General features: G+C 35.6%; 4 protein-coding genes and 1 long non-coding RNA gene across 5 annotated transcripts; 3 read left to right on the forward strand and 2 right to left on the reverse strand.

Moving 5' to 3' along the window:
- The first annotated feature begins 16092 nt into the window (after positions 1-16092).
- Positions 16093-28678, forward strand: LOC138697149 (uncharacterized). Its single transcript, XR_011331541.1, has 3 exons — positions 16093-16208; positions 24989-25048; positions 28466-28678. It is a non-coding gene; the product is annotated as an uncharacterized lncRNA (long non-coding RNA).
- A 115515-nt stretch (positions 28679-144193) lies between these two features.
- LOC138696574 (uncharacterized) lies at positions 144194-406622 on the forward strand. The gene is made up of 5 exons (XM_069821705.1): positions 144194-144331; positions 296333-296392; positions 369398-369481; positions 397137-397276; positions 403529-406622. Exons 1-5 carry the CDS (start codon positions 144265-144267, stop codon positions 404567-404569), a joined length of 1392 nt encoding a protein of 463 aa, XP_069677806.1. The 5' UTR covers positions 144194-144264; the 3' UTR covers positions 404570-406622.
- Positions 406623-410241: 3619 nt separating this feature from the next.
- Positions 410242-423450, reverse strand: LOC138696570 (glutamine amidotransferase-like class 1 domain-containing protein 3, mitochondrial). Its single transcript, XM_069821699.1, has 7 exons — positions 423315-423450; positions 421856-421961; positions 420655-420795; positions 419615-419760; positions 417093-417256; positions 415282-415358; positions 410242-410554 (listed from the first exon to the last, which is right to left on the reverse strand). The coding sequence occupies exons 2-7, from the start codon at positions 421949-421951 to the stop codon at positions 410417-410419; spliced, it is 762 nt and encodes a 253-aa protein (XP_069677800.1). The 5' UTR covers positions 421952-421961; positions 423315-423450; the 3' UTR covers positions 410242-410416.
- A 52-nt stretch (positions 423451-423502) lies between these two features.
- On the forward strand, positions 423503-425541 carry LOC138696571 (V-type proton ATPase subunit e 2-like). The gene is made up of 4 exons (XM_069821700.1): positions 423503-423715; positions 424188-424235; positions 424755-424842; positions 425113-425541. Exons 1-4 carry the CDS (start codon positions 423618-423620, stop codon positions 425140-425142), a joined length of 264 nt encoding a protein of 87 aa, XP_069677801.1. The 5' UTR covers positions 423503-423617; the 3' UTR covers positions 425143-425541.
- A 3412-nt stretch (positions 425542-428953) lies between these two features.
- Positions 428954-445400, reverse strand: CCT7 (chaperonin containing TCP1 subunit 7). The gene is made up of 9 exons (XM_069821698.1): positions 445242-445400; positions 444645-444905; positions 437683-437841; positions 436298-436489; positions 434984-435282; positions 434657-434809; positions 432681-432832; positions 432406-432594; positions 428954-429513 (listed from the first exon to the last, which is right to left on the reverse strand). The coding sequence occupies exons 1-9, from the start codon at positions 445242-445244 to the stop codon at positions 429293-429295; spliced, it is 1629 nt and encodes a 542-aa protein (XP_069677799.1). The 5' UTR covers positions 445245-445400; the 3' UTR covers positions 428954-429292.
- Positions 445401-576716: the final 131316 nt, after the last annotated feature.

Genomic DNA, 576716 nt, shown 5'->3' on the forward strand with positions numbered 1-576716 from the left:
AAAGTGTAAAGGATGCTTGTGTGTCTGATGTCCCAAGGGGAATTTCTTGAAGACTGTAGGGCAGGCCTGGGCGGTAATAACTCAATAAAATTACTGCAGACTATCTCCTAATTCCTCACTCCACTTTCCCCGACAGAGACTTGTGTTTCGGGCCAATACGAGTAGACAGGAATGCAAACATTGTTGAGTGACGGATTGTGTGAGGCAGGCATCATAGCTTTCGGCTCTCGCTGGTCGCCTAAAATCTACCACTGATGCATTGTGCCTTACTGTGTGTTTGTTTCTAAAACGAAAAGGATATGGAGTATCTCCTTTCCCTTTTCCTTCTCTTTTTTGTCCTGGGCTGGTCTAGGGCGCGTATGGCCTAGAATCCAGTGAAATAATTTCGAAGTGAGAGGAAAAACATTTAAAAGATACGCGAAAACGCGACCTTTCAAGAGAAATTGGGACTTATAAGAAGTGTATATGTGAGCTCCAAATCTGTTGGCCACTTGTCTCAGTCTGATTATCACCGTTCCATGAAGGAACATTAGAGAATTTTGAAGGGGAAAGCCGAAAATGGACGTAACCTACAGCTACAACATGAGGCGGGAAATACAACAGACCAGCAACAGGGCAGGATCGAACGAGACGTCGCAATCCTCGAAAGAGAAGGGATTCGAGCCCTTGCACTGTCGAGTAAACTCGCCTCAAGTTTTTTTATTGGGTTATTTTACGACGCTGTATCAATATCTCAGGTTATTTAGCGTCTGAATGAAATGAAGGTGATAAGGCTGGTGAAATGAATCCGGGGTCCAGCACCGAAAGTTACCCAGCATTTGCTCGTATTGGGTTGAGGGTTAACCCCGGAAAAAATCTCAACCAGGTAACTTGCCCCGACCGGAATTCGAACCCGGGCCACCTGGTTTCGCGACCAGACGCGCTGACCGTAACTCCACAGGTGTGGACTCGCCTCAAGTACCGAACGCAATATACGAAACCAAGGTTCCTCTTTTGAAGGCTTTAGTTTGGAAAAGTACCGACATTTGTGGGAGGGGAAATGTGGGTCCGTGGTCCAATTCTTTTAGGATTCATCCCGACATTTGTCTTAGCGCCTTAACCACGGAAACCACAGGAAGGATGAATTCTTTCAATTTCGGAGACTAGCCAATTGGCTTTGATATGACTAATAAAATATATGACCCGATCGACGTTGAGAGCATGTTGGGAAGGGTGTGTTTCTTGTTATTTGTAATAGTTCGAATCGTATTTTACCATGAGGCAGGATATTGGGATGCTTCTGGCATAAAATGAGCTGAGGATGGATTCTGATCCTGTGTCTCGATCAGATACTAGATGCTTGTCCTAGGTAGACTACTCGCACCGGGTTTTCTAATGCTTAATGGACAGTATTATCCCAATCGTCCCGTAAGATAACGTCGTGGTCTAAAGCATTGGTTCCCAAACTTTTTGATCACGGATCCCTTTCGACTCGAAAAAAGATTCACGGATCCTCAAATTAAATTAAATTAAATTAATCGCTACATTAATATAGCCTAGACATAAATTTAATATGCCTCCATATTTATGTTCTGTACGTATTTAACATCGACAGTATGTCTACAACTACATCAATTACCATGTATAGCCGTGAGTTCATAATTTTTCAAGTCTGCTTCACAGGAAGCTTTACCTGAAAGCTATATTTGCATAATATATACGTTACTGTAGGTACGTTAACAGAAAATCACAATATTTCAAGTCACACAGAGTTTGTGTGCACTCGATATGGGTTTCTGGCATCTTGTCAGCCCACTCGAGTTATGTGAATATAAAGGGAAAAATTGAGACGGTGTCGGGTGAAGTTTCTGGATAGCTCAGTCGGTAGAGCATTGATGCGTTTATCCAAAGGTCTCGGGATCGATAACCGACCCCGGAACAGTTTTTCCCTTGGAACAAAGTACCCACGTAGGAGACATCCGACCCATACCATCTTTCCACGACTGTTCCAAAAGTTAAGGGAAGGAGGGCACGTGGTGCGAAATTACAATTTCATTTCCACACAACTATTTTTGCTTATAACTTTCTACTCAGTCATTTCCGGACCATGGTTCCTTATCATAAATTGATTCATGTGCCCTTTGGCATCATCCCGGAAAGTTTGTAACACCACCTCGGAAACACCCTGTATTTTAAAAACCTTGTGTGATACGAAGAAAAGAGATGCATTTTCGGATTCAGCGCATACCAAACCATAAGGGACACATTGTTTTAAGTCGGAGCAAAATTCTTGTTATTCAGTGTTATCAACAGCTGTTTCTCACAGACTACTGAACGGAAATGATTGCGCGATGCATGGGAGCATTATTACGTCTTAATTCGTTGTTACTGCGCAAGGGCCATCTTCCTGCACGATCTAGCAATCCACAATCGACAATCGGAAGTTGATTTCTGAATAACCCACGTATATTCTTCAGGGAGGGAGACTACTGTAGCCATGGCAACATTGAAATGTTTTCAGTCGTTTCCAATTAAGATCATTAGTGTGTTCCAGGTATGATTTTGAGTGCAGCGTCAAGCTGAAGAGTTAACGAAGATTAGAAACCGAAAGGTGATATAAATGGTGAAGATGGGTATAGGTAAATAAATACCCGTGAATTACAATCTCCACCAACAACTCGAGAGCTCATTAAGGCTGAAGTCAAGATACGACTGTACAAATTATTACCATATTCCTATCGAAGTAATTAAACGGGTAACTTCCGTATTTCACAGCCAAATATATTGAATATTTCCATTACATTCGGAGTGTCACTTTCACAACCGTTGTGATTGTAGCTCCGACATCTTTATAACAGGCTGATACTATTGTCCCTGGGGTCATAAGACGATCGCACTGGTGACGTCCCGGGGAGTCGCGGGAGAAAGCTGGAGCCCCGCTGGGGCATGGGTACAGGGGTCAGCAGTCCCAGTCACTATTATGTTACAGAATGCGATCCTCTCTCCCCAGTTTGTCACAAATGCGTGAATTTCTCCCGCAAGATCGGTTATCGAGTTTATTTGGCATTAGCATCGCTCATTATAATGCTGATAGGTGGGCGTGTCATTGCTAAATACCAAAGCGGTAACCACGCGACCGTCGTGTCTCGTGGCACCCTCCTCCTGCTGTCCAGAAGCGCGCGGAGCGGAATGCAAGAGTAGCGCCACAGGGCATACTGTGCAGCGTTGCCAATCACGCGTTAGTTAGTTCACTGATTTAAGGAATGTCCGAATATCGTACGATGTAGATGAATTTAATAACATAAAATCGTAAAACATTGTATTATTATTATTATTATTATTATTATTATTATTATTACTATTATTATTATTAATTAAATGATACTCGGGAGGAAATTAAACACAGAATAAATATGGCAAATGCCTGTTATTATTCGGTTCAGAAGCTTTTATCATCCAGCCTGTTGTCAAAAAGTCTGAAAGTTAGAATTTATAAGACAATTATATTACCGGTTGTTCCATATGATTGTGAAACTTGGACTCTCACTTTGAGAGAGGAACATAGGTTAAGGGTGTTTGAGAATAAGGTGCTTAGGAAACTATTTGGGGCTAAGAGGGATGAAGTTATAGGAGAATGGAGAAAGTTACACAACACAGAACTGCACGCATTGTATTCTTTATCTGACGTAATTAGGAACATTAAATCCAGATATTTGAGATGGGCAGGGCATGTAGCAAGTATGGGCGAATCCAGAAATGCATTTAGAGTGTTAGTTGAGAGGCCGGAGGGAAAAAGACCTTTGGGGATGCCGAGACGTAGATGGGAGGATAATATTAAAATGGATTTGACGGAGGTGGGATGTGATGATAGAGACTGGATTAATCTTGCCCAGGATAGGGACTAATGGCGGGCTTATGTGAGGGCGGCAATGAACCTCCGGGTTCCTTAAAAGGCAGTGAGTTATTATTATTATTATTATTATTATTATTATTATTATTATTATTATTATTATTAAGAAATATCTCGAACATCTAACAAGCAAACATTCTGATGGGGGCAGATAAGAAAGTTAATTTTTTTTCTTCCACCATGTTAATAATGTCAGAAGTAGTGCTTATAAAAATTTTGGCCACTCGATCGCAATCATGAGGCCTTCCAGAAAGTGATTTTCCATAGGTCCGTTTACAGAAAGAAAAGCACAATTGCATGGAAAGATTTATTGAAACAGATACAGAAATTGTTGCGCTATTTGTCAACATACCCCCACTGGAACTGAGACATTTGTCATATTATGGGATAAATTTTTGTATCCTTGTGTCGTAGAAGTCAGTCGCCTGGGATCGGAACCAGCGTTTGCCAGCAGTCTGCACATTTCTGTTGATCCAGTGATACAACAAATGTTTCAATTCCGGTGGGGAATATGTTGAAAAATAGCTCAATAATTGCTGTGTGTGTTTCAATAAATTTGTCCAATGAAAATGTGTTTTCTTTCTGTCAACGGCCCCTGGCGAACTTATTTTTATGGCCCCCGTAATTGCGGTCGAGTGGCCAAAATTTGTATAAGCACTTCTTTTGATATTATTAACATGGTGGAAGGAAAAAAAATAACTTTTTATCTGCAGCCAACAGAATATTTGCTTGCAAGCTAGAATTTATTTCATATTATATTTCTATCTTTTTAGTTTCTATTTTATCAATATAAATATTATGGGGGATAAGCTCTCTAACAAATTTTTATAATTTGTATTATTTTTGATTGGTGTTGGCTTTATAATAACTATCACTTTAAGTTTGCTAAAATTGTATTTTTTTATATTTTTATTTTTATTAGTATTTAATTGTTTTATTGGAATTTTTAATTAAATTATTATTTAATTACACCAATCGTGAATGAAGTAGATTATTAGAGTTACAGTAACAAAGATTAAGACGAAAGCGAAATGTCTTTTTTTTATGATTTGAACAATATTGTAAGCCGTTGCTCCCCGCAATTTGTTGCTCTAGGAACAGTTCAGCGCATGTCTAGTGATCCATTATGTAACATGCTCTAGAGCACCATTGATAACTAGTGTGATGGTAGTCTGTACGTTCTATGTGTATTCTATTTCTATTTTGGACCTATAGTGGATATACATTTTATCTTTCCACGCTCGCATGTGGGCAACTGCGATCTTCACTGCCGCTCTCAGTCTATTTCGGTGAGCGTAGAAAGATAATTGTTAAACTTCACTGTTGTTATGAATAATTTTCAAACTACCCAAAACTGGACAAATAAGAGTAAAGAAGAATGAATTATGTCTTAGTGTTTCAGTTGCAAATATTATGCTAGCGAAGTACATACTACGACGAATGTGTCTAGTGCATAAAATTGCTGTTCCCTGTAATTTACTAAAATGCAGTCCTCCGAGATTGATAGCAAATGTTCAATGAACCATTTTGTGAACATTCTTTGGACGTCAATGATAATTGGTGTAAATGTAACTTGTACCTTCCACATGTACCGCTATTTTCATTTTAAGATCCATATATTTCAGAAGTTGTCCAGTTTGTTTTCTTTTTTATTGATAATCATTTTTGTTTTGTAAATTAATTTTTATAGCTAGAAAGTGGTAAAGTGTTTTAATAGATGTTATTATTCGTTTGTTGTATTTTTAACTTTCTTGTATTTTATTGTATTTATTGTTGACCATGCCTATAGTAACCTATTGGTTGCTTCCGATAAGACTATGATAATGTATACTAATAGGTCTTTAATTTTGTTTTATTGCATTTTTAGTTTTGGTAATTTAAATTTTTTAATTTAATTTATGTATTTATTTAATTTTGTTGTTATTGTTTTCTAATGCCAGGCGTTTGACAATAAAGTCATTTGACCTCTTGCACTCCAATATTTTTCAAAGATATGGTCAGCGACTGAAGCACAGATTTTGAGATGTTCCGAATCCATTTCTTGGTTTGAGTTGCACAATAGGCAGTTAAGGGACTGATATATTCCAATTCTGTGCAGGTGTTTGGCCAAACAGTCATGGCCTGTTGACAATCTAAAATTTATTTAATTTTAATGCATTCCATTTTATGTTATTTCATTTATTTATTTTATATACTTATTTAAATTTCATTTTATTCGTTTTATTATTTCATTTTTATTTTATCTTATTTAATTTTGTATTATGATTTTATTTCATTTTACTTTATTATTATTTCTTCATTATATTTTTATCATCTAAGATATCTACTGTACATAAATATCATGGCTGTCAGTCCATGTGAGGATTCAAAATATCGTTTTTCTACATTATATTAAAAATTCTGTGAATGTTGCGCAACAAAATTATCTATGTACCTCTTTCAGATATTGATAATGAATGTGTGTCTAATGCCTACCCACTTCACTTGCGTGATTCGGGTTCCGCATACTGCGGATAGATGACAGGACTGTGACCCATTTTCAAGTTGCACACCGCTTCGGCGGGCCACATTATGCATAATGTGTATCTGTGAAGAGATGTTGGATAATTGCTGGTATAAAAAATATTTAATTTATTTCCTATTGTATGATTTTACCGGCACAGAAATACAGATGCTTTCGAAACTATTTGGCGTATCTTTTTATTTATTTTTAGGTGAAAGTTAATTCTGTAAATTAACTGCTTTGTGGTAAAAGTAAGAAGAAAATGCTGAATGTACAGTTGAAGAGTTTTAGAATAAAACTATTACATTACAAACTTACATTTTTGCGTCTGTTTACCTTTGAATCCATTTTATCCTATGTTTTATTTATTTCTCCCATTTGTTATAACAGTTAAAGATTGGATAATGCTAGTTTGCAGCGAAAGACCTGCGCTGGAGCAAAAAAAAAATAACATAACGTAAGACTTACAGTTATGTTCTTTTTTTTTTTGCTCCAGTTCCCTCTACTTACAGTGTAAGTGAATGAAGTAGAGGGATGAAATATTTAGCATTTGTTTGTCGCACTATGTCAATAAGATAATAGTAAAACTATTCACCACAGCGAGAAATATTAATTACAGATATTTAATGAGAATCCCTGCAATTGCGAAGAAAGTTTAAGTGGTTGATGATTATGTGATTGTATTGGGTTTGATATTTGGGGGTTATGAAATAAATTAAACATAATTATCCATGCTGCATTATTAAGATTATTTTATTCATATTTTTTTTTGTTTCTTGCGGTTTGCATAGTTCCGTTGTCATAAGGAGAAATGAAATGGTAACGGACATTTTTCCTGAATAAATGTTCATTCAAATGTTAAAACACATGTAATCTAGTTTTAAAAAATATGTACTACATAAAATTAACCGCAAAATTATAAATTATTTCAATTATTACTTGCTGAATATCGAGTCGTATATTTTGTTTTTAATTTGGGCAACAGAAGTGTGGCTGACTCTTCCTAACTTTATAGATCTGTATCTAAAACATAACTCCATCTTCTCTTCGCCGATTGTCACATTGAGAAATAATTTTTAACCATGGAAGAATTTATTTACTGAAAAGAAGTTCGATATCAGATCCTGCTCAAAGCATTGCAATATGGTGACTAATTAATACTGACAAGAGCAAGTTTTAAATCGTGTAACTGCAAACTAGATCCTATTTACCTTTGTTTTACGACTAGTATACTGCAGAATCATCGCTTTTAATGGCTTAGGTCGATTCATTAATATTTAACACGCGCCTAGAACTGCAGGACGGATAAAATCCGATTAAAATATTACGAAAGCTATCTCATCAACAACGGCTAATTTCCATACTTCTTCCTCTACGAGTCTCCTGGAAGCTCAGAGTGTTAAACCTGTAGTTTTAAAAGATGCAAATTGTTTTACTACAGCAATACCTTAACTGCTTCTGGTCAGAAATTGCTTCTTACAACTCTTCACACATTCCAAACTGTACATTCGCTTCTGCATCAGGGATAGACAATGTTTTTTTTTTTTAATTCCCAGTGTAAAAAAAGTAAATCCATGGCGCTAAAGCCTTTTGCAGGACCAAGACCGACCAGCCGGCTGCTGACCTCACGTCCACATGCCGAAGCAGAGGTGGACGATCATCCAACCAAAATGGCGGTATCGTGTGGTTAGCACGATGATCTCCCCCGCCGTTATCGCTGGTTTGCGAAACCGGATTTTCGCTACCTATTGTAGCTCCCCAAGTGCCTCACGATGCTGGGTGGGCACCGGTCCCATACACTGGCCGAAATTTCATGAGAAAATTTCTTCCCCCGTGAGGACTCGAAACAGCGCGCATTCCGTAACGCGAGTCCTAGCTGGAATGCCTTACACCGCGACGCCACGGCGCGGGACCACTTTCCAGTGTAGAACTTGAAAATTATATACATTTAAATCTGTCCACATGCATAAAAACGTAAAAACATATCGGCGTATTCCTTATTAATTTCACATTCTTGCTATACAAAGTACATATTTATTCAAGTTTGAGAAGAAAAATAGAGACTTTGGTACCGTAAGAAAAAAAAATGTATCAATTTTATTAAAAATAATAGAAAATATTCTTAACACAATTTACTTTGCAGTTGCTAACGCAATGTTACTTTATATTCATTTCATATTATATGAATTAAATAATAATAATAAAGTGCAAATATTGAAAGTCACTTAGATTGTACAAAGTTAATCACTGATAACTCCCGATTTCCACAGATTAGGATATGGTAACTATCACATATCTTGTATAAAACACACACCTAGTCGCAAGTGCAAGATAAAACATCTTATATTTAATAGTTTAGAAATTATATTAAAAATTGTATATCTATATGTAAATTATAAATTATGTAATGTAAGGCTTCAATGATTACATGTATGTATATTTTTCTTTTTTTGTCTGTGAACTATAATAACTATATCATATTATAAAACACACACACAGTTGTCATCCGGTTCGTGGAAAGACTGATTTCTGCATATCTTTTGGTGGCATCCATCGACTGCCAGCGATGTCACGAAGTAGCGGAGCTTCTGGTTCGTGCCTGCCCAGGTCCGGTTTATCTTGGCCTCCGTTATGTAGAATTCCTCCCAGATGTCTTCCCTCTTCCTTATCCTTTCGTCTAGTGCTTTCTTCCAGTTGGAAGTGGAGGGCAGATCGAGCTTTGTTCTGAGTTCTTCTATCAAGAAAGTCTCTTGGGCGAGCACGTACATCAACCTGGAGGGAGTGTGTTTAGATACTCCTATAGGTATCCTACAAGCAAAACTCAGCTCGAACTCCTCGCGCCGCGCATGCTATACCCCTCTTAACCCCCTGCAGTAGGCTTGTTAGCATGCTGGGAACGGGAGCATACGTCATCTGCGCGAGACAGTCACGCCCGCTGGTTTCTGCGCACCGAGTTTACCTTGTTGGATGCCATAATACAGCCTTCAAGAATCGAGCCTTGACGTTCTCTAGGATACGGAGGTCTTTCGTGCGCAGTTTGTCACTTGTTAGGTCTAGTCCGTATGTAAATATGGGGACTATTTTGGTGTCGAAGATGGTCATCGCCGTTTTGAGTGATAGCTTGCTTAGTTCTCTGTCATGAATGGCTTTTGTGTCTGCTGCAGCTCTTTGCTTGGTGTGTATCCTGAATGAATTTGTTGTGGTCTGTATGGCCAGTCCGAGGTATTTGACCTGGTTTACGGTTTGTAGAGGTTCTTGTTTGAGTAAGATTTTGTCTTCTTGGGATATCTTCCCCCCTTTCCTCAATATTATGTGATCGGTTTTCTGCTCGTTTACCTTCAGCTCATTTTGGTCAGCTCACTTTTCCAGCGCATAGGTTGCTTTTTGGAGTTCTCTCCTGTCATGAGATCCCAATACCATGTCGTCGGCATAGATATAAATCTTGACCTCTGTAGATTCTCCTCTTACTGATTTTACGATGTCGTGGGTGGCGATGTGAATTAGAAACTAGTTAGATGAATTAAAATGTGTCTCAGTGAAACATACAGACGAGTCCGTTTAGTGCCAGTTTCTGTCTGATGCTTTTCCAATTCACTGTAGGCGAAAGTAAGGAGATGCATTATCACCTTTACTGCGCTGTCTCGCCATCATTATCGTAATCATTATCTTGTTATCGTTATTATTATTATTATTATTATTATCATTATTATTATTATGGATTGTTTGTTATTCATCGCTTACATGCAAACATTCTGATGGGACAGATAAAAAAAGTTCCTTTTTTCTTTCATCACGTTAATACTGTCAAAGAAAAGTGCTTGTACAAATTTTGGTCACTCGACCGCAATTACAAGAGCCGTAAAAAAATTAATTCGCCAGGGGCCGGTAACAGAAAGAAAACACAATTTCATTGGAAAATTTATTGGAAGACACAGCAATTGTTGAGCTATTTTTCAACATATTCCCCACCGGAATTGAGATATTTGTTATATCATGGGATTGACAGAGAGGTGCAGACGGCTGTCAAACGCTGGTTCCGATCCCGGTGGCTGACTTCTACGACACAAGGATACAAAAATTGATCCCATGGTATAACAGATGTCTCAATTCCAGTAGGGGATATGTTGACAAATAGCACAGCAATTGCTGTATCTGTTTCAATAAATCTTTCCGTGCAATTGTGTTTTTTTTCTGTAAACTGCTCCAGAGAAAATCACTTTCTGGACGGCCTCATAATTGCGATCGAGTGGCCAAAATTTGTAAAAGCACTTCTTTTGACATTATTAACATGGTGAAAGAAAAAAAATTAACTTTTTTATCTGCCCCCATCAGAATGTTTGCTTGTTAGACTATTTCATTCTGTTAATTAGACACACACTTTACAGCAAATTGTTTTTATTTATCCTAATTCCTTTACCATAACTTCTTTATAGACATTACAAGCAATTACAGGGATTTGCTCAAATAACCCCTCACTTTTTTTCCTCAGATTTTTCCTTAATCTCTTCCTCCATAATCGATTCAAAATGTTTTAATGTAAATTTAATAGAAAATAATTTGAAGGAAAAAAAACGCAAATTAGAATAGTGATTGGGATAAGATAAGGAGATCAAACACATAACCCAGTTTTACGTGAAACGAAACCTGACCCTTGGTCTATTCCGTTTAATTTGCAGCTTAAATTCTCAGCGGGAAGGATTCAAGGAAAGATGGCAGCTTAAAGATACTGCGGCATGCAACCCTCTCCAGGTCATGACATACAAATCCGCCATCGCAGCTCACTGCCGTTGAATTAATTCCCTAAATGCAATAACTCATCTGGCATGCGCGGAAGTTATATTTACGTTTATTGCATTAAGTAATATCCAACAAGGGACCTTCTAGGAAACAGGTGCGTCGAGAGGTCAAGAATGATTATTAATGGCATGTAGAGACACAAGCGCTATTAACTGTATATTAAAACACAGTTTTTGATTGTCACTAACTTCTGCCATTTACCAAACACATTGTCAATAAATTTGACCTCTTGATAGCGATGGATGGGATCCTCCCAGAAGGACAGATACAAGTTCTGCCGAATCATTAATTCGGAATTTCTAACAGACAAAGATAAAGATATGTAAACTGGATTTTTCCATTGCTTGTGAAAGAAATACTGGCTTTATCTTGGACCTCAGATGATCAAAGAATTAGGTAAGGAGTAGAAATGAACAAAACTGCCGCTCTCGCTCGCTGTGTTCATTGCATTTGTCTTTCGAGTCTCGTTTCGTAATTCTCGTGCGCTTCGAGTCTCGCTCATCATTCTCGAAATAGCATTTGGGTCCGCGTGGAAAGATTTCGTAACTTTTAATACATCATTGAAATAAATTATAAATGTTTAATTGAGACAAAAATACAAAACAAAGCAGTGTCTTAGTTATCAAAACGTTCTGGTTCTATTATATGATATTACCTATGATTATATAAACAGAAAAAAAATTCTCAAATAAATTTGCATTTATAAGAAACCTAAAATATAACGTTAAATAAAGCGTTAATATATATTTTTTTTTTACTTGAGATTGTACGCTTAATCTCAAACATACGAAAAGAAAATTCCTAGCTTTTAATAAGAGCCTAGTAATTAAATAAAGATTGGGTAACAGATTGTTATACACTGAAAGGTAGAGATTATGTTTCAAATAGGCTACTTGATTGTTTTTGCCAAAGTAGATAAAAGTTCAGTCTGGTATAAACAACTGGCGATTCAAGGTTGCTTGACGTCCGAGAGTTGATAAGTCCCGAAGTATTGAAACACTCACAAGCAGTCTTTGCGTCAACGACGGGACGTATACAACATTGTCGTACGGGTTTTCGGCTTTGCGGGCGCTGTTAATCTTGCTTTCTCGATCGTTGTTCAACTCTAGTAAGCAGTTTCTATTTACTGAGGCCGTTCCAAACAGCTGATCTAGTTGGTTTTGAGATTCTGTCTCTGAACAGCGATTTCTCTTAATTCATTGAACGGATTATGTTCATGTTTAGTACCGGTACCCACGAGGCCATTCGAAAATGATGCACATGATATACAAGTTCAGTACTAAATTAACGGGTTTTTATTTTAAGTAAAATATTGTCCGTTGCATCAGGGAGACACCGTCATGTAGAGCAGATCACCCAGTTTCAGGAATTAAGCTACAGTTGTGTTGGTTTGAATGTTTTATTTTTGTTTCGGTTTACAGACTTGAGAGTATGGGTCTATGATAAGAGAAGTACAGTCATTTCCCATAACTATGGTCCTGCAACACAACTATGGTCCATTAAAATTTTGTATTCCATAAGGTAGTACCTCGTTTATCTATATTTTTACTGTACTGTAGTTCGAAGTCAAGTCACTGCAGCTAGCTACAAACGATCTATGTTACTTTTACAATGGTCTTTGAATAGTTGTATCGTGGACCATAGTTGTGTTCCAGGACCATAGTTAGGGGAAATGACGGTGATGAATTAATGTCAAGTAACGTATTTTTTCTTCATATGAAATTAGTCCCTATTCACAAGAAATTTTTATATGGTTCACTGAAAGTGTATCGTACGTGTCTATTATCAGCAGCAATATCACGAGTTTCGATAGTTTTCGTTAATTTAATTAACCTTAACGAAATAATTATTATGACAAGAAACATGACTTTAAAATAACACATTATGGTTAGAAAGTTTCTCTTTGCTGTACGTATACGGACGGCAAAAACATTGTTACGATACAGTTTTCCGTACGAATACCGAAAAGTTGTTCAAGTAACGTAACATACTTACAACTATACGTAGGTAGGCTACTATGAGGACAATGTAGTACCAGTAGGTCGTGACTCCTAGCCTACAAAAATCTCAACAGTCTCTGATTTATTTAACAAGTTAATTAATTCACATAGAATTTCCATGTAGTTGTGCCAAAAAGTATTGTGCGTAACTAGTACGAAAGTGTATTTCGCGCACTCGTTTCGAAATTCACTAGTCTCACTCGTACATAATCCTGTCCCAATTAGGCCCTAAGTATTCCGATTATTTATGATAGAGGTGATAATTAAGGATAGTCCCTTAGCACACCAAGACATATCAACTTTAATGCTTGGAGCATACGTTTAGTGAAGTGAAACGGTGTGTTTCTAGCTGCGAAAAGTAGGCCTTTTACTTCCCACGCATAATTAACACAGTATAGCTCTTACTTAAGAGAGGAAAGCGGGATTCATAAATTTACTTCTTTTCCTCACCGATTGTTCACCGTCTATTTCCAATCTTATAAGTAAGAAGAGGGGAAAACAAGGTGAAAAAGCAGTATGACTTAAGGCAGCGTTTCTCAAACTTTTTTGAAGTGGGGACCACTTCTTAAAGTCAGAACAGTTCCGCGGACCACCTTACTCTTGTTCCCTTCGAAAGCAAATTTGTCATTTTCGTAGCATATTTTAATACCAGTATACTTATATTTTGAAACTGAATTAAGATTCGGTACTTTGGTCCTCTGTTATGAATTCGGGTGGTCACTGGCTGGGTTACAGGCGCGGCACCAGATGTGCAGGGAAAAGATGTCGAGAAACACCACGTATATAATGCTTTAAATCCCTCTTTTGTTGCTGAGAATAGAGTGGGAAGTCGATAGACGGGTAGGGTAATAAATTTCATAAAATGTCTGTACTTGGAGAAAAAGTGAAATTCCATTGCCACGTGTCATTTCCAAACTCTGAGATTTTAAGCTACAGTGTGATACGTAATTCGTTCGAATTTTATTTTTTCTTCTGTCTTTTTTTGAAGGACCACAACGGCAGACCTCGAGGACCACAAGTGGTCCGCGGACCATAGTTTGAGAAACGCTGACTTAAGGAAACAGTGTGGAGGGGAAAGAAATCGTGAGAAAAGAAAACTAAGACCTAAAATAAAGTAGCAATGTGGAAAAGTTAGCAGTGAAAAGTTCAAATAGTTAGAGATGTGAAGTGAGAGGAAATGTGCCATACAGGAGGGGGAGGGGGTGTCAAGAATTAGAAGTGTAGTATTTTGGCATAATAATGGGTGAGGAATAAAGTAGTGGAAAAATTGATGACGGACAAGAAAATACAAGTGGAAGAATTGCAATAATAAATTAAAAGTAAGTAGACTAACGATCTAAATGACTTGTACGAGAGGCGTTGTAAAACGGGGAGACGGCACTGTATATTAATAATGTGAAGTGCCGCCTCACCAAAAGCTATATTGCTTAAAGACAAGTACATTCATTCATTCATTCATTCATTCATTCATTCATTCATTCATTCATTCATTCATTCATTCCATTCATTCATTCATTCATTTCCATCCCTATAAGTAAAATGCGTACTTCAATAAAAAAAAAAAAATCTTAGAGGACTCTTTCTCATGATTATACTTTCTTACTTACAAATGGCTTTTAAGGAACCCGAAGGTTCATTGCCGTCCTCACATAAGCCCGCCATCGGTCCCTATCCTGTGCAAGATTAATTCACTCTCTATCATTACTGTATATCCCATCTCCCTCAAATCCATTTTAATATTATCCTCCCATCTACGTCTCGGCCTCCCCAAAGGTCTTTTTTCCTCCGGCCTCCTAACTAACACTCTATATGCATTTCTGGATTCGCCCATACGTGCTACATGCCCTGCCCATCTCAAACGTCTGGATTTAATGTTCCTAATTATGTCAGGTGAAGAATACAATGCGTGAAGTTCTGCGTTGTGTAACTTTCTCCATTCTCCTGTAACTTCATCCCTCTTAGCCCCAAATATTTTCCTAAGGACCTTATTCTCAAACACCCTCAATCTCTGTTCCTCTCTCAAAGTAAGAGTCCAAATTTCACAACCATACAGAACAACCGGTAATATAACTGTTTTATAAATTCTAACTTTCAGATTTTTTGACAGCAGACTAGATGACAAAAGCTTCTCAACCGAATAATAACACGCATTTCTCATATTTATTCTGTGTTTAATATCCTCCTGAGTGCCATTTATATTTGTTACTGTTGCTCCAAGATATTTTAATTTTTCCACCTCTTCGAAGGATAAATCTCCAGTTTCTATATTTCCATTTCGTACAATATTCTGGTCACGAGACATAATCATATGCTTTGTATTTTGGGGATTTACTTCCAAACCTATCGCTTTTACTTGCTTCAAGTAAAATTTCCGTGTTTTCCCTAATCGTTTGTGGATTTTCTCCTAACATATTCACGTCATCCGCATAGACAAGAAGCTGATGTAACCCGTTCAATTCCAAACCCTTTCTCATGATTATTTTATTTTATATTTCCAAAAATAAGTAAAAAAAGTTTACACTGAGATTTAAAAACTGAAACAATGAAATTATTTAATACATTGATCTTCAGATACATAACACTAAAACAACTTCAGTAAGTAATGTGTTTCGTTTCTGAATAAATGTTATCTTTGAGAAGTTAATATATTTGTAAGACAACAGATTTATATGCCGAAGAATAGGGGCCTACCTATACAATGGAAAGGAGGCGCTGATGTACGTGATGACTGAAACTTTCAAGTCACGAGACAGTTTGCTTGGGCCCAGAATGCGTGAACTCTGGTAATAGGAAGTATCTCCATCGTTTTGCAATCTTGTTGAACACTTGCGAGAGGGGTCTTGACCACTGCAAGTCTATAAATATATTTCGCATATTGATCTCTTTTCCCCTCCTTTAACCCCTTGGAAGAGGTGCTCCAACCCCTGAGGAACGAGTGCATTTAATACTTAGTCAGTGGTCAAGATGGTTCTGATTACTGCAGCCGTGATTATCGCCATGTTGCTGGGAGCCGCTCAAGGTATAGTGCAGACAATGTGGACAAATGTCACATTTTTAACTTACTTTCTGAACTTCAAATCTGGGAACAAACGCTACTGTTAGACAATGTCTTAATGAACGCTATGGTTGACTTCTGAGTTGTGTAACACCAGCAGGTTTTCACTACATTTTCCAAGTAAATTTTGCACAAGATTTCTAACTTGGATTTATAATTTGGAAAAAAATATTTCATTTACATATCTCAAAACTATTTTAATCAATTTAATACTGAGAACTTTCTAAATGAAAATTAAATCATTTTACATTGAAACATTAATCATATTTAAAATATTTTACGTAAAATATGTACTTGTAATTTCTTCTGTACATAATAAGATAGGTATGTCATAATTATTTATTTATTCATCAACATAACACTTTTGATGTATTTGGACCAAATTATTGATCCGTTCCGGTCTCAGTTGTGCAGTAGACATTTCAATGGTCGTCCCTGCCGTCTTGTTCCCCAAGGTTGGTAATTTTTCATTATTCTTGGGAGACGATCTCGTAGCATTCGTTGGATGTGTTCAAACCAGTTATTTTTGTATTTCATCCAGCACTGATGTAACTTTTAGTTCATAAAAAATTTGTTCATTACTCTTGTGATCTTACAAAATATATTGCGCAGTATTTCACATGAACTTCATTTCAGCCACTCTATTCTTGATTTATCAGATGATTTTGAGTCCATATCTCACTGCCATACATTAACACTGGAACTGCCAAAGTGTTATACATTTTTCTCTAGTTGTTTTTGAAAATTTTGCAGGTTAAAAATATTATTTATTAATCTTGTTATTTTTGTTATTTATTTACTTATTGATTTATTCATCCATTCACTTATTTATCCATCTATTTATTCATTCATTTATTCATCCATTTATTTATCCATTCATTTATTCATCCATTTATTTATTCATTCATTTATAATTTTTTCATATTAACGTGCCAACCAACAGCGAGTTGTCAATAATAGCTTGGAATAACAATAAAATAAAATGCATAAATTAAATAAAGGTACAATTATGCAAATTGTAAATTAATTATGTAAAAATCTTAATGCGATACGATTTGCCATTTTAATGCTTCTAGAGACCGAAGAAAGAAAGAATGTTTCTCATGCCTTTCAATTATGATTCACAAATCATATTTATTTATTTATTTATTTATTTATTTATTTAATGCTGGTAAATTACAAATGAATACAAGTTAATATAATATAATATAAACTAGCCCACTCCTGAATGAGTAAGACTCGTGCTCAGGAGGGAATTCAAATACAAACAAATTAAAATTAGGAGTGAATAAATTACAGATTAAAAAGTGTTAAATATCTTTAAACCTAAACTTAAATCCAATAACATTTTTTTTATATTTTATTATTAATTTTCAGAGGATTATTGGTTAAAATATTATTACAATAACATTTGTTTAATAGTCCAGGACCTTGATTCATGCTACGATAAAAAGCGGCATTTGTTTTACATTTAGGTTCAAATAAATGCAGAAAATTAATATTTTTAGTTCTATATTTATGTATATACATTTCAAAGTTATTAAGATTTTTGTGAAAATATTTTAATAAATTAAAATAATAAATTTGTTTTAATGTTGAAAACTTTAAAATGTTTAAACAACAGTTCAGTTGAGTAATCTTTCTGCTTTTTTAAACAATTTACTTTAAGGACTTTGAATAAAAACACGGCACCAAGATCTTGACGTCGGAATTTGCGCTATGACACTTGAAATCACGATATATTTTCAGAGTCACTGGGTATAGTAATAATAATAGTATTTAAGTACAAATACAAGGTTCAGGCAAAACATTTCTACATACAGAAATGTAACACAAGAATTAAATTTTTTTTGGAAATTAATAAAACTCTTAATCATATCGACCTTATTAACAACAGGCATCGTACCAAAGTACTGTAACTGCACACAGGTCTTCAAATAATATTTCACACTGATAAATGAATTATTCATTTACATGCCATACCAAAATTTCTTAATACAGTAGAGTCAATGTAATATACTTATTATAAATTTAGTAATATATTTTGCCATACACATTTTTCAAAAGAAAATCTGACATGATTAATTGAATTATGATGATGATGATGATGATGATGATGATAATAATAATAATAATAATAATAATAATAATAATAATGATAGTATTCAAACTAAATTTTCATCAGATTAGGGGTATCATATAATCCAAAACAATGAGAATATGATCAATAGTTATTTCTGACAATTAAATGATATGAAAAACACACAAACTTCTCTGAAGCATCTTTAGTTACCAAAGAAAATTGAGTTTAGGCACAGGAAGCAACTCTTTTTAATATGGCATGTACGATATATTTCCGAATTTACGTATAAGGATTAAAACTAGAGAAACGTTTGCTTGTTGATGTCCTCGATCACTTAAAATAGGCCTACACGGAAAATGATTTGTAAAATATAATTTTACGATGTTATTAAATCTATTTTCATTATTATTATTATTATTATTATTATTATTACTATTATTATCATTACTATTACTTACAAATGGCTTTTAAGGAACCCGCAGGTTCATTACCGCCCTTACGTAAGCCCGACATCGGTCCCTATCCTATGCAAGATTAATCCAGTCTCTATCATCATATCCCACCTCCCTCAAATGCATTTTAATATTATCCTCCCACCTGCGTCTCGGCCTCCCCAGAGGTCTTTTCCCCTCCGGTCTCCCAACTAACACTCTATATGCATTTCTGGATTCCCCCATACGTGCTACATGCCCTGCCCATCTCAAACGTCTGGATTTAATGTTCCTAATAATTATTATGTCAGGTTAAAAATACAATGCATGCAGTTCTGCGTTGTGTAACTTTCTCCATTCTCCTGTAACTTCATCCCTCTTAGTCCCAACATCCTTAATCTCAGTTCCTCTCTCAAAGTGAGAGTCCAAGTCTCACAACCATACAGAACAACCGGTAATATAACTGTTTTATAAATTCTAACTTTCATATTTTTTGACACCAGATTAGATGACAAAAGCTTCTCAACCGAATAATAACACGTATGTCGCATATTCATTCCACATTTAATTTTCTCCCGAGTGTCATTTATATTTTGTTACTGTTGCTCCAAGATATTTGAATTTTTCTACCTCTTCGAAGGATAAATCTCCAATTTTTATCTTTCCATTTCGTACAAAATTATGATCACGAGACATAATCATATACTTTGTCTTACTATTATTATTATTATTATTATTATTATTATTATTATTATTATTATTATTAGAGTTGCTTGTGAAATTTATGTTATATTAAATTATAAGAAAATAGTATTTACATTTCACCCGGTGACCGAATGAAGCATGCGCAACAGGAGGATGTTGACTTCGTACAGTTGATGTTCCCGACATTCATCGTATTTTCTTCTTCAGAATCTTTCCATGATATAGGCCCTAGTGCGATTATTTCCTTCATGTCCTGCTGCCAGTAGTTCTGCGTGGGAGGTAGAAAGACAAAAGTGTACAACCGAGAACGTCGCCAGCTCAAGCGCGGTGTGTTTTCGTATTGTGTAGTGAAGGAACACTGCATTGTGTTACTTGTCTTCAGCTAAAGAAATGTTTATTTATGTAATAATGATACACTTTTAGTACATTTTAGAGTAATGGATGTTTATGTACAGTTACCCTTAACAAGAATGAGACGATTCTTGGTCGTCGGAAGTTAAAGTTCTACAGCGCGGTTCACTCGATATCGACGTAACGATAAGTACCATGAAAAATAGAACAAGAATTGTTACAAGGACCACAAGGACAAGGACCAGAATAAGGATCACGAAGAAGACAGCCATTTAAGGCCACGATTTCACAACTTAGCTCGGGTAACAAAATATCATTGCTTCTCTGTACCGAATGGCAAATGCCTGCTATCGCATCTACATTCTGGACTGCTGCTGTCACTGTTTTGTTTCGGTAGCTCATATAGTAGCGTGTCAGTTTCTCCGTATAACCGACACATCTCGTGTTCGATCCCAGGTGAAACTTTTTTTTTATTGAGTTGTAATTAATTTGTTCAGAGTTCCTCTACTATCTAATTTGTTGAAAAATATGGAATAATTTATGTCCAATTTTTGGGTTTTACAATTGGGTTGAACCTCGTCAAAAAAAATAAATCTTACTTGGAAGTTAAAAGTATTTTTCTTCAAACAAAAATCATAAAAAACTAAAAGAGACCTGGTAACTTAAAATCTTGTCCACATACCATCAGCTTCTATTACAGCTCTAAGTCGGATCGAAGCATGAATGTCACGAGATTATGGAATAAGTTCTGATCCCCGGCGAGATCTTCCCAGGTGTCAACAACTTGATCTCGATTTCGAGGGCGTCGGTTGGCATAGGTGACTATCTTTCTCTTTTTCAATTCCGCCCATTAATATTCGATGACATTCAAATCAGGTGACTTCGGATGCCAATTAATGATTTCGATCTCGGGTCTCCTTTGAAACCATCTTTGAATGCTTGCGGCATAGTGCACGGGATGGTTACCCTGCTGGAACAGCAATGTTCCTTCGGAAAAACGTTCTCGGACGGAAGGAAGGAAAATATTTTCCAGAATGTACTCGTAACTTCCCGCATTAAACCGGCCATCGATGCGTTCTATAACGCCAGGTCCACCCCCAACACGATATGCTAAAGTGCCCCGATCTTTCACGTCGGTGCACATCAAGACGGTTGACAGCTTGTGCTTCCCCCAATATTTCCATTTGCGCAGCCCTCCGGCTCCTAATACCGCGGTTCCTCAACCTGCTGATCACAGTCTGTGAAGAACCGGGAAAGTTAGATGCTGCTCTTATTTCGTTAGCAGTCCGAAAGGGGTCCTGTCGAACTGTCTCGAATAAGAGAGCATCCTCTTCCAATGAAGAAATCCGCGGACGCCCAGGAATAGGGCGATTTTTGACCTCCCCTGAATTTTGGTAACGATGAACCCCCTTACGGCTGTACTTCCAGGAACACCGACCAAACTGCCAGCAGATCTAGCCCCATATCCAGCCTCAACTAGAGCTATAAATCGCTGTCTCATGTCACGTCGGTTCGCCATTAAGATGAGAAATGAGGGATGACGATAATACTTTAGTGTAGACATGACTATTTAACGTGATATAGAATTATTGAAATAAGGGGCATCTTGCACAGTAAGAGTTCATAAATCAACCCTAAATTAAATATTTAAATAACAGGATATAACAGGAAGTTCAATTGTTGCGAAACTAATCAAATTAAATCTAATTACATTAAGTAAACAGATCCCAAGTTATGACACCACATTGCTACAGCTAAATTGTAGGTTATTAATATAAGCATTGAATAGGTCCGTGCTTATGCGTTGGACGACAAAACCAAACATCGAAAGTTCGAATCTTGCCGAGGAATATAACTTCTTGCTTTTTATAATGTAAATCAGACTTCTAACTACATTTATATTTCTTACATTTATTAATATTTATAGCCAACATTGAATTTGTAAAGAAAAGACTTTAGAAATCTCATATGGAATTTGTGATCTGTAGTGACATAAACATAGATTATCTCTCGGAACTTTTCCGTAAAAGTAAATTAAATTCACTGCTTGAAACTGGAAACCATAGTCGTAGAGTCATTTTCCCACCTGCATACAAACTGAAGTAGCACAGCCATTGATAAAAGTTTTGTACACAGAATTAGACTGAATTCCTATTCGACAGAACCTATAATCAATGGCTTGTCTGAACATGATAAAGAAATCCTAAGTGTTTCCAATGTCACTGAACAATTTCAAAATATTAATTTAAAAACTAAAAAAGGGTCGTAAATGCTGAAGCCTATCTAGTGATTATTTACATTTATGTCTACGAAATGAATCTTGGGAAAACGTATATGATACTGATACTACTGATATTAAGAGTAAATGTATTGTATTTTTCACTTAATATCAGAATCACTTCAATGGATGTTCTCCACTCAATGTTGTAAAAAAATTCAAAAGTTAAAACATGTAGATAACGCAGGGACTTAAAAATCTCATGTATTAAAAAGAAGAATCTATATGTAATGAGTTGCAATGTAATGATCCTCATGTTCTTAAATACTACAAGAAGTACAGTGTAATTTATCAAAAATTATGAAAGAGGGAAATAGAATACATTTGAATAGAAAAGTACAAAATTCAGATAATGCAATTAAAGCTATTCGGAATATTATTAAAGTTAAACTTGTAGATATCCTAAGAAAGAAAATATTTTGTCAATAAAACCAGTGATTGTAAAGTAGAGGATCCCAAATCTATTGCAAATTCTTTTAACGTCTTATAGTATATAGTAAAGAAATATTATTGACAAATTAAACATTCAAGATTTTGCAAAAGATACTGCAATTGGTAACTTAACAGATGCATTTAATAATTAGTATTAACATATGCAATTAGTCAATAACTGCAAAAGTGCTTATTCGTTCAATCATAACATGAATAAAATTGAATTCACATTAAATTAAACACTATTGCAAACACGTAGATAAAATAATTCAAATCAACTGAAGGGGTGAGAATGAAATAATCCAAAGCCACACTTTTAACAAAAATTGTTTTTGTGCGAGTGCATTTCTTACACATATGGGAAAGCTACTAATAAAATATTGTAATAATTACTCAACAAATGATATAGCCTAAGGACTCTAAACCTTTATAAAAGTGTGTCTGTGTGGCTTAGGAATATTTCTTAATTTCATTTTAATTGTTAGTTTTTAATATATATGCATTTACATTGTATGTGTGTGTATGTATAAATGCATTCATTAGATTAACGTTTATAATATTATAATTTGTAATTTTGTATTGTCTGTGATCATTAACACTTAATCTGAGGACTTTTTAAAATTCTATTTCAATGTTATTTAGCTATTTCAAAGTTATTTAGATAAAAAAAATAGTTGCGTAGACGAGGAATCGAACTCGCACTCTTCTACACAACACGCAGAAGTCTTAGCGTCTGAGCTATTGAAACGACACGAAAGCTTTCCTTTCTGTGTGGAGTGCCAATCTAGTCATGAAGGTCCATTGTCGATTTAACTACACGATTTATGTATATATTTATCTCTTATTTACACAGTATTATCATATTTTTTGCAGTTTTTGAAGTGAATTTCGGAACGATGCTAGTAACAAACCAAATACCCTGAATTTAAGTAACTCAATATTCGTTATCTTGTGTATCAGTGCTCTGGTCTCTGATCATGCGCAGTGTCTTACATCTGAGACTTAGGAATATTCAATCGTCTCATCCTTTTCTAGGGAAACTGTACGTTAAGTATGTCAAAAGAGATTCGGGTACAGAAGTAAGATCACGATTTTCAAGATGCTGGTGTGTGGTGTGCAATAAGTGCTCAGAGAAATACAATAGGGCCCATTGCCTTTAACGACAAAAATGAACACTGAAAGATGCAGACAACAAATAGAGACTCCATTTTTAGAACTCTTGATTTATTACCAACGTTGACATGTCATCTTCAAACGAGATTCCTTTACTGTCCGTTTCGTACAATCCCGCGATATCAATAAATCAAATACGAACAAGTTGAAGATGAAGTTACCGGTACAACGTTTGGATTATGGATGATGTACTCCACCGATTTAACACCCTGTAGTATTTATTTGTGAGGAAAGCAAAAATACAATGTTCACAAGCAATCTCTATACGCTGGAGGAAGTGAAAGATAATTTTCGGAGATAGTATCGATTTCAAACGCAGAACTTCATAGTGTGATCAATTTCTTATGAAGAATAAAGAATGTATACAAGAAAATATGCAGAATTTCCAGCATCATTAACAGATACGAGTTTATGTATCCTGTGTTTGCTTTATTTGCTGGACTCCCGCATTCAGCGCTCTCGGGAGTGTAACTTGATCTGCTGCTCAGGAGTGTTTTGCAGTAAAATATCAAGACGATAAATCTCTGAAATTTGTAACTCCTATATTTTCCTATGAAATTGACATTTCCATATTTTTATCACACATTATAGGCCACGTAGGCATGGAGTACACAAATTTTCATTCTCAATTTTAAGTTATTAATTTTTATCTTATATATTGCTCTGCTTTCGTAACTATTTTTCCTGAAAATCCTCTATTTCTATTACATGAATAAGGAAACTGACGTGTGCTTTTTGCATTTACAAAGCAAGATTTAAAAAAAAAAAGTTTAATTTCTTTCTAGTTCCTAATTTTCGGACTTTTTAACCATTACAACTTCAACAATTGATTGTTACAACATTTTAATTAGCACAGTAACAAGGATGTCAGTTTATTTATAACATATTTATGACGTTATGTGCAAAGGCCATTTCAAGAAATTTATTTACTAGAGTATTCTGAAATCTAAAATGTGCCGAAAATAAAAAATCTGAGAAAACGACCGGTAAATAAAAACACGCACATCACAATGCGTATTCACCATAAAACTGATCAGCTTAAGTGACATAGGGGTGAACAAACTACAGATTTCTATCCTTCAACTTGTGTTTACATTATTAATCTTTTCTATGTTTCCCTATTGATTACTTTTTTATTTCAGAAAATACTATCTTCTTGTGCACTGTATAAGCAAGTGTGCGCAGGTACTATACTTAGGCCTAAACAAAACACAACGTGCTTGTTCTTGAAGAGCACGCCACGCTAAAATAACAATTTCTACATATATTGTTCGTTTGTATATTTTTTCAGGGTGCAATCGCATGGGAGCCATGATGTCGCAGCATACGGAGCAAAACAGCACAGCTCACAGTGAGCACAAACATATTGTCTTAACTGAAGTATTACCCGTATTATACAAAGTAAAGAACAATTTGCAAAAAAGCACTCCACCATTAAATTCTGTAGTGAAAATCAAGACACTTTTCTATTTATGGCAATTATAAATTTTAAATATTAATTTTAGAAACATTAGTTAAATTTGAAGATATGCTAGCAGTAAATATAATATACACAAAAATATAAAACTCATCACACATTGTCGTACTGTTTGTGTGAAAATATTTTGAACAAACTTATCTTAACTCCAGGGGCGGCTCTGCAATAAGAACTGCAGAGCTGCAGAACCGCCATTTAATTGGACCTGAAAAAAATAAAAATATAAAACGTGATTTTATGTAATCTAGTTCATTGTTTCATTTATTTTTCCCATTCATTCTTCTTCGATTCGAGATTTTACTGTCTGTAGGAGCCTTGAACTGCTCTAGAATTTTATCTGTAGTGTACTTTTCGGATCTTTGATCGGCAGTTCCTGCAGCTCAACGTAGGGTAGTCGGCAGCAGAAAACTGGTTTTCTTCACCGTCCCATAAGACTGCATTAGAGCTGCAACCGAAGCAGCTCTCTGAATATACAAAAGAACCGTCAACACCCTCATCTCTTTATGACCTGCGTTAGAACACGTAGGCTTCTGGACTGCTGTATATCAATACAGTTCCAGGTTGTTATAGTACTGTGAGTGGTGTGTTGTGATTAGTCAGTGTGTCTAAGGAAATATTAAAAATGAATGAAATGAAAAATCTAATCGACCAACCTTTTCGAAATTAAAAGAGAAATTGTACGTTAACTTAAGAAATTAGGATGTCCTACACAAAATTTAAGCACTGAAATTTCTGGAAAAAGTCGAGGAAATCATGTAGCCTACTAGTCATTTTAATACCGAAATGTGTAATGGAAACGATTGGTTTTTTGCTGCGCTCATGAAAATTCTTCCCCCCCCCCAACCACCCGCGTATTCTGTTTACATGGACAAACACCGGCGTGAAGGATTTAGTTAATTTGACATAAAAAACTAGAAAAGCATGTGGGACACATCTCCACTACGTGACTAGTTGTACCAAGTGGGAGAGGTGTAGCGCACGGATGGTTGGAGTACAATTTCGGATGCACAGTCAACTTCGAGAAGGGGCTGTAATTACACGCGTTATCCGATTTAGATGCAATAAACAGCATGCGTTTGCTAAATACACTATTTTTCATGCAGAACTGTCAATCTTTGTAACCGCGGGCCGCTACTGCTTAACTCACTACCAAGTAAACTGAGGTGACAAAATACGTTTACAAATTTTTTTATTTAAATCGTCCCAGTCCTTGATTTCATTTTGTCACAGATCCATTTTCACATTGTTATACAGAATTTTATTCAATTTGTCATAGTTCGTTTTCTTCCTGTTTCCGTAAGAAGATTTAAATGTTTGCATCCTCGAAATTTCAGAATAAAGACTGTCATTAGTATTCTGTTACTGCTACTTTGTTTTTAAAATAAGAAGAGTACAATAAATCATTGAATTTAACTTTATCTAATACGTACTCAATTAACTGAAAACTTAACAAACAAAAAGTAAGAACAACAAATATGAAATATCTTAAAATTTTTAACAAAGCAAGAAAGTCGGATTGAACTCAAAATTATTATGTAAGCCAATGCATTGCTTTCCTGAAATAATCATCAGTTAAGAAAATGTACATTATTTTAATATACCGAAGTACATATGATATTTCCATGCAGATATTCTGCGTCATCATACGATGAAAGAGTAATGGAACGGAGAAAAATTCTCTCCGGCGCCGGGATTTGAACCCGGGTTTTCAGCTCTACGTGCTGACGCGGCGGCCACTAGAGGGAACCCAAGAGTTGGAACTTAAAACTGAGACGATTCTTCCGACGCCTGGGTGGAATCCGGTGTGGCTTAGTGGATAAAGCGTCAGCACGTAGAGCTGAAAACCCGGGTTCAAATCCCGGCGCCGGAGAGAATTTTTCTCCGTTCCATTACTCTTTCATCGTATGATGACGCAGAATATCTGCATGGAAATATCATATGTACTTCGGTACAATAAAATAATATATATGATCTGCGTAAATCACTTCGTGATTTAAGACGGCGCTTATTCTGTCGGATCCCGGCCAACTAGTCACTTATTACGAGTGCACCTCAGCACATGTGTGGACTTCGGTACTAGGTTCATAGATATCTATGACGTAGTGCAGAGGGCGGCCACTAGAGGGAACCCAAGAGTTGGAACTTAAAACTGAGACGATTCTTCCGACGCCGGGGTGGAATCCGGTGTGGCTTAGTGGATAAAGCGTCAGCACGTAGAGCTGAAAACCCGGGTTCAAATCCCGGCGCCGGAGAGAATTTTTCTCCGTTCCATTACTCTTTCATCGTAAGAAAATGTACGGTTGTGCTATATCAAAGTAACTCATAGGCTTATTTCTAAGAAAAATCTGCAAGACTTTAAATATTTTAAATTTACTGTGTAGATATAAGATAATCTTGATTTTCATCACAGAAGCTCATAATGCAGTATACAGCTGTCATATTTTACTATATATCCAAAAAAATGTGTGAATAAAAGTATAGTCAGAGTTATAATTAGGGAAACTCGGACAAATATGAGCATGTTAAGAGACAAAGGCAACTGGTTTGTCTGTTTGTACACGCAAACTGATGGACACGAGATGTACTTTTAGAGATTTTCCGTTAGGTAACAACACCATATACAGTAAAAAACGAGGTAGCCCATGTTACCAATCCTAGCCCATATTTCCACATTCTCCTACTAATTTATTTAGAAATTTTTAAACTTCTAGAGCGGCAATTTTGATTTTAAAATTACGAAAATTTGCTCTTTTCATAACTTTGCTGAACATGTGATTAGTCGTAACTATTTTTAATTAAATTAAAATACTACAATGGAAAGAACGGGAAAATAACGCACAATAATTATGTGGGAATCTTTCAATCAATTGTCTGTATATACTAGACTGTGGTTATAGTTTACACTCCTGTGTACGAAAATTATTTCAAAATTTAAGTCACAACATTTGAGAGGAATTCACTATCACCAATTCATGTAATGTAAAGTGGGAAGACAGATAATCTACCACACATTTTTGTAGCAAAATACTATATTTTTTAAAGTCTTCCCATTTTTAATAAACGTAATTTCTATATAAAAAGTGTGGTACTGAAGTAACGCAGCTTTCTGAAGAAAATGCCCACACTGTCACTTCCTCAGCAGCAGATTTTTTTTACAAGGATCGTTAAGTGCTCTATCAGTGGGCGGATAATTCTTTTCAGAACAGCTTCTTGAGATTGTTAACTTGTTGAGAGATTGTTTATTCATGTTCTGGCTTGTTTTTGTATATAGCTTCCACTTTCTTCTTCCAGATGGCGCGAGTCACAACGCTTTCTTGCCCATCACCGGACCTCTTCTTTACTGGACCATCAATCTCGCTGTGAAATCAACAGTTACTTCTGTTAACTGACATGCAGGAAGACGTCACTTGGATGACATAGCATCGTATCCGCTTTTTCTTAGTGCGAATTGGTGCTATTATTTCATTTGTATTGTATTCAATAAATGAAACTCAAATTAACAAATGGATTTATTGTAAAACAGCAACACAATTCAAATTATAGAACCAATTTGTTTCCATTTAATTTACGCACTGTCTACTGTCTACAGTTTATATACAAAGTGATTCAAAATTATGCGCAAAACAATTGGGGATAATGCAGCAGATGTAGATGAGTACAACATACACAGGGTCTTTCATAAGTAACGAGTCTATCGAAAAATTAACTATTTTGGATAATTTTTTGAAATGATGTTCATCCTCACAGAAAGAATCCTTCCCGGTGCCTTACAGTCGATTTGGAAACAAACCCCCCTCCCCTCGTCGTCAGAGCTATTAAACGAAAGAATGGTTAGTGTTTTAAACCTTCATTAAAACACAAATGTAAAAACAGTTTCAATTGTTGACAGATTATGGTGTACAGTTTTCAACATGTTTTCCGTTCTGCTGAATGCACAAGTAACGTATCAACTCTTCATGGGCTCTGGTGAGCATGTCAGGAGTAACCATTTGTATCGTGTGTTCAATTCGTTCCACTAATTCAGAAATGGTGCGTGGCTTAATGGCATAAACACAAACCTTGATGAATCCCCAGAAAAAGAAGTCCATGGAGTCAAATCAGGTGATCGCGGAGACCAACAGATTGGGCTTGTGCGACCGATCCACCTGCCTGGAAACACTTCGTCTACAGAACAAACGCTTAATTTGAGCGACACTGTTTCCAAGTTCAAACGAGGTAGCAATTTGTCTCTTCTGCTATAACGTTAAGCGGCTGCGTGGCATTTTATCATTCCAGTCTATCACAACAACGTGTATAGGCATAGCCGTATGCCGTTATCCTTGGCTATAGAAGGCCATGCTCCAGGTCATTTTAAATTGGCTTCAAATGCACATTACACATGTATAAGTAGCTTCCTCTGGCGGCGGGGGGAGGGGATGTTTGTTCCGAAATTGACTGTACGGCACCGGGAAGAATTCTTTCTCGCGAGGATGAACATCATTTCAAAAAATGACCCAAAATAGTTGATTTTTCGATAGACTCGTTACTTATGAAAGATTATTGTCACATGGCTGAACTGCTCAATGAATGCAAGAGTGTGATTGATTGAGCTAGCTCGAGAGAGCTACTTACATAAATTGCTACATTACACGCAAATTACATATAAAATAAATATTGAACGATCCAAAAAGCGCTGGAGAGACATATTCCAATAAGTAATTTGGACAGAAAAATTAATTACCTTTGTTCGTAAAATCACGTCGGAATGTCTTTAAAAATGTCATACTTGTAAATGTTATATACCGCAGTCTAAAAGTGTTGTAAGATAAATGTAGTAATCTAGTTGCCAGTACAAATTGCAAGACAAAAATATACCTGAAATATAGGCCTAATGTAAAATATCAGTTGCATAGTAGGTGATATTATTTTGCACGCCCTTGACAAACACAATTCATACCCTACGCTACAGGTGAAACAGGCTGATAACTTGTAAGTCGCAATGCAACTAGATCAATAGATCATTTATGATAAAAATAAACAAGGTTCTTTGCTGCGGAATCCGAGAACAGCTTTGCATAATCATTGTGAAGTAGTTTAAGTCTACATAATTTTACCTATTAAAAAAGCGGAAATTATTTGAGCGAAAAGAAACAAAACATCGGGAATATCTTTTCTAAAAATAACACACACTCTTTCCTTTCTTTAAGTCTTTCAGACATTGTCTTTCTTTCATTATTGGAACTGAGCTTTAACAGATTCACGGAATGATAACTTGACAAATATTTACAATAGTACTGTGAAGTTTTCACTAGCATAAATATTTATTCTGTGACTAAATTCCCCAATTAATTTGTCGGTCTATATTTGAGGCACCCTCTATTTCATATTATTAGGTTTAAAATGTACAGGGCTACTCTATACATGCAACCAAAACATAAAAATGTAATTGCTCAGAAGATGAAATTAAACATTGAGAAACAGATTTGCTCGTTGAAATTGTGTCAAAAATCACATCAGTCAGAAATCTACTTTCTCGTACTCTTCGTGGGATCCTTGAAATATCTAAACGTGGCAACACATTCGTAATGATTATGTATAACAGATTAGAATACATGAATAGTATTAATTACTTTACTATATTTCAACATGACAACTATCATGCCACAATCAGAAGATTCATACAAGTAAGCCAAATTCACTTAACTTTATCTTGGTATAAGGCAAACTCGGCTAATTTCGCAGTACGTCTAATTTCGCAATATCTCATATGTTAATCAGTTGTGGAGTTGTCCGTGTTCGTTTGAGGTTACAAAAAATACGGATAAATGCCAGAACCTGTCGGGGATGTTTCATGCAGGAAGATCCTATTACAACGCATTCTGGCGAAAGTTGTACAACTATCTGATTTAGTATGTGTGTGATTGCTGAGATAGAGTGAGTAAATTTGCAGTGTTGTGTTTCTGGACATTATATCGTCGAGATATTCAGAACTTTAAGTATTACACTATGATTAATGAATTCTCTACATTCTTATAATTAATTTGAACCCTTACTTGTTGTTTTATCTAATTTAGTTTGTTCGTAATATGCTTTTGCCGGTACTCAATTTCTTAACTAGTTTCCGCTAGTTGCCGGTAGAGCAGTTCGAGTGGCACGCAGATTCGAACTTCCTTCAAGAAGCGTTATGGGCTAAGTATGCGCCAGCCAGAAAATCTGTCCTACCATAGAGCAGCAGCCTCAACTCGCTCAAATTTGAACGATTTTTATGATGTGCTAAGAAGCGCGTATGAGAAAGCAGAACTGAGTACCAAGCCTAATCCCATTTTAAATTTAGATGAAACAGGGTTTTCATTGGTTACGAAACCTAACAAAATTGTGTTTCCAAAAGGAGCAAAGTCTGTTTACCTTCAAACAAAGACAGAGAAAGGAGAAACAACAATGTCTTTCCAAAGGAAGAGGATTCGGATTAGGCTTAAATAGTTCTCATAATGTTTTTTCTCTATATTTGGCATAATGTTTAATGCAGATATGTGTTAGATAAATTTATTAATTTACAGTTAATATACAAGCTTTTTCCTGTTATTAATGTTAATAATTCAAGCTCAGTTGTTTTATATTTATTGCCTAGTTTGTTAATGTGTGTTCAGTTCATGTGTGTAAACATGTATTGATGTTTAGATTACATTAAAACATGTTTTGAGCTAAAAAGAGTACTCTTGAAAATTACTGCGAAATTGCCCGAGCAGTACTGCGAAGTTACACGAGTTCCTGAAACACACGCATATGATCTCATGTTTTAGATGGAGCTATTTTCCTGTTGAGATATACTTAAAAAAATAAAAATTTTATATCAACCATACAATTATGTCTAGTGATTAACTGCTGAAATGCTTGAAATTTTTTCAAGCATTTTTGGGTATAACTATAGATAGAAAACTTTAATACTGCGAAATTATCCGAGTTTGCCTTATTGAAATGCGTGAAGTTAGAGTAACTTAGGCTAGGTACATGATCCTTTTCAATTTAGCGAGACAATACTACTAGAATTTCAGACTACAGATCCATGTTCAAGATTTGGTCTCACTAAAGGGAAGTAAGTATAAAAGTGTTTTGAGAAAGAATGAGTTACTGATTAATTGTATTAAACACAATATTATAATTACATGACTAGAAATGTACTGTATATGAAATCTGCATGAAATTTACACCAATTTGACGTGCACCGTTGTGGAGTAACGATTAGCATGTCTGAACGTGAAGCGAATGGGTCCGGGTTCAAATCCTGGTTGGGACAATTTACCTGGGTGAGGTTTTTTCTCCTCAACCAATTGAGGCTGAATTGTTGGGTAACGTTCGGCATTAGATCTCGGATTTATTTCGCCATCATAATTACACTGCCCTGCTTTCCTAGGTTTCGGGCTTGCTCCGATATAGAATCGGCTGCGATCCCCGGTCAGGCCTACGTGGAAAGGTAAAGGGATCATGTAGGACGTAGGGAAGCTCGGAGGAGGCGTGCAGGGGGAGATGTAGCACGGGCCTTAGGGCACGCACACCATTCCATCCCGGGCCAAACCGAGCGGCCTGCGTGCGAGGACAGTCCGAGTCCGTGCCTTCCCCTGAAGGGAGACTAATAGAATAGAAAGATGTTTGACACTTATCTGTTCTGTTGATTTCATTTTGATTTCAATTATAATGAATTTAATAAAAGTAGCTTTCTTCGTAAAGGTTACAATAATATTAATTTTCATCATTAGTATCAACCTTTAAGGTCTTGAATCCAGTGGATTAGCTCTGTCTCTAATACGAAAACTGGTTATTATGTCTAATACATCAACTGTCTTCCTGGGTGCATGCTCGCGTGTGCATGTACGTGTGTGTTTGTGTGTTTTGGGTATTGTCCATCAGTGACAAGCGATCATTCTAATGTCTATATTCTAATGGTTTCATTAAACTCTTAATTATTTAATTATCATATTTCTCCATTGGACTTCAAGTCTAATACTTTATATCTTGATAGCAAGCTGAAACTGCATTCCAGCTAACAAATTATTTCTGTCGCTTTTTCAGTATCTAGTTCTCAGAGCAATGTAATAAAATTAGGATGGCCGTTACTTTATTTTAAAACTGGGTTTCTCTTCACTTAATTTAATATGGTTCGTTTTATTATACAGAATTATTTCTACGTCTTTACTGCCTTTACTCTAAATAAATCTACATGTAATATTTTAAAAGCACTCGGTCTCCGATTTTTTAAAATTCAAAAAACCCTGTTGAATATTCTTAAGTATTCAATCCAAATATTACATTACCATTCATATTTTGACCATTGATGATTCTATTGGGTTTGCTTTTCTCTGGATTTTTTTTACTATACAATTCCTGTCTTTCTAAATTATTCTGTAGTGCTTTTATTCTGGATCTTTATGGTCCCCTCATTGAGGGCAGATTATTTTGTTTAAAATATTATCTATCTCTATATTACTTACTCTATTAAAGTACTTTGGATTTCAATTTCAACTATGATTATATTTTGTTTCACAAAATGCCATTACTTTTGTTTTTGGAGGAGGAATTCTGATGTTAATATCCTTTGCTGCTTCACTAAGTTCATAAATTGTTTATTGTAATTCACTTTCTGATGTAGCAATCACAATCTGATCATCAGCGAAAATAGCAGTTTCGGAAACATTAATTTTCACGATGTTAATTTCAAAACATTTAGCGATAGCATCAATATCACATTGAAAGGGATCATACGAAATATTTTTAAATCGCCAGCGAATAGTAATTATCAGGGAACGGATTTATATGGACTAAAAATATATGAAATATGTAAATATATATGTAGTTATTTTTACCAAAATATGGAATTAAATATGGATTTTTACCAAAATATGGAATTAAATATGGACTTAAAATTATAAAAAAATGACTATGTACGTTAAATATTGGTACATTTTAATCAAACTAAACAAAAAATATAATGGACGTACCTTATCTTCCAATGTAGTTTCAACAAAACACAATTTTTATTGTCTGTTACCATAACAATAGGTTACAAACATTTCTTTCAAGTGCTGAAAAGTGAATCTTCTTCTATTGTCTCTGAGGATAGATTTATACTGACTAAAAGAGCGTTCGACGTCACAAGAAGTAACTGGTACATAATTCAATTTCACAATGTCTGCTGGGGATAAGTCCAAGTTAATCTTCACTGTTGATTCACCACTCATCACAGCAACAACCTTTTGTAGTTCTTCATATCCAGGGTTTTTTGAAAGTACAGTGTCCACCTTAGCTCTTACTGCATCTGCAACTTTACCTCTACCACGATTCAGTTGTTCCACAGTACTATTTATAATTTCAAAACTTTCAGATAGTGAAAGGTGCCTATTTTGGAGACTTTTGAGCGTTTTTATGATGCATGAAAATGTATGCTGAATGTGAGCTAAGTCATTCTTCACACTTATGTCACAGGTAACTGTTTTCGCAGTATCAATTGAGACTGCATCTTCAGAGTCCAATGCAAGGAGAACATTGTTAATAGAGTCTATATGTTCGGCATAATATTCAACTGCTTCTAGCCATGTACCCCATCTAGTTAAAATTGGCTTTGGTGGCAATGGAATTTCAGGGTACATTTCTTTCAACACGTTAACTCTACTGGGAGCTTTGAGAAATACTTTTTTCACTGATGAAATCAACAAATCTACTTTAGGGAAATTGTCTCTGACCACTTCTGCCACACGATGAAATGCATGCGCCACACAAGTAAAATGAGTCAATTTAGGATATACAACAGATAATGCTTGTCCAGCTTTGACCATATAAGGGGCAGCATCGCTAATAAAGAATAACACATTATCGTACATAATACCCTTTGGCCACAGGATACCCATAGCTTCGTTGAACAGTTTAACTATAGTTTTGTTATTGCACTTTTCTAGAACATCACAATGTAAAAGAATTCGTTCAGAATATTGTTCACTTAACAAACCGATAACTACATTACCAACAAGTCTACCTTCTTTGTCGGGAGTCTCATCAATGGAAACCCAAATTGAACTATCTTTAATTTCATCTCTTATCTTCTGTATTGTCTCATCGTAGATGGATGGAGCATACGTCTTCCTAAGTGTTGACTCATCCGGGATTGTATGTTGAGTATATTTTTCAAGGAATTCCCTGAAGACCTTATTCTTTAGTTTGTAGAGAGGAATATCAGCAGAGATGAGAGAACGGCACAGGTCGATGTTAAACTCAGATCTTACATTCGATGTTGTTGGTTGTGTTAAAAACAATTGTCTCTGCTTGGAATTTAGTTGTTTGTTGGCCTGATGTTTACTAGTTGTAATGTGTTGTTGCACCAGGAACTTTTGTGTAGATGATACTGCACACTGACACAAATTACAAAATAATATTTTATTGTCAGTTGATAAACCATCTTCTTTAAATTCTGAAATGTAACTTGTTAGTTTTGATTTTAAATTGACTGAATGACGTACTTTTGGCATATTTACCGTCTTTATAGTATGATTTACAAAACTGAACCTATGTGTACTCTGACTGGCATTTAACTGTTGAGCTGCACAACTGAAGTCTGTTAAAAATTTTAAATTAAATTAATACAGTTTTGTAACTTACTTTCCCATTGTTGATAGGACTGCTAATTTTCAAATAACTCTGATGTTAAAGGGATTACTGAACATGTGTTTAAATCTCTATTGTTGAAATGTATTTTTAAAAGTTAATGGAATTTTGTTTTGTTTTATTGTTAAACCTAATATAATATGGACTGTTTTATATGAAATATGGAAAATATATGGAAATTAACGAAAATATGTACTAAACTCTAAAATATGGAAAAATATGGAAAATAAAAGTAGGATTTTTCAACCCTACACATTGTGAAACATAAAGATAATGCAAAATATAAATTATATTAGCTTTATAAGTAAATATGTATTTACATATAAATCCTTTCCCTGGTAATTATGTTATTTACATTTTGCATTAATGTATACATCTTCAATTGTTTACTTATTTCAATTATATACATTTCACATAATTGGATTTCTTTAAAGATTGTTCAATTTATAGCTTTTTCCAATAGCGAGACTGCAGCAATGTCCTATTTTTACCTAATTATTAGCATTGCAGTGAATTATGAATGTTTCTAAGGAAAAATTTCTGCGATGCTCAGATAGCATTTGTATCATGACGAAGAGCGTTCCACATCACAGGACGTAGGCCTATTAGGAGTATAATACCTGAAATAAGGGATGCCACTTTCACACAAGCTGTATTTCTGCAGGTTTGCGTCTGTGGAACCAGTCAACATAATATTTCGTATAGCCGACATTACTGCATAGTCACAACTGAGGAGTTCTATGTAATAGGAGCTAAGACAGGAAACCATATTTTGGGAAAATAGGAATAAAGAATTTCAACTATGCATAACATTTTATTTATTGCTTTTTTACTTATGCAACATTATACAAAAATACTTTTTCATATTTATTCTATCAAGTGCTAAGTAGAAACTAAGTTTTTCTTCAGTTTTCATATAGATATTGATGTTCGAAGTGATGTTTAGACGGGCCCTTTTTAGGGATAACAGCTGTTCTTGATCCTCTTTTACATAAAAGAATTACATTGTTACGTTACACAGAGTGGTAAACAAAAATACAACTTAGAAATAAACAGAACACAAAAATTATCTTAAACAGATTTTAATAAAATGTAAACATTAATCACTTTGTATAAAATTTGAAACATAAATTATTCTTCCTTAACACTAAGTGAAGTTAATCATTCAGATTTAGTTCATCATCATTGTGCATTTTCACTTCTTGTTTGCAGGAAAACTTCTTCGTACCAATCAATATCATTTGGTTCTAGAAACTTAAATAAACTGCGCACATCTTTTTCTTTTATTGGATTCAGTTGCACAAGGTGGCTTCCCAATAGCCTATTGTCAATATTCATGTCAGTCATTTTTCTTAAAGTATTTCTTGTTTAAATCTCCTTGATTTGTTAGTGTACATTTTTCAAAAACATTTATTTTTACAGTATTGTGTAACTAGAATAAATATCTTCACCAGTAACAGATGTATAACTTTCGCTAGAATTCCTTTTTATCTTCGAAACATGATCCCTTCTTGACTGTCCCTTGCGTTTCTTAGTTCCAGCATTAACAACTTTCTCAGATATCTTCAAATAACATCAGCAATAACACAACTGCAGCTCATACCGGTAATGGCTTGTCTCTCATACAACTGAATTCAAAATGGCTGTCACACATTCATAAATTGAGATATACCAATGTAACTAAAGACACCCAAAAAATGCAATCTCCCTAAAAAGGACCCATGACGGTATGGGACCGTATTACATAGAACTCAATTGTTTTTTGAGTACCTATTTTAATAAATTTATGTTTTAGGTTTGTGCCAAAGGAGCTAAACTTTCGGGCTCTAGTGATAAGGATAGTGGATATAGAGGGAAAAATTGGATCGGTGTCTGGTAGAGTTCCTGGGTAGTTCAGTTGGTAGAGCGTTGGTACGTTTAACCAAAGGTCCCGCATTCGATGCCTGGTTCCGGAACAATTTTTCCCTCGAAATTATTCAAATCAACTTTACAGGGAGTTATACCTGAAAGTTTGATTTGCATAATACACGTCACTGTTCGTTAACAGAAAACCACAATTTAAGCGACACAGAATTAGTGTGTAACTCAATGTTGGTTGCTTGACGGTTGTTTGCCCACTTTGAGGTCTGTGGATATAGAGGGAAAAATTGGATCGGTATCTGGTAAAGTTCCCGGGTAGCTCAGTTGGTAGAGCGTTGTTACTTTTAACCAAAGGTCCCGCGTTCGATGCCTGGTCCCGGAACAATTTTTCCTTCGAAATTATTCAAATAAACTTTACAGGGAGTTATAACTGAAAGCTTGATTTGCATAATACACGTCACTGTTCATTAACAGAAAACCACAATTTAAGTCACATAGAGTTAGTGTGCACTCAATGTTGATTGCTTGACGGTTGTCAGTCAACTTTGAGGTCTGTGGATATAGAGGGAAAAATTGGATCGGTATCTGGTAAAGTTCCCGGGTAGCTCAGTTGGTAGAGCGTTGTTACTTTTAACCAAAGGTCCCGCGTTCGATGCCTGGTCCCGGAACAATTTTTCCTTCGAAATTATTCAAATAAACTTTACAGGGAGTTATAACTGAAAGCTTGATTTGCATAATACACGTCACTGTTCGTTAACAGAAAACCACAATTTAAGCGACACAGAATTAGTGTGTAACTCAATGTTGGTTGCTTGACGGTTGTTTGCCCACTTTGAGGTCTGTGGATATAGAGGGAAAAATTGGATCGGTGTCGGGTAGAGTTCCCGGCTAGCTCAGTTAGTAGAGCGTTGGTACGTTTAACCAAAGATCCCGGGTTCGATGCCTGGCCACGGAACAAGCTTGATTTGCAAGGAAACAATAATTTATGACATGCTCTCTCGTTCGGTACGTTTGCATCCATCATCATATGCTTTCCACAATGTAGTGCCCTAGTTCTACTACTGTTGTTTGTGCTCTAAAGTTTCCTGGTGGAGATATGTGCTCATAATTATATTCAAGCTTCACATTTTCACAATAATTCTGTAACATCGTCTGCTCAAGTTTGTAATTTGGTATGTGAGTTCCTACAAGTTGTTTCGGGTGCCTCTCGTGAATTGTAATTCCCGAGGTCATCTGACGCCCTTTATTAGTGAACGACCTCGACTCCTGCTTCCCGCGATGCATAGCATAAGAGAATCATCCACGCCCGTGAAAGGTGGGATGTACCTCCTTTCGATTACCAGGGAGTCAGAAGCACCCTCGAGGCACCGGACACGGAGCCGACCTTTCCCACAAGTGACCACCAAGATTTAAAAATACCGTAACTTCGGCTTACACCGAAAGAATAGGAGTCTTCCACATTAGCTGTACAATCTCTCCAAAGTCGTAACAACAAATATTCTTTGAAAACAAACCACGGAGACCCGGAACTTTTACCGCAGATGACATGGTGCTCCTAAAACTTTCATGCTGGTATCGATTAACGTGTCACGTTTCTTATGTTCAGTAACCAATGTCGTAAATTAAGAGCACCAAATTTCCAACACAGAAATAAGGAATATGTATGATAAGACTTTCCTGTGTTAAACTTCAACGTATCTCGTTTACATGTTTCGACCTATTTATGGGTCATCTTCAGGTCGAAACATGTAAACGAGGTACGTTGAAGTTTAATACAGGAAGTCTTACCATACATATTCCGAAGTGATACAGTGTTTAAAGTTGTGTAATCAAGATGTATACAGAAATAAGCCTAAATGAATGTGAGGAAGGCAACAGGTACTTTTAAGTTCTACACTTTTCGCAACAATTCAGTTCCTTCATCATGTTTAGAATTATGCTATTACTGTTCATAGTTTATTTTTTAAACTACTATTCAAAACTATTCCCAGACTGACTGTCCAGTGACATTTATTTCACAGTATTTACGTCCACCAGAAATTTTCGTCCACAGTATTTACGTCCACCATAAATTTTCGTATATTTGAGATTTTTAGTCCACAGTAATTTTATGCCCTTAACGATTTTGTCCACCTATATTTTATGTCAACTTATAAAAACCGTCCACTGTATGATTTCGCCCACTATACTGAAATGTCCTCAGACATTTTTTTTTCCATTTTATATATTTCAGTCCATATTTATTAGTTCACAACATTTATAGTCCATTGTAGGATTACTATATTGTTTACAGAATTATATATTGGGCAACTTTATTTCAGTCACATACAATGAAATGAACTAAAAATGTAACTTTAGAAGGAAATAATGACAAATTTAAATAACATATTAATTATTTTCTACTTCTCTCTTCATCCCTCTACCTTCTATTCTGTATTGCACAAATTGTACACATTTAATCTGTAGTTGACAGCACGCAAATATAAATCGAGCACATCTTGTGTTCTGTTCATAGTAATAATGAATTTCTTTCTGGTAAATTCAGTAGCATTTCCTTATCCTCAGTGGTCTGAATTTATTCCTTATTACGGCTGCAGGAGGTTCATTTGGTTGTCTAATATTTTACGTATCACAAGAAGAAAAAAGTCAAACATAAGTCCAAAAATCAAAACGTACTTTAAAATTCGTGTGTTGGTGATAAGTTAACAGATATTACTCCGTAGATTACTTGGTTCTCAGTATCAATATTTTTAGCAAACCAATTGCCTGTCTTGCTGTAGAAAGAGACTACAAATGTGGTATATGCATGCCAGAGGACCAGTCCATTTCTATTAACAAAGACATCTAACACGGGTATTTAATCTTCCATGGATTGGCCGGAGAGGTCCTGTAACTTGGCCTGCTCGTTCCCCAGATCTTAATCCCCTGAACTTTGAGTATGGGCACACTTAAATACCTTAGTGTATGAAACACTCATTGAAGACGTTCAAACTCAACAGGAGCGTGTCTTCAACGCCTGTAAGCCTATCTCGGAAGGTATTAATTTCAAGACTCATGTTTATTAGACTTTTATATTTGTTTTGATAAGTTCTACCACCTCTCAAAATATACCCATTTTCAACACACTGTATATTAGTTATGGAATTGCCGCAAGTTAAAATATTTAATAAAAAATAATGAATGTATTGAAGTATCCAAACGAGTAGGCCTATTTCGAGCATATAGATTTTGTTTTAATTAGACAAAGTAAATTTCCTTCAATTATTGTTACTCCGTTTGTATACTCAGAATATGTTATCTTTCATGTATGATGAAGTGCGCCTGGTGTTCTGTCTAGCCTGCTAAAGATTAGGGGTTAAAGCTTGAAGTTCGAACATGCTGTCAGATATTCGACCTTGTCGGATGTTCTCTGACCGGTCGAATGTAAATCGATTCTAAGCCTTATCCTACAACTCTCTATTGTAACTACTGGATTTTCAAAGAATGGCAAACAATTTTAAGGAATTAGACGCTATCTGAGGGCACTGCTCCGTTGTAAACGTGAAAGTAAGGAAAACTATAAGAAACTTCAGACAATATCCAGCCTAGGGGATCGTGTTACGGACGAGGACGTAGTACTTCCAGATGACTATCCAGTTCAGTGCAAGGATATCAGTGCTAGAGAGAAAGATAGGAAAGGAGATGTATTAATTATATTTGTATATAACGGACAAGGACCTTGCATTCGTCATGGCACTGAGGATAAAGTAAAACGCTGCTTGAAGGGTTAAAGGCAGCAATTTTGTTTAATATCCTTCACGATTCCATGCCAATAGCCAATCGTAATCAGGCGGACAAGGAAGTGCATGTGTGTTCCAGGAACAGAGCCCTAGAAGCTCGCTACACGTTTACGATAACTGCAACATCCTGCGAGAAGCATCGGAAAGGGATCACGCAAGTCTCGGCGGCGTGCGTGTCTCAAGTGCGGAGTCGCGATTTTGAAGGGGAAAATCTAATTATCGTCAGGGGCGTGATAAGAAGTAGCGGGCAGCACTTTCTACTCTATTACTCAAAAACAGATTGTGATCTCCACACATTCCATGCGCCAACCAGCCAGTAACATCCAGGAATATGACGGTCATTTTCCTAAAAGAAATTATAATAGCTGATACTTTATTGTATCTTAATTATTTAACGATAATAATTTAAAAATATAAAAGCTATTTGTTTCCGATAAATATGGTGATAATGGAGAAATAACTAAGTGAGAATAGCAGAGGAAATCAAAATACCTTAGGTACTTACTTTTAGAGAACCGTAGGTTCATTGTCGCTCTCACATAAGCCCGCCATCGGTTCCTATCCTGAGAAAGATTAATCCAGTCCCTACCATTATATCCCACCTCCTTCAAATCCATTTTAATATTATTCTCCCATCTACGTCTCGGCCTCCCCAAAGGTATTTTTCCCCTCAGGTTTCCCAACTAACATTCCAACCAGGAGAAAGTCTCAGGGGAATGAGACGCAGTGGAGTGATGCTGTGAATGAATGTTGATATCGTAAGGTCACACACGTGGGTACACTCATCTCCATTGGTTAACTCTCAAAACACAAATAATAACATTGATACACACATACTTACACTACTCTAGTTACTAAGTTAGATCACGGTTAACCTCTTAGGGCCATATTCACAGACATTTTCAGCGCGGGCTTCCGGTGGATGATCAGCGTTTTTCGTACTCATAAACCAGTGTTAGCGATAGGATATGATTTGAATTCTGTACTAGTAACCAGTGGATAGCCGGGGCTAGCTTAGTACGCTCGTAGCGCATGCTGCGAAATGTTTATGAATAGCACCCATGTTCTTTTAATCCCACCATACAGGAAATAACATATGCAGGAGAGCGCATGTTTTTAAACTGACGTTATAACGGTAATATTATCTATCTACTTCGCTCCAATAGATGACGCAATAGTAAGCACATTCCTTTCACGGTTAATCTCCTGATTGGAGAACAGTAAGCATATCTTGATTCACCATACGTGCTACACGCCCTGACCATCTCAATCGTCTGGATTTAATGTTCCTAATTATGTTTGAAGAATGCAATGGTTGTAATTCTGCGTTGGATAACTTTCTCCATTCTCCTATAACTTCATCCCTCTTAGCCCCAAATATTTTCCTAAGCACCTTATTCTCGAACACTCTTAACCTCTCTGTGGTCGCGTCAAAGAATCAGTCCCATTCCGAGGCTTATATTGAGGTTTCATGACAAGCTCTTTTTTTCACGGTAATGGGTTATTAGTCCTTTGCCCAACCCTCAAGCTGGAGGACCACTCCTTATTGACTTTCCGCGACTGCTTATTCAATATTCGCAGCTACCCGCCTTATCTGGACGTCTTCTATGCTCGAGGTTACAGGTTCGATCCCGGACCAGGTCGATGGCATTTAAATGTGTTTAAATGCGACAGGCTCAATTCAATAGATTTAATGGCATGTAAAGAACTCCTGCGGGACAAAATTCTGGCACAACGGCGACGCTGATGTAACCTCTGCAGTTGCGAGCGTCGTTAAATAAATCATATATTTTTTTTTTATCTGGAGGTCGTCTCCCCTGTCTGCAACCTGAGGTCGCGCCATGTCGTGATGATAGGGACCATATTACATGGAATCAAAATATTTACGCAGAAAAAGTCTTCCGCACATCCATTTTGTCCAGTACTAAGTTTGCAGAATATGTGAGGGTTAACACTCCATTTCCTTTAATTAGAAAACACACTTCACTAATGAGTGGACGCCGACAAAAGGAAACGTTATATTTTAATGAAACCTAAACTGAATAGTAGGATTTGACAAGTAGTCTTAAACACATCTAGATTATAGCTGTAAGTAGTTATGCATTCCCCAACCCCCCAAAAAGTAATTGTTCAAAATAATGTTTTCGTCATGTTTCTTGACTACATACCTCGTTTTTCGGGATAGCCGAGCGGATAACGATGTAAACTAATATGCTTGAAGGTTTCTATTTGACTTTGCACTTTCACGTTTATAACGTCATTATTTTTTATTGCTGGATACGTCTTTAATTATCATCACATCGTTACTCTTCTGCTAAATTTCGCACACTGTTAAACACGGTCTTATTGTTCTTATTCTTTCTCTCCCTTTTAATTTAGCAAGTTTTACAACACGTAATAGCTTTTTATTTCGTATGAACCTGAATATCAAGGGCGAATGGACTAATTGAATAGTTCCATGGGATGATAATATATTATTATCTTTGTTATTAACCGTATCTTTCTTTTGAAATCCATGACCTGTGTAGATGTGTACGAATATAATGGAACTCCACAAATAGATACAGCAATGGTCCGTGTGCGAGACGAGGTACGAACTCTGTCTTTCTACGGAATACTGTGGACATTGGTAAACATAAGGGCTGTACAATGTTTTTTATGGCGTGCGCACCGTAACAAATAATTACCGTACATAATTTTAAATAATATATTGTAGTACAGGGACATCATTTTATTTTTACTAATATTTTTAATATTAACCTGTCTATACCTTTAGAGAACCGGAAACACCGCTTGCTCCCTCCTCCAAGACTGGAGTTCGATGATACTGGCGTAAAACACAAATCACTCTGCTAGGTATAGGAAGGAAGAAAAGTAGTTCATCCATTTACGTAAACTAGGAAATATCGCGATTTTGAGTTTGATAATTTTCATTAGGTTTTTCTTTAATCAAAGTACAGTACTGTATTAAGAATAAGTGTTTTTACTCACGAAGTGAGTTATCCATGCGAACGTATTCATTATGCAGTGTATATTATACTGTCTACAGCACATTAGCGTACAATATAGAGAAAGAAGTTGAATTGAAAAATAATCATAATATGAATATTTAAACACAATTTTGAAAATGGTGGCCGTTCATTTCGATACAGGCTTCAGTTCTTTTGTGCATATTATCGCACTATAGACTATTGCATCTAATTCCAATTGCCAGTTTCGTCCTTCGTACTAGTAACTCATGTTGAAATAATTCTGTACCTACTCTACGTACTGTAAATTCAATCTTCACTTCTGCCCGACCCGAAACTATAAAATTACTCAGACATGCTATCTACTGTCCGTCCAAGTGGTTATGCCGCAGGATTGTAGAAAGGGAGGAAATCACGTGACAGTTAATTACTTAACGAGGCCCTTTTATTTAAGTTAAATTAAACAGCTGTATAATATTACGTAAACTTCCAATTCCTAAGAGAAATTAATGTTTTCAGAAAAGAGCTAAGACAGCCCAGCTTTTACAGAGGGGCGAGCAGAAGCAGGTGGGGGAAATCGGGATGCGACGTAGGCAAACGGACAGTACCTGTGCGAAAATATGATTCAATATTGAAAGCTCTTTCGTCACTGGAAAACGCGAACATATTTCTGGAACGTACTATACTCAGTAACTCAGTACTGCTTACTATCTGCGGTCTTGGTTCTGTGTGGAGTTGAAACTTCCTTAGTAGAAGGGGTGGGAGTGAAGTACATTCAAAAACTCAGGTACAATAAAAATTGAAGTAAAAATAAAATGATGTTCCTGTATATGCAAAATATACAACAAAAATCCGTGATTAAGAATAATATATACGTGATAGATCTGGAACATAAAACAAACTTCTGGAGGAAAAATGTATCTACCGGCCTTTCATTTCAAAACTTCTCACTCTGAATAACTATATAGTTAATTAAATTGAATTCAATTTAAACAAAAAAACACGTAAATTTAGATATTGAGGGAGAAGTCTTAAACAAGGCTTAATTGCATTTCAGATTTCGCCTCCCACCCCCAGCCACTCCAACTTTGAAATTTCAAATGGCACCCCTATATTTTTATACTTAAATATGAAAGAGCATTCAATTGTTTATACATCACATTCATTTGTTTTCGCATCTTTTCTTTTCTATCGTCGCCTGGCAAACTGGATTATTGTTATTGTTGATTAGAGCCGAAGAGAATAAAGCTACAAAAACTTATTGAGCATTTCTTGTAATACTTGTGTTTGTGTACTAAATTATTTAAAATGGTGTATAGCCTTCAAAAGAGAACATAAATCATCCTTATTGATTAAATTTAGGAAATTACACAAAATAAGCTGTGTTTTCATCCTACAATCAACTGATAATAACAAAGCTTCTTATAATCACTATAGAATGCCTCGTAATTAGATAAATTTTGTTTCATCCCATGCACTATTCTGATCAAAATGTCAAATTCTTGAGCGATGGCTCTGATTGATTCACCTTTTTAAACCGTTCCAATAGTTGTAACTTCTGCTTCAAAATAAGTACACATTTTATGTTCCCTGCCTTGCTGCCAACGTGTACGAGTATCTGCACACTACTGCACTGGTCCAACTGGTTAGCCCTGTGCAGTGCGGGACAGGGTGCGTTGACTTACCTTGTATCGTGAAGTATACGAGAGTGAGCGTCTATTTGCGGAGTTCACTGTACTTACGATTTCATATAGCCTATAGCTACATACAACATTTAACGTATTTGTTGACAGTAGCTAAAATCACCTAATCATTAACAAATAATGTATTTAGGAATATATTGTTCATAGTAAAATTTTATTTGAATTCCACTTGTCAAATCTATTAATATACAGTGTCCCGTAGAATTACTACTACAAAGAGACCTGAATATCTCCTAAACTAACAGTGACAGAATAACCGGACATAGATTTTATGTTAGAAAAACTCGCCAAGTTTCAATAGACCTCCACATATGCGTCTCTGGTGGCCCGAACAAGATCAAGACGGTATTCTATCTCCCTCCAGCATTACATTTATCATTTCGCTGCAGCTTTTCCACAAGTTGGATTTTGTATGCTCTAAGTCGCAATCTTATATGGGTAATGTTGTGAACAGTCGACTTCGGAATGTCCAGCTCTGAACTGGCCCGTCGAATTTATTTCCTTGGGCTGACTGCGCTGAAATGCTTGCCTAACATCTTCAACTTTAGCTGCGGACACTGCTTTTTTACCGCTAACCTTCTTCCTTAACACAGAGCCTGTTTCCAACAGCTGATTATACCATTTCACAATGGATTATTTGCACCATATTCCTGTCTAAATCGCCTTTGCACTGCAATTGGGAACCTCAATTCGGCTAATCAATAACAACATTTCACTTTCTGTTGTACTGTTAATTCCACCATTTTACCTCTGTCTTGTCATACCCCTCGCAGGCGCACTAGAGTCATAATTTTCATTGTTACCAATCTTGGAGAGTTTCTACATAAGATAAGACGAGAAACATATTTCTAAATTCACTGAGTGACGAGATATTTAAATTTCTTTGTGGTATGGATTCTACGGGACACAGTGTACATAAACTGGTACAATTCAAGTGGCACATACAATATTTACTTACTTACTGGCTTTTAAGGAACCCGGAGGTTCATTGCTGCCCTCACATAAGCCCGCCATTGGTCCCTATCCTGAGCAAGATTAATCCATTCTCTGTCGTCATATCCCACCTCCCTCAAATTCATTTTAATATTATTTTCCCATCTACGTCTCGGTTTCTCTAAAGTCTTTTATGGATAAAGAATCCTGTTTCTAATTGGTGATTATCGTTTCCTTCCCCATAATACAAAAAATAATCTCCTATTTGTGTTATGCCGTTCCCATCTACCTAACCTCCTGTACTCCCACAAAGTCTATTCTATATCTAGCTAGTTCTTTTGCTACTAATGTTACCCCTCCTGTTCTATATAGACTTGTAACATTACAAGTACCAAAACTCTAAACCTTATTCCTTTGCTGTGTCGTGCCAAAGAATCAGTCCCATTCCGAGGCTTATTTGAAGGATTCGTAACAAGCAGTTTTTTTATGGTGATGGGTTGTTAGCCCTTCGCCCCCAAGCTGAAGGAATACCCCTCATCAGCAGTCCGCGACTGCTTATTCAATATATTCATAGCTACCTAGTCACAATAAATTTTATAGTTATTAATAGACTGCGGCCTAGGCTCACCAATTCGCGAGACTGAAGTTTGAAACCTACGAGTATACATGACGTCATGACCCATGGGGTGGGATGGCACTGAGAGAGTACAGTTGGTTTCGTAAGAAATTACATTACCGCCTTTCTAATTCTGCTTGGCGTTAAGTTCTTGCAATCACCACACGTACTTGAGATCTTGTGAATAAACAAGTATATTTTATTTCTTTTCATTCATTTATTTTATTATTTTTACATGTATATTTGTTACTGTCAATTTAGCTGTTTTATAATTCACAGTACTGAGGAAAATGTCGAAAATTAAGAGCATCAAACGTTCCCTTCAGAACGAACTTATAGAGAAGTTCGGAAAGGAATATTTTACTACTGGAGCTAAATAACAGCTGTGAGCAGTATGGAATGAAGATAAATTCCAACAAGACGAAGACCATGGTCATAGGAAGAAAAGTAGAGAAGGTAAATTTACGAATTATAAATGAGGCAGTAGGGTCATTCCACGAGATGAGGGACATAAAGACAAAATTTTATATTTAATCGAAGAAACTGTTCTTTTGCATTAAAAAATTCTCCAATTCATTGACTTTATACAGCATAGTATAATTTTAATTTTGGCGGCATAATTTCTTTGTTCCCAACAAGCAAAGTCGACATGGCTGCTACAGAGGGATTCTGGTGAGATTACATCATTTGATTTTAGGACATAGCTATCAGAATATTAAATTCCATGAAGTTAGTGCTATATTACCTTTGAAAGTAATTGTTTCAGTGCCTGTATGTAGTAACAATGAGTGGAAATATAATCTATTAAAGTAGTTATCCACTGTTAAAAGAAATACTTAGGTTATGTAACGTTTGTTACAAAAATATTAATTTTATTTCATAATTAGAAAACTGTTTTTTATTTTAAAATGAAACTTTGTATTATCTTACTTCCTCATGTAAGCTACATAAATACTAGACGTTCTGATTTTTAAAATAATAATTTTATATAAATTCTGTGTAACAAACGTTACATTAAATAATAACAAAAGTTACATAACAATGTGGTAACGTTTGTTACACAAAAAATAATAAGATAATCAGATTTAATACATGAAATTATTGATTAATGGCCTATGTTTGGTAGGCCTATATTTAAAATAAGACGTGTTTTAATATGTTTTCATGTTTGATGGGCCATATATGTATTTCAGTATGAAAAAAGCTCCAAATCTGCTGCTGAGAGAATGCGTGAGTACAGAGCTAGAATGGACACAGAAAAAACTCAAGAGAGACTAGAAAAGTGTTGTAATATTATGAGGAAACTTAGGAAAAAGCCAAAATCAAAATCAGAAAAATCTGCAGAAAGAGAAGCCACTATACTACTACTATTATACTCCGAAAATCTTCTACTGATGATGTCACAACAATATGTTTAGCAGTCATTAGTGATACACAGAGTCATGGCACTGCTGAAGTTGCTGCTTTCAATGATATCCTACTAAACTACCTGTCTACAATAAAGCAGCCTCCTATAACTTCAGTTTATCTGTGGACTGATGGTGCTGCACAACATTTAAAAAACCGGAAGGCAATATCATACTTACGCACATTATCCAAAATTCTAGGATGTAATGTTGAGTGGAACTATAACGAGTCTTACCATGGTAAGGGCCCACACGATGGTGTTGGAGCTACCCTTAAACGCAGTGTATGGAAGCGAGTTTTACAAGGAAATGCTACCGTGCAAAATGCTGAGCAATTTTATGACATCACAAAATCTAACATTTACAACATAGGCCTACATTGTTTTTATGTCCCTGTTTTAAGCACATTGCCTGAACCTAAGGAAGTTAGTGGAAAATTTATTTTCAACACAAATTTTACTGTACTAGTTGAGTAAGAATGTTATTGTACTCTCAAAAATTACCTTTTTTTAAAATTATCACTAGGATGTTCCTTACAAACTGTTCAATTCTGACTCTGTAACGTTTGTTACACTGTTGTAACGTTTGTTACTCCAAGTTTTTAATTATTTTCAAGTAACATACATCTGTAGAATTAAAAACGTTTATGTCATTTAGTTCTGCAATCTTCCTAGATTCAAGCGGTATTTTTTTTATCTGACATAAAATATTGTAAGAGAATCACAACAGTCTTTCACAACTTGAGAATCCATGTCCTTTGATGTAACGTTTGTTACATTTTTTCAAATTGTAAACCCAAGAACATGCACCATCACAATATTATATTTTTGGTACTATATAATCTTCACACTATCCTCTATTACCAGGTATGTTCCAAAGCATTGCTCTTGTCTACATTTGACTGCAGAAAAATGTAAAATGTTCAAATCCATGTAAGAATGTAACGTTTGTTACAATGGAATGACCCAGTAGAGTAAGTGGACGGACAGCTTCAAATACTTGGGGTGTACTATAAGCAGTAACATGAGCTGCTGCCAAGAAGTCATAAGAAGAATAGCAATGGCAAAGGAGCATCTTCTGCGGACTCTTGGAAGAAGAACTAAGAAAGAGAATAGTGAAGTACTTCATGTGGAGTGTAGCATTATGTGGATCAGAAACATGGACATTGCGACGAATTGAATAGAAGCGAATAGAAGCATTTGAAATGTGGATGTGGAGAAGGATGGAGCTTGTGAAATGGACAGACAGAATAAAAAACGAAGCTGTGTTGGAAAGAGTGGAAGAAGAAAGAATGATACTGAAACTGATCAGAAAGAGGAAAAGTAATTGGCTGGGTCACTGGTTGAGAAAAAACTGCCTACTGAAGGATGCAGTGGAAGGAATGGTGAACGGCAGAAGAGTTCGGAGCAGAAGAAGATATCAGATGATAGACTACATTAAGATATATGGATCATATGAGGAGACGAAGACGAAGGCAGAAAATAGGAAAGACTGGAGAATGCTAGGTTTGCAGTGAAAGACCTGCCCTTGGGCAGAACACTATGACCATCTGCATAATTAATTGTAATAATGAAATTTATTACATTTGTTCGATTCTTACCGTCTTTTGTTTCCTTCAGTGCCTCAAACTTACAGACGAAAAAACTTTGAGAGTTTTATTTTCATCTGGCGTCAATATTACATTTCTACCTCTATTCGGCAAAGATAACTGCGTATTTTTACATTAAATAGCAGTACATACCTCTGACTTCACTATCCATATTGAAATTACCACAATTTGACACAATACACATCACAGGATTCTTTTGTATCAGCTACAAGGGTCGGTCCGGTTTTTTTGCCACTACTGTACTCACGCCAGTAAATTTAAAAAATAAAAAGCCTGCCAAAGCTACCCCATTTTATGATATCAAATATAAAGTGCAAAATTTAATTCACCGTATCATCTTCTATCAAAAGGAACATTAAAAAGGAAATCATTAGAGCCAATTTCAACTGAATCGCCATTGTGCCAGTTTTATTTTGAATAAAGAATAATTAGTATCTGCATAAATAATCGAGTACAACATTCTCAGTTTACTTGACTCATACATAGGTCTACTGAATAATAAGCAAAATTTGTTCAGTATTTCAGGACAAATCGCTGTACATAGAAGAAAAAGAAAGCTATAGGTCCCGTGTCATACATTAACGGCGCGTAAAAAATTCCCGCACCAGTGGACTCCAGGAAAAATTCATCAGCCAATTCACGTAAAATTCAATTTAGACTGTAAAAGCATGTAATTCTTTCTTAACACTCTGTATATTGCGTTTCGTAGATGCTTATAATTTAAAACATAATTATACGTAACTACGCATTTAACGGGATTGTTGTAGTGCGTGGAAAGAGGAATCTAACGAAGTACAAAACGCCGATTCCCACTAGGAAGTGCGGGGTAATGACTGGATATGCACCTCATATCCCCATGTTTGTAATTAATGCATCGCAATGGTTCCGGAACAGCATGCGAGGTGCTCGTGTATGGCGCAGTTCGTGACTGAAACGGGTTCATCACATGATGCATATCCATGACTGTTGCGCACACATCATGCACAGACCGGATGGATGTAAGAAGAGCGTAACTCGAAAATTATTATATTTGTTTAAAAAAAAACTATAATATTCAAGGCAGTCGTGCGTTCAATTCTGACACAAGATTCTGAATCCAGACACATGCGAAAAGTAAGAAATCATGAAAAAATTTCAAATGAAAAAACGATTGGTATTCAGAGTACTAACAAGTACAGTAAAACCTCTTCTTAAGGACACCTCCAAGATACGGACACTCCTCATATACGGACAGATGTTTATGTCCAAACTGAAATAATATAGAACAAATAAATTTAACTTTCGTTTACGGACACTCTCAGACACGGACACGGACAGCTGTTTCACAGTCCTAAAGCTTGCTTTACCTCCTGACAGCGGACAGAAATTGGATTTCAAGACCTAATGTGTTACAAAATGGAAAATTTAGTTTTGAGAACTGTACAGAAATTCCTTAACATGAAAGAAGACAATAAAGGCCCATTCACAATGAAAATTAAACATAACCGTAACATAAACACAGACGTTTGCGCCCAGGCTACCAAATGGGATCATTCACAATGATTCACATAAGCATTAACATAAACATTACCGTAAGATGTTAACATGAAAGTCTGCAAACTCCAAACTTTCATGCTTATGCTTACGTGATTTGCAAACAGAACACAATCGTGGAGCGCTGAAGTATACGACAGAATATGAGGAAATGGCGTCGTTATGTTTCCATGGTTACCAAGTATGTTTGCTGTTATGTTTATGTTCCCATCGTGAATGATGGTATGACTTCCTGATTTTACTGTAACGTTAAGTTAACGCATACGTTATGTTTAATTTTCATTGTGAATGAGTCTTAAGAGTCTCGTAGCTACCACTAGCCCAGCTGGCTACCCCTTGTTAGCTAAAAGCGGGTGGATAAATAAAATCATAAAATTTAACCTGCCTGATGAGTCCTAGGTTTCCGCGATCGTGAAATTGTATTCGACATATGATAGGGTTAGTAGGATTATTCTCTTCACTTCAATCACTTGTTTTGTTTCGAGAGACATGGCACTTGAACGTAAAGATTAAGTTTAAAACTGTAAATTACAGTAAAATTGCATGGCACAATACCGTATTTTCCTTTTTCGGTCTTATCTACTGTAGTTCAAAGTTGCAAAGAATTTACTGTAGTATATTGTATTTAGAATTAAACTACAGAAATATATTTCATTTAAAGCGTGAAGGGATACATAATGCAAATTATAAATTTACTGTTAGATTGGGGGGGGGGCCTCCCTCCCAATAAAGGACACCTTCCAGATGCGGATAGATTGTTACGTCCCTTCGATGTCCGTAAATGTTAGGTTTCACTGTAGACCTCTCCAGTTCGCCTGTGTGTTTTCAGAATAAAACATATACAGACACATAGTATGCATTGGTAGAGTTTATTGATATATCTTTTAGCTACTGAAGGTCATGGGAAATGAAGGTACAAATTCGAAGTGTGAGCTTCAAAGACATCAATATATATGAATGTATTTGCTGATTTATCAGTCTTAATGAACAAAAATGCTGCAGTGGGCAAAGTGCAAGTCACCAGCATTCATAAAGTGATCAAAACAAAGCTTTACAATGCATCATGAGCACCTGATATAGAAAGAACTTCCACAAATGTAACAAAAGTTAACTCCTAGTACGTGAAAAGCGTGCTGCTTCGACACTTCAAACCATTCAATGGGATCATTAATGCATGCTGATTTATAAAATACATATCGAATCATGTCTTTGAATCGCGGTGACTGTAATTGATTGTAGAGAAATGAATGCAGAGTGACAATGGTATCTCTGTCATGAAGTTTTGGATGAAAATGGTCGTCCTTGATTGCATAATCCGATATAGTCCTCCAATATGTTTTGTATTGTCTGGAAAAGAATACGTTCAACGGTTAAATGAGACCCGTAGTTCCTTTTGGAATTTATCGGACTTCCACTGACTTCCCAGCCGGAGCTGCTGCTGTTCGCACTTGTTCATTGTTAAACGATGTCCAGCTATCCACCATAAGTAAATTCCTGCTACCTGCATTTGCACAATAGCAATTATTAAGATACCATTCTCGCAGCTGTTGTAATCCCATTTTAACAGATGTTGATGCATTAATAAATTAGCAAGTGCATTCGTAACACTTAAGACATTACTTAACATTACCTTAAACTTAATTTCTTTTCTGAATTAATTAATTTTTAATTTCTTCAAAGATAATAACATAAATGGTTATTTAGTTACAGAATGTGCATCCGTAATAATATTATTTCCAGTTTACATGAAATGTAAAGGAATCTTTAATGGAAATAATTTTGTTTTATAAGAATGTACATTCTACAGCAGAGTCCGTATAGGAGAGTTTCTGTCAGATGCGTTTCCAATTCACTGTGGGCTAAAGCAAGGAGATGCACTATCACCTTTACTTTTTAACTTTACTCTAGAGTATTCCATTAGAAAGTCCAGGATAACAGAGGGGGATTTGGAATTGAAAGGGTTACATCAGCTGCTTGTCTATGCAGATGACGTGAATATGTTAGGAGGAAATCCACAAACGATTAGGGAAATACGGGAATTTTACTTGAAGCGAGTAAAGAGATAGGTTTGGAAGTAAATCCCGAAAAGACAAAGTATATGATTATATCTCGTGACGAGAATATTGTACGAAATGGAAATATAAAAATTGGAAATTTATCCTTTGAAGAGGTGGAAAAATTTAAATACCTGGGAGCAACAGTAAATGATACTCGGGAGGAAATTAAACACAGAATAAATATGGGAAATGCCTGTTATTATTTGGTTGAGAAGCTTTTATCATCCAGTTTGCTGTCAAAAAATCTGAAAGTTAGAATTTATAAAACAGTTATATTACCGGTTGTTCTGTATGGTTGTGAAACTTGGACTCTCACTTTGAGAGAGGAACATAGGTTAAGGTTGTTTGAGATTAAGGTGCTTAGGAAAATATTTGGGGCTAAGAGGGATGAAGTTACAGGAGAAAGGATAAAGTTACACAACACAGAACTGCACGCATTGTATTCTTCACCTGACATAATTATTAGGAACATTAAATCCAGACGATTGAGATAGGCAGGGCATGTAGCACGTTTGGGCGAATCCAGAGGCCGGAGTTGGGAGGCCGGAGGGAAAAAGACCTTTGGGGAGGCCGAGACATAAATGGGAAGGTAATATTAAAATGGATTTGAGGGAGGTGGGATATGATGATAGAGACTGGATTAATCTTGCTCAGGGAAGGGACCAATGGCGGGCTTATGTGAGGGCGGCAATGAACCTCCGGGTTTCTTAAAGGCCAGTGAGTAAGTAAGAATGTACATTCTTTACTATTTTGTAATTACGTAAAAAGCAAAGAAATCAACATATAGCGTGAATGTTAAATAGGTTTCATGGTGCTAAGTTTAAAGTAAAAAGGTTATAACGTAAAAAAGAATGTTAAAAACTAAACAATTTGTGTAATTAATTGATTCAATACTTTATGTTTTCATCTACAGTAATTTGAACGAAACGTAATTGATGAGACGTTTTTTGTTTACATTCTCCTCTCGGGAAACTTGCTGAGTGGATGACTGCAGTTACAGTCACCCCTACTGCGGATCAATCACCTCAAGGAGGACAAGATATTACATTTCGTATTTTCAAAACTATTGAACGTATCAAATACTTCTTTGACAAAAGTTGTTCGCATTTACTTGATCTATTATCTCTGTGAATTTATGTATTAGATTTCATTCTACCCTGTATTGTTAAGTCACTATGTAGCAAAAATATAATAAACTAGAATTAATGAACAACAAATAAAATTAATTTAAAAGCCGGTAGACGTAATTTAACAGAAGTGCTGTAATAAATAATTTTATGCGTGTCACATGAGTCATTCATAAACATTCATGATCTGTGAACCCGTGATGCGATCGGTTGACGCAGAGCGACCCCGGAAGTGTGTATCACCTGATCATAATTACAAGAAAAGAATTTGTTTTTGAAACTGGGTCTATAAATCACGAGCCGCTGCTGGCGCCGGGAGATGATGCACCTGGGCAACGGCTCGGGTTTCTCGCCGCGAGGGAGCGAGAAAGCTACTTTTCCCAAACTCTCAAATATGGATTCAATCATTGCTTATTGTTAGCTAAGTAGGTACATGCTGCATCAGGAAGTGATCTCACCCGAACAAAAACATTAAACACATACAGCTTCATTCCACATCTGGGTAATTGCATCGTATTAAAGAGGAAGTTACGTCCGACAAATCGCCGAATCACGCACATCAACAGCCGAAACTCAGTCAAATACTTGTTCAAAATTTGAATCACCTATTCTACTTTATTTCTAAAAAAATTCGTCACTGACTGAAAGCGAATAAGGAGAAAGGGTATTTTTAATTTCTTAATTCGTATCCGCTTGCCTTGAAAATTGGCGCATCGCATTGAACCACAACAAATGCGAAGCAATGATATTTACTTTTTGTCGTCCCGCTAATCTAAATCTTTCAACCAACGTTATACAGTGGAAACCAAAGGATGAAGCTGTAAAATACTTTGGAGTGCATTCAGATCGCCGTCTATCATGAAAGCATCATATCAACAACAAATTTAAATTAGTCTACTCAAGACTCACTAAATTATATCCGCTCCTCAACAAGAAATCATCTCAAAACCTACAAAATTGCATGCTACTTTACACATCTCTATTACGACCTCTACTGCTTACGCCTGTCCTATCTGGGGAGAAGCTGTAATAACTTAAGTGAAATTAAACGCATCCAGTCATTTCAAAATAAAGTCCTACGAATTTCACTCAATTCTCCTTGGTTTGTCCGTAACAGCCAACTACACAGAGAAACTGGTATTGACACAATCAAACAGTTTATTCATTCACAAGCTAAGAAGTTATATAACAACCTAGAAAATGTTCCAGGCGCCGTCCAATACTCTCTCTGAAGAAAGTCCACATTTCCCACCAGAATCAAGAGCCGACTTCCAATGGGCCAAAAATTATAATCAAAATTTATCATCAATCAACCTATGTATATTATTATTTATTAACTTTTTTTTTTGTTCACTGAGGCGCCCAATCTAGGCTGCCCTCAATTCTGTGCCATGTATTGTATTTATATTTTATTCAGAAATGATCTGCATAGCGCTAAATGCGCTGATCGATCAATATATTACTTACTTACTTACAAATGGCTTTTAAGGAACCCGAAGGTTCATTGCCGCCCTCACATAAGCCCGCCATCGGTCCCTATCCTGTGCAAGATTAATCCAGTCTCTATCATCATATCCCACCTCCCTCAAATCCATTTTAATATTATCCTCCCATCTACGTCTCGGCCTCCCCAAAGGTCTTTTTCCCTCCGGTCTCCCAACTAACACTCTATATGCATTTCTGGATTCGCCCATACGTGCTACATGCCCTCCCATCTCAAACGTCGGGATTTAATGTTCCTAATTATGTCAGGTGAAGAATACAATGCGTGCAGTACTGCGTTGTGTAACTTTCTCCATTCTCCTGCAACTTCATCCCGCTTAGCCCCAAATATTTTCCTAAGCACCTTATTCTCAAACACCCTTAACCTACTATGTTCCTCTCTCAGAGTGAGAGTCCAAGTTTCACAACCATACAAAACAACCGGTAATATAACTGTTTTATAAATTCTAACTTTGATCGATCAATATATTATTTTTAAAACTTAAAAAAATTAAAAAAAAAATCTTATTGTGGATAGTGATTAGCGTCGTGCATTACAGGCTTATGTTCGGTTTAAGTTTGTCGAGTATGACGAAGTTCGATATTCGCCGATGTTCGGTCTGCAGGAGGCCTGTCGTGTTTGTTCCACCTTGTTATAAAAATATTCGCTGTCATCCACTCCCAATCCATCATGCTTTAACCGCTTAAGGATTTTGGCACAGACCTTCAGATTACTTTTTCATATAAAATAAGACGAAGTTTGTAATGTCTTGGTTGCCTCTCTCATGTTCGACCATTGCAGTACACTAGTAGCGATGCCTGTGCGATTAAAGAATTTCAGTACAAAATAAAGTTCTATATTTCTAGCTTCTAGTGTTCAGAGTGGAGTAAAAATTTCCATAGTGCGACAATAAATCATTCTCAATTCAGTTGTATAAAAGATGTCTAATTGAAGAGTTCGAGCCCAAAGTCGCACAGTCCATTTGGCAATTTTTAAGATTTATTGGCCTACATGCATATGATTATGTTGAGACCTCAATCATTATACTCGTATTTTAAGTTTCCTTTCTTCTAAACAACGCCAATCCTTGTCTAAAAGTTTGTATTATTAGCCTATGCACTTCACTTGAAAACTCGCTCAGTCCGTAGACCAGTGGATAAAAAATCTAGCCCATTCCTTAACGCGTTTTGGATTAAATTCAGTTAGTTTCTTATCCAAGTGCAAAACAAAGACCCTAACTGATAAAATGTGAAAGGAGGGAGTGCGCATGATCAGAGACCGTGCGACCTGGTTCACAAGAGACAGACCAATTGAGGTAGGCCTAATAAAATTAGTTTTGTTTCCTTGTATATCTGATCATGCGCACTGCCTCCTTTCTGGGACTTATAAAGTATCTGTGCGACAAAGCTTTTTTCTAAGACTGTACCTCAAAATTTAGGTGCACAGTACTATTTTTAGTGGGTTATTTTACGACGCTTTATCAACTGCTGTGGTTATCTAGCGTCTGAATGATATGAAGGTGATAATGCCGGCGAAATGAGTCCAGGGTCCAGGACCGAAAATTACCCAGCATTTGCAAGAGCTTGTTCCAGGATTTGAATCCGGTTCGCTCGTTTCACGGTCAGATATACTAAGCGCATTACTTGCGATTATTTTTGCTCATATATATATATATATATATATATATATTGTATTTTTTAAAGTTTTCAAGTAACGTATATTTTAAATTCTGAAGAAAAGTTTAGTTAAATATTTCACCCTTAGTAAAACAGAAGAAAAATATTAAACTTAGATTAACAAATTTTGTCATTTTTTCAATGCATATATATTTTTTCCTCATATTATGTGTGTGATATTCATAAAACCCGTATGTTTACTTTGTAGAACACAGGCTGCAGAAAACACTGTAAGACTTTCATGGAAATAAATTTAGTAGTTTTAGAGAAAAAAGCACTTAAGTTTGAAAAATATCAATTTATGGAAAACTACATTTTATGAAAACGATGTATGAATTACATGCGGCGCCCAATTTAAAGAGGTCATTTAAAGGGCTTATCTGTAGAGGTATCCCCACAATATACATACTACTTTAAGGAGAAAGTTTTGTACTTTTTTTAAGGATAAAATAAAAATTCGGATTTCTTATCTCTAATCACTATCCAGTCTCCTTAACAACATTTCATCATCTGCATAGTTATCTCCTATTCATGTATTTCGTAACAAAAAAAACGTGAAATTGTGACGAAATTAATCCGAGATTCGCCATAAGATTACCCTACATTCGCCGCATAGAAGATAACAATTAAAAAATCGACCAGGTAATCTGCCCAAGCGAGATGCAAGTCCTCATCCAAGAATCGGAGCATGACTTGCTTCCTAGATGATATATGTAACAGATAGGCCATCGCTATGTTAAAATCGTTTGCACTTTCAAGAGAACAACCGCCAGGATAGCCACTCGTCCGCCGTAAACGAACACGAGATGGCAGTGCAGTCGCTAATGCAATTTAAATTGGAATTATGACGTGACTCCTTATGTAACAACTAGATGGCAGCGTAGTAAACCTGACAAAAGTTGTTAACGTCAAAGGCTATAAGGCCGACCTATCTGGGGTATATATATTTGATCTAGGGTTACGTTCGCTATTCAAAGACCAAGCAGTGGCCTATTCTAACGTTAAATATGATTATAATTATGTATGTTTTTAGGTTTCCACGGTGAATGTAATCAGAAATAAACTTTTGGATATTCCACAAAGTCCTGGAACTTGAAATTTCAACGTTTCGGAACAACATTCTTCATCATCTGGGCAAATGGATATGACTAGAGGAATCGCCTACTCTATTGGATTTGCTACATGGAGCTGCTTCAAACAAATGAGCAAGAATAATATTTCACCACTGCTTATATAAGACAACTTAGTGTTGAGTCAAATGAGACAACCGAGTAACATGAAAATATGTTGTAATATAAATATATATGTAAAAGAGAACCATAAATAATTAATTTGGAATTAATAAAATTAAACGATAATATTACTGTTAGCTCAGAGAATAAAATACAAATAATAAATCTAAAAAGTAGTTATGAGATCAGCAAAGTGGTATCCATGATATAATCACTAATTGAAACCATGAGGGTTTCACTCTTATAATGCAAGGCAGATCATCAGTTTCTCGCATTGGGGCTAGAGTGTTGCTAGCTGTGTTCCAATGCACATGATAGGAGAAAAGCTGGTTGTAAGTGTTGAGTGGTACAATGAAACACAACCTGAGAAATCTGTAAATACACCATTAACCGGAATGAGGAAACCACATTATCAAGATTTAGATCTGGACACCTTAAATCGTTTAAAATAATGAATGGCCTAAGGCCTTTCTTGTCGGTACTAACAAAGAAGAAACAACTGAACTTATTTTAAACTTTATAAAATAATAAAAAATGACAGGATTACATCAGAAAGCCAAAAATTGTCTACAGAAAACGTAGTAAGCAGCGGAAATGGTTTGGAATAAAAAAAAGTAACACGTACGCATACTCACACAAACCTACATACCTATCTACACGCTTTTGTTCTGAATTGGGGGGGGGGGGACCTGCTACTCTTGGCTTAGATGCCTGCCTACCTTATATTACCACAGTCTAGTATATACAGTCACGAAGCTCGATATGTAGGAAATATGCATTCATAGATAGTTGCTAACCACTAGGATCGCTACTATCGCCTCATCACAGACAATGCGAAATAATACTTGTACAGTCTATTGTTCCTAGTACCCTCATCAACCCAAGCTTCGTGACTGTATATACTAGACTGTGATATTACGCTAATCCCTAAGCTAGGTTTATTTTTATTCACACTAACCGACCGTAAAGTACAATGTGTATACAGGATGCATGCGGCAATCCCACTTGCCTACATGAACCAGTACTTTGCTCACACTGCCGTTCGGTGATCGGAGAAATTATGTCGATGTCATTATTGGGTAAACTCTGAAAAAACCAACAACCGAGACTTTATCTGTCACAAGTACACATTATAGATTTTACAATGCAAAATCCCAGGGTTCGTGAGGATTCGAATTCGAACCACATGCGTGACAGATTTATAGTTTAGATCAGCGACGGTGAACAGCCTCTCTCAGAGAACTTTGCTTCTATGTTCAGTAGATACTCATGCTGACTGCTCTGTTTGCAGTACAAGTTCCCCAACCCTGGTTTAGACCATGCATCCGTCGCAGCGACAACTATCCATTTAGTCATCATTCATCTCTTAAGGAGCAAACTATACTCGTACATTCTTGTCCATATCATAATGCATGTATTTTTCATTCTTCCGACATACGAGTGACTAAACTTGATTGGCTAGCCTTACTGCACTGAACTGTCTTCGCTAGATTAGACTGAGCGAGTATGACTAATCTAGATTGAATTGGACTGTTTGGACTGGACACCTGGCCCGCTGAGGCTTGACTGAACTGGTCTGACTAGAATGAATTGAACTGGTCCGACCAGAATGGACTGAACTGGTCTGCCTAGCATTGACTGAACTGGACTGACAAGAATAGACTCAAAAGGTATGATTTAACTAGACTGAACTGGTAGATACTACTAGAATGAACTGAACAGATCTGACTAGGCTGAATTAAAGTAACTAGACTGAACCGGCCTGGCTAGGCTGAACTTGACTAGCTAGACTGGACTGGCGAGAGTGGGCTGAATTGGTCTGACTAAACTGAACTGGTTTGACTAGACTAGTCTTACTAAACTGGACAGACTGGCCTGACTACAGCAGACTGTACTCACCGACTAGACTGACTTAACTAGAATAGGTAACCTGATTAGACTGAATTGACTTGACTAAACTGGTTTGAACTGATTTGAGGACTAGAATGATTTGATTGGTTTGACTAGTCTAGAATGGAATGGCCTAAGAAAATTTAAATTATGGTTTATGTAACGACGCTTGCAAGTGCCGAGGTTATAACAGCGTCGTCGGTGTGCCGGAATTTTGTCCCGCAGGAGTTCTTTTACACGCCAGTAAATCTACTGACATGAACCTGTCGCATTTAAGCACACTTAAATGCCATCGATCTGGGCAGGCATCGAACCCGCAACCTCGAGCACAGAAAACCAGCGCTATACCGACTGCGCTACTCAGGCCGACAAATGGCCTAAGATCGACGAGATTGGTCTAACTCGTCTGACTTTCTTGACCACACTGGACTAAACTTGCTAAAATGGACTAAACTAGACTGACTAGGACTGAGGTGGTAAGACTAAGCTAGACAGTACTTAAATGTGTACAGTATAGACTAACATAACTAGAGTGGAATAGCCTGATTAAACAGATTTGGCTTGACTAGGCTGGACTGAAGTAAAATTACTAAACTGAGCTGGATTGGACAGACTAGACTGGACAAAACTGGTCTGCATAAATTGGACTGTGCGGTCTAATTGGACTGCACTGCACTGGCCTGATTAGACTATTATGTACAGACCGATTATATAGTCTTGACAGCTCAGCTACGCGAAAGAAGGGAAGTAATAGGAGTAGTGGAGAGAACTCCGGAGTAGAGGTAAGGGCCAGCGGTCGGTAAAGGAATGCAGTACAGCTTAATTGTACTGGAAACACACAGCTCTACCGCACACATGACATCCGATCGCTCCGAAGACAAGCGAGTGACTAACCCAAACATCCCTTGATGTAACGAAATGGACTTGCCTGACCCTGGCGCACATCGGCGACTGTCAGGACTAAATAATCGTACTGTACTTAATTCATTGGGCTGGACTCTACTGACCTGGGCTGACTAAACTACACTAGAATATACTCATCCTACTAGACTGGACTGACTAGGACTGAAGTGGCAGACTAGGCTAGACAGTACTTATATGTGTCACTACAGACCAACATAACTAGAGTGGAATATTATGGATTTATTAATTTGGCCTACAGAATAATCTCTGTAATGTTGAAAATTAATATTGAGGAGAAAAATTCGCTCCGATGCACAGTGGTTCCAAATAGAAATCTAGCAGGACAAAATTAATAACTCTCCTCGTTTCTAACAGATTTTCATAAAATTTTGTATACAGGTTACAATTGGCATTTTGCATTTGCATGTAAACTCTGATTACGATTGGATAAAATAAGCCACCCTTTCACAGGGGTTGAATTTTAAAGAATTATAATAATTTTACAAAACTGATTTTCGCAGGGATGGACGAAATCACAAATGTATTATATACTTTCTATTTAATTTGAATGTGTGAAAGATGCTAAAAATACACAAAGTCGTAGATATTAAGTCAAATATCATTTAATTTTTTTAATAAAATAGCCTACATATTAAAACAATTTTAACAAAACCTCTAACTCTGGTTAAATAAATCTAAATTTGAAATATTTACAGATATTTTAGAGAGTTGTAACTTTATTAATTTTCAAACATAATCATCATCATCATCATCATCACCATCATCACCATCGTGATCCTGGAGCAGTCTCAGTAGGTCTACAACAGAAGATACACTTTTTCTACTCTTTTGGCGTTAGTTACGAAGACTGCTTACCATCGGGCCAGAGGAAATTCCATCAAATCCATCGTCATATCGGCTCTACAAAATTTGCGCGCGTGATAAGCTTATTCCCTAAAATTCTTGTAATCTTTAGGTCTATGTCGGACTTCTTGGGGTTCCTCGGACATCATCCCAACAAAAGTACGGATTCCTTTATCAACTGCGCACCACGGATAAGTATTTTATGCACACTTTGCGGCATATAATACCACTTATATTTCTGGATGTATAATTCTACAGTGCCCAAACAGTATTTTTTTTCAAACCCTCCCACTGGCGATTGTTTTAAGCAGTGGTCGGCAAAGAATACGTCATATAAAATGCAGCCCGCAATAGACAGCAAACGGGAATGTAGGAGAGGAGGATATCCAGATTGCTTAATGTTGAATGAACAAGTGTTGGCTAAGGGGAGGGAAATCATGCCTTACCCCTCCGCCCTGCTTGTAGGCTATATTAAGAGGTTGATTCGCGAGTTACGAAATGACGACCACTGGTTTTAAAGATGGTTCCAAATCACCGAATTAAGCCTTCATCTACGCCAGTAGCTTCTGATGCCAAACCTGAAGAACCTCCGCGCGCTAATCCCGTCATTAGTCGTACCAAATTCTGGTTTGGGAATGTCGACAAGAAGTCCCATTTCTTTACGTAAGCGTTCTTGTTTTCTTTTCTTTCATTCATTTTAGTGGCCCTTTCTGAGTAAAAACTTAACACTTGCTTTACCATTTCTGCTGCATCAGGCCTGTATGTTGGTCTTAAATCCATTTCTGCGATAAGAGTAATTTCATCAACCAAGTGTGTTTCCACCAAAGGCTTCAGCTTCCTCTTCTGACTTTTCTCAGCACATTCATGAAACGGCTTTTGTGGACGATCTTTGTTTTTTAGTTGCTAGACACAGTCGATTTTTTTAAAAAGTCATTTTAACACTTAACCAACCTTAAGAAAATTTTATAATACATAGAGGCAATTAGTCCATTGCTCTTTAAGTTTCATTCAGAATTCAGCACTTTTTTCTGCACTAATTTACGATCATGTCCCTCAGAATCTCCTAAACCATTTTAATTAATACATACTCAAACATACAGGCTAATCTTCTTACAATATTATTTTCTTTTCACGAAATGTCAACTAGTTCTCTTCTTAGAATTCCGTCCACCATCACTAAAATATAAATAAAAGGACAAGGTGGTTGAAGTTGGTTATAAAACCTTTATAATTACATACCTAATTGACTAATGTAAACGCTGAAGCTGCTTTGACAGTGGCCTTTTGTGGCCTCTGCTTTTGCGGGCCTGCTACAGCAAATAAAATTTTAAAAATTTTCATGGAACACTTCTCTGTGTATTAATGAGTATTATAACTAAATAACAAAATGTTAGAGTTCGAAAATGCACTAAAAATGTAGGGAAATACTTGTAGTTTTATTCATCGAAACTCGAAGGGGATTGGCAATATAGTATATCTTCAGACATCGATGTTCCGAAGGTAACTTGCCGGGCAATGCTAACGAGAATAGAATGTCTGTGCTGAACACTTGACTTCTATCTGCTCCTGCGCAGACCACAATACGTTTTATGGAAAACTGAATACGAATCGTAGATACACGACTATTTAGGATTATAGAACTGCAGTATTTATATTGTTTTGAAGATCAAACATTTATACCTTTTGTCCAGTCAGATTTGAGTTTGGAACCACTGTGCGACGCCGGGGATCGAACCCGGGTCCTTGGCTCTACGTACCAAGCGCTCTGACCACTGAGCAACGCCGAATTCAATCCACAGCACCGGATCGAACCTTCCTACTTCAGTGTTTCCTTTTGGTCAACATTACAGAGATTATTCTGTAGGCCAAATTAATAAATCCATAATATTTCCATAGCTAGCAGTGCATCACAACTGCGGAATCCCGGCCAAATAAGTCACTCAACTGAGTGCACTCCTAGTATAATGGCAGTTGACACTAGACATATAGGCCTACGTCAACATAGGCCTATATGCCGAACTTGGAGTTAGGCCACAAAGGGAAACACCGAAGGAGGAAGGTTCGATCCGGTACTGTGGATTGAATTCGGCGTAGCTCAGTGGTCAGAGCGCTTGGCACGTAGAACCAAGGACCCGGGTTCGATCCCCGGCGACGGAGCGAATTTTTCTCCTCAATATTAATTATTAATAGAGTGGAATAGCCTGACTAAACTGATTTGGCTTGACTAGGCTGGACTGAAGTGATATTACTAAACTGAGCTGGATTGGACATACTAGACTGGATAAAACTGGTCTGCATAAACTGGACTGTGCGGTCTAACTGGACTGAATTGGTACGACTATGCTGCACTGGCCTGATCAGATTATTATGCACTTAACTATTGGGCTGAACTGGGCTGGTCTGTGCTGACTAAACTAGACTGTACTCATCCAACTAAACTGGACTGAATCACTGACTCGAAATTGTGAGCTTCAACTGTGATTCATGCATGGTTATCAGTTGTGAAATATCAGTAAAGAAAATCAATTTCAAACGATTGCAAGAATGTCTAAATTGAGATGTAATAGCTATGAACTGTGATTCTATAAGTAAGTGCTAGTTGTAGTAATGTTTTGCAAATATAAACGGCAATTCCTTCTCTAGTTTCTTTCTGCTTGAATTAACATCAAAGGTGTGTCGGCAACAGAAGCTCCTCTTTCCTTGCATGCAACTTATCTTAAGATTTCCACCACGCCAACACCATTAAAGCAACAACATGTAGCTAGTAGAGTACTCTGCAACTTATGTGGAACGAAATTATAAATTTAAAACAGCTGATACACCATGTTCTCGTCGAATAACTACGCTAACCTACGGCCTCTCTTAAATCCACTGTACACTTGTATCGCTTTGTCAGTTTATCACTTCAGAGTTGTATTTCACACACAACACAGTATTTCATTGTGTTAGAGTCACTGCATTTGTGAACTTGTTTCTTATTTAGAATAAACATTCTTTCTTTTTTTATGAGAACAATAAAACTGTTTATTATACGTTGTAAGACATAAACTACCAAATTTATTACTATACACAAAACACCTCTTTGAGGAATTTGTATACTATGTAAGGGGGAATAATTTGTATTTTATTTCCACATTGTAGCTTCAGTTGACCACTTGCGGTTCCGTTTAGTGATAATGGGGTCAAATCACACAGGAGTCCTGTTCTACGAAGGACAATGTTAAGATTTTCCACTTCTGAATTATGTTTTTTATGTACGGTATATTTATTGACACTTCCGGAAATGTTTACGGTTTAAAAGCAGGCTGAAGTTCTTCTTACCAACAATAAATACAGTATTGATCAACAAATATTTGACCACCTCAGTGGTGTAGAGGTCAGCATGCTGGTCTCTTACGCAGAGGGTCCGGGTTCGATTCCCGGTTGGGTTGAATTTCCTGGTTGAGGTTTTTCAGGGTATTCCCTCAACTGTAAAGCAAATGCCAGGAAATTCAGGCCACATCCCTGAATATCACCGGCCCCATTCATCACCGAAATCATATTCATAACAAATCAGTAATACATACACAGTCACCATCTAATTCACAACAATAGAACCAGTCTCAACAATAGTACACAGGTCTTTGGATTTCACCCAAAAATTAACTCGCGATGTGACCAAAGATGTTCAAGCAAGTATAAATAACAGCGAGGAAAAATAAACAAATATTACGCCTACTATCATGTCTTTTATAAGTTCTTGGCAATAGTTTTACACTTAAATTTTCACTCTTTCTCGACAAGATCTGCCCCCGCCTTATTATCTTCTTTTTTGGCGTAAAGTATAATATAATTTTCACATATTTCTCACTCAACTATACTTTTCTGATGCATGTTATTTAAATGGTTGTAATTCCTAGTTTTTGTATTGATGTTTCGAGATTCATTAAAACAAGATAAATTCTGAAAATGAGATGATAAAATGAACTAAATCAGCAAACATGACAATTTATCAGAATTTTAAAAATATGTTTACATATGTTATAGTTATAATTAGACAGTGGATGCGGGATGACTTATCGTTGAATGTAGGTGCACATTTACTATATGTTACATTTTTTTTTTTTCATTCAGACCATTGGCTCAACAGGTTTTAAACGTAAACAGACGACGTCAACATGCTACTGTATCTCCGTACAGTCAGAAGGAAAAAGAAAAATAACATACTGTAGTAGTGTAGCACATACCATGCAAGTTCAGTCCTCGTCATCATTGATGCAATTACCAGCGTTGCAGTAAACGACGATATATTCTCGTAAGTTGTCGAAGCTGAATCGTCTTCGCCTATCGCTTAAAGAGTTTCTGTATCGAGAGAATTTCTGAAGAAAACCTCTAAAATGGGGATCACTCAATTTCTTTAGAGGAATATTTGCACTGAGTATCATGTTGCACTTGTCGTTTAGACCCGCACAACTAGATGATGATGATGATGATGATGGTTCCTCAGATTTCATTTCAACGCATTTCCTGAGCGATATACTGTTGCAATGTTTCTCTATAGCCTGAGTTGTTCTGGTTTTTATTTCAATTTTACATACATTACACACGATATTGTCTTCGTTAATAAATAAAATGTCACTCTCATACTTCTTAATTGCATTTCGTATCTCTAAGCGAATTTCACGTTTTGACTTCGACATTATGAATGAATCAGCACTACACTATTCAACTCGTACTAAATACTTGAGCAGGATAACACAACTGCACACATTGCATTGCAATGTGGACCGGGGTTCCTTCGTTATGTACACTGCTGTACTCGCCACGTACACAAAAGACGAACGACGCGGCATGTGCCATATACTCCGATACGAAACAACTTCACTTTTCCTTAAGTCATCTCGCATCCACAGTTGTGGTTTGTTTACATGTTAAGACAGCAAACAACACACGACGTTACGGATGTCAGTCGTCTTTCGTTTTGTGTAAATTAATGCACAAGGTGAATGGGGCATCACAATAAATGGCACATTCTGATGGCATTCATTTTGCATTTTGTTGTTGTTATTGATTGGGAAGGTGACATTGTGATACATTTTTGAACTCGTCTTAATGTGTGTAATCAATGTAACATGATTGAAGTATGTAGTGCTAGTTGTAAAATTGATGACGTCACGTGTATCTTGTATCATAACGTAGTTATATGCACAAAATCTCTACACTCATGTTAGCCCCTCGTTCTAACATATCTCTTAAAAACAAAAATTCCAATACCTATCCAAACAAAAAAGTTATAATAGGTGCACAAGATAAATGTGACACTCTGTATAGTCTACTAGTACAACACAAAAGTTTAGTATCAATACAGAAATATTCATGAAGCGTTGTTGAATGTCATGAATTCACCTACAGAATAGAACGCGTGAGAAAATAGGTACTTTTTAAATTTGGTCCTAAATAATCTTGTGTTTTAGTTTGATTTTTTATATCCATAGGGAGGCTATTAAAAATTTTACTTCCATATAACGCACTCCTTTTTGATAACACTATAGACTTGCCGGTGGAATATGAAAGTCATTTTTGACGTGTATTTATGCTATGAACTGTTGAGTTAGTCACAAAGTTTTCACGATTACATACGAGGAAATTAATTAAAAAATATACTGACAACCCATGGGTAGAACAAGCGGGGATCGAATCCGCGCCCGAACACAACTTCGGATCGGCAGACAAGCGCCAAGCGCCTTAGCCAACCGAGTTACGCCGGTAGCTGGCTTTACATTATAGTTCTCCGTTTCAATAAACCGTTTGTAAAGTTTTTTTTGTCGCGTTTACGGGTTAAGAGTATGTTTATACTTTAATTACTGATAAATCACTTTTTAAGTACTGGTTATGGAAATTTGGCAACGCTGCTACCGAAATGTAGATACGCGCTTCACCCAGGGACCTGAGTATCACAGAGCGCAGAGAGTTTTGTAGAGCGATGCGTGCAACTTTTCCCGTTTACTGCTGCAAAGAATGGGTGTTTCCGTGCGTTGGCAAGTGCTACTGAATCTTTCGCGATGTTGCAATTAATTCTAGAAACAAAGTAAATTTCCCACTAAATAAAAGGAAATAAAATAAAATGGCAAGGGGGAATTCTGTTCCTTTTATCTTAAGTATTTTCTCTGTGACATTACTCTCATTGAACAACTTCCGTCCTGTAGGAATAACTTATCTCTGACCGGTTAAAATTTGTTTTTGCCCAGTCTAAAGATGTCAGAATAGTCTTCAAGCACATGTGCACAAATATTCAACAAAGATGGCTCACCGTGATTCCAAACACGGCCTGCAAGTCGCTTGGATATTTGTACATTCTGATACAAGGATTCGTAAAAGTTTGTGTTCCAAATAACATCACACAAACTTTTACGATTCCTTGTATCAGAATGTACAAAAATCCAAGCAACTTGCAGGCCGTTTGGAATCTCGGTGTGAGGAGAGCATTGTGTCGGATGTGCAGGCAACGCCTGCCTTTGTTACAGCGTCATGCATTCTGCTTAACCTTCAGTCGCATTGTTGACATTTGTCTTCCAACACGCCTCATGCTCGCAAAGGTCTGCATCGTGAGCGCATTGCAAGATCAGACTTGTACCGACGTTGTACCGAAACTCATCACCTCTACACGTCTAATTTACGCTTTAAAATCACGTTCTTACATTCCGCAAGCGCCTCACGCCTACTACAGATGTAATGGCTATATTTTCTATCCTAAATTTTTTTCACGATTCAATCAAAGAAAAGCAAGTAAAGCTTGCAGTTGTGTAAGCAACAGTTAGACGAGTCCTATATAGCCTACGGTTGTAGCGAGTTTGAATCACACAGACGATTAATGTTGTCCTTTATCAGTATCATGTCCCATATTAGACCAAATGACATCGGACGATTACTTTAAATAAATAAAAAAAAAAGCTACAAAACAAAAACATCGAGGTAAACACTTCTAAAACTAGAAATCCTTCGTTTCATTTCTGTTTGAACGTAATTCTGACTGCATTTAAAAGTTTATCTTATAGTACTTATAGAACCTATAGGAATATCATTCTGCTCAGTACCACCTTTATTATTCTTAGTAACGAATGCTTCCCATTAAAAATTTTTATTTGGAATTTATTACAGAAATATAAAATCTTTTATTAGACATAGGTATGTTTCTTCCACTCACTTCTTTATTTATCCGCATGGCTCTACAGTACAGCACTTTTTTTATCTTCGGATATATATTTTTCTTTGAATACCGGATCTTTCTCGGGGGTTAAAAGGCGGTCGGAGCGTGGCGCCGACCACACCACTTGTGGCTCGATCTTCATGCCCCCCTAATGCCTTCGTGGCATGAAAAGGGGCTACTTTTACCTATTATATTTTTCTATATAGCATAGTAAAAGATGGTATTATATTCCTTGTTTATTTAGTTTCCTGGGATCAGTGTTAGAAATATTTTGTATTTAAATCTTCAAACCTAAAAGGGACAGAATTTACTATATAATTACCTTAAGAAGATATATTTAATTTATAAAATTTAATCCAAGGTACACTCGAAAGATATTTTATGTCTAAATAATAATTTAAACATTATTAAAAGGTTAACAGTTCCTAAAATGTAACCTTCCAAAATTATCAGACAGAAACTTCAATTGAAGTCGTACACGGTCTCATAAATCTTTGCAGATATGCGTGCAGACACATGAATTTATCATCTTTTTAAAGAATTAGAAGAATCTGTCGGGATTTTAAATTTTTATTCATGTTTTCATACTTAAAAATCTCGCAAAACTAAATTTTCACATTTTCTTTTCTTTGCCTCCAACCTCGAAACCTGTGATAGACACTGGTCTATACACACGAATTTAACACTTTCTGAAAGAATTAGCACAATCTGTACGAATTTATAGATTTTATTAATGTTTATACAAATCGAAATTTTGTCTCCTGAAACGAACGATTTTCCCCATTTGAAAATCATGTACTAACAAACTTACATTTCTGTGCATGGGATCATGAAACTTTTGATAGATATGTGTACAGACATGAATTTAATATCTTTATAAAAAAAATTGCTACCAATACGAAATATATGAGTAGCCATCTGTCAGGCTACTGGACCACGTGCTTGAAACATTTAATCAACTAGACCTGATACACAAAATACAAACATTGCTTTCGACATCCCACATCAGACTTTCTACTGGCAAATAAGGCAAGGAATTCCTCGCAAGCCTGCAATGAGACTGCAATATACAGTTCATACTACAAGTTGATAATGAAACCGCTATTTACAACTTATACCAAACTGTCTGTTTTATAAAGTAATTATTTATTGTTTAATCGTAAGTGGAAATGTTATAAATACTAATATTGCATTTTTATCCTATAGTCTGTATTGTGCACAAGGTTTTGTAGGATACAGATTGAGAGGTGAGACCTGGCATGTGAGCTATGCGAGGGGGAAAAAAACGGAAGATCAAAGTTTCGGTTTGGTGAATATTAGACAAATCTATAGACATGGAAATTTAATTCAGACTAAATCTTATTTTCGCCGCGTTTGTGACTACTATGCTAGAACTCTGGCCTTCCTCTAGGAGGCCCGAGCTCGATTCCCGGTTAGGTCATGATGGAATTTGTGGTGGACAAAGCAGACGTTGCAGAGGGTTTTTCTCCATCATTTCATCATCCGCAATAGTAAAATTAGGCTGGGGTAAGTCTTCGGGGTAGAGTTTCTGATGCTGATATAGGAAGGGCTTGGGACTCATGAGTCTACTCGGATGCGGACGGAACTTGATCTATCAGGGACTGAGATAGGATGGTCCACCTGTCAACATCGGCTGATTAGGAAGGGCTTGGGGCTCCGGGCCCCTGGGGCTTATCAGGCTAGTCGTCCGCGAAGCGGGACTTGGCTCTATCAGGAGCTGAGGCAGGATGGTCCACCTGTCAGCGTCGGATTCACGAATTCTCCAAGGCCACCTGTCAGACTTGGACAATCATCACATATAAGTGTGCCTAAGTTTACGGACCCGTCCCGTGTCCAGCCCATGTCCAAGCCAAGGTAGTTATGTGCGGAAATAAACTCGAATCTAATAAATGATCGTAGAGAATGATTTGCTTTTATTTGCCACAATAACATCTCGTCCCATCTCCTAACCCGAACAATCCGAGAACTATCGACGACCGTGAGAGCTTGCACTAAACAATACTCGAGTGAAAGTAATGATAATTGTAACATTTATACCGTTCAATTTCCTTAATTCCTTTCTTTTCTGCGGAAATCTGAATACCTAGAATTCACGTATGCCGAAAAAATTGAACACGTTGCAGCGGATGAATTTAGTTGCATGTCCTAACCTACTACGCTCCATAGCCTTTGAGCGGTACTCTACAGGGTGGGCACAAAGTCCCGTTACTCCCTATAAATACCTCAAATACACACACTATTTATGTAATTCCGGTCATAATGCAGACATACATCCACTTTACACTAACTGTGTGTCCTAAGTGTGTAAAGGGTCAGTATGTCTCCCATGACTCACACAAAAATAATGCGTCGCCAGGTTCCGTGTGACATTCTCCTCAGCACTGTTGGTGTAATCTGTTGGAATACGCGTCGCACGGCGTCCTTCAATTCATCGATGGTGTCGTACCATTCCTGTGCAACAGTGCTCCTGATGGAAGTCCACAGCGCATTGTCACAGGTTTCCAAAACCCTGGATTGGTCGTGGTCACCCATCTTACCTGCTCCCCTACACTGGGCACCTTGCAGTCCTGACCTCGCAACCTGTGACGATGTGCTGTGGTATTTTAGCAGGAGCATTGTTGCACAGGAACGGTACAACACCATTGATGAATTGAAGGACGACGTGCGACGCGCTTTTCAACACATTACACCAGCAATGCTGATGCGAATGTATACCGAACCTGGCGACGGATTATTTTTGTGTAAGGAGACTTATAAAGGACAAGCTGACCCTTTGGACACTTACAACACACAGTTAATGTAAAGTGGGTATATGTCTGCATTATGACCGAAATTACATAAATAGTGTGTGTATTTGAGATATTTATAAGGGGTAATGGGACTTTGTGTCCATCCTGTATATCAGCGATTCTCAACCGAGGGGTCGCGGTCAGTACAGTAAAAGGGGGGCCGTGAAAAATTTTAAAAAGCTTTCATAAATATTTCAAATATTTTACACTCCAAATATACTTACTCGTATATTATATTACATTATATTACCTATATTATGTTATATTATATTATATTATATTATATTATATTATATTATATTATATTATATTATATTATATTATATTATATTATATTATATTATATTATATTAACAACATAAAATAAAAGGGATCATAATAATTTCTGTTTATTGCATATCTTTCATTTCTATTACCGGTACGTTAAGAAACAATATAAAAATGAAATCTCGAATGGAAAACAACTGCAACAATGGGGAATTTGCAGTGAAATATTCTATAAGTGGGTACAGGAATTTGAATGAGAAACGATTTATTTATTGTTCATTGTTGAGACAAATTGTGATTATTTTCCCGTGTAAACCGCACATGTCTTCCAGTCTACCAGAATCATTGCGTTGTTGTGCAACCCAATTAAAATGGATTCAAAAAAGTAATCTGTACAAATATTTCAAACGTGAAAGTAGTAAATTGGGACATTTCGATGCGTGTGCAAATTATTTCTGGACGCGAGACATAATGGTCAAAATCGGGACTGTCCCGGAAAATACGGGACGGTTGGCAAGCCTATAGGATGCTATAACAGACGATGATACATCTACTGCTAACATGACTACTACGCGAACGAAAGATTGCATTCAGAGAAGAAGTTTAATACATAATAATTTTGTAACATTTATTATTAAATCTTTATTAATTTCAAATATATTTGTAGTATTACCTTAGTTTTAATTTTTTATAAAGCGTATCTAAACACTTCAGGGGGCCGCATGAATATAATGTAACAGCAAGGGGGCCGCACCATCAAAAAGGTTGAGAAACGCTGCTCTAGACTTCAAAAATCAGTGTTAAAAGCAGAGAATCGATACCGTCCTCAGACCAGTTCGCAATTTCACTAATGTAACAGTTTAATAGTTCACTGGTCACAAATTACAAAATCTACTAGTTTTAATGAGTTCTATTTGTTTAATTATTGCATGGGTAAGGCAATGTTATAACTATTTATCAATATGACTAATTTCTTATTGAAATAACTAACTGGAGGAATTATGGTCAATGTAGAGCATCCACCGGTCACTGACCGAATATTGCACACTTTTGTCACTGCCAATAAAATAAAATAAAAAATGTGGCGTTATAAACCAATTTTCAATACTTTTATCACAACCACAACACATTTAAAATCTTACTGTACCATATATAGAGAATTATTACTACATTAACACATTTAGTATGTCACGAAACATGTAAAATGTAATTATTATGAAAGTCGCCATTGCTTCTTCTTCAAATTAGTAGTATTAGTACGATCCACTTCCACTAGATGGAAATCGACACGATTGGCAGAGCCGGCAATACATGGAAACAAATTATACTAAGTGTGAGGAATGTTACTACAGGTGTGTAGTATTATATGACAGATTAGATTAGGTTTGATTAGGTGTGTATTATGTGACAGGTTAGGTTAGGTTTGATTAGGTGTGTAGTATTATGAGAAAGGTTAGGTAAGGTTTGATTAGGTTTGTATATTATTACCAGGGAACGGATTTATATGGACTAAAAATATATGAAATATGTAAATATATATGTAGTTATTTTTACCAAAATATGGAATTAAATATGGATTTTTACCAAAATATGGAATTAAATATGGACTTAAAATTATAAAAAAATGACTATGTACGTTAAATATTGGTACATTTTAATCAAACTAAACAAAAAATATAATGGACGTACCTTATCTTCCAATGTAGTTTCAACAAAACACAATTTTTATTGTCTGTTACCATAACAATAGGTTACAAACATTTCTTTCAAGTGCTGAAAAGTGAATCTTCTTCTATTGTCTCTGAGGATAGATTTATACTGGCTAAAAGAGCGTTCGACGTCACAAGAAGTAACTGGTACATAATTCAATTTCACAATGTCTGCTGGGGATAAGTCCAAGTTAATCTTCACTGTTGATTCACCACTCATCACAGCAACAACCTTTTGTAGTTCTTCATATCCAGGGTTTTTTGAAAGTACAGTGTCCACCTTAGCTCTTACTGCATCTGCAACTTTACCTCTACCACGATTCAGTTGTTCCACAGTACTATTTATAATTTCAAAACTTTCAGATAGTGAAAGGTGCCTATTTTGGAGACTTTTGAGCGTTTTTATGATGCATGAAAATGTATGCTGAATGTGAGCTAAGTCATTCTTCACACTTATGTCACAGGTAACTGTTTTCGCAGTATCAATTGAGACTGCATCTTCAGAGTCCAATGCAAGGAGAACATTGTTAATAGAGTCTATATGTTCGGCATAATATTCAACTGCTTCTAGCCATGTACCCCATCTAGTTAAAATTGGCTTTGGTGGCAATGGAATTTCAGGGTACATTTCTTTCAACACGTTAACTCTACTGGGAGCTTTGAGAAATACTTTTTTCACTGATGAAATCAACAAATCTACTTTAGGGAAATTGTCTCTGACCACTTCTGCCACACGATGAAATGCATGCGCCACACAAGTAAAATGAGTCAATTTAGGATATACAACAGATAATGCTTGTCCAGCTTTGACCATATAAGGGGCAGCATCGCTAATAAAGAATAACACATTATCGTACATAATACCCTTTGGCCACAGGATACCCATAGCTTCGTTGAACAGTTTAACTATAGTTTTGTTATTGCACTTTTCTAGAACATCACAATGTAAAAGAATTCGTTCAGAATATTGTTCACTTAACAAACCGATAACTACATTACCAACAAGTCTACCTTCTTTGTCGGGAGTCTCATCAATGGAAACCCAAATTGAACTATCTTTAATTTCATCTCTTATCTTCTGTATTGTCTCATCGTAGATGGATGGAGCATACGTCTTCCTAAGTGTTGACTCATCCGGGATTGTATGTTGAGTATATTTTTCAAGGAATTCCCTGAAGACCTTATTCTTTAGTTTGTAGAGAGGAATATCAGCAGAGATGAGAGAACGGCACAGGTCGATGTTAAACTCAGATCTTACATTCGATGTTGTTGGTTGTGTTAAAAACAATTGTCTCTGCTTGGAATTTAGTTGTTTGTTGGCCTGATGTTTACTAGTTGTAATGTGTTGTTGCACCAGGAACTTTTGTGTAGATGATACTGCACACTGACACAAATTACAAAATAATATTTTATTGTCAGTTGATAAACCATCTTCTTTAAATTCTGAAATGTAACTTGTTAGTTTTGATTTTAAATTGACTGAATGACGTACTTTTGGCATATTTACCGTCTTTATAGTATGATTTACAAAACTGAACCTATGTGTATTCTGACTGGCATTTAACTGTTGAGCTGCACAACTGAAGTCTGTTAAAAATTTTAAATTAAATTAATACAGTTTTGTAACTTACTTTCCCATTGTTGATAGGACTGCTAATTTTCAAATAACTCTGATGTTAAAGGGATTACTGAACATGTGTTTAAATCTCTATTGTTGAAATGTATTTTTAAAAGTTAATGGAATTTTGTTTTGTTTTATTGTTAAACCTAATATAATATGGACTGTTTTATATGAAATATGGAAAATATATGGAAATTAACGAAAATATGTACTAAACTCTAAAATATGGAAAAATATGGAAAATAAAAGTAGGATTTTTCAACCCTACACATTGTGAAACATAAAGATAATGCAAAATATAAATTATATTAGCTTTATAAGTAAATATGTATTTACATATAAATCCTTTCCCTGATTATTACTATGTTGGCAACATTGAAACACAGTGTTACTTTAAAGAAATATTGCGGTATTCTTCGTTCACGCACGAAGATTTTTGTATATAAGTAAGGTACGTATTTAGGACGGGCTGGGTGGGCTTACAGCTCTCCCAGTGATCACATCAATCATCTACTATTCAATACTTTAAATCCAAGGCATCTTGAAGGTATTTTTATCAAGTTCATGTAGTAGTAGGGGCATAAGTAACATTCATCGGAATTATAAATGAAAATGGCAGATGAGATATATAAAGATTCGTTCACAATTACACTCCATAGGGGATGTGAAGTTACGTTTAAAAAATTAATTTCTACACGATGAGTAGAGTACGCTTAAAAATGCATAATAAATGTTATAAATGTAAAAAAATATATAATAAATTCAAAATTTCCTGTAATATATTAAATAAAGGAAGTGTTAAATTGTTACTCCAGTTTCCAGGCTACCAGCTTGCATTACTTGCGGTAATTCATCCAAACTATTCATATCAAGTCTTTATTTCAACAGATCAGTAGATCAGTCAACATCACTCAATCGTCTATGAAGCACCATATATCTCTACCTGATCATTTTCTATTTCTCAATACGTACTCATAATTTTGCGTCGTGATGACTGCAGCAAAGTATTACCCTATTCAACTGTGTTATTTTATCCATCTACATCAAACACTCTAATCTTTTGAAGACTTCCATTTTAACGAACGCTATCTGGCAATTTTAATACATTGACTTTGTAAGAATATTCATTCCTTACATTCAAAATATTGAAACCTACTTTTATATAATTGCACATCTAATAATTGGTTTTTGTTCGCAATTCTGTCTTTGTGCAGTCAGCTATATGACATTGTTTTCAACCTATGATTTTATATTCTTTGTCATGTATTTTGCAAGATCATATTATATTTGCACACTCATGTTTTTATGTTCATAATATTAATATATGTCACTCTTTTAGATCTGATGATGCCACACACGGCAAAAGCGCTAGTCACTTTACAATAGTAAATAAGACCTTACTTACTTACTGGCCTTTAAGGAATCCGGAGGTTCATTGCCGCCCTCACATAAGCCCGCCATTGGTCCCTATCCTAAGAAAAATTAATCCATTCTCTATCATCATACCCCACCTCCCTTAAATCCATTTTAATTTTATCTTCCCATCTACGTCTCGGCCTCCCTAAAGGTCTTTTTCCCTCCGGCATCCCAACTAACACTCTATATGCATTTCTGGATTCGCCCATAGGTGCTACATGCCCTGCCCATCTCGAAAGGTCTGGATTTAATGTTCCTAATTATGTCAGGTGAAGAATACAATGCGTGCAGTTCTGTGTTGTGTAACTTTCTCCATTCTCCTGTAACTTCATCCCTCTTAGCCCCAAATATTTTCCTAAGCACCTTATTCTCAAACACCCTTAACCTATGTTCCTCTCTCAAAGTGAGAGTCCAAGTTTCACAACCATACAGAACAACCGATAATATAACTGTTTTATCAATTCTAACTTTCAGATTTTTCGACAGCAGACTGGATGATAAAAGTTTCTCAACCGAATAATAACACTCATTTCCCATATTTATTCTGTGTTTAATTTCCTCCCGAGTATCATTTATATTTGTTACTGTTGCTCCCAGATATTTGAACTTCTCCACCTCTTCAAAAGATAAATCTCCAATTTTTATATTTCCATTTCGTACAATATTCTGGTCATGAGACATAATCATATACTTTGTCTTTTCGGGATTTACTTCCAAACCTATCGTTTTACTTGCTTCCAGTAAAATTCCCGTGTTTTCCCTAATCGTTTGTGAATTTTCTCCTAACATATTCACATCATCCGCATAGACAAGCAGCTGATGTAACCCGCTCAATTCCAACCCTCTCTGTTATCCTGGACTTTCCTAATGGCGTACTCTAGAGCAAAGTTAAAAAGTAAAGGTGATAGTGCATCTCCTTGCTTTAGCCCACAGTGAATTGGAAACGCATCTGACAGAAACTGACCTATACGAACTGTGCTGTACGTTTCACTGAGACACATTTAATTAATCGAAATATGACCTAATGTTTTTTATCTGTATAATTCATTAGGTTAATAAACTAAGGCAGTCATTGAAGGATTTTATCAATTACAGCATTCTATATTACTGTATAACATGTTTTTATGCTGTATCGCCTCAAGGCAAAACAGATAATGGTACTCACCACTGCCCACACAATCAATCACAGTAGAAATGCCGGTTTTTTTTCATGATGAAGTTGTCTGGCGATGAAATGTCAGTTTAAATTTAATACACTTCACAAAATGAAGAAATACCGTATCTCCATAAAACCTTCACTTCAAAAAGTAGGTACCTGCAACGTTTACTAACTCGTTGCTCCATAAAACCTTCACTTCAAAAAGTACCTACAACGTTTACTAATTCGTTGCCATTGTGTTCTTATATTTGGAACTAATGAAGGTAACAAATATAAAGTTTTAGGCAAGATATAAACTCAAAGTACCTAATTGATGCACAAGCTTCTGCAATCAGTTATGAACATAATACGTACAGTATATTGTATTTCACTAAAACGTACAGTTATTAATGGTATGTCGTAAGACCACTTTCATATTCAATCAAATAATATCCGATTACATCACAAAGATCTAAAGCACGTTAATAGTAACTAAACTCCGTATTTGATGACAAGACAAAGAAGTTATTTATGAAATCACGACTGAAATGAAATAACAAAAGAGATATAATTTAAGACACCTTAAAACAAATCTAATTTTATGCAATGTTAACATCAACCAACACGAATATTCACAATGTTAAACGACAGACATGGCTGAAAACCTACTTCCGGAACTAAATAATTTTGAACTTCATATACATTGAAATATACAGGCAATGATTCGCTGAACTTGTAAAAGGAGAGCACGTTCACAATCTCCTCATGTTAAATGAGGTTGGAAAGCAGACAAGACAATGTGCTTAGAATGTGGAAGATATCAAGTTCCTCTTATTTAACTTTCCGACGAGAGACAAAGAAAACTTTCATTACCAAGTGTAATTAAGTGTTATTTATTTTGTGCGAGATCGTGCGTATTTGCTTGCTTTCCGCACAAAACCAATACGCGGTAAGTGTGAAATACCACATTCAGTATTCCCCACGTAACAATTTCCCTCTTCTTACCGCTTAAGCGCCATATTCATTTTACTGCTTTAGGCTTTTAACATATTATTTTTTAGAGACGTTTAACATAATAATAATTATAAATTGGAAACTTACCACTGCAATTTCACCTAAATTGCACTGTTAATTATTATTTTTAAATATTTGCAAAAATTAAGTAAACTCTACAACACCACAAAAGTTACTGCATTTGTAATGCAAGTAACATTAAGAAAGCCGTGAAAAAATCAACAAGATTCCAGATGCCGATGTTATTACTGCAATATGTTATATAAATAATATTGTTAAAATATTAAAATTAAAAATAAATCATTACATAACATTACCGTTTGTTTTAAGTTCGCTTTATAGACTGGGGGAAAAAAAGACAGACGTATATCACGGCCTGCTGGAATATAGTAAACACAGAAAACATTTTATAGCAACAATGTTGAAGATAGATATTTTAGTTTTCCAAAGTTGCCGTCATTGAACAGAAACCAAGATGGAGATTTCATTGCAACTAATTAGAAATTCCTCTTTCAGGTATGTAATAAACGATCTTCGCACAAAATAATGTGCGATACACGAGCGGTATGTTTGTTTTCATGTTCTCGGAAATTAAAAAAGCTCAACTACGTTTCGCTTTTTCAATCTTTTCCTCGAACATGAAAACATCAACATACCGCTCTTGTAACGCATAATACTATTTCCATATTGCATTTTAAACGATACTTGTAATAAATAGGAATTTAAATAACACTCTGAAAGCACAACTGTGGGGGGGGGGGGAAAGTCCATCGATAACAGAGTTACAAAATTTAGATTTATTAAGAACATTTAATACTAGAAGAATACTGTACTACAAATTTGTGCGATTAAAATATAATAAGGTATGGCTCATCCAGAGCGAAACTGCTAGTTTTTAGATGGTGAAGCAGCTGTAGGACAAGATTTCTTTCATATAGCTTCTTTGGTTAGGTTTGCTTTGTTATGGTCTTTATACGTGAAAACTTCAATATCATTCGTAATATCACAAGAGACACTCATTATTTATCCAAAGGATATGGAAATCTTTAGTGATATTTGATCATATTATTTCACATATTAAATAATAACTACTGTTGGATGAGTTTTGATTTACTTATATCGTAAAGAAAGAATGAGAAAAGATTTATTTTCAAATACTAACAGAGCCATCTAGTGTTAACTACTATAAGTTTATAGGCAAACGACTGAAACAAAGAAATAATGAAGAAAATATTCAATTTTATTATAAACAAAGTTAAATTTTAAAATGTGTAAATTTAATTAAATATAGAGTAGTTCGTATAAAGAAATTCATTAGGCGTACTTGATACTGAGCAGTTCGCACAGTAAATTCGTATTTAGAACTGAGCAGTAAATTCATTGGGCATCCTTGTTATTGTGGAAATTTATCTTGATTATTTCTGAGTTTATTTATAATCAGAATATGGTGTTCCTCATTGATTTGTGAAAACAACTGATAATTATCAGCGACAAGATAGAGTGACAATAAATAGTCCAAATTTTACAGTGACAGATGACTTTTTTTTTAATTCAACGGATTCTTATACTGTATTGGCGACTTGATACACTGACATTCAAAGATATATGACCTACGATTTTATGTAAGCGAACTTTCCAACCACGGGATAAGTCAGAACCAAAGATACAAGAAATTGACAAACTTTGAGTTTCGCTAGTTCTCAACAGGTGGCACCATTACTGGAGCGGTTAAAAAGTGTCAGGGAAAATGATTATGTAGATTAAGCGTAAATTATTCCCATAACTGACAATATCCGCGGTTTCCAGCTAAATCCAGTGTTGTTTTACAGTCAGTAGAGAGGTATGAAAAATGTAATTCTATAATGCGCATATATTCAACTTACATGGAATGCCCCCTGAGCACGAGTATGTAACTTACTCTTTCTGGGGGTGCTAGAGAGTTCTCATATAAAAAATGATCCATATGTAGCTTTGTTCTGGCAATAAAGTATTATTATTATTATTATTATTATTATTATTATTATTATTATTTATATACGACTGGCAACACTGACTATTATATTCATAGAAATAATAACTAAAGAAACCACACTTACACAAAAAAATTATCGATCACTATCGATTAGTAGGGTCAGATATCTTTGAACGTCAGTGTACATAATAACATTTCACCACCTCAGTTCCATCGATGTAAATTTTTCGTAAGGGATTTCTAACATACAGTTGTACCACAGTCTAGTATATACAGTCGCGAAGCTCAATACGTAGTAAATATGCAAACATTATATAGTTGCTCACCACTAGGATCGCTAATATCGCCTCATTACAGGCAATGCAAAATAGTACCGTCACAGTCTATTGTTTCTAGCATCCTCAAAACTCAAGCTTCGTGACTGTATATAGTAGACTGCGGTTGCACCTACTTGCCAAACCAATCTACTATTTTAAAAGCATTTGCATTAATCAACAAACTTTGAAGAATCATAAATAAGGAGGATATCAAACACTAAGGTTAACATATTAAACTTAATGCATAATATAGCCCTACATATATTTGAATGATTCACTATCATTTCGTTACATGATGGCATCCACAAATACAGCCTTGTAGAAGCACAGGCCCATCCATTTGTGTTACGACCTCAATAACCGTTCTGTAAGAACGAGCTGACTCGGCTGAGGTGGAACGACATTCATTATTCTTTCCAATTGCAATAAATGGCACTGTGCGTGATAATGCACAAACTCGGAGCCTTGAGACTTTAAAGAGAAATCCGCAATATCCTTCTTTCCAATCGCCACACAGCATAACGCAACGACATTTCCCAACCGTGGATCCGGACCCGCACGAGACAGTTTAGTTCTTCGCCACTCAACAACGCAGTGTCCTTGACTGTCACACGTCAAGCGTCCGAACACGTTCGAGCGACGATAAACGATAAAAGAAGCAGCGATGCTATATCAGAGAGAATTGAAGCATGCATTGTCATTGAGGTGGTGTGCATCACAGTCTACTATATACAGTCGCGAAGCTTGAGGTGTTTTTTTGCAAATCTCGTGATAAAGCGCTCCAAGCGGTTAGCAACTAGAAACAATAGACTGTCCATGGTCGACTTTGGACTGTGTCATATTTCTATCGAGCGCTAGCTCGTTGCGTATTTCACATTGATGCTTGTGAAATGTTCGTTATTGGTTGTAATGAAAATGTTAATGGCTAAAATATAATAATTTGAATAATAATATGGGACAAGGAGGAGACGTTTGTAGTGCTATAAATTGTAGCAACAGTAAGAAAAAGAGGCCAGAGTTATCCTTTTTCCGATTTCCGAAAGATTCAGAAAGGTTCCTGGGTTTCCACAAGAATGCTGTGCAGAAACAAAACTCTTAATTTTGAAGTTCTTTGTGACTGTTAGGATACATTATATCCTTAAATTTCACAATGACCGAAAGGACATTAGATACCGGCTGCTAAATTTCCAGAGAAATAAAGGTTAGGTCTACTTTTTTTTTCAGAGGATATATTTTTAATTGTAGCTATTAATTTTGTTATTATTTTTATGTGTTATTTTACTAAAGACGTAGAAAAATTAAATTTGTTTTAATGAAATTTATTGATCACGTTTTATTTTCAATTCTGGTGGGATTATTATTGCTTAGGCCTACTTTTTTCTTCAAAGGATAGTTTTTAATTATAGCTGTTAATTTTGTTGTTATTTTTATTTTTTGCTTTACTAGAGACGTAGAAAAAGTCTGTTACAATAAAATTTATTGATCACGTTTTATTTCCAATTCTGGTGTGATTATTATTGCTTAACCTCATCCCACTTTGTTAACTACGTAAGCCTACACTACAAGTACCGGTACACGTAAGTTACTCCATTAATTCCTATTTCCATTATTATTGTTGTAAAGGGAAATGCAAATTAATATTTATTGGTTTCATAATTAATTATCGCTATAATCTTGAATGAGTGAAGCGATTATAGTAAATTTCAGTTCGTTTTGCACGAACAAAAATAATATTAACCTATTTCTTGCAGGTATCTTCGAGTTTATGGTGGAATTTAATATACTTCATTAAAATAATAAATTAACTTTATGCATTTTAATATTTCAATAATCGAAGGAAGGTGTTAATTTTTCTCAAAAGAACACGACAACGAAAGTGTAACATATTTTCTCGTCTGCTAGGAGAGAGATCTGCGATGATGAGGCGATAGTAGCGATCCTAGTGGTGGGCAACTACCTATGTTTGCATTTTTACTACATATTGAGCTTCGCGACTGTATATAGTAGACTGTGGTATAACGATAAAAGCGAAGATACACGATAAAAGCGACGAAAAATAAAAGTACCATTTTCTCGCTCTTGTCGTTCATATGATCTCTGATTAAGATAATATTAATCTGCATAATTACCGGTGGTTATCAATATATCCGAATATTAATCGATTTATTATTATTTCGGCATATTAAATTAATTATTGTAGATATTGGCAAATTGATCAGTTGTGTATTTATTCGTCATATGTTATATGATCACAAGAACCAATCACAACACAACGAATTTATACTATCTTTGGGATGAGAAACGGGTTTAATTTTGTACGTATTTAAGTTATATTAACCTTGAACTTAGCAGCTGATATTTCCTATAAGTGGATGCATAGAATATCTTCTACCGATAAATCAAAATGCTCGCTTCCCGCGTTCTCGTTGCTCCGATATGAACACTAGATTCTCTGATAATACCAAAACGTCGCTAGATCGTTTCTTTTATCGTTTATCGTTGCTCCAACGTGTACGTACCCTAAGAGAGTTCAGGGGAGAATAATGTATACAGACTGTCTTGTGACCGTTCAAAATAAATGAAGAGTCCACTGCAAGAATAATGGCTGTCACTTTCTTGTCGAAAATTAACCAAGACTGTCAATGCATAGCTTAAGACATATAGAATGCACATAGAGAGTTATATGACATTAACACTGATAGTCATTGTCCAGTAATGATCGGAAAATCACAGTTAAGCTTTGAGCGCTAAGCATTTCAAACTTTCAATTGCTTCTCCTGCAAAATGTATTCCAGATGACACCCATCATTCTTGCAGTGGACTCTTCAAATGTTACTGAGCTTTCTTTTAGTCTCATTTCTTTCTGGAATAAATAGAAGTAGAGGTTAAAGGAAAAGTAGAAGATTGACAAGATGGAAAATAAGACAACAAGAAATAGATATCATTAAATTCCATACACTTTCCCACTTTGTATTTTCATTTCTGGTACTACGGGAGAAAAGGCCTATTGGCCTTAATTCAACAAAGATAAATAAATAAATAAATAAATAAATAAATAAATAAATAAATGAATAAATAAATAAATAAATAAATACATACATACATAACTAAACGAATGAAAAAACGAACAAACAAGCAAAAAACAAATAAGAAAAAATAAACGAGCAAACAAATGAACAAGTATATAAAATAAATATTATTAATTAAATAAGTAAATAAATTTAATTAAGTAATGTATTTAAGTAATTAATTAAATTATTGAATTAAATAAAATTAATAATATAAATAAATCCGATGAATAAATGAATAAATAAATAAATACTAAAGGATGAAAGAAAATTGATGGGTATGCATTCCTCCACGCGATTCTTTGGCTAGTATCAAGAAACATTTTTATTTATAGAAATTCACATTCTTGCTTATGCAAAATGGTAATGTTGGTAGTGTTCACTATTCTTTAATTGACACTCCTTCCAGGAATATAATACTACAACTACGCCATTTTGGAAGAATGGTTAGAGTTCTGGTTTATAACAACAAAATCTCGGATTGTTGTCCTATTTCTTTATATTTAGCCTAATTCAAATTGTCAGATAGGTATTTCAATGGCTTTCCCAAAATACCTACGCTATGAAATGTTTCATATAAAACAATTTTTATCTCGGAAAGAAAGCAAAAACGAGCAAAATTGTATTAAACTTTTTTATTCGAAATATCTCAAAGAATAACCCCCCGAAATTAATGACATTACTTACAGTTTATCCTGTATATACAGAGTGGAAATAATATTACTGTGCAGATTTCAACAGTATTCTCACTTAATTTAAGAGAGCAAAGTATTATGATAATTTTTTATCTTATTTTAGTAGGTTATTTTACGACGCTTTATCAACATCTTAGGTTATTTTGCGTCTGAATGAGATGAAGATGATAATGCCGGTGAAATGAATCCGGGGTCCAGCATCGAAAGTTATCCAGCATTTGCTCATACTGGGTTGAGGGAAAACCCCCCAAAAAAACCTCAACCAGTTAACTTGCCCCAACCGGGAATCGAACCCGGGCCACCTGGTTTCGCGGCCAGACGATTATGATAATAAATGATTGAAAGAATTTTAGTATTGTCCTTCAAATGTGCAGAAATTTTATCAGAACAAATGTAACATTTTAATATTCAGTTTCATAACGAAAAGTTACATTTGTCCAGATTAAATTTCTACAAACTTAAGGAGAAAACTAAAATCAGTTTATTATCATAATACATTGCTCTCTTAAATTGACTGAGCATATTGGGAATTAATTCAGTAGCTTTTCCAAAACACGCTATGAAATGTTTCATATAAAATATTTTTTTCTCGAAAATGAAGCAAAAACGAGCAAAATTGTATTAGATTATTTTGTTTGAAGTATCTCAAAGAAAAGACCCTTGAAACTAATGGCATTACTTACGGTTCATCCTATATACACTAATATGAAGTAAAGCGGGCGTTTTCTCTCGGTCGGAACAGTTCCGGGCGTCTGCGTAGCGCATCTGATTTATGCACTGCGATGAAGCGGGGTCGCGCCTCCATTAAACACTACAATCTTGCACTGGTAAAGAAGTTACATGCACATTATGCTACGTCACAAGCCCAGTTACATCACATCACTTACAGGAATCCCAGGAGCCGGGTCGTTGATTCAACCGGTTGCCGCAATCAAGAGACAAAGTAACCTAAGAACACTTTGATAGATGTCAATTTATAATTCATACAAGACCATGAATACAACTCATTTTTCAAATATCTCCAATATCCATCACCTCCATCGGAAAGGGAGTTTTGCATAGGAATTTTGCATTTGGTTGCAAAAATAAGAACAAGCGGAGAACTCAACTCTTGGCGAGTCTCAAGAAGCGAGTCTTTTACTTATTTTTAGTTGGTTATTTTACGACGCTGTATCAACTACTAGGTTATTTAGCGTCGATGGGATTGGTAATAGCGAAATGTTATTTGGTGAGATGAGGTAGAAGATTGACCATAGATTAACTTATATTTGCCTTACGGTTGGGGAAAACCTCGGAAGAAATCCAACCAGGTAATCAGTCCAAACGGGAATCGAACCAGCGCCCGAGCGCAACTCAGGATCGGAAAGCAAGCTCCTTAGCCGACTGAGCTACATCGGTGGCTAAGCGAATCCTGCGAGCTCAAAATGTCTGTAATTGGCAGGTTACATCATCGATATGAATATGAATAAGATGAAATATGAAAAGTCTGAAACCCCAAAAGGGCAACGGCCTCCTACAAGAGTGTAGGGTGAGCTGAACGTCTACTACACTTGGGGAGCCAGTACAAGAGAGCTTACACTGTACTTACAAACTAAACACATAAACAAACTATATAAGCTAAACACGAAAAACTATACAGACTAAACACATCAATTATGCAAACTAACACCCATAAAAAAACTATACAAACTGAACACATAAATTATAGTCTAAACACAACAAATTTTACAATTATACAGTCTTAACTCACACATCGATATACAGAATGTTAAAAAAAGTATCCGATATTTTAGGAGGTCCTAGTATGAATCAAAACAAGAATATAATGTCTAATAAACATGGGTCCTACAACACATACTTTCTGAGATTTAAACACTTGTTCATAGGAGGTGCTCAATGTGACGTCCATTCATAACAACGCAGTCCTCTGCCCCTCGGCGTAAGGAATCACGCAATCTTTGACATTTGTTTTAATACGTTCTTAATAAGAAAGTCCTGATAACGATCCCCAGTTAATTTCTCTGGTAGCACGTATGGCCCTATTAATCTATCACCAAGAACACTTGTCCATAAGTCGATTGAGAATTGGAGCTGATGACTTGTTTCTTCAACTGCATGGGGATTTTCATCAGCCAACACATGCTGATTACGAAAATTTACAACATCATCTCTGCTGAACCCCGCTCATATTCGCAAGTAGGTTTTTGTTTTCAATATTCCTTGCAACGTATCAGTATTCCATGCCAGGGGTGTCAACTACGGTGTGATTATCTGGTAGTCTGCTGTATTGTAGGGCAGAGAAATGCATTGCCATGAATGGACGTCACATTGAGCACCTCCTGTGAACAAGTGTTCAGTCTCAGAAAAGTGCTCGTGTAGCCGAGAATCCACTAAGCAGATAATTAAAGTTGCAGTATTAGCCGTTAAGCATATGCTGGACTAAGGGTGTGAGGTTGTCATACCAGAATGAATGGGGGAGTGCCAACTTTCTACAGGATTACTAGAACCAGGACAAAGAGAAGTCCTATTCGTCCTGCTAGAACTCATGGAGCTGCGGAGGGACTTTTCGATCACACTGAAGTATGTAATGCGAGATGTATGACCAACAAGAATGTGGAAAATGGTGTAGAGACATCAATATCGCAAATTCGCCAAAGATGCAGGTAAAGGAAACAGTTGCTAAAGAGAAACGCAGCTGAAGCTCACCCAAACGATCCACTTCAAGGAACTTCAGAACTGCTTAAGTACGTTTGTCGTTATTAAACAATCCGAGGCACGACCGCCTATGAAGGACCATGACCGACCAGCCGGCTGCTGACCTCACGTCCACATGTCGAAGCAGAGGTGGACGATCATCCAACCAGAATGGAGGTATCGTGAGGTTAACACGATGATTTGTCGTTATTGCATTATTTAATTATTTATTTTTGGTGCAAGGAACATCTTTTTTGTTAATTAATTAATTTATTTATTTATAAATTTACTCTTTTATTTATTTATCCTTGTACCATCAATACAAAATATATTTTTAATACTAATTTTAAGTGGCACTTTATTTATATATAAATAGGCTACCTCCGCTGAATTCTGGAGTATAACTCCCCTCAATCTATTGCTCTTCAAGGACTTACCGAAATACAATATAGAAGAGACGTTAATGCTACTATCCGATAGAATGGCAATGGTAGGTACGTTGGATAGAAAACCTAATGTTAGACCTTTAATGTTTATTTATTGATATGTTCCGTCCATAACTTATCTATTACAAAGGACGACTTCAATTATTAGTCACACATTTAAATGAAGTTTTACTTTATTCAGACAAACGATTTCGTCATTGCGGCATCTTCAGGTCCTGTTGAATATGTTTTCATTACGAATACTAATATGATAACAAATATTGATCTTGATTAAACTACAATAATTATTTATGTCTATATCATGAATTTACTACTCATAATATTGTATCCAACTCAAATGGTTATTGATTATCTTTATTCTGAGATTTATTATATATAGTTAAAACTGCATAAATATGTAAATGGTTAAAATTATAAAATAGTCTACATCTAAAGTTAAAATACGTTATTACAAAATGTTTACACTTCTTGGTTATATAATTATTATTGTGTGTTATTTCATCTTGGAGTATCATGTGATATAACATCGATATTAATTTTAAGATTCAGTAAATAATTATTTGCAAAGCAAAGTCGAAAGACAAAGCAATAACGTTTGTGGAGGTGTATCAAAGTCTACAATTCGGAATTTCTTCGTCGTGCTGATGAGAACCGAATAGTTCGAAACCGGAGATTCGCAAATTGGGTCAAAGAATATCGTTCCATTTTGTGTATCATAGGCCAAAACCTTTGGAAGATCCGAAGATTGCAAAAGATAGTATCAAATGCAATCAAAGGATCAAACCTTTGGCAATGATCCGCGAAAACACAAACTTTTATTTTCAAGGGTGTAAATTCTATTTGTTGCTTTGCGTTTTCTCTGTTTCGGCTTCAATTCGCCTTTTCAGCTAGAGAAGTGTGATGACAAAAATTCTGTCGATCACTACTTTAGGACAGAGTGGAGAAGGAAAGATCTCTAACGAGAAATTCCAAATTGTAGAAATTATTATTATTATTATTATTATTATTATTATTATTATTATTATTATTAAAATATAGCTCTCAGAAGAAGAGAATGGTTGTACAGTTTTGTTTTGACATGTTATGTTGAGTGAGTTATCTTCCAAATAGGATCCAGTCTCATTCGTAAGCGTAAGCAATAATGTAGCTTTTCTTCCCCTGCAGTGCAGACTGCAAGCCACGCTTCGTGAGCACAACGCAATGCTTAATTATAGATTTAACGGTTCATACCCCGATGGGAAGATAACAGAAACGTAATGGAATTCTACCCATCTCCCTGAACGGAACGGTACCGCCGCGCCGCACGAGCGCATATTACACATGTAGAGCTTAACTTTCAGTTTCAGCTGCATCACATTTCGTCCTTAAAGTCTCCTGTAATAATAATTACTTTCGCCGCGTTTATGGCTCAAGAGCTAGCGCGTTGGTCCATCCAGACTACTCGAGTTCGATCCCCGGACCGGTCGTTATGGAATTTGTGGTAGACAAAGCAGACGCTGCTGAGGGTTTTTCTTGGTGTAGGCCTACTCCCGTTTTCCACATCATTACACCAACACTCTCCACCTCCCCCTCATTCCATCTATCTTCTGCAATAGTTAAAGCAGACTGGGGGGAAATACGGGTTTTCGATGTTGCTTAGGGTTACTGACCCTGAAATGTATCATATACTCGTTTGAGGATGGGATCTGGCTGTCAGGACTAAGACAGAATGGTCCATCTGCCAACATCGGATTAACGAATGGTGTCCAGGTCGCTGTCGGACTTGATAATTATCACATATTTAGGGCCCATAATGGGCCAAAGTAAGTTTACATACAAAGACGGGTCCAGCTGTCGAAAAACCAAGCCAAGTGTACACACTGCTCATGATCCAACGCTACTTCAGCTTAAGCTCATGGAGACTGGAACAAGGTCTTTTACTGCAAACCTAGCATTCTCCCATCTTTCTTATTTTCTGTCTTCCTCTTAGTCTCCGCATATATCGGTATAAATTAATGACGTCTATCATCTGATATCTTCTTCTGCACCGAACTCTTCTCGCGTTCACCATTCATTCCAGTGCATCCTTCAATAGGCAGTTTCTTCTCAGCCAGTGAACCAGCCAATTTCTTTTTTCTCTTCCTGCTCAGTTTCAGCATCACTCTTTCTTCACCCACTCTTTCCAACACAGTTTCATTTCTTATTCTGTCTGTCCATTTCACACGCTCCATCCTTCTCCATATCCACATTTCAAATGCCGCTAGTCGCTTCTTTTTACTTCGTTGTAATGTCCATGTTTCTGCTCCATATTCCACACAAGCACTTCACTAGTCACTTCTTTAGTTATTTTTTCAGAAGTTCGCAGAAGATGCTCTTTTTCTATTAAAAGTTTCCTTTGTCATTGCTATTCTCCTGTTGACTTCCTGGCAGCAGCTCATGTTACTGCTTATAGTACACCCGAAGTATTTGAAGCTGTCCACTTTCTCTACTGTCTCATTTAGAATCCGCAAGTTTACCTTCTTTAATTTTCTTCCTATGACCATGGTCTTCGTTTTGTTTGCATTATTTATCTTCATTTCATACTGCTCGCAGTAAAGTTGTCATTTAGCTCCACTAGCATATCCCTTAGTACTACTGACAACGCTATATCATCACCAAATCTTATGCACTTTAATCTTCTTCTTCCTACTATCACTCCTCCCATGTTCTGAAAGAGTTCTTCACTAAATCCTCCAAGTAAATGATGAACAGGGTAACAGATACTGTGCAACAAAGGTGTCTCCTCCATGTAGAGGTCCATACTTGGATGACCTCGGTACTAGAATGAGGTGATATGGTCAGCACCACACTCCAACTGTCCATTCCCACAAAATGGACGTGGTACTCAATTTGACAGGAGACTGAGTGAATCTCAGGCCAATATGGAAGTTTGGCAAAAAAGAAAATCTCACTGCCACTCGTGATTGGGCCAGAGATCTTTCATTTTTACTTGTAAGGAAACTATATCAATTTCTTGCAAAACATTTTGATTTTGAAGAGAAAAACATATATTTTAGGATTACATTAATGAACACTATTTAGGGAAGAAACACAAAAAAGTAAAAATTTGCTTACCTATTTATACCTTTATTCCACTAATGCAGACAAATTTAATACTCAATTTTACCCTTGTCCGGAAAGTGTAGTGGGCTCGTGGTAAGATCGTAGTTAAGGCGTAACGCTGCAAGCTGGGAGGTCGCGGGTTCGCCTCACGAAGAGATCATGCATTTCCGCCAATGCACTATGGCCATAAGGTTTACTCAGCTGCTGCATAAATGAGTACAAGTGGGAGCCTTAACTTCCCACCACTCTTTGGGCTTCCATGACCTGTCATGAGGATGAGTTCACCTTTTTTACCGGAAAGTATAGTGCCATGTTTTAAATTGTAGAACAGCCTGCAAGAAGACCTTGACATAAATTTTAGGGTTCAAATAATATTTATATATAGGCCTACTCTATAGGAAGCATTCGACATTGTTTGAATCAAGTTAAACAATTGCGTTTGGTATTATAGATTGTAACAGATTTGTTACATATTAAACGTACGTAACCAAGGAAACGAAGTTTCGCAGAACAGTATGGTCACGATATAGGAAGTGTTAATGAAGTGCTTACTTACATTTCAAGTATAAAAGAAAACATGCGTAAATGAGTAAGTCTAAATTAAATAGTTTAGAAAGTAAGAAGACTTAGGTATTAAAATTCCTTTCTCAAATGTAGCAATGAACTCTTCTGAGATTAATATTTGCAATTATACATTTAACATAACAACCGTTATGCAATACTAAATTATAACTACAGTAACGATAAGATTAATAGCCACAGAGAATAAATCTAAGAATCCAACATATTATAAATTATAACACGTAACCCTCATAATGTTAATTTTCAATAGATTTTGGTGAAACTTGAATAGGTATAAACACAACCGCGGCACATGATAACTGTCATGAAGTGACTGCTTCTGTCATATATCTAGGAGCTATCTGTCACAGACTTCGGAGTTATCATTCACAAACCTCGGGGCTGACAGTCACAGACTAAGGGGCTGCGTGTCACAAATCTCGGCCTGTCATTTAATCATTTCCGATCGAATGAGTCCATTTGGAATATTACTAACTTTTCTGTAATCTCTGACTTGCATGCTTTGCGTGATGACTCCATTTGGTATCCTCCTAAGTAGTTTCGTTTTTTATCGATAGTGTGCAGCACCCGCCAGTTCCTTGGCCAGCAGTTATTAGGAAGAGGATTGCTTTGTTTTTTTTTTCTCCACGGTGTCTCTATGACCTTGTGCAAACACAGGAAAAGTGTTGTTCACCCGTATTTAAGTTTGGAAAAGATATTTTACATAGAAATAAATTGATGCATTTAGAAAAGGTATATTTTATATCCGGTGAATTGAACTAGAACATTGAAATTTACACTGTGTAATGGAGATCATAATTCGATCATACTTAATCTCTAATTCTATACAGCAAGTAAATTACTCCAGTGCCTAACAAAGTAAGTACCAAAGAATTCATAAACGTTGCAACTGTTTACTATTTTACTGAATAATTGGGCCAAAAAAATCAATAATTTCTTCCTCAGCAAAATTTAGAAGATGAAGACCAATATAATGACAATAATTGAGATCCCCAATAAAACAACAGTCCAAGTTCAGAAAACTAAATTTTACAGAAGAAGGTTTTATTTTAATTTTTTTTTTTATTTCTGGGTTACATTCTATTAGCAAGTTTCAAGTTATACTTTTACATTATCAAACTGCATATAGCATCAAGTTTTAATGTTTGTGTGCTTGTTGGATACAGAATAATTAAGGGAAGGATGTAGATATCAGTAGATCCCTATCTCCGCCATGTTAAATTGGTGCACTTTATGTACTTTTTTCTGTGAATGTATTTAAGATAGAATCATGTAATTTTGCACACTAGTAAACAAGAATGGTTTTAATCATTCTTGGATTTTTCAGATTATAATGTTAGAAATATTGAGATTTTTCACCAAACATACCTACATTTTCCCCTTAAGGCTTATTTAAGCTTGAGTTGTCACGGTGTTTTATTTTAGCTCTTCTTTTCTGTACTGAATTAAGCTTTGCTTCATTATAGGCCTAACACTAAATGAATAAAAATTCACATTGGCCTAAACAAACAAAAATGTCTAAATATTTTAATATGCAATCTACATATATTTATTCTATTACCAGTCATATCTGTACACGCACAGTATGTATTCATATTCATATGTTATTTGTTACGCGTTCTGATGATAGCATGTTTCGCCGAAAACGTTCAACACTGTGAACTATTATTGTAAATATTCAAATATTTTATAAATTATAACATTAGAATATTGATAAACAAATTGACGGACATTCCTACTTTAATTAATGTAAAGGTGCTTATCGGACCAACACATCATGTTTATTAAAGTTAATTCGTTTCAAGGCCTCCGGCGCAGCCGTAGCTTAAACGGACATGAGTTCGAATCTCGCTTGGGCCGATTATCTGGTTAGATTTTTTCGAGGTTTTCTCCAACTGCTAGGTGAATGTCAGGTAATCCCAGAGCGAATTCTCACGTGATACAGCGTCGTTAAACAAATTCTTTAAAAATATTACGATTTACTTTGCAAACTTTCCTCTCAATCAAAACTTTATTCTAAACAAAGATAATTAATGTTTACTGTTTATTGACTAATATTTTGATGCGAACGCACTATTGCCCTTAGTTTTGTGAACAATTAACTCTTCCTCAAGCATATGTTAATTTTATTGTTTACTGCTTCCCGTTAACGATTTCAGAATTATTGATAATAGACCTATTACCATTTCGTCGGTATGAAAATAGTGGGAGACTAATACAGTAATAGTTATTTTCAAGACAAGTGTTAAAAATTACATTTTATTTTGTGAGTAGAAATGTTTGCGAAATGAAGCCGAAGGCCGAATCTAGCAAAACCTGCTAGCAAAATGAAATTATTTTTAACATGTGTTTCGTACAATATTTTGTGGCAGCCATTCGTCCGTGCTAAAATAGAGACAACTCTCCCAACATCTCCATGGCCGTATTCCTCCTCACTGTAATAAAGACATTTTACCACATTAAAAACAGGCGGTTGTGTCGCTCAGTGATGGATCATTCGGCTACAGATCGAGAGGTCCGCGGTTGAAATCCAGGTGTCCCTTAACTTTTTATAATAATTTCATTTAATTCGAAATTGTTTCATATACGTAGTTACCACTAAAATAATTTTTGAACCAATTACGGTATTTCTTAATAAAAGCCATTTGTTTTTAAAAGTAGGCCTGGCATTGTTTGAACGTCTTTATTGATCGGTTACGACTGACATCTGGTGGGAAACAATTGACAATCAGGCCAAACATTTGAAAGTCAGTATTAAAAATACTTTTCGCACTAGTATTATAAGTAGCTACTTTTCGCGCGCTACCATATAATAGTCAGTTTTCAACACGCTTGCCTAGTGATAAGAGATCTACTTTTTTAGGAATGACTGTCTAAAAATAGAAATGGATTATAATAGTAGTGAAGGAATACTATCTAATCTCTAGGAAGAATGTTTATTAAGTATTTCACCGTGTTTCTTCGGAATAATTCAGGTGCAGAAGCATTTTACACTTAGTACGCTATGAACTAGTAAACTTAAGTGTGCAATATGTAATTTTCAAATCACGTACTTGTGGACTGGAAAACAATACGTGATCGTTACTGCTATAAAGAGTGAACACATCTGTTAACTACCGTATGAGCATCTGAGAAACTGAAACATGGCTACCAAACAGCTAACTTCCGGTCATCAGATACACGCACACCTGCAAGCCACATGTTCAAGACTTTCTTTGCAAGTATGCTGTGAAAACGTTGGCAAATACAAAGACTGAAGATGTAGCTTTGCTGTGACAACTATGTGGCTCTTCTTGTATACGTCTTAGTGGAATTCTTATTTCCGCACTAATGAAAGATTTCGATCCAATTTTATTTACTTTACGTTTCTATATCTGCTTCCCTCTGAAGCTTATGCAGGAATCCAATAGTTTGGTGCTTCACCTATCTCACACACTTCGTATATACGCTTGTACACCTTGTGATAACAAAAATTGTTAATTAACAACAAAATAAACAATCAATTAATCATTCCGGTGTCATAACGGCTGTCGCTGTCTTCCGGAAACCAAACACCACTCCTCTCTGTTCATCCATTTGCCTGGTTCTGATTTTCGAGCATTCATAGCTGCTAGTACGCCCTCCATCCAAGTCTTCTTTGGTCGTCCTTTTTTCCTTCTTTCTATTGAGAAAAACAAATACAAATAAGTATTAAGGAAAATATTAAGAAGAAATCGTGCAGAGAATATTCAAAGACTGTTAGAAAAGGATCGACAAACGGATAAAATAGAGAAAGTGAGTAAAATAGAAAGGAAGAAAGAAGATTATGCGATTTATGTGATATTGCATGACATGATAGTATGTAACGTGATACGTGATGTAACTTGACGTGACACGATGTTATTGATTTCATGTGGTATACATAATGTGATATGTAATATCAAGTTATGTAGCATGATGTGATGTTATGTGATATGATATCAAGTTACACGATGTGATGTGATGTCAAATCATGCGATGTAGTGTCAAGTTACACGATGATGTGTCACGTTACGCGATGTTGTTTCAAGCTACGCGATGTTGTATAGTGTGATGTATGTTGTGATATGATATGATATGATATGATATATGATATGATATGATATGATATGATATGATATGATATGATATGAATATATATATATATATGTGAAATGTGATATGATGTGATAATGATAGACTATATGTTACGTGATTTGATTTCATGGGTGATATATGTGATGCGTTGTGAAATATGATGTGAAGAGATATTGTTATAATATATTACAGTACGTGATGTGATTTTGCAATAATTGTAAGTTATGTGTTATGTCAAGGCGAGAAGCAATGTGATGTGGTGTTATATATGTGTTTCGTAAGTTTCGCATATTGTCTGTTACATTGAAACGGTTAATTTTTCGAAAAACTCTCGGACATGTCAAATGTTATATTTTGAAGAGAGTTTTGACACAAAAGGAGCATTTTAATGATCATTGAATGAAATTTTTGATGTCATCGGAAACTTTTTTAAGTGAAATCCTTTGTCTTTATTCGCATCATCTGAAAGATTTGCTTTTTTAGGTAACGCTACAAAAACTATCAATTGCTTATACTATCACTTCTAACTCGATTAAACACAAAAAGTCAGAAAATTAAGGTAGCTTGAAATTAATATATTTTATGTTAAAAAATAAAAACATAAACAGAAATAATTTTATCAAATAATCGAGACATTAATAATTTTTGTGCGCCAAAATGAAGGTATAAAAGAGTCAGAAAAGCTGGACTGAAGCAGACTGTACGTATCGGAAATGAGATTTTTAAAGATTACAGAATGGTATTAAAAACTGAGAAACATGTAGTAACTTAGGAACATAACCACTAAATAAATATGAAATGAAATAGAATAAAAAATGGTGTAGAGCAAATTAATGCAAGTGTACAGTAAGTTTCCCAAAAATAAAATTACAGATTACTTTTCTGAAAGAAAAAGTGAAGAAAATCTTGAAGAAAGAATTCTAACTTATTATTTCCATATTTCGTTTAATTTTTTTCAATTACTTTAAGGGGTATTTTACGGGACTGGAGGGTTCTGACGGCGACAAGGTGCTATTTTTCGAAGCCTGGAGGCGCCAGGTCATTTTTGTGATTTTCATATTATCGTCAAATTTTACATTTATAAAATGTCATAGGCTATTTTATTTATATGTTTTCTATATGGCTATATGCAATCAACTTATTCTGTTCGAACAGAATGATCCAGTAGCTTATGTTCGAAATCCCAGAGCCAGCCCACTGTTTTGTTTAGAACTATACCACTATTTAACTGACATACTGCTTTAGTAAATTCCGATATGTTAGCAATGGAACCTTTTAGCTAAGTACCTATATTTCTCAAGATGCTGGAAAAAGCTTCGAGACTTACTTATACACAGAGAAAAATAAGAAAACGAGAGAAAAACAAGAATCAGAACAAAAATAAAATAACACGTAGCAATGTTAAAAAGCATATGTTGAACAAAAAATTGAAGGGTTCAGAACCATAGTGGGCCAAGCGTCATTTACTAAAACGTAGAAAACAAGGGTTAAAATTAAGTTATTACCAAAATTCAATGGAAACATATAGCATGAAATATAAAGTATACACATTAAAACTAAATGATATTCAGTCTTCATTAAACTATTGTATTCACTTAATTTTAACCCTTGTTTTCTCCGTTTTTAATAAATGGCGCTTGGCCCACTATGGCTCTGAACCCTTCAATTTTACATCTTGATTACACAACTTTTAACACTATATCACTTCGGAATATGTATTATATGTCTTTCTCGTGTTAAATTCTATCGTACCTGGTTAACATGTTTCGGTCTGTGATCGACCTTCTTCAGAACTGGCTGTTGCTGATCTTGGCGCCTTTTGTTGTGTTTCCTGTGGGGCTGTGTTTGTGTAGTGTAATGTGGAGTCAAAGTGTTTGTGAACAAATACAACCACACAGGCGTATACAAGCTCAAATGTAACACCTGCAACAACTTCTACATAGGACAGACAGGCAGATCATTTCAAACACGTTACAAAGAACACATCACAGCCATAACAAAATTACAAAACACTTCCACATATGCAGAACACATCACAAATGCTAACCACACCTACAGAGACATCAACACAGACATGTAAATTCTACACATCCAACCAAATAGCACACTAGAACAATACGAAATATACAGCACAAAAAAACACACCCAAATGAAATTCTCAACACACAACTCAATTTCAGAACACACACACTCTTTGACTCCACATTACACTACATAAACACACTCCCACAGGAAACAAAACAAAAGGCTCCAAGACCAGCAACAGCCAGTTCTGAAGAAGGTCGATAACAGATCGAAACATGTAACCAGGGGCCCGTTTCACAATCCTTACAAATTACAAATTAACAATTTACAAATAACAAGTAAAGTTTACAAATGCTTGTAAATTGTGTTTCACAATGCTATTTTATTAGTTTGTAAAGTCTGACGAACTTTACAAAATCAGCTAAAGAAATTTACAAATACGCATTATTGGTTACACAATATCGCCAACGACAGTTTACAAAAATCGCTAAGGAGCAGAGCTGAAGTCGCTGTATTTTTACTATTATCGATACATATGTTTATATTTTGTACTAAAATATATTATTCTAAGCTTTTTGATTCATATTTCACCAACAGAAAATATAAAGTATTGTTAAAAAAATTAAAAGTATTTAGATTTTTATATATTGGCGACAATGGAGTTTCATGTGATGTGATTGGTCGAGTATACCAATACGTCTGTTACTTAAATGACCAAAGTTAGCACAAAATTCAGTCAAATAAGTAAATAACAGATTTGGTCCAAGTACTAATATGCAATTTATAAAATAATTACGATGTCTAAACACAAAATCAGGTTAATTTTTTGTGTTGATCCATCAGTATTTATTAATGTTGCATTCCTAACCTCTCAAACATTAGTGATCCCATCAGCAGCATAAAAATTCTGTACTATAGTAAATAACATTTTGGTGATCAAGAACTTGCCCCGAATTTAACTCTTTTAACAACATCAACTACCCTGTGGGCACTTTTGCACACTGATATCTTAAAATTCCATGCTTATCTGCTAACCCACGGAACTGACAGCTAGTATGCATCCAATGCAAAACAATACAGTTCTCGCTTTGAGGTTAGGGCATCACTTTTCTCTTTTGGATGTTGGATATGATGTCCCATATCTTGTAGGTGAGATTCCAGCGAAACGGGACTCGAAACGACTTCAGAATACCGCGTAAGTACTGTAGTGTCGCTATTGCATTATTGAATTATTTATTTTTGGTGCAAGGAACTTCTATATTAAGTGCGAGTATTTATTAAATGCAGTCTTCGCATATAAATACTTACGCAGTATTCTGAAGTATAGCGCGGGATTCATTCGAAACCTTTCATTAAATTTATACAATGATACGAAAGTGTTATTAATTCTCGCCCGGAGAATTTTACGTATACGTCTTCGTTTGATTAGGCCTAAATTCAATATCTTTGTCTGAGTCATTAGAACTCCTTAATAACATCAAAACTGCGTTAATTTAATTCTTAATATTATCCAGTTACTCAAAAATTAATTTAATAAGCATTTCTTTATTGTATTTATTCATAATTTGTTGCAATATCAAACTTTACACATCTCAGAGGTATTGTAGAAAATGTGCTAATTTTACAAGTAAAATTTACACGTTTGTAAAATTACTCTTCATTGTGAAACAGAATACTTGTAAAGTGAGCAAAATTTAATTTGTAAAGATTTTTTATTTCCTTTGTAAAGTTCAACATTACAAACAAAGACTGTGAAACAGAAGTTTACAATTTACAAGCAAAGTATACAATTTACAAAGATTGTAAACATTGTGAAACAGGCCCCAGGTACGATAGAATTTAACACGAGAAACACATATAATATATATTCCGAAGTGATATAATGTTAAAAGTTGTGTAATCAAGATGTATAATTGAAGGGTTCAGAGCCATAGTGGGCCAAGCGCCATTTATTAAAAACGGAGAAAGCAAGGGTTAAAATTAAGTGAATACAATAGTTTAATGAAGACTGAATATCATTTAGTTTTAATGTGTATACTTTATATTTCTTGCTATATGTTTCCATTGAATTGTGGTAATAACTTAATTTTAACCCTTGTTTTCTACGTTTTAGTAAATGGCGCTTGGCCCACTATGGTTCTGAACCCTTCAATTTTTTGTTCAACATATGCTTTTTAACATTGCTACGTGTTATTTTATTTTTGTTCTGATTCTTGTTTTATTTAAAAATGTGAAAGGCGAATTAATTTTTGTTGCTTTGCAATGTTTATTTAATTTTATTCCATTCCTTTGTAGTATCAATTTATTAACATATCATTTTTTACTTTTTAGTTTCCTGTAATACGCTTGGAGCCCTGAAGGATGACTACTGACTGCCAACCGACAATTACACTTCCTGTGAAGCTGGAATGTATTTGCACTGCTTTAAAAAAAGGAGAAGCACGGCCGTTTGGCAGATACCTCAGCAGGACGTCCTTGGTTGGGAGTCCGGTCCCGTGACGATGATATTGCCAGGATCGATCAGTTGTGATCGCAGCGGCCCTGAACGCCTGGGGGAGAGGTTAGTCACACGACGGAAGTGCTGCTCTCGATGCAGTAAGGATGTACAGCTTCCAGACAAGGTCTTGCGGCAGATCACGTGATGTGCAGCAAAACATCTCGGATTTCAACAAGAAAGTTAACTTTCACGCAACGCAAGCTCAATTAGACATACGGCTGCGTGTATTAGCAGTGACTACTGAACTTTTCGTACCGAAGCCTCGACATTGGAAAGTAATATTGAAGGACACGGTAACTGTCAATCTGTTTAAATATCGCAGGATGTACAGCTGCGGAATATTCAAACTTGATTTCCTCTAAAAGTTCTAAACCGTTACAATTTTATAACTGGTATTTTATTATTATGCGTAGCCTACATATTTCGTAACGATCTGACGAATATATTTATTGTAAACTAATATTTACTGCAGAATATTTCCGCATCTCTGAAGGTCTGTGCAATTCGTCCAGTTTTTTTAGACGTAATTACAATTAAACAATTAGCATACATGTAAAAGTTTAAAGAGAAGATTAATATTTGTTTTGGTTATTTAACTATGATGTATCAACTACTATGTTGTTTAGTGCCACTGAAATTGGTAATAATAGCGAGATTATACCGGGTGAACAATCCTTCGCGCGCCCGCGTTTTCACAGCTTACGGCTAGTCGACGGAATCAGCTGCTAAGCCTCCCGCCTCCACTGCGCTGAAGGTCGCGTCAGGCGTCAGTTTGAGTTTTGCACACGCAAGATAAGCACGTGATCTTTAGGCGACGTATTATTGTGTGTATAACACGTGTGTTAATTGAATTCGTATTCAAGTATTCTATCCCCCAAAGAGTATTCATGTATGATTCATACGTTCGTACAAAATCGGCTCGTGCTGTAAGGAAATTATTTCAAGAGGGATTTTCTGGTGTTCAAGTTCAAATCGAAGGTCCATTCAAAGTGTATTAGTGCTTATTTTTTTAAATGTTTATTAGTAAAGACTTATGCGATAAACTGTAGGTAGATTTTTTTTGTATTTATTAGTGTTTACTTTTCAAGTGTTTATTAGTAATAACTAGTAACTTACGCAACAAACTGTAGGTAGATTTACTAAGGACTTTCTCTCACTCGTTCACTACGGTTATCGGCTTGACTCGCCCAAGATCCGCAAGCAGTGGAAGTGGGCGCGCGGAGGATTGTTCACCCAGTATTTTGCGAGATCTGAGCGAGGATTCGGCAAGAGATTACCTGACATTCACCACAGAGTTGAGTAAAATCACGACTGGTTGCTATAAGACAATTGCTTGGTATTGTGTTACATATCTGTTGTTCTGTGGCCACTTTACTCAATCATGTCAGTAAACCACAGGAAAACTTGATGACGGTATTATTATTACTGTTATTATTATTATTATTATTATTATTATTATTATTATTATTATTATTACTATTTTCGTTACATCATGATCCTCATCAGTTCATCACCATAGATTAAGCTCAATTGTTGCTCTAGCTCTCATTACGGCGCCCAGTGGTTCTTCGACCTTCGGATTTAAAATTCGTAGCTATATTTGGATTTCGTATTTTTTTCCATTTCCAATAAACTGTACTATACCCTTTAAGTTACATGTATTTTAGAGCCTTAATGCGTTCCTAATTTCATTAGGCTTACTGCATTTCTTGTCTGATAATCTATTGTTGAACATATGCGAGAGCCTAATTGGAACTCTTTATCATGTGTGATATTCGAACTCCCATACTTTCCGAATATCCTTTGTAATAATAGAAAACCATTTTTTTTTTTTTGGAAATAATACGCGAAATTAAAACATGACTCTGATAATACAACTCCAAGTAATTTCAATTTCGCAGGGCACAAACCCTGTGGCATCCTGACATTGTAAAACCTTTTCTGAAGAATGGCTTGTTCTTCTGCCCAGAGGATATGACCTTTTCTGTTCTCTTCACACTTCACGCTTGGCCGCTATTTTAACAGAACAGAGAAACAAGGCATTGTTTTCTTCTCGTCGCCAATGAACTCCTTTCAGTAGAGAGGGAATACAACTCGATTGGGAAGGTTGTTACATCAAGGCGAAGTTGTGTGATTACCCCCTTAACTGCGTCAGTCTTGCAATTGTTTTGTTTCCTCAAATGACTTCAGTGTTCCATTTCTCCCATGCCCCATGAACGGCATTTCAACCTCGACATATTGCCAACATGCTTCGAATAAGAGACTCGAAACACCAAGTTACACAAACATACAGTAAGATGGAGCTAAGACAACTGATGGCTCCGTACTAAAGGAACCATCATTGAATCTCTGGTAGATCATTCCTCGTAGCCTATAGGCCTATGATAAACAATCTTTTGTGGAATAAGATTTTTTTCAAGGACTTCGCTTTTCATTACTGTTTTAATCCTATTACGAACCATAAACTAATGTGATATCACTACCTTATTTATTCGCCCGTTTTCATACTCTCTGTCGCTGTCATAATATTAATACTCGATCACAACGCGATAACACGCTAGAAATTCCACTCCACACATCATCTCTGTATTCCTCATCTTTCACTGTTGCTACTTCTCGTCACTGGAACTCTCTGCCGCCTGAAGTCAAGGGCTGCCGAACCTTGAAATCTTTCAAATCCAACTTAGAACGAGTTGCCAAACTAACTTACTGTTATGACAAGTGTTGTATTGCATGTTTCCACGTATTCAATACATTTTTTTATATTTATTCTAGTGAGATTTAACTTATTTTATTTTTTTGTTTTCATATTTCCCGATAATGGTATATCTACAATGTAATAACTTGAGCTATATATAATCACAATTTTCCTTACTGTGTGCATCTAAAAATATTGTGTTCATTGTATGCTTTGCACTTCACTATATTATTATTATTAATTATTATTATTATTACTATTATTATTATCAATATCATTATTGTATTATATTTTTATAATTTGTTTGCCTCAATTATTTTGACCTACCGTTCACATTTTATTACGCATTTTCCTTTCTTTCTATATGTTATATAATATGTCTGATTTCCAATGACTTGTTGTTTACTTTATATTATGATTATCTACTTCAGTTTTGTGTGTAAAATTGTAGTGTACTTTACTTTGTAAATTTGTAGTGTTTTTTTGGATCGCAGTTTTACTCCTGATTGAGTATTAGAGAAGGCCGTATGCCCTTAACTCTGCCAGATTAAATAAACCATTATTATTATTATTATTATTATTATTATTATTATTATTATTATTATTATTATTATTATTATTATTAAGTCTTTCATCTTTTCCTTGTCTTGTTTCACATTATCATTTAGTACCGAATTACAACCCAATGCGGTACAGGAGAGGTTATATCAGTGGCTCGACAATATTGACCTTATAATTTTAATTTATATGGTGTGTTTAATCTACACTTTTGTTTAACAATATCCCCTCGTTGGAACTGGAAATACGGCATTACATTGGCGAGCAAGAAACGTGCATGATATTTATATTGTCAGCAAACACAATGTGGAATGACTCTAATACGTAATGTCTTATAAGAAAATGCTACAGTATTTACGGTGTAATCAACGTAAAGGGAATTACAAGTATGGACACTGTGCGTCGGTACCTTTGATGTAGCAGTAGCAATGACCTTCAAACTAGCTGCACCGGTACCAGCGTGAGGTTCTGCCTCTTTTCCCTAGAGTTGGCACTGATATCGAACCAGCAAACGGCAGCAGAAATAATTTTAGCAGACTTGCTAGCAAATAGGGATTGCTGTTTCACCAATCGCGAGTTCTCGATTTTACTGAACTCTAGCGCTTTAAAGTGGAATCAAACGCTAACCTAACGCACGCGCACAAAAAAATAGAGTCGGGAATTTCGCTCAGTGTCCATTCTTATTAATCACTATTAATGCCGAGGACACATAGAGCGCGATGTTCGTTACGTTTACGAAATATAGCTCTCTTTATTCACAGTTGTACTGGCCACACAGAGCTGCGTAAGCGATGTTCGTTATCTTATTGTTAGCTGCGTCGCGGAGTGTTTGATTCTCGGCTATATGTTCAAAACTTCGCAATGTAACGGACATGCGCAATAGACCATTGGACAGATTTCTTTCACTCCAAGTGCTGAACTCGCGTATTTTCACTTGAAAAAGAGTATATATTGTGAATATGAGCAGTTCATTGAAGAAGTCAAGAAGTACGCATACTTGTGGAACAAAGCCTTGGATCATATTCTACACTCTTGTTGCATATAAATCCCCATAACAATATGTAAATAGTATATGTTTACCTTTAATATGGGCTGAAGACTAAATAATATGAATTATTATAACCGGAGATAGTTTTATGGAAGGAAGTGGTCCACGAGACTTTTCGAAAATTTCGTAACTTAATATCTGCAGAAATATTGATTTTATAGAGAAAAATATAAATATATACGGTTTAAATTTATTTTAGTATTAAAAATGTTCGAAAATGTTTAAAAAGAATCGGAGTCAGCAATGATAAATCTTGATCTTTTAGAGTGGAATGACTCTTCTGCTAGAAAATGAAACAGAACAGCTTCATTCCATATAATAATAATAATAATAATAATAATAATAATAATAATAATAATAATAATAATAATAATAATAACAGCAGTAATAGGTCTAATGAATTTAAACACCACTATGACATTCTTTTCATTCTTCTGAATTTTAAAGTAAATCATAGTAGTGTTCAATCAGCACGGATGTCATCTATGCAACATTAATACGAGTTTTTGAATGCACAGGGCATAGCGCAGATTGAAATTGATCGTCAGCTGTGCCAGGTCTATGGACAAGCAGATGGTGCGTTGCTGCTGTAGACAATTTTCAGCGGGACGCCAAAATGTGCATGACGAGGAGCGCAGTGGGAGGCCAACTATCAACACAGACGACCTTGTGGAGTAACGCACCATCTGCTTGCCCATAGACCTGGCACAGCTGACGATCAATTTCAATCGACGCTATGCCCTGTGCATTCAACAACTTTATCACTGACCGCACTTCACCCGGCTGGAGCTGGAATAGGAACGCCCATCTTCAACCAATGCAACGAAGCTACTGAGAGCACTCGGGAAGTTCCGCTAGCGCATACGCCATGCCAGGACATTACTCTATCACGTGCACGCAGTCGCTTCGCGCAATATATGGTTTGCTAGCTGTGGGACGAGTGGGAAAGTTACTTTATGGACGCGCCTCGTAAAAACACTCGTTTAACTCGTTGTAAATCGGAAACCAGTAAAGATTTTGACTTGCGTCACCTTTTGAAATTAATTTCCATATTCTCAACCTTTTCCTCGCTTTGACACCTACTCCTAAAGTGAAAAATAAAAAAGTTTGTCGCTGATCAACTTTTGAAGGTGAAATGTCTATTCTGAGCAGATCACTTCGAAGTTAGTAGACTATTTTTTTCCTGACAAAAAAAAAGATTTTGAATTCTTTTATCTGCTTTCCTTAGACACTAACCTATCAATCACAAAAATTACAGCGCCATTGACTATCATAGGAGCTATGACATGAAATGTTTTATGGAGCGGAAAATAGGCTACTGTTTCTTGTCTCTTAGCTGCAACTGGTAGATAGAAGAATTTCGAAAAAAACATAGCTTTCAGTGTGACCACTGTTCGAACATAGCGAACTTCGCGTACAAAGCGAACACCGCGTACAAAACGTAGCGCTCTGTGTGGCCTCAGCATAAATGATAGAACTGTACAGATTGCAGAAAGCACTAGAATATATTAAAATAAATTTAAAACCTATTATGCGTTCTGTATGAAGTGCTTGGTTAAGGGAAGAGGATACACAGAAAAATTTTTTTTTTGTTTTAACACTTAGGATTTTGAAAATGTATGGGCATATATAGGTCCATCAGCAATAAAGATTCCAGTATTTGGAATTGTAAAATTTATAAAGGTCCCAATTTTGGGGGGCAATTAGTCATTAAAAACACAATTTTAGATAATCGGATATAACTCTGTCACTTTTAATGCTACTGACTTAATTTTTTCACCAACGTATTGGCAAGTAAATTATCTTACTCCTCAAAGAAGGAAATTTCAATATATTTTATATTAATGCTAGAATATATTTTGAAAAGAGAAGAAGACATTTTAAAAATTTATTTTTTGATACTCAGTTTTTTTTCTGGTGTCAAATAGTATGTACAGTAATTTGCTTCTAGAGAGAATTTTTACAATTTAATGTAGAATATGCTGTAAAAATTTGATCAAGATACTCCAAATATTTCCAGAGATATACAAGTATTATTAAGTGCTTGCGTATCAAAATCTAGTTCCGAGAAAATTGCATTTTTAGATTTCCACAAAAATTTTTACCTCATGTTGGTTTAGAATGCTCCAGCTTGGTAAGTGGGACCCTCCTGCTTCTTTCTGCCTTCCTCCAGTTTCAATCTGGCTAGCTTCACAGATTTTCTATATTTCTTGTACATTTCAGACTTCTGGGAGGCACGCTGGTACTTTGTCTTGAGGTCTTGCATGTGTGATATCCTTGTTGTGTGTCTACCTGGTGAAAGTCCTAATTTGGAATGCATTTTGTACTGTGTTGTGCTTCTACCTAGATTGTATTCAACTACAGCTCTTGCCACTGCAATACCTACTCTTCTCTTAGTAACAGAGGTGCTTTTGGGACATTTTCTCCAAATTCTACTATGTAGAGACTCATTTGCATTTTGTGTGCGACCAGATGCACATCTTTCTAGAAGGCTGTCTGAAGCTAGCCTCTGGAATAGTGGAAGCATTTTACATACAACCCTCTCAGAGAGTGGAGTATGCAGATGTGTCATATGGGATCCAGGAGTTTCATTTTTAGCCAATGCTCTGTTATAAAAACACCATGACTGTTCACCGCTAGGACATTTTGAATGCTTGGGCTGCCTGTCAGTTGAACGACAATGGTCTAAAATGGCATAAATTGCATTCTTCATACCAGGTACATTTCCAGAGTGTTGTAATATGGCATTTCTATAATATCTGGCTATCTTTTCAATTTTTTGTGCTGTGAGGTTACCATGCTTTCTGCCACCAATAGTAGAACTACGTTTTTTCTCGTCAGAAACAAGATTTCTCAAAGCAGTTCCCATTCTCTTGTGAATATGATTGATGCATTCCTCTTTTACAAGATCTACATTATCACCATATACCTTACTCTGCTGCAGGTGTGAAAATGTCTTAGCATCGCCATCGCTCAGCACTGTGGTATATCGCAGTCCATATGACTTGGATCTTTCCCACAGTATTTTTGCAGCCTCCATTTCCATTGCTGGAGATGAGCCTGTATAATTATATTCACAGTCTGGAATGTGTCTGTCATGCCATTCCTTGAAAGCTTTTGACTTTGCACCCAATTTTTTACTATAAATGGAACATTTGTGGCAAAATTTAGACATTACTTCAAAGTCTATTACATAGCCCGTGAAGACATCGACTACACAACCAACCCCATAGTTAGAGGTGTGGCCTCTTTTTTGCCATGTTCCATCATAGCTGACTGTAATGTCTAAGGTGGGATTATTTGCAATAGCTGGGTCAACTTCAAAATATGCTTCCTTCACCGATTGCCTAGTCTGACTCAGAACATTACTGACTACTTCTCTGCATACAGCTTTGATTTTAGTTATGTGCATATCAAAGGTCTTATGAGTCATAGGCTTCATGTTCATGCTTGAACAAAATAATTGTAAAGAAGCATAGCCCTGTCCCATATCATTGAATGCATTTACTATGCGTTTGTTTACATCATATGATTGTGAAGCCTCAGATTTCTTACTTGTGAAACCACATGTGATGTAGCCACAAGAAGTGCAGGGCAATTTCAGGTTGTGAGCAAATCCATATGAGTCACTTGCACTCACCTTCAGTGTTTGAGAGTGACATGCAGTACATGCACACTTAGAAAAAAGATCCTGAAGACAGGTTATATCAACTATAATGTTGTCAGGGGCATACACACACGGAGTAAATGGATCATCGGAAGATTCTATTGTTTGTATTCTTTTATTGTCTATTTTAGGCCTACTTACTTCTGCATTTGGTGATTTGTTTTCAGTGTCTGAAATGAGTTGAGTTGATGGTATAGATATGAAAGATTTCTTTTTTGCTCTCATTTTTTGCATATGCTCCCTCAGCCTTTGTTTTCCTTTGCTTACCCTACCCATACTAAACACTATTTTAATTTTCTAATCACACAAGTAATTATTTTCACAATATAACACGTAAAAATAACGTCTATAAAACTCACAGGTTGCACTTTGTTTACAAACGTATAACAAAACAATTGAGAGTCTACAAGTATAAAGATCTCTACAATGTTTGAAAAGTACTATAATACAACCAGTAAACAGTTGCTGACATCTATGAACCATAACTACAACTGCTTGCAACTTGAAATTGTAAAAAAAGCGGTAATTTGAAACAGCATATGGTGAAACTCAAAAGAGAGGAGGCGTAACAACGTGAGCTTCACTTCACTACTGCGCAGACATTTAAAAATGGCGTCTTTTAAAGGGACCAAATGTAATTTAGGGCCAGAAATCATACGCACATGATAGTATATACATTAAAGATTAAATTTATGCAAAAAACCAAAATTTGATTTTTTAAGGGATTTTTTGCATTTTGTGGGTATCCTCTTCCCAATAAATTAGGAAATTAAGCTCAAGGTCTTGGCAACAGCGCGTCGCCGGCTCACATACAACTATAAACACGGACTTAGTTTGAAGAGTAGAATTCCGCCTCTTAGCCACTGCAGTAGGGTTGCTAGAATTCCTAATGGCAGAAAACAATAATACATGTTAATATTTGTTTTTAATTTGCATCAAAACCGCCCATTTTATTGAGGAACTGAAAAGAAAGAATGATTCTTACCAACTTCTCTAATGACGAGAGTACAAATCAGAATCGTACGGATAGTAGGTACTTCTTGAGTAAAAAAGAGTGTTGACATATAGGGGAAAACTATTTTTCTTTTCTGAGAGAAGTATTAATTTGGGACTAATTAGTATCAGAATTTTTTTGTTGTACTCTATCCAAGTAATATGCTGTTAAAATCTGCACAATTATATCAAATACCTTACTATAATAATACCGGACAGGTGTATATTAGCAGCATTGACGTGAGTGCGAAATGTCGCGGAGCTGGCATCTAGCGGAGAGGTGTGGTATTACGACCACAAATACAAATATTAAAATAGCGGGAATCTGACTATTATTTACAACGTGAGGTACTAATGTGAAATAATAGCCCTATATGAGACACGAAATGTTGAAAGGTATTTAATGTAACATTATAATTTATATCAAAGCTGCATATTATGATAAATATTTATATGGCATACTTCGTATTATTTTTCATAATTAATTGTTATCGGTACATATTTTTTCTTTGCTTTAGGGAGACAAAATTAATTTTGACATTAAGAATGAATTTACAATAACGCTTCACATACCCATTGCTGACAGCTGCAAAGATAAAATTGGTAGTAATCTGATGCTTGTAATAATCAGTAAGGCATGTGGACAACAATAAAACCTAATTTGATAGAATCTTAAAATTTCCAATACATTTTAACTTCTATTCATTTATTAGGCCTAAATAAAAAACTAATTTTTATTGTTCTATCAATACAGAAACGAAGATGAAGACATATTAAAGAATTTTGTTGACTCGAAAATCGAAAGTACCGTACGACTTGGAGCAGTTTGTAATGCTGTAATTGTAGCAGTTATAAACAGCACATATACACTCTTACATTTTAACACAGCAGTAATTAATAAAATATTTATTAGCCTAGCAACAATTTCCACTATAGTAGATTGCAGCTTGCTTCGTGGGTTTCAGCACACCCTTCCACCTAGGTAGCAGCACCTGCGCCGTTCGCACGCAGAACTGGTAGCTGTCCGGTATTATTATAGTAAGGTATTTGGTTATACGTGGTACAGTCATTAAGTTCTAATACTGAGCGCATAGTGGCGTTGTGGTGCACTATAGCGCATAGATGGCGCCATGGTATGATACCTTGTCAGTTAGTCTCTCGACCCAACAAGAGACTGCACTGTAAGCAGAACTACGGTCTTTGTTGTGACGGTGATTTGAATGCGCACGTCGGAACCCGAGATGTCACAGTTTAAGAAAAGGCAAACATCAAGTTCTGCCAGAAATTAGGCAAAACTGCTGCCGAAACGTTTCAAATGATGCAGCAAGTTTACGGTGAGGACGCAGTGAGTCGCAGTGTTGTGTTTAGGTGGCACCGACGTTTTTTGCAAGGAAGAGACAGTTTGGAAGATGATGTGCGTACTGGTCGGCCACAAACCATTCGAACTGAACTCAAGATCCAAGAAGTTGCAACGTTGGTGCGTGCTAACCGCTCCCAATCGATAGACGATTTCGCAGCAACAGTAGGGGTCAGCCATGGTACTTGCTACAAAATTCTGTCTGATGACCTGAACATATCTCGTGTTACCCAGCACAGTGTGCCACGAATCCTGTCGCAAGACCAACGTGATGATCGCATGACGATTTGTGGTGACCTCATCAGTAGTGCTGACGATGATCCGACGTTTCTCAACTGGATAATAACTGGAGACGAAACTTGGTGTTTCCTTTACGATCCGCAACTGAAACGATAATCCGCCACCTGGAAAACGCCGTTATCACAACGACAGAAAAAACCGCGACAAGACAGGTCAAAAGGCAAGGTGATGCTTGAACTGTTTATTGATTCAAATGGAATTGTTCACATGTAATTCATCCCAGAAGGTGCAACTGTGAACAAAACCCGCTACAAAGAGATCCTTGGCCGTTTGCGAGATTCAATTCGCCGTAAGCGAACTGAGCTATGGCGTACAAAGAATTGGCTGTTGCTACATGACAACGCCCCTGCACCTCGCTCTGTCCTTGTCCAAGAGGAACTTGCAAGACAACAGGTGACAGTTCTTCCACAACCTCCGTACTCACCTGATCTCGCACCATGCGATTTTTTTCTCTTTCCTCGCATGAAAGCAATCCTACGTGGGCGTAGATTTCATTCTTCCGAAGAGGTCATGACTGCCACAAGAGAAGCCATACGCGACCTTCCTGCCAACATCTTTCAACGGTGCTTCCAGCAGCTATACCAACGTTGGCAAACGTGCATAACGGCCAACGGAGACTATTTTGAGGGAGCATGTGGTTCTGTTTAAATGTACGCCGTGTTATGCGGCATCTTGTGATACATCCAGATTCTTGTGGGAGCCTACCCTCCAGGCGTCAAGTCTTAGGACTTAATGACTGTAATACGTATTACTCCCACGCTCCATATGTAGCCTATATGTAGCTGCCCAAATACATATACAGGGACTATAAATAAACTAAATAGCTTCCATTCAATTTGGTTCAGAATGTTTGCCCCGAATTGTTTTTTTATTTTGTTGGGTTATTTTACGACGCTGTATCAACATCTAGGTTATTTAGCGTCTGAATGATATGAAGGTGATAATGCCGGTGAAATGAGTCCGGGGTCCAGCACCGAAAGTTACCCAGCATTTGCTCGTATTGAGTTGAGGGAAAACCCTGGAAAAACCTCAACCACACCGAATTGTTTTCACAGATTACCGTACGTAATATTGTACATTTATCACTATCAGGTTAGTAGGTTATTTTACGACGCTTAATCAACATCTTAGGTTATTTAGCGTCTGAATGAGATGAAGGTGATAATGCCGGTGAAATGAGTCCGGGGTCCAGCACTGACAGTTACCCAGCATGGGTTGAGGGAAAATCCCGGAAAAAACCTCAGCCAGGTAACTTGCCCCGACCGGGAATCGAACGCGGGCCACCTGGTTTCGAGGCCAGACGCGCTGACCGTTACTCCACAGAAGTGGACATCACTATAAAAAATTAACGGATGGATTATGCGGAAGAAGGTGAGACAGATTCGAACACATTTCGGCCGTTCATAGGCTCATTGCGCTACTTCAAAATTTATTTTTAGGTGAGAAATAGCACAAAATGTCGCCTGGAACTCTCTGTCAGGAACACGGTTGTTTCACGTACTGTAAATTTGTGACACGGGCTACCCAGCTTTACTTCCCTCCCGGAGAAACCATGGTAATAATCCTATTGTCCATTAAAACCCATCTCCATCGTCCGTGTCTGAACCCGCGGGCCTCGAATTCAACGATGGTGACCGCTAGACTATCGTGGACAACTATTATCAAAGATATACAATGTCCTTTTCTGGTAAAGCTCCAGAAGCAACACTATGGGATGAGTATTATTCATCATTTCACTCATCTTTACGAAACCAGTAATATACGTTTAGAATAATTCTCTTTACTTTTAGGTAATGATGTTTATCTTCACAATACTTGGCAGCAGTCAATTCAGTTGATGGATAAAATCCTTTCTCTAAATTTGACCCTGAATGTGCTGAGAGTGAGACACAATGAATATGAAATAATTGAAAAAAAAACTCTTTTGCAATCAAATATTGGCATTCGTCAAGAAGTTCTAATTATGGTTAAGGATACACATTTTCTATAGTTTAATACAGTCGTTAAATAAAATCATAAAACCAGTTTTATGGGTATTCTTGTTCACAACAGATCATTATTTTTCAGTGTAAAATGATCATTTGAAATGATTGTTTAAAAAACACAGTCAAGGAAGAATGGAGCCTCTATGAAAGTCTTATGAGAGTCAATTGTAAAATGTGGATGTAACAATCTGTATAATGGATGTAGCCCAAAATCGCAAACGCTCGCTAATTAGGGACTAATTCCTCAAAAGACGCAGATGATAAACGCAATACAAATTAATTTGAGAAATGGACAAAAATGGCAAAAAATTTGACGTTATGGCGACGTCTCACTAAATGTCCTTAGAAAGAAACTTGAAGCACGACCGTGCGGTATTAGTAGAATATACGAGGGAGAGTCAAAAAGTAATCTTAATAATTGAAGAGGTGGATTCCAAAACCAACTAAGTCAAAAAACTACTTTTTTCAGGAGAGCAATAAAACTGAAATAATTATTTTGGAGCTGATTGTCTGACTAATTTATGTTGTACCACATCCGTCATAACATAGATATGACATTACGAAATATTTGTGGCATTTACGCTTATATCTTACAATTTATAGGCGCGTGTTTTTTTCAAAATTGCACTAAGTCATGATATAGTTTGATTTGGAAAAAAATTAAGAATATTTCCCTATATTGGTTAATTCAAGTATGCTGTGTTAATTCAAGAACATGTTGCACATATTTATTACTAAATACTGTAACGTTTTACGTGTTAGTTTTAACATGCAATATTACATTTTCCATTTACAGAAATAAAGAATTGAATTGCAAATGCTGTGTTAACTGAAAAAGAATATATTACACTGTAGGTATTATGACAAATATTTTAACTTATTACGTACTATTATTTGTAATGTAGATTTTACACTTTACATTTACAAAAATTGAAAATGGTTGAATTGAATATTGCAATGTTATATTTATACTTAAATTGAAATCTAACTTATTTATTACTACACTAATTGAACTTAATATGTACATCTTAGTTTCAATTTGAAATTTTACAATTTTTTTATTTTCACTTAAACAAATTACTTTTTTTCGTCATACATACGAACAGTATTATCATTATCCCATTCAGGTTCCTTCAGTGCTTGTTCACAAAATTGTTTGGTTGTACTATTTTCCTCGGGTATGTATTTCATCAGCTTAAGAACGTCATTCCTTCTTTCAAAGCTAATGGTATTTTTTAATGTTACATGAGGAATATTAGTAGCGAACTGCAACGTGCAACTACAATAGGACTGAAATAAAACGCGCCAAACATTGTTAAGTCAGCTGTGTCGATAGCCAGTACGCCTCCGCGCCGACTTAGTTGGGTTCGGAATGAAACAACAGTTGACTTAGTTGGATTTGGAAAACACCGTCAATTTTGACATTTATAATCGACATGCCTTAGTTGGATTTAACTTATATTCTCTTATTAGAATTTGTAACATGTATAGGAGAATACACTAAGCAGCATAGCTAAAAATCACAAAAAATTGACTTAGTTGGTTTTGGAATCCACCTCTTGAATTGTTTTATTAATTGAATATGTGCAATAAGACTACAAACACTTCATCACTTTTAACATAGTATACCAGGAACACTTGTATTGAACGTAGTTGGGATTGTGTTGAAAAGCAATAAAGTATTTGTAGTCTTATTGTACATGTTCAATTAATAAAACAATTATTAAGGTTACTTTTTGACTCTCCCTCGTAGATCCATGAGTGCGTAAACTGATGGGTCCACATAGGTCATATCCGTAGACACGACATAGCACCATTATTTCAGAATTGTCTCTAATCTGTCTGTCTGTCTGTCTGTCTGTCTATCTATCTATCTATCTATCTATCTATCTATCTATCTATCTATCTATCTATCTATCTATCTATCTATCTATCTATCTATCTATCTATCTATCTATCTATCTATCTATCTATCTATCTATCTATCTATCTATCTATCTATCTATCTATCTATCTATCTATCTATCTATCTATCTATCTATCTATCTATCTATCTATCTATCTATCTATCTATCTATCTATCTATCTATCTATCTATCTATCTATCTATCTATCTATCTATCTATCTATCTATCTATCTATCTATCTATCTACCTATCTACCTATCTACCTACCTACCTATCTATCTATCTATCTATCTATCTATCTATCTATCTATCTATCTATCTATCTATCTATCTATCTATCTATCTATCTATCTATCTATCTATCTATCTATCTATCTATCTATCCATCTATTTATTTATTTCATCAATCTTTGTTCACGTCATGGCGGATTAGATGTCTTCCAATTCTTAATCCGTCATCATTCTCTATATAATTATACAAAAAATAATACATATTGAACCTGTGTCATCATTCACAATAATAATAACAGCAATAATAATAAAACTAATAATAATTGCCTCTAATAGGTTAGAGAAAATCTCTATATTCACATACATAGGAAGGTAGACAGACAGAGACAGATGGCTGTCCAGTACGGCTTATGAAAAATTTCGAAATAATTTTTTTTGCAGTAGGCCTACTACATTACTTTCTCCTCATATTTCGTACAATGAGAAAGTAAAAATAGAATCTTTTCTCTTGAAGGCGAAATTGTAGAAGCAACTTCAGTAACATCGCTAGCATATGATCAGTTATAAAACATAAACCTCACGGTTGAAAGTGAAGTGCGCTGTGGACGAACGCACGCATTAGGAGCTTGCTGAAGCATTAAATTTGTTGGCAGATCCGTGACTCCTCTCCACTCCCACGCTTTTAAATACGCATGCACTTCACAATTTCCACGTATATTCCAGGAATGTGTCCTCACGTCTCTTTGTTGCTCACATCCTGTATGATAATAGCCAACACTTTTATCGAAATATAAATCTCAAATAGTTAACGGAAAACAGAAGAGAACATGCCACTCCTTTCTTCATTTGTGCAATATGAACACGTTTACGATAGAGATCAGAGACATAAACTGTATAATATTCTATGAGATTTTTATTTGAAGCAGAATTCTTGAATGCTTCTGAATCACATTCTGATAACATTATGATAACATTTCTCTGAAAGTAAATGCAGGTTTTTTTTTAAAATAACCACAGTCCAAAAAAATACAAATTTGAGATATTAAGCATATGGTGAGCGTATTATAGCGTCCATCTATTGAATTAGTTGTTAGGGGGGGGAAACACAATAGGCCTATGTTATAGGGGTTGGAAATTTTCAGTGGTTTTCATAGAACAACCGTAATCCAAAGACTTTTTTGTTAAAACAGTCATTGTCCAGTCAGGACGATGGTAGCATTTACAAATATCCCATTTATATCATCTTGAAACAGTTATCCAAACAATTTTAAACTGTAGTAGATTGGTAATACTGCTTCTTACGTACGCGGCAAAAGCCATCTCAGAGAAAAATACTTTGGCACGTGAACTGTTGTATTAGTTATGGAGTCATCTTTACGTGCAGAAGTAATCCCATGGAAGAAACGTAACCAACGAAAGGAGAAGAAACAGAATATAAACATGAAAATAATATTAAAGGAGAGGCATACTTCAGTCACAACAGAGTATTTCTATTGGGCAATTTAAGTTATAAATGTAGGCTACTTCAGCTTTCTCAAGTTTCTACAGTACCTTAAGAAATGGCATGATGAATTTCATACTTGTGTCAGCAACATCAATGCCAAATAGTTTTTTGTTTCTCCTGAAAGTTTATGTTTTTTGACTATGGTTGTTCAGTATTGAGACGAAATGGCTGCTAATAGAGGATAGAGAAGCTTGATTTTCATGTGAACCTGTCGGTTATAATGTGAACGAAATTACCGAACCAAGTTTTGTGCAGGTCCACCTCGCTAACCCCTCAGCCACAAAGGTGGACTTTAACCTATATATATAATCTACGGTTTAATACATAAAAGAAAAATATTAACGGATGGAACTAGTAATGGAGGAAGAGTGTTTACTCCTGACTGAGACTGATCTCGGAGTCTACACGACTCGAACTAGCAGTAAATGAAACCAGAAATAAAATTAGTATATAGCCGATCGGTTAATGAGAAGGAGAAGGGAGACTTGTTTCTAATAATATGGTTCATAAAGGCACAATAGTCAGGCAGATAGCAGTAATTGTAACTTTCACTAGCAGTGACTTCAGAAAACCATGTAGCCTACCATAATAGTCGGCGGCGACTGCAGGAAGATTCCACGCTCGTGCACGCGCTGTTCCGTTGTAGAAAGGATGAAGTGACGACGTCACTCGACAGATGCTGCCTGAACGCGGCACTACTGCAAGAAACCTGCAATTTTCGATCGTAATAAATGAACATTACAGCAATATTAAAGCCATGGTGTTACGAAATATTAAATCCACTTGAATAGTAGACACTAAATTTTTACAGTTTAATACAGTACGGGAATTTACTATAAAACAATACTATGTGATCGATAAAATACAATTGACCCTATATATACAGTAGTTATGATATGATATGATATGATATGATATGATATGATATGATATGATATGATATGATATGATATGATATGATATGATATATGACATGATATGATATATCATATGATAGGATATATGACATGATATGATATATGACATGATATGATATATCATATGATAGGATATATGACATGATATAATATATGATATGATATGATATGATATGATATGATATGATATGATATGATATGATATGATATGATATGATATGATATGATATGATATATGATATATGATGATATGATAAGATATGATATGATATGATATGATATGATATGATATGATATGATATGATATGATATATGATATATGATGATATGATATGATATGATATGATATGATATGATATGATATGATATGATATGATATGATATGATATGATATGATATGATATGATATGATATGATATGATATGATATATGATATGATATGATATGATATGATATGATATGATATGATATGATATGATATGATATGATACGATATGACATGTTCTGCTACATACTAAATACAGTACGATCATGTACGTTGTAATAAGGTGGCATTTACTTTGACTATTACACTTTTACTAAGTCATATTACTTTTGAGCAATAAAACGGTACGAAAGGACGTCTTTCAACCAATCATGGCTGCTTATCGCACAAATTTATCACTTCCCTAGCATTTGTTTCTTTGTTTGCCAACATTTAAAACTACAAATTCTTTACGATCCTACTATAAAATATGCTTTGCGATCGTATGCCTGTCTACTATGTTCAAGGAACTCTATAGTAAAGTTGTGCGTATATTGGTTGCTAAAGTATCCCGGATCCTAAGCCTGGTTATGAACATATTATATGTTATATAAATTCCTACAGAATAACCTGACAAATTTCAAATTGAAGTAAAAGGCAGATAGAATAATTTCTATAGAAATTTATTATCAAATGACACCACACCTCAAAGCATTTGACTAATAACAATGACTTTTAACAATATGCGGATTTGAAGTGACGGCCTTTATGGCCAACACATTGAAATGACACACACCTAGGGCACATCTCGTAATGAGGAGGGGACCTGGCTCTATCAGAAGCAGAGGCAAGATGGCCCATCTGTGACAGGAAGGGCTTGGGTCCCGGGCTTATCACCGCGAAATGGGACCTAGCTCTATTAGGTGTTGATATAGAACGGCCCATCTGTAGCGTCGGATTCACGAATGTCACCCAAGCCACCTGTAGGACTTTGACACTCATCAGTCATCACATATATAGGGCACACAATGAATCAAAGCATGCTTAAGTGTACGGACCCGTTCAGTCCTCGTAAAGTCAATCAGCCGGCCTAGAGCACATGCATATTTAATCGGTAATTAATCGTAGGAGACGAAATATGCGCCTGAGTAAGGCCGGCAGCATACTGTATCGGACATTCGTCCCGGGATATTCGTCAGATGCCTCATAAGCAGGGAAAGGATTTATATGTAAATACATATTTACTTATAAAGCTAATATAATTTATATTTTGCATTATCTTTATGTTTCACAATGTGTAGGGTTGAAAAATCCTACTTTTATTTTCCATATTTTTCCATATTTTAGAGTTTAGTACATATTTTCGTTAATTTCCATATATTTTCCATATTTCATATAAAACAGTCCATATTATATTAGGTTTAACAATAAAACAAAACAAAATTCCATTAACTTTTAAAAATACATTTCAACAATAGAGATTTAAACACATGTTCAGTAATCCCTTTAACATCAGAGTTATTTGAAAATTAGCAGTCCTATCAACAATGGGAAAGTAAGTTACAAAACTGTATTAATTTAATTTAAAATTTTTAACAGACTTCAGTTGTGCAGCTCAACAGTTAAATGCCAGTCAGAGTACACATAGGTTCAGTTTTGTAAATCATACTATAAAGACGGTAAATATGCCAAAAGTACGTCATTCAGTCAATTTAAAATCAAAACTAACAAGTTACATTTCAGAATTTAAAGAAGATGGTTTATCAACTGACAATAAAATATTATTTTGTAATTTGTGTCAGTGTGCAGTATCATCTACACAAAAGTTCCTGGTGCAACAACACATTACAACTAGTAAACATCAGGCCAACAAACAACTAAATTCCAAGCAGAGACAATTGTTTTTAACACAACCAACAACATCGAATGTAAGATCTGAGTTTAACATCGACCTGTGCCGTTCTCTCATCTCTGCTGATATTCCTCTCTACAAACTAAAGAATAAGGTCTTCAGGGAATTCCTTGAAAAATATACTCAACATACAATCCCGGATGAGTCAACACTTAGGAAGACGTATGCTCCATCCATCTACGATGAGACAATACAGAAGATAAGAGATGAAATTAAAGATAGTTCAATTTGGGTTTCCATTGATGAGACTCCCGACAAAGAAGGTAGACTTGTTGGTAATGTAGTTATCGGTTTGTTAAGTGAACAATATTCTGAACGAATTCTTTTACATTGTGATGTTCTAGAAAAGTGCAATAACAAAACTATAGTTAAACTGTTCAACGAAGCTATGGGTATCCTGTGGCCAAAGGGTATTATGTACGATAATGTGTTATTCTTTATTAGCGATGCTGCCCCTTATATGGTCAAAGCTGGACAAGCATTATCTGTTGTATATCCTAAATTGACTCATTTTACTTGTGTGGCGCATGCATTTCATCGTGTGGCAGAAGTGGTCAGAGACAATTTCCCTAAAGTAGATTTGTTGATTTCATGTACCCTGAAATTCCATTGCCACCAAAGCCAATTTTAACTAGATGGGGTACATGGCTAGAAGCAGTTGAATATTATGCCGAACATATAGACTCTATTAACAATGTTCTCCTTGCATTGGACTCTGAAGATGCAGTCTCAATTGATACTGCGAAAACAGTTACCTGTGACATAAGTGTGAAGAATGACTTAGCTCACATTCAGCATACATTTTCATGCATCATAAAAACGCTCAAAAGTCTCCAAAATAGGCACCTTTCACTATCTGAAAGTTTTGAAATTATAAATAGTACTGTGGAACAACTGAATCGTGGTAGAGGTAAAGTTGCAGATGCAGTAAGAGCTAAGGTGGACACTGTACTTTCAAAAAACCCTGGATATGAAGAACTACAAAAGGTTGTTGCTGTGATGAGTGGTGAATCAACAGTGAAGATTAACTTGGACTTATCCCCAGCAGACATTGTGAAATTGAATTATGTACCAGTTACTTCTTGTGACGTCGAACGCTCTTTTAGTCAGTATAAATCTATCCTCAGAGACAATAGAAGAAGATTCACTTTTCAGCACTTGAAAGAAATGTTTGTAACCTATTGTTATGGTAACAGACAATAAAAATTGTGTTTTGTTGAAACTACATTGGAAGATAAGGTACGTCCATTATATTTTTTGTTTAGTTTGATTAAAATGTACCAATATTTAACGTACATAGTCATTTTTTTATAATTTTAAGTCCATATTTAATTCCATATTTTGGTAAAAATCCATATTTAATTCCATATTTTGGTAAAAATAACTACATATATATTTACATATTTCATATATTTTTAGTCCATATAAATCCGTTCCCTGCTCATAAGAATGCGTCTAATCACCGTCACATCGGACGGTCAGAGACGAAGTTGTCCTGTTCGAGACAGAATCCTGTCAGAGACAGAATGTCCGATGCAGTATGCTGCAGCCTCCTAAGAATGCGTGTAATCACCGTCACATCAAATGGTCCGAGACAAAATTGTCCTATCCAGACAGAATGTCTGATGCAGTATGTTGCAGCCTCATAAGAATGCGTGTAATCACCGTCACATCAAATGGTCTGAGACAAAATTGTCCTATCCAGACAGAATGACCGATGAAGTATGTTGTAGCATCATAAGAATGCGTGTAATCATCGTCACATCAAATGGTCCGAGACAAAATTGTCCTGTCCAGACAGAATGTCCGATGCAATATGCTGCAGCCTCATAAGAATGCGTGTATTCATCGTCATATCGAATGTTCCGAGACAAAATCGTCCTGTCCGAGACAGAATGTCCGATGCAATATACTGCAGCCTCATAAGAATGCGTGTATTCATCGTCATATCGAATGTTCCGAGACAAAATCGTCCTGTCCGAGACAGAATGTCCGATACAGTGTGTTGCAGCCTCATAAGAATGCGTGTAATCATCATCACATCGAATGGTATGAGACAAAATTGTCCTGTACGAGACAGAATGTCCGATACAGTATGTTGCCGGCCTTACAACCATAGATTCATCGTCTTTATTAATCTTCTTTTCGAGAATGGCGCGATGATGTACCGACCAGAGGTTTACGGCCGACGCTAACTAAATTGTTTTGAGTTCAATAAAACGTATGATTATAAATCATTATCCTCATTTCAATTATTTCGGTCACATTCTTCCTTAAAAAGATTCAGGTTTCTTTGTTCGACTCTGTACATGATATAATATATAGATGTAAGTGCAGATTTTTTAGGCTGTAATGAACATAAACCACACACGTCTTCTATACTCATTACCTTCACTTAAAGTATAATGCTAATAACGACATACAGTAGTTGTCATTTCATTTCAGGCATTGAACAACTTTTACTCGTCTCATCTAGCTATAAGGAGAGTTAAAGCTTTAAAATCACACTGCTATAAAATATCTTGACAATTAAATTTAATTTATAAGTACGAATGCATCATATAACACATACGTGAAAGGAGAAAATTACAATCATAGCATTGCATTGCTCAATCTACAATGCTCCAAAGAACATTATACTTAACACAGACTGTATAAACAGAAGGGGAGAGTTTTGTTTTAATGGACGATGAGACTTAGAGACATTGTTCAGAAAAAAAAAATCTTGAAATTTTTCTCTTATCATAAACACCATCACTATTATAATCGATAAATGTATCACTCACTTTGCGTGTCTTGTGCATTTCGCATTACGAAAGTACCATCCTTACATTCACCCCACATCGAGATTCCAGGATAAGAAATACTACACGGAGAGAAAACAATAAGACATGAGAGATAACGCTATCTGATGTGAAAAGGAACATAGCATCCAGAACAAGAGACCGGGACTAGAACAAGAAATCTCAAATGAGCACGGAGACATGAAGCTATTAGTCTCACTTCAAATATCACTAGGTATACCTCTAACCGACTCAAGCAGATGTGTTCAGAATAATGACGTGATTATTTAGCATATCTTTTCAACCACCAAGACGAATCGAACTACTTACAGATGATGAAATAGTGATGACGACATTCAAAACTAGTGGAGATCAAGTGGAGTCTACAGCTTAGCCTCCTTCTCTACCCAAATACCCTCTGAGGATGGAATTCCAAATACATACCCGAACCCATTCGTTGGGCGCATTGGATTTTTATTCTTTGCACTATCTTAAATTGAGTATCGCCCACTTGCTCGTATCACTTCTGTCCGCATGACCGGAGTCCGTACGAGCCAAGATCAAAATAAAGAAATTCAAGATAATATACCTATTGCAAGACCTCCAGTCGTGGTAATATTGAAGGCATAAATGAAATGGGAGACGCAAAGCTTATTTTGTTGTTTTCTCTTCCAAAGCTAACGCAATTGAAAATACATTCTTTCAGAGCTACTCATTTTATTTCCAGGTATAATCCAGAATACTACAAGGAAGTAATGTTCTCGCTCTATCGGTACATAACATTATTTAGATGATCAGTTTGAAAATGCAGACAAGTGAGCGATATTACTGTATATTAAAAATCCGAACAAGCCGAACGAAAACGTTCTGGTAAGTGAGAGCTTACCATTAATGAACTGCTGCTGGACAACATTTTTTGGATAAATTGTTCAATTAATGTTGCAGCTGACAACAAAATCTTCCAACAACAAAGTCGGACTCACTCTTCAAAGTTGTGCAATTGTAAACGGTGTAAAGGAAATACGACCTAAAATACAGCTGCCAAATACGAAGAATTCATCATTAAGTACTTGGTAATAATTCCTTGCATGCTATGAGAAATTAATTTTTTCCTGTGTATGGGCATAGGTACCTACACTGTTTGTGATTCAATGCTAGGCCTGCTTCTCCTCGAGTTTATGAAACTGGGACAACAACAAAATTACAAGTGACATAACAGGTACAGCTTGATTCAGGGATTTTGGCACCTGCAAAATGTAAGTAGATAGACTAAGTGCGAGTTACTCATCACTATTGGCGGCTGGGTTACACAAGTCAGGCCACATAGTCGTAACACCTAACACTTCCTTCTTATCATGTCGCGATACACTCCGTCTTAAAAAAACATTCTTCCACACGTCCCTTTACTAACCACTACGTCTCTTGACTAAACAAGTCATGATGATTTACATTTCCTTGACATGAGTGTCCTTCAGCTACGGTCATAGATATTATTTTCATTCTTCTTCTTTCCTCTTCCTCTCCCATGCACATTTGTGATTAAATTTTTTATGACGCAACACACAGCTTACTCACTAGCTAAACAACCAAAGACAGGGGCCAATAACGTTGAATCGAGCTGTACAGTGCAACATTGCAACGGTTAAAGGCGGCAATTTGCAGAGGCTGTTCTTATATCCAGAGGTTTTAAGCTTCTTCATACATAACAATGCACAGCGAATACAGAAACATTTACAGTCCTTTGACAGGAACATTACGTACTGCAGCATCCTTCATACAGCTCGGATTTAGCCCCATTCGATTTTCATTTCTTTGGGTAACTGAAGAAACATTTAGGAGTAATACTATTTCTGGATGATGCAATATATAGCATGCTGTCCAAAACTGGTCGAACATCAAGGGCCTAATGTCTACAGAGTGGGAATATTCAACTTGTGTCACGATAGGTTGAGTATAAAACGTCTAGGAGACTAGGTAGAAAAGTAGCAATTAGTTTCAGTTCCACACTTTAAATGTAATTTGAGCTTTAGTTATACATAGTACCCGTACCAAAACCAGGAAACCTTACTCCATGATCAACCTTCGTAAATACACTGGAAAAATATCGTCTCCATTTATCAACGCAAACTGCAACTAGAGTGCGAAAAAATGTTTGGAACAAGAATGTAGTTTCGGCATCTCATAATTTAGATGTTCTTTTAACTGCATATACTTGACAATAGTTTACATTAATAGTTTGTGGTGGGTAGAACTACCAATACTGCTCTACCTGATACCGATAAGACGCTCTCTGCGTAACCAGAGCCTGCGAGAGCGGCTTTGCCGAGAACCGGGTAACCGCAGTAAGAGTAGTAGTAGTAGTAATAGTAGTAGTAGTAGTAGTAGTAGTAGTAGTAGCAGCAGCAGCAGTAGCAGGAGTAGCAGTAGCAGTAGCAGTAGTGGTGGTAGTAGTAGTAAAAGTAGGAGTAGTAGTAGTAGCAGCAGTAGTAGTAGCGGTAGTAGTAGTAGTAGTAGTAGTAGTAGTAGTAGTAGTAGTAGTAGTAGTAGTAGTAGTAGTGATAGTGGTAGTATAGTCGTAGTAGTATTTTATTCAAAGATGTCAATTGTGGATGTTTTTATGAGTCGAAATTCAACATGAAAAATAAATGACCGACGAAATTTTTCAGAAGCTCTTTATAGAAAACAAGGTTTTTTACGTGCCGAAAATTTACGACACAGAATAAAAGATTTATTTTCCTACAGGGAGAATCAATGCTAAGAAATGTATTGTTCTTTAAAATCCATTACGGGTTCAAACCCGTGAACCATGGATGATCTGGTCATCAAAGTAACTTCTAGACCACAGAGGACGAAGAGGTCTGCTTATAATATGCACATTTCAGTGACTGTCTTGCTGCATTGTTCTCTTGGAAACGTATTACTGCATATTTGTGACATGGATATTTGAATAATAACCTTGGGAAACCATGAGTAATATGCAGTTGTGGTAAGAAAAATGAATAATAATTATTTTGATCACGGTATTTCATTTTAACTTTTAATGATTTAGCCATTTAACTCTCAGTTTTAATGCAATTTCAATACTGCTATGGATTGCTAAAGGCAATGAAGCAAGGAAGAAAAATGCAAGAAAAATTCGAAAGGTGAGAGGATGTTCTTGATGGAGGTAAGAATTAATGCCATTGTTACTCGCCGTTTAAAAGTAGGAAATAAAAAGAACGTGCTGAGATGAACCCGCAGTTAATTAAAATGCAATTACATTTCCTATCGTTTTCGCGACCTCGGCCACGAAACGAAGCTTCAACTCTCCATCTCGTATCTTCTCTCAGGGACATCCGGACTACATCGAAATGATTCCTTTGTTTCCTCGCAAGAATTCTGAGTCATAAATCATAAAACATACGTTCAGGATAATCAAATTATTGAGCAATTTTGAAATGTCTTCTTTAATTTCTTCATATTGTAGACAGTGGATAATTATTTTCTCACCATGAAGAGTCAACCTGACTCTCGGGCGCAACGCATTCATTCTCTCGCCAGTTATAGAGAGAACGTTTTATCTGTGGTTCGATAGTAGTCACACTAATATAATCAGAGCTAGGAAGTTGGTACCAAAACTATTAAGTTGTGTGAGCTATAGTCCCGTCGCTGTTTTTCCGGCAACCAATGACGTTGCAGGTCGGCTACATTTAAACGTGTGCGTCTTGTGATTCGCTGATGATGACGTTATGCATTTCCTAAGGCTCGATAAATACTTAATATAATCGCCCGCCATTTTGGCTCTTTTGGCTATTTTAGGAAATAAGGCTATACGCGCCAAACTGGAGCAGCAGCCAGTCGTCAGTAGCAATAATTGTGAATAAATCTTGGTGTTTCCAAAACTACAGTCTTTAGCCACCTCTAACAATTTGGGATTGTATCAAACGGCGACGATTAGGTCCATATGAATTGACATAAGCCAAAATGAGGCGGTTCTTTTCAGAACTTGCCTTATCCACTGTAAGTTATTTTTCAGAAAACGTGAAAAACACATAATTCCTATAATCTTAAGTCAGACTTCTTGAATTTTTTTACTAACAGTTCAAACCAAGGTCAAGGGGAACACCAAGCTGGAAAATATAAATATCTATTATCAACAGAACTGTAGTTATTCAACTTTTTAATTTGGATAAGACTGATTTTGGAGCAACACAAGAGAAAATAGGTCATATTACTTTACTTAACTTTATTGAAAAGGCCACAAAGAGAACAATAATTAAGACATCTTGGCCTTATCAGCCCTATGATCTATGTTATCTGATGATCATTAGGGATCTATGTTCCTTAATCGTCTCTAAAGTGTCTGTAGGGCTGAAGAACTCACGGCAGATTTACTCCCTGATGTTATATCATCTTATCTCATCATTATCATCACTGTCATCATCATTATTTATTATTCCAATAAGATTCTGATTAATTCCATCACGACATTATATTTCTCATTACCACATTCTGAGAGTTGTACGCTTAAATGGACCTACCAGTTATGGTCTACGTGCGAAAAGACATTCATCCTTCCTCTCTGTACACTTAACACACCCACCCAAGTCTCCAGACAATGAAACCCTTCATGAACGTTTTGTACTTTCATCAAGTGCACTTGGAATACACATTATCTTTATTTACATACTTCTTGCATAATTAATTTTATCCAAGTATTAATTTGTATTCATGTACATGTAAACTTACCTATTTATTACATGGATATTTATTTATCATTTATTTATTATTATTATCAAGAGTTAGCTTTCGGCTACAGACTGTGGGAGTCAGCCTTGCATTCTCGGTAAGAGAAGAAGACGTATCTTCCTTCCTTAAGTACTGGTTGTATATCTGTTGTCTTCTGCATTCTTGAATTTCTCACACAGTAAGCCATGCGGAGCAGATGACCAAAGTGTCCCGTTACAGGTTAATTAAAGATCATTATAAGAACGAGTGTCAGGGGAGTCAGTTTTTGCTTGAAGTGGCAAGTTGTTTTAAGAAGGCTCTTGTAGGATATATTGCGTGGCGTACTTCCTCCCTATGTCCTTTAAAATGAACTTATGATCCATGTGAGGAAGGAGCATTTGAGGCACCCATCGTGCGAAAATTTTCCGGAATCACAGTTCTGCAATTATCGACTGTACACGCTGCCTTGACATGCCACACTGGATTCACAGGTTATACGACGATTCGCTGTAATGAGTTCATTGACACGATTCCGATGAGCGTCATCAGTTGCAGATCGTGGTCTTCCACTGCGTCCTTTGTCACACAAGTTGAGAGTTGCACCAGGTTCATTACGAGGACGAGCAGACCAACGTCGCACAGTACTGATATCGACACATTGATCACGATAAATAGCCTTCAATTTCTTATGAATGTCTATCGGGGGCACATTTTTTGCTGTTAAAAACTCGATCAGAGCATGCTGCTTCAGACGCACCGACATAATGGTGGTACAAGCAGCCATGTTTCAGGCTGTAACTCATAGCTCTCTACAGGCAGAGATACGAAACTTACGTCACTGAACGCAGAAAGTTCACTGAATACAATGTACTGTCACTAATATTTTTAACTATATTCACAATGACAAAAAATAGGAGGCATTACTTTTCAGTAATTTGATTAATTATTTCTATTTCAGAATCACTGAAGCTCGTGTGAAATGATGTGAGGTGTTAGGAAAGGTAAGTGAATTGGAGATGATTGATGAAATTAAAATAATATGTAGAGAAATACTAGAACATCGGAAAATTCCTCATCCCCACAACCACCGTAAGTATCGAGTCGAATCAACGCAGGGGAATTCTCAATGAACACAATAAATATCTATTTCTATGCACAATCATAGCTATTTCTCTGATGAGTAAGGGACATTGCCTTCAGAACCCAGTTATAAGATGATCTATTATACATATATTAATTTGTCCTACAGAATTTATCTGTAATATTGACACTTAATATTTGAGGAGAAAAATTCGTTCCGGCGCCGGGGATCGAACCCGGGTTCTTGGTTCTACGTACCAATATTACAGATAAATTCTGTAGGACAAATGAATATATCTGTAATATTCTCTCAGCTAGCAGTGCATAATAATTGAATCGGTCGGAGCTAAAAGGAACTAAGTCAAAATATACAGTTTTGGGTTATGCAACAATTTGAACAACGGATGTCATGCGCAACGAATGGTGGAAGAAGGAACTAAGACTTTTAAACATTCTTTTGTCTTCTATAACATAAAAATATAATATTTGTGTTATTAGTGGAATGTTTTTTGCTTCTCCTGAAAAGTTGTGAAATGTGACTTAGTTCCTTTTAGCTCCGACTGATTCAATTGCGGATCCCCGGCCAACAAGTCACTCACCTGAGTGCGCTCCTAGCATAATGGCAGTTGACATTGGATACGCGTCAACATATAATGCCGAATTTGGAGTCAGGCCACAAAGGGAAACATCGAAGGAGGAAGGTTCGATCCTGTGCTGTGGATTGAATTCGGCGTAGCTCAGAGATCAGAGCGCTTTGTACATAGAACCAAGAACCCGGGTTCGATCCCCGGCGCCGGAGCGAATTTTTCTCCTCAAATATTAAATATAAGATGATCTTGTTAAAAGATATTTGATATAGCCAGAATAGATAAAATTATGACAGTAACATAATTACATATAAATCCATTGTTTTTTTAGTTGGTTATTTAACGACGCTGTATCAACTACGAGGTTATTCAGCGTCGATGAAGTTGGTGACAGCGAGATGGTATTTGGCGAGACGAGGCCGAGGATTTGTTATAGATTATCTGGCATTCACCTCACGTTTGGGGAAAACCTCGGAAAAAAACCAACCAGGTAATCAGCCCAAGCGGTGATCGAACCCGCGCCCGAACGCAACTTCAGATCGGCAGGCAAGCACCTTAACCGACTGAGTCACACCGGTGCTATAAATCCATAGTTACCATACAAACGGGAAATAATAATAAACACTAGAAATTTAATTTGCAGCGAGAAAGTAATACACACGTTGTTTTTCTTTATAGAAACCCAAATACTAATTGTATGCCTTGGGACTGAAATTCAGATCTTCCGAATATAATCAGAAAACAAACCCACGGCGGCCCCAGAGGGAATCAAGAAAGTGAGAACTATTTGCTACTTTCACTAGGGGTATTTAGCCCTAGAGACACGGTGCCGACCATAGTACAAGAATAGACACTATTACAATACAGATATTTCTAGACAAATATATAACGAATTGTCACCTTGGCTGATGCTGTAGCATCGAATAAATAAATGTCATTAAAGTTATATTGATTCTGCTTAGAACTGCCGGTTTTTAAGCTATAAACTTGTACACATTATGAAAAAAAAGTGAAATTACATTTTTACTGTAACTATTCATTATATCGTCAGTATTTTGATTAATTGCTCTTCTCATACTACTCCCCTTTCTTTCCGTTTCTATCTTATTTTTATGTTCCTTCAATATCCGCCGACATGATCATATATATATATATATATATATATATATATTCTAAAAACAAATTCGAAATATCTCAAGTTTCGAATTAACCAGCACATAATGTATTTGTTTTTATAAAATGCATTTCAATAAAAGAATTATACACTGCTAGACAATAATAAGAATAAGTAATTGAAGTGCAGTGTATTTTAACTTAATTGCTGCCAAATTTTAACCGTACCCACACAGAAACTAGGCTACTGAAAGAAAAAAAAAACGCTTCACCTTTCTTTGCTAGCATTAAACTTGTGTTTGCTCCATGCTTCGATATTGTACATGCAGAAAAGCCATTACCATACTAAGTACTGTACATACAACAGTGTAATTTTCACAAATGTGTTCCTTTCCAAGTTACTGACTATGAGTAAGGTTGCGAGGGACAAACACACATGTAAACAATAGCGTTGGACATCCCTCTCGTTGCTCTTAATTGCAGTAACTCAATGGATTCATTCATTCATTCATTCATTCATTCATTCATTCATTCATTCAATGTCCTACCCAAGGGCAGTTCTTTCATTGCAAACTCAGTTTTCTCCAGTCTTTCCTATTTTCTGCCTTCCTCTTAGTCTCCGCATATGACCGATATATTGTCGTCTATTTGATATCTTCTGCCTCGAACTTTTCTCCCGTTCACCATTTCTTCTAGTGCATCTTTCAGTAGGCAGTTTCTTCTCAGCCAGTGATGCAACCAATTGTTTTTTCTTTTCGTGATAAGTTTCAGCATTATTGTTTCTTTACCCACTCTTTCCAACACAACTTCGTTTCTTTTTCTGTCTATCCATTTCACACGCATCATCCTTCTCCATATTCACATTTCAAATACTTCTAGTCGCTTCTCTTCTCTTCGTCGTATAATGTCCATATTTCTGCCCCAATATAATGCTACAATTCACACAAAACACTTCACTAATCTTTTCCTTAGTTCTTTTTCCAGAGGTCCGCAGAAGATACTTCTTTTTCTATTAAAAGCTTCCTTTGCCATTTCTATCCTGTTATTTTGTAGTTTGCTCCGACTATGTTCATAGTTCCAAAATCACAGCTCCGAGAAGTCGCCATTTCCGATCGATACGTAACTCAGCGATGGCGCCTGATATACATTTATATGTTACAGCTCCAGAGTTCAGACAACTTCAAGTAAGAAGATTAACTTGAAGGACAACATAACCGGGATCTAATTAATGTTTTTCCCACTCAAACTACAATGCTCTCGCTATATTCTTTCACGAATGATTCACCTAATCATTTGTAAACATTCCTGGGCAAATATATGTACCCAAACATCGCGATAACACAGCTCAGAGCATGTTAACCGCACTAATGAATATTGTTGATATAAGACATGGCACTGGTGTATCAATTTGCAAAAGATCGACAAATATAAACACTTGTTTCGTGATGAGAAACATTCACAATCACTAAGAATCATTCGAATACAAAAATCACACTGCGATAAAATCGCTATTATATGTCACAGCGATTTTTCCGGAGCTGTGACTCCAAAACGCTGTCATATCCCACCTCTAGTGTCCAATAAAGTTTTTAATTAAACATAATTCTTCAGAATAAAATGTTCACGAAAATCGAAAATATGATAGTAACAAAGTTTTCGTCGTCGTCATCATCATAAGCTTCCATTAGTTTGGCCCGTTGGCCGTTCAGGCTTGAAGGAATTTCTGGCCCCGTTCTTGCATTGGGATGTCTTTATACAAGGTGATTCACGAGGATTTACCGTCCTTTACGGAGCTTATTTCCGAAGATATTCTGAGCAAAAAAGTCATATAAACATGGGTCCTATTCTCAATATTTACAGAGTTACGTTTCGTTATTGGAACGCATTTTATGTGAACGCGTGATCTTGGTCAGCGTGCAGTCAGCAGCCAGCGCGAGCGATACGGAAATCAAAGAGAGTCGTATGCAGTTACGTAGAGCGACGAGTGCCCTTCACAAGCATGCGACCAAGTGTAGCTTCTCAAGCGGACGACGACAGTTTTTTAAATGTGTTGTAAACTCTCCAAAACTTGTAAATTAGGATGCAAAATTGAACTGAAAATAATTAAGTCGGTGGAAGTGGTGTGATTTGTAATACTTGTTGTGATAAGTGCGTAAGAATAATGTAATTTTCTAGTAAAAATAGAAAGAGATGTCTGTACAAAGCAACTAAGGGGTTCACAGCACATTTTTAGCTTCATAATACTTGCTCAAAATGTCTTCAGAAATAAGCTCCGTAAAGGACGGTAAATCCTCGTGAATCATCCTGTACAGCTACTCGCAATCTTCGAGCAAAACATTTAACCAATTATTTTTTTTAAGATCTATGCAGAGTTAATACAGATTGAGTATTATTAATGTGAATGAAGGAACGAGATTAATGTATGACAGCATAACAAAAAGAAAACCTTCATTTATAAATCGAAGTCTTTCTCAGACAGTCGCGTAGGATCTGTAAGGTCACAATTACTGAAAACAGGAAACGAGGCGGCAGCAAACCGGACCCCGTCTTTTATTTTGAGAAGACTAGCAACTAGGTGGGAACCACGCATCTGCAGGAAATGACTCATTCATGGGCAAGGCTCATTTATTTCTTTTATTTTTATTTTATAGAAAACGGAAATTCTGCAGACTTATTCAAGTTTAGGCTATCCCATTTCCACCTGATGGAATGCCGAGCTACAAGGACTTCTGCAGCAAATAAATTGAAATTAGTCATACGTTTTCACACATCCTGCATTTAGATAACAATCTGAACTCATTTCCATTCTAAATAATTTGAGGATAGGCGTATTTTTTTTAAAGAAGTAGTAGACCTATATATACATCAATATGGAAATAATGAACAATTTCGTAACCAGTACAGGAAGTTTTACAAATGTAAATTAGGGGTACAAAATATGAAACAATGTGATAAGGCAAACTCGGCTAATTTCGCAGTATTAAGGTTTTCTGTCTATAGTTATATCCAAAAAGGATTTTTAAAAAACTTCCTTCGTGCGGCAGTTAATCACTAGACATCATTTTATTGGTAGGTTTAAGAATTATATTTTTAAGTGTATCTCGATAGGGAAATAGCTACATCTAAAACATGATATGGTAAGCGTTTATGTTTCAGAAACTCGTGTAACTTCGCAGTACTGCTCGGGCAATTTCGCAGTAACACTTGTGCAATTTTTAAGAATACTCTTTCCAGTTCAAAACATGTTTTAATGTAATCTAAACATCAGTACATGTTTACAGACATGAACTGAACACACATTAACAAACTAGCCAATAAATGTAGAACAACTGGTCTTCAATTATTAACAATAATAACAGAAAAAGGCTCGCATATTAATTCTAAATTAATAAATTTTTATAACACATATCTGCATTAAACATTATGCCAAAGATAGAAAAATCATTATGAGAACTATTTAGGGCTAATCTGAATCCTCTTCCGTTACCAAGACAATTGTTCCTCTTTTCTCTGCCATTGTTTGAAGATGGACAGACTTTGCTCCTTTTGGGGACACAATTTTGTTACGTTTGGTAACCAATGAAAACCCTGTTTCATTTAAATTACAAATGAGATTAGGCTGGGTACTCAGTTCTGATTTCTCATACACTTCCTAGCACATCATAAAAATCATTCATATTAGAGCGAGTTGAGGCTGTTACTCTATGGGAGGGGAAGATTTTCTGGCTGGCGCATACTTAGCCCATAGCGCTTCTTAAAGTAAGTTAGAATCTGCGTGCCACTCGAACTGATCTGCCTTCAAGTAGCGGAAACTAGTTAATAAATCGAGTACCGGCAAAAGCATATTACGAACAAATTATATCAGATAAAACAATAAGCAAGGGTTCAAATTAATCATAAAAATGTGGATAATTCATTAATCATAGTGTGATACTTATAGTTCCGAATATCTCGACGATATAATGTCCAGAAACACATCACTGCAAATTTATTCACGATATCTCAGCAAATACACACTTTCGCCAGAATGCGTTGCAAAGGGATCTTCCTTCATGAAACATCCCTGACAGGTTCTGGCATTTATCCGTATTTTTTTAAGCTCAAACGAACATGGACAACTCCACAATTAACTAATATATGAGATACTGCGAAATTAGACGTACTGCGAAATTAGCCAAGTTTGCGTTATATGACCTGAGGCGTGTTGTATTCTAGCGGAAGCCTTCCAGATTGCTATGCACTGATACTTTCTTTCACGGGAGTGTGTTAGTTTGCAGTTAGAATCTGAACTGTTGAAACGTTTATCAGTATTGCGTTTTGGAGGAAAGTGAAAATTTTGGCAGTAAGATCTTTTGTTGAATATGCATTATTATTCCCCAATGTTAGAAATATTAATGATATATATATATTATTAAAGTGGATTTCAATGGATTTGAGGGAGCTGGGATACGATGCTAGGGACTGGATTAATCTTGCTCAGGATAGGGACCAATGGCGGATTTATGTGAGAACCTCCGAGTTCTCTAAAAGCCATTTGTAAGTAGGCCTATATATTGTTAAAGAGAAATAATCTACGTTTAGGTCTATAACAATTGCAGAAAAAATGGAAGTATAAGGGTACAGTACATCAGTTATTCATAGATTTCAAAAAGGCATATGACTCGGTTAGGAGAGAAGTATTATATGATATTCTTATTGAATTTGGTATTCCCAAGAAACTAGTTCGATTAATTAAAATGTGTCTCATTGAAACGTACAGCAGAGTCCGTATAGGCCAATTTCTATCTGATGCTTTTCCAATTCACTGCGGGCTAAAGCAAGGAGATGCAATATCACCTTTACTTTTTAACTTCGCTCTAGAACATGCCATTAGGAAAATTCAGGATAACAGACAGGGTTTCTAGTCTATGCGGATGTCATGAATATGTTAGGAGAAAATCCATAAACGATTAGGGAAAACACAGAAATTTTATTTCAAGCAAGTAAAGCGATAGGTTTGGAAGTAAATCCCGAAAGAAAAAGTATATGATTAGGCCTATATCTCGTGACCAGAATATTGTAAGAAATGAAAATATAAAAATTGGAGATTTATCCTTCGAAGAGGGGGAAAAATACAAACATCTTGGAGCAACAGTAACAAACATAACTGATACTCCGGGAGGAAATTAAACGCAAAATAAATATGGGAAATGCGTGTTATTTCGTTGAGAAGCTTTTGCCATCCAGTCTGCTGTCAAAAAATCTGAAAGTTAGAATTTATAAAACAGTTATATCACCGGTTGTTCTGTATGGCTGTGAAACTTAGCATCTCACTTTGAGAGAGGAACAGAGATTAAGGGTGTTTGAGAATAAGGTTCTTAGGAAAATATTTGGGGCTAAGAGGGATGAAGTTACAGGAGAATGGAGAAAGTTACAGAACGCAGAACTTCACGCATTGTATTCTTCACCTGACATAATTAGGAACATTAAATCTAGACGTTTGAGATGGTCAGGGCATGTAGCACGTATGGGCGAATCCAGAAATGCATATAGAATGTTAGTTGGGAGGTCGGAAGGAAAAAGACCTTTGGGGAGGCCGAGACGTAGATGGGAGGATAATATTAAAATGAATTTCAGGGAGATGGGATATGATGATAGAGAGTGGATTAATCTTTCATAGAATAAGGACCGATGACGATGCATATGTGAGGGTGGCAATGAACCTTCGGGTTCCTTAAAAGCCATTTGTAAGTATGTAAGTATGTTTAATTGATTTATGTCATATTTGTTCGTATCAAGATAATAAAATATTTTTTTCGCTCTCCTGCAAAATTGAATATTTTTATAATAATAATAATAATAATAATAATAATAATAATAATAATAATAATAATAATATTTATTATTATTATTATTATTATTATTATTATTATTTATGTATTTATTTAAGACCTTATGGCAAAGTTAAGGCCGTAAGGCCTTCTCTTCCACCATCGGTTTACCTGATTTAACGTCATTCTTCAATTAAATAGGCTATTCTGGGACGCAGATATTGTGTAGTGAACAAAATGGCTGGGAAATCGAATTTCTGTGAGAAAATCTGCTTCGCCGTTCCTTTCTCTATCAAATAACCAGTCCAGAGTCGAATTCCGGTTCTCTTTGATGAGAAATAGTTGTCTAATTATATGGACTACGCGTGGATCAGGATTTATGAACACGAACGTTTTAAGAAAGTAGCTTTCATTGTTCTTAAGTAATGAAAGAAGTCTAGAACAGCTGGAAGTCCCGAGATAAATGTATTGAAAGTTAAAACCAATTTCAGCAAGTAAACCATCTTTATTATGAACTCAGTGCAGGTTAATGAAAACTTGGAGATGGCCATGATCTCTGAAATCAGGGGTATAAATTGTTTTACATGGAGTAACGGATTTGCCTCTTCCCTAGTTCGCATTTTTAGCACTATCACAAAATGTCAAGGAGAGAAATAACAGTGCTTCATCTACGTATACATGATGTCGAAATTTAAAATCACGTCATAGAGACAAAGAAACGAACAATGGATAATCGATTGCTTTGATGGAAAGGATCAAGTTCATACGCCCGCGTTGAACAAGGACAAATTGCTGTGAATGTGTTCCGGTGACGTTATGATTGGTTACTCGTAATAGATCAAGATATCGAGTATTTAATCTCCAGTAGCCATTCAATCTAATTGTCTTACATTGCAATGCTGATAAAACAAATACTTTACTAATTCTAAATGTGAATTGCATGTGTTACTTCTCACATGGTCGAGTCTAAACGCCTAACGGAATGACATCACATTTTACAACACGTGCAACATGACTGTAGCCTACGCATTGTTAGTTCCGTCACCGAAGAGAAATTGACTCAGCTCTACCATTCAGTATTCATTCATAGTGTTCTGTCCAAGGGTAGGTCTTTCACTGTAAACCCAGCACTCTCCAACCTTTTCTATTTTGCGCCTTCCTCTTAGTCTCCGACTATTCAGTTATCATTATTATTATTATTATTATTATTATTATTATTACTAGAGGATTTGGAATTGAACGGGTTACATCAGCTTCATGTCCATGCGGATGACGTGAATATGTTAGGAGAAAATCCACAAACGATTAGGGAAAACACGAAAATTTTACTTGAAGCAAGTAAAACGATAGGTTTGGAAGTAAATCCCGAAAAGACAAAGTATATGATTACATCTCGTGACCAGAATATTGTACGAAATGGAAATAGGAGATTTATCCTTTGAAGAGGTGGAAAAATTCAAATAACTTGGAGCAACAGTAGGCCTAACAAATATAAATGACACTCGGGAGGAAATTAAACGCAGAATAAGTATGGGAAATGCGTGTTATTATTTGGTTGAGAAGCTTTTGTCATCTAGTCTGCTGTCAAAAAATCTGAAAGTTAGAATTTATAAAACAGTTATATTACTGGTTGTTCTATATTGTTGTGAAACTTGGAATCTCACTTTGAGAGAGGAGCAGAGATTAAGAGTGTTTGAGAATAAGGTTCTTAGGAAAATATTTGGGGCTAAGAGGGATGAAGTTACAGGAGAATGGAGAAAGTTACACAACGCAGAACTGCACGCATTGTATTCTTCACCTGACACAATTAGGAACATTAAATCCAGACTTAGAGATGACAGGGCATATAGCACGTATGGACGAATCCAGAAATGCATATAGAGTGTTAGTTGGGAAGCCGGAGGAAAAAAGACCTTTGGGGAAGCCGAGACATAGATGGGAAGATAATATTAAAATGGATTTGATGGAGGTGGGATATGATGATAGAGGTTGAATTAATCCTGCACAGGATAGGGCCATTCTTCCTGAATTACTTACGATAGTAATATAATATATTAGTTTATAGACTTTTGATTGGATATTCTTTAGTTTATTTATTATCGTTGACTGGTTTTGTTTAAAACTATATTCTTACTCTGTATTTCTTTACTTTTCTGTCACCATGTCTCATATATAGGCTATATATATATATATATATATATAATTATTTTTAATGTAACTACCACAGAGTGAAAATTCATTTATAATTACCGTATTTGCTCACGTAATTTGCGCACTTTTTAATCTATTCTGGCTGTTTGAAAAATTGGGGGTGCGTAAAATATGCGAATTTTTAAAATCAGACTTCTTGATCTGGATTTTATTCACGTATATAGTAATTAAGAATACGGTACTTTTGTCACCTAAAACTAATGGCAATCTTGAATTATAAATAATAATTAAATTGGGTATATTGCAATCATAATGAATGCAAAGTACATAGAGTTTCTTTGTAAAGCAGGTAGTTGAGTTGGGTACTGTTCAATGAACAATGCCGTGGAATGAAAGTATTGGCAATGGAATTTAGAGAAGGAAAATTCATACAGCACTGGAAAAAAAAAAAATTGTACGTAAAATGTGTGCGGAAAATAGGCCTACACGGAGCAAAATTAAAGTTCAAAATAATCCTTTAAAAATTAGAGTGTGTAAAATACGCAAAGTACGCGAGCAAATACTGTAATAAATAAGCATTAATTCATTCATTCATTCATTCATTCATTCATTCATTCATTCAGTCAGTCAGTCAGTCAGTCAGTCAGTCATTCATTCATTCATTCATTCATTCAGTCAGTCAGTCAGTCAGTCAGTCAGTCAGTCAGTCAGTCAGTCAGTCAGTCAGTCATTCATTCATTCATTCAGTCAGTCAGTCAGTCAGTCAATCATTCATTCATTCATTCAGTCAGTCAGTCAGTCAGTCATTCATTCATTCATTCATTCATTCATTCATTCATTCATTCATTCATTCATTCATTCATTCATTCATTCATTCATTCATTCAGTAATATGTCGTAAAACTATTCCTTAACACAACACAAGGTGAGCACAATTCGTAAGACATGTGGCTAGTAGGCCTACTTACGGAAAGGAACTTTCCTGCCAGAAATCGAACTCTTAGCTTTCTGGGTGTATTGCTTAAATACTACCCGCAAAGAATTACAGTGTTTTTAAACTTGTATAACCGTACCGTTTTACCAAAGTGTCTTTCACTGCCCATGCTCGAAGAAGCATAGTTCCTTTCTTTACTTCCCGTTACTACTCACAAAAATTTTGCTTGTCCTATCACTCGATGTAATTAAATTTGTTAGACGTTTATGAGTGACAGCCCGTGTGCAGGGTCACCAATCATGCTTCCTGTACGCACCCGCTTGCGGAGACTCTTTGCCCTCGGAGGAATGGTGGGGGAGGCATTCTGAGACACCTCCTAACATAAGCGCCTGCCTCGAAAGTTTTTTTTCTATGATTTACTTTCAGGTTTCTCAGATCCTTTCGAAGCACGTAGCCGATGTGGATATAGGGTAAAGTTGCCTAATTCCGTGATACGGTTTTTTCACTGAATGTCACGGGATTGGTTATCTTGCTAGGAAGTTCACCGATGTCTCAAAAGTAGGCGAAAGATATAATCTTTCGAGAAAGATGTGATCGAACGGCAAAGCTTTGACTGACATTCAATTTTTAAAAAATTATCACGGAATTAGGGGCATACGGAAATAGGCAACTTTACCCTACTATGGCAAAATACCGTGATAGAAATGACTCACGAACTCTAAATATCCGGATTAAAAAAAGTGTCTCATATTCACTACAGAAACAGTGCTGCCAACTTGCTTGTTTTCGAACTAAATCCTGTCTTTTTGAATGACAGTTGAGGAAATAGCCATTTAGTTGCTAGTGGAAAATCCACCCTTTAAGATGCTGCCTAGTTGGTGTTTGTCTTTTAATGACAATTTGTAGGATTTTGGTGTGAGGCATTTAATTATCGTAATACCGGTGGCACAAATCCATATAAAGAATTACCAGAATTTGTAATGTCGATGTTGGTTCTTCCTTGGTAAAATTAGAAGGCGAAATAATTTTTGTTCAGTTAAACCACGTTCTTTTAGTTGTTTATTTTACGACGCTTTATCAACTGTTATGGTTATCTAGCGCCTGAGTGATATGAAAGTGATGTCAGCGAAATGAATCCAAGGTCCAGCGCCGAAAGTTACCCAGCATTTGTTCTTAATGAGTTGAGGAAAAACAACGGAAAAAACCTCAACCAGGTAACTTGTTCCAACCAGAATTTGAACCCGTTCGTTTCACGTTCAGTTATGCTAACCGTTACTCTACAGCGGTGACTAAATCATATTAAAACAAAATCTAAAAAGGGAATGAGTACAGATATGGTGAATGCAATTTTGTTGGTGTAGGCAGAAAAAAAGAAACCTTCACTTTCCTGCAAACAAAATGTAACTCTCAGCAAGTACATCTCTTTCTCTCTTTTCTAAATCCATCGTAACGGGGTAAGCCTCCACCTCTCCTTCGGCAAGTGGACGTGAGGTCAGCAACCGACTGGGCATAGTCCTTCATGGGCTGTCATGTCTCGGATTATTATTATTATTAGTCTATTATTATTATTATTATTATTATTATTATTACTACATAAAATCCAATTGAGAATTAAATCCTACAGTTCTTCAACAATAAGAATTTGATGATGGAAAACGAAAATTCTTTCGAAACGTCGGATATTTCAAACCTTATCAGATGATTGACAACATTAAGATAGGCCTATATCGTAATAATCAAAGCTCGGAACTTGGGGACTTGTGTGTCGTGTACATGAGTAAGGTTACAGGTACACAAAGCTCACGCTGCAAGCTCTCAGGGACAGTCATGTGCACTAAGAAAGTGGTCACATCGAATGACAGGAAGACGGACGAAGAAACTGTGTCATGCCAAAGCCAATGATATTCAGAGAATTGGAAAATACGTGTTATTCGAATGGGTATATTATAGAAGTTAGAAAATACATTTCTTTAAATTTTAGGTATAAAATTTCTTGGAGGAATTCGGAGGAGATACATTATTTTCTTCGAATGGAGAGTTTATATTTTGTAAATTGTGCGACATAAAACTAGACGCTGGAAACGGGCATTCATTGAAAGATTAAATTGGTGGGAAATTTGTCCGTAGCCACGGCTCAAGTCGTAGAAAACCTGCCCCAGTAGTGACATACAAATTGAAAACTATTTTCGAGAAAAATGTAGGATATACTTATCTTTCTCAGATACGAAATCAGCTAGCAACTGCTGAAAATCGAACAGAGAACAGTGGCAGTGAAAACATTCAGTATTTTAAGTTTGCTTCCGTCACTTCATGTGACGTGGAAGTAAGTTTTTTTTCGTTTCAAATCATATTTAACTAACAGAGCGAAGAAGTTATGGGTTCGAAAATCTTCAAATGTACGTAGTCATACACTGTAATAAAATGTGCGGAGCAGAACAGTAAATTTGATATATTGCTCATGTTTATTTTTATTTTATATATGCTACAAAATTACGTATTTCAACCTACCATAATACTATCAATATGTTGTTCCAGCCAGAAACCACTTTTATAGCAGACCTGACAGTACCTCCGTGCTGGAAGCGGGAGTTTGTTGACATTGAAGTCCGGTCGCTTAGCCACGTGCAAAGACACAAGTCCCCAAGTTCCGAGCTTTGGTAATAATAATAGTTTTTATTTTTTCTGGCAGAGTTGAGGCCATCAGGCCTTCTCTTCCACTCAACCAGGATCAAAGCACACACAGAAAAACACATAACGGTATACAAGAATTAACTTAAAATAATAATAAGAATAATAATAATAATAATAATAATAATAATAATAGTAATAATAAATATAACTTAATAAAATAAAAAAGAGAGATTGAATACATATACACCATCAGTATTAACTTAAAATAATAATAATAATAATAATAATAATAATAATAATAATAATAACAGTAATAATAATAATAATAATAATAATAATAATAATAAAATAAAAAAAGAGAGATTGGATGCATTCTAGTATACAAATATTAACTTAAAAAAAGAAAAAATTAATACATATGAATATAATCACACCACTAAAGGAATAGCACAATTAGTATAATCAGCATGGCTTACATTAAATTTAGACAATGACAATTATCTAGATATTAGTGTTAATGGAAAAATAAAGTAATGGCTGTTTAAAATAATAATAATAATAATAATAATAATAATAATAATAATAATAATAATAATAATAATAATAATAATAATCTATGCTGGGCCTAATCAGAGGAAGGCAGAAAAATAGGAAAGACTGGATAATACTGGATTTGCAGTGAAAGATCTGCAGAAAACTATGATGAAATGAACGACATTCCTGAAAACCAAAAATCCGTGTATACAATATAGGCACTGTGGGAGTAAATAAATGTATTATAGCACAATTCTGCATTCAGCCTATTTTAAAAAAAAAATTGATTTTTTTTTCGAAGACGCTGAGGAAGACCACTTGTGTCAGAATTCTGAGTTCGGGAATCGAGTCCAGGTTTCTGCACCGCGATTATTGCAAAGTCGGTTCGTGGCCCACGGATTGAGGACCGCGAGAAGAGGCAGGAAGGTGGAAGACATATAAAACGTCGAGAAAGCTAGGCGCTCGGCTTCAGTTCAGATCGGGGCAGGGTCGGTGTATTGTGTGACAAGAGAGTGCAGTAGACTATTTGGTTCGCAACATGCTCAGCACGAGGACGGCGGCGCTCGCGTCGCTACTGGTCGTTGCCCATCTGGTGATACTCAACGGTAAGGCTCTACGCATGGGGATCGGGAAGGTGAAGTGCTGTGTGCATGTGTCCGTTATGCAGAGATGTGAATGCGTTGTGCTGGGATGTGTGACAACGGTTCGAAATAGTGACGGGCTTTGCAGCTCACGTGTTCCCGTTACGATTAGGAATTTCGTGGACTCGCCATAAAAATCGTTGTCGAGGAATAAATTAATTTGCACAAACAAATTTAACAGCTCAGTGAGAAATACAGCGAGTCGTTAATCAAATACCTAACCGATCGGCTTCCCGTCTAGAAGGACCAGGCTATCCTGGAGGAAGAAAATTATAAATTGTAAATAAAGATAATGTTGGGGATTATGTCACTCAACATTTTCTCATTTTTGCTAGATTTATATCAAAATGAGCGTCACATTTTTTTTATCAAACACTTTTACTTGTTTAGCAACAATTCAGTTTCTTCGTTATGTTGCAAATACTATTAAGATGTGACGTACAGTACAATGATGGGAAAATTTCAGTATTCGGATTTCACACTGGCAATTATATCTTAAAACACTAAAAAGAGCAGATTTGTCTGCGTTTGTCGAATGCGCATCATCATGCTTAGGAAAAGGTACTTTACAGTGCCAATAATTTATTTTGTGTGCACAAGGTTGGAATTTTGAGTTAAGAGAGAAAGGAAGGAATACGTGTTCTGAAATTTATCCACAATGATTGTAATAAGCATAATTCAATATTTCATATATTTCAGTACTTTGCACTCCTGGCGAAGTAATATTTGGTGTAGGGCCTACATGCTTTATTCTGCATTTTTAATATTTATAAATAACTGTTCGTAATCAACATTAATAGATTTCTAAAATTTTGAATGAAAATTGTGCAGTGATCGTATACTTCCTTGATCTTTTTATTATTATTATTTTTTATTTTTAGTAGGTTATTTTACGATGCTTTATCAACATCTTACGTTATTTAGTGTCTGAATGAGATGAAAGGGAAATGCCGGTGAAATAAGTCCGAGATCCAGCACGGGAAGTTTTTTTTTAGTTGGTTATTTAACGACGCTGTATCAACTACGAAGTTATTTAGCGTTGATGAGATTGGTGATAGCGACATGATATTGGCGAGATGAGGCCTAGGATTCGCCATAGATTACCTGGCATTCACCTTACGGTTGGGGAAAACCTCGGAAAAATCCGAACCAGGTAATCAGCCCAAGCGGGGATCGAACCCGCGCCCGAGCGCAACTTCAGATCAGGCAAGCGCCTTAACCGACTGAGCCACACCGGTGGCTGCACCGGAAGTTACCCAGCATTTGTTCATATTGGTTTGAGGGAAAATCCCGGAAAGACCTCAACCAGGTAACTTGCACCAACCGGGAATCGAACTCGGGCCACCTGGTTTCGCGGCCAGACGCGCTAACCATTACTCCACAGGTGCGGACCACTTCCTCATATTTTTCACAAATCTGTTAGTATAAAATTAATTCTAACTTTAATTTCTTTGTAACATCACATGAACAAAATAAATCGAAATATTTCACATATCCCTTTTTTTTTCAATGTTGGTACCATGCAATGTCCTAAGTAATGCCACGAGTGATTTATCTAGATTAAAGATTAAATATTATGTTTTATTTAACGACGCTCGCAACTGCCCAGGTTATATCAGCGTCGCCAGTGTCCCGGAATTTTGCCCCGCAGGAGTTCTTTTACATGTCACTAAGTCTATTGACATGAGTCTGTCTCATTTAAGCACATTTAAATGCCATTGATCTGGCACGAGCTCGAACCTGCAACCTCGGCACGGAAGACCAGCACTCTACCGACTGCACCACTCAGGCCGACGATTTATCTAAGAAGTTTAAAATTACTAGTTGCATTAATTAGAACTACTGCATGAACAAAACGAGCTAATAGCACGAACAAAACCCATAAAATAATATATTTCAATTACTTAATAAATGGAATTTTAACCTCACATCATTGGTCGCTGCAGCAATGATCTTATTATGGCTGACAACATACTTAGCAAATAGTTAGCAAAGTAGCGTCACATATTGTAATAAGAGGCTTAACCTGTCGAATTTATTTATTACTTTGTTTGTTGCTCGGCCATATCTTTGTTTGAATCTGGCGCTTGTTTCCAATGCACATATATCTGTTACATCTGATCGATTGATCGATAGAGAACATGAATTAATTGCTGAGCGATAATGTAATATGTTCCACAGTTAGGCTATCGACGTAAAGGGTGATAATTGGTTAATATCTAAAATTCGGTTGCATGTGATTGGTCCAATTGTATCAAGTGACTAACGAACAAGTAATTTTAACATTTTCTTGACCTTTATTATTTTTAAAATACATAAATAATAAATTATACAGTAAAGATTCTAGTTTATGTTGTTAAGATGTCGAAAACACACAAGCATGCGATATTTCATTAAGACATTTAAAAATTAGATACCGGGGAAAACAAATGTAAGAATAAAAGTTTCGGAAAAGAGCGACAAAGGATAAGTTAAATTTAAAGACACGTGAAGTGAAATGCGCCGATGTTAAAGAGCATAATATAGGAGACTAAGAGGTAGGACTACCTATGAAATTCTTTCAGCACAAGGAAGACAAAAATGTATTCTAACAAAGAAAGAAAGTACCGGTAACTGAAAAATATTTTTTTTAACCATAAAGGTGTACCTTCCCCCCTAATCGTTTATAGTTAATTTTTTTGAACTATTGCTAGTATATGTAAAAGACACAATCTACATAATTTACATATGCTCAAATAGGAATACTTATTAACGTCTGTTTCATAGAAGCTCAAGAAATATATTCTTTATAATTCCTAAAATAAGATATTTGAGTTTATTTATAAATTGGACAGCTAAAAGATGTACAGTACGTCATTATTTTAATTTATTTTTCATACGTGAGATAACTATTCCTATATTATAATCACTTTTTAATATTATTTTTCAATTTACAAGAATCATAATTAAAGGTGGTATAAATGTCAAAATACATTATTTGTTTACAATGAGATTCTAAGCATATTCCTTCTCAATTGAACTTTTCGGGATCTTGTTACACGTGGGCGAATTTTCGCCGGAGCAGGGAAGGCTTACACCTAAGGACCGATATTCCTTTAAGGAATAGTCTCTTTGTTACCTGTACAGTCATCTGGCAGGAAGGGCCGAAAACTTAGACTGAAGTCGCAACGAAATGTAGAAATAATTTTATATAAAATAATTGATTTTCAAAGGAATAAATCTTTTGCTTGAACGAATCAATCATTTGTTAGCCCATTCTACGTAAAACAGAAAATCACAACGAAATAATCTGACGTTTCCTTAAGCTAATCGCCATTGCATATTTCTAATTTTAAATAAAGACCTATTATTTTTTTTACTAAAATGATTATATTTCAAATGCGTCGCTTCGGATAAATAGACTCGTAGATAATAAATATGATAGACTAATATTTTCGGAGAAATCGCTGGAAATTAGCGAAAAGATCAAACTACTATTTGGGAATCAGAGGTGTCAAACACGTGAGCATCTCAAAATCGGTTTCTACAGCAACACTTTATTTTTCCAAACTAGGAAAACGCTATGAATTTTGGAGTGGACAAAGCGACTGTGAACGATGGTTGTCTCCAAGCATCATAGTTTCTCCTATCATTTGACCACTGCCCTCGAATATAAAACGTGGTTGAAAGGGAACGTTAAATAAGTGCCGATTATTAAAAATCCATTCTCTTTTCTTATCATTGTATCCCCTTTAGACGTCATAAAGGTCCATAGAGGCATGAAGGTAGAGCTCCATGACTGACCTCGGTAGAAGATTTGGAATGAGGTAGTGTGGTGGACACCACGCCCCAATCGCAATTTACACCCGGAAAGGACTCGGTATTCAATTTGACAGAAGGCTCAGTGCTAGGGTTGTCAACTGTCCAGATGTCGCCTGGACAATCCAGGAAAAGGACTTTTGGTTCAGGCAACATTTCATCCTGGCCTAGACGCCAAAATGTTCAGGAATAGAGATTTCTTGCTGTCTGTGCGAACTGCATGAGCTAGATGATTGTACTTACTATACAATGAATTGAATTATTTCAAGTCACACAGTTTGTGTGCACTCAGTGTTGGGTCTTTGACGTATTGTCAGCCCACTTGTGGATATAAAGGAAAAAGTGACTTGGTATCTGGTATAGTTCCTGGGTAGCTCAGTCGGTAGAGCGTTGACGCGCTCAGGCAAAGGTCCTGGGTTAGATACTCGGCCCCGGAACAATTTTTTCCTTGAAATTACTCAAGTCAACTTCACAGGGAGCTATCCGTTAAAGCCAGATTTGTATACGATTATTTCTCTATCTTCAACCAAGAACATACTGCTTACAGCATACTTGTGAGAATACATTTTCTGCTCTGGTCTTGTTGAAGAGCAACATATAAATAAACTTAATGTTGAGGTAGACTTGCGGCTTAGAATATGTACTATTTATTGATATAAACTTAGCAAAACAACGTCAACCACCTCACTGATAATCTTATGGTAAATATAAAAGACTGGTTTCTTTTTTTCGCAACAAAGATATGTTATAACGTAAAATAGCTTTGTAACAAAGGAATCAGGTTATATTTAAAAGTTAAAACTGAAATGTAATAACACTGTCAATTTATTAAGGGTGTTTAATTTACATTATGCAAATGTTTAATGAATATAACATGATTACCAAAATTATACAAAACATTCTGGGGATCTGAAAAAATGAAATATCAGCTTCAAGTGATCCGTAACCCTCCAAAGATTGGAAACACTGATCTAGTGTTCATTACCTCAAATATAGCTGATAGAAACAACGGTATGAACATATTCATTTTACGCATAACTAGCAATGGCTTTCTAAATTGTCTAGGCGGAAGAATGAAATTGCCAGTAATAAACAAAATCGATTATTTAAAACGATAACATTACAGTGATAGATGGTTCAAATTCAACGGAATCTTACACTTAATTCATTCATGAATAAGTACAGTAGTGGCAAAAAAACCGAACCGACCCTTGTAGCTGATTTCAGAGCCTTTTTGACTCCAGAGCACGATAGACTGGTAACTAAGACTTTCGTGGTTCGAATCCTGCCTGAGAAGAAAACTTTTTGTCGTTCCTTATTCAAATTTGTTCTCAATACTTTTCGATTACTGGTAAAATTCATGTTCTGGAAATAATAAGTTAATTAAGTAGTAAAATATCGCTGCAATCGAAAAGTATTGGGAATAAATTTGAATAAGGAACAAAAACAAGTTTCCTTCCCAGGCAGGGTTCGAACCACGAAAGTCTTAGTTACCAGTCTATCGTGCTCTGGAGTGAACAAGGCTCTGAAATCAGCTACAAGGGTTGATCCTTTTTTTGCCACTACTGTACATAAGTGAAAGAGTCATTCTAAATGCACACGTTGGAGTTAGAAGAGCCAAATCTAGCCCACATGGCGACGTTTGCTCACTCCGTCTCGTGAAACTTGCAGCAAAGCCAGCATTGCAATGTTTTCCGCAACAAAAGTCATATTGTGTAACCTTTCATTAGCATTCATTTCGGCGGCATCACGCACTGGAGTTTGTTTCTAGTTCCCAAGTTGCATTGCGTAGCGAGAGGCATTTGTCACCATGTTACGACTAAACGTGTCAACCGTTGCGCATTGCTAACATAACATAAGTGAGATTGATGAATCTGTGGTACGAAGGCGACAGAGATGCTTCTTCGCAGAAATAGAAGACGACTCACTCACTTTCTTCCCTTCACTTGTCAACCGTAGCGCCTCCCCGGTTTCGCCGTCTTCTTCTGTTTCACAATTTTCAGCATCGATAGCGAGATGAGGCCGAGAATTCGTCATGTGATTACTTGACATATGCCTTGCAGTTGGAGAAAACCTCGGAAAAAAGTGACAAAGGATTCATCGAATCTCTACAACCCCTATAACTGGGTTGAACGCATATTATGCTTTTCGTAATTGTAAGTGTAATTCCAGATAACATATATAACAGATTGCTCATCCCTATGTTAAAATCAGTGGCACTTTGAAGAGAACCTCCAGGATCGCCACCCGTCCGCCGTAAACGAACACGCGATGGCAGTACAGTCGCTAATGCAATTCAAATGGGGGTTATGACGTGACTCCTTATGTAACAACTAGATGGCAGCATAGTAAACCTGACAAAAGTTGTTACCGTCAGAGCCTATAAGGCTGAGCAATCTGGATATATATGATCTAGGGTGTAATCTAACGAATGGATTTGGGTGACATCGATGCAATTCCCATAAGGGAAGATGTAACTTCTGTTACAATTTTTCTTGAGTGGTATGTAGAAAAAAGGTTCACTCTCAAAGTCCAACCAAGCAATCACCTCAAGCGGGAATCGAACCAACGTCCGAGCGTAGGATAAGCAGGCAAAAGCGCCAATCACCTAAGCCCTTAAGCTACACCAGTGACCTTTGTGTCACAATTTAAGAAAAGGTATTATCATAACTAACTGTGTAATCAGTGTTTTTAAATTTTAGTAAACAGATTTAGAGAAGATTATGTAGACACCTCTGGTCATAAAGGGGAAGGAAAAAAGGAAAGAAGATAACCCCGCCCATGTCCTTTTCGCTTACTTCGCTTCAGAAACAAACACATAGTAATCAGTGGTGGATTTTAGCCGACCAACTAGAGTCACTCAGCAATGCTTGCCTTCCTGGCTACTCGTATCGGTCCGAAACACAACTGTCTCTACCGAGGAAGGTGGAGTGGGAAATTAAGGGGTTATTAACGCCCAGGCCTGATATAGAGCGAAATAGGTGGCTCAGATGGTAGGTAACGTTTGAGACTCCCATTCGAAAGGTCCTTGCCTCAAACCTCGTGGCCGCTCAATGTAACTGGGGTTGTTCATGGTTTTCCTCAGTCACATGCCATAATTATTCATCGCCTCCTTAATTACCAATATCATAAACATTAAAACAAAATCTAAATCAGTACCGTGAATACAAGTATCTATAAGACATGACAAACAGAAACTCAACAACAGACAATCTTACCCAAAGATCCTGCAGATCATCTTACCCGATATCACCATAGATGTTAAAACATGTATTGTATATTTGACATACCACAATATGAAAATGTATTGTATAGGTTAATAGTTCGCCGAAAACGCCCCATCCTGTGTGCATTATATATAGGTCTATAGCCTATAATATTGAAATACTTAGTAGGCTTAATGTGTTTCTTTATTTACGAAAATCGGAATTTAATGTAGACTCTAATATGGATATTAAACTAAATTAGATTTTACTTTACTTCATTTTTAATTGGTATATGTTACGCTTTATCAACTGCGATGCGTCTGTGTGAAATGAAGGTTATACGCCAGTGAAATGAGTCCAGGATTCAGCGCTGAAATTTTCCCAGCATTTGCTCTTAATGGTTGACGGAAAACCCAGCAAAATCTTCAACTAGGTAACTTGTCTCAACCAGGATTTGAACCTGGGCCGATTCGTTTGACGGTCAGACATGCTAACCGTTACTCCTAAACGGTGGATCGACTTTGGTTCACTCAAGCGTAAAAGTGTGTTATGAAAAAGAGATGCAAATACATCAACAATGATAAGAATAATTAATATCTGGTCTCTTACGCTGGGAGTTTTTGCGATTTAGAATATTCCCAAGGGGAAAATGGAAATAATTCTGCATGTAATAATCAATTTCTGTGAAACATAGAGTCCGTCGACATACTGGGTACTATAATTTCACTTATTTTTTCGTCTGATCTAAAACAGAATAAAAGGAGAAAGAATCTTTAGGATTGCTTTGGATTTAATTGCCATTGTGTGATATTCATTTCAGATTAAAATATATATAGTGTGGATCATTATCAGATTAATTTATCTCAACGCTGTATATGAAGAAAATGCATCCAATATTTTGGAGAAATCGCTGTACACAGACGAACGAATACAGAAATACAGTATACTCAAAAACAATTTTTCGACATCAGAAATGTAGAAAACTACTGTTTCCGTAAAAATCTCGGAGTCGAATTCTGCGGCATCAAAATACCTTCTCTACTGATAAAGATAAATGAATTAAAATTATAATGTATTTTAAATGAAGGTGTTCATTCACGAAGAAGTAGTAGTATGACGGCAAAATACATTATCTACCAAAAAGTAATTAGGCACTGCTTTTGCCCTTTTAGAACCTCGTGGTACCACCCCTTGTTGCTATAACTGCAGCCACCCTGTCAGGCATGCTCTCCACTAGTTTGTGTAGGATATCCACTGGAATGTGTCGCCATTCCTCTTGCAACATGGCACTCAGTTGGACAATGGAAGTTGGCCCCATGTTTCGGGCCGAAACTTTCGGCGGGTACTATGCAGTGGTATGCAGACAATAAAGTTCACTGGTTGGACTGGCCTGCACAGAGTCCTGATCTCAATCCCATTGAGCACCTTTGGAACGAATTGGACCGGCGACTGAGGTCTCGGCAGATGCGGCCAACTTCCATTGTCCAACTGAGTGCTAGAGGAATGGCGACGCATTCCAGTGGATATCATACACAAACTAGTGGAGAGCATGTCTGACAGGGTAGCTGCTGTTATAGCAACAAGAGGTGGTACCACGAGGTTCTAAAGGGGCAAAAACAGTGCCTAATTACTTTTTGGTAGATAGTGTAGAATGCAACCTAATACCCTAAGAACAACTTCCGTAACATCATTTTTGCAAATTAGGAATTATTTCAGTCGTTTATTATCTTTACTTTAGTCAAGTGATTTGTATCGCGTCCTTCAGTATCACTTACAATTGTACACTTCAAGACCTACATGAAAAACAGCGCTGTCGAACTCGTTTCCTTAAGTTAGATTACAAGAATGATATTTAGAATCATCTTCTTATTGACAAAAGTTTTAATACTCAAAGCATATATTTTAATACTCAACGAACAGATCACAAAATATTTTATTTTACTGATCAGCGAGAAATGTCTTTCTTCCTCAGCAACATCAAACAAGAAAGTGAGGGATACAGTGTCCTTAAATAAATTAGATCCGGATTATTCGTCACGAATTAAACTTCATGCGTCCGATTCGTTACACATTACATTTTCGTCACGGTATTGTAGGTCACATTATAAGCTCTTGTCACCGAAAAATTTGTAGACGATATTATTTCGTCAACATGTATAAAAAGATAACGCTCCCAAAGGAAGTTTAATAGCCATCGGGCACATCGCCACTCATAGTTTTTACTTTCTGTGCTTGTATTAGAATTTTAAGGTATTAATAAATTATTTTGTTGAAGTTAATAATCCGGATATCTATGATGAAACGTGCACTGTGGCAAAACTTTTACTGATTGCCCTCAAGTGGCCAAGATCCAACGATGAAATGCAACAAATATTTCGATGACGAAAGGTTTGAAGTGAAAATCTCTAAACCGAAAGAAATAGGCTATTAATAGCTGAATCAATTTCATAAACTAGAATCAAATTACAGTGTATATTCAATAAAATAACGTACCGCCAAAATTTCCATTTGCCTCAAAAACGCAATGATGATAAACATTTCAACAGTTCAGCTTCTAACTGCAAACTAACACATTCACACGGAAGAGAGTTTCAGCGCGAGGAAGGCTTCTGCTAGAATACAACTCGTCTCAGGTAGTATATCACACTATTTCATTTTTGTAACACTTCCTCTATTATCATTTAAAGATTGGGCCTTATGGCGATCCCTCGTAAAGGATTTCGGACTGATACAAACATGTACAGTCCCGAGCTGTGGCGTCGTGGTCTAAGGCATTCTGCCTGGGACTCGCGTTACGGAATGCGCATTGGTTCGAGTCTTCATGGGGGAACAAATTTTCTCATGACATTTCGGCCAGTGTATGGGGCCGGTGCCCACCCAGCATCGTGATGCACTTGGGGAGCTACGATAGGTAGCGAAAATCCGGTTTCGCAAACCAGCTATAACGGCTGGGGGGATAATCGTGCTAACCACATGATACATCCATTCTGGTTGGATGATCGTCCAACTCTGCTTCGGCATGTGGATGTGAGGCCAGCAGCCGGTTGGTCGATCTTGGCCCTTCATGGGCTGTAGTGCCACGGATTTACTTTACAAACATTTATACAAGCAGTGGGGTTCCGCAATTATATAGTTAGTAAAGAGCAATACCACCATTTTAGTAAAATAACCACTAGGGAGATTTCCCATTGAAGTAACTCTCAACCTCAACTGAATCAAATTGAGTTGTAGTTGCAGTTTAATTGCCTTGAAGATTCATGTTTGTTTGTACCAAAGCAATTTTGAGTTCAGTGACTGCAAATTCAGTATTATCTTTAGTTGTAAGCACGTCATTTTGTACATATAAACATCAACTGTCAACTAGTCAACAAAATACAAACACACCCAGTTGCTATCAACTCAGTTGATCAACTGAAACAGCAGTTGAGTTGAGAGTGAAAGAGTGGGAATGTATGCATCTTGTTAGCATTTCTGTGTTAATAGCATTTAATTGTAGTTGCAGTTGAGTTGCTGTTGAGAGTTGCTACCTCCGTTACATATATACTGGCATTCAAAGATATCTGACCTCCAATTTTCTGATCGTGTAAGCGAACTTTCTAACCACGGGACAAGTCAGAACCAAAGATATAACAAATTGACAAACTTTGAAATAGTTCCGTTAGTTCTCAATAGGTAATCCTATTATTGAGACGGGTATAAATATATTTGGGAAAGTGTTGATATTTATTAAGCACAAATTATTCTCATAATTGACAGTATCAGCGGTTTCCCGTTAAATCTAGTGTGATTTTTTTACTATCATTGGAGAGGAGATGACATTTTGAATTTTATAATGCGGGTATATTTTATGTACTATTGACGACACTAACTGTTTTCTTCGCCATCTATTGATAGAAGTAATAACTGAAGAAGCCACACTTACAAGAATAAATTATCGATCACTATCGATTAGTAGAGGTCAGGTATCTTTGAACGTCATTGTACAAGATAAGGAATATAAGTATACTCAGTCTTACAGCAGTCTGATAAATCTTCATTTCTTTATCGGAATTCGAACCTGGATCCGTTACTTTATCGATTTCATATCAAAAATCTGCGAGATCAAGACATTCTACGATTGATCAAAACAAATAAGAACTACACAAAATGAAATCCATATCATCATTCAGGTTCCTTTTTTGTAGCCACTTGCCTTTTACTGTTTCTAATCGCCATAGATACTTGTATGTGCAACTTGCTTCCCCAATCCTCGGGCTACAACTGAAACCCTGACCTCTTAATTCCATGCCCTTATAGGTTTGTCCTACATTCTTCTTTCAATTATTTCCATTTCTACAGTAGGCCTACATGAATTCCAAAGCTATACAAAAAGTACAAAGCAAATAACTGACAATAGCGCATTTTCGTGCTTAATAAAAATAACGACAATGCCTTCTTGACATATTATATTATATAGTAGCGACGGTTTTATTACAGGCTTGGCCTTCTTACTTCACTCCTACATTTGTCTCTTCTCCCTCCACACGGTTGCATATTGCCATATCTCTTCATTGTCTCGCCGGCCTACAATAATTCATTGCCTATCTGATCCGTGTTCATTGTAAAGCGGTGTAGATAGTCAACAGTTTGTGTTATAATTTGTATTGTTGTAAGTGCTATAGTACTGTATTTTAAATAATAAACTGTCATGAAGAAATATAAAAACTGTTAGCTCACAAGACCTAGAATACACCGTAAACAGAAAACGAGCAGACTTTACAATCCGGAAACATTTGCCACAAACATAAACTCATCGACAACCAATACCTGTGAACTATGTTACTGGTCAGAACTTACTGTGATTCGCTGCCGATAATAAGAGAGTTCGTAGCCCTACTGCATACTCACGTTTCGTCGCAGTCTCAGAAACACTAACAGTTGCACACTGTTCGTTAAACTTAGGATGGCTTATATGAAAACAGACAGGAACTTATTTATGTAAATCATTTGTGAATATGTAAGAGAAACAGCTAGAAGCAGATGATTAGAGTGGTTACATGGAAGTAAACATTCGTGAGAAAATAATCATGCTTAATTTTCTTCATATACTTTCTGTATTTACACTCTTTCAATGAAGTATACACCGTGTCCCTCTTAGAGGGATCGAGAAATAAGTGCTAATTTAAAGTATAAATAATGATTTTATAACATAACTTTTTGTACAACCTGATGTAAAAACTCTCCGAGTTTCGGAGAATGGTCAGTGCAACTCGATGTGTGCGTCTCGACCTACCCAGAAGACATCTAAAAGGTACTCAACCTTCTGCCAAGCGTTCCATAACATTTGTGGATTGATTAGCGCAGCTGCATTTATAATGCGTTGTTTCAGTTTTTCCTTTGTCAACTGTACCACGTTAGTACACAACATTCGTCATAAAGCCCCAGAAAGAGGTAAATGGACCTCAAGTCAGGTGACCTAGGTGGCCAGGCAAGGATTCTCCTTGTTGAAAAACCGATCCTGAGGGAGTTGATCAGCAACAAAAGTTCTGCGTATGTCCAGATACACATTCCCTTTTATTGTCGCCTCGATGAAGGAGAATGGTCCAATGACGGAATGTTCTACTGAATGGCGTTAGTGCGTATGCGCATGAACATGAAACTGTTTTTAAACCATTGGTGCATAAACTTGGACAGTTTCTGCATCTTGTCAGATGTAAATCACAACAATATCTTCATCTGATTTTAAATGGTGAGCATTTATTTCTCCATACCTCTTAGCGGAACACGGTGTATATTAAAACTGAATCAGATTAAAAGAAATCCAGGTGGAAGTAATATACGAATAACAAAGTGGTTATAAATAATTTTTTTCCGGATATTTTGGTTTCATTAGAAATCTTAATTCTAAAGAATTTCATTTTCATTAGTGCTTATTGCAATTCCTTATTTAACCATAGAAACAATTTAGATACCATCTGATGATAAGGCTATATTGGAACAATTTATTGTGATGCAATAAGAATTATGGAGAAAACAGATTTACACAAAGTAAACCCGTGACACAGAGGTTTTGTCCATAAAATAATCGTATCTTTCAGACCTTTAGCGGACTGCACTAGCTTCAGGAATGGCTCGGATCCCAATTGGGATTATTATCTGGTTGTGTTTTCCGAGGTTTTCTCGAACTATAAACTGAATGTCGGGTAATTCTATGGCAAATACTCGGACTTATCTCACCTAATGCCATCTCGCTATCACCAATTCGATCGACGCTAGATAACCGTATATAAGATACAGCGTCGTTAAATAACAACAACAATTATAATCCGAGGAATCGATGTCCTCTTTCGTTTGCGGGAACTTTTCAAGTGACTGAGCTAAAATTACACTCAGAAATTGCTAATGAAATCTCCAAAAATGTGGTTCAGAATAGTTCAGAATAACCGGTGTCAGATTTTTCAAAACCATACAGAACTTATGACAGAGACTTAAAAAAAATGTGTTCATTGCATTGAAAACAAGAAAAATATAGACTGTTTAGCGGACAATTCGTCCTGGTCTTTGATAACTCAGTTTTCTTATCGGAAGCTGAACGCTCTCTTGTCAGCAAATGTTCTTTTTCCTATCAATGTTAATGAATGAAACCTTTTTATTACATTCCCAACTTTAATTTCTGTTAGGACTACAATAATAGAGGAATAACAACTTAACGTACATTATCTAGTTTTTTTCCATTTCCAGCACAATTATATTGAATTCTTAAGAACACATCTCCCTCCTCACTGAATATTTCTCTACAATAAACACAGCGCCCTCTAGAAACATTTGAATGTCATTCTGCGCACTGCTGTTATACAAGATCTAAAATGTTTTACTCTGCATCTCAAATTCAAGATTTTGTAGTTAAGTTCTTGATCCAGAGAACGTCTCAATTTTATATGCTTTCGAAAAACGTGCTGTTGTAGCTCTACATCTACTGTATGCCTACAATGAAGTGTCATAAAAATAATTAAAACATGTAATCACACCAGTAGAAAAGAAACAAATGAACAAAAATATAGTGACACTTTTTTTTCGAGGTCATGGTGAGGTGAGGAGGTCAAATTTTAAATAAATTTGAGGGAGGGAGAGTAATATTTATTTTGATGCAATGGCGGGACAGAATAAAGAAAGTCGTGAACCTTACCGTTACGTAAATATTCTTCCATTATTCAAGAAGTTCCTGCGTCAATTAGTGGAATGTAAGCAATTGGAACATTGTAGAGAATGAAAACTTTCTCTTTTACAACAATTGTCAACTTCGTCATACGACTATCTAGCTCTCCGTCTTAAAAAAATCTGTGTTCCACACATAAGGTATTAAAAGGAGAAGCTGCCGAAACAAAGATACGCGAAGTCTTCAGATTACTTCCGGACCGAAATGTTAAGCAACCATAATAATTTCGGGCCTAAGAGCAAAAACGGTCTAACACACAAATTATTGTATTATTGTTTTCCACTCATAATTCAGTAAATTGCTATATAGTGTTCATATTTGCTGGAAAGCACAACAAAAATCTTAAAGTGTATTTTACATTGCCACTTAATCAAGGTAATTAGTTTTCTTTGGCATCTAACTGCTTAAGCTGCTCCTAACTACTGCCGAACTTAGTAATTGTGCAAACAAAGTTATTTTAACATCAAATTCAATAAATGATTTAAGCACTGGAACAGTAATGGGTTGTATATGTATAATCAGTGCTGTCATGGAGGTCATACGGGGCCATACATCGTACGGAAACCTACAATTTTTTTTTTAATTAATCATATGGGGAAAAGAAAATTTTGTCTGTATGGAGCTATATGACATATGAGTGCCTAAGTTTTATGCGAAGAGATCTGTACAGATCTTAGATCATCTCTTGCTGTTCCTAATGTATTATGTTTGATATTCATAAACAAAAATTGTCCACCTCTGCAGCACTGGAATCCAGAATTATATTAAAATAATGGTTGAAAAACAAGAAGTGCTACACATACACACTCTAAGATCCATCGAGACAAATATGCATCTACGGTGGTGCTACATGGTGTATTCTTTAAATCAAACTTGTACAATTAAAATGTAAAGCAAAACAATTTCTTTACTTCTTCTTTAATACTAAAAAAATCATTAAATGACAGTCGGACAGATAGAGAGAGGAGAGTAAAATATATTTCAAGGAAGAAAACAAGGGGTGGGGCGTATGGCCAAGAAAAGAATTATCGTGACAGCACTGTGTATAATACATCGTTGTCTGCTGTGCGACAGAAATATGAAAAACAAACGGCTCGTGCCTTTGTCGAATAGTAGGGCCTACATATGTTGCTCATTTGAACTATAGACTCATATTTTACGAGTTATTATAGTTCATGTACACCTTTCCTAGATAAAATTGGTCATACAGTAGGTAGGTCTACTAAATATGCAAAAAAAATCGTTCAATAATTTAAAAGAATTTGCTGCACACAGACGGGCATCATGATTAAGACTCTTTTTTCGAAATGAGGGGTGTATATATGAGATGTGGATATCTCTAAATCATGTTCTTGAAGTACCACAACTTTTCTTTGATATGCGAGTGTCAAAAATTGGCTAATATAGACCATACTATAAGCACTATACTAACCCCCTTACACTAAAGAGGGGCACTGGCTGTGACGGCCCTCACACGTAGGCCGATTGAATGGGCCCATTGTGTACCTGGGATGAAATGATGTGCATGCCCTCTCTATAGATTCTCCTACAGGCCTCCCCCAAACTTCCCTACAACCTGCACGTAAGCATCACCAAAGTCCCTCAATCCCGGTAACACGAGGTACATAACACTACCACCAGCAACTAATAACAACGTGCCACGGGGTCCAAGTTCAATGTTGCCCGCATCGAGCGAAAGTCCGAAATGGGGAGAAAGAAACGAAGATGATGAAAGAGGGAAAGTGTCGATGATGTGGAGTGTGTTAATGAAATGATTGAGGGAAACAGGAGTACCCCGAGAAAAACCCTGTGCGAGTCTGCTTTGTCCACCGCAAATTCCATTACGATCTGGTCGGGGATCGAACCCAGGACGCCAGGAAGGAAAACGAATGCGCTAGCAGTTGAGCCACAGACCATGCATTTGTCTCCATTTAAGGGGTTAGGTACAGCTTACAGCAGTACAATTTAGGAAATATTCAACATTTTTTCCTCCATTACTCTATTTTGTACAATAATGGAAATTAGTATGTGTAAAACACTGTCCTTCTGCTATATGAAAAAAAAATCTTTATAATTAAAAAAAATATTTTTTTAAATTCAAAATGGTGGGAGTTCACTGTGCAGTGATGAAGCGTTTCCCTCGTAACTCAAAAACTATCCAATATTCTGTGATGAAATTTTTGAGTGTATTTATGCATGTCATATCTACAGTATGATGCAAAGCCACTTCACTTCCTTTGATAGATTGTCTGATAAAAAATAAAATCATTTTAAAAATGATCAAATATCAGTATTTTCTTCTAACACAAAATAAAAAAAAAATATTATTTATTAAGGAATGTCGTTGAAAGAGCATGATATTGTAAACATGAGTTTCAGCAATAAATTAAAATAGAGAGAACATAAAAAAGTTAAAAAGTTTATGACTTATGAGGGAAACGCTCCATCACTGCACATGGAACTGCTACCATTTTGAATTTTGAAAAAAAAAAAATATATATATATATATATATAATTTTTTTAATTGTAAAAATATATTTTCACATAGCAGAAGGGCAGTGTTTTACACATACCAATTTTCATTATTGTACAAGATACAGTAATGGAGGAAAATAATGTCGAATATTTCCAAAAATTCTACTGCTGTAAGTTGTACCTAACCCCTTAATAATTTAATAATAGTAAACAATAACATTGTACTTGTATTATACATTTTGTGCTTGAAAGTTCTTAGTTGGAAACTGAAGAAGGCCATGCCATTTGCAGTGCCGAGTTGTATGGAATAGATAGCCTACTGGAGAGATCACGAATGACGGTCAGAAAGGGGACGGAAGGTAGCGGCCGTGGCATTTGTTGCGATGGGTGGGAAAATATCACGCATCACGTCATTCCCGCAGTGTTTCGGGGTCGGCTTCCGGACTTCCGAATATGGAGTCAGAATATCATACGTGACATCACAAAAATTGCGTAGTCAATAAATGAAGATGTGACTTACAACTTCTAGCTAATACTTTTGTATTCTTTTCTATTCTCTTTCCACTGTTGGTTCATTTATTCCGTAACGTTACTTCATTTTCTGTGAGCAGCTCTATTATCGAATTTTTTTTTTTTAAATTGAAGTTACTACCTTACCAACAATTACAGTATTTAATCATAGTAGTAATTTAGGCCCAAGAATATATAACAAATTTATATTTAAATATCCTAATCTTGTCAATTCTAATAGTTCTAGTATTAAATTTAAAAAATTATGTATTTTATAAAAATTGAAAAATTAGACATTTAAATTTATATATTCTTATTGAGTAGTAGACATAAGACAAATTGTATTATATACTTCTCAATTTCAATTCAGGAATCCGCCCCTGAGCACGAGTTCTACTCTTTCAGGGGCGAGCTAAAGTTTTTCTTTTTATATTATATTTTATGTTACAATTATTAGCAAAATAAATAAATAAATAAATAAATAAATAAATAAATAAATAAATAAATAAATAAATATGCTCCGCAGTGGTACAATTTCCTGATTAAAAGTTGAATAAACGCGGCTAGACTCCATGCAGGGAAATGGTGTTCTATCGTTCTGCTGCACACAATGGCTATATATGTTCCTGAATTTCTTTTGAGTTTTGTTGCCTTGGTGGTCAAAATTATTCAAATTGTTTTCATATTTCTATGCGGTTATTAAGTATACAATTTAGAACTGATTGCAAATACCGTATTTTCTCGAATACCCGCTCATTCCCCCCCCCCCCAATATGAAAGTAAAAAATACGGGTGCTCAGTTTATTCGAATAGACGTTGGTAACATTGCCTGATTTTTCCCTGCGCAACTCCTAATCTGGTAATGCAAGCCATTATCTTGCCGCACAGGTAGGCCTAATTCAAATAGTTACCATTGTTAAATGGAGTTTGAATTAGCAATAAATGTATCAGAATCAAATTCAAGTGTGATAAGTAGAGTTTGTGCGTCTTACATTTTCAATTCTGAAAAATGAGTACCACTAAAGGTACGAGATTGTGATCTTTTACTTGCAGCGAAGAACTTAAAATTATCGAAGATGCAGAGGAACATGAAAATTGTGACGCGTGCTACCCTGTAAACGACCGATTAAGTAAGACAACTGACATTTGTGCGCACAAGATGGGTTTGAAATGCATCCTATTTCAGGATACAATTTATTTATTTATTTATTAACGTATTTATTTATTTATTTATTTATTTATTGTTGACTATTAACTGAACTTTATTTATGTTAATTGTTTTTAATTTGTGGTAAATATGTTGAAATGTTATTTTGTACTGCCGTGTTTGTTTACATAGCTATTTTCTTGGGTCACAAGAAGATAACGTATTCTGTCCCGTACACACTTGTGCAGTAAGGTTAGCGCGTCTGGCCGAGAAACCAAGTGGCCCGGGTTCGAATCCCGGTTAGGGCAAGTTACGTGGTTGAGGTTTTTTCCGGGGTTTTCCCTCAACCCAATATGAGCAAATACTGGGTAACTACTAGTGTTGGACCCCAGACTCATTTCACCGGCATTATCACCTTCATCTTATTCAGACGCTAAATAACCTAAGATATTTATACAGCGTCGTAAAATAACCTACTAAAATAAAAAAAAATTCTGTCCTAGAGCGTACGGAGATAAGGCTAGCTGTTTATAGACTATCTTGGTGTGACGTCATGTTTGGCACGTGACACAGGTATTATAAAGGAACTCCTGTAGACTAACTAGACCTCGAAGACTGTTGAAAATGCATTCTAGTGATAAAGATTGATACTACGATGGCCTTTTCTACGATTTAAATTATTTGTTCATTTATTTATTTGATATATTTTTACTGGTACTGGCAGAGTTAAGGCCATGAAGCTTTCTCTTCCACTCAACCAGTATAAAATACATAGTAAACATAAATAACATAAATACATAAAACAATATAATAATAATAATAATAATAATAATAATAATAATAATAATAGTAGTAGTAGTAGTAGTAGTAGTAGTAGTAGTAGTAGTAGTAGTAGTAGTAATAATAATAATAATAATAATAATAATAATAATAATAATAATAATAATAATAATAATATGATAATAGAGCAAAAAGTATATGTGTTTAGTTACATGTAATTCTTAGAGTTAAACAATTTTATAAGTTATATGTTATATGTGTTATATTATAAGACAAAATTTGGATCGAAGGTATGATTAACATAATGAAGGAAAATGTATAGGCCTATATTAAAAATAAATACTCTATATAACTAATATTACATTTCTACAAACGAAAAGCAATCTTTCTGGCAATCGGAGTTTGAAAGTAGTCAATGTCTGGTAGCCCTTTATACTATGTATGTACACTAAAATACGCTATTTTCACTGTTCAGCTATCATAAAGAACGAAGGCTTACATTGGTAAAACATTATTTACACTATAGTACACAATTTACGAAATAAGTAGGCGTATCATGAAATAAAATACCTTGCATTACAACACACAAAACTGTAATAATAAATTTGTATCAACAAAAGCCGCCCTAAATAAAGGTTCGATAGGTCGGCCTACTAATCAATTCACAATGAACAATGATTAAAAACAATTATGTATATGACAATTTGAAAGAAAAAAAAACATTAAGATAAATGATAAGAAAACAATAAACCTAATAGTGTAAATAGTGTTTGGTCAATGTAGGTCTGCATTCTTTTTTATAGTGTAAATAGTAAAAATAGCATAACTTAAATTGTAAATCTTAATGTTTTGTTAAAGTGGTCCTCGTTTTGTTCTGCCCCACTTTACAAAGCAACAGTCGCGTGAGCCGTCAGTCAAGTAGGCCTACTTCACTTGTATGCACGTCCGTCTTCCAGTTAAAAACTCCAGTAATAATTATTACTCTTTTAGCCTCCTGGGACAAAATACAGTCTCTAGTGATAAGTATGATTAATAAAAAGTTAGAATTTTCAACAGTAACTACAGTAAGAAAATTGTTTATTTATACCTATATGTAGAGTAAAGATTGGTAATATTGTGATACGAGCAATATTGTAATAGTTCTTTTTGAGAATTTATTACAGTTTTACTGAGCGAGAGAAGAACCGGTTTTGTGCAGCAACTTGTCCACGAACATCCCTTAATACGTTGACGCAAAAAACCGATCTTCCTCTCGCACAATAAAATTGTAATAAATTCTCGAAAAGAACTATCACAATATTATTCATATCACAATCTTACCAACCTTTACCCTATATATACGAGTACAAATACTTTTCCTATTTATTATTATTATTATTATTATTATTAGTATTATTAGTATTATTATTATTAGAGAAGAAGGTGGAACTATGGGCTAGGAGTGATAATATGGGCTACCTCGTTTTTTACTGTATAATATGGTGGTGTTACCTAACGGAAAAGCTCTAAAAGTACATCTCGTGTCCATCAGTCTGCGTGCACAAAGAGACAAACCAGTTGCCTTTGTGGTGTGGATGTGGTGTGTTCTCTGTGTTTTTCATCAATTTCAAAGTTTTTGCAGGTATGTAGTTTCAATTTTATTGAAAGAAATATATTTCGTGTATAGAAATCACGCTTGATGTGTTGCACTGATTAAGAATAGCTCTATCACATGGCATAAGAGTAATATTTATGTAGGGTAACAATTGCCATACATAATCTAGGAAACTTTCATGAGTCGATGCTCCTAATATGGCTACCGCTATGTGTCAAAGATGGGATAGGTAGCCCATATTACCAGCACGTTAACACGTCCCGTATTTTCACTATCGTGATTTGCGTTATTTGTTACAGAATATTGCCACTGATGTGACGCAGGTTTTCTACTTATGTTTCTTTGTTTTTTCCAATTTTATTTTCAAATTTTTGTGATAGCCCATATTTAGACTCTAGTACCTATAGAGGACCAGTTCGTCTTTCTTTCAAAAAGTAATTATATGCAAATACCTATTGCAACTATTGATCTTAAAGATTGGAAAAATTGTATATGAATAATTACTTTGTATGTCAATAAAGATTTCTAAGCAATATGCCACACCATTTTCCATTATTATGAGGAAAACAAAATGGTAGCCCATATTTTCACCTTCCCCTCTATTATTATTATTATTATTATTATTATTATTATTATTATCACTATCAGCTTCATCATCAATTCTGAGGTTCTGAAAACACAATTATGTATTATGTTTCAGTTACTTCGATACATGTCAGCTTTAAGAGCATCAAGGAATTGCTCAAACGATTAGATAGGCAGGACAAAGAATCTAGACTACATAACCTTCTTTCTACATGTTGCAATATCGTAAAGGGCTCCACGATATGAGAAATATAAAGCAGGAATGCAGCTCACTACTTCACAACGCTCAGTACCGTTACTTAAAAAGCGCGGAACAAGGAAACGAGTTACAGGAGAAACAGATTTTATCTACTGCCAAATTATACGGCTATTAGCATTAATTTACGATCCAAGTATAATACAGTCATCTCTGAGCGGCAATTCCGACATGCTTAATCCTTTTGTTAATATGCATGAGCTTTAGTTGGTCTTGTTGGAATTCTGAGTTAAAAGATAAAAGGTTTCTGATGGTCTTGCCACGTGCTTCAAAACTCGTTCGCCAAGACTTAGCCCACCTTTCAAGGCAACGGAATACTTCATTGTTTGGCCGATCACATGTTGTGAATTTCACTTTGTTAGCTCATGAATCCCTACGCAATCTTTGCTATGCGAAAGGAACCATAGGATCATCGTCTTTGGCCAATTCCTAAGGTTTTTACTTATACGCGCCAACTTTTCGGGGCGGGGGGGGGGGGGAGAAAGCACTTTCTGCACCCTTAAATTATGAAGCCAGGGGCGTCGCCATCAACAACAACAATAATAATAATAATAATAAATCCGTGGCGCCACAGCCCTTGAAGCGTCCAAATCGACCAGCCCACTGCTGGCCTCACTTTCACATGCCGAAGCAGAGGCGGGCGATCATCCAATCAGAATGGAGATATCGTGTGGTTAGCACGATGATCCCCCCAGCCGTTATAGCTGGCATTCGCAACCGGATTTCGCTACCTTTCGTAGCTTCCCAAGTGCATCACGATACTGGGTGGGCACCGGTCCCATACACTGGTCGAAATTTCATGAGAAAATGTCTTCCCCCATGAAGACTCGAACCAGCGCGCATTCCGTAACACGAGTCCTAGGCAGGATGCCGTAGACCACGACGCCACGGCGCGGGACAATAAAATTAATAGAGGGACAAATAATTGGAAGGCAGATCCGTCATGTTAAAAACAGTAATTAATTTGTTTTAAAGAGAAATTAGGGCTTAAGTAATTAGGATATAAGTAGAAATGATTATTTAAAATCCATAAGAGGATCAGCTGCCACAAATAACTATGTTAGTGACGTAACTCGCAATACCCCCTCCCTTTCTCTCCTCTTGCATTTCAGATCAGTGAATCCCCATACATGAGCAACGGTGACTTCACTTCTTTGTCTATGAACTACTTTTTTTTTTCAGTAAGAAAATAAGTAGGAAAGTATATTTATTCACTGTCAGATCTGCTAAAACTTTATTTGACATCTCATTTCAACTATAGAGCATATTCAGGGACGATATGAAGAAATGATAATGTACTACTACTTACAGGCTTTTAAGTAACCCGGAGGTTCATTGCCGCCTCACATAAGCCCGCCATTGGTCCCTATCCTGTGCAAGATTAATCCAGTCTCTATCATCATATCCCACCTCCCTCACATCCATTTTAATATTATCTTCCCATCTACGTCTCGGCCTCCCCAAAGGTCTTTTTTCCTCCGACCTCCAACTAACACTCTATATGCATTTCTGGATTCCCCCATACGTGCTACATCACCTGCCCATCTCAAACGTCTGGATTTAATGTTCCTAATTATGTCAGGTGAAGAATATAATGCGTGCAGTTCTGTGTTGTGTAACTTTCTCCATTCTCCTGTAACTTCATCCCTCTTAGCCTCAAATATTTTCCTAAGCGCCTTATTTTCAAACACCCTTAACCCAAGTTCCTCTCTCAAAGTGAGAGTCCAAGTTTCACAACCATAAAGAACAACCGGTAATATAACTGTTTTATAAATTCTAACTTTCAGATTTTTTGACAACAGACTGGATGATAAAAGCTTCTCAACCGAATAATAACAGGCATTTCCCATATTTATTCTGTGTTTAATTTCCTCCCGAGTATTATTTATATTTGTTACTGTTGCTCCCAGGTATTTGAATTTTCCCACCTCTTCAAAGGATAAATTTCCAATTTTTATATTTCCATCTCGTACAATATTCTCGTCGCGATAATGTACATTTCGGCCAAAATATTTGGAGAAAAAGTGAGTCCATATATACTTTTTCTAAAGATACAATAAATCTAGCTAGTTAAATCAGGATCACTACTGACAATTACAGAAAACGAATGGCTTAGAAATGAATATGTCTGTTACATGTGAGATAACAAGAAGCAGAGCTACCATACTTAAAAATGGCCAGTGTATCAAGAAAAACATCTTGTTCATCGTAACTTTCTCTGCAGGCAGGATCGGCTTACCATCTTGAGCTTCCTAGTAAAACGTAATAGAGTAGAGTCATCGTCTGCTGATTTTTCACACTTCTCGATTTTATTGGGTAAGGTTAAACCAACCGTACACGTTGCTCAACTAATTAGGCCTGCAGTTAACACTGAAAGGGAAAGCAAAGGAGGGACACGCGAAAGCAACGTCGAAGAGTTATACAAGTGAAGAGCGTGCATCCAAACTGAGGCGTTAACCCAGTAAGTAGAACCAATCAATGGATTAATGAGAGGGAGAAAAGGGGAGACTTAAAACTGAAAGAAACTTGCAATTATGTGTGTTTGCGAAGGATCGTAAGTAAGCGCGGTTGCAAAAAATAAACAATGAAATAGACCTATAGAGTAAAACTGGGGACGGAGCGAGTAGAACTGTTGAGTTACTCGGTTCTATCGGTTTATGTGCTTGGCAGCGGAGCACCGAAGTTACTCGGTTAACCGTAGCCGTTACCGGTCAGTTCAAACATTCAAACAGAGTTCGCGTGTTTTACTTAATTCTAGCAGACAACAACGTAGGTACTGTTGCATTTAAATATTTTATGCTGCAGGACAAATTATTTCCTTATCCCCAAGGCGGGCTGAAAGGTCTCTAGTATTGAAGAGGAGTTCAACCTATTATATGACCTGTCAAGTGGACCTAATGAACATTGACAGTCTGAACATATTACTATACATAATAATAATAATAATAATAATAATAATAATAATAATAATAATAATATTATTATTATTATTATTATTATATTATAATATAATATTATTACTATTATTATTATTATTATTATCACCATCATATTAGAGTGTTTGTTTAATATTAAAATATGTTAAAAAAAAGAAGTGCATTATATTTTTCTTGTATTTGTGTTTATTGGATTTGTGTTAGTTCATCAGTCATAATTTTATTTGTATTTATTTCTACGAATTATGTTACTTAATTACTTTAAATTATCAACAATATTACTCTTCACCAAAGAGAATATGGTTGTATTGAAGGCTAGTAATGTTATAAAATAAATAAACATTATGTTCTTCAGTTTAAGATTCCACTCCCGGTAAACCTACACAACGTTTGACATAGTTTTCTTTTCTATCTATCACTTGATGATTTAAATCTTTAGGAAAATTAAAAACTACCAATTATTGATTATTTTATCCACTTTCCGTAATAGTAAATAATTCTGTGTGTTATTTTTAAGTGTTTTAGGCAGCGCTTCATGGAGCCAGTTTCTTTCTATCTTCTTTTTTAATTAACTGTAGCGTTTAACGTTTACATCACATGTTAGTTTATTACCTGTTAGTATTATAAATTATTTTATCAATTTTATTTCGTCTGTCATATATAACAACACTGAAAGTTAAATAGGCCTTTCATACAAAATAACTCCGCAAAAAGTTGTAATCACGCAAATGAAATTTGCAACCGCCATTTTGCAATGAAGAGAAGCACTTTTTTCTCGTCAATTGGCAAAGCGAAAGAGCTTTACTACAACGCTTTTAAAACACGATTGGTTTCACTTTCAAAGTACGTTCTAAAATCGACTCAGTCTATCTAAATTTTAAATCTGCCGTCACAAATTTGTACTCGGTATTGTACTCGGTTTAACCGAGTAATGACGTCACAGTAACTGCTCCGAACCGAACCGCTCCGTCCCCAGCCCTACTATAGAGCGAAATGCAGTTTTACTGAACAAAAAGATTTAGTGAAATAACATTGCAGATTTTCAGAGCGAATAGCCCATGTTATATGCAACAGAAAACTGTAATGCCATATTAGTGAAAATTTTTTTCAGAAAAAATGTATTTTCCCAAATGTTTAACACCTTCTTATTCGTTAACTATTGCGAGTAGGAGCATGATTTTCGTCCACATCAAATAGAAAATCTAATATTTTCCCAAATGTTTAACACCTTCTTATTCGTTAACTATTGCGAGTAGGAGCATGATTTTCGTCCACATCAAATAGAAAATCTAATATTTTCCCAAATGTTTAACACCTTCTTATTCGTTAACTATTGCGAGTAGGAGCATGATTTTCGTCCACATCAAATAGAAAATCTAATAATAATAATAATAATAATAATAATTTATCCCTTTGCCATATTTCAATAGCGTGGACGGTTTTCGTGTAATTTTAATTTTAAAACCACTAATTTCAAGCCATTGAACTATGCGAGCAAATTGCAGCGTCGTAGCCAGAGAGGGAGGTGGGATGTAGCTCACCTAGTCAGACAGACCTGAGTTCGTTAACCCCTTACATCTGTATTACGAGAAAAAAGAAGAATGTGTTAGCGGCAATGTAGCCAGACTGCCGAAACCTTCCAAATTAAGGTAAATGTTACTTATGTCCCGGCCACTACAGGAACTTGATAAAATACCTTCAAAATGCCTTGGATTTGAAGTATTGAGTAGTAGATAATTGATGTGATCACTGGGAGAGCTGCAAACCCACCCAGCCCGCCCTAAATACGTATCTTACTTATATACGAAAATCGTCGTTCGTGAACGAAGGATACCGCCATATTCCTTTAATGTAACAGTGGGTTTCAGTGTTGCCAACATAGTAATAATATACACACCCAATCAAACCTTACCTAACCTTTCTCATAATACTACACACCTAATCAAACCTAACCTAACCTTTCACATAATACACACCTAATCAAACCTAACCTAACCTGTCACATAATACTACATACCTGTAGTAACATTCCTCACACTTAGTATCATTTTGTTTTCATGTATTGCCGGCTCTGCCAATCGTGTCGATTTCCATCTAGTGGAAGTGGATCGTACTAATACTACTAATTTGAACAAGAAGCAATGGTGACTTTCATAATAATTACATTTTACATGTTTCGTGATATACTAAATGTGTTAATGTAGTAATAATTCACTATATATGGTGCAGTAAGATTTTAAATGTATTGTGGTTGTGTCCACATCTGTGGAATAACGGTCAGCGCGTCTGGCCGCGAAACCAGGTGGTCCGGGTTCGAATCCCGGTCGGGGCAAGTTACCTGGTTGAGGATTTTTCCGGGGTTTTCCCTCAACCCAATACGAGCAAATGCTGGGTAACTTTCGGTGCTGGACCCCGGACTCATTTCACCGGCATTATCACCTTCATTTCATTCAGACGATAAATAACCTAGATGTTGATACAGCGTCGTAAAATAACCCAATAAAATAAAATAAAAAAGTATTGTGGTTGTGGTAAAAGTATTGAAAATTGGTTTATAGCGCCACATTGGCAGTGACAAAAGTGTGCAAAATTCGTTCAGTGGCCGGTGGATGCTCTACATTGACCCAACTTAATTTTCTAATTAACCGTGCTGGGGGAAACGGAAAAACACAGAGGGGAAATCTTTACCCACCGATCTCACCTAAAGTAAGCCTATCGTCATCTATTCATGGTCTTAGGCACTGTCTAAGAGTTGTCTTAATTGGTTTTATTTATGGTTCTTTTAATTGCGCAAATGTCGACATTGTCATGGATTACCAGACATTCACCTTACAGTTTAGGAAAATCTCGGTAAAACCCAACCAGGTAATAACCCCAAGCGGGAATCGAACCCACGCTCAAGCGCAGCCCCGGATCAGCAGGAAAACGCGCCACCGCCTGAGCTATGCCCGTGGCTTTATGAATGTTGTATACAAAATTCTGAACATGTGTTTTATAAAAACGACATCAGTGAACATGGAATTTTGTTTTACAAAAGATAATTATGTTTATGCTCCAGTTTATTAAAACGCTTTACTTGTTGTTGTTGTTGTCGTCGTTATTGTTGTTGTTGTTGTTTAGTAGCTGTCCGAAGACAGGTCTGAACCTCACAAGTGATACCAAGAACGCACTACTTATGAGGCAACTAGGCTAAGAGATAAAGGGGTAGGTTGGCCAATTCCTTTCCCCCTGCGCTTTGCTTTACTTAGCAATAGTTTATAGGTTACTAGTTACATAAACGAGAAGTATCCATTGTCATTACAGTTTGTTTTGGCTCATAGGCCTCCTGTAAAATCCCTTTATACGAAGAAGTGAGATTAATGGAAATGTCAAAACTAAACATAAGTCAACACGAAGTTTCCATGCTCCTTTCGAAACTTCTTTCAATGTTATGACTCCGTAATTATATGTTCGCTGAAGTGTAGGCATTTCAATGTCAAGCTAACGGACCTTGCAATGCTCAATCTCTGTTATGTAAGTTGTAGAGACTAATACAAAGTGAATCACAGATGAATGTCCTCGACTGAAGCACAGCGCTTTCTGAAGGAATTGAGTTCGACTACCTTATAAAAGAAAATAAAAGAAAACATGTAAAATATTTCAACAAAACAGAAGTGTAAATTAAAGAATTTACCCCCGTATCGTGGTCGGAAGTGTAGAAAGAAGAAGATAAAATAAGCAATTAATATAAGCAATAAAATAGCACATATTACAAAAACAAGAGCCTATATGATAAAAAGCAATCGCATTTGTAAAAGTTTATAACCAATATTCAGAAGTGTATAACACTAATATTAAATTTATCAAATAATTCTGTAACCCTAAGTTAACTTCCCTTAATATATATTTTTTTAATTTTAAGTTTAAATTTAATCGTACTTATGTTAATTAAAACAGGGTATACTAAGAAATTAATTTATTGTATCGTTTTAAACCATAGTTGAAACCATGTTTCATATTGTACCAGGAGCTGTTGAACTTCTGGATTCTGTGAAATGAAATAATATGTTCCTTCTTGTATTATAATTATGCCAATATGTGTTGAAGAGATCCGGTTATAATTCGACGAACTCGGGTTTGAGCCCCAGGAATAATACCACTGCTATTGACAAATTGGTTTGGCATTTCTGCGAACAACTAACCCATCAAGTGGACATGTTTAGTTTATTTTTAGGACCGACAAATTATATTCATTACAGCTAATGAACTTTTAATTAGAACCGTCTATCACATATAAATATATCTAATTACACGACATATTTTGAATTACAATAACAGTGACGAACGTTTTCACCTTGGCAAGTCTTTGGTAAGTACACTTGGATACATTTAAAAACACTTCAATTTGAATATTGTGGTAATTTACAAAGATAGTACCATGATATTTTCAATTGTTGTTGTATAATCAACTGTCCAAAGAAAAGTTTGAACCTCACAAGTGATACCAACACCACTTATGAGGCAACTAGTCCAGGAGATAATGCGGTAGGGTGGCCAGTTCCTTTGCCCCTCCATTGCATACATCGTCGATTAGCTACATATTACACTAATCAGACTTCAGATGCATACAGACAATTGTTCTTCCTCTGACACAATATCGTCAAATGAGGTGTACTGCCTGATAAAAGATATAGGTACATATCAGCCAGAACCTCAATCAGAGGCATTTTCAATTGTAGCCCTTTTTCAATTATTTGGGTAAAAAAACAATTTAAAATTTTATATGATTAACAAGTTCAAAACAACGCATATATAGTTACAATAGTTAAAATTAAACAATGATTCACTTTGATCACTTTGATTAAAATTAAAAGTAAAATTAAGGTCTATGTTTAGATACGGAATTAAAATTTGGAACGAGTCTTGGAATGGACTGGAATGGAAGAGAGAGGGAAATGGGAGGAGGAACTTTAAAGGTAGGTACGTGAAAATACGTCCTTGCAAACGGAGTTGGGGCTGTGAAAAACTGAATATGTGAGCTCCAAGCCTGTTGGCCACTTGTCTCACTTCGGGTTTCGCTGCTCCACTGAAGGAGCGCTAGAAAATTTCATGGAAGTCCACCTATATGTAGGCAACAATTTCACACGACTGTCCACAAGTAGCAATATATATAGATGTCGCTATATAATTTGTTCGCGACGCAGAAACCAATTTCTGGTGAGTCATTCCTACCTTCAGATCTCGTGACGGGAGTCTTCCCCTTTCTACACTCCTCACCCCGATACTCCTCCCAGCCGCCTTCACGAGTGCATTAAAATAAATGAGAAGCGCTGTATTCTCTTAAACTGATCAAGCTGTAAGCTCCACCCTCCCGTCCGCTCGCCCGCCACTATCTGCACACCTCGCAGACAATTTACATGGCGACATCTTCTACAATAAGGGAGCTGCAAATTTTATTTCCGTATCTGTACATTCATATTTTTAGTAGTTTTGAGCAGGTGTGCAATGAGATAACATGATCTAGACTCCTGTGCTGGAAAAATGGTACGCGAACGTATTATATTGAAGACAAAAAAAAATAAATAAATTTTCTAAGTTTCGCTGCGTACACAGGTTTCGAACAAGCCATCCCTCTCGTCCCTAGGCCAGTACAGCGCATGCATTATGTCCAAACACTTCCCCACTCTTCCTACAGAGCTGCGCACGAGATCGAATGAGTCTACTTACGAATTATAGGGGAATGGGTTAGCCTTTGCCTTGAACTCGGTAGACACACGCCCGACCTTCCCTTCTATTCCTACCCCTCCAAAGAAATGTTGTTCCCGTACAGCACATCGCGAGTGTCTTGACAAAATGCATGAGCCGGCGTTCGGGGAATGCTATAAAATTATGACGAAATGTAAAAATGTTGACGAAATTATGTAGATGCCTAATATGGGGGAAACAGGAGAACCCCGAGAAAACCCCAACTGCGACCTTGTCCGCCACAAGCGTCATATGAATTTTTCAATGAAAAATCCCGCGCCTTACCGGGACTGGAATCCGCACTACCTGCGTGACAGACTGAAGATCTAACCACTCAGCTACAGCAGGGGGACAACTTTTTAATAACTGGCTTGCTAGATATTTTATGGGTGCGGAAATCAATAAAATCCCCGACCAGATTGGGCGGCGGTCCTGAGTTTTGAACTCCGGACCTCCTCACCAGACTTACATTTCATTACGCAGGATATCGAGTTCTTTTAGCGTTTTCATTTAATTTATGTTTCTTAACAAGATCTATTATGTCTTCTATTTCAATAGGACAGTTACTGAGTTCTCAGGCATGCTGTGCTATTTCAACAGACGTATAAATTATTGCGAAGTTGCGAAGGACGTGGTTTGAATCTGTCTGTCTGCTGGTTTCTCCATCGATATCAAAGCCAATGACCGTTAAATGTAAGCAAATAGCGATGCGCGTCGCTGTATTTAAGACATACAAATCTGAAACTCTTGCTATATAACTTATCGGTTTGCTGCGATATCAATCAGAGGTGATGGATGTGTCCATCAGCCTTCTTTGCAGCTAATGAGTACTCACTCGGCTATCGAGTCGCCACTGTGGCTACTCTCAAGTCCACGTTATATTTCATGCAAGAGGAGTTCAACTATCGCAACGGGTAATTTTTTACGCTTGAGTTAAACACGATTTAAACTAAATTCATGCCATTTGCTCAAGTGGTGTAAGCGAAATCGTTTGTTTGCATCACAGTTGTACTTCTCTACCTTAATTCAGTTTTAATTTGGTTTCATATTTTATATTAGCACTCTTCGCGTGCTTATTGCAAAGCAGATATTCTGGGAGGATTGTTAACTCTTTGCATACGCGCCGTAGCTGTGTGGCCTACTGCATCATGCTTTGGAATTCGAAATTTCGGTCAGTGTACGGCACGGTGCCCACCCAGTACATTGTAATGAATGTGGGGAGTTACCGTGAGTAGCGAAATCTTCTTATGATCAAGATGTTAGTGCAGGAACAACCACTGGTTGTAGTTTTCATGCCGAGTACCTTTCCTCCGTCTCCTTACTTCATAGGCTGTCTGTCGCATGTAATCACTGCAGTTCGAGTTTTGGTCACTGTTGATTTAGAGGCCGATGTTCGGAAAAATGCCGTTTACTATTGGGTTGACATTTGCCAAAGTTATATAGATTTAAATGCATTTCGAGGTATTTAGGAGTGATGGTTCAATTTTTATTTTGACTATTTAAGCTCTTTCTGTCTATTTTAATAATAATAATAATAATAATAATAATAATAATAATAATGATAATGATATGTTTGCCTTTTAAAAGGAAATTGAAAGTTTATTCATTTACTATTTTAAGTTATTTTAACAGGCGACAATTTATTGTATTCAATTTACCATAAAAATTAAATTAAATTAAATTAAAATTAAAAGTAGAATATTGTTGATCTACAATTAATTTAGGTCATGTTACCGCTCGATATCCTTTTTTCAAGGGCAGCTATCCTTTTTGGATTCTTCTCTTATGTACGAGTTTAATGTTAACTATCCCACTCTTGTAATACACTACAGATCAGGTAGTAATTCTATTGCACTACGTGCTAAAACGTACCATATTTTAAATTTAATATTTTCACTTCTGTTGAAGATACTTGAAACTTTTACCATCTATTAAACACAACTTTTTAATATAAAAATGTTGAAATGAATCTTCTGAGGATGTTTGTTTATGATTACCAGATTTTTATACAATGAAGTGTACAGAAAAAAAAATGTTTCAATATTTTATAGGCATCATTATCTCAGAAACCATTCATATGAGATTATAAATTGTGTATGTTACTGTCCATAATTTATTTGACGTAGCCGGTAAAGCCTTTTGTCACTTATGGTGGTCAGATTAAATATAAAAGTATTATAATTTTACATATACATTTTTAAGTTAATTTTTGGTCAATAATTTTTTAGTTCAATGATTTTACAAAGTACTGTACTAAGTCTTCACCGGCTGTATGAAGCTCCATAAAATGTATAAGCATACAAAAATACATTACTCTACCTCTAATAATTTCTGAGATAATTATACCTATACTGGAACACGAAACGTAATATAGGTTTTCTATTCCTTTAAGTGTACACCTCGCGCGAAAGATCTGAAAGCTTCGAGACCGTTGAGATTTAAACGGTAGATAATGGTTTCTCGTCAGGCGTATATTCCACTTGCAAAACATTTCTTTCTTTGTCAGTCAGTCGCTTGCTCGCTATAATATGCGCTTGTATTACATTACGGAAGTATTCAGTTGTAGCACTTTTAAGTGTGTGTAATATTGTATATAAAAATCGTGTATGCCTATATAGAGTTAAAGTGCGTGCGTGTGTGTGTATATATGGTATTGGTATTTAAATTGTGTATGTAGATTATATAGAGTTATTTAAATCGTGTATATAGAGTTAGAGAGTGTGTATATATAACATTTCAATTATGTATATACATTTAGTTTGTGTTTCTAAGTTGCAAGTAGACCTATTGTTACGGAAATGGCTCCAGTTATTTCAAAATTAAAAGGAAAGGAGTTTCATAGTCAAACTAAAGAGGTTATAAACAATGTACTCGTGTTTATGTCTAAGGAAGCTTCTCAAGGGACAGACATTTCCTACATAAAGTTCAAAAGCGAGTAAGAGTGGCTACAGTAGTGTCTTGTAGTAGTGTCCAAAAATTGTGGCAGAAGCAAAGAAAATAGATAGTGGTAACGGTACATGTTTCGAAACGCCGGATAAGAAGAGAACAATTAAAAGTAGTGTCCTAGAACTAGACGCGTTTGATGAAAGTGTAGTGGGTAGGATAGTGTATGACTTTTACATTACCGAGAAACGCGTTCCAACAGTCAGCGCATTAAGAATTAAACTGAAAGACATAATTGGCTTCTCTAAACTATACGAAATAATATGGATTGGAATATTAGATTTTAAAAGGAAAGTGAACTTCATAATTGGCTACACATAGTGCACCCAAGGAATTCTAAATATGTCAACAAAAGTTTTTGGAATATGCTAAAATTGGACGTGAATAAATTAAGAGAGGACTACGAAGTGGAGGAAATATTATTAATGGGGGATTTCAACGCAAGGACAGCAGAGCAGGATATTGAAAGCATAAGTCTTTGGGACGAGGGTAATGAGAAAATTAGGAATAGTAAAGATAAAGTAATTAATGAAGAAGGAAGGAAACTAATAAGATTTTGTGAAGAAGAGAATTTTGACTTGTTAAACGGGAAATATGGGGAGGACTATGAAGAGAATTTTCTCGTTCGTTTGTTCGAATGGGCAAAGTGTGATTGATTATATGTTAATAGCAGGAGAGCTGAGATATATCGAATTGGCTGAAGGAGCTGGAACGAGAAATAAACAGATTAGGTCTAAATTGGCTATGGAGAGAACTAGGCTCTATAAACACGAAAACTATTGGAAGAATAGTAAAAGAGAGGGCAAACGAAATTTCGAGACAAGATATTTTTAGTAATATTAAAGACCTAGGATCACTAAAATACTATAGGGAGGTTAAGCAGTTTTGGGAACAGGAAGAATATGTTAGACTAAATTCAAGGGAAGAGAGAACAGGAATGGCATGGTAGAGATTAGGTATCTGGAGACTCAAGAATAAGAAAGGGAACGTAGAGAAGGATAAATGTCCTTTGTGTGGACTAGCTGAAGAAGCAATGCATTTTGCGCTAAAGTGTCAGGCAACGAATGACTTGAGACACAGTTGGGTAGATAAAAAATTTCTACAAATAAACACTATAACAGATTATAAAAAAATGAATGGTCACCTAAACGCCAGCAATCTGCATAAAAGAGGAAAATTTCTTTTTGGAGTTAAAATTAGATGGAAAGAGAAAGTCAAAGCTCTCATGGAGATGGAATTATAAATGTTGAGTAGTCACACGATAAGAAACTACGAAGAGTAGTCAATGAAGTTAACAGAATAATTCTTAAGAGATTGAGCATAAAAAATGTAAAAGCTAAGGTAGGAGTTTTAAATACATGAGCTATACTTATTATTAGTTGTGTATTATTATTATTATATTAGTTTTATTATTATTATTATTATTATTATTATTGTAAACAGAGGATACTTATAGGTTCATTATGTATTAGTTTGTGTTATATTAGTATAGAGAGTGATGGCGGATTAAGAACTGGAATACATCTAACCCGCCATGACGTGAACATAGATTGATGAAATAAATAAATAAATAAATAAATAAATAAATAAATAAAATAAATAAAATTGCCTTCGATGGGGGCAATACTAGTGTTAGAACTTTACTGAAAAAACTGGGATTTTCTTGGAAGAAAATTAAGACAAATAGATCGTTATTAGTAAAAAAATACGACATTAGGCAAAAGAGAATAAACTATTTGAGGAGAATTATCTGGAGGATTATTTCATTTCCACTCTCTATACGTCGTTATCAAATTCTCATAATCAACATTACTTCCTTTGTAAAGCAACAATAAACAGAATGACACCTAGATGTAAAAGAATTACATGGATTTAGTTATTTTCACATTTTTATACTATTTTTAAATATTATTTGCAAAGCAGAATTTATATTCTAATATGCGGTACAGGGTCAATTCCCTTCCTCCTACAGTCCAAACCTGGGGGCATAGTAACCCGATACCTCAATACAGGAAAGTATAATACGCACATATCTGTTTGTCATACATCAATACAGTTGTTACGTGGGTTGCAAATGCGAAGCTGCTTGCGGTTTGCGGTTACAGCAACCGCATTACCCCAGTGTAACCACACTAGGTGAAAACTGACCTATACGCTATCTGCATGCGCTAACAACGGCAAGATGACGAAACAAAGAACGCACACTGCTTCCCGCGCAACATAATAGGAAAAATGTTACTTTTCATATAAGATACAGAATAATAGGTTCGAATTCGCGATGTCTGAGGTCGAGATACGCTGCAGAGATTTAAATTGAAGAGTTTGTGGTATAATGCAAAAGGAAAGTTAAATTAAAGTCATTCTTCACAGCAACTGAGGTACAATGAACAACCGCGCTTTGTCAACAACCGTTTATTTTACATGCGAATTTCCTGTCTTCAAAACTAGGCAACAAGAGCATTCATCAAAGATGATAGACTTGGAACCAGTGGCCTTGAGACAACGTTATATCATCCGTGAATGGAATGAATAAATCTGTGTATACTAATAATAAATCTGTAACAAAAATTTTTTTGGTAATTTTCGATTTTCCAAAAATAATTGATGTTAACATGTATAATTAACCATCCTGAAACCAAACATTGCATTTTTGAAATTTTTGTTTGTATGTCTCTCTGTCTAGATGTTTGTTACCTTTTCATGCGATAATGGCTGAACCGTCTTCTATGAAAATTGGTATATAAATTCGTTCTAACTTAGATTTTAGGCTATAGGGTATTCAAAATACTTAATTTAAAAGGGGGGTTGTAAGGGGTCGTGAATTAAATAAATCGATATATCTCACTTATTGATTTTCATGAAAAATGTTACATAACAAAAGTTTTTTAAACGGTTTCCGATAAGTTTTATTCTATGCAAAATTTTGACAGGACTAATATTTAACGAAATATAAGAGTTTTAAAATAACAATCCGTTTTATCAGCGCTGCCTCGGACTAATAAGTTATAATGAAATTAAAACAAATTACTGCGTCTATTTAAGGCGGTCTTTCACAACAAACGGAAGATATTGATTTTTAAACACTATTTTTATACGGATATAATTGTATCCTATGACGGTAATATATAAATGTTTATCAATATTAATGCATTGTGTGTTAATATGCAGTAATCTCAGAAGCTATTCAACCGATTTGGATAATTCTTTTACCGTTTGAAAGTGTAGTTTCTCTGGATGGACGCAATGCTATATGTCTTTACGGTAACTCCTGAGTGAATAGAGTACTGAAGTAGGATTAAAATAGATCCTTACGCAAAGAAAACTTTATATTCTGTCGCAAAATTGTACTACTTGATTATTTAAACTTTATTTGGTCCACTAATTTTATATATTTCAATTTCTTTTTGTAAAAAGAACATAAGTTAGTGTTTTTACAAGTTTTGTCGTAAAGATGTGTATTTTCCCTGCACCAAAAATACTGCACATATGAGTAAAAATTAGTATTTTACAGTGGAGCTCACTGGAGTTGAAAGTGTCATGGAATGGCGTTCCTGCGCTCATAATTTACCCATAATCGTTTTTTGTGTTTCTTAAAATAATATTTATGTACCATCGGCCTAGCTATCTAAACAGAACAATACTTCTTTCACCCATTTGTGTACTTTGATAGATAGATTCAGCCTTAGGGACCTTGATGGTTTTTTAATATAACGTACTTTATTAGCATTGATGAAACTCAAACTCGCTTTATACTAACAGAGGAAGGACGTAAGAGAGATTGCAAGCAATTGTTTGTGCTCTGATCGATACGACGATATTGCATTTCCATCTGACACTTCATTGTTAGTAAATGTCATCTTGGACAGCTCCGTTACGAGAAAATTATGGAATCTGTCATCGTGTTATAAATGATTGCATCACTATGGCGATGTTTTTGTCTCACATTGTCACGTCATGAGATGTTTTTCTCCTTTATTACATTACAGTTACCATCATTCATTTCTCACAGATTTATGAACCTGCCACAACGCAATGGTTTCCAAACAGCATTCCAAGGATCAAAGTCTTCCGCGAAAGGTTCTCAAGGATTTTTTGTCTTAATTTCTGGCACTACGAATTTTAATTTACATAATCCAATACAGGTATGTGCATGGGTGGGCAACTCGTGCTCTCAAAGTGTCAACACAACCTCAATGCAGGTAGAACGGACTCTGTATTAGCTGTAGTATTTGTATGAGGTTCTTGCAAGACGCAAGTTTGCTCGCGTCTGCAGTAAGTGGAGGCTCGTTTTAAGTGGAAAACAATATAATCCCCAGATCATTTTCCTTTAGTGACGAGTTGAAAGAGAAAGATTTTTTTTGTTAAGAAGGGAGGTAAAGCTTGTATTATGTTCTATTACACTTACTTACGCATGAAAGCTTATGTTACAAATAAACACAGTGAAGGTTTTAGTAAAGAAATACTGTCTAAATCTGCTTTAGAACAGCTAAAAGTAAAAATGGGATATCAACAAGATGAGGCGGATAACAAATATCGTTAGCACGTTGTGCATACGAATTACAGAATTGCACGACATATGATCGACTAGCTAAGAGCATTTATGGATAAATTTGAAATTTGGCAGTATCATGTAGAACATAAACAACTTCACTTTCTTTGACTATAAACTATCTTGAAGAGTGATAAGAAAATCTTCTTATCAAATCTGCAGTGCTTGGGAAAAGTGACATAAGTCAGTTTTCACAAATCATTTTTGATAATTTATTGACAACTTACACTGGTTTATGTCAATTTGATTTTTTTCTGTATGAATTATTGTAATGGGAGAAATACTTATGTATTTTTTTCCAAGCGAGCAGATGTTCCGTAAGTTGTCAATAAATTATCAATAAAGGTTTGTGAAAACTGACTTATGTCACTTTTCCCAAGCACTGCGGAAATATAGGATCCTACATTAAGACTACAGTAGAATTCACTGACTGGTAAGTTTGGAGAAAGTGACAATTGACAAGGAATCGAGATTTTTCTGAAATCCTTTTGGCTTACAGCCGACAGAAGATCTGAAATTTTAAAGCTTGAATTGATAGTGTAAAGATAAATAAGTGTTCCAGCTTTATTTGTTGTATCTTGAAAAGGTTGTATTCAGTTTATGTTTCTAATACTAAACTAATCTACAAAGCTAGGAAATAATATAATTTTGTTATGTGTGTTTAGGTACAGTCTGTCTAAAATTACTATAATTATTGTATCATGCGTCATTCTGAAATTCAAATCATGGAGTAAATATTACGACCACCTGCATGACCCACTACAAACCACTTGTAATTGATGCGGCTAGCTCAGTCTGTCTTTCTCTCTTTCAAGGTTTTTTATCACTTTGTGAGCACGAGTTTCCCATCCATGGTAGGTGACATTACTAGGACTGGAAAAAAGTATAGGCTAAGCTGCATTGTAAGCAGAATTCTGTGTTTACAAAATGCTTGTGTGCACGCTCGACTAGTTTCGATAGCGGTTGTTTGTACAGTTCGCTCCGTATGAAGAAACTCATAATAGAATTTACATTCACAGCATTACTTCTGTTTCCAATTAATTAACTCAGAACAAACATTACATTTGCAAAAAATATCATTATTATCAATGAAGTCAAACACATTTTCCCCAGGTTCTGAATTCAGTCGCCTTATTATCTGTTGTTCTTCGTTGGATTTTTGTTTCGGCATTCTGATACAACCTCACGTCACTTAAGCAGCTCTAGGCCTACTATTGAGGAGTATCGAATATTCATTTTCACTGCTCCTTACAGACAGCAGACACACCCGGCAACGGGATGCATTTTGTAAACAATGTATACAGAAATTATTGACTACCTTGATACCAATACTTTTCTTCAGTCCTACTTATTACTCGTATTTTACAGAAATTATATAAGAACGTGAAGGCGGTCTAAGGCGGTGCGGTCCGAAGGTTCATGGGTTCCAATTCCGCCTCGGGCATGGATGAATAGCCCTTGTTAATGTTCTGTCATTACGTGGCTTTGTGGGAGGTCACAACTCAGCCTAGGGGAGGCTCACATGAGTCGATGTGTAGTGTGTGTGCATAGACACTTCATTTCTCGTCCTTCTCCTTTTTTTTTTTAATTGGGTTATTTTACGACGCTGTATCAACATCTAGGTTATTTAGCGTCTGAATGAAATGAAGGTGATAATGCCGGTGAAATGAATCCGGGGTCCAGCACCGAAAGTTACCCAGCATTTGCTCGTATTGGGTTGAGGGAAAACCCCGGAAAAACCTCAACCAGGTAACTTGTCCCGACAGGGATTCGAACCCGGGCCACCTGGTTTCGCAGCCAGACGCGCTGACCGTTACTCCACAGGTGTGGACTTCTCCTTCTTACAGTCTTTGATATGTAAGGGGATATTAAACGAACTAGAATAATAATACTGATAATAATAATAATAATTATTATTATTATTATTATTATCATTATTATTATTATTATTATTATTATTATTTATTCATTTATTTAATCTGGCAGAGCTAAGGCCAGTAGGTCTTCTCTTCCGCCCAGCCAGACTGTAATTCTAATTGAATACAATTGGTTACATAGTTATTACATTAATATCTAGGTCATAAATCAACATGAAAGTAAATAATACAAGTTGGATAAGTAATGTTAGTGTGAAAATAATAAACATTGATAATAATAATAATAATAATAATAATAATAATGAAATTATTTAAATATTTATTCTGTGATATATATAACCATTAAACATTGAGAAACCTGAAAGATCTACGTATTATTGTTAACAAGAATTGTTAGAAAAATATTTCGTTAGTCTATTCTTTAATTGGTTTGATGTCTGACAGTCCCTGACATTACTCAGTAGGGAATTCCAAAGCCGAGGAATAGCCCAGTGAAAGAAGATGAATATGAGGATGTTCGGTGGGAGGGAATGGATAATACTGAGGATTGTTGTGTTCGTGTGTCTAGGTTATGATGGGTGGATAAATTTTGAAAATGAGACGCAAGATAGACAGGTGTGGAGAAATGCAATATGTGAAAGAGAAGGAAAAGACAGTGGATTTGCCTATGATCTTCTAGACGGAGCCAGGACAACATTTCGAGGGACGGTGTTACGTGATCAGCCGGGCGAATATTGCAGACGAAACGGACGCACATATTATGAACACGTTGTAGTCTCTGCGCCGAAGTAACGCTTAGGTCAGTAAGCAGAATATCACAGTAATCGAAATGGGGCATCACGAGTGTTTGCACTAACATTTTTTTTTCATAGAAAAGGGTAGAAAATTCTTCAGTCGCCTAAACGAGTGGATTAATGAGAATACTTTTTTTGCAGGTTTCTGCAACTTGAATGTTCCAATTTAAACTTTTATCCACATAAATACTTAGATTATTTACTGATTCACTGACATATATGGGATGGATGTGATATAACTGTGCAGAATGGAGGGGACAACAGAATACATTAAAATAAATTTTAAAAACCTATTATCTAATTAAGTGCATAGTTAAGTACAAAATTAGGCTGAAAGTCTGCCTAATTTGGCAACGGTGCATCGCCGGCTCACTTACGAATGCACACACGTATTCAGGTCTGACAAGCAGCATTCCGTCCTTTAGTTACTGCAGAAGGTTGCGAGACTTCCTACTGGCACGAAATAACGATATGTGTTAATATTTTAACACTTCTGTTTAAACTTAACTTGCAAGAAAACCATTCATTTGACTGAAAAGCTGCAAAGGGATCAATCATTCCCCATCAGTTTCTCTAATAATAAAAGTAAAAACAGAATCGTACTGATAGTACTTATAGATTAAAACAGTGTTAATATTTAGGCAAAATTTATATTTTTTCTAAGAAAAGTATTCATTTGGCATTAATATGGTATTATAATTTTTTGTTGTACTTTCTCCAAGGAATAAGCTGTTAAAATTTGCACAGTCATATTACTTCCTCTCTGTAATATACAGAGTGATTCAGAAATACTTTGACAAACCTTGAGGGCATGTTACTCACACTAAAACAAGAAAAAAAAATCATATTAACATTGGCTATGTCCGAAAATTCTTAGTTTTTTAGTTATTAAAGAAAGAACATAATGAAACATCTGTTAGATATTGTCAGCTTGGCAGCAAGTGTCCTGCCAGCTGGCATTTATGCGACTAGCATTATCTTTTAATAGCATATCACAACACATATAATTTAGGTAGGCTTTGAGACAAGATACAACTTCAGTGGAAGTGTGTATACATCTTTTTGGGTCCCACTTTATGAGAGAAATTGCAAGCATTATGGAAATACGTAACACTTTTTCACGTGAATACTAATTTAATGTTTAATATAAATGCTCCACATAACTTATGTTTACTACGAAATTTTTCTTAAATCAGACTTCAAGATATCTTAATTATTTTCTGTATTATACATGTTTATTATAAATATACTGCAAGTTTAATTTATGTTTTGTTGGAAATTGCCTCAACTTATTTTATAAATCTAACTTTGTATTTTAGTGAGTAGTTCTTCCTTTTATTGTCACACATGATTTCAAGACAGATATTGAGTGACCTTCAACTGTTTTCAAATGTTTGTAACATGTCTGGTGAAAAGGGATATAAGCTACTATGTAAAGACGGAGCATAGTGGCTCTGTATTCGCCTGGGTTGTGTGAATTTGCTGTCTTATCAGTACGAATTCCATAACCTGTTGTAAAGATGCGGCGGTCTTTAACGTCATATTGCTTATTAACTTATGTTATTTGTATTTCGCAGCTGATCTTTAGGATTGTGAGAAATGATTAAAATATATTCACAGTCATAAGACAAATCATGTGAAGTTAAAATGAAATTTCATTACGTATCAAAGTAAACAAAAAAGTAGTACAATTCAAACTCATTTTTAATTACTATTCACAAAAGCAAATTACTGTACTTCTAAATTTCAGAATTAATGTAAATGTTATTAAATGTAATTTTCCCAAGATCTGTTCATGATTCGTACAAACCAGAACTACGGATATTACGTAGACAAAGTTTTGCTGTACTCCAAGAACACAGACACTCTGTTGACAAACCTCACAGGATGTCTTGAATAGAACTGTGATTCCTTTAGGTGTGAAGCGATGGTTATGCAAGTTTACAATGACTAGACTTTTCATGCATTTGAAAGTACATAGCGAAACAATCAAATCAGCCCTTGATGACCCCAACGCTACAACGCCTTCTAGCGGAGTTTCACCTTAACCCAATGCCCCAAACGGCATGATATTGGCTCTCGGTGCAAAGGCGACGAGATAGAATACGCCTTTGCACTAGTACAAACTAACATAGTTGACATAGAAGCAGGGTTCAACAACTGCTAAAAGTAGTCATACTTCGAGGTTTTGAGATTATCTCTGTGAATTGTGTCTCGAAAGAGGGACAAGAGAGCTATGGCAATAATAAAAGCCGTTAATTAGAAGACAAGATGCATGTATAATTTGCAGTCTGGGTTCGAGAGTCACGATTTATGTCGAAAGTAATTTTAAAACTCGCCGCGAAGGCCGTGGATGTGCATGGTGCACAACCTGCATAATATGGAGGATGGGCTCTGTTTCATAACCAGACTGCAGCCAATGCGACACAGATAATGCGGAGGCGGGAATTGTTTTACAGACTTATGAAAGCAGTGGAACAACAGCGAGACTGTATACTGCGGCTTCCTGAATTATCTCTACTATAGGTACATAAAAACGTCATTAATTATTGCAAAATTATTCTAGTGCGGACTAAAATAATCCACTGAAGACTCTATTATTAGGCCGTCTGATAAGTAGTGATGTCGGTAAGTTTTAAACAGGATCGGTTTTATCACATTTAAACCAGAATGCTGTTTAAAATGTTTTTATCATGTTTTATTGGATTAATTGGTTTTATTGTCAACAGTAATCTCACTAGAGGTTTTGATTTTATCGATAAATCTGCGAGTGGACCACGAACAGATTTATGCAGAGAAAATCAAAATTCGAGTGAGATTTAATTAACTACTAGCCGTACCCGTGCGCTCCGCTGCACCTGTTAGAAACAAATATAAAGTAATTACATAATTAAAATAGGACATTTGATCCAGGGAACATTCGTGTTTGATAGAAGGATAAATCGTTTAATATGTTACTTAATTTAAATTGCATTTAAATAATTAAAATGCGATTATTTTGGTCCAGAGAGCACTCAGAAGTTACTGTAATAACATTATAGTATTATGTCCATCTAGAGTAACTACACTTTCCAATGGTGAAATAATAATTGATTATACAAATCGGTTAATTTAGCTTTCGATATTACTTCATACAAACACAGAAACATTCTCTGTAGGCCATGTTTAATATCTTTCGATTGTTGTTGTCCAAGGCCCCTTACAGACGTAGTCATTTGTCTTCATTTCATTACACCGCCTTAGATGGCAATGTATTTTAATTTTAAAACTTATTTATTTCATTAAATATCAGTCCTATCAAAATTTTGCAAGGAATAAAACTTATCGAAAATCATTTTCAAAGAAACTTTTGTTATGTAACATATTTCACAAAAACCAATAATAAGCGAGATATTTAGATTTATTTAATTCAGGCCTCCTTATAACTTCCCTTTTAAATAACGCATTTTGAAAGTCATATAGCCTAAAATCTAAATTACAGCGAACTTAATTTATATTCCAATTTTCATATAAATCGGTTCAGCCATTATCGCGTGAAAAGGTAACAAACATACAGACAGACAGACAGACAGACATACAAACAAAAATTAAAAAAAACGATTTTCGGTTTCAGGGTGGTTAATTATATATGTTAGGACCAATTATTTTTGGAAAATCGAAAATTACCAGACAAATTTCGGCTACAGATTTATTATTAGTATAGATTACAAGATTAGAAGAAAGTATATAAAGATTAGAAGTAACGAAATACTCCAATGCAATAAAATATTAATTGACTTACAAAAATTCAATTGTCTTCAAATGTATTATTGTACCATCTCAACGTCACAAATATTACGCTAGATGGCAGTAGTGTGTTATGATTAGCCGTTTTCTTGTTATCAGTTGTGCCAACTATGGAATCTTCATTGAACTCTGTGGACGGTTATAGTCAAGAAGGCTTTGTTGATTCAGTTTCATTTTTATTAAAACAGTTGCATTCCACTTCAATTACCCAGATCCCAGTAATCAACGTCACTTGACAGATGATTTGCAATAAACCTTAATATTAAACAATCTCTGATACGTGACTATCCATAATATCATATAGCAGAAGCTATAACATAACCTAAATAATATAAATGTTAGAAAAGTTTTAATTAGGGATGATGAAATAAACAAGAAAATTTCAATTGAGGACGATGAAATAAAATATAAAATGAATAATTTTAAAAGGAATTATTGAAAGTACAATTTTTAAATTTGAATGTTTTGGTGGTTGATGGTTCAGTTGATGTTATATTGGACGTGTGCGTAAAAGAAGTGGAACTCGTTGATGTACATGGTTTATTCCTCAACTTATTCAGGATTTCCGAATGGTGCTCTTCATTTATTTGTAAATAGGATTTCAGGGAACATGCATAGCTATACCAGTGATCTTTATTAATTCTTGTTCTTTAATGCCAATGCGAGTCATATTTGAAACTGCTGTGCATCGACTGGAGTGGTTTGTAATTTTCTGTTTTTATTTTTATTAATTTTTTTTGACGTCCAGACCAATGCAGTTTGAAATATTGGCAAACAAAGAAGCAAATGCTAGGGTAGTGATAAAAATAAACAAATGCTAGGGACGCGATAAAATTTAACAAATGCTAGGGACGCGATAAAATTGTGCGATAAGCAGCCATGATTGATTGAAAGACGTCCTTTCGTACCGTTTTTTTGGTCAAAAGTAGTATGACCTAGTAAAAATGTAATAGTCAAATTAAAAAGATTCTTGACACAAATATTAATAATAAAAATAATAATACAAAGAGATAATAATAATAATAATAATAATAACAATAATAATAACGTAACTCTTAGTTTTCGTCTTCTCAAAATTAAATACTTTTGAGCTAGAAAAACTGAAAGTAAATTTTCTTCACAATGTAATATAGCCTGCAAATGTAATATAGCAACACTAATAGTAAGAGGAACAAAACTTAAAAATAATAAACACCTTTTCTCTTGTCATTTTTAAAACCTTCATAGTTAGTTATAAACTAGAAAACAAAATATCTTCCTCTTTTCTTGTTGTTACACTAATCGTAGTTGATTCATCAGATATTGTAGGCTCTGGATTCACTGGTTCAGAACTAGTAAACTTAAGATTCCATCTTACCATTATAAGTTTCTCCGATCTTTCAGGACACAGCATTAAGTCCGGGTAAATTGACGGGTTTGTCCTGATGATGGCTTCAAATTTGTCCCGAATACAAGCAATTGTTAGACGTGTCGGCGGCATTGTTTGAAACTCGTTCCGACATTGTCGCCATATATCGCTAATGTTTTCAAACTTAAAATACGACTTCAAAATCGTCTTCCGTTCGAACGACAACCTTGCATCCGCCATTTTGTTTTCACACTACACCTGCGCGCTCATCTGGTCACTGCCAACTAACAATATTAAGCCACAATTTCCCCGAAAATGAGAATTTTATCTCAGTTTGTTCCAAAGTTAATGATGAACAAACAGTGTATACATTTTTTGGGCTACTCTGTGTATTTATAGAATAAATAAATTTAATAAAAATTATGACGGCTTGATGACAATTATTACTTTATAATAATAATAATAACAATGATTTATTTAACCTGGCAGAGTTAAGGTCATACGGCCTTCTCTAACACTCAACCAGGAGTAAAACTGCGTTATGAAAAACATTACAAATTTACAAAGTACACTACAATTTTACATACAAAACTGAGTAAGATAATAATAATAAAATGTAAACAAGTAAGTAGAAATCAGACATAATATATAACATACAGAAAGAAAGGAAAAAGCATAATAAAATGTGAACAGCAGGTCAAAATAAATGAGACAAAGTATAAAAAAATAAGACAAATATTGATGATGACGATAATAATAATAATAATAATAATAATAATAATAATAATAATAATAATAATAATAATAATCTATATTAATAATAAATCTGTAGACGAAATTTTTTTGGTAATTTTCTATTTTCCAAAAATAATTGGTCCTAACATATATAATTAACCACCCTGAAACCGAAAATAGCTCTTTTGAAATTTTTGTTTGTATGTCTGTCTGTCTGTCTGTCTGTATGTTTGTTAACTTTTCACGCGATAATGGCTGAACGGATTTCGATGAAAATTGGAATATAAATTAAGTTCGTTGTAACTTAGATTTTAGGCTACATGGCATTCAAAATACATTATTTAAAAGGCGGGTTATAAGGGGGCCTGAATTAAATAAATCGAAATATCTCGCTTATTATTGATTTTTGTGAAAAATGTTACATGACAAACGTTTCTTTAAAAATAATTTGCGATAAGTTTTATTCTTGAAAAATTTTGATAGGACTGATATTTAATGAGATAAATGAGTTTGAAAATTAAAATAACTGCCATCTAAGGCCGTGTAATGAATTAAAAAACAAATGACTTCGTCTATAAGGGGCCTTGGACAGCAACAATCGAAAGCTATGAGAGATAGCCTACAGAGAATGTTTCTGTGTTTGTATGAAGTAATATCGAAAGCTAAATTAACCGATTTGTATAATTATTATTTCACCATTGGAAAGTGTAGTTTCTCTAAATGGACATAATGCTATAATGCTATTACAGTAACTTCTGATATAATATAATATAATATAATATAATATAATATAATATAATATAATATAATATAATATAATATAATATAACATAATATAATATAACATAATATAATATAATATGTAATATTATATTATATAATTTAAGTTATTTGAAGGGTTCAGAACCATAGTGGGCCAAGCGCCATTTACTGAATACGTAGAAAACAAGGGTTAAAATTTAGTTATTACCATAATTCAATGGAAACCTATAACAAGTAAAATAAAGTATACACATTAAATCTAAATGATGTCAATCTTCATTAAACTATGGTTGCATGTAATAAAAATTAAGAAACATGTTAAAGGAATTGTCATTGCACCAAATGAGTGTCTCTGGACCAAAATGATCGCATTTTAATTATTTGGATGCAATTTAAATTAAGTAACATATTAAACGATTTATCCTTCTATCAAACACGAATCTTCCCTGGATCAAATGTCCTATTTTAATTATGTAATTACTTTATATTTATTTCTAACGGGTGCAGCGGAGCGCACGGGTACGGCTAGTAATAATAATAAATAAGAATAGTAATAATAATAATAATAATAATAATAATAATAATACCTACTAATAGCAGTAATAAAATAGTGCAGTGCAAAGCATACAATGAATACAATATTTTTAAGTACACACAGTAAGGAAAATTATGATTATATATAGCTCAACTTATCACATTATAGATATAGGCCCTACCACTATCGGAAAATATGAAAACAAAAATATAAAATAAGTTAAATATCACTAGAACTTAAAAAAATATGAATACGTGGAAACATGCAATACAACACTTGTCATAATAGTAAGTTAGTTTGGCAACTCCTTATAAGATAATTTTCTAACTTGGATTTGAAAGATTTAAATGTTCGGCAGCCATTCATTCATATCGCCAAATAAACATCTAAAGTGTATCTTTTACTGCATATATTTCAATTTTTAGCGCATATTTCAACAGTGTTTATTGAATGTTTGCATGGATATTTTCAGATTTTTGGTGCATAAAGTTCTGTGATATGATGATGATGATGATGATGATGATGATGATGATGATGATGATGATGATGATGATGATGATGATGACGACGACGACTTTCATATTGTCACTAGTACGGCTCAAGAATTTTTCCATAGGCCTAGACTTTGTCTTGAAGTGGCAGAAACTAATGAACCAATCAATATTACGAGATTGGTACTCTGGTTTTACACACGTAATATTCGCTCGGTAGCTTTGTACACAGCGTCCAGCGTGTTCACTGAGAGGTATCGTAAAGCAAACACAAACGAAAGGAATTCACCGGCGCGGCGGCTTCTAATAAGATTGTTTTACTCACTGAAACTTTCCCACATTGTTATGGTCTGTCGCGTTTGAAAAGTTGGCATAAACGTTATACATAACGCCGTAAAAAGTAGGTCTAGAGCGAACAATTGCTCTGTTAAACGTACCGGCGCTACATACGGGTACGAGCAAGGGGAAAGAGTTTCTCTTTCCACCTCCATGTGGGTACCCACTTTGCGATAACCCTACACAGCTTCGTAAACTCGATTGCAGACTTACCAGCAGTTCTGGGAACTTGTTCGCCGCATTATGCTATGCTATCCTGGTTACGTCCTTTTTAAATCACCGAGATTCTTAGACACGATGAAATGGTTATGTGACAATACTGGATAAAATGACGGAATAGAGTTAGAAGTATTCAGAGAAAATCATCTCCACAGCCAACTGATTGGCCATAAATCACAATAATTGCAGGATTTTCAAATTCCTAGCCTATGCATAAAAAATGATTCCTTCTTAGAGATAAATCGAACCACAAAAAAGCGATGACAAAAAAGTCAAAATCAAGTCTTCTATTGACAGAATATAATGTCCAGTTTATTGACCAAAAACGGAAGAAATGAAACAGGATGATGGATTAATTTTCTGGGCTGTCGGTCGCAGTGTACACAACTACAAAGACGATCAGTTTTTGACGTATAATTACATCTTTCTCCTCGTTAGGTATGGTGGGTAACTTCGGAATTGATCGTTACGTAAGAATGCAAAACACCTCCCTTGTTCTCCTTGTCTTCTCTTTCTTCTCATTGTATTTCTCTTTTTCTCCTTGAGTTTCCCTTCTTCTTATTGAATTTCTGTTTGTTCTCCTTTTTCTCTTTCTATTTCCCTTGTTATCCTTGTTTTCTCTTGTTATACTTGTTTCCCTTGTTCTCCTTGTTGTACCTGTCGTTTTCCTTGTGTTACCCTTGATCTCATTGTGTTCCCCTTGCTTACTTGATTTCCTTATTTTATTCATATTTGTTTGCTGTTATATTCAGAAAAAATGTAATTTATACTTTTATAGGTTTATTCATTAGCCTATTCCATTCATTCATTCATTCATTCATTCATTCATTCATTCTTTCGTTCGTTATTTCACTCAACATGTTCATAAATCTATTCATACTTTGCTTAATTTCATTTTCATCTTTTCTTTCGCCAATATATTTTACCTTTCATGTGTTTGTTAATTCATTAGATCATTTATTCGTTTATTCGTTTACTTATTCGTTCATTTATTCATACAACTATTCTTTTGTTCGTTAATTCATTCGATCTTTCATTCGTTCGATCGTTTGTTCATTCGCTAATTCATTCACTCATGCATTCATTTGTTCTTTAATTTATTCAATATTTAATTTGTTAGTCAATCTATACGATCATTCGTTTGTTTGCCAATTTATTCGATCTCTCATCCATTGTTCAATTTATTCGATCTTTCATGCGTTCTCAGTTTTTTTATATCTTTCGTTCGTTATTTCTTCAATTTATGCAACTTTCACTCGTTGATTCATCAATTTATTTGATCTTTCATTCGTCTGTTCGTCAGTTTATCCGATATTTCTTTCCTTTGTCAATTTAACCGATGTTACCTCCGTTTGTCAATTTATTTGATTTTTCATTAGCTAGTTCACCAATTTATTACACTTTTCATTCGCTCATTTACCAGTTTATTCGATCTTGCATTCGTTCGTTCATCAATTTATTCGACCTTTTATTCGTTCTTCAATTTAGTCCATCTTTCATTCGTTCGTTCATCAATTTATTCGATCTTTTATTCGTTCTTCAATTTAGTCCATCTTTCATTCGTTCGTTCATCAATTTATTCGATCTTTTATTCGTTCTTCAATTTATTCGATCTTTTATTCGTTCTTCAATTTATTCGATCTTTTATTCGTTCTTCAATTTATTCGATCTTTTATTCGTTCTTCAATTTAGTCCATCTTTCATTCGTTCGTTCATCAATTTATTCGATCTTTTATTCGTTCTTCAATTTAGTCTATATTTCATTCGTTCGTTCATCAATTTATTCGATGTTTTATTCGTTCTTCAATTTAGTCCATCTTTCATTCGTTCGTTCATCAATTTATTCGATCTTTTATTCGTTCTTCAATTTAGTCCATCTTTCATTCGTTCGTTCATCAATTTATTCGATCTTTTATTCGTTCTTCAATTTAGTCCATCTTTCATTCGTTCGTTCATCAATTTATTCGATCTTTTATTCGTTCTTCAATTTAGTCCATATTTCATTCGTTCGTTCATCAATTCATTCGATCTTTTATTCGTTCTTCAATTTAGTCCATCTTTCATTCGTTCGTTCATCAATTTATTCGATCTTTTATTCGTTCTTCAATTTAGTCCATATTTCATTCGTTCGTTCATCAATTTATTCGATCTTTTATTCGTTCTTCAATTTAGTCCATATTTCATTCGTTCGTTCATCAATTTATTCGATTTTTTATTCGTTCTTCAATTTAGTCCATCTTTCATTCGTTCGTTCATCAATTTATTCGATCTTTTATTCGTTCTTCAATTTAGTCCATATTTCATTCGTTCGTTCATCAATTTATTCGATTTTTTAATCGTTCTTCAATTTAGTCCATCTTTCATTCGTTCGTTCATCAATTTATTCGATCTTTTATTCGTTGTTCAATTTATTTGATCTTTCATTCATTCGTTCATTCGTCAATTTATTCCATCTTTCATTCACTCATCCATTCATTCGTTCTTAATTCGTTCGCTAATTAATTACTCATCATTTACACATTCATTTTTAGCTCATTCATTCCTTCATCAACTTATTTATTTATTCGATTAAAATATTTTTAGACTTTTTAAAGCAGTAAACCTCTCTGTGTATGAATTATAAATGTGGGAAAATAATAAACTTGAAAATTAACAAACCATATACAGTAAGCTTGAAATACATCTTACCTAAGGCATACCAGCAACTTTCTGGTGACTGAACCGAGTCGAAAGTCGTCTACCTCACATGCAAACACAGGGACTTCAACACAAACAAGCTTGATTCCTTAGGCAGTACCGAGATCGGTGGAGCTTTAATGATTCTTCCTCAAAATAGAAATATGCAAATAAGCACTAAACGACGCGACGGCCTCACGTACCGCGAGTTGTCACGACTCCTTCCATTCATAATGCAATGAAACAGAATTTAATACCAACCAACAACTTTTAAATGTATTTTATTTCTTCCATGGAACCTGTTTTTTGTAGTTTATCCACATCTATGAAAACTGAACAGAATGCATAGTCTCCATGCTGTGTAACTCCTGGATTTTGGAAAGTGGCATCATCGTTTCGAAAAAAACGACAAAGCAATAGGATTACCTACTGTAGCTGCCGCATTAAAATCAAGGTGATATGCATAAGTATTTAAACTGTACAAAAATAATGTGTAATTGTAGTATTTTACCTGAAGTTTAGATATATCAGTATGTGGTTTTCAGTTGAAGCAAAGCTCGAAATGAACGTTTTCACGAACCGGAATGCTCTGTTATTTTCGTCGACACAGTGGTAATGATATAAAAATTTCAGACACTAGTTTTCAGATATTTTCATTCCTTTATCATAGGGGCCTACTGTATTTACACCGACAGAAACCGCGAACGATAGTCACTTCATTCAGGCGAAAATAAAATTGAATAAAATGCACACATCTTTAATAATAATAATAATAATAATAATAATAATAATAATAATAATAATAATAATAATAATAATAATATTTCGACACGTCTATTATTACTAATGAAAGAGAACTATTTCCGGCCCTACACTTATGACTGGAAACTGAGTTTCACAGTCTTTGAAATGGACACCCAAATCGCAGTTCAAACAATAAGAAAATCAACTCACTGTCTAGCAGTGGGCTATGACAACTGATCATAACTCGATACGATGTGATAAAGTATTGGTGAACTCAAGTTATGCCATGAGTGTAACAACCACTGCTTCAATAGCTTATTCACTTATTGCGAACGTACAATATACAGGGTGTTTCCGGGCTAGCGTTACAAACTTTCAGGAATGATGGGGAAGGGCACATGCATCAATTTGAGATAAGGAACCATGGTCCGGAAATGACTGAGTCGAAAGTTATAAGCAAAAATAGTTGTGTGGAAATGGAATTGTAATTTGGCACCACGTGCCCTCTTTCCCTTAACCTTTGGAACAGTCATGGAAAGATGGTATGGGTCGGATGTCTCCTACGTGGGTACTTGTTCCGATACAATCTGTGAGCTTGTCTACTGTTCCCATTGGCTCATCCGTATTCGAAAATCATGTCTACATATTCCTCTCTCGTGTACTCCTCCATTTCACTAGGACTGATCGACTGGACACTGTAACTTGTACACATACACTGGTGTCAACAGACGTGCATATCAGGACCGACCATGTCCGTTACACATTACGCCATCTGCATTGCTTTAGTGTAGTTTACTGTCCCCATTCCTCAGACAACGCACTGAATAGAATACTGTAAGTAGACAACGTAAACAACGTCAAATGAATACAGTATGTGTAAGATGTACAGATAAATACACATAAATAAGGTGTACAGAGGAATAAAATTATTTCATTTCCACACAATTATGTTTGCTTGTAACGTTCGACTCAGTCATTTTCGGACCAGAGTTTCTTATCTCACATTGATAATGTGCCCTTCGCCATCATCCGTGAAAGTTTGTAACACTAGCCCAGGAAACACCCTGTATAATGTGTAACTAATGTATTATGCTCTCATTGAAAATATAAGAGGAATATACAATATGAAAGATAGAAGACAGAATTTTATACGTTGCACAGTATGAAGAATGCCTCCAATAGCATTAAGTACTGAACAGTAAGGTCTGAAAGTCTTGTGCATAAATTTTGAACATGTCATAGCAGATGTGTGACAATGGTTGATACTTTACGTTCCAGCTTGTTTAGTGATCCAGAACATCATTATGAGCACCATCATTGTCGCAGCGCAAAATGATGTGGTACCATGTCCTGTGTGAAATTCTCCGCAGCAAAGGCGGTGTGATTTCCCTTTGGGGAATAATTAAGCAGCATGTCTCGAAACATCGATACCAGACAATTGAAGATTTGAAGCAAGCTGTTAGGGAGGCATTCAGGGAAATCACACCGCCTTTGCTGCGGAAAATTTCACACAGGACATGGAACCGCATCATTTTGTGCCGCGACAATGATGGTGCCATACTGATGTTCTGGATCACTAAACAAGCTGGAATGTAAAGTATCAACGATTGTCACACATCCGCTATGACATGTTCAAAATGGATGCACATCAACATACAACAAATAGGGGGGTAACAAGACTTTCGGACCTTACTGTACTTTGTTCCATATGTGTGATAGGAAATGTAAACATTGCCGGCAAAGGAGGAGAGAAGTAGGGCCTATAATTGCTATTGAACCAATGGCAGAGATCTCATTCCATGCTTATCTTGAAGTTGGGCGTTCTGAAGCGCCCTATACTCGCCCAACTTCAAGACAAGCGTTGAGTGAGACCTCTCCAATGATTGAATAGCAATTAGGCCTACTTCTCTCCTCTGCCGGCAATGTTTACATCTCCTGTCAGACATTATGAAACGAAGTATTATTATTATTATTATTATTATTATTATTATTATTATTATTATTATTATTATTATTTAGCACGTCCGGGGTTCGATCCGAGAGCCAGGCTATTCTGACTTGGGTTTTTCGTGATTTCCCAAGTCCCTCCAGGAGAATTTCATCATCACATATTTTGTTGTGTACGGTAAACACTGCATGTCACGTTCACGTGTGTTGGAGTGGCAAGAGATTCCGAGACGGGTCGCGGGTCACTGCGGTCAAAGTCATGATGACGTTCTCCGAATGCAAGGATTCGCTGCTTGTCGACTTTCTCGAGCATGGGTCCACAATCAATGCGCAGTCATAAGTACTGTAGACTGTTTATGTCTTTAGAGCCAGTGAACGTTAATGTTAGTGTATCATTGTCTCCAGAGTCCCGTGTCATGATTTTGTGTACACTCTGGCTGGCCGAAATGCGAAATTTCCTTTGTTGGAATCACTCAGAACATCGATATTGCGCCCTTGTCTCAATTGCAATTTTATGCTTCTGCGAATTTATGATTTTCACAATGTCACAATAAAAATTCAACTGAATACTTGACAACATGCACTCATAATCATATTGCACTAGCGATATCTTATCACTACTGGGCAGATAATTAACTTCATAGCATCTAAACCAGAGGTCTCCAAAACGCGTATAGTCATTCGTGATCCCGATGCTGCCCGCCGAACGCAAGGCTGTAGAAGTGGGGAGAGAGTTGTACCTTAACAGATGGGAGCGGTCAGTGGGGGATTGTGGCAACGATCTCCCTTATGTTTAGAAATAATAACATCGAAAGGATAAGAAATATCTTACGTTTGTATATTATTTTGACATACTATGAAGCTTCTACTTTTGATTGGGGAATATTCAATAATGGAATAATTAATCTCGCATTACATCTAGAAGACATACTGTATGCACGATTTTACAAATGCTCATTCTGTAAAGGGCTTCATTGATTTTCCAACATTTCAAGTTAGAACATAGCTAGCAAGAAGTTTTTTTGTTTAAGACTGAGGATACCCGTGTGATTTGTGTTTGTATTTTCTTGTTTCAAATTTATCAAAATATTTGTATGTATTTCACTTAAAATGAAACGAAAACTGTAAGTATATCTTGCGAAACTGAGTGTAAACGTATCGTAATATACTTATTATTATGAATGACCAACAGTTATACAGAAGTCCCAAAATAAATTATTTTCACATGTTGAATTTTAACACACTCTTAAGATTTTTCGAACAAATTAAACATTTCATATTCTTTCCACTAACACGAAAATATATTCCTCTTCCTATTCATCCTTGAATGTACTACGTCCATGATTAGAAGACATTGTGAAACGGTCGAACACTCCGAGCAACACAGTGATAATGGCAGTCCGCCACTGCTCTTCGTTTGCGCATAAACATTGAGTACAGTACAGATGGAGATGGGTGAGGCGCAGCGCGCGCATTACGTATTGGCTTCAGTTCCGTTCAGAGGCTTACTCGCGAGTACGCTTTTGGAGACGTCTGATCTAAACCATAGATGTCCAATTTGTAACTCGTGCGAGGCAACCCCTGGTGTAAGCAACCCGCAGCGCATATTCTTTAAGGTCGGTTTTCCTATTTTATATGGACCTTAGCAGAGCATGCTTGAAGTTCAATATCTCCTGGTTCTATAGACGTTTGGACATCCATGATCTAAACAATTTGTGAAATGTTTAATTATCTAATTGGTAAAGTCACTGAAACAGTGCACCATCTACGATTTGTTTAACAATGGAAGTGGAGATAATTGCAGATTCAGTTTCACATTCCAACTTCGAATTTTTTTAATAAAGGATAGCCTATATTTTTTATTTGCTCGTATAGTTCTGTTTTGCATAACACTTCCTTGTTTTCACTTTCTAACACGCAATAAATAGGTCGCTTTTCTGATTTTTGTTTGAACATTTCTCCTACATTTAAAATATTCTGCAGCAACACTATTAGGCTTCTCCCATTGTTGCAGAAAAGATGTTTTGGAATAATCTCTCTCAGTATTAACGTGCGTGTTTCTCTCAAGCCGGATATTTCTTCTCTCAGCTTCTCTTTCACTGGAAATACGTGACTCATTGAACAACAAATTTTTACTTTTTGTCTTGCTCCGAAATAAAAATAGGTGAATATTACTAATATGTGTACCCTAAATCTGAATTTAAAATCCAAATTACCCCATTATGTACCATTTTCCGGGGAAAATGAATTGAATTTTTTATGAAAAAATTTCTTGTTTTTTAATTTTTCACTCCTACTGGTAAAATTACAATACACTAGAGATTCAAAATGTCTTATAATACTTGAAAAATGTGTACTGGATACAAAAATGATGTTACATAGTTTAAAACACAATAACAATAAAAATATTTCATGCATACAATGAGAAAAATCTCGGAATTTGAACTTACATTTAAAAGAATTTTCTGGATGACTTCCGTTTATAACTAGACCCTAGACCCGGGACTGTCTTTTGCATGGAACCAACAACAGTCTGCAAGCATGCTAGATGATGATCTTCCTTTATATCGTCTTTCCATTTTTAGGTATTTCTTGATGAAATCTTTCCCCATGCTCGTCGCTTACCGCTCCAAGATTAGAAGGAAAGAAATCCAAATGATACAGTAAAAAGTTTATTTTGAGAGAGATATTACAGCCCATTTTCTCATATGCACTTGACATGGTTTCCACAACAAGTTCTATGTAGTTTTCTGCCCTAGGAGTTCCAAGAAAATTTGAGTAAACATCTTTGAATGCGCTCCATGCCATTATTTCTGTAACGGAAAGTTTTTCCTCAAACAAAGAGTCAGCCATAACTTTGTGAATTTGTGGACCGATGAAAATGCCCTCTTTTAATTTTCTTTCGCTCAAAAGGTAGGCTAAACTTTTCTTTTAAATACTGAAAACCACACCCTTGTTTTTTTCATTGCGTAGACTTCACTTTGAACTGTTATCAAATTTACTGAATAGAATCGACCAATATCTGTTTATTTATTAGAAGTACAAAAGAACATGTCAACAACCATAAGAAATCGAAATAAGTTATAAACTCATAAAATGCATTAGCTTTCGTTTTGGTTTACAACCCCAGCGCCAGATGTTTCTGGGAGAGCGCTTATCGAAAAGTGAAATCGTAGTATATCTTTAAAATCTTATGTGATACGAAGAAAAGAGATGCATTTCGGATTCAGCACACACCAAACCGTAAGAGACACATTGGTTTAAGTCGGAGCAAAATTCTTGTTGTTCAGTATTACTTTTAGCGAGTTGTGTACCTTTCTTTAGTGTAGAACAGGCATGTCAATTGATGCCCACAGGAGCAAGCGCGCGCTTATTTATTTAGTAGCCTTACAGAATGTTTTCGTAAATCTAATATACCGTATATACGTATTACTGAAGATAGTGTATTGAAAATTTTGAAAATATTCGAATGGAAATTATTTGTAAGGAAACGAATTAACAAATCAACTACTGTTACATCATAAGCAAAAGATACGTGCCCATGTGTTGTAAAAATGTCAGCTCTATAGCTTCAGCACATTTCGAGAAAATAATTTAATATTCTGATGATAGGAAGTTGCTCACAAATATCACCTTAAAAGCATAATGCGTTAAGAGTTTTGTTATGTAATATTAGTTACGCTTAAAACAAATACAGTACCTAGGTAACTTTGCTTTGTACTGTAATACTGTTTTGATTAGTTTATTGATTACTTTTGTAATGCTAAAGATACCATCAATATAAATTCCAACTTATCATGTCATACACAATCTCTTTCTTTGGAATATCACTTTCTTTATGAATGATGTGTTTCATCCACTTAATACAGTATAATATTATACTACTATGGAATTTAAGTGAATATTCTTTTTTAACTCTATTATGTTATTAATATTTAAAACATAAGTGCAATATTAAGAAATAAGTGTTAGTACTTTTGTTTTACAGACAATATAGATAATATTAAACAGATAGAAGCCATATAAAAATAACGACATAAAATTTCACGCTCCGTTTGAAGTTTGTGCACCACTGTTTTCTTAATCCAACAGGTTGCTTATTCATATACACAACCCTTCCTCTTTCCATACTTAGCGCTTGCTGCCCGTGCACGACGTCAAGGTCAGAAAAATGCGCTTGCTTTGACATCACTGTCATCTGTGATACGAAGAAAAGAGATGCATTTCGAATTCAGCGCACACCAAACAATAAGAGACACATTGTTTTAAGTCGGAGCAAAATTCTTGTTGTTCAGTGTTACTTTTAGCGAGTTGTGTACCTTTCTTTAGTGTAGATCTGAAATACGATGCATCCCACTGGATTTTTCTAAAATTCCACGTATAGCTCTGTAGACGACGACATGTGTACAGTATATTCAATTGCGTGCTGTGCACTTACACGACTTATCTTCCGCATCAGCCGCTAGGGGCGCTCATAGTCAAATTATCGCCATGCGCACGCAGTCTATAGCTAGAAACGCAACGTGGTAATTGAAAGTCCAAGTGGTAATTGAATACAGTAAATATGACTCTTTATAACGATAATAACTATACAAAATAACATAACAACAAATCCCATAACAGAAAATTTTGAGTTTCGGTTGTGATGCACGCACACATTGACGTGCAGCTAATAGCAGCGCCTGCAGACAGCGACCACAGCTCCTTGTTTACATTCCAATACACTCGGAATCTGAAGCATGTGGCAAGCTAGGGAAGCCTCTGACATGTTGGCAATCGCTCGCGGCCCTTTGGATGGAAAGTCGTACAACTGGCAATGATTTGTGGTTACACTCCCCAGTTAATGTGCTAGCGATGGCTTTCATTTCGGAGTTATATTGTGATTTATATTTTTACGATTCCCGGTTCTATTCACATACGTGCATATAAATACGTCAAATAAAATGGACTTCCTCCTCTTGGGCAGTTAGTGTTCTTCGAGATCATTTCAAAGCTATTTAAAAGCATCCGGTATATTTCAGAGTCTTGCTATTGCGTCTGTGAATAATTTATTCTAAGCCGGGTTATGGCCTGCCTCACAGCAAAAGGAAGCATATAAGTAGTTACATCCATTGCTTGCTAATTCCGTGTGAACCAGTGATGATAAGTTCTTTCGGAAAAATTTTCCTTGTACAGGATATAACTAAAAGGCGTGTCAAAACTCTGGGGAAACATTCCTCATATTTAGAGGATGAAAATATGTTATATGACAAGTTTACCAGAATTTTTTCACAATTTCCGACATGTTGTTTAGCCAACGTCCGAGACAGGTCTGAACCTTACAAATGGTACCAATAAGTCACCACTTAAAGGACAACTAGGCCAGGAGATAATGAAGTAGGGTTGCCAGTTCCTTTCCCACTTCACTGCCTTCATCACCGACTAGCTACATAATACCCCTGATCACCAGGCTTCGGTCCTGGGCACAGAAATGCATGAAGTTCAGAACGCACTGACTATAGTGTTGTGTTGGTCGAGTGGAGTGGGAGATGAAGCGCGCCGTTACTTCTTGTCTCAACATGTAAACAGTCCGTCACAGTATGGCACAAAATATATTTCACTCTATACAGATGCAGTATATACAGTACATTCCTAGTGTAGACAATAAATGTCTACCATTAAAGTATTAACGTGAGTTGTAACCTTCAATCAGGTGTCCCTACGCCGAAGCCTGTTACACGTACCGCAGCCAAGCAGCAATAGGCCTACACACAACGGTAATGCACATTACGAACCCACCTGTGCTGTTGCAGTCGGGTGACCGCACACGAGTCATGACGTCATTTATACTCCGTGTACTTTAAACCTCATACTGGTTACTCTGTGTCCCTAGGCCGAAGCCTGCTGATCACATATATAACAGATTGATCATCCCTATGTTAAAATCGGTAGCACTTTGAAGAGAACAACCGCCAGGATCGCCACTCGTCCGCCGTAAACGAACATGAGACGGCAGTACAGTCGGTAATGCAATTCAAATGGGAGTTATGACATGACTCCTTATGTAACAACTAGATGGCACCTGAGAAAAGTTGTTACCGTCAAAGCCTATAAAGCTGAGCAATCTGTTATATATGTGATCTGGGATATTACACTAGTCAGACTTCAGATTCATACAAACAATTGTTCTTCCTTTGACACATATCGTGAAGTGAGATGTACTGCCTGATAATAATGTACAGCTGTCAAAAAAAAAATGGCCGCACTCGTGAACAGCGAATATTTTTAAAGTCCACTTCGGGTCGCGGCGATGTTACACGATGCATGTGCTTGTACAAGCAGTTCCAGAACTATGTAAGTATTCCATATCTGCGCCTCGTAGACCAGCGGTAAAGTGCTTGTTTAATGATTCAAAGGTCGTGGGTTCGGGTCTTCTTCAAGTTTTCATTTTATTTTTTAATCGTTCTTTAGCGATGTAAATGATATTCAAATCATCATTTATATCCAGTTATCGTTCTTTATGGATATCATGTTATTTATATTTTGTTATCGTTCTTTAGAGATATGAATAAAATTCAGGTCATCATTTGTATTCTGTTATCGTATTATAACGATATGAATAATAATTATTATTGTATCTCCAATGGGGGTTAGCCCTATTTTACATATGTATGTTAGGGCTATAGTTTTATACACAAAAAAGATAAGCATAAAGAGAAATGGAAAAGAAAATTAAATTAGCTTACGCGATGTAAACAAAACATAAACAATCCGTAAATTAGGCATTGCGATTGCAAAACAAATATCAGGTATCAATTTGAAACATACAAAAACATTAACAACACACATACGTAACACTTCTATAACACAAATATGCAGCTTTCCGTACCATACATAATAAATTAATACACAATAGTCACACAAACACAATCAAACTATAATTACGACATTGCGACGACATCAAGCATCCCATAACTGACTCACATACATAACAAATCAAGCATCCGTTACAACACATACACTTCAACATAGTAACCACACTTTTAAAAGTTACAAATTTGGCTCCAAGAAGAATAAATAGGACACTGTTACTAATTACTATTCTTCTACAATTTCTTAAATACATCTGTAATAAATCTGTGAAATTCCGATATGAATAATATTCACGTTTTTTATATTGTTATCGTTCTTTAGCGATTTAAATAATATTCAAGTTATCATTTACATTCTGTTTTCCTTCATTAGCATTATAAAACAATATTCAAGTTATTTATATTGTTATTGTTCTTTCGCAATATATTAATTAAACAAATCGATATTTATCATTTATATTGTGTTATCGTTCTTTAGTGATACTGTATAAATAATATTCAAGTTATTTATATTGTAATCGTTCTTTAGCGATATAAATAACATAAATTTAATATTAGGTTTGGAAAAATCCAGTTGCATAATACTGGTATTAGTTTTTCTTTTTGTATTATTACATTATACTATCTTGAACCACAATAAAATGAAAAGGAGTAACGAGGAATTGAACCTGAGACGTTGACATCTAAATTCCGACCTTCGTCCACTGAGCTACGAGGGCAAAAGTGTGGAAACATTTTCGGAAAAATTGGCCCAATCACACTCTAAGATTTTCTGATGATTCGTAGAAGCTAGTCCAGGATGCGGGGGGCAAAGGCTAATTGAGATTTCCCGGTCTCTGATCGGGTCAAACATCCTGATAGAATTAATATTTAATCCTTGCCGTGACTTTCGGTGAAGTCCGGAGGGCCCAATTAGTCAAATCCACTCTCCTCATCTCCACGCTTGGGCCCCCTGGAATTTAATAAGATGTGAAAGAGATAGTGGTGTGCGGAAGGCAACGGGATGTTACCGCATTTAGGCCTATCCTTCCCAAGAAAAACTGCAATCATGAACAAAGGAAGCTTTTAATAGAAGAAGAAGGATCTTCTGCGGACCTCTGGAAAAAGAACTAAGGAAGAGACTAGTGAAGTGCTTTGTGTGGAGTGTGGCATTGTATGGGGAAGGAACATGGACATTACAACGAAATGAAGAGAAACGAATTGAAGCATTTGAAATGTGGATGTGGAGAAGAACGGTGCGTGTGAAGTGGACAGACAGAATAAGAAATAAAATTGTGTTTGAAAAAGTGAGTGAAGAAAGAATGATGCTGAAACTGATTAGAAAGAGAAAAAGGAATTGGTTGGGTCTCTGGTTGAAAAGAATAATAGACGACATTAGGATATGTTGATCATATGCGGAGACTAAGAGGAAGGCAGAAAATAGGAAAGATTGGAGATTGCTGGGTTTGCAATGAAAGACCTGACCATGGACAGAACATTTATGTGTGTATGTTCAGAATGCCTGGAATATCGTGTCTAAGAACAGTCGCTATTTGCAAAGACTAGTCAATTCCATGCCCACTCGACTGCAAGATGATCGAGATAAGAGGAAGATAGACTTGAATTGTGGCTTTTTGTTTTGTTTTTTGAACGCTTAATTGTTTGAATGTTTTAAGGCCGACGCCAGTAAATTTGTTATGTTTATGCCACGAAAGTTATTTTATTGAGAATAAAATCTTTTTTCTTTCCATTTGCAGCCACAATATCATAATGATAATGATAAAGTCATGGCATAATATATTAATGAACCTGATGTTAATTACTAAAATAATCATAAAAGAGAAAGGAGCCATCATGTCTAGTTTGTCTCTCTCAAAAACAGAACAAAAAAGGACATAAAAAGCACGAGGTTGTAGTCGAACGCAGGACCTCATGAATAAGAGGCCTGAACGCTACCATTATGCTATCGAATAACACACACTTCAATTATAACTGTAGATATCAGGCAACGTGGTCCAACAACATGTAACATCGCCTGTCTCCGAATTGTAGCGAAGATACCCGAAGGGAACTTTGTTTCAGGAGAGCGGCCACTTTTTCTTTTGACAGCTGTACATATCAGCCAGAACTTCAATTAGAGGAGATATCGACATATATTATGAAAAACTACTCGTAACATTCCTGTTGTTTTCTAATGGCTTCTGTTCTTTACACAATTTAAAGAATTGAAATACTCATTCTATTTATACACTAAAATTATTCATCCAATTTTCAACTACTTAAACTGGTAGTATTTTTCAGAAGAGTGAATTTTTCAAACAGATCTTCTCTGGATCCCGATTCCACAGCAAATGCCTCACAGATCATGTTGAAGCTGATTAATATAGCAAGGATGGCTCGAACAGTTTCTAAACTAATTCTGAACTCTTGAGATGTCTACATCAAGTTCATCGAAAAGAAAACTCTCCCCTGAAGCATCATTTCTAGGAAGATACAGATATAGTTCAATAAACTTTTGGAGTTGTGTACAGAAAATAATTTTTTAGAGGACATTTTTTAAATTCCACTCCATTTTGAACAAAGAGCAGCATTTTTTTCATTACACTTTCATATTTCTCTGAAGTCACATATTTCTTGAAGCAGTAAATTTTATCAAATTGTCTTCATCCAAATCAAATTCATCTATATTTGAAGAAAAATAATTGACTCTCTTCAAATTTATCTCTTTCTAGAGGATATATTATCATAGCAATATACATTCCAAAGATATCTTATGAATGAATAACCCAGGAACTGAGATATTTAACAGTATTTTCATAAAATTCACAAGAGAAACTATTATGTTGTAGATGCAGAACCACTTTTTCCTCACCTCATCTCGCCAAATACAATTTTGTTATCACCAATCTCATCGACGCTAAATAACCAGACAGTCGATACAGCGTTGTTAAATAACCAACAAAAAAGAAAGTTCCTATACTTATGGGAAATTATATTCCATCCGGATTCAAACCCTAAAAGTCTTCGCCACAAATGACACGTCATTACTTCCGCATCGAGTGGTTGTTCGTAACATCCGCAGTGTTCATGTTAATTCATGGCGTTTTACGAAATACTTGAAGGAATTGTAACATTGTTTTGTGTGTGAGGAATGAGAGATTTCGACACGTAAGCGTATCGTATCATGGATGAGCGACTTTTTTGTAACAATATTCGTATTCTTTCTTTATCGAGCAATTAAAATACCGGCCGTTGGTTTCGTGAATCATTCTATTTTATAGCCGACTTCGGCTCCAGTCGCTCGGGTTTTTGGGTGAAAATGAGAAAGTAAGCGGAAACTAGTTTCCAAATGGATACGGAAGATGGTATCACACATTTCCTGCGCATTACTGCAAGACTAGGAAGTGGCGGGCTGCAGACAATGGTCCTGCCTCAACCTCGTTACTCCTTGCCTATGTAGAATGTAATTATCGCATTGGCTTGGAATCTGTGGGGTCCTTGTATTAAGATCCCCACCGTGAGCTCCCTCGTTAGTAACTGCGACATTTTATGTTACCCGCTGTTATGGTTATGTGGATAGCATTGTCCTTCCCAATCAAGCCGTCCGAAGTTAGATTCATAGTACGAACAATTGAAAATGTATACATCTTGATTACACTACTTTTAACACTATATCACTTCGGAAAACGTATTATTTGACTTTCTTTTGTTAAATGTTACGTTACCACAGTCTAATACATACAGTCTCGCAACTTCAACACTTTTTTTTGCCAACATCCGCGACACTAGCGCCCAAGCGGCAGGCAAGGCACTGCTCATAGGGTTGATACAGCCAGCACGTGCTTTAAAGGGATGCGAGATATTATAATAACGTTTTAATCATGCGTCGGAATGAAGGCAATGTGTGCAATGACGAAAATTGCAGGAACAACAAGTTTAAATCTCCGAATTTGTCGTTCTTCAGATTCCCTAAAGACCAAGAGAAAATCATAATTCAGTCATAACCAATAATCCTCGTTGTAGGTAGCCTATGTATTGTGTTCTATAAAACATTTATTACTTATCAGTTACCTATTTGTATATCAGGAAGGACAGTTTAAATAAAAACAAAGTAAATACCTGTTACAGTATATTATTTTTTTGCAGAGATCATATGTGTAAATGTGTAACCATTCCGATTTTGGATAATGTATCTACAGTTTTTAATGCAAGTAATTCCATAATTTTTGTATTCGTGTTTTTTTATTTATATTTTTCAAAAGTTGAATGTTATATAGCATTCAAGTAGGTATCATGGTGTTAATTTTGCAAGAATTCATGGAGTATAGTAATCCTTTTGCAAAATATTCACTTCTTGAATAAATCCAGATTGTGTCGATAAATTTCTGATATGTTGGTGTAGATTCATGTGGCAGACGTATTAAGTTCTCAAGAAATAAAAGAGCCTTTTTAAATTTAATATAAAAAGGAATCTTTTCTGTAATAATTAGCATGACTGTTATTGGTGTTGATTTTACATTCCCAGTGATTATTTGAGCCGTTCAGTGCAGAAGTGGTGTAAGTCAAAATCAGGTAATGAGGTTTAAAGTAAAATTTCTGTAAAATACAGCGCAAAGTAGCAATTAATATATCCTTCGTGCTATTCACTGACTATTAATAGTTTAAATACATTCAATATTAACTGCCACTTTGCGCTGTATTTTACAGAATGTTTACTTTAACCCCTCATTACCCATTTTTGACTTACACCACTTCTGCTCTGAAAATAAAATTAGGCCTACATTTTCTGAGTTAATTGAAGTTACAATTTTTTCAACAAAATTGTGTGTTCATTTATTTGTTCTCACCTACGTCATTTTAACAGTGAGTTCATGTAAATTATGTATTATATATAGGTAGGATAAGTTAAAATTAGGCATTATGTGTGAAAACTGGAAATGTAATGTAAAATACGGTAAACTTGCTATAAAAATTTAAACCATAACATCAGCACTATTTGTGACTCAAAATAATAAAGAAAATACCGGTTCTTAAGAAATGGAAAAATAATTTACTTCATATTAATGTTTAAATCATCCCCTTTTCTTTATTTTCAAGTTTACCTCAGCGGCCAAGTTTACCCCAATTTGCGGTATGAAAAATCGTTAATTTCTCAGGAAATAGGGAGAGGAGTTCACCACGCGATGTACCCTACGAGATATGCCCTACAATTTGGAGCTACTAATTTTTACTCTTCTCACAGGAAATACAAAGTTCCAATGATTCATAAATATATTTAGGAATGAATTGAATTAACCGACCATGCACGAACAATTTTATTATATTATTTCAAACCATGATACGTGATCGGGGCCATGATTCAGTTGTAAGGAGTAGAAAGAATTACGTTTATTCCCAGCTTCTGAAACTTGTAGATTAACTGCGTGTGAAATTCTTCCAGGATTTTAAAGTAGAATTAATAAGAACCATATACACTTATTGTATAGCATAAAAATATAAAATAAATTACGCAAAACCTGTTTTCTGATGTGTTATCATATCTCGTGTGCACACTTTTAACTTGCCTGCCGCTAGAGGGCTACTGTCGCGCCAGCTGTCAAATGTTGGCATATTTTATACGTATGAGTTGCGTGACTGTATCTATTAGACTGTGACATTACCTCGTTAACATGTTTCAGCCTGCTATTGGCCATCATCAGAACTGATTTTTGTTTTTCTTGGCGTCTTTTGTTTCCTGTGAGGGTGTGTTTGTGTATTGTAATGTGGAGTCAAAGAGTGTGTGTGTTCTGAAATTGAGTTGTGTGTTGAGAATTTCATTTGGATGTTTTTTTTTGTGTGTCTGTATATTTCGTATTGTTCTAGTGTATTCAGTTTCTGACTTTTTGGTTGGATGTGTAGAATTTCCATGTCTATGTTGATGTATCTGTAAGTGTGGTTAGCATTTGTGATGTGTTCTGCATATGTGGAAATGTTTTGTAATTTTGTTATGGCTATGACATAGGACAGACAGGCAGATCATTTCAAACACGTTACAAGGAACACATCACAGCCATCACAAAATTACAACACTTCCACATAAGGATAACATATCACAAATACTAACCACACCTACAGAGACATCAATACAGACATGGAAATTCTTCACATCCAACCAAAAACCCAGAAACTGAACACACTAGAACAATACGAAATATAAAAACACAAAAAAAACACATCCAAATGAAATTTTCAACACAACTCAATTTCAGAACACAAACTTTTTGACTCCACATTACACTACACAAACACACCCTCACAGGAAACAAAAGCTGCCAAGATCAACAACAACTAGTTCTGATGATGACCAATAGCAGATTGAAACATGTTAAAGAGGTAATGTAACATTTAACACAAGAAAGTCAAATAGGCCTAATACGTTTTCCGAAGTGAAAATGTATCTTCGTTCAGGTGACTGGATGTTTGTCGGTGTTTTGTGATGTCTCTGCAATGACTCTGTGTCATGATGATTCAGGAAGGAAGAAGTTACCGGGTTTGAATTTCCCCCTTTAACTTTTGAAGCAAAAAATGACATATTTAAATATGAGTATATATCACAGTCTAGTATATACAGTCGCGAAGCTTGGGGTGATTTTTTGCATTTCTCGCGATAGTTGCTAGCCGCTTGGAGCGCTGTGAGTACTAGGAACAATAGACTGTGTCACTGCCATCGTGATCTAATAAAGGCCGTAAGGCAGACCATGTGACTCGCTTAACCCGATTACTAAGGGCGGCGTTTCAACCATATAAATTAATTGGAATGCATAAAGAGTAACATATATTTCTCTAAAATGTAGTGTAATTGCATTAATAAAATTTAAAACAGTGATTAGGGGACACTTCAGACATAATTCCTTGCGAGTTAAGGTGTAATATTATTTTTGGTGTGAAAATTACGTTGTTCGTATGTGTAATAGACCTACCTGCCTTTATTTCGATTAAATATTGCGAAATTATTTTACATTCATTTATGCACGATTCAGTAATTTTCAGTTGCACCGCACGAATATTTAGATATGTTGAAATTATAGGTTATGTTTACTATCCCAGTTGCCCCTTTCTGTCTAATTTTAGTGGTCTCCAGTGCCCTGCCATTCATATGGAAATATTATAGGTTATGTTTACTATATCTTATATTCCTAAATTCGCAATTATACATTATAATTAAGCATAATGTCATGTATGATACTCCGTACATTCAATTTGTCTGTATTTTACTACTACAATTGAGTATTGAATTATTGTATTTATCTACTACCTAAGAGATGAAGTAACAATCGTACCTACACTAATTTCATAAGAGTGGTATGATAATTTTTCTGTATTTATCAAGGAAGGTAGATGTGGTATATTAAAATCACAATATAAATTCTTTTTTATTAAACCTCAAAATAGCCTCCATTCTAAACTTGAAATGTTGATGCGAAAAGATTATGTTAACAAGTAAATTCTCTTCACATTAAAATAACACAGTTTTGTAATTATTTCTGCAACATATTATGCATCAAGAAGTAAAGGGAACTTATGGACACATTACACTAAATGAAACTTAGCTATGATACGCAAAAATTTATAATATAATAATTCACTGAGCTCCATACACTGAAATAGAAAACCGGAACATACATTACGGCCTGGTCTAGATCGAAAAGGCACTGACTGTGCCGTATTTCGCTTTGTTGTGAAAAGTTGTGTAAACTGTGAAATGTTCGTTATCGGTTGTAATAACTGTAAATGGCTAAAATACAATAATTTGAGTAATAATATGGGACAAGGAGACGTTTGTTGCACTATAAATTCTAAGAAAAAGAGGTCAGAGTTATCCTTCCGAAAGATCCAGGAAGGTGAGTTTATAAAATATAATATATACTTTATGAAAATAATATATAAACCTTAGGTATTTAGTATTTCAATAGTGGAAGGAAGGTGTTAATTTTTCAAAAGAACACGATATCAAAAGTACAATACATTTTATCGTCTGCTACGGAAAAATTCTGTGATAAGGCGATAGTAGCGATCCTGGTGGCTAGCAACTATCTACGGATACATATTTCAACTGTCTATGTTTGCATATTTAGTAAGTATTGAGCTTCGCAACTGTATATATTAAACTGTGTATATATTTTAATTCATAATCGTTTCCCTTTCTCTAATTTTTCACTGTCATAGTAACAAAATCTACATCGACATACCCTCATACTCTCATAAGAACGTTTGCTTGTAAGATATGAGTGAGGGAATGTATAGATACGGAATTAAAATTTGGAGCGAGTCTTGATGGGACTCCACCTTTATGTAGGCAACACTTTCGCACGACTGTCCACAAGTAGCATATATACAGGGGCTCTTGTTTACTGCACATGCGCAGTGTGTTATAAGCGAAACTTGTACAATAAGGGAGCTCCAAATTTTATTTCCTTATCTGTACATGGATTAAGAATAAATAAACGAATTAATGATTGAATGTATAAGTAGGTGACCGAGCTAATGAATAATTTAACGATTGAATGGGTAACTTTTTATGAAGTTCACGTAAAGATTTACACGTTTTTCTGTATTTTCTGTTTTATTTGCGCTGAAAGATTCTCTTCTCTGCTCGCAATGAAGTATACTTAACCTTAGCAATACCAACGTATTTTAAATAATATGACGTATCAACGGGGGGAGGGGGCATTTTGTGACCACTACAAAAATGTTTAATTTTGAAATTTTTTTTTAACATTTGTAATTATCAAATAGTATGTATTATAATAAGAGAGAAAAATAGAAATATCATTGTACAATTTCGAACAATTACTCTAATCCCAAATCACATATATACCAGATTGCTCATCCCTATGTTAAAATCGGTAGCACTTTGAAGATAACAACCGTCAGGACCGTCACCCGTCCGAGATGGCAGTACAGTCGCTAATGCAATGCAAATGGGAGTTATGACGTGACTCCTTATGTAACAACTAGATGACAGCATAGTAAACCTGACAAAAGTTATCATCATCAAAGCCCATAAGGCCGAGCAATCTGGGTATATATGATCTAAGCTTTAACATAACAGTCTGGAAAATGTTGCGCATCACTTTCTTAACACTCGTCCTCACATACTGAACATACCACAGTTCTACTATAAAAATGATTAATTTTTAACAATTTTTTTAACATTTGTAATCAGGAAATAGTATGTACTATAATAAAAGAGAAAATTTTAAATACTTTTTGTCCACTTTGACATATTTTGATATTTCAGTAAAACTATCAGTGAATACGATTAAACAATAAGACAATAAGATAGAAGGATTCATAAATGACAATAAATAATGTTTAATATAACAATTTCGCCACCGGCGTGGCTCAGTCGGTTAAGGCGCTTCCCTGCCGGTCTGAAGTCGCGCTCGGCGCGGGTTCGATCCCCACTTGGGCTGATTCCCTAGTTGGGTTTTTTCCGAGGTTTTTCCCAGCCGTAAGGTGAATGCCAGGTAATCTATGGCGAATCCTCGGCCTCATCTCGCCAAATACCATTTCGCTATCACAAATCTCATCGACGCTAAATAACCTAGTAGTTGATACAGCGTCGTTAAATAACCAATTAAAAAAATAACAATTACATATTTAAAATACAAATTTTTGGGAAAGGTGGGCACAAAGTAGGCCTACCTCCCCGCCGTTGATATTGCTAGAGTTAAAGTCTTCGAGTACAGTAAAATTCTTGTCTATTTTAAAACATGATTATAAATGCTATTTTAGAAATGATAGCATTTATTTCCAATTACATTTACATCCTGTAGATCGATCGCCAACTCTAATTTAAGATGTGGCAATTCAATGACTGATAATAATTGTGCTGTCAAAAACTGCACAAGGAATTGATTGAATGACAACTGTCCAATTATTGAAGGAACGGTCTTCCTAACGAACTGTTTAGCTATATGAATAGCGTGCTAATTGATTGAAGCGGCTAATGAACTGGCTGAGCCATGGTTTAAGTATCGGTGTCAGTAACTCCGTGAGTACACACGTCAGTCACTGTGATCAGCGGCGCACTGTCACAGGTGAAAGTCTGGGCTTCGGTGCTCACAACCTGTAGCCAGAGCCTCTCCTGATGCTACAGGGTTAAAGCGTTCGACTTTTTTTTATAGCTATGATGATACTGGTAGAAAAAGTTGTTTATGTTCTGTAGGTTTCCGGCAAGGTTTATAATCCAGGAAAGGTTTATATTTAAAGTAGGATATTCCCATGTAAGTGATTGCTTAGTTACGTTAAAATATTGCAAAAAAGAGGCCGTTAATAATCATTATAGACGTCTTAAATTGTTAAGTTTACTGTTAGCTAAGGTGAAAGCTTCTCAAGAAAATAATGTGTGACTTCAGAATTGTGGAAGTAGGCCTACACCGTGTCCCGCTTAGAGGGATCGAGAAATAAATGCTCATCATTTCAAATCAGATGAAGGTATTGTTTTGATTTAAGCTACTTCTTCATGCCAACCCTTTACTAAGAGATAGAACATAAATTCAAACAAGTACCTCAAATAACCTATTTTATATTTCATTTTGTATAATCATATTTTTGTAAAAGGCAAGGTTCCAAGAGACCTGATACTTTTAATAAAAATATCTTTAAAAAGAAATCTGACAAGATGCAGAAACTGTCCAAGTTTATGCACCAATGGTTTAAAAACACTAGCATGTACATACGCATGCGCACTAACGTTTATCATGGAAACAAGCCTGGCGCCATTCAGTAGAACATTCCGTCATTGGACCATTCTCCTTCATCGAGGTGACAAACAAAGGGAATGTGTATCTGGACATGTGCAGAACTTTTGTTGTTGATTAACTACCCTAGGATCAGTTTTTCAGCAACAAGGAGAACTCTTGCCTGGCCACCTAGGTCACTCGACTTGACGCCCGTTGACTTCTTTCTGGGGCTTTATGACGAATGTTGTGTACCAACGTGGTACAGTTGACACTTTGGAAAAACTGAGACAACGCATTATAAATGCAGCTAAGATAATCACCCCACAAATGTTATGGAACACTTGGCAGAAGGTTGAGTACCTTTTGGATGTCTTCAGGGTAGCTCGAGGCGCACACATCGAGTTCTCTGACCATTCTCCGAAACTCTGAGAGTTTTCACATCAAGTTGTACAAAAAAGTTATGTTATAAAACCATTATTTATACTTTAAATTAGCACTTATTTCTCGATCTCTCTAAGCAGGATATGGTGTATTTATAGATTTGGTTCTGTGGTCAGTCTTATGGAGAATTATTGTATATTTTATTACTAAATAAATCAAGTGATGCTGTATTTCTATGTATAAATTGACTACAGGTGGAAGATGGGACAAATAACGTGTATTTAGGTCCCTCATACGTGTCTATTTTACTATCCCATAAGTGATGATATAGGCAAGTGATGCCTCTCACTCGGAGACATTGTTCTTTTATGTACTGAAAATCTGCGATTGCTTTTCAATGTTAACATAGAAGAAGAAAACCTTTTTTCAAGGTAAAACATGGCGAAAGGAATCATATTTTCAAGGCTTCTGTGACTAAATTTCGGTGTTGACTTACACGGGCAAGCGAAAAGTTACCCAAACTATCTAGTGTAAATAAAGTTGTAATACTTTCACCAGTTGACACTTGAATGAATTGGTTGTGATTCTCAACTGGTAACTTTGAAGCTGCAACAATTTTTTTCTTGAAACGGATAAAGCATCCATCTTTTATAGAAGTTGTCCGTTTCGTTCGGGAAATAATCCGACAAATTACTTTTCAGCTCACGTAAATGAGTCTTCTTCCTCTCTAACAAAGGCTTAATAATAGTTTATTCTTGGTCTATATTATTCTCAATATAATCTTGAGTGTAAACAGGTCGAAATTTCTTCTTTCAAGGCTGACAACACAAATACCAAGAAAGCGCTGACTTCGTCATTAACAGAATCTTTTGGTCACGCCCTTACAAATTCAAATTCACGTTATTTAAATGCGAAAATATATAATCTAAGTAAGCCAAACGCAACATAGACTCATTGTAAAAAATCTTCGAATAAAATTAGCTGATGCTGGAAACTTTTAGTAGGTTATTTTACGACGCTTTATCATCATCTTAGGTTATTTAGCATCTGGTCGAAGTGAATGTGATAATGCCGGTGAAGTGAGTCCGGGGTCCAGCACCGAAAGTTACCCAGTATTTACTCATATTGGGTAGAGGGAAAACCCCGGAAAAACCTCAACCAGGTAACTTTCCCCGACCGGGAATCGAACCTCGGCCACCTGGCTTCGCGGCCAGACGCGCTAACCGTTACTCCACAGGTGTGGACTGATTCTAGAAAAATATGATAAATTCATCTACTAAATCAAGAATCCTAGTTAATACTTTTCTCTTTGGTAAACACCTGACCTCTATGTGAAAAAGAACAGTTTTGTTGTTTGCATCTATTTTATCGCACGCACTAGCAAACAACCTGCTCTGTTTGTCGCTCATGTAACTTTTGCTCTAATGTTTCTTGAAATTCTTGGCATAATCTGCACTGAATGTATAGGCCTATTATGATTATGATTATATTATTATTATTATTATTATTATTATTATTATTATTATTATTATTATTAACACAACTTTAAACTGGTGAAATAAGAGTAACTGGGAATAAACCGAATTCTCATGGTTAAAATTAGGAAGATTATGTGAATAAATTGAACAGTGACCAAAAATTTTGTTCTTTTAATGTATGTTTTTTTTTTTTTCGAAAGTAAGTGATAACTTATAATTGCTCATATTTTCTCGCAAAATTAAAAATTTTGGCACAGGCTTACTGCACAAGAAATGTGATTTTTTTGCATCACCACAACAACGAATTTGTGAGTTTCTGATTGTTTTGATGGACGTGTTACCAGTAGGTACTCTCCTATGGCTTGGCCCGCAAGATCGCCAGATATTAATCCAGCAGATTATTGGTTACGGGGCTATGTGAAGAAAAGAGTGTTCTTGAGCAAATATACCTACGACAATTGTGGAGGTTGCGAACAAAACCGATCGTTTCCAAAATAGTATTTTTTTTCAGGCAGTATAAAAAACTGTATCGAGCCTTCACTTTACCGCAAAGTGAACGACAATTTTGTGTGTCGTGCATGTTATGTCCGTTGTTTTAATTATGTCAATAATGATGATTTTAGTCATTTTCTGTGCATTTTATAGACATAAATATTTTGGAAATGTCCGGTTTTGTTTGGAAATATGAAAGAAATGTTCACTTTGTTCGAAAAAATCTATTTGACATTTATAACAGAACATACACATCTCCCTAGATAGCCTTCACTTTCATTCTATTGGATCATGGAAAAATGAATATACAGGGTGTTTAAAAAAACGGGGCATAATTTCAGGTATGTATTTCCCACATGTAGACAATCAAGACAGTTCCTTACAACATGTGTCCGGAAATGCTTTATTTCCGAGTTATGGCCTTCACAACATTGAAATTCACCGGAACGTTTTTCTTTCCGCAGGTCATTGCCGTCAAAGGAGACATTAAGAGGGCACTCTGACAGTTCATTCCGAGGCGAAGGTTACATTCAGTGTTGTGTAGGCGTTAGACTGTGCGACATGCATTCAAATCAAGAGCTGGCAGAGATAAACTTCATGTACGGTAAGGCGGACGGCAATGCTGCGCTGGCTCGTCATTTGTACCAGGAGAGGTACCCACAGCGACAATATCCAGATTACGTCTCCATTACCGTCTGTGCGAGTATGGAAAATTTAACTCCCCTGGTTTGGGAAGGGAACGATCAAGATCTACAACTCCAGAAGTACAGGAGGAGATTCTGGAGGCTGTGAACATGACTCCTTCTATCAGCACACGAAGGGTAGCGTTGCAAGTCAATGTTCCTCATACGACTGTCTGGAGACTGTTGAAAGAGTATCAATTGTATCCTTATCATTTGCAACGTGTACAGGCAGGCCCTGTCACCAGCAGATTACCCTGCACGAGTTAGGTTCTGTCAGTGGTTCTTGCAGCAGTGTGGTGTAAATCCGAACTTTCCTGCCTTAGTATTATTTACAGATGAAGCACAGTTCACACGAGATGGCATAACAAATTTCCACAATCAGCATGTATGGGCGTATGAAAACCCACGTGCAACTGTTCCATCTCATCACCAGATGCGGTTCTCCCCCAACATGTGGGCCGGTATCATTGGTGATCGATTATTCGGACCCCATGTACTTGTAAACAGACCTAGGGGGCAGGCGTACACAAACTTCCTGGAAAACACCATACCTCATGTTTTAGAAGACACTCCACTGATCAATCGTCAACACATTCACTTCTTGCATGATAGCGCTCCTGCACACTTCAGTCGCACGGCTCGCCGGTACTTGGATCGAAGGTTTCCTGATCGATGGATAGGTAGAGGTGGCCCAATTGCTTGGCCTCCACGCTCACCTGATCTGAACCCTCTCGATTTCTACTTGTGGGGCCATTTAAAATCATTGGTTTATTCGTCTCCGGTGCCTGATTTGGAATCCCTTCGGAATCGAATTGTGGCATGTTCTGAGGACATACGCAATACTCTTGGAGTTTGGGATCGTGTTCGCAGGTCAATGAGACACCGATGTGAGGTCTGTATTCAAGCAGGAGGTGGACATTTTGAACATCTTCTGTAATGACAACGACCTGCGGAAAGAAAAACTTCCGGTGAATTTCAATGTTGTGAAGGCCATAACTCGGAAATGAAGCATTTCCGGACACATGTTGTAATGAAGTATTTTGATTGTCTACATGTGGGAAATACATACCTGAAATTATGCCCCGTATTTTTTAAACACCCTGTATAATAATACTTTACAATAATTTTAATTAGTAATAAGGTATTATCACTCTTGCATATAGAAGTGGAAATGACCGATTTTGAATAAATTGGTAACTGCAACGCATAGGCTACAGAATGTTAGATATGTCCGTTTTTGATACAAAAAAGACAATGAAAATATTGGCGTTAGTACGATATGAAATTATCTGGTTTTGATTGAAAATATTGATTTTACCATACTGTTTCTCATGGAAATGACCAAATTAGAATAAAAACTGTAACATATTCAGAGAGATCCCCCTCTAAACATACCGAAACCGTAAAAAAACTCATTTTTTGTTTTCGGTGGAAATCATCGGTTTTGTTCGCACCTCCACAATCGATGAGTTGAAGGACTCCATCGCACACACTCTGGTAGTTATTCCAGAACTCAGAGCTTAAGAGAGGCTGTTTCTTGTACAAGAACAAAATGGTGGACACATATAACATCTACCGGGACATCATTTTGTTTTTACTAACATAATAGGCCCCACAAATAATTTTACAAGGTATAGGAGGAAAGAAAAGTAGAGCATTCATTTACGTGAACTAGGAAATGTTACGATTTTGAGTTTGATCATTTTCGTTAGTTTTTATTTAATCAAAATACAGTACAGAATTAACATAAGTGTTTTTACTCACTAACTGAACTATCCAAGCGGACGTATTTATTATGCAATGGTTAGTATACTGTCTACAGCACATTAGCATACAATATTTACAGTGCATTTAAATTTTAAAAAATGATCAAAACCTGGATAGTAAAACAAATTATTGAAATGGTGGTTGCTCATTTCCATACAGACTTCAGTTCTTTTGTGCATATTATCAAAAATGTTTTAAGCATATCTTCTGAAATTGAATGCATGGTTTCTTGAATGTAATTACTTAATTCTTCTATTGTTGTTGGATGTTTAGCAAACAGAACTGTTTCATAGTAATCCCAAAGAAATAATGCAAAACTCTCAAATCAAGCAACATGGGGGAGCCATAATCCTGCGCCTGTTGAAATAATTCTGTACCTACTCTATAACAGTGTACCTTACGTACTGTAAATTCAATCTTCACTTCTGCCCGATCCGCATAGATAAATTTATTCAGATACTGTATGCTATCTACTGTCCGTCCATGTGGTAATGTAGGAGGATCTTATAAAGGGGTGAAATCGCGTGTCAATTACTTAACGAGGTCCTTTTGTTTAAATTATTTTCAACAGTTGTGTAATATTACGTAGAAGTCCAAATCCTAACAGCAAATGTTTTCAGAAAAGAGCTAATACAGCCCAGCCACTATAATCTTTACAGAAAACTCAGCAGAAGCACGTGGGAAAAACCGGGATGCGACGTGACTAAACGGACGCACAGTACCTATGTAAAAATATGATTCAATAATGAATGCTCTTTCTTCACTGGAAAATGCGACCATATTTCTAGAATGTAGTATACTCACTCACACTGTACTGTTTACAATGACCGTGAGACGACTTTGACTGCATATGCGGCTTTGGTTGTGTGTGGAAGTTTTTTGCTAGAAAGGGTGGGAGTGAAGTACAATAAAAAAGTCAGGTACAATAAAAATTGAAGTAAAAATAAAATTATGTCCCTGTACAACAATGAAGTTATGACAATGGCTGGTGATATAAAACATCTCATTTTTTGTGTAATAAGCCAGTGCCAGAATTTTTAATTTTTTGTAGAAAATGAAAAAAGAAATGAGAAACTAAAGTTACCTCTTACTTCTGAAAAACCCGTTTGATGTCGGAGAAAGTGGAAGTATCCCGAGAAAAAATTTCCCAAACAGCGTTTTGGTTTACCACAAGTTTCACTTGGGTTTTCCAGGATTTGAACCCGAGTCTGTGGTAGAAAGCTGATACGCTAGCCTTTCGTCTAATGGTGTGCCTTTGTTGATATTCAGTGTGTGTGTGGAAGAAAGTTGTTCGCGTGGTGCGACAAGCTACAACACAGTTTCAGCAAAGTGGTGTTAATATAAACAGCAGGAGGTCGACGTTGCGAAGTGGGTATTCATTATATATGTCGATGTTATCAGGAGAAAATACACGTCCAGGAGCGAGAAACAAAACAAACGTAACTATAATCCTTGTGAGGTGCTGTAATTTATTCACCTCTTTAAAAAAAAAAAAAACTAACTACACAGTCTTCTTCCGTCTTAATAAAATCACAGCAACAACAGTGTTGATACACAAACAGGGCGTAAACGCATACTTAAATTCTGGACTTCAAGTCTGGAGGGTTAACGTGTGGAATACAAATTTAAATATTCTCCACTTTTTTCTTACGCTTGCTTACTTACATAGTAACGTATGTAATTTCCCTTAGGGTAGTAGATCAATGTTATATTCTATAATTATATGCTTATTTGATTCAGTTACATCTTGTATTTATGCACGATATTCATCATCATCATCATCATCATCATCATCATCATCATCCTGCCAACATGTTAGACCTAGAGAACTTGATCCTGAAAAGGGGATTTTCATGCCATCTTTTCATGGGACTTTCCAGTGATTAATTTTCATTTCGACGTTACTTCATTATTGCTTTTTGGAAGCTGGACAAATCGTTTCACTTGACATGCTCCTTTCAGTTCTGCTGATATCTGGAGATGTAGTCTGGGACTGGTGATATATTAAGTTGTTATAGCACATTTATACTGTCTTCGCTGTAAGAAAAAATCCTACTGTAAACACAAGCACGTGGCTCTCAGAGCCGTGATTGGCTCCCAGTCGAAACACTCACACGACGCAGGAAAATATAGTCCGTATTTGGAAACTATCATCTTGCATTATTTGAAAATAAAAAATTGAATCCTAGTTGTTAAATACAATGAAACATATAACTTCACTCATATGTAAAATGCTATGTAAAAGAAAAGCTACTTTTATATTTTGTTATGTACTATGTACGCGGATGAATACGAACAGTAATACCGAGGTAGTCTGTTCTTGTAACAAGCTGGCGTCACTTGAGCTCGTAGTTGTTCACGTAAGCACATGGAATTGAAGTATGGCTTCTGCATCCTCTGTGTGTGTGGTTATTAAATATAAGAGTAGAAACCCTCTCAAAAGCGGAGAAAAACAAATAGTCTTAAAAGTATATAATAAGTTATGTCAGTTTTAATTACAGTAATTATAAAGTAAATGTTTCCTAAGCAAACGAATGCATAGTAGTGAGGTTAGGCCTACTTGACGAGTAACGGGAAATGTTTAACATGAAACAGAATGTACAACAGTTGGCGGGAACATATACTGAAAATCTATGGCGCCAAACAGCGGCCAATGAAGTCTCACTTCAGTCACGTGCTATTGTTTATGTTAGGATTTTTCTTACAGCGAAAAGATTATACATTGTAATTTCTGTCCCATTTAGCGTAGCCAGTTGTTCGACGCATAAATTTCATCTCGCAAACTTTATCTGTTTTCGTTTCTCTTCCAGGGATTACGGTATAGGCCTATTGGTCATCAAATTGACATGGAAACAACATATAAATTCGTTATGTGTTACACTCTCAAGAGTCATTTATTTATCGAGGCATTTAAAACCTCTTACATCCCATACATATCTTAAAAACCCATATTGTGTCTTTTCCAATATATCTTTCATCGATTTGCAAAAGGGGACATGTCCAAAATAACAAAGTGTTGAAAAATCACAAAAACTATAACTAAGTTAACAAATTAAAAATGTTCATTTTTTCTAATTAGATCAATATAGATATATACATTCAAGATCCATGAACATTTTAATATTTTAATTCTGTTATGGTTTTTTGCGTTTGTAGGAGCAGATTATGCTCTATTTTCGTCTTACCATCTTATTACTTACTTACGGCTTTTAAGGAACCCTCAGGTTCATTGCCGCCCTCACATAAGCCTGTCATCGGTTCCTATCCTGAGCAAGATTAATCCAGTCTCTATCATCATATCCCACCTCTCTCAAATCCATTTTAATATTATCCTCCCATCTACGTCTCGGCCTCCACAAAGGTCTTATTCTCTCCGGCCTCCCAACTAACACTCTATATGAATTTCTGGATTCGCCCATACGTGCTACATGTCCTGCCCATCTCAAATGTCTGGATTTAATGTTCCTAATTATGTCAGGTGAAGAATACAATGCGTGCAGTTCTGCATTGTGTAACTTTCTCCATTCTCCTGTAATCTCATCTCTTTTAGCCCCAAATATTTTCCTAAGAACCTTATTCTTAAACACCCTTAACCTATGTTCCTCTCTCAAAGTGAGAGTCCAAGTTTTACAACCATACAGAACAACCAGTAGTATAATTGTTTTATAAATTCTAACTTCCAGATTTTTTGACAGCAGACCAGATGACAAAATATTCTCAACCGAATAATAATCTTATTACTTACGAATATTTACTGTTTCCAATTTTCTGCGTTTCCCTATAGCCAAGAGTCCACAATTATCAATCTTCGCTATCTCCTTCAGATAAACCATAATGCTTGCGATGGTTCCCCCTCCATGTCACTGTAGGTCAATCCTGGGCAGAAGAGGGGAAGTGAAAGGGATGCAGAAACCCCCGCCCATGTCATTTTCGCTTACACCGCCTTATAAACAAACGCGCAGTAATGCTCTGTGCATAAGTGGTGGATTTTAGGCGACCAGCGAGAGTCGAAAGTTTGTAAAAGCTATGATTCTCGCCTGATACAACGCGTCACTGACCTTCCTGCCTGCTCGTACCACACAAAAACATTACTGTCTCAGCCAAGGAAGGGGTGGTCTGCAGCGACTCAATCGAGTTATTAACGTTCAGGCCTGCTCTAGGTTATCCCTGTCGTCTGTTTCCTGGAAGTAATTAATTTGATTCATAATATTCTAAGGATATTTTACGAAATGGAAATATAAAAATTGGAGATTTATCTTTCGAAGAGGTGGAAATATTCAAATATCTTGGAGCAACAGTAACAAATATAAATGACACTCGGGAGGAAATTAAACGCAGAATAAATATGGGAAATACCTGTTGTTATTCGGTTGAGAAGCTTTTGTCATCTAGTCTGCTGTCAAAAAATCTGAAAGTTAGAATTTATAAAACAGTTATATTATCGGTTGTTCTGTATGGTTGTGAAACTTGGACTCTCACTTTGAGAGACGAACAGAGGTTAAGGCTGTTTGAGAATAAGGTTCTTAGGAAAATATTTGGGGCTAAAAGGGATGAAGTTACAGAGGAATGGAGAAAGTTACACAACGCGGAACTGCACGCATTGTATTCTTCACCTGACATAATTAGGAACATTAAATCCAGACGTTTGAGATGGGCAGGGCATGTAGCACGTATGGACGAATCCAGAAATGCATAGGCCTATAGAGTGTTAGTTGGGAGGCCGGAGGGAAAAAAAGACCTTCGGGGAGGCCGAGACGTAGATGGGAGGATAATATTAAAATAGATTTGAGGGAGGTGGGATATGATGATAGACTGGATTAACCTTGCACAGGATAGGGACCGATGGTGGGCTTATGTGAGGACGGCAATGAACCTGCGGGTTCCTTAAAAGCCATTTGTAAGTAAATAAGTAATATTCTAAGGCCATCGTTGTATTCTTATTTATCGGACATGAACATTCTAATCCTTCCTGCGACAGGTTGTTGACAGATATTCAATTACTCTACAGACTTATTTTAAAATATAATTTTAAAGGGAATAGAAACCAGAATAAACCGTTTCAGAACTTCTAGCAAACTGTTGAGCAAAACACATAACGTCTAGATCTTAGATGTTTCGAAAAACAAGATGATGGTGACTTGATTAGAATTGAAGGGTTCAGAGCCATACAGCGTATTCCGAATCTCACCGGACTGGTGGACAGCAATGGCGTCACGCTGTAGCGAATTAGGAACAAAACTGCTGGAAGGATTGATGGCTGTCATGGCGACTGTATAATTTGTTGTCTGTGCTATGGTAGCAAAATTTTGCGAAATTTCCGTACTGCCATCTCGTTCAAAGAAAAGAGAGCATAAACAATTTATTTCTTGAACCAGTAGTAATAACTGGTCCGTTGACATGTTCGCTCATAAGCCATTAACATATTGTTTTTACGTTGTGCTCATTACAAACAATACAGCAGAACTAAAACAGAATACACCGCCATGACACAACAGTGCACGATGTCATTCGTCTGTAAATTCTCGTCCTATACAAGAACCAATCAGATTCACTGATGGAGGCTGATGGAGACTGCCACCACCTGTGCAAGCTGATGGCACCGGTGTGACACCGGTGGAGCATCAGTGAAGTCATCGGTGAAATTCGGGACACCGTGATGCCATTAGATTGCTCAGCGCTGAGATTTGGAATACGCTCATAGTGGGCCAAGCGCCATGTATTAAAAACGGAGAAAGCAAGGGTTAAAGTTAAGTGAATACCATAGTTTAATGAAGATTGACATATAATTTAGTTTTAATTATACTTTATATTACTTGCTGTATGTTTCCATTGAATTATGTTGATAACTTCATTTTAACCCTTGTTTTCTACTGTTTTAGTAAATGGCGCTTGGCCCACTATAGTTCTGAACCCTTCAATTGACACCCCTTGTATAATTAGCATCTGAAGCGAGTATCAAGACACAAGTGCATCTGGCAAGAACAAGATAGGCTTACGAGTCTTGCACCACAGGAAACATTTCCTGATACAAGACGAGTTTCTAAAACAAACAAACAATTAGCGATCTGAGACGACCTGAAAGGAGGAAAACTATAACAAGACAACAAAAAGTACACACTTGTCAGAGGATACACGACGTTGTGCAAACTGGAAAGCTAAGAGGCTTCAAGTGACAAATGGGCCGCGCGCAGCAATTTCACGGTACAGGGAATCAGAGCTCGGGGATTGAATGGTCCGCAGCGGTCGCTCTCTCCGATCGGATCGAGTTGTCTGAGACAGCGCTAAGTGAGTGCGATGCATTTCTAATTACTGAAATGATACCCAGACAACATACATATGTCTCTAGATTCAGTGTAATTTCACATTTAGTTACGGCATTGTAGTGAAAGAGTTTTACGATGTCCTGCCGAGGTACTGAATGGTACGGTTGGTTCACATTACCAGGTATCCTGCAGACTACAAATCTACAAAGCGAAGCATTACAATATCAAGGCATTTCATCACTCGCTTCTTTTCTGTTATCTATTTCAAGTGTCAATAAACTGCGGTCCTCGAGTTTAAGGGGTTAGGTACAGCTTACAGCAGTAAAATTTGTGGAAATATTCAACATTTTTTCCTCCATTACTGTATCTTGTACAATAACGAAAATTAGTATATGTAAAACACTATCCTTCTGCTATACGAAAAAAATAGTTTTACGATTTAAAAACAGTACATTATGCAACGAGCCTATAGTGGTAGTAATTAAGACGCGAGTATGTTTATGAAACGAGCGCAAGCGAGTTTCATAATTTTCATACGAGCGTCTTAATTACCATTATAGTCAAGTTTCATACGACTTTTTATGCTCGACCATATTACTAACTTGAAATTATTCCTAAGTATTCATGTTATTCTTATCTGACTGAGGAGCGGAACTGACCTTGTGCAATACCTCGTAAATTGTGAGATATGCGCAGACGCGAAAGTATTGATTTTTTCCGAGAAACAAATGCCGACATTGACCTTGATATAATCTAGAGAGTAAAATAAAGATTAATCTTGATATAACCTTGAAATTGAATTAGACATTGAAAAACGAGATGACAAATTGAATTTATTTGAATATTATTTACAATTAACGCTAATTATTATAGTAACAGAACTGACTTTATTTCAAATATAGGTGATTTATTGTGCAATTGGTGAAATGAATTTGCGGGAATGTGCTTTGTGAAAGGCTGGAAGATGAAGGTGAATTGATGTTAATTTGTGTGTTGTTTTTATCGACTGAGTTTAATATTGTATATGAGATTTCAATTTTATTTTGGATCAATTCTTCAACATAACCTTCTGCGACAGTATTGGATTTCCAGCCTCCGTGACGTTTCAATGTTGTGATGTCGCTGCCAGCGTCTACTAAAATTGTCGCAGAACTCCCGCGAAAACAGTTGTCTTTCGATTGCATATCCGAGAATAATCGATACTTGCGCTTTCATATTGCTACAATGGTATTTTCTGATTGGTGGAACACCTGAACTTTAATGAATAGGTGTACTTTAATGAGGTCCATTAAAGGGCTGCTACCAGGTATATAATTACTACATTTCGGCATGGTCGAGCATATAAACATATATATATATATATATATATATTTTTTTTTTTTTTTTCAAAATTCATAATGGTGGCAGTTCACTGTGAAGTGATGAAGCTTTTCCCTCATAATTAAAAAATTTGTTACCTTGTTCATGTTCTCTCTCTTTTATTTTATTGCTGGAACTCATGTTTACAATATCATGATCTTTCAACTACATTCCTTAATAAATAATATTTTTTTTTTATTTTATTATCAATATCATCTTTTGAAATTCAAAAAATCATCTCGCAAATTCTTAAGGATTCCCTGCAGATTATACAGTTTCATTTATACCACTCAGAAGGCCTTAATTAAGTATATGCTAATTTTAAATAAAATCTTTTATTTATAAGTATAATTTTATACTCATCTTCTAAGATTTTATTTTATAATTGATAATCAATGGTGCTTAATTATTACATTTTATTTTCACAACAATATTCATATTTAATTAATTATATTTATTTGCTATTAATTTACGGATCCTCGTGGTCATACTTAATTAAGGCCGGACGACTTATTCCTCTCTCTCTCTCACTCTCTCTCTTTTGATATTTGATAATTTTTTAATGAATTTGTTTTTTCTCAGACAATCTACCAAAGGTAGAGAAGTGATCTTGTATTATATTGTAGATATGACATGCATAAATACACACAAAAAATTTCATCACAGAATGTTGGAAAAAAAATGTAAATAATTTCTTTTAATCGTAAAAATATTTTTTTTCGTATAGCAGAAGGACAGTGTTTTACACATACTAATTTTCATTACTGTACAAGATATAGTAATCTGGGAAATAAAAAAATTTCCACCTCTGGAACTACGACGCTTCGAATGTTTATATTTATATTCTCCATTAGATGTGAAGGGGTAGAATAGACGTCTCCGCAGTATTTAGTATAACCACCTTTACTTTTTAACTTCGCTTTAGAATAGGCCTATGTCATTAGGAAAGTTCAGGATAACAGGCAGGGTTTGGAATTGAACGGATTACATCAGACAGGTAGGGGAGGAATTATCGAACCCAATTTAAATTACTTCCGGGGTCCCGCAGGGGAGTGTCTTGGGGCCTCTTCTATTCTTGGCTTTTGTAAATGATCTGCCAGTTAATATCTTGTCTAGGGTTCGCTTATTCGCGGATGATTGTATGTTATACAGGGAAATAAAAAGTCATGAAGATACTACTCTTCTTCAGAATGACCTCAATAGAATAAATGATTGGGCAATAGCCAACAAAATGAAAATAAATTCTCTAAAGAGCAAAGCCATCAGCTTTACAAGGAAAAGAAATAAAATAGTCGCATCGTATACGTTAGGGGGTGAAACCATTCCGGAAGTTAACAAATGTAAATACCTCGGAATAACATTTAGCAGCGATCTCGGCTGGGGGGAACACGTTACAGACACAGCGGCAAAAGCATGGAGAGCGTTACACTTTGTGATGAGGGTACTAAGAAAAGGTTCTGATAAATCCAAAGAGATTGCATATAAATCACTAGTACGTCCAGTAATGGAATATGGTGCTGCATGTTGGGATCCTTACAGATTAGAACATATTAAGACACTGGAAAAGATTCAAAAACGGGCTCTTAAGTGTTGTCGGAAAAATTCACCATTAAAATGGGACACACTCCCGGACAGGAGAACGCGAATTCGATTATGCGCACTGTTCAAAACATACAGAGGTGAGCCTGCCTGGAAAGAAATAAAAAATAGGTTGCAACCGCCAAATTACTCTTCAAGGAACGACCACTCATATAAATTGAGGGAAAGAAGGCAGGGGACGGACACTGGAAAGTTTTCTTTTGTTAATCGTACTATCAGGGACTGGAATGCTTTACCTGCAGACTTACTAAAGGCTTTACCAACAACCAAAAATGTATTTAAAAATAGACTTAAGGACTTTACTAATAGACGGTAATTATACATAGTATTTAAAAGGTGTAAATGATATGTTGTTATTGAAGTGTTGTATCAGTGAAGAATTATGTTGTGTCAGTGAAGTGTGTTGTATCAGTGAAGAAGTATGTCGTGTCAGTGAAGTGTGCTGTATAAGTGAAACGTGTTCCTGTCAGTGAAGCTGTATAGATTATAGTGGCAGTGCAAAGTATTTGAACAGTGAAATGTTTTTCAAGTGTTAGTGAAATCAGGATAGAATCAGTGAAATGTGTCGTAGTTCCAGTGCAGTGAGTGAGTTGACAGCGAAATGAGTGTAATGTTGAAAGGTACTTGTGCAGATATGAACATATACTCGTGGGTTTTTGTTCGATCTTAGTTTTAAGATACAAATTAGAATATTTCAAATGTTATTTTAAGTGATCGTTTCATTTAATTTAGTATATTCCCTGTTGTTGTTATTATTATTATTATTATTATTAGTAGTAGTAGTATTAATTATTAGTATTATCATTAATTGTATTTTTAATTAATAAGTTTATTATTGTCATTATTGAGTGCAATTAGTTACCACTGCCACCGGGTATATACCCATTGCAGTGTGAATAAATACATACATACATCAGCTTCTTGTATATGCGGATGAAGTGAATATGTTAGGAGAAAATCCACAAACGATTAGGGAAAACACGGAAATTTTACTTGAAGCAAGTAAAGCGATCGGTTTGGAAGTAATTCCCGAAAAGACAAAGTATATGATTATGTCTCGTGACCAGAATATTGTACGAAATGGAAATATAAAAATTGGAGATTTATCCTTCGAAGGGGTGGAAAAATTCAAATATCTTGGAGCAACAGTAACAAATATAAATGACACTCGCGAGAAAATTAAACGCGAATAAATATGGGAAATGCCTGTTATTATTCGGTTGAGAAGCTTTTATCATCTAATCTGCTGTCAAAAAATCTAAAAGTTAGAATTTATAAAACAGTTATATTACCGGTTGTTCTGTATGGTTGTGAAACTTGGACTCTCACTCTGAGAGAGGAACATATGTTAAGGGTGTTTGAGAATAAGGTGCTCAGGAAAATATTTGGAGCTAAGAGGGATGAAGTTACAGGAGAATGGAGAAAGTTACATAACGCAGAACTGCACGCATTGTATTCTTCACCTGACATAATTAGGAACATTAAATCCAGACGTCTGCGATGGGCAGGGCATGTAGCACCTATGGGCGAATCCAGAAATGCATATAGAGTGTTAGTTGGGAGACCGGAAGGAAAAAGACCTTTGGGGAGGCCGAGACGTAGATGGGAGGATAATATTAAAATGGATTTGAGGGAGGTGGGATATGATGATAGAGACTGGATTAATCTTGCACAGGATAGGGACCGATGGCGGGCTTATGTGAGGGCGGCAATGAACCTTCGGGTTTCTTAAAAGCCATTTGTAAGTAAGTAAGCAAGCGCGGAGAGAGGAAGAAATAGTGCCAACTGTCTAAACTAAAATGCTGCCTTTCCATATGAAAGGTTGTCTTTGTATAGGCCTACATAGAGATGTATGTTTCATTCAAGACAAAAAACACACAACCGTAAATGAATTACGCAATATGCTTTCGCGGACGCATTAAAATATGCTCGAATATATTTACGAGGTTTATCTGGGAAAGGTGCTGCTGTCCACTAAGGATTACTGTATGAATTCCCATCAACCTGTCTCTTTCAGGGGTTATCTTTCACACCAGCACGTCTCTAGATACTCGTTCTGGATCCAGAACATGGTTATTAAAATTCTTATGTGACCTCAACATGCACGTGTAATCGCAGTCCGGAATCTAGTAGTAACAACATTCCTAATGCTCGAGTCTGGTGTCGGAATTTCGACTGGACAAGCCGCAAGTAACAAGTTTCGAGTCAAATCTTTATCATGAAAATGGGACTGGATTTATGAACTTAGCACAACTCTAACACCATTATCATTATTACTTCTCTACAAGTCCACTTTTTTAATATATACGGTTCTTGTAAATTATTAACGCAAAAGTTTTTAAGAATTTTTTTCCGGGTAATTAATTTACAAACGCCAATTACCATGATTAAGTTTGAAAATATAAATAACGTTAATTGTATATATTTTCTAACGCACTTACATTTTCGCCGTAGATCAAGGGTTAGCGTTTCTACATCAATGCTGCGTAATGAAGGGAAGATCCGTCTCTGTCATAGACACTGCAATTGAAATTATATTACATTACATTACATTACATATTGTATTGTATTGTATTGTATTGTATTATATTATATTATATTATATTATATTATATTATATTATATTATATTATATTATATTATATTATATTATATTATATTATATTATATTATATTATATTATATTATATTATATTATATTTTCCAAAAACACACAAAACAAAAGAACACAATAATTGCATAACGTTATCATAAAATATACACATTTTAACAAACAAACAAACAATTGTAACGTTGAAATAATTCAATATAACAAATCAAATTTTGCTACTTATATGATGTTGCTGAGCAACAGTAACAAATATAAATGACACTCGGGAGGAAATTAAACGCAGAATAAATATGGAAATGCCTGCTATTATTCGGTTGAGAAGCTTTTGTCATCTAGTCTGCTGTCAAAAAATCTGAAAGTTAGAATTTATAAAACAATTATACTACCGGTTGTTCTGTATGGTTGTGAAACTTGGACGCTCACTTTGAGAGAGGAACAGAGATTAAGGGTGTTTGAGAATAAGGTTCTTAGGAAAATATTTGGGGCTAAGAGGGATGAAGTTACAGGAGAATGGAGAAGTTTCACAACGCAGAACTGCACACATTGTATTCTTCACCTGACATAATTAGGAACATTAAATCCTGACGTTTAAGATGGGCAGGGCATGTAGCACGTATGGGCGAATCCAGAAATGCATAGGCCTATAGAGTATTAGTTGGGAGGCCGGAGGGGAAAAAGACCTTTGGGGAGGCCGAGACGTAGATGGGAGGATAATATTAAAATGGATTTGAGGGAGGTGGGATATGATGATAGAGACTGGATTAATCTTGCTCAGGATAGGGACCGAAGGCGGGCTTATGTGAGGGCGGCAATGAACCTTCGGGTTCCTTAAAAGCCATAAGTAAGTAAGTATATGATGCTGCTTTCAAGAGCATATTTTACGTCATGAATTTCATTCTCTGTATGACTAACATAATATCACCGTCTTTTGTGGCCGAATTAACAAAACTACAGTACTGTAATTATGTTTAGGAAATAGTGCTGTCACTTCTGACCAATATGCTGCTGTAGCTTTGTTAATCCGGCCACAGAAGACGGTGATATTATGTTAGTCATTTAAATAGCAAAATTTTATTTGTTATATTGAATTATTTCAACGTTACAATTGCTTGTCTGTTAAAATGTGTATATGATAAGGTTATGCAATTTCTGTTCTTCTGTTTTGTGTGTTTTTTGGAAAATATAATTTCAATTAATACTCCATCATAAATGTTGTAACTAAAGCCTTGTGCATCCCTCGTGTTTATCGTACGGCTCGTCCTCCCCCCACACGTTACCTGCACTTTTTTTACGTTTTCACTATGCCTAAGCGAGACGCTGTACAGCAGCTTTACTTTGACATTATTCATGTCTTTAAAAAATTTGCTTTTATTATAGGCCTACACGTCGCATTATACTATATTGTACAATATACAATGCAAACAACTCATTTGAAGAAGTTCGCAATTTGAGTTTGTTTTTCATTTGCTTTTACACTATGCCACGTGATATAGAAGCTGGAGGTGGAACAGTCGAATTTTCTAATTGGTTATTTTATGACGCCTTATCAACTGCTATGGTTAAATAGAGTCCGAATGAGATTAAGTGAAATGAGTCTGGGGTTCAGAGCGAAAGTTACCCAGCATTCGCCCTTAATGGGTTGAGGGAAAGCCCCGGAAAAACGTAAACCAGTTAATTTGTCCAACTAGGATTTGAAACCGGGTCCTCTCGTTTCATGGTCAGGCATGCTAACCCTTGCTCCACAGTGGTGGACAAATAGTTATTAAGAAACCGATTTTTTAAAAAAACTGGCAGAAAATTTCAGGAAATCCGAATGATTGCCTGAAACGCCTATAGACCTACTCAAATTACAGTAATGAAATACAATACGTACCTATTTTCTTTAACACTGTAGTGTATTTTATTTAACATTCATGGATACAGGGTATAAACGACAAACTGCCAAAAATAGCAGAACAAAAGTCAAATAATGTTTTTTTCTGTACCTGTCAACGTTTTCCCAGAAAAAATGTGTTGTGGGAGTCTAACTCTTTTGAAAATGATAATAGACAGTCATTATATTTACTTTGCCCGATACGTACGTGGAAGCAGTCGTTTGTTACTCTACTGTGTATTGGTATGTGTTGGGTGCAAGGTCATTGGCAATGTCATTCACGTTCAGTCGAAATGTAAACAAATAATTAGACTACTATCAAACTTAAAAACATGGTATTTTACAAATTAAAAATAACATTATAAGTAGCCTAATAATTAAATATCACTAGAGTACTTTCTATATAATTCTGGCAGTTTATATTGTTTTCATCCTTTATATATAACCAATATACCCAATGCTTCAGGGATACTGAACTGGCGAGAGAGGGGTGGAAAGCATGGGGAAACCGTGCGTTTTTTTTTTTTAAGCAAGACGTAACGCGCTGCAGCAAGATCGTTCTTTTTTTACATTTGCTTCACCGTCGCTGCAGCAGCGCTGTAGCAACCATGCAGCAAATCAAAACTTCGCTTTACGAGTTTCCTGCACGATCCATCATGGCGGAATGCGTGTTTTGGTGTTTTGCAACGTTTATTATTGTTAAAATCGTCTAGTAATAATAAGTCCATGTAATTATCATGGAAGTCGAAACTATTTAAAATTTTCGGTTCTTTAAGGTTAAATTTATTACTGCAGTAATAGAAGCCAATATTAATTGTCCACCATTTTGCAGTCAGTTGACCCACTTACGTTTTTTTCGACCCTCATTTTGCTGCAGCAAAGGCATGAAGCGCTTTACTGAAGCGCTTTAAAAAAACGCACGGAAACCGTTGGTTCCCCGTTCACAGTCCACCGGCGTTGAATGACGTATTTGTGGCCCTTATACAATCACAGAAGACAGACACTGAATACTAATCTCCTCCCCTACCAAGTCAATGACGCGGGGATGGAAGGAAGGGGTGAGTGACGTAACGCCACAATTGTCGCCCAGTTCTCCAAGCCTGCAATACTTCCATGACTATTATATGTAAAACCTCAGTGTCAATGACAATGAAGGAAGGGAAAATGGGAAGAGAAATAGAAGATAAGCGATCGTGGGTCCTTACAAAGGAATTTAGGATTGAGAGCAAGAATCTATGTGACCTCAAAGCCTGTTTGTCATGTGTCTCACTCTACGTAGTAATCGACTACGAAATATGGAATACCAGAACACTAAACAATGAAACAGACACAGCGGTCTACTGCTGATACCAAATTTTCAACCATGTAATTCACATTGCAATTTCTGTCGTTTCTATTAGAGTAACTCATTAAAACAACGGTTCGTAATTTTAATATTTCATGAAAGACCTCGTGACGAAATCATGTTATTGCTCTAAATCAATGGATCACGTTTCTATTTCTTGCGTCTGTCAGCCAGATGAGAAAACTTCCGATTACATTTCGAAACACTAGAGGAGTAGAAAAACTGTGATCTATTGACCCGGTGTCTGGTATTACAAAATTTCGCATTCATTGAGAGATCATTATCGCACGAGAGAGCGCCTCTGCTGGGCGGTGATTGAATCTCAGACTGCACGCCGATGGGGCTGAGGCATGAACCGGGCCTGCGCCTCCGTAATCTGGACGATTATCACGGGCAGAGCAACATCCATAACGGATTCATACTGCACAACCAGTTATTTTCTTACAGAGTTCGCGGTTCGTTGTTTCGTATTTAACACTTAGGCTTAGAAGCAAAGCATTCATCAGTGCTGCAAGCTCCTTTATGAAAGAGATAAACTCATTTTGTTGGCATGTTGGTTTTCTTTTCCTTCATATTAGGTCTTTGCAGGGTATCCAGTTATTGTGTACCTTAAATATGTGCATCATATTACAGAATTGAAAATAAACAAAAATATCGCATGAACTAATTTTCACTTATTCACTTATTTATTTATTTATTTATTTATTTATTTATTTATTTATTTATTTATTTATTTATTTATTTATTTATTTATTTATTTATTTATTTATTTATTTATTTATTTTGCTAATAACTGTAACATAAAATAAAATATAAACAGATAAAACTTTACTTCACCCCTGAAAGAGTAGAACCCGTGCTCAATGGCTGATTCCTGAATTTAAATTAAGAAGTATATAATACAATTTGTCTTATGTATATGGAATACTGTTCTTTACATAGGGGCTACAACATTCAAGAGAAACATTCTACTTCAAAATTTGATTCAAAATAGACATAATTTTTTTGCTTTCTGGACCTATGTATGAGTGAATAAGTTATTTAGTGATTAAGTGAATGATCGTAAAATTACAGTGATGGATTTGGATAACAAAGGGGTTTATAGGGTATTCAGTGAGTGAGTGAATAATAAAGTTGTAGCGTTGCTGTGGGTTAGTCAGATAGAGAATGAGTGAATAAGCTATTTAGTGTGTGAGTAATTATAGAATTTCAATGAATTAGTCAGCCAATGAGCGAAAGAGCTATTTAGCAAGTAAGATAGGGGAAGAGCGAATAGACTACATACTATTTATTAAGTGAGTGTACGTACAATAATTACAGTGATTGAGTCAGATATCGAGAAAGTATTAAATAAGTATATAATAAATTTTCAATCTTAAGACATATCAACTTGCAAATGTTTATTTGCTATTTAATAAGATATATGAACGTTTTCGCCGTTTGGGGCATCTTCAGATATAACAAAAACACCTAATCTGAAACCTATAATAATAAATTATGCAAATAACAAAGAATAAAGAACAATGTATGTATGCAATGCATGATATTCATGAGCTTTATGTAAAATGTGACATAATACAGGATAATTGTTAATATAATCTATAGATTTTGAAATTGAATTGGACGGATATTTTATACATATAGCTCATGTTACAAATAAAATAAACAATTATGATTAAAATTTGTCAATAATGTTAAACATTTATAATGATGATTGATAAAATAGATATTTTAAGAGTACTCATTAGTTGAGGATTGTCGTAGGATAAACGATAATTTGAGTAGCTGATGTTCGTGTGTTATGTATGTGTTTCATTGAAAAACGTTCGCTAATGAACCAAATGTTATTTATGTTGGAGATTGCTGTTTTAATTTGTTATCTGACTTGGTGACATCTTATTAATTATAAATGACTGTTACGTGTAATCAGATTTGTTGAGATATTATTTGAAATGAATGCTCGTTGGTTGTGGATGTCGTCGTGGAGTATACGATGATTTTCGTAATAGATAAATCGTAAGTTAGGTATGAATTTCAGTCATTCAAGAGATCGTTCGCTTATGAAATGGGTGTTGTTTGACGTTGGTGATTACTCTGATTTGATGACATCCTATTGATTATGGCTATTGCGTGTCATCAGATTTATTGAAGTATATAAATGAAGATATTATTTGTATGTGTTGGTGTTGGTGTGTTGGTGGTTTTAAGAGAACTGAGATCTGATGACACGCATAATTTATTATTATAGGTTTCAGATTACATGTTTTTGTTATATCTGAAGATGCCCCAAACGGCGAAAACGTTCATATATCTTATTAAATAGCAAATAAACATTTGCAAGTTGATATGTCTTAAGATTGAAAATTTATTATATACTTATTTAATAATTCACCAGGCATACTGAGATATAAAAATGAATTGTAAATCGAAAAATTAGTTAGGCTATTTTAATGTATGAATGTGGTATTGCAGTGAGTGAGTGAGTGAGTGAGTGAGTGAGTGAGTGAGTGAGTGAGTGAGTGAGTGAGCGAGCGAGCGAGCGAGTTAAATAGTAAAGAGTGAAAGGGATATTTAACGAGTTATGAGTGTAGATTTAGTGAGTCAGCGTAGGAATGAATTGGTTACTTAGTTAGTGAACCAGTGCATAATTACAGTAAATGAGTTAGATAGGAAATGAGTGAATGCACTATTTACTGACTGACTGACTGACTGACTGACTGACTGACTGACTGACTGACTGACTGTAGAACTACAATATATTCGAACTGCTTTGTGTGTGTGAATGTATTTATTCACACTGCAAATGGGTAAATACCCGGTGGCAGTGGTAACTAATTACATTCAATAATTACAATTAATAATAAATTACAATTCATAATATTAATAATAAAATAATGTTAATAATAAAATAATAATCTTTAAATCATAAACACTCATAGAGTTTCTATTGTTCTCGTCTGAGTTCTTGAAACCCTGCCAGGAATGTGAGTCACGTGGATGGTGAAATTGAAAAGAGACACACAAAGAAATTAATGAACAGGCCGCTATTCAAATGTCATGCACAACCATATTCGTTATCGTGATTGCTAGAAACTTATTTTATGAAATTCTTGAAATGTACAGTATGTCTCATCACTCCTGGGAGTTTCGTTTAACAATAAAACAACATCAGTGTTACGTAGACACGTCCACCCTGAGCTTCAATGTCAAATAGTTCACATCACGTGCGGCGAAAGGTTTGCAGATACTAAGGTAGCATTCAGAAGGTCACGAGGATTAACCTGGAAGTACGCTCACGTGGAAGCAGCGTTGGCATAAACGAGAGCGTTGCTGCACCACCTCGTGTTATGGACCCCCATATTATGATCGCTCTGAACAGCTTTCCCCTGGACGAATTAAATCGACCGTATGCATAAAGATTTTGGGCTTCGCGCTTTCTCTCGTTGTCATAGCTGTCGGCATATTCTCGTGTAACTGTCATCATTTCATCTCCTCCGGTGACATCTTTTCTTCCTCGTTACTCTCGACTGATGAAGTGTTCATCCTACAACCATGCGGCTAGGGTATTAAATGACTGATGCTTATTATAATGCAAATTGCGGTTTAAAATTAATAAAAAAATCGTTCGGTTTAAAGTCACTTATAATTAATAAAGTTAAAACAATAGCTATCCAATTTTCTTTAAATAATAAAGGTAATAAATCAAATGAAATACATTAAAGGTGATATATTATAGTTGTATGAACACTCATAAGTACAATAAGTTTATTGAAGATGTTAGTCAGACATGTTTCGGAGATGCTTCTCCATCTTCAGTGACTAATTACAACGACGATGTGGTTCAGTTGTTCGAGCCGTGTTCTTACTTGACTTAAAGGAGACTAACCTGTTAGAATGTCCGATGCAGTACGCTGCAACCTCATAACAATGTGTGTAATCACAGTCACATCGAACGGTCCGAGACAAAACCGTCCTGTCCGAGACAGACTGACCGATGCAGTATGCTGCAACCTCATAAGAATGAGTGTAATCACCGCCACATCGAACGGTCCGAGACAAAATCGTCCTGTCCGAGACAGAATGTCCGATGCAGTATGCTGCAACCTCATAAGAATGAGTATAATCACCGCCACATCGAACGTTCCGAGACAAAATCATCCTGTCCGAGACAGAATGTCCGATGCAGTATGCTGCAACCTCATAAGAATGAGTATAATCACCGCCACATCGAACGGTCCGAGACAAAATCATCCTGTCCGAGACAGAATGTCCGATGCAGTATGCTGCAACCTCATAAGAATGCGTGTATTCACCGTCACATCGAACGGTCCGAGTAAAAATGGTCCTGTCCGAGACAGAATGTCCGATGCGGTATGCTGCAGCCTCATAAGAATGCGTGTAATCACCGTCACATCGAACGATCCGAGACAAAATTGTCCTGTCCGAGACAGAATGTCCGATGCAGTATGTTGAGCTTCATAAGAATGCGTGTAATCACTGTCACATCGAACGATCCGAGACAAAATCGTCCTGTCCGAGACAGAATGTCCGATGCAATATGCTGCAGCCTCATAAGAATGCGTGTAATCACCGTCACATCGAACGGTCCGAGACAAAATCGTCCTGTCCGAGACAGAATGTCCGATGCAGTACGCTGCAGCCTCATAAGAATGCGTGTAATCACCGTCACATCGAACGGTCCGAGACAAAACCGTCCTGTCCGATGCAGTATGCTGTCGGCCTAAATGAGCGCGGTTAGTTCTGTTGACGGAAATACGATAACAGACTGGCAATGGATCCGACGATGGAATGGAAATGCAATTTACGAGAGGGGGCATTATGGCCTAGCAATGCGACCTGTTACGATCTACTGCGCCAATGGTTCCGATGATATTCACATCTTGGTTACACTATAACTTACATTCGATAAATATGTGAATACCACGGCATCCGGCTTCAGAGATAATACCCAGAATCTCGCACGGAGACTTTTTGCTTGCATATTAAGTAAAAACATAATTTCACAAGAGGGGATTGTCTGACATTAACAAGCAACGTGATGCAACTTGGTATTTTGAATTCGTTTAGTTCCGTATGGAACTGTGTTTCACAAACGATACGTACAATGTTGGAGAGCAATTAAATTCACTACACTAAATTACGGTTTCATTTCTATCTGGCACGACCAGAAAACTCCTAAATTAAAGATAACTAGCATGGGAACTTTAATAAGTCGGCATCGCTTCATTAAAATCCAAGGATCTGACTTATTAATTTTTTCATGCTAATGACATAACATTCCTTGCTACTATAAATTACTGTATACATTTTGCACTATAATTGGTTCAAAATACAGAATAAATCAATCAATTATGCAAGGACTCTCACTTAAAATTTTCCTCAAAAGTCAATCGATCTCAATCGGGTTTCAACCAGCGAACCCTAGATCCACTAGCAAGCATGGTAACTATAAGACAAATAAGGATGATAATGATGATATTAATAATAATAATAATAATCATCATCATCATTATCACCTTTGACTCCACTGTTTAAGCCATACGGCTTATTACAACTCAAGTGAAGTTGATATGATTATTTTTCTTCTTCGGTATTCCGGTATTTCTTTTACCAATTGATTTGCAGTTCATTAGGCCTAATTGTTTTTGTATTCTTTCGTTAGTCATACTACAAGTGTCCACCATGAACTTACATAATTTTAAACACGTACAGTTAACAATTGAGAAGGAGAAAAATTCGCTCCGTCGCTGGGAATTGAACCCAGGTCCTTGATTCTATGTACCAAGCGCTCCAACCACTGAGCTACGCCGAAGCTCAATCCACAGCACCTTACCGAATCCCCCTCCTCCAGTGTTTTTCCCTTTGTGGCCTGACTCCAAGTTCGACATGTATGTTGACATTTATATTAAGTCAACTGGCATTATACAAGGAGCGCACTCAATTGAATGACTTGGTGGCCGGGATTCCACAGTAATATGCACTGTTGCTTGAAGAGTCTACAAAGGGAAAAACACTAGAGGAGGGGGATTCGATCCGGTGCTGTAAATTGAACTTCGGTGTAGCCCAATGGTTAGAGCGCTTGTTACGAAGAATGAAGGACCCGGGTTCGATCTCCAGCGCCGGAACGAATTTTTCTCCTCTAATATAAATTGTTACCTTAACAGATATATTCTGTAGGACCAAAAATTAATCTTTACGTAGACATACAGTTAAAGTAAAAACTCGCATACAATAATTAATATTATTATGCATAGAAATGATTGTAAAATTCACAAAGTTTTCAGTCCAAGGCACTTGAACACGGACGCCTGTTACTCGAGTTTACACCATGTGCCTGGAGCATATTTACTATGACTACATCGCTGTTATAAAAATAATATGGTCCGTACTTATTACAAATGTATTTAAGACCAGCTCGACAACTTATACAGGGTGTTTCCGGTCTAGTGTTACAAACTTTCAGGGATGATGGGGAAGGGCACAATTTGAGATAAGGAAGTCTAGTCCGGAAATGACTGAGTCGAAAGTTACAAGCAAAAATAGTTGTGTGGAAATGAAATAATTATTTTATTCCTCTGTACACCTTATTTATGTGTATTTATCTGTACATCTTACACACACTGTATTCATCTGACGTTGTTTACGTTGTCTACTTACAGTATTCCATTCAGTGCGCTGTCTGGGTGTGGGGACAGGAAACTACACTAAAGCAATGCAGATAGCGTAATGTGTAACGGACATGGTCGGTCCTGATATGCACGTCTGTAGACAGCAGTGTATGTGAGAGCTATTCCATCTCAAGTCGACCGAAATATAGAGAAAATTGACCTTACAATTTCTAAATACAATGAAACTTTTTTTGTACGTAGAGAACTATGATACAATGCTTTGTGCAAAGTTTGAGGCATCAGAACTTCATAGTGTTTAAATTAAAAATATTTAAATTTATCGTATTTTCATAAAATCAGCAACTTTAAATTGTTGTAGCTCCGAAACCCTTTCACCCAATGATCAAAATCATGGTTTATTTTTATGCTGAGAAATTAAAGTTTATATTGACATATAAACAGATTTTCTTATTTTTTATGGAAATGGAGAAATTTAGATTTTTCCTCATTAAGACGCCTTTGGCTAGGAAAAAAATAATTTAAAAATATATAGTAAGATTCCGCACTGAAAGTACAAATAAACACATATTTTTTACTGATGGTATGTTGATAATAAAGTATTGAAAATATCAAATAAACAAAATAAATAGTACGCGCGTGAAGTAACCAGCTGACTGTGAGACGGGAGCTAGCCGAGACAACCAAGGCCAGGAGACAAACACGTGATGTGTCGTCTAGCAGCGCATGGATGTGCTAGCTTTGTCACAGGTTTTCATAAGCACAGGCGTAAAATGACGCCCAACGCTCGCTTATCTTCAGCTCTCAGTCAGTTCGTGCGGTACTGCGCCGTTTATGTCTAGGCGTGTGAAAATAATATATTTAATACCCTCGAAACTTATTGCCGTACCACTAAGCAAACAATGCCGAATCCCTCTTAATAATGCAAGGTTTTTTTCTCAATATTTTTTTACATTTTTACAAATGGCCAAAAAGCCTAAAAGCAAATAAAATCAGATTATCTGTCTCTCTGTGTACAATAAAAATAAGGATTACTTCTTAACATAACCTACCAAACGGCAGCTTCAAAATACGCTCTCGTTAAATGTTCTGCAGTAAATGGTTCCAGAGTTCTGATCGCTGAAAGAGGCTTGTTTTTATAAAATACGCTAAATTTGTCGCTCAATAATACGAAAACCGTTTGACTTTCGATAGTATATTTTTGAAAATGCACTCCCCTCAGCACCTTGTATAAGTAGGGAAAAAATAAGAGTATAAAAAATGCGAGGTTTTTTACTGATCGATTTCATATGGAATAGCCCGTGTACAAGTTGCAGTGTCCAGTTGATCAGTCCTAGTGAAAGGAAGGAGTACACGAGAGCGGAATATGCAGACCTGATTTTCGAATACGGATGAGTCAATGGGAACAGTAGACAAGCTCGCAGATTGTATCGGTACAAGAACCCACGTAGGATACTTCCGGCTCATACCATCTTTCCACGACTGTTCCAAAAGTTAAGGGAAGGAGGGCACGTGGTGCGAAATTACAATTCCATTTCCACACAACTATTTTTGCTTATAACTTTCGACCCAGTCATTTCCGGACCAGGGTTCCTTATCTCAAATTGATACGATGAATATTCTCAACAAATCATAAAGATAAGAAACATTAAAGATTATATATTACAGTTATATGAACACTAATAAATATAATATAATATAATTATTAAAGAAATTAGTAATAGTCCGACATGTTTCGGAGATGCTTCTCCATCTTCAGTGACTATTTACCACGACTGCAAAATGAAAACAAATGTAATTAATCTGTTGTATAATTATATTTCAAAAATTAATGACAAATGGAAAATAAGAGATGTCCGAATAGTAATATTTAATTCTTTCAATAGCTGAAAGAGTTAAAAAATACTCACTTATAACCAATATTATTATATCTTCTATATATGCATATGATAATTAAAATAATAAAAGAATATAACAAGTATAATGAAGTTAAAAAATGTGATAGTAAAACTGACATTTTTAAATAATTAATTAACATCTCATGATGTATGTTCTTTCTTATAATAAAAAGTTTACACAGATCATATTTTTAAAAAATGAAAATACAAGAAATTAATGAAAGAAGAATGGGCAAAATTACGATTTGGATGAAAGACTCACCGGATGGTTCAGGTGATCGAACCGCGTTGTTGCTTGGCTTAAAGGAGACTGATTGAGATGGGGGAAAGAACAGAAATTACGTTGACTGATACTACGTTAGTCTTTTACTATTCAAATCGGAAGTAATGAAAAGATCAAAGAGAATGTTTTTTTTCGTAAATTGCTTTTTCATTCAAATTCTCCCTGTATAACACAGACGTGTTGAACATATTGATGTCGGACGCCCGAGAAGATAATGGGTAGAAGGTTTTTAAATTGCTATATGATCGAAATGGACCTTTGATGATGATGATGATGATGATGATGATGATGATGATGATGATGAACTTCGTTAGAGAGTAGTGGATCTATGAATGCAGAATTAGACCCCGAGGTTCAGTTTCCGCAAGATGGTCAGCGAGGAGCCCGTGCCCGCCGCCTGCCGTTAGAAAGCGCAGGGAGGCACTTCCTCGCCCGCTCCGCGCCGTGGTTGTCACGGCACAGGCTCGTAATTAAGCTCCCTCCGGTCGCCGCGGTGACGCTATTGCGCCTACCAATTACAGCACCGCGACTCACATAATGATAGTCAACAAGCCAGATTTATTGGGAAAGCGCTGACTAACGCCTCTGGAATGCGAGGGAATTACAAGATGGGCGGTTTAATTACAACCTCGTCAACACTTCCTTTACTCACGTATTGGACGCCAATTTATCTCCTACATCAGTCAGATAGCTGACAGCTTCTCGGAGAAAGGGATAGGAGTTCGATATCGGCCACATTGCCAGATTTGTGGGAGACAAATTGGATTTTGGGCGTGTTTTCTACGTGTAATTCGGTTCCTTCACCCTAACTTCATTCTCTCATGTTCTCTCTAGTTTAAGTACTGTTTTCCAACCAGGAGATCAACCGTGAAAGGAATGTGCTTACTATTGCGTCATCTATTGGAGCGAAGTAGACAGATAATATTATCGTTATAACGTCTGTTTAAAAGCCATGCGCTCTCCTGCATTTGTTATTTCCTGTATGGAGAGATTAAAAGACCAGGAGATTAACAGTGATCTAGTTTTGTAACTAGGGTAGTATAAACATGTGTGCATCAATGTTATTGTTTGTGCTGTGAGAGCGAGCCAATAGAGATACGAGTACCCACGTGTGTGACCTTATGACATCAACATTCATTCACAGCATTACCCCGCTTCGTGTCATCCGGCAGAGACTTTCTCGTGGTTAGAGCACAGTATAATGATCTTATTACGCGATATTTAAAATATATCTTACTGTGAAGGGGTAAACTAGTGGAACAAGAGGACTTTTTAGCTGGGAAACCACAGGGAGCGTATTGGACGATAAGGTGCATACAGTGGAAGCTCTTAAGTTCGGCAGAAATCAAGTCCAACATCAACGGGCACTAAGAAATGAAGAGTCCACTGCAAGAATGATGGATGTCATTTGGAATACATTTTGCAGGAGAAGCAATTGATAGTTTGAAATGCTTAGCGCTCAAAGCTTAACTGTGATTTTCCGATCATTACTGGACAATGACTATCAATGTTAATGCCATATAATTCTCTATGTAATTTCTATATGTCTTAAGCTATGCATTGACAGTCTTGGTTCATTTTCGACAAGAAAGTGATATCCATCATTCTTGCAGTGGACTCTTCAAATGGGTTTGCCATTTGAATGGGAATTGGTGCTGTGTCTTGTAGTGATACTTTTGTTAAAGGAAAATAGAATATTTTATTGACTAGGACATCCATATTGATAACTGATTTTAAATTAATGAACTCTTCTTTTCTCTATTTGAGAATTGTGCCGTTTGTGAGACGGAACTGTAGAAACTCACTGTGTTACTAGAAGCGCATACACAAATCTCGGGGCGGGCAGGAAATGCAAGTACAGTACTGTATTCGTTGATGGGTAACCAATAAGAATTTGTATTCATTTCACCTGCCACACCCACTACCCTTATTGGACTGAACTTTCAATTCTGTTCTGTCGAACTTAGGAGAGTCTACTGTATTTACTGCTCACACACACATGCACACAGAAACAGACACATATAGCTTGCGCAAGGAACGATTGCCGAAAATCAATGGTGGCGTTAGTGTTTGTTTTGACGTGTGTATGTAGGCACGCCGAGGGAGCGAGAGGTAAGGGGCGATAGAAGTATTTTTTTTAAACTATGGTTTATTTAACGACGCTCGCAACTGCAGAGGTTATATCAGCGTCGCCGGTGTGCCGGAATTTTGTCCCGCAGGAATTCTTTTACATGCCAGTAAATCTACTGGCATAAGCCTGTCCCATTTAAACACACTTAAATGCCATTGGCCTCGTCTGGGATCGAGTCTTCAACCTCGAGCATAGAAGGCCAGCGCTATACCAGGTAGGCTATCGAGCGATAGAATTACTGCCTCTTCCAAGAAGATGAACAGATGGGGACATAGCCTGTGAAAATAAAGTGCGTACCAAGAAAACAATCCGAAGCGAATTAAAAGCGCAACATATGTTTACTAATAAAATAATGATAATCTGCGAGGGGAAAGCTTCATCACTACATATTATAACAAAATAAACGCACTTGGAACAACACACGTATTCACATACAGTGGAACTGAATAAAACAGTAATGTATCACAACTTAAGAGTGATTTATCGATGTCGTTTCTCTTCCAAATGTACTTTTGAATATCATTCTAGCTATCTCGTGACCTTTCCTATCGCCCGCTCTTCCTTATCGCATTGTTTCGTTCGCATTCCTACCGTCAGTATTCCCTGTTTACGAGACACATACATTCACGCACGCACATATATGCATACATATATAGGCCTACATAACATACAGTATGTATCAAAATTAATAGCGAAAATTGAAACGGTTGAAAGTATACGATAATATAAGCAAAAAAAAGTTCCAGTAAACATGGGTCCGCAAACGAGCCGTTTGCAAGATAATTGCGAATATTTGGTTACATGCCGCCACTGACTTCATGCGTTGTAAACATCATAGGCTTTACTCGTTGCGCACAAGAAGCGGTTCGCGATGTGCTCTTGTGTACGAAACTGAACATTGTCGAGAGGTGGAACACCTCTTTTAACAGATAAGTATGTAATGTGCTGAAGTAGTATTGCATTCCTTGTTAAGGTAAGCCATGAGTAAAATTTGAGCAAAATTAGATGGGGAAGTAAACGAAAAGTCTACATTTTAAATAAATTTTTACTACCTAGTACGATATTTCATAATGAAGTCAGTGGCCGCTTGTAACCAAATGTTCGCAATTATCTCGCAAACGGCTCTTTTGCGGACCCATGTTTACTGGAACTTTTTTTATTCTATTATCGTATACTTTCAATAGCTTCAGTTTTCGCTAATAATTTTAATACACCTTGTATATACAGGGACATCATTTTATTTTTACTTCAATTTTTATTGTACCTGCGTTTCTAAATGTACTTGACTCCCACCCCTTTCACTAATGTCCTTGCTAACGTCAGTCACACAAACTTAAGGCCGATGTTGCTAGCAGTGAAGTAAACAGTACAAAGTACAGTGTGTTTCAGAAATATGTTGCGTTTTCTGTAGAAGAAAGAGCTTATATTATTGAAGTTTATTTTCACACAGGTATGGTGTGTAGCATAACTGAATTTATCTGTGTGAACTGAGCACAAGTGAAATTAGAGTTACCGAAAGTATGATACCCTATAATATGGTGCGGTACTTAACAGCATTATTTAAACAAGAGTTTTATTTTACTGTTTGTAGGTATGAAGAATGATGATGGAAACTGGAATTACAATGTAACCGAATGTGAACAACAGTTTTTCTTTTTTTTTTTTTCACAATTTCCTGATTATATCATTACGGAATATTTTCGTAGAAATGTCATTTATCTGGTAGATAAATTTAGAGCAACAGAGTGTACAGAAAGGAAGAAAAGTGTAAGATGGCCAACAAAGGTGACAGAAGATGCTGTAGAAGATGCTAGAGAAAGAATGCAGCGAGGTTCTAATAAGTCGGTCAAGAAGTTAGCTGTAGAAATTGGAGTTTCTTACGGAAGTGCTCACAAAATTCTCAGGAATAAGTTAGGTTAGTAATATGCTGAATAAAGTAGACATTACATAATGTACAGGGTGCGTCAGAAAGAACAGATGGATTTCAAACTATCAATACGCAGCGAGGGGAGGGATAGAGTGAGGGGGACCACGACTGTTGGATCAGCGAGAGAATGCAGTTTCAGTTGAGAACATGGTGTTGGTCTGGTGTACAACGTGCTTTCATCGCAGAGACATTTTTGAAAAATGAAGAGTCTGTGATCGTCACTCAGGACTCATTTCGACATCGGACATCACGCTAGGATTCCAACTCGGGCAGCTTCATTTCGTACCACAGGTTCAACATTAAAGAAGAAATCACCTGGACGAACACGGAGCGCGTGTACTCCTGCAAATGTGGAGACAAACAGTAGGTTGTCCTGCCACCTCAACGATCAGCCCGCAAACATGCTATTGCACTGAGATTGTTCTTTCTTTGGGACCACTTGAAGGCGTAAGTAACCACATACAGTGGACGAACTGAAGACGGCGATTCGTGAAGAAATTGCGGCAATCCCACCAACTATGACTCTGAAAGTTACGGCGAACTTCAGAAAACGCCTCGATGCCTGTATCGAAAGCCAAGGACATCATATGGATAATGTTGTATACCGTAAATAAACTGCATGTATTGGTGAATCTGTTGATAACAATAAATTTTTGATTTGATGAATCCTTACAATTTTCTTGCCCTGTGAAATCCATCCGTTCTTTCTGACGCACCCTTTATATAACCGCCTGAAGACTTGAGTTTGTGAAAAAAAAAATTGTTACTATTTTACTGTTTTTTGATAAAATACTGTAAAGTAATGACCAAACTGAAAATCGTAATACTATATTTCCCCGTAACATAAATGGATACACTACTTTTCTCTCGTCTATAGCTAGTAAAATGATTTGTTTACATATTGCACTAGTAAGACCAAACTCCTGTAACGGAAGGGGGGTAACAGTGTTTCCGAGTATAGCCAGGTTAATGTTAAAAATGTTAGTAAAAAAAAGTGATGTCTCTGTACATACATAATCGTCCTCAGTGGTGAAGCGGTTACCATGCTGGCAGTTGGGTACGAGGCTCGCCGGTTGAAATCCGGCTGAGAGGGATAGACTTTATAAGGTGATAAAATCCTTAGGATGGCTTCCTCCGGAACGAAAACAAAGCCTAGAGGCCCGTATCACTGATGACTGCAGGCAAACTTTCGACTATTTCTCCCCAATAGTGGTTAGTCGTAGGGTGTGATTTGAAGACCTGTAATGTTGTAGCTGTGACAGGTTTGTCGCTGATTTCGACTGACTATCGCAGTAGATAAAGCATCGTAAAATATAACAAAATAATATTGGCAGTTCGTTCGGTGGTAAATTGAGCTTCTGTTTTACGAAAGTGAAAGAGACATCGTTAGAAGGTAATGATGTAGCCAAAAGTAACATACTTCTTCGAATTTTATTTAACGAACTCCAACTGACCATTTAAGTGATACGTTCTTTTATGATAAGGCATCCGAAGCCGCTAGACTAATTACAGACATATTATACATATCATAAACAGCGAAAGAAATTTAACGGTTTCTTCCAATGATTATTTGCATCAGGCCTTGTAAAGAACAGTGCAAATAGTCATACATAATGACACTGAGCTTGAAATCCGAGAAGAAAGGTCAGGGTTATGTAAGATTGGATTTCAAGTATGTTGAGAAATAACCCTGAAGTGCAAATCACTGTCCTATAATACTTGCAACAACACGCACTTGACAGAGATGCATGCGAAACATGCTATGCCTATGATTCTGTGAATTGTAAGGAAACAATTGGCCCGTTTCATGGGGGAATTTGTACCATAGATTGTAAAGAAATACTTGGTCTGTTTCATAGAGGAATCTGTACAAACAATAGGTCTCTTTCGGTATAATCAGTAAATGACTTACATATGTTATAATTATAAATTGGGGGAGCAATTGTTTTAAATTATATTTACATTACATCGACACGAAATGGGATCATTGGTCGAACGGGTTTGATTCAATAATGTCAATCTCAAACTTGTAACCTATCTCATTAAAAGGAATTAATCTATGCTAGAAAGAGTGGGTGAAGAAAGAATGGCTTGGTCACTGGCTAAGAAGAAACTGCCTATTGAAGGTGTAATGGAAGGAATGCTAAACGGGAGGAAAGTTCGGGGCAGAAGAAAATATCAGATGATAGACAACATTAAGATATATGGATCGTATGCGGAGAGCAAGAAAAAGGCGGAAAATAGTAAAGTTGGAGATTCCGCCACGGGCGATCTCAATCTCAAACTTGTAATCTATCTCATTAAAAGGAATGAATCTATGCTAGAAAGAGTGGGTGAAGAAAGAATGGCTTGGTCACTGGCTAAGAAGAAACTGCCTATTGAAGGTGTAATGGAAGGAATGGTAAACGGGAGGAAAGTTCGGGGCAGAAGAAAATATCAGATGATAGACAACATTAAGATATATGGATCGTATGCGGAGAGCAAGAAAAAGGCGGAAAATAGTAAAGTTGGAGATTCCGCCACGGGCGAGATCTATTTGTCAATTTACAATCTCCTTGGAAACTCTCGCCACGTAATATCACAGTCTACTATATACAGTCGCGAAGCTTGAGGTGTGTTTTTTGCAAATCTCGTGATAAAGCGCTCCAAGCGGTTAGCAACTAGAAACAATAGACTGTCCATGGTCGACTTTGGACTGTGTCGTATTTCTATCGAGTGCTAGCTCGTTGCGTATTTCACATTGATGCTTGTGAAATGTTCGTTATTGGTTATAATGAAAATGTTAATGGCTAAAATATAATATTTGGAATAATAATATGGGACAAGGAGGAGACGTTTGTAGTGCTATAAATTGCAGCAACAGTAAGAGAAAGAGGCCAGAGTTATCCTTTTTCCGATTTCCGAAAGATTCAGAAAGGTTCCTGGGTTTCCACAAGAATGCTGTGCAGAAACAAAACTGTTAATTTGAAGTTCTTTGTGACTGTTAGAATACATTATATCTTTAAATTTCACAATGAAATGTTTCAGTCTAACCGAAAGGACATTAGATGCCGGTCAAAGTTCTGTCACTTAGGCTGCTAAATTTCCAGAGAAATAAAGGTTAGGTCTACTTTTTTTTCAGAGGATATATTTTTAATTGTAGCTATTAATTTTGTTACTATTTTTATGTGTTATTTTACTAAAGACGTAGAAAAATTAAATTTGTTTTAATGAACTTTACTGATCACGTTTTATTTTCAATTCTGGTGGGATTATTACTGCTTAGGCCTATTTTTTTCTTCAAAGGATATGTTTTTAATTATAGCTGTTAATTTTGTTGTTATTTTTATTTGTTGCTTTAACTAGAGACGTAGAAAAAGTCTGTTACAATAAAATGTATTGATCACGTTTTATTTCCTATTCTGGTGTGATTATTATTGCTTAACCTCATCCCATTTTGTTAACTACGTAAGCCTACACTACAAGTACCGGTACACGTAAGCTACTCCATTAATTCATATTTCCATTATTATTATTGTTGTAAAGAGAAACGCAAATTAATATTTATTGGTTTCAATTCATAGTTAATTATCGCTTAATCTTGAATGAGTGAAGCTATTATAGTAAATTTCAGTTCGTTTTGCACAAACAAAAATTATATTAACTTATTTCTTGCAGGTATCTTCGAGTTTATGGTGGAATTTAATATACTTCATTAAAATAATAAATTAACTTTATGCATTTAATATTTCAATAATGGAAGGAAGGTGTTAATTTTTTCCAAAAGAACACGACAACGAAAGTGTAACATATTTTGTCGGCTGCTAGGAGAGAGATCTGCGATGATGAGGCGATAGTAGCGATCCTAGTGGTGGGCAACTACCCCTGTTTGCATTTTTACTACATATTGAGCTTCGCGACTGTATATAGTAGACTGTGGTAATATTCTCCATTCTTCAGTCAATGACACTTTCAAACCATAGTGGCTGTCCAAAGTCGCTGAGGAGGTAATTTAGCAATGTAGAATAACAATTGAGGGCTTTGCCGGAAGAAAGGCGGATAGACCTCTACGCTCTTCTTTGGGGAAACGGTTTAAAATGTAGTGAATAATTCGCTAATTATAGTAGCGAAATTTTGTTTTGATTGTACTGTACATACCTGCAGGACAGGGCTGCGTGCGTGCGTGCGCGATTTAGTCAGTCTACAAGTAGAGCTGGTGCTGCGCGTTACCGCATACTGCACTGTGTGTGTTTTCTCTTGGTAGAGACTAAGCAGATATATATAGTTCAATTTAGTCAGTCCAGTTGTTTCCTTTGACTGCTTTTTATGTTCATTATTGTCCTTGCTTTAAGAGTAAACAAACTTATGAAAATCATAGTTTCAGACGGAAATATTTTATGTTTCTATAAAGAGATTTGTTACAATATTCAGATTTTTGGGCTTATTGTTATCAGGATTATACAAAGAATAAATTTTATTTATTTATGTTCACACAAAATGGAGATTTTCTTTTTCTGTTATATTCAGACATTTTGCTTTGCGTACTTAATGTCTAGTAAGATCTGAAATAATGTAAATTACTTTAGAAGTAGATAATAAATATCATAAAATGTATCTTTGTTTCAATTCCATGTGAAATTTAAATCTGAAATCTACATTAAATACCCTAAGGAAATCATTATATGGATAAAGGGCGTTTAGACCGAAGTTTTATATGGTACAAATATAAGGAAATTTAATACTTATAAATTGCCTAAATGCTACAAAACATTTATACTCGCTAAGATTTTTAATTTAATGTATAATTTTGTTCACTATCTGTATAACATTTTATTCAGGTGCGTTTTAAAATCTTAGATTGCCTGTATCTCAATTCACCATATTGACGTATACGCCCTTCTTCCGGCAAACCCCTCAATTACAGAAAATATTATGTCTATTAGAGCTGAAGAAAAGTATTGATATCAGGATAGTAAATAATTTCTATATAATTTTTTTACTAAACGCGTCGCGTTGTCGGGTGTCTCTAGTGTCTGTAAGAAGCAGAGAGAGTGAACATCCGACTCTCCTCAATAGTAGACCTGCTAAGTGACGTGAGGTGGTATCAGAATGCCGAACAAAAATCCAACAAAGAACAGATAATAGGAGGACTGAATTCAGAACATGGGGAAATTGTGTTGAACTTAATTGATAATGAAATTTTTTATAAATTTAATATTTCTTCCGAGTTAATTAATTTGAAACACAAGTAATCCTTAATATTTGAGGAGAAAAATTCGCTCCGGCGCCGGGGATCGAACCCGGATCCTTGGTTTTACGTACCAAGCGCTCTGACCACTGAGCTACGCCGAATTCAATCCACAGTTCGGTCCGGTGCTGTGGATTGAATTCGGTATAGCTCAGTGGTCAGAGCGCTTGGTACGTAGAACCAAGGACCCTGGTTCGATCCCCGGCGCCGGAGCGAATTTTTCTCCTCAAATATTAATTGTCAGTATTACAGATATTATTCTGTAGGACAAATTAATAAATCTATAATATACAAGTAATCCTGTAAATGTAAATTCTATTATGAGTTAATTCGTACGGAGCGGACTGTAGAATCAGCCGCTACAGTAACTAGTCGTGCGTGTACACAAGCATTTTGTAACACACAGAGCTTTACGTACGATGCAGCGTAACCAATAACCAACGCTTTTGTTCAGTCATACTTAAAAGAAACCTGTCATAGGAACTTCATTCACTATAAGCTAAATCTCACACAAGTTACGGGAGATAGCCCATGAAGGGTCAAATTCGATCAATTGACTATTGACTTCAATCAACATGCCTTAACAAAGATGAGTGATCAGCCAAGCATTACAGGTGTAACATATAGTCAGCAAGACGACTGATTCCTCTACTCAATGTGGCTCCTTAAATTCCTCATGTTGCTTCATGGGCATCGGTTCTATACACTGGCCGAAAATTACATGAGAAAATTTGTCCCTCCAATAATATTCGAATCCATACTCATTTCATACCGCTAGTTCAAGGACGACGTCTTAGACCACGCTGCCTGGCAGAGGACATTTTTGGCCTATGTACCGTATAAAACATAATATTTTTTAGTCTGTTATCTAACGACGCTGTATCAACAACTGGGCTGTTTAGAGACGATGGAATTGGTGATAGCGAGACAGTATTTGGAGGATTCGCCATAGATTACCTGACATTTTCCTCGCGGTTATGGAAAATCTCGAAAAAAAAACCAGGCACGTAATCAACACAAGTAGGGATCGAACCCACGCCTGAGCAGCTCCAGATCAGCAAGCAAACGTCTCAATCGACTGAGCTACGCCGGTATTTTAATATTCTGTCTTAGACCACTGTTTCCAAAGTGGTGCGGGACTTTTTTTTGCACCATGTTGATGGAGAAGCGTCTAAGATTTTGGAGCTTCACATCAATTTTATCACCAGAGAACGTAACTATCTGTTGGACTCATCAAGATCTATTCTCCAGAACTGGTAATGGTTCCCAGAAAATAAGTTTTCCTTTCTTTGTCTTCCCTGATGATGAAGTTGAAACTCAGCTCCGAAATGTTCAATTTTTCTCGATCTATGTACATAATTATTCAAAAGCTCAAAATTTCACAACGCATTTTGTCATATTGGATTTCTATTGGCAGATATACCAGAATACACAGTTTATAGTACGCCAACACTGACATAATTAAATTACGTTACATCTATCCGTCTCTGCTGTAGTGTCAGATCAGACCATAGAGCTTGTCTTCTCTAGTAAGAAGAAAGCTTACTCGAAAACCCGTAGCAATAGACATTTTAGATTATATTGGGTTGGTGCATAAGTTCGAAGCCTTTTTATTCGTTATCACAACACTACGTTGTTAGGAGACTGTTTGTTTTTTGTCATTTGTTATTCGGAGTGTTGTGCTTGTAAATACGCCTTGAATTTCGCGGATTTGAAGGAACTTTGTGTTATTTGTGGCCTAAAGAAGATGGAGTGTCATGTGGAAAAAAAACGAATAGCCTACTTCCGACTTATTCTTCTGTTTGAGTTTAACAGAGCAAAGGCAGCGGAGGCGGCTCGAAACATTTATGCCGTGTACGGGAAAAAACGTCATCGGAGAAAGCACTCCAAGAAAATGGTTCCGTAGTGTCGACACAGGTACAAAAGTTAGTGTTCATCCACAGAAGAGTCCACACCTGTGGAGTAGCGGTTATCGTGACTGGCCGCGAAACCACATGACGCGGGTTCGATTCCCGCTTGGGGCAAGTTACCTGGTTGAAGTTTTTTCAGAGGTTCCCCTCAACCCAATATGAGCAAATGTTGGGTGACTTTCGGTGTTGGACCCCGGACTCATTTCACAGGCATTATCACCTTCATCTCATTCAGACGCTAAATAACCTAAGATGTTGATAAAGCGTCGTAAAATAACCTAATAAAATAAAAAAAATCCACAGAAGATGATGTTGTGCGTTTGGTGGGATGGAGAAGACGTTGTATACTACGAATTGCTTCTCAGGAATGTAACAAGTCAGACACTTTACGGTAGCAATTAAAGAAAAACGATCGGGAAGACTGTTACAATAGTATAATGCACGCCGCATTCCGCTAACATGACGAAAGCAGCTATACTGGTGATGCCAACCTCCATATTCTCCCGATCTTTCACCCTCAGATTTCCACCTTTTCCATTCTCTACTTCAAAAATCTTCAAGGGAACTCCTTTGATAATGACGATACTTTACAAATTTGATTTGACGACTTCTGTAAGTACAAACCAGCAGGTTTCTTCAGACGCGGAATCGAGAAGTACCCCCAGCGTTGGCAAAGAGTCATAGATAATGTAGAAGAATATAATACGATTAATTTCTGTCTTCTTTTCGTCTTGGATAAAACTTTTGTCACAGCGAAAAAAAAAACTACGAAATTTCACATCAATCAAATATTTGAAACCTATAGTGATTTTGTACTGAGTAGTAGCTTACATTTTTGGAGATTCTCTATGCTGTTTACCAGAGTACAAACTATCAAGAGATAATTTCAATCTACTTACGTTGTGAAAGGTACCCTTACAAGAAGGTCGTACGGTAACTTCCTGTTAAGGCGTTGCGCTCAAACCGGAATGTTGCAGATTCGATTCCTGATGAGAGCATGAATTCCATCCATTGATCAAATCCTTCCGGCCACACCATGGCTCTAGTCTTCTTTCTGTCCTAACAGAAATGAGTACACTGCTCCGTCGATATAGGAGAAAGCCAATGTTTACCTACTTAAATACAACACGCGGAGCAAGCCCCCTGCAATCGGCGAGCATCGTGTTTAGGTAGAGCATGAAAGAAAGTAAAAAATCGATCATGCGCTAATAGGTATTTAAGAGTTGTTATTTCATTATAAGAGTGATATTTTGATATTATTTATTAATAGTTCAAAAGTACATAAACTTAATCTTAAAACTGATACATTCACAAATAATGATAATACACAATATTTACACAATTTAATAACAAATTTCCTATCATTTAATTATTCAACTTATGTTGGTTTAACTTACACTTACTTCTGGTTTTAGTGCAAGTTTTCACCCTATCGCATTTATTTTTTACACATTCAAAACTTGTTTACATGCTAAGATAGAAATTCTCTTTTTTTTTCTATAATAAACAAGTGTATATAAATCGTCCTTGCTGCTATGATTATAAGAGTGAATGTGATACAACTTTAATACAAATTAATTTTATTTCCTAAAACGTATCTATCTAAAAGATATAATAAATAAATATATATGTAAATAAGTAAAATAATTAATATTATCTTAAACTCTCTAGCAATATCATTAATATTTGTGCCGTTTTCAGACCGTTGAATAATATTCCCTTTGTCAGAAATACTCAGATGTGAACGTGTTTATGACTTGATTTTTGGATTCTCGTCACAACAGACTACCACAATCTAGTATATACAGTCACGAAGCTTGAGTTGTGAGGATGCTAGGAACAATAGACTGTGCCGGTACTATTTCGCATTGTCTGTAATGAGGCGATATTAGCAATCCTAGTGGTTAGCAACTATCCATGGATGCATATTTACTAAGTACTGAGCTTCGTGACTGTATATACTAGACTGTGAGACTACGTTATACTGTTTTGCTGCTTTCTTTAGACTCAAACGCATTCTACTAAATCGGCGGAACAGTGTGTCAGAGATATTCGGAGAAAGACGGCCAGCACGTAGGCCCGACATCCATACTGCTACTCAGTGCTCATTGTCTCATGAGGTGGGAGCCTTAACATTCCGCCAGCTTAATGGTCTTTAGTTGCCTCTAATGAACAATGCAAAACCTTCCTTACGGCCTGTATATTCAATAAAAGTCTCCTAGGATCTGTCCGGAATAAATTTCTCGTCCTCTCTTATTAGAAGTCGCCAAGTAAACTTAATTGATTTAGAAATGGGTTTTAGGAATATTTAGTGGCTCGGATTCCCTGCGAATTTCGATAGCCTATTTCCATTTACAGAGGCAAAGCACACTCCAAACTTTTATTTTATCCTTTCTGTAACGGTTCACTGGCAAAGATATAATATCGTCCGCAGAATAAAAGAAATCAAGTTACATCACTCAAGACAAATCTCTATTCTTTGAACCATGTCATTACGTGACTAAACCTCAAAACGGTATAGACGTTTTTTGCGGTCATATGAGCCAACTCTGTAGAAATGAATTTAGCATCCAGTCGCAGGGCAAGACATATCAAGTGTTATTCTCACCTAGCGATTAGCGATAAAAGAATTAGTTTTCTGATGGAATATGTTGTGAAAAAATTACTCTGAGACAAATTTTCACCAAACACCCAAATTTACAATGCAAATGTGATATCTAGATTACCCTTTTGCCTTCTTGTATCACATCTATTTTGTTCATTTGCTATTTTATTGTTTAATATTTTTTGTTAAATTGTTAAATAAAGGGGGAATGTCACTTTTTTGTGAAAATTGAGATAATGGTAAAAATTGGAAGTTTATGGTTAGACGACAATAAAACATATTGATTACTAGATTAACCACCTTTCAAAATGCATGGTAGTATTTATCATTTGCAACACACTTCTTGAATAAATTAGTTTTGAGCTTTAAATTAGCTCTCCTGAAAAATTTGTCAATCTTTACATTCCCCCTTTTCTTCCTGCAGTCTTCAAATGTTAAGCATTCAAAATAACGTATAATGTAGATTACAAGAAGTACCTACAATGGCGCAGGCTTTAACTTTAACCTACGTAAGTAAGCTCATGTCAATAGATTTACTGGCATGTAAAAGAACTCCTGCGGGACAAAATTCTGGCACACCGGTGACGCTGATATAACCTCTGCAGTTGCGAGTTGGTTTATTTAAGCCATATATATGGCTTAAATAATATATATATCATATGGGTGCACAAATAGACAAAATCAGTAATCTAGAAATAAGAAACAAACTAAACATTTGCAATGAATAATAAAATAAAACACTCCACAGATAACTCTGGATGGATCTTTTAAATAGGATGGGCCATACCAGAATTTCTAAAAATAATGATGTCACACAAGCCCAGAGACCGAAGAGATCCAAGACATCCAAGACTGAGATGAAACGAGATCGTAAGGCCTAATTTATGTAAGGAAGAAGAAGACGAAGAAGAAGAAGAAGAAGAAGAAGAAGAAGAAGAAGAAGAAGAAGAAGAAGGCTTCTCCTAGTAGAAGCATCAGAATGTCGTACAATACTGTTGTCTTCCAAACGATGTATTACTTGGTTATCGCACATTGACCATCCATTACTTCCATGCTCACATGATAAAAACATTTAATTCCATTCAGGGCTGAGCTCTTGCACCTGCCTCCTTCCTCCTATGAAGCTAATGCTACTTCACTGCTTGACTATCGTACATAATGAGCTGCCTTTCTCATGCCCTTGCTTGGAAGGAAACATAGTAAGCAAGCGTGCCTCTTGTAATAATAATAATAATAATAATAATAATAATAATAATAATGTTTTATTTTCGCTGGCAGAGTTAAGGCCATAAGGCCTTCTCTTCCACTCAACCTGCCTTGCGCACTAATCCGTACATTGTTTGAATTATTGAAATAGAAAAAATACAAGAAAGGGAACACAGTCCACTGAGATGATCTAGAAGTATTGGGCGTGGATTCAAATCCTGCTGGAGTTGATTATCTGGTTCATATTTTCCGAAGTTTTTCCCAACTTTAATGATGATATTTGGTAATCCGATGGTTTTTAGTAGGTTATTTTACGACGCTTTATTAACATCTTAGGTTATTTAGCGTCTGAATGAGTGGAGGTGATAATGCCAGTGAAATGAGTCCGGGGTCCAGCATCGAAAGTTACCCAGCATTTGCTCGTATTGGGTTGAGGGAAAACCCAGGAAAAAACCTCAACCAGATAACTTGCCCCGACCGGGAATCGAACCTGGGCCACCTGGTTTCGCGGCCAGACGCGCTAACCATTACTCTACAGGTGTAGACAATCCGATGGTGAATCTTCGCACATATTTCACTGAATCTATCTAATATCAGTTTCCATCGAAGGTCAGTTGATAGAGAATCGTTAAATAACCAAAGAAGCCCTTCTCTGCCGGGAATTCAAATCACGTCTGTTGAATTTATAACCTAAAACCTATTCTGTTGAATCACAGTCTAGTATATACAGTCATGAAGCTTGAGTTGATGAGGGTACTAGGAACAATAGACTGTACCGGTACTATTTCGCACTGTCTATGATGAGGCGAAAATAGCGATCCTAGTGGTTAGCAACTATCTATGGATGCATATTTCCTACGTATTGAGCTTCGTGACTGTATATACTAGACTGTGGTTGAATTACAACGCAGAAGTAGAAAAATGAGGATTGAGTCAACGTTAATTATTTTTGACTAACCGCGCAAAATTTATGCTACAAAGTGCAACGTCCTGCTTGCTCAAGGCACGCTAGGAGACGTCCCACCTGATTACAGCTACTGCTTATAGAGAATGAGTTACTTCACCGTAACTCCCAGTTAATCAGAGGACCCTCCTCATTGCGACAAGCAGGAGAACGCAAGTGGGCGGGACGATGAAAGTGTAATCCAGCACGTGTGTCACCCTTCTAATCGGATAAAATCTACGATCTGCCAAGTTGTCCGTTCTTCCGCGAAGACTTCTAACAATGAGGGCAGATCTAGAGTGACGATCGACATCAAACAATATCTCCATTGTTCGTGCGTACCTCCCTCGGGCTCTGTAGCGCCCATCCATTGTTCAATAAACAACGCTTGCGGAAGAGTGCATGGTGCCGAAATCATCTGGAGATGTTAGCTGTCGAGTCGATGCTTATCCAAAAAAGAACCGTGAACTGTATGTAACACTGCACAGCTCGTCATACTATGTCTTCACTATACGATTTCTGTTTGTTGCCAATCCTGTAAGGGATGGAAGAGGGAACTGAAGAGTAACACACGAAGATTCGTTAACGTGTGTGCTTTCTTCACACATTTGTGGCAATATAACACAAAACTGTTTGCAAATTATATATATGTCCCGCGCCGTGGCGTCGTGGTCTAAGGCATCCTACCTAGGACTCGCGTTACGGAATGCCTGCTGGTTCGAATCCTCATGGTGGAAGAAATTTTCTCATGAAATTTCGGCCAGTTTCTGGGACTGGTGCCCACCCAGCATCGTGATGTACTTGGGGTGCTACGGTAGGTAGCGAAATCCGGTTGCGAATGCCAGCTATAACGGCTGGAAGGATCATCGTACTAACCACACGATATAGTACCTCCATTCTGGTTGGATGATCGTCCACCTCTGCTTCGGCATGTGGGCGTGAGGCCAGCAGCCAGCTGGTCGGTCTAGCCTCTTCACGGGCTGTAGCGCCACGGATTATTATTTATTATATACAGTATATATAATCTATATATATAATTCAGAAATGTATATAGAATGTTAGTTGGGAGGCCGAAGGGAAAAAGACTTCGGGGAGGTCGAGACGTAGATAACGGGATAATGTAAAAATGGATTCGAGGGCGGTGTGATATGATTCTAGAGACTGAATTAATCTTGACCAGGATGGAGACTGATGGCGGGCTTATGTGAGGGCGGCAATGAACATCCGGTTTCCTTAAAAGCCGTGAGTACAGTATGATTATTTAGTCCTGACAATCGCCGGCGAGTCCATTTAGTTACGCCAAGGGGTGTTTGGGTTAGTCAGTCGCTTGCCTTCCGAGCGATCGGATGTCATGCGTGCGGTATAGCGGTATGTTTCTAGTACAGTTAAGCTGTAAATTAATTATGATGTCCTTTTGCCAAAAAAAAAGACTCTGAGAGACGAAACTGAATAAAACATGATACAAGATACAATAACTATTAAATCGTTGCGAAATGTGTGAGACAGATAACAAAGTATGTCTTTTCTTGGCACCGATTTTCCTACCATTCTTACCCCCCCCCCCAACTACTTCCAAATGTACACCGTTGCCTTATTCAGTGTGTTATTCTGCGGCGTCTGTAGTTTTAGCAGGGACATCGAATAAAGTAATGCCCGGCACTTTGAATTATATCAAGCAGAGTAACATGTTTACCTTTTACGACCCTGATAAACTGGAAAATTTCGCCGGAAGGGATCAAAGGGTTAATATATTCAATTGAAACGCGCCCATAAAGTGCTGACTGTGCAGCTTAACAGCTTGGTCAAGTTTTCATATATGTACTGCAGTAGTAGAAAGTTAGCATTAGGTTGTATTGCAGCTCGTTTTGAACTGAAATGCTATTTCGCATCCATTTGCCGCTCATTTCTCAGTAATGACTTCGGGATGAAGAAGCCGGCCTGGCCATTCACTCCGTGGCTATTTCCGGGTGCAGAAGCGATCGTTTGGAAGTGTTCTGGTATTGCAAGGAACGGGGTCGGTTCACATGTGCACAAGAAGAGCTTTATTGCGGGAGTTAGATTAAGACAAAATGAAAGGCAAGGAAGAAAGTATAAAAACTCTGAAGATGATTGAATCTCTCTTGTAGTGCCCTTCCGACCTCAACATGGCTGCCAATAACCCGCATGTCATGAAAACAAAAGACCCAAACACAAAGTGTATTCATGCCCGGCTACTTTTACGTGTAATTTCCAATATTGGGAACGTGTTAAATCATAACGTACTTTATCGGCGTAACAATCGATCCGATAAGGAAGAGAAGAATCACTGTTTTTGCTGATACATGACCATGTGAAAGCATTTGAATTCTTCGGTTCACAGTTCATGTCGCGGTGTATTCGTGACGCACGTTTTGATGTTTCATTGTACAGTTGCCAAACTTTCGGAAATATTAATTCAAAATCTCCGATTTGGAATCTTGTAACTGTGAGCTGAAATAGTACATTATGCAACGAGCCTATAATGCTAGTAATTAAGACGCGAGTAAGTTTGTTTATGAAACGAGCGCAAGCGAGTTTCATAATTTTCATACGAGCGTCTTAATTACCATTATAGGCAAGTTCCATACGACTTTTTATGCTTGACCATATTTCTAACTTGAAATTATTCATAAGTATTCATGTTATGGTTATGTAAATGAGGAGCGGAACTGACCTTCTAAATTGTGAGATGTGCGCAGACGCGAAAGTATTGATTTTTTCCGAGGAACGAATGTCATTGACCTTGATATAATCTAGAGAATAACATGAACATTAGTCTTGATATAACCTGGAAATTGATTTAGAATTGAAAAACGAGATGACAAATTGAATTTATTTGAATATTATTTACAATTAACGCTAATTATTATAACATAGCCTTCTGCGACAGTATTGGATTTCCAGCCTCCGTGACTTTTCGCTAGTTGTCTTTCGATTGTATATCCGAGAATAATCGATACTTGCGGTTTTATGATGGTACAATGGTGATTTCTCATTGGCTGAACAACTGAACTATAATGAATAGATGTACTTTAATGGGGTGCATTAAAGGGCTACTACAGGTTTATAATTACTACATTTCGGCATGGTCGAGCATAAAGTACTTTAGCTAATAGGTAAAATAATAGTATTGTGACATTTCGGAAGAAGATAATAAATCGCTTACCGCTGATAAGCTGCTTTCATTCATTGTGCAAGTGAAGCAATAGCCCTACTTTACATGGACAAACATAGCGATCCTACTCGCAATAGTTACCGAATAAGAGGTTGTTAAACATTTGAGGAAAACATTTTTTTTTCTGAAAAAAAAACTATTAACTTTCCTTCGATATGATATTATAGTTTTATGTTACATGCAACATGAGCTATTCTCTCTGAAAATCTGCAAGGGTATTTCACTTCCACTCTGTATATTTTTGGCAATCACAAACTAAAGAAGAAAGGGAACTATAACATTCGATATAAATGATTTTTCAGAATTGCCACGGACTACAATAGTGAATTATTTATTGTATGTGCTTTGTATGAGGCAGAAACTTTGACATTACGACGAAGTGAAAAGCAACAACTAAAAGCATTTGAATTGTGGATATGGACAAGAATTGAAAGTGTAAAATGGACAGACAGAATAAGAAATTAAGCTGTGCTAGAAAGAGTGGCTGAAGAAAGAATAATGCTGAAACTGATTAGTAAGAGGAAAAGAAATTGGCTGGGCTACTGGCTGAGAAGAAAGTGTTTACTGAAGGATGCTCTGGAAGGAACGGTGAACGGGAAAAAAGTTTGGGGCAAATTACGATATCAGATTACACACAACATTTAAGATATATGGATCATATGCGGAGACTAAGAGGAGGATGGGTAATAGGGAATATTGGAGAATGCTGGGTTTGCAGTCAAAGACCTGTCTGTGGGCAGAAACCAATGAATGAATCTTTTTCTCCCTCATATGAAATCAGAAATTCTAAATAGTACACAGAAATAAATAATATTACATATTATATTACATATAATTTCATGTAATGAATTAACAAATGATTATTGTAATTGCCCACATCTAACACCTTCCACAGAAGTTAAATATTTAGGAATTATTATAGGTCAGCATTTACGTTGGGATAAATAAATTGATTCTATGTGTAGAAGTATAAGAAAGACACTTTATAAATTGATAATACTTCGAAATTTTATCACTAAGGAGGCATTGAGAACAATACTTTTAGTTTTAGTATATTCATTAATACAACATGGTATAATAAATTGGGGTGGAGTAGCATCATCTGTACTTAATCCATTAATTTTATTACACAAAAGATTAATAAAAATTTTTCTGACCAAAAATATGGATTACCCAATAAATTTAATTTATACAGATTTTAAAGTAATTATTGAAGAAATTTATAACTATAGTTTACTACCTTACTACCACAGAACCAAATAAAACATAAATCTAATCGACATGAATATCGTACTTGAAGACAAAAGTCTACTTTCCATTAATTTAGCCTAAATGTCATACAAGTGCAGCTCTTAAATATGGTGCTAGTTTCGGCACCAAGACTTTATAATAAAATTAAAAACCATTTTCCAAATTTGAAATATTTTAAAATTGAAGCTTTTAAAAAAGAAATGTATAAAATTATTCATGATATATGATATTAAAAAATGTATTTTTTTTGCCTTTTTTCTGTCGACTATATTCATGTTTTTATTGAATATCACTTGCTTCTGTCTGATTGTCAATTTATATTAAATGTGTATTTTTCCTCTCTTTTTCTCTTTCTTCTTGTTTTGCTCTTGTGTATTACATATTGGTTTGAATTAAGTTACTTACTGCATTTAGTAAACTGTCCTTGTAAATTTTATGTTATATTATTGGTTAAGACCACACCGTACACGAGCCTGAATCTTACGGAAGTGGCTAGAAACATTTTTGTTTTATAAATTTAATTTGTACTCACTAGCTAGCTAGCTAGTTAAATAAATAAATAAAATTATATGGCGTTTGAGTCCCGCGCCGTGGCGTCGCGGTCTAAGGCATCCCGCCTAGGACTCGCGTTACGGAATGCGCGCTGGTTCGAGTCCTCTTGGGGGAAGAAATTTTCTCATGAAATTTCGGCCAGTGTATGGGACCGGTGCCCACCCAGCATCGTGATGCACTTGGGGAGCTACGATAGGTAGCAAAATCCGGTTGCGAATACCAGTTATAACGGCTGGGGGGATCATCGTGCTAACCACACGATACCTCCATTCTGGTTGGATGATCGTCCACCTCTGCTTCGGCATGTGGGCGTGAGGCCAGCAGCCGGCTGGTCGGTCTAGGCCGTTCACGGGCTGTAGCGCCACGGATTATTATTATTATATGGCGTTTGAATAGTAAATTTTATAAAATCTTCGTAATTCGAAAATTTAGCGTTGTGATTTATACCACTTATGCTCAGTACACCTCGTACAAATGTTATCTTGACATTATGAAGACATGATCAAACCACAGTATAGTATATACAGTCACGAAGCTCAATACGTAGTAAATATGCATCCATAGATAGTTGCTAACCACTAGGATCGCTACTATCGCCTCATTTCAGACAATGCAAAATAGTACCGGCACAGTCTATTGTTTCTAGCACCCTCACAACTCAAGCTTCGTGAGTGTATATACTAGACCAGGCATGTCAAATGATGCCCACAGGAGCAAGCGCGCGCTTTAGAGCCCGGGAGAGCCTGAGCGCTATAAAGCGGAAAGGAAAGAGACAGACAAAAGAGGTGGTATTTGCCGCTTGGTCGAGCTATATTCAGGGATGGCCAGCACTGATTCAATAGATAAAGGGAAGAGAACTTATTAAAACTGTATCCATGTTAATTTTTAGACTTTCCTGAGAAGTATAAGTACATTATAAGAATGTAAGTTTTAATTTTAATGCTCATTTTTCACAAGTTTGATTTTTTTATTCAAAAGAAATATTTTCTCAACTTTTCGTATAGAAAAGTGAAATTTTCAGGTAGCTATAGGCCTATTTATTTAGTAGCCTTACAAAATGTTTTCGTAAATCTAATATACCGTATATACGTATTACTGAAGATAGTGTATTGAAAATTTTGAAAATATTCGAATGGAAATTGTTTGTAAGGAAATGAATTAACAAACCAACTACTGTTACAGCATAAGCAAAAGATACGTGCCCATGTGTTGTAAAAATGTCAGCTCTATAGCTTCAGCACATTTCGAGAAAATAATTTAATATTCTGATGATAGGAAGTTGCTCACAAATATCACCTTAAAAGCATAATACGATAAGAATTTTGTTATGTTATATTAGTTACACTTAAAACAGATACAGTACCTAGGTAACTTTGCTTTGTACTGTAATATTGTTTTGATTAGTTTATTGATTACTTTTGTAATGCTAAAGACACCATCAATATAAATTCCAACTTATCATGTCATACTCAATCTCTTTCTTTGGAATATCACTTTCTTTATGAATGATGTGTTTCATCCATTTAATACAGTATAGTATTATACTACTATGGAATTTAAGTGAATATTCCTTCTTAACTCTCTATTATGTTATTAAGATTTAAAACACAAGTGCAATATTAAGAAATAAGTGTTAGTACTTTTGTTTTACAGACAATACAGATAATATTAAACAGAAAGAAGCCATATAAAAATAACGACATAAAATTTCACGTTCCGTTTGAAGTTTGTGCACCACTGTTTTCTTAATCCAACAGGTTGCTTATTAATATACACAACCCTCCCTCTTTCCATACTTAGCGCTTGCTGCTCGCGCACGACGTCAAGGTCAGAAAAATGCACTTGCTTTGACATCACTGTACTAGACTGTGATTGAACTATATTATATCATTCAATAACAAGAAATTTCAACCGTTTTAGCTACCAGGTACCATTGGAATGTTGTCATTATCTTAACTACGAACAAGTGCTGGAAGTTGTAGCGCCAGTATTCGAAAAACAGTTCTATAAGGAACTGTTAGACAACTTATTACTTCTTTTATGTAACTTTCTTCAGGTGCCGCGTAACAGCCGGAGCCGGGAACCACAGAAAAATGTAAGAGAGACAAGAAATAGTCCGCCATTTCGTGTATACTCTGTAACACAGTAGCACAATGAACTTTCCTTCCGTTTTAGACGCAAATTTCTAACTGAAAGAATTCCCTTCATAAAAATACTTTCAATTGAGATTCCTTAGTAAGTCACTAGATCCAATTGATGATAAAAAAAAATAGCGTTCACTTATTTTACTGGACTCTCCAAGCAATGGACGTGCAACTTGCAGTCCGCTGTTCAACGCTGTTGCATATCTATTTTGTAATCCTCCCTGTTTTAGCTCTGTCTTGCTTCAATGTTTCTTTTCATATCCGGAAGTGACTGTGTTAATTATATTCCATAAAACTCCGGGCATTACATCTGTTTATGGTGACGGAACAAGAGAAGTAATTGACTGTCGTTAAATTGGCATACTCGAACTTCCAGTTGATGCTGTAATTTTACAACAAATGCATGCGAATTGCACATTGCGAAACGTGTACTAAACACTAGAATTAAGAGACTTCGCCGTCAGGTACTCTAAAACGACTTAAATTTCTAAACCTAAAGGCACAAGGAGTGACTACAAACTGCCCGCACCTGGCTTCTGAAGGTAGCCGTTTGAGTTTTGTTCCACAATGAAAACAAATTTGTTTCGTATAATTCCTTATCGACACTTCCATAAACTATTAATAAAATTATTTACCCATAATTTTCAATGCAAACTTAGTAAAAACTAGATCGGCAAAGGCGTTTGCCTGGTGATTCGGAGCTACGCTCGGGAATAGATTCGATTCCCGATTGGGCTAGTTACCTGAATGAGTTTTATTCCGAGGTTTTCCCCAACCGTAAGTCGAATGTCATGTAATCTATGACAAATCATCGGCCTCATATCGCTATCACCAATTCCATCGACGCTAAATACCCCAGTATTTGATACAGCGTTGTTAAAATAACCAACTAAAAAATAAGATTTTTTTGCAAAAAATAATTTCAGATCTGAGCATCCAATAGCGCAGCGTTTCTTAAACTATGGTCCGCGGACCACCTGTGGTCCTCGAGGTCTGCCCTTGTGGTCCTTCAAAAACGACAGAAGAAAAAATACAATTCAAACGAAATTGCGTATCACACTATAGCTTAAAATCTCAGAGTTTGGAAATGACACATGGCAATCGAATTTCACTTTTTCTCCCACTACTGACATTTTATGAAATTTATTACCCTACCCGTCTATCGACTTCCTACTCTACTCTCAGCAACAAAAGAGGGATTTAAAGCACTATATACGTGGTGTTTCTCGACATCTTTTCCTTCACAACTGGCTACGCGCCTGTAATCCAGACAGGAACCTCTCGAATTCATAACAGAGGACCAAAGTACCGAACCTTAATTCAATTTTAAAATATAAGTATACCGGTATTAAAATTTGCTACGAAAATGATAAGTTTGCTTTCGAAAGGAACAAGAGTAAGGTGGTCCGCGGAACTGTTCTGACTTTAAAAAGTGGTCCCCACTTCAAAAAAGTTTGAGAAACGCTGCAATATCGGAATGTTGAAATCGTTCTCTCGTGCTGGAAAAACGAGAGATTACAGTTGGCTTCAGGAACTCTAGAATTTTTTTTTTTACGGAGAATAAAATCGTGAAACACAATTTCGACTTAAGGAGCTTGCACTGCAATATTTTAATCTGTAAGGACGCAGCGAAATATTAATTCATATCGTCGTTGTTCCTGCAATAACTCCTATGTGCAAAATATAAAATTTTTCAGTGGGAAGAAAGAACACATTTATTCATTCTATGGCAGCCGTACATAGGAGACTATGAATTCTTACATTTTCGAAAGAAAGAAATATAATTACATATAGGAGATTTTATTATTTGCTGTATCACTATTTAAGCTATTTAATAGAGCAAAAATCTGAAAATCGATAAATATGTCACATAGGAGTTATTGCAGGAACAACGACGATATGAACGTAAACTTAGAGCTAAGTAGAATTAAAAAAGGGTTATGGTTACCAGAAAATGACTCTGCACTTACAAGGACGTGATATAAAAGCCTTATACATTAAGAAAAGCCAGCATAACATATTCTAGAGCTAGAATCATGCAATAAAGAAAAGTGAGTCTGAAGAAACGGAGGGGAGGGGAGAAAATTCTGAAACTACGATGTCGTAACAGAAACGTCGTAACGTAGCATAAAAAGAGAAAACGAAGGCTAGATTATTATTATATCATAATGTGTTAGCTATTTCTAGAAACTAATGCAGAAATATTATCATCCTCGGTAACTTCACTGTCTTACTAAATACTCTTTTTTATTCTTCTATATCTTAATAAGATATTTAAAAACGTTTTGCATAAATTAACAAAAATGTTGGTAAATTCTTCTCAGCATGCAATAAACAGTTGGTATCGTGATAGTGATTTAATTGTTTCTTTTCTTAATTGGGATGCCAACACAAAGTTACAGAATAACCGTGATATCACAGTTTAGTATATACAGTTCCGAAGCTCAATACTTACTAAATATGCAAACATAGACAGTTGAAATATGCATCCATAGATAGTTGCTAGCCACCAGGATCGCTACTATCGCCTCATCACAGACTCTTTCCCTAGCAGACGATAAAATGTATTGTACTCTTGATATAGTGTTCTTTTGAACACCTTCCTTCCACTATTAAAATACGAAATACGAGTACATAAGGTTTATATATTATTTTCATAAAGTATATATTATATTTTATAAACTCACCTTCCTGGATCTTTCGGAAGAAGGATAACTCTGACCTCTTTTTCTTAGAATTTATAGTGCTACAAACGTCTCCTTGTCCCATATTATTACTCAAATTATTGTATTTTAGCCATTTACAGTTATTACAACCGATAACGAACATTTTACAGTTTACACAACTTTTCACAATAATGCGTAATACGGCACAGTCAATGCCTTTTCGATCTAGGCCGTAATATATGTTCGGGTTTTCTATTTCAGTGTATGGAGCTCAGTGAATTATTATATTATAACTTTATTGCGTATCATAGCTAAGTTTTATTTAGTGTAATGTGTCCATAAGTTCCCTTTACTTCTTGTTGCATAATATGTTGCAGAAATAATTACAAAACTGTGTTATTTTAATGTGAAGAGAATTTTACATGTTAACATAATCTTTTCGCATCAACATTTTAAGTTTAGAATGGAAGCTATTTTGAGGTTTAATAAAAAAGAATTTATATTGTGATTTAATATAGCACATCTACCTTCCTTGATAAAGACAGAAAATTTATCATACCACTCTTATGAAATTAGTGTACGTACGATTGTTACTTCGTCTCTTAGGCAATAGATAAATACAATAATTCAATACTCAATTGTAGTATTAAAATACAGACAAATTGAATGTGCGGAGTATCATACATGACATTATGCTTAATTATAATATATAATTGCGAATTTAGGAATATAAGATATAGTAAACATAACCTATAATATTTCCATATGAATGGCAGGCCATTGGATACCACTAAAATTAGACAGAAAGGGGCAACTGGGATAGTAAACATAACCTATAATTTCAACATATCTAAATATCCGTGCGGTGCAACTGAAAATTATTGAATCATGCATAAATGAATGTACCAGAATTTCGCAATATTTAATCGAAATAAAGGAAAGTATTACACATACGAACAACGTAATTTTCACACCAAAAATAATATTTCATCTTAACTCGCAAGTGATTTATGTCTGAAGTGTCTCATAATCATTGTTTTAAATTTTATTAATGCAATTACACTACATTTTAGAGAAATATATGTTACCCTTTATGCATTCCAACTAATTTATATGGTTGAAACGCCGCCCTTCGTGATCAGGATAAGCGAGTTACATGGTCTGCCTTACGGCCTGTATTAGATCACGATGGCAGTGACACAGTCTATTGTTCCTAGTACTCACAGCGCTCCAAGCGGCTAGAAACTATCGCGAGAAATGCAAAAAATCAGCCCAAGCTTCGCAACTGTATATACTAAACTGTGGTGACATAATGGCAAAGAATCACCGGTGTAGCACTGGCAGTACCGTATTTGCTTCCTGATCTGGAGCTGCGCTCGTGCGTGGGGTCGATTCCCTTTTGGTCTAGTTACCTGGTTGTGTTTTTCTCCGACATTTTTCCCCAACTCTTAAGGCTAATGTCAGGTAATCCCATTTTGTATCCTCGGCCTCATTTCGGCTATGTTGCTATTACCAATTCAATCGATGTTAAATAAGCTAATAGTTGATACATTGGATTCTTTGTAAGTTCATGCATATGTATATACACTTTTTGCTGGTTGAGTGGAAGAGAAGGCCTTACGGCCTTAACTCTGCCAGCTAAAATAAATCATTATTATTATATTATTATTATTATTAAATAAACAATGAAAAATAATATTAAATAATCGTATTACGTATTTACTTAACAGTTGTGCCAGGATTTTGCGATAAACGTGGGAAGCTGACAATCGGTAATACTTAGAGTAGGCTAGAGATGAATAACGATCGAGAAAGCGAGACTAACAGCGCCCGCAAAGCCGAAAACCCGCACGACAATGTTGTATTACGTCGCGTGCTTGACGTAAAGACTGGTTGTGAGTCTTCCGAGACTCGATATAAATCATCTCCCGAAGTCCCGAAGTCGGCAGTTGTTTATACCTGACTGAACTTTTATCTACTTTGGCAATTGTTATATATGCATAAACAATCACGTAGGCTATTCGAAACATCATCTCTACCTTTCAGTGTATAATAATCCGTTCCCCAGTCTTTATTTAATTACTAGGCTCTTATTAAAAGGCTAGGAATTTTCTTTTCATATGTTTAAGATCAAGTGTGCAATCTCAAGTAAACAGATATTAAAGTCACATTTTATGTTTCTTAGAAATGCAATTATTTGAGAATTGTTTTTTTTTCTATTTATATAACCATAGGTAATATCATATAATAGAAGCAGAACATTTTGATAACTAAGATACTGTTCTGTTTTGTCTTTTTGTCTTATTTAAACATTTATGTTATTTATTTCAATGATGCATGTTATTCAAAGTTACGAAACCTTTCGACGCCGACCAAATGCTATTTCGAGAATGATGAGAGAGACTCGAAGCGCACGAGAATGACGAAACGAGACTCGAAAGACAAATGCAACGAACACAGCGAGCGAGAGCGGCAGTTAGTTTTATTCATCTCTGCAGTAGGCCTATCTCTTACATTATAAGATTATTGAAGTTTATTTATATGGACCTGTCTGAGCAGGAAAGAGGAAAACAACCTAACAAAAATTCTTTCTCTATTAATAAAGAACAGGGCGTCGTGCTGGCAACTCACCATAGGGAACTTATTATCTTCAAAAGAAATTATTACCAAACAAATCCTGAATTCTTATCCCACAAGTTACAGAGATACAAGCCGTTTTTCATACAGTTGGAAAACATCTTTTGATGGCAGAACATTTCTATGAAACTAATCCGTGATGTATACAAGGAAAGAAGTTTTTATCACATAAGGTAATAAAAAATACAAATAAAAATATTTTAAGTGATCAGAAAGTTGAATCTTAATGATGACAATAATAACAATAACATTATAATAAATACAAAATATATACTTACTTGAAAATACTTAAGACCAAATATTTATAGGCTATGCAAAATCCTTTTCAGAGAGTAAGATGTGTTGTGATAAATAAATATAATATTTATCTAGTACTGTGTGAGTGAAATAATAATAATAATAATAATAATAATAATAATAATAACAATAATACAATAACATACCTCTGATTGAGGTTCTGGCTGATACATCTATTATCAGGCAGTACATTTCACTCGATGACACGTGTCAGAGGAAGAACAATATTATTGTTTATATACATCTGGACTCTATTTCACGAAAGAACAAGTTAAAAGTTACAACTGTGTAGGTACAGTCTTCAATTTTGACAAGACTTGTGCAACATACGTTTCACGAAGTATTAGTACATTTGTATAAGGAAAAATGCAATTGCACAAGAAGGTGCACAAGTGACGTCATCTTTCAAGCCAGTACCAGTTTAACTGAAGTTATTCTAAATCTCTCGAAGACATTATCAAAATTCATATTTGTTCGTACTTTAAAAATTCTGCTCCGACGAACGAACACATTGTGATTATTTTCTTCCTCGGAAGAACTATCAAACATGTTACACCATACACAATACTTACTTTACAATCACTTGTACATAAATTAACCTACCTCCGAAGGTAGGTACAGTTGTAGTAAAACCTAATAAATGTAATGTAATAACTTGCAATCTTTTCAAGAAATGTCTATGCAATTGTAGAAATAACGCCTGTAACTTTGTACAAATTCATTTGCACTTACAAGCGTTTACGTGTACTTTAGTGAAACAGAACATAATTATGTTCCTTTCTAACAATTTGTGCAATCGTGTGCCTGTAATTTGTAATCTGTACTTTCGTGAAACAGGGCCCTGAAGTCTGACTAGTGTAATATGTCACTAGTCAGCGTTGTATGCAATGGAGGGGGAAAGAAATTGGTCACTCTACCCCATTATCTACTGGCTTAATTGCTTCATGAGTGATTCCTTATTGGTGTCACTTATAAGGTCCCAACCAGTCTTAGGACTGTTGACTGAACAAAAACAACAATACAATATAGAATATTTCACGTTAAGAAAAAAGCATCGATTATATAGGGCTATTCCATCAAATAACCAGTTTCCATTGAAACCCCTACCTACCACATAGTTTCTACAATATACCATAAAGGATTCCACGTTAAGAAAAAAGCACTGAGCATGTGGGGCTATTCTATCAAATGATCAGTTTCCACAGAAACGCCTACCTACCACATAGCTTCTATAATGTCATAGATAAAGCCAATACAACCAATCCTTTATCCTTAACGTGCTCTATAGTAACATCAATAATAGTAGAAATTATTATATTCTGTTGAAAATATACATTAAATTTGAGTTTAGAAGCTATAAACTATATCCAGAAACCTTAAGAACTTGATATTCTTTGATTCATGAGAATAACACTGACTTTACTATGAGTGAACTAATAATAAAATAATATGATAGTGTTAATCATAATCATGTGCACTGTATATTACGGATTCTACAGCCAGTACTGTCTTCCGTACCAATCAAACAAAGCCTTCTGTCCTTTGCGTCTTCAGTTCTTAAGTCTCTCTTATTCATAGCTACCAGCATTTCGTCGTTCCATGTTCTCTTCGATCTACCATTTCTCCTCCTTCCAGTAGGTGGCCAACAATGAATTTGTTTAGGCTAACCCTCTACTTTCATTCTCTTCAGATCTCAAAATCACTCTCAACTCTTATTTTCTATTCTGTTTAACATAGTCTCTTCAGTATACATTCCATACCCAATTTCTTCATCTGTTACGTGTTCCAGCCTGGAAGGTTTTGCACTGCGTCTCAAATAGCCTATGTAATCTATTTTCACAGCCACTGCTCTTTTTCTGCAATTTTCTGTCGTTATCCATGTTTCCATTTCCATATCTCAAGACATTTTATCAGTATATTTGTCTTGTTTTTAATCCGTTTATTTCACCATGCAATGTTCAAATCGATTTTTTACTTCCTCTTCTCCAATGCCTTCTATTTTATTTCCTAGATATTTTGCCCTGATGATCCTTTTTTTATTCATATTTCATCTTCAGTACTGATATTATCTTTACTTTTGTACCAAACGCGATGATGTAATGCTTAATACTAACGCATTGTATTCGTGAAGTCCGGGATTCGGTTCCAGAACCCTGACTTGGGCATTTTCGTGGTTTCCCAAGTTTTTCCAGAGCGAATTCTGAGACAGTACCAGTTACAAAGGCCACGACCCGTTTCCTTCCCAACCATAACATTACTTCGTTGTTACTTTCTCACCTTGCGCGATAGGCCGGCCATTTGTCAGAGAAGTATCGCAACTGGCTTATGGCCGAGTGCACCAATCTTGGTTAGGAACGTTTAAGTAACAGCTATTAGTTAACCACGAACTACGTATGTTGTATTTCCGGTCGAGTGCGAGCGGTAAAGGATCTAACCACGGCAGTGAATCGGTATGATGACAGTTTACTTACTTACTTACAAATGGCTTTTAAGGAACCCGATTAGTTTATATTATTCCTTCATAACATTTTTCAAGAAGATCGAGTTAAAAACGAATTTTCATATGAGCTGAAATTTGGTGCTCCACTATTGTGATTCCTTTCCTTTCATTTCCATAACTACTTATTTCAAAGAATTATAAAAAGAAAATACCTTTATATCTACACGAATAAATACAAATTGCAACTATTTATACAATATTTTATAATACCGCTTCGAAAAATCAGTTAGTCACTGCCTCTTGAATTGCACCGGACAGGAATACTGGCGAAATAAACACGCGGCAACTAACCTCGGTTTCGTGACCAAACTAAGTCGATGGTGCATCGGTTTTTATTCTTATTAGTTAACCATGGGTATCTAACCACGCATTCTAACCGACACTGGTGCATTTAGTCATTAGTGGGCTCCCCTCTATCGAGGGAACAAAGCATTAGAGGCAAACCACTGAAGAATATAAAGAAATCCTTAAATATAATACTAAGATCTTAACTTTTGATTTAATAGCTATATATTCTATTTTCACATTTTGAGACTCCATTATACGTAACCCTTTTTTTTTAATCATATATTTTACTACTTTGCAAATTAGATGAAACTGTCAATCTTTAAACTTTCTTTATAAAATTATTAACAATAAGTTGGGCTGTATTGGTTTATTTTATTATATAACATTATATGCACCTAAGCTTAATACAAAATTTCTAAATTTATTTTTCATGCCAAGGGAAATACTGTATCTCACAAAAATTCCCCAGTTTTCCAAATGTTACAATAAATTATACAATAAATTACATCCTCATCCGAATGTAGATATTTTCAATATGAATTTCTCTAAATACAGAATTATTTGTTATCACTAGACCTCGAATTTTAGGTAAAAACTTATTTTGTTCCTCGTGATATATACAAAAGAAAAGTTGTATATATACGAATTATGGAAATGTATGTTCGAAAATGGTGGTTCTATACAACCTAAAAATACCTAATTTCACGTTAGAAATTATTTTTACCTAATTTTACATTTTTCAATTTCTACAGTTGGTAATATGAAAACACTGTGTAATTCTGTATGCCAGTCGTGCCTTGACAACAATCGCAGCATAGTTCGTCTCCTCTATTCATTACAGTGTGAGATTTCAGAGCGAAGACATTGTATTTAGTGGAAAGTAAAACATGCCAAAAGTACCGAGTAGCAGATTATCTCTGATTCGGCAATGGATACAAGAATTTTCTAATTTCTGAACGAATGGAAGAATTATTCACTGCGATGTGTGCCATAAAGAGGTGAGTAAATTTTATAAATTTGTGTGACACTTAGCATTACTTTAAGAATTATCGAAAATGTAGGATTATCCATGTAGTGAGTAGCTTCTAACTAAATAATTCGGAAAAGATTTTCTTTTTGTTTTCTAAATTTCACGTTAAAACAAACTACGAACGCTTGCCGTAAGGGCTACCGCATTTTGCTAAGTAGATTTCATTCATAAACACTTCATGAAAATAATTTATTTAATAATTTCATAATTTTCATAAATTGTATTGTTATTTTTAGGTGCGTTGTGAACAAAGGTCACATTTAACCCAGCATGTTAAAGGAGCTAAGCATCAACCAAATTTGCAAAAGAAATCAAATTTTAAGCAAACGTTCATGACCACTCAACAATCAAACGCAACAAACCGAAATGAATTTCATTCAGACTTGTGTCGAGCCACCGCAGCATTCCATCTGAATCCACTTTGAGAAAAAACTATTTACATACCTTATATGAAGAAACATTAAGTGGGGTGAGAGAAGATATAGGCGAATCATACGTGTGGATCTCTGTCGATGAGACAACCGATAGATTAGGTTGATGTGTAGCCAATCTAATCGTTGGAAAATTGGATCCTGACACACCATCTGTACCTCATTTGGTCTGCAGCAAGGAACTAAAAAAAAACTAACCAGGAAACAGTTGCCCACTTTGTTAATAATGCTCTCAAAACACTTTACCTCAACAATCTAGATGAAAATAAAGTGCTAGTAATCTACACTGATGCAGCCCCGTACATGATTGCTGCCGTTAAATTGCTTAAAGTATTTTACCCTGCCTTGCTCCATATTACTTGTCTTGCCCATGCCATGAATCGCGTAGCTGAGACGATACGGCTTGAATATCCACAAGTGAATAAGCTGGTTTCCACAATTAAAAAGGTTTTTATTAAAGCACCTACGAGGATTCAATTATTTTGAGAGCAACTTCCCAATGTGCCACTTCCACCAGAACCTATTCTTACCCAATGGGTGAGACGGTTCCTCGTATAGGATAAGGAAATTTTCATTAGATTAGTATTTCGTGTTAATATTCTTATATGGATAGGATGCGCGGACGTGTAAGTAAGTTCCAGAATGTGAGGCGGAAGTAACAGGTGGACAGGAAGGCCGAAGCGACGCTACGCTGACAGGAAACATGTGTCCAGGCGTGGAGTTGACTGATGAGGGAATGTATGGACTTTGCCTGCGGGTGGTCAGTAAGATGACGCCAAGCCAGGTTCCAAAAGAGATGATCTGGTATATGTCAGAGAATTGTCAGGACGCCGGAAGTAAGGGGATGTTCTAGTTAACGAACAATTTTTGAAGAACGCGTCTTAAGTGACGTAAGTTTAATCATGGCCAATCAGGATTCTTAATAGAGACACGTGATATATAGATAGGAGGGCGAAATTGTATGTTTGGTGGTTGAAAGTAGAGGGTAGATTTGGCAGGTAGACAGAAGGCAGAGAGAAGGCATATAGAACGCGTACGGAGAGGTTGCACTCCACATATTCTCGGCGAACCTAACTCGGAAGTATAACAATTTACGGACTTAGAATTTTTTTAGTGGTTGTAGTAAGAAGTCGTGTGTTGCATTATTATTATAAGTCTGAATTCTTTTCTCTCATCACGTTATCAACTCTCCGTTATATTACTGGTGTTTTATAGTACAAAATATATAATTACGTGAACTCAGAAATTAGTCTACCAACTTGTAGGAAGTGAGAGCAGTAAATTATACACTTGGACGCGCATTTCTGCTAATCTGAAACGAACACTTAATAATAATAATAAACGTTTTCATAGTTCTTACCAACAACTTCTGGTGTGCGCCTACATCATTTCAACCTACGAGCACGTCTCCCAAACCCCATGTCCCGACCGTTTTTGCAGCTGACCTGGGAATCTCATACCTCTACCGGAGTAATCTCGAGGAGGCTGGCGCCCAAATTAATTAGTGTACATCTTTAATTACTGAAATCAACGTGCCATCCTTGAGATACTTTCCATATACGACGGAGCTGGCAGCTGAGGGCAAGGAAAGGCGTCGTGGGCAACAACGACGACGAGCGCCGACCGTCGCAGATTCTGGCGCCCCAACCAACAACGAGGTGCGGCAACCGCTTCATGGGGAACATGGTTACAGGCCGTGGAATATTACAGCAAGCATTTGGAGGACATTAAGAACTTTGTTTTGAAACTGGGGGAGGATGCAGTGAGCATTACTTCAGCTAAAAAAAGTTCTGCAGGACCCAACAATTGCCCGGGATATTGCATTCATCAAATCACATTATGTATTTCTGGTCCCCATTATTAATGCTCTAGAGTCTTCAGGCGAACCGGTCTACACGCAACTGGGATTGATAGAAGAGGTGACAATAATCAACTTGGTTCCTGATTATGTTGGTGAAAAAGTTTCTGAAAAACTCAAATCAGTGCTTCAAAAAAAACCCAGGACTGACAGTTCTCCGCACAGTTACTGACATCTTGGCTGGCAAAACAACTGAACATGAATGTGCTGTTCCCTTGCATCTAATACCAACATTTAAATATGCTCTAGTGTCATCAGTTGATGTGGAACGCTCATTTTCGGCATATAAGATGGTGTAATCTGAGAAGCGATGCAGTTTCTTAATGGAAAACTTAGGAAAGGTGTTAGTTGTTTACTCTGGCTCTAATAATGGGCATGTATAATGAAATAATGTCAAATGTTTCGGCTAATTTGTAATGGGAAATGAAAAAATGTCATTTTTGGTCATCTATTTTTGTAATTTTAGAACCTATTTTGACTTGTGATAGAACCTATTTTAGGTACCTAATTTAAGATTTTTAGGATCTAAAAGTCCGAGGTCTAGTTATCACATTTTACAGAATATTGTTGTTAGTTAATTTGAAGCTACTTTCACACCTTATTTCAATCTCTCTTTTTTTTCTTTCTCTTTTTTCTATTTTGTTTCAGTTTTTAATAAGAGTGTGTTTCCTTTTCCTAGTTCATGTTTTATAAATTACTTTGTCAGTCTTGAATATTGTAATTGGGCTCTGTCTGTTATGGTCAGTAACAAATAAAATTTAAAAAAAATCGAAGTGATCTTGGACAATAACTACTTCATCACCGGCAAATTGTAAATTAAGTGAATATTTGTCAGCTATTTGCATTTCCATTCCTTGTCTGTTTTGTTTCCATTTCTCCAAAACGTGTTCTATATACATACTAAAAATTATTGATGACAAGCTGTAGTCTTGTCTCAATTCTTTGGAGGTTTCTATTGGTTGTAAAATAAATTTCCAATTTTAAAATAAGCTTAATCATCATTGTACATTTCTCTTACGAACTGCAGTTACATTTTTATTTATATTAGTTTGACGTATTTATTTCGAATAAATTTTATTCAGCTTCCTCCAAGTGAAGGCTGCCTAGAAGACAAAGCTTACCAAAAAATTGTTTTTTTTTTTTAGTAAATGGTGGGTAATTATAATGGAAAAAAGAAAACAATGGACAAGGAAAAGAAAAAGAAATAACACAATTATAAATAATTGAAAACGACTAAACAAAACATTATTAATTCCAGAAGAAACATAACATTTCCCATCCTATTTGCTATCAGGTGATCACAGTCGTCTATTTAGCACTAGTTGCAAGACCTAACTTGAGTGAGCAGATCACCATTGGAAAGAGATCAATCTATTTACGTGTAGAGATGGTTTCTTAGGATCTTTATAGATCCCTTCACTGCAGACAGAGATACTTCAGTGGCAAGAGTTTATCCTAGACCAAACTGCTTACAAAAATGCGCGAATCTAAAGTTTATTTCATGTCATTTCATCGTAGACTTTATCAATATAATTATATTAATTTCAAAATTGTTTCTTCTCCAACTGTAATTATTCGTTTCGTAATTCCTTGTTTCTACACGAAGTATTGATAATGCAAGCTCTTCCTGCTTTAAGCAAGATCATAGTTTAAAAAATAAATACCGAAACTACCCAAGAGTTAATGGCTCGTTCCAATAACCTATTATTCTTTCCATGAGTTGCTACAAAAAAATAAAATTAGTGCGATTCGTGAATCTTTACTGTAAGACATTAAATCACTATTTTAAATTAGAGAATCTGATGTTTTGTAATGTGGATAAAATTATGTAACCTCTTTGCCAATGCACATTACTGAGTCGAGTACTGCAAATTATTTTTCAGCAATCCCCCTATTTGCGTAATCTCTAAATCCATTTAAGAAATGAAAGTAATTTATTGAAGATTAAGTTCTCGCTGCCGGTGTAGGCCAACGCACGGAATCGTAATATTTATTTTGTAATGTTATAAAACGGAATTGTAACACAGAAGCAATTTTCTTACGCATTATAATACAGTGGGCGTTGACTGCATCTCCCAGAACAAATTACCTTCTTTCGGAATAAATGTTACTGTTGCTTGAAATGCAATTTATCTTAATCATAGTCGACTGTTCCATCGTTTATAATTGCTCGCGCGCAATAAGTCACACCGACTTGAAATTAACTTCTAGAGATTACTAAACATTTAGGTCGGAGTATTGTGTTCAAAGATTGGCATTTAAAATTGCATTACTCTAATGTCTTCAAAGACACTTTGTACCACAAGCCACATGTACAAACTTATATTAACTCTCATGAAATTGGTGAAGTGTATCTGTGGCATTTTAAATAGGCAAACTCATCTAAATAAGTAAACAAACTTTCTTCACCTCGATGTTGTTTCGTAATTAAATGTTTGTGCTTCAGATTTCAATGAGAGCCACAGTTCTCTGTTAGCTGTCCATCCATCCATCCATCCATTCATCTCTCTACCAGTCTGTCTTTTTATGTACCGAAATCAAAGGCTGCTTGATCTGTAGATCTTTAGTACAGGAACATAATTTTATTTTTACTAACATTTCTAATATTAACCTGACCGTACCTTTGTATTAACGGTTGAGAACCGGAAACACCGTTTGCTATCCCCTTCCACGACTGGAGTTCGATGATACTGGCGTAAAATACAAACAAATCATTTTACTAGGTATAGGAGGGAAGAAAAGTAGTTCATCCATTTTGAGTTTCATAATTTTCATTTGGTTTTTGTTTAATCAAAATACAGTACAGTATTAACAATAAGTGTTTTTACTCACGAACTGAGCCATCCATGCTGACGTATTTATTATGCAGTGTATATTATACTGTCTACAGCACATTAGCATAGAATACTGAGAATGAAGTTAAATTGAAAAACAATCATAATATGGGTACTTAAATACATTTTTGAAAATGGTAGCCGTTCATTTTGATACAGGCTTCAATTCTTTTCTCCATATTATCGTATTATTGTACCTAATTCCAATTACTAATTTCGTCCTTCATACTAGTACCTAACTCATGTTGAAATAATTCTGTACCTACTCTATAAAAGAGTACCTTACGTACTGTAAATTCAATATTCACTTCTGCCCGATCCGAAAAGATAAAATTATTCAGACATGCTATCTACTGTCCGTCCTACTTATGTCGAAGATTATAGAAATGAGGGAAATCACGTGACAGTTAATTACTTAACGAGGCCCTTTTATTTCAGTTATCTTAAACAGTTGTATAATATTACGTAGACGTCCAATTCTTAACAGAAATCAATGTTTTCAGAAAAGAGTTAAGACGCCCCAGTCTCTAGCCTTTACAGAGGCGCGAACAGAAGCGGGTGGGGGAAACCGGGATGCGACATAGACAAACGGACGACAGTACCTGTGCGAAAATATGATTCAATATTAAAAGCTCTTTCGTCACTGTAAAGCGCGAACATATTTCTGAAACGTACTATACTCACTAACTCAGTACTGTTTACTATGACCGTAAGACTACTTTAATTGCATATGCGGCCTTGGTTCTGTGTGAGGACGTGTGGAAGTTTACTAGTAGAAGGGGTAGGAGTGAAGTACATTAAAAAACTCAGGTACAATAAAAATTGAAGTAGAAATAAAATGATGTCCGTATGCAAGAATAGCGGTTAAAGACAGCTTGAGTTAGATACTGATAACCAGACAGAGGATTTTCGATCTCTAATTTCAATAAGCAATTATGCGTCATTTTTGCAAAACCCTGTATAATTATCTCTATGTAAATATGTTTTTTCTAACGGTCAACATTGCATGACGTCACGCTGTAGGAGACATAGCTCTCCTCGAGTTCTCCTGGCATGGGTACAAATGCACCCGCCTCTTTTTATCTGGTCTGTATCATTTTGTCCAGTTAGTGCTGACTTTTTTTAAATAATGAACAGAGAATAAACTTTATAGATGATATACTATATTAAAAGTCACCGGCGTAGCTCGGTCGGTTAAAGCCTTGGTTTTTCTGAACTGACGCATGCGACGTGCGAAGTGCGAGGCCCGCCTCGCACAAATCCGGTCTACACGAGAGATAGTGAGTGGTTTCTATAACTGCGAGGTACGCAGACCTCGCTCCTCGCAGTCATAGAAACCACTCACTCTCTCTCGTGTAGTCCGGATTTGTGCGCGGCGGGCCTCGCACTTCGCACGTCGCATGCGTCAGTTCAGAAAAACCAAGGCTTAAGGCGCTTGCCTACCGAACCGAAGTTGCACTCGGGCGCGGGTTCGATTCCCGCTTGGGCTGATAACCTGGTTGAGTTTTTTCCGAGGTTTTCCCCAACCGCAAGGCAAATGTCAGGTAATCATGACGAATCCTCGGCCTCATCTCGCCAAATATATTGCTATCACCAATTCCATCGACGCTAAATAACCTCGTAGTTGATATAGCGTCGTTAAATAACCTAATAATAATAATAATAATAATAATAATAATAATAATACTGTATTAAATGAATGTAGGCCTACAAACTAATAATTTTTATTAAGTAAAATTAAAGTCGAGGGTTTCAAAACACAAGAAACATAGACTAAACTGGATAAAACGCAGTTATACACTACGTTGTTATTTTAGGACAACATCAAGAAGCTGCTTTCATTAATACTTGACAGCGTAGCATCGTGGGATTTAAGTGAAGGTTATTTTCTTATCTCGAAAATTCAGCAGTCGTGACATTGGAAGAGAGAGGAAACTGTGACACGCGGAGGTAAGGTTACGGGTGATGGAACGTCCTCAATACCAAATACCATGAAGTGTGTTATGATGTTGCAAAATGTTCTTAGTACGTAGGAGAGAATATGCGTACACCCACATGTAAATATAACCGAATAATATACAGGGTGTTAAAAAGTATCCAATATTTTAGGAGGTGCTAGTATGTATCAAAAGAAGAAAAAATGTCTGATAAACATGGGTCCTACAACACATACTTTCTGAGATCTCAACACTTGTTCATAGGAGGCGCTCAATGTGATGTCCATTCATGACAATGCATTCCTCTGCCCTTCGGCGTAAGGAATCACGCACTCTTTGAAATTGACCTGGTTGTTCTTGATAACCAAAAGTCTAGGGGATTTAGGTTTGAGGAACAAGCAGGCAAGGTGTGGGACCTCCCCAAATAATCCAGCGATCCTGAAATGTCAGCGTCAGGTGTTCACGCTCATTGAGGAAAAAATGTGCTAGTGTGCCATCATGCATGAACCATATCTGTAGTCTTTGCTAATATGGCACATACTCCAGCAAGGTAGGCAATACGTTAATAAGAAAGTCCTGATAACGAGCCCCAGTTAATCTCTGTGGTAGCACGTATGGCCCTTAATCTATCGCCAAGAACGCCGGCCCATAAGTTGATTGAGAATCGATGCTGATGCCTTGTTTCTTCAAATGCATGGGGATTTTTCATCAGCCCACACATGCTGATTACGAAAATTCACAACATCATCTCTGCTGAACTCCGCTCATATCCGCAACTAAACTTTTCTTTTCAGTATTCCTTGCGGTATTCCATGCCAGAGGTGTCAACTACAGTATGATTATCTGGTAGCCTGCTGTAATGTAAGGCAGAAAAATGCATTGCCATAAATGGACGTCACATTGAACACCTCCTATGAACAAGTGTGCAGATCTAAGAAAGTATGTGTTGTAGGACCCATGTTTATTAGGAATTTTTTCATGTTTTGATGCATACTATCACCTCTTAAAATATCGCATACTTTTTTAATATCCTGTATTTACCTTGAATGTTATAATAAATTATGTTTTCATAGAATGCGTATTTTACTCGTATAAGATTCATTATTATCAAGATTATTTATGGCGTGGAATGTTTTAAAAAATTCAGAACTCTCCACAGGCTTCATCTTTAAGTATACAGAGTCAACCGTAAGTAATATAATTAATTTCAGGGGGTTATTCTTTGGGATATTTCAAACAAAAAGTTTAATACAATTTTGCTCGTTTTTGCTTCCTCTCAGAGATAAAAATTATTTGATATGAGACAATTCATAGCATGCTTTGGGAAAGCTATTGATTTAATTCCCAATGTGCTCAATCAATTTAAGATAGCAGCATATTATGATAATAAATAATTGAAAGAATTTTAGTTTTATCCTTTAAATCTACAAAAATTTGATCTGAAAAAATATAACTTTTCGTTCTGCAAAGAAATTTTAAAATGTTACGTTTGTAGGGATCAAATTTCTGCATATTTAAAGGACAAAATTAAAATTCTTTCAACCATTTACTATCATAATACACTGCTCTCTTAAATTGACTGAGCATATTGAGAATTAAATCAACGGCTTTCCCAAAACACGCAATGAAACGTTTCATATAAAATAATTTTTATCTCGGAAAGGAAGCAAAAACTAGCAACATTTTATGGAACATTTTTGTTTGGAATATTTCAAAGAATAACTCCTGAAAATAATTATGTTACTTTCGGTTCACGGTTTCGGTATACGCAGTGTTCGTCAAAACAAACAGTATTGTCATTTCCCATAACTATGATCCTGGAACACAACTATGATCCATGATACAACCATTCAAAGAACAATGTAGATGTAACATAGACCGTTCGTAGATAGCTGCAGTGATTTGACTTCAAACTACAATACAGCAAAAATATAGATAAACGAGGTACTACGTTATGGAGTACAAAATTTGAATGGTTGATCGTGGACCACAGTTGTGTTCCAGACTATAGTTATGGGAAATGACGGTATTGAAAATAGATACTGCACTTTTATATACCTAGTAACCTATAAACTGGAACATAAACATATCTTTCGAAAACAAGATTTCATGTTTAATGATGATGCCTTGTTTTATAAAACACGCGTATAAAATGCTGCCCGTATTTTCTATTCGATATTCCTAAAGTTCTCGTAGATTCTCAAAAATGTTCGCAAATAGGGGTTTTGGCAGTTGGTGAAAGAAAGCCAGTACCTTTTCCCGTAATTTCACAACCGTTTTCGGCGTAATAGAATAGGAATCTAACAAAATAGAGTAAATTGTGATAAAACAGAATATAGCCTACAGTAACAGAATAGAATGTAATAGCATAGAACAGATAAAGTAGAATAGAGCAGGATGTGATATACATATTAGAATAGAACAGAATATATAGTAATAGATCAGAGTTAAATGGAACTGAATGGAAGAGAATAAAATGTAACACGAGTTAAAAATCAAATAATTATAACAAAACAGAATGGTCGAGAATGGAATAGATCTTAATATCTAAACAGTAGACTTAATTAAAGACGCGGGATCTTGAAAGGTTTCAGAAACTTACAATTTCCCTTTAGACGTATCGTGTGTATTGTTCTTAGGATGTCGAAAAAATCTTCTAAGATATAATACTAATAAGACATAATATTAATCAAGCGATAACTTCGTTTAACACTGCGCATATGGCGATCATGATACATACTTAAGAATAATTAAAAGAGATATTTTAATTTACCAATATGTACGTTTTAATATTAATCTGAAACGAAAAAAGAGGAAAATAATACAGTAGAAGAAGGAAAACAAAAAAGGCGATTTTGTTCATCTTTTCAGTTGATCTATGAAGTTCTAAAGAAGAAGCAGAAGATTAAACTTAATAAATATATTAAAAAATAAATAAAAGAGACAGGAGAAAATGAATAAAATACAGTAGAAAGAAGGAAGGCCATGTATGGTGGGTCCCTATCACCACGGCATGGCGCGTCCTCAGGTTGCGGATAGAGGAGACGGCCTCCAGATATGGAGGGTAGCTGCGAATATATTGAATAAGCAGTCGTGGACAGCCGATAAGGGGTGGTCCTCCAGCTTGGGGGTTGGGCGAAGGGCTAACAACCCATCACCGTAAAAAACAGCTTGTTACGAATTCCTACAATAAGCCTCGGAATAGGACTGATTCTCTGGCACGACCACAGCAAAGGAATAAGGTTTTGAGATTTGGCACTTGGAACGTAACTAGTCTTTATAGAACAGGAGGGGTAACATTAGTAGCAAAAGAACTAGCTAGATATAGAATAGACTTCGTAGGAGTACAAGAGGTTAGGTTAGATGGGAATGGCATATCACAAATAGGAGATTACTTGTTGTATTATGGGGAAGGAAACAATAATCACCAATTAGGAACAGGATTCTTTGTACATAAAAGAATAAAATCAGCAGTAAAAAAGGTCGAATTTATCAGTGACAGGTTATCATATTTAGTACTTAAGGGTAGATGGTGCGACATCATAGTTATAAATGCTCACGCCCCTACAGAAGAGAAAGACGACTATATAAAGGATAGCTTCTATGAGGAATTGGAACATACTTTTGATCAGTTCCCTAGATATCATATGAAAATTTTATTGGGGGATTTCAACGCTAAAGTAGGACGGGAGGATATTTTTAGACCAACTATTGGAAAAGAGAGCCTACACGCAATTAGTAGTGACAATGGAGTTAGATTAGTCAACTTTGCCACATCGAAAAATTTAATTGTCAAAAGTACAACATTCCCCCATAAGGATATACATAAATATACTTGGACTTCTCCAGATGGATTGACACACAACCAAATAGATCACATCTTGATAGATAAACGGAGACATACTAGTATAGTAGATATTCGAACTTTCAGGGGTGCAGACTGTAATTCTGACCATTATTTGGTGATTGGAGAATTAAGAGAAAGATTATCAGTAGCCAAGCGAGTAGAGCAACAAGTTAATATTACTAAATTCAATATTTTGAAATTAAAGGACGAGGAAGCTAAGCAAAATTATCAGGTCGAAATTTCGAATAGGTTTGCCACTTTAGAAAGTTCCGACGAAGTTGAGAAAGAATTAGATGTTAATAGCGTGTGGGAAAATATCAGAGATAGTATCAAAATTGCAGCTGAGCAGAGCATAGGTTATTATGAAACTAAGAAAAAGAAACCGTGGTTTGATGAAGATTGTTGCATGGTAGTAGAAAGAAGGAAACAGGCAAAATTGAAATTCTTACAGGATCCAGTTGAGGAGAAGAGAGATAATTATTTCAATGAAAGACGGGAAGCAAGTCGTACACTTAGGAATAAAAAGAGAGGTTACTTGAAGGAAAAACTGAATGAGGTAGAAACAAATAGTAAGAATAAAAACATTCGAGATTTATATAAGGGTATAAAGGAATTTAAGAACGGATATCAGCCAAGGGTAAACGTGATCAAGGATGAGAATGGTGACTTGCTTGCAGACTCTCCATCAATCCTAAACAGATGGAAAAACTATTTTGCGCAACTACTAAATGTACATAGGCCAAATAGAAATGATCGGGAAGAAATTGAAATACAAACTGCTGAGCCATTTATACCCGAACCCACGCTTTCAGAAGTCGAAATTGCGATAGAAAATCTGAAAAAGTACAAGTCTCCAGGTATCGATCAAATTCCAGCAGAATTAATACAAGAGGGTGGAAGTGCATTATATAGCGAAATTTATAAACTTGTACTTGCTATTTGGGAAAAGGAAATTGTACCAGAACAATGGAAGGAGTCCATAATTGTACCTATTTTTAAAAAGGGGGACAAAACCAACTGTGGCAACTTTCGAGGAATATCACTTTTGTTGACGTCGTACAAAATTTTGTCCAATATTCTTTTGAGGAGATTAACTCCGTACGTAGATGAAATTATTGGGGATCATCAGTGCGGTTTTCGGCGTAATAGATCGACTATTGATCAGATTTTTTGTATTCGGCAGATAATGGAGAAAAAATGGGAGTATAAGGGTACAGTACATCAGTTATTCATAGATTTCAAAAAGGCTTATGACTCGGTTAAGAGGGAAGTATTATATGATATTCTTATTGAATTTGGTATTCCCAAGAAACTAGTTCGATTAATTAAAATGTGTCTCAGTGAAACATACAGCAGAGTCCGTATAGGTCAGTTTCTATCTGATGCTTTTCCAATTCACTGCGGGCTAAAGCAGGGAGATGCACTATCACCTTTACTTTTTAACTTCGCTTTAGAATATGCCATTAGGAAAGTTCAGGATAACAGGCAGGGTTTGGAATTGAACGGGCTACATCAGCTTCTTGTCTATGCAGATGACGTGAATATGTTAGGAGAAAATACACAAACGGTTAGGGAAAACACGGAAATTTTACTTGAAGCAAGTAAAGCGATCGGTTTGGAAGTAAATCCCGAAAAGACAAAGTATATGATTATGTCTCGTGACGGGAATATTGTACGAAATGGAAATATAAATATTGGAGATTTATCCTTCGAAGAGGTGGAAAAATTCAAATATCTTGGAGCAACAGTAACAAATATAAATGACACTCGGGAGGAAATTAAACGCAGAATAAATATGGGAAATGCGTGTTATTATTCGGTTGAGAAGCTCTTATCATCCAGTCTGCTGTCCAAAAATCTGAAAGTTAGAATTTATAAAACAGTTATATTACCGGTTCTTCTATATGGCTGTGAAACTTGGACTCTCACTCTGAGAGAGGAACATAGGTTAAGGGTTTTTGAGAATAAGGTGCTTAGGAAAATATTTGGGGCTAAGCGGGATGAAGTTACAGGAGAATGGAGAAAGTTACACAACACAGAACTGCACGCATTGTATTCTTCACCTGACATAATTAGGAACTTGAAATCCAGACGTTTGAGATGGGCAGGGCATGTAGCACGTATGGGCGAATCCAGAAATGCATATAGAGTGTTAGTTGGGAGACCGGAGGGAAAAAGACCTTTAGGGAGGCCGAGACGTAGATGGGAGGATAATATTAAAATGGATTTGAGGGAGGTGGGGTATGATGATAGAGACTGGCTTAATCTTGCACAGGATAGGGACCGATGGCGGGCTTATGTGAGGGCGGCAATGAATCTTCGGGTTCCTTAAAAGCCATTTGTAAGTAAGTAAGTAAGAAAGAAGGAAGGAAAAAATAAAAATAAAGCTGGACGACAAGGTCATTTCGTTAACGTCTTCATTCGACTCGTAGGTCAGTGTATACGACAGATGAAAGCTCGCTTTCCATATTTTTAAATAATGTGAGCAATCAACGACGTATTCTGAAGTCATTACCTCATAGGTTGATGTAATATATTCGATGGGAAAGTTTTTAATTAACATTCTTAATAGAGAACATATAAATTTGAAGAGTACATCTCCAAGGCGGTGGTGAAAGCTTTTTGAAGAGAATGCCCATGCCTCAGTGATCACTCCAGCTCCGAGTTACGTCATGTTCTGATTTCTAACAGCTGTGTATGCAATCCATCCTAATTCTGTGTAACTTTAATTGTGTATCCAATTCGCAACGTATCATTTCAGTTCTGCCCTGCTTAAATGGCTCGCTGCACACTGCACGTTGTTGCCGTCTTCACTTCCGACTCTCAAGAGGAATGTAGTCATTTATTTTACATACCCAGAGGTCCACGGCTATTTGTCTTCCAGCTTTCAGCAGAGCTGTTCTTATTAAACAGCTCGTCCTTAGTCGAACGGCTAAGCCATCGGCTTTTTACTCTGGAAATTCGGGTTTAAATCTCGGTGAGTCGAAATGGAATTTGTGGTGAAAAATGACGGTATCTGATGACAGATTTTCATGGATAACTTCCGTGTTCCACCATAATTTCACCATTGCTCCATTAATTACATTCATGTCAAGAAAGCAACGAGAAAATTACTTAGTAATTCATTGCCCCCAAGGATATCACTCTTGCGACAGTTTTAGTCGAAGATTGTCTCTCAAAAAGTAGAGACGAAATAGATGAAACGGCATCAGGATGACAGAGGACATCGCTATGAATCGGTCGGTGTGCCTAAAAGCAATGCTCAATGTTGTAGAGCAGGCCTGCTCAAGATTTGCTCTCTCCGAGTCGGCTCACAGCTCGAGAGCGGAATATAGATATTGGCTGCGCTCTGTATAAGGGTGGACTGGAAGAAGGGGTGATCTCGTACAAAATAAACACAGAAGTACTAGTATGAGTGTTCATGAAATGAATTCCCGTTCAGTGTTCACAAAACTATCTTAGACTATTATGAATTAATAAAGAAATATTTATTTTACAGGAATAATAGAAACTCTATAGCTACTTAAATATACAATATCATTTTGTTATATTTTTATTTATCAGTACATCAAAACGGGGTTTTATGCTGCTGGAAGCTGAAAGGAACAGTACTGATCGTAATGAAACATCAGTTAAAGATGTTCGATGTCTGCCTTTATTAAAGTTGATAATAGAAAACAGTTGCTCACAAATATAAATGTTGAGCCAAACGTAGCAATCATTTTCACAGCCATCTTGTGTAGTCGTGGATATTATTGCTGAGGTTTAGTCTTGTAAAACTCAAGCAAACTAGTAGTACTATTCAAACTGTCTTTAGCCCTTAGGCAACATTGAAGATCAATGTTCAAGCTGTAAATCGTATGACACTGTTTCAACCAGTGTTGAAGGAATTTATTGTGATAACTTTAAACTTCTTTCCAATTAAGACAAGATCTTGGAACCTATAATTAAATTCATTTTGAATTTAAGTTAATATTTGCACATAATCGTTTAACATGGCTTCATCACGAGCAGTTTCTATCGTTGGAAAGTGAGCCATATTACCTTCCCGAAACTGACTTACGAAAAGTGTATTTACGACTGAAATCCTGTAATTTATTCAACATATGAACAATGAGCTGGTCTATCCCCGAAGAGAGATATTTAAATTGTACGTACCCTACCTCATGTAATAATGCAACTTTCAACTCCTGAACCTTTTTACTGCGATCTTCACCAACAAAACCATCGTATCTCTATGTGTGGACCAGTAATGATGCGTTATATTATGATTTCCTCTTTCCTTCAAACTTTTGTGGCAGATAAGCATTAACCCCAGCTGCTGTGAAAAAATAAGCATTTTCGCATGCTATATTGAAAGAATTTGCCTGATGATCACTTTTACGTCTTTCAGATTCCTCCATTATGTAGCAGTAGATAGGCAAAGTGAAACAGCTACTGATAATACACACTACACCAGATAGCTGCGTGGATTATCCTCTACCTATAGCAGACCTACGTCATTCCGACGTACCTTTCCGGCTAGCTGTTAGACGGCTCTCCCGCGCTCAATGAGTGCCGTTTGTGCACACCTGTTGTAGAGAGCGTAGGGCAAAACCTCAAAGCCGTGCGTCAGATCGGACGAGCAAGTCGCGAGCGAGTGCACTAGTGCAGTGTTTCTTCCTCTGTTATGCCTGATATCGATATTAAAAAGCGTTGCCACTGCTGACGTTTACCTTAACAGCAACTGTCAGCGACATATTCACGAATAAAGGCTGGTCCACAATAAACCGGGAATGGAAACTACAACGAGAACGAGAACGGAAATATTGTTAAAATAAATGTATTTAAATGTGAGCATTTACAATTAATTTTCATATTCCTGTTCCCGGTCTCCGGCAAACTTCTCGTTGATTGTGAATGCTCACATTTAAATACATTTATTTTAGCATTATCTCCGTTCTCGTTCTTGTTGTCTTTCCGTTTCCGGTTTATTGTGAACCAGCCTTAAAACTTGCGGCCGTCTCTCCGATAAACCTATCACGATTTTTTTTTCTGGATATGCTTATGAAAGTGAGTAAGCAATACAGGACATTAACAAGTATGGCTCAAAGCCATCGGTCCAGATGAAGAGGTAAACACAGACCGAATAACACACAACTATTTCCTATGGAAAGAAAGTAAGTCTCCTGTCTGCCGTGAATCTAATTGTGGGTCCGCTGGAAACGCTGCCTCATGAGCCGCGACGGTTATTTAAATTACTGGACGTTTTAAAATGGTATAATTAAGGTATAATGTTATGATGTACCTCAATTATATGATATTATGTATTCATGAGCTGTCAAACCACATAAGACGGCGGAAAGAGGAGAGAGGAAGAAATAATACGGGCAGAAAATTATTTTATGGCCTGTATATCCGACTATAAATCCGCCATAAAATTCAAGTTTGCTCGGCGATAGGCGGCGTCTCTCACAAAGCAGTCGTGGCTCCTAATTGACTTCCTTCCCGCCGGTCCACACAAATACTTCTCGGTGTCAAAAGCACGTTTGCAGTCATTAAATAACACATTTATCAGATGACAAATCAATTTCTCTTTCCGTTCCTTTTTTGCGCTTATTCCTTAACAGTACTTCTTCTAATTACTTGTCTGATCCTTCAGAGTACAGTACTTTCCTTTAAAGGGCCCAGCTTTAGCTCAGTTACCTGACGGGTTTTCACCAAAAGGGGCGGAGTTCGACCCCTGACATCCTGTGAGAGTTCCTTCTTTTTTCTTCCTCTTTTTCACCCTTTGAACGTTAGCTCGTTGCCTCCAATTTGGCTCTTTTAATCTTTCGTATTTCTCAGGTTATTTCTTTTACCTCTTGGTTTATATAGGATGTTTCAAAAGTGATGGTCAAAAGTTTAGGGATGAGAAGTAAAAACGAAGAGAAGCAAAAACGTTTCAGTAAACATGGGTCCACAAATTAATAGTTTACGACATAATGCCATTTTGTGCTGGTTGGAGCTCGCTAAATACTAAGTAGGCCTGCTAATTCCAACGAAAGCAGTGACAAAGTTATTCATATGATGAAGGATGGATAGAACAGAGAAAAATTCTCTCCGGCACCGGGACTCGAACCCGGATTTTCAGCTCTATCTCTATGTGCTGACGCTTTAGCCACACCAGATTCCAGTTCCGATGCCGGATCGAATCCCAGCAGTTTAAGTTCTACCTCTCAGTTTTCCCTTTGGTGGCCTACCCTCATGCACTGTGTCACAGAATATGTGACAGTGGCACAATGTCCAACGAACTATGTACAGAGGTGCACTCATTACGAGTGACTAAGTGGCCGGGATCCGACGGGATGAGCGCCGTCTTGAATCACGAAGTGATTATTCATTTATCAATCATGAGACAGTAAAATTCATAATTTTGGGCTTCAACACCACAGAAATGTGATTAAACTTATACAAAAAAAAAAATACTTTTTGTATGAACAACAATGAAGTTTGTAAATGAACAAGGTACAGCACAGTATGAACATGTTAAATGAAGAATTTTACAGCAGACGTTCAAAATTCTGACCATGCACTTAAATGCTTCAGTCTATGTAGTCTTCTCCGCAAAGACTCGCGAATGCGCTCGAGCAATCCTGGGAAATTCTTCGTTTCCTAGAAGGGATCTAAAATCCGATGCTGCAATTCTTCAGGTGTGGTGATGTCTGTTGTGTGAACTATACTTCTTGCATCACCCCATACACAAAAGTCCAAAATATTTAAATCCGGTGATCTAGGTACAGGTCATCCTCTACCAATCCACCGTTCATCATATCGTATGTTTAGATATTATCTCAGACTTAGAAGGAAATTGGGATGGGGAGAGTGCTGCATACGTACGAAGCATGAATATTGCCGCTTTATCCTATTCTGGCGCTAGGTACACTGGCGGCCCCAACCAGATAACCAGCGTTATCTCGTAAACGGTTAATTTGCGGACCTATGTTTGCTGGAACGTTTTTGCTTCTCTTCGTTTTTACTTCTGATCCCTAAATTTTTTATTATCATTTTCGAGACACTCTATATAAAAGGATATTTTAGACTCTCGTCTTTCAAACGCTTTACGTAGTCCAGCTACTTATATCTGTATTCTATCTATTATTTATATTTATTTTTTAAACCTAGATTTATCTTGTTGTTTGGTCAATTAACCGAATACAGGTTTGAACCTCATAAGTGACACCGATAAGGCATCCCTCATGAGGAAACCAAGCCAGAAGATAATGGGTTAGGGTGGCCAGTTCCTTTCTCTCTCCATTGCATACATCGCTGACTAGCTACATATTACTCTAGTCAGACTTCAGATGTATACAAACAATTGTTCTTCCTCTGACACATCGTCAAGTGAGGTGTAAAGTCACAAACGAGGCCGTTTAGATTTATCCGCTATTGCAATATCCTCAATAGACCCTACACCACTAACAGGAATGAGTACCAGGGATGATTTCCTTGAAGATACAAGCGGCGAACACGAAGGATTGACATCCCTTCTACCATTAATGACAATTGAACGGAGTTAAGCAATAATAGACCAAGCGCCAAAAACCTGTTTCGTGATACTGGTCATTGAAATAAATCTGTTTTTATAAAACATTTCATTCAAGAAACATTCATACTATTACAAAAATAGCACAAATAATAGTAAAAAAGGCTAACCGATTTTTAATAAGAGACCAGCAGCTGAATTAATATTCCAAAGCAAAATAAATAAATGAATTTTATGCAATAAACGATTTTTTGCTTATAAATAGCAGCAAAATTCAGATATCTCATTCTTGATTTTTTCTGAGTTAAATAATGGTGCCATCAACAGATCTGCGCAAATACCTCATTTTTTCAATTGTCAGTTGGTCTGTTATTGCGAAACTCCGTCCAATTGTCTGAAGAGGTTGGAAGCTGAATCTTCCGTTCCGTAGGTTTTTATGGCCTGTAATAGGAGTGACTTTTAGTATTCTATTGTGCGCTAATTCGAGATTTTATTTATATTAACTTTACTTTCAACTACGTTTCAGCATTCTGAAAGCGTCCTGACTTTTAAATAATTCTATATATTTGGCACAAATCCGTTCACAGTTCGCCATTAGAGGAAGACTTTTCACACAACATATTTCATTTCGGCAGGACTAATGTTGGGATTTAGTGACGTGCCATCAAATGATTATCAATTTCATTACACCTTAAGAGAAAATTTTTCAAAATGTTTTCTAATACCAATGCAATATTGAACCCTCCCTTCGCTTTGCTTTACTTCACTCCGAAGTAGTGTACTCGTAAAATAAGTTACGTAGTTTCGTATTCTCATATCACAATGCTTATAATGCTTAAGTCATTGTTGTTCTGTCGTTACAGAAGCTGTGCCATACAAGGAGTTGGTGAGGACTGGCCATGCGTCACTAAGTTCAGAGTTGGGTAAGTGCACTGTTCATTAATTTGTACTATATCGTCCCTATTTCCACTCCTCTTCCATCTGGTGTTTTCTTAATTTTTAATAAATCGCTTTGGTTAATCACCTTCAATGTACAGGTCGGAAAAGAAGATCTGATGCAAACACGCGCAGAGGGGAAGTACTGCCTTTCCTCCGCCGGCCACTAAAGAGGAGAATCATTAGTGAGATGAAGGAGGGAAACGAATACTATACTACTCATTTAAAATAAGGCAGTTTTTTGTGTTAGTATGTAACTGCTGAGAACATTACACACTACTATCTTTATTATAACATCATCAGTGTCTGCTTGACACCAGGAGTATAGCAGACACGTGCAGTGATCTTGCTCTCACTGAGTTGCCTCTTCTTTCTATCTGTTTCCTTTGCAAAGTAGGAAGATATAAAATACCCACAGTCTGTATGCTTTTCTTGCATTCTTTGGAAGTGAAATCGAAGGTTATGATGGTTTCAGTTTCTTAAGCTAATCTCTGTTATCAATATTTAGATTTGTTGATTTATAGGCGAAGCCTTTTAAACACTGCGCAAATTACAACTCGATTACTGCACTCGAATTTCATTACTTTAAATAAATCTTGCACGCTCGAGGTTAAATGTTTTCAAACGGCATGTATCAACTCACATGCCCTGACGAGCTTGTCCATGATGTCATCTTGGTTTGATTTCATCCTACTGCGCATGCCAGTGTCTGGATCAGATCTTACCTTCCCACCTATACCATTTGAAGGTGTCAACATTAAAATTTCGACAATGATAAAGGTGGCCTACTCAGCTTTAATGGTGTGTGGAAGCCACGGTCATGGGTTCGAAACCAGCTTAGTGCATGGACGTAATCCGTTGTCATTGTGATGTTTCGTGTTGTATCAGATTAAGATGCATCGTTTTTATGCGAATCCCGCTATGTCTCTCTCTATTGCGTAATGTTTAAATAGGGACAATGATTGAAATTTCTAAAAAGAATATTAAAAATAGGTTAATGTTTCAGTGAAAGAAAATCTATTATAATAACAATGTAGGTTACTACTACAACTGTTGTTTCTAAGGCACAATAACTAACATATTTAACTGTTAAGGGGAGACTGCACTGAAAATCATGAAAATTTTTCAAAAAAAAAATTGGCTATTTCACGTCTTTAGAATGTATATTTTCATACCTCAAATGGATTTAGTTCAATTCTGATTACAAATGTGTTTAAAATTGTTTAAATGAAGGTTGTAGGTGGTTTAAGTCTTAATAAATAAGAAAAACATATTCTTCCTTCATTTATAGTTAATTTTTTTAATATCTACCAATATCTATTTAAAAATATGGCAAAAGAAAACTAGATTCTTAATTCAGCTCAAATTGCTGTTTGTTCTTTTATAAAACGCCAATATCAATTTTAAAAAACAATAGAGGATAAATATAAATTCTTAACATCTCAAAATTTAGTTCTCTTTTGTGAAATGCCAGTAGCACTTCTGCACTTACTGCAGAAAAATATATTACACGTAATTAGTTTCAAATTCCGATTTGGTTTTCTATAACGCCAACACAATTTCAAAAATATTCGTTTTGCTGCACTCTTTACGTTCAATGATTTGGAAACAGACATGCTGATCGCCAGTTACAACTACTTGTCTATGCTGGAACTGCTTCTGCAAAAGTATGACGTAAGCTGCCGCTTGCCGCATCAAATGCCCACAGCTGCTCTAGACATAAGAGTTGCGGGTTTAAATCCGGCTGGAGTAATGGATTTTTCAGGACGCAAACATCCGGAGCGCAAGTCCTTCGCGTGTACTGTACAGTGTGGGAGTTTTCCGACATATTAAAGACGTCCAAGCCTAAATTAGAGCCTCTGGACTAAATTTCTTCTCTCTCATGTTCTTAAGTGGCGTTTGAGACGATGAGCTTACCACTTGTCCCTCTGTGCCTTGTCGGCAAATAAGTGTAACTAAACTCATATTAGGTACTGAAACCTCCTCTAGAGGGTGCCAACTCCGAACTATGGGTTGAATGAATGAATATGAATGAATGGATGGATGGATGGATGGATGGATGGATGGATGGATGAACGAACGAAAAAACGAACGACTGAATGAGTGAGTGAGTGAGTGAGTGAGTGAGTGAGTGAGTGAGTGAGTGAGTGAGTGAGTGAGTGAGTGAGTGAGTGAGTGAATTAATTAATTAATAATTTTAAAAATAAGGGAGAAAAATATGTATTCTCAATTCTTCTCAGATTTCATTATAAGATTTACAAGCCATATCTCTGTTTTATGTTTTCATTTATTTTATTTCTATTGTTAACGAATTGTAGGCTGTATTTCTATTTTATAACTCCCTCTCATGTAAATCATCAATAATTAATTATAAGTTCAGTTGTTCATTTTTATTTATGTGAAGAAAGTACTTCGATGGGCATCTATAATAATAATAATAATAATAATAATAATAATAATAATAATAATAATAATCCGTGGCGCTACAGCCCGTGAAGGGCCTAGACCGACCAGCCGGCTGCTGGCCTCACACCCACATGCCGAAGCAGAGGTGGACGATCATCCAACCAAAATGGAGGTAACGTGTGGTTAGCACGATGAACCTCCCAGCCGTTATAGCTGGCATGCGCAACCGATTTCGCTACCTATCGTAGCTCCCCAAGTGCATCACGATGCTGGGTGGGCACGGTCCCATACACTGGCCGAAATTTCATGAGAAAATTTCTTCCCTCATGAGGACTCGAACCAGCGCGCATTCCGTAACGCGAGTCCTAGGCAGGATGCCTTAGACCGCGACGCCACGGCGCGGAACTCGATGGGCATCTAGCCCGTAATAAATAAATGCACTGGAAGGAATGGTGAACGGGAGAAGAGTTCGGGGCAGAAGAAGATATCAGATAATGGACAACATTAAGGGTACGGCCACACGAGCTGCATTTGTCGCAGGTTTTCTGCTACAAATGTAGCTGCCGTAATTGTCACAAAATGGGTGGCCACACGGGCGCTACAATTACTGCTAGTACTGCGTTAAATGTCGCTACGTGAGAATTTCATAATAAGAAATTCCCAGTAACTAACAACAATGTTCATTCGTTTAAGCTGGAAAATTATTGGTCACGAATAGACCCAACATGTCAGACGGAGCCAAACTTGCTACACTTACTGCTCCGTGTGGCCGCTTCCATTTAACTCAATGCGGTCTATAATTCCAGCTACATTTGTCGCAGAAAGTTGCTATAAATGTAGCTGCACGTGTAGCCACCCATGTCGCTACGTGTGGCCACCCAACAGCAGTAAATGTCGCAGAAAAAATGGACCCGGACCCATTCGAGTTGCGACACGACTTTGGGATGCGCCAAACTTGCTACATTTACTGCTCCGTGTGGCCGCTTCCATTTAACTCAATCCTCCCTATAATTCCAGCTACATTTGTCGCAGAAAACTTAGCTCGTGTGGCCGTACCCTAAGATATATGGATCATATGCAGAGACAAAGGGGGAGGCAGAAAATAGGAAAGATTGGAGAAAGCTGGGTTTGCAGTGAAAGACCTGTCCGTGGGCAGAACATTATGAATGAATAAATAAATAAATAATGCCAATATCAATTTCAAAACCAAGAGAAAAAATACAGGATCTTAATTCATCACAGTTTCCTGTTTGTGTTCGTATAACGCCTTCAATAACTTAGCAAATAAGCAACTTCTGTAGTTGAGAAATTGAGAGAAATTTTGGCAACTGGAATGTGGAACAGTGTGGTTTCCTGCAAGTGAAATGTAAAACTATCAACCGCGCCGCGACACGGCCCACCGGGTTCTGAGCATACATATTCATGAAACGATCCAGTCGTTCATTGAATCTTTGTTTCTTGAGTGGTGGAGAAATCTCCGGGCTGAAGTTGAGGCTATGGGATATTAATAATGATGTGTTAAACGTCAGCGAGATGTATGGGCTACGCTTAACATTCGTGACCCTCCCTTCTTTTTCTTTTCCTTCCTTGCCTCGGCAACGAGCTATCTTGTACTTTGGCATCGCTCCCTTTATGAAATAACAATATTAAGCTATTCAGGTGTCATGTTTAATACAATCTCCTTTCTGAATCACAATGTGCTGAACTCAACAACCTCTTGCATTAACTCTGAGTAACTATAGCTTAGTTCTTATACAATTTATTTCAAGACAATTTCTAACCGGCTCAAACCAAAGCATGAGTAGCCCAATATACAAAAAAATAATTAATTGGTTTTTGTAATTCTTTATGCCATGGCTATTGAGACGAAACGAGACGAGACGATGGCGAAAAGAGGATGGTAGAAGCAAACGAAGTACTGCAAACGAAGTATTTGAAGGAAATATGTCGAAACATAAACTTATTAAATTATATGTATTTTAGCTTAATTCTGCTACATAGTTTGTATTTCAGTGTTTAATTAATAGTTAATAGTATCTTATTGTTTAATTCGTAAATAACTCTTGTATACATGTAGCTCTTATCTAAAACAAATTGTTGAATTCTTTGTAAGTTCATACATATGTATGTATACTTTTTGCTGGTTGAGTGGAAGAGAAGGCCTTACGGCCTTAACTCTGCCAGCTAAAATAATTTATTATTATTATTATTATTATTATTATTATTATTATTATTATTATTATTATCATTATTATGAATTCAACCTATATCCGTTAATTTTACTACAGAACAAAATATTAAAAATTTGTTAAAAAAAAACAGAAAGATTACTCAACTGAATTGTTGTTTAAACATTTCAAAGTTTTAAACATTAAACAAATTTATTATTTTATATTATTAAAATATTTTCACAGAAATCTTAATAACTTTGAAAGGTATATACATAAATATAGAACTGACAATACGAATTCTCTGCGTTTGTCTGAACCTAAATGTAAAACCACTGCAGTTTTTTTATCATAGCACGAGTCAAGGTCCCAGATTCTTAAACAAATTTTATTCTAACATTATTTTAACCACGAATCCTCTCCAAATTAATAAAAAAAATTGTATTTGATTTATAGTTTGGGTTTAAACATATTAAACACTTTTTAATATGTATTCACTCTCAATTTTAATTTTATTTTTGTCTGTATTGGAATCCTCTCCTGAGCACGAGTCTTACTCATTCAGGAGTGGGCTAGTTCATCTTACATTGTATTAACTTGTATTCATTTCAAACTTACTAGCAATAAAGTAAGTAAATAAATAAATTTCACAAGATCTTTACAGGATAAAACCCGGATAAGGGTCAATATTATATTCAGTGTTCAATGTCAATGAGGAAATGGGAGGAGAAATACTAAAAAGTTACGCGAAAACGCGTCCTTGCAAGGGAATTTGGAGCTCAGAAAAACTGAAGCCTGTAGGCCACTTGTCTCACTCCGTTTTTACCGTTCCACTGAAGGAATTTTAGAGAATTCTGAAGGGGAAAAGCTGAAAATAGACGAAACCTAATAGCTGCCACATGAGGGGGAAGAGAATAGTAACAGGTCAAGATCGCCGAAGATGTTAAAAACCCACAAATCGAATGGAACGCCACAGTCCTCGCAAGAGAAGTGATTCGAACCCTTGCACTGTGCGAATGACACTCAAGTAAACTCGCCCCCAAGTACCGAAGGCAATGTGCGAAAGCCAAGGCTTTAATTTCGGGGAAAAAATGTCGAAACTTTTATGAGGAAAGATGTAAGTTCGGAGCCCATTTCTTTTAGAACTCATCCCGATATGTCTTAGCGCCTTACGAAAACTACGGAAAACCTCAGGCAGGATGAGTTGTCTCAATTTAGGAGATCAGTCAATTGGCTCTGAGGTGACTCTAATGTATAGTCCGAATCAGCTTACTTCATATTATACCCTAATAAGAGTGAAACCTAACCATTTTTCACCTATTACTACATATGCTAGCGGATTATAGTGATTTTCTACATGTCAGGTTGAATTTTCTTTTACCAATTTTGTTTCTAATTTCGAGTACTGATAAATACGACAACTGGTAGTTATTTTCTAACAGTTTTGTTGGCAGCAATAATTCTGGTTTGCAGTAAAGGAAACTGATGCAATGGAAGTCCCTAAGCTTCTGAAATTTGAACTTAATTAAAAATAATTATTACAGTAGTATTAATATTAATATCAATACATAATTCAGTTGTGTTGTGATTCCAATTCAACACTATATTCATGTAAGTGTAATTAAATAAGATATAACTTATAGACCTACTTTGTATGAAACGTGCACGTGGCTAATGGACAGAAATATATTTCTTAGTGTTAAGATTTTTGTTAAAATGTCCAAGAGAGAAAATAGCATTGTAGCGACATAGGAGTATGTATTTTAAGTAGGACATACATTTCAAAGCGGTGTTCTGTTTCGGAATTCGTACTAATCATTTCACGTGATCAAACAAAATACATTTTTAGGTTAGGTCTCGTGCATCGTAAACTGTTTAGTCAAAGCAATGTATTTCATAGGCGGAGAAAGAACCATTTCCTTGAAGGGGCAAAGCAAAACCATAGAATCCCGATATAACGAAATTATGGGGGACATCATTTATCTCCTCACTCCGTTATAGCTTGACCTTGGTACAATATATCGGATTATGATCATTTAATAAAGGTATTGTAATAAACATAAAAAATTGTAACAAAATATACAGATAATTTTATTTTTATTTTTCCTCTTGTATGAAGGAGGGACCCGAAGGCTTACACTGCAGCCTGAGGCTTATTGTGCTTACCACTCCTATTCTGTGAATGATTGGGTAACCAAATGGCTGCGCTCTTGTACAAGGACATCATTTTATTTTTACTTCAATTTTTATTGTACCTGAGATTTTGAATATACTTCACTGCCACCCCTTTTACTAATGAAGTTCAACCGTGCTCCACAGATCCAAGACCGCATATACAGTCATAGTAGCCTTATGGTCATAGTAAACAGTACTTTCCAAAAATATGTTCGCGTTTTCCAGTGACGAAAGAGCTTTCAATATTGAAACATTTTCGCACAGGTACTGTCGTCCATTTGCCTACGTCGTATCCCGGTTTCCCCCACCAGCTTTTATTCGCCAGCTAGTGGCTGGGCTGTCTTAGATCTTTTCTGAGAACATTAATTTCTGTTAGAAATTGGACGTCTGCGTAATATTATACAACTGTTTAAAATAACTTAAATAAAAGGGCCTCGTTAAGTAATTAACTGTCACGTGATTTCCTCCCTTTTTACGACCCTACGACATAACCACTTGGACGGACAGTAGACAGTATGTCTGAGTAATTTTATCTTTTGGGATCGGGAAGAAGTGAAGATTGAATTTACAGTACGTAAGATACTCTTTTATAGAGTAGGTATAGAATTATTTCAACATGAGTTACTAGTACGAAGGACGAAACTGGTAATTGGGATTAGGTACAATAGTCTATAGTGCGATAATATGTACATTAGAACTGAAGCGTGTATCGAAATGAACGGCCACCATTTTAAAAAATATGTTTACATATCCATATTATGATTATTTTTCAATTTAACTTCATTCTCAAAATTGTACGCTAATGTGCTGTAGACAGTATAATATACACTGCATAATGAATACGTCCACATGGACAGCTCAGTTCGTGAGTAAAAACATTCATTGTTAATATTGTACTGTATTTTGATTAAACAAAAACCTAATGAAAATGATCAAACTTAAAAGCGCGATATTTCCTATTTTACGTAAATGGATGAACTACTTTTCTTCCCTCCTATACCTAGTAAAGTGATTTGTTTGTATATTACGTCAGTATCATCGAACTCTAGTCGTGGAAGGGGGTAGCAAACGGCGTTGATCCAGAGGTATAGCCAAGTTAATATTAAAAATGTTAGTACAGTAACAATAAAATGATGTCCCTGTACAAGTACAGCACGCCGCACTGTGTACTTAACCCGGGCTATTATATGGATGATGTGTGAGTTAATGATGGCGAAATGAGTCTGAGGTCCAACACCGAAAATTACCCAGCAATTCTGCTTCAATTGGTTGAGGAAAAACCCCAACCAGGTAACTTGTCCCAACCAGAATTTGAACCTGGGCCCGCTCATTTCATGGCCAGATGTGCTAACCATTACTCCACAGCGGTGGACCAATTTTACATTTACTTTATCTGTTTATCTAAAAAAAAGAAGCAAGATATCATATGAAATGTAAATTCTAATTATTATTTTATTTAATCTCGTCTTTAAATTGACACATTACCCGGAATCACTTTTATTTTTTCTGCATTGTTGTGGAGTATGTTATTCATATTTCTCCAAGTGGCTGGTTGAACACCTGCAGAATTCTAACACATCAGTACAGGCTGTTATAAAAAACATTACAGTGCTTCCATTCCTCAAATGAGGTATAGAAATTCTAATACATTCACAAATTTAAAATAAATATTATAGTCCAGGCACATGATCTGAAGACATTAATTCGCCATTAAGAAAACACCTTCCAACATAAAGATGAGATCTGGTAAATAAGACATTATTTATTATTATTATTATTATTATTATTATTATTATTATTATTGTCATTATCATCATCAAAATAAGACTTTAAGAAATGGGACATTTTAGAGTCAACAAAACAATATAGAAACGACATCAATTTCTTAAAATCAAGAAGGTGACAACCCTATCATCAAGCTTTCATCGTTTCTTCCTGTCTTTAAATCAAGACGAGCTGTTACTGAATCAGACACTAAATTTCTCCTTTTAAAAAGGCTTATCAGATTTAAGGCTTGTGTTCAAGCGTCAAAGAAAGGTGCGTTTGACCCCGCCTACTGCACTCGGTGTGGAATGTAAACAATCGCACCGCAGAGGAATCCGGTCCGGTCCTGCAGCCTCCCACGCAGGCAGCAAATCACACACACAGCGGTGTTGCCGGAAGTGTGGGCCAACCTGTCAGGCGGTTTCCTTTTCCAAGTGGCGGGAGACATAATGGAGTCAAGTGACAACTCGGAATAATTACTCCACCTTTTTATTCTGATCGCCAGTGACGTGATTAACAACTGGAGCCCGGATATGCATACATAAACAAATACTGAATGTTGAATACAAAAAAATTACTGAATATGAAATTACAATCTTCACTGGATTGATAACATGTCAACGATTTTATAGTGCCCGCGTTTTATTAATACACAAGCGGTAACAAAGACGACGCTTTCCTTTGAAGAGATAAGATAAGAGTTTCTTCATTGATTAGGCCTTCCCAGATGTCGCTCAGTCGCAAGAAGCGGTAACACATATGACTACTGTACTCCAATCACGAGAAAGTCTCCAGGAAATGAGACGGAGCGGGGTGGTGCTGTGAATGAATGTTGATGTCATAAGGTCACACACGTGGGTACTCGTATCTCTATTGGCTATCTCTCAAAGCACAAACGATAACACTGATATACACATTTTTATACTACCCTAGTTACAAAATTAGATCACTGTTTATCTCCCGGTCTTTTAATCCCTCCATATGCAGGAGAGCGCATGATTTTTAAACTGACGTTATAACTGTAATATTATCTATCTACTTCGCTCCAATAGATGACGCAGTAGTAAGCACATTCCTTTCATGGTTTATCTCCAGGTTGGAGAACAGTACCATTGATGCGATAGCATTTTTAATTGAATTGATTATTATTGAAAGGTCACATGTCCACTGTTTTGACAAATTGAGTTATGGTCATCATATTCTTCTTAGTGTAGCGCACCATTTGCTGGAGAAAAGGCACAAGTATGTGCACTCTACCCAGTGTTACAGTGTAAAGAAATTTCCGTTTAGTATTGAAAGGACCCGTGTCCAGGACATGTGACCTATCAATAACAAACTCTCTTCTTCTCCCATCATTTTTTGCATGATGTTCAATATAAAACCCCGTGATTCCATTCTTTGTTTACAATAGTTAAAAATTGCGAGTAGTTGAATCATTAGGGAAAGGTAAAAGATCAGAAAATATATCTCAAATTTCACAGTATTCAATGTTGGTTTTTGATGCTAAGTCCCCGGGCATAGTGGTTGCATATGAATACGATAATTATACGATCGTATATTGATGGAGTAATGACACACATACATTAAAGTTATTGCTTAGAACCAATGCGATGTAACTATCCTAATGACTTTAAACTACCTGAAAGTAAAGAATATTATGGAATAAGAAGAAAGTTGAAGATGTCAGCAAAGTTACGCAGTATGTATTTCCTGAATATCTTCAATTTTATGGAAAAATTCTCCAGTGGTCGACAGAAAAAAGAAACAATAAAGATGAGTGAAAACTTCAGAGGAAGTGTTTAATGAAGAAACTTAAAAGTTCTTATGCTTTTAAATTGCTTTATTTCAGAAATAGACCTTACCTCAGCAAAATAATGTTCTTAACAGTTATATTCTCAAGTACGTGTTAGTCAATAATAGTTAAGTCACATTTAAGAACATAAAAATTTATTTCATTATATTTTACTTACTGTTTATTATTAAAAGGTCACAAATCCATTATAAATATTATTTTTTTACAATTAAGTTTTAATGATATTACCATTAGTTTATTCATGTAAATGTAACTTTACACCTCTGTCGTCGAATAAAAAATAGCTGATTACACTACAAAGTACCATTTGTAAAATAAACGTTTTTTGCTTCTCCTATAAAACTGACGAAAGTAGACATGTGATCTTTCAAAAATAATCGATTCAATTGACGTGCCGATATTATAACTCCACATGGAGTACGAAATACCGTTGCCTTATTTCGAGTTCATTGACGCGAGTTGAAATACATAATTATATCGCTAATGGTAATTATAACTACGAACGATCTTTATAGCGGAAACGTGACAACAACGTATTGCAAGTACTGTTGCGTGCAAAAAATATATACCACAACACCAAGGCTTCCGACTGGGTATTAAATGAACGCGCCGACTACACCTCAAGTCTGTGTGACTTCTCCCTTGCTGTGGTTATTTTATTTTTTCTACTTCCCATAGGTTGATTGGTGAACAAAGAGGATCTTAATATGAGTAATGTATTCAAATCTTTCATTGATGTTTTATTACACTTTAAATTTTCAACATTTTCACTCCTATAAAATGCTCCTTGCGAAGCAAATTTTGTGGTAGACAGTTCAAACTTGCTATTTAAGTTCACAGATATATAGTGAATAAAAATAGCCCTAGGTTCTATGGTGAATACAATCTCAATATATATCTATTTTTTAGTTTTTTATTTTTTTTTTTATTTTTAAGAAAAAAATTATACAATATCAAAAAAATTTTAGAGACTTATCTAATGAATCTACGTAGAAGCCCAAGGCTATTTAAGGGGTTATATACAGCTTACCGCAGTAAAATTTTTGGAAATATTCAACATTTTTTCCTCCATTATTGTATCTTGTACAATAGTGCAAATTGGTATGTATAAAACACTGTCCTTCTGCTATATGGAAAAATATTTTTACGATTTAAAAAAATTATATATATATATATATATATATTCTTTTTTTTTCAAAATTCATAACGGTGGTAGTTCAATGTGTAGTGATGAAGCGTTTCCCTCATAACTCATAAGCTTGTTAACTTTCTCATGTTCTCTCTTTTATTTTCTTGCTGAAACTCATGTTTACAATATCATGCTCTTTCAATTACATTCCTTAACAAATAATATATTTTTTTTTATTTTGTGTTATAAGAAAATACTGATATTTGACCATTTTAAATGAATTTATTTTTTATCAGACAATCTATGAAAGGTAGAGAAGTGATCTTGCATCATATTGTAGATATGTCATGCATAAATACACACAACAAATTTCATCACAGAATGTTGGATAGTTTTTGGGTTATGTGGGAAAGGCTTCATCACTGCACAGTGAACTGAATTTTGAAAAAAAAATGAAAATAATTATTTTTTTAAACCGTAAAAATATTTTTTTTTTTCATATAGCAGAAGGACAGTGTTTTACACATACTAATTGGCAATATTGTACAAGATACAGTAATGGAGGAAAAAAATGTTGAATATTTCCAAAATTTTACTGCTTTTAAACTGTACCTAACCCCTTAGAAGTATATGTGGTGAGCCTAATCACAAATTATGAGACCTAAAAAAATATAATTGTTACGCAAGGGACTTTTTGAGTTACTCGCCCCCCAAAAGTGTAAACTTGCCCATAATTTGTGAATCATGAGAGCTACAAGGGCAAACTTTTGTGAGTTCTTTAGTTATATTAGTATACACCTATGGTACAAATTTGAAAAATCTAGCTTTTATAGTTTAGAATTTCGTAATTTCACTCATGAGTAGATCTAGCTGTCCTTAATCACGAGTTATAGTCCGGATCAGCTTACTTAATACCTTAAGGGTGAAACCTACCCATTTTTCCCCCATTACTACATATGCTAGTGGATTATGGTGATTTTCTAGTTTGAAGGTTGAATTTTCTTTCGCTAACCTCTTTTCGAATTTCGATACTGAGAAATACTACAACTGGTAGTGATTTTCTAACTGTTATGTTGACAGCAGGAACAGCTGTTGTCGGTAGTGGAAATTATGAAAATTCAAATTGTTCTAGATTTCTGAGCCGATTACTGGAAGCTAGTGAAATTCGAACATACTAATAATTAATTAATATCATAATTATATTAATACATAATATTCATTTTATGTGTTGTGCTGTGGTTACAATTCAATATTATAATCAGATAAGCGCAAATAAATATAACATGTGGTGTGATACATGCACTTGTGTGATCGATATAAAATGCGCATGGAGACAGCAATTGTAACTAGAATAGCAAAATTACTAGGAGTAAGTGAGTATTCTTAAACATACATTTTAAAATGATATCCGGTTTAAGGAGTTGGTACTAACGTGATGAAACAAAACACATTTTTAGGTTAGGTCTCGTGAATCGTAAACTGTTTAGTCAAAGCAATGAATTTCATGTTGTCAAACAGAATACATTTTAATATTAGATTATATTAATATACTAATTTCTAACATAATGTGCGAGAGGTCCAGGTGAAAAATATAGGCTCACTCTTTCACAAATTATTGAACCATTTAGAAAATACCTCCCAACATAAAGACGAGATGTATTAAATAAGTAAATAAGTAAACATTGTTATTGTTAATAGTATATTATTATTATTATTATTATTATTATTATTATTATTATTATTATTATTATTACTTTTTAAGGAACCCGGAGGTTCATTGCCGCTCTCACATAAGCCCGCCATGGTCCCTATCCTGAGCAAGATTAAACCATTCTCTATCATCATATCCCACCTCCTTCAAATCCATTTTAATATTATCTTCCCATCTACGTCTCGGCCTCCCTAAAGATCTTTTTCCCTCTGGCCTCCCAACTAACGCTCGGGCTTGTGTTGGATCCCCCTTTGGTCTTTGGTTTCTTCTGAGGTTTTCCCCAGCCGTGGGACTGAAGCCGGATGGTCTATGGCGAGTCTATGGCGAGTCCTTGGCATCAAACCCTTTGATTTGATTACCCCCCTTTGATTTGATTACCTGGTTGGGTTTTTCCGAGGTTTCCCCCACCAAAAGGCAAATGCCGGGTAATATTTTGGCGAATCCTCGGACCTCATCTCATCTCACTACATCTCGCCAAAATGTAAAAAAATAAAATAAAATAAAATAAAATAAAAAAATGTAAAAAATTGCACAAAATTGTAAAAATTGTAGAAAATTGCAATTGTAATATTGTAAAGTGTTGACTTGTTCCACATCTTAAAGCTTCATTGCTCATGTAAGATCTATGGAATAAAAAAAAAAATATATATATATATATGCATTTCTGAATTCGCCCATACGTGCTACATGCCCTGCCCATCTCAAACGTCTGGATTTAATGTTCCTAATTATGTCAGGTGAAGAATACAATGCGTGCAGTTCTGTGTTGTGTAACTTTCTCCATTCTCCTGTAACTTCATCCCTTTTAGCCCCAAATATTTTTCTAAGCACCTTATTCTGAAACACCCTCCTATGTTCCTCTCTCAAAGCGAGAGTCCAAGTTTCACAACCATATTATTATTATTATTATTATTATTATTATTATTTTATTATTATTATTATTATTATTATTGTACATGTCATAGTGATTTTACCCTCTTTGGTGATATCTGGTATTAGTTGGCAACACTGAAGAGAAGGCCAAATTAGCCTTTTAGGAACTGCTCTTACTTGATCCTCACTATAAATGTAGCAACTTTTCACAAGAAGTCCAGGAACTTATGTAGGCCTACCTAGTCAGAAAAAGTTGAGAGAGAGCTTCAGATGAACAGCATCAGTTACGGCAAATTCTCGGAAGGCGGCTAAAATTGTTGTTATAAAATTAAAACATCATCATGTCATCGTCACTGACATCTGTATTTGAGTCCTGCTCCGCTTTCCCCATTCCCATATCCCCGAAGTGAATGGGGGTTCCCGCTTGAAGGACCGTGGATAAGCAGTGCTCAACGGAGACAGTTCTTCTAGTCGAGTGTGGAGAAGTGTTCTCGAGAGTGACAGCGGAGAACAAGAAGTGACAGCTGGAGAGCTGCAAGAATGAAGGCGGGCCGTGTCCGGATAAGAGAAAGTGACAGTGTTATCGGTTTATCGAGTTTCGTCATTATCCTGCATGTAATTATTTCAGACTTCTGTTTATCTGTAGATATATGCCGTGTTAAACCCTCCACAGTGGTCCAAGTAGTACAGTTTCCGGCTACAAATGCAGCGAAACCGGCTTTGATTCTCGGTAGAGGATTGAGTGACACACGTATCTCCTCCTTTCCAGAAGATCTGAGAATATGCTCCACTTCTTGCGTGTGTCCTATATGGTCTTAAGCAGTAATCTTTCACATTGCCAATTGCATGATTCTTGTGAATATCTGGTGTTCATTAAAAATCATACGAAGTATATTCAGCAGAAAAATATAAATAATTTCCAAGAGATCAGTGACAGTAGTGGGTTTGACACCCACAAGGGGTTATATAGGGTGATTCATAAATACCTGTAAAAACTTTGTGGGTGTAATGTAGAGGTAAAACTAAAACTAAAATAAATAATTTCGAGAGAAAAATTGTTCCGGGGCCAGGCATCGAAGCCGGGACCTTTGGTTGAACGTACCAACACACTACCAATTGAGCTACCCGGGAACTCCACCAGACGCCGATCCAATTTCTCCCTCTATATCCACAGACCTCAAAGTGGGCTGACAACCGTCAAGCAACCAATATTGAGTGCACACTAACTCTGTGTGACTTAAATTGTGATTTTCTGTTAATGAACAGTGACGTGTATTATGCAAGTCAAGCTTTCAGGTATGACTCCCTGTAAAGTTGATTTGAATAATTTCAAGAGAAAAATTGTTCCGGGGCCGGGCATCAATGTTGGTTGCTTGACGGTTGTCAGCCCACTTTTAAAGTCTGTGGATATAGACGGAAAAATTGGATCGGTGTCTGGTAGAGTTCCCGGGTAGCTCAGTTGGTAGAGCGTTGGTGCGTTTAACCAAAGGTCCCGGAACAATTTTTCTCTCGAAATTATTCAAATCAACTTTACAGGGAGTTATACCTGAAAGCTTGATTTGCGTAATACACGTCACTGTTCGTTAACAGAAAACCACAATTTCAGTCACACAGAGTTAGTGTGCACTCAATGTTGGTTGCTTGACGGTTGTCAGCCCACTTTGAGGTCTGTGGATCTAGAGGGAAAAATTGGATCGGTGTCTGGTAGAGTTCCCAAATTCTTACTTAACAGATGAATTGCTGATTAATATTTGTTACTTATAATGAAACTAACATCTGTCCATTCTTATTATTATTATTATCATTAATTTTTCTAAACAGATTTACAAAACCTCTAATGGCAATTACATTAATATTCTCATTATAGAAATAGAAATATATATATTCTCCCTGTAAATAGTCCTAGTAAGCTTATATTAAATTAATTTTCATCATTTTACTAGCTATCTCAAATATTAAATTAATTATAATTCATTGAATTAAATTAGCTCATAAATTAAGTTACTACTTCACCTTATAGATTTATCTAAATTTAAATAAATGTGTAGTGAAGATTATTGCTGGAGAACCTTTTAAGTGTAGTGAAAATATTTGTAATTTAAATTTATGTATTGTATTGATTAAGGCTGGTTGAGTGGAAGAGAAGGCCTTATGGCCTTAACTCTGCCAGCGAAAATAAAACATTATTATTATTATTATTATTATTATTATTATTATTATTATTATTCCCGGGTAGCTCAGTTGGTAGAGCGTTGGTGCGTTTAATCAAAAGTCCCGGAACAATTTTTCTCTCGAAATTATTCAAAGCAACTTTACAGAGAGTTATACCTGAATGCTTGATTTGCATAAAACTAAAATGTTCTTTACAACTTTTTCCGCAAATTCTTACTTTCAGAGTTATGATGCAAAATGTCCTATCCTGCTAGGTATAAAAAACATGGACAAATAAAACCTTCGGATGTGTAATGCTCGCCTAAATAGCGACTGCGTTAGATGTATGTTATTCGTACACCCCTATTACGTACAGTTGATTTCGACCTGATAAGACTTCGTTTACTGCACGTAGGTATGTCCTGATCTTAGAATGTTACAGACTCCGTTCAACTCATTCCGAACTGTTTCATAGCTATTTTGATGTCACTGCTGTAGTTATGCTACGTTCAGAATTTGAGTGGCATAAACGAGCGCCTTCAGACGACCCCAAAGGTAGAAGTTTGGTGATCTGGCTGGCCAAACAACTGGTGTTGCACGTTCTATCTTACCGTACACAACTGAAGCCTACTGAACTAACGACAAAATGAATGTGTACCTACGGGACGTGGTGCTGTAGGAACTGTAACATTGGCATACAACTAAACATACCTACGCACGGCAAACAAAGTCCTATCAGGTCGGAATCAACTGTAGTGGGGTGTACGAATAAGAAACATCTACCGCAATCGCTATGTATGTGAACGTGACACAGCCAAAGGCTTTACTGGCCCATGTTTTTTATGCCTGGCAAGATATGGCATTATGCATCATAACTCTGAAAGTAAGAATTTGGAGGAAAAGTTGTATAGAACATTTTAGCTTTATTTTTACCTCTACATTACATCCACAAAGTTTTACAGGTATTTATAAATCTTCTTCTTCTTCTTCTTCAACTTCCCTAGTATACCACTATCGTGGTGTCAGGGGATTTCCTCGGATCCATCTACTATATTGTACGTATTTATGAATCACTCTGTATAAGTTTTAAGGAGCGAGGAGGTTCAGTGGTTAACGCACTAGACTCGTATTCGGGAGATAACGAGTTTAAACCCACTAGTCTGACAGATTCTTCATGGTTTCCTTCAGTCATAAAGGCAAATGCCGGATTAGAATTTTCCGCATCATGGTTCATGACAGCCTTAAACACCGTTAACATAGTGATTAAAAATTGAAATAATTTAAAATTAATACAACCCATATGTAATATAAGACAATACAGTACAAATAGAATCGCAACAATAGTTCTCAGCCTACTGATATACCCAAAGGTCCTACAGACGCGATATGACCTAGATGGTAAAGCATGTATAAATAGAGTAACAACCTTAATAAAAAAATTAGAAAACAAAACAAGCCTACGTAAGCCTAAGCCTACTATATGATGAACTGAAAAGGAACTGACAATATAGGCTATTCAATGGTTGAGCTGTTAGGACCTTTTCCAATGCTAATTTTAAAAAATTGTAGCACAACGTTTCGAAGAGTGGATCTCTCTTCGCAGTCAGGTAAAAACCTACTGTGGGGATCGTTACAAACAGCTAGTCTGTCTTACTGATCTTTGTATTTACTGAATTACAAATTAAACCTAGAATAACAAAATTGTATAGTGATGAAATTACCGGATACTGAAATATTTTGTGATAGATTAAGAGAACTATTTACAAGAAACCATGTCTGAACGAGTCAATTACTGACCAAGTGCCTAGTAAGTTTGCGTTTGAATTCAATTTTATTTCGACAGTCCCTGATGCTAGCAGGTAGCAAATTCCAGAGTATTGGCAGGGCTATTGTGAAAGAATGAGTATGAGGAGGTGCGATGGGATAGTATTGTTACTATCGAATCACGCTACATCCTGAATTCATAACTTGTATTAGACAAGTCCGTGGTCCAGACAATGCAGGGGTACTCCGATTCTTCTGTAACATCCTAACAATTCTTCACCATTGTTATTATTATTATTATTATTATTATTATTATTATCATTATTATTATATTTTTATCATCAGCATCAACATATTTATTCGAGTGTGATGTAGATCCACTGCCTGTGATACGCTCTAGAACAGGCGTGCACAAGGTTTGCGCTCTCCGAGCCGGCTCACAGCTCATGAGCGGAATGTAGATATTAGCTGCGCTCTGTATAAGGGTGGACTAGAAGAAGGGGTGGATCTCGTACAAAATAAACACAAGAGGAAGTACTATTACGAGTGCTTATGAAATGAATTCCCGTTCAGTGTTTGCAAAACTATCTTGGACTATTATTAATTAATAAAGAAATATTTATTCTACAGAAGTACCGGTAACAGAAATTCTATAGGTACTTAAATGTACAATATCATTTTGTTATATTTTTATTTATCAGCACATCAAAACGAGGTTTTATGCTGTTGGCAGCTGAAAGGAACTGATCGTAATGAAACATCAGTTACAGATGTTCGATGTCTGCCTTTATTAAAGTTGGTTATAGAAAACAGTCGCTCACAAATATAAATGTTGAGCCAAACATAGCAATCATTTTCACAGGCAGCCTGTGTAGTCCTGGATATTATTGCTAATGTTTAGTCTTGTAAAACTCAACCAGGCTAGTAGTATTATTCGAACGATCTTTAGCTCTTAGGTTACATTGAAGATCAATAAGTTCGAGCTGTAAATTGTTAAATGTTAAATGTTACGTTCCGTCTTTTAGATTCCTCCATACTGTACTGTAGCAGTAGGTAAGCAACGTGAAACAGTTACTGAGAATAGGCCTACACCCTGCACTCCACTAGATAGCTGAATGGTCGTTTCCCTCTCTACCTAAAGCAAGTCTATGTCATTCTGACGTATCTTCCTCTCCGTTTCGGCGAGCGGTAAACACCGCTCTCCCGCTCCGAAGGAGCGCGCGCGGTCTTTGAGCGCTGTTTGTGCAGGCCTACTCTAGATACTCTCTGACGAATTAAGTGGTCTAAGCTTCTCGGGACTAGCGACATCTATGAGCCACGCTCGTAGAGTCGGAGCGAATAACAGCAAGTTAAGGGCCTTGCCATTGGCCTACAAAAAACCACATTATTAACTGCTTTGAGGTATCCCGAAATAAAATGAACTCCGAGAGGAGAGGAGAGGAGAGGAGAGGAGAGGAGAGGAGAGGAGAGGAGAGGACATCAGTGTAACGTATCTCTCGCAATAACTATCCCATATATCATGATTTCAGAATTCTGCTCAAGCACTGGTGGAACAGTACGTACACTGGACACAACACCATATCGTCCGGTGCAATGTCCATCGCGTCTGTGGCACGGCGCGGCGCTGCGCACCTGATTTTCGCTGACCGCGATACCTCTTAACCTTGGCAATCGGAACCGGTCCGCACGAGCCCGCGGCCAACGACTTGCCTGACTCACCTAGAAGATGTGGATGCTAATCTTGTTTCGCTACTTTCTCCTCGCGCGATTCTGCCGTCAGCTGTTCGGGCCGCCACTGTCCAACATCAATTTCATATGTGCCTTTCTCCTTTCTCCTCTCCCAGAATCGCGTTTCATGAACAGATTGTGGGTGAGCTCTGCGAGAGTAGTAGACCGCGGGCGGACTGGAAGATGCTGGATTTTTGTTACCTCCCCCATACAAGCACTGATGGGACCGAACAAGGGGCACTTATCAGCAGTAGAGCGTTAAGCATTTACTGCCTCTTCTATTTTTTCTTCTTCATCATTAGCACAATCACAACCACCCAACTTCATCACTTTCACCACGAGTACTACTACCATCATCTTCACCATCACCATCATCATCTTGATCACCACCACTGTCACATTCATCAAACCACCAGCATAAGACAGGCTGTGTGCTCGTTTGTCTGCTGACCTTAGCATAGGTTCAATTCCCGCTTGAACTGTTTACATAATTGGATTTTTTTTCCGAAGTTCTTCTCACTGTAAGGTGAATCTCAAATAATCCCATAGCAAATCTTCGGTCTCATTATTGTGTATTTTGTAATTATTATGTATTGTAATTATATATTGTGTACTAATTGTATAGTGTATTAATTGTTTATTATGTATTAATTGTTATTGTGTATTAATTGTTTTATTGTGTATTAATTGTTATTGTGTATTAATTGTTTATTGTGCATTAATTTGTTATTGTGTATTAATTGTTTATTGCGTATTAATTTGTTTATTGTGTATTAATTATTAGTGTGTATTAATTGTTATTTTGTATTAATTGTTTTATTGTTTATTAATTATTATTGTGCATTAATTGTTTTATTGTGTATTAATTCTGAGCGTAGTTTACTACAATTATCTGATGTTGAGGGTTTACCATTCTTCTCCAGGTTGATGATGATGATGATGATGATGATGATGATGATGATGATAATAGTAATAAACATACATATATACATATGCTATTACGTACGGTAGTTAGGCCTAAGTCTATGCATTTACGTTTACAATTTGACTACGATAACTCAGGTTGTGTGCTTGTTTGGTCGCTGATCTTAGTGTGGGTTTAATTCCCTTTTGAACTCTTTATCTAATTGGAATTTTTTTCAAAAGTTCTTCCTACAGCAAGGTGAATGTCAAGTAATCCCATAGCAAATTTTCTGCTGCATGATGCAAAGTAAAGATCGCAGAAATGCTATGAAAATGAGAACAGAATGGAGATCGAACTCCTAGAAAATTCCAACTGCGACCTTATCCATCACAAGTGCCATTATGAGTTTTTTTACTTGCTTATTTAATCATCATCAATGTATCAACTACTAGATTATTTAGCGTCGAAATTGGTGATGGTGAGATGGTATTTGGCGAGATGAGGCTGATAGGTCGCCATAGATTACCTGACATTCGCCTTATGGATGGAGAATTCTTCGGAAAAAACCAATCAGGAAATCAGACGAAGCGGGAATCGAACCCACCTGAGCGCACTTCCTAATCAGCAGGAAAACGCGTTACTGTAGGAGCTGCACCGGTGGCCCTCATTTTGCATTTTGCAATGAAAATCCCATGTCTGATCGGGACTCGAACCAGGAAAGCTTGCGTTAGACTGATGGTCTAAACCAGGTCTGGGCGTTATTAACTCGGTTTAGTCATGCAGATCACCCCTTAACTCCCCCTTCCACCTTTCCCGGCTGAGACAGTTATGTTTTAGTGCGGTACGAGCGGACAGGAAGTCAGTGACGTATTGTATCAGGCTTTTACGAACTTTCGACTCTCCTAAAATCCACTACTGATGCACAGAGCCTTACTCTGCGTTTGTTTATAAGGCGGTGTAAGCGAAAAGACATGGGTGGGGGTTTCTTCGTCCCTTTCACTTCTCCTCTTATGCCCAAGGTTGGTCTAAACCTTCGCAAGGATCTACAGTATGTAACATATTACTAACATTCAATATGATGGCCTTTACCGGATCACAGATACTATGTTAGATACATATGAGGAAAAGGCGATTGTTTGGTTTTCCTCCTAGACACAGAAAAGGCATTTGATAAAGTATGGCATGAAGGCTTACTCTCAAAGTTTAAAAATCATGTATCAGATAGGTCCTATTTATTATTTAATAATCAAGTCATACCTTTCACAACATTACTTTCTCTGTTAAATATGAATCTGCTCAGTCAAAATCGTACGTTGTTCAATTTGGAGTACCTCAGGGTAGTATATTGGGAACGTTGCTTTACATTCTATATACATAAGATTTTCCGTCTACAGAGCACTTAACAATAGTCCATTTTGCTGATAATGTTGCCATCCTTAGTAAAGGTAGGCCTATTTGTGAATGAGCAGCAGAATAATTGAACATTTTTTGAGACAAGATTTTCACATGATGTAAGCAATGGTGAGTAATTATGAATCCTCAGAAATCTTAATTTAGTCAAATTTACTTATAAGAGGAACACTGTAAATTATCCAGTAACATTATGTGGTTCAGTAGTACCAACGGCTCAATCTGTGAGATATCTTTGATTAACCTTAGATAGTTCAGTAGTACCAACGGCTCAATCTGTGAGATATCTTTGATTAACCTTAGATAGCAAACTTACTTGGCATAATCACTTATAAGCTATTGTTAAAAGAATTATACGCAGAATCTATCTCCTAAAACACATTGTTCAAGATAGGTCTCCATTGTCCCTACACTACAAGAGTCTTACAGTATCTAATATTTCAATTGTGCGCCCTGTGTGGCAGTATGGATGTTAAATTTGGGATCTGCTTCTGCATAAGAAGAATTCAGGACATGCAAAATCGCTATTTGAGGCTGATGTCTGGTCACCTTGGTTTATTAGTGATAAGAACTTGCAAGACCTCTCCTGAGATGATGGAGGTCCTAAGACAGAGCTGCATCAGACTGTATCCTCTTTCCTATACCACATGAATCTGCTACTTCGAGTAATTGTCAGTAATTCATCGCAGGATCTAGCCTATAGAAGACTAAAAGAAAACACCGTAGTGATATGAGACCATAGAGTTCTTTAGGGATTGCCAGTGGATAATATCCAAAAACAAGTGTCGAGTTATTTTCTTCTTTTTTCTGTTCCTCTTATTCACAACTATAATGTACCGGTACTAATTTATGTACAATAAAGTTTACTTAATTAAAAAAAATATATGTTGGCGTCAAGAGAGTCATTAGAAAAAAATGGCATACTATACAATTATGTATTTGTAAATCTTAAAAGGAATACAGATTTTTTTTGTCTACGCCAACGGTAATAACCTACATTCTAGTATTTTTTTCCTCTTGTTACGGTGTCGAAACACTAAAAAATAGCATCAATTTATCCTTCTAATGTTTTTCTTTTCCGTTACGCTCTCACAGCTCCACAGCAATACGCTACAAGTTGTTTCATATTCAAATATCTGCTTATATGTTTATAAAAAAAACCTTCAAAAGTGCAAGTGCCGTGAAATATATCATTTTACGATTGCTGTAATTTATACGTTTACTTAAGAGTGAAAGTTTAATAATAGAGGATGTGACTGCGCAGCTGCCATCTCTTGATAAATGTGCGAACTTTCTCCAAATGTGCGAAAAAAAATAGTGTTTTGAATCTCGTGCTTGTGTATTAGCAAAGGAAATGCGTGAAAATGGAACTATTTACAACAGGTTTCATGTTCTTGAAGTGGACCAACTGTATCATTGCCACAAGAAAGCCTGTAACCGTGGGCATACATGAAGTTTTTCCTAAAAGTAAAACAAATTTAAAGTTTATACGATAACACATTATAAAAATACATATAAAAGTTTTATATTTTAAAATATTTAAATCTCTTAACTCAACATTATTCTTAGTTACAAACTGATTATAGGCGTATCTAATCCTTTTCTATTTTCCTAACTGTCATTATTTCATTAAATATAATTCGTTCTCTACAAGGAACAATGAATTCGCCAAATTAAAACGAAGCACATAATGTCATAATTATAAAGATAAAATCAACCCCACTACAGAGCAATTAGATTTACTGGCATGTAAAAGAACTCGTGCGGGTCATAGTTCCGGCATACCGGCAACGCTGATGTAACCTCGACAGTTGCTAGCGTCGTTAAATAAAACATAATATATAACGTAATTTACAATCGGCATTTAATGGCAGTAGAGATGTTAGTCCTACTGGGTCATATTGTGGCGGGAAAGGTTAGATCAATAGAAAAATCCATTACCCCATTGGGAATCGAATCCGCTACCTCCCGGCTTGCGGTATTACACCTTAAATTTTGCAAGTGATTCCAACAGCCAGTGTATGATGAACTACTGGACTCCACTTTAATTTTTATAGTGACGAAGCATGCTCCACCTCAGTGGTTAAAATTAAAGTTTACGGGAATAACTGAAACAAAATATCCGGCACGAAATTCGAGTCATTTTGGAGAACGAACTGCGGCGAGTTGTTGAACATTTCTTCAGGAGATGTGCAGCCTGCCAGATATCACAAGGACGTCATTTCGAGCTTGAATTGTGATTTCGGTAAGTACATCATTAAGCAATACTAACCGCAAAAGCGCGGCACGAATCTTCCGTATATGGTAGCGTCGTTACGTATGAATCAGCCGCCGTGAGTGCGGTTATGAATCTAGCCCTGGCTGGCTCACCCTGTATATCCTGAAAACTGTTTGGTCCATAGTAACAATTATAGTATGCAGTGAGTGATCGTTCAATTATGACTACCTGACCTCTGTAGAGGTTTTTTTTTACATCCTGTCATAGATACAACAGTTCAAAAACATAAAAATATCCGCACCACGTTGAACATAATGAATTCTCGTGCAAAATTCTGACAGGAAGTTCAAATACGCTACAGTGGAACCACTGTAAGCTTTCCATACTGCAATTATGGAAAACAATGCTGTACAAACCGACATTCCACTACATACCATAGATGCTCAATAGGATTGAGATTGAGGGGTTTGACAGCTGTCCAAGAGCTGTAGAAGGTTCACTGTTTTCGTCATACCATTCGTGCAAAGCGTGAGCCCCCACAATTTGTCCATTACTGTCGTGCAGACACTGGCAACAAACGCAGACACGTCTCCCCTATACTCCTGGATCGCGATAACAGCGCCCTCGCTTCTATTTGCGTCACTGTTGTGACTATTTCCAGCTTCAGAGCAGTGGTCATAATTCAATGATCACTTGGTGTGGATAGTTACGTACAGAACAACGCAGAAGTGGCATTAATATTAAGGGAAAAGATTCATGCGCCAGTAGATCAAGGAGGAGAGCTTCTTGCTGAGGTATGCACTTTTGGTGTTATATGTTGTTAATCCTGGATACAAATTACTAGGGCAACAATGCTGTAAATCAGTGCTCCTAGCGGTGACTATTTAAACCTTGTACTACGTAATAGAGCAGCGATTGTTTCATAAATTTGCAATATTGAATGTCTCGAAGTAGCATATTTTGTAAATAAAAGGAACTGGCCATCCTACCCCATTATCTCCTGGCCTAGTTGCCACAAAAGTGGAGCCTTCTTGGTATCACTTGTAAAGTTCAGACTTGTTTTCGGACAGTTGACTAAACAACAACAATAACTGCAATCCTGCTAGTTCTGTCTGCTGTTGATAAATGACCAGAGACATTGGTTAGGTACTTTTTTCAACCTTATTTTCTGGACAAATCTTCTGAATAATTCAAAACATTTTTTTTACTGCAGCAGACCGCACTGTGTCGTCTATAAAAGTCTATCACCTTGTATGTTTATATGCACTCTGTATGAATTCCAACAAGTCCTGAAATTAAAACACTATCAACGTACTTTGAAATTCGGGAGCGAGACTCGTGCTGCAAAGCTATGCTGGGACATGGGTTCGAGTCCCGCTTGGAATGACTAACGGTCGAGTTTTACTGAATTCACTCTAATGTAAGGCGAATTTCACATAGTCCCATAACGAATTCTTGACAAAATAATGGCAAAATATAATTTCGCTATTATAAAATTTAATTGATTTTAGATAATCGATTTAAGGAAATTAAAACAACAGTTTCACAAATCACGTTAAAATAGTTTCTGAGAAACTAAGTCTATATCTTAAAAATAATGTAACATTCTCTAGACAAGGTGTGTGAGAGCCACTTAATATACTTACAGTTAGTCTTGAATTATAATTGTGTAAGTGAATCTATGGACAAGCAGTTACTTAGTCGGTTAGACAACAGCCTTTTACCGAGGTGACCGGGGTTCGACCCCTGACAGAGCTAATAAAATTTGTGGTGTACAAAGTGGCTATAGGATAGTTTTTTTCAGAGTACTTCAGTTTCTCTTGTCAATTCATTCAACCATTGGTCCATCCGTCCCCAGGGATGTGCGTCAGCTGATCCAGACCATATACATTACTCCACTGGTTCACAGAAAGGACTTCTTACACTACCGTCTGCAAATGTCAAAAACAGGATTGAAGAAGAAGATACGCAAGTGAGTTTGAGGGAGCATTTACAGTCGAGTTCCTACGCCGAACACCCAACTTCAAGTTGGAAATTTTAGTGGATAAAGGCAGTCTTTGATCAGAGCTCTCGGATACTTCCGACTCCAAACGACTGTGAAAGGAAAGAAGAGAAATGCAGAGGAAAAAATCAACATTAGAGACTTTCCTCCGACAAACCGGAAACTCATCTTCCTTTTTTGAAAACATCTCTGCGAAACTGTGAGCCACACGGAATTTTTCCCCTGCACGACGTACAAGTAGTCTGGCTTATTCAACGGAAGGATGACTTTTTACTTTGCAGAGTTTATTGTCCTCGCCGATGACCTCGTCTTTGGAAAGTGGCCGTGACTCTCCATTTAAAAGCTGGATCTTGTTTCCGATAGTAATTAATATTTTCTCCAGCTTAAGGATGAGCTACTGGAAATAACGTCAAGAGTATGGACATTAGTGAATGTTCATGTAAAATCCCTCCTCATATTGCACACAAAACTTTCAACCACACAATGACAATGCAGTTCAACTTTCTTCTTCTCTTTCTATCCAGCTGCCTCCTCTTTCTATTTACTTTCTTATTGTTTATTTTTCGTTATCTCCCTTCAATTCCTTACTTTCATCTTCCTTTCGTCTTAACCTATTTTTTTTTATTTATCGTTAATGAATCCTCTATAATCAAATCCCCTAAAGACTTTTTTTCACAATTGAGTTATGCGTAGCAATAGATTGCAAAGGATAAGTTGTCTTTTGAGTTTCAAAAGCCAATAAATTTCATGCAAGAGGCTTAATAAAAATCACTGTCAGGTTCAAAATTCCCTCTTTCCCCATCAGTTATCTTCAAAATCCTTTAATTTGTAAAAGTGACTTTAACCTCCTTAGTCCTGAGACATCTGTTTTATTTTAAAGTTCAATATAATTCTACACTTTAAAAAAAAGTCACTGACATGAGAAAAAACGCTGAAAAAATTCTGCAGGTTACAGTTAGGGCACAAATGCAAGTAACTTATATTATACTATAGGCCTACTTCGGGTCTCTGCACATACATCTTATATCATGATCAGGTATGAAGTATAGTATACTATACTCTCAGAACTCAAGAGTATAGGGGATTTTGAACCTATAGGATTTGTTTTATCTTCCTTCGTCTTCATTATCTTTTTATTTTTTTCTCCTTTCTTTAATTTTTCTACATTGCAACATTATTCATTATTCGTTTTTTTTCCTCTTCTTCATTCATACTTCTTCCCATCTCTTGTTTTTTATTTATTTTCTTATTAGTTATTACTCCCATAATTTTGCGTCATTTCCTTTCAATTTTTTGCGTTTACCTTCCTTTTCTATTACTCTTTCTCTCACTTATTATTTCCTTTGCCTTCATTCTGTCCTTTTTCTTCTCATTTTTCTTCTTTCTGTAACCTTCCTGTTCAGCTACATTAATCGCCCTTTTTTTCACTTTTTTAAAACATCTTCTCTCCTGCATCACTATATATTTTCCACTCAATTTATTCCTTCCGTCTCTTCTCCTTCTTTCCCTTTCCTCTGCTTTTATTTCTCCTCGAATTTTTCTTATTTCTCCACCTTCTTTGCCTTTATCTTTCTCTATGTCTTCCTGCCCTCTACACACTCTCCATATCGTCACTGCCTTCTCTCTTATTTATTTTCTCCTGTTCTGTCTACATTCTTGTCCATTTCTTCTCCTTATCCCTTTTATCCTCATTGTCTTTATTATTTCGGATTTCCATTTTCTCTTTCTTTATAATATTCTTATTTTTTCTTATTTCCATTCTATATTTTATTTGCTCCAAATTAATTTCCTAATCATCACTTTTACTTTTTCATCATCCTTCACGTTATTTCCTTTCATCGTCTTTTTCCATTTACCCTCCCATCCTCCTCTATTCATCCATATTTCTTTCCATTTTCTCTACGTTTCATTTCCCTTAAAAATCCTTCCCTTTTTAAATCTTCTTCCCTTTGTCCTCATATTTTTCGCCTCTCAACTACTTTTATTTTATTTATATCACTATATGTATGGTACCACGTCGGAAGAAGGAACCAGGGAAGACCACGACTCAGATGGACGGATATGTTTATGAAGACGACAGCCAAACAGTGGTCAAGAAATGCAAGGGACAGATCTCAGTGGAAAGAACTAGGACTAATACGCACTAGAAATAGTTAAGAGTGTTACAGTGTATGCTAGTGTGTTAATAGGTTACAATGATGACTAGTGCTAAATATTATACATTAGTTTTAAAGGTATGCAGACCGACAAAGAGAAATCTCACCTGGAATGGCTTAAGGCTGGTTCACAATAAACCGGAAACGAGAATCTGAACGAAAACGAAAACGAAAACGGACAATTTTTTAAATCTATACATTTAAATGTGAGCATTCACAATTAAACGAAAAGCTTGCCGGAGCCCGAGATCGGGAACGGAGAGTTGGCCAAGTTTCGACTTTGGCGTTCACGTTTCCGATCACAGCCCACTAGATTCATTCTATTGCCATCTAAAAGCTATTTTGTCGTCGTATATTTTGTAGCAAGAAGACCGTGACATAACCTATGCATTATTTTGTTCTGTGCTGTGCATCATGGAGCAAGTTTTATTTGAAGAGATTCTAATATTGAATCCTCATTTTACGATAAGCGGCGCGCCTCCTATAAAGATGAGAAAATGAAGGAGAATACGTGGCTTTCAATAACTGCATCTTTGAACACCGATCGGAAGTGAATCATATTTTATTACTGTATTGGTTGTACAGTATTACACATTACATATTCACGCTTCAGTCAGTAACTACTGTTGTGTTCATTTTTGTTCTATTACAAATGTTTCTTCTCTAATTATTTTACGTTATGGTAGACTTAAAATAGGTTGTGATAATAAAGATGCATGGGCATATTTATAGTACCATACCTAATGAAATGTTTCAGTTGAAATTTCGAAGTTGGTTAACCTGTGTTTATGTTGGCTGCCTTGTACACATGAGAGAACGCCATTGGTCAATTATACACAAATAACATCAGAATGCATAATATCGACTTTACATATCGTTATTGACATACATATCGATATGCATAGTCGTCTACGTTCTCGGTTTATTGTGAATCAAAAATTTTCATATTCACGTCCTCTGGTTCTCGTTCCCGGTTTATTGTGAACCAGCCGAGTAATAACGAGCACCCCTTTTATAGGAGGCCTTTGTCCTTCACGGGACATAATGGCTAAATTCATTCATTCATTCATTCATGTATGGTACCACAATGCTTTCTCGATAACGTCTCCATAACATTGACATATTTTGATCTTAGTCCTGCAATGTGCAATAACATCTCTTTTATTAAAACCTTCACCTATTTCAGCACCAGATTGCGGAAATACACGGAGATATGCTAATATGCGTGACGACTTCACAGAAAAGTGATCTCATAAGACCACTTCTTCCTTATGGATGAAAGTAGACTGAAATGTGCATAACAATCGCGAAATTACATCAGAGCAGACCTCCTGGGATAAGATGGATGGTCTGACACTTGAACAGCTGGGACATGGAAACGGATCGGATGGTGGCGTGACTCTCATATTGTTTGGTTCCTCGACGCGAGGTGAAAGACCTGCACCAAATTCAACTTTGTAAAAATGTACTTTTACTTTAACGTCGATTAAATTAAACACGCCTATTAAAAATCCGGCACTTTGAAAACCTGTTTCTTCACTTCAGTGGCAAATTTACGATACAGCTAAAACTCGAAGTAATGAATAGTGTATCAGTTCGGAAGACGTTAATGATTCAAGTCTTCATTCAACTTCTGCGGGTTGTGCTTCCCCCACCCCCGTTCCAACTACTCGACCCCACCTCTTACCGCATTTGTAGGGAAATAACTTGCATGTTATATTGCAAGCAATTTGTTTGGCGTCTAACATGGACGAATTTGGAAGCTTTTACTACCAATGCGTCTTATTCAAACACTCACGGACTCCTTTCACTGCATTTCTATTGTGAGGCACGGTGAACAATCGCAACTGCTATTCTTCACTTTTTAACTACCTATATAGCCTATTCAGATAAGAATGAGCGAAAGAAAAAGAATACGACGAAGGATGAAAAGGCTAAATAATAAGCAGAAAGAGAAAGAGGAAAAGGGGATAAGGAGGAAGAATGGGAAGGTAAAGAAGATATAAACGATGGAAAATGAGAAGAAGTCAATACAACAATAAAAATAGATGCAAATCTGGCTTCCAGGTAGTAGTTCCCTGTAAAGCAGGTTTGAATAATTTCAAGGAAAAATTGTTCCGGGGCCGGGTATCGATCCCGGGACCCTTCGCTTAGCGCACGAATGCTCTCCCGACTGAGCTACCCCAAGAACTATACACGACACCGTCTAGCGTCTTGTCAGCCCATTTGAGTTGTGGAAAAATTGTGACGGTGTCGTGAATAGTTCTTGGGGTAGCTCAGTCGGGAGAGCATTCGTGCGCTAAGCGAAGGGTCCCGGGATCGATACCCGGCCCCGGAACAATTTTTTCTTGGAATTATTCAATAAAAACAGAATTGCAGGGTTTAAGCCACAGTAACATTCATCGCATTTTGCTACCCACTTTCAGACTTTGCTACTAGGCTTTTAGAATGCGACAGATTTTCAACGTAAATGTGCAAAAATGCGACAACTGCATTGGGCATTTCCCATATTTATTCTGCGCTTAATTTCCTCTCGAATGTCATTTCTATTTGTTACTGTTGCTCCAAGGTACTTGAATTTTTCCATCTTTTCAAAGGATAAGTTTCCAGTTTTTATATTTCCATTTCGTACTATGTTCTGGCCACGAGACATAATCATATACTTTGTTTTTTCGGGCTTTATTTCCAAACCTATCTCCTTACTTGCTTCCAGTAAAATTCCCGTGTTTTCCCTAATCGTTTGTGAATTTTCTCCTAACATATTCACATCATCCGCATAGACAAGCAGCTGATGTAACCCGCTCAATTCCAAACCCTCTCTGTTATCCTGGACTTTCCTAATGGCATATTCTAGAGCAAAGTTAAAAAGTAAAGGTGATAGTGCATCTCCTTGCTTTAGCCTGCAGTGAATTGGAAAAGCGTCAGACAGAAACTGACCTATACGGACTCTACTGTACGTTTCACTGAGACACATTTTAATTAGTGTTGTGGGATTTAATCGATTAATCGATCAAAAAAAATATTTAATCGAATAATCGAGTCGATTAAAATTAATCTGTTGTACAGTAGTTGACAATTATTATTTTGTTAATACAAACTCATACTAAAAATTGTAAATTGCTTACTTATTTTCTAACTGTAAACTAGGTAGGGAAAATCTTTGCACAAACACTTTAGAAAGAGATGGAGATATGAGGACAGTGACCTAGTCTACCTCTATTGAAAGTTGAAACACAATGCTAAACCCTTACTAAGTTTTTATACTAAGAAAACTTCCACCTTGTTATCAGCTCATCTTCCTAGCATATGAAATACATATTTTTCTGGGATTCGTCCCCCTCATCTCTTACAAAATAGTCATGTCTACACTGTACGTAATGAGAGCGTAACTATCTTCTTCCTTTTCTAAAAATCTGGTAATTCGGATTACAATAGGGGCCAGTCTTCTGTTTCAACCGCTGTACTTTTGCAGGTGCTTGCAGTTTCTGTACTGAGTTTGTATATGACGGTTGTGTGTTTAGTTTGATAAAGAAAAAAAATCAGTTTTCTGTGGTCTGTGAAAAGTATAAACTCCATTATGTCATACGATAATTTGAGAGTTAAACTCGGTGAAACGTTTAGATTTAAATTGAACGATCGTGAAGAAGTGCTTGACAGAAAACAAGTTTTTTCGTGTTTAGTGATGCAGGAAACATTGTTACTAAACGTAGAGGGGCATTTAATTCGGAGCATGTGAATGACTCATCATGGATGAAGCAGTATTAACTAGGTGAGTCTTCATACTTTTTGTTATTTATGTTTGCCTGAAAAATTGCCTGAGAAATTGACGCAATAAAATTATAAGCCTCATAATAAATATGTTAGTAAGTAATTAAAATAGTTGTTTTGTAATACAACGATACAATATATACAGATATACAATTTAACACTTATCACCGAACACAAGTTAAATTTAACAATAACTGTGTATTACAGTATATTAAAACATTTTTTCAACTCGATTAATCGATTAAATTCAAATAGTTAATCGATTAAATATTTTGATTGATCGACAGCACTAATTTTAATTAATCTAACTAGTTTCTTAGGATTACCAAATTCAATAAGGATATTATATAAAACTTCCCTCTTAACCGATTCATATGCCTTTTTTTAAATCTATGAATAACTGATGTACTGTGCCTTTATACTCTCATTTTTCCCTCCAATATCTTCGAATACAAAAAAATCTGATCAATAGTCGATCTGTTATGCTTAAAGCCACATTGACGATCCCTAATAAATTCATCTTCTAACAATCGGTGCGAACAGTCGAATGTCAGTGTTAAAAATGCTTTTCGCACGCTACCATATAATAGACCTACTCAAATAATTGAACACACTTGTCTAGTATTGTATTAAAGGAATAGCTGTCTAAAAAAACTTGACGATACTAAGACTACATTGCTCACGAAATTCTGGTAAAAGATGAATAACAGTGAGAATTGCCGTATATGTGGGTGCCCCACATTGGCATTCGTGCCAAGTCCCGTCTAGACCGTGACGTGGAGTCGTCGTGAATGATGTTGCCATGACAACAAGGCTCAGAGAAAGGAAGTGCGGAGCAGACCGCTGCGCTGTGATGGAAGCCGTCCCACATGCAAGAACAATGACTCCACACTATCACTGTTTCGAGTCCATTTTGAGCATTGTTCCTACACACACAATTGAATGAGGTGACTATCCGAACAGCTACCGCAGCTTTTCGATCCATTCCTTGTCTCTCACAATAGGCCTCCAGCTGTGACTCTTAAGGAACTCACTGTTCGTTCTTGCAAATTAGATCTGAGCTGCGTGCGAGCACGCGATGTAACAATAGCAACAGCGCTGTACTGAAATGAATGTAAATTACCAGTCCTCGGTGGTCTAGTCATGCTCACCAATGCATCCGAGGATTGAGATTTCAAACCCAGTCGAAAGCTATGGTTTTTTAGTTAATAATTTTTACTAAACACAATGTGTACAATACCTAAACACAATGTGTACAATACGTTTACATTCCTAGCCCTATTATTTCTTCTGGAGACTTACCTAGGACAGTGATTATGGAGTGTGGGGAGAATTCCAAGATAAACACTTAGCATCCGCTTTATCCACCATAAATTCTACTTTGATCCAGTAAGAAATCGAGCCCGGGTTGGCACAGTAGGACGGTAAAAATTCTTACAAAGAAAGACGTATAAAAAGAGTTCTTTATTTTCTTTGTACTGTACATTTATTTTATATTTTAAAAAATCCGTGGCTCTATAGCCCATAAAGGATCAAGACCGATCAGCAAGCTGCTGGCCTTAAGTCCGCATGCCGAAACAGAGGTGGACGATCATCCAACCGGAATGGATGTATCGTGTGGTTAGCACGATGATCCCCCAGCCATTATAGCTGGTTTTCGAAACCGGATTTTCGCTACCTATAGTAGCTCTCCAAGTGCATCACGATACCGGGTGTGCACCGGTCCCATACACTGGCCGAAATTTCGTGAGAAAATTTCTTTCCGTAACGCGAGTCCGAGGCAGGATGCCTTAGATCACGACGCCACGGCCCGGGACATTTTATATTGAAAGAACAAAACATAACTTAGGAGAAGAAAAGGACAGAAATGCTTATTTCTTAGTTGTTGATTATTATTATTATTATTATTACTATTATTATTATTATTATTATTATTATTATTATTATTATTATGACGACAAGGAATTCATATTAAAGAAAGAAACATGATTGTAAATAGAAATGGAAATAAAATAAACCAACGAAAAAAGGAGAGAAATTGTAATTTACAGTAGGCTACAAGATTTAGATTTTATCCACGAGTGGAAAGTTTAGCGCCCGAGGCGAAGCCGATGGTGATAATTTCCACGAGCGCATAAAATATGTTTCCTTTCGTATGCAATAGATAGCTACAATATTTTTCCTTTACTGGTATGTAAATTTCATTTTAAATTGTAGGCCTTTTCTTTATAATGTGTTTGTGAAAGAGTTATGAATGAATGAATGAATGAATGAATGAATGAATGAATGAATGGATTCTGTTGTTGCTAACATGTTGGTTGTGATGGAGAGAGTGATTTAAGTTTTTTTTTTCTACGATAGTGCATAAAATTGCATTTTATCCACTGTTATCAGTGCGCAAAGTGAGCCTTTAAAACAATAGTGCGTAAAAAAAGTAAGTAATCACTTTGCGCATTGCTATTCATTTTACGCACTGTCAAAGAAAATGCAATATTCAATTTACAGACTTCAATCTTATTTAGATTTTAGTCATTATTCCGAAGTTACACATTACGTAGCACTCACTGCAACAAGATTTTTCCTAACTGCATTGTTGATTATGGCCAGTTTAGACGGTCATGCAATCGTGATCATGAATAAAACAGACTGTAATTCCATTGATAATTATTTCGTAATGGTTCTGAGTTTAGACGGCCATGAAATCGTGACCTATATCCTCTCCAACTTGAAATATTTATTTAATGTAAATTTGTGCTGTTGTATAAAAAAAAATTGTATGATACATATTCGTAAAGTTAAAAAGAGAACCTTTACGAACTTGTATCATAAATAACTATTAATTCACTGCTGGGAGTTAAAAATTGTTAATTCACTGTTGCGAATAACACGATTGTTTGTGTTGCTAAGAACGGTGAAATAAAGACCAGTTCAGATACCAGTCGTGGATAAATTACAAAGTGAGTGTGCATACAGAAATGGAAAAAAATATTAAAAAATATAAGGAAAAGAAAAGTAGAGGAGGAAAAAAACTAAAAGGAATTGGAGAATATAGAAATAGATAAAAGAAGTAAAAGAGAGAGAAAAGAAGGAAAAAAGAAGCAAGCGAGAGGAGGAAGAAAAAAACAAAGGTGATAAGTAAGAATATAAAAGTAAGGAAGACAATAATTAGAGACAGAAAATAAAGACGGAAATAAAAGTTTGGGAAAAAGAAAGAATAAAAAGATAATTAAATAAATGAAAGGAAAAAAATAACAATGGAGTAAACACAAAGAGAGTAATACAGAAAGTAACGAACATAAAAATAATTCAGAAAGAAACAGGAGATTGAGAAAAGAGAAATAAAAATAGAAATGCCATACAAGCATAAGAACTGTACTAGTTGTAAAATTTAAGTATTCATTTCTAATGGCAATTTATAATCAACAAAAAAAGGTTTGGTTGGTGGTCGGATAGAAACGACACGTCACGGTCCAATATCTCGAAGGAATCCCGCTAATTCGAAAAGCACATGAAGCCGGTGATTGTTTTCTGCACAGTGAGACAAAGCCACTAAGAAAGTTACACCGTGACGAATATCACTGAAACACGTAACCGAATTACACAGAGCATGGTCCCACAAAACGTGGCGTCAAGATACCCACACCTTGCCTCTGAAAACAAGCAAAAACTTCCTCGCTTAAGACTGAAATTTGCTATAAAAATTCCCAAAGAATTAAACTACATAAATTATTCTTAATATATCAACTACGTAAGCAATGCTTGAGCAATGTTTATAAAAGAATGAGACATCTTAATAACCACCTCAGTCCTGGGGAGATTTTTCGGATTCAAAATATATGAAATTTTAATATAATGTTGCAAATGGACCGTGTATTGATGAAAAATTACGAAAAAAATATTCCAGTAATGAAAGTAACTCAAAATTATTTATGTGTTCTAGGACTCAATGTATTGTAAGTTAAGTACATTAACTCTGATTGAATATTCAGTTTTATTTTATAATTTGTGATGCAAAATGATAATTTTCACTTTAAATCTAGAAGCTTCTCGTCTCCCATAGAAGACACAATGTATATATCAATTTTAGTAATATGTACAAATTTTAAGGTACGAATCTGATTATGCCATCAAACAGAACACTGTTTTATTTAACGCATTCAATATAATTTTTATATTTAATTTTCTAATATTATCAACAATTCAGGCACTTACCTACATGCATACGTTCCATCTCCTTTCCAGAAACAGTCATCTTAGCTGGTATTTCAATTAATTAATTTGATTGAATTCATATTTAGGTGGTGCTACCGTTTCTTCTAAATATAAACTAGCTTCAAGAAAATTTAAAATATTCTTCTTGAGATGGCGGGATTTAAAAAAAAATTACTGTTTAATGTATCCTATAAGAGACTCTAGGATTGAGGAGGATAAAGAAGAGAAGGACACGACATAAATAAACAATATCCCTGAGAAAACTTTGTTAGAGCATTACAGAAGGCTTTTGTTTAATCCTTCTGAACCAATAATTTAAATTCACAAAAATAATGCAAGATTTTGTGAGGTTGGTCCGTTGACAATGGAAGAATTAGAGACAGCATTAAAAATAATTAAGAACAAGAAGACCACAAGTATTGATGTATAACTCTAAAAAAATATGTTACGTATGAAATTAAAAATAGACTTCCACATATTTTAAATATATGTTTGATATCTCCAAAAATTCCTGGATCTTGGAAAGACCCTCTAATTCATTATTCAAAAAAGAAGATGGTACAAATTGTAACAGTTATAGAGGCGTAAGTCTCCTTAATGTTACTTACAAGATTCATGCTAAAATACTAGCGAAACGGCGTAATGTTATCTCAGATGCTCTGTTAAACAAATTAGCAATATCTATTCTGAAAAGGAACGTGTTGCACGGACTTAGTTTTCATCCTCAAGCAAGTTATTCAGTAGCGACGAGAGTTCAAACTCCAAACATTTCTTGTTTGTTGACTACGATAAACCCTTCGATGAGGTGCTGGCAGGAGAACTATAGGTAATTATGAAAGCCAAGGGATAGGCTATAACAAAAATCGTAGATGTGCTATAAGGATAAACCACGATTCAAGTTTATGCATCATTCCAGAGGAAGAAATATTAACCAAGGTGGAAGGCAAGGGTGCCACTGTCTCCTGTTTATTTTAACATTTATATTGACAATGTTTTATGTCAATGGGAAGAACGGCTAAACAATCATTTCAGACTAGATGACTTTACAATAAATACTAATCTTTTTGCTGACAACCAAGTCATCCTTTCAGATTTTGAGGTAAACTTTCAAGGTGCTTGCTATTCACAGTCATTTCGCTAGCCCGCGCTACGAGCGTGCTAAACTAGCCTCGGCTATCGACTGGTTACTTGTACAGGATTCATATCATATCGCTAACACTGGTTTATGAATACGAAAAACGTTAGTTCGCTGATCATCCACCGGAAGCCCGCGCTAAGAATGTCTATGAATACGGCCCTCAGAGACCTACTCACCTACTCCAAGCAGAGAAAGTTACAATTTAAGTAAGTACATAATTATCTAAATCCAAAGTTATGACTTTTCGAGGAAAGTATCCGAGGAATCTAAAATAGCATTAAATGATTATATAATAGAACAAGTTAAAAGCTTTAATTATCTTCGATGTCACATATCTTATGACGGAGATAAACAACTGGAGCAAAAACGATCAAGATGCCAAACATGTGCGAAACTATTTACAACATCTAAAAAATGAAGCTAGGAAAGATATCTTGCTCAAATTTTATAAGGTTACAGCAGTGCCACTCCTATAGTATGGCAGTGAGAATTGGAATCTGAATAATTCGAGGAAAATAATAATTTACTGCAGAGATGAGATTTTTAGAACGGATTGGGAGCTATTCCTTAAATGACCATATCCGTAACGATAACGTTAGAAATGAATTGAATATTTATAATCTGAAACACTAAATATATAAATCTCAATGGCCTCAACATATAGAACGAATTTATGTTTATAGAGTACTCTAGATCTACCAAACAAGCTCCGAAATGAGCTTAAGAGCGGGGGCCTCACTCCGGACTGGGTGGCTAGGAAGTAATGATATCTAAGCAGCGCAAATTTAAATTTACCGCTGAAACATTAGAGGAGCATTTGATGTATATTTCCGTTCCGTAATTTCTAGAAAGAGGCCCACTAATGAAATAAGCGATTGCTTTGTTTTTTTACTTAATTCTACTGTTGCCAAAACAGTATACTCTGATTACCTGGTCGAAAATTACATTGATGAAGAATCAAAATTTCCATCAGAATTAGGACCGCAGCTTCACTCACTTCAGACAAAAGATCCAACGCATGAAAAGCCTTAGACGTCAAATTTTCCAGGGAATTCAATTCATCTCTCCTCAGTATATATTCGTTTTTGACTATATCGAAAAATGTGCAGCTTGATACTGAGGTGTTTCTGAATGATTTGCCAGCAAGGCAGGAAATATGCAAGAAAGCAGGAACTCCATTTTAAATTACTGCAATTTATTTATTTTATTGTTGATTTAGGTGTATTAATTTAAGTAAAGTTAATAGAAGATTTTAACTTCTTTCCTAAACTTTCAAAACATAGGCTATAGGCTACTTTTCTTTAAAGCTTTTTAACTTTAGTTATTTAAATTATCCCCGAATTGTATTATTACGGGGTGGATAATACAGTATAATATGAAAAGTATAATACTGTTAAGATTTGTCCAGAAAAATACCAAAGAAATGAGATTTCCAGATTATGTTAAACATATGGCTTATTATTATTATTATTATTATTATTATTATTATTATTATTATTATTATTATTATTATTATTTAAAAAAAACATTAGAAGTAACATGCATCGACGAAGGATGACTTACAATTTTTAACTACACCTATACGACACAAAGTTTTTAACCACAGCCCTGATGCTACGTCAGAGACAGTCCTAAGGCTGTAGAAATGGAAAGGAAAAATTTGTGTGTAAAACCAGCTTACCCCTCTATCCACGTTCCCCCGCTTCTTTAATATTAAAAGCGCAACTCTGACTCACCCCTGACTTATTTATAAGGGCAATTCGGATATTTGCAGGTACGAATTCCTATTTCCAGCGAAACTCAAACTCACGCTGTTTATTTGTTTTTGTTTTTTGCTTGATCTCAACATTATCACCACTAATAATTATATATATATATATATATATATATATCTTAAAAATAATAATTTGCTTACTTGTTACGTACATTGGTGATAAAAACACAAAAGACTTCGTTATTCCGAAACAAAATTAATTTGTAAAGAACAGGAAGAAATGTTGAAAACCTCAATGGGTGAATGGTATGAATTCAGAGTAATTGGACAGAAGCTACAGTCTTCATAATTTCCTGACGAAGTTGTCTCCATGAGAGAAAGGTTTCCATTGTGAAGCAAACTCACCAGCTTTGTTGCAGTGTTACTATCGTCAACAACATCATATGAAAGGGGATTTAGTGCTATAAATTTACTGATAATTTTTATTACAGACAGCAGCCAGTATGGCCAATACCGTAGTAGGTTATTTTACGACGCTTTATCAACAACTTAGGTTATTTAGCGTCTGAATGAGATGAAGGTGATAATGCCGATGGTGAGGGTTAAGGAAAAACTCCGGAAAAAACTTCAACCAGGTAACTTGTCCCGACGGGAATCGAACCCGGGCCACCTGGTTTCGCGGCCATACGCGCTAACCGTTACTCCACATCAGTACCGTAGTACCATAGTCTAGTATATACAGTCACGAAGCTCAATACGTAGTAATATGCATCAATAGATAGTTGCTAACCACTAGGGTCGCTACTATCGCCTCATTACAGACAATGCGAAATAGTACCTGCACAGTCTATTGTTCCTAGTACCCTCATAAACTCAAGCTTCGTGATGTATATACTAGATTGTGATAGTACTGTAAACTGATCTTTTCAAACAAAAGGATACGGACACAGTAAGAGAAACCAATAAGAATGTTGGTAACCTGCATTATAGTGGTGGTGGTGGTGGTGGTTGTTCAAAATAAAACCTGTATTAGAAATTAAAATTTTGAATGTTATGCAATATGCTTCGAATTTTTAAAATAAGAGAATAGTTATGCTTTTTTTTTTACCTTGGATCTTCGTATACTCAGGATGACATGTAGAATAATATCTCTGCATATTAGACTTAAATTTTGAAATTCCCCGTAAGACTTTCGAAGAGATCGAAAACCGTAATTTTCTCCAGAACAACAAAATAATCACCGCTTGCTTAGCCATGGTAGTAGTTCCTTCACGATCAAAGTATGAATGAAGGGGTAGTAACGAGACACGATCAGGGGATGGGTTCAGATCCAACGTAACTTCTTACGCAACCCTTACATCCATTCCGCAAATCACTGAAACAATAAATTTTGGCTGGATATCGCTGGTGTAGTTCAAGCAGCCACATGGAGCCGAAATGTAACTTCATGTTAGGGGTTTCCGTATCTATGAAAACAACCACACTCTACATTGAAATCATGAAATATTTGATAATTAACCATAATACAGTATATCGTTGAGTCATATATACTCACCCTATTCGTGTTCTCTGTTAGTGTTTTCAGACGTCCTTTATGGGAATTGAATAATAAAGATATATGAATATTTCGTTATATGTGATTAATGGCTACTATGACGTAGTATGTGACGTCAGGTATGATAATTTTAATTGGTTTATTTTACGACGCTTTATCAACTGCGATGGACATCTAGCGTTTGAGTGAAATAAATGTGATAATGCCAGCAAAATGAGTCCAGGGTCCAACGCCGAAAGTTAACCAGCATTTGCTTTTAATGGACTGATGGAAAACTCCAGAAAAAACGTCAACTAGGCAACTTGTTCCAACCTGGACTTGAACCCAGGCCCTCTCGTTTTACGGTCAAACATACTAACAATTATTCCACAGTAGTGGACAGATATGATGCCCATGAATTGTATTTATAGGGATTATTTATAGCTTTCGGTAATTCCTTAGGAGTTGTCGATGTCTTACGTAGCACGTAAGTCGTTTTTGCACTTATGTGCAGCCGCCGCGATTCGATCCAACAACCTTTCTATTTGTAGCCAGAAGCTACGAAGCGATTCGTTAGACTCACTTCAAAATATTTCACTTAATATTACTGCATTTGTTGTTTATAAATACACAAAGAGATGGCACCAGGTTTCCTGAAACAACTAAGGTAGTGGAAAATACTTCGTGTAAGGTTACGTCTCAGTCTAATTCGAAATATAGTTTTGCTTTTGTTGGGGGAAGGGGGGGATTGACGCCTCCCACACCTTTCAATTCGAGGCTATTGTCCCCCAAATCACCATTGTCGCATAATAAAAACAGCATTAAAACCAATTAAACACACAGAAACAACAAATAATAGTACCAACGAGGTTGAGTTAGTAGTAAAACATCTACAGCTCCTAAGAAATAATAATCATTGTATCAATAAATAATTTGGGTATTCTATAGCACGCGACACTCAAAGGTGTTTTTAAGAAAAATTGGAAAAATGGTCTAATTTTAAGAGGGACGGCAGTTTGGAATGTGAATATTCATATAGGACATTTGACTTGAAAACATATTATAAAATAGGTAAAATTGGAAAGAATTTATTGATGTAGTTAACGTAAAAGTTATGACTTAACACGTGAAATAAAGAGGTAGAACACTTCAAAATGAACGCGAAACGCACATTTCACTGCACTTAGTACACGCAAGGCATACCAAAAGCCTAACCTAATCTGTCACAGATTCGTATATGCAAAGTATACCGAAAGTTTAAACTAACCTACCTGTCACAGATTCGTATATGCAAGGCATACCAAAAGTTTAAACTAACCTACCTCTCACAGATTCGTATATGCAAAGTATACCGAAAGTTTAAACTAACCTACCTGTCACAGATTCGTATATGCAAGGCATACCAAAAGTTTAAACTAACCTACCTCTCACAGATTTGTACATGCAAGGTATACCAAAAGTTTAAACTAACCTACCTTTCACAGATTTGTACATGCAAGATATACCAAAAGTTTAAACTAACCTACCTTTCACAGATTTGTACATGCAAGGTATACAGAAAGCCTAACTTAACCTAACCTGTCACAAATTCAAGTTGGAAACTTTCAGCGTCGCGTGCTAAATAAAAGCCAATAATTTGATTATATGTTATAGTTTAGTTCTATAATTCACAAAATTGTAAATGAAGGCATATGCTAGATTTATTAGTAATATACTTCGCATAACTGCATTATAAAATCTTATCATTTACATACCGTAACTCGTAACACGTTTTTGTTATTGTTTCTTATAGTTGCAATGAAGCCAAGAGATACCTGGTAAACCAAAATTAATGAGAGTATTTGCACTTATCATTTAAAACAATTTGCCAACGTTCTACGTTATATATTTAACTAATACACGCGCACTCCACATACCCGAAGTACCTGCAAGTAGCGACGAGACCTATAAACCAATGTCTGCTACGTATTATTTAGTAGGCAGTGGCCGAACCGTTACCAACATTAAGGGTGAAATGACATTTTTATTATATTATAGTAAAAGACGGCTTTATCACTGCCGTAATGATCGTAATAATTCTGTGACGTAAGCTATGAGGCTAAACGAGCAACATCAATAAAGAAAAATGACCAATTGGATTTGATTTATTTCGCTCTTAATTTTCAAGACGTAGACTCTAATAGACTACATGTTTTAAGAAATTAAATGGATACCAAAGGCACAAATCCTTTAAATTGTAAATTGAACGTAATCAAAATTAAATACTTGCGGCAAACAGATGTATGCATATGATTGGATGAAATTCGCAAAGCTTTCAGAAGAACTAAACATACATTCAGTAAATGGAAACAGAATCACAGAACACTTAGTCAAGTATAAGTACTAATAGATAATAATGATCTACGGTTAATCAGACATGCATCAAAATTACATGTAGGCTAATTGAAACGATAAAAGCTACTGATTATTATGTTCATTAAGATCTAACTTTCTTCAAGCAGAAAGTCTAGATCAGCGGTCCTCAGCGCAGAGCACCCTGGCGCTAGCGTCTCTTACCCGTGGAAAACACAGTGCACCAGTGCTGCTAGCGGGTATGCTCTCTACCTCTTCCTACTGCACGACGGTGCACACGGGACGGCACCGCTTACCCTTTGCACATGTCAGCAAGTGCTGACGATCACTGGTCTAGATACTAAATATACCTAAGATTTAGCCCTATAATATCAATATGTATGTATAACCACCCTCTTCTCCAGCCAATCTCTTATTCCACGTACGTTTTTGAGGTGTTACGCATCCAGTTTCTCGTAGCTAATTACAGGGATTCTCAAAATAACTGTCGAGATGGTTGTCTGTCTGGATATCTCTCAGAGTACACAATGCAAAAAAGCATGGCATTCATTCTCTTTACATTCTCCATACAATAGGAATATGTCGGCCTTTTGGGCATTGTAAATACAGTACCATCTTCTAAGCAGCACAACCAGTACGACTTACTTCAATGAAATGCCGCAAAGAACTGACTAGGAAATTTCGATATAAGCCAAATAAATGTTCCCTGCGGTGGCTGAAGAATAAATATGGGAAATGCCTGTTATTACTCGGTTGAGAAGCTTTTATCATCCAGTCTGCTGTCAAAATATCTGGAAGTTAGAATTTATAAAACAGTTAAATTACCGGTTGTTCTTTATGGTTGTGAAACTTGGCTCCTTTGAGAGAGGAACAGAGATTAAGGCTGTTTGAGAATAAGGTGTTTAGGAAAATATTTGGGGCTAAGAAGGATGAAGTTACAGGAGAATGGAGAAAGTTACACAACACAGAACTGCACGCATTGTATTCTTCATCTGACATAATTAGGAACATTAAATCCAGACGTTAGAGATGGGCAGGGCATGTAGCACGTATGGGCGAATCCAGAAATGCATATAGAGTGTTAGTTGAGAGGTCGGAGGGAAAAATACCTTTGGGGAGGCCGAGACGTAGATGGGAAGATAATATTAAAATGGATTTGAGGGAGGTGGGATATGATGATAGAGACTGGATTAATCTTGCTCAGGATAGGGACCAATGGCGGGCTTATGTGAGGGCGGCAATGAACCTCCGGGTTCCTTAAAAGCCAGTAAGTAAGTATTATTTGTTTTTTTATTCTCAAGTTATAGCTATGTAGTCATAACCTCAATTTTATCTCCAGTTTATTAATTTGCTCCGAGGACATGTAGGCTAGCTGTAAAGAGTGTGTTAAATTTCTCAAAACAATAATAATAACACTATTAATATTATTATTATTATTATTATTATTATTATTATTATTATTATTATTACATTAGAACTTGGTTATAACGACATCCAAGGGACCTTAAAAATTATGTTGTTATAAACGAGTGTCGTAGTAACCGAGATTCATATTATCTTTCTAGTGAGGTGGAAAATGAAAAATAACAATCTTAATTAGACTTATTTTAGATTTATGTATAGACTTTTAAGCCTACCATGAACATAATAAAATACACGTAGGCCTAGGCCTACAATTATATTTTATACAGTATTCTGTATTAAAACAGTTTGTTCAGTACTCACCAAACTACTTTACTTAGAAGTGAAGTAATCAGTCATTTTACTCTGTTGTCTTCTACTTGCCCAATACACACTTTCTAGAACTAAATTACGTTGTATGTTCATAATTTCAGTTACAATTTCACTGCTTCCTTCCCTAGCTTCATAGGATATGTTCATAATTCTAATGACTTCTAAAGCGTCACTCACTTCTTTTAGTGGCCATACTGCATTAAAATGCGTGCACTTAGTGAAAACTTCCTGTCGAAACTGATCTAATACCGCATGAATTCGGGCAGATTACAATGGGGTGGGGAATTCGCCTGCATTCCAGAGGTCTATGACAGAAGGAGACTGTAAAGAATTTGTCAGGGTCAGATTTCAACAAAATATTTCTTAAAATACTTTGGTTCTTAGAAAATCTTATTCCAAACTGAGGTTGAAAGTGACGTTATATGCGAGGTAGACGCATAGGCGTTTGTCGTATTAAGCAAGGTAGAAAAGCTTATGTCTTATGGGGAATTAGTTGGGACCACAGAATATTTGACGTTATAGGCGAGGTATCGCACAAAACGAGGTCGCTATAACCAAGTTCTACTGTATTATTATTATTATTATTATTATTATTATTATTATTATTATTATTATTATTATTAGTATGTTTTTATTTAACGACCCTCGTAACTACTAAGGATATATCGTCGTTGTTCCTGCAACAACTCCTATGTGACATATTTATCGATTTTCAGATTTTTGGTCTATTAAATGAAGGGTTCAGAACCATAGTGGGCCAAGCGCCATTTACTAAAACCGTAGAAAACAAGGGTTAAAATGACGTTATTACCATAATTCAATGGAAACATGTAGCAAGTAATATAAAGTATACACATTAAAACTAAATGATATGTCAGTCTTCATTAAACTATGGCATTCACTTAACTTTAACCCTTTGCTTTCTTCGTTTTTAATAAATGGCGCTTAGCCCATTATGGCTCTGAAGCCATCAAATAACTTAAATAGTGACAAAGCAAACAATAAAATCTATATGCAATTATATTTCTTTGTTTCGAAAATGTAAGAATTCACAATCTGCTATGTACTGCTGCCATAGGATGAATAAATGTGTTTTTTCTTCCTACTGAAAAATTGTATATTTTGCACATAGGAGTTATTGCAGGAACAACGACGATATACAACTCATTGAGATACCTACGCTAGAAGCGTTTAAACATTTCCCACCTTACCAGAGTCGCACGGTGCATTCGAGAAAGCTGTTGATGGACTGCATCAGATTGCAGTGTCCGTAGCCCACGCTCGTTTCACGCTCATTCCGGAGATCTCATCTCTCCGCCGGAAGTACTGTGGATAAACACACAAAAAGGGCGTAACTAACAAGACGCGACCAAGCGAGGAGGGTGTTGCTAATCGACTCACTAACAGGCAAGAGCCTCACTACGTGACTAGGAATTCTTCATATTTTGCTAAAGGTCGCACTCTATGCCAGAGTTCAACAAATCCGAGAAGGAATTTATTGCGGGAAAAGGAGGAAATTAACAGAGAGTGTCCTCGAAGTAGTCTCGTTTCTCCAGCCATCACTGTGACATATCTACTAATTCACTATCATACGTGAGTGATGCCTTATAGATGTCACTTATGAGGTTCAAGTCTTCAGACAATTGACTAAACAACAATGTGCAGAAATCAACGGTAAACCTTTACTCACTAGACCTACGGAATACCTACATTGTAAAACAAGTATAAAGAGTGTTTCCGAACTCGACTGACAAGGGAGCGTTCGGGTGACGTATTTAAATGGTATGAAATAAAGAAAACTTACTTACTTACTTACTTACAAATGGCTTTTAAGGAACCCGCAAGTTCATTGCAGCCCTCACATAAGCCCGCCATCGGTCTCTATCCTATGCAAGATTAATCCATTCCCTACCATCATATCCCACCTCCCTCAAATCCATTTTAATATTATCCTCCCATCTACGTCTCGGCCTCCCCAAAGGTCTTTTCCCCTCCGATCTCCCAACTTACATTCTATATGCATTACTGGATTCGCCCATGCGTGCTACAAGCCCTGCCCATCTCAAACGTCTGGATTTAATGTTCCTAATTATGTCAGGTGAAGAATACAATGCTTGCAGTTCTGCGTTGTGTAACTTCCTCCATTCTCCTGTAACTTCATCCCTCTTAGGCCCAGATATTTTCCTAAGGACCTTATTCTCAAACATACTCAATCTCTGTTCCTCTCTCAAAGTGAGAGTCCACGTTTCACAACCATGCAGAACAACCGGTAATATAACTGTTTTATAAATTCTAACTTTCAGATTTTTTGACAGCAGACTGGATGACAAAAGCTTCTCTACCGAAAAATAACAGGCATTTCTCATATTTATTCTGCGTTTAATTTCCTCCCAAGTGTCATTTATATTTGTTACTGTTACTCCAAGATATTTGAATTTTTCCACCTCTTCGAAGGATAAATCTCCAATTTTTATATTTCCATTTCGTAAAATATTCTGGTCACAAGACATAATCATATACTTCGTATTTTCGAGATTTACTTCCAAACCTATCGCTTTGCTTGCTTCAAGTAAAATTTCCGTGTTTTCCCTAATCGTTTGTGGATTTTGTCCTAACATATTCACGTCATCCGCATAGACAAAAAGCTGATGTAACCCGTTCAATTCCAAACCCTTTCTGTTATCCTGAACGTTCCTAATGGCATATTCTAGAGCGAAGTTAAAAAAGTAAAGGTGGTGGTGTATCTCCTTGCTTTAGCCCGCAGTGAATTGGAAAAGCATCAGATAGAAACTGGCCTGTACGGATTCTGCTGTAAGTTTCACTGAGACACATTTTAATTAATCGAACTAGTTTCTAGGGAATCCCAAATTCAATAATAATATTATATAAAACTTCTCTTTTAACCGAGTCATATGCCTTTTTGAAATTTATGAATAACTGGACATATTTTACATACTTTTTTTTAAATTGTTATACATAATATTCTTAATAGAGAGATTGCAACAATTGAATATAAATTATTGTTTGAATTTGTCTGTCAGTCTTATTAATTTATTTTAATGACGTATGCAATGTTTAAAAAATTAAAACATGAAATTTATAAAAAGTTGCTTCGAAAATAAAGTTACAGGTTTACCCGCCTGGGCTACACTGCAGCCCAAGGAATAATAATCAAACTCACTCTGAACATCTGGTCCAGTCATAAACTATAACAGCACTGAAGCATTGTTACAAGTGTGCAGGAAATGTATACAAAAGGAAGATGTCGCCCATTGATTTGCGAAGATATCAGAGAACTACAAAAAAGAGTAGGCTACAATAGTTGCCCACGCGAGTATTGCACTGATAACGATATAACGTGGCGTTGCCCACAGAATTCACGCATTGACAACTGTCTTCTGTTTTTTTTGTTATATTTAGAAGCACATTTTAGTTTCTCTAGGTCCTTATAACAAGTACATTATAACAACGAACTTTCACCTTTGTAGACAAATACAAAATAGCTTATTGTCAGTTATGTCACTGCTTTAAAACAATACCTTTGCAACTTCCTGTGTGTATATAAATAATACATGTTTAACATAGATACTTCATTTCAAAACAACTTCTCAAAATAACACATTTCGAAACTAAATACCTTAAAACGACACATTCCTATCATGTGTAAGTACACAACATGATGTTAACAAATATTCAACTACATACCACTATCACTTCCCCCCCACTTCTCTTGCTTGTATCAGTTCTGCTAAATTAAAAAAAAATATATGTATGACGAAAATTACACTTTCTGATTACATGTTCCACACCTTTTGCAAGAATTCAGCTCCTATATCATGTTGAAAATTATAGTCTTGTTTATAATATATTTTCTTGACGATCATTCAAAATATATACACAAATGAGATCATTTATTTGTTATGAACTCGAGAAAGATGATAAACTTCAATTCATTTGACTGCATGCAAAACAATTTTTATAATCTTACAAAATAAGATATCTTACTCATTTACAAACTAGTGTTGAATTCAGACCAATAGCGGGGGGAGGGTTATAATATACTAGAGGGGGAGGTGGAGTCGACACCTAAAGAAAACAGATCTAACAGATCTCTCCTAACAACAACAAAAAACAGATCTAACAGATCTCTCCTAACAACAACAAAAAACAGATTTAACAGATCTCTTCTAAAAACAAAAAACAAATTTAACAGATCTCTTCTAACAATAAGATAAAAATATATCTAATAGATCTCTCCTAACAACAACAAAAAGATTTAACAGATCTTTCCTGACAACAACAAAAAACAGATTTAACAGATCTCTTCTAACAACAACAAAACAGATATAACAGATCTCTCCTAACAACAACAAAAAACAGATTTAACAGATCTCTTCTAACAACAAAAAAACCGATCTAACAGATCTCTCCTAACAACAACAAAAAACAGATTTAACAGATCTCTCCTAACAACAAAAAACAGATTTAACAGATCTCTTCTAACAACAACAAAAACAGATCTAACAGATCTCTCTTAACAACAACAACAACAAAAAACAGATCTAACATATCTCTCTTAATAACAACAGAGGCAGTCTATGTAAAAGGGAAATGTGGGCAATAAAAAAATTGAACTTTCAGTTACTTATAATATTGTTTTAAATACAACTAAATGTTAACATAGGCACTAATTTAAAAATGTTAATATTATGTCAAACATGGTGAATATGAATAGGTAACTATCCTTTTGTCTAAAATTTTCACATAAAGCCAGTGTTAAATGCTCTTTTTATATAAACCGCCTAAATGTTGTACAAGTAGTAATTATTCACTAATTAAATTAGATGAATACGTCTTCCAGTAGCTTCTATAAAGTTTTTAGAAGGCAATAATATGAAGTCCAAGAAGAAACTACATCAGAGACATGCTCAGTAGCACGGAGTGCAGCAACTATGAACATGTTTGCAGCGACATGACACGGCGAAGACTTTAGAATTAATTGATCTCGTATAATGATAAAAACAAAAGGAACTCCTGGATAATATAATCTGTTCCAGTTTTCAATCAAACATTTATGGTATGCATTTAATCATCAGGGATGAAACCAACTAATAGATATGCTATAATTTACACATAATTTAATACATGTTCAGAGTAAAAAATTAGTAAGTCAAAGTGTTTAACAACTATATCAATACGTTCTGTCGAACGTTCACGGGAGAATATGACACAGCAGTTGATATCTTTCATGAAGACTGCGAAGTGTATGGAAAGATGGTTAAGTGGAGAAATTGTTAAATTAAGTCGTTCCATTAAAGCATTACAACTCTCTTCTTGATTTCTATGACCACTATTGTAAGGACTTCGTAAATTTATAGAGAATGTACGGGATTATATAATAAAGTTCGCATACATAGAGATTAACCTCTGCATTGAGTTATTAATGGCCATTCGCAGTCAGCCAAGTCTTGGAATGCGCAAGCCTCACTTGAATACGCTTGAGCTCTTTTGAGCCTTGGTTTCTCTGAACCGACGCATGCGACGTGCGAGATGCGAGGCCGCCGCTACGAACCATCTTCGCAATGACGCTGCGAGGGTTGTGGTTTCTCAGGCTGCGAGATCGCGTGGATCAGTCGCTGAGCGCATGGTGGATCTCGTCACCTGTTTGCTAATGCTGGAGAGGAAGATAATGATGAAGAGGAAATGATCCTGTATTCTTTTTGGTGAAGACAGTGATATCTTCAAGAATAGGAAACGCGAGGGTGCTTACAATATTCTTGTAAACCGCCATCTGATTGATAGTGAAACAAAATTTAAAAGTTATTTTGGAGTCTCAAGGGATCTCCTCTATAGAATTTTGTATTTAATTAACCCATTAAAGCCCAAATTATTTTTATTTAAAAAACTAGAACAGTGTATCTATTTGAAAAATTTAATCCATAAGATGTCAAGAATATATTTTGTTTCTTCTGCTGTGCACCAAGTAGTTGAATATCACCCTGTCTATAAATAGACCTCTGGGCACTTATGATATCTGCGTATTCATTTGCAATAAAGTAAATATAATTTTTGTATATTTAATGTATTATAACCAGAAATATTTACACCAATATAAATAAATTTATTTATGACGGTTTTAGTAATTAATGCAACAATACAATGCTGCAGCAGTAATGAAACACACTTATTTTAGTAATATCTGTCTTTACCAAGTGTGGTAAGGCTCAAAGCATCTTTGACAGAGCGTTACATCACACTTCTTGCGAAATGTTACTGGTCTCCATTTACACCATTCCATCCGGCAGTGTTTCTGAAAGGGTCGATTTGCCATGAAATGACCTCTATTATCAAACCTCATATCAAATTTCACTCCTCGAGGTGATGAAATAGGGCGCCTCATTCTCTTGCAATTCGAAAACATCTTGAGATAATGAACAGCCAAGTATCATCGGATTCTAAGTAGGTCCAGGGAGTCTCGTCCATGTATTTCTCTGTAGATAATCCAATCATTTACTATATCCATAATCAACTTTCTGACCGCTCTTTCCCACGGATTGAAGTGGCATATTTGCCTGCTAACCAGTTATCATGCTCCAATCAACCCATGTACTTACTAGAGTTCTCTATAATCTGTGGAGTAAAGGTTAGCGCGTCTGGCACGAAACCAGGTGGTCCAGATTCTATTCCCGGTCGGGGCAAGTTACCTGGTTAAGGTTTTTCCGGGGTTTTCCCTCAACCAAATATGAGCAAATGGTTAGTAACTGTCGGCGCTGGACCCCGGACTCATTTCACCGGCATTATCACCTTCATTCAGACGCTAAATAACCATAATATATTGATAAAGAGCCGTAAAATAAACTAATCTACATCTTCCGGCTGCGAAACGAATCACGTGAAAGGGCGTTGTAATATTTTCTATTTAGCTTTAATATTGCTGTATGATAGCTCAGCACACGTCAGGGAGGTTTAAACTCGGTTGCTTGATGGGGACATCTGAAAACTTCGACCTAGTTTAAACCTTCCTGAGGTATGATTGCCGGTTTTTTTACACATTTTCTACAGATTTACGCTTCCCTATGCTATTCTACTACTAGATTCACGGTTATTTGCATCCAGTAGACACTATCTCCCTACTCCATCATCATCGTCATTATCATCACTATCCTCATCATTAATTATCTTGGATTAGGCCTTCTCGTCTGTTCCGCTTCAGACTGAACGCTGATTAAAAGTTGGTCTCTCCACCGCTTCCGACTTTTTGCCTGAAAATTTCGAGTATTTGAATATATCCTCAGACTAGGGCATTAGTCTCTCAATGAGTGAGTTTCGTGGTGGGACTGTTACCTTAAGGCCTCTAAACCTGTCTGCTTTTCTATCTAGTTATGACCCCATAGCCAGAGGATTCCGGTTTGTAAGGAACGGACCCACGCTCTCATTCTCTCCCGTTTTCTATAACACTGAACAATAAGAATTTTGCTCCGACTTAAAACAATGTGTTCCTTATGGTTTTGTGTGCGCTGAATCTGAAAATGCATCTCTTTCCTTCGTATCACATAAGGGTTTTAAGAGGTACTATGATTTCATTTTTCGATAAGCGCTCCCCCAGGAAACGTCTGGCGCGGGTTGGAGGTTGTAAACCAAAACTAAAGCTAATGCATTTTATGAGTTTATAACTTATTTCCGGTTTCTTATGGTTGTTGGCATTTTATTTTGTTCTCGTAATAAATTAACAGATATTGGTCCCTTCTATTCAGTAAATTTCAGAACAGTTCAACGTGAGGTATACGCAATGAATAAACAAGGTTGTGGTTTTGAGTATTTAAAATAAAAGTTTACCAATTTGAGTGAAGGTAAATTAAAAGAAGGCATTTTCATCGGTTCACAAATTTACAAAGTTATGGCTGACTCTTTGTTTGAGGAAAAACTTTCCATTACAGAAAAATGGCATGACGTGCTTTCAGAGATGTATGCTGAAATTTCCTTGGAAATTCTATGGCACTACATAGAACTTGTTGCGGAAGCCATGTCACGTGCATATGAGAAAATGGGGTGTACTATGTCTCTTAAAATACCCTTTTTACATTCTCATCTGAATTTCTTTTCTCCCAACCTTGGAGCGGTAAGCGAGGAGCATGGGAAAAGAGTTCATCAAGAAATATCTGAAATGGAAAGACGATAGAAAGGAAGATCATCTTCCAGGATGCTTGGAAACTATTGTTGGTTCGTTGTAAAAGAAAGTATCGGGTCTAGTTATAAACAAAAGTGATCCAGAAAATTCGTTTAATGTAAGTTCAAATTTCAAAATTTTTCTCATTATATGCATGAAATATTTTTATTGTTCTGTTTTAAACTATATAACATGTTTGTATCCAGTAAACATTTTTCAAATATTATGAGGCGTTTTGAACCCCAAGCGTGTTGTCATTTTACCAGAAGTAGTGAAAAATTAAAAACAAGTTTTTCATTAAAAATTAAATTCATTTTCCGCGGAAAATGGTACGTGATGGGGCAATTTGGATTTTAAATTCAGATTTAGGGTACACATAATTATTAGTAAAATGTACCTATTTTTGTTTCGGAGCAAGATAAAATATAAAAATTTGTTCAGTGTAACCACAAATTACACTGCCCCGGAGACCACGAGTTGGACGTGAACGGAGGTTTTCCCTACTCAACATATCTAAATTATAATAATTTTATTTTCCCATATACTTCATTATTTTCTTTATTTATCTGTTTATGTGCACTCTCATATTGATCTTCAACTTCTCACTCCCCTTTTTTCGCCTATGACGAAGATAAAACCATTCTACGAAACGTTGTGAATTCATTTACAATTAAGCAATGTAAAAGTAATCCAATTTACATCTCTCCTATACAACCCACCATTGTTTCTTCCCTCTAGATGCAAAGCTATTTTCTGAAGCCTCGCAGTGCGCGCCTCGCACAAATTCGGCGGGACGAATCTGTCCGAGGTGACGCAGCGAGACCTCTCTGCGACGCTGCGCAGACCGCGCATCTCGCAGCTGTAGAAACCACTCACTATCTCTAGTGTAGTCCAGATTTGTGCGATGCGGGCCTTGCACCTCGCACGTCGCATGCGTCGGTTCAGAAAAACCAACCCCGACCCTGCGTACCATTTTCGCAATGACGCTGAAAAGCTTGTGGTTTCTCATCCTGCGAGTTCGCGTGAATCAGTTGCTGAGCGCTTGTTATGTCCAATGGATTTTACCGTCTTGCTACTTTTGAAAGAATAAGCCAAAATTATCCTGCATTATTAGTGGAGAAGACAGTGATATCTTCATTAGACTATTTGCCAACGCTATATGTATCTAATTCTAATATTTTTCTTGTGGCGAAATTGGATATATATAAACTGAAGAACGAAGAGAAAGAAGAAAATTTGAAGCAAGTTTTCAAGAGAAAGCCACTAAATTAGAATTCACACCTGAAAATAATAATGAGTACTGGACTCATTTTAAAAACTGTAAACCAGGGCTATCAAAGCGCCTGCACTGCGTACTCTCAAGAACCTGCAAACCATTTCCTTATGAGCGATGATTGCACTTTATCTTGCTGAAAAGTGAATCTTGTTGGATTTGCAATGCTTGTAGTATGAGCACGTAATACAGGCGATTTAACATCCCTGCTGTGAACAGATAACAGATTGGTTTGTTCACTGGCTGAGAAGAAGCTACCTACTGAAAGATGCACTGGAAGGAATTGTGAACGGGAAAAGAAGTTCGGAGCAGAAATAATTATCAGATGTTACACAATATAAAATATTTGAAACGTATGTGGAGACTAAGAAGAAGGCATAAAATATGGAAGATTGAATAATGCTAGATTTGCAATGAAGGATCTGTCGTTGGGACGAACACTGTCAGTGAATTAATACGGTTTTACTGCTACATGCACAGTATTTGCGATCAGTAGACTGTCTTTTTCTACTCTATCTAGGCTATCTAATTTCAATTTTTTTCTAGATACGTCAGTATTTTCTTCATATATCCTCATGTTTGTTTTTCATCTCTTACGTATTTTATATTCCCCTCTTTACAATCTATAGTTGGTTAGTCAAGTAGAACAGGTATTTGTAACGACTCCGACGAGTAGGCTACCCTTCTTACCTCTTATTTTCTCACCTGAATAGGGAGATAGAACCAATCATCGAAAAGTTGTGAATTCCTTTAAATTTAAGGAGTGAAAAAAATGTGAATTTACAACTCTTCTTTACCACCCACCATTGTTTCTTCCCTCTAGAACCAAAGCTATTTGCTGAGGCCTCGCAGTGCGCGCTTCGCACAAATCCGGCAGCGCGATTCGGTCCGAGACGACGCTGCGAGGCCTCTCTGCGAACCTCTGCAGATTGCGTACTTCGCAGCCATAGAAACCACTCACTATCTCTCATATAGTCCAGATTTGTGCGAGGCGGGCCTCGCACCTCGCACGTCGCATGCGTCGGTTCAGAAAAACCAAGGCTTTAGAGATTCAACGCAGGAGCGATTTCTACACTACCGGCTGTGACCACTTCATTCCCGAAGACTACTACTACTACTACTACTACTACTACTACTACTACTACTACTATGATTATTATTATTATTATTACTATTATTATTGTTATTGTTATAATTATTATTATTTTCATTGTTATTATTGTCATTATTATTCTTATTATTATTGTTATTATTGTAATTATTGTTATTAATATTACTTTTATTGTTATTATTATTATTATTATTATTATCATTATTATTATTATTATTATTACTATTACTATTACTAGGCTTATTATTAATGAATACTTTATTTGCAGACCATCAAATTGTCATCTCAGATAACGAAAATAATTTAAAAAAAATACTGTTTCAACTAAATAATACTTACTTACTCACTTATGGCTTTTAAGGAACCCGGAGTTCATTGCCGATCTCACATAAGCCTGCTATCGCTCCTTATCATGATTAATCCAGTCCTTACCATCATATCCCACCTCTCTCAAATCTATTTTAATATGAGAAGAAGAAATGAATAATTTTAATTATTTAGGCTACGGCTTAGGACAAGAAAGAGACTTAGATTTAAATCAAAAATAAGTAAAGTCCAACAATTATATGGAACGATAAAACGCATATTAATGGCGAAATACCCGAAAAAAACAGTGTTTTAGGTCTATGAAGTGGTGATAATTCAGAATGATGGACATCAACCATTTTTGAGATCAGTAGCTACAAACAGATGGACTATAAGCGAAGACATAAGGGAAGAACTAAGAATAACATTAATTCATTAATTATAATATGTCACTGTAGGTACTTTAACAGAAAACCACAATTCAAGTCACACAAAGTTCGTTTGCACTCAAAGCTGGGTTTCTGGCGCCTTGTCATCCCACTTGAGTTGTGTGGATATAAAGGAAAAAATTGGGACGGTGTCGGGTGTAGTTCCTGGGTAGCTCAGTCGGTAGAACATTCGTGCGCTAAGCGAAGGGTCCCGGATCGATAACCGACCCCGCAATAATTTTTTCCTTGAAATTATTCAAGTCTGCTTCACAGGGAGCTATACCTGAAAGCCAAATTTGTATAATCAATTAATTAATTCAAAAGTATCAATAGAAATGGTTTTAACACATAAAAAGAATGGCAATAACAAAACTTCCAAAAAGGACATTGAACTACAAACCGCAGAATAAAGGAGGAAAGGACGCCCCTTAAAACGTTTGAGTGATCAACATTTCGGCTTATCTTGTAATCGGAACAGGCTATTAAAGCCTAATCAATTAAATAGATTATACTACCGGTATACTTTTTTCAAACTATTGAGACGTTTTGGTTCCCAATATCAACGTACAGGTTCATAGCCAAGTCTAAACTAAACACTCACTAGCATCTGAACTTTATGATTATGTGGTTGTTACGGCACATGGATACCACTTACAACACAGCAAAAACATAAGACAAGGAAAATACACTCAGACTGTCTGGAATCAAAATGCACTAGTACTGACAAGTAGTCCGCTGACAGCGACGGTTGAGACCACAGAGGTGGACAAAAACAAATATACAGATATAAAATACGGAATAAAGAGAACAGGCGATTTAACAAGTCTATCGAAAGTAAAAGTGATTTATAAATAATAGTATTACTAAATCGTTGAAGCGCTGCAGACAGACAAGAGCACGCCTTAAAATCTTCTGTTTTGTTCACGCCACTGTAATCCATCTCTTAACCGAAAGAAAAACCCGGTGACGTCGTCCTGTAATTTACTGAAGCTTCTCAAGACTGCCATGTCTGGGACCGGTCTTGTAATGAAGAACAAGTGTTTGCGTGGCTCCCGCTGGAATATAAATTGCGACATAGTTGACGACAGAATTAGAAGAACTTCCCCGACTTGCAAACAAGTGCCTCGCTCCAGAGCACGCTCTGTTTTAACTCACAGCCGTCCAAGATCTGAGATACAGGAGAAAAAGAACTAAGCCAGTCTGTTGACTGCTATGAATCGTCTGAGATTTGATTACCGACTGGCTGGCTTTTCGAGGATCGAACTCTGGATGGACCGGAGCTCTTAGGTTCACATTGGCGCCCTATACTTATTCCTTGGTTTTTGCAGTCCGAGAAGTGACTTGGATGACAATCGTAAATTTCATGTTCACAGGCAGGCCATCCTGCCTCAGCCTTGAACAGTAACAGGGAGAATACGAGGATAACGGGAAGACAAGGGAATACCAAGAAAACAAGGGGGAAACAAGAAGGACAAGGAGAATGTAAGAGGAATAAGAGGATCGTAAGGAGAACAAAGCGAAGACAAGAAGAACAAGGTGAATACAAGACGATAAATACAAAGGCAAGGCTAACAAGGGAAAGCCGAGGATAACAAGAACACAAGAACAAGGGGAATACAAAAACAGCAAGGGGACATAAGAGGAACAAGGGAACACAAAAAAGCAAAGAGAACACGAAAAAACAATGGAAACACAAGGAGAAAAGCGGAAACAAAAGGAAAACAAGGAGAAGACAAGGCAAGGGAAATACAAGGAAAAAGGACAGTACAACGAGAAAAGAGAAAGGATAAAGATAAATAAAACAGGGGAAACACAAAGAGAACAAGGAGAACAATGGGAATATAAGAAGAAAAGGGAAAGAGGAAGAGGATAAGGGGAATACAAGGACAGCAATGCAAATACAAGGACAACAATGGGAACACAAGGAAACAAGGGGATTACAAGAACTAAGGGAATACAAAGACAACAATTGAAAAACAAGGACAATAAGGGGAATACGAGGACAACAAGTGGAATGCAATGACAGCAATGGAAATACAAGAACGTCAAGGGGAATACAAGGACAACAATGGGAACACAAGAAAAACAAGGGAATTATAAGAATAAAGGGAATACAAAGACAACAATAGAAAAACAAGGACAATAAGGGGAATAAAAGGACAACAAGTGAAATACAATGACAGCAATGGAAATACAAGAACGTTAAGGGGAATACAAGGACAACAATGGGAACACACGGAAAACAAGGGGATTACAAGAATAAAGGGAATACAAAGACAACAATGGAAAAACAAGGTCAATAAGGGGAATACAGGGACAACAAGGGAATACAATGACAGCAATGGAAATACAAGAAAGTCAAGGAGAATACAAGGACAACAATGGGAACACACGGAAAACAAGGGGGTTACAAGAATAAAGGGAATACAAAGTCAGCAATGGAAAAAAACAAGGACAACAAGGATAATACAATGACAGCATTGAGAATACAAGAACAACAATGGGAACACAAGGGAAAAGGGAAATACAAGGACAAGAGGAATACAAGGATAACAATGGAAATACGACAATAAGGGGAATACAAGTACAGCAATGGGGACACAAGAAAACAAGAGGAATACAAGGGCAATAATTGAAATACAAAAACAACAAGGGGAATACAAGGACAACAAGCGGAATACAAGGAAAAGAAGAGGAATACAAGGACAACAAGGGGAATACAAGAACAGCGATGGGAACACAAGGAAAATAGGAGAATACAAAGACAATAATGGAAATACGACAACAAAGGGAAAACAAGGACAAGGAGAATACAAGGAAAAGAAGAGGAATACAAGGACAAGGGGAATACAAGAACAGCGATGGGAACACAAGGAAAATAGGAGAATACAAAGACAATAATGGAAATACGACAACAAGGGGAATACAAGGACAAAAAGGGGAATACCTACAAGGAAAAGAAGAGGAATACAAGGACAACAAGGGGAATACAAGAACAGCGATGGGAACACAAGGAAAATAGGAGAATACAAAGACAATAATGGAAATACGACAACAAAGGGAAAACAAGGACAACAAGGAGAAAACAAGGAAAAGAAGAGGAATACAAGGACAAGGGAATACAAGAACAGCGATGGGAACACAAGGAAAATAGGAGAATACAAAGACAATAATGGAAATACGACAACAAAGGGAATACAAGAACAACAAGGAGAATACAAGGAAAAGAAGAGGAATACAAGTACAAGGGGAATATAAGGACAACAAGTGGAATACAAGGACAACAAGAGGAATACAAGCACAACAATGGGAATACAAGGAGAACAAGGAGAATACAAAAGAACAAAGAAAAGGGTTGTATTTTTATGTGACAGTTAATTCCCAAGTTATCCCCCATAACTAGTGAGAAGAACGACGTAGTTCTACAAAATCCTCTATAACGTCTGCTTTGTTAACTATAAATTCCATCACGACCGCGCTGTAGATCGAAGCCGGGCCGTCTGAATAGAAGACCAGAGCGCTAGTGCTGAACCACAAACGACAAAAAAGTCTGTTATAGTAGTATTTCAAACAACATGTTAATATTTGTGTCTGCGCGGCCCAGAAGAGAATTTGGGATGATGACATTGTGGACTCACCAATTCTAATGTTGATATAGATTAAAGTAAGCTACTGCTACTCTAATTCCACTGTTCTTGAAGAATCTTAGTCTCCTCTATATTATTTTTTTTTGAGGGAGTGTTTCAAGGTTTCAATCTGACATTATGACTAGACAAACGGCGGGAATCCTATGACATAAGGTCCACGCATCGACAAAGCTGCAATGAATCCCTATAATAAATCGCTAACGCCGTAATCATGCGTCAGTTATGAAGTGGAAGCAAGCAAATGCCATTCCTCTCAAGCTTTTATTAGAGTCATTCTTCTTTACCTGTTTTACCTCTCCTATTTTACCGAGTTACAAGACTTTGCAGTGTAGAGGAGGAAGGATATTTCCTGTCAGTTGGCATTAGACAAATCCTCACATTGCGGGCCACCCTGGATGTGGGATTAGAACGAAGCAGGGCCACCGCAGAGACATCACAGGACAATCACAAGACAACGGACAACCACCCACTCCCGTAGACGGGTGAGATAAATCTATTCCACTGTCCACGCCGCGAATCGAACCACGGATCACTTGGATAAGCAGCGGGGTTAGGTACAGCTTACAGCAGTAAAATTTTTGGAAATATTCAACAATTTTTTCCTTCATTACTGTATCTTGTACAACAATGAAAATTGGTATGTGTAAAACACTGTCCTTCTGCTACATGAAAAAAAAAATATATTTTTACGATTTAATTTTTTTTTTTTTTTCTAAATTCAAAACGGTGGCAGTTCACTGTGCCGTGATGAAGCGTTTCCCTCATAACTCATATTCTCTGTCTTTTATTTTATTGCTGAAACTCATGTTTACAATATCATGCTCTTTCAACTACAGTCTTTAATAAATAATATTTTTTTTTTATTTTGTGTTCGAAGAAAATACTGATATTTAACCATTTTTTAAAATGAATTTATTTTTTATCAGACAATCTATCAAAGGCAGAGAAGCGATTTTATATCATATTGTAGATATGACATGTATAAATATATACAAAAAATGTCATCACAGAATGTTGGATACTTTTTGAGTTATGAGGGAAACGCTTCATCGCTGCACAGTGAATTTTGAATTTTGAATTTTGAATAAAAATATAAATAATTTTTTTAAATCGTAAAAATATGTTTATCATATAGCAGAAGGACAGTGTTTCACACATACTAATTTTCATTATTGCATAAGATACAGCAATGGAGGGAAAAAAATGTTGAATATTTCCAAAATTTTACTACTTTAAGCTGTACAGTAGTGGCGAAAAAAACCGGACCGACCCTTGTAGCTGATTTCAGAGCCTTGTTCACTCCAGAGCGCGATAGACTGGTAACTAAGACTTTCGTGGATGGACTCCTCCCTGGGAAGGAAACTTTTTTTTTGTTCCTTATTCAAATTTATTCCCAGTACTTTTCGATTGCTGGTAAAATTCATGTTCTGGGAATAATAGGTTAATTAAGTAGTATAATATCGCTGCAATCGAAAAGTATTGGGAATAAATTTGAATAAGGAACAAAAAAAGTTTTCTTCCCAGACAGGATTCGAACCACGAAAGTCTTAGTTACCAGTCTATCGTGCTCTGGAGTGAACAAGGCTCTGAAATCAGCTACAAGAGTCGGTCCGTTTTTTTTTTGCCACTACTGTACCTAACCCCTTAATGTAACTGATGATAGCGGGATGCATACGAAGATACACCATGGAAATAGTTGGTATTCGCATTACAGTTTAAAAAACTAGGAAGAAAACGAGCCGGGTAATCAGCCCAAGCGGAATTCGAACCCACACCCTATCGCAATCTCAGATAGTGAGTCCAGCTCGGTAACTACTAGACCACACCAGGGTCGGAACTTTTCAAATAATTGGCGGCAAGAGTAGGCTATATCAGCTGACTTAATACCTACACTTCAGAAAGTTTATTACAATCTTCAACATTCCATTTATATACGGCATGCGCCCATTCTATTTCTAACGACAAACATTTTAAAAGTGTGACAACATAGAATTCTTAAAATTACTGTAGTATAATAAAAGGAGAAACAATGAAATAGTCCGATCTTAGCGACTAACAACAAATAAGCAGCTTCTGGCATGCGTTCAAAGCTTTATTCTCGTGCCAGGGAGCTATAAGTTGCCGGGGTCTCGTCATAAATTCCCATTTCCTAAATTGAAATGCTTCGCAGCACATACAACCTACGGATGAAATCTATTACGCATTTACAACATCCTCACATTAAGTGGGTCTACGGGGATTTTCTCACATGGTAATTTATTGCACTACCCACATCTGACTCACATAAAGTAGTTTTTAATAGTCCCTCTTCGGCCTCTTCCAGCATTCTCAATACCGAAATCGTCTTCTTTCCGCTACCAAAGACTCTTTCAACAGGATAGTAGAGAGCCAGCGGTATTCCTACAAAGTTAACATACGTAAATGCTTTAATTGGATACAGAAATATGTAAAAAAAAACTTGGAATTGAATACTGTCCCGCACAGATAGGTTGTGTACTTTATGTCATGTACAGTGTCTTCCGAATTCTTTCCAAGTCAACAAATTATCATTCCATTGCCTCATAGACCTACATAAAAGTTGAAGTTGAGCATGTCGTTTTTATTGAGAGAAAATGACAAGACGAAAGAAGAAGAGAAAACAGAAAGGCAAACCAAGCAGATAAAAGAAAGGGAGTTAAGAACGAAGAAATAAAACACAAAATATGGAAATTAGAGATAAAAGATTAAAGAGACAAAAGGAAAGAAAAGGAGAAAGAAAGAAAGAAAGAAAGAAAGAAAGACAGACAGAAGGACAGAAAGCAAGAAAGAAAGACAGAAAGAAAGAAAGAAGAAAGAAAGAAAGAAAGACAGGAAGAAAGAAAGAAAGAAAGAAAGAAAGAAAGAAAGAAAGAAAGAAAGAAAGAAAAAAGAAAGACAGACAGAAAGAAAGAAAGAAAGAAAGACAGACAGACAGAAAGAAAGAAAGAAAGACAGACAGACAGAAAGAAAGAAAGAAAGAAAGAAAGAAAGAAAGACAGACAGACAGAAAGCAAGAAAGACAGAAAGAAAGAAAGAAAGAAAGAAAGACAGGAAGAAAGAAAGAAAGAAAGAAAGAAAGAAAGAAAGAAAGAAAAAAGAAAGACAGAAAGAAAGAAAGACAGAAAGAAAAAAAGAAAGAAAGACAGACAGAAAGAAAGACAGACAGAAAGAAAGACAGAAAGAAAGAGAGAAAGAAAGACGGAAAGAAAGAAAGAAAAAAAGAAAGAAAGACAGAAAGAAATAAAGAAAGAAAGAAAGACAGAAAGAAAGAAAGAAAGAAAGAAAGAAAGAAAGAAAGAAAAAGAAATTAAGGGATAAGGAAGAAAAGTTAAAGACAAAAGAAAAAGTTATTTAAAGAAAAGCAAGAAAAGTGAAGACAGAATTGGATAGAAATTCAAAGAAAGGGAAAGGAAAGAAGTAAAGTCAAGGAAATAGGAAGACAAAAGAAAGTCATAAAAACAGTATTAGAAGAAAATATAAGAGAAAAAAGAAAGACAAAAAGAAGAAAGAGAAACACAAGTAAGAAAAAATATTCAGAAAGAAAATGAGAAATGAATGAAGAAAAAAAGAAGATAAACGCCATTCCCCATTTTACTTGCAGGAACAGTAGGCCTATTTACTCTTCTTTATTCTGATAAAGAATTATTTAACTCCTGCTGAAACAAGTTCAACCAAAGTGAACTGAGAAAATTCGCCAGTTAGATTTGATCTTGCGTCAAGACGAAATGATGTTGAATTAGTGTTTACAAAACAAAAAATAAATTAAGGTTAACTGCACGTTAAATTCAATGCCTGATCTCAAATATATTTTTTTTTGTATATCAGGATTATAAACAGTCTTCATTGCTAGTCAAAATCGTGCATAATATGCCACATTATTATACTAGTGTCGTAATAGTAATATGCGTTACAAGAGCGGTATGTTGAAGTTTTCATGTTCGAGGAAAAGTTTGAAAAAGCGAAACGTAGTTGAGCTTTTTTAATTTCCGAGAATTGAAAGAAAACATACCGCTCGTGTATCGTACATTATTTTGTGCGAAGATCGTTTATTACATACCTGAAAGAGGAATTTCTAATTAGTTGCAATGAAATCTCCATCTTGGTTTCTGTTCAATGACGGCAAATTTGCAAAACAAAAATATCTATCTTCAACATTGTTCCTTTAACATGTTTTCTGTGTTCACTATACTCCAGTAGGCCGTGATATACGTCTGTCTTTTTTTTCCCCAGTCTATGGAATCTTGTTGATTTTTTCACGGCTTCCTTAATGTTACTTGCATCACGAATGCAGTAACTTTAGTGGAGTTGTAGAGTTTACTTAATTTTTGCAAATATTTAAAAACAATAATTAACAGTGCAATTTAGGTGAAATTGCAGTGGTAAGTTTCCAATTTATAATTATTACTATATTGAACGTCTCTAAAAATAATATGTTAAAAGCCTAAAGTAGTAAAATCAATATGTCACTTAAGCGGTAAGAAGAGGGAAATTGTTATGTGTGTTCGGTTGGGAATGCTGAATGTGGAATTTTAGACTTTCCGCGGATTGGTTTTGTGCGGAAACCAAGCAAATACGCACGATCTCGCACAAAAACATTACCATGCCAACTAAAACTTCAAAGTTAACATTATGAAACGACTTGCCATTCTATAATATTTAATACACCAGTGTTGTCATAGCAACCTCTTTCTTCATATACCATGATATCAAACTACCTATCATTATAAATCTGATGTCATTTCTTTATTACTTGTTTTATAATGCTGTCGTACAAAAAAAAATAAGGTATGAAACACGTTTATAATGTTATACGGCTATTGCTTTCGTCAAAATTAAGAAATTAGCTTCACTCGTTCTCTAAAAATTGACTCATGCCATAAAGTATAATATTGTAAACTTGTTTCATAATATAGGCCTACTATTATACAATTGGCCTTAGAGTCTTTATACATATATTTTCTAAAAATACTAGTCTCCAGCTGGCTCATCACTGTGAAGTAACGATTAGCATCGTGAAACGAGTTCAAATCCTGGTTGAGGCAAGTTATCTGGTTGAGGTTTTTTCGAGGTTTTCCTCAACCAATCGAAACAAAATTGTAGGGTAACTTTCGGTGTTGGATCTCGGACTCATTTCGTCATCATAATTACACTTACCCTCTTTCATCATCAACTCCGTTTCTTTCTAGATTTCGGGCTTGTTTCGATATAGAGTAGGCTGCGAGTTGCCGCCAAACCCCGTAGATATGAGGTCATTCGTTGTTGGTGGTAGCGCTAAACACTGTGGGCTCTCCACTGTCTCATGGTAACTCGTGGAACCGGGGATATCATGTAGGCTGTAGGAGGGTTCGGAGGCGGCGCGCAGTGAGATCTATAGAGTGAGGGATCTTAGGGTATGCACACCATTCCATACAAGCTAATACAATGGGCCCACCCGAGCGGCCTGCGTGCGAAGACCGTCCCAGTCCGTGCCCTTCCTCTGAAAGAGGACTAATACATACTGTAGATAGCAGAGATAAACAACGATCGAGAAAGCAAGACTAACAGCGCCCGCAAAGCCGAAAACCCGCACGACAATGTTGTATACGTCGTCGCGTCGTTGACGTAAAGACTGCTTGTGAGTGTTTCGAGACGTCGAGATTGATCACTCCCGAAGTCCCGAACGTCAAGTAGCCTTGAATCGCCATAGTTGTTCATACCTGACTGAACTTTTATTTACTTTGGCAACTGTTATATATGTATAAACAATCAAGTAGCCTATTTGAAACATCATCTCCACCTTTCAGTATATAATAATCCGTTCCCCAGTCTTTATTTAATTACTAGACCCTTATTAAAAGGCTAGGAATTTTCTTTTCAAATGTTTGAGATCATGTTGCAATCTCAAGTAAAAAGATATTAACGTTATGTTTTATGTTTCTTAGAAATGCAAATGTATTTGAGAATTGTTTTTATTCTATTAATTGTTTTTATTCTATTTATGTAACCATAGATAATATCGTATAATAGAACCAGAACATTTTGATAACTAAGATACTGTTTTGTTTTGTCTTTTTGTCTCATTTAAACATTTATGTTATTTATTTCAATGATGTATGTTATTCAAAGTTACGAAATCTTTCCACGCCGACCAAATGCTATTTCGAGAATGACGAGCGAGACTCGAAGCGCAGCGGGAATGACGAAACGAGACTCGAAAGACAAATGCAACGAACACAGCGAGCGAGAGCGGCAGTTATAGTCGCGACGCTGTTATTCCCGGCGTGACTCCTCCTCTTTGCTTACATCTTAGGAAGTGAAGGCTCTATAAAGTCTAGGTACGTAGTATCGTTCGCCATTTTTGCTCTTTCGTTGCCGAGCTACCATACGAGGAATCTATTTGCCACACCGTTAAACATTATCATGCCGTAGCTCCTATGATAATAAATCAAACGTACTGTAATTCAGCAAATAATTGAGCGGCAAATAACGTCTTCGTGTGCTTTCTGCGAACGCCAACGAAAGAGCCAAAATGGCGGGCGATTATATTAAGTATTTATCGAGCCTTAAGAAATGAATAACGTCTTCCTCAGCGAATCACAAGACGCACACGTTTAAATGCAACGCGATTGGCTGCAAGAAATTTGAGCGACGGGATTATAGTTTTGTTCGTCTCTAATAGATATATAACACTTAAATTCTTGCGACTTACCATGCAGCATAGTAAAGTTCTGAGAAACGGAAGAATCTATCTACAAGAACTTTCCATGTAATCAATGTCAGTGACCGAACCGGAGTCCACGAAGTGATGTCTGCAATCTCTCACAGACTATCGAAGGAGATCTCATTGCCCCATGATCAGTATTGATTAAAAATCTAACTAAAGTTGACGTCTTCTTGTGTCCCTGTCAACAGTGAAAAATTATTACGATAATTATTCCTAGCGTTTTTTGCAGGTACGTTGCCCCGGGTAAGAACGACTAAAAGAAGAAATCCGGCGGATTATCGCAGGACCCGATCTGCGGACCGCGATATTGATCTGCTCACTTTCTCCCAATCCGTCATCCGTACCGCCTGCCACTCCAGCGATCTGTCGCCTCTTATTCAAATCTAGTGAACAATATTTATTTTCTATTTGTAGACGTCGCATTTGTCACGTGCTTCACCTTTCGATCCCAGCGTTTGTCGCGTATTTGACTTCTGAACTTCTCGGCTTGAGATTCAATATTATAATTTTCGATAACATCCGGGACTTTTACCTCAACTTTCAAACACGCAATTATCGAATTACGTGCATGATTGGTTTCTGAAAATGTCATTAAAAAGTGTTAGTTCTCGTTCTTCCTTGAGAAATTTTAGTCTGCCACATCTCGCGTGGCCCAGCCATGGCCCATTGTTACTGGATATCTCTGACCAAACAGAATCGGTGTCCTATCTCTGTAAGTGAAAGGTTCAGAGCCATAGTGGGCCAAGCGCCATTTATTAAAAACGGAGGAAGCAAGGGTTAAAGTTAAGTGAATACCATAGTTTAATGAAGATCGACATAATATCATTTAGTTTTAATGTGTATACTTGATGTTATTTGCTATATGTTTCCATTGAATTATGGTAATAACTTCATTTTAACTCTTATTTTTTACGGTTTTAGTAAATGGCGCTTGGCCCACTATGGTTCTGAACCCTTCATTTGTAGTTGATTATACGGTTGTAAATCAGATTTTTTCCTGAGTGCTTAGGCTACTCCTTTCTTTCTTATTCAGAAATATCTGTATTATTCTGATATCACCTCAATATCTACGTATGTCCTCTATGGTTACCATTCAGGCCGTTGGATCCAAAGTTCGCGGGTTCAAATCCCAGTGCGATAACGATGGATTTTAAAGGACGATAAGTGCCATAGCATGACTTTACGACTCGTAAAAATCCCTGAGAGAGGGCTGCAGGAAAAATATCTGGGTTAAGGCACAATGCTACAAACCGGAAGAGATCATGCATTTTCTTGCACATTTTATTATATTTTAAAGTGATGAAGTGTTTAAGAAACAATATTAATTTTTGTTTAGAATCGTTATTAATGTTGAATATGTTTTACAACCATTAGTCTCGAAACTGGATCTACCCATCCTTGATAGGAGGAAGAAGAAGAAGACAACGAAGAAGATTTCTTACAACAAACATTCTACTTGCAGTGTTGCATTTATGCATAATTCATTTAAAACTCTACACTAAGATTATAAAAAGCTTTAAAATATACTCATTTAACATGTTTAGCTAAACTTAATACCACTGCACTGCCCTGATTGAGATTAGTACTGTAATCCATAGGAAATTAATAGGCTAATATTTAATGTACAGGATGCGACAGTGTTCATAGCTTATTTTCAAACACAGCATAAGTGAACAACTGGCATTTCTTTATTTTGCTTTTCAGTATCAAATACAAAAGAAAGGAATGTCATTTACCTATCAATATTTGAAGTTGACACCTGGCAAATGATAGTCACGTCACACCACACATTCTTCCAAGCGACGCTGGAATCTGTCCATTTCTCTCTTCGTACATATCGCCAGGGATAATGTTGGCTGTAGTTATGATAACGATTCTTAAATTCCAAGATGGTGATCGGACGTGTTTGGAAAACCCCCATAAGATGAAGTCAGCAGATGTCAGATCTGGGGACCGGGATGGCCAAAGGATTTCATCATATCTAGAAATGGCTTTCTGTGAAAAAGTTTTTCACATCGTTCTTTTACTCCGACCTGACTTATGATTACAAGCAGATGCAGTGTTTCTAAAGAAACTAACCCACCTTGCAATGGTGCAAGCGTCTGGCACTCTTCCTTGACGACTGAAGTTGAAGTGTCCTCTGAATATGCGCTGTGTAGCAATTTAAGAACCGTTCTTCAAATAGGCGTCTACTGTGAAAGCACGTTGCTCTGTAGTGCACACTTCCATCCCCAACAAAATGGTAGCCCGTTGACAAACGAAAGGTACTGTCATTTGATGCGAATTATTGTATTATATCACCGTACTACGCTAGTCAAAACATGCTATGAATGCTGCCGCACCTTGTACATAGGCATACATCTACTTCGAGTTCAATAAAATATAAGTTAACTATAAGAACATTAACTTGAAGCATAACTGCATTATAGTTTAGGAAAATTAGAGGACGACAAATTTACTCCCATTTGACTTTAATAATATGCCTATTTTTGTTTTTTTAATATTTGCTGTTCTTAGAGAAGAAATAGTAGAGGAGAAGGTGGAAATACAGGCTAGGAGTGATAATATGGGCTACCTCGTTTTTTACTATATATGGTGGTGTTACCTAGCGAAAAAGCTCTAAAAGTACATCTCGTGTCCATCAGTCTGCGTGGACAAAGAGACAAACCAGTTGCCTTTGTGATGTGGATGTGGTGTGTTCTTTGTGTTTTTCATCAATTTCAAAGTTTTTGCAGGTATGTAGTTTCAATTTTATTGAAAGAAATATATTTCGTGTTTAGAAATCACGCTTGATGTGTTGCACTGACTAAGAATAGCTCTATCACATGGCATAAGAGTAATATTTATTTATAACAACAATTGCTATACATAATCTTAGAAACCTTCATGAATCGATGCTGATAATATGGGCTACCGCTATGTATCAAATATGGGATAGGTAGCCCATATTACCAGCACGTTAACAAGTCCCGTATTTTCACTATCGTGATTTACATTATTTGTTACAGAATATTGTCATTGATGTCACACAGGTTTCCTATTTATGTTTCTTTCTTTTTCCAATTTTATTTTCAAATTTTTGTGGTAGCCCATATTTAGACCCTACTACCTTTAGAGGACCAGTTCGTCTTTATTTCAAAAAGTAATTATATGCAAATATCTATTGCAACTATTGACCTTTAAGAATGCAAAAATTGTATATGAATAATTACTCTGTATGTCAATAAAGATTTCAAAACAATATGCCACATCATTTTCCATTATTATGAGGAAAACAAAATGGTAGCCCATATTTCCACCTTCTCCTCTAAGACTTAAAATAGCATGCTTCCAGAAGAACTTGTTTTAAAGAAATAATTTTAAACTCAGATCTAAGTAATACGGACTGTCTTGAAGACAACAAATCTTTTTTTATAGTTCAAATTGTGGTCGTAGTTCTCATTACTGTAACATCAACATAAGAAGTATCTGAATAAAAAATGAAAGAAATACAGGAAAGAAATATAGAGAGAAACGTAGAGAAAATATATAGTCTATTACTAAGCGAAAATATAAAAACAAACAAAGAAGCAAAGCAAAAGAAGAAAAAGAACATTGAGCAGAAACTTTCCCATCATTATACGCTGCAGGACAAATAATAAAAATGTCAGCAAAATGAACAGTCTACATTGAAATTCCTGCACAATTTATTATAGCCTACGCCTTCCTCTTGCATGATTTATTTATACAGAATGTCCGAATGAACTTGTTACGAAGTTTGGGAAGTGATAGTAGGTGTCAAAAGGAACAAGTTTTGCTAATGAACTCATACTCGGCGGAGCTCCAGTACGACGCTGTATTATGTCTTTAGAAACATCGTTTCACATCTGGCCATTGGACAACTCATTTGCATAGTGGGATGCGAGGAACTGCGTTGTAATTATTATTAAGACCACACTCTTGTATTTTTATTTGTGTTTTAACGGAGTATTACATATTTCTAAGTAATTATTATTACAATATTACAAACCTTATGGATTAAAATAGAACTAAAATGACGCCCATTCAATACTTCGCACAAATACGCTTGGTTTCGTTTAGCTGTTCTCAAATTCGGTTACAATTCTAAGCTAAAGAGCCTCCACGCTATTCAACGGCATTTCTTAGATTATACTTAACACAATATCCTAAATGAAAAGTCGAACTCTGGGGAACGTAGTGGCCAAGTAGCAGGACCTCCTCTTCAAATCCACATTTCAGGAAAACAGTCGATTCAGGTGCGGTGTTGTATGTAGCTTCATACTGAAGCACCATGGGATATTGTTCATTAGCAAAATTGTTCGTTTCAACACTTCCTACTATGCCTCAGAGTTCGTAGCATACTCACCCGAACAACCTGCATTTAGCAAACAGACTGAAAAACAAAATATTGAACTATGTATAAAAATTCGCACAAAAAGTAAAGAAAGTATATATCAGAAATATATATTTTATTAATAGCCTATATTTTAAATACGACACAAATCAAGTCAAAAAATGTACTGTGATCACTTTTCACTATAAGAAACCTTACGGAATTTTCTCCAGAACTATAGCAGATAAACAAAATTTTCACCATTCATAAAACACACCTGAGTTGATTGAAATCCACAATAAGTAATTAAAATTATTTTCTTTCAGTTTATAATAATTAAACGGAGGAGTGAGAGAAGTGTGTTAACTAAGGCTCAATTATAGATTACGATATCTTTCTGGAATATTCTATATACCCATATTCAGGATGATTCAAGAGGATTTACCGTCACTTACGGAGCTTATTTCCGAAGATATTCTGAGCAAAAAAGTCGTATAAAGATTTGTCCTAATCTCAATATTTTCAAAGTTACACTAATTTCAAGTTGTTTGTAAAATAACTTTTTTTTTAGTTTTAAGGGTAAAAGAATATTATAGAAAAAGACTGAACTATTCAGAAGTATCATTTCTTTAATTGGCTAGTATTCTGAAGCTAAAAATGTGTTGTAAGTTGCTTTGTACAGATTTCGTTTCTCAATTTTTAACTAAAAATGACATCATTCTTACGCACTTATCACAAAAATGGTTACAAATCATACGAATTTAGGAACTTGATTCTTTACAGTTTAATTATGCATCCTAATGTACAGTCTTGAAGAATTTAAAAGAGTGGCGTGATTTGTAACAATTATTACAAATGCGAAAGAAAATGTGATTTTGTAGTTAAAAATCGAAAAAAAAAATCTGTATGAATCAACTAAGGAATTCACAACACATTTTTAGCTTCAGAATATTAGCTAATTAAAGAAATAATACTTCTGAATAGTTCATTCTTTATCTGTAATATTCTTTTACCCTTAAACTCAAGGATAATGATGTTTTACTAACAACTTCAAATTAGTGTAACTCTGAAAATATTGAGATTAGGACACATGTTTATGTGACATTTTTTGCTCAGAATGCTTTCGGAAATAAACTCCTTAAGATCCCTAAGAGACGGTAAATCCTCGCGAATCATCCTGTATATATAAACATCACATCATATATATATATATATATATATATATATATATATATATATAATTTTCATAGGTAATATGGAAAGAGTTTTTCATTTTATTCAAAGAAAATGAATTACTCATGTGGTGTTTAATAAGACTATTTCGCGAATAGAGCAATAATTAATTAATTAATTTAATGCAGATAAGAGCATATTACCTATTTATTTACATCATAATATATTTAATTCACATTCGTAAAGAAAGAATGAAAATATTTAAATAAGGCTAAGGCAATCTAGTGTTAAGTACTCTAACTAGAACGGAAAAATGGAAATATACATGTTTATTATAAACAAAATGAAATTAAAAAATATTATATGAATTTTTATTAAATGCTCAACAATCGAAATGATATTCCGTAAGAGTAAATTTATTGGACGTACTTGATTATGATTATGATGTAACTGATGTGTTTTAGTTGGTTATTTAACGACGCTGAATCAGCAACTAGGTCATTTAGCGTCGATGGGATAGGTGATAGCGAGATGGTATTTGGCGATATGAGACTGAGGATCGTCATAGATTATCTGGCATTCGTCTTACGGTTGGGGAAAACCTCGGAAAAACCCAACCAGATAATCAATTCAAGCGGGAATGAAACCCGCGCCCGAGCGCAACTTCAAATCGGCAGACAAGCGCCTCAGCCGACTGAGCCACGCTAGTGGCTGAAACTGATGTTGATTAAGTATTTCTGAGTTCCTTTATATCTAAGTTTATAGCGTCCCTAATTGATTTTTGAAACAATAAAATTACGAACCATCAGCTACAATACAAAAGTGACAATACGAAATCGACAATTCTATACGACAACGGTAGATGGCTCAGATCGTCTGAAATCCAACCGAGTCTTACAGTTCATTGGCGAATTGGTATATGAACGAAATAGCCACGTTAATCTTTTGTCGGAAGCACAGAATATTAATTAATTATCAGAGAGTGAATTATATGTTTCCTTTTTTCCAGAGGCCAGAAAACCAGACGATTCAACGCGCCTAAACCCGTCGCTGCAATCCCTCGGCAGTCCCGGAGCCAGCTACACAGAGCAGCGTAAGTTAAAAAATGAGTGTCACGAAGACTACACATTTTTTCATTAGGCTATATGTTTTATGTGCTTCGACATAAATTGGTTCCTTTACCATGCTGAGAACGATATAACAGTTTATTTTTTAACTGTTACTGAAAAGACTATAAATTAAATAGCTTACTATGGACCCAAATAAGAAGATGAACTTTCGTTTTCCCAATTACACAAAAAAGAAATTCTTTATAATTCCAAAAGAAAGATATTTGACTTCATTTATCAATATATTGTAAGGTTTAAGTAGTTATAAGTCCGGACGAAAGGAGGAGGTAAATCATAACAAAGAAAGAGAGCAAGAAAGAAAGAAAGCAAAAATGAATGAATGAATGGATGAATGAATGAATGAATGAATGAATGAATGAATGAATGAATGAATGAATGAATGAATGAATGAATGAATGAATGAATGAATTTCTGTCTAAAATCGTTTTTTTTCATTAATACTAACATCAAATTCTTATTCATCACTTTATTCTAAATAATAAAAAATACGAATTAAATAACTGTTTTTATTTCATATAAAACCCACTTCATTTATCAATATATTGTAAGGTTTAAATAGTTCTAAGTCCGTACGAAAGGAGGAGGTAAATCATGACAAAGAAAGAAAGAGAGCAAGAAAGAAAGGAATCAAAAATTAATTAACGAACGAACGAACGAACGAATGAATGAATGAATGAATGAATGAATGAATGAATGAATGAATGAATGAATGAATGAATGAATGAATGAATGAATGAATGAATAAATGAATGAATGAATGACTTTCTGTCTAAAATCGTTTTTTCCATTAATACTAACATCAGATTCTTATTTGTCACTTTATTCTAAATAATAAAAAACACGAATTAAATAACTGTTTTTATTTCATATAAAACCCGTTATTTTTTACTAAAATTATTATATCTTATGTGTATCATTCGCCAATAAACGAATAATAATAATAATAATAATAATAATAATAATAATAATAATAATAATAATAATAATAATATTGTTTATTGCCAGAAAAATACAATACAAAAAAAATTGTAAATTTACACAATTCTAGCACTCTCCTAAAAGAAAGTGCTCTCGTGCTCAGGGGAGGATTCGATACATAATAAATTTACATCCATCAATTACAATAAACTAACATCTAAAAATTAATAATAATTACTCATTACAAGTTAAATTTCAAACTGTTGGAGGTAAATAGATGTGGGTAGGGTAACTTAGGGTTTTTTGGACAGTGGGGCTTCTTGGACACTTTGTATTTTAAAGTGTTATCTCGCCACTTGAGGGCACCATATTCTGCTAGAAGTCAATGACGGAAGTAGCTATGAGTGGGGCTACTTCCGTCATTGACTTCTAGCAGAATGTGTTGCCCTCAAGTGGAGACGTAACACGTTAAAGTACAAAGTGTCCAACAAGCCCCACTGTCCAAAAGACCCTAAGTTACCCTATTTCTTTATTAATTTGTTATAAATTCTAGGGCTGATATTAGTACTACGGTTGAAAGCAGTGTTCGTTAAACACTCGGGTTCAAATAATTGGTATATATAATTGTATACATGCCTTTGGTTTTGTGTTTGTGGGTGTATGATATGAAATATGTGTGATTCATTCGTAGATATTTATAATGAGCAAAATCCACCAAAAAGTTAAGTGAAATCTTTGTACACATAAATATTGTAAACCGAGAATCACTTTCCCGGTATGAAGGATGTTGAAAAAACACGTATTTGCTAAAAAATTGTCGAAATGGATTTTTGTATCATTGTAACACTTTCTGTTTACACTTCGTATAATAACAAAGTAAAATTACTCTTATTACCAGTAACAACTGCAACCTGAAACGTAGACTGTAGTTCTGAAGTGTCAATTTATCTATTTTCTACATCCAGAGCCTACTGAAAATTATGATAATCTCCTTCATGAGAGTGTTAGCACAGTCTAGTATATAAGTCGGGAAGCTCAATACGTAGTAAATATGCATACATTAGATAGTTGCTCACCACTAGGATAGTTAATATCGCCTCATTACAGGCAATGCAAAATAGTACCGTCACAGTCTATTGTTTCTAGCACCCTCAAAACTCAAGCTTCGTGACTATATATAGTAGACTGTGGTGTTAGTGTACTTGGGCCACAAGACGGACATACTGTGTCCCTCTTGGCTTGGCGTGGCTTAGGCACAGTTTGACCCATTATGCGTCCTTATATGCGATGATTGTCCGACAGGTAGCCTGGTGACATTAATGAATCCGACGCTGACAGGTGGGTCATCCTGCCAGTCTACTAGTACTTTTACTATTGCGGATGATAGATAAAATGAGGGGTGAAGAGTGTTGGTGGAATGATAGAAAAACCTCTGTAATGTCCGCTTTGTTAACTACAAATTCCATTACGACATGGCCGGGGATCGAACCCAGGCTGCCTGGACAGAAGGCCAGCACTCTATCACTGTAGCCACAGATTCGACAACTGTACCCCTCCATATGAGGATGAGAGTTAAGCTAACAATACTGCAAAATTAATTCAGTAGCTTGGAAGTTACCAGACATTTACCGTTAAGTGGGTAGAGACAAAAAAAAACAGACAATTTATCCCAAACTGGATTTAAACCCAGGCCAGCTAGTTTCATAGTCAGACGTACTGACCATCGGTTCATATCAGTGGACCACTCCTGAATAGTACATCCACAACCAATCAATAATTACAGCAATGTAGTCAGAGCTCATATATGGAAATATTTACAAAACGATTTGTTTCCTTTCTAGCGAGCAAAATATTGAACTCTCTCCGAGTTTACGTTCTGTCGATATTATGCTGTCCCCTTTAATGACGTCATTATTACGTCGATTTTCACTGTGTAACAGGCACTGCATAACTGCACTGATCTCTACTTTTTATCCGGTAACATGGATTTCATTCGTTCTGCACGACAAATGCATCAAACCGTTCCTTCATTTTTCATTTTATCGGACGTATTAATTTATTTTTCCTTCTTATTTCTTTGTTGTCACATAGTTCAAAGACTTCATCGTCGCTTCCTTTAATAAAAATTATGTACTTCAATTCTGGAGGGAGAAAAAAGCTCTTTTCATACGAGATAATTGTACCCGTATATTTCCATGTTATTTGGCACTCGCCATCTTGTTATAGGCAGAACCGGGTTTTCTTGTTATTATCGTTGAACGTGAAATGTGATTGAGAGATACGCCAAGAATAATATACAGATTTTATCAACAGTAATCTCACTAGAGGTTTTGATTTATCTAGAGAAAATCACAACTCGAGTGGGATTTAATTGACTATTACACCAAAACCAACTGTGGTAACTTTCGAGGAATATCACTTTTGTTGACGTCGTACAAAATTTTGTCCAATATTCTTTTGAGAAGATTAACTCCATACGTAGATGAAATTATTGGGGATCATCAGTGCGGTTTTCGGCGTAATAGATCGACTATTGATCAGATTTTTTGTATTCGACAGATAATGGAGAAAAAATGGGAGTATAAGGGTACAGTACATCAGTTATTCATAGATTTCAAAAAGGCATATGACTCGGTTAAGAGGGAAGTATTATATGATATTCTTATTGAATTTGGTATTCCCAAGAAACTAGTTCGATTAATTAAAATGTGTCTCAGTGAAACATACAGCAGAGTACGTATAGGTCAGTTTCTATCTGATGCTTTTCCAATTCACTGCGGGCTAAAGCAGGGAGATGCACTATCACCTTTACTTTTTAACTTCGCGCTAGAATATGCCATTATGAAAGTTCAGGATAACAGGCAGGGTTTGGAATTGAACGGGTTACATCAGCTTCTTGTCTATGCGGATGACGTGAATATATTAGGAGAAAATACACAAACGATTAGGGAAAACACGGAAATTTTATTTGAAGCAAGTAGAGCGATCGGTTTGGAAGTAAATCCCGAAAAGACAAAGTATATGATTATGTCTCGTGACCAGAATATTGTGCAAAATGGAAACATAACATAAAAATTGGAGATTTATCCTTCGAAGTGGTGGAAAAATTCAAATATCTTGGAGCAACAGTAACAAATATACAGTAAATGACACTTGGGAGGAAATTAAATGCAGAATAAATATGGGAAATGCCTGTTATTATTCGGTTGAGAAGCTCTTATCATCCAGTCTGCTGTCCAAAAATCTGAAAGTTAGAATTTATAAAACAGTTATATTACCGGTTGTTCTGTATGGTTGTGAAACTTGGACTCTCACTCTGAGAGAGGAACATAGGTTCAGGGTGTTTGAGAATAAGGTGCTTAGGAAAATATTTGGGGCTAAGCGGGATGAAGTTACAGGAGAATGGAGAAAGTTACACAACACAGAACTGCACGCATTGTATTCTTCACCTGACATAATTAGGAACATTAAATCCAGACGTTTGAGATGGGCAGGGCATGTAGCACGTATGGGCGAATCCAGAAATGCATATAGAGTGTTAGTTGGGAGACCGGAGGGAAAAAGACCTTTAGGGAGGCCGAGACGTAGATGGGAGGATAATATTAAAATGGATTTGAGGGAGGTGGGGTATGATGATAGAGACTGGATTAATCTTGCTCAGGATAGGGACCGCTGGCGGGCTTATGTGAGGGCGGCAATGAACCTTCGGGTTCCTTAAAAGCCATTTGTAAGTAAGTAAGTAAGTATTACACGACTAGAAGAAAGTACAAGATTATAGAAAATAAAGCAATCTAATAAAATAAAATATTGATTTAATAAAATTCTATTTCACTAATGTTAGCTTCACCAAAAGTTTGAACGGAGCCGCCATTTTCAGTTGACTAGCTATGCGGTGAATAAATGACGATCGCAAAGCATGTTTTATAACACTAAAGAATTTGCAGTTTGAAATGTTGGCAAACAAAGAAACAAATGGTAGAGAAGTGATAAAAACAGAAAAGTATATAAAGATTAGAAGAAATAAAGTACTCTAATACAATAAAATAGATATTAATTGACTTACTAAAATTATATTTCACTAAAGTTAGCTTCACCAAAATGTTTAAATGAAGCCGCCATTTTCAGTTTACTATCTATGCGGGAAACAAATGACGATCGCAAAGCATGTTTTATAGTACCGCAAAGAATTTGCAGTTTGAAATGTTGGCAAACAAAGAAACAAATGCTAGGGATGTGATAAAAACAAACAAATGCTAGGGAAGTGATGAAATTGTAGCAATAAACAGCCATGATTGGTTCAACACGTACTTCCGTGCCGTTTTATTGGTCAAAAGTAGTATTACGTAGTAAAAGTGTAATAGCCATACAAAACGTGAAATGTGATTGAGAGATACACTAACAAGAATATGCAGATTTCATCATACAAAACTTGAAATGTTTTTGACAGATACACCAAGAAGAATATGCAGATTTCACATACAAAACTTGAAATGTTTTTGACAGATACACCAAGAAGAATACGCAGATTTCACATACAAAACTTGAAATGTTTTTGACGGATACGCGAAGAAGAATATGCAGGTTTTATCATACAAAACGTGAAATGTGATTGAGAGATACACCAAGAAGAATATGCAGGTTTTATCATACAGAACGTGAAATGTGATAGAGAGATACACCAAGAAGAATATGCAGGTTTTGTCATACAAAACGTGAAATGTTTTTGACGGATACGCGAAGAAGAATATGCAGATTCTATCATACAAAACGTGAAATGTTTTTGACGTATACGCGAAGAAGAATATGCAGGTTTTACCATACAAAACGTGAAATGTGATTGAGAGATACACCAAGAAGAATATGCAGGTTTTATCATACAAAACGTGAAATGTTTTTGACGTATACGCGAAGAATAATATGCAGGTTTTACCATACAAAACGTGAAATGTGATTGAGAGATACACCAAGAAGAATATGCAGGTTTTAGCATACAAAACGTGAAATGTGATTGAGAGATACGCCAAGAAGAATATGCAGATTTTATTATACAAAACGTGAAATGTTTTTGACGTATACGCGAAGTAGAATATGCAGGTTTTACCATACAAAACGTGAAATGTGATTCAGAGATACACCAAGAAGAACATGCAGGTTTTATCATAGAAAACGTGAAATGTGATTGAGAGATACATCAAGAATAATATTCAGGATTTATCATACAAAACATGAAATGTGATTGAGAGATACACCAAGAAGAATATGCAGGTTTTATCATACAAAACGTGAAATGTGATTGAGAGATACACCAAGAAGAATATGCAGGTTTTATCATACAAAACGTGAAATGTTTTTGACGGATACGCGAAGAAGAATAGGCAGATTTTATCATACAAAACGTGAAATGTTTTTGACGTATACGCGAAGAAGAATATGCAGGTTTTACCATACAAAACGTGAAATGTGATTGAGACATACACCAAGAAGAATATGCAGGTTTTATCATACAAAACGTGAAATGTGATTGAGAGATACATGAAGAATAATATTCAGGATTTATCATACAAAACATGAAATGTGATTGAGAGATACACCAAGAAGAATATGCAGGTTTTATCATACAAAACGTGAAATGTGATTGAGAGATACATCAAGAATAATATTCAGGTTTTATCATACAAAACGTTAAATGTGATTGAGATACACCAAGAAGAATATGCAGGTTTTATCATACAAAACGTGAAATGTGATTGAGAGATACATGAAGAATAATATTCAGGTTTTATCATACAAAACATGAAATGTGATTGAGAGATACAGCAAGAAGAATATGCAGGTTTTATCATACAAAACGTGAAATGTGATTGAGAGATACATCAAGAAAATATTCAGGTTTTATCATACAAAACGTGAAATGTGATTGAGAGATACATGAAGAATAATATTCAGGTTTTATCATACAAAACGTGAAATGTGATTGAGAGATACATCAAGAATAATATTCAGGTTTTATCATACAAAACATGAAATGTGATTGAGAGATACATCAAGAATAATATTCAGGTTTTATCATACAAAACGTGAAATGTGATTGAGAGATACATCAAGAAGAATATGCAGGTTTTATCATACAAAACGTGAAATGTGATTGAGAGATACATCAAGAATAATATTCAGGTTTTATCATACAAAACATGAAATGTGATTGAGAGATACACTATGAAGAATATGCAGTTTTTATCATACAAAACATGAAATGTGATTGAGAGATACACCAAGAAAAAGGTTTTATCATACAAAACCTGAAATATGATTGATACACCAAGAAGAATGTGCACGTTTTAACATACACAACCTGCACATTATTCTTGGTTTATCTCTCATTCACATTTCACGTTTATCGCTAATAACAAGAAAACGTCGGATGCTATGTAACTTTTTGGCCGATGGTGCGCCTCGTACGAGGAACGTAACCGGAAAGCAAGAATGGCAGCACAACACAGCCAATCCAGAGTGTGAAACTTGCACCAGAGTCGTGTATTGTGCGGTGTAAACGTTTCTTTCTCTCGCGTATGGAATTAATAAACTTTCTTCCACTTTTCCATGTGGGCAGTGGCATCACGAACTCGTGTGGTGGGGCCCGCGGGCCGTCAGGTGTCAGCCACAGGAACTGGATTGGGTATCCGGTCTCCTCTGACGCCGACAGTTTCTCTGGAATTTTTATTTCTCTCCTCAGCTCAAAACTTGTTCAATTCAAGACGATTTATATCGTGGCGAAATCATCCGCGGGCAAACCCCGCGACTTGGAGCTTGCTCAGCGCAAAATATGACACCTTCCAAACTGCAAGTTCATGTTTATGTTCCTGCGTTCTTTAGCGGTTTAATTATAGCATAAGGAAACGTATAATGTTGCGTAACATGAATTAGGCACATTTATATACAGTCAAATCTAATTTTGAAAGGATTCAAGTTACTAGTCATAATTTTCACAAGTTTTAGCAAAGATATTAACTAATTTTATTAAGTTTTATTTCAAAGTATTGCAGCCGGAAGGTAGAAAAAAAAATTGTTCACTCAGTTTTACTGTGTTGCCCCAGATTTCGGCACAAGATTTCCTACACCAGCCTTCTCTGCGCGTCACAAGCTGATGATCGGAGAAATGCTGGTTAAATAATAGAGAAATGACGAAAGATGCCGATGCCTATATTACAGTAACGGGAGAACCCCGAGAAAACGTTATCCACTACAATTATCACTATAAAAATTCCAGGCATGACCTGAACCCATATCGATGTTGGTTTCTTTTCGACCAGTGGTTACGGCCGATGCATATTAGTTGACTTCCGAATAACAAATCAAGAAAGTAAATTACCTATAAACAGTAATAGCATTCGTAACAAAATAAAGAATCTCAATTGTTATGAAACGCGTAAAACATACAAGGTGTTCCATTCAAACCTCCTTGATTTCAATTAATCATTGCTAACAAGGTATGCGGATTTATGAAATGACACTGGTACTAAAAGAAAGAAAACTAAAAAAAATTGTATTTCATTTGTTTGAAGTTGATCGTTTTGTCACTACGTTGCGCAACAATCGCAACATTCGCAAAAGCCATGATTCCACAGCAACGTGGGCAAACGGTGATATAGTATGCGGAGACGAAATCCGTGATTTCAAAGCAACGCAATTACAAAGTTGTCGGACGCACATTGAATTGTCTTGATGCCTGGCGAATGGATTTGCTCGGGCTTCTCTGAAATCCCGCTCGAATTTCTTCCACCTTTCTTCTGTCACGGAACGCCGAGGTCCACCAGATTGTTTTAGGACACTGCCGGTCGTAAGCTACTTATTGAACCAGAGCCTAATTGATTTTGCATCAGGTGCAACTCCTCCGTACACTCGTTTGTAATTTCGTTGCGTTGAAATCACGGATTTCGTCCCCGCATACTACACCACCGTTTGCCCGCATTGCTGTGGAGTCGCCATTTTTACTTTTGTGATTGTTACACAACGTAGTGACAAAACAATCAACTTCAAACAAATGAAATAAACATTCTTTGAGTTTCTCTTTCTTTTAGTATCAGTCTTATTTCATAAATCCACATACCTTGTTAGCAATGATTAATTGAAATCAGGGAGGTTTGAATGGAACACCGTGTATATTGAGAAAGAATGTGTCTACTAGTATCGTGCATTTCAAGCGCTATGTTCGGTTCCAGTGTCTGTGTATGTGTATCTGTGTGTATGTGTGTGTCTGTGTGTAGGGTATGTGTGTGTGTCTGTGTGTGTTATGTGTGGTGTGTGTGTGCGTGTTGTGTGTGTGTCTGTGTGTGCGAGAGAGGGAGAGAGAGAGGGGGGGGGAGTATACGAAGAACAAGAACTAAGTGGAACCAAATTGTAAAGGGAAAGCAGGGAAAATGAAATAGACTTAAGTTGCCATGTACTGTAATTGTTAGCATAATCTGTAAAAAAAAAAAAGTGAAAGAAGTGTAGAGGAAGAGTCAAAACATAAAAGCATGCAAAATACAAATTCTAAAAGACCTGGCGTAAATACGAACAAAATCTAGAACTGAAGTGACTAAAAGATATATTATATGTGGGAACACTAACTTCTAAGAGCTATCCTCCATTGGAGAGGTCATTGTCCTATATGGGACATCAATGCTATTATTATTATTATTATTATTATTATTATTATTATTATTATTATTATTATTATTATTATTATTATTATTATAAGTATTTTGATTAATAGTTCAAGAAATGGAACTACTATAAACAGTGATATCATTCACAACATGTTAAAGGAAGTGAACTGTTGTGAAACGCTTAAAATGTATGAGAAAGAATGTGTTAACTTCATGACACTCACTTGTACATTATAAGCCTCATGTGTAGCAAAAATTTAGAAATTTCAAATGTCCTGACTTTTATATAATTTCATACTTTTTTTTAGAAGTTGTCTTCAATAATGCAGTAATAGTCATTTCATCAACGCATGAAAGATAGAATACAGTCATTTCAACTGATAAATAACGTGCATATATTAGGCTATATTACATACTTATTCACCATATGTAGGCTTATTTTATCAATATGTAATAGTCGTATATAAAAAAATTGCATTTATCAACTGAAATGATCATACACAATATTTTATGCACCGATGATATGGAAATTGCTGTCATAAAACATTCAATGTACTGGGTGAACAATCCTCCGCTCGCCCGCTTCCACTGTTTGCGGATCTTGGGCGATAACCGCGGTGAACGGGTGTCAGAAAGTCCGCAGTAAATATCCCTACAGTTTGTAGCGTAAGTTATTACTAGTAAACACTTTAAAAATCTAAGCTTAAGCTATTACAATTATTTGAATCGAACTTCAATTTGGAACTTGAACACCAGGAAATCCCTCCTGAAATAATCTCCTTACAGCACAAGCCGATTCTGTACGCACGTATGAATCATTCATGAACACTCTTTGGGGAACAGAATACTTGAATTGAGCCATATTAACTTAATTAATACTGTATTTCGTTGCCTAAAGAACACGTGCTTATCTTGCAAGAGTACAACTCACACTAACGCCTGACACGACCTTCAGTGCTGTGGAGATTGGAGGCTTAGTAGCTGGTTCCACCGACTAGCAGTAAGCCGTGAAATTAAGGACGCGCGAAGGATTGTTCACCAAGTATCTTGCTCATTCCAGTTTCTAACTAAATTATTGAGATCAATTTTTGGTTTGCATACACTCAATGACAGAATAATCATTTACTCGATGATATTTCTAAGAAAAATATTAACAAATAATATTGATTCTGCTGAAATACTCAAACTGATTGCATTTTATATCCCTCTAGTTAGATCTAAAAGAAATTTGCTATTTAATATCCCAAGATCGAGAAAAGTTTTTCATTTGAATTTAACATTAATTCAAATGTTAAGGGACTTCAATTCCTGAATAAGGAAATTGATTTATTTTCAGGTAAGTTACAGAAACGTAATTCAAAAGCCAAATTTATTTAAGAAAATTATCTATGTCATTCATGTCATAGTACAATGTTTTATTTTTTCCTGGAATAACTCAACTTTTCCTTGTTTTTGGTCTACAATATATTATTGATTTATTAAATTTCTGATTTTTTTAGTCAATACAGATTTATTATAAGCCATATAATTACATAAATATCTCTTTTATGTTTTCATTTCTTATATATCTATTGCTAATGAGTCACATATTTCTATTTTACAGATCTAACTGCCGCTTGTGTAAATTATTATCAATAATTATGTTACGTTGTTCATTTATATTTATGTAAAGAAGATGCTGTGATGGGCATCTATCCTGTGCATTTTCCTATAAGTCACAGAGGAAGTGTTACAAATATGAAATAAAAGTACAATATGAAATAGTGTGATACACGACCTGAAACACATTATATTCTAGCGGAAGCCTTCCAAATTACTACGCACTGATACCACCTGATATTCTCTTTCGCGGGAATGTGTTAGCACAGTCACGAAGCTCAATACGTAGGGAATATGCATCCATTGATAGTTGCTAACCGCTAGGTTCGCTACTATCGCCTCATCACAGACAATGCGAAATAGTATCGGCACAGTCTATTGTTCCTAGTACCCTCAACAACTCAAGCTTCGTGACTGTAGATAGATGGATTTATTGAGTAATATTATACATACAGATTTTTATATTATCATAGTTTTCTCTAAAATCCAATGCACGGGTCTTCTGACCGTACATGCTTTGTACCTAAAACAAGTCCTACATACTAGACTGTTGGGTTAGTTTGCAGTTGGAAGTTGACTTGTTCAAATGTTTATCATTATTGCGCTTTCGAGGAGAATTTTGACTGTAAGTTCTTTTCTTGAATATGCATTGCTATTCCTCAATGTTAGAAATACTAATGATATAATATATTCTTAAAGAGAAATGATCTACATTTATAGCAATGTTATGTTTAAGTGGTTTCGTTTTTAAATTACCTATATGTTTTGAGGTTATGACGTACAACATCAGTGTGTCACAAATATGGAATACTAGTATCATTAATATTCCATCTTCATACCCTGGTTTTCTGTTTCGTTACAAGTGTTGGCACCTGTAGGAGGAGAGAAAACCTCACCTTCCAACAAATTTAGAAAACAGTGGAATGAAAAGGCAATGCAAGAAGCCGTAAAACAAGTTCGAGAAAAGACGTGAGAGACTATTCATCTGGATTCATTATTACGGCTGGGAAAACAGATGATGAATGCATGTTCTGTGCTTTTCTTAGTAGAGGCCTTTGCAATTTGGTTAATCTTGTAACTTGTTAATAGTATTCCATATTTATACCTCAGTTTTTATGAGGGAAATATGTTAGATTTTGAGAAAATTACTTTTTCTTTAACAGTTTATAACAGCTTACGAACTTCTAAGTCTGGTGTAGCATTCACAGGGACATTCAGCAATAAACAGGACCATACTATACGTTCAGTATTTAAAACATGTAGGTTCCAAAACGAAAAAAACAAAATGGTATCTTATATTTATAACACTTCCTGTATTTATAAAACAGTTCTATTACCGGTTGTTCTTCATGGTTGTGAAACTTGGACTCTCACTTTAAGAGAGGAACATAGGTTAAGGGTGTTTGAGAATAAGGTGCTTAGGAAAATATTTGGGGCTAAGAGGGATGAAGTTACAGGAGAATGGAGAAAGTTACACAACACAGAACTGCACGCATTGTATTTATCACCTGACATAATTAGGAACATTAAATCCAGACGTTTGAGATGGGCAGGGCATGTAGCACGTATGGGCGAATCCAGAAATGCATATAGAGTGTTAGCTCGGAGGCCGGAGGGAAAAAGACCTTTAAGGAGGCCGAGACGTAGATGGGAAGATAATATTAAAATGGATTTGAGGGAGGTGGGATATGATGATAGAGAGTGGATTAATTTTGCTCAGGATAGGGACCGGCTTATGTGAGGGCGACAATGAACCTCCGGGTTCCTTAAAAGCCAGTAAGTAAGTAACACTTCCTGTAATAAATAAATAAATAAATATTTAAGACAACTTCAAACTTACTACGATATTGCCAAGTAATTTTGGTTCACACTCTGTAAGCTGGCCAATACGAGATGGCCAGGTTCGTAACTCAGAGCAAGACGCTATAAAATAGCAACTCCTCGTGTCCTGAAAACAGCGCAGCCTCTTCCACACCCATTTGCCGCAGCATTCCGACCCGGTAGCAACCCCACCCCTTGCGCGACTCCACCCGCACATCACGCATGCATCAGATGGTCGGTGCCTTTTAATCCGAGACTCCGCCCATCACTTTCTCGGTAGGACAGGTTCCTAGTCGGGTTTAGAGCTGCGGTAAAACAATCGATTAATTGGACAACCGCCCGTAGTCAGTTGTAATCTTAAGATAATTCAAAGCTAATATTTGTGTGTATTACAGTTCAAGTAGGCGTGACACTGCGACCCTCCGCCCTGCAGCCTTAGGAGGGTCTGTTCGATTAATACGTTGATTGTATTATTGTTCCGGTTACAGGTGAGCCCGAGACATGAGGAAGAATTGAGCAAGTCCAGTTGACAGAGGCGTAATTGGGGCAGGTTTTTCGGGCTCTTCCGTTTCCTCATCTCTTTCGTATTATAATCGTATAGACGTGAAGTCATCATCTTCATTATTTTTATCTCCTATCTTCCAATACTTAAGTCACTACAGCTCGTTACAGTGTGATGTTGTCCTTTCATTTCTACTTTATATGAGAAGGTACTTTTCAAATCGTGTTATGTCCATTAAAGCAGTTTTCAGGAGAGAGGAAAAACCGTTAACTTCTAACTTGGAGATAAATTTAAATTTTAAGTGTCCAAATCTATTTCGAGATTCAGGATCTATTTTCATCGAAATCATTATCAAAATGGTGTTATCGATAATCACAGAAACAGTATGGACATAATATGGTTTGATATGGAAAACAACATAAATGAATTCTGAATATGCTTCAAATTTATCAAATTCGTTTACATAAACAAAACATAATATATAGGTTAATATTTTTTTTTAGTTGTTTCATTGCCTTATTCTGAGAAAGGCTGGAACATTAATCTGTCCGTTTTTAATGGTTTTCTTCAGCATTATTCGTTTCATATCGCTGATCCCAACAAGTTTTTTCAGGTGTAGTTAAAGTGACTTATAATCCTTGATTTCCCAATTATTTATGCATGCATGAACAGAATCAATGGTCTCTTAAATTTCAGCTGTTACTATTCATACATTCTGAAGTGTTTCTCCATTCATCCCAAAAGTCAACTGATATTGGGCGGCAATAGACAATTAAGAATTAGCACCAAATCGTTCAGTGACAAGAACTTTACGCAAAGAAATTGCCCTTTATACATATATTGACGAGGACTTAATATTGAAATGGATGAAAATGTGGACAAAATACGATTTGAAGTGAATGCTATATTTCAAGCTTTGTTTGCTTGGGACCTAATACAGTTAAACGTGAATTGGCTTCACCATTAGATAAAGCGTGTTCAGAAAATGAGGAAATGAAGTAAAACGCAATTACATCAAAAAGTGGACTTAATAGGATTTGAAAAGTACCTCCTCATATTAGTCGTCTCATAAGTAAAGTCGGTTTTTTTAAGTTTGGTGTTTTGTAATGATTTTCTTTAGCTGAGCAATGTAATCTACAGGACGATATGGTTATTACTGCATAGGGGAGACTGTTGTACCTTTAAACACTTTTCACATTTTATTTATTTATTTATTTATTTATTTATTTATTTACTTATTTACTTATTTACTTATTTACTTATTTACTTATTTACTTATTTACTTATTTACTTACTTACTTACTTACTTACTTACTTACTTACTTACTTACTTACTTACTTACTTACTTACTTACTTACTTACTTACTTACTTACTTACTTACTTACTTACTTACTTACTTACTTACTTACTTACTTACTTACTTACTTACTTACTTATTTATTTATTTATTTATTTATTTATTTATTTATTTATTTGGGGGGAATGAAAATTTTTAAAAGAAAAAATACTAGAAATATAATTATTGAAGATTCCTTTACAACTTCCTGTATGTATTTTTCTGTTTTACAGATCTATTAAGGATAGAAAAAATAAAATGAAGGGATATGTAATGTGTTCAAAGGATAACAGGCTCATGTACCTTGCAACATACCCTCTTGTAAGTTGGAACACATGAAATATAGGTGGAAATATAGCTGTAAAAACTGACAATCATATTTAAAATGTATTTGCCATCATAAACCAGAGCCAGCTTCTCTGATTGAGATTTTATTTCCTGGAAGAGCAATAACTGTTTCAACAGCTTTCTTCAAGGCATCCGGATCAATTGGGGGCCTCTTAACTCCAGACTCACTTCGAGACATGATCTTAAAATAAAAGAAAAACAAAAACCGATAGTATCATGTACTTTGGAACATGTTCCATGATACAAGATGTTTTGTGTTCAAAGGTACAAGAGGGTGCACTTTTAAACAAATATGGCTCCCAAAACTAGAGATTCGAATAAATCATGGAAATTAAACTATGTTATTACTCACCAGACGATAGGGAACACACCGTACTTGAAAGACATTAACAAATACAATTTGGTTTTGTGTTAGAAAACATATATCAATGAACGAAATGTTTAATTTTGCTACTAAAAAAACTTATTTTGACCACGGAACTCACACTTTGCAGTAAATCAAACTGACACTACGACCATAACTACTCAGCGGCTTTTTCTACAATCTACTTCAGTTTGAGTCCTCTAGGTAGCAGCAAAAATTAAAAAACAAAAAATGTTCAAAGGTTCACTGTGCCAAAGGTACAAGAGTCTCCCCTATTATTAATGGTGTAGGCAAGTGGGGGCTCACCGCCCTAAACCCCCCTTTTTTCAATAAATATTTGTAAATTATATTAGACTTAAAACATGAAAAACAATCCACCACTGGCGTTGCGAGTGCGACACTGAAAGAAAAATATTGTTCGATTGTTTCTACTGAAAATAGCCAATATTTAGAATAACAAATCCTTTATATTTCTGCTGACAAGTTGTTCATTCTTGGATACACTCTTTTAACACTTGTATAATAACTGCTTTACTGTGTTAATACGATATTACGGTACATTACCTGGCTGACTAGAGTCGACGTGGTGTCAGCTAGGTAAAATTTAACATAACATTAACACAGTAAAGCAGTTATTACTTGTTTAATGATTATATAAGTCTTAAAAGAATGTATCCAACAATGAAGAATCAAGAAGACACAAGTCATATTACACACAAGTGACTAGGCTTCGGAGAATGACGCACACCACGTCGAAACTACTCAGCAAGGTAATTTACCATAATGTTAAAACAGTAATATAGTTACAGTCCGCATTTCACGAGAAGATCCGAGCAAGGAATCACAGTTTTTCCCCCCACTCTTATAACCTATCCCCGACACTAAACCCGCCGGCCATTGACTGCCTTGTTTGTCCCAGCCGATCAATGACATCAACCCCATCCAACTGCTCCTTCAAGAACGCTGAGTTACTGACTTACTCTCTCCTCTTACCCCGCAAAGACCATACTCCCCTCGCAGGGATCCTCTCGTGAAATTTGGACAGTATTACTTGTTCAGTAACAAGTTGTTTTAAACTGACCGATGATTTTCAAAGATATTATGAAGCTATAGTTCTCGAACACAGTTACTAGATTAGACCTAAGTAATTTATTTAGGGTCGGCGTCTATTCACTCTACAACGACGGAGAATGGATTTTGCATAAAAAAAAGTTTTGGGAGTCTAAATTGATTTTAAATTTCACACTATTAAATACAAGTCCGCGTCACCGTTTTTGGCGTGTGAAATAAGTAATGGGAACGTTAAGTGCAAGTGTTTTACATTTGTCGCAGTCAGTCTGACAACTGTGTTTGGCAAATGACTGATGTGATGTGTATAGGAAGTGGCACCATTCTCGGCTGCAGTAGCAACATGCTCACAAACTGGGCATTATATATCTAGGACACACGCTAAAAACGCTGTAATAAGTATTGTCTTTTAAAAATGTTGCATGTAAGTTATTTGTCAAGTGATGTTCCGAAACTTGCCTCCCCCCACTGCGTTACTATGAGCATGTGATGGTCTTCAATTTGGTAAAACAAAGAATCTAAAAAGTATATGATAAAGTTTGGAATTAGATTCCTTCTAAAACATTAATGGAAACGAGATTATAAAGTTTCTGTCGCAGCTCAAGAATATGTGTGAAGCCGAGAGTGAAGGTGTCGTTAGTAAGCGTGTAGCACAACGATGGTTCCAGAATTTCAATAATGGAGAATGAGACATTGAAGATTTACAACGTCCTGGAAGACCTGAAGCATGGGATATTGAAAATACATAGACTTTTGGAATCAAATCAACAAAAAAAGTACTCGTAGATTGTCAGAAGAACTTTATGCTTCAAATAATACATTGCCACATTAAGATCCTTAGAAAATCATACAGAAGTTGTAGATCTGTAGGCCTACCTTATGAATTGAAATCTGAATAGGGTCAACGCAGAGTGGATATCTGTAGTGAGCTTATCGCTAATCCCATGGATGGTCGATCTATCAGGAGAATTTTCATATATAACGAAAAATATATACAGTAGTGGCAAAAAAACCGGACCGACCCTTGTAGCTGATTTCAGAGCCTTGTTCACTCAGAGCACGATAGACTGGTAACTAAGACTTTCGTGGTTCGAATCCTGCCTGGGAAGGAAACTTTTTCTTGTTCCTTATCCAGATTTATTTCCAATACTTTTCGATTGCAGCGATATTTTACTACTTAATTAACTTATTATTCCCAGAACATGAATTTTACCAGCAATCCAAAAGTATTGGGAATAAATTTGAATAAGTAACAAAAAAAGTTTCCTTCCCAGGCAGGATTCGAACCACGATAGCCTTAGTTACCAATCTATCATGCTCTGGAGTGAACAAGGCTCTGAAATCAGCTACAAGGGCTGGTCCGGTTTTTTTTTCCACTACTGTACACTACTGTAACCTTGACAGCTCAATACAATATCTCGATCCCCGTCAGCCTGCCAAAGTCGTCGTTAAACAAAACTGATTCGGCCCGAAAGTAATATTATGTATTTGGTGGGATTTTTAAGATGTAATTCACTGGAAGTTTGTTCCAGACGGACATGCAATCGATATGGATATTAATTCTCAAGAGCCAGAACGAGTTCATGAAGTTTTGAGAGAAAACTGCCCTGCATTAGTTAATCGAAATATAATTCTCTTGCAACAGGATAATGTGGGGCTCCATACCACTCGAATAACCACGGAAAAAAATGCGGAAATTGTGGGGATTAGAAATGCTGCCACACTAGGCACATAGTTCTGAGTTTTACTTTTTGTTTTATTTATTTATTCAAGCTTTAACATCTGTGGTCATGCATTGTGTTTAAGATCTGTGGATATACCGGCAGGTAGTTTTTGCTATTGTTGAATTTCTGTTTCTATTGTGTGTTGTAGATAGCTTGTGTTCATGTAACTGATTATAGATATTGATTAATTTTTATGATATTGATGAGTAAATCCTTGACGAATCATGGCATGTAAATTTCCAATCCGGTATTTGCCTCTGTAACTGAGGGAAATCATGAAAAGTTCCTGACAGGTTGCTCGACCACGGGATTTGAACCCGGAACCTCCCGAATGCGAGCCTCAAACGCTAACGTCTGAGCCTACTCGCTCGGTGAGCCCTGATCTTGTGTCTTCAGATTGTCGTCTGTTTCGATAATGGCCCACTTCCTGCGTGGAAAAAATCTCCAAAACTTGGAAACGTTGAAATGGGTATTACCGAATTTTCCGCATGAAAAATCAGAAATTGGTACCGTCGTGAGATAACAAATCTCGCTCAAGACTGTAGAATCTAATATCTTTTACTTTGAAGATTAGATTAATTTCTTGTCACAACACACGGTAACTAAAATGTTGCTTCAAAATTGACTTTACTTATGAGTAAAGCCCGGATTTCTAAGGAAAATACATATTCTTTTCCACACTTTTAAAGGTACGTAAGCAGAAAGGTTATATTTCGTAAGACACGCTTAGGTAAACAGTTTTAACTATGTTTGTTAGTGATTATAAATAGTTATTTTGCAGGAAAACGTTTTTGCTTACTTATTTTACTATTTTTAATTAAAACAGCATATTTTACCCAAAACTGTAATTTTAAAGTGCATATTTCACTCTAGCCGTCATTTATCACTGATTTCATTTTTTATTGGCTAATAAAAAATTAACTTCAGTCGAATGCGTAAGAAAGCAAAGGTAGAGTATGACCCAGGATGGTGTGAAATAATACTGCGTAGTTCTAATTAGGAGAGAACCTTGGGATTCCCCGCCAAGCTTCTTCTATAAAGACGTGGATCTTCTTGTTTTCAGCGTGAAGAAAGTGTTTATAAAGTCACCGATTAGAATTAAAAAATTTCGTGAACTCCGTCCAAATTTGTCTTTACCTCCTCAGGCAGTCTAACTCGATGGGGTACATGGTTACAGGCTGTGTCATACTACGGGGAACATTTCAGTGAAGTGAAAAATGTTTTGAATTGTCTAAATGCAGAAGATGCAGTCAGAATTGCCACAGCCCACGAATGTTTTGCTAAAAACGGCATCCAAGAAAAGAATCAGTACATCCATAACCGCATCTCTAAAATACCCAAAATTTTAAAGCAGTTGGAAGCTCGAAATAATCCCTTGGAACATTCATTTTCTCTGATAGACGAAATTTCGGTAACATTATCTTCAGAAACACATGGGGTTGCAAAAATTGCGTTCGACAAACTCAGTCAGGTATTACAGAAAAATTCCGGTTATAAAACACTGTGTCAAACTTCTAAAAAGCTTTCTGGTGAAGAAACAGATATTGAAGAGGAATTCACCCAAGAACTGTGGTGTTTTTCACATGCACCTGTGACGCCATGCGACGTCGAAAGAACATTTTCACTGTACAAACCATTCTTCACTGAAAGACGCAGGAGCTTCACCATAGGCGGAGAGAGAACCGTTTCCTTGGGGGGGGGGGGCAAAGCAAAACCGTAGAATCCCCATATAACGGGGTTATGGGGGACATCATTTACCTCCTCCCCCCATTATAGCTTGACCGTGGTACAGTATATCGGAGTATCCTCATTTAATAAAGGTATTTTCGAGAGGCATATTTCTTACAGTGTTACATCTATATACACAATGTTTCGAACTGAATTGTATAGGATTTGAACTGTAGATCTACTACAAATTATAATAGGGCATAATTTAAAACAATCTCCCTCCTTTTATCTGTCGTACAGAAACACATATACATCAATAAATCTACGTAACAGTGTCAACAGAAACTTTTTATATTAAGCTTTTCTGAAGATACCATATGAAATTTAAACTCTAATTATTTCATTTAATCTCGTTTTTAAGTTTACATATTATACCGGGATCACTTTTCTTTTTTCTGCTTTGTTGTGCAGTATGTTATTCATATATCTCCAAGTGGCAGCCTGAACACCTGCAGACTTCTAACATAATAGTACAGGCTACTACAAAAGAAATATTACAGTGTTTCCATTCCTCGAATGAAGTATAGAAATTCTTATAACTTACATTCAAAAATTTAAAATAAATATTATAGTCCAGATACATGATCTGAAGACATTAATTCGTCAATTTAAACATAGAAACTTAATTATAAACAAAAGCAAAAAAGATATTTTGAATTCAATATTTTCTAACGTTAATAAACAAAAAACAAAGTTCAGACAAGTTTGGGGGGGCAGTGCAACAGCCTTCAATAAGATAAGAGTTCTACGAAACAAATAATTTATCATCATATTTCCGTGTATTCGTGTTTGCTTATTTTGGTGCTATTTTCACCATTTTTCGTGCTTAATTTACTGTTTCCGTACATTCGTTTTTGCTTATTTTCACTATTTTCGTGCTTATTTTACTGTTTGATTGTGCTTAGAAATCCGGGCTTTACTTATGAGACTTGAATGTCAGTACCGTACTTCAGCAATAGGCTAGTAACAAGTGAATTCAATGTGACTAGTTTCGAAGCGTCGAAGAAAATCTTAACACACGTTTGAAAATCCCAAATTCTTATTCTAGTCTAATCACAGCAAAAGCCTACGATGTCGCAGCCTCCTTAACTTTATCAATGCACGGAACTTTGCCACCACGACTAACGGGTAGAACATTATCTCCCTAGGGAGGAGCCGAAACCTCTTGAACTGTAATTGAAACTCGGCTCGGAATAGCCAAACTGCAGCCTTTCCCCTTTGGCATAATAAGGCAATTTGTCAATGAACCCGGTGCCCCGAGTCTCGGTGACTGTCATTAGGGATCTCGTGAAAGCGAGGGTCTGCCGTGATTCATCACCATTGTGGATGCACGCTCTCTCTCTGTCTTGAAAAAAACATTAGATCATGCCTTTACTTTTTATAGCACTTTCCAATATCTGGTCGAAAAATATATACAAGCCACAGGCATCGCTGCGGGGGGCACCTACAGGGCGGGGCAAACGGGACGTTACCCCCAGTCCTCCCATATCTCTATTACAGCATTTCGCATCAAAAAACTAGACACAAATATAACTACAACTGGAAATATTAATTGTATCGAGGTTTCTTTTTCTCCTTATGCTCCATTTGAGTGCAATCTGTTCAGCCAGATACAGGGTCCGGAAGTGGAATGGTCGATTATAAAGAATTGGTTATTGACAGAAGAATTTATTTCTTTTTTACAAAAAACTATATAGTCTGCCATTTATTTCTGGAAAAGGACGTCCTTTAAGTGACTATCACTGAGATGGAAATGTGCTTCGTCGGACATACACAAAGTGTCAATAAGGTCTTCATCTCCATCCATGAGATTTAAAATTTCTTCACAAAACGCCTTTCGGTTGAGAATATTGCAATATTTTTATTGATGTACCAACTGAATTTCGTATGGATGAAAATGTAAGTCCTCATGTGCAGATGGGAAGGGACCATGGCATCATAATAAAATTTAAAATGACGAAATTCACGCTTAGCAGCCTCAAAAACTGTGTTGTTCTTGTAAAAGGTTTTAATTGCAAAAGTACGTTGTGCAACGCTCCACAATTCCATGATGACTAAACGATATGGCAAGAAAATGTGCCCGCAGTTTATCGCTCCTTAAAGGCCCGCTCCCACTTAGCGGAATCGAATCGAACAGAATTTCTCTTTACAATGTATTTAAATGGAGGATAGTAGAAAGCGGCGCTTCGAATCGAATCGAAGCGAACAGAACAGAATTCATGAGCTATAAAATTTATTCCACTGCCGGAATAGAATTTCTTGTTTCGGGTATGATCGTAAGTTCTCGTGAAGCCTTCGTGAAAAAACAAATGAATCACATTCATTCTTGACGGCTTAATTTGTTTACTATTGAAAGTTTTTGCTGAAATAGTACGTGTACAAAAATTACAATGTAATATGAACGAAGAAAAATTAATAAATCTTGTGTAGAATTATTCTCTTTTGTATGACAAAAAACAAGACACAAAAGTACTGTTCGGTTCGATTCCACTAGATGTGAGCGGCAGCAGACTTTTCGTTTCGATTCGGTTCGATTCCGCTAAGTGGGAGCGGGCCTTTACTGTCCTGTGAGAAAGATGCGCTCCTTGAAGTCGCTCGTTCCTCTGTCGGACCCATTATAAGTTGCCCATCACTTTATATTCCTCTGATGTCTGATGTTCCTAGCACTGGAGTAGTCTTGACATCTACTGTACGGAAACAGCAGGGGCAGAGGTGTTCGGAAGAATTAGCAGACTCAGTAACACATTATTATTATTATTATTATTATTATTATTATTATTATTATTATTATTACTTTTCTCTGTAAGGGAAGAATATTTCCTAGATCTACGTCCATCACTCCTATCATAGTGAATTATTACGCTAAAACAGTGGCGTATACTGGTTAAAGGGTTTGGGCTACCACTGACCCTATTATTACACAAAATATATTTTAAAATCCCTATAATAAAATTCCTTACATATTTATGTGAATTCCAGACGTCTTGATTGGGACGAAAATACGTTGATGACTTCGTCCTTGAAATTACAGTTGGGCCACTTGCAAAGTTTCTCTAGAAATGACTTTTCAATGGATATTAGTGCCAAGCCGGATAAACGTTCTTGTGTATGAGTTGATCTACAGTAGGATTTTATTCTCTTCAACGCAGAAAATGTTCTTTCTACCGATGCTGACGTAGCTGGTATTGTCACAATTAATGTTGCCAATTTAAGGACTTCAGGAATAACTTGGTTCAGCTGGTTTTCATATATGGCAGATAATATTTCATGGATAGGTTTGTTCGAAAAATCAAAGACTTCTGCTGAATATATTACACTTAATTCATTTTTCAAACATACTTGATCAAAGTGACTGTTATAGGACTGAAATAATTTGTTTAGTGCCTCATTCGGGAAGTTTTCTCTATAAGCAGAAAATTTTTGAGAGTCTAGAAGATGTGTGAACTGAAACTTTCCATAATCAGAAAATCTGTTAGTAATTTCCATGCGCATACGATCTAGTATGCTGTAGTACAGCTGCCTGTATTTCAATTCATCATCTCCTTTTCTTCGCTTTAATGGTGGTTCCATTGTATTGGCTGAAGAATTTTCATTTTCCATATTACTCCATATGGACGGAAACCCACTACGTCTGAACTCGGATATAGTATTTTTTTTTTAACTTTGATACCTCTTGCAAGTAGTATGCTATGTCTAGACTTTTTGTCTGAAGAATATTGTAGAGCACATCTGTATGTGCGAACACTCTAGCATAGACTTCAAGAAGAAATATATTCTGAAACTGTGTGTAAAAATTCAAATATACTTGAGCCTGCACATTTACAGCATCATCCCAGTTTTCTTCAGAGTCATTACAAATGATATTTTTAAAGAAAGCAGTCCGTTTTTCTCTGTATTCCTTTACTGTATTTACAAGCCGAGATGTAAAATTCAATCTAGTTGGTGCTACTTTTGGGAGTTTCTTGTTCATAAATTCCTTGAGTTTTCTGATCTTTTAGGAGATGATGAGAAAAATGCAGCTAAACCCGACAGTGTTTTGAAAAAAATGCGGCATTCTGGAATGGATGAAGTAGTTTGTTGCAAAACTAAATTGAGAACATGGCTGTAACAATGGACAAATAGTGCTTGAGGATACTTTTCTTGAACTTTTGTTTTTAAGCCATTAATATTTCCCGCCATAACTGAAGCACCATCGTATGTCTGTGCAATTAACTTATTGCCGACATTGTATTCTGCTATAACACCTTCCATATGCTGAAACAAAGCAGCATCAGTTTTGTCCGAATTGACATTTGTGAATCCTATAAACCGTTCTTGAACATTGGCAGCACTGTCGACGTAACTTAAAACAGTGGACAATTGACTCTGATTAGAGAAGTAACTTGTTTCATCAACAACAATGGCCACAAAAGGTTTTATGTTCTTTATCATAATCCCACTTATAGCAAATATTAAGTCATTCTGAATTGCGAGAGAAGTACCACGAAATACTGTTGAACTCTCAAGATGAGTGGCCAGTAAATGGTCAAATTCACTTAAGAAACTTAAATATTCAATATAATTTCCTATATCGTCTGATTCCACACTCTCGTTATGACCCCGAAAAGCCAATTCTTGTTTTCCTAGAAAGCAGACTGCATTAATAAGATGCAGTAAAATCTCCCGATTTTTTTTTCACAAGAGCATTGTGTTGGTTGATGTGTAGAGCTTTTCGCTTATCTAGCTGTAAACCAATTCTTGTCTTCCCAAAGTTTGCAAAGTTCATGCTACTACAAATATGAGCTTTTGATTTGTCGTATTCTAGGACTGCCGTTCGAAGGGAGTTCATATTAGAAAACCCCTCTTTTGACCACACATTAGTTTCGCGGCTAAATAACAAACATGGCCAGCAAAATAGTTTAGACAGTTTAGAAGTACCACACAATCAATTCCACTTACCATATGATGTTGAAGTGAAATGGCGTGTGTACTTTCGCTGTTTTTCTTTTACGTCCATGGACAAATTTAACTCAGGAGTTGGTCTTTCCATTTTCACAATTTCAACTTTCTCGTTGTTATGTACGACGGTTAAAAGGCACTTTTAATAAACCTTCTATTACACAGTCATTTTCAACACAAACCTCTCCAGAAACTTGTTCTGCCATATTTTTCACAATACCACTTAATTGGGAAATTAAAAACTTAATAATTCACAATTAATATAACTCTTAGACACAGATTTAAAATACTGCACTGCAAGAACACAATCACATTCAATTGCTAGCGTACTAAGCGTATTGCTGCTTCGCGCCTGCGAAGAAACCGATCACGAGAGCGGCAACTCGCCCGCCTACAGTGCACGATGGAAACAGAAGGGAGCGAGGGGGACGGGCAGTTGTGCGAAGGACAGCATGAGCGAAATGGTCAAAGGCTACCTCATGTAGCAAGCGGTTTCTCCAGCGATGCCACCTTGACAACTTGTTTCTTTTCGAGAGCAGAGAGCGCATATAAATCTAACAATTACTTTAATTTTAATTACTATGGTAAAACTAATAATACAAAATTATTACATTTTGTTATATTATAAACTTTTTCTTTTGTAATTTCCTTGGGCTACCGCCGGTAGCCCCGGTAGTCCGCAAAATACGCCCCTGCGCTAAAACCACACCAGCTGACTGTACTAAGATTCAATGCCTTTCCAGTTTCATACAGGCAACTTTATGCCAGCTCCTCTGCACGTCGCCAACTAATTATCGGAGAAATACCATGAATACGACAATGGAAAAGATTTCGGCCGGAATGATTTTAATTCCTTAAAAATAAACTAACTGGAAACTCCAACAAAAACTCAAAACAGCAAACTTCTCCCCCGAAGTGTCACTACTGGGACTCGAACCCGGACAGCTGGGAGCGCTGAATTTGTATAGAAAATATCTTTTAATAGTGTCATATACGAGTATTTCACAACACTTTATGGGGGAAATCACTGTCAGCTGAATGTGTATGGAAGTTCTCTTTGATAAAATGTTTTGTAAAGTGTTTACACTGTTTCTTGGCTAACCTTTCTCAGCAGACTCCTTTTCATTGCGCCTATGAGCTGTTGAAATTTGGCTAGTTTATTGTCAGTGTCTCAGGAGGAGATATAGGATGGACTTCAACATTGTAATTTTTGTCATGGCTGCACAAGGGCATTTACTTAAGGATACTGCTATGGTACACATCCTGCAAGGACTAAATCTGCGAAGTGAAACGATGTTATTCGCACAAGACAAGTATTTTCGACCATTGTGCGGGATATAAAAAGAGGTTTACATGGAGCAGAACGACAAATTGTTACATTTTGACATTATTGGTATTGGTTAGAGAAAATCTTCTGTTTAAATTTTTCCAAATAATCTCTTGTACATTTGTTTTCTTTAACCACGACTGTTATAATCATTAATTTTTTTAGGAGTAAGACCACAATCATAACGATTTTCAGTACCATAGTCAGTAACTGAGATGCATCCATTTCACATGCTCTATTCTTCTCTGTATCCACATTTCAAGTGCTTCTAGTCGCTTCTCTTCACTTCATGTCCATGTCGTAATGTCCATGTTTCTGCCCCATATAATGCTACACTCCACACAAAGCTAGTCTCTTCCTTAGTTCTTTTTCCAGAAGTGGGCAGAAGATGTTCCTTTTTCTATTAAAAGCATCCTTTGCCATTGCTATCCTTTTGACTTTCCATCCTTCATGACTTTTATGCTACTCCTCCATTTCTCTCTATATTTTCTTCACTTTATCCTCTTCCTCACTCCTCTCTCTGTCTTTATCCAATTCATCCCTTCTTCTTTCTCCTTAGTGACTACTTTCTCATTCTTGTCAATTTCTTTCCCATTAATTGAGCCTAAATGTCATACAAGTTTAGCCCTTAAACATGGTGCTAGTTTCGGCCCAAGACTTTATAATAAAATTGCAAACCATTTTCCAAATTTGAAATATTTTAAAATTGAACCTTTTAAAAAAGAAATTTATGAAATTATTCATGATATTTATAATATTAATAAATGTGTGTATTTTTTTACCTTATTTCTGCAGACTATACTCATGTTTTTTATTGAATATCACTGACTTCTGTCTGATTGTCAATTTATATTAAATGTGTTTCTTCCTCTTTTTTTTTTTTTTTTTTTTTTTTTGTATGTTATTTATTGGTTTGAATTAAGTTACTTACTGTATATAGTAAACTGTCATTGTAAATTTTGTGTTATATTATTGACTAAGACCACACCGTACACAAGCCTGGCTCTTATGGTAGTGGCTAGAAACATTTTTGTTTTATAATTTTAATTTGTAAGTTACTCACTAGCTAGCTAGCTAGTTAAATAAATTAAATTAAATTTACTGTTAATATTTCATTCATCCTTATCCTCTATTTCTCTCCTTCAATCCTCTTCCATTTTTTCCTTTTCCAACCACATTCCTTCTTCTCTTCTTCCTCTCTTAAAAAAGTATATTTTGTATCAAAGAATTACAACACTTGAATATACTATTGTACCTATACAATGAAATAATGTTTCCTCCTGTTTGTTTCCCAGCTGTAAAAAGTGAGGAAGAACCCATCGAGGAAGACGGTTTCAGGAGCCATCCTGATGCTACGTTGGCTATCACAGGACTGCCTTTCCAAAGACAGCAACAGCAACGACGTTTGGAACAAGGGGACGAGTTTAGTAGACAGGTTTGTTTCAAGATGTCTCAAGTTCGGCATCTATGAAATATTTACTCTTCAACTCTAATTTCGACAATGCCAGTCAATTCTTCTGCAAATCTGCACAACTTCATAATAATAATTCCTGTCTCGTAGTTTCATTACACCTCTAGCTACTTTAAGAATATTATGTAATAAAAATAATAATAGTAATAATTGTAACTATAATAATAATAATAATAATAATAATAATAATAATAATAATATTATTATTATTATTATTATTATTATTTCGAAAGAGCAAAGGTAACTATGATGATATAATTATTATTATTATTATTATTATTATTATTATTATTATTATTATTATTATTTCCGTTATTATTATTATTATTATTATTATTATTATTATTATTATATCATCATAGTTATCTTTGCTCTTTCGAAATATTATTATTATTATTATTATTATTATTATTATTATTATTATTATTATAGTTACAATTATTACTATTATTATTTTTATTACATAATATTCTTAAAGCAGCTAGAGGTGTAATGAAACTATGAGACAGGAATTATATCAAAATCTCAACGAATTAAGAACATTAAGCAACTATAAGGGCATTAAAAGGTCATGGGAACAAGAAGAATATGTCAGAATAAATAATAGGAAAGTGAGAATGGGCTTAGCTTGGTGGAGGCTAGGAATATGGAAATTGAAAAACAGGAGGCGTACCATGGAGAAGGATATCTGTCCCCTTTGCGGCATGGGAGAAGACGCGTTCAATATATTATTAGAATGTCAAGAAACAGACAATACAAGAAAAAAGTGGATAAATAATAAATTTTTGAATATGAATAGATATGTACCATATAAGAAAATATATACCGTAAAGTGGGGTGACTTTGAACGCCGAGGTGACTTTGAACAGTAATTTTGCGCCTTTCTAAATTAAATGCTGTACCCTATTACGAAAGAACTGAACTAGTTTATTGACTACTTAAACAGTTTTATCGCAATTGGGTACAGCATTTAATTTAGAAAGGCGTAAAATTACTGTTCAAAGTCACCTCGGCGTTCAAAGTCACCCCTCTTTACGTTAACTAATATAAGAGAGTTAAATAAATTGGGCAAATTTTTAATGATAGTGAAGATGAAATGGGAAGAGAAAGTTAAAAGTAATGCTGTATTATATTGATCTTGTAGTGTGTATATGTGTGTGTGTTTTTGTTTTTTTAGTTGTGAGGCTTGGCATAGGTGATTAAAAATTGTAAAGTAAGGTAGATCTGAGGTAAGCTTAATACAGAATTGTACAGGTCTGTCTTACAGATATATGATAGATGAATAAATATATTATATATCATATCATATCTTAAAGTAGCTCATTTAATTCATATTATCTTGTATTCTAGTATCTTTTAAACTGTATTCAATTTAATTAGTTGGTCAAGATATGAAGACTCTACAACATGCCTGAAGTTCTGTTGATGGATGAAATCCTCTGTCTGGGATGGAAATAATACAAATAGTAATAGGTAAAACATAAAATAAAAGAAAAACAAGGTACCCCAAGGAAACCTGTTTGCATCAACAATTTTATTCATCATATTCTGTTCCACCAGATCATGAAATGAATGCATGAACTGACGTCGTATTAATGCTTTTGGTCCTTTTTCAAATAATAAGAGTTATTATGACTTAACAAAATGTAGATCAAATGATAATCAGATTGTAAAACGTGGATGAAATGATAATCAGATTGTAAAACGTGGATGAAATGATAATCAGATTGTAAAACAATGAATGTACTAATGACTGTTATTTAAAATCACATTTTGGTTCTCAAAAATAAATCATGTATTTAAAATTAACCCTTGCTCAAATAGTAAGTTATAGGTACTTTAATACAAATAATTTAAAATAATTAATTTTAGACAATTTTTAAAGAAATTTTAAGAAATAATTCACTGCTATTTTTCATTAAAATAATGAAAAAGAGTGTCTGCAGAGACGGATTTAGGCTCTGTAGCTTCAGCTGAGAGCGGAACATTTTAGAGGCATCAACATTTTGGATAGACTTGTCCGATATCATTAATCAGTTCGATCAGCAGAAGGTAAGGCGAGAGATAGTCAAAACTGATATATTGTAAGTTTGAAGTTCCAATTCTCACCTTAAAAATAAACTTAAAATTTACAATCCTTGTTTTTTTATTCTAATGTTTATCTAGGCTGAAAGTGGAGGAAAAGAAATTTAAAAAAGAATAGGATGTAAAATTTTTGGATGCTTAAGGGTGGCAGAATTGTACATGTGCCACTGAGTGTCGGCAAATTTTGGTTTTAAAATTGTGCTTATCAACTGCATAAACTTAAATTTATTATTTTTCCTTAGAATTGATTTATGTTCTTCCCAGTTTAATAACAAAATACCCTTAAAATAACACAGGTTTATTAGTACTACATTTATAAAGACCTACAGAATAATTCTTTGTTAACAGTTCAACAGATATGCTCTCCCTTCTTTGTCTTCCTTGATTATGGAGAAGAAACATTATGATACTTATGATACCGTAGGGTGCAAAGATCCTAAAATTTCACATCATGTTGAACACTATGAAAATCTAAAACTATACTTAAACCATAATGTTTTTGAAATTGAACAAATATATAAATACACGTTATTAAAATATTATCATAAAAATCTAAAAAAATATCAAGAAAAACAACATGTTTATCATACCAGAAGAAATTTGACATGTCCTTTAGCTGAATCTAAATGTTACACAACCACTGGAATAAATCATAGCCAGAGTTACGGGCTAAGGTTATACTACTCTATTTTGATAATAAATCCTGTCTTAGGTTATTCTGAGTTTAATAAATGTAAGGAAAAAATTAAGCAAATTACTTAGTAATAATGTTCCTTTTTCCTTTTTTTTTTTCTTTTTTTTTTTTTTTTTTTTTTTTTTAATTTCAATATACTATTTATTCATTCCAACTTAGATTCTGTTCTTGACTTGATTCTCTATTTTTATTTTCGTAATTATCTCCGTTTTGTAATAAATGTATTGGTTTTGTAATTTTACTGAAATTCTGTTATGTTCCATTTAGTACAAAATAGTTATTTATAGGAACCGTCCCCAAACACAAGCTTGCTCAAATGGGAGTGTGTGCTACATCAGTAATATGTATTTATTTTATATTGTATGTAGCAATAAATACTTAATAAATAAACTTCCATCATACTCACAAACCTATACACAGATGAACATAGACCTCTAAATCATTGAGAAATACCTTAATGTGTTCCAAATATATCAAAATCTTTCCTTATGTCCAGTCTTATATTTTGTTACAGACCGTCAAGGTGGCTTATTGCTAGCGTGTTGTCTTATAAAGACAGAGGACCTGGATTCAAATCCTGATCACCTGAATTTATAACATGTGTTTGGAAAATTCATGATCCAAGCAACACATGTTTTCTCCAGATACTTAGATTCTCTTGCGACATCCCAACAACTCTCCATCATCATTCATTATGAGTGTAATGTAAACCCACTGCCTGTGATGCACTCTGGTTAGTCTCTGGTGAACTAAGTAGTCAATGCTTTTTGGCACTAGCAACATCTATGAACCGCACTCGTAGAGTTGGGACGAATTAGACAAATTCTGGGCCCTATTAGCAATATGAGTAAAGTAAGAATATTTATGACATATTAATTTATTATGGGCTTGCTTCTAAAAACTTATAACTCCAATTTTTTCCGAATGCTGGATTATGAGTGAAATCTGTGTAAATTTTCAATGTGCTGACAAAACCACTTAAGTCTACAAATGTTGTTATATTTTATAAATAAATAATAAATGCATAACAGCTTTTATCTTGGGGATGAAAAGAATAAGGATGTTATTTTGTTCTCCTGTACAGTTTCTTCAAACAAAGTTACGAGGTTTTAAAAGTAAGCCAACGTAATTGTTAATAGCATTTTATTTAACGATGCTTTCAACTGCAGAGGTTATTCAGGGTCGAAATTCAACGTAGTTGAAAAACGGCAAACAAATTTTGCCTGGAGGCCTTTATCAGAGACAGGGTTATTTTACGATATTAGACTCACAATATTTTACCTTCCTCCCAAAGGAAATCATTCTAAGGATTTCACTGCCCAAGATCGGTTTTGAACCTTTGAGCATCGAATCCAATGGCCAACATGGTAACCACGAGAACACAGAGGCGATCAAACGAGTGCTAAAAATTATAAGAAAGAGCAAACAATTTGGATTTAACAATCGGAAAAATAACAATTTTTCGATAGACGAGAATTTATATTTACGAGATTCGATGCTCGATACCACAGCTTCAAATTGTTCACATAACTTTCACACGTAAACATATAAATCCTCTGAAGGTACAGTAAAACCTTTATTAAACGACCACTGCTGGTTCCATGAAAAATTGTTCTTTCAGAGGGGTGGTCTCTCAATAGGGGGAGTTCTTTTTACACAAATAATTGGTTAAAACGTTCCTATGTTAATCAAATAAAAACATGGGGAATATTGCTAAGAATAAAAGCTTAAGATAAGAACTTTATTTCTTATTGTACGTTATTTTTACAATTTTCTCCTTTGATTCATTACATACTCCGCTTCACAAAATCATAAATTGAACTCTGCTTAATTTTTTTAGATTTTGTTTTTACAATCTAATTTTCAAAACTATCCTTTAACATGTTAAAAAGTTTATTTGCATGTTCTCCATTGATACAGTCTTTCAGTGGTGCCGATTGTTGAATTAGCTCAATATTACATAAGCTTCTTTTAGTGACTTTTTTTTGGGTTGAAATTCTCTCTTGACTTCAACCTCGTCATCGGTGGGTTAATCACTGGATTTGTCTAATAGGTAGGAGGAAGAAAAAATAAATTATTGTACTGTAATTAACAAGTAACAATTTGTTTTTTCTTGTACAAAACGAAAAGTAAAACAGTCATACGGCATGAGAAATCTTACCTTCCAAGAAACTGTTAAACATCAGTGCAAATAACCCTTTGTCATACCTCGGAAGCCTTTTGCAAATGGTCATAGTACCTTTTTCCTAGCAATACTCAACATTTCTTAAGGGATTAAGGACAGAAATGGGCAGTCAACGTGAATACGGTACCACTTAACAACTTTATCAAACATCATTTTAACTTCTAGTACTGTACCGAATTTCTTGGAATTTATTTAGGCTACTGTAATGTAATAAAATACTAAATTGTAAATTTTTAAAATACAGTATGGTCTTTTAAAAGGGGTAAAATTAAGAAAATGGCTATTCAATCACTGGTCGGAGAGAGAGGTAGTCTCTTAAAAGGGGTGTGATTTACATTGGTTTTATGGATCTTTAATTCAGTTCTTTAAAAAATCAGTCTTTAGGAGGAGTGGTCTCTCAATAGGTGTGATCTTTTAGACAGGTTTGACTGAACTGAAGATACACTTTTATAAATGTCAACTTGTTTCAGTTTTAATTACTTCATGCTTCATTAGACTAAACGGCATTTCGGAAGGTGGTCAGCTTCTAGTGCGCCGTAGCATTTCTGAAATGTGACGTCACAAGCTTCTACAGTAGAACCAATCGGAGTCAGTCTATAACAAGTACTTCTCGAGTTCGTTTGTTCACGTGTGAGTGTTTCAATACATTGAATAAGTAAAACTAACATTTACTGTGTGTGTGTAAGATAAATAAATGGAAGAAGAGACTGTAAAGAGACAAGTATTGCACAGGCAGGCGCGGAAAATAGTGTTTAAGGTGTATAATTATTATAAAAATGTTGACGAGCAGAATGCTGCCAGCCATCTTGATGCTGGCTGCTACGTTGCCAACGCACAAGAAACGACTGCAGAAGCATGTTGTGTGGGATTGAGAACTGTGCAAAGAATATTGTTAGTGAAGGAAAGAGGATTTCTTTGGTGTCATGCTTACAGTAATCAACGGCTAAGGTCATTATTGTCTTTTGATAATTTAAATTCTCTTCTGCGCCATCTGTATTGCACATGCATGTGAAGTACGATGTGGCAATGTTGTACGCTGCCTTGCTCTCTCTATCTGTCTCTCTCGATGCAAACGCTAGCAGACTACCGCCTTCCGAATTGCCGTCGACTCTAGTAACTAATACAAAAAAACTTCTAAATACATTCCTGATGACCATTTGTAACTATTCAAACATTTAATTGTATGAAATAGAATCATATATAAATTTTCTCATGTCTGAGCTAACCATGCACATTGCTTCTGTATCACCAGGATCCTTCAGTATCAGCACGCTCTGAAGATGAGCTACAGGCTGACAATGGAACAGGTGTCAGCACTTTAGCACGCACGAGACGAGAAGCCAGCAATTCGTCTGATATAACACCAGCCGCCAGTGAAGAAGACGACTACGAGGACGACAGCGACATGTACCTGGAGCCAGAGGAAAAGCCAGCCAGCAGCGGCTCTGAGTCCAATGAAGAAACTCAAGAGAGGCCTGTCCAGAACCAGGACGACGTGGTCAGCATGGGACAACACTTCTTCCCTTCATTTGCTCCCATCTTCCCTCCCCCTCTGGGGCACTCCCGCCCTTCTATCTTCCAGGAACCAGCCCACAGTCAGCGGCCAGCTTTGCTCAGACCTCAGCACAACAGCTTCCAGCCCATCAACTTCGGCGGAGGAACCTTCAGGGATAATTCCTACTTGCATGCAACAGCTGCTGCTGAAAGCAGTACCAGCAATCTGCTGGGGTCTGGCAACTTCGGAGTCATCCGTGGAGGAACTTTCTACAATGACGATGACAACAGAGATGGAGACTATGGTGGTAGAGGTAGCAACCAATTCTACAGCCCTTACTACCACAACGGTCATGGTAGACCAGCTTTCTACAGTGGAGGACCAACCAACCCCAGACCTCAACATCATCGTGGAAGCGATTTCTTCGCCAACTTCCGTGATTTTGCAGACATTAATACACCCACAAAATCCTCTTTCTCCGAGTATGTTGTAGTCTATGTTAATAAAAATGCTAGCAGGCATGATGATGGAGGTGAAGCACCAGTGATAACTAAGCCGAAGAACATCATCGAACAATTGACGATGCTGGATAATGATGATCGTGAAACACCTGAAGATACAACAGTTATACCGCCCACTGAACAGGAGACAAAAGCAGAGAAAAAGCCTTCGAGCAACAAGCTGAAACTCGCTCTTTATCAAGATAAATTTAGCAAGCAGAAACTGAAGAAGGTCAAAACATCATCTCCACCATCAGTGTCAAAAGATTTATATGAACCTCTCCTAGCTCTAAGTTGAAGAATACAGCGATGTTAAAACGTGTGTCCATCGTAAAGTCTCTACAACTCCTGCCAACAACACAAAAAAACTGAACTCTTCTACAGTTACCCACTGATTCAAATATTTTGAACTCATTTACAAAGAAGAGTTATGTCTTCTTTAATGACATCGAAGACTTAATTTTTTTTAATGGCAGCTGATGAACGTGCAGTATTGTTGTAGGACCTATTATTGTGCAATCTTGCCAAGACTGTACCTGAAGAAGAATTAGATTGTCACTAACAGGTCATTTTTTATTAGCGGTAGTGGTCGCAATGTTCTGTGTACAGAGGATGTTGTACAAACATTGACTTGGACTCAGTTTGGGAATTTTTTTAATCATAAACTGTTCCGAAATTTATAACGGTAAATTTGCTGTTTTGAGGTTAATTGGGCAATGAATATCTGGAAAGTATTCTACATATGACAAACCGAAATGTATAATGTGTTCTCAATATTCAAAGCAGAAAATGAAATTTCGAGTTGTAATACAACTTTTATGAAAGCAAATTTCAAACAGTGTTCACCACAGGGACATCTGTGAAGTAAATAAATACATACAATTCACTTCACTGGTTCTCAGATTTTAAGAACAGTAATTCATTTTTAAAAATTACTGCAATCGTAAACTGTATCATTTAATACAAAACAAACAAGTATTTTTTAGGGTATGAGTAAATTAATTTCAATGTATTGAAATGTCGTTATCTTGTAAATTAATGCTGTACACTTTCCTCTATTCCAAATCTAATAAAAAGCCAAATAATAAAAACAGATAGGTACCAATACCATAGAAATTAAGTATGAAAATTTCTGCAATTCTCTGGATGAAAGATCAATAACAATACATTACTAAATAAAAAAAATGCTGTTGGCCTTTTCTATTTTGATTTTATCTTGAGAACCACTGATGTACCTGACATCAATGTATTTTAGAAATAATAACTCGTGTTTTCTGTAAGTGTTGGCATTTATACAAAGCAACCATGTTAACGTTTTGTTTTCACTGTTGATCTATAAAAGCAAAAACTAATTTTGTCTGCATGTGTCAGTAATATGCAAAAGTATTTTTCAGACAAAGAACCATTAAAGTATTACTATTCAAAAAAAAAAAACAAACAAACAAATAAAGAAAGAAAAAATAAGACTTCTCCAGTATTATATTAAATTTTGAAATAAATTATTTAGACCTTACGCTTATACTATAAATAAAATTACAAATCTTTAATTCTGAAATGTTGTAAATGTATTTCTCGTTCATTCCTGTATGAATTTTGAACATACTTTTACAACACGAGTTTACATAAAACATGATGCCGTGTAGTATGCAGCAATAATGTGATATAACATACTGACACTGCTTATAAAGAGAACCCAAAATGCGTTTATTTCTTCTTCACAGAGTTAAAAAAAAAAAATCAAAGTTCTTAATAACGGAATCTGCTTTGACAGTACCATACCAAACTTAGATTTTTTTTTAGATACATAATGCAAATCAAGGACACCCAACCTGACATACCCATAAAATACATTTTTATTTGTTATAAATTTATTATTTCGGCTTCAATTTTATCCAAAACTAATCATTCTAGTAGCTACTAATTTTGGTTTTTAAAAACTGAAAGATCATATCACATCAAACACTCTCGCAACTGATTCTCTCATCTATTTCCATATTTATTTACCAAACTTTTCTACAAAACTTGTTTCATTAAAAGGTTGGGGAGTCTCTTTTTATAGCATCTTGCCTTTCACACGCTGTAAAAATTTCCTAACTTATAAAACCACTGTTGCTGACAATGTTACCAGAACCCCATGATGTTCAAATTCATATTATCATATGTCTCTAAATTAAGAACGAAAAATCTGCTGTCTACAGATTGGTAAGAATAAGAATAATTGTTGTACTATTTTTGTTGACTTTTGTAGATAAGAAAATGAATAAAATAAATAAAAATTCAACACAAATCATAAGTGTGAAATGAACATCGTATGATATTTTTCTGAATAAATATCGTATTTTTAAAATACATTCTTTATAATCCTTGAACTTGTTACAATCTACCATTTCCTATTTGGTCCTCATTATAGCTCTATTCTGCAATTCAAAATATAGGCATACGCCTATAGCCCACTGTATATTCCTGATCACTAACACTAACATCAAAGAACACATTGAATACTCGTATTTGATCCACCAACATTCTACAAGACATTCTCTACATCAGCATAGTTATAACAAATAACGAACGCAAGAGGGGAGGGGGAGGAAGATTTTCCTGAAGATTTTAGATGCATCTAATTAATTTGGCTTAATTTTTAATAAGTTAGGTATTTATTTATAACATTTTTAACTTAAAAACTGAATTTTAAAAACAACAAATCTCTTGTTTTCTATTATGTAAGGTTACCTATTCAAAATTAGGAGGTAATTTTAATACTGTTCATATCACATTTATTTTCTATACAATCTTACAAATTTTGACACTACCTTATTACACAAGAACAGGGATATTTTACTGCAGCATCCACCACCATAGCCTCATCGAAAATATTTGTGTTCATCAGTTTCCTCTTGTACACCTAAAAGCCTCTCTTCAACGATCTAAACAGCAGCTCTTAGCTCATGTTCTGGAATATCTGTTACATTTGTAGATTCCTTAAACTGATTAATTATCGTAGATCTGATCAGAAATACTCTTTTCTTTAGACAGTCCCATAACCAACAATCCCCAGGATTAATATCTGGAGATCTTGCAGGTTAAATTACAGGAAACTGTCTATTGATAACATAGTCACAAGGGGTGTTACATAAAAATCCTTTTGCTGAGTTAAAGACGTGGGGCAGTTATGATTTATTTTATTGGGTTATTTTACGACGCTGTATCAACATCTCAGGTTATTTAGTGTCTGAATGAAATGAAGGTGATAACACCGGTGAGATGAGTCCACGGTCCAGCACTGAAAGTTATCCAGCATTTCCTCGTATTGGAAAACCCTGGAAAAAACCTCAACCAGGTAACTTGTCCCAACCGGGATTCGAACCTGAGCCACCTGATTTCGCGGCCAGACGCACTGACCATTACTCCACAGGTGTGGACAGCAGAGGCATATGATCCTGCATATGATATTTTTAATGTTTTGATCTCATAAAGCCGGTTTCGCAGAATGGATAGAAAAATATGAGCGGAATATATGAAACGAGGTTTCTCCAAAAGAAAGTAGGAAATGTATTGTGAATGATTTATTTTACAGAATGGTAAGAAAATATCTGGCCTCGTTTCTGTATTATAGTTGGTTGGTTAGTTGGTTTGTTCCAATGTGCTGTTCTTGCATTTAAGCCATTAACAGTCTAGCTCTTCTTATACTGTGAACCTATCTGAATGACCAACACTCACACAATAATGCAAAACAAAAACACATTTACACACAATACCCGTGTTTGTGGAGGAAGATGTAAAAGTCGTAGCACATCAGGCCTGCAGTAGTTCAGAACATTTATATTGATGTTCATCCTCTGATTCATTCTCATCATTTGAATTAATGATCACTGATATTATCTTCTTTCCTCTACTAAACATATTAAGCTAAGCAGAATTTCACAACACTTCGAACTAGTGACAGAAAACACTTAACCGAAACAATAACGAAATTTCTATTCACGCAACATTAGTTCCGCACTCTACAAGCAAACAGCGTGTCCAACCTCTATGCTTCATATAGCTGTAAACATATTGTAGCATCTACTAGTTCTCTTGATATTATTTTGCTGTAATTTCCTCCTGTCACGAATCATAACTCTTTATAAATCAGTTAAAGGAGATAAATAAACATAACCTCCCATACAAATACAATTCCACAGTACTAACAGAGTCAAGTCAACTTAACCCATTTCAAACATTAACACCTGATATGTGTAAAAAGAATGTAAACTTGTCTCACCTTCGTCACAAAATATTGGAGCATTGCAACTCCATCATTGATGGAAGAATCACATAACCGCTTTAACACAAGAAAGAAGTAACTGTGGGAAGTTAAAATCTGTACTTAACTCATTTTAGCCAATTTCAGACTTAACCCCCTTTACACGAGCACCCGCGATTTGTTCAATCTTTTCCTTGGGCATCCTACATCTCCTTCTCCTTTCAGTTTATACAGAAAACGTTCTGGGGACATTCTATTTAAATGATCATGAAATTTCTTATGGATTTAAATGACCATAATATTTTATGGTACACACAATCTTCCTAAAAATTTAAGTTGTTTAAACTGATCACTTTTTGCATTTATTTGCTCGGAATTGTCGCAATTTGTACCTTACCCTTCTCTTTTTTTGCCAGCTTGATCTACTTCACTTGGAACACATGAATTCAAAATCCACACAAATGGCTGCTGTAAATTTACACTATCATTATTAAAAAAAAACCACACAAGCCGATAGTCATACAGCAATAATCATTAGTTTATTAGATTATTTTTTTAATTAGTTTATGAACACAGTAGCACCAGCTGCAGTGGAAAAACAATGTCCAATGAATGAATCGTAATAGACTTCCAAAACCCATGCTTCAATACCGTCCCCAAGGGAAGAGATCTTTAGCCATCCCCCCCCCCAAAAAAAAAGGTGGACCGAGAATGACTCACTGAGACCATAACGGGCCTTGTGCCTTATACTTGTTTGATGATGATTTTTAATTGATTATTTTACGACGCTTATCAACTGCTATGGTTATCTCGCATCTGAATGACATGGTGATAATGCTAGCAAAATGGATTCGAGGGTCCAGCGCTGCAAGTTACACAGCACTCACTCTTAATGGTTGAGGGGAAACCCAGAAAAAACCTCAACCAGGTAACTTGTTATCAGGTAATGAAGCTGTTAACACTTCAATCAAAAAGTTAGTGTGGAAAAGCATAATGCCATCTAGCAAACTGAAGAAAATCCAAACATACAACAAACAGCTTACAAAAGAATCATAACCGTGCAAATTAAGAAGCGCAACCAATAAAAGGTAAACAAATGAAAATGCGATACAACTATAACATTTCTACGAAAAGTTACATTGTGCATTTTCAAAACATAACAAACAATGACTGCCAAACCAAATATTTGTACAAATTTAATTCATCAATTACAACACAACACGAAAACTGCAACCGAAAAGTTTTTTTTAACCAATGCCACCAGGTTGTCTTTTCGACATTTCTGGTCTTCTCTCCTGGCAGTGGCTTAGTTGTAACCCACTTCTGAGGTTGAGGCACCTGGAAGGCAAAGTTACATTAACCCAATGATATGATAGGATGATTATGATTATGTGGCACCAGGAGAGGTCTTAAATCTAAACTTAACCTAAATTCCAAGACATGGACAAACACAGGAATAATCCCCTTTAAGGAAAAATTCCTGTGCTCTAACCGGGAATAGAACCCGGAACCTCATGAACTATAGCCAGAAGCTCTGACCACTAGATCATGATCTGGTCCGAAAAGTTGTCATATTAAATGAATTTTATTTGTTTGTAAAACTCGAAAGTAAAAGCAATAAAGGAATATCTGGGTTATATTGGGAAGCCTGAGAAAAAAAAAAAAATTACACCAGTCATTATTCACACCATTATAAAACAACGATAATAGCACAAATAACAATAAAGTATTTATAAATTCCATGATTTATTCACTGTTAATGTTTTTCATACAATATTGTAAAGTTATATAGCTCTATAAGGACATAAAATCTTTTACAAACCAGTCTCCAGGACCTGCAACACATGGAGCCATCACCACTCTAGAGCAGGGAACACATCACGCACGATCTTCTCGTTGAAATCAACGCTTGATAAGCTCCACTACCTTCTTCACCATATTTCCAATGCCATCATAGATTTCATGAAACTGCCCTTCATACATGAAGGCTGGTGTGGTTACAATGAGATTCTTGTCATCAACTGCAATCTCATTTACACCCTGAAAATCAAGTATATATATTATTTTAATGTACCGAAGTACATATGATATTTCCATGCAGATATTCTGCGTCATCATATGATGGAACGGAGAAAAATTCTCTCCGGCGCCGGGATTTGAACCAGAGTTTTCAGCTCTACATGCTGATGCTTTATCCACTAAGCCACACCAGATATGCACCCCGGCGTCGGACAGAATCGTCTCAGTTTAAGTTCCAACTCTTGGGTTCCCTCTAGTGGCCGCCCTCTGCACTACGTCATAGATGTCTATGAACGTAGGACTGGAGTCCACACATGTGCTGAGGTGCACTCGTTATGAGTGACTAGTTGGTCAGGATCCGACAGAATAAGTGCCGTCTTAAATCACGAAGTGATTTACGCATATCATATATACATTATTTTAATGTACCGAAGTACATATGATATTTCCATGCAGATATTCTGCGTCATCGTACAATGAATGAGTAATGGAACGGAGAAAAAAAATTCTCTCCAGCGCCGGGATTTGAACCCGGGTTTTCAGCTCTACGTTTTGATGCTTTATCCACTAAGCCACACCGGATAATATATATATGATATGCGTAAATCACTTCGTGATTTAAGACGGCGCTTATTCCATCAGATCCCGACCAACTAGTCACTCATAACGAGTGCACCTCAGCACATGTGTGGACTCCGGTCCTACATTCATAGACATCTATGACGTAGTGCAGAGGGCGGCCACTAGAGGGAACCCAAGAGTTGGAACTTAATCTGAGACGATTCTGTCCGACGCCGGGGTGGGTATCCAGTGTGGCTTAGTGGATAAAGCATCAGCACGTAGAGCTGAAAACCCGGGTTCAAATTCCGGCGCCGGAGAGAATTTTTCTCTGTTCCATTACTCTTTCATCGTCTGAAAATCAAGGTTTTTTAGTCAAATGTCCGAAGGCAGGTTTGAACCTCATAAGTAGACATCGGAAGTAAAGGCACTAAAAAATGGTATTTTAGGCGCCTAAAAAGGCTCTAAAAACAACAAAAATTGGGCAATACAAGACATTGAAATTATATTGAATCACCCATAATTCATAAAGTAAACATCCATAAGACCATAAGTAACTTAACAAAGTACACTGGAAAAGTAGTTCCTATGTTCTATAGACTTGTTTCACTTGTACTTATCCATCCACAACTTCACGTATGTAATGAGTTACAATAAACAACAAGCAACTTTTTAAGATTAACGCACAAACTTCTGTCACATTTATTGGACAAAATCAGTGTGACGATTAATGTAACAATAATGAGACGTTGGTAGAGCTGTGAAGTCCTACCAGCAAGCACCATCTTCGTCCACCACAAAATTATAGTTGGACCCACTGGGATTTGAAACCGGTTTATCAGCGTGGAAATCCAACACTTCATGTATTCGACTAATAACTGATGTTTGTTTTTGTTTAGTCAACCGTATGAAGACAGGTTTGAACTTCACAAGTGACACCAATAAGGCATCACTCATGAGGCAACTAAGCCAGGAATTAATGGGGTAGGTCAGTGCTGGAATCAGGCAGGAGTGCTGGGTAAGGACAAGGTCGATTCCAGAATAAGCAAAACAACAACACTGTATTGCAAAAGAGGTCCCATATCTATGGCTACTATAAGAACTGCAATTTCCCTACGTAGTTTCGAACACAGAAATAAATGCAATATTGTTGAGTGAGTAGTCATACAAAGAAAAAGACAAAAGAGGTACATATAATAGTAAGAAAAGGGCAAAAAAAAAGTACATATTAAAGTAAAAAAAGGCGTAAAAGGCAAAAAATAAAAAGGCAAGATCAAACTTCATCAAAATGCTTCATTTCTCATGATTCGTGCACATTTACTAAAAGTCTTTAAATACGAACATTCAAATAAAATAGGCATTTTCCTAAACATCCGATGTCTACTCATAAGTGACACCAATAAGGCATCACTCATAAAGCAACTAAGCCAGGAGATAACGGGATACGGGCCAGTTCCTTTCTCCCTCCATTGCATACATCGCTGACTAGTAACATATTACATATTGCTCTTTCTCTGACACATATCCTCAAGTGAAATAGGTAAATGGCATGTTAAAGTACTTAAAAATCCACGTCATGAATACGACACTCAAGTACAATTTAAGACTTTTACAATGTTCAATATGGTAAGAGGTTGTTAGTAGGTTTTTCCGAAATGAATAGATCGAGGTCATCTTGATATTATAAAGGTCTGCATAACATTACACATTCGAATTTTTACATTAACAAATACCACTGTCAGCAAAGAGACTATTAGAATATGTAAAACTAAGTTTACAGCTATATAAATAAAATATTTCCGACTAAATTATTGTAACTTTGTTTAATATTAAAATCATTCTTTTGTTATACGTGAAGCCACACTAGTAATATGAATGCTGCAAGCATAAAGAACCTTTTCTTAGTCGTTCCTAAAAGCAGATCTTTTAATGCTATGCACGCATGTTAAAAATCTACTATTATATGGTTGTATGCAAAAAATACTTTTAACACTAGTGCACAAAGTGTTTTTAACGCTGATTTTCAACTGTTTGTGACGACTGTCAAATACTTTCCATCAGATATCATAAGGTAGCTATCTCAACAGACCAATAAAACAGTTCAAACAATGGTAGGCCTACTTTTAAAAATGATTGTTGATTAACAAACGTACACTAATTAAATAAATTGCTTCAACAACTATTATATTGATCATCATATGAAACAATTAGGAATTAGATATAATTAACCAGGGATATCTCAATTTGCAGTCGAACACTCTACCACTGAGGTAGGTCACTGCTTACTTTTAATGTGATGTAGTTTCACTATTATAATGTGGTGAATTAAAACAGTGGAGAAGTTGAAAGAATTCTCTCTATACCAGCATGGACAAATGGCTGTTTAAAAACAGTGCACTACACACATGTTAAAAATTATTTTATTTCGCTCATGGAATTACTTCACTTGACCTGCGGCCTCATTTCGAAAAGAACCTCCGGGTTCCTTAAAAGCCATAAGTAATAATAATAATAATAATAATAATAATAATAATAATAATAATAATAATAATAATAATAATAATAATAATAATAATAATAATAATAATAAATATTTTTAAACAGTGTTGATGCACCATCACCTTTACTTTTTTACTTTTTAACTTTGCTCTAGAATATGCCATTAGGAATGTTCAGGATAACAGACAGGGTTAGGAATTGAATGGGTTACATCAGTTTCTTGTCTATGCGGATGACGTGAATATTTTAGGAGAAAATCCACAAACGATTAGGGAAAACACGGAAATTTTACTTGAAGCAAGTAAAGCGATAGGTTTGGAAGTAAATCCCGAAAAGACAAAGTATATGATTATGTCTCGTGACCAGAATATTGTGCAAAATGGAAACATAACATAAAAATTGGAGATTTATCCTTCGAAGTGGTGGAAAAATTCAAATATCTTGGAGCAACAGTAACAAATATACAGTAAATGACACTTGGGAGGAAATTAAATGCAGAATAAATATGGGAAATGCCTGTTATTATTCGGTTGAGAAGCTTTTGTCATCTAGTCTGCTGTAAAAAATCTGAAAGTTAGAATTTATAAAACAGTTATATTACCGGTTGTTCTGTATGGTTGTGAAACTTGGACTCTCACTCTGAGAGAGGAACAGAGATTAAGGGTGTCTCAGAATAAGGTTCTTAGGAAAATATTTGGGGCTAAGAGAGGTGAAGTTACAGGAGAATAGAGAAAGTTACACAATGCAGAACTGCACACATTGTATTCTTCACCTGACATAATTAGGAACATTAAATCCAAACGTTTGAGGTGGGCAGGGCATGTAGCATGTATGGGCGAATCCAGAAATGCATATAGAGTGTTAGTTGGGCGACCAGAGAGAAAAAGACCTTTGGTGAGGTCGAGACGTAGATGGGAGGATAATATTAAAATGGATTTGAGGGAGGTGGGATATGTTGATAGAGACTGGATTAATCTTGCACAGGATAGGGATCGATGGCGGGCTTATGTGAGGGCGGCAATGAACCTGCGGGTTCCTTAAAAGCCATTTGTAAGTAAGTAAGTAAGTTGAACTGTGCGATATCTATGTATTCTAACCTATGGACACACACACATTAAATTGGCAGTGTAAGTCTTACTTATGTTATCTATTGGAAGTGACAATTGTTATTAGCCTGGCATGCATCCTAATCCATTGGGATAATTTCTCCATTACATATCTTCCATTTCTCATAAAGGATACTTAATAAATATGGCTGCTGTAACACAAGATCTGGCCCTGGTCGAAAGGTCGGGATTCAGCTGGTAAAATGCTGCCTACAATGGCGGAAGCAGAAATGGATTAGACTGTGAAATCTGCCATGCAGTAGATGTTGAAAGTGTCGTCCTTCTGCCTGTATACAACCTTGATATCACGAGAATATGTTATCACTCACTAAGCTCATCAACTGAAATTCTTCTTAACTCAGTTGTCCAGATTAGCCTGGCGTAACGAACTCAACAGAGTAAATGACCCCTCTGATCTTACTTATTTGTCCTGATGATGGAACCTGTATGTAGTTAGAAAATGTTGGGAATATCAAATTCCATGACATGATGAAATACTCAAAAGCCTAATTCTGAACTTATTCTCTGCTTTATATCCTAGTTAACCTGGTCTAACATGTTTCTTATTATTACATAAATTCTTACCTTGTCAACAACATTAGCACCCATATCACAAGCAGCATCAATCGCACTAGCATGCGGCCATTTTCCTTTACCATCATCTATAAAATAACACAAAAATAAATATAATAAACTCCAAAATATGTTTCAATTTATAATCCTTTGTATTAAGCTCAGTATGTGCGGATCCGGGTTCGAATCCCGGAGATGGCAAAAGCACTCTAGTGGGACTCCATCGGAAAATTAAGTCATGCAGGCTGAATCAAAAAAATGGCATCACACACCTACATGATATCTACAAAAACACGACTGTTCGGATTTCATACATCATTTTCAATACAGAAATGGTAAGGCACAATGAGTCCACTAGAGGCTGCAATGCTAGCTTTTACGTTCCTCTATGGAAAGGAATAAAGAAGAGGAACTGCAGTACAAAGTCTGTATGAAGAATTGTGAAACAATATTTTTACAATGCTGCACATTACAGTCATAACTGTTATTATAACTATGTACTGTAAATCAAGTCTCATGTTCCACAGTTGTTTAAAATTATGTTTTATTTAACGACACTCGCAACTACCAAGGTTATATCAGCGTCACCAGTGTGCTGGAATTTTGTCCCGCAGAAGTTCTTTTACATGCCAGCAAGTCTGTTGATATGAGCTGTCGCATTTAAGCACACTTAAATGCCATCGACCTGGGCCAGGATCGAACTCGCAACCTCGGACACAGAAGCCAGCACTGTACCGATTGCACCACCCAGGCCGACCCACAGTTATTTTCTAAATGAAGGTTATATTGTAAATAAGATTAGACTCTAGAATACAGATAAGCAAACTGTTTTGGTATTAATGACCATTCAATATCGAGCTGGAGGAAAAAAGCACCTATCAGTAGAGGGACAATAAAAGGAGTGACGCTAAATTTCATTGTTAACTGATGTTGCAAAATATAAAGCTGAAAATGTGTAATGTGTTGAATCAGCAAATAAAGAAGAGTATTTTCCCTGGACCAAAACTTTGTACATTCCTTACATAAAAAAGAATCAACGAATGAAAGGAGAATATTTTCCCTGAACCAAAAAAAAGTAGGCCTACTTTCACATGCACCAAAAAAACAACAAATGAAAGAATATTTTCCCTGGACCAAAAAAATTGTTGTTTGGTAATTTGATTGATTCTATCGAATACTCATTGGCCTTCAACACATTTTCCTTCATGGTACTTTCCCGAACTTCGATTCATGGTGGCCTTCACCATTTACCTTAATATTTGAATCTTGCATTATTACTTCACAAACTTATCTGTACAGTGGGCCATGATTTCTCGCAACATTACATCACAGTTTTTTCTTACCTGTATTCTATAGTCATTCCGTAAATAACATTTCAAAATAGTGGCAGTTAAGTTTGATGTGTAGGTTAGTAAAAATGCTGCAGAAGTACGAAGAATAGTATAAGATGCATAATATTACTAAATATTCTGTAACAAAGTGACTGCGTCTCCAACAGCTCTGATAGGAATGAAATTGAAAAATGTACAGTTTCAGAAATTAAAGTGAAGAAAAGGACATACTATATTTTACAAAGATTTATATACTGAAAATTGCTGCTGATTATCAGATAGTTACAGCAAAATTCTAAACAGAAGCTTTCGAAGTATACTTAAAAAAATTAATAATAAATCACACTGGTATTTGAATTGAGTGATGTTTCAAAAAACTTTACCTCAAAAGCATTTTAGACAGATGATCTATGATATACACACTTTATTTCTCGCGATATATATATGCCACCATAGACTAGTTTGTTATAATAGTAGCCTATTTAAACTCACCTCTTTTGCCAAGTGTAATTGTGACCTTGTCGAACACTTTTGCTGCCAATATTGGAGCAATACAGCACAGGCCTATTGGTTTCTTAGCATTACGGAAATCCTTCAGTACTCTCTCAACATCTGAATTTACTTTGCAAGATGAGCCATTTACAGCAAAGTCACTCCTACAAAAAATCAGATCAATAACATAATATGTAAATAAGTATCTTTTCTTTCTCGTTTCAGAATGAAGCTATGTTCAAGAATACCACAACACAATTAAGAGCAAAATATTATTTAATAAATATAGAAGAACATTAAAACAAAATTCCAGTTTAATAATTTGTTTATCTTAATAACAGCTAATGTAATTAAATTTATGACAGACACAGCAGGATATAGCAAATGGGATCATAAACATATTAAGGATGTAATGGAAGAAGTACAATTAGAACCTGTAATGCATCTCATACAACATTATAAGAACAAATGAATAAATCACCTGAATTGCATGTGCACAAATAGAATCCCAAAAGCCATGTTTTACTCTATTGTCCAAACAGGAAGAGATCTCTATGTCATCCCATAAAACGCTGTGTTGAAAATTCAACCACGAGATCGTAACAGGCCACAGGGCCTTGTCACTTGAAAAATAAGAACAAAAAAAAACATAATTTCTGTAAAAATGAAATCAAAAACATAAACTGGCAATGAACTCGAAATTTATACTGAAGTTTTTTTTTTTTTTAATTTTATGATTCCAATATAAAAAAAAGAAGTACAGTAGAACCTCGATAAGATGCGCCTGCTTATTACACTATCCCACGTAATATGCTTTTTTGTCCGGTCCCTGCACATTTCATATATAACGCTTTTATAAAATACCCTGTTTGTTGCGCTCAAGTCCCGCATAATACGCTGTTTTTGTGGAATATTTTCGATGTAATTTTCAGCAATGTACTGTAACAGCAATGAAACATCTTGGTGACTGAACTCACTGGTGCTATTAACCTGAAAAGTATTGGTATTTGACCCTTTACCTGCACATTTAAACCTTCATACTTTAGTATACCCCACCCTCTTGTTACGCTCTCTTATTCAACTCTTTATCTGAACGCTTAAAGCCTACATACAGTTACAATACCTCACCCTCTTGCTAACCCTCTCTCTCAAACAGCATTCCTCACTCGGCCGTAATAAAATTCTGGAAATTTTTCTGGGCAGTTTGTTGTCCTTTAGTGTATTGAAGTGTCTGTGAATGTGATTACAATGAGTGTTAAACAAAAAGGCGCTTTCTGTGTCGGAAAAATTGGAAATCTTACGAAAGTATGATGAGAACAGTACTCTTACTCAGAAACAACTCTCTGATTCATTAGGAATCCCATCATCGATATTAAGAACGATAATAAAAAATCGCGACTCAATCACTACAGTTGCAACGTCGTCGGGAGGATGTAATCGCAGAAACTGAAGTGTGGTAAACATGAGGACTTGGAGAACACGCACACGGCAAACAACTATAAATGACTTTTTTTTTTCCGAAAGAATTAAGTACAGTACATATTGCAAATGTCTTTGACGTACAGTACAGTAATTACATAATGGAGTAATACTATATTACCTTTCATGAATCATGTATTTCAATAAAGAACAATGCTAATAGATACTGTATATAAGTCAAAATTAGTATACCCATCTAATATGCGGTCCCGGTTAATATGCAGTTTATACCTGGTCCCTTGAACAGCGTCTTATCGGGATTTTACTGTATTACAAAAACATTAAATTACATCTACTCAAATACAATTTAGCTCATTTATGTATACTACTATTATACATCTACATTTAACATCCCTAACATTTTAGTCTGGTGACTAGAATGCTGGATTTATAATCCTGTGTACCCGGGTTCGATCCCCGACATACTCCTGATTTATAACTTATGTTGGGCAAGTCCATGCTCAAAGTAACAAAGGGATTTTCTCTGAGAGGTCCATGTGCCCAACGAATCTCCAACATCTCATCTCAACACGAGTATAACGTCAGCCTCCTATGGCATACCCCGGTCAATGACTCTGTAAATTGGTCTACACAACTGGCTTCATATGAGTAAATGACGAACAGTCCAGTATCTGCCATTAGTAATAAAAAGTAGAATTTGGGGGGGGGGGGTGCGTGCGTGTTTGTTTGTTTTTGTGTATCTACTGCTCACCCACTTCATTTGTGTGATTCGGTTTCCGCATATTGAAGATAGATGGCAGGAATGTGACCCATTTTCAATTTGTACATCACTTTCACAATATCAAAGTCATTAACAAATGTTTTCTTTTTACTTGTTTATGAAAAAAGTAGTATTGTGATGCTGCACAAAATCCATTTCGATATTTTCGTAGAAATACACGTTTTCAGTATTACTGACAACGAGAAAGTAGTTTTTTGCATGCTGTCGTCTATCTATGTACATTAATAATAATAAAAGAAGAGGAATAACGAATTAAGTTACAGATTTCTTAATAAAACGTCATCAGTGTTAAAATACTCACAAATTTTTTGCTGCGCCAAAGCCACCAGGGAAAACCACAGCTTCTGCAGAGGATGCAGATAATTCAGTAATTGGAAGAACATTTCCGCGGGCAATTCTAGCAGATTCAGCCAGTACATTTCTCTTCTCTCCCTCTGCTGGAGCACCCTAGTAAAAAACAAATCTTCACACCCTTCTGTAATTAGTACACAAATTAATAGTTTCCAGTTTTTGAGTCGACAATTGAACTACTTTCTACCAGATCAGCGGTGACCAACTCGTGCCCTTTCTGCAAGAGCACTGTTCATTGCACACGTGCAGTATGCAAGAGCAGGTAGTCCCACTCAAACGGTTAATGCTGACAGCCCTTTGATTCTCAAACTTACACTGCTCACAGAATGTTTATTACTCACCGCACTAATCAGTATAGATTAGGATATTGTATGTACATATTTATATTTCTTCTCCAGTATGTTGCTATGACAAAAGACGAAACTGCAATGATTTAATGGCCAGTAACTGAAGGTGTTTCACAGAGCGCAATAATATGAGTCTTGGCAGAATCTGTGGTATTTGAATTCCACGAAATAGTTCTGGAGAAGATTAATTACAAGTAATCTAATTTCAAAATTTTTTCTCTTCCTTTTACATTTTTTGTTTTAAACAACTCACTTGTTTATACTAATTACTTGTTACAGTTTAAAAGTGTCGTTAAGTTATGAAGAATCAATATTTAAATAGTTAAATAAATTACAAGAGAAAAAGTAAGGGTGCGCTTCCATACAGGGGCAGTGACACTTCCTCTAAGATTAGAGCTCAGTTTAGGTGTGTGTGTGTTAATCGAAAATTAGGGGCTAGAAAATATTGAGAATACGACGCAAGTTTATATGACATTTTTTTTATTAATACACACACCTAAACTGGGTTCTAACCTTAGAGAAATGCAACTGCCCCTGTATGGAAGCACGCCCAAAAGTAATATTAGTTCTTTTTATAAACAGTTCGATTTGCAACCTGTACAACTGTACAGTTTAATTAAGGCATTGATGTAGGTCCTAATACCTTGGCGTGGTTTATAACATGCATCTGAGGGATATCTGGTGCATAACATTGTGGAACAGCTCCTGCTCGTGTCAAATGCATGAGAACTGATGACGCCTCGTGGATTTCACTGCCATCATAAACACCAGAGCCTGAAAGAACCTGGAACGACATCAGAATTATTCTAAAACTACATGACAACCAAGCATCACCTACAACAAAGAAACAATGATGCTAAAAAGTAATGCAATGGAATACAAAATTAGAAACCAATCTACTAATGGTCTTTTTTTATTGGTTATACGACGACTTTATGTCCATTATGAGGTTATTTTGCATCAGTGGGGTTGGTGATAGTGAAATAGTATTTGGCAATATGAATCTGCCAATTGGCCCAAGCGAGATTCGAACTCTACTCGAGTGCAACCTCTGACCATGAGTCTCGTTCATTAACCTGAGATCAAATCAGTGACCATGGTGTCTAGGGAAAGCTAGAAATAAAAATTGATTACTGGTACCTTTTAGTTACCTTCTGTTGGTTAGCATGAAAACATATCTTCCCTTTCAAACAATTACACTTCACCCACCCGTAAGAAAAATAGTTAAAACAGTACTATAGTAATACCACAGCCTAGTATATACAGTCACGAAGCTTGAGATGATGAGAGTAGTAGGAACAATAGACTGTGCTGGTACTATTTCGCATTGTCTGTGATGAGGCGATAGTAGCGATCCTAGTGGTCAGCAACTATCTATGGATGTATATTCCCTACATATTGAGCTTCGTGACTGTATATTTTAGACTGTGATAATACACTATAAAGAAAAACAACACAATTCTTTACAGTCCACTATTGCACCAAACGCATTTCTGAAATACTTTGATTTCCAAATCAAATGACTGCAATTCCTAGATTTTTCCCATCTAGTAGGATTTGCTTCTTCAACTGCAGCTCTTTAACAAATTCAGTATTGAATTTTCGTTACCTTTATTTACTCAGGTTATAAAAATTGTTACATTTCGCTACTTTCATTGCCAATTGCTTAAATTAGCTACTTTTTCGGTATTTTGATTACCAGTAGATACACTGGTGGCCCTGATCTATATCACAAACTTTCCATAATAGTATTACCATTCATTTGTCTCAAATCTGAGATCCTATTTCTATTTCTTATTTTAACTTAAATATTGTCATATAATTCTGAGAGTTTCACAACGTACCACTGCAACTTTAGGACCTTGTGACGAATAGAATGCTACACTTCCAATGCTTCCACGAAAGCATCTTGCTGAAGTAAATGATGCATGACGCAACATTTTTATGTATCTGAAAATGATATGAAATGTATTTACAAAACATTCACTATTAGAAGCACTAAACTGAGATGAGTTCAGTTAGGTTGGGCTTGAATACATGGAGTAGACTAAATTAAGTTAGGTTTCATACTAATTACATTTAAAATATTTGCCAAATTTCTGAAATAGTTACTTCTTAACCTTTTAGAATCACGGCAATGTAAGTTATTTGAGAACGCTTCACATCAGTGAAAATTTGACATTTGTTTGGGGCAAGAGAAGGAACGTTCTAATTAAGGGAACTGAATCAGAACCAAACTATAATATTATTTTTGGTAATTAGCAAGTGACTGCTGGTCTTTTACAAGGTATGTGACAAGGTTAGTGGGTTAGTTCCGTGGATATTTAAGTGACGTAAACCCGAGAAATATGTGAAATAACCTAACCTGTATCTGTCACATTCCCCGGCTAAACTAGCGCTGAGTTTCTTCCTCGTACTCTTCAACTGTCTCCTCTGTAATACCAACATAGCTTTGGTGGCATTATGAAAGTTTCACACCAGCCTTGCATATATGAATCTGGTGACAGGTTAGGTAGATTAGGTTATTTTAGGCTTTCATTATGCCTTACATATACGAATCTGTGACAGGTTAGTTTAGGTTAGGTTAGTTTAGGTTAGGTTAGTTTAGACTTTGATTATGCCTTACGTATGTACTGGACAAATACTGGTGATTTCTTGTTTTCTGATGTTAATAAGGTAATGTAATGATGGATTTTCCATTCCGAAATCATCGGAACAAACTCGGTGCTAGTTTCTCCCAAACTAACCAAACCTAACCTGTCACAGATTCGTATATGGAAAGTGTATAGGCGGAGTACGAAGAGAACTACCTCAGCGCTAGTTTAGCCCAAGTAAACGTCAGGTTCACTATCCTATTCGAGCTAATCAATCCATCCAGTAGAAATTGTCACAATCCATATTTTGTATTTCACATTTCAAACTTAACAAGCTAAAAAAAATTGCATGCTGTTACATTTAGTGATTATGCTTTTATATTGCCGTGTAATTGTATTCAGAAACCGGTGTGGCCTATTTTGATGGACTTACACGTACCTATTGCTTCTGTGATTCCTAAATAAATTATATATTTAATTAAAAAATCGGCGATGTATGCGGATAAATTGCAGAATCTAAATTATTTTAATTCTGTACTTTACGTAATTTTACGAACAACCTTTCAATAAAAATGATACTTTGAACCTACTTTTTAGTCAAATGTCTTTGTATTAAACAGTTCTTTCCGTAGCGTAATCAATATACTATTATACCTATAAAAAATAAAGCGCAAAATTAAATAAAACAGTAACTGCTATTATCCCTCACCTAACCTAAAGTTTAATGTGCCTCGAATTCGAAATTTTTTAACCTGTCGTTTGTCGTTTTCACTCTCTTCACTGACAAATGCTGTTCAGTTCTTCCATGTAGTTTTACAATTCAATGGTTTTCAAGTCAAAGATTATTTTATACACACAATGAACGCGCTCAAATGACGTAAACTGTAGAATAACTGAACGTGTTTTAAATCATGTGATAGCAGATGATAGGTGATCTACTTGTCGAAGTTCAGGTGGAATAAGCGTCGAGATAATTTTGTTATACCTTTAAATTAATTAAATTGCAATAAAAATGGCCCTCTCGGCCATACCTGTTATAATATTTACTGTCTTGTGGGCAGTTGTTGGTATAGTATTACCATTTGTGATTCCGAAGGGTCCAAATAGAGGGTGAGTAATAGCCTTGCAGGTATACACATCCATAATAGTAGTATAAAAATGTTATTATTGTAAATATTTTAAGGAATTCTACTTTTTCGAGATAATAATAGATACAGGGTTGGCTAGCATAATTCGTTATGTGCATATACTCATTTTGTAGGAAATAACGACATTACAATGTTAGTAGGTTTGTAATTATTTCTAAGTTTATTTTCAGCCCTATATAATTAGTAAAACAGGCAAAACAGCTTTAATATAAGAGCCAACCTGGAATTTTATAAGTTGGCTTTTCAGACTCCCAATCATGTCTTGGTGATATAGGACAGTAGTTCGAAAAGGAGAGTAATATAATGCAGTTATAGCAGCTATACTAAAGTGTGATTAATTGCAACATTCCTGCAAATAACTACACAGTGCTTATCAAACAACATTATTAGTCTTGAGACAGAAGTATACTGACAATTTATCATTTTCTTTACAGAATACTGCAAGTGGTATTAATGCTGACTGCAGCAACTTGTTGGTTATTGTAAGTTCATTACTATTGCTATTGGTTAATTGTTATATTGATAGAGTGGTCCTTTTCCTAATGAGTTTATTCGATTAGTAAATTACTGTTACCTATATTATTGAGTTTACACCATTTAACTTTAGATTGCCAAAGCTAATATGATCATTATAGTATGTGTATTTAATCGTCAAATATATATATATATATATTTTAAACTTTAACAACCTTGGGGCGCGCTTCCGTACAGGGGCAGTTGCATTTCCTCTAAGATTAGAGCCCAGTTTAGGTTTGTGTGTGTATTAATCGAAAATTAGGGGCTAGAAAATATTTAGAATAGGACGCATGTTTATATGATATTTTTTTTCGATTAATACACACACACACCTATACTGGGCTCTAACCTTAAGAGGAAATGCCACTGCCCCTGTGCGGAAGCGCTCACCGATTATGAATTAATGTAATTAATGCGAAAATCAGAATCACCGATTTTTATTTTATCTTTGTGATAAAACTCTGATTTCACAACTTATTTTTCAGTTGGTTGTGTTGCTACATGTCGCAGATGAACCCTTTGATAGGACCAAAGCTTTCAAATAGAACAATTATGCTCATTTCAAAGGAGTGGGTAAGTAAAGTTGTTAGCAAGTTAGTTTGATATTTAAGTTAAATTAGTTTTTCATATCTTATCATTATGCCATTTAATTGTGAAATAAGTATGTTACCATAGTGGAAATAGTAATTACTGTATTACAGGACAATAAAATTTAATAACTTTTAAATTTGTGCCAACGTTTTGTTTTATAGTCTTTTTTGCTAGGGGGTCGGCAGGAAGGAGGAATTAATGCTTGTATTTCGTTGTGTGTATAAATCTAATGGATGATTCGTAATTTTACAGCAAGGCACGACTATCAATTGGAAAGCGTAAAGTGACGGAGTTTCAGCAATGAAAATTGGTGGTACATCATTCCAATTATGAATGTTTTTAGAATTGTGTATGTATATGTGAATAAGATAATTGTAAATTAACTATCATAGAACATTAAAGTGGCATACATGTAAGATTAATTTTAATACAAAACTGGAAATTGTTACTTTGTATATTTGTACATTTCAAAACAGAATAACGTTAAGTACAATGGGTTTAGAGATTTGGAGTAGATTATTTACTGTCTTTCATTCAACGTTAATGGTGTATAGTTAAGTGTGGTTAACATCTAATGTTAATGCCCTCATATTGGGTCTGATGTCAGTATTAACATTTCATTGTGTCTATGTGGCATTACGAAAATAGGTTCTCAAATTAAATAGAATTGTGTATATGGTACATATTTTTTTTACCTCAACCAGTATCCTTTCATTTTATCCTGATAGGCTACTACATGCAACATGTCATCTGAAATATAGTCTACTGAAAGCAAATGGAATGGTTTTGTCGGTATGTGACAGAGCTGTAACCAGCAGACCACTAGGAGTTGCTCTGATCTCCCTAGGGATTGCAACTGAACTAGATCTTGAGTTGATTTTTTTTAACACAATTGAATAAACACTAGGTATAACAGTATTAATTTAATATTTATTTACTGATCATTCGTGCAGCAAGGTAATGGAACATGAAACACTAATTTTAAACGTCACTTGAAAGTATTGAAGTGAAACTTCATAAACATAAAATAGCTGTAGTTTTCTATTGTCTCAGTATATTTACAGTACGATTTTTTAGTTAATGTAATAAATGATACTCTAGTACGATGCATGTTTTATGCATTAAGTTACACATATATGAGGTCAGGAACAAGTTTAGAAACATCCTGGTATGTGACATTACGAAAATAGATTCTGAAATTGTGTCTATTTTCGTCCTGATACTACATTGCAAAATATCAGAAATACACTGAAAGCAAATGGAATGGTTTGGTGTTAGTACGTATGTGACATTACGAAAACAGGTTCTCAAGTAAAATAGAATTGTGTATGTGCTACATATTGCTTTTATACTAACCAGTATCATTTCATTTTGTCCTGATGCATGCAACGTGTCAGAAATATACTGAAAGCAAGTGGAATAGTTTGATACTGTACCATCTTCAGGATCATAAAATGAATCTTTGGTCACTTAAGGTAGTCAAAATTTTATTTGTTAAAAAGTTAAATTATCTTAAGTCATGCATATCACATTACGAAGTCATTTGTGAATGCCTTACAATGGGACAATGCACAAAATAGACCAATTCTTAAATTGTAGATAATCGAAACCATCTCATCTGATCATACCTCTTTATCCGCGACACTGCACACAATGAATGTGCTGCTTAATATAATTTTTTATAAAATTTACATTTCTCATACATACATGAGAATGCTTACGCTCCAAAGGCAATAAATAAAATGCACATCACAGTGAATTTGTGAAAATGAACTTTATCAGTTGGTATGGTAAAAAGAGAAATTAAAAAAAAAAATACTTTAAAGAGGGTAAAAATGAAAAATTAAATTTCTTTATTTCTGGGATTTCAACTCGTTATACAACACAAGCTGTTGAATTTTTGTGAAAATTTTATTAAACGGACTAAACTTGTTCTTCCTATAGTCTTCAAATGCTATTTCAGATGTTATTTCAGTAGTACATTTTTTTCAAGAGCTCCTGGTTTTTTTCCTTCGGACACTCATAAAAAGGTATACATTTTACCAATTTCTCATTCTCGCGTATTTTTTTCTCTCTTAAATTATTGTAACAGTACTCTATATTTGAGTTAATTTAAATGGGAGATACATATGAGCCATTAAGAGCAGAAGCGGTGTAAGTCAAAAATGGGTAATGAGGGTTAAAGTAAACATTTTGTAAAATACAGTGCAAAGAAGCAATTAATATTCAGTTTATTTAAACTATTAGTAGTCAGTGGATAGCAAGGAGGACATATTAATTGCTACTTTGCGCTGTATTTTGCAGAATTTTTACTTTAAGCCTCATTACCCAATTTTGACTTACACCACTTTTGCTGTGAATAGCTCATATATTAAATGCCACGATATGTAGTAAACCAGGAAGAAGGGCAAAGTAATATATTCTCAGTGGTCCCAACAACTTTTCATTTTTCCTTTCATAAGAAGTAAATGAGGTAGTAGACGTTATACATTATTGCTCGACCAAGTTGTCTGCAAGCCGAGAGGGGAAGTTGGAGTTCTGTAGTGAAAGGAGGCGGTAACGAGAGGAGACCCATACAGTCACATACGACAGTAAAGTTTTCCTACTGTGCTTCAGTTCATAGAGCGGTAATGTAACTTTGAAATAGACTGTACTTCTATTTCTGCTTGACACGCTCTCGACAGTGAGGTTTGGCATTCTGATTGGCAAGTGTGGGCGTAAGAGAGAAAGTTGCATGAGGGGTGAGGTTGGGAGACAGGATAACTGTTGTCACAGCTTGGCTTTAATTGAAGACAAGGACAAAAAATGTGTGCGCTCCATAGTGATTTTAAACGATGTGCACACGTTGAAATCTGAGCATCAAGGGACCTATGTGGCAACTGTTTTTTGCCTCTACATTCCATCCCAATAACCCCACTCGCAGACTTGACTTGGGCAAGCTGTACACCAGGTTTAAAACCTTACCTATAAGCAGTTTTATTCACAGTTGTGCTGCAAGCTTCTGTTCACAGAATTTGCAAAACAATTGCAAAAAAAAAATCACTCGTCATTACTACTAACATTCCATTCAAAATAAAATATGTCCATGCTACAAGAAGGCAACCATCTTACCTGCATTAAAATAGAATGAAGTCTCTCTCAGATTATTGTTGATTGCTGTCATGATTAAATTGACGCAAACGGGAATGAAGATTGCATATACACTATGTTAATTACGAATTTGATAAAGAAGTGCGCCCAATTATTTTAAATTATTTTAGGGGCAGAGAAAGGGAAAAGTAATATATGTATAAGAAATGGAGCTTCATAAAATATCATGCATAGTAGATTTAGCTTCTGTATATAGCAATCCCCAGAATCTGTATCCGTGGTTTCAGTTATCTGCTGTAACCTCAGCATTAATCTGAAGAGTTTTATAGAAAATCTAGAATTTAGTCGCACTTTTTATTCATAGACAATGTAGAAATAGATGAAAGCAACATGTACGTGACTTCATTTGGACGCGTGGCCAGTTGATGAGGATTTGCTGGCCTTGTGCTGCACTGCTTATAACTGGTTATTGCAAGACCAAGCAAATCCCTGCCAACCAGCCACGCATCCAAATGAAGTCACTGTAGAAATGGAACCACATCGGCTACCATTTCAGCTCCTCTATTACAAACCAAATGGAAAGAGGAGAAAGGACGCCCAATTAAAAGATGGCAAGATGTTTTAACTCTGAAACTGGAACAGGCACATTATGCCTAAAATGTGAAGAATATGATGATGATCCTTATGCTCTGACTGAGAATCGAACCACTATTTTGCTGTGGACCAAAATAAAAAAATGCAGTATTTTCCCTATCAGGGACGTATCGTACGATATTTTATGTTTATGTTGGTGACACTGAATATCCGCAGAATATGAGTGAACAAAGGTTTCATGATGGACTATAAAAATGGTCTAAAGAATCCCCAAACTATAAAATATACGAGTTTTCAAGTTTACATGGTGAATGTGTTTTAGGACACATAGTTAGTACCCAAACATATTCAAACACGTTCAAAAAAATGTTAACTCTTTTTATGAAATGTCATTAAATGAGAGACTGAATTATTATCAATGGAGAATTTCTATGTATTTCGTGCATATAAATTCACATAATATGCATACCATAAGTTTACATTTCACAATTGAATGTTGAACACTAAATAAATATAAACTGCACAAATGTTTAGCACTTTTTTATTAATGAGTTATAAAGCCAACTTCTCAATATTAAATTAAAAAGAATGAAATTAATAGAACTTAATACAAAAAAAGCGAGATTATTTGGTGAACACGTTCTATCCATATGGAAATATAAAATAATACATCTGAAACGAATGACAGTTGGAATATCTTCCTTTCAACTTTCGTTACAAAGAGTTGTTTACTTTTATTATGTTGAAACTACATGGGCCTGCCCATTCCACGACCCATGGGAGGACCTTGAGGTGCATCGCCACCTGATTTTGGATTCTTAATGGTTTCATCCACTGAAAGCACCAGACACGCTGCTTCACAAGCAGCTGTGAGAGCATTTATCTTCACAACTGCTGGTTCCCATACACACATTTCGAAGTTGTCCGAGATGTCTTCTTTGTTGATATCCACACCATACCAACAGTGACCTATAATCCAGCCACAACACATCAAACCTCCATTTCTTGCATACTAATCATAACATACGTCATTCTTATAAACAGAGCTATGATTTTATGGTGATATTTACTTTCTCATTATGCAAAGACAACAGAAAAAGTACTGTGACATATATAAATATATCTCAATTTTCATAGAAATACACGTTTTTACAATTTCCATACCAAAAAATTGTTTTGGACATTGTCTGTGTACAGAAAATTCTCCAAAACTATTTAACAGGTTTTGTTCCAATTATATATTTATGACTATCTTGAAATAATGATGCACGTGAAATGAAGCTTTTACAAAAAGAGATTTGTTAGTTTTATTTGAAAATTAGTTAGTGGGGTTTAAAAAGGGCGCGTCAGCTACTCTGGTTATTTGCACTCTTTTTATTTGAAATGAAAGAGACAAAATAGTTACTTCATCCATATCAAATATAATTATTTTCGTGTTTGTTTCCCCTCGCTTTCTCATCCATCACATAAAGTAAGGTGGCAAATGAAATACAGTTTCGTAATGAACGAAAAATAATTTCCTAACAAACTAACAAGTCCTGCACCGTAGCAACGTGGTCTAAATTTCATGCCTGAACTTAAATTATAGAATGACTTCTGGTTCGAATCTTTATGGGAAATGAAATTTTCGTGATGAATTTGGGGATCTATTTAAGCCTGGTTCAGATAATACTTGTTTTCTTGCGTGTTTCCTTGCTGGCTAGCAAGCTGGGTGCCATGTTGGGTATGGTGCTGGCTTCCGTGTTGGCTATGGTGATTGTTGTTGTTCTCATGGAGCGAAAAATCATCTGCTATCTCTTCTGTTGCCAACACTCATAGTCAAAAAGAAACTAAACCGTGAGTAGAAAACAACTAAAGTCCTACATTAACAATAGTAAATGTTGTAATAAGGTAATTAAGCCATAAGTGCAAACAGCTGAAGTCCGATATTTAATTGCTGTTTCTTAGAAACTAAAGAACAGAGAAAAACAGGTTTAGTTGGAAAAGAACGAACATGGCGACATCATCATCGTTAGTTCCAGCCTGCAAACCAACACGAAAAATAGCAAGGAACCTACCCTCGAAATCCAGCAAGCTAGCCACCAAAGCAGCCATCACAGTGCATTACTTCCAGCAAGTGAGCACGCAGGCTAGCCATCAGCACAGCCACCTTGGAATCCATCACGGAAACACGCACTGTCTGAACAGGGCTTTAGATAGCAAATCTGGTTACGAAAACCAGCTAAAATAACTGGCTCATCATGACGACCATACGATACCTCTATACTAATTGAATGAACACACACCTCTGCTGAGGCATATGAACATGAGGTCAGCAGTCAACTGAGCTGCCCTTCATGGGCTGTTGCACCAAGGATTGAAATATATTATTTAGTCAACTGTCTGAAGATAGGTCTGAACTTCATAAGTGATACCAGGAAGGCACCACTTATGAGGCAACTAGGCCAGGAGATAATGGGGTAAATATATTATACAAAATTATTTCTGCTTTTTTGTTAAAATTTCACTCGAAGTTCTTTTAAGTTTAAACTTACTGCTCTTGGACTCAGAAGGCTACACTGATAGTAATTCTCTTTTATATCTAAAACCGGGCAATGTAAATTGTAAATTATGTTTTATTTAACGACACTTGCAACTGCCGAGGTTATATCAGCATCACTGGTGTGTTAGAATTTTGTCTCGCAGGAGTTCTTTTACATGCCAGTAGGTCTACTGACATGAACCTGTCACATTTAAGCTCACTTAACCCGCAACCTCAGGCACAAAAGGACAGCACTCTACCAACTGGGCCACCCAGGCTGACACCAGGCAAAGTAAAAATGGCTACAAGTACAATTACAATTTTTTTTTTTTTTTTTGCTTTATAAAGTTGTATGTGTATTGTAATAATTTCTAATATTACTTTTATAATTATAAAAACTGATGTTTAAAAGTAATATAAATGTTAACATTTTTAGTGTTCCCTCACAATATACATTTATGTCGAGGGATGCTAATTCTGTAACAATAAGATGTTTGTTACAAAGTGAAATGACTACCTACTCAGTCTGGCCTGGTGGCTTTTGGAATTTCGACAAAATTCGCAACAAAAAGTAAAAATTATTCTGTATATGATAATTTCTCCAAACCATTAGACACTGGTAACATGCCACTTAGCTGATTTCATTGTTTCATTTTATTTTATATAAGAAACAAATTAAAAATCAGCAGAACTAATTTCGAGTTTATCACTATTTAGTTCTTTATTTCAAATACTTTTTCATTTTCTTTACTGAAAATGAACTATAGTATACTCCATGTGCATCATAAGGATAAATGGACTTGCAGAAATGAATATGAACAAAACTTGTACAATAGTTTAGGAGAAATTCCTGTACATAGGCACAGACAGACCACATACCTAAAACCACTTTTCTGGGATCAGAGATGCTGAAAATTTGTATTTGTTTGAAAATTTCAAAATAATTTTTTTTTTTTTGCAGTGTCACAATACTTTCATAAAAATTAAAACATAGTAAATTAATATAAATTACAAAAATACCTCACTTTCTGCATTCATTGGATATATGCACAGAAATATTTCAAATTCGAGTGAAAAATATACCGATCACTTACAACTTAAATGAACCATGCACAGTTCTTGCCTCCTTGTAAACTTTTCGTGCTTTTATTATATTATTAATAACAGGAGACAAAATATGTCTCTGTTTATGAAGGTATTAACACACAAAACATTAGATTGTATTTACATGCATTCTATTTCGTATTTTTTAAAATAACATAACAGTATACGAAACATGTATTCCTAAATAATATAAACAAATCTACTTGAATTAATTGAAAATGAAATAGAATGATTACCTTGTGCGTGCTTCTGACGTAACTTGTTGAGAATATTTGTTGCATCAAAACCAGCATTATCACATAATTGTCTAGGAATGACTTCCAGAGCCTTTGCAATAGCTCCTATTAGCAACTGCTCCTTGCCAGCAATGGTGCGAGAATAATCCCGCAGAAGTTTACTAAGTTCCATTTCTATTGCACCTCCACCTACGAAATAAAAAAACACGTGTAATATATGGATGATTATGTATTCTACAGCCTAAGCAATTCAGTGTTCATAGCTCAAATATTACCTGCTACAACAGCATCATTCTTTATTGTTCGTCGTACAATCATGATGGCATCATGCAATGAACGTTCACTTTCTTCCATAAATTGTTCTGCTCCACCTCGTAATACTATCGTGCATGTCTTGGCATTCGGGCAGCCAGTGAATATGTTGTACCTGGAAACATTATCTCCATGTTACACTACACTACCTAATAATTAGGCGGTGACAAACAAATAAATTTATGGTCACTTAAAATTTTTAACACAGAATTGTTAGGTTTCTGCCATAAGACTGAGTTATTGCGGAACAACCGCCATCACAGGATAAGGACAATGCTTGCTGACATCTTAAGACAAGGATTAGAAGTCCATGAAGAAGTGCATTGTATCTAGGAAGATGATTCAACAAGACGAGACGATATTATCAATATAATAAAAAGGGTCAGACTGAGATAGATGGGACAAGTAACTTGATGGCCCAGTTCAATACAGCAACAACTCAAAAAATGGCTATTTGGAGTTACTGTTTACTAGGCATTGGTCACAAGACAATTTCTCATGTATATAGAAAATTAAGTCAAAATGCACAGTTCTGTGATTATAAAAGATTTAATTCTCTTTAGAAATAGAACACTGTTCATTTAAAAGTGATTCAATACAGCAACATTTCGACTTAATTCTGTTTAGAACAGAAACATGCTCATTTTAATTTCATGTAGAAACATTTTCAGTTATTTCTGTGTGGAATTCATTGTATAAAATTATTAAATCCAAAGTAAGAGGAAAACTTTAAATGCTACTATCTCAGAAGTATGTTTTTTTAAGTTGTTGCTGTATTGAACTGTGCCATCGTAAGTAGACTATATGAAAATCAACCTACTCAAAAAGTATTATTTAGTAATTCTGAAGACAGAGAGGACGCAGATGACCCAAATTAAGATGGCCTGAAGAAATCGAAGATGTAAGGATCTAGATAATCGAAACTGGAAAGGACTAGGCAAAGACAGAGATCAATGACGTGACTTAACGGAGGACACCAAGGCCAACATTAGACTGTAATGCCACAGATTGTTGAATCCAACATGTCAGAAGAACAAAGAATTCACTCGCCCAAGAAATACTAAAAATAAATTGTTGGCAAAGGATTGCACTGGGAACCTAGCTGAGTGCTAGCGAAAGAGGTAAACATGGTAAGTTGTTTACTTCGCCTATAGCCATCTAACCATCATAATATAGAATTAAGTGATATTTATTCAGCTTCTACTGGTGTTGTAATTTCAAGATATAGCTTTATCTCCAATTGCTACACATGCAGCCACCCAGGCCGAATGTTTTTGTAACAAATTGTTACAAGCACGAGAACCTTGTGAACCACACTGTGGCACTTCCACCTCAAACGTCAATTCTGAAGTAATTTCGAGACAATAGTAGTCAACTTTACAGTATGAATACTGAGTGAAGCTGTTTTCTCTTACTTACTTCTTGCTTTATGTTTACAAGCACAGAAATTATTTCATGAAGTTTCCCTGCATATGTCACTGCTATTGTTCAGAGTTTAATGATACTTGTAGCTAAAATGTTTTACACTAAACAAGCTATGTAATTTACCAATGTTCAAGTAAAATTATAATTATTCTTTAAACTACTTAAAAAGAAAATTATATACTTTAGTTTTTAGGCAATAATTTACAAAATCGTCCCTCTATATGAGTTTCCGAGATTTGATAAAATATTTTGGGACACCATCCAAAAGCCTACAATTCTCTCTACACTATTTTTTTCTGGTCCTCTCAGAAGTATAAATTTATGTTTCGACTATATAGAAAAATTAAAATCTATCTAATCATGTTTTGGATGGTTCCAAAATTTATATTTAACAATATCCACAACTATTAATCTATAATTATGCAACTTTTTATCTATCATTCATCTACTTGAACAAACAAAGCATAATCAATCACACATCCCCAAATACATGTGATGTAAAATTAAAATGTACCTTTCGCCTCCAATCTGTTTTTCTTCAAAAAATTCACAACGGCCAAGAACAGAATCATTGAGATCATGAGCTGTGGACATAACGGAGCCACCGCATGCCTTCATAGTACGCTTCAAATCTTCTTCAGGAACTCGTCCCGCACAGAACATATCCCTGTAAAATAATTAAGAAAATTCATAGTGAGATGAAGTAAACAAAAACAGTCTTGGCTGATATTTATCATTTCAATGCCTGAAAAATATATATTTGGTATTACTCTGTTTAAATCGGACCTAACACAGAACAAATAACAAAATTAACTTCAGATACAAATACATAGAGACTCACCTGTCAGCAAAATACTGAGTTGCAACGTCACCAATAGGCAGCTTGGACAAAACAACTTGTGCTCCACTCTTATGAATCATATCAAGCTTCTCATATAAGATCTTCCATTCAGCATCCACAATCCTCTGATATTCTTTTACATTCTCAACTCTTACTTCTGCATTGTCTCTTTCGGCTTTGAGTTCGAGTTCAATATTTAAAAGGGCAATTTTGGGATTGTTATATTTCTTAGGCTGCATTTCAAAGCCAGCATAGGAAAACGTTTTCTTAAAAGCCACACCTGCTACGAGGAGGGAGTCCTAAAGAATAAAAGCAAAACTAATTAGAGATCAAATTATACATTATCACAACAAAATAAACAGTTACTTAAAATCTGTTTCACAGTTACATAACTGGTATGAGGACCAGGAGGAGTAAATGACGAGCTTATGTAGACCAATTTATTTAATATTGTCAGTTTTGTGAAGGTTTTTGGTAAGATAAAAAGGAATCTTTTGTGTGAAAATTCTATCTGTAAATGCAAAGTTTTTGCTGATATACATTATCGAATAGAAGTAACAGAGAGCATTTCAGAATAAATGTGCTCATCAGAACCATTTATTCATTCATTGCTAACTTAGGAAGAAGGAAAGCTTGAAAACAATACCACAGCTCTCTTACATAAAAATGAACAACCTCCAGGGTAGGCCTACATATTTTTCAAACCTTGAAATTGCATTAGATATATTTCTTTTCTTGTCAATGACAAACTGCACAGCAGAAAAAGGGTTTTCTGTTCTCAAACATGTGAAAAATCTAAAGTCACTTCAGGGAGATGGAAAGCTTAACGGATTCTGGTGTGTTATGGAAAAGACATTACTTTGAAAATAGACTTTTCAGACAGAAAAATTCGCTCTTAAGAAAGTCGGAAAAAAGCCTTTCTCTAATCGTAAACACCTGGCAGAAATCTAATTTAATAATTGTTATTTCTGTTATTCATCTCATAAATGATTTGATAGTCATTTTATTATTCTCTTCACTTCATATTATTTCACCTTATTATAACTAACCCGCTTTGTAAGGGAATATAAACGTAAAAAAAAATTCGCTAAATAATGAACAGAATTATAAAAATGTTTTACATTATTATTGTTATATTTCACTTATAATGAGGGCACACCATTTCTGTGCCCAGGGTACCTAAAATCCTAAATCAGGGCCTGACCACGAATAATTTCAAGTTTAAAGAAGAACCTTTCAAGTCAAAAGTTACAATTTTTTCCCCTTGTAGGTCGAGTGTGACATTGCATGTTAAAAAAAAAAAATAAGTCTTACTTCCAATGCTCCACCAGGCACTTTCTTGATTCCAATCATATTGAGAGGAAGAAGTTCGTCCAACAGAAGTACAGCATCCACCACCATCTTCGAGAAAAATCCCTTCTGCTGGCTGACAAGTTTCGAACTCAAAGCTGTTGCTGCACATTTTTCTAATAGCTGCCGATGTTCTTCAGCATTCTTCTTCTCAATCTATATCAAAATCATAGACATTACACAGCACTTCTCTTCTCTAATGTTCGTTTTGGGTATCCTATTTGGTTGTTCTCATGACTTTATTAATTTTGGTAATTCTACAGAACTAGACCAAAGGATTCAATATGTTCTGCAGGATAACCTAGAACTATTCACCTGTTGTGCACAGTAATGGATGTATTGCCACAATAATGGCACGTGCTGATGACACATATAACCTAAGCACTTAAGTTTATTAGAGATCTAAGTGCAAATTTCTGTACAGTAGGCGTTTGGGGGCTGGATTGAACCAGCAAGAAAGCATTTTAATACCAGTGGGAATAGAGATTACTGTCAAAGGAGGTAGCATTTCGACATATTTAAAATCGTGTTGTACACTTAAATGATGATCCATTTGCTCATGTCTGATGTGGACAATATGGCTGCAATATATCCATTCGTTACTATGTACAACAAGTGAATAATCTAGGTTAGTTTGTGGAAAGCATTGGATGCCAGAAAGTAAAACAATGTGCTCAGTATTCTATGCTATTCGTAAGAAAAATGGTGCCTTCTGTAGAATTATCTTAACTGGTTCCTCTGGTTTCATCCATGACAAAATCTAATAATTTACCAGTATATGAAAATAATTTGAATCACTTTGTTTTAGAGTTGTGTGTATATAAAAGAAGCACATAATAAAATAAATGCAGTTAGCCATATATTAACAACTAAAGAAACTTTAAAGAAAATAACATAAAGAAAGACTTCTGAGTTTTACACATTAATGATGATTCTGGTACTTACAGTAATGAACACTACACTGAGGGGGAGAGGGGAGAGGGGGAAATATGAACAATGAATTGTAGCAGCAAAAATGATATTTCTTGGATGTACAAGAATTCTAATTAAGACATTAGATAGAAACATAATATATTCAATGTAATATGTAAGATAAGAAGTGCAGAATAAATTTGATACAGCATGTCAATAGAATAAAAAATGACTGGATACCAAAACAAAAGTCACCAATAAGTCTTCAGATAGAAATAATGTAGGTTAACTGAAAAGGCATCAATTAATCAAACACTGTGTAGGCACCTCTGCGAAATTCGAACAATTTCTATTAACTTCAAACTTGTATGCTGCTGCTGATTATGGTGGTGGAAGAGAAGCAGTTACGAAATATAAATTCCAGTCTGAACACATACCTTCACAGCTAAGGTGTTGATCTTCTCTATGGTCAGCTGCATTGCTTTGCGAAAAGCTTTGATGATAATACGTGGGTGAACACCTTCTTCCACGAAAGGTTTAATCTGTTTCAAAAACTCGCCAGCCAATAGAACTACACTAGTTGTACCATCACCCACCTAGAATTACAAAATATTACTTAACTAATACATAATAATAATAATAATAATAATAATAATAATAATAATAATAATAATCTACATTTTTGCCTGTGAATTTATATTTTACTTTGGAGCACATCGTAAGCAGTTTTATAGGTAATTTAGCGTTATCCAGGGTACACCACATGAAAGTGACCTGTTTTGTACCAATATTTTGCAATCAGCTCTACAGTAACATTTGAAGCAGCAAAATTCAAAGAACAATAAAAGCAAATTAGACGAACATTTCTGAATTAAAAGTGAAATGTTGATGAATAAGCACTTAATCCCATACATCCTCATCACAGCATCAGTGATCTTTGTAGTTGGTTATTTAACGACGCTGTATCAAATACGTGGTTATTTTGCGTCGATGAGCCTGGTGATAGCGAGATGATATTTGGCAAGATGAGGCCGAGGATTCGCCATAGATTATCTGGCATTCACCTTACAGTTGGGGAAAACCTCGGGAAAAACCCAACCAGGTAATCAGCCCATGCAGTGATCTTAGTCAGTCTCCACACAGGACATGACTTTGGCAGTTCACCTCACAATATATCACTCTACACATCACCTTACTGCCCACTATGTCGAAATCGGCAAATAGTGAATAAAGATCATCTTTACAAGTGTCAACCATCACGGAGATCGATACTGATGAAGATTCTAAGCTAGAGAAGTACTAGTGGGATGCAAGATGGCAAATGAAAGAGATGCAAAACCAAGACCATTAGCGAACAACAACATATATCACACATTCAAAACACAACTCTCTTTCTAATACTTCTTATATAATTTGTTTGCATAGGTCGATGTTTAATAAAAATTTTATTATCAACAGATGGAATACTGGGATACAAGTATCTGTTGTCATTGTACTTCCAAGTAATAGCATACATGCACAAAAATTGCACTTTGTCTTACTGCACAACCCACATATCTACCTACGTGCAACTGTCAATATAGAAGTAATATGTAACTGTTACCCTATACATGTGATTTTTCAATGTTTATATTTTCCTTATGAGCAAAAGTAACTACCAAATATTTTCACTCGGTAAAAGAGAAAGAGAATTCAATATCCAATACAATGGCCAACACCTTCCTAGGACTTATGAATCCAAATATCTTGCAGTTATTTTCGATAGTAAGTTAACATGGAGCAACCATTTGAAATACATTTCTGAAAAGGCTCGTAAAAGATTCTCCCTTCTAAAAAGACTGGCAGGAAAGAAATGGGGATGCTCTAGGAATACTTTGAACACTACATACAAAATGTTTATACAGCCAGTGCTGACATACTGCGGAGAAATTTTGATTACTTCACCTTTCATAAACGACATAGAATATGTTCAAAACCAAGCTCTCAGGCTCATTACTGGTGGAATCAAAACAACTCCAATAGATTCTATGAGATTCCTCACTAACATTAACAGCATCAAAATGACAATAGAAGAAAAAGCACTGATTCAATATGAAAAACTTATCAGATTACCAGGAAACAATTGGCATTCATACAGTCCTCTCTGTAGATTGAAAACTCAAAAAAGTTTCATATCCATTGTTCAAGAATTAAAACAGGAAATCAATATCCCGAATTTAAAAGAAAACTTACAAATTAAACCAAACCCTTTAACTCTATTAAATATAGAATATAATATAAATTTAACAGAAGAAATACTGAAATCAGAAGTAAACACTGAAATATGAAACAATTGTCTTTAGAGACAATTAATATTAGGTACCCTCCACAAAACTGGCTTCATTTATACACCGACGGATCCTTGATCTCCAGAGAACAAGGTGCCGGTGCAGGTGTTACGTGCTGTCTCTTCTCACTTTATAGATCTCTTGGATATGGAACAACAAGTTTTGATGGTGAAATCATTGCAATAAGGGAAAGTCTCAGGAATCATCTATGCCACATCAATAAATTTAGGAATGCAGTTATATTGTCAGATTCCAAAGCAGCTATTCTATCAATAGTCTCTAAACACACACCTTCATCTCAAACAGCAGAAATAACTAAAATGCTCTCTCAATTAATATCACTCAATAAAAGAATTGTATTCCAATGGATACCATCCCACTGTGGAATCCTGGGAAATGAGAATGCAGATGCTTTAGCAAAGAAGGGCAGCACTGCTACTTACAGACTTGTTACTAAATCTACGTATTACTCTGTGAAAAGATTTATTAAATCTACATACTTAGACTTCAACAAACAAAATTTAATAACACAATCCCAAGGGAAAAAATGGAACTCTCTGCATCAAAATCCACAGTTAATTCCCGATTTACCACGAAAATCGTCTGTAGCTGCATTTAGATTGGCAACAGGCCATGATTGTTTGGCCAAACACCTGCATAGAATTGGAATATATCAGTCCCCTAACTGCCCATTGTGCAACTCAAACCAAGAAATGGATTCGGAACACCTCAAAATCTGTGCTTCAGTGGCTGGTCATGATAATATCTTTGAAAAATATTGGAGTGCAAGAGGTCAAATGACTTCATTGTCAAATGCCTGGCATTAGAAAACAACAACATTTTCCTTATGAGAAAGGCAGAAAGTTAGAATTTATAAAACATGGGTTGTAAACAAAGTAGTGGCAGGAATGGGTCATTCGCATGTGATATGAGACAATATTGGTGATTGTAGTTGGAGATATTGTCGATGTATTGAATGATAAAACCAGCCTATTAATAAACTGCTAAGAACAATATTATAAATGATTTACGTCAGATCATGAGAATGACTAAAAGATGTATGGAGGAGATGAAATGGCTTTTATTTCTTCATAAGCCATCAGTCTATCCACCAACTATTCTCTGCCTGCTCACCTGCTCATTTAAGCTACACTTTCGCTTACTTAAGCACAATAGCAGGAGAAAAAAAATTCCTTACATTACCACTGATTAATCTTAATATAATAAATGAACAAACAAGCACATGTATTTCCATAATAGCTCAATGATATACCTTAAAAAAAAATATAAGTATGAGTAACTTAAACTGGCATTACACTCTAATCCCAGAAAATCAATTTCACTCTTTGCCATTTACATTCACATCAGTGGCGTAGCGTCAATGTAAGCTAAAAAGCTCAGCTTCCCCAGTTAATAATAATTTCATAACGAACCTCCAGTTTATGAACAAAAGTATTTATTAATTTTAATACAATTTTTATTTACGTATTGTGATGCGGCAGCTCAGGATGATTTGTGATGCAGCAGTAAACATGAAGCCTGCACACATCAGCTTCCAATCCCCTCATTTTTCTGTGTAACCCACCCCGCACATTTTCCATCTCTTTCTAACAAACTACCCTGGTTGCAAGGCTCGCAAGAAGCTAGCTTTAACATGGAAAAGAATTTAGTTTCCGAGTTATCCCTTTCGTGAGTTGTGTTTAGTTGAAGTATTAGTGTGCATTGTGTCTGATATAATAAATAATGAGTGAAATAACTGTTGCTGACACTAATTTACTTGAATTTTTAGGACAATTCCATTATCAAGACTGACTTATGAACAAAAGTGTGATTTAAAAAACAAACAACCAACTCCCTTGATGCATACTTACGTAGTTACTAACTGTATTTATTGACCGTTAATATTGTGATTTCTCTAAATATGACAGACAGTGAGCTAGTGTTAAATTATACGTATATGTGTCTATTTGTTAGAGATATGTGTAAACCATGAAATCATAATTTACTAGGTACCATTTGAGGAGATGTCTTATTGGTGTTACTTACGAGGTTCCAACCAATCTTCGGACTGCTGACTTGACATTGACTACTATTTACTTTAAGACTATATTTTTCCAATACGTTATTTCATATGTGCGTGGAAGACAATTTGAGTTAGCTTCCCCTGCTCAAAATTTCATGCTACGCCACTGATTCACATACTCTCCAACATTAGCCAGTATGTTATACTAGGCCTAAATTAATAGAATTTAATTAAATATAATTTCCTTAATTTTTAAATAAAAATTCCACATCGTTGTGTGTAAATATTATAGTAAAGATAAGAGAACGAGTCGAAACTAGACAAATTCTCCTCCCCCTCCAAATAATATACATTATAATAAATTATAATTTTTCGTATAGGTCTAGTTCAGGATAAAATCTGAAATTGTACTATACGCATATGGAATGTGAGTTCATTCATGTTTGATTACTATTGATTTCGGTCCAGCGCTACATCCAAAATAACCACTCTCTAATAATCAAACATTTGAACAAACATAACTGCACTTTAATAATTTGCTTTACTGAATGAAAGATATATATGCATGTATGTATCCAATGCCTACCCACTTCACTTTACGTGATTCGGGTTCCACATATAGTGGACAGATGGCAGGGGCGCACTTCCGAACAGGGGCAGCGGCATTTCCTCTAAGGTTAGAGCCCAGTTCAGGTGTGTGTATATTAATCGAACATTAGGGGCTAGAAAATATTGAGAATAGGATGCATGTTTATGACATTTTTTCCGATTAATACACACACACCTAAACTGTGCTCTAACCTTAGGGAAAATGCCGCTGCCCCTGTTAGGAAGCGCGCCCCATGTTCTAGTTGCACACCACTTCGGCGGGCCACACTGTACATGATGTGTATCCGTTGAGAGTTATAGTTGAGAGTTATATCGTGTGCTAGGGTGAATGTAAGGTAGTGTATGGAATGAGTGATGACGATGAGGAAGGGAGAAGGGGAAACCAGGTGCCGGCACGTAGCCTATTCCTGTTGAATAGCACCAAGGGGGCTGCCAGGCTTAACGTCCTCATCCGTCGAACGAATCACTATCAACATTGACATATGCCTTCTCTTCATATGCACTGCGGATTAATTTGGGATTTAACCCAAACATATTGGTGCACAATTTAGTGATTAGAAGTTGTGCACCACCACTCTCCTAGTCCCGACGTAGAAATTTTACATGAAAATTTCTGATCCTGCCAGGAATCGAACTTGGGCAGCTAGTCTGGAGGCAGACATGCTACCACAAAGCTAACTCGACGTACTTACTGAATGAAAAGTTTTTTGACATAAATTGAACTTCCAAATGTTCAATTATTAATTTACTTCATACGACAATATAAAAAACTGGTGCTCATCGCATCGTTAGAAAAAAAAAAGTGATTTCATAGAAGAGGTGTACTGAGTACAAAGACAAACCATGTTGCACATCTTAATGACATCAGTGGTCCTCAGACATATTGTTGTGTTTGTCTGATGGGTATAGGTCGATGTATGATAGCATCACATTAATTCGATTGTTTTAATTTTGTCTCTGTCACTTTGACATTAGTTCTGGCGATGGAAGGAGCATGTGGTTATACATCTCGTGATGTTGGTTTGTGTGGAGGTTGTAGTATATGTGCTACAGAATTTATATGGTTATGTAAGGATGGTGATGGATATCAGCCAATTAGAAGTGGTCCTCAGCCATGTTGTTGCGTTTGTCTGATGTGTATAAGCCGTATTTACGGATATTGGATATTTAACAGAGTTCATGTTCAAGAGAGCATATCCAGATCATCGTGAACGCATGCATTATTTTTTAATGAACTGGGAGAAATGTATCCACCTCTTCAGAGAACAGAAGTTGGATCGAATCTCAGCTAAGTCAAAGGTAAATATACTTATTTGTAAGTAACTGAAATATAGAATTGCTCTTAAGAGAAATAGCGCACTGGAAGTTCAGGTGATTTTACTCAATCTGTATTGCATTTATGGTCCAGGGGAAATACTCGTCGAAACTAGCGCTGAGGTTTTCATTTTCAAAATCACCTGAACTTTCTGTGCACTACTGTCGCCTATCCTTATCCTATGATACGAAAAAATATAATAGGCCTTACTATACTGTACATTAATTTCTGTGTTGTTTGGGTAAAGGGAGATAAGTCATAAAAATGAGTTCGGAGATAAATGAAAATTAAACTTGGATTCCTTATTCCAAATAATTTTCTACACAAATAAAACACATCAACTGCTAGTATTCTTTTGATTTTTGCACACTCACTTGTATAATTTAACTTGTGTGTTCATCTGGGGAACAAAATTCCACCTGTACAAAAAAATGACTTATACCCCTTTACCCGAACACCACAGATTTATCATGACATCAGTTACGTTTCGTCACAACGGAACCACCCATTTAAACGCATATCCACAGCAGCTGGAATAATTTAGTACCTACACCATTTCTATGAAATAACCGAAAAAGAAATAACCCAAGACTTTCATGAATGTATATTAACTTATGTATACTCATTCCTCCTCCTCGCCCGTGGTGACAAGCAGCCTGTCAACGATAAAAATTAAGAATTTGATGAAAGATTAGTGATAAGTGCTTCGCGCAGAAGTAACGCAAGTGAACGCCAGACAATGTTCATTAACCCTAATCTTCATTTATTCTTAATAGATACATCAGTTACTTTATAAATGCTTTCATTTTTAACTCGGTAATTTGATAGTTGACGTCGTTGCACATAAATCAATTTTACACTAAACGTAAACATACCTAACCTAACTTTTGATTATTACTTTAATAACTACAGGGTTAATGTACAAACTGTCTATATGTAATGAAGTCTCCTAGCAAATTACGTAACTTCTAAGCTTTAACTTAAAAGTTATGTTCAGCAACTGAACAGATGTCAGTAAAGTTGCAAAAATAAAAGTTGTTCATTCTCAAGCATAGTAATACTCAAATGAAGCGTTACCGTACATAACCTAGGCCTATTTGTAACATAAAACGATAAAAAACTAACCTCTGCATCTTGAGATTTGGCAATATCAACTAACGTCTTTGCAGCTGGGTGAACAATATCCAAAAGTTTCATAATTGTTGCTCCATCATTAGATATTGTTGATTTTCCATTATTATCCACAATAAGCTTATCCATTCCGCGAGGGCCTAAGGTGGTTCGAACGGCATCCACAACTGCTTGGCAAGCATTGATATTAGATATTAATTGAGGTTTACCCTGAGAATTCTCAGTACCTTCCTTCAAGAGGATAATTTGCGGTTGCTGAAATTAAATGATACAAACGTCATAATCAATTAAAAACTCACACACTAAACTCTCCAACACTCATAACATCAAATTTACGAGGAATGAATTATAATTTGTACATATTAGAAACAAGGATATGTACTATTTTAATAATTAATTCAAACTTGTTAGTCTAGCCCTAAATGAAGCTTATTTGACAGTCAATCACACCGTTAACATGCATTCTATTTGTGATTATAAACAAAACTAATACATCTATCGCAATGGTAGAGTCATCTAAGTAAACTCTGAAAATGATCAAAGCATAAATTTAACGGATGTTAAAAATATAACTTGATAAAAGTTACAAACCATGATTGTTTTATTCTTTATATATTCCTGTTTCCTAACCTCAAGCAGATTACGAGCACCAACCAAACCATATACGGCATGTATATATTCCCGAACATCGACGAACTATAATCTTTGGCGATAGAACAGTCCAGAATGTAGTTTCATTCCTTGACGTTAGAGAACACTAGTACTGACGATTCAACGAAAAAATTAATTTCACGCTAACTAATTTCACGCCCGGTTTCTTCGACATTTGTTAAATTATAACAGTGTGTTATTCCATTTTAACTGTAAACTTAACAGTTGAATCATTTCTTCAACTCAACGAGTTAGAAAGAGGAGAATATACAGTGGCCATGTTGTCCTGTACAGCGCTCTTTGCGGTGCCACCGCGAAACACGGCAGATATGAACTAAGCGCCCACCGTTGTAAAAATTCGTCTGCTTACAATGTTGTGTATACAGTGTGTGTATACCAACGAGTTACAAAGAGAAGACTATGGAGTGCCCATGTTGTCCTGTACAGCGCTCTTTGCGGTGCCACCGCGAAACACGGCAGATCTGAACTAAGCGCCCACCTTTGTATAAATTCGTCTGCTTACAATGTTGTATAACGGAGGTAAGAACTACAAAAAAACGAAGAAAAAACATGCCTGTTGTGTGTGCTGCATATAACTATAATGTCAAAAGGAAAAATACACCTGATATATCATATTTCATATAAATTTTATGAAGTTAAGTCCATAGTTTTGTTAATTAGCAGCATTTTTTTTTCCTGCATAAATGTGTAACAACGCCCGGCATAAACAAAATAAATGATTCACTGGTAATGTACTTAAACTAAATACGGATAAAACCACTACAATTCCGTTTCAGACCCAGTGAAAAACAAATAGCAATACAATATTAAAATTGTATTTCGACACCGGCATCCTTTATTTCTGCTCCTTCTGACCTTACTGCTTATAGAAGAAGACGATGACCTGTAGCTTATAAAAAGTAGGCCTATTTCGAAGACAAACGATTAATCAAATAAATGGTTCACTAGCAATAAAGTTAAACTAAATACGGATAAAACCGCTACAATTCCATTTCAAACCCAGTAATAGCAATCAAATATTAAATTTGTATTTCGACACTCGCATCCAAAATAATGCAAAACTCTGGGGTAGGTCGCAGTGGCGGCTCGTGCCTTTCTTGGATGGGTGTTCACAAAAAAAAAATATTGGTAATGAACACACTGATATAGGCTATTCTCGTATGTTGAGTGCTTTCTTAATGAACAAAATTATGTAATATGAATATCCTTTATTTCTGTTCCTTATGTCCGTCCTGCTTATAGAGAAGACGATGAGCTGTAGCTTATAAAAAGTAGGCCTATTTCGAAGACAAACGATAAACCAAATAAATGGCTCACTAGTAATATACTTACACTAAATACGGATAAAACCACTACAATTCCGTTTCAGACCCAGTGAAAAACAAATAGCAATAAAATATTAAAATTGTGTTTCGATACCGGCATTCTTTATTTCTGCTCCTTGTGTCCTTACTGCTTATAGAAGAAGACGATGAGCTGTAGCTTATAAAAAGTAGGCCTATGTCAAAGACAAACTATTAATCAAATAAATGGTTCACTAGTAATAAAGTTAAACTAAATACGGATAAAACCGCTACAATTCCGTTTCAAACCCAGTGATAGAAATAACATATTAAAATTATATTTCGACACTCTCATCCAAAATAACGCAAAACTCTGTGGTAGGCCGTATTGTTGTTAGTACTTTGACTGGAAGGACATGAAAGAACATAATTGAGCACCTACATGCAATAATGGGGTAAGTATGAATATATTTCGTAACTACTTACCCCATCATTGCACGTGGGTGCTCAATTAACATTAATAATAATAATCTGTGGTGCCACAGCTCTTGAAACGCTCAGTCAGACCAGCCGGCTGTTGGCCTCACGTTCACATTTCGATAATAATTGTACTCTATAACAAAAAAAACTGAAAGCGAGTTTGGTCATGTTTTACCACGGTCGACTTCATGATATTATATAAACCAATCGTTAGCCGAGACAGAATCATTTTTCCCTCACTTCACATCAAATTTGACTTGATGAAACAGTTTGTCAGAGCATTGAATACTGATTGTAATTGTTTGCAACATATAGTTTCAGCCTTTTCTGCTTTGTAAGATCAATGGACCTCAAATTCGTGCCCTTGTACGTGACGAGGAATTAATCAAGAAGATGAATAACAGGAGAAGACAGCATGACTGTTTTTCATGACAGTTACAAAAACTTTTTCTGTAGCAGTAACAAAATGCCGGACAACTATGAGTTGAATCCTCTAGATTCAAAACCTCCTAAAGACCATTTTGTTCGTAATTGAGTTACGTCCACATATTGCTTGCAGAGAATGAATTATAATGATTTATATAGTTTGAATTAAGAAAGCCACTAAATTTAAAGCAAAAGGTTTGTTAAAAATCACTGTCAGGTTGAAAACTCCCTCAATTTTTCACTATTCATCCTACTCATCCTTCAGTTTGTGAAAGTAGATATAGGGGATTTTGAATCTATAGGATTAGTTGTCCGCCAATGTTATTCATACTGTCGTAGCCTATATTTCCGCAAATAAGATAGTCTTCAGATAATACCAGGTATAAATTTGAAGCACAGTATTATGGTTTTGCTTAGATCTGTCCTTTAAAATACCCTCAAACTATCAACTGTCATGGGAAAAAGTGAAAGTGTAAACAGTGATTAAGGGGAGAGGATGGTAATTTTTAAAACTTTTTTCCTATTTGGTGTAAAATATTAATTTTTTGTATGTAGAGAGCTCATGGCTATAGCAACTCAACCAAATATAAATATTTTGAAAAAATTATTTGGGAGCCAGATTTGAAAAATAAATGTACCCAATGCAGGATTTTACTAAACTCGATATATCTAAGCCATTTTTAAAGATAAATTCAAACACTATGTTACAATTTATTTGTAAAAGCACGCTCTACAAACTATCTGTGACAGAAGTTTGACATTAGTTCCTACATTTTTTAAATAAATAATTAAAATTTAATAACATTTTTTTTATTTTCTTTCTTGCAAACAGAGAAACTTCTTTTTAAAATGAAATCAATTAGAGAAAAGTTTCCTAGTAGTCTAGAGAATGTGTATTTTAAATTTCATTCATATATCTTTAATAGTTCAAAAATTATATCGATTTTTGTCTGGCAATGTAGCAAAAAAATTAAGTTCCAGAAACAGAAATCAATCCAGAGCGCAGGAACTTTAAAAATGGCGTCTCAACATCCAATAAGGGCACAGATACCCACAAAATGTTATACAATGTATTCCACACACATCACAGAGTATTTTAAAGAAAAATTTGGTTTTGAAAAAAAATATGAAGTTCCGGAAACAACAAACAAAGGGCGGTGTGATTTAAAAGTCCAGAGCGCAGGAAGTTTAAAAATGGCGTCTCAACAACCGATAAGGGCACAAATACTCACAAAATATTATACAATGTATTCTACACATATCACAGAGTATTTTAAGGGAAAAAAAAAGGTTTTTTGAAAATTTACTAATTTTTCACCAAAAAATACCATCCTCTTCCCTTAAATGAAATATGGAATTTCTAACGCGATGGATAGCACAGAGGACGATTTGTTATGGACTGGTGATGGCGAAGTAGAAGCCGACTCGTCACATTCAGAATGGGACCTATATGATGGCCCTGTCAACAGTGAAAGTCAGGATATATTTTACGAGCTCTTTGCCTCAGACAACGAATGTGATCTGTTGTTTTTTTTTATATATGTAATGGTTTTAATGTAGAACTGTAATATCTCTTTTTCTTTTATCTGCCATATAAGACGACCCTGGTTTTGTGGATTTATTATGCAAACTTACATGCCACGTAGTGGATTAGGAGATTAGGAAGTGGAAGAAAGCTATGACAAGATAGAAGAGGTAGTTGAGAAGGAGGAAGGGAGCTGCGTAATCCTAATGGGCGACTGGAACGCAGTAGTAGAAGAAGGACAAGATGGACGAAGAGTTGGAAAATGTGGATTGGGAAAAAGAAATGACAGAGGAGAATCTTTGGTGAATATCTGTAACAGAAATCCAGTGAATGTTGAAAATACACTATTCCAACAACATAAACGAAGAAGATATATCTGGACATATCCAAGGTACGAAATCAGATATCAGATTAGACTACATACTGGTGCAGGAAATATTCCGAAATTGCTTAAAAAATGCAAAGGCTTTACCTTATTAACTCAGACCATGTCCTGTTGGTAATCGAAGTAGATTTTCGTCTGAAGAAGATAAGAGGAAAACAGAAAATTTTCAAGAGAAAGCTGCTACATTAAAATCCACACCTGAGAATAGCAATGAATACTGGACTCGTCTAAAAAGCTGTATAAAGATACCAGCAGGAGAAACAATAGAATACATAAAAGGTGTGGAAATGAAGAAACCTTGAGTCACAGGGAAAATGGACGAAAGGAGAAAATGGAAACAAATACAAAGAAGACTTCACTATGAACCTATTTCATGTGAACTTCGTTGAATATTTCTACTGAAAAAAATAATTTCAAGTCAATGATGTGTGATACAAATTATAACCAATGATGCATTTATATTTAAAAACAAAATAAGTCAATTTGTAATCTCTAACTTACTTTAATGAGTATCCGATCAACAGCGTCTATGACCTGGCCTTATGTATGTACCACTACTTGTAGTTATCCTGTTTAGCCAAAGAAGGACGCATTAACCTTTCCATTTTACAGTATTTATTGTGTTGGTAGGTAAAGTTTTACTAAGAAATTTTATGTAAGTGACATCTTAGAAATTTGTTATAGGCCTAAACATGAATTAATTAAAATATCGAGTGTCCTAAATAAGGCAAGTCACGGAAAATTGGAAAAATACTTTCAGCCATTAATAAAACTGGCATCATGCATCATTCTTTGTTTCACCCGCTCGCCACGATGAGGCACAGGATATGAGCGGGGCCTGAAACAAAAGAAACAAAATAAAACAAAAAAAAAATTGTATTAGTGAATATACAAAAGTAGTTTGATTTCTATTAATACCATTTGAGCACTATCTCCATTTTTCCTTCACTTACATTTACTCTCCCTTCATAAATCAGGATCCTCAGTCTGGTGGCTTCTGAATGCTGCATATAAAGTTGTAAGAATTATAACAAACGGGGAAAACCAAATATTAAATATTGCAATGTGTTCAAGATGTAAATCGGATAATTCCATAAATAGACGCAAAATATTTATATTTTATTTGCAAATAATTTATTATTATATTTAGGAATTGGTTGGGTCACTGGCTGAAAAGAAACTGCCTACTGAAGGATGCACTGAAAGGAATGGTGAACGGGAGAAAAGTTGGGGGCAGAAGAAGATACCAGATGATAGACGACATTAAGATATATGGATCGTATGAGGAAACTAAGAGGAAGGCAGAAAAGAGGAAAGATTGGAAAATGCTGGGTTTGCAATGAAAGACCTGCCCATGGGCAGAGCACTTATATATATATATATATATATATATATATATATATGTATATATATATATACACAATATTTATACATATTATACAAAACCATCACGATGGTCCAGTGGCTAGAGCGCTGGACTCAATCCTGTGAAGCCAGGTTCGATCTCCGGCATAAGCACGCATCCATTAACACAGGTATTCTCCGGAAGCTCCTGTTCCTCTGAGGTATCCTAATAAATCTCCCACAACCTCTTCTCAAAGTGGGTGTAGTGAAGACCAGTCTTCTACATATGGCGCACCATGGATGGCTGTCTGTAAATTGGTCTACACAACTGGCTTCATATGATGAAACATATTGATAAACGCACAACAATTTAACAGAACCCATCTACATAGAGAAGTATTCATTCTATGCTAAAAATATATCAAGAAAATTTTAAACTATTTTATGCTGAAAAGGAAAAGTAAATAAATATAATAAAACTTATTGAGAAAAAAAGAACGCTTATTTTAAATATTCACGTTATTTTTACATTCACTCTTTAGAGAGGGAATTTCAGTATTTTATAGGGCAACTTTTACTTTTAATTACAACATCAATTCTACGGGGAATAGATTCTTCTTCTTTTTCCTTGTTTCTACAGCCGTGTTCCAGCCTTGACCGCCCCAACGATGCTTTTCCATGTCCTTCGATCTAACACCTTTGTTTTCCATCCTCTAACACCTGCTGCTATTATATCCTTCTCCACTTCATCCAGCCATCTTAGCTGAGGTCTCCCTACTTTTCTGGTGCCGAAAGGTATAGTGAGAGTCAATTTCTTGCAAGGATCATTTTCATCCTTCCTACAGATATGGCCCAGCCACCTGACTCTCCTAGCTTTAATTTCTCTGCAAACATCTGGTGCTTTAAAAAGTTGATATAATTCATAGTTATATCTTTTCCTCCAACTGCCTTCATCATTTACGGTCCGTATATCGTCCTCAGAACCTTTCTCTCAAATATACTCAGCCTACAATTGTCGGCACTGCCAACTGTCCAGGTTTCAGATCCATACAGCAAGACTGGTCTTATTAATGTTTTATATAATTTGCACTTAGTGTTGAGGCTGATATCATGGGAATAGATTCTACTAATTCTAATTTCTTTGGCAGTCATAGCTCAAAGTAAGATGCTCTTCTTCATTAGACTTAAGTAGAAGAAAAATATATTAGTTCGCTTTTCATATAGTTTAAGGTGTAATCGAAAATCATCTTTTGTTGCAGGATTTGCACAGTTTTTAATTTTCTCCTTCATTCGTAAACATGTTGAACAACAATCAGTTGCAGGACTTGCAAAGCTTATGTTGTACTCATTAACAAATATACTTCGAAAGTATTCATAATTGACATGACGCTCCTAGTCATGAGCTTTCTTGTACTCATCCCACATAGCTGAAATGCTTAAATGGCTGGTTTACATTTTTTGATCTGCAGTAGTGACTCTGAAATGGTTATTTCTCAATTAATATTTTAACTGATGTCTCTTATGGACAAATTTGTTATTTCGAAAAATGCCACCTCTTGTTTTTTTGACCAAACACCTTGCTTGAGAAATTTGTTACATAAATTTTGAAGACGAGATCTTCCTATTTGAAGTGCTTCTAGGAACAGAATTATTTCTACAGAGCGGTCTATGACATTCTCTACCGGCACTCGGCGGCAAGCGGGCCCAGCGTCAGCGCTTGTCATTCCCGATGAACGGGGTCCGCCACAGTCGCACGCTACAGTCTTTCTCTCTCTGTCCCTGCTCTCTCTCTCTTTCCCTGCCTTCAAGGACACATTGCAACAGATAGCTGCTCTTCTGTTGTCTATGAGCTCTGTTGACGTTTGAATTGATGTACGTACGTCTTAGATGAAGAATGAAGATTGTGGCTTGGTATGGCATCACAAAAGTTTACAAGCCACAGTTATTAAGCCACAATCTTCAATCTTCATCTAAGACATAGGTACATCAATACAAACGTCAACAGAACTCATAGACAACTGAAGAGCAGCTATCTGTTGCAATGTGGCCATGTGCTATGTCCTTGAAGGCAGGCAAAGAGAGAGAAAGCAGAGACAGAGAAAGAAAGACTGTAGCGTGCGACTGTGGCGGACCCCGTTCACAGGGAATGACAAGCGCTGACACCGTGCCAGGCTCACTTGCTGCCAAGTGTTGTAGAGAATATCATAGACTGCTCTGTACATACCTGAGTGAACATTATCCTCTCTTCATATTTACTCGGTAACATTTTACTGATACAGACTTGCTGAAAGAATTTTTGCGAGATCGTTTGCGTTTTGGTGATAGCAGCGTCACATACTTCAGAACCATTTCATTTTGCATGTAGATCTGGCTCCTGGAAGAACTTCTGGTTGATTAATCTCACATCCTGTAATGTAAATTCAAAGCATCTGAGTTTTCAATTTGTGGATGCTGACAATTTGGGGGTCTTGGGAAACGTTTGCAGTGTATCTGAAACAATATAAAGTAATATTGTAAAATTACATGCATTATAGAAACGATAATAAACTAAACAATTTATCATAGAGCATAAAATAAATTATTTATACTAATATTTGAATACAGTAGGCAGTAACTGAACATAGCTAACATCATTCGTTTCGCCTTGTTTCCTTTCAAGGATTGTTCATTTCTCGTCTTTTTTCGAGCTCTGTCGGGAGCAGCAGATGTTACTTTATTGTTTGAGGTTGCCACTCTATTTTCCTCATTCATTATTACTGTCAATTCACTGTATTAAATGGCAACTATTAAAACTCCAATCGTATCTACAAAAGCACTTTTCCTGTTAACAATAATCAGTACATAGCTGTTCCTCAATGCTGAAAACATTACAACATTATTTTCAAAATTCTCTTCAAATCATTAAAATAACATGGTACCACAACAAAGAAGAAATAGCATGAATTATACACAAAGGAATCATTTATTGGACAGTAATTACTTTGGTTGCAGATGTAATAGTGGTAGCAGAGGATTTATGATTGAACAAAACACATTTTACATATTTGAGGAATTAATACATTATGTAACTGTATAGTAGGAGGACAAAACATTCCTTGCATCTGCACCTAACTTCTTCAATCGTTTTCTACCATGGACAGAACACGTTTAGTCGCTTTATTTGTAGCTTTATCGATAGAGAAGATATTAAGGAACAACATGTCGCAAAAAAAACCAACAAAATATTATCAGTGGACATAACACGTTTTGCAAAGAACAACTAAAAATGTACTAAACACTCCTTCGGAATTTAAATAATAATTGCCACGTTATTAATAATATAATGCTGCAAACAAAAGTACACGCAAATAATATGCATAAAATAAAATCTTATAATGTAATACCAATTAAACTTATAATCCCAGGATAGAACTGGCTTTTCTTAAGAAACGCTTCGATGATCACTATACCTTAGGTTGCAGATTGAGAATTCATGCTATGTCTATATTTAACGCCAGACTTCATTACAAATCACATTGCAGTGAAGTTTCTACGTTATTGTATTTTACTGGACTCAAAATCAAAGTATTTTGAAATAATCACACTGAAAAATTATCTACTAAACGCTCCTTCCGAAATTAAATTTCGCATAAGTTATACAAGAATGCCACGTTATTAAAAATATTGCGCTGGAAATAAAAGTACTCGCAAATAATATGTATGGAATAAGACTTTATAAAGTAATACGAATTATACTTCGAATTCCAACATAGCACTGGACTTTTTGATGATACGTTTCGATGACCACTAAACTTATATGTTAGGCTATAGATTGAGGATTCATGACATATCTTTCTTGAATTAACGCGATGTTCCTTTACAAGTCATATTGTAACAAGAGATTCTACGTTATTGTTCCTTTCTGTACTGAAAATCAAAGTTTTTTTAAAATACATACACTGAAAATAAACTTGTACTTCATACACATTTCGAATTAAATTATCGCACAAGTTCTGAAGAATTGCTAATATTCATAGGAAAAGAAACATCACAATTAAATCCGAAATAAAATTCCAATCTTAAATATAGAAAACATATGAAGAGCACAGGAAAAGAACGTGCTTTGTCCACTTTATCAAATTTTTCAGGAGAGCAATTTCAAAGTTTGAAACCAAATTCCATGGATACTAACGGAGATATTAATGAACACTTAAGTCAGTATGAAAGAACAGGTTATCTGAATGAATTTGAATTTAAGTTTGCATCCTTATTTTTGAAAATTGTAGTTTTATTGACATTTACGTAAACTAATGTCATAAGTTACAGGGAAAAAACGTGCTTCTTATGTACGGAGGAATTAATTTTAGATTAAATATTACAAGTAAAGCTGTTTTCTTCCGGAAACGTGTTTGTATGTGTGTTTGTGCGTATTGTGTGTATAGAAATTTTGAATTCAGAATTTCAAAATCACGGGATTGACAAACCTTTAAATGATAACATAACGTTAAACATTTTCTCTTTCCTTTTTTAACTTTTTCTGTAATGAAGTGGAGTGGGGCATACTAATAATAATAATAATAATAATAATAATAATAATAATAATAATAATAATGATCACTTTTGTCACAATATGCGCAGGGCCTCATAAGAATAAAACAAGATCAATTCTGTCACAAAACACACAAGGTATAATAATAATAAAGATCACTTTTGGCTCAAAATACACATGAACTAATAATAATAAAAATCACTTTTGTCCCAAAATGCACAAAGCCTAATAATGATAATAATAATAATAATAATAATAATAATAATAATAATAATAATAAAGATCACTTTTGTGCAATTTTGTCCCAAAATGCACAGGACATAATAATAATAATAATAATAATAATAATAATAATAATAATGCTCACTTTTGACTCAAAATGCACAGAGTCTAATAATAATAATAATAATAATAATAATAATAATAATAATAATAACAATGATCACTTTTGTTCCAAACTGCACAGGACCTAATAACAATAAAAATCACTTTTGTCCCAAAATGCACAGCCCAGTATAGTGTGGAAGGTTTGTGTAAAACACTCTATCTTCGTGTCCACGAAATTCCTTCAAAATCTGGAGGTCCTAATACTTTTCCTTCGATATTACCAGAGAAGTTTCTTTGTTAGAAATAATGTTACTGATATTTAAATTATTAGCAGATATAAAATAAATTATTCAAAATAATTTGTGTTTTGCCTCTGTAAGCAGGACATGGGTATTCTTCAGATTGCTGCTCTCGAAATCGCAGTGAAGCTCTCACCACCGATGAAATCCTAGTTCCATTAAACATATCACGATGTTGAATTAGGTGAGGGTGTTCTTTTGTGATGATTACCCCTCTGATGGGCCTTGTAAGAAATGAGTATTTCCTCAAATATTTCTTCTGCAGAAATGACTCCCAACTTCCCATCATATCTTGATTGAACACCACAACATCAAAAGGCGTAGGTTTACTTCGAGCTTGTACCATGATCCGCACCCAACCCATTGGAAGTTCTGTTACTGCTTTTGTATTAGTTAGTCCTATATTTTATTACATTCCATAAACGAATGTTTCATTCTGTTCATAAGTTTAAATTCGTTCACAAGATAATTAAGATACGTCAGAACAATATAATTCTTGCTCTGGCCTGAACATGAATCACAAAAATTTTCAAGATATCCGCTTTGTTGTCCATTATTCCTGTCACAAAGTGATTTAAAAAGGATACTTCATTGGCTCCTTTTCTACCATTATCTTCAGTACAACTACAAAACACTGAAGTTTCATCTGAAATTTGATGAATATTGAAAGAGTAAACAGATAATTGCCTTCTGTAATACTAATAGACATCATTTATACTAATGTACGGTAAGCATACATTTTTTCGTAGTCCATGAAAATTGCTTCTGTTTCTTCAAACTTCCTACTTCTTAAACGAGCATTCCTCTTTCTGGTATAAAATATTTCAACTTTGAGTTTATGGACCTTGTTGTTACTGGTGATCTTATTAATTTATTCCAAAACTTGTTTCTTCATGTTGCCATCTAAATTATTTTCAGTCAGTCTTGCATTCAGCACTTCCATTTCAGCTGTGTACTTATCACGTGCATGTATCACTCCTTGGATATCCAAATGCTATATTGAATTTGGTGTTGAACATTATTCTGTAAGTTTCATATGAAATTATTAAATTTTGGTATTTTTTCTTGAGCATTTCATACATCTTTTTCACTGATAGTTCTTCTGGGAGATACAATGTATTGGTCCTTCCATTGCTGTAATGACTGATCGCTTTCGATAAACTGGAATTATTGTAATGAGCCCAGTCATATGTAATGATTGTTGATTCCAGTCTTTTAAATCCCTAAATTGCCTTATAATACTTGATCTTTCTTCAGCACTTACTTCCTCGAAACACTTTAATCAACAGTTGCAGTCTTCTCCTACTTCATGTGATTGAACCCTTAATTTCTTCATGCCTGCAGTCATTCTCCCTCGTACTTTCTTTTTCTTAACACTGTTAGAAGTCGAAGGTCTCTGAGTTCCATCCTCAGATGAAGTACTCAACATTCAATAATATAATATTATTTAATAATAATATTAAAATTTAAGTGACAAATTTACAACACTTATACTTCTAAACTGAATTTCTCAAACTAAAAAGATTTATACTTGTACATAAAGTTTATGCAGCAGGAACGAATTTTCTCATTATAACAATAATGAAAAACAATGGAATATTATTTTTACTCCAATTCCCTTCTTCCTGCTATAACATGCATGCCAATCCGTAAGGAAACTAAAAATTAAATCACAGAAACAGTGGACAGAGCACATTATTTCCCTGTAGTGAGAGGACTTAGCACGTTCTTTCCCTGTACGCCAAATCTAAAATCTCTTGTAGCACTTCGACTATTCACATTATCACATTGGTCGATTAATAACTTTAAACTACACGGAATCCTGCATCTCATAGCATGCATAACTCATTTTTGAAAAAAAGTGGACAAAGCACGTTCTTTTCCTGTGCTCTTCATATTAAAAAACAGACCTTGCCTTTCTGATGACACGTTTCGATGATCACTAACTTATATAGAGTATTAGGCTGCAGACTGAGGATTCATGCCATGTCCTTCTTCAAGTAACCGGAGACTTCATTACAAATCATATTGTAAGAAGAGATTGTATCTTACTGTACTGAAAATCAAAGTATTTTGAAATAATCATACCGAAAAATTATGTACTAAATGCTTCTTCCGAAATGATACATCGCATAGGTTCTACAAGATTGTCACGTTATTAATCATATTATGCTGGAAAGAAACGTAGGGCCTACACGCAAATAGTATACATGAAATAAAACCTTATAATGTAATATGAATTAAACATCGAGGCTGACGAGAAGTGGAGTAACGCAAGTAGGAGATAGTTCAGGGAGTAGTGATGAAGGAAGAGGGGAAAAGAAGGTGAAAAAACAGTATGACTTAACGAAATGGTGTGGAGGGGAAATAAATCGTGAGAAAAGAAAACTAAGACCTAAAAAGTAGCACTGTGGAAAAGTGAGTAGTGAAAAGTGCAAATAATTAGAGATGTTGAGTGAGGGGGAATGTGTCATACAGTAGGAGGTTATAGTATTTTTGGTATAATGATGGGTTCGGAGTAAACTTGTGGAAGAATTGATGACAGACAAGAAAAGACTAGTGAAAGAATTGCAGTAATAAATTAAAAATTAGTAATTTCCTAAATGACTTGTACGTGAGATGTGTAAAACGGCGAGTCGGCACTGTATACTAATAATGTGAGTGCCGCCTCACCAAAAAGTATATTGCTTGAAGACAAATATACATTCATTCACATTCAATATGAATGAAACTTCTAATCTTAGATATAGGACTACTTACAATATAAATTAAAAGCGATCCTGATGAAACGTTTTGATGATCACTACACGTTATACTGTAGATTGAGGATTCATATCATATCTGTCTTGAATTAACGTGTTTCTTCTTTACAAATCATATTGTAGTAAGAGATTGTACGTTAGGCCTATTGTTCCCTACTGTTCTGAAAATCAAAGCATTTTGAAATATTTACACAGAAAATAATTTAATTATCGCATATGTTTGATAAGAATTGCCACGTTATTAACCATATTTTGCTGAAAAAATAAGTAGGTCTACATGGAAATAACGTGCATAGAATAAAACCTTATTAATTTAATGTGAATTAACTTCTAATATTAGATACCGGTATATAAATGTTTCGATGATCACTATAGGCCTACTGCATATTAGGCTGTAGACTGAAGATTCATGCCATGTCTTGCTTGAAGTAAGCGAAGGCTTGATTACAAATCACATTGTAGGAAGAATTTATATTTTATTGTCCCTTGCTGTATTTTTTAAGTACACTGAAAGTAAAGTTTTACTAAATACTCCTTCCGAATTTTAGTAATCTCACACGTTATATAATTATTGCCACGTTATTAATCATATTGTGCTGGAAGTAATATGCATACATAGCATATAGCCTTTGTTAATTTAATGCCAATTAAACTTCTAACCTTATATTATTTAATAAAAAGGATGCAACTGATCTTTCTGATGAAAAGTTTCATTGATCACTAAACGTTAGGCTGCAGACTGAGGATCCATGCCATGTCTTGCTTGAATTATCTGGAGACTTGATTACGGATCACATTGTAGGCTATACCTATGTCACAGCGTTACTTTGAGATATTTGTTACAGATGTAGATTGATCCTGCTCACATTTCACGCGCTTTGTTAACCACTAATCAAGTCACAATTAGCACGATATTAAATTCATGGATTGAAATAGATTTCCATAACCGTAAAGGTAATTGGTAACCATGAAAACATAACAATATCATTTCGTCATACTGTGTTGTGTATTTCAGCGCTCTACACTTTGGATAAGCCGAGACATAGATGGGAGGGTAATATTAAAATGGATTTGAGAGAGGTGGGATATGATGCTACGGACTGGATTAATTTACCTCAGGATAGGGACCGATGGTAGCTTATGTGAGGGCCGGTTTCTGTGAAAGCCATTTATAAGTAAGAAGGCTAACAATTTAAACAAGGCGAATTTCTTTCTGTGCGATTTCACCGAATGGAATGTATCGAATACAAATTATACAAACTTACGTGCCTATATGAATATATCATACGCTTGAAATATGAAATTTTCTTATTTAGGTCTGATATGTGGATACGATTTAATAATTTAATTGTGCAATTTGTACCATAATTCATGTTGTGTAACTTCGTATCTTGAAATAAAATATGCGATATTGCAATCCCTTTGTTAATGACAGAATTAATGTTGTCTTACTAAAACAAATGAAAAATATTTTACAATTAATAAAGGAAAATTATATGAAGTATGAAATAATTCTTATACTATGGAGCTTCGATGTAAAACAATAACGTGATGTACTAAAATTCTTTTCACCCAACTCAGGAAATAGTTCAAGAAATATTTTTCTATGAATTCTATGAAAAACTCAAATTTTAATTATCTAATCTAGACAGGACTAATTCTACTCTTATCTACCTCTTAACTACTCCTACATATCTATATAACTATCTTATCTATCCATCGTTCTTCCATTTATCCATCTATCGATCCATTCATCGATCTACCCTCCTATCAATCCGTCCATTCATCTATTCATCTGTCGACCCATCAATCGATCTAGCCATCCATCTATCGATCCATTCACTCATCAATATAGCCATCTATTCATCTATCGATCCATCCATCCATCTATCTATCAATCAGTCCATCCATCCATCCATCGATTCGTCCATCGATCTGTCCATCCATCTATCAATCCGTCTATCTATTTATCGATTCATCCATCCATCTGTCAATCCACTCATCCACTGATCCATCCATTCACCCACCTATCCATCAAACCATCCATCTATCGATTCGTCCATCCATCTATACATTCACCATCTATGTATCTGTCTATTATTCTGTCTAATCTACTTATCTAATTTAATCTACCTGTCTAATCTAATCTACCTACCCATCGATCTATCCACTTATTAATTCTTCCATCTATTCATCTATCAACCCGTCCATCCAATTCATCCATTCTTCTACCCAACCACCTATATATTGTATCTGCACGTCTATCTTTCCTACTGAGCAATCGTATATAAGGATTTTGTAAAGTGCTTGGCAATTTTGAATAAGACACAAGAATTTCATTATGGTGCTCTTAATTAACAAAATAAACTTATAAATGTTGATACAACTAATTTCACTCCCGTTACAATCAGTGCTCAAAATGTCGACTTTGAATTTTAGGACCATATTGTATAGTAGCCTATTTACAGCAACGCTTCACTGGCTGACATACTACGCCTTCTAGGAATCCGAAAGTGTTGTACACACTCGCCTTCTACAATTCCGAAAGTTGTGCACATTCTGTGGTAAGTGCAATATTACGAAAGTCAAGATCATAGACCTACTGTTGATATGTACCACAAAAGACGTCCAACGGAATCAAGTCAGGTGAACGAGCTGGTAACAACGTTCGATACATTAAGTGCCTAAATTTTTCTTTGATGTGACTTCCAATCACAATGTGTATCATTTGTTATTTGCCTAGAGCGAATTGGGAACGGTTTGTTCACTCGCTCTCTTCTCCCATTTCTCTTCACCCTTTCCTTTCTCTGTCTAGAATCGAAAAACCAAGTAAAATTATTTTAGAAACTGTAGGTCTATACCGCAATGTTTAACCATAGTGAAAATATATTATGTCACAAATAAGCGTTTGGTTATTCTCCTTTATCAATACGTAGTACTGATCTATTTTGCAAAAAGATGTGTAAAAACTGAACATTTTTAGTTTTGCAAAGTAAATTTCTTTAACAATAATAAAAAGAATAAGGGCAGTAGTAATATAATAATAAATACATTGAAAGTATACAAATGCATAAATTCATTTCTGAGAAAACACAGAGGAGAACAAATCGTTTTAGCAGTAGCTATACAGCAGAGTCAATAAAGGGAAAAGTCCCTGCACCACTCTCTACAAACAGCACCCTAACAATATTATAATGTTAAGTTAAATGGCAAGAAGACTTCATCGAACATTGGTTCTATATATCAAGACAAATATTTTCCCTGAACACCCTCTTAGAGTTGCTAGATTTCATAAAATCCCTGGATGTAGGTATGTGCGTGTTTTATTTATGTATACAGAGTGATTCACGAGGATTTACCGTCCCTTACGGAGCTTATTTCCGAAGATATTTTAAGCAAAAAAAAGTCATATAAACATTTGTCCTAATTTCAATATTTTCAGAATTACACTAATTTGAAGTTGTTTGTAAAATATCATTATTCTTCAGTTTCAAGGGTAAAGGAATATTGCAGATAAAGAATGTACTATTTGGGAATATCATTTCTTTAATTAGCTAGTATTCTGAAGCTAAAAAAGTGTTGTGAATTCCATAGTCGCCTTGTGCAGATTTTTTTTTCGATTTTTAACTACAAAATTACATTTTCTTACGTACTTATCACAACAATTGTTACAAATCTCCGCCAGTTTTGTAAATTCTTTAAGACTGTATATTAGGATGCATAATTAAATTGTAAAGAATCAAGTTCCTAAAGTCATATGATTTGTAACAATTTTTGTGATAAGTGCGTAAGAATGATGTCATTTTTAGTTCAAAATTGAAAAATAAAATCTGTACAAAACAATTAACAACACACTTTTGCCTTCAGAAAATTGGCCAATTGAAGAACTGACACTTCTCAATAGTTCATTCTCTATTTGTAATATTTTTTTACCCGTAAAACTAAATAAAGAAGATATTTTACTAACAACTTCAAATTAATGTAACTCTGAAAATATTGTGATTAGGACAAATGTTTATTTGACGTTTTTGCTCAGAATGTCTTCGGAAATAAGCTCCATAAGTAACGGTAAATCCTTGTGAATAACCTTGTATATAGTATATGTGCGATGATTAGTTTCAGGAACTGTAATGTTTTAGACATATTATTATTATTATTATTATTATTATTATTATTATTATTATTATTACAAACAGGTTTACTATGGTAATATCACATCTTCCTGTGACCAATGCCCTACGTTCTTTTTTTTTTTCTTTTTCAATTATTTATATCTTCCCAAGCCCGTTCTTGCAGTCCTTTCTCTGCCAATACTTTATTTGTGTCTTGCAACCAGGTGTTTTGCGATCTACCTCTGCCTCCCCTTCCCTCTGGAATCCAATCTAAAATTCTATTTGATAGCCTTCCATGTATGTTTTAAACATAGACTAACTTGTATGATGATATTTAAGTAACAACTAATGACTTATTCAATTAAACATTCCCGCCTTTTTCTTTCTGACTCTTCACTTTCAGCTTGGTATGAAAGCAATAGAGCTGCTTGGCATGGGAGAACTCATGCCCAGTAATGCCTTCATGCAGATTCTGGCAGATGTCGCTTGTTCGGAAGGTTCTGTGCTTCAACCAATGTGCGAAAACATATTATTCCTCTTAGTTGGCTACGATCCTTCTCAACTTAATGAGGTAAGCTCTTAAATAAGATTGCTTACTTCTGAAATTTTACATCACGAAGTTTCTCTGCGTGCCTCCATTTTACTATTTAAGTTGAAAAAATATGTTTAATTGTCATTTCTTATACGATCTCTTCTTGGACATTCTTAACCCTATGCAGCCTGTATTTTACTTTTAACTCTCTCCCTAGTAATCCACTATTATCTTCTTATATGTTATAACTAGGGCTGAAGAAAAGTATTGGTACCAGGGCAGTAAATAATTTCTATATAAATTGTTTACAAAATACGTCCCATTATCTGGTATCTCTACTGTCTGTAAGGAGCAGATAGAGTGAACATTTGACATTTCTCAAAAGTAGACCTACTTAAGTGACGTGAGGTTGTATCAGAATGCCGAAACCAAAATCCAACAAAGAACAGATAATAAGGCGACTGAATTCAGAACATGGGGAAAATGTGTTTAATTAATTGGTAATAATATTTATTTGTAAATTTAATATTAGTTCCGAGTTAATCAATTTGAAACCCAAGTAATCCTGTAAATGTAAAGTCTATTACGAGTTCATTCATATGGAGCGGACCACTACTGTAACTAGTCGTGCATGCACACAAACATTTTGTAAAACACAGAGCTCTACGTACGATGCAGCGTAGCCTATAACCAATGCTTTTTTCAGCCCTAGTTATAACTTTACTAGAGAGTGCATTTGGGGTTTGTAAACCACAAGGTTAACTGCAACATTGACTATAAGTACGACCATAAGCAACACGTAAGGCTGTGCAGTGTACTGTCCTCATACAACCAGAACAGAACTAAGCTTGTTGGTAACAATCGTTTGAGCTACATACTTCTACCGTAATGTTCTGTGAATGCACTTTAAATAAAAAACCACGTATTAATTATTTGCATTTTACATTACTAAGTTTACAATTTAGTATGTTACAGCAATATAATACACATATACTTACTTACTTACTTACAAATGGCTTTTAAGGAACCCGAAGGTTCATTGCCGCCCTCACATAAGCCCGCCAGCGGTCCCTATCCTGTGCAAGATTAATCCAGTCTCTATCATCATACCCCACCTCCCTCAAATCCATTTTAATATTATCCTCCCATCTACGTCTCGGCCTCCCTAAAGGTCTTTTTCCCTCCGGTCTCCCAACTAACTAACTAACTAACTAACTAATACACATATTTAAAATGCATTTATACAGTTAACTACATATCGAAAAAGTACATTGTCTTACTTTGCATTACTTTCTCTTCCTTCATGGATGGACTTGTTGCAATGGACAACAATATATTTCATCAGGGGCTGCAAAAGGGTATCTGTCGGATACAGGGGGGAGAGCCATTAATCCTTCCCATTGAAGGCTTTAAGGAACCAACCTGGACAAATATCCAATGTCCCATCCCTACCTTCCCGTGGTGCAGCTGTTAGTAAGCATAATTTTACAAGCTGAACTAAAGAGAGGGGCTACTCATCAATTAGCACTGGTCAGCTTGATGAGTTAATGACTGAATTTGGTATAATTTTCCTCTAACCAATACCTAATTCCCTCTTTACCCTTTCCTATCCAGTCCTCTGACTGAACTCTTACTTTCTTCGACCCTGACGGCATTAGGGCATTCGAGGCCTAGGGGTTCATTTCCCTTTCCTTCCTCCTCTTTCTACTTTTCTGTTCCTAGTGCTGACCTGCTATGGCACTAAAATCGTCCTCCAGTGGCTTAAGGAGGGAAAGCTGGTGATCAACAAGATCTCCCAGCTAGGTCCAATGGACCCGTCGACCAACAGCAGGTGTGGTCCTCCAGACATTCTGGGGGTTGTGTGTGAATGAAGTAGCCACCAAAACGTTAAAATATGGTGTTCACTTAAATCGGCTACAACTTGCCATTTTTTATCTTTGAAAAATATTGGAGTGCAAGAGGTCAAATGACTTTATTGTCAAACGCCTGGCATTAGAAAACAACAACAACATATTTCATCAGGGATTGAGAGGTGAACCTCTTACGATATTCAGTTAGTGATTATACTGAGAAAAACTTTTTTCTACAACACATGATGTGGCAGGGACGAACTCAAAATATATCGATACATCATTATTTTAGTCTGCTTCGCTACTCATTATGTAATAATACTTACAAATTGTTAAAATTACGGAACAAGAAACATGAAATTAAGAAAACTAGACTTAAGGATATAATAAAAATATTCTCCTCTTAATAAAATTGTCCATAGAGAAGTGTTGAGTTCCAAACTCTTCAACAAAATATAACTGCAACTTCAAACAATGAGACTTATTTTCTTTCGGCTTATCTCACCGATGTTTTGGTATAAAGATAAATAAATGCTACGAAAATAAATAAAGAGAAGAATTACGGCACAAAATAAAGAAATGCTGTATACGTAGCGCAGAAGCACAATGAAGAAGTGAAGACGTGTGCATGAATGTGAAGAACTAAGAAAGGAAGTTAAGAAATATGGCAGGAAGTGTAGAAGTGCGGGAGTAAGCAAAGAACTGTCGAAGAATGGTAAATATATGCTACGGAATCCCGTCCACCACCAATGAGTTGTTAGCGTATCTATAAGATACCACTAACTCCACCCACATGCGTGACGCCATTAAAAACAAAATGCAATCTATGCAAAAGACATATTCAGGTCAAGACACATGTCTTCATCCACTTACGGGAGGAGGCATCCTCTCCGTAACTGTTCCTGGGTTCCCAGTCTTCCGCAATATCTCTGCCAGGATCCATCCTTAAGAGCACTTCCAAGGGCGCTTTGACACCTCGGAAGGGCCGTTGGAATAGATCCTGTGCTGCCTGGTCACCTTGGCGGAAGAACTTAGAGTGGGAGAGGCTAGGAAGCTCCCATTGCGTGAGGTGGTGAGGGGTCACATGTGGCTGGTGGCCTGGTACACCCTCATCCTCATTCATCTCATAACATTCGGGTTGCACAATAGACCAACATGCTAACGGTCGTCCTAATGCGCCCATAGCCACTGTGACCTGACCTGACCTGACTTGACTTGACCTAACCTAACCTACATAAAAGTTACAAATGAAATTGTGAGTTTTTTTTATTACCCTATTTCACATTTTAGTTCTACAGCACATCAGTAGAATCTTATTCGTTTGGTCAGGAATGTTTGTCTCTTGGATTTTCTCTTGTGTGTTTCCATAGAATCCCTACGCAGCATCTAGCAGTAATCTGCAATCATTGGTCCATTCTATCGCCCTTGGTATCTCCTTTCCATTTTTCGAATATTCTGGTGGAACCTCTCTCCTTGCTGCTCACTGATGCCTCCAGGTCGTCAGGAATACATCCAAATGTGAAAAGAGAAAATGTACCGTAATTTGAGACTCATGTTGCATCCCAAAGTACCGAATGCCTATACCATGTTGTTCACAATTTTAACATAATCAGGATGTTTATTGATTCCTAGAAAATGTGCAATGACTTCTTTAATGCATTTTTTTCCTTTAGGAGTCATATTATTTTCAAATTGCCTGTCTTTAACTACTGCTCTGATTTTCGGATCTACAAAAATTCATTCTTTTATTTTTGCATCCAAAAGAGTAGGAAATTTGTTGGCGAGATATTTACAACAGTCTCTATCTTTGTCAAGCGCTTTTACAAATTGTTTCATTACACCAACTTTTATATGTAGAAGTGGCAAAAGAATTTTCTTAAGATCCAGTAGGCTACCCCTTATTATGTTCTTATTACCTGGTTTTCAAGGTTTTCTTTTGGGCCACTGTCTTTGTTTCCAATGTTTGTCTCTCGCCCTACTATCCCACTTGCACAAATAACATGGATATTTTGTAAATTCCTGTTGCTGGCCTAATATCAAGCAGATCACTTTTAAATCTCCACACATCAACTACTGATGATCATCATATTTAATTTTCTCCAAAACATGCTTCAGATTTTCATACTTCTCCTTCAGTTGCACTGAGTGTGCTACTGGAATTGAAGAAATAGCATTGCCATTATGTAGCAGCTATCTCCGAACTAAAAAATGGCAAGTCAGCTGGACCAGATAATCTTCCGCCAGAGATATTTAAGGCCTACCCAAATAAGATAGCAAAAATAATTCTTCCATTAATTCAAAAAGCATGGAAGGAAGAAAGTTTCCCCGCTGAATGGAAAGAAGGATTCATCATCAAAATTCCTAAAAAAGGTGATCTGAGCAACTGTAGTAACTGGCGCGGGATTACACTATTGAATACAATTAATGAACTAATAGCAATAATAATATATCAGCGTATCCATGACTTATTACATCCAACAATTCGAAAGGAGCAGGTAGGATTTAGACCTCACCGGGCATGTGTCGATCAAATCAACATACTGAGAATTATCATTGAGCAGTCACTAGAATTCTGCTCACCTTTGTACCTGGTGTTTATTGATTTTGTAAGAGCGTTTGATACTCTGAATCACACAGCCATCTGGCAGACTCTATACGAAATAAGAGTTCCTATCAAACTTATAAACATCATTAAAGAATTATATCGGAATGCCAGCTGCAGAGTAATTCATAAGAATAATATGGGAGAAATCATTCATGTCGGCATAGGTGTAAGGCAAGGCTCCATGTTATCACCGCTCCTCTTTAACCTGGTCTTAGATGCAACTCTAAGAAGAGTGAATGTTTCTCCTAGAGGAATCTGTTGGGGGCTGTCCGGTACACTAGAAGATCTAGACTATGCGGATGATACTATCTTTCTCATAGCTCATTCCTTTAAAGATATGAAAGCCAAACTGCAACAATTGGAAAAGGAAGCACAGAAGGTATGTCTTCAAATCAATATTAATAAAACCAAAGAATTGCGCATAGGTACCAATCAACCTACTCTTCTAACTCTAAGCAGCTGCGTAATTGAAAATGTGAAGGAATTTTCATATCTAGGCAGTATAGTCTCCCAGAATGGTGGTAGCGATGTGAGAGTAAGAATAAAGAAGGCAAGATATGCCTTTGGCCTGCTAAAGCCTATATGGAAGAGTGCTGCCTATACAATAAATACTAAACTGAGAATTTTTAACACAAATGTCAAATCCTGCTTTTATATGGCTGTGAAACCTGGAAAATAACTAAAAATATTATCAATCAACTACAAGTTTTTATTAATAGATGTTTGAGAAACATATTAAAAATATTCTGGCCGGTCCAGATATCCAATGAAAACCTATGGTTAAAAACTAAACAAAAACCAGTTGAACTTGAAATTCGGCATAGGAAGTGGGGATGGCTGGGACATACACTTCGCCGACCTCCAGGTGACCCCGTCAGGAAGGCACTGGATTGGAATCCGCAGGGCAGCAGAGGAATTGGCAGACCGAAGATAACATGGAAACGAACTGTTCTCACAGAAGCAAAAAGGATGGGGAAGACATGGAGTGAGATTAAGGCGTTGGCCAGGAATAGAGTCAGATGGAGAAGCTTTCTGAGAGCCCTATGTTCCACCTAGGAATGATGGGAATATTGATTGATTGATTGATTGATTGATTGATTGATTATGTAGCAGCACGCCCTTCAAACTTCTTTTACTGGAATCAATAAATAACCTCCACTCATTTGGATTATATTTATCAGCACAATTTAGTAATTCAACATATTAAAAAAGAAAAATATAACTCTTCTGACACAAGGATATGGCGAAACAGTCTATAATATATCGGAATGGTTGGACCGCTGTGGCGGCCATATTTATTTCTGTATTATGATCTGAGTATTGAAACGGTCTTAATCTGACCCTACTAATCGATAGTGTTCGATAATTTGTTGGTGTAAGTGTGGCTTCTTCAGTTATTACTTCAACAAATAGATGGCAAAGATAATAGTAATTGTTGCCAACTGTAGACTACATAGCCTAATCACAAATATCAAGTTAATTTGAAGTTAAGAAATTGGAACTCTAGGCCAATGTTTTAATCTTAAACCTACTTTCATAATCTCTGAGTTTCATTTTGTTTCCAGTCTTCAGTCACTGATGTGAAGTGTTAAAACATTAGTGTAGGTACAGAATGAATTTATTGTTTACTTAAAGGAGTACACAACACAAAAAATGAACAATTAATATTTGAGGAGAAAAATTCGCTCCGGCGCCAGAGATCGAACGTACCAAGCGCTCTGACCGGCACCGGAGTGAATTTTTCTCCTCAAATATTAACTGTCAATATTACAGATATTATTCTGTGGGACAAATTAATAAATCTATAATATTCTCATAGCTGCAGTGCATATGTCTGTACAGATTACTGTGCACTTAACTGCGGAATCCCGGCCAAACAAGTCACTCAACTGAGTGCGCTCCTAATATAATGGCAGTTGACATTGGACATATACGTCAACATATATGCCTAACTTGAAGTCAGTCCACAAAGGGAAACATTGAAGGAGGGTTCAGTCCGGTGCTGTGGATTGAATTTGGCGTCTTTCAGTGGTCAGAGTGCTTAGTACGTAGAACCAAGGAGCCGGGTTCGATCCCTAGTGCCAAAGCGAATTTTTCTCCTCAAATATTAATTGTCAATATTATATATTATTCTGTAGGACAAATTAATAAATCTATAATACAAGAAATGAAGTTGCTTTGAACATTTACAACACTGGTTTTATTTCTCTTCTACATCGCTTCATTGTCAATTTTTAGCACCTTTACATTATTAATTTCACAGCAGCAGACACACTATTCGTCCTGTGGCATTTCATTACATTTAGGACAAATACATCACACTTTAGTGTGAGATCTTCCTATTGTCACCACTACATCAGACTCGCTATGATCACTCTCGTCCTCACAATCACAAAACGAGTCGTTCTGGGGTTCTAACTAGTAAGGTAGAATATCACCCAAAGCTATTAATTGTTTGATTATTTTTATCTCTAAAAACATGCAGACAAGGCGCTAAATACGGCTTACTGCTCGGCACAACTGTGAGCTACGTAACGTCACAGTTCACAGCTGTTGAACTGGGCAGCAGCATTGCTGTCAGAAATAGAAACACGGAAATTTCACAGAATGTCTTATAATACATTTCTCTATTCGAATCAGTAATAAACTCAAGTTTGATTTTTGTGTTGTGTTCTCCTTATCAGCTTTACACGTGCAAGTACAGTACAGTAAAATAAGCTAGTAGTTACTCACCTGAAGAGTCAGCAATCAATCTGCAGCAAATTCTGTGAGCGCTGTGTTGAACAAAGCAAGTGTGGCTTTGATTTCTATGAACAATTCAGTTACACAGTAATTCTTTCTTAATCTTCTTTTCGTCGTTTTTCCATTCCTCCTCTCCTTAATTTAGGACTACCATAATAGATTTAACACTTGTATGGCTTATTAAATTAGTACCATCCATTAGTATTAACCGGTAGCCAAAACTCAAATATAAATTTTAATGCATTTGATGTTATTCTAGGTTTCCTCAGCTTGGCTTTCGACAGTACGCAGACACTTAACATTTCTGATGGTTCAGAATTAGGGCATACTTTCTGGTACTATCAAAAGGACCATGCTCCCAAAAACTGAAGACTGCTTAATCTCCCAGGTCATTTGGCTATTCAAACAATTGGACACTAGCTAGCAAGACACGAAAGACTTAGTACAGTAGAGAACCCTTCAATTTACAAGAGCGTGATTTTAAGAATGGAAAATACAATAGCAATTAATTCTTAAACGATTAATAAATTAATTCTGATTACATGATTGGAAGTCCGAATTTTTTTTTTTTTTTGAACATGTAAAGTATATATGCTGACTTGTTATCCTGAGGAGCCAAGGAGCAATTCTGAAGGTTTTCTTTATCTTGTTGAGTTACCCTAATCATACTTCAATGTAATTTTTTCTGAAGAAACTGAAATATTGTTATTCCCTTGCTTTAATGGAGTCTGCTAATAGTGTGTGTTTCTGCTTCTTTTATCCTTGTCACATTTTGTGAAGTTTAAACACTAAATTGAAAACTATTACTGAGATATTATCTGAATGTAAAAATGAGTAAAATTTACACAAAGTGGAAGAATTTCGGTGATAGTTCTTTGAGAGACGAATCCTGAGCATAGTGTAACTGGAAAAAGTTCTCTACTATATCATTCCTTTGGGCTTACATTTCTCAGAAATAATTATTTTTTAGACATTCATTTCATGATGACTACTTTTCGATTCTCATTTTAGCATCAAAAACTCATTGAATTCTGCATTCATAAATTAGCATGCTTAAAAAGTAAATTTTTCACCAGTATTATCACCTTCATCTCATTCAGACGCTAAATAACCTGAGATGTTGACAAAGCATCATAAAATAACCTACTAAGAATAAAAAGTAAATTTCCATGCCTGAAATACTTTTAAGCACGCTACTTAGAAATACTGAAAACGTAAATTCCAATTATTCATTTATTATAAATATTCACAACACAATTATTTAAAATTGAAATTCATTTGGAAATTTCATACATAAATTATTCACTTCCGAATAACTCACTTTTTTAATTATATTAATCACTTTCGTTGTAATAATTGTATATTCCAAATTACATAACAAACAGAACTCCACTTAACTTCATAACAACCAGCAAAACAATCACATAGCCTACTACATATCCAAAGGCCATGAAATCTATCTTTTTCTATACAAATGTAATACTCTTTCGTCTTCAACATCAGAAGTTCGCCATTGCGAGAGAATGAATCAACAATTTCATTGTCTTTAAAATATAAATACATTTAGCATTCTCGAGGGACTGTCTAAAACTGGTGCACAACCTGCGGGCCTCACGCAGCCCACTACTATGTTTGCTGTGGCCCGATAGTGAAGTTTCAAACTTAAAATTTACAAAAATATTTGAACAGACTTGTATTATTAATTACCGGTACTATAAATTACAGTAATCACTAATTAGTAAGACATTTATGTAAATTATTTATTATTGGAGGATCCCTGCAACCCTCCAAAAGAACATTTTCTAAAATATTGGCTGCAGTATTCATAAGGTTGAGCAACCCTTCGAGCCAGTGGACAATCTTCAATTCTCATGTTTAAAATACTATCATTTCGCAACTTGTTGCATAAATAGCTATTATAATTATGATTATTTTTTTTATCCCTTTATCTTTTAAACACATTTACAAATACACATTTCGTAAACATGCCTACATTACACTCTTCAGTTGCAACAAATAATTTTGCATAATGTTTTTGTTAAAATTATGGTTCAAGAATAAGTATTTTAATACTTTAATTAATAATAGATCAGTTTAAGTAATGGATATTTTGCAATGCTGTTACAAGACACGTGCTTCACCCTAAGCCTGAGCACCGCGGGGGCAAGGTGCAATGGCAGTCTCCTCATGACTGCCATCAGCACTGCAGGGAAGTGTTTCTGTCCATTGGCAAGTGCTACTGAATTCACTGCTATGTAGCAATTTTTTCTAGAAACAAAATCTATTTCTTATTAAGTAAAAAGAAAGGACGCATAATGGCGAAGGAAGATTCTATTCCTTTCATCTTAAGGATTTAGTGTGTGAAGTCACTGCTAGTGAACACCTTCCACCTTGTATGAATTTTCGTACCACCATTAAAAGAAGAGATGCAGCTCTTCGCTTGTTTCATTCTCTGTGAAATGAAACAACCCAGAACTCACCACGTGGAGGTGGCTGCATGTTGAGTTCCGCCCTGCCCATCCCAACCTCCCTACCATGTGGGCAAGTGTTTTTCATTGTTCTTTCTTTGTCATTTATTAATGTTCATACTCTTCGACTTGAATCAATGTTTAAGTTTTTATTTCATATCTTTTTTGTCTCAATTTATAAATAAATAATATAAATTTATAAGATACTCCAGTACAATATAATCAATCACTGTATGTCAATGAAACGAAAAATATGAATAAATGCTTGATGTAATTCTTTTTGTCTGTCATTTTCTTTTTTCTTTTTGTAGGATCGTGCATATAAATGTATGTACGATAGCTAATATGTAAAAAAACTTTCAGTACGATGGATAATATTCTTTGACACGAATTTAGTAACTTTTATTTCTTGTTTCTCTATTTTCTGGTTTTTCCAGTTTTTGGAGTGCACAAGGAGCCATTTGTGCCCAAGTGTTACAGCAGTAATCTACATCTTTAATTTAGAAGAAGAACATTATATTTCGTTCAGTTATTGCGCAAACCATTTCCAATTTCATATCTTCTGCTAGTTTTTTAGCCAATTTCTTCCTTGGTATGTGTCTTGACCATATGAATTCTGAAGATTTTCCAAAATATATTCTTCCTTTAATATGCTGACAGTTATTACATTTATATAATAAATCACCTTACAGATTTTTCCGTTTGCACTAGAGATATGCATTTTTACTAATCATTTGTGTTACATTTCAAACATGATATTTTCGTTTCCTTTAAAGTAAGCTTTACATTATTTAATGTTCTCTGACATTGTCTTAGTACATTCTATTATTCCTTTTCACACCACCGTTGTTCTTGTTACTGATCCAAGTCTTCATACTGTACTAGATGGTCCTCATCCATAATAATATCAGGAGTTATTTTCAGAATCTGTTATATTCAGACAATGAAGATGTCTTTCCACGCATTTCTCACTATTTGCCAATATGAATAAGACGACTGCTTCTCTTCTTTTTTTTTATGGCTACCTTCCATTCAGAGGTCATTTGCCCTCTATGTTAAGTCACATTTTCGTTGCACATTATTGCAGTTATTGCGATCTTGTTACACGTTTAATTAATTCTTGTGACCTTTCTGTTACAGCAGAAGAATCGTAATTTTCTATTGCAAGCATAAAAATTCGAACAATTCTTCACTGCTGGATGATCTTTCTTCAATAACACGATGATGCAAATTTAAAATATATATATATATTCTTAAGTCTATTTTTATATCTAAAATTTCTACACTGTTGTACTCAGCATAAAAGATTATTGAATATTGCAGATAATAGTAAAATTTATTGTTATTTTATAAATTACGATTTTATCCTTCATCGTGGTGTTGCAATATCAAAGTTTAAAGTTTCCATTGCGATGTTGGTCAATAAATGACCAACCGTTTAATATTTCAATGTTGTATATATTGCGAAGTGTATGTCTCTGTTGGGTACAATTTCAATTCTGTTTCCTATTCTAATTTCCGTTATTACGTCAGCTCTCGAATACAAGATTATTATTACATTTGTATTATATGTAATGAGATTTCTTCAAGTCATTCCTCAGAATTTAGAGAATGAATGTTTTATGTTATAAAATTGCAGTGACAGATGTTCTACTATTCGGTGAAATAATTTAAAGAGCAGAATTGTAGACCATTATCTGAAGTTAACTGTGCATTTAACTTCAATTGTGTAATTTGAGCAACCTAATCCAAACTCAAAAATGTGAGGATTCGATCGTTAATGTAACTAAAGTAGTGGAACTGAGGAAAAGATCGAGGAATAATTAGTTAAGTATTAAGGGGAAGACGGATAGAATCAACCAGTAAAACGAAAAGTAGTAAAGAGAGTTAAAGAAAGTTAGAAATGGTAAGTAAAGAATATTGAGTGTTTTATGTATGAAAGAGTGGAAGAATCTGGGAAGTGCAGTAGAGAAAAAATGAAAGTGAGTACAAATAGAGAGAGTGAACCGTAAAATCTATACCAATGAAAGAGAAAAAGTGATAAGTGAATTGAAGAAGTGGTAGTAAGGAAATACTACAAATAGGCTATTTGAATATTGGAACACTGAATGAATGCAATTTTGAGAAAAGGTCAGTGAAAAATAGGGCAAATAATGTAATATTGTAAAGTAGATAATTAGTGAATATTAGTCAGATATAATTGAAGATAAACAGAAAATTAGATGTAATAGAAATGAAAAGTAGCAACGATAGCAGAGGAGGATTAGTTAGATTGTAGCCGAGAGTGTTTCTAAACAAGAGTAATGTAGACAACTATTGTATAGTTATTAGTAGGGACCAGATTTGCAGGTTTTTTTACCTATTCTTTTCCTTGCTTCTGAACTCCTAATTTCTTCAATAATTTTCCGAATTATGATCGTAGGAGTCATATATGTGAAATCTGTTGAACCTAAAAAAACCTAAAGTGGACCTTAGTAACTAAAAAAAACCTAAATCATTGTTGGTAAGCTTTATCCTATATTTACTGCATTATATATTGACTTTTTTTTTTTGTTTTGAGAGAAATATCAATACATTTCTCTAAGGAAAAATCTGTACTTAGCAGTGATAACATCTATGGCTCCCTTGCTTTCCTCAAGACACATTTCAGTGACCTTACAAAATATATTGAGTACTTGGAACCTTTGTTGCTACAACTAAAAGATCAATTGGTGTCATTAACATGCTTCTACAGAAACAAGTAGCCTACTGGTACCAAGACCTGTGGGTGAAGCCATTACATTAAAACTGAAGAAAGTATTGGAGATGAATCCAGGGTTTGAAAAAATGAAAAATGTGTGCTCCATTCTCCAGGGAGGAAAACTTCAATTGTCAGTTACCATGGGTACCTGCTACAGGGCAGCGATGAAATTTGCGCCTATGACGTCATGTGCGTCAACAGAACCTTTTCTCCTTCTAATGTAAAACTTCTCAATGGAGAATCTTGAAAAGTATTTGGTCATATATTGCAACCAGGAACAGTATCATTAAATAATGTTGTCTGTTTGTTTGTTACTTTTCAAAACAATTCTTGGTCAAGTTTCAACAAATTTAATTCAAAAGTTGTGTGTACTGTACCTTTTATCTATTGAAAATTGAAATTTATGTAGTTATATCAAGGAAAATTATATTAGATAAAATGTTAATTCTTACAATCACTTATTCAAACTACAAATAATGTCAAAGGGGGTGGAGCAAAAATTTCGAATCTTATAAATTTTGATAAATAGTTTGGTTCTTGAAAAGTTCAATTTCGTGGTCCATGTTGCCTTAATAAATATATATCTTTTTATGAATAATTGTAAGGAAACATTTTTAATAATCAGGCAGTATTTGCGACCACTTACACAGGTTGGACATAAAACCTAAAAAACCTATTTTACTTATTCCAAAAACCTAAAATGGTCTTTTTGAAAATCTAAAAATCCGGTTCCTAGTTATTAGGAATAGGATAGAGGGAAGAATAAACAGGACCACTACCACTGCTACTACTGTTGCTGCTACATACTGCTATTGCTGCTACTACTGTTACTGCTACTGCTGCTACTACTGCTACTGCTACTGTTATTGTTGCTGCTACCACTACTATAAATTGTTGCTGCATTCTATTGGTTTTTACAATGAAACGACAAGTAAAGGGGCAAGTATGGGCAGTTTTACCTTTCGACATCATTAAGGAAACATGTCAGATTACCCATTAGTCAAGGAAATAACATGGGGCAACGTGAGTCAATTTTTGTTGGTCTGCATAAAGACCGAACTTAAGGAATCACAAAATAAAATTGTACGTAATATGGTTACATGTCCTCAACCAAGCATAAAATACTTAATCATTATAATAATAACAACGTACTCTTAATCCAAAAACACAACTCTAACAATCTATAATAACACTTACATGAGCAAGTAGGTAGGTTACAATCGTGTATTGTTATACTTCTATTATTATTTATTTTTAGTTGTTCAAGGGCATGTGATGTTAATGAAAATATTATTAATTTTGTTTTAGAAATGTTCAAAGAAAGTAAGTGAGCATCCAGTCTTTCTTTAATAATGTTAATACCACTGTTAGAGTTTTGATAAATTTCATTCCAACTCGAACTGCTAAATATAACCACAGTCTCATCAGCATAAGATTACAGAGTACCAGAATATTTCTAAATGTCAATTTTAAGTAAATCGTTGATATATATTAAAAACAAAACAGGATCTAAAATCATCCTCTGAGATACACCTATACAAATGTTACGTGATTCACTAAGGTGATCATTGATTGAGTTCTGTTACTTAGGTAAGATTTAAATAATTTTAAAGCCAATCCATTAATTCCCAATCTATCTACTTTATTCAAAAGTATATTATGATTGAAACATTGAAAACTTTTTGTAAGTCTAGAAAAATTCCTAGACATTTATTTCCTACATCTAATTGTTGAATTATTTTTGAAGCAACTGTCATAATAGCATCATCAGTGCACAATTTTTTTCTGAAACCAAATTGATCATCATTTAGTAGTTTATTTCTTTTCTAAAAATGGTATTAACCGTGTTTTTATACAATTTTCAAATATTTTAGAGAGACTGGGTGATAGTGAAATGGGTCTGTAATTATTAAGATTATATTTATCACCAGAGTTGTGAATTGGTATCACCACATCATGTTTTAGGGCTGAGGGAAATACATTTTGAGATATGCACAAATTAAATATAAAGGCAAGTGGTTTAGAAATAACTTCGATAATAAGTTTCAGGGTATTTGTTGTAATACTACCAATACCAAGAGCAACATTATTTTTTAAACTATGTACAATATTAATGATTTCACATTCGTTTACAGGAAACAAACATAGCTGGTAAACTTTTATTATAAATAAGCTTATAGTGATGAGTATTAAATATTTTCTTTTTTTATATTAGATGTGATGTCATGACCTACATTAGTAAAATGATCGTTAAATTCGTTTGCAATAGTTTTCTTATTTTCAATTTTATTCCATTTCGACTTATAATTGTTTTTAAATTAGTATTTTTATTACATTGGGTGTCAGTAGCTTCGTTTATGATCTGCCAAAATTGCTTTGGATTATTTTTATTTTTGCAAAATTTTTCAGAATAATATTTGATTCTCCGATTTCTTATTACATTAGTGAGAATATTTATATTTTTTCTGTAATAATTTAATAAAACAATGTTTTATGGGTCACATTTAACTTGCTTAGCAAACTTATCTCTAGATCGTATTGATTTAACAATACCTGTGGTAATCCAAGGTTTAATATTTTTGTACTTACTTGAGAATTTGAGAGGGACATGATTAGAATATTTGCAAATGAGGCTACGAAGTATTTTATAAAAATTATCGAAACATGTATCTGCGTCTTCATTGTAGAATATAGATTCCCAAGTCATATTATTAATATGAGATAGGCTTTTATGGTTTATAATTACTTATAATTGTTCGAAGGTTCAGTGGCTTCTCTGCTAATACTTCTATTACTGATTGACAAAAATGCAAAAGTCATTGAATCCTCTAGATTCAAAACCCCTAAAGACCATTTTGTTCAGAACTTAGTTATATCCACATATTGCTTGCTAAGAATGAATTCTAATGAAGATCGAAGAAGTGAGAGTGGGATTGATTATTTGTTGTGACGTTGGTAGATGGAGACTTGATGCTGTTGACTGAACACAAAGACCGGTAGACAATGCGTGTGCATTGTGTGCGACTGAAATGATGATGAAAGGGTGTATGTTATATCTTGCACATTTAATCTCAAGTAATTGATATTAATCGTTGTTATTAAATGTTATTAAATTTTAATTTACGCATAATGAAAAAAAAAATTATATTACATTATATTTTCTTTAAAAAAATTCTAATGACTTATATAGTTTGAATTAAAAAAGCCAATAAATTTAAAGCAAAAGCTTTGTTGTTGTTGTTTTCTAATGCCAGGCATTTGACAATAAAGTCATTTGACCCCTTGCACTCCAATATTTTTCAAAGATATTATCATGGCCAGCCACTGAAGCACAGATTTTGAGGTGTTCCGAATCCATTTCAGCAAAAGGTTTGTTAAAAGTCACTGTTAGGTTGAAAATTCCCTGTGTTTGCCATCAGTTATTGTCAAAATCCTTTAATTTGTGAAAGTGGATATAGGAGATTTTGAATCTATAGGATTCAATTATAATGAGCTGTTATTGCACTTGCGTAAACTCTAGGTATAAAATTTAAGTTATTTCCAGTTTTTAGGAAAATATGGTCAAGACATTAATTGGATGATGGACGAGTAATGGAATTTAAGTATTTCACGTATCTATATTTCACTGAGGATGACCCATAAATAGGTCGAAACATGTAAACAAGGTACGTTAGAATTTAACACAAGAAAGTCTTATCATACATATTCCGAAGTGATACAGTGTTAAAAGTTGTGTAATCAAGATGTATGAATGATATTATTTCGATTAAGTTTTTTCCCTAGCTTGATGACCTTCTTATGTTCGGATTTAGCTTTTCGTATTTGATGTTTGGTTTTGGGATCTTTAATATACTGTACTGGGAAATTATTTTTGAAGTTTGACATCTTAGATGTTCTTTATTTTCATGTTAGCTACATTGTATAATATGTTCTGTCTCTATTATTAAATTGTCGAGAATTTTGTTTTCATCACATGGTTCGTAGTTATGTTTGTAGTCTCTGTTAATGATTTCTAATTCTGATGGCGAAAGAGAGGTGTCTGTTAAGTTGGTTAGGCCTAATCTATTAGTTGAATTGATGTCGTGTGCTGCGATTTTGAAGCTAGAAGGGTGTCTAATTTCTTGTTTTAAAGTTTCATATTTAGTTTCATGAATTGATTAACTTTATCTTGCCTTTTTTGTTGTATGCTATCCCAATATATACCAGTTGATTTTGCTATGAGTAAATGCAATGCATAATTTATTACTGAGTGTTTCTTTTTTCTTATGTTGAAATTTTATTTAATTTTTTGAGCCAACAGAATTGAGTTTGTCATTGAGTTTTCTTGGCAGCTATGGAATTTTATTGATTTTAATGGTTACATATTTGGGTATCACTTTATGTTGAAGGCATTGCCTGTTGAACCGAATATTAGCTTTGGTTTTATGTAATTTCACCTTATTGTTCAAGTATGTGTATCCAAGTTTCTTTGCCTGACTGGCTTCGATAAATTTGAGTCATATTGAGGCTAAGATTTCAGACAAGTTGACTCTTTACATATCATTCAATATCATTTATATTTTCAAGAAAGATAATTTTGTGAATATGACATTCTGGCAACAAGCGAATCCAAAGTCTAAAATTTAGTATTCTTTTTTTTTTTTTTTTTTTAAATTAATGTACTTAAAAACATAACTGCTCTGTATTCAGGATTCTTGTGGTCACCATTGCTGGAGGGCCGATGATTTAATTAAATCCTTCTCTAATAATGAATTATTTTATAATTTCAGTCAAAACTTACCAATTAATACAAGGTTATATATCCACAAATATTTTCGATTTTTTCAAAATCATATTCAGGTGGAGATTGTTATTGTTATAAAATATCAATTATTATCAACATATCGAGCATAAAATTGTATATTGAATTGTGTCTTGAAATTGGGAACATGTTTGTTTTCCGATTCCTGTAGAAAAACCTCGGCTAGAAGGCCTGAGATAGGATCACCCATTGCTAATCCCTTGGTTTGCTGGTATACTTTGTCATTGAAAGAAAAATAATTAGTGTAATCGAAAGTAAATCAACTATTTATTTTATGACATTCTCATTAGTGTTATTGATCCATGCTTATATTCATATTTAAGAGATTATTTTTTAGTAAACCAGATACTCCTGAAAGTAAATAATTGATTAAATGGTGATCTTACTCGTGTTAATTATGTAAGCATGTGTGGCTTACAGCTATTTCGGTGTTACTTGACACCATCCTCAGAGCCTATCTCGGCACTATCTCAACTTCGCTGGCTGTTGTGTGGGTGCGTTTGTGTGTTGAAGAGTTGTGTCAAATAGTGTGTGTGTTCTGAAATAGATCTGTGAGTTGAGAATTTGATTAGGGTGTGTTTTAGTGTGTCTGTATATTTCATATTGTTCTAGTGTGTTGAGTTTTTGGTTTTTGGGTTGTATGTGTAGGATTTCAATGTCTGTATTTATGTTATTGTATATGTGGTTAGCATTAGTTATGTGTTCAGCATATGTAGATGTATTGTGTCCTCTGGTTATTGCTTTAATGTGTTCTTTGTATCTAGTTTGGAATGATATGCCTGTCTGCCAATGTAGAAACTGTCGCAACTATTGCATGTGAGTTTGTATACGTCTGTGTGGTTGTATTTATTTGTTTGTGTTGTTTGTGTGTTGAGATGTCTTTGTAGTGTGTTTTCTGTTCTATATGCTATGTTGTATTTCTGTTTTCTGGATGAGGATGCGATCTTGTGTGTGTTTTTGTTTTCGTATGTTAGTGTGATGTATTTCTTGTGTTCTTGTGTTTGTGTTTGTTTTGTGTGTTTCTGTGTTTGTTGAGTTTTTGTTTTGTCTTCCTTACGATGTTGTCTATTATGTTTGGGTTGTAACCATTTTCTTGTGCTATGTATTTGATTGTGTTCACTTCTTCATTGTAGTGTTGTTGGCGCATTGGTATGTTGAGTAATCTGTGTACCATTGTCCTGAATGCAGCCATGTTTGTGTTGTGCGGGTGATTAGATGTGTTGTGTATGTGTGTGGTGGTGGTGGTTGGTTTTCTGTATATTTTGAAGGTGTGTTTGTTGTCAACTTTTGTTATGGTGATGTCTAGGAAATTTATGGAGTTATTGTTTTCAAGTTCCAGTGTGTATTGGAGATTTAGGTGTATTTTGTTTATGTATTGGTGTAGTTTGTGTATTTTTCATTTGTTTCCTTTGTATAGTATGAGTATGTCGTCTACGTATCTGTGCCAGTATATTATGTTGTCTGCATATTTGTTGTGTTCATTGTTGAGTATGTATGTTTGTTCTATGTTGTGTAAAAATATCTCTGCTAGTATGCTAGATATGGGTGATCCCATTGGCAATTCTTCTGTTTGGGTGTAGTATTTGTTGTTGTGTGTGAAATAGTTTTGCTTTGTTATGATGTCTGTGATTTGGATGATTTCTTCGATGTGTTCTTGTGGTGTGTTGTTGTCTGTGAGCATTTGTTTTAGTATCTGTAATGTGTCTTGTATCGGTATGTTAGTGTGTAAGTTAGTGATATCGAAAGATGCTAGTGTTGCACTGTGTGAAATGTGTTGTTGTTTTCTTTTGTTAACTAGGTCTATAGAGTTTTTTATTGTTGTCTGTTTTCTGAATTTTATGTTGTTTCTGATGATTTTGTCCATGTGTATGGCTAGTTTGTGTGCTGGTGCACACCCATCAAAATCCTATAGATATATATAAAAGTAAAAACCTTAGTATCTCTATATTGATGACTACCCATAACTCATAAAGCAAATGTATCAATGAGACCTGTTGTTAATAGCATGCAGGCTCCAAATCACAAAATTAATAAATTCCTGTTACGATTTAAAAAAAAACACACACATATTTCGAACAGAAAATAAATATACACTTCTGAATTCTCAACAACTTATTCAACAGTTAGGTATGTTAAAAGTAAAAAAACATGATAAAATGATTTTCTTGGACATAGAAAATCTTTACATGAACATTCACATAGATGAAACCAATCAAATAATAGTTACAAAATTACAAGGATTAAACATTAATCCTAATACAGTAAAACAAATTGAAAATATATTACACATTTCTTTATGTCAAAATTATTTTACTTTCGATAATAAAATATACAAACAAACAAAAGGTTTAGCTATGGGAGATTCAATGTCAGGCTTCATAGCCGATATTTTCCTTCAGCACTTAGAAAATCAACATATTCCTAATATACAACTACAACATAACATTAAAGCATACTTCCGATATGGTGACAATACTTTAATATAATATACAATAGTACTTCACAATCAGAACACATTGTCAATTCCTTCAATAGTTTGCATCCCAAAATAATGAAATAGAACATAACAGAAGTATTAACTTCCTTGAGCTGAACATTAAAATTAAAAAATCTAAATTTGTCTACAACATTTACTAGAAACCTACGTCAATCAATTATACCATACATCAAACATCTAATCATCACAGTTCAGTTCAGAAGCTCGGAGAGTACAGTCGGGTTTTTGTGTGCTCTGTGGTGCGAGTTACTACAGTCTTAACAATGGGTAGAAACAATGGTGCAAATTGTGAAGGAGGAAGTGGGAAGGATCAGGACAATCAGATTATTTTCACCCTCAAACTAACTTATGTTTGAGGATCTTAAATCTTCAGTGCAGATGGAGGTGAATGAATTAAGAAAATCAGTCATGTCTTCCAAGTTCGACAGTCCTAGAGAGGAATTGGCGCACACAAGACATGAACTCAACTCCACGCAGGAGGAGATGAAGAGGCTAGTGCAAGAGAATGACCATCTCAAATGGAAAGTGAGTGATCTGCAACAGTAAACACACAGAGACAATATAATTCTATTCAAAGTTCCGGAGATCGATGAACAATCAACTTGTGAAGTCATTGACCAAATATCGGAAGTCATAGACGGTAGTGGATTGGTGCAACATGATGTAAGCGTAGCAAATCATATACCATCAAGGCCAGGTAAGACGCGCCCTATTGTCATTTACTTCACAAAGAGGAGAAGTCGTGATGAATGGCTCCAGCAGTTCAGAAATGAGGCCAAAAAAGATGACAGTGGTCCTGGGATTGCGACAAAAAAAGTCAATAGGGAACTTCCGACAGGAAGAATCACAGCAGGCGACCAACTGACAGCAGTGACCAAGACAAGGGATGCAGCACATCTGAAGAATTATAAATTTGTCTGGACAAGAGATGGTAAAATATTTGCAAGAAAAGATGATGGCTGTCCAGTGAGTAAAATCACTAATGTTGACGATGTAAATAATTTGTAAATAGTATTGTGTCGGTACCCATGTTTAATTATACAACATAATTGACTTAACAATGGCTAGTAATACTATATCAAATGAAATCCATCAGTGCAAATTTAATAATAATAATAATAATAACAACACAATGGTTTCTAACGGTTTACTTCACTGCAATGAATATATTACCAATATACTATCAGATCTTAAAATATTTCACTTAAACATTCATAGCATCAACAAGAATTTTTCCAAACTCTGTGTTTTACTTAATAATTTTTCCTTTTACTTTGATATTATAGTTCTAACTGAAACCTGGCTTGATCATGACTCTGGCTATGATATTAATGGCTATAAAAAATTTGTTGAAAGTAATAAGTATAATAAATGGATAGTATAGTTGTAAATTTTAAGGAAAATATTGTAGTTTCTTTAAGCGATATTGACATATCCCATTGCAACACTATTTTTAAAAGCTTCTTGTCAATATACAAAGTTATAAAAAACAATGTTATTCTGGGTGACATAAACATTAAAATTTTAGAAAATAGCTTGGATAATTTTGGCAACATGTATTTAAATATCATGCAAGAATATAGATATGTGAAATACTTAAATTCCATTATGCTCGTCCATCATCCAATTCATGTCTTGACCATATTTTCCTAAAAACTGGAAATAACTTAAATTTTATATCTAGAGTTTATGCAAGTGCAATAACAGCTCATTATAATTGAATCCTATAGATTCAAAATCCCCTATATCCACTTTCACAAATTAAAGGATTTTGACAATAACTGATGGCAAACACAGGAAATTTTCAACCTAACAGTGACTTTTAGCAAACCTTTTGCTTTAAATTTATTGGCTTTTTTAATTCAAACTATATAGCCTAAGTCATTATAATTTTTTTAAGAAAATATAATATAATATACACTATTGTGCAAAAGTTTTAGGCACCTCATGCAATACGTAAATATTGTGTTCTAGTTCTTAGAATTGAGAATGAAAGTGGTCTAAAACAAGTTGGAATAAAGTCTTAATGGTGAAATAGGTACAAAAATTCTTCTCCGTCACCAAAACCAAGTTTAATGTAAAACCATGGAAACACCACATTCCTCTGTAGACCCATCACACAACTCTCACTGGGGTATATTGAGTGCTGTGTTTACAAATTACATATAAACAGAACAAGTTGCAGTCAATACTGTGTGCTAAATGAAATGAATGTGTTTATTTAAGAATAGAACAACATTGAAGTTAGCTTCGTTTATATAAATCTCTTTCATTGATTGCCACATATATGCTCCGTTGGGGACATGTTCCGCCATGCCTTCGATGTGCACGCACAATTCTGATTTATAAGATGGCGATCCAGATATTCTTAAGAACTGGCATCCAATTACGATCTATTCTGTTCTGCGCAGAATTATTGAGCGTGTATTAGATATCAAGTTACGATCTTATCTTGATTTAAATCTTAACCAACGAGGTTTTATGTCTGGTCCAGGTGTTTTCCTAAATTCCTCTATTAGTTAATGGATGCCTTAAGGATTCAAAAGTTAATAAAAAGGATTGTTGTGTAATTTTTCTGGACATCTCTAAGGCGTTTGATCATGTCTCTCATCAACACATTGAACAAACCCTCAATGCTATGCCTATACCTCCAAAACTCAAGACGCTAATAACATCGCTTTTAATAGGAAATTCTACTACTATCACTATTAATAAAACTACAAAGACAGCCCCTATAATGATCAAGCAAGGAGTTGCACAGGGGGCTCCACTCTCACCAATTCTATTCAATGTTGCCATTGACTTCGTGATGAAGGAATCAAGCGAAAGTAATATCTCTGGAGAATATGGATACAATACATCACCTCAATTAAATAATCTTTCCATTCTTGCATTTGCGGATGATCTAGTATTATTGTGTAAAAATAAATCTGCCACTCAATATTCAACATCACTGACTATGAATTCCTTAGCTAGAATTGGTCTTGAAGTAAACCCACATAAAAGTAATGTTACACACCTACGTAAAGGATGTCTCTGCTCTGATTCCCTCACCTTGATCGATGGACAGGAAATATCTTGCATCAAATCGGATGAAGTTATAAGATATCTTGGCATTACTTTTAATGCGGCGCAACTAATTGAAAAACTGACAAAAAATCTTAATCAGCTGGTCACTTCCCTTACTCATGCCTGACCAAAAGATAAATATATTAAATCAATATATCTGGCCTCAGTTGGTTTACCCCTTCCAATGTGCTCCTTTAAAAGATCTTAAAGTGAAATTTCTATCTGATATTGACAAATTAATTCGCAGCGCTGTTAAGGAAATAATTAACATTCCTACTGACACCCCGGATGCTATGTTGTATGCACCAAGAAGATTGCGAGGTTTAGGAGTCTTTAAAGCCCAGTGGGAAGCTTACCTTCAGCATTTAAATATTTGTCAAAGACTTTTACACGCTGACAACCCTCATGTAGCAGCCACTCGAAATCTTCCAAATGAAATTGAACATTGCATCAAACAATTACCAATTACCTTCGATTGCTCTGAAAAAACTAAGAAAAGCATTGCGTGAAGATTCTTTTCATCAATCGAGCAAACTGAAAAGTAAAGGTTTGGGAGTTGTTTTCTATTCTCACTGGAAGAAAGGTAATTCGTGGATCTCAACCAAAAAGGGACTTTCGAGCAGTCAGTGGTCGCAAGCCATTAAGATGAACTGTAATACAATACCTGTACGTACTCTCCCTGGTAGAACTCTTGACTCAACCCGTTGCAGAAGATGCGACGAGCAAGAAACGCTTCCTCACATCTTGGGTTTCTGCCATCATGGAGAATTGCTCCGAATCAACAGACATAATACGGTTCGTTCTCTCATCACAGCTTCAATCCGTCAGAATGCTTCCTATGAGGTTTATGAGGAGGTTGGTTGCGTCTCTTCTGATGGCTCTACTAGACGGGCTGATATCATCATAATTGATCGGCAGAAGGATAAGGGTGTCATTCTTGATCCCACAATCCTTTTTGAGATGCATGAGCAACAGCCACAAGAGGTGTGTCGTGAAAAACAAGTCATATATGAGCCTTGTTGTCAGCATCTTGGAGCACAATACCACATTACACATTGGACAGTTTTTGGGCTCGTGTTCGGTGCCCGTGGCACGATCCCACGTGAAACTTTAAATCAACTTAAACAATATAAAATTTCTGACGCAACGATTGATGCCATAGGATCTCACGTGTTAAAATCATCCTTAGCTATAATTAGTAATCATTTGTACCCAACAAAATTTTTATTGTAAATGATTTCCTACGTTTTCTTATCTTAATGTTTTTTTCTTTTTCTTTCCAAGTGTCACAAAATTGTTTTGTTTACTTATTATTCTTTATGAATTGATTAGTAGGCCGATCTATCGAACCCTTATTTAGGGCGACTTTTGTTTAAACAAATTATTATTATTTACTGTGAATGTTTTTAGTAGGTTGAACAAGAAAAAAAAGCAGCTATGGTGAAAATTTGAGTTGAAATTAGATATAAAATTTGCTTTTTGAGTGAGCAGGATCATTCTCAAGCAAGTATTGTATGACAAACTGGTGTATCGCGTTGCGCGGTACAGGAGATTCTGAAGACAAAGCTACAGTTAGGGACAATAGATGATCGAAAACGGACTGGCAAGCCCAAGAAAATGACTCCAAGGGATGAATAATATCTGAAAGTGACAGCCCTGAGAAATAGAGTAGTTTCAAGTGCACAACTGGCAGCAGAACTTTCTGAAAACTGTAATACTACAGTACATGCATCTACAGTACAACGGTCATTCATCAAATATGGTCTCCATGGATGTGTTGCAGCAAAAAACCTTTCTTACGGAAGGATAATAGGACAAAGCGATTATCATGCGCAAGAGAACACAAACTATGGGGAGCCAATCAATGGAAAAAAGTCCTTTGGAGAAACGAATCAAAATTTGAAATCTTCGGAAGTCATCGAAGGCAGTATGTCAGGCGGAGGAAAGGAGAATGGTTAAAGGTGGCATGTCTGCAACCAACTGTGAAACACGGGGGTGGTAGTATACAAGTATGGGGTTAATGGAGTGGTTGATTTAATAAGAATTGAAGATAAGCTGACAACTGTTAAATATAAACAAATATTGATTCGTCATACAATCCCGTCAGGTTTGCGATTAATTTCAAGAGATTTTGTCTTTCATTAGGACAATGATCCGAAGCACACAGCAAATATAGTGAAAATCTACTTGCAGCAAAAACAAGCTCGAGGAGATGTTCAGCTGTTGGACTGACCTCCTCAGAGTACAGATTAAAATATTATCGAGTGTCTTTGGGCTTATCTGGACAGAGAGAAGATAAAATAGCAGCCAAAGTCTGCTGCTACATTGTGGCAGATGCTTTCGAAAATATGGAGGAATATTCCTGCCACAGTTTTCCAGAAATTGCAAAAAAAGGTATACCTAAGAGAATTCAGAGATATTGTTGGCTAAAGGGGGTCACACATCATATTAGTGTCATGAACCTACTCAGTGACTCTTTTGTGTGATATTATTGTTTTTTTGTGTGTTTCTAAATACTTTGGTAATAAATACTTTATTTTTCATGGTATTTTTGTTCTTTTTTTTTACCATTTTTATTACCTGCCTAAGACTTTTGCACAGTAGTGTATATTTTTTTCATTATGCATAAATTAAAATTTAATAACATTTAATAACAACGATTAATATCAATTGCTTGAGATTAAATATGCATGATATAACATACATCCTTTCGTCATCATTTCAGTCGCACACAATGCACACGCATTGTCTAACGGTCTTTGTGTTCAGTCAACAGCATCAAGTCTCCATCTACCAACGTCACAACAAATAATCAATCCCACTCTCACTTCTTCGATCTTCATTAGAATTCATTCTTAGCAAGCAAAATGTGGACATAACTAAGTTCTGAACAAAATGGTCTTTAGGGGGTTTTGAATCTAGAGGATTCAATGACTTTTGCATTTTTGTCAATCAGTAATAGAAGTATTAGCAGAGAAGCCACTGAACCTTCGAATAATTATAAGTAATTATAAACCATAAAAGCCTATCTCATATTAATAATATGACTTGGGAATCTATATTCTACAATGAAGACGCAGATAAATGTTTCGATAATTTTTATAAAATACTTCGTAACCTTATTTGCAAATATTTTAATCATGTCCCTCTCAAATTCTCAAGTAAGTACAAAAATATTAAACCTTGGATTACCACAGGTATTGTTAAATCAATACGATCTAGAGATAAGTTTTCTAAGCAAGTTAAATGTGACCCATAAAACATTGTTTTATTAAATTATTACAGAAAATATAAAAATATTCTCACTAATATAATAAGAAATCGGAGAATCAAATATTATTCTGAAAAATTTTGCAAAAATAAAAATAATCCAAAGCAATTTTGGCAGACCATAAACGAAGCTACTGACACCCAATGTAATAAAAATACTAATTTAAAGACAATTATAAGTCGAAATGGAATAAAATTGAAAATAAGAAAACTATTGCAAACGAATTTAACGATCATTTTACTAATGTAGGTCATGACATCACATCTAATATAAAAAAAGAAAGTATCTAATACTTGTCACTATAAGCTTATTTATAATAACAGTTTATCATCTATGTTTATATTTCCTGTAAACGAATGTGAAATCGTTAATATTGTACATAGTTTAAAAAATAATGTTGCTCCTGGTATTGGTAGTATTACAACAAATACCCTGAAACTTATTATCGAAGCTATTTCTAAACCACTTGCCTTTATATTTAATTTGTGCATATCTCAAAATGTATTTCCCTCAGCCCTAAAACATGATGTGGTGATACCAATTCACACCTCTGGTGATAAATATAATCTCAATAATTACAGACCCATTTCACTATCACCCAGTCTTTCTAAAGTATTTGAAAATTGTATAAAAACACGGTTAATACCATTTTTAGAAAAGAAATAAACTACTAAATGATGATCAATTTTGTTTCAGAAAAAAATTGTGCACTGATGATGCTATTATGACAATTACTTCAAAAATAATTCAACAATTAGATATAGGAAATAAATGTCTAGGAATTTTTCTAGACTTACAAAAAGTTTTCAATGTTTCAATCATAATATACTTTTGAATAAAATAGATAGATTGGGAATTAATGGATTGGCTTTAAAATTATTTAAATCTTACCTAAGTAACAGAACTCAATCAATGATCACCTTAGTGAATCACGTAACATTTGTATAGGTGTATCTCAGAGGACGATTTTAGATCCTGTTTTGTTTTTAATATATATCAACGATTTACTTAAAATTGACATTTTGAAATATTCTGGTACTCTGTAATCTTATGCTGATGAGACTGTGGTTATATTTAGCAGTTCGAGTTGGAATGAAACTTATCAAAACTCTAACAGTGGTATTAACATTATTAAAGAATGGCTGGATGCTCACTTACTTTCTTTCAACGTTTCTAATACAAAATTAATAATATTTTCATTAACATCACATGCCCTTGAACAATTAAAAATAAATAATAATAGAAGTGTAACAATACACGATTGTACTTGCTCATGTAATGCTTTGAATATATCCTCACAAGTTATTTATTTAGGCATCATTATTGACCAACATTTAAAATGGGACAAGCATATCTCATTCCTGTGTAACAGACTGCGTAAAACAATCCACAAATTTTCCATTCTATGTTCTTCTTTACCTATTTATGTTCTGTGTACTCTGTACTAGGCTCTGTTTCAATCAATAATTCAGTAGGTATGGTAGGCCTATATTAGGTTGGGAAGGAATGGAAAAATCGACTATTCACCCTTTAAATTTGCTCCAAAAAAAGTGAATTATCAAAATTTGTCTATATAAACCTTTTGATTACCCAACGAAATTAATTTTTCAGAAATTTGGTGCATCAAATTTAGAACAAATTTATAAACAAATATTACTGATTTACTTCCATAAAAATAACAATAAATTTAAATTTGATCCTCATGAATACCATACGAGACAAAACTACAGTTTCTTTCTAAACACCCCCAAATGTCACACAACTGCTGGATTAAAACAAAGCAGAAATTTTGTACCCAGAATATATAATGCATTAATTAGAGCTTACCCTGAACTAAGTACATTAAACACACATACAGTATATTTAGGAAACAAATTAGATTCATTATTTAATTGTTTTGTCTTTCCTTAAGCCATATGAGTTTAAAATTGTAATCTAATACTCATATACTTTGTATTTTGTGTATTTGTATACGTCATTACATGGTCTGTATTTTACTAGATATTAATATTATTGTGCTGAATTAATACTCTTCAATTTTATATAAGTAGACTGAACTGTGCCCAAGGACGAGCTTCTGCTCTTTCGGGATGCAATGCCTAATGTAGTGTAAACCTTGTGTATTAAATAAATAAATTTGAATAAAAATCCATATTCCCACAACATTTGTAAATTGAAGTTTTTAGTCGATCATTTAATAAACACACCTCTCAATAAACAAGCCTACTCAACAGAATACAAATACATAATACAATTAGTTATTGAGAATGGTTTAAATAAGAAAAGATTCAGAACTTTATCCACAACAGAATTACAACTTTACAACCTATAGAATCCAATAAAGTCTAAACCTGGAACTCTATAACCTATATAGGGAAAATTAATAATCAAATATCTGCCTTTTCAAAAAAGAAAATATAAACATTACTTATAAAATCAACAATACATTAAACAGTATAATCCCCAATAAAATCAGGAACACTAACAAACATTTACATAATGGAGTTTATCACTTAAATTGTACCGGTACTAACTGCAATATAAAATACATCGGCCAAACAAAAGGAATTTTCATACTAGATACAAGGAACATGAATCCAATTTCATTAACAATAGAAATAAATCAAAATTTGCCACTCAATTAGCACAGGTCATGGACTTAATGGTATTCACAACACATTGCAAATCCTAAAAACAGTAAATGATTCATATTTAATTAATACAGGTGAGGAATACTTCATAGCCAGGAATTATAATCAAAACATACAATTGCTAAATGAACAAATTCCTCATTTCCAAAATCCCCTATATCGCATTACCATATAACCATTTATAGAGCAGTTTTGTGTGGCTTCTCGATAAAACTCCCCCCTCCCTTCCTACTCACATTCCACACAGCGTACACGATATACATATATATATATATATATATAGTGTAGTGGTTACAGAAAGAAATTAAATCTAAAATCTAAAATATATATATATATACAGATTTCACCTATGTTCAATTTGTCAATTTATGTCTCTCCACCTGAATATGATTTTTTAAAAATCGAAAATATTTATGATAAAGTTGTGATGTGAAATAACAGAAAATTGTTTTCTGTATTAATAAATAAGTTGTTGACTAAAATTACAAAATAATTCATTATTATATATACTTTCAACTTGTCTGAAATCTTAATCTCAATATAACTTTCAAAAAACTATTGTTAACGGGATCCGCAAATGGAAAAATAAGTTTAAAACTAAAACCAACATAGGTATCACAGTTACCCAAATTGAACAGAAAAACAAAAAGAAAAACTGTAAACCAATGCCTTTTTTCGGTAATATCTTACACAAGCTACCTAATTTGTTTGAAAAATAAAAAAATCAATATTGCTCTCAGGACAAATAATAACCTCAACAATATTATTCCTAATAAAATACTAAGTCAAAACAATCTAGACAATAGCGGAATATATTTAATAAATAATTTGTAAAAATTGTGGTAGTAAATACATAGATCAAACCAAAAGGAATTTCAGAACCTGTTACAGTGAGCATAAAGCAAATTTCAAACATAACAGGAATAAATCCAAGTTTGCAATACATTAATGAATAACAATCACGAATTCACGAATACAACAAATATCTTACAATTAATACTAGCAAATACATAAGCATAGCAGAAGAGAACTACTTTGCAAAACACTTAAATAAATAATAATAAACATTTAATTAACGAACAGTTATCCAACTTAAATACTCCTCTACACAAAATCGTAATAAAATAAATTCTCAGATTGATCCAGTACTTCTGCCAGATACGTAGTTTTCTTCGTGCCAATCACTTTTTATAAACCTCAGTCATTTTATGCAATCTTACTTCAAGGTTGGTGACCCTCCCCCCAACAACTTCCATGTAAGTATTACATCGAACAGCATTCTTCATACATCACCTTTCACGGTTCATCTATTCATACTCACATTTTTCTTCTCTTATTGTGGTTGCAGAATTTTTCCTCAAATTTATCGTCCAAAATGTTAATACGATCAAGTTACGTAACACAGCATGTACAACCAGATTCAATATTGATGAAGATACTCAAGATATTTATATTATACACTGTGTGCCTTACTTCTAAATTATGTAACTGTTTTGAGCAACCATTAAGACCGTTCTACACACTTATAACATATACCGTATTCTGTTACTATCAAGAAAATCCTTTATTAATTTTTGCATTTAACCACGGCATCACATTTTATAATATGGACTTCGGTTATTCTCTATAACCTATTGATGTTACATTTGTAACACACATTTTAACAATCTAGTAGTTATGTTATCATTGTTGTCTTATTGATTCATGCTTATATCTATATTTAAAGAATGGCTGGATGCTCACTTACTTTCTTTGAACGTTTCTAATACAAAATTAATAATATTTTCATTAACATCACATGCCCTTGAACAATTAAAAATAAATAATAATAGAAGTGTAACAATACACGATTGTACTTGCTCATGTAACGCTTTTAATATATCCTCACAAGTTAAATATTTAGGCATCATTATTGACCAACATTTAAAATGGGACAAGCATATCTCATTCCTGTGTAACAGATTGCGTAAAACAATCCACAAATTTTCCATTCTATGTTCTTCTTTACCTATTTATGTTCTGTGTACTCTGTATAGGCTCTGTTTCAATCAATAATTCAGTAGGTATGGTAGGCCTATATTAGGTTGGGAAGGAATGGAAAAATCGACTATTCACCCTTTAAATTTGCTCCAAAAAAAGTGAATTATCAAAATTTGTCTATATAAACCTTTTGATTACCCAACGAAATTAATTTTTCACAAATTTGGTGCATCAAATTTAGAACACATTTATAAACAAATATTACTGATTTACTTCCATAAACACAACAATAAATTTAAATTTGATCCTCATGAATACTATACGAGACAAAACTACAGTTTCTTTCTAAACACCCCCAAATGTCACACAACTGCTGGATTAAAACAAAGCAGAAATTTTGTACCCAGAATATATAATGCATTAATTAGAGCTTACCCTGAACTAAGTACATTAAACACACATACAGTATATTTAGGAAACAAATTAGATTCATTATTTAATTGTTTTGTCTTTCCTTAAGCCATATGAGTTTAAAATTGTAATCTAATACTCATATACTTTGTATTTTGTGTATTTGTATACGTCATTACATGGTCTGTATTTTACTAGATATTAATATTATTGTGCTGAATTAATACTCTTCAATTTTATATAAATAGACTGAACTGTGCCCAAGGACGAGCTTCTGCTCTTTCGGGATGCAATGCCTAATGTAGTGTAAACCTTGTGTATTAAATAAATAAATTTGAATAAAAATCCATATTCCCACAACATTTGTAAATTGAAGTTTTTAGTCGATCATTTAATAAACACACCTCTCAATAAACAAGCCTACTCAACAGAATACAAATACATAATACAATTAGTTATTGAGAATGGTTTAAATAAGAAAAGATTCAGAACTTTATCCACAACAGAATTACAACTTTACAACCTATAGAATCCAATAAAGTCTAAACCTGGAACTCTATAACCTATATAGGGAAAATTAATAATCAAATATCTGCCTTTTCAAAAAAGAAAATATAAACATTACTTATAAAATCAACAATACATTAAACAGTATAATCCCCAATAAAATCAGGAACACTAACAAACATTTACATAATGGAGTTTATCACTTAAATTGTACCGGTACTAACTGCAATATAAAATACATCGGCCAAACAAAAGGAATTTTCATACTAGATACAAGGAACATGAATCCAATTTCATTAACAATAGAAATAAATCAAAATTTGCCACTCAATTAGCACAGGTCATGGACTTAATGGTATTCACAACACATTGCAAATCCTAAAAACAGTAAATGATTCATATTTAATTAATACAGGTGAGGAATACTTCATAGCCAGGAATTATAATCAAAACATACAATTGCTAAATGAACAAATTCCTCATTTCCAAAATCCCCTATATCGCATTACCATATAACCATTTATAGAGCAGTTTTGTGTGGCTTCTCGATAAAACTCCCCCCTCCCTTCCTACTCACATTCCACACAGCGTACACGATATACATATATATATATATATATATATATATATATATATATATATATATATATATAGTGTAGTGGTTACAGGAAGAGATTAAATCTAAAATCTAAAATATATATATATACAGATTTCACCTATGTTCAATTTGTCAATTTATGTCTCTCCACCTGAATATGATTTTTTAAAAATCGAAAATATTTATGATAAAGTTGTGATGTGGAATAACAGAAAATTGTTTTCTGTATTAATAAATAAGTTGTTGACTAAAATTACAAAATAATTCATTATTATATATACTTTCAACTTGTCTGAAATCTTAATCTCAATATAACTTTCAAAAAACTATTGTTAACGGGATCCGCAAATGGAAAAATAAGTTTAAAACTAAAACCAACATAGGTATCACAGTAACCCAAATTGAACAGAAAAACAAAAAGAAAAACTGTAAACCAATGCCTTTTTTCGGTAATATCTTACACAAGCTACCTAATTTGTTTGAAAAATAAAAAAATCAATATTGCTCTCAGGACAAATAATAACCTCAACAATATTATTCCTAATAAAATACTAAGTCAAAACAATCTAGACAATAGCGGAATATATTTAATAAATAATTTGTAAAAATTGTGGTAGTAAATACATAGATCAAACCAAAAGGAATTTCAGAACCTGTTACAGTGAGCATAAAGCAAATTTCAAACATAACAGGAATAAATCCAAGTTTGCAATACATTAATGAATAACAATCACGAATTCACGAATACAACAAATATCTTACAATTAATACTAGCAAATACATAAGCATAGCAGAAGAGAACTACTTTGCAAAACACTTAAATAAATAATAATAAACATTTAATTAACGAACAGTTATCCAACTTAAATACTCCTCTACACAAAATCGTAATAAAATAAATTCTCAGATTGATCCAGTACTTCTGCCAGATACGTAGTTTTCTTCGTGCCAATCACTTTTTATAAACCTCAGTCATTTTATGCAATCTTACTTCAAGGTTGGTGACCCTCCCCCCAACAACTTCCATGTAAGTATTACATCGAACAGCATTCTTCATACATCACCTTTCACGGTTCATCTATTCATACTCACATTTTTCTTCTCTTATTGTGGTTGCAGAATTTTTCCTCAAATTTATCGTCCAAAATGTTAATACGATCAAGTTACGTAACACAGCATGTACAACCAGATTCAATATTGATGAAGATACTCAAGATATTTATATTATACACTGTGTGCCTTACTTTTATATTATGTAACTGTTTTGAGCAACCATTAAGACCGTTCTACACACTTATAACATATACCGTATTCTGTTACTATCAAGAAAATCCTTTATTAATTTTTGCATTTAACCACGGCATCACATTTTATAATATGGACTTCGGTTATTCTCTATAACCTATTGATGTTACATTTGTAACACACATTTTAACAATCTAGTAGTTATGTTATCATTGTTGTCTTATTGATTCATGCTTATATCTATATTTAAAGAATGGCTGGATGCTCACTTACTTTCTTTGAACGTTTCTAATACAAAATTAATAATATTTTCATTAACATCACATGCCCTTGAACAATTAAAAATAAATAATAATAGAAGTGTAACAATACACGATTGTACTTGCTCATGTAACGCTTTTAATATATCCTCACAAGTTAAATATTTAGGCATCATTATTGACCAACATTTAAAATGGGACAAGCATATCTCATTCCTGTGTAACAGATTGCGTAAAACAATCCACAAATTTTCCATTCTATGTTCTTCTTTACCTATTTATGTTCTGTGTACTCTGTACTAGGCTCTGTTTCAATCAATAATTCAGTAGGTATGGTAGGCCTATATTAGGTTGGGAAGGAATGGAAAAATCGACTATTCACCCTTTAAATTTGCTCCAAAAAAAGTGAATTATCAAAATTTGTCTATATAAACCTTTTGATTACCCAACGAAATTAATTTTTCACAAATTTGGTGCATCAAATTTAGAACACATTTATAAACAAATATTACTGATTTACTTCCATAAAAATAACAATAAATTTAAATTTGGTCCTCATGAATACCATACGAGACAAAACTACAGTTTCTTTCTAAACACCCCCAAATGTCACACAACTGCTGGATTAAAACAAAGCAGAAATTTTGTACCCAGAATATATAATGCATTAATTAGAGCTTACCCTGAACTAAGTATATTAAACACACATACAGTAGATTTAGGAAACAAATTAGATTCATTATTTAATTGTTTTGTCTTTCCTTAAGCCATATGAGTTTAAAATTGTGATCTAATACTCATATACTTTGTATTTTGTGTATTTGTATACGTCATTTTATGGTCTGTATTTTACTAGATATTAATATTATTGTGCTGAATTAACACTCTTCAATTTTATATAAGTAGACTGAACTGTGCCCAAGGACGAGCTTCTGCTCTTTCGGGATGCAATGCCTAATGTAGTGTAAACGTTGGGTATTAAATAAATAAATTTGAATAAAAATCCATATTCCCACAATATTTGTAAATTGAAGTTTTTAGTCGATCATTTAATAAACACACCTCTCAATAAACAAGCCTACTCAACAGAATACAAATACATAATACAATTAATTATTGAGAATGGTTTTAATAAGAAAAGATTCAGAACTTTATCCACAACAGAATTACAACTTTACAACCTATAGAATCCAATAAAGTCTAAACCTGGAACTCTATAACCTATATAGGGAAAATTAATAATCAAATATCTGCCTTTTCAAAAAATAAAATATAAACATTACTTATAAAATCAACAATACATTAAACAGTATAATCCCCAATAATATCAGGAACACTAACAAACATTTACATAATGGAGTTTATCACTTAAATTGTTCCGGTACTAACTGCAATATGAAATATATCGGCCAAACAAAAAGGAATTTTCATACTAGATACAAGGAACATGAATCCAATTTCATTAACAACAGAAATAAATCAAAATTTGCCACTCAATTAACACAGGTCATGGACTTAATGGTATTCACAACACATTGCAAATCTTAAAAATAGTAAATGATCCATATTTAATTAATAAAGGTGAGGAATACTTCATAGCCAGGAATTATAATCAAAACATACAATTGCTAAATGAACAAATTCCTCATTTCCAAAATCTCTTATATCGCGTCACCATATACCCATTTATAGAGCAGGTTTGTGTGGCTTCTCGATAAAACTCCCCCCTCCCTTCCTACTCACATTCCACACAGCATACACGATATATATATATATATATATATAGTGGTTACAGGAAGAAATTAAATCAAAAATCCAAAATCAAATATATATATATATATATATATATATATATATATATATATACAGATTTCACCTATGTTCAATTTGTCAAGTTATGTCTCTCCACCGAATTTGATTTTTTAAAAATCGAAAATATTTATGATAAAGTTGTGATGTGAAATAACAGAAAATTGTTTTCTGTATTAATAAATAAGTTGTTGACTAAAATTACAAAACAATTCATTATTATATATACTTTCAACTTGTCTGAAATCTTAACCTCAATATAACTTTCAAAAAACTATTGTTAACAGGATCCGCAAATGGAAAAATAAGTTTAAAACTAAAAACCAACATAGGTATCACAGTTACCCAAATTGAACAGAAAAACAAAAAGAAAAACTGTAAACCAATGCCTTTTTTCGGTAATATCTTACACAAGCTACCTAATTTCTTTGAAAAATAAAAAAATCAATATTGCTTTCAGGACAAATAATAAACTCAACAATATTATTCCTAATAAAATACTAAGTCAAAACAATCTAGACAATAGCGGAATATATTTAATAAATAATTTGTAAAAGTTGTTGTAGTAAATACATAGATCAAACCAAAAGGAATTTTAGAACCTGTTACAGTGAGCATAAAGCAAATTTCAAACATAACAAGAATAAATCCAAGTTTGCAATGCATTAATGAATAACAATCACGAATTCACGAATACAACAAATATCTTACAATTAATACTAGCAAATACATAAGCATAGCAGAAGAGAACTACTTTGCAAAACACTTAAATAAATAATAATAAACATTTAATTAAGGAACAGTTATCCAACTTAAATACTCCTCTACACAAAATCGTAATAAAATAAATTCTCAGATGGATCCAGTACTTCTGCGAGATACATAGTTATCTTCACGCCAATCACTTTTTGTAAACCTCGGTCATATTATGCGATCTTACTTCAAGGTTGGTGACCCTCCCCCCAAAAACTTCCATGTAAGTATTACATCGAACAGCATTCTTCATACATCACCTTTCACGGTTCATCTATTCATACTCACATTTTTCTTCTCTTATTGTGGTTGCAGAATTTTTCCTCAAATTTATCGTCCAAAATGTTAATACGATCAAGTTACGTAACACAGCATGTACAACCAGATTCAATATTGATGAAGATACTCAAGATATTTATATTATACACTGTGTGCCTTACTTCTAAATTATGTAACTGTTTTGAGCAACCATTACGACCGTTCTACACACTTATAACATATACCGTATTCTGTTACTATCAAGAAAATCCTTTATTAATTTTTGCATTTAACCACGGCATCACATTTTATAATATGGACTTCGGTTATTCTCTATAACCTATTGATGTTACATTTCTAACACACATTTTAACAATCTAGTAGTTATTTTATCATTGTTGTTGTCTTATTGATTCATGCTTATATGTATATTTAAAGAATGGCTGGATGCTCACTTACTTTCTTTGAACGTTTCTAATACAAAATTAATAATATTTTCATTAACATCACATGCCCTTGAACGACCAAAAATAAATAATAATAGAAGTATAACAATACACGATTGTACTTGCTCATGTAACGCTTTGAATATATCCTCACAAGTTAAATATTTATTGACCAACATTTAAAATGGGACAAGCATATCTCATTCCTGTGTAAAAGATTGCGCAAAACAATCCACAAATTTTCCATTCTATGTTCTTCTTTACCTAGTTATGTTCTGTGTACTCTGTACTATGCTCTGCTTCAATAAATAATTCAGTAGGTATGGTAGGCCTATATTAGGTTGGGAAGGAATGGAAAAATCGACTATTCACCCTTTAAATTTGCTCCAAAAAAGTGAATTATCAAAATTTGTCTATATAAACCTTTTGATTACCCAACGAAATTAATTTTTCAGAAATTTGGTGCATCAAATTTAGAACAAATTTATAAACAAATATTACTGATTTACTTCCATAAAAATAACAATAAATTTAAATTTGATCCTCATGAATACCGTACGAGACAAAAACTACAGTTTCTTTCTAAACACCCCCAAATGTCACACAACTGCTGGATTAAAACACAGCAGAAATTTTGTACCCAGAATATATAATGCATTAATTAGAGCTTACCCTGTACTAAGTACATTAAACACACATACAGTAGATTTAGGAAACAAATTAGATTCATTATTTAATTGTTTTGTCTTTCCTTAAGCCATATGAGTTTAAAATTGTAATCTAATACTCATATACTTTGTATTTTGTGTATTTGTATACGTCATTATTTGGTCTGTATTTTACTAGATATTAATATTATTGTGCTGAATTAACACTCTTCAATTTTATATAAGTAGACAGAACTGTGCCCAAGCACGAGCTTCTGCTCCTTCGGGATGCAATGCCTAATGTAGTGTAAACCTTGTGTATTAAATAAATAAATTTGAATAAAAATCCATATTCCCACAACATTTGTAAATTGAAGTTTTTAGTCGATCATTTAATAAACACGCCTCTCAATAAACAAGCCTACTCAACAGAATACAAATACATAATACAATTAGTTATTGAGAATGGTTTTAATAAGAAAAGATTCAGAACTTTATCCACAACAGAATTACAACTTTACAACCTATAGAATCCAATAAAGTCTAAACCTGAAACTCTATAACCTATATAGGGAAAATTAATAATCAAATATCTGCCTTTTCAAGAAAGAAAATATGAACATTACTTATAAAATCAACAATACATTAAACAGTATAATCCCCAATAAAATCAGGAACACTAACAAACATTTACATAATGGAGTTTATCACTTAAATTGTACCGGTACTAACTGCAATATGAAATACATCGGCCAAACAAAAAGGAATTTTCATACTAGATACAAGGAACATGAATCCAATTTCATTAACAATAGAAATAAATCAAAATTTTCCACTCAATTAACACAGGTCATGGACTTAATGGTATTCACAACACATTGCAAATCTTAAAAAACAGTAAATGATCCATATTTAATTAATAAAGGTGAGGAATACTTCATAGCGAGGAATTATAATCAAAACATACAATTGCTAAATGAACAAATTCCTCATTTCCAAAATCCCCTATATCGCATTACCATATAACCATTTATAGAGCAGTTTTGTGTGGCTTCTCGATAAAACTCCCCCCTCCCTTCCTACTCACATTCCACACAGCATACACGATATATATATATATATATATATATATATATATATATAGTGGTTACAGGAAGAAATTAAATCTAAAATCTAAAATCTAAAAACTCTAATATATATATATATATATATATATATATATATATATATATACAGATTTCACCTATTTTCAATTTGTCAATTTATGTCTCTCCACCTGAATATGATTTTTTAAAAATCGAAAATATTTATGATAAAGTTGTGATGTGAAATAACAGAAAATTGTTTTCTGTATTAATAAATAAGTTGTTGACTAAAATTACAAAACAATTCATTATTATATATACTTTCAACTTGTCTGAAATCTTAACCTCAATATAAGTTTCAAAAAACTATTGTTAACAGGATCCGCAAATGGAAAAATAAGTTTAAAACTAAAACCAACATAGGTATCACAGTAACCCAAATTGAACAGAAAAACAAAAAGAAAAACTGTAAACCAATGCCTTTTTTCGGTAATATCTTACACAAGCTACGTAATTTGTTTGAAAAATAAAAAAATCAATATTGCTTTCAGGACAAATAATAAACTCAACAATATTATTCCTAATAAAATACTAAGTCAAAACAATCTAGGCAATAGCGGAATATATTTAATAAATAATTTGTAAAAATTGTTGTAGTAAATACATAGATCAAACCAAAATGAATTTCAGAAACTGTTACAGTGAGCATAAAGCAAATTTCAAACATAACAGGAATAAATCCAAGTTTGCTATACATTAATGAATAACAATCACGAATTCACGAATACAACAAATATCTTACAATTAATACTAGCAAATACATAAGCATAGCAGAAGAGAACTACTTTGCAAAACACTTAAATAAATAATAATAAACATTTAATTAACGAACAGTTATCCAACTTAAATACTCCTCTACACAAAATCGTAATAAAATAAATTCTCAGATTGATCCAGTACTTCTGCCAGATACATGGTTTTCTTCGTGCCAATCACTTTTTGTAAACCTCAGTCATATTATGCGATCTTACTTCAAGGTTGGTGACCCTCCCCCCAACAACTTCCATGTAAGTATTACGTCGAACAGCATTCTTCATACATCACCTTTCACGGTTCATCTATTCATACTCACATTTTTCTTCTCTTATTGTGGTTGCAGAATTTTTCCTCAAATTTATCGTCCAAAATGTTAATACGATCAAGTTACGTAACACAGCATGTACAACCAGATTCAATATTGATGAAGATACTCAAGATATTTATATTATACACTATGTGCCTTACTTCTAAATTATGTAACTGTTTTGAGCAACCATTAAGACCGTTCTACACACTCATAACATATATTCTATTACTATCAAGAGAATCCTTTATTAATTTTTGCATTTAACCACGGCATCACATTTTATAATATGGACTTCGGTTATTCTCTATAACCTATTGATGTTACATTTGTAACACACATTTTAACAATCTAGTAGTTATTTTATCATTGTTGTTGTCTTATTGATTCATGCTTATATGTATATTTAAAAGAGTATTTTTTTAGAAAACCAGATATTCCTGAAAGTGTTCATTTTGTGTTAACTAATTGCACGAGACCTGAAGATGCCATTTCATGGCGAAAACGTTCTTCTCTTGTAGCTTCACCAATAATAAATTCCATATTTATGTCGTAATTTAATGACTTCATGGTTTATAATAATGGATAAGTAACTAGAGGGAAAATGAGCTAATGCTGGATAAGTATCGGTGCCGGAGCCCAATCTCATTTTATCGGCGTTATCAACTTCATCTCATTTAGATGCTAAATAACCTAAGATGTTGATACAGCATCGCAAAATAACCTACTAAAAAGAAATAAAATAAATGTAAATTGTGACTACAATGCTTAATTGTCGCCACATTGCACAGTGTTTCCAAGAGACTCAAACGCTGATCAAAAATGATTTTTCCATTTTTAGTTTTATGGTGTTTACAATGTACCCCAACTATCTCCAAGTTCTGGTGGTCGTAAAACAGCCACCCTCGTAGCAGGTCTAATTCTACGCAGTTGTATTCGAACCTTTCAAGAAAGTGCATGAAGTGTCGTTTTTGCTGTGTTGTGGTTGTGTTTTTTCAATCAGAATTTAAATTATTATTTTTTGTGCTTCTATGGTTGATTTTCAGGTAAGTGTTATTATAGATTGTTAGAGTTATGTTTTTGAATTAAGAGTACGTTGTTATTATTATAATGATTAAGTATATTATGCTTGGTTGAGGACATGTAACCATATTACGTACAATTTTATTTTGTGATTCCTTAAGTTCGGTCTTTATGCAGACCAACAAAAATTGACTCACGTTGCCCCATATTATTTCCTTGACTAATGGGTAATCTGACATGTTTCCTTAATGATGTCGAAAGATAAAACTGCCCATACTTGCCCCTTTTGATAAGATTTTGATAAATATATTTATTGGCGTATTTCAAATTAAAGTCTAAAATACGAATATTCTCAGTATTAGTTAATTTCTTCTCTAAAGCAAAACTATGTTCAATTTGGCTATCGAATAGTTATAAAAGTTAAAAATAACAATTTTTTCGTCATTTATTTGGTTTCAAAATGGAGTATCATTGGAAAAGGAAGGAATTGTTTGATATTTTACAGAAGGAATAAAGCTATCTTGAGAAACAGAAAGACGTAGAATTGCAGTTTCTTATTACAAAAATCGGTATAGAAGACTCCTATGATCAAATTAAATTGTTAGAAAGACATGTTTCCCGTTTTTGCAGTAAATTGTTTCACAGACTCAATAAATCGAACAAAATGAGTCATAGGTTCTTTAAAAACAATGAGCAGTGGTTAGATAAAGAGTTTGTATGTGGTTTAAATGCTGTGAAACCAACTCTACAGAAAAGAGGAAGGCCACAAGCAGAGCTTGGGGAGAGCTGTAGTAGGTCTAAGCATAGAAAAACTGACAATGTAAGAAAATCTGCAGAGTGCGCGGAAAGTTTAACATTCACTGCAAAAATGAAGTGTCACGAGTCTGGCAGTGAAGACCATGCTAAGTTTTTAGAGGAGATGAATAAAACATCTACTAGAGCTTTCAAAATTAGAAAAACCTGGACGTTGGCATCAACTAGCAGCTCTGTTGCAAGACGCTATGATGAAGAAGAAGCATTGGCGCTTTTCCTGGAGACAGATTTTACAACACACCAGTACAATATCATGAGATGAGGTGCCAAAGATCAAAATGCAGATATATAGCCATCATATAAAAGGATTTAAAATGCAAAGAAAAGCTGTTATCCTGAATCTGTAATGGTCACAAAATTCCTTGCAAAAGTAAAACTTCAAGATTTACTGAATCATACAGCTAGCCGAATTCTGAGCTCACAATAACCAGTAATTGAGAATATGGATGATGAAAAACTATCTATGACATTACTTTCAAAGTGGGGCTGTGATGGCAGTAGTGGACATTCACTCTACAAACAAAGGGCGGAGGGGTTTTCTGACTCTGATATTTTCTTCATGGCTATGGTCGCTTTCCAGCTTTATTCTTCAAACGAAAATGGAGAAAAAATTATTGATTGGCAAAATCCTCGATCATCTTCAACATTGTACTGTCAGCCCATAAGGGTACAATTTCCAAAAGAGACTGCTAAACCTTCTAAGGAAGAAGTAGCTTACATTGAAGAACAGATATGTGCCCTCAGTTCCACTCACATTAGTTTGTTTGGAAAAGAGCTAGAAATCAACCATGAAATGGTACTAATCATGATAGATGGCAAAATTTGTAATGCTGTGACGTCAACTTTATCAACCCAAAGGTGTTACATCTGCGGGGCAACACTGAAAGAAAGGAACCAGTTAGATGGATAGGCAAGAAGAAAGTTGACACATCTACTTTTAAATTTGGCTTGTCAACTTTGCATGGCTGGATTCGCTTCTTCGAGTGTTTCCTCTATCTTTCCTACCATTTAGCATTTTAAGTTTGGCAAGTGAGAAGCAAGAAATTGAAAGAAGGTGTGGCCACTCGCAAGAAAGAAATCCAAAGTAAATTCCGTTCTGAATTAGGGCTCTTAGTGGACCAAACCAAGGCAGGTGGAAGTGGAAACACAAACAATGGCAACACTGCCAGACAATTTTTTGATAATGAAGAAGTAAGTCCAGAAATAACTGGCATTGACAGGAATCTCGTCCACAGATGTAGAATTATACTTAAGACCACATCCTGTGGATTTGAAATAAACACAAATGAATTTGAAAAATATCCAACCGAGACTGCCAGATTATTTGTCTCACTGTACTCTTGATATCCCATGCCTGTGACTGTACATAAAATACTCATTCATGGTTCTGCTATTATTTCCGAGGCATTACATCCAATTGGACAAATGCCAGAAGAAGCCCAAGAAGCAATATTCAATCAACTCCTTGCCACCTCTGATCCGTTTATAACATCCCTCTACCAAGAGTACCAAACAAAAGAAAAAAAAGGTTACTACCTGTTGAAGTCGTAAACCTGTAGAATCCTGAAACAAACAAGGTATGGCTTATAAGTAGGCCTACTGCAAGTGCAGTCACAACTTTCGAAGGGGAGGACAATACCAATATTATTGACAGTGATCATTGAACATTCTTTACCCTATTAAAGTATTTCTAAGACTGTAGTATGTATGTGCTCACTTAGATTTTATTAGTTATTAAGTGTCCCCATAATAAATGTAATAAACAGTGAAGTTAGTTTAAAATGTGACAACCATAAAAATGTTACAATTGAACAGTCATGAACATAATCATAAAATTTTTCTAACACGTAATGCACAGATTAACTCAATGAATATTAGTAATATGTAAAGTGTTAAATTAAGCACCTTTATTACGGACAAAGAAAACTGGACCTACCACTTCACTGTTCAAGTATAGGCTACCAGGAGAACACAAGCCATCAGTTGAGAAATACTGTCCTAAGGTAAGCAAATAGACCTGATATATTGTTAATATGATATTATCTTTCACTGTTCATTGGGTGGAAGCAAGGGACGGAGCATGATATCAGACATATTTTAAGCACATAAAGAAAAAGGCCGCCAAACAAAATGAAAGTTTTAATAGTTGGTAGCATTAAGGAGTGCACATAATCTAAAATTATTCTAACTGAATTGCTTGACTATGAACAAATGGTCAGGGAAACATAGGAACACGCTAAGGGCGATCTATCTGGAAATGGCCCTTAGACATAGAATTTATAACTACTTACCCCAAAAAAGACGATGAAGCCCACAAAATACATATCTTGAAAAGAGCCAGCAGCAACCCTTCGTTCTTCTTTCCTCATCTTCTTCTGCTGGTAGATGTTCCAATGAAGGTGCCGGCATGGGCACTACCATGGGGGCTCGCATGACATCTGGCATCGCTGCTAACATGGGAACTGGCATGGAGGAGCATGATATCAGACATTTTTAGCACATAAAGAAAAAGGCCGTCAAACAAAAGGGAAGTTTTAATAGTTGGTAAAATTAAGAAGTGCACATAATCTAAAATTATTCTAACAGAATTGCTTGACTATGAACAAGTGCTGAGGGAAACATAGGAACATGCTGAGGGTGATCTATCTGAAAATGGCACTTAAACGTAAAATTTGTAAATACTTACGCCTAAAAAGACGACGAAGCCCACAAAATATGTATCTTAAATAGCGAAAGCAGGAACCCTTCGCTCTCCTTTCCTCTTCTTCTTCTTCTTCTTCTTCTGCTGCTGCTGCTGCAGGCAGATGGTCCAATGAAGGTGCTTGCATGGGATATGGCATTCCAGCTACCATAACATCTCGCATGGGCTCTAGCATGATACCCGCCACTTGCATGTAAGATGGAATGTTAAATGACTCGTCATCTGACACGTGAGGTGACACATCATCAAAGCTTTCAATGTGAGCTTTCATGTAAGCTGCCATAGGCTCTAGCATGATATCTGGCACTTCCATGTAAGATGGAATGTGAAATGACTCGTCATCTGACTCGTGAGGTGACATGTCGTCAAAGATTTCAATCTGATCTTTCATGTAAGCTGGCATGGGCTCTAGCATGATATCTGGAACTTGCATGTAAGATGGAATGTGAAATGACTCGTCATCTGACTCGTGAGGTGACACGTCGTCAAAGCTTTCAATGTGATCTTTCATGTAAGCTGGCATGGGCTCTAGCATGATATCTGGCACTTGCATGTAAGATGGAATGTGAAATGACTCGTCATCTGACTCGTGAGGTGACACGTCGTCGAAGCTTTCAATGTGATCTTTCATGTAAGCTGGCATGGGCTCTAGCATGATATCTGGCACTTGCATGTAAGATGGAATGTGAAATGACTCGTCCTCTGACTCGTGAGATGACACGTCGTCAAAGCTTTCAATGTGATCTTTCATGTAAGCTGGCATGGGTTCTAGCATGATATCTGGCACTTGCATGTAAGATGGAATGTGAAATGACTCGTCATCTGACTCGTGAGGTGACACGTCGTCAAAGCTTTCAATCTGATCTTTCATGTAAGCAGGCATGGGCTCTAGCATGATATCTGGAACTTGCATGTAAGATAGAATGTGAAATGACTCGTCATCTGACTCGTGAGGTGACACGTCGTCAAAGCTTTCAATATGATCTTTCATGTAAGCTGGCATGGGCTCTAGCATGATATCTGGAACTTGCACGTAAGATGGAATGTGAAATGACTCGTCATCTGACTCGTGAGGTGACACGTCGTCAAAGCTTTCAATGTGATCTTTCATGTAAGCTGGCATGGGCTCTAGCATGATATCTGGAACTTGCATGTAAGATGGAATGTGAAATGACTCGTCATGTGACTCGTGAGGTGAGACGTCGTCAAAGCTTTCAATGTGATCTTTCATGTAAGCTGGCATGGGCTCTAGCATGATATCTGGAACTTGCATGTAAGATGGAATGTGAAATGACTCGTCATCTGACTCGTGAGGTGACACGTCGTCAAAGCTTTCAATGTGATCTTTCATGTAAGCTGGCATGGGCTCTAGCATGATATCTGGCACTTGCATGTACGATAGAATGTGAAATGACTCGTCATCTGACTCGTGAGATGACACGTCGTCAAAGCTTTCAATGTGATCTGTCATGTAAGCTGGCATGGGCTCTAGCATGATATCTGGCACTTCAATGTAAGATGGAATGTGAAATGACTCGTCTTCTGACTCGTGAGGTGACACGTCATCAAAGCTTTCAATGTGATCTTTCATATAAGCTGGCATGGGCTCTAGCATGATATCTGGCACTTGCATGTAAGATGGAATGTGAAATGACTCGTCATCTGACTCGTGAGGTGACACGTCGTCAAAGCTTTCAATGTGATCTTTCATGTAAGCTGGCATGGGCTCTAGCATGATATCTGGCACTTGCATGTAAGATGGAATGTGAAATGACTCGTCATCTGACTCGTGAGGTGACACGTCATCAAAGCTTTCAATGTGACCTTTCATGTAAGCTGGCATGGGCTCTAGCATGATATCTGGCACTTGCATGTAAGATGGAATGTGAAATGACTCGTCATCTGACTCGTGAGGTGACACGTCGTCAAAGCTTTCAATGTGATCTTTCATGTAAGCTGGCATGGGCTCTAGCATGATATCTGGCACTTGCATGTAAGATGGAATGTGAAATGACTCGTCATCTGACTCGTGAAGTGACACGTCATCAAAGCTTTCAATGTGATCTTTCATGTAAGCTGGCATGGGCTCTAGCATGATATCTGGCACTTGCATGTAAGATGGAATGTGAAATGACTCGTCATCTGACTCGTGAGGTGACACGTCGTCAAAGCTTTCAATGCGATCTTTCATGTAAGCTGGCATGGGCTCTAGCATGATATCTGGCACTTGCATGTAAGATGGAATGTAAAATGACTCGTCATCTGACTCGTGAGGTGACACGTCGTCAAAGCTTTCAATGTGATCTTTCATGTAAGCTGGCATGGGCTCTAGCATGATATCTGGCACTTGCATATAAGATGGAATGTGAAATGACTCGTCATCTGACTCCTGAGGTGACACGTCGTCAAAGCTTTCAATGTGATCTTTCATGTAAGCTGGCATGGGCTCTAGCATGATATCTGGAACTTGCATGTAAGATGGAATGTGAAATGACTCGTCATCTGACTCGTGAGGTGACACGACGTCAAAGATGTCAATGTGATCTTTCATGTAAGCTGGCATGGGCTCTAGCATGATATCTGGCACTTGCATGTAAGATGGAATGTGAAATGACTCGTCATCTGACTCGTGAGGTGACACATCGTCAAAGCTTTCAATGTGATCTTTCATGTAAGCTGGCATGGGCTCTAGCATGATATCTGGCGCTTGCATGTAAGAGGGAATGTGAAATGACTCATCATCTGACTCGTGAGGTGACACGTCGTCAAAGCTTTCAATGTGATCTTTCATGTAAACTGGCATGGGCTCTAGCATGATATCTGGCACTTGCATGTAAGATGGAATGTGAAATGACTCGTCATCTGACTCGTGAGGTGACACGTCGTCAAAGCTTTCAATGTGATCTTTCATGTAAGCTGGCATGGGCTCTAGCATGATATCTGGCACTTGCATGTAAGATGGAATGTGAAATGACTCGTCATCTGACTCGTGAGGTGACACGTCGTCAAAGCTTTCAATGTGATCTTTCATGTAAGCTGGCATGGGCTCTAGCATGATATCTGGCACTTGAATGTAAGATGGAATGTGAAATGACTCGTCATCTGACTCGTGAGGTGACACGTCATCAAAGCTTTCAATGTGATCTTTCATGTAAGCTGGCATGGGCTCTAGCATGATATCTGGCACTTGAATGTAAGATGGAAAATGAAATGACTCGTCATCTGACTCGTGAAGTGACACGTCATCAAAGCTTTCAATCTGATCTTTCATGTAAGCTGGCATGGGCTCTAGCATGATATCTGGCACTTGCATGTAAGATGGAATGTGAAATGACTCGTCATCTGACTCGTGAGGTGACACGTCGTCAAAGCTTTCAATATGATCTTTCATGTAAGCTGGCATGGGCTCTAGCATGATATCTGGCACTTGCATGTAAGATGGAATGTGAAATGACTCGTCATCTGACTCGTGAGGTGACACGTCGTCAAAGCTTTCAATGTGATCTTTCATGTAAGCTGGCATGGGCTCTAGCATGATATCTGGCACTTGCATGTAAGATGGAATGTGAAATGACTCTTCATCTGACTCGTGAGGTGACACGTCATCAAAGCTTTCAATGTTATCTTTCATGTAAGCTGGCATGGGCTCTAGCATGATATCTGGCACTTGCATGTAAGATGGAATGTGAAATGACTCGTCATCTGACTCGTGAGGTGACACGTCATCAAAGCTTTCAATGTGATCTTTCATGTAAGCTGGCATGGGCTCTAGCATGATATCTGGCACTTGCATGTAAGATGGAATGTGAAATGACTCGTCATCTGACTCGTGAGGTGACACGTCGTCAAAGTTTTCAATGTGATCTCTCATGTAAGCTGGCATGGGCTCTAGCATGATATCTGGCACTTGCATGTAAAATGGAATGTGAAATGACTCGTCATCTGACTCGTGAGGTGACACGACGTCAAAGCTTTCAATGTGATCTTTCATGTAAGCTGGCATGGGCTCTAACATGATATCTGGCACTTGCATGTAAGATGGAATGTGAAATGACTCGTCATCTGACTCGTGAGGTGACACGTCGTCAAAGCTTTCAATGTGATCTTTCATGTAAGCTGGCATGGGCTCTAGCATGATATCTGGCACTTGCATGTAAGATGGAATGTGAAATGACTCGTCATCTGACTCGTGAGGTGACACGTCGTCAAAGTTTTCAATTTGATCTTTCATGTAAGCTGGCATGGGCTCTAGCATGATATCTGGCACTTGCATGTAAGATGGAATGTCAAATGACTCATCATCTGACTCGTGAGGTGACACGTCGTCAAAGCTTTCAATGTGATCTTTCATGTAAGCTGGCATGGGCTCTAGCATGATATCTGGCACTTGCATGTAAGATGGAATGTGAAATGACTCGTCATCTGACTCGTGAGGTGACACGTCGTCAAAGCTTTCAATGTGATCTTTCATGTAAGCTGGCATGGACTCTAGCATGATATCTGGAACTTGCATGTAAGATGGAATGTCAAATAACTCATCATCTGTCTCGTGAGGTGACACGTCGTCAAAGCTTTCAATGTGATCTTTCATGTAAGCTGGCATGGGCTCTAGCATGATATCTGGCACTTGCATGTAAGATGGAATGTGAAATGACTCGTCATCTGACTCGTGAGGTGACACGTCGTCAAAGCTTTCAATGTGATCTTTCATGTAAGATGGAATGTGAAATGACTCGTCATCTGACTCGTGAGGTGACACGTCGTCAAAGCTTTCAATGTGATCTTTCATGTAAGCTGGCATGGGCTCTAACATGATATCTGGCACTTGCATGTAAGATGGAATGTGAAATGATTCGTCATCTGACTCGTGAGGTGACACATCGACAAAGCTTTCAATGTGATCTCTCATGTAAGCTGGCATGGGCTCTAGCATGATATCTGGCACTTGCATGTAAGATGGAATGTGAAATGACTCGTCATCTGACTCGTGAGGTGACACGTCGTCAAAGCTTTCAATGTGATCTTTCATGTAAGCTGGCATGGGCTCTAGCATGATATCTGGCACTTGCATGTAAGATGGAATGTGAAATGACTCGTCATCTGACTCGTGAGGTGACACGTCGTCAAAGCTTTCAATGTGATCTTTCATGTAAGCTGGCATGGGCTCTAGCATGATATCTGGCACTTGCATGTAAGATGGAATGTGAAATGACTCGTCATCTGACTCGTGAGGTGACACGTCGTCAAAGCTTTCAATGTGATCTTTCATGTAAGCTGGCATGGGCTCTAGCATGATATCTGGCACTTGCATGTAAGATGGAATGTGAAATGACTCGTCATCTGACTCGTGAAGTGACACGTCATCAAAGCTTTCAATGTGATCTTTCATGTAAGCTGGCATGGGCTCTAGCATGATATCTGGCACTTGCATGTAAGATGGAATGTGAAATGACTCGTCATCTGACTCGTGAGGTGACACGTCGTCAAAGCTTGCAATGTGTTCTTTCATGTAAGCTGGCATGGGCTCTAGCATGATATCTGGCACTTGCATGTAAGATGGAATGTGAAATGACTCGTCATCTGACTCGTGAGGTGACACATCGTCAAAGCTTTCAATGTGATCTTTCATGTAAGCTGGCATGGGCTCTAGCATGATATCTGGCACTTGCATGTAAGATGGAATGTGAAATGACTCGTCATTTGACTTGTGAGGTGACACATCGTCAAAGCTTTCAATGTGATCTTTCATGTAAGCTGGCATGGGCTCTAGCATGATATCTGGCACTTGCATGTAAGATGGAATGTGAAATGACTCGTCATTTGACTTGTGAGGTGACACATCGTCAAAGCTTTCAATGTGATCTTTCATGTAAGCTGGCATGGGCTCTAGCATGATATCTGGCACTTGCATGTAAGAAGGAATGTGACATAACTCATAAGGTAGCATGTCGTCATCAAAGATGTCATCTGCAAGAAACAAAATAAACTTGGTGGTTAAGCATGTGTCACTGCATTCACTGGCTTTCAGTGAATGGCATATTAATAGGAGGAGGATTCGTATGGAATTTCATATTTTTATTGTCCATTTGCAAGTCATAGAAAATAATTTTATACATGTTTTGAATGGATATAGGCTAATGTCGAATATTCAAAAGTAATTGTACATACTTTTGCAAATTTCAAACGTTCTTTTATATAACGGACTATTGAGCATGCAATATAGCACATTTTGAGTATTTTGTGGCATAAAGTCCCAAATTGGCATGTTTTGTAAAAATAATGATATTCAGAATTTATTGTTTGTCAGCACATAATAATTTTCCCTTAACCTATTCAGCATATCACTGCCACCTCTAGCAATGCCGTATTGTAGTAATAATAATAATAATCTTTATTGGCCATTGAACAATACAATTATAGTAGGCTTCGTCATTATTGATCATTAAATATTATGAACCTCATCTATGCTATAAAAACTAATTTCAATTAGAAAAGTTCTAAGAGAATTACTAAAATTAATAGCTTCTTTTAAGTGTTTTGGTAATTTGTTATAAAATTTAACACCCAAGAAAACAAAACTATCAAGTATTTTAGTTAATCTGCAAGCAGGAATTGCCAAGTTAATTCTAATTCTTGTGTTATAGTCATTATGTATGTCTTCAGTTCTTTGGTACCGGTACGTAAAATTATTCAAATGTACATATTTTACACATTCAAATATATATAAAGTAGGAAGAGTTAATATGGATAATTGTTTAAATAAGGGTTTACAAGACTCCCATGGAGAACATCCAAGAATAATGCGAATAGCCCTTTTTTGTAGAATAAAAATATCTTTTGCACCTCTACTGTTTTCCCATAATGTATAATACTGTGGAACAAAAAGCATAATATGCACTCAGGACAGTTTTCATTGTGGTACAATGTTTAAGTTTTCTTAATATAAAAATGATTTTACTTAACTTTTTAGAAATTTCATTAGTATGATTAACCCAATTCAACTTACTGTGAATATGAAAACCCAGTAATTTCACTACAGTAGGAGTTTCAACATCTTTTTTTAAACTAAAAAATATAGTCTGGGTCTTACTTAAATTTAAACGTAATCTATTTGCACTGAACTAATACATTAGATTATTCATAATAGTAGTACTATCCAAATTTACGGTTTGAAAAACCATAGCATCATCAGCATACATAATCATATGATTGGGCATTCATATAGGTAAATCTTTACAGCTACAATAAAAAGAAAAGGTCCGAGAATGAAACCTTGAAATACACCACTTGTTAAATAATTAAAAGGAGAATTACTTCCATTACATTGAACTATTTGCTTCCTATTTTTTAAATACATTTCAATCAATTTACACTTCTCACCCTTATCGATTGATTACTTTGCATACCAAGTTAATCTAACTACATTCACCCGCACAATACAGTATTATTATTCTTAACACTTTTTATTGTCCTTTTAAATCCAGTTTGTCAAGTAGGCCAAGAACTTGTTAGGGTACTGCATTGTCAAAACTCATATAAACCCAGCTTTCCTAAATCTTTTGTTAGAAGTGATATTGTAAATGGTCAAACTTACTGTGTCTTTTGACATGCAATTAGAAAAATAACTTAGCAGTAGCCTTGAACAGTGAACCTGGCTTTATTGTTCCTCGCTGGTGCTGAAATTCTGTTATTCTTAAAATTCTAAAGATAACACAATACAACTACATAAGACGACTGATAGAATGACTGGAAGTGGCCTGTGGGCAGGGCGAGAGTGAAGCATCTGTTTTTCAATTCTAAGAATACTATATAGGAATAATACTACAGTATTTCCAATTTTATTTTAAATTCTGGTCATTTTAAAAGGGGAAAACCATGAAAACCATTTGTTTCGCAGTCAAAATCCACGGTCGTTGGTCGGGGAAAGGGGTGGTCATCTTAAAGAGGGACAAAATACATTGGTCTTATGAGAATGATATTCTGTGCCAGATAATAGTGATAGGGAATAGAGATGATTGTCTTAAAGGGGTGGTCATCTGGACTAACACTAATCAGGTAATAGAATATTAGTATTTAATCTAAGGAAAATATAAGAAATGATGTTAAATTGACATGCTTATGGATTTATATCAAGAGTGCGGCATGATAATTATGTGTCTAGTGACTTGATTACGATGTCTTTGAAGATGAAGCAATCCAAAGCTTATTTCTCTTAGATGCATATTTTTTAATTATTTGCTGCTTACTCTTTGCACTCAGATTTCTTATTGTAATAAATGTCCTGGTTTGATTCTTACATACAAGGAAATTATTTTGTTATGAACTTCTGAGAACTTTGATTTAATTAATGAATAGACTTTTAATAGATAAACATTTTTCTTTTTGAAAAGGTCCCTACATGAAACACACCAACCACTAATTCCAATTGCACACACTTTTCCAACCACTCTTCACTGGGACATGTAAGACTGCCTTTGGTAATAATTGAGATCTAGTCACTGATCTCTTCCCGCGGAAATGAATAGCAAAGGGGAGTTTCTGTTTCTAAGACATTCATAAGCCCTCTTAGAAAGCGCTCTTAATGCAAGGGCATTTGCGATGTCTTCTGAGGATATTTGAATCTTTTATTTTCATTGAAATGACAACGAATCTGCCCCAACGTGAAACATTTCGAAAGGACTTTATCAACTTCCTTCCTTTTTACCTTCGGCAGTGACGATCGTCTTTTTATAGACACGACATACCGTGGACCCCTAATTTTTTAAGAGCTGCATTTTTTCTTTTACTGCTGCCAAAGTAACTGCATTTTTATTTTGCTGAAACAATTTTCTTTTCTTGAGTGATAATCTAGTCAGAGTAGATACTGCTTATTTTCTCATGTTTCTGGCTGCATGTCTTAGGTATATCTAGTTAAGTAGAGACCTGTAGAACGAGCCAGAACGTTAATAGTTTTGTAATATATTCAAATACTTTTAGGTCCTACTTGAACTCTAGAGAATATTAAGTACTTAAAGTGTTATTTATAATTTATCGGAGAATTGATATGAAAGTAAGGGATGAATACATGTGGTGTGGTTTCACTTGTGCTTGTACTAGGACCCTCAGTAAACGTTTATCCGTGCCAGTTCTTAATATCCTGCGAAGACACAGGATTTTGGTGCAGTGTTTTCTTGCTAGGCAAACCTAAAAGTTAATTTTTCAAATCCCTTCCATAATCCCCAGAAAGGAAATGCTCGGAACATACGCGAGAATTGTCTGGATTAAACCTATCAGTGCGCTTACAATGAGAAATCCTTCTGGAAACCTGTGATACATAACATTGGCACTTTTAAACACATAATTACGGCACTGTGCTACAGCACAATAAATACGGCTTTTAACTCATTCTCAACCAGTAAGACATCTTAACATTTGAGAAAATCACAGAAAATTTAAGCTGTAATTCATCTGGAACCAAAATCTAATAATGTCCATTGTTTATATTCTAAAGGAATGGAGAAAGATGTCAACAGATGGGAGATAAGAAAACAAAGGATTAGGAAGAGAAAGGAAAGCTAAGCTAGCATAGGTAGATATTCATTCCGTGCTGCTCTTCATACCACATGACGTCATGCAGCAATCAGTCAGACAGAAAAACAAACGATATTGATGCGGGAAGAGACCCCTCTGAGTAAACTCAGCATGAAGTTCAACTGACAGGTTGTTAACCTTAGTTAGGACAATAGCATTTTAAAAGCATAGAGATTAAGATCATAACACCACCTCCATTATGGACTTACGACAAAAGTAACTTCCAACATAGTAATTACTCATATTGTACATTAATATATCTTCCTCACGTAACCAATGTTCACAAATAGAAAGCACTAGAAATTTATGTTAATCGAGGAAAAGTTCAATTTCATTTATTTTATTACGCACACTTTGCACATTTAAATGAAATAGTTCAAAGTTTTTACTTGCTTCAGCACCAGAATTTAGTCACACAGACTGTTCTGTCGTCTTATTGTCCATTTTAATAACCTCCTGTTCATTTCTTAGTTTACCATAAAACGAAGAAACAAAACAACTTTCTGGCCAATATTTGGCATTGAAAAATTCTTCAAATTTTTGTTCTTCAACTTCAATATGAAAAGAAGCATATGAGTCATATTTAGTTTTTAACTTAGTGATTTTAACTGGTTTCAAATTTTGTTTACCTAAGTAATTAATCTGTCATATGAGAAACTGTTACATCGGGAGCTAGCCTGCTTACAAAAATAGGCTTATTTCTAGGTTCTTTTTTAACTATTTTGATTATGCCAGTCGAACTAGTTCCACATTATATTGGCTATTCAGTCAACTTTTGTTTCCTTCTCTTAACTATTTCAACCCAATCTGATTTAGGCTTATCTATATCATTAGAAGTACAGATGCCTCAAACTAGCAAGCTGCCTCATTTGCGCATGAGCATTGAGCACTTCTCCCCTACCACTGTCCGCCTACTACTGTGCACTGTGGACTAGAATGGTACCAGTGGCGGCTTCTGCGTATTTCTTAAGAGGAGGAAAGAAGTTAAGCATGAAATGACACCTTCTTGAATGAAACATGCTACAAATTAGCCTACATGCAAGACCAGGTAGTGTTGGGGTTGGCCTTCCCTTCTGTATAGCAATAATCTGTTCTTGTAAACTGAGTTTCCTAAATTTTCCAAAATATATTATGTTTTCACTTCCATTCATTGTTGAATAATTGCACAAATTAACAATTACAAGGAAATTCACCTCGAAGCATTTTTCGAGCACACTACAGCATCACACGTGTTGGAAGAGATTATAGCTACTAACACATAATCGGAACCGTTTTACGGAAATGGAAAATAATCTGAGCAAAGCGAGAACACTGCACCCACCCACGTGGTCTGTGTTGCCACATGTACATTTTATAAGTTCAGTGTCACATGCTTTTGAAGAATGTCTGTTCTCTTAAAGTCATACTACCATTATTGTTCAAAGCTGCCGATGGCCGATTAATTTTTTATGTTAAAAATAATGTAGTTTGGAGTACTTTCAATGTCAAATATATTTGTACAAAACTGACAACTTGGATGTTGCCCTGATTAGTAGATAATGAACGGAAGTGAATTTCAGGGGCCAAAAAGATCTGGGATACTAATGTAGAACTAACTACTTCCTCTTTGTTTTATATAAACCCAACTTTAACTTTCAAATATCCTTGAAAGTTTCAAACCATGAATAGTAGCCTATATAAAGTGCAATGAATAATATTTTTGATTTATAATTAAAAAAAAAAAGTTTATATAGTGTCTTTCATAGCTTTGCGTTAAAACTGTTTTTATTGTGCCTCCTCCTAGATGTGTTATAGTCTGGTTGAATGCAGCATCATTAGATGGCAGCGGTAGCGAGCTTGCTGCACGACCAGTCAGTTTCTATTTCCCGCCCATGCGCTGATTCAGAGGAGGATCTCCTCCCTCTCCGTTCATTTACTTGCTTTAAAACTCTGCTTCTTTCTCTGGCCGCTAGTGCGCTGTTGTCTATGTGTGTTAACTGCAGTAAAGGAGGAATGGATTGGCTTTCCTCCACAAAATAATCTCGCATCTTTCTCACAGTTTTCTAGTAGCACATGAGCGCGCTCGTTTAAAACTCGTTCAACCGAGGTTTTCTTAGAGCTGAGAACTTAAAAATTATCGAATCTTCCTCGAATTTCAAGGCACATATTTTATTTGGTATTTACTTTCAAAAGAAGAAAAATGTGAGGAGGACGTTCCTCCCTTCCCTCCCCCGAGGAACCGCCACTGAATGGTAGGCCTACAGCTCAGTTCTAATAACAGTTGAGAAGGCTGTATTCTGTATAAGAACGTGGCTATGTGTGACTGTCGTTTGTGATAAAATATTTATTCTATTATGATGAGTAGTACATTATCGGGCAAAGTTCTACATAGTCAAACTCGCGAGATGATTTATAATGTGACGGAATTCAAGAAAAAAGAACGCAAAGCCAGGATATTTCTCATGGATGTTAAGAAGATGCGGGAAAGAGTGGCAGCAGCAATAGGAATGTCTAAGATGACGTTAACTAGGATTGTTGCAAACAACACTACATTCAAAATGGATGACGTCACAGCACTGACAAGGAAAAAAAAATAATGAAATCACGGAAGAGTCTTTGAAGAAGAAATGTGAAAAATTCATGAAATATGGAGAGGAATATGTGAAGCAGATTCCTCTAATAAAACAAGCCGTGGACAGTTGCATTAATCATTTTTGTGGGGAATTTAGAGAAGAAGAAGAAGAAGAAGAAGAAGAAGAAGAAGAAGAAGAAGAAGAAGAAGAAGAAGAAGAAAAGGAAGAAGAAGAAATTTAAAAAAATTGTATTGGATTTATAGTTGGGTTTAGATATTTAACACTTTTCAATCTAATTTATTCACTCTCAATTTTATTTTTATTTGTATTGGAATCCCCTCCTGAGCACGAGTCTTACTCATTCAGGACTGGGCTAGTTTATATTATATTGTATTAACTTGTATTCATTTGAAACTTGCTAGCAATAAATAACTAAATAAATAAATAACTAAATAAGTAAATAAATAACTAAATAAATAAATAAAAACAAAATAAATAAATAAAAGAAATGAGCAGCAATTCAGATGGAGATTTATCGGAGTAAAGGAAATCCCTTTCGAATGGCTAAAGAGAAACTCAATTGTGTCTTCCTTTTATTGATTTGTTCATATTGTGCAGATAAGTGATCTGTTTTCCTTGATTTAAAGTGAAAAATTAAAGTTTAATGACAACGCTATAATCTACAATTTGGGTACATATAACTAAAAGAATGATGGAACATTTAAGTCAATCATATAGGCCTACTGTATTATACTAATAAATATATCTTTGCAATTAGAAAATAAATCATAAACACCAATAACATTACACGAATTATTATGTATTAAAATACTGATCAATATATTATAGGGAGGGTGCATCTTGAATACACTGTCAAGAGATCAACTTTTCAGATAATATGACTATACATGGGTATCAGAGCGTAGGTGGGCCCCCTTCGTTAGCTGTACTACTTCCCCTCTCCAGGCACCTTCCTAGTTTGAGACATCTGTATTCACTCTGTCTAATGAAGAATTATTTACACTTTGTAACACTTTTACACTGCCTGTATCAAAGTTGGAATCAATAGAGTTTTGCACAACACAAGCACTTGATTTAACTGCAGTAGACTTATTTACACATTTCACAAGTCCAGCTGTTGATTCCGTTACACTATCACTATCAAAGTCAAAGTGAAAACGTGGCTTCTTAGAAACCCATTCTATTCTGTACAAGAATATTTTGAATCAGAAAATCAAGCTGTAGATATTTTTTAGGTTTCTTTATCTGAATTGTATTATTATTTTGTAATATATTAGGAAATTCTCATAAATTGTTAAGTTCATTCTTGTTTTATTGTATATAAACAGAGCAAATCAAATAATATTTGTGATCAGTGTGTTACAATTTTCATCTAGATATTAGCCTATTTTTGATAATTTTGACTCTCAATTGTAAACTCTAAGGAGTATTAGTGATCATTTTGTTTTATGTTTAGTGTTGTAATAGAATAATTTTCATTTTTGCACTCTAATTTCACACGTGTAATTTGACAATGTCATTAGCTTTTGCTATAACGACAGCTAATAAATACTGTACTACTATACTACTATTTACCGGTATCTTCTTCTGTATATCAAGTTGTTTCGTGAGAAGTTTTATTCTCTCTTTCAGTTCTTCAATAACATGATCTTTCTGTTCAATTATAAGATCTTTTTGTTTAATTATATACTTTGATATATGAACATTATTTTACCAGTAGAATCTACTAAATTACACATTGCATAAAGAATGCTTCGTCTTCATCTTTGTTACCATTTTCACACACATTGTCACAACACTTTATATTACAGTCATCTATAAACTTTATATTATTTGTTAATTTTGCACAGCTACTCCAAAGACTTGCCATAAAGCTAGGTTATGTTGTGCACAGCAGTATACAGCGGAGTTGATCACGAAATATGTCCGCATCCAATGGCATCACTAGCGAAGTACCATCAAGGCTATGCTAAAATTCCTAATTCTAACAACATATGTGCTCCTACCTGTGCAAACGGATGCTTCAAATGTATCTTTGGTCCAGGAAAAATACAATACATCGTTGCAGAAAGTGGCAGGAGTCAGTCTTTCCATAAATGACAAGTATTTTCCATGGATCAAAAATACAGTATGGCTTTCATAAGAAGTAGGGGTAATGTACTAAGCATTTACCAATTTGACGTTTTCGAAACATCAGCCAATGGAACCAATTTTACTTTCCTCAGACATACCTCTACCACCACTACTACAGGCTTGGTTTTAAGAACTGATGCATATGAGGTGCAGGCCAGCACTGTATACCAATTTGCAATGACATACGAGGCTTGTTTATTTATTTAAATTTAAATATACAGAATAAAGAATATAATTACAAACAAGAGAAACAGAAATAAAATAAAACAATCAATATAAAACGAAGATACAGTAGTACGGTATTAACAAAATTTGAGACCGAATGAGCAGCGCTTGTGTTCGGTCGCAGTTCAGATATAATATTAATAGGCCTATAAGAGAATATAAGATAAAATAAAATAGGAAATAAAATTAAAATTACAGTTACTGAAATTATATAACACAATATTAATATAAGAGAAATATAGAAAAAAAATAAATAAAATAGGAACTAAAATTTAAATTACAGTGGTTCCTCACACTGAAGATTTAGTGGATCAGTTGCTGAACGCATGTTGTGTCCAATGAATCTTTTTGCCTGTTTGCCACTTTAGGGAAAGGAAGTTAAGAATGAAGAGGAAATCATCCTGCACACTTTCATGGGAAAGAAAGTGATATCTTCAGTAGACTGTCAATACTCCAAGTATCTAATTGTTTTATTTTCCTATTTTATTATTAATTTTTATCACACATTTATTCCTTGGACCTGCATGATTATGAACTCACATCACTATCGATATAAAACATTAAAAAATCCTCCCACATAATTCATTTTTGACAGTTTGAGACAAAAATAGGTAGAGTGATTATTAAAACAAGTTACAATGCCAGTTTCTTTACACTATTTCCTACACATTTACGGTTCCCTGTCCAACAATATGAAAGAAGAAGATAAGCATGGACTAGGGTGTTCCATGATACTATGGCAAAAACTGAAGTTGTTCTGATCTTAACTCCACATGCTTTGTTTTTGTCTCTTGACAGTCAAACTGCTGTTTTAAATTTTAAGTTAACGAAGTGATATCTAGAGGTCACCACATTCTAATAATTTATGTCAATTTTATCAGGTACAAGTAAATGAATATGTCTAATAGTTTGAGATCTCCTATGAACTGGCTCTTTGGGAAGCCAATCTCTAAATTATCGACAGCATGATTACCACGTGGATTAGACGTGCTCCAATGTGTAGAGTTTCATCTCTTGGGCAAAGTCAAGCCCCACCTATATAGGTACAGATTGGCCTAAGGGAGCATTCAAAGATTCCAACCCTGTGAATAGATTTGTGTGTTAAACTTCCCAAACTATATGATAAATATTTGGATCTAAAAAAGAGCTAGACAGCGAGAAAGTGATATAATGAAACAAAACACATTAAAGAGATCTGAGAAAGTTGTCTGATGCTGCTGCGACACATGCAGCTAAAGAGATTAGAAATGAGGAGGATCAAATATTTCTTGAAAAGCAAAGAGAAGAGATATTTTGAAGAAGCATGAAAGGTGCTGATCTAAGAACAGCTGCAAAAGAAACCAAGAATGAATGAAGAGAGCTTGGTACGAAGAAGTGAATTGTGTGTATGTCTAATGCCTACCCACTTCACTTGCGTGATTCAAGTTCCGCATACTGCGGATAGATGGCAGGACTGTGACCCATTTTCAAGTTGCACATCACTTCAGCACGCCACGTTATGCATGATGTGTATCTGTGAAGAGTTATGTCGTGTATTAGGGTCAGTGTATGTGTAAGTGTTCGTGTAATGTAGTGTAGGAAATGGGTGAAGATTATGATGGTGAGGAAGAGAGAAGGCAGAAACCAGGTGTCAGCACTTAGCCTACTCCTGTCGAATAGTACCAAGGGGACTGCCAGCTTAATGTCCCCATCTGACGGACGAATCACTATCAACAGTGACATATGCCTTCTTTTATATGCACTGCAGAGAAATTTTGGATTTAACCCAGGCATATTGGTGCACAATTTAGTGCTCAGAAGTTGTGCACCACCATCTCTCCTAGTCCCGAGGTAGAAATTTTACATGAAAATTTCTGAATCGAACCCGGGCCGGCTAGTCTGGAGGCAGACGCACTACCACAGAGCTATCTTGGTGGTCACGAAGAAATGAATTTATATCCATGAAAGATACAACTGATCTTCCTTCTACTTCTTCATCATATTAATCACTTAGTGAATCTGGTAGCAAGAATGAATATCGACTGTCTAAATCATTATCTACATCTTCAACATTATTACCTATTTCAGTTGTTCCCTCCTCACCACCTAGTGTCCCTAAAACATATTCGAGTTACCTAAAGTAGTCAGTGCCTTGGATAGAGTCAATCTTCCAGACTGTGCACCAGTATTTGTAGCTGGAGCCATTGCTGAGACACTAGATAATATTAGAGACTGAAACAAAGAATCTATTGGTATTCAAAGTCCATATAATGATATCAAGCTTCTTACTCTCCATAAGAAATATCCCAACCAAACTGTAGATAAGAAAGCACAATTATAGGCTATTATGGCACTTTGCCAGCATCTTTGGTTTCTCTCTGAGCATCTGGTTGCTTTTTTGATGACCAAGTGACCACAGAGAAAAAGAAAAATCATCACGATCATCATCATCATTATTTACTAAACAGACTTTAGATAATGTCATCTGTTGTGGACTCAATTCATCATTTAACAAGTGAAAAAAGGAAATTATAGTGACAAACTTGCAGCCTCCACAGAAATCTGATAGTCCTCAAAGACTACAGATTATGGATGAATCGGAAATTGGAGAATCCTGTGACATTAAGAACCAGTTATTTATTTGAAGATTGAAAGAGGAATAGTCAAACCGCAATCTTCCCTACAGAGACCTCCTACAGAGTCATTTTCAAGGAACTTTGTGATCGCTCCTCTTAGACGAAGGTAGTAAATGACACGACAGAAAGCACTATCAATCTGTTCCAAAAGTACAATGAGACATTGACAAAGATGAATAGAAACAGTTTCTTCTACAACTATTACCCAAACACCGATAGGAGTTCTTCACTCCTTCAAAAGCTACTCTGACTTTTTTCTTTTACTATGTTACACATTATAAACCTCTCAGCTCTGGAGCGATTTGTAAATGGTAATATTTTAATGAAATTTTTTGTGCTTGCTTTATACATTAATGTAGGGGTTCACAACCTGTGTGCCGCTTAGCCCCATGAAGTGTGTTGCGAAATTTTGGAATTGAAAAATAAATTTTATGCCATACAGAAAGTTTCTTTACAACGCATTTTTTATTTATAACTAAGTCTTTGATATGGTAGATTTTATTTTGAGACAGACTTTACCAATGAAATGTGAACACCTACAACAATGCTGTTTAATTTTTCTGCCTGGCGATAATTTCAATGAAAGTGGAACACCTGCAACAATGCTTAGTAATTCGTTTACTCCTTCCACTTACTAAGAAACAGAGTTTAGAATCGTCAGAACGTATTGGTCAGTTTCAGTATATAGCCTATGTATGAGCGGGTGATAGTGTGATTATTTTATCAAAAGTGCTTGATTTAGATTTTATCATGGACAAATTTTTAATTCGAGAAAGACAATCTGAATCAAGTTCTGGGTTAGATTACAGCAATGCTAATTCAAATAATGTGAGCGAAAATTACCTTCAGGGTTCACAAAAATGTACTGCATTTCGTAAATATAGTGATGAACACTTGCAATATAGTTTTACATGGCGTGGAGATGAATATAAACAAAATCCCGAGTGTCTTATATGCGAAAATGTTTTGTCAAATCAGTCGATGGTGCCGAATAAACTAAAAATACATTTAGAACTGCCGTTCTCAATGTCATACTTTTGTGAATCAGCATTTTCTACCATGAAAATAGTGAAATCTAAACTAAAGAACAAACTGCTGCATCTTGAACATGATATACGTGTTGGCCTGTTAACCACAAGGCCATATATAGAGAAACTCTGTGCAACCCACCAAGCCCAGACTTCACATTAATTTGAATAGGTGAGTTTACAAAAACGACAATAAAAATATTTTATTGGACATCCAGCATAGATAGGTTGGAATTTTTTACATATACCTTTGTTTTCTTTCTAATGCCACTCAAGTTGCTGCTTGTTTTTTTTTTTCGATTGCGTGTTAACACCAACCTATCTACAACATTGAATATTAATAATGTATTTATTGCAGCCAAATGGCCATTTAGATTGCATTTAATTTACTTTTGTTTTGCGTACTCGCTCATTGATTTTGTTCTTTTGGCGCTTAGTTCAATATGATAGCGTTCACATTTCTTGCTGCACAATGTACACACGCATGAGTCACTCGGGTCGTGGTATGTTCTTGTCTTGCAGATAAGGTGATGGAATCTGTGGACTGCCAGTCTTGTTATTACATGCCTGAGTTCAAAGTTTTCCTTCGTCCATTCTTGGTCTGTTTCTAGGTTAGCCATTGTTAGATGCTCTCCAATTATTTCAATGCCTTATGTTAGTATTGGCAATATTTTGGTTTTAAACAGCGCCATTGCTGTTTCTAGGCTCAGAGATTTGATATTTTTTACGTCATGCATTGCTCTTATTGCTTGTGTGGCTCTTTCTGTTATGTGCTTTGTGTAGCATTTCGCACTGGTTTGTAATGTCATGCCTAGATATCTGTAGTCTGACACTATCTTTAGTTTCTTGTTTTGAATGGATATTTCTGCTGCTTCCGGTGTTCTTCCGCCATTTCTGAATATCATCATTTCAGTTTTTTCCACATTTATCTCAAATTTGTGCTTAGTGCACCATTCCACCATGGCGTTCATAGTTTCCTGTAATTTTGTAAGATCTTTTGACCCCACTACTATGTCGTCCGCATATGCGTATGAGCTTATTTCCTCTCTCTGTGTTATTCTTATTAGTTCTTCTGCTGCCAGGATGAACAGTAGAGGGCTTAGTGGGTCCCCTTGCAGAATCCCGTTCGTTTGCAATATCGGTTCTGACGTCGAGCGATTGTCTGAAATTTTTATTTCATTCCATCTTAATATTGATTTTATGGACTTTGTCCAGACGTTGTCTTTTCCTAGGGTTTCGTCCAGTTTCTTCTTTACGAGTTCCCTGTCAATGTAGTCGAACGCTTTTGTGAAATCTATGAACACCACATAGAACTTCTCCCTTTCGTCCAAGGCATTCCATATGTTCTTTAGTAGTGCTTCTATTGCTGTTAATGTTGATTTCCCTTTTCTGAAGCCTAGTTGGTTTTCGGGTAGCTGTTCTATTATTTCAGTTATGTTGTTTGTTATTATTCTTGTAAATATTTTGAAGGGGGTGTTTTCTAGCGCTATTCCTCTGTATTTACCTGGGTCATTGTGGTCTCCTGACCCTTTGAACATTACTTTCATTGTCGATTGTCTCCATTGTTCAGGTATGGATGCTGTTTCTAGACATTTGTTGTAAAGTTTTGTCCATACTGGTGTCATTATTTGGGCTGTGTCTTTGATGTACTCATTGTAGAGCCTGTCTGGGCCTGCGGCTTTTTTATTTTTGGTGTTAAATATTGCATTTTGGACCTCTTCTATTTTTAATGGTGTCCATGCTTCCATGTCTTGCTGGGTTTCCTTGGGATTATGATCTGGTTTATTTGTTATCATTTTCTTGTTTAGTATGTTACAGAAGTGTGTCTCCCATTGTTCCATGGATATGTATTGGGTTGGGGTTTGTTTCCTTGGTCTCAGTGCGATGTAGGGGTCTGTCTTTGCTTCTTCCGCGATTCTTCTACCTTCAGCTTCCCAATAGTGGCTTTTCTTCTCCTTGATTAGCTTCTTGTATTGTTTTCGTTTTTGAGAGTATGTTCTGAGGATTGTCTCGCCTGCGCTTCTTTTTAGGTGCTGTAATGTTTCCAATAGGTCCTTCCGTAACATATAGCACTCCTTATCGAACCATTTTTCAGCCCTTCTGTTTTTCTTTGGTTCCGCAGCCTGTCTTAGCATGTCTTCTATGGCTTGTGTTGCTTTTTCCAAGTCTTCGTTTTGTATGTGCATTTCTATTTCTCGTATCGTGTTTGCTTGTTCTTCCACTTGTCTAACATTGATGACGCGTGAGAGGTTTTCTGTTTCTTTTCTTCGTGTTCCACTCCATTCCACTTTTATGTTTATTTCCATGGGGATGTGTTTTCTTATTGGGACATGACTTGCTGTCCATGATGGTGTTATACTGCCCCGTATTGTTCCTCTTATTAGCGCGATATCTATTGTACTTTTTCCGTTATGCGAGAAATATGTCGGTTCCATTGGGTCGTTTAGTAGAGTGAAACCGTCTTCTTGTAGCTTTTCTATGATTATTTTCGATTTGTGTGTTTGTATATCCAGTCTACAGTTAGGTCGCCTGCGATGATTATTGGTTTGTTTTGATTACTCTGTGTGATCATTTGTCCTATTTCATCCATTATGTTAATAGCCGTTTTGTTTGGTTGGAAGTATGCTGCTATTATTGTACACGTTTTTATTTCCGTTAAAATAGTGTGTTCCAGTAGTCTTGTTGCCTTTATCGGAGTATGTTCTGGTCTTGTGAGAATAGATACTCCCCCTTTCGGTCTTCCTCTTTCTCCGTGTGTTACTTTGAGGTGTGTACTGTAGAAATCAGGGTGTTTCCAGTTTTCAGTTAGAAAAGTTTCTGTTAATATTGCTATGTCGTATCCATGGAAGAAATCTTGTGGCGTTAGATTCATTGCATTCTTAAGGCCTTCTATGTTCCATAGCATGATTTTGAGATTTTCCGTTTTTTCTTTCTTCTTACTGTTATTCGGGTTTAAGTTTTCTTCATTACTCGAATGTGACTCCCTCATTTCCGCGAAAAAATTTGCGAAACGTAAACCTTCTGATGATTACTCCTTCTGGCCAGAATCCTTCTGTTTTAGTCTCTTCTAGCTTATGGAATGGGATGCCTACTTTGAATGACTTGGTGTCGTATTTGGTTGTCAATTCTTCGCAGGTAACATTGTCCTTAATTTCTCTCTTCTCCAGGAATCTCTTTATTGTCTCGCCTGTTGTCTCTGGTCTCAGCCTCCCTACATACAGCCAGGCCCTTTTCTCTGCTGCTCGAAGATCTTCGATTAGAAATTGTTACCAGTGCTTTTTTTTTTTTTCTGGGATGGCGTTCCAGCATCCTTTTGTTGCATTTTTCATCACGGAACCGAAATATGTGTGAATAACTATGTTTTTAATACCTTGAAAGTCTATGTAAAGGAGGTTAAAAACTACAAAATTCCCATGCAGTGAACATTAATCATCTCGCTGTCCTCTATAAAATATTCTACACAGAGTTTCACCACCTTTTTCTCCAAAAGAAAGGTGCTGGTTATTATTATTATTATTATTATTATTATTATTATTATTATTATTATCATCATTATTATCATTATTGAAAATAAATGTGTTGCGATATCGTGGGCATTCAGTAAAGTGTGTCATCAGTTAAAAAGGTTGGGAACCACTGCATTAATGCATGATATTAGCCTTGTGCGAATTTGAATTTTTGAAAGTTCAGTGTTTTGGACCACACTACCATGTCAAGGCATTGGAAGAATCTTTTAGCTACCAGCAAACAAATGTGATTTTTAAGTAAAGAGTTATCTTTTTTAGATCTTTTATGTCAGAGTCTAGGATCTTGACATAACTAAGTACTTGATTGAGGGTATCGAATGTATTTTGCATGTTTAATCTTACTGTTTCTAGTTGGACTGTGAGAGATTCGGTATCATGCATCTCTGGCAGACTTGGTGTTCTTTCAGGAGATAAAATTTTCTTGGTAGGCGATCTGTTGCAGACTGCATCCTGTTGTTCTCTCACCAATGACAGCGCAGTTGAAACATGATGTGAACTGTCACGAACTTTTGTACTGTCACCTCTTGACAGTCTTTCTGATGATAAACATTTCTTGCATGGAAAGATGAAGGATCCACCTGATGTAAAAGCCTCATACTCAGGATTGGCGAATTTGAGACAATTAAGGTGGAAATGTGAGCCACAGGGGGCCAATGCACTTCAGACCGCACACCTCTTAGCTTTACAAATCACTCACTATTGCTCGTGTAGTGTGGATTTGTACGAAACTGGTCTCTCATCTCACATGCATCGGATCTTAAAAAACAAGCCTTTTGAAGACTTGATTGCTATGTAGGATTTAGATTCAAACATGAGCGCAGCTTAAATGATATTGACTACTAACGACCCAGCAACCATAAAGCATTCTGAATTGATAGAGATTGGAATTTTTTGTTGAGTTCAAAGTGCAAAATGTGGGATTTTCAAATGAGAAAATCGGTATTTTTAATTGAATTTTTCGGCATTTTCACATTGTTCTTTTCGAGCTTGCAAATTGGTATGTTTGCTTTTATAAAGGTCTTTGCAACATGTTTTCCCAGTTATTCGCAAGTTTTCTTTTTGTTTTGCACACTGCAAAAACAAGTGGCAATAGATTTCAGCACAAGAGATTGTCTTCCTTGCGAAAATTAATTGCCAATACATGTTTTACCGACTTCAAATCTTTCCCAACAGTATCTTTTCTTTCCCACGAGACCTAACAATTACAAAATTTACACATGACTACTTTTGTCTGTGCAATAAAACTCATGCTTTTTATACTGGAAAGCTCTGTCACTTGCAGATATTTTATTATTAAGCATTCTGTAGCCTTACTTTTACAGGGACACAATAATGTTCTTTCACCTATGTGCGACACTATAAACAGGTAAAACACGCACACGCAACACACTCCAAAATAATATGAACTAAGGATGCATTCAGCAAGCTAACAATGCTTACCACGCTTATGATACGATTCTCGCACATCGCTACATCAATAACGTAGCGTCAATGTAAGCTTTTTAAGCTCAGCTTCCCCAGTTAATAATAATTTCATAATAAACCTGCAGTTTATGAACAAAATTATGTATTAATTTTAATACAATTTATATTTACACATTAAATGTTGTGATGCAGCAGTTCAGGATGATTTGTGATGCAGCAGTAAACGTAAAGCCTGCACACACCAGCTTCCAATAATCCCCTCCATTGCACTACAAGCAGACCAGTTTCTTTCACATATTCTTCTGTGTAAACCCCCCACCCCAGATTTGCATCTCTTTTTAACTAAACCGACAATTACTAGAGTGCTTTAAGTGAGTGTGTTACATTACAGTTCTCAAATTTCCAACTGAAAAGGATGAGTTATTTGGCTAGAAGCTACTCATATAGCATGAAATATTTTCACGCCAATAAAGGATTCAGTTGTGTGTATTAAACACTTTGAAGTAAACGAATTGTATCTAGTGCATTTTTCTAGAGACAGAGGAGGAAATGTGCAAGAATAGCCCCACAATAGATGTCTCTTAAAACTATTTCCAGGTTTACGGAAATGATTAGATAATCTTATTCCTCAACTGGAATGGATCCTGCTAATAGGTGGCAGAAATACATTCTAAGACTGTATTGTGTATGTACTCACTTAGATTTTATTATTTATTAAGTGCCCCCATAATAAATATAATAAACAGTGAAGTTACTTTAACATGTGACAACCATTAAAAAGTTACTATTAAACAGTCATGAACATAATCATACAATGTTTCTAACACGTAATGCACAGATTAAATCAATGAATATTAGTAATATGTAAAGTGTTAAATTAAGCACCTTTATTATGGACAAAGAAAAATGGACCTACCACTTCACTGTTCAAGTATAGGCTACCCAGGAGAACACATGACATCAGCTGAGAAACACTGTCCTAAGGTAAGCAAATAGACATGATATTATCTTTCACTGTTAATTGGGTGGAAGCAAGGGACGGAGCATGATATCAGACATATTTTTAGCACATAAAGAAAAAGGCCCCCCAAACAAAATGAAAATTTTAATAGTTGGTAACATTAAGGAGTGCACATAATCTAAAATTATTCTAAAAGAATTGCTTGACTATGAACAAATGGTCAGGGAAACATAGGAACACGCTAAGGGCGATCTATCTAGAAATGGCTCATAGACATAAAATTTATAACTACTTACCCCAAAAAAGACGATGAAGCCCACAAAATACATATCTTGAAAAGGGCCAGCAGCAACCCTTCGTTCTTCTTTCCTCATCTTCTTCTGTAGGTAGACGTTCCAATGAAGGTGCCGGCATGGGATCTACCATGGGGGCTTGCATGACATCTGGCATGGCTGCTAACTTGGGAGCTGACATGGCAGCAGGGACGGGATCTGGCATGGCATCTAACATGGGAACTGGCATGGCAGCTAGCATAGGATCTAACATGAGATTATGCTTGCCAGCTTCTATGGCAGCTAGACGACGAAGCCTACAAGATACATATCTTATAAAGGGCCAGCAGCAACCCTTCGGTCTTCTTTCCTCATCTTCTTCTGCTGGTAGATGTTCCAATGAAGGTGCCAGCATGAGATCTGGCATGGCTGCTAACATGGGAGCTGACATGGCAGTTAGCATAGGGTCTGGCATAGGATCTAACATGAGATTATGCTTGCCAGCTTCAATGGCAGCTAGCATGGCAGTTGGCATAGGATGTAACATGCGATCTGGCATGAGATCTTGCTTGCCAGCTTTTATGGCAGCTAGTATGGCAGCTGGCATAGGATCTAACATGGGATCTGTCATGAGATCTTGCTTGCCAGCTTCTATGGCAGCTAGACGACGAAGCCTACAAGATACATATCTTATAAAGGGCCAGCAGCAACCCTTCGGTCGTCTTTCCTCATCTTCTTCTGCTGGTAGATGTTCCAATGAAGGTGCCGGCATGGGATCTACCATGGGGGCTCGCATGAGATCTGGCATGGCTGCTAACATGGGAGCTGACATGGCAGTTAGCATAGGGTCTAGCATAGGATCTAACATGAGATTATGCTTGCCAGCTTCAATGGCAGCTAGCATGGCAGCTGGCATAGGATGTAACATGCGATCTGGCATGAGATCTTGCTTGCCAGCTTTTATGGCAGCTAGTATGGCAGCTGGCATAGGATCTAACATGGGATCTGTCATGAGATCTTGCTTGCCAGCTTCTATGGCAGCTAGACGACGAAGCCTACAAGATACATATCTTATAAAGGGCCAGCAGCAACCCTTCGGTCGTCTTTCCTCATCTTCTTCTGCTGGTAGATGTTCCAATGAAGGTGCCGGCATGGGATCTACCATGGGGGCTCGCATGAGATCTGGCATGGCTGCTAACATGGGAGCTGACATGGCAGCTAGCATGAGGTCTGGCATAGGATCTAACATGAGATTATGCTTGCCAGCTTCAATGGCAGCTGGCATAGGATCTAACATGGGATCTGGCATGAGATTTTGGTTCCTGGCTTCTATGGCAGCTGGCATGGGCTGTAGCTCGAAATCTGGCGCTAGCATGCAAAGTGGGATCTCATCTGAAAGAAACAAAATAAATTTGGTGGTCAAGCATGTGTCATTGCATTCACTGGCTTTCAGTGAATGGCATATTAATAGGGCGAGGATTCGTATGGAACTGCATATTTTTACTGTCCATTTGCAAGTCATAGAAAATTATTTTATACATGTTTTGAATGGATGTAATAACGAATATTCAAAATTAATTCCACATATTTTCGCATATTTCAGGCTTTCTCGTATATAATGGACTATTGAGCATGTAATGTAGCATATTTTTAGTATTTTGTGGCATAAAGCCCCAAATTAACATATTTTGTAAAGACAATAATATTCAGAATTGATTGTTTGTCAACACATAATAATTTTCCCTTAACTATACTAAATGGCGGGAAATTCCTTGCATATGCAGTATGGGTGTGGGAAAACCAAAACAACCACACCATACTTTTGTTCCATTTTGCTACTGCGCAACAAGAAGCATTCCCAAACACCTCTACCTACCTGACTTCATCTTCTTCATCATCATCATCATCATCATCATCATCATCTATACAAGTATTAGGCCATGTGGACTATTATAATCTCATAATAAAGAGAAATTTTCTCCCCAACTCTTTTTCGGACGTCCCAGAGATCTTTTCCCCTGGGATTGATAGTGAAGCATAGCTTTTGGAATTATGTGGGATCTCATACATTGCAAATGGCTCATCCAGTTCTGATATTTCTATATGAAATAGAATGGTTCCAGACTGAGTTCTTCTATTACGTCGTATTTGCATTTATGGTCCCATTTTGTATACTATGCTGTTCTTCGCATAAATTTCATGCTTTCATCCATCCACCTTAATGTCCATGCCTCACTACCATAACAGAGTACAAGGTTTGTTAAAGGCGTATTCTAGTGCTTTTCTGTATCAGGGAAGGTTTCATTATCCTGTTTATTATTTCCATAGTTTTTGTGTATTTTAAAATTTTGCTTATTATAGACTATCCAAATCATTATCAAATATTAATTTGTAGCCAAGATAATATAAAATCATTAACTCATTCTAAAATTTTGCCATCCAAACATATTTTACTAGGAACAGGGTATTTTCACCAGAAGGGCATAACTTTGTTTTTTTTTTTCCTGTATTTATTTCCATGTTATATTTTTCGCAATGATGTTTAAATTATGTACAGAGTATTGTAAATAATTTTCTGCAGATGATATTAAAAGTAAGTTATCTGCAATATCAATGAACCTATTTTTAAATTTGTTTATCTGGAACTGATCATGTCGCATTTGTCTCAATTCCTGAAGATTATTTCATTCATGTGCATTATAAACAGAAGGAGGGAGAGACTGCAATCCCGTGTTACTCCTGTGTTAATTTCGAGCCATTCTGAAGTCCACTGCTCAATGATTTTTGTTAAATAAATAATTTCGGGTGTTTCTTATATATTGCCATCTGCTGATTCCAAAAATGAAGTCAGAAATTTTGCATCACCCACCATTTTTTTTTATTTTGAAAATAATTTTTTTCCCGTTTATTAGCATTTGTGTATATGACATGCTGATTAGAAGGAGTATTTTACATTTATATTTCATTCCATTGTGTCAACAATTGACTTATTGTTGGTGATTGTTGTCCGTGAATTCACGAATAACAACAATGGCATTTCCCTCAGAAAGCTGTGATTATAAGGTAAAATTCCCAGATGAATAGACACTTTCTTTAAAGAAAGAAGTTAATCCGGTGCTGTCTTCCGTTGCCAATTGAACTGTGATAGAAGTGTACATATCGTACCTAATAGTTCATTATAAAGTGTTTAGTGTATAAGAAACATGTCTCGAAAGTGTCTTAATGATAGAAACAATTTCTGTTACATGTGTCGTGAGCTCACTTTAAAAGCGGAGAGGTGAAATTTTACTCCTTTAGTTAGAAGAGCTTATGACTGTTATTTTAACAACAAAATAGACCAGAACAAGACATGGGCCCCTGAAATCTGTTGTGTCAAATGTGTAACACTATTAACTGGCCGTCATATGCCTTTTGCAGTCCCTATGATATGGCGCGAACCTAAGGATCATTTGACAGACTGCTACTTCTGCTTGACAAATATATCTGGAATAAATTCTAAGTCTAGGCACACTGTTAAATATCCATCTTCAGCAATTCGACTAGTGTTTCATGGGCCAGGACTTCCCATACCAACTCCAACAGATGACATAACATTGACTGAAGTAATTCGAAGTGTTCCTGATGTTCAGAATGAATTACAGAAAGATCCAGATTTTGTGGAAGATGATACTATATGAACCTCTCTTTTTAACACAGAAGGATTTAAATGATTTGGTTCGGGATCTTGATCTAAGTAAAAGCAAGGCAGAATTACTCACCTCAAGACTGAAAGGTTGGAAGCTGCTGCAAGGTGACACCAAAGTAAATTTATTCCACCAATGCCAAAAGGAATTTGAGCATTTGTTTCCTAAAAAGAGGACCTAGTTTTCTGCATTGATGTTGAGAATTTGTTCAAGTCACTGGGTGTTGAGCATAAACCTGAGGATTGACATTTGTTCATAAACTCCTCGAAGACAAGTTTTAAAGGAGTGTTACTACATAATGGAAACAAATATCCATCCATTACTTTAGCTCATGTAGTTGGTATGAAGCAAAATAGATGAGAATATGAAGCTCTTACAATCTACTATCAAGTATGACAATTTTTCTTGGCAGATATCTGGGGATTTGAAAGTAATAGCTATCTTATTTGGGTTACAGCTTGGCTATACTACATTTTGTTGCTTTTTGTGCAAGTGGAATAGCAGAGATAAAAATAATCATTACATAAAAAAGAACTGGCCAAATAGGGAGTCACTTTATCAAGAACAAGAAAATGTTCTTCACCAACCACTTGTAAGTTCTGAAAAAATCTTATTGTCTCCAATGCATATCAAACTAGACTTAATTAAGAATTTTGTGAAAGCAATGGATCGTGAAGGCAGTGCATTTATCTTTCTGAAAAATAAGTTCGCAAGAATCAGTGAAGCTAAATTAAAAGAAGGAATATTTGTTGGCCCTCAAATAAGGGAACTGATGAAAGATACGCAATTTGAAAACCAGTTAAATATGTAAGAAGCAGCTGCATGGCTGTCTTTCAAAAAAGTTGTCACAAACTTTCTAGGAAACTTCAGGTCTGAGAACTACAGAGAGCTTGTCAGTGAGATCACTGTGAACTACAAGATCATGGGATATAATATGTCTTTAAAAATACACTTTCTGCACTCCCATCTCGATTTCTTCCTGAAAACCTAGGGGCTGTGAGCAACGAACACAGGGAGCATTTCCACCAGGACATCGCAGAAATGGAAAGGCGCTACCAGGGTAATTGGTGTCCAAATATGTTGGCAGACTACTGTTGGACACTGAAGAGAGATGTTCCTCAACCGAAGTACAGCCGAAAATCTACTTCACATACATTTTAGGTCAGTGAATAAATGTAATTTCAGCTAAGATATCATAATACTATAATCAGAGCATTTAGAATAGAAAGTGTGGTAGCTCGACAATGGTCTAATGGGACTTTTAAACCCCCTAGTGTCGCCACGGCAACTGAGCAAAACAATGGCGTGGCGATCATTCTAAGATTGCAGTTTTCTTCTTAATACTGTGGACAGAGCAGGTAGAACTCGTTCTGCTATGGAATTAAGGAGATATTTCTTGTGGTGTTCGGGTGATTTTTATTGTGCCGTTTATGTGAGCGAGTAGTAATAAGCCTAATTGTTTTGTTCTTGATGTAAATCCGCTTATATAATCTGTAAGGAAGAGACGAATCCTTTATCCACCCAAAGACTAGATTATTTTTCAGAAGTGGTGTAGAGCAATTCCACGAAGACAGAAAACTGTATGCTCGTTTTTATATCTGTGATATCCATTTTTCTGCGGTTTTGATTGTAAGAGCCGATAAATTTATTATTGCCGGTAAAGAGGTAGAACTTTCACGCAAGAACTGACGACCAAAACCATATGCCATCAGTAGCGGGTTGCCATAAAAAACAGGTGAAGTGCTGTTCACATATACAAATGCATAAACAGTTATACCAATATAATGAGTAGGCCTACTATTCGTAAACTGCGTGCAATTTTAATAGGTCTAGAACACATGCAAACAGGAAAATTAATTTATTTCAGGACTCACTCAATTTCTTGCATACCAAGTCAATCCTCCTATCTTTTAAAGCAGCAAACCTGTCGATGATGTCTTCATAAAATGTCTGACTTTAACTGAGAGTGGACAGTATATCTCTATGCAAAGCTATGGGGCTAATGAGGAAAATCTCTCCTGTGATGTAGCATTCCAAGTGAAATTTTTAATCTCTTCAAACAGAAAATATTCTTCATCGAAAAATTTTTTTAAAGTTATTTTATACAACTTCTCCATTTTCTTAGAACTTTTTAAAACAAAGAACAAATGGAACTGTAGGTCGTCCAGAATTTAAAACATCTTTCTTATCCTCATATTTCAGTCTACAAAACGTCATTTCTAATGAATAATAAAACGTGTCATTTTCGGGATACATATTTCGCACTCATTTATCAATATTTTCTATGTACTGGTATGTAAGTATTTGTATAATAGCACTATAGTGATTAAAAATATAATATGCACTATGATGTAGGATTAATACACTATATACTTACTTACTTACAAGTGGCTTTTAAGGAACCCGAAGGTTCATTGCCGCCCTCACATAAGCCCGCCATCGGTCCCTATCCTGTGCAAGATTAATCCAGTCTCTATCATCATATCCCACCTCCCTCAAATCCATTTTAATATTATCCTCCCATCTAGTCTCGGCCTCCCTAAAGGTCTTTTTCCCTCCGGTCTCCCAACTAACACTCTATATGCATTTCTGGATTCGCCCATACGTGCTACATGCCCTGCCCATCTCAAACGTCTGGATTTAATGTTCCTAATTATGTCAGGTGAAGAATACAATGCGTGCAGTTCTGTGTTGTGTAACTTTCTCCATTCTCCTGTAACTTCATCCCACTTAGCCCCAAATATTTTCCTAAGCACCTTATTCTCAAACACCCTTAACCTATGCTCCTCTCTCAGAGTGAGAGTCCAAGTTTCACAACCATACGGAAGAACCAGTAATATAACTGTTTTATAAATTCTAACTTTCAGATTTTTGGACAGCAGACTGGATGATAAGAGCTTCTCAACCAAATAATAACACGCATTTCCCATATTTATTCTGCGTTTAATTTCCTCCCGAGTGTCATTTATATTTGTTACTGTTGCTCCAAGATATTTGAATTTTTCCACCTCTTCGAAGGATAAATCTCCAATTTTTATAGTTCCATTTCGTACAATATTCTGGTCACGAGACATAATCATATACTTAGTCTTTTCGGGATTTACTTCCAACCCTATCGCTTTACTTGCTGCAACTAGAATTTCCGTGTTTTCCCTAATCGTTTGTGTATTTTCTCCTAACATATTCACGTCATCCGCATAGACAAGAAGCTGATGTAACCCGTTCAATTCCAAACCCTGCCTGTTATCCTGAACTTTCCTAATGGCATATTCTAAAGCGAAGTTAAAAAGTAAAGGTGATAGTGCATCTCCCTGCTTTAGCCCGCAGTGAATTGGAAAAGCATCAGATAGAAACTGACCTATACGGACTCTGCTGTATGTTTCACTGAGACACATTTTAATTAATCGAACTAGTTTCTTGGGAATACACTATATACACTTATCACTAATATACTCCCTGCTTTAGCCCGCAGTGAATTGGAAAAGCATCAGATAGAAACTGACCTATACGGACTCTGCTGTATGTTTCACTGAGACACATTTTAATTAATCGAACTAGTTTCTTGGGAATACACTATATACACTTATCACTAATATACTCCCTGCTTTAGCCCGCAGTGAATTGGAAAAGCATCAGATAGAAACTGACCTATACGGACTCTGCTGTATGTTTCACTGAGACACATTTTAATTAATCGAACTAGTTTCTTGGGAATACACTATATACACTTATCACTAATATACTCAAAATACATTAAATAATAAGTTAATATATACGTACATAGTATTAAACTACATGTGTACATTTACGAGCGTGTTAAACTTTCAAATACAACAGCTGGAACAAAACTGGCAAGCTCATGGTAAGAAATAATACACGCTGCGGAAAACAACTTTTAAACTTTGCGAATGTATGTTGGGTGTATTTCTGATAAAATAACATAAAGCTAGCTAATTTACCACAGAAAGGGTGGCTGCTTCGACACAAGGAATGAGGATAGTATTCTCGAGTCAGGTAGTACATACTCTAAAATTTCGCAGCCCTTAAACAATAGCCCCCGGCCTTGGAGACCAGCTGCAATCCTTCTCTACCATTAGATCTGCAAACTGGTTACTCCACCTACAACAAGTCTTGACAGTTCTCCGTAACTGAAAGACTCAGAAAGGCACTTCACTCATATAATCTTTCTTTAGTGTGTGACGTCATGTTACCATGGAAACCAAGTGCTGTATGAGAATGGGAGCCCAAATAATTTCACCTTTACAGTATTTTAAGTTCCAATAAACACCGCTCGGCACTCGTAATAGTTGACATTATTCTATTCAGCAGACGGTTACAGGTACTATTTATACAACTAAACACTATTCATAACGACTGAAAATAACACTTTTTTTATTTTAGAAATATGGTACCAGTAATAACTAGAATTAATTATTAGTACGAGATAAAATTGTGTTTTACGCGTAAATAGGTGAAGTCGCACTTCACCTACTTCACCTGAATAACCGCCCCTGTATGCCATAACACATATTTTCCCAAACTTGTCTCGATATCTTAAAAAAAGAAAAGAAGAGAAAATATCCAACCAAGAGGACATCAATTCTTTCTCATAACAATGTACCCTTACCAAATACCATCTGGCTATGACCAATTTCATTGACGCTAAATAATCCAGTAGTTGATACAACATCGTTAAATATCCGAGTAAAGAAGTAATTGGATGTGACACCCGAAAATCAGAACACTTTAGCTAATCTTGCGCTTGTGTGCATTTATGTGCCATTACTCCATACCTGAATGCCCAAAATTATGTTTAGGTACATTGACCGTAATTCCTTCCAGCAAATGAACCCCAGACCAGAATTTCAGCTGTTTAGTGTGAGTTTTTCAAAATCGATACTTTTTTAGAGTCATAAACTGTTATGGTTTCGAGGGAAGTGAAAATACAAAAGAATTCAGACGGTGAATGAACGACCTTGCAGTTACGCTGAACTCAAAGACTCCCCCTTCTGCCCTGTACAAAGGTTCCTAGCATTACACGATTTTAGAAAATATATTACATGTAATTGTCAATACAAAGAACACGTTTGCCTAAGAAAGAACCTTGAATTACTTAGAGTGACAATTCAGAGCACTCACGAAATATATTAATTCTTGTGGGATTGCAGATTTAAATATATTCTAACAGAAAAAATTTAACAAGGAGTCTCTAGAGCGACATTTTGGAATTAGAAAATGATTATCTTGTGATGTTCACCATAGACTTTCTACATCTGAACATTTTTCAATCTATGTGCCGGTTAGAAAATGTGCTGTATTCAAGTGCTAATTATGAACACCTAATTGAATTCAAGCACCTAGCTTCTGCTTCATTAAATATACATGTTTAATTATTAATTATTTTATTTTTAATAATAGCACTTTAGTCGTAATTAGCGTAAAAGTTATTTCGGTAACAAAAGTACAGTATAATTGAGAGGGGGGGGGTGTCTCGGCAAGAAAGTGCCAAGCCACATTTTTGGCTAAATTGAACTAATCATGCCATCTCATGGGAAATAATACATTTAAAATTATGGTGTCAAGAGTTTCTTCAGAAAACCTAACAGATGGCTCTATTATCCGTTGTATGTTCTTACCCTAATACTTCATGCATTTTATATAATGGCAAGACAATGTCAAGCAACAAAGGTAGTTTGGAGAAAATGGTACATAGGAGGAAGCTTAAGTTTTATAATGAATCAAATGATGAAGGAAGTAATTCCAGCTCTGATTCTGAATATTTGCCACTTTCTGAAGAAGAATTAACATCAAAAACTGAAATATAGTTATATGTTGCTTGGCATTATATTGCCCTCAGAATGTTAAATGTAGATCTGTTGCTTGGACAAAGTACGCATTTCATTTCATAAAAGATGTTTCTAATTGCTTTTTCATTATTTATTTAAAGTAATAATACTGTCCATAAATATCTAACGTCTTGTTCCTTTTATTACCTTATGTGAGTCAAGATATTCTTAAATTTAAAATTGTTGTTTGGCATTTTCTTGCCCTAAATTTTTGCAATATGTTGCTTGGCATTCTCTTGTCCTAAATATTTAATATTTATATGAGTGCATTACCATATTATTGAATTACCATCACGTAGATATTTGAGTAGTATAAAAATATGAAGTAATTTGACTTTTATAATACGGTATTTTATTTCTGGAAGAAAAAATTCATTATTAAAATATTGTTTGAACTATATCAGTAATACATTTCCTTCAAGATGACAATAGAACTATCTTGCAACGAGAAGAAGAAAAAGAGTTAGCTCATGGCAGATCTTCATTCAATAGTCCTGAAAAACAACCTACATTGAGGAAGCGGGTATCTCTTCAGCAGTATTGAGGCTGGTCATAGGAAGGTCAGTGAGAGTTTGGAAAAAAATCATTTATGAGTATTGACGGTCTTCAAAATCATAGAGGACGAATGAACAACAGTAGAATGAATATGGAGTTTGAAGAGGTTTCTTGGAAGAAAGGGAACACAAGTACCATGATTGTAGACAGAAAAATGTGGGACTTCTGAAAATAAAGAAAATCAAACTTACAGATGTAATGAAGCTAATGAATATGTCCCCCCAATCCATTGTGGCTTTTACCTCAACTTGATATCTGATGATGATGAATTAATATTTTAAATAAACTACCTTCTGATATTAAAAATATTATAATTATAATATTAACTACAAGAATACTCTTCACGGTGATGATGAGGAATATGATGTGAAAGATGTATAGGGTACCGCCGTAAACTGGGGATCTTGAACCACCTCAGAAAGTTTCATTAACTCCTACAAAAAACGTGTACCTTGAAAAACTTTCATTGCTCTCCTATATGTTGAATCTTGCGACATACAAACCATAGGCAAGCAGCTTTATTGCATTGTCACTATTGTTATGTATTTATTTATTGTTTTATTAGTGGCTCAAGTTACCCAGGAAATGGGTATACTTGAGCCACTCATTTAAAAATGGTATGTGGTGCAAGTTAAACTTCATATGAGGTTACTTGAGTTAATAAAAGCATAAATGTGATAACATTTTATAGATTTGGGTACAGTATATATGTAGTTTATTATCTTTAGCTATATTCTATAATTCACTGAGATAATATGCACACATAATTTTCTTTTCTTTAATTCCAAAATTTGAATTTAAAATTACAAAAATCACAGAAACGAAAACATCTAAACACCTGACTTACAGGAAATAAATCCTAACTAAATAACTTATAGGTAAGAATTACATCTAAATTACTGCAACATCACAGATGATGAAATATGGGTGAATCGGTGTCTTCCCCTGACAACAACTGAATCTCGTAAAACTTCCACAATGTCTTTCTCTTCAAAGTTCCATACATCATCAATAACAGGGAACAGGAAAGTTTTGTCACACTTGCAACTTTTCCTCATTAATTTACAAAGGTATATACCATCGTTCACTGACTGTATGAGTCCAACATAAAACTTATTTACTGCCTTCTTTGATGGAGCTGAAAATGAAATATTTTCCCACAATGAAGTCTCCAACCTTCAAATTCATGGTTTCAGTGCTTGGAGCATTTTGGATGTTTACTTCTCTATCTACTTCATTATTCTCAGTTTCAGCTCCATTTTCTGATGCTGGATCAGAATCACTCCTTGCCTGAATGCACGTTTCATTTACGCTCTTTCCAGCTTCGACATTGAGTCTTCTTTTTCTCTTCTTTGAAGTTGAAGATTCAAATCTTATTTCCCTAAGATACTTCTCAAATGAATCAGACAGTCGATGAGCAGTGTGTTCTGTTGAACCTGGAAGTCGCTTCAGTACTTCTTCTGGATTTAGTGGAAAGATGCCAGTGCCTCGAAAACCTGACTGTAAGTTTTTTGCTATTGCAGGTTCGAGTTTTTTCAGCGTCTGATTGAGACGTTGTGGGAAAACACTTTTCGGGATTGTACCCTTATTCTTTGTCTTCCACTCCTGAAGGCACTGACGCCAGCAAATCTTCGAAGGCCAGAAGAATGCTACATCTAGGGGTTGACACATGTGGGTACTGTTAGGTGGAAGGAGAATAAATTTGATATTATAATCTGTGCACTGACAAATAACAGATAGTGACAAATGACTTGCCAGATTGTTGCAGATCAGAACTTTTGGTACATCTTCGGGAGCCTTTCTTAAATATGGCAGTGCTATGGTATTGAACCAGTCCTCGAACAATGCAGTGTCGAACCATCCACTTCGAGATGCACTGTATCGTGCCCCTTTGGTCCTCCTTCCTGCCAGTTATCGTAAATATGTACTGCCTTGTACACTATGTATGGTGGGAGAAGAGTGCCACTTGCTGTCCCAGCAAACATCACAGAATGGCTGACTTTACTCGAGTCCAGGATGCACTCAGGATGCTTACATCCTTTGCGGACCAGCACTTTGCTTCTTCCCGGGTCGTCGACTAAATTCGTTTCGTCGAAGTTCACAATTAATTCTGGTGGAACATCTTGAAGTGAAATTGCTAGATTATTGAAGTAGTCCACCAGCACTTCTTTGCTTACTTGAGCCCTACTGCGTTTAATATTTTCACTCAGCCTCAAAGAAAGAACACCATTATGCCTCTGGAGAAAGGAGCGATACCAATCATCTCCAGGGAGATTATTCTTGAATCTCTTTTCTGTAGCTCCCTTCTTATCAAGATACTGCTTTACAATGCATCTAACATCAAATGGGGTCAGTGGAAAACCCCATTCTGCAGCAGTAATAATTCCTTGTAGAAGGTGATGTTCTTCCTCGGATGACAATGCTGTTGGTTTTCCAAAAGATTGCATGTGCAAGCCCTTCAGTTTTCGATTCAGGGTACTCCTATCAACTGAATGCTTTTCTTATGGATAGCTTCCCAGATTTCACTTCGTTTATGGCAGCATCCAAAGCAGATTGGGAGTAATCTGCATAAGGCCTACTTCCTGGTACACTAATATGTTTCCGGGGCATGATATAAACTACAAAAAAAAAAAAATGACAATGTTATCTTACTATACAAAGTAAGGCTTTAATAATTACTGCATTTTTGATTGGTTATAAATTCTGAAATATGTAAAATATTGATCTAATTTCTCATTGCAACATTATACTGCATTTGGCGCAAGTAACCCCAAAATTTAAAAAACTCAAAATCAGTAGAAAAATACACTTATAATTTAAAAATAATGACTATTCATATTAGGATATTGAACACTATACTTCACACTACTGTTTAATTATAAATTCAACACTATATCAATATTATATTTCATTTTGAACTGAAAGTTATTTTACTTACAGTTCTGTACTTTTTTGTGCACCAAATCAAAGTATCAAGAAAACACTTCAGAAAGCATGTGGAAATTGGATATTAACCAGAAAACCATTTCCTCAACCTTTTAAAATGCCGCCAAATTAAAAAACAAATGAAAATCGAAAATATAATTAGGGCTGACAACTTTGAAAAAATATATGTCTTATTTGGCTCAAATATCCCCGATGTCTCAAGAACCCCCACCTTACCCGGTATTTAAAAAATCAGCTTAAACATTAAACCGCTATAAATATTATAATATTTGAGATAGGGAAAAAACAAAAACATCACAGTGCTGGGCAAACAACGGGGTTTACAAAACATTGGGAAGATGTCCGTCGTTCTCTTGTTAAACATATAGCATTCTATCTGCGACAACATGCACAGCATTTTGCAGATAATGTCTTGGAATATTGGCAATTTCTTGCGAGATGGCATCTTTCAGTTGCAGTAGGGTTGTTGGATGTGTCAGAAAAACTCGTTCTTTAAGGTAACCCCACAACCAAAAGTCGGCCGAATTGAAATCTGGAGATCGTGGAGACCACATTTTTGGAAAGTGCCTGCGTAATTGTTTTGCAGGGTTAAAGATGTGGGGTGAAGTGCCATCTTGCATGAAGATTATGTTTTCCATATCGTGATTCCTCTGTCTAGGGATGACGAAGTTCTGTAACACGCTGTAGTAGTGCTCCCCGTTTACTGTAACAGTCTGTTTTATTCCAGTATTGTCCACACCTGTGGAGTAACGGTTAACGCATCTGGCCGGGAAACTAGGTGGCCCAGGTTCGATTCCCGGTCAGGGCAAGTTACCTGAGGTTTTCTCTCAACCCAATATGAGCAAATGCTGGGTAACTTTCGGTGCTGGATCCCAGGCTCATTTCACTGGCATTATCACATTCATCTCATTCAGACGCTAAATAACCTAATATGTTGATAAAGCGTCGTAAAATAACCTATTAAAAATTAATGGTGGAGTTAACACGCGTAATTGAGGTTCGTTTTTCGACCAAAGTCATCAGTAAGCGCTTTCCAACAATGTGGCCTCCGCGATCTCCAGATTTCAATCCGGCCGACTTTTGGTTGTGGGGTTACATTAAAGAACGAGTTTTCCTAATTCATCCAACAACCCTAAAGATGTCATCTCGCAAGAAATTACCAATATTCCAAGACATTATCTGCAAAATGCTGTGCATGGTGTCACAGTCAGAATGCTGTACGTTGAACAAGAGAACAGCTGACATCTTCCCAATGTTTTGTAAACCCAGTTGTTTGCCCACACTGTGATGTTTTTGTTTTTTCCCTATCTCAAATATTATAATATTTATAGGGGTTTAATATTTGAACTGACTTTTGAAATACCCTATATTTTAGGTTACTGTTTGTCTTTTGAGAAGTAACGAAATTAATATCAAGTTTGTTTGTCTTAAAAATGGTAAATAATAGTTGAAAATATAACATTTCTAATGTCAATAAAACTTCACACTATATAATTAGTAATTCTTTTGACCAAGACAGTGTCAAGTCACAGAACAGTATACATTATACATTTAAATATATATTTGTAATATAAAATAATAAAAAAAATGTAAAATATATTTCATATTTTCATTAAAAATGTATCAGGGAAATTAATTATATCTATAGAATCAAAATTTAACTTTTTCTGTGATTTGAGGATTTGATCATTCAACTTGCATTATCTCAAAAGTGTAAAAATGTGGCTTGGCACTTTCTTGCCCGGTCCCCCTCAATTCTACTTTGCATCTAGGCTAAAAAAAAAAAAATTATAATAATAATAATAATAATAATAATAATAATAATAATAATAATAATCATGGTTTATTTTAACTGGCAGGGTTAAGGCCATTCGGCCTTCTCTTCCACTCAACCAGTATGATACAAAATTACTACAATGCTATGAACAGAACATAATCTGGTTTACAATTTTATTACATTTGTTTATTACGTTTCCATATCATAAGAGGTTTCTAATCGAGCATATGAGAAAGTAACAGATCTCATGGAAAAGTCATTAATTTAATATTCTCCAATAAGTAGCATACAACTAGTTAATATAGTGCTACTAAATTGTTTTAATTTTACAAAACACAAAATAAAACCTAGATATTTCAAAAGATCAAAGCTTACATTAGTATAGATATAATATCGAAGCTTAATTTATGAGTCTAAATTGCACGTAATATCTCTTGTTTCCCTGATTTATGTATAAACCCGATACAACTGCAACTAATGACTAAATAGTAGATAAAAACTATTGGTTAAAATAAAGTGTCTCCTTTATTTTATTACATTCTTTCTTATGTATAAAAAAAAACTATAATTTCATTTCAATGCGTACTTTATAATGCCATAAAAATGTTCAGTTTTGCGAAGCTGTACTTTTTTTTTGCGTATTTCTGACTGAAGCCAGCACAATATTCCATTTTTCGGTTAATTATTATATTTACTATTCAGGGTTGTGTTTATAACTCACAATTTATTAATGTAATAATATTACATTTTTAATCAAGTAAAATACTGTAACAAAGTACTCTACAATACATTCTTACCTAATGGGTTATTTTTAAAAACCTTTTGCATTCGCTCAAAAAGCGATCCTGAAACTGGTAACGGAAAACAGAGCTAGCGCCACTCGGCGACCAACCACTGAACTAGAGGAAGTAACGTCACTTTCTCTTCTACCGGTCTGCTATAATGTATAGACACGAAAAATGTTTTTCATGTGATTACTCTAAAACCCTGGGTGATGGAAAAGGTCTGTAAAAAGATTTGAAATCAGCATAAAAAAATCACTTAGAATCACCCATTGTTTTAACAGACAAAAGTTTAAATTCTGTTGACTAGTGATTAGTTTTAACTGAAATTAAATTTGTCCAGCCTGACCTAAAAATCCCGTAACCACCTTTTCTCTGTTTTACTTATTCCCAGTTGGCAATTTTTTTTTTATAAATAAATATATACGCACTTTAACATCTGTGGTCATATCACGTGTGTAGAATCTTTGGCTATATCAGGAGGTCGTGTACTTTTGTTCTGTTTTTATTGTCGTGTGTTATAGATGGCTTATGTTCATGTAACTGATTTCGATTCTGTTTTAATGTTTATGATATTGGTGATTAAGGAGATCATGAATCATGGTATGTAAATTTCCAATCCAGCATGTGCCTTTGTGACTGAGGGAAACCAGAAAAAAAACCTCAATCAGATTGGCTGACCAAGGGGTTTGAACCCAGGACCTTCCAAATACGAGGCTCAAACACTACCATTTGTGCCAAGTCGCTCGGTTTTTTTATTGCTTATCCAATTTTTGTAATTTTTTTGTTTGTTAGTTGCAATTATAACAATAAACGTTACACTACAGTAGACTACTAAGACATGCTATGTTGCACGTGTTGTTCAGTTGTGCAATTAAAAGTTCTCCAGAGAAAATTTTGTCACTAACTCTTTCACCTAGTATTCACACAATGTAAACAATGCGAAAATTTCAGGACACTGTACTGGAATGTGACGCTTTATAGATTGTAATAATGGTGAGGGCATGCCTTGCTCCAAAACATGACAGCCTTTCATCCTAGAATTAGTAAATCCTCATAAACTCCCATTTTCTCCTCAACTCTTATGCGCGTGGCAGAAATAAAATATGACAATGACTTCAAGAATTGGCAACTGAGCTAAGTGTTTATTCTTTGCTCGTTCCTACAGTTAATTGGTGAAGAATGTGAGGGAAGGCTGTCATGTTTTGGAGCAAAGTTATAAGTGTAAAGGTGTCGTCTTTACATGCAATGAAGGCGTTTTTGGGGCCAACAAGGTAGAACTCCATGCCCGAGTTACCTCCCATACGCAGTAAGAACAAAGTAACTAGGAGAGGATTGTAAATAGACATAATAATTAAATAACATTATTTCATGATATGAATACTTCACTTGAGGTTGTTCCACGTTAATTTATCTACATAGGTCTATTTCCAAATAAAGTCAATCCCTCTCTTTTTTTTGCATTGCATAATGACCTGTATTGTATGAAATTCCTAATAAGAAGTGTGTATTATGATAACTTGAAATTATAATATTAAAGGTTTCGCTTATGGACATGCTTGTTCAGCTTCGTAGTCAACGTTGAAATCTCTGGTCGTAAGGTTAAAACATTGCAACTCCAGTAATCGCATCTGCAGATCCATTGATATATCCAGTGGTGTCATTCTAATTTTTTAACAATCGGTTCTCTCCGTTAATGACCGCAAATTTAAAAATATTAAATGACATAATAATAAACAGCTACAAATAAAGGAAAACTGCAATTCAACATGGTCTTGCATAATTTAAAAAGCTGACTCACGTCACAAAGAATGGGAGTAGATTTCTGACACTTCTGCGCTCAGTAGCAGAGGGTTGCCTCACTACAGACACATCATATCACATACACTGTCCTACCTACTATACTATTATATGCACAAATACAGTATAATATACAGCGTTATACTATATACACAAAAGGTAAAAGGTAAAGGTATCCCCGTAACATGCCATGAAGGCACTTGGGGGGCATGGAGGTACTGTCTGTGCGCCAGCTCTTAAACTGTGGCAGGAATGCAGCGTGGAAGCGATAAGCGGGTGATGACATAAGACTGTACTATACTAGACTAAGTATATATAACGCAGCAGGAATGCGGCGCGGCGTGAAACCGATAAGTGAGAGAGTTAATGTTTGTACTACGGAGCGAACATTCATGCACACTCCCTAGCTGGCCTGGCTGAGTCATATGTCCCCTTTCCCCACTTCCTCATACCTCACGGTTTAAGAGCTGGCGCGCACACAGTAGAGCCCCATGCTTTCCATGACCTCGGCACTAGAATGAGGTGGTGTGGTCAGCACCACGCTCTGACCGCCTTTTATCCCCGGGAAAGACCCGGTACTCAATTTTATAGGAGGCTGAGTGAACCTCGGGGCCGTTCTGAAAGTTTGGCAACGAGAAAAAATCCTGTCACCACCTGGGATCGAACCCCGGACCTTCCAGTCCGTAGCCAGCTGCTCTACCAACTGAGCTACCCGGCCGCCCATACTATATACACAAATTAAATAAAAAACGATAGAAGCAGGAAATACATGCGTTTAGGTGTTCCTTATTCAGAAATGACTGATGTTTCCTGGAAATGCGGCAGCGTGGGTCAAGTGCTGTTCTATGCATGCGCAGAATCTTTTTTACTTTCTCCCAACGTTCTTATCTCCAACACAATAATGGTAGATAAAGTGTAAGAAGTCCACAGAACAACACCAACTAACTAGCTTTCAATAGCTGCTCACATCGATATATTGTTTGAATTAACCCAAGATGCCCCAGCCAGAAATAGGAAAAAGTAGCGCTTGTTTGTTGTAGCCCTGTGCTCCACATAAGAACTTAAAGGAAATACTATACTATCCGAAGATGCATCTGCATACACACTTATACCACATACTGTTACATCAAGTTAATTTAACATGTTCAGCATATCACTGCCACTTCTAGCAACGCCATATTGTATCTTTGGTCCTGGGAAAATACAATATGTCATTGCAGAAAGTGGCAGGATTGAGTCTTTCCATAAATGGCGAGTACTTTTCGTGGACCAAAAATATAGTATGGCTTTCCTAAGAAGTAGGGGTGATGTACTAAGCATTTACCACTTTCGAAACATCAGTCAATGGAACCAATTTTACTTTTCTCACATATACCTCTACCACCACAAATACAGGCTTGGTTTTAAGAATCGATGCATGTGAGGTGCAAGCTGGCACTTTGTACCATCTTCGCAATAATGTGCGAGGCTTATGGTTTCTCACACTGAGGATTTAGTGGATCAGTTGCTGAACGCATGTTGTGTTCAATGGATCTCTTTGCCTGTTTGCCACTTTTGGGAAAGGAAGTTAAGGATGAAGAGGAAATTATCCTGCACACTTTAGTGGAGAAGAGAGTGATATCTTCAGTAGACTGTCAATACTCCTATCTTATTATTCATTTTTATCACAGATTTGTTCCTTGGACCCACATAATTATGAACTTACATCACTATTGATATAAAACTTTAAAAAATCCTCCCACATAATTAATTTTTGGCAGCCTGAGACAAAAATAGGTACAGTGATTCTAAAACAAGTTACAAATGAGTTTTTTTACACTATTTTCTACACATTTACGGTTCCCTGTCCAACAATATGAAAGAAGAAAATAAGCATGGACTGGGGTGGTCCATGATACTATGGCAAAACTGAAGTTGTTCTGATCTTAGCTCTACATGCTTTGTTTTTGTCTCTTGACAGTCAAACTGCTGTTTTAAATTTTAAGTTAATGAAGTGCTATCTAGAGGTCGTTCCACTCTAATAATTTATGTCAATTTTATCAGGTATGAGTAAATGACTATGTCTAATAGTTTGAGATCTTCCCCTATAAACTGGTTCCTTGGGAAGTCAATCTCTAAATTGTCGACAGCAAGATTACCACGTGGATTAGACATGCTCCAATGTGTAGAGTTTCATCTCTTGGACAAAGACAAGCCCCTCCTATATAGTTACAGATTGGCCTAAGGGAGCATTCAAGGATTCCAGCCCTGCAAATAGATTTGTATGTTAAGAAACTTCCCAAACTATATGATAAATACCTGGGTCTAAAAAAAAAAAGAGCTAGACAGCGAGGAAGTGATATAATAAAACAAAACACATTAAAGAGATCTGGGCTAGTTGTTTGATACTGCTATAACACATGCAATGAAAGAGATTAGAAATGAGGAGGACCAGATATTTCTTGAAATGCAAAGAGAAGACGTATTTTGAAGTAGCATGGAAGGTGCTGACCTAAAAACAGTTGCAAAAGAAACCAAGAATGAATGAAGAGACCTCGGTACGAAGAAGTGAATTGTGTGTATGTCTAATACCTATCCACTTCACTTGAGTGATTCGGGTTCTGCATACTGCAGACAGATGGCAGGACTGTGACCCATTTTCAAGTTGCACATCACTTCAGCGGGCCACGTTATGTATGATGTGTATCTGTGAAGAGTTATGTCGTGTATTAGAGTGAGTGTATGTGTAAGGGTTCGTGTAAGTGTAGTGTAGAAAATGATGAGGACGATGATTAAGGTGAGGAAGAAAGAAGGGGGAAACCCGGTGCCAGCACGTAGCCTACTCCTGTTGAATAGCACCAAGGGGACTGCCAGGCTTAACGACCCATCCAACAGACAAATCACTATCAACAGTGACATATACCTTCTTTTCGTATGCACTGTGGAGAGATTTGTGATTTAACCCAGACATATTGGTGCACAATTTAGTGATTAGAAGTTGTGCACCACCATCTCTCCAAGTCCCGAGGTAGAAATTTTACATGAAAATTTCTGACCCTGTCGGGAATCGAACCCGGGCCAGCTAGTCTGGAGGCACTACCACAGAGCTAACTCGGTGGACATGAAGAAGTGCATTTATATCCAAGAAAGGTACAGCAACCGACCTTCCTTCTACCTCTTCATCATGTTAATCACCTAGTGAATCTGATAGCGAGAATGAATATCGACTGTCTGAATCATTATCTTCATTTTCAACATTATTACCTGCTTCAGTTGTTCCCTCCTCACCACCTAGTGTCCCTAAAAACATATTCGAGTTACCTAAAGTAGTCAGTGCCTTGGATAGAGTCAATCTTCCAGATTGTGCACCAATATTTGTAGCTGGAGCCATTGCTGAGACACTAGATAATATTAGAGAGTGGAACAAAGCATCTATTGGTATTCAAAGTCCATATAATGATATCAAGCTTCTTACTCTCCATAAGAAATATCCCAACCAAACTGTAGATAAGAAAGCACAATTATAGGCTATTATGGCACTTTACCAGCATCTTTGGTTTCTTTCTGAGCATCTGGTTGCTTTTTTGATGACCAAGTGACCACAGAGAAAAAGAAAAATCATCACGATCATCATCATCATCATTATTTACTAAACAGATTTTAGATAATGTCATCTGTTGTGGACTCAATTCATCATTTAACAAGTGAAAAAAGGAAACTATAGTGACAAACTTGCAGCCTCCACAGAAACCTGATACTCCTCAATGACTACAGACCATGGCTAAATTGGAAAACCTGAAATTGGAGAATCCTGTAACATTAAAGAACCAGTTATTTATTTGAAGATTGAAATAGGAAGAGTCAAATCTCAATCTTTCCTGCACAGACTTCCTACAGAGTGGTTTTCAAGGAACTTCGTGATTGGTCCTCTTAGACGAAAGTAGTAAATGACACGACAGAACCCACTATCAACCTGTTCCAAAAGTACAATGAGACATTGACGAAGATGAATAGAAACAGTTTCTTCTATAACTTTTATCCAAACACCGATAAGAGTTTTCTACTCCTTCAAAAGCTGCTCTGACTTTTTTCTTTTACTATATTACACATTATAAACTTCTCAGCTCTGGAGCGACTTGTAAATGCTAATATTTTAATGAAATTTTTTGTGCTTGTTTTACACATTAATGCATGTTATTAGCCTTGTGGGAATTTGAATTTTTCAAAGTTCGGTTTTTTGGACCACACTACCATGTCAAGGCACTGGAGGAATTTCTGTTAGCTACTAGCAAACACATGTAATTTTTAAGTGAAGCGTTCTCTTTTAGATCTCTTATGTCAGATTCTAGAATATTGACATAACTAAGTACTTGACTGAGGGTATCGAATGTATTTTGCATGTTTAATCTTACTGTTTCTAGTTGGACTGTAAGAGATTCGGTATCATGTACGTATCTCTGGCAGACTTAGTGTTCTCTCAGAAGATAAAATTTTCTTGGTAGGCGATCTATTGCAGACTCCATCCTGTTGTTCTCTCACCAGTGATAGCTTGGTTGAAACATGATGTGAACTGACATGAACTTTTGTACTGTCACCCCTTGACAATCTTTCTGATGATAGACATTTCTTGCATGGAAAGATGAAGGACCCACCTCATGTAAAAGCCTCATACTCAGGATTGCCGAATTTGAGACAATCAAGGTGGAATGCACTTCAGACCGCGCACCTCTTAGCTTTACAAACCACTCACTATTGCTCGTGTAGTGTGGTCTCTCACCTCACATTGCATCGGATCTTAAAAAACAAGCCTTTTGAAGACTTGATTGCTGTGTGGATTTAGATTCAAACATGAGCACAGCTTAAATGATATTGACTACTAACGACCCAGCAACCATAAAGCATTCTGAATCGTTAGAGACTGGAATTTTTTGTTGAGTTCAAAGTGCAAAATGTGGGATTTTCAAATGGGAAAATCGGTGCTTTCAATTGAATTTTTCAGCATTTTCACATTGTTCGTTTTCGAGCTTGGAAATTGGTATGTTCGTTTTTATAAAGTCTTTACAACACTTTTTCCCAGATATTCGCAAGTTTTCTTTTCGTTTTGCACACTGCAAAAACAAGTGGCAATAGAAGTCAGCACAAGTCTTTGCGAAAATTAATTGCCGATACATATTTTACCGACTTCAAATCTTTCTCAACAGTATCTCTTCTTTCCCACGAGACCTCACAATTACAAAATTTACACATGACTGTACTTTTGTCTGTGCAATAAAACCCATGCCTTTTATACTGGAAAGCTCTGACCCTTGGAGCTATTTTATTATTAAGCATTCTTGTAGCCTCACTTGCACGGGAACACAATAATGTTATTTCGCCTATGTATGACACTATAAACAAATAAAACAAACACACTCAACACGCTCCAAAATAATATGAACTAAGGATGCATTCAGCAGGCTCACAACGCTTACCACGCTCACAATACGATTCTCGCACATCACTACATATATCAGATATGATGTCAGGAGTGTATTTAGACCAGGTATTTGAATTAAAACCTTCTAGCTCATTGACCGTTGACTAAAACAGATTCAGTATCGATTGTGCAATACTAGCAACCATAAATATTGACTTTATCTGTGCGACAGCTATCGATTATCGATTGTAGTAAAAAAAATTGAAAATTGAAAATTCGCGCACATAATTCGCTAATTGCTTAAAAAATCGCATTCCCGACTTGATACGGATTTCGCGATGTTTCACGAGTTCAAATCACGCATAAATGAATTGAAGAATGTATATTTACTGTAATTAAATGTTGAGAAATATTTTTTTTCCAAAATTCGAGAAATATTGCATTTCCTATGAATTGTCAATACTTTAAAAGAAGGAAATAATATATTTCATTCAAATGGAATAACAAATTGTAGGAGAGAGGAAAACGAAGTAGGGTAAATCTTGTTAATATTGTGATAAGAGTATCATAATATCGTGATATTGTGTTTGATAGCTTATCATGGTTTTACAGAGTGAGAGAAGGACCGATTTTATGCAGCAACTTGTCCATGAACTTGTCCTTAATACATTGTCACAAAAAAACAGATTTTTGTCTCCATAAGTAAAATTGTAATAAATTCTCATACCAACTATCACGATATTACCAACCTTTACCCTATCTTATTAAGGTGCTTAATAATGTATTTTGTAGTTGAAAATCTATTTATTTATTTAAATCATGTTTTTGAATAATAAATTACGGTTCATAATTGTGTATGTGATATTAGCACTCAAAGAGAAAGGGATATTGGTAGACGGCTGCCAAAGTAATTGCAGATCATTTTCAAGCCTGCAAACATAGTAATATCGACAGGCCAGTTCTAAAGGGAAACAACTCAAAATTTAAAGTTTTGAGAAAACTGAAGCTAAAGCTTCAAGCATATATAAAACATGATTAATTGAATTTGGATTAAGTTAAATGATCCTTTGATTATGCAAATCTGGCTTCCAGCTCCCTGTGAAGCAGGCTGAATAATTTCAAGGGAAAAATTGTTCCGGGGCCGGGTATTGATCCCGGAACCCTTCGCTTAGCACACAAATACTCTACCGACTGAGCTACCCCAGGAACCATACACGACACTGACAACGCCAGAACCCAACTTTGAGTGCACACAGTTCTGTGTGACTTAAATTGTGGGGTAGCTCAGTCGGTAGAAGCATTGGTGCACTAAGCAAAGGGTCCCAGGATCGATACCCAGCCCCAGAACAATTGTTCCTTGAAATAATTCAAGTCTGCTTCACAGGGAGCTTCTACCTGAAAGCCAGATTTGCATAATAATATATATTCGTTACTGTAGATATGTTAACAGAAAGCCACAATCTAAGTCACACAGAATTGTGTGTATTCAAAAGTGGGTTCTGGCGTCTTCTCAGCCTATTTGAGTTGTGTGGATATAAAGGGAAGAATTGTGACGGTGTCGTGTATGGTTCCTGGGGTAGCTCAGTCAGTGGAGCATTCGAGCACTAAGCGAAGGGTCCCGGGATCGATACCTGGCCCCAGAACAATTTTTCCCTTGAAATTATTCGATCCTTTGATTCTTCACAGCAACATGAAGCTTCAAAATGCAGGTTTCTCTAAACTTTAAATTTTGAGTTGTTTCACTTTCAAGCCGGGCCGTCAATTTTGTTTTCCTGTTTTGATTGCCAGCACACTTGGATAAGAAACAACGATTTAATAATATGATTATGTTTACTATTATATTAAAAAAACTAGAGAATTTCGTGTTAAAATGTTAAATTAATGTTCTTGCTTTCTGTCAAGAACCTAATTTGTTTTAATTTCAAACATTTAAGAACAGGTTCTACGAACTGTGACAAATTCAACAAGTGAATCCAATGGATAAATGCCTATTTGCTACCAGTAAGAATTCAAGTCTCCTGAACTTGTTCACAGAGTCCGTGGATATCCAGAGTACTGCAATCCTTTGCACTGGAAATGCCGACAAATCAGCTATTTTTATTACAGCGCTTGCTATTTGCAATATATATATTTGTAAAGGGTATGAATGTAGCCTAAATCAGAATAAAATATTGTTAATTTTAAGGGCCACAGCTTAAATTGAGTTATACTTTAAATGTTCCTATCCCAAGCATGTTGAACTGGAATAACAACAGTGGCCGACTAGTTGATTACGCTACTCTGGGATTCTGCTTGTGCATAGCCGAAAGAGCTTCTACTTCAGAATGTAAACAGTTACTGTACCTATGAACAAAGAGGAATGGAAAAGACGATTCTCCAATCCTGCCAGATGCTGCAGCTCCTCCTGCCTGACTTTCTTCTCCCACTCGGCGTACCGTCTGTTGGATTCCTCAAAGTAGTCGCTGCTCGAGGTCTGGGTGGCAGCGTCTGGCATCATCGGCTTTGCCGGCTTGCCAGTTGTATCATATTGACCTAAAAGGCAGTGTAATTCTGAACTGAAATCTTCGTAATACATTGATTGCTAACTATGAAGACAATAAATAGGTACTGTCCAGCCGAATGGTTATGTCTCTTCCCTGTTTGTCCCACTCGTTTCTCCTGTCCTCTTTGTAAGGGCTAGTGGCTGAGCTGTTAGGTTCTTTTCTGCAAATATTTGCTGTACGGAATTGGAAGTTTACATAATATTATACAACTGTTTAAAATAATTTAAAGAAAAGTTAAGTAAGTAACTGTCATGTGATTTCCCCTGTTTTGACGACCGTGTGACATAACCACTTGAATGGACAGTAGCATGACAACATGCATGTCACCAAATTAAACTATTAACAATAAGTGCATCATAGAAGTAAAATCTGAAAAGGAATCAAAAGATGAAGCACGTAGAAACGGCTACTTCTAATATAGGCGTAACCTGTAAGAAAAATAAATTCAGAGAACTGAAATAAAGAAGTTTAGACTTTTATTAAAAAATGAAATTAATTCATCCATATTCTTTTATTTACAGATGGCTCCTAAATGTTGTGTTTCTGTGTGTACCAACAATTACTAAGAGTGCTTTAAGTGAGTGTGTTACATTACAGTTCTCAAATTTCCAACTGAAAATATAAGTTATGTGGCTAGAAGCTACTCGTATACTATGAAATATTTTCAAGCCAACAAAGCATTCAGTTGTGTGTATTAAACACTTTGAAGTAAACGATTTGTATCTAGTACATGTTTCTAGAGACAGAGAATGAAATGTGCAAGAATAGTCCTAAAACATATGTCTCTTATAACTATTTCCAGGTTTACAGGAACAATTAGATAATCTTATTCCTCAACAAGAATGGACCCTGCTAACAAGTGGCAGAAGTACATTCAGAGATTTGAGCAGCAGCAAAAAATGCAAATGGACAAAATTAATTCGTTTGATGAACTGTGTAACACAGATACTTTAAAAAAGATAGCAGGTGGATCATTAATCTCAATGCAATGTTTCTGTATTTTCTGTTGGTTAATTTTGAGGGTGTATCACAAATATATTGATGTATTAAAATATATGAAAATTTATCAGTGAAATTGTGTGTAAATAATCAAAATGATATTCATTGCATCACAGAGTTGGTAAGAGCACACATGAAATTAGAAATATGGTCCCAATTATTGGAGAGCATTCTTCTGAAGTATGTAAATTATTTCATAATAATTATTACGGTATAATGATGTTTAGTGCTAACACTGACAGCATGTTGGCCACGTGTGTATGTTTACTTAAGTATAATGCTTTATTGGAGGAAGTATTCGAAAGACGCTTGTTATGTTTATTGGAACAAATTTCAAACACATTAAATATAATGCCAAAATATTTATGTGATGTATTATAAGTGCATCTTTCTTGTACAAACAGTCATCTTCCTCCTACAATGTTATTAGAAACTGTCCATTTTATACGCTAATAGAATACTGAAATCTTTTAACAAATGCAGTAAATCAATAATAATGAAGTAATTGTTTACTTTTTTGAACCCGTGTGTTAGTAATCTTTTCTCATGCGTTAATTTACTACTCTTTATCAAATGCTATTATTATCTGGCATCTGAATAAAATAAATAAGTGCAAGAACAAGCGCGGTAAAGACACAACATTTGCTCTATATGGGTTGAGGGAAAACTGGGGAGAAAACCTCAACATTGACATTCCTTAATTTGAGGATCAGCCAGCAAACCTTGAGAAACTGCTATAGAAGCAGCACTTTCTCTATCAATACTGTCTTTACTTGTACAATACAATATGCTAACTGCGAGCACTGCGGCTGCAGTATTTGTTCTGTTGCATTGAATGGGGGACAATCACATCACACACATGATCAGAAGTTAAGGTTGTTGCAACCATTAGGCAAATTTCTGCATGACGCAATCTGCAGTAGGTTCTGAAATGTAGACTATGATTACACCGTAAAAAAGGTCCGTTCAAAAGAATAGGGCAATAATGCAACAAAAAGTAGAAAATTTCCTAAAAACAGTAAAAGACCAAATAATGCAAATAAATGTAAAATAAAAGTAGATTGTATTGATTCACATTGAAGTGTAAAGAGTTTATATTGTATCCTGCATTATCTCTGATGTATAAGAAAAAATATATTTCATCAACTTCCAAGCCCCATTCATCACTCATCAACTCATCACTTTTTCCCACCTCACTTCTGACATTCCCATCACATCCACTCTGTTTCTTCTCATTGCTTCCTTTATGTTTTCTAACTTACCTGATAACTGTGGAGTCTTCACATCCCGCGCTGTACTCTTCAATCTTCTTTTCTTCTCTCCATTGCTGCATTGCGTCATGATGTATCTCTCCCCAGTATCCCCCACCCGGACATCCGATTGGGGGGATAGTTTACGTCCGGAATTTTTTACCAGGGAAAGATTCATCATGCCATTTTTTATCACATCTTCTAGGAATGTAGAAAAATGCGGAAGCTTCCCACTGCTTTCCGCACACCACTCTCTCTTTCGCATCTCGAAAGATCCCAGGGGGCCCCAGCGTGGAGGTGAGGAGAGTGGATTTGACTAATTAGGCCCTCCGGACTTCACCGAAATTTACCACAAGGGTTAAATATCAGTTCCATCAGGGTTTTTGACCCAATCAGAGACTGGGAAATCCCAATTAGTCTTTGCCCCCCTTATTGAGTCTAAAGCATTACAAAGGTTATCAATGTGAAAAGATAACTAAGATACTTATCGAACATGACACCAAGAAAGTTGGTCTTCCAGGATGATTTAAAATTAAAGTTATGTCATTGAGATATGGTTATGTAAAATTAACATTATTACTAAGAAATAAACATGAAGTTCTGTCTACATTAATAATAAGATTATTAGAACGACACCATTTTTAAATTCACAAATACTTATCATTAATTTTTAGTTTGTGCAATACCTAGATGCAAAACAGGAACAAGATGAAGTTAAACTTCTATGAAGATTAAACAAACTAACACTTCAATATTATTAATTTATGCAGTGATAAGAGAAGTTGTAAAACAAATACAAATGAAAAATCGTGAACTGAATAAAATTTATAAAAGTAATAATTATATGATTGATAGAATTCTGAAAAAAAAAAAAGAAGTTTTAACTTCAATCTTTATATTTTTGTGGAGTGGAGGGCACACAGATATGCATGAGGTAATTTTGATTGTGCTACTAAAGCCCTTTGAGTCTTGGTGTCTCTGAGTGAAAATATGTCTACCAGAGTTCACATTTGACTTGAACGAAAAATTGTGTGTGAAGATTTTATGCGCTGTGCACATATCTTTGGACTGATACTAAAGACAGGTAGGCCTACATATTGCAAGTCTGCATGATGGTCAGCACAGCACACAACTACTGCTCAAAAAACACTTTCCACAGGCTATGGTTTGCAGAATTGCCCAGTGTTAGTATTCATTATTATTAATATTGTAAATTTGTGTATCTTACACTATTTAACAGAATGTTGGAAAAATCTTACTCTCGCCTTTTTGTATTTGTTGTACACACAAGAAAAAGCGTAATTAAAGTTACAGCAGTTTTCATTTCCAGGACTGATCCATTAAAGTTACACGAAAATGCACTAGAAAGAGCAAACAGCTCATATCAAAAAAATAGTAAGAAAAAAGAAATGCTATGCATTCTCATATGCACCGAGTACTTACTCTTATCGAAATTATTTCATGGAGCGAGTCTTGATGGGAATCTACCTGTATGTAGGCAACAATTTCGCTCGACTGTCTACAAGTAGCATATATACAGGGGCTCTTGTTTACTGCACATGCGCAATGTGTTGTAAGCGAAACATACAATAAGGGAGCTCCAAATTTTTTTCCGTATCTGTACATACTCGTAGATCTGTAGTTGATACTTTTGTACGTCGTTTGTAACAGCTGGTGTTGCCTAAACCCCAAAAGACACAAAACTCTATATGGAAGAACATACTACTTTGTCGTCGTTAAAAGCTACATATTTCCACACATTCAAACATGCAAGCTATCAAAAAATCTCTACAAACTAATTTCAAGAATTAAGGAGAATTGCCCATTCAAGATATTATGAAAATGCAATAATTTAACCATGAATATTTCTCAAAGCAAAAGCCTTATATTTCTAAAGGTAAATAATCTTAATCCCTTAGTTTCCTGCTACTGCAATGCGGACCTGGAATATTGCTAATTCAATAATTATTTGACCTAATAAAGAAGATGAAAGCTGCAATGTCTTACCTTGTTGGCAAAACGTTTAGTCCACCATCATTAATTCTATTGGGTATCCACTTCATTATCTGGTATCCTGATGTAGCCAGATGTTTGACTGGGTTAGTTAAAGGGTCCCACTCCATGGGCTGCATGTCATTCTCGGCATTGATGCCTTCTTCACTGCATGGGCTCCTTTATTTTTAGAAAAAATTCAGAAATGTGAAATAATAAATGTTAAAATTTTAATCGACAATGGTGAAGTTTTAAGGTCTACAATGCCGTAAATTGGCTCACTTTAGAACAAAAATAAAGTGGGCGTCCCATGATGTAGATCGACGCAATTAAATTAGTGTTATTCCTGAATGAGTGGATTCTATGAAACATTTAGAATTCACTTTTTTTTTTTTAATTTTCTATGTCGCAGGTAGATTCCTCTATAAACCTACAATACTGCAAGAAACTTCGATAATCGAATCAGTGAATTACATGTAGATTCCTGGAATTGTTTTGAAAGTTCTGAAAGACTTGTAAAAACCGCCTAAAATTTCTTAACACAGCTAGTGATAAGTAGGGAGAACATTTTTATCTGCTAAACATTTTTAATACATTTATTTCTTATGTGCAAAAAAATACGAAAATATTTGCTAAAAAAATATATTTATTTTAATATGACAAAAATATCTTACTTAACTTGAAAAAATTGTTACTAGGTACTCACCAATCACACTTGAGTATCAGTTGCTAGTAGCTGGCCGAGAATTGCAGTGGACAACAAAGGTCATCTCCAAATTCTCCATCACAAATGCATGCCGATTATCTCTGAACAACGACTTTATACTGTGAAAACGATCTTTCCACAACACAGATTGTCAGACATGAATATTTAAAGGGAGGAATGTCAGAAACACATACAGTATACTATCAATTTCACCTACAGGCACACCCTCCAATACTTGAGTAACTTCACACATTTTTTTTATATCCACTGTTTTTTCCCAAACACATTCTGGAATTTGTCACTTAGTAGGCTTACTTGTACTTCTGAACCTGGTAGCAAGTCTAGTTTAATCCATGGATGTTTCAAGTTTTTTATGGTGTCACACAAAAAGGTTAAATTTGCTGATGGGAAAGCCAAATAGTTTTTTAAACAACCATTTTTCAGTAAATCTTCAAGGATATCAATTGACGAAGCATCGTTTTTGTCCAGCTCATTCACAACAGACGCAAAACTTTCAAAATTGTTTGCATAATATTCAACGGCACTTAGCCATGTACCCCAGCATGTGACACAGGCAAAGGAGGAAGTGTAAGATCTGGATATTTCTGTTAGAACACATCAATTTTTGAGGGTGATTTAACAAATACCTTTTTTTTTCCATATGACACTAACTTATCTACTTTGGGTTACAGAGACACATAGTTTCATATAGTGTAGAGCATGGACCACACATGTTATATTTATCATTTTTGGAAAGCTCACTATAAAGCCTTCAGCTGCTTTTTTCATATACGCTGCACCATCTGTAAGTAGAAGTAACACATTGTCATACACTTCACCCCATTTGGCCATAGTAAATGCGTAGCTTCATTAAATAATCTAGCTACTGTGACATGGTTTGCTGTAGGCATTTCTTTACACGCTAACAAAAACGAATGTTCACAAGCAGTTTTGTCATTCTTTAACACAACAACAACAACAACGTTTCCTACTTTTCTATCACTTGAATTGGTTGTTTCGTCAATGCTCACCCACAGTTTTTCACTTTCATACACTGACCGAATTTTCTGTGAAGTTTCCTTGTAACATTTTGGGAGGTAATGTTTCCTTAATGTCGATTCCTCAGAAGGTTCGATGTTGATGTATTTAGTCAGGATATTTTTAAGTTCCACATTATTTAATTTATGGAGTGAAATATCCTCAGAAGGTTCGATGTTGATGTTCCACATTATTTAATTTATGGAGTGGAATATCGGCTGCAACAAATGCTCTGCATACACCTAAATAATATTGGGAACACTTTGACGGTCCTACGTTGGAAGAAGCTGGTCCACCTATTAGCACTTATGAATGCACACATGAAGCAGCGGCAATGTGCATGTTTCCAGACAAATGTTGGGTTACCTGAGAGCGCTGATCTTCATTTGCTGATTTACCATATGGTTGGCAAAATAACACTTTTCTGTCGGTAGTAAAAATGTTTTTAAAATCATTTACATATTGCTGAAGACGCGATCTTAAACTCGATTTGATTTTAGGCATTTCAAGGGACTAATAGACACATGTCTTAACGTAAACGTTTCTAGCTACTGACTGACAATGTCGGAGAAAAGCTTCCTATAGTGAAGCCACTACACCTACACTACACAGCTTATGCTTATGGTCCAATAACAGGGAATCACAACAAGATGTATTGCCTCACTTGATAGCCATGGGTGACAGGCGAGAGATTTGTTTAAATAAAATAATGTTTATACCCGAGCTCTTATCTGTTGTGTTTGTGTTTCACAAACAAAGCGGGGAATGAAGTCATCTTCAGCAACAATAAACATTCCTAATTATATGTTGCAAGATCTCTCCTTCTTGTCCATGTTAATTTATTCTCTAATAATATGTAATATTGATATGCTGCCTACCAGTTCTAAAACTTGAGGCGATACTATTAAAAAATGAATCAAGGATATGCCACACAGAGCATAGAAACACGAAGCAAGAATTCTTAAGAAGAACCAAGAATTCTTAAAAAGATAACGTACTTTTGAGTGATATAATTGATTTAGTTTTAAAATATTTGAAAGTTCTTGTAAAAAAATTATTTAAGTAAAAAAAAACTCCAAGATTAATGTGTTTATAATAGATTTCCTGAAAATATGTATTTACATAATTTTTTTGTTTAACTTTGTTCATTGTGTTTTATCACATGCAAGAAAAAAAAATTTAATTAGGCTACATAGGAATCTGCTCTTTAGTGATAACCGGTGTAGATGGAGTAGGGAAAGGGACTCGTGTGCTGGGGATGTGAGTTTGATTACACTCCAGTTCATACATTATATGAGCATGTATCTTTTCTTTCCATGCTCTTGGAGGCAGTGTCGAAAATGCAGTACATACAGTGCAGCTTTCCACATTCGAACGTGGAAAGATAAAATGTATGCACTTTTTTCTCCTTTCTGGCAACTGTAAGTCTGTTATTTGATGAGATCACTCAGTGTCAAATGAAATGGTGAAATGGAGATGATATTAAGGCAAAATGAAACGATGCTGAGCTACAGGACCCAAACAAGTGATCAGATCAAGTCGGAAACAAGCAATTATGGGATTCAATATATTTCAATTTCTGTCAACACTGAGACTGCTTCGATAATAGGGGCACCACAGAAGAAAGATGAGTTCATGTCAATTTGGCCATTATTCGAGGAACCTGTCATCAGTTCGTGGCTACCTGTAAGACCTCTGATATTGTGAGTTCGTAAAGTGAATGAAAAATTACAAATCTTTCGAAGCAATTGTTCATTTGTACAATATATTCCTGTTAAATTACAAATAGATTAAGATTTTCGTAACAGTTACTTGAATTTGAATTGAATTGGTCAGTGGAATAAGGACCGAAGTCCAGAGAAGTAAATTTTTCAGGAGACGAAAAAAACATCATATCTCCTAAATCATTAGACCAACACTAACAAAAATTTGCACAATTGTAGGTCATAGTGCACCATTCTGACTGATAATGAACACTCACGTATGAATTTAATAGTATGGGTAATAAATAGGATGATAAGTGGTGGACTTCGGTCCTTATTACATTGTTTTACTACGCAAGTGTAAAAGACAAGCACAATAATCTGAAATAGTGAATTTTATTTATTGAATGAGTTGTATTTTCAGAATACACACATTACTTGAGCTAATTGTCTAGAAAAAAAAAAAGGATATGACCCGAATAACAATAATATTAATAATAATGATAATAATAATAATAATAATAATAATAATAATAATAATAATAATAATAATACTTACAATAAAGAAACTATTTCAATGCAATGAGCAACTGCCTTCTGTCCTTTGTCACTGCCAACATTCTGAGTTCTGCTACCTTCCTCACCCTTAACACTCTACAAGTACTGCTGTGCATTCTCTCATAGATATTTCAGGAGTTTAGATACATAAATGGGAGGAGTGATAGGAGGAGGAAAAAGAATAAAGTGTATAAGATTTGCTAATGATATGGCCTTGTTAGCGGAAGAGAAGATGATACTAAGGGATATGCTGCTGGAGCTAAATGACAGCTGTGAACAGTATGGGATGAAGATAAATGCAAATAAGACGAAGATCATGGTCATATGAAGAAAAGTAAAGAAGGTAAGCTTGCAAATTCTAAATGAGACAGTAGAGCAAGTGTCCACTTAAGATACTTGGGATGTACTATAAGCAGTAACATGAGCTGTTGCCAAAAAGTCAAAAGGAGATTAGTAATGGCAAAGGAAGCTTTTTATGGAAAAGGGAGCATCTTCTGCGAAGCTCTGGAGAAAGAACTAAGGAAGAGACTAGTGAAGTGCTTTGTGTGGAGTGTAGCATTGTATGGGGCAGAAACACGGACACTACGACGAAGTCAAGAGAAGCAACTAGAAGCATTTAGATATGGAAAAGGATTGAGCATGTGAAATTGATAGAGAGAATAAGAAACGAAGCTGTGTTGGAAAGAATGAGTGAAGAAGGAATGATGCTGAAACTGATCAGAAAGAGAAAAAGTAATTGGCTGGTTCACTGGATGAGAAGAAACTGTCTTCTGAAAGATGCTCTGGAAGGAATGGTGAACGGGAGAAGAGTTTGGGGCAGAAGAAGATATCAGATGATACAGTAGCGTGCAAATTAATCCGAACACGACATATTTTTACATTTTCTGTCATTGTTGGCCTCACAGCTGCTCATACCACTTTAATTGACATCTGTAGTACGTGTAATTCCATTGTTGAAGGTCTGTCGTTATTATTTTTTTTATAATATGTGACATTTTGCCTGTCGTTTTGTACTTATAAGCATTTCAGTTGTGTTGAAGACTTAATACTGCAATCCTGTGTACATTCTGTCGTCTTCACAAATGGATACAACTCCACGAAAACGGTCTAAAATTATAATATTAGCAGAGCATTCTTCTATGACACAGAGGCAAATTGCTGCAAAATGTCACATCGGTTTGGCTACTGTTAATTCGATCATAAAACGATACAGGGAGACTGGATCCATCACATCCCAGAAAAAAGGAAACTGTGGCCGGAAAAGGAAGACTTCAACTGCAGATGATCGTTTAATTGTCAAGAAAAGTAAATTAAATCCTAGACTAACTGCTGTCGACTTAACCCGCGAGTTAATGGCTACCACTGGGGCGAATATTCACGTCACAACAGTGCGGCGTAGGCTTTTGGAAGCTGGACGAAGGGCTCGTAAGCCTATTAAGAAGCAACTGCTAATCCCTGTTATGTGCAAAAACCGCTTAATGTCGGCAAAATTACATCAACACCGGACAGTGAATGACTGGAAGAATGTACTTTTTTCCGATGAGTCTCATTTCGAGGTCCATGGCCACCGTGTTTCTTACATACGGAAAGGATCTGAAAAAGTAACAGCAGCTCATCTCCAACAAGCACCCAAATACCCCCCTAAAGTAATGTTTTGGGGTTGTTTTACACATGAAGGGCCTGGAGCATTAATACCTATCAAGGGAATGATGAATTCTGACAAATATATTCACTTATTGGAAACCAGAATCGTAACCCAGCTGCAAAAATCATTTCCGGATGGCAGAGGTGTGTTCCAACAAGACCTGGCACCATGCCATACGTCTCGAAAAACTACAGAATTCTTCAACAAGAAGAATATTCAGGTACTCACTCCCCTGGCCAGGCAACTCACCCGACATCAACCCCATTGAGAACTTGTGGTCAATTTGCAAAAGAAGAATGCAAAAATGGATTGTTCTACAAAGGAGAAGATGATTTCTGCCCTCATTGGTGTATGGTTTCGCGATGAAGAAATGAAGAATATTTGTGGGAAATTATTGGAATACATGCCAAATCGTCTCAGAGCTGTTATTAGGAACAAGGGAGGCCACATAGATTACTGAGGTATGTCTTAGATCCTTTTTTTATCCCATTTGAGTGTTTTTGCATAAGTAATTACGTCGTTCGGATTAATTTTCATGCTACTGTAGACGACATTAGAGTCTGGCTGGGCTGAAGAGAAGGCCTACTGGACTTAGCTCTGCCAGATTAAATAAATAAATTAGTATTTATTATTATTATTATTATTATTATTAAGATATATGGGTCATATGAAGAGACAAAGAGGAAGGCAGAAAATAGAAAAGACTGGAGAATGCTGGGTTTGCACTGAAAGACCTGCCCTTGGGCAGAACACTACGAATCAATGAGTGAATAGATACATCACGTACCTTTGCACTTTTAACAGGTAACTGTCTGTGATACAGCTGTGGTACATTGAGGTTGGGAGTCACGTTATTCTTAAGGAGACGCAAGCTGCTCATGACCATTCCGCACATTAATTTACTGATCTCTACCTGGTGTTTGTGCAAATGATGGTATGGGAAAATCTTGTATTTTGATACCTGAAACACTTCACCATTTTGAGATGCGCTTTTCTTGAAAAACTGTGTGACATACCCATCAAAGTCTTTGAAAACAGTGTGTGTCATTTCAACAACTTGGAAGTGACGTATAACAAGTTCAATCCATTCACTTGGGATATCCACTTTTCCACCTGCAGCACCTCTATGAGAGACTCTCCGAATCATACTCGTAGCTCAGCCAATACAATAATGTCCAAAGTCCCAGACATCGGACCTTGTTCCATAGATTGAAATTTTTAAGCCACTGTAATATAATAACGGGAATGGATATCGGTCATTTTAATAGTGCATAATGTGCGCCTTGCCTTTAAGAGTAAATTGCACTCAAAAAACCATTTTCGGCAAAACTTGGACTTCAGCCCTTATTCCACTGACCACTTCAATTAGATTTAAGGCACTCTGGCACGCCCTATTTACCTACCAATGTTAAATTACTGATTTGAAGTGTATGTTTCCTCAGGATTTCCTTGGAGTAGAACTATGAAATTTTGTGGGCTTGTTCTTGGGACACTTGTGAGCAATTTAACATGAGCTTTTCAAATTATGTCATATACAGTCTGATCCATTTGAATATGGATAATATTAATTTATCATTATAAAGCTATTATGATGGTAGGAACAATTTTCAATCTTCTTGCTGGTTATATTATGATTAAAAGATGGGAGTTTCCATATACGACAATCAACAATGCATAATCTGAAAGGACAAATGAAAATCGTAGATGATTAAAATGGCTACTAAAAATCAACAGCGAGCACAATGTATTCTTTGGTATCCTAAATTTGAGTGTGTTAAAAGAGGTCAAAGGGAATTTCGACGTGAGTATGCTGTGCATAATGTACCTAAATATGATTTCATAATGTTGTCATATCGAATATTTGTAGAAAGAGGTTCTGTGTTAAAAAAAAAAAAAACATGCAGAAGGTCGCAGGCGAAACCCAGTAAGAGAACCAGCTATCTCTTGGCTTGGTCTCCAAATTCCCCAGACTTCTTCGTGTGGGGTTTTGTTAAAGACATTGTCTATTCACAGAAACCCAGGAACATTGATGATCTGCTTTTCAACAAATCACCCCTCTTATGTTACAATGGACATGGGCCGAATTGCATCACCGTTATGAGTTGTGCAGAGTGAGCAATGGGGGTCATGTTGAGCTCTGAGGAATCTCCCATCTTCCAGTGTTGTGTGCATAAAGTTTCAACAAATAAAGTTCAGTAGTAAATGTTTTACGGTTGTTTTATTTTAACCATACCCAAACGAATCACCCTGTAGTATACTGATTAACTATTTTCTCTCTTTGGGCCGCATGTCAACAACATTTTTCATCATATTTTTTAGCTATAACTCATATAAAAAAATTGAAAATCACAAAAAGCTCGTGTTAAATTACTGACGTGTTCATGATTAATAAGTCCTCAAAATTTGAACTAATTTTTACCAGTAGAACCTGAAAAAAGGTACAATTTATAGAATAAAAACAACTCACAGGAAATGGCCGCTTAAGTTTCTCAATACATTCCTGGTCCATATAATGGATTGTCAGCTTCCTCTTCCAGATCCTCCACTAGTTCTCTTTATGCAGATCTTCTGTGCAGTCTAGTCTCCATATCAATGTCCCTTGCATAATTATCACCAGCTCCGAGTCTTTCTTTGTCCATCTTGTACATGGCTTTCACTGTATAGAGTATGATGGTTTTCAACAAGCTCTGTAATACTTTACATCTACACATGCTGACATCACTGAATGTAATCACAGTATCATACACTCCGAAGTGAAGTGCACTGATTGAAACAAACACTGTCTTTGGTAGTTGTGCCCATATGATAGTGTTGACGCACTCATTTGGATTCTGTATCTGATCGTGGAGGCATTTTTTCAAAAGCTCAGTATTTGTAAGATCTTTGAATATTGACTTGATTTCTTCTACTATTACATAAAGAAAACTGTTTTTGTGACTGAAAGGTTGGCCAGATTCTTTGGCTTTTTGTTTTTACATCAAGAGTCACCTCCTTTTATTTATTTATTTACTTATTTATTTATTTATTTATTTATTTATTTATTTATTTATTTATTTATTTATTTATTTATTTATTTATTTATTTATCCTGGTAAATATAAGGCTATCAGGCCTTCTCTTCCCCTCTACCAGGGGATTACAACTACAATATTAAGAATATAATTACAATTATAATAATTACAATTAATATTAAATTTACAAATACAATAAAAATCAAAGTACTAAAAAATTAACTGATTAATAAGAGCTAGACAGTTCATTGTAAAAGTTAGGAAGAGAGAAACTTTTTTTTTTTATTAATGAAGTAAAAATTAAACCTACTATACGCAGTAAGAAAATGCTTAATAAGTTTGCTTTTGAATGCTACTAAATTCTGACAGTCTCTGATGTCACTGGGTAGGATATTCCACAAGCGCAAGAGAGTGATTGTGTATGATGATGAATACAATGTCGTCTTATGTGTTGGTATGGCTAGTATGCGGCTATTTTGCGGGCATAGTTCATGATTTGGACTTTTGTCATTCGAAGACATGTGAAATAATATACACCACACTGCAGTTTTCATTGCCTCAACACTATGGGTGTTCTGCCTTATAGCCAAACCATAGTAATTTTGTATTTGAGACAAGAGGCACCAGTACAGCATTCAAAGTGGGCATACTCCTCGAAGAGAGACACACTATATTCGATCCTTTTGCATGGGAAGAAGGAATACTGGTAGAAAGAAAACGATTGGACAGACCCCCACAGAAACAACAGAAAGGATTTCTGGACTATGCTCTTATGGAATGTGGAAGGGTTAAAAAGCATACTGAACTTAGCACTGGATAACCTGCTGGAGACACACGACGTAAACATACTCACAGAAACCTTCACCACAGAACCTGCCAAAATACCAGGTTACTACAGTATTACATGCCTTGGCTACACAAGGAACAGGAAGACCCATGGGCAGTGTATCATGTTATTATAAACCAAACATTGGTAGAATAGTAAATACACACACAAGAAAACCTGATCTTCCTAGAGACGAGTTTATACATAGCAGGAATGTATTGCAGGTCCCAAGAAGACCCAGCAAACATCATAGCAAAATTACTAACCGCAATATCACAAATGCACCATGACAAGCCTGTGCTGATAGTGGGCGATTTAAACTGCAGGCTTGACCAACTGAAACTCAAAACAAAAGAAGTCTTGAAATGCCCAGAAGAAGAAGGTTTCATACTTATAAACGAGACAAAAACGAAAATCTACTTTGCACCAAATGGATGTAGCACAATCGACCTCGTTTTCTACCGAGGAAACGTCAGTCATGGAAAGCAGACAGGGAAGTGGAAATCTGGAACAACCCCACTCAGGAAACACCTTCCCATTACCACGGAATTCCCCTTCAATGAAGACAGGGGATACAACAGCAAAGACGAGCAAAAGACCACCAACTCGAGAAAAATAGACCCGCAAAAGCTTTCTATCGACAGGATGGAAACAGCCGAAACTCTAATACAAGATGGTAACATAAACGAGGCAGTAGAAATATTAATAAACGTCATCAAAGAAGTAATTGTGCCATCAAACATCAAACAGGGGAAGATGTGGTTCAACCACGATTGCTACCAGAAGCGCAAGAGAGTACTAGAACTTCTCCACGCCATGAAGACAAGTCAAACATCTGAACACATGAAAGAATATTCCAAGGTTCGAAAGGAATACAAGAATATGATCAAGCCGAGAAAAAAATGAATACTTAGAAAAAGAAGGAAGAAAAGAAGCCGAGGAGGCAAAGGTGGACCCCATTGAAACAAAAGAAAAGATACTGAATATGATACCAATGGAAAAATGGGAAGAGCACTTTGAAAACATCCTCAACAGAACTGGACGAATTCCACCCCTAACAAGAGCCTTAAACAAGTCGAGTAAAGAGTATAATAGAATCTCAGAAGAGGTAGTAACAAAAACGATAACAGCCTTAAAGAAACGCAAGGCTGCCGACAAATTATTCAATGAGCACATACAGGACACCAGCATGTTAATGACGAATCTATGGTCAAAAATCTTCAACAAATGCCTAGAAATGGGAAACATCTCCGACCAGTGGAAGATTTCGCAAATAAAGTTGTTGTACAAGGGAAAAGGACCCACCGATAGTGTCGACTCATATCGAGGCATTGCCCTAGAGAACACCATCTTCAAGGTCTTCACAAAGATTCTAACGGAAAGACTGACAGAACAAATCGACCATCAAATTCCAGAGCAGCAACTCGACTTCCACAAAGGCAGGTCGACTTTACACGCAATCGGGAACCTTATAGACGACATAACAAGTGCCATAAGGAGACCAAAACGAAAACTATACGCTGTGTTCGTAGCTTACAAGAAGGCATTCGATTTTGTCGACAGGAAAATCCTTGTAAGGAAACTCGAAAAATTCACAGGAAATGACGAACCCAGTATGATCCTAATCAGAAATATTCTGACAGAAAACAAAGTTCATATAAGTGATTCTATAACAACATCAAGAGAAATAACTCGGATGAACAGTGTTCTACAAGGGAACCCCCTCAGCCCTCTCCTGTTCAACATACTCACATCTGATATCGCCAAAGCACTGCAAGAAACGCCAGCCTCACTGTACATGCACCTACACCGACAACATGATACTAGGATCAAGAGATAAAAACGAACTACAAGCGGCACTGGACACCCTGAGTGAATGGGCACACATCAACAGCCTGGAAGTCAACGAAACAAAGACCGTGCAGATGGTGTTCAGAAAAGGGGGGCAAATAGCAGGAAGTGAATCTATTATACTCAATGGGAAAAAATTGCAGATTGTGAACAGTTTCAAATACTTTGGGGAAACTTTCCAGACAAGTGGAACATGCTTCAACATACATGCAAAGGAAAGGGCAACAACAGCAACGCAAGCTATTTACGAGGTAAGACAGCTACAGAAACTGTCGCTGGATACTGCAATGACTTTTTTCAGAGCAAAAATATCCCCGATTCTCAATACAGCATAAATCTAATTTGGGCATATTCATCCAAAAAAGCCCTGGAAAACTTGGAAGCAGTTAAAGCCAGATTTCTAAAGACAGCTCTGGAAATATCAATATATACACCATCACGATTAGCTTACGACCTTGCCCGGGAAACCGTCTTCAGCGAGGATGTTCGATCACAACTGCTGCTGCCACCTTCAGGACAAGTGAAAGAGCTCTTACTCGAACGAAGAAAGAAAAGAGAAGAGATCTCGCAGGAGTTCTTCGCAAGGATGCCATGATAGATAGAAACTGGACAGGACCAAACTGCGAGCTGCGCAGTGCCCTGATAAGACTAGCAGTCCACGGATTCCACCACAAGCTATGCATAAAGAAGCCAAGATTCCAACAGAACAGTGTGTGTGCAATCTGTGCGAGAAACATTGTAGCTGCTACCATTTCACTGTATGTCCCAACAGTACAAGATCTCTGAAAGACTACAGCAAAGAATAACCGCACAATAACTATACAATCTGCACATTTGTGCGCATTCCACGTTATTACTATAAAAATTCTAAAGAAATCCCTGCATAAGCGGGCTATTCAAATATGTAACAGTTCAAATCTGTGAAATGTCAAAAACCAGACAGGCACGCCCATGTAACGTTTTGTTTAAACGATTATTAAAACTATTTAGAATGGGAAAACACACATACAGCATATATCATTCAAAGGAGGAGTTTTAAGAACATGAATCCATAACATAAAAAAAATTGAAAATTTCACCCATTTTCAGCTGTCCGGAGCAATGACGTTATATAATGGGCCAGAGTGCCTTAATAATAACTATAAACCTGATGTAATGCATTATGCTAGTGTTTCTCAAACTTTTTCCATTGCAGTTCTACAAACTTGGAATTCTGAAGACTTAGTCCATTTTTATTTTGCTTTTTATTATTATTATTATTATTATTATTATTATTATTATTAAATTATGGTTTATTTAACGACGCTCGCAAATGCCGAGGTTATATCAGCATCGCTGGTGTGCTGGAATTTTGTCCCGCAGGAGTTCTTTTAAATGCCAGTAAATCTGACATGAGCGTGTCGCATTTAAGCACACTTAAATGCCATCGACCTGGACCAGGATCGAACCCGCAACCTCGAGCACAGAAGGCCAGCGCTATATTGACTGCGCTACCCAGCTCTACTTTATTATTATTATTATTATTATTATTATTATTATTATTATTATTATTATGCATAATTGGTTCAACACAAAAAATTATCTTAATAGGTTACACAATCCGTGCAATTGAAATTGGTTTGGGGTGATTTATTAAGGAGAGTATCCAAGTTTGATTTAGAAACATGTTAAAGGAATATGCTCCATTGACTAAAATTATCGTATTTTATTATTTAGATACAAGTTCAATTCAGAAACATGTTGAATGATTTATTCTTGTAAAAAAACCGATGCTGCCTGGACCAAATGATTATATTTTTATTATGTAATTACTTTATAAAGTTTGTTCTAGCATGGTCCAAATATTGATTTGCAAAGAAAGGAACTTAGAACCTTTCTCTGTATCTCTAACATCAAGTTGATATTTAGGCCTATAGTATGGGACTGGTACACTCGTATTTAGCCTATTCATGAAAATAAGTTTCTTTGCTCTCCTGAAAACTAGCAAATTTTGACTTAGTTCCTTTCTAAAGTGTGCTATTCATTTGTAATATTAATACATTTCTCACTTTCATTTGATCACGAATTAACGCAACGCAAATCTGATAACAGTCTCATGTGTGGTATGAGAGGATTTTCAAGTTTCATTATTGTTAGAATTATTATTTTCTGTATTTTATGTAAATATTAAGATATACACGTAGCCTACACTAAATTGAAAATGCAAGTTTTTGACAATATATGTGCATTACTAACATAGTTTCAATTCTACAGTTAAACCCACTTCAATAAATGTGTAGCAGCAGCAGCAGTAGTAGTAGTAATAATGTAATTTGTTTTCATAGACAAATACGCACAGAGTCCAGATATGAAACTGAAAAATGTTATATTTCTTTTTAGATCTTTAATAATATTAACAATAATGAAATATAATAATTAATATTTATTTTGTAATATTACGATTATATCATAATAATAATTATTGGTGATGTTTCATATTTTTATTGATTCGTATTTTCGTGACTTCTGTACATATTTTTCAGTATTCTCCAAATTTAAAATACCATTTAAATACAATTTATGATTCATAGAATTCCAAACTTTCAGAAGTGCTGCATTATACTATTTCTGTTGTATTTATTGGTAAGGAAGGATGGTCATAAAAAAGTTTAATGTATCAAAACCACAAAACTTTATTGTCCACAGTGATTTTTTAATTGCTTCGCACATTCGGTAGTGTTTTTAAACGTGCCTGTCCAATTGAGGCGTAATTATCAGCCCACAATATACACATTTATCCCTAGAATCGCCATTGACGCTACAAAACGTAAATTTTTTTTATTCCCTACTTATTGTTGCAGTTTTCAAGCAAGAATCATAAAATAACTTAAAAAGCTCACCTCAGTGGGAAGAAGTTCATCCTGGTTGTCCCATGGGTATCGAACCGAGCTCCTCAATACACATACTCTCCATAAAACGCTATCTTTGCTTGCTTTAATTGAAATCAAAAATCATGATGGCGGTTCAATATGTCATCTGCATTGTTGAAGACTGCATTGTTATGTGTTGAGCAATGAAAGCGAATTCCATAGAGAATGAAAAAATGGATCAAGCGTTAGTGAGTAGAAGCTGTAGCCACAGTCTAGTATATACAGTCACGAAGCTATACTAGACTGTGCTGTAGTACAGTCGCTGTAGATAAGAAAATTGATAGTACTTTGGTTGAGAACTTTCGATCTTATTTTAAAATGTAGTCAACCGACTGCAAGGAAATTTAAATACTGCCGTTTTCATATTTCATATTTAAAACGTATTTTTAAGTTTTCTGACGAAATTGATATAATGTACATTTTATGAAGCAGTTATGTATTACATTATTGTTAGGCTGCTTGATTTTTATCAACAGTAATCTCACTAGATAATGTCCGACTTTGTGTCAAGAAGAGATTAAAAAAATTCAATATTACCACTCAAGTTGGGCTCATAGAATAATAATACGATACCTATTTGCCACTGAGATACTTAAATTCAGAAATCTTGCTGAAATATTATACACACTATTCGAAAGAGACTTTAAATTCTCACAAAGGCAACAGAAATCCATACAAAATATTAATATTTTTTATCACAGATCATGAACTATGTATTCCATTTTAAAAATAAATAGACCAAAGTATGCAAATAATTATATTTAGTCTCATAATTTGTCCACATCTGTAGTTATGTATAATTGTTGAATTTTGCTTTTAGAAATACACGGAGGTACAAATTGAACAGTATTTAAAAATCTGAATCTGCTGTCAGTGGTACCATCAAATGTTTAAC

The sequence above is a fragment of the Periplaneta americana genome, chromosome 3 (assembly GCF_040183065.1).
Source record: "Periplaneta americana isolate PAMFEO1 chromosome 3, P.americana_PAMFEO1_priV1, whole genome shotgun sequence".
NCBI lineage: Eukaryota > Metazoa > Arthropoda > Insecta > Blattodea > Blattidae > Periplaneta > Periplaneta americana.

Bases quoted from the DNA above. Each gene is read 5' to 3' on its own strand.
- LOC138696574 (XM_069821705.1), top strand. From the start codon at position 144,265: ATGCTCAGCACGAGGACGGCGGCGCTCGCGTCGCTACTGGTCGTTGCC. The intron at 369,482-397,136 runs GTAAGTTAAAAA...TTTGTTTCCCAG, and splicing joins AGCCAGCTACACAGAGCAGC to CTGTAAAAAGTGAGGAAGAA. The intron at 397,277-403,528 runs GTTTGTTTCAAG...CTGTATCACCAG, and splicing joins GGGACGAGTTTAGTAGACAG to GATCCTTCAGTATCAGCACG.
- LOC138696570 (XM_069821699.1), bottom strand. From the start codon at position 421,951: ATGTTGCGTCATGCATCATTTACTTCAGCAAGATGCTTTCGTGGAAGC. The intron at 417,257-419,614 runs GTGAGTATTTTA...GATTTTTTGTAG, and splicing joins TTTGGCGCAGCAAAAAATTT to GAGTGACTTTGCTGTAAATG. The intron at 415,359-417,092 runs GTGAGTTTAAAT...GTTATTTTATAG, and splicing joins AATTACACTTGGCAAAAGAG to ATGATGGTAAAGGAAAATGG.
- LOC138696571 (XM_069821700.1), top strand. From the start codon at position 423,618: ATGGCCCTCTCGGCCATACCTGTTATAATATTTACTGTCTTGTGGGCA. The intron at 424,236-424,754 runs GTAAGTTCATTA...CTTATTTTTCAG, and splicing joins GCAGCAACTTGTTGGTTATT to TTGGTTGTGTTGCTACATGT. The intron at 424,843-425,112 runs GTAAGTAAAGTT...GTAATTTTACAG, and splicing joins TGCTCATTTCAAAGGAGTGG to CAAGGCACGACTATCAATTG.
- CCT7 (XM_069821698.1), bottom strand. The intron at 435,283-436,297 runs GTAAGACTTATT...TTTATTCTTTAG, and splicing joins TGCCTGGTGGAGCATTGGAA to GACTCCCTCCTCGTAGCAGG. The intron at 432,833-434,656 runs GTACATTTTAAT...TAATGTTTCCAG, and splicing joins AAACAGATTGGAGGCGAAAG to GTACAACATATTCACTGGCT.